General features: G+C 44.5%; 4 protein-coding genes and 1 long non-coding RNA gene across 12 annotated transcripts; 2 read left to right on the top strand and 3 right to left on the bottom strand.

The window, feature by feature from the left end:
- Window positions 1–12,552: 12,552 nt before the first annotated feature.
- BMF (Bcl2 modifying factor) lies at window positions 12,553–89,227 on the bottom strand. Of its 2 annotated transcripts, none has more exons than XM_033951929.1 (5): window positions 88,933–89,227; window positions 69,883–70,217; window positions 62,542–62,702; window positions 22,208–22,277; window positions 12,553–22,037 (listed from the first exon to the last, which is right to left on the bottom strand). In XM_033951929.1, the coding sequence occupies exons 1-5, from the start codon at window positions 89,004–89,006 to the stop codon at window positions 21,952–21,954; spliced, it is 726 nt and encodes a 241-aa protein (XP_033807820.1). In that variant the 5' UTR covers window positions 89,007–89,227; the 3' UTR covers window positions 12,553–21,951. The 2 variants fall into 2 exon arrangements, with proteins under 2 accessions (XP_033807820.1, XP_033807821.1); XM_033951930.1 differs by having other exon boundaries at window positions 89,011–89,227.
- Window positions 89,228–142,885: 53,658 nt separating this feature from the next.
- Window positions 142,886–430,753, top strand: BUB1B (BUB1 mitotic checkpoint serine/threonine kinase B). Of its 3 annotated transcripts, none has more exons than XM_033953065.1 (23): window positions 142,886–143,068; window positions 153,787–153,943; window positions 180,663–180,722; window positions 181,033–181,177; window positions 202,989–203,185; window positions 235,481–235,662; window positions 252,511–252,698; window positions 271,690–271,775; window positions 279,420–279,637; window positions 300,320–300,432; window positions 320,027–320,187; window positions 338,309–338,361; window positions 350,061–350,151; window positions 363,686–363,782; window positions 367,758–368,032; window positions 377,417–377,562; window positions 386,912–387,052; window positions 398,350–398,453; window positions 400,665–400,823; window positions 419,761–419,903; window positions 421,316–421,484; window positions 421,832–421,938; window positions 430,218–430,753. In XM_033953065.1, exons 2-23 carry the CDS (start codon window positions 153,804–153,806, stop codon window positions 430,372–430,374), a joined length of 3,132 nt encoding a protein of 1,043 aa, XP_033808956.1. In that variant the 5' UTR covers window positions 142,886–143,068; window positions 153,787–153,803; the 3' UTR covers window positions 430,375–430,753. The 3 variants fall into 3 exon arrangements, with proteins under 3 accessions (XP_033808956.1, XP_033808954.1, XP_033808955.1); XM_033953063.1 differs by having other exon boundaries at window positions 386,894–387,052; XM_033953064.1 differs by having other exon boundaries at window positions 142,887–143,068; window positions 386,909–387,052.
- A 6,962-nt stretch (window positions 430,754–437,715) lies between these two features.
- LOC117363479 lies at window positions 437,716–449,058 on the bottom strand. Its single transcript, XR_004540070.1, has 3 exons — window positions 448,976–449,058; window positions 448,755–448,893; window positions 437,716–438,405 (listed from the first exon to the last, which is right to left on the bottom strand). It is a non-coding gene; the product is annotated as an uncharacterized LOC117363479 (long non-coding RNA).
- Window positions 449,059–452,469: 3,411 nt separating this feature from the next.
- PAK6 (p21 (RAC1) activated kinase 6) lies at window positions 452,470–526,921 on the top strand. 4 transcript variants are annotated; one of them, XM_033952334.1, is made up of 10 exons: window positions 452,470–453,398; window positions 464,264–464,350; window positions 478,535–478,767; window positions 485,164–485,757; window positions 503,271–503,741; window positions 508,633–508,766; window positions 508,944–509,070; window positions 513,738–513,863; window positions 518,316–518,450; window positions 526,069–526,921. In XM_033952334.1, the coding sequence occupies exons 3-10, from the start codon at window positions 478,564–478,566 to the stop codon at window positions 526,234–526,236; spliced, it is 1,959 nt and encodes a 652-aa protein (XP_033808225.1). In that variant the 5' UTR covers window positions 452,470–453,398; window positions 464,264–464,350; window positions 478,535–478,563; the 3' UTR covers window positions 526,237–526,921. The 4 variants fall into 4 exon arrangements, with proteins under 4 accessions (XP_033808225.1, XP_033808224.1, XP_033808226.1 ...); XM_033952333.1 differs by having other exon boundaries at window positions 452,471–453,398; window positions 478,555–478,767; XM_033952335.1 differs by lacking the exon at window positions 464,264–464,350 and having other exon boundaries at window positions 452,471–453,398; window positions 478,555–478,767.
- Window positions 526,922–529,746: 2,825 nt separating this feature from the next.
- On the bottom strand, window positions 529,747–543,377 carry ANKRD63 (ankyrin repeat domain 63). 2 transcript variants are annotated; one of them, XM_033952954.1, is made up of 2 exons: window positions 542,204–543,377; window positions 529,747–530,243 (listed from the first exon to the last, which is right to left on the bottom strand). In XM_033952954.1, exon 1 carries the CDS (start codon window positions 543,333–543,335, stop codon window positions 542,472–542,474), a length of 864 nt encoding a protein of 287 aa, XP_033808845.1. In that variant the 5' UTR covers window positions 543,336–543,377; the 3' UTR covers window positions 529,747–530,243; window positions 542,204–542,471. The 2 variants fall into 2 exon arrangements, with proteins under 2 accessions (XP_033808845.1, XP_033808844.1); XM_033952953.1 differs by lacking the exon at window positions 529,747–530,243 and adding an exon at window positions 540,185–541,344.
- Window positions 543,378–576,716: the final 33,339 nt, after the last annotated feature.

Below are 576,716 nucleotides of genomic sequence, written 5' to 3'. Positions count from 1 at the left end.
GTTCCCAGGACTGATTAGTCTCCCTGTGTTAACCATCCTACAAATTTAATTCTTCTCAATTCTTTTTGAATAGAGTGAGTGCTGGTGCATAGTTGGAATACAAGGAACTGAAGCAGGTCTGTGTGAGTGTACTACATTGAATTGATACCATGTCTATTTCTTTTTCGTGGGTGTTGATTAATACAGAGCCAAGCATTGTACACCTATAACTGGGCTTATTTTTCCCCATCTGCCTTACTTTGCAGCTGCCACGTTCCATTCCATCTAGTATTTAGATGCCCAGTTCTCCAGCCTTGTAAAGTCCTCCTGCAATTCCCATAATCCACTAGTGATATAAGACATTTTAATAATTCTGTGCCATCTGTAAATGTGATCACCTCACTTGCATTTTCTTTTCCAGACCATTTTAATACATTAAAAAGTAGCAATCCTATTACAGATCCCTGGAGCACTCTGTTCTTCACTTTTTGCTATTGAGGAAACTGATCAGTTAAACCTATTCTCTGTTTTTCTATCTTTTAACCAGGTGTGTAGTCAGACCTCAGTATTTAAGGGGGGGGGGGCACAACATTTTGCCCTGCCTCTCCACCGCTTTCTGTCCCTACCACAACACCACATAATTGGGCTGACAGGGGTTCCCTAACGCTTCAAGTGGAAGCCCTCCAAAAGCTGATGTTTGTTTTCTTGAGCTGTGCTATCTGACCTGCTTCAACCCCCCTGCCCGTGCACATACTTGGTTTTAGTGAAATTGAGCATGTGCAAGGGTGGCCCACCCCTTGTGAATGCTCAGTTTTTATGCATTCACAGGGGTGGGACAAGCCTCTCCACTCTCATGCTCAATATCCCTAAAACGAAGCATGTGTGAATGTGTGTGTATGGGGTGGGGAAACAGGGCAGGGCAGGCAGCATAGTGGCTCAGGAAAACAAGCTTTGATGGAAAAAGGCTTCTGCTGGTGGCACTTGGGGACCCTGATCAGCCAAACTAGCAGACAGCCCATCAATTTGGGGGGTCTGAACCCAGATTGGTTGGGGTCCAGCCAGAGGAGTAGTAAAGGGGGACAGACTACCCTGGACACCTTCTTGGTGGGAGCGCCGGCACCTCTCTGGCTCTCTTGCCATGTTTGCACCCTTTCTTCTCCATCCCCTGTACCTCTTTAAATCTTCACAAGCGCGAGCAACTACTGTAGCTTGCAGCTTGCACCAGCCTGGTTCCCTCTGAAATCACTTCCAGGTTGTGGGGCCAGAAAATGACATCCGAGGGAGAGCCAATGCTAGTGCGAGCAGCAGGCTGGAGAAGCTGCTCGTGCTGGTGAACATTTAAAGAGGTATGGTTAGAGTGGGCATGAATGTAGCTTGTGGGGCGCAGAAGGAGCAGAAAGGTAAGTTGTGAGCACCCTGCCGACATCATCTTCGGGGCCTAGAATCCTCTTTGAGAAATCCTAGATTGCAGGCAAGTTGCGGACACCCTGCCAATATCATCTGTGGGGCATAGGATCCTTTTTGCGAAAGCCCTAATTGTTGGAGTTTGGACTCATCATCTCTTTGATGCTGCTGCTGCAGGCAGGTTGCAGGCACCTTGCCATTATCTTTGGGGCGTTGGATCCTTTTTGGGAGAGCCCAGACTATGGGTGTTTGGTCTCACCATCTCTTTGATGTCGCAGCTACAGTCAAGTTACAGAAACCCTGCTGATGTCATCTGTGGGGCCTAGGATCCTTTTTGAGAGCGTCCTGACCACGGTATGCAGTCCGTGGTCAAATGCCTGTATGTCTGAAGGGGCATGAACAAAGAGGCATGCCCCTTTTGAGTCCCTTCAAAGCTCCGAGGAGCAGGGGATTATCGACCTGTTTTACCATAGGGAGAAAGAGGAAAAACAAGTTGTTATCCAGACCATCACTAACCACAAGTTTGGTGAAAGGACCAATGAATTTTCATTTAAGATCTACTTTGATAGAAACAGAAGTTGAGATGGCCCCAACTGTTGTTTCCCTATCATCCTTTGAGAGGACTCCACCACCTCAACCTGGAAATATCTTCTTGGAGGAAATAGCAGAGAAATTTTTGATTTGAAATTATATTTTCCAAAAAAACCAAGCTCTTAATTAATATGTTTCCAGATGTGGCCAGGCACACCCAGTATAATTGGAAGCAGTTCCTTCAGCTCAAAGCTAAGGTCTTGGCTGTGGGGGCAACATATTTCCTTAGATTTTCCTGTAAGTGCCTGGTCAACTATGGGAAAGTGTGGTGCAGTGGTTAAAGCTACAGTCTCACCAACCTGGGGTGATCCTGGGCAAGTCACCTAATCCCCCTAGATTGTGAGCCCACTGGGACAGACAGGGAAAAATGCTTGAATACCTGAATAAACTCATGTAAACTGTTCTGAGCTCTCCTGTGAGAACAGTATTGAAAATTGAAAAAATTAAATAAATTTAGACAAACTACTGATAAACAGCATAGAAAGGGTTACCATATTTGTGATGTAAAAAAAATAAGATAAGACACATGACCACGTCCCCACCCACACCAGCCCTGGTTTAACTCCACCCTCTCAGTCCCACCCTAACCGTGCCCCAATCCCCACCTTTCACCCCTTGTACCCTTCCCATCCTCTGTATCCTTTTAGTGTTTCTCTCTCTCTCCCTGCAACCCTCTCCCGCATGGATGTTATCTCTCTCTCCAAACCCTCCATGGGTGCTTCTCTCCCTCCCTCCAACCCCCCTTCCTGTGGTGTTTTTTTTCTCTCTCTCTCTAGCTCTCCAGTCAACCCCCTTCCCCAGGAGGATCCAGTTTCATGGCTTTCTCTCCAGCCCTGGTCTGCCCCGGAATCAAGTTGCTCTCCTCTGTTCCCCACCTACCTTCTCTGCTTAAATCAAATCTTTGGGCCCAATGAGGTGAATATGCTGCTCGGAAGCCTTAATTCTGCAGCAACTTCCTGTTTCTGCATAGGTGGACAGCTGTAGAATGAAGGCCTCCAGTGCAGTCTGATGGCAGAAGGCTCACCTCGTTGACGCTGCCAGCCAGCTCGAAGATTTAATTTTAACAGAGGAGGTAGATGGGGACAGGGGAGAGAAAAACCCAAACTCCTCAAAATTTAGATAGACCTCCAGACATGTCCAGGTAAATCCAGAGGTCTGGTAACCCTAAGCTTAGATATCTGTCTGGAATATAGGTTTTAAAAATAGCAAACTAGAAGGATTTGGTAAGAAAAACACTCCCTTTATGCCACTTTCTGGACATTTTTCTTTTTTGAAAATAAGCCCCATAATATATTAGGTTAGTTCAATAAAAAATGAATTACCTTATATTCTTTTTATTTATTAACCTTTATTTTTGTACTTTCAAATTGATTTACATTGTAACCACATTACTTTCTGCTAGATGGCTCAAAAGAGTTTCCCCATGTTTTCAGCTACAGAATACTAAAACCTGTTTCTAGAGGGGACTAACGTCTAATATGCAGCATTCTGGTATCCATGAACTGAAGCAGAGACTCAGGCAACTTTCAGTACTGTTGCTGTTTTGATTTGGCCTTCTGACATAAACAAGGTCAGCTCTGGCCACAGATGGATGTTTCGTTTATAACTGTGAGGTTAGAATGAAAAAAGCATGTGACTCTCTCATACCCGGAGCCTAACGAAGACAGAACACCCTTTGTGAAACTCAGAAGCCTGGCCTCAGGCAAAAGAGAGACACAAAGAGACAGAGAAAAATCCCAAAGAGTGCTGATACAGATTTCAAAGAGAAAAAAGGCCTAGTGTAATACTAAAAAATAATGAAGTCATTTAGCAAAATGTCTGCAGGCCTTTTCACTCCCAGACCTGTAAGCCCAAGTCATAGTTAATTCTACAGACCACTATGTTTTTTAATTGCCAGAGATCTTTGGCCCCAGCTTTAGTCCTTAGTAAAACACATTGTTGAAACCTAGAAGCCTCTGATTATCTGGGCTTCCTTTTTTCTAGTTTACGCCTTCTGTTATTGGTTGTTAAATATTATCTTCCATTGCAAAGAAGTATTTCAGCTAGGCAGGATGAGGTAAGGTGTACTTTTGTGTTCTGCTTTGTTTTCTGAGCAGAGATTAATCTTTCTAGTTTCAGGTCCCCAGTGGGATCAGGTGACAGGGTGTTCCCCTCCCCTCCCCACTCCTTGATAAGTTCTCTCAGCCAAAAAGCCAGGAAAGGACAATCTTTAGCACATGATTCAGACTGTAGGCTTGATCTTAGCAAAAAAGAGGGAAGTAGCCCACTTAGATATGCAAATACAGTGAGAAGTGAGCAAGAAGTGCCAAAGAAAGCATGGCTCTCAAAAGTTAGTCAAGAATACACAACCTACTACTTGTTTGTATGCCTTTAATTCTATTCTGGACGAAGTGACATTATCACTAGCTTAATCCTAGTATTATCACTGGCCAGCACTCATTTTGGTGCCTCGAATGATAGTCCTGTTTCTGCTGATTCCAAAAATGGCACCAGTTTTCTCCTATCAGTTATAGTTTTTGAGAAACAGAACATGTGCCATATAAAACTCTTCACTTTGCTTACCCATTAAAAATATCAGGATATTTTAATGCATGAAAGAAACATATGAAAAATTAAAAGAAGAGCGTACAACATGAAAATCTACTTATTTCATACCAAAAGCTCAAGTTTATGATACAAACTTTCCAGTCATTCGACACACAAGAAGCTCCTTTTGGAAGACTTCCGCGAGTGGGATCTGCTAGGACAAGCCCGCATAAGATTCCAACAATAGTCTGACATCATGTGTGCATCCCAAATTCTTTGGTATCTGGCTTCCATTGTTTTTATGTCTTGGTGAAATCCACCAGATCCACTCAAAAATTCAAACCATCCTTCCCCTCTTTAAAAGGCATATCCCATACAAGAAAACTTGGAACATCCCTCCTCTTCAGGATCACCGAGATATGGAACAGCTTTACTGCCCATCTTCGGAGTTCGACCTCCCTCCAACGCTTCAGAAAACATTTGAAAACTTGGCTTTTCTCCAAAATGTAACTACTCCCTCCCTCTCCATTATACTAAGTCCCCTCTTTCATTCCTTTTTACCAAGCCCTGCTTCTTTCCATTGGAGTTCCTATCTTTATTAATTCCTGTAAACCGTGTCGAGCTCCACTTCAGTGGAGATGATGCAGTATATAAACTTAAGGTTTAGTTTAGTTTTCACCTTCCTCTTCACTTAAGTCACACACCTCCTACACGATCATAACTATTATAACAGTTAAGTTATTTACCTTTTACAATCCAGTGTTTTGGATGTAAAACTACAGTTGGAAATATGTAACACTCTCACTATATCTGCTAACTTGTATGCAAAATCACAAACCAGGTAACAGAAGACAAAGTTGAAAAACTCATTAAGAATTTAAATCTATGTGCAACTGTTTTAAACAGGTCAGGATGAGAAACTTTAGAAATATGTACAAATTTAAGTAGTTTAAGGAAACCCTGTTTACCATCTAAATTGTTTTTGCACATAATCTATATATATAAAATCGGAGGTATGTATGTGTGTATGTGTGTGTGTATGTGTGTATGTGCCGCGATCACGCAAAAACGGCTTGACCGATTTGAACGAAACTTGGTATGCAGATCCCTCACTACCTGGGATGATATGTTCTGGGGGTCTCGCGGCCCACCTGCACATGTGGGCGGAGCTACAAACATAAAATCAGATTTCACCCATTCATGTCAATGGAAAAAATGTAAAAAGCTGCCATTCTCACATTAATTCAAAAACGGCTTGACCAATTTGAACGAAACTTGGTATGCAGATCCCTCACTACCTGGGGTGATATATTCTGGGGGTCTCGCGGCCCACCTGCACACGTGGGCGGAGCTACAAACAGAAAATCTGATTTCACCCATTCATGTTAATGGAAAAAATGTAAAAAGCTGCCATTCTCACTGTAATTCAAAAACGGCTTGACCGATTTGGACGAAACTTGGTATGCAGATCCCTCACTACCTGGGGTGATATGTTCTGGGGGTCTCGCGGCCCACCTGCATACATGGGTGGAGCTACAAACAGAAAATCAGATTTCACCCATTCATGTCAATGGAACAAATGTAAAAAGCTGCCATTCTCACTGTAATTCAAAAACGGCTTGACCGATTTGGACGAAACTTGGTATGCAGATCCCTCACTACCTGGGGTGATATGTTCTGGGGGGTCTCGCGGCCCACCTGCACACATGGGCGGAGCTACAAACAGAAAATCAGATTTCACCCATTCATGTCAATGGAAAATATGTAAAAAGCTGCCATTCTCACATTAATTCAAAAACGGCTTCACCGATTTGAACGAAACTTGGTATGCTGATACCTCACTACCTGGGTTGATATGTTCTGGGGGTCTCGCAGCCCACAACTCTATGTTGCTTGCTCAAGGGTGGGTTCACCCAAGAATTTATATGTTCTTGCTCCAGGAGGTGAAACTAAAATTGTTGTTTATAATCACGTTTTGCGTTAGTTGTATTGTATTCATTTTGTCAAATATTTCACATTATTATTTGAATATTGTACTTTTTATTAAGCTGTAAAAAAATACTTTCATTCACCACTATAAAGTATCTTTATTTGAATCCATTTACAGTGTTATTGCTATAATTAAATACCCGTGCAACGCCGGGGCATCAGCTAGTTATGTAATATAACAGAACAAAGATGATTTTTTCATTTGAGCTTTACATTTTTATGCTAGTGTGCATTATAGGAAAGGAATTAGACGAATAGTTGTGAAACAAAGGTCATTATACACACAAAAAAGTGGGTAATTTAAATACATAAATTTCCTATTCAAAATAGAAAGCTTGTTATAACATCCCGATTCTGCAGAAGAGATCTTTTAAATAGCGGTAAAAAAAAAATTAATAAATTCAACCATATCCCCACATAACCCCAGGAACAGGTAAAAAAACCCCAAAGCATTAAAAAAAAAAAAAGTTTGTGTGTTGGCCTGTGTTATGGTTTGGTGGCAGATTGTGAGGTATTTTGAAATTAAATACAGGTAACTTACTTACTTACCACCACTTAATCAATCGATTTGGCTAATCATAGCCAACCTATATATACCACTTTAACTATATTTGTAACTATGACCTAACTATATTAACAACTGTCCTGATCTTTAAATCTTTGTTAATTTTCAAATATTAACAGTGCATTGCAAAAATTTTAAACTTAAACAAATCAGTAAAAGCACTTTAAATATACAAACATTCTGAAAAAAATCATTTTCTCTCTCCCCCCCTCTTTCTCCCATTCATCCATAAAAGTATAACCACATATAGAATTTCAATAAACTAAATACAAGAAATAATGATGCCTTCCCACCTCCCTCCCACCCTGGATGTGTAAGGAATTAACTAAAAAGAAAAGGTACATGACAATTAATGTGATTCAACAAATGATGTCAACGGGCTCCACACCCTTCTAAATGCATTACTATATCCCCAAAATTCAGCGTTCATTCTTATATATTTGTAACTGCAACATAAGTTCGCCCATCAAAAAGTATAATTGAGTCTATCATAACTCTTCCAATTGTGTGTAGTAATCATCTGCATTGCTATTCCTGTCATTATTTAACCCCCCCAAAAAAAAATTAAAAAAAAACCCAAAACAACTGTTCTGATCTACCTGTACTAGCAACTCTATTGAATGTCCATGTCAACCATTCATTATAACTTCCTGGGTAACTGACCCAAACTTTTGTAATGTAATCTGCCCTTGAACTAAATAGGTAAAGGTGGAATAGAAAACTTGATTAACATAACAATGAAGAAAAACATGTAGTAGAGACAGCTCATCCAAATTTTCTCCCCATCTGAATGCAAAATATAAATACTTGAGCTGGTGGGGATCCCCAAGCCCTGCCAACTCAAGATTTCCTCTTCTAGGCTAGCAACCAGAAATCTCCAAGCTTTGCAGCTAGTGGCCATACCCTCAAGCTGCCACTATTTTCATGCATGCATGAAAGCCAAGGGGCTGAGGAGGCAGCAGCAGCTCTGAAATGAAGTACTTGCTGAGTTTGTTTTGGGGTTTCCAGTTCAGTTTTGGTATTCATATTTCTATTTTTAATTTGTGATCCATTGTTCTGTATTTGGTGAAGTCTGTATGTTCTGTGTGAAGAAGTCATTTAAAATTATTTTATACATATATGGTAGTAATGGTGGGCATGGAAATTGGGAGAGGGGTCCCCCCTCCTTAATTTCTGCCCTGGGCCCCAGCATGTCTAAAATCAGCCCTGGCTGTCTGCATTGGCTTTCCCACCAACCCAGGCCCTGATAAACCACTCCTTAACCCTGATTTAAAATGCATCCTTGGTGCATCTAAGGTTACCCTATTTGTGAAGTCAAAAAAAGAGGCCACATGACCCTGCCCCCGCCCCACACAACTCCCATTAGTCTTGCCCCTGCCCACCACCTTTCACCCATTTCCTTAGTCTCCTTTCCCTCTTCTGTACCCTTTTAGTGCTTCTCTCTTTCCCTCCCTCAACCCTCCCCCCTATGGGTGCTTCCCTCCCTCTAACCCCCCGTGGGTGCTTCTCCCTTCTTCCCCGTGGATGCTTCTCTCTCTTTCTCTCTCCAGTTTCCCTTCCATAGGTGCTTTTCTCTCTCTCTTTCTCTCTCTCTCTCCCTCCAGTCCCCCTGATTTTGGAATCAGCTCTAATTTGGATTTGTTATGATAAAAGGTATGCAATTAAGGATTTTTGGTTTCTTAATTACTTTATGAACATTTCTATAGTTGTTCTTTCACACTGAAAGTGCAAAGTATCTCCTGTAGATTTAGTGGGTTCAGCATGGATTATAGTAATTACTAGTGCTGCCCGATTCAGTGAAAAAAAATTTTGATTCGATTCACCCTGTTGAATCGATTTTTCGATTCGATTCATTTTCAACGACACAGCTTTTTAAGTTTAAACATTTTATTTAAATAAGGCAATATCAAGGAAATTGGGCGACTCTACCATATTCCCCCTCCCCGATTCTCAGCTTCCCCAGAGCATCCCCAAAGAAAGGACCCCATATTCCCCCTCCCCAGCTCCCCCAATTCTCAGCTTCCTCAGGCCCAGAGCATCACCAAAGAAATAGGCCCCATATTCCCCCTCCCCAGCCCCCTTCCCCAATTCTCAGCTTCCCCAGAGCATCCCCAAATAAAGAGTCTCCATATTTCCCCTCCCCAATTCTCAGCTTCCCCAGGCCCAGAGCATCCCCAAAGAAATAGGCCCCATATTCCCCCAACCCAGCCCCCCTCCCCGATTCTCAGCTTCCCCAGAGCATCCCCAAATAAAGATTCTCCATATTCCCCCTCCCCAATTCTCAGCTTCCCCAGGCCCAGAGCATCCCCAAAGAAATAGGCCCCATATTCCCCCAACCCAGCCCCCCTCCCCGATTCTCAGCTTCCCCAGAGCATCCCCAAATAAAGATTCTCCATATTCCCTCTCCCCAATTCTCAGCTTCCCCAGGCCCAGAGCATCCCCAAAGAAATAGGCCCCATATTCCCCCAACCCAGCCCCCCTCCCCGATTCTCAGCTTCCCCAGAGCATCCCCAAATAAAGATTCTCCATATTCCCCCTCCCCAATTCTCAGCTTCCCCAGACCCAGAGCATCCCCAAAGAAATAGACCCCATATTCCTCCTCCCCAGCCCCCCTCCCCGATTCTGAGCTCCCCCCCCCCCCCAATTCCGTGGCCTCAGGAAAAGAAGAGAGCACTGCAGCAGAGAGATCCTTTACTTACGCTGAAAGTTAGATGCGGGAACTCGAGAGGAGAAATGCTTTTGGGAACGAGCCAGCCAAGAGCCAACAACTACAAAAAAAATCAACGTGCTTGTAAGTTGCCGTCGCTGCCGCCACCATCGCCACAGATCTCACACTCGCTTTTCTTTCTCCTGTGCTAATTGGCTGTGAGCACCTCTGCCTCCCCCGTCTATTTCCCCAGCCCACCACCCGGGGGCTACAGGGGAGTTAAGTCAAGGGATCACTCACTTCCTGGAGAGAACCCACCCCTTGCTTCCCCCTCCCCAAGCCCTGATCGGCAGCTCCCGGGTTTGCCTTTCCTGTTGCCTCCGGCTCTTTTGCTTTGACATGTCTGTATTAGATGAAGGACTCCAGCGGCCGCGGCAGAGGGAAAGCCTGAACGCGAGCAGGTCTCAAGAGGGCCGCCCTTTGAATCGGTGAGTTCGATATTTTGTACAAATGAGTCAATTCGAACCGATTCACCCAAAGTGAATCAGTGAATCGATTCAAATCGCGAATCGGGCAGCACTAGTAATTACATTACAAATGAAACATTCACACAGCAGTAATTATTCAGTCAAAAGGAAAATAGCTACTGTGTTAGATTTGTATGTCTACTATTTTAGGCCCACCATATCCTGAATGAAAATCAGGGAACCCTACATAAAAACAATCTGAGAAAATTATGGAACTCATTCAAATTTAAGGACAGTTTTGGAGAAAATTAGAAAATGTTTTTTGCCTCTCACTGCATTTCCATTTTGGAAAGGGCCAATCACAATGAAGTCGTGTGTGATTGCACAAAATGCAGCAGTTAAATTTGGGGTGACAAAAAGTGGTCACAATTACAAAGAGAATTCTTGAATTATACTAGTTATATTGGTTAGTTATAATGTGTAGTTATTACAATGTGTAACTATTTTGCGAGAACTGAGATACAAGTGTTTTTCTACCAGAGGTGTTTACACTAAGGTGTTTCTCTGGATAAATTTGACACTACCTCTGGAACAACACTAGTGATTTCTCCCCAATTTTTTTTATATTGACTCTTTTTATAATAACTTTAGACATAAGCAAGAGGTGGACATCTTCTACAAGCTTCCAGTGAAGAAGTAAAACAGTAATAATTATCATTGCCAGTGATTTTCTGGGCATCAGTTGTCTTTTATCAGTTTGTTTAATTTGTACTATTATTTCTATATTTGAAAGATTGTTCTATATGTTTGAGAATATTAGCTTATCACAAATGCCTATAGACTCTGGTTTTCTATATTAACACTTTTGGTTTATTTGATTACTATTATAATTTTCTATTACTAACAATCTAGATATGATTTTATTTTATACACTGTATGAAATTTGTATATATGTTCATTAACATTGTTTTAAATGATTAATTACAGTTGCCTCTGATGCAGCCTACCTCTCTGCGAAACGTTACCATGTTGGGCTAATTTACTCCATGTCTTTTTTGGCCTTGTGATCTGTTGTGGTTCCTTCTCTACTAGTAACACTAGACAGGGCCGGATTAAAGGGTAGGTCCAGTAGGCACGGGCCTAGGACCTGAAATGGTCAGTGGGGCCCGCCGCCGGAACCACCCTCCCTATTCTGCCGCTGCTGCTTTCCTTAACCAGCAGCAGCAGCAGCAGCAGCAATAAACTTTAAATCAGGGGTGTCCATCCTTCCTTTCTTCTGTGCCTCCCTCTGGCGAGTGTTTAGCTGCTGGCCGGCTCCCTTGCTTCCTGCAGTGGTTTTTCAGATCAAAGCGGCGGGCGTCGACTGCTCGCGTGATCCGCGGCTGCTTCGGATGCAGCTGTGGATCGTGAGAGGAGCCGACGCCTGCTGCTTTGAGCGGATTAACCACTGCAGACAGCAAGGGAGCCGGCCAGCGGCTAAACACTCGCCGGAGGGAGGCACAGAAGAAATGCTGCTGCACCCAATTAGGGAGAGAGAGGGAAGGGGACGGGACAGTGACAGGGAGGTGGTTGTGGGGACGGGGCGGTGACGGGGACAAATGTTTTCCTCATGTTATTCTCTACCTAGGGGCCCTCGAAGAATTAATTCTGCCCTGACACTAGAACCAGGTTTGAGTAGCTTTCAGCTCCTTACTGAACACCTACTGACCCGGGCATTAGCATCTCTTTGAAGCAGGACATTAAGAACATGTTATTTACAGGAACTGTCTGCAAACCGCTGACCAACATCAGGGACAGGCCATAATGTCCAATTGCACTGTGCTAGTCCACAAGAATTGAACTAAAGGACAGAACTCAAAGATGCCCACTTTCTGTTCCTCTTGAGTCACAAATCTGAGGAGTTTTGTCCTCTTTAAATCTCCTCCAAACTTATTTTAGTCTAGTCATTGCTCAAACAGCCCTTTGCCAATATCATGTGCAATTGTTCCTACTGTAAGGCAGCAAAAATAGGTCCTATATCCAACCACTAGGCATCACTGTTGCATAATGGCTATGGCTTTCTCTCACACAGAACTCCCCAGTCAATATGGGAGCACCAGGCCTGAACTGGAAAATGACCCCAGGTCCTCTGCATCACAATGAAAAGTTCTGCTGTTGAGCCAGCAGAAAAATGAATAATTTTTTAAAATTAAACAAAAATTAAGTCAAGTCAGGGCCAGTTGGCAGCTCTAGTGTTTCTTTGGTATAATGCAATGTGTATTATTATTGTTATATCAGTGTCTCCTAAGAAATGATAAGTAACACTAGTGATAAGGGCTAAGAATTTGTAATCAACTGCAAAGGAGACCAGCAATCAGAGAACAAAGGAGAAACTGACAAGAACATCTGCTTTACCATATTTTTATTACAAATTGTACCAGTTAAAGAAAATAAAAACCACAAAATTTCAAATATAAAAACAAAGAAAGGTAAACAAGAAAAGATGAGCAAGCTGATTATACAGCTGTATTGCACAGATAGAATCCCCTCCCTCATCCTGAGCACGTGAGGGTAGGATGGGGTCCTGAAGGCAAAAACATATTACAAAACTGCTACATTCTCACTGGGTCTCTGTCCATAGAGAAGAGGTTTGTGTACTTCAGGACCATTCCAGCAACAGAGGGAGAGAGAGCGTCCAAGTAGCTGACCAGCATTCTCCTGCATATCACTGTAGTGTACACTGAGACTTACCAGCCAAGTGGGATTAAGACTTGGTCTAGATTTTCATACCAAATCAGTAGTGAGGATTCTAATGTATATGTTTCTCTCATGGGAATGCTAATTCATTTGGAATGGGACAAAACTGTTCCACAAAATTGCTCTATTGCTTAAGAGAAAGAAAGATAGTAAGCGAGGAAAGGAGACATTATAGATTGGCCTACTAGCATAAGAGCTAGCTCTATGGGTGCCAGTAGGTGCTGAGAACCCCCACTACTATCGAGTAAGCTCCATCATTGTGTCTAGCTAGGGGAATTGTGTATTATGTTTGGCATTCCCCAGCCCTTTTGAAATGCTGGCACCTAGGCCTGCTAGGTTTTTAAAATCTGTCATCATGATCTCTGCTTCTCTGAAGCCTCGGTATACAATTCAGTATCAACCACATTCTCAGAGAGAATTCCAAAGACTGTTGGCCATTCACAAGTGATTTTGATGCAAACACTTTTAAATAAAGAAGCTGGAAGTCTCCACAAATAGGGAAGTTCCTCCGATTTCACCAAGGGGAATTTGGGACACTACTACAGACAAGTTTGCATTGTGTTTCAGAAAGAAAAGGAGGAAACAAGTCGTTAACTGCCTTTTCATAGTGCACACCTGCGGTCAGTACTGGGGTACAGTATATTGTCTGTCTCTCCTTTTCTATTCTGAATACATTCATTTAGCAGAACCGTGGTGGTGGTGGACTGTATCACTCTGCGGATTTGGTCTCTCTGCAACTGATCAAACTCTGGAGGCGCTCTCTTCTGTCCCTTGGGCATAAACCCCTAACAGCAAAGCCACAGCTAAAGAACCAGGAAACTGTACATATTTAGGTCATCTGTCTTTTTCACAACACATAAACAAAACATACACGATTACAATGTAAAGAATGCAGTCAAATTACACTAGTACATACAATGGCTTCCAGCAGATTGGAAGCCCAGAATAAGAAAGGTCATAGCTGAGAGCTGCAGACTGTTCTTCATAACAGTAGTTGAATATAAAATATACAACATTCCAGTGCATTCAGTTGGTTTGGTCAAATTTTTTTTTTTTTTTAATTGTGCTTAAAGTCCAGAGCTGACTTTTACACCTTAGTGGTGATCAAGCACCATAAAAAACTTTACAAAAGAGTAGGAATTGTTATTGATCTCATAACAATGGTCTTGAAGCCGCTGTAGGGCAGACAGGTCTTTGTGAAAACAGGAAAATAGCTAATCTGAAATAAAATGGCTGCCAGTGCATGCTTTCTAATTTCTACCTTATCATTACAAACATTGATTTTTTTTTTTTCAATTTCCAAACACCTCTGTTCAACGTAGATGGAAATGGGTCTGCAACATAATGTAGACTGACATACATTATTAATTCTGGCTGACACACAAAAATTGATATTTGGGTTCCTTTTTTACTACATTTATAATCTTAGAGTTCAGACTAAAGGAAAGGCACCTGTTGTTTTAAATCTTTTAGAATTCTTCTTGGAACCAAATATTTGTCTTTGTAAGGCTCTAGAATTTTCCTGAGCATCTATTTGGTAAATAATGTAAATTTTATTTTTTGAAAATATGATAGAAGTCCCCTTCCAGTGCACAATAATTTGTTTGTCCTGTCTCTAGAAAAAGGCAAAAAGTGGTATGTTCTTAAATATACGTTACAGCCAAGTTTGACTTCCCCAGGGTCCTTTCTTCATATTTTCTTAGAAGTCTTGAGAGGCAAAACCAGTTCATTCTTTGCCAGGCAGCTGTCCAATGGTTAGACAAAGGCCTTTAGAACTAAATTCTCCTAAACTGCCCAATCTGTCTAGCAGAGACATGAATCTCAAACAAGAGACCCAACACAAAATAAAATCTCCTTGATATTCAATATAGAAGCATGTAAGGCTTGTGAAGTAACGTGGCCAGAATTCCAAGCTCAACTGTGAAGAACAGATAATCCTGGCCAAAGCAAAACAGAAGGAACAGCTATAGAAAGTCACCTAATGAGAACCATCACAAAAGATGTCCTACTCTTTCTGGTGGCAAGGAAGAATGCTGAAATCAAAGGATCAGACATTTGCTCGTTCTAGCTCCACACCTAAGCCAGACAATTTTATTAGCAATCTCTGGGCAATCATTTCATAAAACATTAAAAACTGGCTCAGCTTTTAAAAACTGCAGGAAACACTTTCATGTGAGTACCACCTCCCAATACCCAATTGATTGAATGCAGCAAGATTCTGACTGCAGGGCTGGCATGGAACAGAATCAAGCAATCAGACTCACTTCAAATTCTTCTAAGAAGCTGCTTCAGGATTCCTGGGGAAAGGTTGCTCCTTACCAGATACACACCTTATTTTGCTGAAACCAGGAAGAACATGCGGGAATTAATAACATCCTTTATTTGCATAGCTACCTGCTGAATATGTTTGGAGGCTCTGGATTTAGGAAATCATTCAACATAAACAAAGTTCAATCTATGGATGTTTAGGGCTACCTTAGCTTCAAACTCTTTCCTGTTGACTACAATAATTAGTCTTAAAACTTGTTGCCCGCATGGTCATTAGCCAAATGCCTTACTGAAATGCAATATCATCTTTCTCAACTCAAGACACTGAAACCTAATATTAAAATCTGAACTTGTCTGAACAAGGCATAACACAAACTGATCTCTGTCCAGCAGAAAGGATCCTACAAAACCATGAGTCAAGAAGCAATGGATACCTTTTGGGTGGGTGGAGAGAGATCTAAACCAATCAACTTCCATGCTCGACTTCCACGTTTCTTTATTGCTAATGCTGCTTGGGACACAGTATGAGGTGACTATATAGGGTTATGATATGTTTCTAATTTTCTGATTTCTCTAAGTACTGTGGGAGATCGCAATACTAAAAGCAGGACTGCAAGACAATTGCAAATGTTTTATAAAACTCATGAGTTCAATTGACCCTGCTTTCAAGAATTTCTCTGGAATGTATTTTCTTTGGAGTTAGAACTGCTGTCCCCTACCTCCTCACAGCTGGCCACATTTTTTCTCCCACTGTTATTTCACTTTTGATGAGGTCAAATTGCCTGCTGTAATACGAAGTGCCAATGAAAGAAGATTCCATCGATAAATCACCAATAAACCACATGATGCCCTTGCTGGCTGCACCCTACCTTTCCGGCAGCACTAACTATAGGGCTAGAAATGACATGTATGTCTCTCCACTGAATCAAACCTGCAGGCAACTCAACACAACTCCCATCACACATCTGTCTTTTGTTTCAAACTAAAATGAACTTTGAATCTGGAGATATCTTTGTATTAAAAAAAAAAGGAGGATGACAAAGACATCTTACACTCTAAAATGTTCCTTTCACAAAACCTAAATGGATGTATTCTTACTTTGCCTTCCTGCTGTTGCTTCCACAGAATGGATATAGTAATTTCATTTTTTTACCTCTCTACATCCACTGCTGGTAATCTGTCACATCCAAACCAGAAAATCTGTAAAGTACCTGACAGGGTCAAACCTCCTCTATTACATGCATCTCCTGCACAGATCAACTGCTCATCTCCACCAGTGATCTTTCTTGGTGTGTATTTCCTTTCATTGTGGGAGATAGACACCCATCCTGAAGGTCTGAATCATGTCTGGTCCGTGTTTTCCAACAGACAAAGCATTTCCTGGGTGCAGTAAGCGGAATGTGCTTCACTTAACTAGATTCCCAGATCCCAACTACAAGTAAAGACTCCATCTTTCATCCCATGTAATTGTTTCATAAACCATTTCAAGAGATGGATAAATGTGCATAGAAAATGCAAAAAAATCCAAAATATTGAACATCATGTTTCAGATGGAACATTCAGAGGTTGTAATTTGCTTCAGTCTCATGCACTCTCACATCCTACTCAGTGGCTTTTACTTAAGCTGTATAAGTAGCATAAAGACCCAAAAGGGCTCTCAGATGCAGGAAATGCCAGAAGGACATGTGGCTGCATCCAATAGGACCTCCTCTACTGCCAAGAAATGCTCTGTCAGTTATTCACTATTGCTAACATACAGTAAGTGTGATTAGGAGTGAAAGATGCTTCATATGACTCTTTGCATGTACATGTCCATGATTTTAAAGGAGTACAGGAAGTGATCTTATACAATGGACCTGCCAGAGGAAAAAGCCAAATTTTGTGCACACCATGTTTTGCTTTAACAATAATGATGCTTCATGAAGGCCTCAGTTCTGTTAAAGTCATATGTTGGCTACAAGGACAAGCAGGAATAAAAATCTGTTTTCCTGTCCATTGATTAAATGGAAAATGAGATTGAAACTTGTAGAGGGCCTGTTGACTTATCTAGCAGCTGGGTTGGAAGTGGAAGTTTTGTAGATTATCGGGATTTTTGAAACAGGATTAAGACATATTTATTTCAGAAATATGTATATTCTTAGATAATGTTCAAGTAAATGGGGTATTTAGCATTTGAAACCGGACAGGTGCACGTCGATGGCCGGTATATTAAAATTAATTAAACTTGAAACTTGTATATTTAAACTGTTATAATATCTGGAAATGTCGTTTTCTTATGCTTTGTAATCTACCTTGAACTGAAAGGTAACATTCAGGGCTCCTTTAACGAAGCCGCGTTAGCGGCTTTTAATCACGCGCTAACCCCCGTGCTAGCCGGAAAACTACCGCCTGCTCAAGAGGAGGCGGTAGCGGCTAGTGCGGCCGGCAGTTTAGCACGTGCTATTACACGCGTTAAACCGCTAGCGCGCCTTCGTAAAAGGAGCCCTCAGTTTAGCACATTTTTTAATCATGTCAAAAAGAGATTTTTTATTTTTTTTTTAATTTATGGGCCATTTTATGAGGTGTTTAGTTGTGTCCTACAGAAGTGAATACTTGTGTATTATTTTTTTCACACCTCTACCTTTCACAATGAGCAACCATGAAAAGCTGAAAATTTTCCAATCATTTTACATCTTGTGGGGGAGGGGAAATCAACAGTGTGCTCTGGGCAATGATTGTAGTTAACTAGCTGAAGCCCAAGTGCAACCACATGTACGCTAGTTTATTTTAAATAACCAGCAAAGGCCTGCATACAATGAATATAAGCTGCTTTGATTGTACCACGGAAAGGCATTGTATCAGATCCATGACCCTTAAAAAAAGGAAAAAAGGCCTGTGGCATCATTATCAAAACAGTACAATAGGGGGAAAAGTTTGAACAGTGAGCTGAACAGTGTTGTAAGCCCTCAGTGCAGGCACAAAAAGCTCCAGTATAACCAGCTGAAAAGCAGCACAGCCATCTGCCACATATCCAGTATGACAGGAAATGGGCATAGCAGAAGGATAAACACTTGCTTCCTCTCTGGGGATCTCCAGTATTTTTCTGATATTCCCTTAAATGAAGATAGGACTGTCTAAATTGTGGGGAACCTCTGACTGCCAATATATAGCACAGGTGTTGCTGTCTCTCTGCATTGAGCTGAAACTGGTGCATATTGTCCTAGCTCAGCCGAGTTACATATTAAGGAGCTCAAGGAAGCGTATGAAAGCAAGATGTAGAGACGTTAGAATCATGATTTAGCAACAGCTTTTTCCCCCAGATTCCAAACAGGAAATATCCTGTGGCCATATCTACTTGGTTCAGTATAACTTATAAACAGTGTGCATTACAAACTCTTTCCTCAGAAAGTATGGTATACAGTGTGCAAAATATTGTGATTCTCAGAGAATCAAAGCAGCGCAGATGAGAGATCTATCCACGATACTTCCTATTATGGCACATCTCTGAAATACTTGCTTTAGTCACCAAAGGCCTCACTTGCTGAGCAGCTTTGTACTAGAATGGGAGGAGAATCATTATTAAGTTGGTCCCAGTCCTGTGCAGTCATGCACTTCCTGTTTATTAACCATGCAGAGGCTGGCCTGTTCTCATATCCTTCTTCACAGACCACCTCGAAAAGTACTGTGATCCAGTTAACACTGGATTATGCCCTGATCTAATCTAGCATTTGTTCTAAACAAGTGACGCCAAGGAACAGCATTGCATAAAGAGCCATCCCTCTAGATAAGGAACAAGCCCCACTTTAATCAGATGTTAATGTATCACGGCGGCAGCAAATCAATGTAGAAATGAAAAATTAGTCACTTCGGGGGCAGTTCTTAATGCTTTGCTATATATTAGCCAATGACTGAATTTTATACTTAAAAAAATTACATTGGACAGGTGTTTACTTTTTGGAGCAGCTCATTCATGTCTCTTACTAAATTACAAATACTTTCAAATGACCAGCAGAAATGCATGTTGCGCTCTGCTCACAGTGCCACCCTTGAAAGCCTACGAAATATCAGAATGGCGTCTTTAATTCAGCAGTAAGATGTGGCCAGTTGTGTGCACCTTGAAGGGAGTTCTGAATCAGGACCTCAAGTAAAAAATTTTAAACGTTTAGTTCACCTGAGAAATGTGATAATCTTCATAATTGCACTATGTTATCACGAAATGGCTGCTAGAAGCCAAGGCGATGTCTTAAACAGGACTTTGCATTCACTAGATCTACATGTAAATATAATTGCCCAGTATTCTCTGCCACACAAGACCTGGTTAATTCAAATTCATTGCTCTCTGGGGGCTGAGGATTTCTGATTGCATTAAACGCTTAATAATGCAGTTGCTCTGCCATTAAGCACTGTGAAAGAGCCTATGGGGGCCCCTGAATTTATATTACAACCTAAATTTCAGAGAAGTGCAACAAGAAAAAAGAAATTATGCACAGGCATAACAGTTTCAACGAACTGGAGTCAGCTATCCCCTGAGCAGACCTGTATAGCTGTTTTTCAGCATGAGGTAAAAACATGGTGGAGCCATTCCTGGACTCCAGAGGTTTTGCAGAACAGATGCATTGTGTTTAATAAGGTGATATCCAAAACACAGTCCCCCCTAATTCTATCAACTTGTGTGCTCAAATTTTTGAATAAGAACATAAGAATTGCCATACTGGGACAGACCGAAGATCCATCAAGCCCAGTATCCTGTTTCCAACAGTGGCCAACCCAGGTCCTAAGTACCTAGCTAGAGCCCAAGTAGTAAAACAGATTCTATGCTGCTTATCCTAGGAATAAGCAGTGGATTTCCCCAAGCCATCGCAATAATGGCCTATGGACTTCTCTTTTAGGAAATTATCCAAACCTTTTTTAGCACACAAGTTATAGGATAAGATCAATTGTGCACATAACATAATTCAGTATTTGGCTATTATTTGAAGGTAACAGCCAATTATTGGCTAGAATTGACCTTAATTGGTACTAATTGTCACCAATTAATAGTTACAGATGCAACTTCCCATACTTGCTATTCTGTAAGTTGCACATGCAAATTCCAGAGTGTGCAATTATAAGGAGATGTGAACCTGGGAGAAGCAAAGCCAGGTCAGAGGTGTGTCAGGCAGTTAATTTTCTATAATCCAGGCACTTATCATTTATGTGCCTTACTGCCTACAATTCAGCACAAGCATTTACAGTTACACCAGCCACTCAGCTGGGATAAATGAGGACTTATGCTAATATTACAAACTGTAATAACAGGTGAAGCAAGGGAAGGAGACACCTGGCATGGCCACGCCGTGTGCCCCTCCCCCATCTCTCTTTTCCCCGCTGTGCATTCCAGGCACTCATGTACCTCTTCAAATCTTCGCTGGTGAGCAGTATCTCCTACCTGCTGTTCGCTCTGGCCTCAACTGTCCCTCTGCTGTCACTTCCTGGTCCTACAACCAGGAAGTGATGTCAGAAGATAAGTTAAGGCCAGTGTGAGCAGCAAGTAGGAGATGCTGCTGTCTGCTGGCGAAGACTTTAGAGCTAGGTGGGCAGAAAGGAGGAGAGATGCCGGCGCCCCTGCACCCGGGGCCTCAGCCCCCACCCCCAACACACACACACTATGCCACTGCTCACAACTGCCATTATAGAATCCACACTTAGGGACTGATTCTATATATCATGCCTAAAAATTGGCAGACTAGTATAGCGCAAAGTGCAATTCTACAAGGTGTGTGTACCTTTAACAGAATCATGCTTAGTGCCTGCGACGCATAACTTACATGCAGGCATTTAGGCCTGGTTTTAGCTGCCTTAAATGCCCGTACCTAAGTTATGCATGTATCGGGTGTATTCTATAATAATGCCCTAACTTTTATAAACACCCCTAATCCACCTCTGACCACACTCTCTTTTCAAATTTGCGCACAACTGGTGCATACTTTTTACAGAATCACACTTTCCAAGTCATGCACAGAACTTTTAATTAGTCCCAATTACAAGGTGTTAATTGCCAATTACCAGCATCAATTAGGCCAATTAATCAATTAAATTGAATGCACACAACTTTAAGCACCATATGTAGAATTTGGGGGTTAGTGCACATCATCCCAGCACCTACAATTCAGCAACCTTTTCAGAATTTACCCCCTATGTGCTCATCTCAGCAAGGGGTGGAACAGAGAAATGGCAGCTGTATAGCTTGAGTATGGTATACAATTTCTAGCACTTTTTTAGAGGGGAGGACCTTTTTTTTTTTTTTTTTTAATAATTATTATTACAGTGTTAGCCCTTGCAAGTGTCATTTTGTAGACACTTTGCACCTGAAACGGCAGCAACTGGGCTATAGCTGACTGCAGAATGCACCATTGCAGTTTATAACTCAGAACCTTCAATACCAGCCAAGCATTTCAGTCCACCGACGAAGGTCATTACAGTGTGAATTAACATCCAAGGAAGGAAAGATGGTGATGCTGTAGCTCCTGTTCCCTGCAGAAGGCCAGGCTGCTTCTGCACATTCCAGCTATCTCTGTCCCAGTATTTCGCACCAGACTGAAAAGTTCTTATTCAAGGAATTAATACAGGATTCAAACAGCATTTTGCCTCATTCCAAACATGGTGGCTGAAGAGACGTCACCTTTAACACTGTACTTCAGCTGTTAACTGGAAGAGAGCTGTCTCATTTTAATGCCTGCAGAGTTTGCTTTTCAATCTCTAAGTAGCTTGTGATTTCATCAGATGTTTTCCCTACTTTGATGTCAATACTTCAGAAGCCTTCACTTGAACAGTGTTTGACAAATGCTCTCTGCCTCATGAGGCTGAGAACAACAAATCCATGGAAAGATGTCTGAACAGTTGAACACTGAAAGACAAAGTACAATGCAGTAAAAAAAAAAAAAAGCAAAAAAGAAAGAGTTGTCACATCCGTCCTGCGGTGTGTCTCACTTCAACCCGTGTTCTTTCTTTCAGTGCTCTCTTGAATTAGGTTGGTTCTTCAGTCTCACCTCAGCCCAGCTTCATTCCTGTTCTCACCTGGGGTTAAGATCAGATTACGGAAGAAGAAAAGGATCTGCCACCAGACTTGATTTCTGTTCTGCTGGACCTGCATGTGGCATATTGTTAAAAACAGAAAAATTCAGGCATATACCGTACATTAAAAATGGCATTTAAACACAAACCTGTCTTTTCTGGCAGAGTCTCTAAAAAAATTATTTTACAATGTACAGGAGGCAAGTAGGGGAATTTTAAACAATCCAACTAAGCTCAGTTCTAAATTTAAATGAATTCGTAGACTTTACCTCTGACACAGGGCTGGAGGCTTTACTGGTGGGCTCTGTATACACTTACACAGGGACTGAACCTTTACTACCAGTGTGTGCATGCACTCCTATAGGGCTTAATTCTCCTAGGCCCAGATGCACTAAAGCCAGCGATCGTCACTAAACCTGTTTTAACAGCTTTAGCAACAATCGCATTTGTCGACCCGATGCTGAAAACGGCTCACCGCCTGGTTTTCTGCATGATCCATTATTTCCCAATCCGACCATACAAATAAGCTGATTAATATTAAAATGCCATGTAAACTAGTAGGGTGATTGATGCTATAACATGGCTTCCTGAAGCACTAAAAAAGTGATCGCTTATCGCTTATAGCGATCCAAAAAAAAGCGACTGGTCAAGACCCATTGCTTACCTGTCTAACCTTTTTTTTTTTTTTTTTTAATGGGCACAAATGCTATATATTACACATGCACAATATCTGCCCCATTAGTAAAAAAAAAAAAAAAAAAAAAGCACCCCCTCCCCCGCCGATGATGGCTCTCCTCGATGAACCAGCATCGGGAACAAACCCCTCCCTTGCACCAGCGAATATGGCAGGAGGAATGCCCACATCCTCCTGCTATGCGCGAGAAAAAAATTACAGAAAGGATACCCACTCCCTCCTGCCATTTGAGGTCCCTCGAACCCCCCCTGACCTCCCACATACCCCCCCCCCCGATCTCCCCCCGTACCTTTTTAGAGAAGTTGGAGTGGGAAGAAAGCTCAGTTCATCCTGCTCATAGGCCTGCCAATTCAAAAAGGTGGGCCTTTCCCTCCCTGGTGCTTCATGTGATGACTGAGGAAGGGCCTAAGGCTCTCCCTCTGTATCCCAGGATGCACCGGGAACTGGTGGTCTCCGGGCGGGACAGACTGAGCTTCCCTTCTTCTCCAACTTTTCTAAAAAGGTACCGGGGGGGGGGGGGGGTGTTTCAGAAGACCTCTGGTGGCAGCAGGAAGTGGACATCCCTCCTGCCTTATTTTGAGGGGAAGGGGGAGGGTAGGGGATGTTTGGGAGGGCACCTGGCGCAGGAGTGGACGGGCATCAATCCTGCCTTTTTTCGGGGGGAAAGGGGGAGGGTAGGGAATTTTTGGAGGGTGCCTGGCGGGGGGGGCCTTTGGTGGCAGGGGGTCTCAGCATAGCAAGAGGGAGTGGCCATCCCTCTTGCCAATTTTCACTAGCACAGGGGGTGGGGTGGGCTTTTTTTTAAATTGAGCAGATAAGCACAGCATCTGTGCCCATTAAAAAAGATTTCCTGCCCCCGAACATCATGGCAGGGGGCTTTCCCCTGCCTCTCAGCTGTTTGGGCTTCCCCTGCAGGCTCTACACATGTGTGAGAGTCGCTTTCACAGCAATCTATCGGATCAGTGTCAGGGATTGCAGCGAAAATCCGAGTAAATCATTTGCATGCAAACGTTTTAGTGCATCAATAGCTCTTTCTGAATCGGCCAAAATATCGGATCGGTGCAGACCCATAAGGTCTTACCGCTCCTCTTAGTGCATCTAGGCCCTAGTCAAGGGGCTGATTAGCTGCTAATGCATTTCTCTCAGGCTCCATCAAAATGAAAAAAATAGTTCAGTGAATCTGGCCCACAGGGACCAAGTCTTCACTGCTGGTGTGTTTATGCTCTCATACAGGGACACAGCCTTTATTGTGGGGGGTTTCCTCCCTTTATTGGGACATTTAGCCCTCCCAATTTGGCCAGAGTTCAGACAGTTTTATGCCCCCCCGTGGGTCAGGTGTCAGGATGTTAAACCCTATTTTACATGTTTTCAATTTCAGCCAAATAGCCAAGAAAGGACAATCCCTCAATACTTTTGATCTTAGCCAGCAACAGTATGATAAGCTGTTGCCGCTTGTGCATGTGTGTACACATACAAGATTTCTTTTAAAAAGTTTAATTCATCTGGCTACAATCCAAATGCTCTTGTGCCCCAACTAGAGTCAGAGGTTAGGTAGCAAACTTCCCATATACTGTATAGAGATTCTTTGTCGGAGTTAGTATGTCAAAGAGTCTGAAAGATTCTAACACACAAAAACACAACTGTATCCATGCCAAGAAGACAGTGTACACAGATGTATGAACTTGAGCCCTGAGCTGGTGCTCACGCAGGAGACAAGAGCCTTTCTTTCTCTTTCATGTGGACACATGTAGCAACATGAAGGTAGAGCCTTAAGGCACTGAGCAGAGAGAATAAACTTCTTTTTCTTTTTTCCACAGGCAGAATTTTGCAGAGTTTAGCTAAACCTCACTTTTAAATGGATCAGACTGTTAACATATCAACGCCCCAGCTGCACGCACAACAAATGTCTGAAAAAAACATACTCCACAAAGAGAGAGGGGGAGGGAGGGGTGAGGGGTGGAGAAGAGAAGGGGAGTGAGGCTGCTAGGAAGAAGAGGGAGAATCAGTGATCCATCTGTAAGTGATTTAACACCGTGAAGGTCCTTAGGGTTAATCTTCAATTTTAACCACACTGCTGAGACAGCAAAACTCTGATTTCATCCAGTACAAAAACACACTCTCTCTCCCCCCTGACTGTTTCACTCCCCAGCATCTCCAAGATAACACTGCCTCTTTTTATAGCAACATTTGACAGTGAGCCATAAATACTCAGCCCTGGAGCCCTTTTCTGCTGTCTGGAGCCAATTACATTTAAAGCAAGAACATACATGAAATTAAGAGCAGTGCAGGTCCCATTGTGAGGCACGAAATACAAAGCTGAAATGAGAAACAAACAGAGTACAGGCTTCATGATCCAGGAGAGGCATAATCACAAAAGCCCTGCGACATGCTATGGATAGTAAACTCTTTCTGTGGTGAGACGTTTCTCTTTTGCCACTCTTCTAAGGCAGCTCTGCAGTCAAGAAATGCACTTCTTTTTAGGTGCAAGAGTGATCTCAAAACATGGACCCCCACCCCCATAAACAGAGAACCCAATTTTATAACAGGGTGCCTAGGTGAGAATAGGTTTACCAGACATCTGGGAAAACACAGACATGTCCTCAGTGGCGTAGTGAAGGTAGGAGGAGCGCCCCCCCCACGCCTCCCCACTCGTGCTTCCCACCCCCATACCTCTTTATATTTTTGCCAGTACGAGTAGCTTCTCTGGCCTACTGCTCGCACTGGCTTTCCCTCTGATGTCACTTCCTGACCCCACGACCTGGAAGTGATTTCAGAGGGAACCAGGCCGGCACAAGCAACAGGCTAAAGTAGCTGTTTGTGCTGGTGAAGTTTTTAAAGAGGTAGGGGGGGTAGGAAGGGAGGGTGCAAGCGTGGCCTGGGGTGCAGAGAGGTGCCGGCATCTGGGGCAGTCCACCCCCCCCCCTTACTATACCACTGCATATCCTCATTTTAGAGGACTGTCTGGGTGCCCAAAAGGATTTCCAAAACCAAGCAGTTTGTCCGGGTATTTGAAGGCCCCGAGCTCGGGGCCCTGTCTAGATGATCTATACACATGCACAGATGTCAACGTGATGTCACAGGCATGCATGCATGAGTATGATGTCATCGCATTGACGTCTGTGCATGTGCAGAGGACATCCAGACACAGCCCTGAGCACCAATTTTTAATGCTTCAAAATCTGACAGGTCTGGAGGTGATGGTAGTGTTAAAAAAGTACTGAAGAGCAGCTTCTTTTTAATGGGCACAGATGTGCATTTGTTACATACGTACAATATCTGTCCCCGTTAAAAACTTTGTGCCAGGACCCCCAGCCCAACCCCCAAGAACAGCCCACACCTCCTGAACTTAAAAAAAAAATGTCAGGAGGGAAGCCCACTCCCTCCTACCTTGGCCACTACACCCCACCTTTAAATTGAAGATCAGCATGAGGGATGCCACTTCCTCCTGCTGCCAGGATCCCAACCCTCCCCCTGTACTTCTAAATTGAAGATCGATAGGAGGGACTCCCACTCACTCCTGTCTGCAGACCCGCCTCTTCAAAATGGTGGGCCTTCCCCTTCCCGGTACATTCAGGAATGCACTGAGAGGGGCTTAAGATTGGTTCAGATACCTAAGGCCCCTTTGTGATACATCCTGGGATGCACTGGGAGGGGCCTAAGACTGGCCCAGGCACCTAAGGCCCCTCCCATAGACACCTGGGTCAATCAGAATCTTAGGCCCCTCCCAGTGCATCTCAGGATGCACTGGGAATGGGAAGGCCCACCATTTTGAAGAGGCAGGCCTGCCAGCAGGAGGGAGTGGGCATCCCTCCTGCCAATCTTCAATTTACAGGTACTGGGGGGGGAAGTGAGGGGTTGGGGACATGGGGAGTCTGGATGGGCTTCCCTCCTGACAATTTTTTTTGTTTGTTAGTTCTGGGGATATGGGGGAGGGGGCCATCATTGGGGAGAAGGGTTCCGGCATGACTTATTTTTAATGTGCTGCCCCAAACAGCTGAACAGCAGGAGGCTGCTTCAGGGCTTCTCCAACAACTGATCGGATGGAATTACTATGGGCCTCTGCAAAACTCATTTGCATGCAAAATTGTTTCAACATCAATCACTGTTTTCAAAATGGACCATTTATCGGTATCACAGCGACCCATAGGAATTTAACAACGATTTTAGAGCATCTAGCACTGAATTGGGATATAAGTTAAAAAACAGGACTGGTCAAAAGTCTCCCTCCCAGAGTTAGGTAACTTGGTAGATCAACAGCAGTGGACTGAAAATCAGGAAAGCTAGGCAAGTCATTTAAACTCTCCACTGCCTCTGGTTCAACAAGAGATTCCACGGGTGGACTACTCAAACTAGCTAGTTAAGGGCAATGTGTACAAGATATAAATTTATAAAGTTTTACAAGTGAAAAAAGGTTCACAAATTGAAAAAGCAAATAAAATACTTGGGGTTTTTTTAATGCTTATAAAAACAGTAGTGATCGATGCGCTACCAAGTTTGCATGCAAATGAACTGCATGGAGGTGCAAATCATTGACATACAAACACAAATCAATTGCTCAGTGAGCAATTGATACATGCGCAGAGCCCTAATAGCAGTGACAGGGGAAGCAGCCTCCTGTCACTGTTGTTAGGGCTTCTTTTTATTTTAATGGCACAGATGTGTATGTGTTACTCAGACATGAGACCTTAGGCCCCTCCCTGTGCATCACATGGGATACAGAAGGAGGAGCCTAAAGCCCTGATTGGCTCAGATGCCTAAGGCCCCTCCCCTTGGGAGTCTGAGCCAACCAGGGCCTTAGGCTCCGCCCTGTGCATCACATGGTGCACCGGGAAAGGGAAGGCCCGTCATTTTCCACAGGTGGGGCTTGGAGCTGGAGGAACGTGCTTTTCTCCAGCTCCCAACATCTAGCAAAGGTATGGAGGAGCATCCGGTGGCAGGAAGGAGTGGGCATCCCTCCTGTCTTTCAGACAGCTGACACTGATGATTGAATTATCTTCTTCAGGCTACCAGCATACAGCGAGCCTTAAGACAGTCCTGCAGTTGGAGATTTGTTCCATCAGCACAGAGTTGTTTTCTTCCAGTAACAGCCAATACAAATGATTGCCAGTCCTTTGTTGTACAAGTTATAAATCAGAAATAAGTGCCCAGAAGTTATCCAAAGTGACAAGATAACCATTGCAGGGACAAAGTAAAGACCCCACAAACCTCCCAGTGATCACTGCCCCCCCCCCCCCCGCCATAAAAATTGGAATAAAAACATAAATACCTGCCTCCAGAACATCAGCACCTGGCATAGGAAAGCCTAGTAGAGCTGCACAGAGGTGACTTAAGTAATCTGGGGGCTTAAGTAGTCTGGGGGTTGGGCTAGTGAACCATAGAGAGGAGGACCCAGGCCCATAAGCCACTCTAACCACTGAATTCATGGTGGAAAATGTCTGTCCACCAAAACTCTACTGTACTGCCATATAGGTGGCATATAGGTGCCTTGTGTCATATAGGTGGCACCTGCAGCCATAAGGGCTATTTGGGAGGTAGACAGGTAGGTATAGTAAGTTTGGGGGGTGTTTTGGGGTCTCACCATTACCTGCAAGGGAGTTGTGGTGAGATGTTTATGTGGCACCCTTTTTGTGAAGTTCACAGCAGTGCCCTGTAAGGTGCCCTACTACTTTGTTGCTATGTCTGGGTGGCCAGTCCATCACTTTACTGACCCCTCCCACATCCAAAAGGTCTTTTTCTAAGCGTTTGGGACTTGGAGAATTTTTGGGATGAGAATGCAATATAAAGATAGATGACTTGGCAGTCTAGGCAATCAAACGGCTAGACGCATAATTAGACAATTCTAAAAGATATATATTGTATATTTTGGATGTATTTTTCGAGAATGATCTTTAGACGCTGCTGACTTTGGGCTACTAGCGCCGTAGGTCCAAAATGGACTTAGAAGGTTTTTTTTATTAGGCCGCTCTACGTGTTTAGTGGACATCATATGAGAATTGCATTCTCTAGGCATAAAATTTTGAAGGAGTTGTCAAGTCCAGCAATGTAGACAGCAGATAAGATTTCCATGAATACACCATTGAGTGGTGTGCAGTGGAAATGTGGTGTGTGTGTAGATGATGTGACAACATAGTGGAAATATCTCTGTTTGTGAATCCAGTGGATGTAAAAATTTATTATTGTAAGACACAAACCTTTTTTGTAGTCTACTTTTTGAGGTGCATCTGTAATAAATTATATGTGGGCAAAACATCACGTCCATTAAATGAGAGAATTAATGAACATCAATCTTGTGTACAGGTGAAGAAAGTGGGAGCACCTCTTGTGGCACACAGCATTGCTTTACAACACAAATTGTTTTGTTTTGGAGAACGTTCCCCTCAACAGACAAGGAGGCAACAGAGACAGATATCTTTTACAACATAAGCAAAAATGGATTTTTATTTTGAACTCCTCTGAGCCTATGCAGTTGAATTCAGTATTTCTGTGACTGAAGCACTGTGCTCCGCTTTGGAGTGGGTGGGGCTTATGTATGGCATCTATAAAATGCAGGTCACCATTTTGCCTTTTGGAATAATGCGGCACCCAGTAATGTGATGAAGATTTTGGTTTATGATGATGAATGTTCTTCCAAGTAGCTTTTGCCTTAAGTGAGTACACCAGCAATAATATTTTCAGCATGTGGTGATTTTATATTTGGGCTCTTTGTAGATGCGGCACATGAAACAAATCCCCATTGGGATGATTAAATGCTAGTCGAAGTGTATTTTTCTATTTTTCACACTATTGAATTAGATTTTGAATGAGAGGAATGAAGGTATTTTTTGCCACTTAATGATAGTCTGTCCTTTCTTGTGATAGCAGAAGTATTGAAATTAATAACTGCACATATGTGGATGTCTGAGGCTTTTTCCTTCATTTATGGTAAATCCAAATTTAGACATTTGGGTAAAAACATCCAGAAATTCGGTAGAGAAAATAACCATTTTCAAACCAGAAACACATCTTTTTTTTCTCAAAAATAACCAGTCCTACCCTTAGTTTACCCTTAGTGTGCCTATCATTTTAAACCATTTTTGAAAAAAACAAACATCCAAATGAAAAATGGACAAAAATCAACCATTGGGACAGAGGGGCCGGCATTCTTAGCAAACTGGCCACAAAGACAGCAGTAGGGAACAAATTCACATAAAAGATCTCAGGTACACATCTCACCGTAACCACCTTACATTGTATGGTGAGCCTTCCAAAACTCACCTACAACCTACTGTACCCAACTGTATACCACCCCATTGTCACTTATATGTCAGTACAATTGGTTTTTGGTGGGCTCACACTTTCCACCACAAGTATACTAATTAGAGGTGGATATGGGCCTGGCTCCCTTTCCTGGAGTCTACTGTACTGACCACCAAGCTACTCCAGAGACCTACTTGCTGCTCTGATAGGACTGACTATGACATCCGAAGTAGAGAATGACACGGTGGCTGTTACCTGCGGCTAGCCGCAGGGTAACCCACCAAAATGGAGGGGGAGGGGAAAAGTGCTCACTGCGGGCACGGGGACAAGGCCATCTACTGCCCTGTGGAGCAGGTGAATGGCCTTGTCCTCGCAGTTAAGGGAGGGAACGTGCGCGATCACCTTCCTCCCTCCCCCTTACCTTTGCGGCGCTTTAGTACAGTAAGTTTCTCAAGCCAGCCGAGTCTGCCTGCCTGCAGTCGCATGTGTGTGGGCGGAAGCCTCTCCTCTGACGCAACTTCCGGTTGCGTCAGAGGAGAAGCTTCTGCTCACACACACGCGATAAGGTAGTATATAAGTTGTGTTGATAAAAATTTATAAACAAAGCCCTGCCAGCTTTCTCTATTTCAGCAGCCAGAACTTTGATTTGTAAGGAAGGAATAAGCTAAATATTGCAGTACTGAGGCTTGTATGGATGCTGCGGGGACGGTGACGGGGCGGTGAAGGGGATGGTGGTCCGGGGATGGGACAGTGACGGGGACAGAATTTTCCCCCGTGTCATTCTCTAATCTGAAGCTCTTATACAGACTAGTATGTACTGTTTCATTCACATTTTTAAGAGGTAGGAGGGGGTCAGCTCAGTAATTATGGGAGGAGCAAGGGGGCTATGCCTTCATGCCTCCTGTGGTCATCTGGTCAATTTGGCCACCTTTTTGGCACTTAATTGTTGTTAAAACAGGTCTAGCCACATATGTCCAAATTGTGCCCTGGACGTTTTCTAAAATGTTTGATTATTGCAGAAAAAAGTCCAAATCATAAGCCTACCCTAGTCCCACCCACACTGCGCCTCTAACCCAACTCCTTGAGATGTAGATGAATTGCAGAGGGACAGCATAGAAATCCATCTAGAAAACAGATTTTGAAAACAGCAAATTGGAAGAGTTTGGTGAGAAAAATGCCCATCTGCCTCTTTATGTCACTTTTTGGACATTTTTCTTTTTTGAAAATCAGCCTCATAGTGAACTATAGTATGTGATAGGAAAGAAGAGAAGAGGAAAGTGAGTCAGGAGGGAAAGAAGCAGCAGCTGTATCCAAGAGGCCCCACTAGTGGAAGGACCATCGCATATCCACGGGCTTACCAGGGGCATGGCCGAAGAGAGCAGGGTGGCATTGCAGAATAGGGCAGAGAGGCAAGGGGAAAAGAGAGCAGGGCAGCATGGCGGAAGAGAGGAGAGCGGCAGACAGCTGGGCGCTTTTTGGATAGTTTCAGGGCTGCAGGGCTGGGATTTCAGGCAGAGAGCAGGACAGTTGGAAAGGCAATGAGCGACTGGTCCCCAGCAGTCACTTCTTTTGATCGGCCAGCCCAGTCGGTGTTCCTGAAGTTTTCTTTTGTGAATCGCTTCCTTCCTATATTTGCATGCCATTCGCCCTCATTTGCATGCGCAGATCGGATCGGGAGTACGGTTAGTGAATGGGAGTGGGGTCGCAAAGTGATCGCAAACCGTACACGATCGGTTTGCTTAGTGAATCTAGCCCTTTATTCTATAAATAGGGTGCTCAACTTTGCACACTAGGTGCAAAATTGGGCACCAAAGCTTATAGAATTAGGAAGCACATGTCTAACCAGATGGTTACTATGTTTCTTAAGTCCTGGAATTGTTGTGTTTAGTATTCCACTGCATGGATCCTACGCATCTCTACCTGTAGGGTGTCCTTGATAACCGTTAATACTGGACCATTCCACCAGTTATTCAGCATTGTCCTTTTATCTCCACAACCCTTCCAGCAACAAAGGAATCCTAGAAAATGGTTTTATTTCACTAGTACTACACATCTCATTGCTTGAATAAAACTTACCCTTCTTGATCATAGCATAATTACAGATTTATTTATTTATTAACAATTTCTATCCCGCCATACTGGGACAGACCAAAGGTCCATCAAGCCCGATATCTTGTTTCCAACAGTGGCCAACTCAGGTCACAAGTACCTGGCAAGATCCCAAAGAGTAAAACAGATTTTATACTGGATTTTCCCGAGTCCATTTTAATAATAGGTTATGGAGTTTAGTTTTAGGAAATTATCCAACCTTTTTAAAAACTCTGCTAAACCGCTTCCTTATATTTCTTTGTACATCTTTGCATTATTCATCTATAATTGTGTTTGAGAGGGGCACCATCCCTCACCATATACATGTAAATCTAAAACCAGCTTTGATGTCTTTCCTCTGCATAAACTAGTTCTAATATAGTAAATAACAGCAAATTAAGACCTGCACGATCCATCCAGTCTGCCCAGTAAGATAAACTCATGGTATAATGTATGATGCGATATAATGTGCATACTTGATCTTTATCTATCCTTGCCATATTAGGGACATAGATCATAGAAGTCTGCCTGGCACTAGTCTTATTCACCCAACTACTGGAGTCATAGTTGTTTGGACATATGTAAAGTAATCATTGCTTGCTAAGTTTTAGGCCTTCTTCAACTGATTACATTCTAGAACAATGGTCTCAAACTCGCAGCCCAGGGGCCACATGCAGCCCGCCAGGTACTATTGTGCGGCCTGCAGTTTGTACTAATGCTGTCTGTACTAGTGCTGCCCGCTCTTTACGCCATCCTTTGGCTTCCCCCCCTAGCCTCCCGCTCTTACCTTCAGATAATTACCACAACCTCAACAAGGAAGGAGCAAGAGTTTTGGCAGGCAACATGAAGAAAGCAATAGAGAAGGCTTTAAACTGAAGGACAGGGGAAAGCCGACAGTCAACCACCGGTCGATGGTACGGACAACAGGATGCCCCGACGTAGGAACAAAGGACTACTACTCATACACAAGAGAGGTCGACCTCACAGCCAACAAAGGAGAACAAGCAGGAAGGGACAACTCAGACACAGGAGGGGATGACCACACAGCAAACATGGGAGATAACACAGGAGCAGTAAAGGATACCGTAAATGAAACTGTAAGGACAGCCAAGAGTAGAAGGTCCAAAAAGGTAACACGAAGGGAACTTAGATGCATGTATACAAATGCTAGAAGTCTAGGAAAGAAAATGGGAGAACTAGAGACGATAGCAAGACATGAGAACATGGATATCATTGGCATAACAGAAACATGGTGGAATGAAGAAAACAAATGGGACACAGTACTACAGGGATACAAACTATATAGAAGGGATCGAGAAGGGCAGAAAGGTGGAGGTATTGCCCTATATGTTAAGGAAGGAATAGATTCTGTTGGAATGATTACAACAGACAGGAAAGAGAAGCTGGAGTCCCTCTGGATCAAAATACCTGGTCAAAATGGCGCAGATACAAAAATTGGCCTTTACTATCGTCCCCCAGGACAGGCGGAAGACACTGACTCAGAAATGATGGAGGAAATCAAACAAGTATGCAAGACAGGCAATGTAGTTATATTGGGAGACTTCAATCTCCCAGGAATAGACTGGAAACTAGGAGCCTCCAACTGCGGCAAGGAGGCAAAGTTCCTGGAGGTGCTAGGGGATTGCTTCCTGGAGCAAATGGTAAAAGAGCCGACAAGAGGCGACGCCACCTTGGACTTGGTCCTAAATGGTCTCACGGGACCGATAACAGAAGTAGAAGTCATGGCTCCACTGGGAACGAGTGATCACAATGTAATCAACTTTAAACTGGACATCGGGAAAGGGAAACATGCCAAAACCTTAACCACCACCTTAAACTTTAAAAAGGGTAAATATGATTGCATGAGAGCCATGGTAACAAAACGACTCGAGAAGATGGTGGACAAACTTGAAACAGTAGATCAGGCATGGTGCCTATTGAAAAATACTATTGCAGAAGCGCAAGATCTCTACATTCCTGAGGATTTCTAAAGATCGGAGAACTAAAGGCAAAGGAAAACCGGCATGGCTTACCATACAGGTGAAGGAAGCCATAAAAGAAAAGAAGGACTCTTTCAAAAAATGGAAATGCATAAAGACAACCGAAGCCTGGAACAAACATAAAGATGATCAGAAGAAATGTCACAAGGCGGTGAGGGATGCCAAACAGGATTATGAGGAAAAAATAGCCCAGGAGGCCAAAAACTTCAAGCCCTTCTTTAGATACGTGAAAGGGAAAAAACCTGCAAGAGAGGCAGTGGGACCCCTGGATGACCAGGGAAGAAAAGGGTACATCAAGGAAGATAAACAAATCGCAGACAAACTAAATTCCTTCTTTGCGTCCGTCTTTACGAAGGAGGACACCTCAACAATACCTGAAGCGGAGAAACTGTTTACAGGAGAAATAGAGGACAGCCTCACCACAGTTGAAGTGAACTTAGATCAGATATACTACCAGATCGACAAACTTAAAAGTGACAAATCCCCTGGACCGGATGAAATTCACCCGAGAGTCTTGAAGGAATTGAAGGTTGAAATCGGAGTTATTGCAAAAACTTGCAAACCTGTCAATCAGAACTGGTCAGATACCAGACGACTGGAAGAAAACGAACGTCACGCCAATTTTCAAAAAAGGATCGAGAGGAGAACCGGGCAATTATAGACCTGTGAGTCTTACGTCTGTCCCAGGCAAGATGATTGAATCACTGATCAAGGATAGCATAGTTCAGCACTTGGACACACACGACTTGATGAAACCCAGTCAACATGGATTCAGGAAAGGGAAATCGTGTTTGACGAATTTACTCCAATTCTTTGAGACCGTGAACGAGCAAATTGATAGTGGAAAGCCGGTGGACATAATATACTTGGACTTCCAGAAAGCGTTCGACAAAGTTCCACACGAAAGACTTCTCAGGAAACTACAAAGCCATGGCATAGAGGGAGATATACAAAGATGGATAGGCAAATGGCTGGATAACAGGAAGCAGAGAGTGGGCATAAATGGGAAGTTCTCCGACTGGGAGATAGTGACTAGTGGTGTACCCCAGGGCTCGGTACTTGGACCGATCCTTTTTAATATTTATATCAATGACTTGGAAAACGGAACATCCAGTGAGATCATCAAGTTTGCAGATGACACAAAACTCTGCCGGGCAATCAGATCGCAGGAGGATAGTGAGGAACTCCAGAGCGATTTGTGTCGGTTAGAAAAATGGGCGGAGAAATGGCAGATGAAGTTCAACGTGGAGAAATGCAAGGTAATGCATTTAGGCAGTAAGAATAAGGAATACGAGTACAGAATGTCAGGTGCAAGTCTGGGAAAAAGTGTACAAGAAAGGGATCTGGGTGTACTGATAGATAGGACCCTGAAGCCGTCAGCACAATGCGCGGCAGCGGCAAAGAAGGCAAATAGAATGTTGGGCATGATAAAGAAAGGAATCTCGAGTAGATCGGAGAAAGTTATAATGCCGCTTTATAGGGCAATGGTCAGACCCCACTTGGAATACTGTGTCCAACATTGGTCTCCCTACCTAAAGAAGGATATAAAACTGCTGGAGAGGGTGCAGAGACGAGCAACCAAACTAGTGAAGGGTATGGAGAAACTGGTATATGAGGATCGACTTAAAACACTGGGATTGTTCTCCCTTGAGAAAAGGAGACTGCGTGGGGATATGATCGAAACCTTCAAAATACTGAAAGGAATCGACAAAATAGAGCAGAGAAGATTATTTACATTGTCCAATTTGACACGGACAAGAGGACATGAAATGAAGCTAAGGGGGGACAAGTTCAGGAATAATGTCAGAAAGTTCTGCTTCACACAGAGAGTGGTTGGCATCTGGAATACTCTCCCAGGGGAGATTATTGCAGAATCGACAGTCCTAGGCTTCAAAAGCAAACTAGATGCATATCTCCTTGAGAGAGGCATATAAAGTATGGTTGGCTATAAAATAAACCAGGTGTATACCTGGCAGGGCCTCCGCGTGTGCGGATCGCCGGACTTGATGGACCGAAGGTCTGATCCGGAGATGGCGCTTCTTATGTTCTTATGTTCAACCTGCAGAGAGGATTGCTGGTGTTGTAACGATCCTTGCAGGCTGCCGTTGTCCTCAGCAGCATGTTCCCTCTGCTGCGATCCTGCCCTTGACGTCAGAGGAGGGGCAGGACCATGGCAGAGGGAACATGCTGCGGAGGCCGATAGCAGCCTGCAAGGAACGCTACAGCACTGCGATCCTCTCTGCATGCTGCGGTAATTAGCTGAAACTAAGACTAGGAGGCCAGGGGAGAAGCTGGAGGGCGCTGCAAAGAAGGGGGGAACATGCAAGGGGGAAGGGAAAAATTTATAAACTATAAAGAGTTTTACCTCATGCAAAATCGTCATTTCTTTAATAAGACATTAACTTTTTTTTTCTGCGGCCCTCCAAGTACCTACAAATCCAAAATGTGGCCCTGCAAAGGATTTGAGTTTGAGACCACTGCTCTAGAGGATATTCTCTCTGCCTTCACTGACCCCACATTACTAGTTCCCCCTCTTAAAACAGGACATATGCCTCATATGGGAGAAGCTGGAAAAGACTCTTAGCATGGCCCAGTAATTTGTGTATTCCTTATATTTTCAGGGTTATGCATGTCTAATGATGCTTTTATTTCAACTGGCCTTGTTTCTGAAACACTAGTGCCTTTCTTGGACTAGGATTCTTCCCCCCCCCCCCTTCTTGTGTAGGTATATACAGCATCCATTTGGAACACGCACATGCACTAAAGTTGTTTTGTTCCTGGGTACTTTAGTCATGATTTCCCAGAAATAGACACATTTCTTTTGCATCCATAATAGTACTTTGTAGGCCACTGGGGATAATGCCCATTTGTACCACATAATTCTCCCTGTCCAAGAGACATTAAACCTCTCCCACCACACCTTAAGATCTTTTGCAACTGTACTATATGTAGCAGAGCAGTATAGTTCACTTCATATAACCCATTGTTGGAGACTGATTTAATTCATTTTCTCTTCCGTCCTCCCCAAAGAGCATAGAACAGGTTACAGGTTAACATACATAATATACAGTTAACAGGTTACAATTTGCCATAGTTATAGTACTTGGACCCCTAAAATACTTTACGCTCCACTCTGCCCGCTTAAAAAGGAAAGGCTTTCCTTAAAGCCTACCTTTCCTGTTCTGCCAGGCTTATATTAATACCTCTTTTTTGTGGAGTTAATTTGAAAGCCCAAAATCCTGTCATAACAGTCAGTTTCTCTTAGCATATACGGGCAAGGAAAGGCTAGACTGTCACTGCAAGCTGGAGGCCATCTGCCAATAGTCATTCTGAGCTCCTTCTCACCACCCCTGGGCCACAGTATGGCACCATAATCAAAGCACCAACAAGGGGAACAATGGGCAACCTTCCCCCATACCCCTTTCCAAAGTAAAGAATTAAGGGCCTCTTTTACAAAGCCGAGCTAGCGGCCCCGAAGCCCATAGAGATTTAAAGAGCTTCGGGGCTGTTGCCATGCGGCAGCCGCTAGCGCGGCTTTGTAAAAGAAGCAGTAAGAGAGACCTTCAATGACCTAACTGCTCTAGTAAGTCTTTTATCATCCTATTCCTAGAGTATGTATCCATATAAGAAACTCATCTCCTATCTGTCTTAATGCGGCAAAATGAAAACCCAACCCCATCTGTATTATCTCTATCTAAACTCAACAGCATCATAAGTTTTCTCTCCTTCCTACTAGCCAAATTAAATCCACTGTTTTTTCTAATGCTATCTGGTTTCTCTCTCCTTTTTACAATCCAGATTGGCCATAATTGATTAGAAGAGGCGTAAAATCTTCCAGCTACAATGCCAAAAATGTTAATAAAGAAAGTATCACTCAATACTGAATGACACCAACTACAAAGGAGACTTTCCTCTTTCAGAATGGTACTTATGTTGGCTTATGCCATAGTTGGTGACCAATTCACCTCCTCCCTGAGCTTATTAAAAATATTATGCAATAGGATATAAGCTCCACTTGAGAAACTTTATTCATTTTTGCTGAGAATCCATCTACCCCTGATGTCTTTCCTGATGGTAAATGCTTTATAGCCCGATCATTTCCTGGAAATTTCAGCGTTCAAGAAATCCCTAGCCTCCTGCTCTAACATCTGGAGTGAAGGGATAGCCAAATACTGCTCTTCTCAGCCTGAAATTCCCTCCATCTCTTCTGTATACAAAGTTTGATAAAATTTGGCAAATATTTGCCATATAGCATCTTCCTTTCACTGAAACATATCTTGGCTACATAATTTTTCTGGTTTTTCTTTAGCTGGTATGCCATTAGTTTCTTAGGTTGAACCTTCTTCTAGTACTGCTGCTTTATCTATTTAAATTTAAAGGACAAAATTCTTCATATCACAGTCCTCCAGTTATTACTTATGCTTTATCAGTTTTCTCAGAAGCCTCTTTACCTGTAACATTTTCATTTCCACAATTTTAATTCAACTCATGTTCTACTGTCTACTTTATTAATTTCTTCCTGGCTGCTAACTGTATTATCTTACCTCTTATGTACGTCTTATAACTACTTTATACCGTTAGTACCTACTTTCCTTACTTTCATTTGATTGAAAATATTCCCAGAGGGGCTACATCTAACTTGAGACTACCTCTACTTCAGGAAGCAGATGAAAGTCTGGCTCTTCTCGTAAGCCTTTAATACACAGAGCTCCTTTTATCAAGCCGCGCTAGCGGGTTAGCGCGTCGGACATTTCATCATGCGCTAACCCCCGCGGCCGGCTAAAAAACTAACGCCTGCTTAATGCGGGCGTTAGCAGTTAGCGCGACAGGTGGTTTAACACGCTGTATTACACGCGTTAAACCCCTACAGCAGCTTGATAAAAGGACCCCATAGGGTGACTGACTTTACACTCATTTTGCACCAGGACTGGTTTGCTACACTACACATACTGTAACTTAGTTCAGTTCGTCGTATACTGTTTAGCTGTACAAACAACTGAGTTTAGCCACCCATCTATTTATCCCAATGGACTCTGTACAACCCATCTATACAGGTATATCTGCACTTGGGGCTAGATTCACTAAGCAAACCAATCGTGTACTGATTGGTTTGCGCTCACTTTTCGACTATGGCTCGATTCACTAACCTTCCTCCAGACCCCATCCACATCCGATCCGATCTGCGCATGCAAATGAGTAAAAAGGCATGTAAATTTCTTAAGGCATCATTTTGTCCAAACCGACTGGCCTTTCCAATCCAAAAAGTTTTGACTACTGAGGACCAATCGCTTTACATCCTCGCCGACCATTCCTGCCTAGCAACTGCCGCGTTCATGTTAAGAACCCTATTAAAAATATATATCTACCCCGCAAAAAATCCAAAATATATCTAAACTTTAAAAATATGTAAACGTTCATGTACATAAACATTAGAAATCTTTTTTTTATTTTTTGGAATGCGCATAGCGAGCGCGGGAGTGAATCTCGGATTTGTAATGTGCATGGCGAGAAAATTGCGGATTCATATATCAATGCCAAATTAAAAAAAAAAAAATCAAAAATAACTTTTAAGGGTCAGCTATCCCTCCCCCCCCTTCCTTCCAGCTAGATTGTCGCGTGCATCTGACATCAAGGGGTCGCCTTTGGTTGCTTCATGCTTCACAGCAGAAAGAGCCGCACAGCCTCCTGGGATTCGTAGGCTGTATATAACAGCGGGTGATCCCAGTGCATTCAACTGCTGTGCCTTCCTGAGTTGTTAAGCTGTTTGGAGTTGTTAAGTTGTTTGGAAGCGCGCAATAAATTTCGAGATCGATCCATAAAAATAGGACAAACTCGAAGAATTCCACAGCTCACTCACAAAACTCTGATGCTATTTCTCCTTAAACCTCTCCAACAAATTTTTCAAAAACCTACAGTCACAGCTTATACAGCTTGCAACAGCACTTAAGAAAAAAAGAGAGGTTGGTAAAAACTAGTTCTTATATTGCATTTTTTAAGACAATAATGCTTTGTGGTAGGTGCATTCGGAGCCCGCCAATGATGTCCATGATTAAACCCCACCCCATTTCTATGCAGTGAAGTCCTAAAAAGCTAGCGTATGCATTATGTGCTTCAAAAACCAACAAGGATACAGTGCGCATGCGCGTCGATCGATGTTACAGCGAGATGTGTGTGCGAATGGGGACGTGTTTACGATTTGATCATTTGCATGGACAAACTTTACTGAATCGATCGGCCAGAATGTCTCGGAAACAGATAGGACACGATTCGGATAGATTTGTGGACTTTAGTGAATCTAGGCCTTGGACCCTTGGCTATATGATAAGCTGTACTGTAGAAAAGCATTAGCATCATATCTATGTTATTTGAATGTTCTAATGTGTGATTAGGTGTTTCATAAGCATTATACTGACACTGAATTATTTCTCTGTTATTTGAATTTTGGTGCTGTTAAATATATTTTTGATCTGGTCGTCCTATTATTAAATATCAATCTACTGATCTCTACTTTACCTCAGTGCTATATTTATGGCACTGCTAACAGCTTGAAGCATAGGGACACTTAGGGAATAATGCTTGAGTACCTGAATAATTTGTAATCCGCATAGAATTGTAGGATATGCGGAATATTTGAATGGATATTCATCTCTTGCCACACCTGGCCTCCCCCTATGACTCTCCAGTGTCTACCACCATTATTTGGCTGTTTATCCTGTCCACTAAGAAATATCAATTATCTATTAAGTAGAGTGAGGGTATGAATAGAAGATATGGTATTTTCATTATCTCTTGCGTTTTTTGCCCCTACCAAGTCCCCATTTGCCCAGTTATCTAATCAGCGGTCTATGGTTAAAGTCATCACCCAGTATAATTAAATCTTGCCAACTATCTATGAGTTTTCATTATGAAGAGTATGTTGAAATTCGAGCAAAACTTGCTTCTCATTGGATAAACAGATGATCACAAACATAATTCTGGGGTCGCTCAACTTGCCTTGAATTCCTATATATCTACTCTAGGTTCCTTCGGAACAATTCTTCTGTTTGGAAATGCAGAGGTTTTGAGAGTATAATCCATCCCCTTCTCCAACCCTTTCTTTGTCCTTTTGACATTAAAGGCTAGCAACATTTGATAGCGGCTATGGGCTCATAATCAGAACATCCAAAAACCCGCCTAAGTCGGCACTTGGACATACTAATCGACAGGACATATAATAGCCAATTTTCAAAACCAACATTCTGGATGTCCAGTATGACTTCTAAGCCATTGTGCATCTAGAGCTCAAAGGGGTGTGTTGGGAAGAGTCTTATGGGCGGCATTTGGGCAAGCTTAGACATCCTGCACGGATAATCAAATGTTTTGGCAGATGTCCTGGATAGAACTTATACATTTTAGGCCAAATTCTATAAACGGTGTCCCGATTGTAGGTGGCAGTAGGCATCCCTCCTGCCGGCCGACTGGCCGGCAAGGGTTTGGGGATCCCTTGCCGCAATCAGCTCAGCGGCAACGCAGTTCTCTAAACAGCACCTGTGACACGGACGCCAGTTAGAGAATCAGGATGGTTAGGTGGGGTTAGGCGGACAGAAGCAATTCTGTATAGGACACCTGTGTGCGATTCTCAGAAGCCGCTTAGGCAGCTGCTGAGACCGGGCTTCCTATACAGAATCAAACCCTTTGAGTTTGACCTGTTTTAATAGGGTATAAGTGTTAAAAAGGTACTCAAACTGACCGCATAACCACTGCAGAGATAAAGTAAGGACCTCCAGGCACTTTTCCTGAGCTCACTGACCCCCTCACTCCCCACAAAGATAAGAATACAAAAGTACATACCTGTCTGTAGAACAGCAGCACTTGGTATAGTAAAGCCTAGTAACAACAGTTGTCTTAAGTAGCCTGGTGTGTAGCTAGTGAACCATAGAGAGTAGCAAGACCCATAAACCACTCTAAGCATTACATTTATGGTGGAAAGTGTGAACCCACCAAAACACACCCAAAACCTACTGTACTACCATATAGGTGGCACCTGTAGCCATAAGGGCAATGAATGCTGACAGGTGAATACTGTAGGTTTGGGGGACATTTCAGTGGGCTCACCATACACTAAAAGGGGGTTCTTGTCCTCTAAGGTGCCTCAGCCCTATTGTGATGTCTGCGTGGCCAGTCGATTAAGATGCTGGTCCCTCCCACGTCCAAATGGGCTTGATTTGGATATTTTCAATTTGAAAATGGCCAAAAGTGTTGGATGTTCTAAGGACCAAAAGTTCAAATAGGTCATTTTCCAAAACATCATTTGGACATCTAGCAGTTTCGAAAATGGATGTTTCCCCTGCCCAACTTTTGGATGTCTTGTGGGAAATGTCAAAAGTCGAACTTAAGACACGCTATCGAAAATATCCCTCTATTTTGTAGAAGCTTTCAGTTTTCATTTTCAAATGAGTTTCTTCAGTTGCCAACACATCCAAATGCATATTTGCTACCTCCTTACACAACAAATTTAATTCATAAGGGAAGTTCAACTCTTTCACTTGAAGCATCATTTTAACAGTGTTACCTGTTGAACCCACTCGTACTGCCAAACTTCAAACCAAGGCTTTCTGTTCCTGCCTGCCTTTCCCTGACCAAGTACTCAAGATAACATATGAGATGCAATAGTTTTTAAACCTGAGAATGTAAACAAAACTCTAAAATCCCCATTATACTTTCAAATGTATATGTCACATTCTTCCACAATGGGCCCACACATCTCTTTAATTAGGTCCTGACCAGAAGTAAGTGTGCCCTGATAATTCCTGAAATCCAGCATACCCAGGAGGAGGATCCAAGATGGCATTTCGATAAGACATAGCTACGATTTCTCTGAGGAACCCGTTTGTGTGTTTGGTTGATTTAGCTCATTTTGCAGGACGGAAGTATGGCAAAAAGGAAGGGAAAATTAGAGCTGGTCCAACCACAGCCAGATCAGCCCCTGTCATGAAACAGACCACATTTCAGGACTTTTGGGATTCTAAGATTTCCAGTGCTTTTGCACTTTCAGCTAGTCCAGCGGAAGAATTCATTGGTAACAGTCCAGATGGGGCTTTTCTGAGCCCTGTTAAAAGGTTGGCACCTCAGTAACCTGGAAAAGTTTCTGCGGTGGAGGAGCAGGGTTGAAACTCTGTGAGAATCGTGTTTAGCTCTGCTTTGCTGGTGGGATCCCCTTTTGCAATTTCTTCCCCTTGTGGAAGAGAGCTTTCAAAAATGATAGAAAATTCTACTGCTTCAGCATTGAAATCTGCTGTGAGTTAAGGGATCATAGAGGGAGATAGCATCCAGGATTTACAGCTGAGAGAAATCCAGAAACCAGTCACCATTACTTTGGAGGTGCCAATCAGGGACTTCCTTAGACTCCTCCCTAAGGAAGTCCCTGATTGGCTGAAGTGCCCCAGGCCCCTCCCAAGGGAGGAGCCCGAGGTGCCTAAGCCAATCAGGGCCTTAGGCCCCTCTCTGTGCATCAGATGATGCATTGGGGCTTGGCCTATGTCCGGAATTGCGTAGCAGCCCGGTAGAGGAGCAGGAGCAGGAGGACTTTGCGCTTCCTCCTCCTGAAGATCGGATCATGGAGGCCTAAGGAGTAGGAGAGACCGGGCACCCCTCTTGCTCCCAACAATTCAAGGTACGGGGAGGGGGGTGTGGGTCCGGCTGGCCAGGCCCTACCAGGGGTGGGCTTGTTGGAGGTGTGTTGAGTTGGTCGGTCAGAGAGTGGGCCGTGCCGGTGGCAAGAGGGAGGCCTAAGGAGCAGGAGGAACTGAGCACTCCTCTTGCTTCCAACTTTTATGTGCGTAGGGGGGGGGGGTTGGGTTGGCCGGGCAATTTTTTACTTTCCTGCTCTCTGTCGCCCTTCCTCACAGTGCAGCTCTTCTTTAAAACCACGGGCTTGTACTGCGGGGAAAGGTGGCAGAGAGTAGGAGAGTCGGGGAGTCAGAAAGTCAGGGCAGGCAGAGAGAGCAGGGGAGCCAGAGAGAGAAGAGTCAGGGCAGAGCAGGTTTTTACACAAGCGACTGGTCCTCACCAGTAGGTGTGTAGGCAAAAAAAATGTAGTGAATCACATCCTTCCTGCTTTGCATGCCGATTCCCCTCATTTGCATGCACGGATCGGGATGGGATCGCTACACAGGATAGTGAATCGGGTCGGAGGGAAATCGGGTCGCAAAGGGCTCGCAAACCAATCGGTACACGATCGGTTTGCTCTGTGAATCTAGCCCTATGAGAAACTCAAATTCCCAGCTGTGTGTCCTTTCTGCAAACAGAGAAAAAAAGGCATTTAAAGTGGTTTAGGATACTATGATAGTATGCAGAAATGAGATTTTTTTTTTTTTTTGAATATATAGAAAGTCAAAAGCTGGCATGGAGCTTACTTAAGAATGACAAATTGTAGCCTCCAGTTCAGGGGTGCCCAAATGGTCGATCGTGATCGACTAGTAGATTGCAAAGGCAACGCGAGTCGATCATGTTGCCTTTGCGATCTTTTTCTCCCTGCTGCTTCCCCAAGCCAGACCTGGCGCGTACAAAGGCCGGACTCACAAAACTTCACCTCTGATGTCAATTCTGACGTTGGAGAGGAAGTTCTGGGCCACCCAATCGCTGCCTGGCTGGCCTGGAACGTCCTCCCCAATGTTAGAATTGACGTCGGAGGTGAAGTTTTGTGAGTCCAATGCTTGTATGCGTCAGGCCTGGCTCGGGGAAGCAGCAGGGAGAAATTGCGTTGGTGGCTTGGGGGTGGGGGTAGGGAAAGAATCGGGAAGTGGAGAAATCAGCACAATGGCTTGGGGGGGGCAGGGAGAGAGAGAAAGAAAGGCAGAAAGAAAGAAATATTGGCTTTACAGAAGAAGGAAGTGCAACCGGAGACTTATGAAATCACCAGACAAAAAGGTAGGAAAAATGATTTTATTTTCAATTTAGTGATCAAAATATGTCCATTTTGAGAATTTATTATATCTGCTGTCTATATTTTACACTATGGCCCCCTTTTACTACACAATAGCGGTTTTTAGCGCAGGGAGCCTATGAGCATCGAAAGCAGCGCAAGGTATTCAGCGCAGCTTCCCTCACTAAAAACCGCTATCGCAGTTTAGTAAAAGGGGAGGGGGTATATTTGTTTATTTTTGTATAGTTGTTACTGAGGTGACATTGCATATTTTAAAGTCATCTGCCTTGACCTCTGATAAAAACCCCGAATACAAATGATAATTAACATTTTCTCTGCGTACAGTGTGCTTTGTGTTTTTTAAAATTATATTGTTGGTAGATCATTTTGACTTTGCCATTTTAAAAGTAGCTCGCAAGCCCAAAAAGTCCCCATTTGCCCAGTTATCTAATCAGCGGTCTATGGTTAAAGTCATCACCCAGTATAATTAAATCTTGCCAACTATCTATGAGTTTTCATTATGAAGAGTATGTTGAAATTCGAGCAAATCTTGCTTCTCATTGGATAAACAGATGATCACAAACATAATTCTGGGGTCGCTCAACTTGCCTTGAATTCCTATATATCTACTCTAGGTTCCTTCGGAACAATTCTTCTGTTTGGAAATGCAGAGGTTTTGAGAGTATAATCCATCCCCTTCTCCAACCCTTTCTTTGTTCCTTTTGACATTAAAGGCTAGCAACATTTGATAGCGGCTATGGGCTCATAATCAGAACATCCAAAAACCCGCCTAAGTCGGCACTTGGACATACTAATCGACAGGACATATAATAGCCAATTTTCAAAACCAACATTCTGGATGTCCAGTATGACTTCTAAGCCACTGTGCATCTAGAGCTCAAAGGGGTGTGTTGGGAAGAGTCTTATGGGCGGCATTTGGGCAGGCTTAGACATCCTGCACGGATAATCAAATGTTTTGGCAGATGTCCTGGATAGAACTTATACATTTTAGGCCAAATTCTATAAACGGTGTCCCGATTGTTTCAAGTTTATTAGATTTTAATATACCGACCATCAAGCAAATATCTGGACGGTTTACATTAGATTAAAAAATGACAGATAGGAGTAAGAACAATTGAAGAAATATTAAGTAATTTAAATAATATATAGTGAACATTAAAGACATTAACAAGACGGACTTGACAGTGAGGAGAGAGGGAATGGATGGGTAAAGTTACATTGTAGGTAGAAAAAGGAGAAAGAGGGGTTGGGAAAAAAAAAACATGTTGGGTGGGAATAAAGTATATGGAATTTTTGTAAAAGAGAGAAATTAGATAGAGGAGAAATTAAGAAGTGAGAGATTAAATAGAAGAGAATGCATCACGATGTAGGTGGCAGTAGGCATCCCGATGTCAAGCTTAAAGTTGATCACATTGTGATTGCTCGTCCCCAGCGGTACCGTAACTTCTACTTCTTTTGTCGGTCCCGTGAGGCCATTTAGTACCAAGTCCAGGGTGGCGTTGCCTCTTGTCGGCTCTTTTACCATTTGTTCCAGGAAGCAATCCCCTAGCACCTCCAGGAACTTGGCCTCCTTGCCGCAGTTGGAGGTTCCTAGTTTCCAGTTTATCCTCGGGAAATTGAAGTCTCCCAATATTATTACATTGCCCGTCTTGCATTCTTGTTTGATTTCCTCTATCATTTCTGAGTCAGTTTCCTCCGCCTGTCCTGGGGGACGATAGTAAAGGCCAATTTTTGTGTCTGCGCTGTTTTGGCCAGGAATCTTGACCCAGAGGGACTCTAGCTTCTCTTTCATTTCCGTCGTAGCCACTTCAACAGATTCTATTCCTTCCTGAACATATAGGGCAATACCTCCACCTTTCTGCCCTACTCGATCTCTTCTATATAGTTTGTATCCCTGTAGTACGGTGTCCCATTTGTTTTCTTCATTCCACCATGTTTCTGTTATGCCAATGATTTCCAACTTATCATGTCTTGCTATTGTCTCTAGTTCCCCCATTTTGTTTCCTAGACTTCTAGCATTCATATACATACATTTGAGTTCTCTTCGTGTTACCTTTTTGGACTTTCTACTCTTTGCTGTCCCTACTGTTTCTTTCACGTTATCCCTAACCGCTCCAGTGTTGTCTCCCTTGTTTGCTGTGCGGTCATCCCCTCCTGTGTCTGAGTTGTCCCTTCCTGCCTTGTCTTCCTTATTTGTTTATCAAGTTTATCAAGTTTATTAACAGAATTTGATTTATCGCCTATTGAAATCACTAAGCGATGTACATTACAATATATAATAAGGTAAAAGAGTTTCACAAATTAACAATAAACATTTAACTAAAACAAACAAGTAGTTGGGATGGAAAAATTAAAAGTTACATATTTCGTTTAAAATAGAAAATTGGGAAAAAACAATAGGTAAGGGTACATAAAAAATCTCAGCTATTAAAAAATAAAAAACATAATCTGCTTTAAACATTGAAGGCATCTCTAAATAGATAAGATTTTAAAGATTTTTTAAATATTAAGACATCTTTTTCATCACGAATATATTGGGGAAGGGCATTCCACCATAGGGGACCTGTCACTGAAAAAATATCTGCCCTTCTAGTACCAATAATCTTCAAGGAAGGAACTGAGAGAAGGTTTTGGTTAGAGGAACGAAGTGAACGTTGAGTATTATAGGGTATCAAGAGCCTGGATATAAATTGGGGTTCTTCACAAGCTAAAGTTTTGAAGATGAGTAACATTATTTTAAATGTGATTCTATGGCTAATAGGCAGCCAGTGAGAATCTATCAACAACGGAGAAACATGATCGTACTTTTTTGCATTATATATTAACTTTATTGCGGTGTTTTGAATTTGCTGTCAGGTCGTCCCCTCCTGTGTATGAGTAGTAGCCCATGGCTCCTTCATCGGGGCATCCTGTCGTCCGTGCCATCGACTGGTGGTTGACTGTCGGCTTTCCCCTATTTGTTAGTTTAAAGCCTTCTCGATGGCCTTCTTCATGTTGCCTGCCAAAACTCTTGCTCCTTCCTTGTTGAGGTGTAGTCCATCCTTTCAGTAGTACTTGCTTTTTCCCCAGAACGCCGTCCAGTTGCGCACGAAGTCAAAGCCTTCTTCTTCGCACCATCGTCTCATCCATGCGTTAATAGCTTGCAATTCCCCTTGTCTCTTTCCATCCGCTCTTGGTACTGGGAGGATCTTGGAGAAGGCCACCTTCACCTCCCTGATCTTCAGCTGTCTTCCAAGTAAGCGGAGCTGGCCCTTCATCTCTTCCAAGTTTCCAAGTTTATTAGGTATTTTTGATTTATCGCCTATTCAAAATTCAAGGCGATGTACAAATAAAATAGTTGGTAACACACTTACAATTATTAAATTAAACAAACAATTATCTAAAATACAAATAGCACATATTACATTACATTTAAAGGTAATTTAAATAGGTTAGAGTGAAACATAAGTTTCAAGTTTCAAGTTTATTATATTGTTTGATTAAACGCTTTTAAAATTTCAAAGCGTTTTACATAATTAAAATAAAGTGGACTTACTTATACAATTACTATTCATATAAACAAACTGGGAAACAAATTTAGACAAGAAGACAGCTGATAACAATGGGAAGGTGGGGAGGAAATACAATAATTATTTAAAGATTACATAAAAGGGAAACACATTGGGGAGATAAGGGGAAAAATAAGAGACCGAAAGGATGTCTAGAAAAATGAGAATTTGTAATCTGTCAATTAAAAGCTTCTTTAAAAAGAAGACATTTAAGGTTCTTTTTAAATATAAGGAAAAATTATTTAATGGTTACATTCAATAATACCTAACACTAGTTATCCCAGCAGCATATAAACTAATCCAAAAAACTTTTATATAATACTGCTTTAAACTGGAACCTACATATCACAACACAAAGCCCAGTATTATCCAAGAACTCAGGCCTCAGAAACGGAGCCTACGCTCAGTCGTGAATCACTGACTGGAAGGATCCGCGTAGTCAAACAGCCCCTGCTCCAATCATTGGCCAATAAATACGGCTTATTTGAAAAAATTTTTTAACATATTTTTTAAGCAATTTAAAACTTCTAACAGCAATTAAAGAAATGTCTTGCATATGTGGTAGCCAGGATTTGAAAAAAGGACTTATCTTAGAGTTCAGCTTATTTTGTCTGCCGTTTGTGTCTTATTTTGCCGACGCGGCCACGTTTCGCGGGAATTTTAACATCCGCTGCGTCAGGGCCATCCAGACACTCAAAATCACAGGCTCACTAAAAAGTAAAGACACAAAAAGTTAAAACATTCACACTATCATACCAACGCTAAACCCACTAACACTTACATACTCACAACCATTCCACCCGTCACAAATTTTCAAACCAAATCAAGATGGCGACAACCCCCAAATAAATAGCGTCAAAATGACGTCATGACGTCTAACGCCCCCATCATCCAATTGCAACAGTATAACCTACTTTAATAGAAATGTTGCCATTCATATGATCTATTCAAACCTTTTGGCCACAATGTATCCAGCCTGCTGATCCAGCGCTGTTCTCTTTGGGCCAAAAATCTCCTAAAATCCCCCCCTCTCCTGCCCGGGGTAACCACCTCCAATATTAGAGCCCGTAGGGATCCAAAATCATGATCTTTCTCCACGCAATGTTTTGCTAAAGGAGCCCCAAGTACCTTGTTTTTAACATTACTTTTATGCTCAGTTAAACGTGTGGTGAATTTTCGGGACGTTTGCCCAACATAAACTAACCTGCAAGGGCATAATACAACATAAACCACACCACAGGTCTTACAGTCAGATGTGTGTCTTAAAGTGTACTCCTTATTATCATTCGGATTACAAAACATATCCGTACACAACATAAGACTACACATCTGACACCTCCCACAAGCTCTGTGACCCATCCATACCAACTCCCGCTCAACATTAGGGGGCAAAGAGGGGCACAGAATTTCTTTCAGATTTCTGGTCCTACGATAGGCTATCCTCAAATCATAGTCCTTAAAGGTCCCAGAAGTCTTCAGGATCGCCCAGTGTTTTTTCAAAGATCTTACCATCTGATAACATTGACTCGAATAGGTAACAACACATGTCATCACCTTCTCCCCCCTTTGCTCACCTCTGGGAGCAAACAGAGCTTCCCTATTACAGTACAGAGCTCTCTTATAGGCTACAGATACCACTCTAGCAGGATAACCCCGAGCTAGGAACCTCTGTTTAAGGACCCCAGCCTGTTGCTTAAAATCTGATTTAGAGGAGCAAATCCTGCGTACACGCAAGAACTGTGAATAGGGCAAACTTTTTTTTAAAGAACTAGAATGGGCACTAGAGTAGTGAAGGGTGGAGTTACTATCAGTAGGCTTGGTAAATACTGTAGTATAGAAATCACCGTCCCTAATCTCCACTAACACATCCAAGAAAGAAATCTGATGCATACTGTACGCATGAGTAAAACGTACATTAGGATGACAAGTGTCAAGAAAAGCAAAAAATTGCTCCAGTTCAGTCTGACCCCCATTCCAGATTAAAAAGATATCGTCAATATATCTGGTCCAGAAGGCCACATACTTAAACAAACCACATCCATACACCCAGTCACATTCAAACCTGTCCATAAACAAGTTCGCAACAGCAGGAGCCATCGTGATCCCCATCGCAATACCCGATTTCTGATGAAAAAGCTGACTCTCAAACATGAAGAAACTCTCACACAACACTATTTCAGCTAAAGAGCAGATGAATTTCGTTGGAACTATCACATCCACTCTCTTATCTAAAGTGTCCTGAATAATTTGCAGAGCTTCCGTTTGGGGTATAATCGTATAAAGGGAACAAACGTCTATAGTGACTAGAATCGAATCAGCAGTAGGTTTTAACGCTTCCAATTTTCTAAGAAACTGAGTGGTGTCTTGAGTAAAGGCAGTGGTTTGGCACACAAATTTTTGAAGAAACTTATCTATATATATAGAAGAAGCTTCAAGTAGAGCACCTCGATTCGACACAATAGGTCTACCAGGAGGTGAGGTGGAGGACTTATGAATTGGACGATCTGGACGATCTGGACTTTAATCAAAAATGGATATCTATTCTGAATAAGTGTGCCCTGGATCTGATGGTCTTGATCATTGATCGGACCAAAACTACTATGGTGAAAATTAAGGAGGAAATAGAGGAGAAATTAAGAACTTTGAAGCAGAATTCTACCGAGATTGAATTCAAACAGTATCAAGAGGATTTGAAAGTGAAGGTGGATATTTTTAGAGCTGATGTTCAGAGAGATAAGTTTAAAAAATTCAAACGCGATGAGCAGGATTACCTTCAACATAAAGTATATGCATGGGTCAAACCATCGGACCCTGTGGATCATGGTGGAGGAAAGAGAGTAGCGTTTGAACATACATCTGAATCATCCAACTCCAATTCTAACTCAGACGAGGATTTTTTAGATCCAAAACCACGACCTCCTCGCCGAGGAAGGTGGCGGAGAGGATCCGCTCGAGGTCAGACTCAATATCCGTATCAGAATCAATCTCAATACCCATATCAGAACCAAGGGCATTATCAGAACCAGCGCCCGCAGACACGATCCCAACGGGGTCAACGTTTTCCATGAGAAGAACTCCTCTGGATATAAAAATTGTGAATTTATCTCAGCATGTAGTTACTCCTGATGAATACAGTCTTCTAGCAAAGGGTTTATCCTTTGTGCCTACTACTCCGATGGATGTCTTTCAAAAGAGGATTGATTTGGAGAAATTCTATCGAACTTTGAAATTGAAGTCCTTTTTTTCAACTGAAAGTGCTCCTGTGGATCTAGATATGAATTCTATGGTGACCCCTAAGTCAACTTGGGTCCCTCCAGGTCCAGTTGATCCATTGATTTTGGCATTTCATAAATTGGTTGAAACTGACATTTTGAAAAACAGCTCTAATGCTGTTGGAAGATCTTATCATAATATCAGTAAGGCTGAGAAGAATGCGATGAAATCTTTAATTTCTGATGAAAATTTGATTATCAGGAAAGCGGATAAGGGTGGAACGATTGTTCTCCTAAGTAAAGGTTTTTACTTGGAAGAGGCGTATAAACAACTGTATAGCTCAGACTATGATATTCTTTCAGATGATCCAACTGAACATTTGCAACATAAAATTAATATTCTAACTAAGAAAGCACTGGATGAGGGCTATCTGACCAGAAAAGAATTTAAGTTTTTGAATGTACGTCACCCTAAGATTCCTATTTTTTATTTACTCCCTAAAATTCATAAGTCCTCCACCTCACCTCCTGGTAGACCTATTGTGTCGAATCGAGGTGCTCTACTTGAAGCTTCTTCTATATATATAGATAAGTTTCTTCAAAAATTTGTGTGCCAAACCACTGCCTTTACTCAAGACACCACTCAGTTTCTTAGAAAATTGGAAGCGTTAAAACCTACTGCTGATTCGATTCTAGTCACTATAGACGTTTGTTCCCTTTATACGATTATACCCCAAACGGAAGCTCTGCAAATTATTCAGGACACTTTAGATAAGAGAGTGGATGTGATAGTTCCAACGAAATTCATCTGCTCTTTAGCTGAAATAGTGTTGTGTGAGAGTTTCTTCATGTTTGAGAGTCAGCTTTTTCATCAGAAATCGGGTATTGCGATGGGGATCACGATGGCTCCTGCTGTTGCGAACTTGTTTATGGACAGGTTTGAATGTGACTGGGTGTATGGATGTGGTTTGTTTAAGTATGTGGCCTTCTGGACCAGATATATTGACGATATCTTTTTAATCTGGAATGGGGGTCAGACTGAACTGGAGCAATTTTTTGCTTTTCTTGACACTTGTCATCCTAATGTACGTTTTACTCATGCGTACAGTATGCATCAGATTTCTTTCTTGGATGTGTTAGTGGAGATTAGGGACGGTGATTTCTATACTACAGTATTTACCAAGCCTACTGATAGTAACTCCACCCTTCACTACTCTAGTGCCCATTCTAGTTCTTTAAAAAAAAGTTTGCCCTATTCACAGTTCTTGCGTGTACGCAGGATTTGCTCCTCTAAATCAGATTTTAAGCAACAGGCTGGGGTCCTTAAACAGAGGTTCCTAGCTCGGGGTTATCCTGCTAGAGTGGTATCTGTAGCCTATAAGAGAGCTCTGTACTGTAATAGGGAAGCTCTGTTTGCTCCCAGAGGTGAGCAAAGGGGGGAGAAGGTGATGACATGTGTTGTTACCTATTCGAGTCAATGTTATCAGATGGTAAGATCTTTGAAAAAACACTGGGCGATCCTGAAGACTTCTGGGACCTTTAAGGACTATGATTTGAGGATAGCCTATCGTAGGACCAGAAATCTGAAAGAAATTCTGTGCCCCTCTTTGCCCCCTAATGTTGAGCGGGAGTTGGTATGGATGGGTCACAGAGCTTGTGGGAGGTGTCAGATGTGTAGTCTTATGTTGTGTACGGATATGTTTTGTAATCCGAATGATAATAAGGAGTACACTTTAAGACACACATCTGACTGTAAGACCTGTGGTGTGGTTTATGTTGTATTATGCCCTTGCAGGTTAGTTTATGTTGGGCAAACGTCCCGAAAATTCACCACACGTTTAACTGAGCATAAAAGTAATGTTAAAAACAAGGTACTTGGGGCTCCTTTAGCAAAACATTGCGTGGAGAAAGATCATGATTTTGGATCCCTACGGGCTCTAATATTGGAGGTGGTTACCCCGGGCAGGAGAGGGGGGGATTTTAGGAGATTTTTGGCCCAAAGAGAACAGCGCTGGATCAGCAGGCTGGATACATTGTGGCCAAAAGGTTTGAATAGATCATATGAATGGCAACATTTCTATTAAAGTAGGTTATACTGTTGCAATTGGATGATGGGGGCGTTAGACGTCATGACGTCATTTTGACGCTATTTATTTGGGGGTTGTCGCCATCTTGATTTGGTTTGAAAATTTGTGACGGGTGGAATGGTTGTGAGTATGTAAGTGTTAGTGGGTTTAGCGTTGGTATGATAGTGTGAATGTTTTAACTTTTTGTGTCTTTACTTTTTAGTGAGCCTGTGATTTTGAGTGTCTGGATGGCCCTGACGCAGCGGATGTTAAAATTCCCGCGAAACGTGGCCGCGTCGGCAAAATAAGACACAAACGGCAGACAAAATAAGCTGAACTCTAAGATAAGTCCTTTTTTCAAATCCTGGCTACCACATATGCAAGACATTTCTTTAATTGCTGTTAGAAGTTTTAAATTGCTTAAAAAATATGTTAAAAATTTTTTTCAAATAAGCCGTATTTATTGGCCAATGATTGGAGCAGGGGCTGTTTGACTACGCGGATCCTTCCAGTCAGTGATTCACGACTGAGCGTAGGCTCCGTTTCTGAGGCCTGAGTTCTTGGATAATACTGGGCTTTGTGTTGTGATATGTAGGTTCCAGTTTAAAGCAGTATTATATAAAAGTTTTTTGGATTACATTCAATAATACAAATCTCTTCCCTGTCATACTTCCGTCTGCTCACATCATTTGTTCCCACGTGGATGAGCACAGCAGTATCCTCTCCCCCTGTGCTGTCTATGATCCTGGAGATCCTGTTGGCCACGTCCTTCACTCTTGCTCCAGGCAGACAGGTGACGACTCTGTCCTCTCTTCCTCCTGCGGTGTGGCTGTCCACGTGACGTATAATGGTACAGAAGATGGGAAGGGGAACTAAGGAAATGGGTGAAAGGTGGGGCGGAGCAGGGGTGAGCCGTGAAAGGTGGGGCAGGGCTGGGGTAAGACTGGTAGGAAGTGGGAGTGGGGCGAGGGTCATGTTTTGTTGGGGGGGGGGTTACTTCACAAATATGGTAACTCTAAGATGAGCACATACCTATGCTCTAAGAATTGTTACAAATCCCACAGATAATGTGTGCAGTCTTTGTGCCATTTAGGCAATTTGAAAGCCACTTTGTAAGCTCCTTGGGGCAGAAAATTGCCATAACTTCTATATTTATTACTATTGCATTGCACTACATATCCAGTAGCACTATAAAAATTGTAAGTACACGGTTATCAAGCTATTGTACATGACAGGAGTGAGATAGTTTTAAGCTCAAATTGTAAGAAATGAAAGTCAATCCCATGTTGTGGTAATTTCCCTAAAACAAGATGACACTTTTCTCCTAATTAGCTTTTCTTCTTGCTTGAAATAAAATTCAATTTTCATGTTTCCAAACAGTTCTTAAATTTAAATGCAGAGGGGGCTTCAGAGTGGTTTTTTCTCTCCCTCTCTTGTTTTCATAATTGTAAATAGGAGTTTCAATTCTCTGTTTGGCCAGGATCAAAACAATTCTATGTCCACAGAGGAGTCTGTGAGGGAGGGGGCAGGGAATTAACCTCACCCCCTCCCATGTTACTCAGTTTCTCAATCTCAGCCAAAAACCACAGAAGGAGCCATCCTCAGTTTATGATTCAGATCTTATGTTTGATCTTAGCCAAGAAGAAAGGCTAAGAAAAGGTCTTCCTCGCTGTGGCCTTTTATTTTTTCCTCCTTGATGTTTTTCTCAAGTTCTGCTATCACTTTGCCTTTATTGCCTTGCCACTTGTTTGAATGTGTAGTATTAAATCCAGTTTTGCTTGTCCAGACATGCTTTGTTGTTAGCCCAGCTGGCTGAATCCAGGTTCTTATAGAATCTGATCTGGGATGTTACAAAGCAAGTCCATGACCAATATCTCCTGTTATTAAATCAGCTATGAAAATAAATTAATAGTTTAGTTGCTTTTATTCTTAGAAAAAAAAACAAACACAAAAAAACACTGCTGATTGCCCAAGACAGGAAGAGAGCTGCTTGTGGCCCTGGGAAAGTCCTGGCCCACTGATGCCCTTTTGCCTTTGGCAGCTGATTGGTTGTTGTCAAGGTGCTTGTCTCTTTCCACTTCCTGCTTACACAGATCACAAGGACTGGCAGGGTTTTCTGCTCTTCTTTTCAAAAACCTATGCAAAATGACTCAGTTGCTGTCAGACTTTGATAGGGGTAGGGGATCTGTAGTAATTGCTGAGCTATTTCTTTAACTAGAGCAGGGGTGCTCAACAGAATGTAGAAAGCCATTTGGATAGTCCTCTAAAAGAGACATGTCCAGGTAAATCCGGATGTCATAACCCTAGCTCACCTGCTTTTTCTGAAGATACAATTTTGCAAGAAAAGTTTCAGAGATCCCAAGTTACCCAGTTCCAGGCTAGAGATTTTGGGACAGTCCTGGCTTTCTGATCACCCCATCCTGGCGCACTATGAGTTTCAGAGCACTGATTTCAAGGGGCAAGATCAGGCACTATAAATCCCACACAGCTTGGGAGTATGAATTCAAAATTAGAACTTGCTGAAGAAAGTCTCCAGCCTGGGACTGGGTAACTTGGCATCTCTAAAGTTTGCAAGAAATTTTGAAAATGCAAGGTATGAATGAAAGTATGTATTCTACACTGACTAAAATGCACCCTTCCAAGAATGCCTCCTTTCGCTGGGACCCTTTTACCAACTTGTGGAAAGCACTAAGCTTATGTTAGGTGCCATCGACTCATGTTCGAGTCCTAGCAACTTGTTGAATTACAGATCTAAAAAGAAATTGGTTTTGTGCTAGTCCGGTGAGGTCCTCCAGGATCATCCCCATGGTTTTCAACATGTCTAGCCAATTGCATTTTGCCTTCTTCGCCTGGTTCCTTCGATCTTCCCAAACATGATGTCATTCTTCAGTTATCTCTCTCTTCTGACAGTGTGACCAAAATAATAAGACGGTCATAACTTCATCATTTGGGCTTTGAGTGACAGAGCCGGTTTGATCTCTTTCAGAATCAATTTGTTAGTTCTAAGCTTACCACAGCCTAAGGGCTAGATTCACTTACCTTCGATCTGTGTCCGTTTGCATGCAGGCCGACAAATTCACTAAAGGCCTTCATGCAAATGGGGGCAATCATTGGCACACACCCCCACCGACCGCATGAATCATTAGAGAGCGATCCTTGAGCACGCGCAGACCATCTTCCTTGCCTGTAGATGCTCTGCGCATGCTCTTTTTTTTTTTTTTTTGTGCAAGCCCGTGGTTTTAACCATTTTAAGCCTGCGGGTTAAAACTTCAGGCTTGCACTGCGGGGAAGGGCAGGAGAGATTCGGGGTGAGAGCAGGAGGTTGGGGGTGAGAACAGGAGATCGGGTCTGTAATGGGTTCCGGTGAGCCAAAGGATCCAGGGAGTAAAAGTGGCTGGCCCAGGTCCTCGCCATGTTGTGCTGTTTGGCGATCGTATCAATCGTTGCCTTTCAAACACATGCATTTCGCTTGTGGCTGTTGTTGGTTGGGATAGGCTTAATGTTGCCTGCTTCGGGTAAAAGCAGGGTTGTCTCATGGGTATGTGATATCCTAGGCAAACTTCAGCTGTTCACTCCCACCCCTCTCCTCACTTCCAGAAGCTGCTGTTCTAGACATCACCCCTCCCTGGTTCTTCTCCTTTACAATAGGTGCTAATATTTCAAAATGGGCGTGCTAAACATAACATAAATTATTCCGCTGTTCCTGAATATGGATCTAAAACTCGGTCAGTCCACTTTGCCTTTCTCTAGGGCCGGGCCAGCCCATCACTAAGCGGATCAGGTCTTTTGCCTAGGACAGATGCATGTAGAAATCATTTATCTCCGTTCGGGGTTGAGAGCAGAGAAGCAGGGCAGAGAACAGGGCGGCAGAAGACAGGGCAGTCGGAAAGGACTTGAGTGACTGGTGGCCTCAGCAGTCGCTTATTTTTGGATCGGTCAGCCCAGTCGGTGTCCTTCTTTTTTTTTTTTTTTAGTGAATCGCGTCCCTGCCTACTTTGCATGCACGGATTGTAATCGGATCGGTACACAGGTTAGTGAATCGGGTCAGAGGGAAATCAGAGGGGTCGCAAAACGATCAGTTTGCTTAGTGAATCTAGCCCTAAATGTGCTGAAGCTTCCTGCAATGCTTTTGACTGCATGTGTGCTACCGGCATGCTAAAATATATAAATATATTTTTCGCTTGGGGGGGAGGGGGGTTGCAGAGAGCAGACATGTCTAAGCTAATCAGCACAGTCAGATTACCACATGGCGATTAGCATGTGAGCCTTTACTGCTTACAAAACAGATGTTACAATGGGCTCACATACTAATCTTTTTTAATGGACACACACTAATGGCAAAATTAGCATGTAGCCATTAATACAAAAAAATAGGAAAATTGGTCATCTTATTGCAGTGGTCTTAGTGTACCCTCATGGTGTTTACTGCACACTAAGGCCACTTTTTACCACTGATTTGTAAAAGGGTATTGTGACTAAAAGAGGGAGCTGCTGGGCAATAGTAGCCAGATGTCACTGCCACTCACCAGGGACAAAGGGAATAGACTTCCTCCTTTTGCTTTCTCCACAGGGAATGAGTGGCTCCAGAATGGCCTAAAGGTGGATCAGAGGTACAGGATGAAAGGGAGCAAGCCAGGTGGTTCGGCCTCTTTTCTGTTCCTGTTCCCACCTGCATCCCTCTGGCCAGTGCTGGAAGAATCAGATTTCTGCAGTACAGAATGACACGGTGACAGCACCGTTCCCATCCCCATGTCATTCTTTTAAGGAGAGAAGGAAGAATCAGAGTATTAATGGGCATAACCACTGACCCTCAAGCCTTGCATTAAAGAATGCTGGCGTAGAAGAAATAACGTCAAGATAGACATGGGATGGTTTCCTGCAGAAACAGTGAAGAATTCTGTCACTGTATCATTCTCTACAGCTCAAGCCCCTAAGCATGTAAGCTATGGTGACCAGGCCAGAAGAGTCACCTTTCAACCTGGTTTTAAAAATCCAGCATTAACTTGCTACTTAGAAAAAGAAAGTAATCTACTGCTGTAGAAAAACTGCCTGAAAAGACGAGTCCTTTTAGGCAGCGCTGGAGAACGCAGCGCTTGCAGTCAGGTGCAATGCCCAGAGTTATGGGTAGTTCAGTCTGATGACTCAGAGACTAAATATAGAGAGCCATATAAACAGGGAGCCTGCCACAAACCAAACACAGTGGCATTTCTCCAACTCACACTCACGCTATCCCCCTCCTCCTCCTCCCTGCCTTTGTTTTCCTCTACTCTTTGCTCCCAACGCTGTCTGCACGTCTGCTGGCACAAGCTCTCTAAGCCGGATCTGGATTTTTACCTACTTTTTTTACAGAAGCCCCTTTCTGCTGCTGCCTCCATGCCAAATTGCAGACTTACACTGCTTAGCATACGGTGCTCCTATCAAAAACAATTTACAGACATTTGCCACCGATTTCTTATCAAAGGGTGATCTTGACCTGATGACAGTTTACTCTTAACAAAATGGAGCACAATAGGCAGCTCATTTTCTGTAATTGCATAAAAACTGCTTTCTTGGACCCAAACCACAGTCAACTTTCTTTTTGGCACATTGCATACATTACTGTGGGCACTAGCAGTGGAGACTGATGGTGCCAGCGTTATGAATACTCTTATTTACCAGTGAAGTTTGTCACTGTCCCAGTACGAGTTAAAGGGAGCGTTTGTGTCTCACTCAAAACAGACTCCTCAGCCTCACTAACTTTAGGGCCGATGCCCTTACAACAGGCTTTACCGAACAGCTGTTAGAAATCTCTGCCTGGTGTGTGCCGCCTAGCTAGGGCCCGTACACAAACGCCTGGATTTGTTGGCACGAACGTGAAAGGGTTAACAGCACACAGGACTGGCGCCGGCTCCGCAGCCGCCCGTCGCCTTTGTTTACTAACTGAGCACGTGACTCCTCCACTCGCACCCCCTCTCCCTCTCCGGGCTTAGGTCAGTGCCCCGGGGAGGAGCCGATGCTTTTTCTTCTCTTTCATTCTTGGACACGTTCTCCTGACAAAGGCATTGAAATGGCCACACTCCCACCAGCTGGAAGGAGTCAAATTTCTGCACAACCGGGTCTTCCAGCGCTTCCATTAAATACTCCCAAATGCAGCCAGTTTAACCCTTTGCTGTCAGTGAAGATTAACACGCAGCGAGACGAGACAAGGCACATTTGCTGCTTGTCCAGGACGGCTGGGGAGACGATGCCGCTTATTCGTCAATGTGACGCTGACTAATGGTTTCAGCTCTTGACCTTTCTGCAGGTCCAGAATGAATCATCCATAAATCAAAAATTCTGAGAAAAGCAGTAGGATGCGGCTAAGTGAAAAACCACACTGGAGAGCAAGGCACAGAACAAGTGCAAACTACAGCCCGAGCCCTAGTACTGTATTTCTGGGCTGTAAGTTCCACTCACACCTCTAGCAAAGCAGGAAATCAGTATGGCCTGCATAGGAGCAATTTCAAATACAAAGGGATCATACTAAAGTGCAATGAAGGGCTGCCTTACTTCACTAATAACTGCAAAGCTACTGTAGTAACTGCTGGGAGTGTTGGTAGTATCTGTCCATTCAGATGCAATTATCACAAACCAATAACAACATGAATGCACGTGAAGGGCAACGCTACAAAGTAGGCACTCCCATTTACATGTGCAAATGCTTAGAATAATTACATGTACACATAATCCCTTGCTATAAAGGGCACTCAAAATAATTTACATGCAACTTTAGGCGCATTATATAAAACTTGGGGGTTAATGCTGCCATGCTAATGCAGCTAACTGTTACTGTGACTGCACACTAGCTGCGTATGCTAATTTGTACTGTTATAACTGTGGTAGAAAGCTGGAACGCTCTTCCGGAGGCTGTTATCGGGGGAAACACCCTCCAGGGATTCAAGACAAAGTTAGACAAGTTCCTGCTGAACAAGAACGCTGCGCTGGTAGGGCTAGTCTCAGTTAGGGCGCTGGTCTTTGACCATGGACTGCTGGTCTGACCCAGCAGCGGCAATTCTTATCTTTTTTTTTTTTTTTTTTTTTTTAAGAATAGAAACGAGCTGCAGTTGTATAAAGAAATATTTCCCTGGAAGTGGAAATGTTTTGGGTTGAATGAAAGGGAACACTAGAGATATTTAGATATTGGAGCAGTGACTGAAAACCACGGTCCAAAACTCCTCTATCTGTACAGGTGACTTATTTTGTATTGCTGGCAGATTACAAATTGCACAGCACAGACTGTATATGGCCACAAAACACATTGCATTTTTGACGTCCTGCATGCCAGGTCCTCAGTTCTCACACCCCTTCACCTTTGCTACTGCTTCTGCCCACATCGCAAATATTAAGGACCTTGGGCAGGTTACAGTAGAGATGTGCAAAGGCAGTGGCACCCCCTCCCCTGCCCTCTTCTCCACCCCCGCTCCTTCCTGAACTCCCTGCCCTGCGCCCGCCCCCGTTCCCCATACCTTTTTAATTTTCCAGGCGCGAGCAACAGCACGAACTTGCTGTCCACGTCGTGTCTGCTATCCCTCTGATGTCACTTCCTAGGCGTGGGGCCCCAAAGTGATGTCAGAGAGGCGACGCCGAGGCGGGCAGCAAGTTTGTAATGCTGCTTGTGCAGGGAAAATTAAAGAGGTACAAGGGAAGGGGTGGGCGGAGAGTAGGGTGGGGACCTCCACCCTTACAAAGACCATGCCCAGGGCGGAGCACCCCCTCTCCCACACACACACATCCCCTCTTACTACGCCACTGCACAGGGACCAAATTTTTGGTTTTCAGTTTTTTGTCCTTTTTTCACAATTTTCAGACTTTTTGTTTCACATATTTGGGTTAATAAAAAAGTCATAAGTGTTAGAATTTTGAATGTAGGCAAATCAACTTTATGCAAGTTAATTCCTATATTAATCACACATTACACTGAGTTTGCGTACTTTAAAGCCATGACAACAAACTGAGGGGTGCAGTTATGACTTGTTATTTTACCACTAATTCATGCTCTTATAACACTGGTCCCATTTTATGCAATTAGATCTAGCTACTAATAACGGTAAATAACACATCTTAATGATGGCCCAACATTGATTGATAACTTCGCCACTGAATGTGCATTAACAAATACATATCCCTAGGATTCAGAGAAATATTGTATGGCTTAGCATTTTAAGCAAATGAGGAGGGAGCTTACTATAACTCACCCATGGTACATGAGCATTCGGTCAAGATTAATTTAAACAGATCTTTGGGCTTACAATTAATGACTGTACTGTTGAAACTATTACTGAACGAATCACAGCCATTATGGACATTGGCTGGTGAATAACCTTAGGACCTGATATACGAAAGGGTTTCTTTCCATTATAAGGAAAATGCATAGTTCATTCTAGCCCTTTGTTACTGCCCTTATGTAAGATAGTCCTAAGCTAGTTATGTGCATTGTTTTTAGAGAATTTAATAAAAGAGTTGAAATCCATAAAGTAGGTGGCTTCCAACAGCCCTCATGCTGTGATGCTGTTTATACAGACAATAAAATTGCTGTGCATTGGATGCCTACCCTCTGTAAGTGGAGCCTGTGAAACTGGTCTCCGATGCACTGAAGTTTGTGTGCAATCTGGGCTTCAGCACTCAGTTCCTGCTGTCCCTGCTGTGACTCCTCTTGAAGACGTGAATTCAGATCTGAACTGTCTGGGAAATGCAAACGATACCCAGCGTTCCCTGGAAAACATTGGAACAGGAAGCTTCATTCAGTTCCTCTGTCCAGTCTCAAAACAGCATATGGGCATGGTTTCTATTCATTAGCAATAACAATTGCCTAGGCCTGTCCTCAATTTTTCAACTCCCACACATTAAGATTAATCTTATCCTCATTTTGCTATCTTCCTAGTACTTCAACCTCAGATATAAAGCTTGGAATATCAATCACCCTGCCTGCTGCTACAGCACACATGATTTGGTACTGTGTCCTGTTGCTGGGTTTTTCAGGGGTACAGCAGAACAGTACACACAGTACAATGTGTTTTTGCATACAACTAAATCCAAGCAGAGGTCCAGTACCAGATGATGACACGTACTAATGTACTGTAAGATGAATGTTTTAAGGAAGCAAAGGAAATCAAAGCACACCTGAAGTAATACCAAGCAACTACAGTGCTACATGCAAGAGCACACTGTAATTGTATGAAGAGTGTGGTCCCAAGACAATTAGGGAGTTAATTTTATTAGGAGCTGCCCAGATTTAGGTAGCAAAAACATATGTAAATGCTGGAATTCATGCAGGCTTAACTATGGCTTTGCATCCCCTTCCCCTGCAACCATCTTTTTTTTGCAGTGCCATCCTCCTGCCTGTATGTTCTTTTGCCTCCACTGCTGTGCTGTTCTCCCTGTACAATGGCCAGCACCACTGTGAAAACAGGAAGTATCTGTTCTCTTGTTTAAACCTGAGCTGGTGCTGGTGGCCATGCAGAATAGAGAGAACAGTGGTGAGAGCAAAACCCATTTTGCTGATATGAAAGATGAGCCAGTGAGACAGGCATTTAGTACTCTGAGCTAGTACCACACTTGGCTCATGTCATAAGACAGGCCTGGCCTGTATTCTTTTCTTTTACATGCATACTACCTTCTGGATTTGGGGTGATGTGTACATTACACAGAGAGATTATAGAAGAGTATAATTCTTGTGCATTCTTTTAATAATCTAGATGCTAGCATATACAACAGCTCTATGGCTGGTGTTAAGTGATCATGCCTAAAATATAGGCACTTATTTGACCTTTTGTGCCAGTATTTTTTATAAAGGAACATAAGATAGCCTTATTAGGTCAGACCAATGGTCCATCAAGCCCAGTAGCTCATCCTCACAGAGGCCAATCTAGTACCTGACATCCATGCTACCGATGTAGGGCAAGTAGTGGCTTCCCCCATGTCTTTCTCAATAACAGACTATGGACTTTTCCTCCAGGAAATTGTCCAAACCTTTCTTAAAACCAGCTACGCTATCTGCTCTTACCACAACCTCTAGCAATGCATTCCAGAGTTTAACTATTCTTTGAGTGAAAAAATATCTCCTCCTATTGGTTTTAAAAGTATTTCCCTGTAACTTCATTGAGTGTCCCCTAGTCAGGAATTTGTAGACTTCAATCATATCTCCCCTCAGCCATCTCTTTTCCATATGAGAGGAGTTCCATCCCCTTTACCATCTTGGTCGCTCTTCTTTGAACCTTTTCTAGTGCCACTATATCTTTCTTGAGATAAGGAGACCAGAATTGAACGCAATACTCCAGATGAGGTCGCACCATGGAGCGATACAGGGGCAATATAACATTCTTAGTCTTGTTTACCATCCCTTTTTTAATAATTCCTAGCATCTTGTTTGCTTTATTGGCTACCACCGCACATTGGGCGGAAGGTTTCATCGTATTTACAATGATACCAAGATCTTTTTCTTGGGCACTAACCCCCAAGGTGGACGCTAGTATCCGGTAACTGTAATTCAGGTTATTCTTCCCAATGTGCATCACTTTGCATTTGTCCACATTAAATTTCATCTGCCACTTGGTTTCCTAAGGTCTACCTACAATTTTTCATAATCTGCATGCGTTTTAACAACTTTGAACAGTTTAGTGTCATCTGCAGATTTTATGACCTCACTCGTCGTTCCAATTTCCAGATCATTTATAAATAAATCAAATAGCAGTGGTCCCAGTACAGATCCCTGCGGCACTCCACTGTTTACTCTCCTCCATTGAGAAAAATAACCACTTAACCCTACCCTTTATTTCTATCTGATAACCAATTCCTAATCCATAACTGAACTTTGCCACCTATCCCATGACTCTTTAATTTTCATCAAAAGCTTTCTGAAAATCTAGATAACACTACATCAACCGGCTCACCTTTATCCACATGTTTATTCACACCATCAAAGAAGTCAAGCAAATTGGTGAGGCAAAATTTCCCTCGGCTGAACCCATGCTGACTCTGTCTCATTAAATCGTGTTTGTGTATGTGTTCCACAATTTTATTTTTTATAATTGTTTCCACCATTTTGCCTGGCTTACCAGTCTGTAATTTCCCGGATTTCCCCTGGTACCCTTTTTAAAAATTGGCATAACATTGGCCATCCTCCAATCTTCAGGTACTACAGACGATTTTAGCGACAGTTTACAGATCACTAACAGCAGGTCAGCAATTTCATGTTTGAGTTCTTTTAGTACCCTGAGATGTATACCATCTGATCTAGGTGATTTATCACTTTTTAACTTGTCAATTTGTCTTAGTACATCTTCCAGATTCACTATGATTTCTTTCAGTTCCTCCGCATCAGGTATCATCACCGTTGAAAACCATTTCCGGTTCAGGTAGATCTCTTACATCTTCCGTAAAGACCAAAGCAAATAATTCATTCAGTGTCTTCGCTATGGCCTTATCCTCCCTAAGCACCCCTTTTGCTCCTTGATCATCCAATGGTCCCATGGATTCCCTCACAAGTTTTCTGCAGAAAAAATTGTTGTGAGTTTTCGCCTCTTGGCAAGTTTCTCTTCATATTCTTTCTTAGCTTTCTTCATCAGTGTTTTGCATTTAACTTGCCAGTGCTTGTGTCTCTTCTTATTTTCTTCATTCGTATCCTTTTTCCATTCTTTAAAGGATGTTTTTTGGCTCTAATAGCCTCTTTCACTTCACCTTTTAACCATGCCGGCTCTCAATTCCTCTTCTATAACCCTCACTAATGTAATCTGGACTGACACCATCTGGTCAGATCACCTACTCGCTACCTTTCAATTCAATGGAGCAACCCACACTCCAACGCCCCTCCTAGACAGAGGAAGGATATCCCAATCACAACTTTCAGACCCTCCCTGATCCCCACAGAATTCTGGTCCCACTTTGCCTTACTACCCAACCTTGAAACTGGAAAGGACTTCAGCGCTAATTGGAACAAAGTCAGCAATCAAATCCTGGACAAAATCAAACCACTAAAAAAAGGGAAAAAGAGACGACATATCTCAGATGGATGGTATGATATGGAACTAACATCACTAAAACAAAAAGCACACCAACTGGAAAGAATCTGGAACAAAACAAAAAAAGAAAAGGACAAAGCAATTTGGAGGTCTAAAATCCATGAGGATAAAAGAATGTAAAAAAAAAAATGACACTTTCTACTCAAACAAAATAAGATCTCCGACATCCAATAGTAAAGTAACTACTATATTGAACCCTCCCTGCGTTAAACTCACAACATACAATGATATAGAGTGTCTAGAACAGTGGTTCCCAACCCTGTCCTGGAGGACCACCAGGCCAATCAGGTTTTCAGGATAGCCCTAATGAATATGCCTGGAGCAGATTTGCATGCCTCTCACTTCCATTATATGCAAATCTCTCTCATGCATATTCATTAGGGCTAGCCTGAAAACCCGATTGGCCTGGTGGTCCTCCAGGAAAAGGTTGGGAACCAGTGGTCTAGAACACAGGTATCAAAGTCGATCCTCGAGGGCCGCAATCCAGTCGGGTTTTCAGGATTTCCCCAATGAATATGCATGAGATCTCTTAGCGTACAATGAAAGCATATTCATTGGGGGAATCCTGAAAACCCGACTGGATTGCGGTCCTCGAGGACCGACTTTGACACCACTGGTCTAGAAGAACACAACTCCACAGCACATTCACACAGCAGAAAAAACCAAAAGACATGAAAAAGAAAGCGGAGAAAAAACCTCCCTTCTCCACTTTCTTTTCTTTTTCGTGTCTTTTGGTTTTTTCTGTTGTGTGAATGTGCTGTGGAATTGTGTTCTTCTAGACACTCTATATCAGGGGTCTCCAAAGTCCCTCCTTGAGGGCCAAATCCAGTCGGGTTTTCAGGATTTCCCCAATGAATATGCATGAGATGTATGTGCACGCACTGCTTTCAATGCATATTCACTGGGGAAATCCTGAAAACCCGACTGGATTCGGCCCTCAAGGAGGGACTTTGAAGACCCCTGCGCTATATCATTGTATGTTGTGAGTTTAATGCGGGGGGTTCAATATAGTAGTTACTTTAGAGCAGGAGTATCCAACCTGCAGACCAAAGGCCGTATGCGGCCCTGTGAAGTATTTTGTGCGGCTCCAGTCGAGGGCGATGCAGTATTTTCCTCTGCTGCCCCCGGGTGTTTACCGTCTTGCTGACTCCCTCCTTTGTCTTGCTGCAGCATTTGCGCGGCCCCCCCCCCCAAACATTTTTTTGAGCCAATGCGGCCCAGGGAAGCCAAAAGATTGGACACCCCTGCTTTAAAGTATGAGCTTTGAAGATTTAGTGATTTAACATACTCTCTCGTTTTGCTATGGTAATTGAAATCACCCATTGTTATACTGTTGTTATACAATTTGCCAGCTTTCCTAATCTCTGAAAACATTTCTTCATCTGTCTGCTCATTTTGGCCTGGGGGACGATAATATAATCCTACCTTTATATTCCTTCCCTTCACACATGGAATTTCTACCCATATAGCTTCCACACTGCTATCTATTTTATTTGATTCAATTCCCTCTTTAATATATAGCGCAAACCCCCCCACCCCCCTTCCAATTTGATCTACTCTATCCTTGCAATATAATTTGTACCCAGGTAATACAGTGTCCCATTGATTGTCCACCTTCGACCAGGTCTCGGGTGTGCATATTATATCTACCTCATCATTCAGTGCTATATACTCAAAACGCTCCTATTTTATTTTTTAGGCTTCTAGCATTTGTATACAGACACTCCAAATTGGTTTTTTTCCTTGTAACTACGGGCTGCTGAGAAAACCGGGAAAATCTGAGTCTTTCACACACTCCTGGCTTTCACCATTATTGAAACATCTCTACTGAGACTTCCTAAATATCCTGTTTCAAAGGTATCCTTCAAGGATACCTCACACCGAACCATCTACTCCTGGGTGACTGTCAGCTTTCCCCCACATCTCAGTTTAAAAGTTGCTCTATCTCCTTTTTAAACATTAGCACCAGCAGCCTGGTTCCATCCCAGTTAAGGTGGAATCCATCCTTTCGGAACAAGCTCCCCCTTTCCCAGAAGGTTGCCCAGTTCCTAACAAATCTAAATCTCTCATCCCTGAACCATCATTTCAACCACACATTCAGACTTCAGAGCTCTGCCTGCACATGGAACTAGGAGCATTTCTGAAAATGCTACCCTGGAAGATCTGGATTTCCGCTTTCTACCTAAGAGCCTAAGTTTAGCTTCCAGAACCTCTCTCCCACATTGTCTTATGTCATTGGTACCTACATGTACCAAGACAGCTGGCTCCTCTCTAGCACTATCTAAAATCCTATCTGACGCATGAGATCCGCCACCTTCGCACCAGACAGGAAAGTGACCAGGCGATCCTCACGCCCACCAGCAACCCAGCTATCTACATGCTTAATGATCCCTGTAGGACTCCTTTATGTACTTCTTTGTCTCCCTCAGCTCCTCCAAGTCTGCTACTCTAGCCTCAAGGGAACAAACTCATTCTCTGAGAGCTAGGAGCTCTTTACAGTGAGTACACACATATAACTTCTCACCAAACGGGAGAAAATCATACATGTGACAGTGCAAAAGGCTGGATAGCACCCCCTCTTACTGCTGGACTACAGTCTGCAACTTATTATTGAGCTAATTAATTAAATCTCATTAAGCTACTAGGAATATATCAAACTAGTACAGAGAGCCTTAAGATTATATTATATGCTTTATTTAGTGTTTGTTTCTTAGAGAGTCTTAGGGTTATATTTTATGCTTATTTAATGTTTGATTCTTAGCAGGTAATGAAATATAATAAGAATATGTAGTAAAGAGTTCTCCTGTTGTCCTAATTAGAATAATACCAGACTTTACAGTCTATGGCCCAGAAATATCAAAGAAGAGACAAGTTAATTTAATCATTTATTTTTTAATAGGTATAACTTATGGGCAGACTGGTGGACCATTTAGGTCTTTATCTGCTGTCATTTACTATGCTATTATAAATTAAGACTATAAGTAAAGAAATGAGGTAAGGGTGGGTGGGAGAGGGAGGGGCGGGAGGAAATGGAGACTAAACCAGACCTTGCTCTGCCTGCCAGATACTATCTCTAGCAGAAAGTTTAAGCTTACAAAACTGTAGAACTATAAAAGGCTATTATTCTATGGAGATTAGCTAATTAAAGTTTGCTCTTTTAAGTTCTAAACTATATATAAGGGAACCTACAATTTAGCTTTTCTCCCCAAACCTATCAAAGCTCAGAGCAAAATAATGTATACTTACCCAAAGATATGTCTTCTACTCTTCTCCTCTCAGAAAGAGAATGTTCTCTTCCCACTTTCTCTTCTCTCAGAAAAAAATGTAGATTCCAACTTTTCTTTACAGAACAAGCTTCTAAAAGGCATTTTTGGTGCTTAAAATTAGGTGCCCCTTTCCACATGTGCAGAATTACTCAAGCTTACTAAAATAAAGTCTATTGCCTACCTCTGGTTCCAATGGAAAACTTCCAGTACAACTCCAAGGTGCTGTCTACAATAAAGGCTACTTGGCCAACCCTAAAATATATATCTATATTGGAAAAAGGGCTGTAGGGTCAATACTAATGTAAAGCCTTAACCACTTCTTCAACCCCAGTGTAAAGAGAAGGTCAGCTATGGATGTATGCTCTGCCTTTCAGTCAAGGCAGTAAGGAACCAGGCCAGATTAGCAACGTTAAAGACAAAGCTCAGGCTGGTTAGTAAGAAAGCCAAGAAGCTTGTCTTGTGAAACAGAGCTCTCTCAGACATGTACTTCAATGACTTTACATACAAAGACAAACTCTGAGAACAAAGAATAATATAGATTGTATGTATACGGGATGTAAGAAAGAAAGACAAGATAGGTGGGACAACAAACTGATTTAGTAGCTTTACCGTAGAAGAGTCTGCGAGGTTCTTCAATTACCCCACAAGGCAACATGATGTCCTGACAGGATGAAGAGGGGCTCAGTGTCTGGGTTGCTTTATCTTCATGTTCTACATGTCGGATCCCTGGGCCACAGCAATGTGAGAGGGAAAACAACTGGAACCTGCCAAAGAAGCAGGTGCAGGGATGGCTCTGTGGGAACACAGCCGTGGGAGTCACTTTCTCAGATGGACCAGAGCAGACAAAGTCATCAGAGTGAAAAACCTCATCATCCAACTCTAGGCTTGAATAATCCTCCACTGAATATCCTTGATCCATTTCTTCTGCCTTAAAAGAATGTCTCCTAAGCAAAAAAGCAAAGGTTCACATAAGACTGGAAGAATAATAAGCCCCTGCTACAAACTCAAAGCTTGCAAATAACTGAATGTGATCATCTTGCACACTCATACTCCTTGCCTCTCAAGGAGCATGGGTTATTAAAGTAGTAAGATGACAGTTAAAAGGATTAGAAGATATTGTAAAGTAATGAGTTCAAGCATTGCTAAGTACTCAAATAACCAACTAGAATGAACAGTGAATCTGAAGTAGAGGTGTGGGATCATCAGGACACCTTTTTTAAAAAAATGATTGTGCAGTGAAACTGTCTTTCTGCATAGACTTCCTGTGGAAATTAAAGTTGTTTCATGAAACACCCTGAAAAGTGTATGTTCTACTGCATTGTCTCTCAACTTCTTCAAGCCAAGTACCCCTTAAGTCTAACAAATATCAACCGAGTACCCTTGCCCAAGCTCTGTCCCAGACCTACCCAAGCCCCGCCCCAGACCTGCCCAAGCTCCACCCCAGACCCCACCCCCCATAAGAACTGTAATGCAATTTCTTCCATTCATTTTCATATACACACAATATAATCTTATTGATAACATATAATGGTAACCACAAAATTAAAAAAACACAAAGCACACTGTACACAGAGAAAATGTTATCATTTATATTTGGGGGTTTTTTCAAAGAGGTCATGGCAGATGACTTTAAAATATGCAATTTATAAACACTTCCTATTTCATATACACCACTTACTGGTAATTCCAGATTTACCACAGAACCTCAGCGACACCACTCCAGGCTCAGACACTTCATTGCCTTAAGCTTGATGTGTCAGTTTGTCATCAGTTCTACTTATAAGTGGTTTCACTATTAGAATTCTATTCTTTTTTATTTTTTCTTCATTAACTTTTTAAATACTGTACTATAACCTCAGAAAAGTTTGATTGGCTTATCTTTGTGGTCTTTCAGATAGAGATCAGTAAGCCAACATTCTCTTAGCCTGTAAAAACTGACTGACCAGGAGGTTGAATTTAAGCTTATATGGGTGAAAACTCCTAAAGTGTAGTTTTTACAGGCTAAGAGAATGTCTTCCACATTATAAGATTTTAAAAGAGGAAGTGTATATAAATGGATCCCAATCTATAATATACAAGTGCTGGATGAACTCTAATTGATTTAAAATATGCAATATCACCTCAGGAACAGCTATAAAAAAATAGACAAATATAGTGCAAAATGTAGACAGCAGATATACATTCTCAAAATTGACACATGAAAATAAAATAATTTTCCCTACTTTTGATATCTGGTGATTTTATTAGTCTCTGGTTGCACTTCCTTCTGACTGTGCATCCGATACTTATTTCTTTCTGCCTCCCGCACGCTTCCTCTCCTCCAGACCTCATTCCCTTCCCCAACCAACATCTCTCTCTGTCCCTCCATGAGTCCAACTTTTCTTCCTCTCTCTTCCACCCCCGTTGGCAACATGTCTCCCTCTCTCTCTCTCACTGTCCATATGTCTTTCTCTCATTCCCTCTCTTGCTGCAAATGGAGTGGGGAAAGAGAGAGCGAGATACAGGTTGCATCTCTTCCATCCCCTCTACTGCCATATCCAACATTTCTCCCTCTCATATCCCTTGGAACATATGCAGCATCTTTCACCACTGCCCCCCCCTGCCCAACATTTCTTTCTATCACCCCTCTCCAGCACATGCCACATATCTCTCTCTCCATTCCCTCCACCATTATGTCCAACATTCCTCACCCTTGCATCCCTTTCAATCTGTCCCACTGTTCCCCTCTCCATGACCATATCCAACATTTCTCCCTCATCCTTTTTTCCCCATGTATCTCTACCTTACTCGTCCCTCTATGCTCAACAATTTTCCTTTCTTCCTTTTCCCATGTGCACCATCTCCCTCTCACTCACACACTCATGCCCAATAATTCTCCCTTTCTATTCCCTCCCTCCCTTCTGTGTCCCAAGTTCATGCCCCTCCCTTCCTCCATCCACATCCATCTTTTCCCCTCTTCCTCTCCCCTTCCAGCCATGTGCATCTCCTCTCTTTATTTCTTTCCATTCCACTTTATCCATGTGCATATCTTCCCTTTCTCTTTAGTTCCCCTTCTCTCCCTGTACATTTCCTCCTCTTTCTTCTCTTCCTCTCCATCCCATAAGTATATCCCTTCTCCTCCATCCATGGCCAGCATTTCTCCACACCCAGCCAGTCAGCCAGCCTTACCAACTCTCTCCATTTCCCCCACATCCCTCAGTTCAACATTGCTCCCTCTCTTCTCCCCCCCCTCGGTAAGTCCAGCGTTTCTCCTCCTCTAACCTTCCTACTGTTGCCCTACCACTGCCTGACCCAGAATCTGGAGTCCACACAGGGCATGGCACTAATGCTAACATAAATGAAGAGTCTTCATGTCCACTCACTCAGGAAGGCCCTGTTGTCTCCACCCACTCAGATACGTTTGCATCAGAGGTACTAACAGGGCCTCACGAGTGGATAGACTCAAAGGCTCTGCATCAGTTAAGCTAGCGCCAGTGCCGGGCCTTGTATAGACTCCGGACTCCTTGACAGGCTGCGGGAGGATGGAAGAAGACGGAGGGCTCTTCGTTGCTGGAGTTAGCTTGGTGTTGCCCGGACTGTGGGGCCACCCCAGCTGACCTGGAAGGCTTCCCTCTGACATCAGTTCTGACATCAGAGGAAGCCTTCCAGGTCAGCTTCGGCTTGAGGTGGGCATGCCGCTGGAGGAAGGGGGTAGGAGACCTGCGCCATGTACCCACCACAAGCAGCTTGCGTACCCGTACCGCATGTTGAGAAACACTGTTCTACTGAATAGGCCTTGAGAGGCTGCAGCCACTTTTCTACATTGCAGTTGACAGGTGTATGATATCTTGTAGCCCTGCAAAATAATAATGGTAGATCCAATGTCAGGGCAAATCTTTGCTTTGGTGTAAGTTCAATGGCAAATGTACTGTACAACAGCATGTTTAAATTCATCCTAGTTTCAGATTCTTTCATGAGATATTTACTTTTTCAAACAGGAATGACAGAAACAAGTTACAGAAGCCCCTTTTAAACTAGAAGTCGGGAATTCCAACATGTCTACAAGAACAAAGTTAGCAACCTTCTTGAATGCAATAAAACTGAAGCAGGAAAACAGGGCAGCTGATGCCTGTCTCTCCAAAATGGAAACGTGCTGGATTTGGTACAGTATGATTTAGTGATGTGAAGTGGCCTGATACCTTCCAGTGGCAGCAGGAGACACTGAGATGAAGTCTGTCTTGGACACATACCACAAGATAGCAACACGAGAGCTGGACAAGAAAGGCCTGAGATATTCTGTCCCAGAGCCTGTATTTATTCCTTGTTGTAAGGCCCACACAAGAAAAGTAAAAACACTGAACTGGGATAAAGGAGGATGACTCACTAAAAGGGCTCCAAATGATATTCCACCACACCCTGCAGCACTGTCTCCTCATACAGCTGTATCTCTACATGTAAATGAGGAAGTGAAATTTAGGTTGTGTTCCATACTGGCTTCCCTCCTAGTTACTAGTAGTAAGTACTGCTCTGTCCCTGTACTTGCTGTACCTCTCTCCATCCCACACTCCTCTCAGTGCTTTGCTTCCTGTGCTTGCTCCCCCACCCACTTCTCTAAATGTTTTTCTGAACTCTCCTCAGTAGCTCATACCTTGATACTGTGATTGTCATGCCTCACCTATTCTGTTGGTACTTCTCACCCTCTCCTTATCTTAGTACCTCTTTCTCATTACTTTCCTTTGTGCCTCTCTTCATTCTTATCCCTTTGTTCTCTCTCTCCTTTGAGTAACTTTTACACACACACACCCAGCTTGCTCTTTGCCTCTTTTCCTTCCTCATCCTCTTCACAGTACCTCTTGAATCTTTCTCAGGCCTTTTCCACTGCATGCCTACTTTACTCCTTCTCTTGGTAGTTGTCTCCCTTCTTTGTGACTCCATCCCTCAGTTTATTTTCAGTTCCCCAACCTACCTCCTCTTGACTACACTCTTCTTTCTCAAAGAAGGTCTCCTCTAATTGTCTACGATGCTAATGCAGAAAGCAACAGTGGGCTTAGCCATAGAATTACCAAGGGTTGTATGCGCCAAGCAATGCAGAAAGGATTTATGCACGGGTGTTAATTTGCACAGAAGATATAGCCACATGTTGCATTAAAACGTATGCTACTGAACTGAGTTAGGTATTCCATGCAATGCAGGGAGTATCCCACCCACTTTTGATACATGCACAACACAAGAATTTTTCCACTAGGATACAGGGTAGAGTAGAAGGTTTTGCAGAGTGGATTTCTTGACAGTCTCTCATATTAAAATGCTGGTTTTATCTTATTATGCATGTGGACAGAAGCCCATGCAAGTAAGTTACAAATATATGTGAATGTCCAAACAAAACTACAAGCACACATTGACACCTGCTCTAAACAACATGTGGAAAGCTTATATTCAGGCACAGAAAAACAAGTGCTGATGTGAACTGCCACTTTTGTTTTCGCGAAACTTTGTGCACATGTGTCCAGCAACCTCCCCCCCCCCCCCCATTTGCCACAGTTTTGTCATGCATAAAATTTGCATACAATTTGCTTCCTGCAGTATTATGTTCGTGGTAGAAGTTGTGTTCCGACATCCACATGTGGCTCTATCACAAGCCTTTCTGCATAGGCATCTGTGATTCTCTTTATCTCCTCTAATCTCTCTCTGCCCTCCCACTTCACCCCCTTGCTCTCTCATGCTCTGGTTGTATGACTAAGAAATTCAGTTCCTGTAAAAATGTCTGACAGGAATAAGGAGCCCAGGGGTAGAGAAAAATGTAAACAATAAGTCTCAAAAGAGGGAAGTGTGCATCAAAAGTCAGCACTTCTCTAAAAAGTCATCCTCTTTCATGCTCCAAAAATAATTTTTCCTAAAAACAAACAAACAAAAAATCATATCCCCACTGAGCTCCCTGCAATGCAGTGTAATGTCAGGGTAACTTAGGTTGTACTGGAGTAGAACACACTACCAAACCCATTATCACCTCTCACTTAGTCTACTGCAACTTCCATTTAACCATCTCTCTCCCCTGCAATCCATTCAAATTTCTACTGCACGACTTATATTCTGCCAGAATCACTATGCTCACATCACCCCTCTCCTGAAGTCACTTCACTGGCTCCCTATCCATTTCCACACACAGTTCAAACTCCTCGCATTAACCGACAAGTGCATTCACTTTGCAGCTCCTCAATCTTTCTCCTCTATTCTCTCTCCCTATACTCCTCCTCTCCCTATACTCCCTATACTCCTCCTCCACCGCTTATCGGGTAAGTCTCTCCTAACTGTACCTTTCTTCTCTACTGCCAACTCCAGGCTATGTCCCTTCTTTCTTACTGCACCTTACACCTGGAACAGACTGCCTGAGTCCATACGTCAAGCTCCATCTCTGGTAGTGTTCAAATCTAAGCTAAAAGCTTACTTTTTCGAGATTGCTTTTAACTCCTAACTCCCACTGGCTTGTAAAGCACCCATGCCTGTTATATCATTCCCTCTCTGAGAAACTCCCTAACCCCCTACTTGTCTGCTTGATTAGACTGTAAATTCTACCAAGCAGGGACTATCTCTTGAATGTTTAATTTACAGCATTGCGTACGCCTAATGATGAGTGGTAGTAGAGATACTGTTTTACTATATACACAGTCCAAGTAGAGACAGCAAGGAAAATAAGTTTGACTGAGGTTTTCAGGAGATATTCAGAAGTAGTGGAATACATTTTTAGTTGTTGGAGGGGAAGAAGATAACCTCCTCTCTGCCCTCAAGTTCCATAGTTGATGTCATGTGGAGCACAAGGCTCGTCAGTCCATAGTTCTAGTGGCCCACCCCATTCACTGCCTATGTTTGACCACACTTAATTTTTCTCTCTCTCTCTAGTGGTGACAACAGCCCAGGCTAGGTCTGGTACAGCTGGTGCCCTGGAGAGGAATATCAATAGCAGCACCCTCTTCCTAGGAATGTTGATGGCAATATCCCATTCTCTGTTCCTGTGCCCTAGAAGTAAGGGACATTCATTAAATCTCTTTATATACTCTTTTTTAATATTGTCAAGATAGTAATGGTGGCTCAGAAGCAGCACTGGAAAGGCAGAAGAGAGAGCAGGTTGTAGGCTATTCTGAGCATTTACCTCCTGCAGTTGGCAAGCAGAAAGTGGGTGTGGGTGAGTTTATTTATTTTTCCAGTTCATGTGTGCTTTGGCCAATCAGGGACTTCCTTAGGCTATTCCCTAAGGAAGTCCCTGATTGGCTCAGGAGTCTCAGGCCCCTCCCAAGGGAGGAGCCCAAGGCGCCTGAGCCAGTCAGGGCCTTAGGCCCCTCCCCATGTATCACATGGTGCACCGAGGCGGGGCCTAAGGCCCAGTTGCATCCAGGAGGCCTACAGATTAGGAGGGACTGAGCACCCCTCCTGCTCCTAACTTTTTGAGGTACGGGGAGGGGTTGGGGAGCCGAGGCCATCCCTCCTGCCTGGTTTTTTCAGGGGTGGGGGGAGGTATTTGCCGGCAGGAGAGAGTGGGCATCCCTTCTGCCATTTTGGTTTTTTTGTTGGGGATTCGGGCCGATGGCAGGAGGGAGTGGGCATCCTTCCTGCCTTTTTCATCAGGGGGGCTGCGTTTGTTGGGGGGGAGCTTTTTTCTCTTTTTTTTTAAAATTAGCCAGATATTTTGCATATGTAATACACGCAAAATATCTGGCCCATTAAAAAAATGGGAAAAAAAAGCCACTGACAGCAGTGACAGGAAGCTGCTACTCCTGTCACTACTGTCAGGGCTGCCCCAACTCAATTGCTCACTGAGCGATTGAGTCAGGGAGTTTGCATGCAAAAAAGATAGTGAATCAATCACTGTTTCAAAATCAGCCAGTAATAGGCCAACAGAGATTGAATCGCTACCTTTAGTGAATCTGGGCCTAAGTCCTCTTTCACAGGTCTGCCCCCCACTCCTTAACTTTTATATCCCTAGGTCTCTCTTCCCAAGTCTTTGATCACTATCATGATCATTCCAACACATCTTTCCTGTAATGCGGATTTGAACATGATACTTTTCAGTATTAAACTTTACATGTACGTACGCACACAAAAAATGTTGGCAATGTATCCAGAAGCTATTTGTCCCAGTAAAGGGCTACTTGAAAACTGCCCACCCTCTTTGAAAAGAGGAGACTGAGAGGGGACATGATCGAAATATTCAAGATAATGAAAGGAATAGACTTAATAGATAAAGACAGGCTGTTCACCCTCTCCAAGGTAGAGAGAACGAGAGGTCAAGAAAGGGGATAGATTCCGTACAAACGTAAGGAAGTTCTTCTTCACCCAGAGAGTGGTAGAAAACTGGAATGCTCTTCTGGAGGCTGTTATAGGGGAAAACACCCTCCAGGGATTCACATCAAAGTTAGACTAGCTCCTGCTGAACCGGAACGCACGCAGGTAAGGCTAGTCTCAGTTAGGACACTGGTCTTTGACCAGAGGGCCGCCGCGTGAGAGGATTGCTGGGCACGATGGACCACTGGTCTGACCCAGCAGCGGAAATTCTTATGCTCCTAGATTTAGTGTGGCTGTCAGGATCTACAAGTTGCTTTGACTGCAGCTGCTCCAGAAGCTGACATCCAAGGCAGTAGCTTAGTTTGCATAATGCTTAAGCTACTCCTTTCACAGTCCAAGTCTAACTTCTGTTAGCATTACTTCTTGCACAGTGCCCCAGGTGACCTCCCCACTTATCCTACATCTAGCCTTGGCTGTTCACCTCTCCTCTTACAACTAGCCCCATCCCATAGCAACATTAGTCCAGTCTACAAGTTCTATATATTTTTTTTAATGGCTCATTGTGGCTAGGAAGTCCTCTTCTCATTTTGCCCCCTGTGTGGCCCTGGAGGATATGAGACTTGATATCTTTTCCCAGGCTGTGGGGTCAACAGTCAATAGCAATTTTGGATGGAGTTGGTAAAAATGTACCGATGCCAACTGTGACTCCAGTTTCAAAATAAAGAAAAAAAAAACATTATAACTTATGGCAAATTTAGCCTCATTATTGTTGTTCTTTTAAGTCTCATTTAAAGTTTTTCCATTGTTTCACATCATTATTTTCAACACCATTTTTGTCATTTTAATCGCACTGTCATATATATTATTTCGGTATATCATGCCACTAGCATTATGTTATTCATTTTCACACTCAAATCTGTTGACAATACTATTTCTCGTAGGACCCCTGAGGAAGGAGTGTTTCTTTGAAACACGGACCATGTTAGGTCCGGTCCACATGAACATTAGGACCAGTTGTTGGATACATTTTTGTAGTCTATGTAATTGCTTTATATGTGGTTTACATGTTTTTATGAAATTTGCATTTCAAATAAATTCCTGCACCCTGTATATTGCACTGCAGTTTTGTTTTGGTTTTAAATTTAGCATGTTATATTTACTTAGCTCTTTAGATCCAGAACAAAAAATGTACCCCCCCCCCCTTTTTCTAAGCCGCAGTAGCGGTTTCTACCATGGCTTGAAGCATTAAATAAATTTTCCGACGCTCATAGAATTCCTATGAGAGTCAGAGCATTAAGCGCTCTGGGCCACAGCAGAAACCTGTACCGCAGCTTAATAGAAGTGGGGGGAGGTGTTAAAGCCTAATATTTGCTGGAGTCAGAATCAGACAGTGGTAGAATAGACACTGAACTCAAAGGCTTGATGTATCAACAAAACAAAGAGAAAAAAGGTTCCAACCTCAACTGCAGTAAAAAAACAACCAAGAGCAAACAAAACAAAACTGCAGATCTGTACAAGACGCAGGCAAAATTTATTGTGACAAAATAATTATATGTAAACCCTTGTCCGTGTTTCGGACAAACCTTTGTCAGGGGTCCATGGTAAAAAAAGAGGGGTATAATAAAAAAAGTCATAAAAACTTGTAGAGCAGCAGCAAAGTATCAAGCGACGTCAAAAATCTCCACTGCAATGAGCCGTCGCAGTGATGTATCAACTCCAAAGCCCTAATCTCCATAATTTGCATGAAGTGATCAGTACAGTACATTGTTGATTTGTTTGTGAGAGGTTATTATGTCATGTGGCTTATCACTTCCCTAGTGAGTAAAAGAATATGGTGGTACAGAATTAGGGACTTTCATTACATTACACAATCTTGATATATTATAGTTTTGATGTATCTGCTTTGTTTCCCCTAAAAGGCGTATAGAGTAAGTTGGGCCGTCATCAGTATGACCACAACTAGTGGGATGAATATAGGCATGAAGTCATTTACAAATGGATTTTTATTCCATCTATACTTATGCTAATGGGAGGTGAGAAATCACAGAACAAAGGCAGACCTGGATAATTTATATGAAGTATACCTTTTATAATCAATGTGGAAGATATACAAACATACCTCAGTCAAATTTGAACAGAAGTAGTAAGGGTATAAGTTACAACAGAGGCTATTAAAATTAGAAGGTAAATGAGAACTGTGGCTTTTAAGATAATGCTTGATGTGCATCATAAAAATCTGGTTACTGAAAAGTAAAAGTCTTATGGATCTACCCTGAGCAGAAAAACAGTAATTTATTATTTGGTGCCCTCCAGTCTCCTCCTTCTGTTGTGCTTTCTGTTGTCCAGGTTCTATTGCCACTACAGAAAACAATTTTGCACCCTAAATTCTTATTTCAGCACACGTGGTCAAGGCCCCAAATTCTATACGACATTCTATTTGCATCTTTCAAGTCATTGCTTGCAGGTGCATAGTTTTGTTTTCACTACATATCTCATTTTGACAGTCTTCCCTGAATTTCAGAGCAAATACCCCAGAAGCAGGGAGAAGCACAAGCCGTGACAAACATAACACATACAGGTACATGAGATAACAACTTCCTTCCCCAAAGTGTTTACAATCCAACCACACAACCAGCCTTCACCGCATGCCTGCCAGATAATACTGGAGCATGCTGTTATTTCAGCGTTACAGCGCACCCTGTTGTACATTACAGTATTTACAGCAAGAGAGGAAAAAAAAGATCAAAATTGGTCTTCGGTGACTCAGTGATGTACGTATTTCCAATAAAGATGTATGTTTTGCATTAGTTTATCCAGAGCTACCAGTCATATCACTACAAGCAGAGGTTATAAACTTTTATGGTAGGTCGGCAGGAAAACCCCTGACTTCTCTAGGGTTTACATAGCACAGATGTACTCTATTAACATCAATAAATAGAGAAATCACTGGAGTGTAACAGAGAGAGATTAATCCTCCTATTTAGCCAGGGTCCAAATAATTTCATGTTCCCTGTGGAGTCAGCTGATAGGGTTGCATCCTCCAATATATTACAGGTTCTCCATCTCAGACAAAAGGCAAAGCAGGTACTTTCTCCAGTTCAAGGCTCAAACCTTAGTCAAAAAGGTCAAGAGGTGAACTTTTGAGAAGACAATTCTATCTGCCAAATGTTACTTCGACCTCACTCCAGAGCCACACTTCTGCAGTACACCTCTATTTCTGCAACTTAAAGTAACCAACAGGAGAGGGGTAACTTACAGGAAAGAGTAGCTAGCACCAGGAGAGGAGTACCTAACAGGAGAGAGTAGCTGGCTCCAGGAGAGGGCTAACTAACAGGAAAAAGTAGCTAGCTCCAAGAGAGGGGTAACTAACAGCAGAGCGTAAAGTAGCTAGCTCAAAGAGAGGTGTAATTAACAGGAGAGCGTAGCTGGCTCCAGGAGAGGGATAACTAACAGGAGAGAGTAGCTGGCTCCAGGAGAGGGGCAACTAACAGGAGAGAGCAGCTAGCACCAGGAGAGGGGTAACTAACAGGAGAAAGTAGCTAGCACCAGGAGAGGGGTAACTAACAGGAGAGAGTAGCTAGCACCAGGAGAGGGGTAACTAACAGGAGAGAGTAGCTGGCTCCAGGAGAGGGGTAACTAACAGGAAAAAGTAGCTAGCTCCAAGAGAGGTGTAACTAACAGAAGAGCGTAGCTTGTTCCAGGAGAGGGATAACTAACAGGAGAGAGTAGCTGGCTCCTGGAGAGGGGCAACTGACAGGAAAGAGTAGCTGGCTCCAGGAGAGGGGTAACTAACAGGAGAGAGTAGCTGGCTCCAGGAGAGGGGTAACTAACAGGAAAGAGTAGCTAGCACCAGGAGAGGGGTAACTAACAGGAGAGAGTAGCTGGCTCCAGGAGATGGGTAACTAACAAGAGAGCGTAAAGTACCTAGCTCAAAGAGAGGTGTAACTAACAGGAGAGAGTAGCTGGCTCCAGGAGAGGGGTAACTAACAGGAGAAAGTAGCTAGCACCAGAAGAGGGGTAACTAACAGGAGAGAGTAGCTGGCTCCAGGAGAGGGCTAACTAACAGGAAAAAGTAGCTAGCTCCAAGAGAGGGATAACTAACAGGAGAGCATAAAGTAGCTAGCTCAAAGAGAGGTGAACTAACAGAAGAGTGTAGCTTGTTCCAGGAGAGGAATAACTAACAGGAGAGAGTAGCTGGCTCCAGGAGAGGGGTAACTAATAGGAAAAAGTAGCTAGCTCCAAGAGAGGGGTAACTAACAGGAGAGCGTAAAGTAGCTAGCTCAAAGAGAGGTGTAACTAACAGGAGAGAGTAGCTGGCTCCAGGAGAGGGGTAACTAACAGGAGAAAGTAGCTAGCACCAGGAGAGGGGTAACTAACAGGAGAGAGTAGCTGGCTCCAGGAGAGGGATAACTAACAGGAGCGAGTAGCTGGCTCCAGGAGAGGGGTAACTAACAGGAAAAAGTAGCTAGCTCCAAGAGAGGGGTAACTAACAAGAGAGCGTAAAGTACCTAGCTCAAAGAGAGGTGTAACTAACAGGAGAGAGTAGCTGGCTCCAGGAGAGGGGTAATTAACAGGAGAAGGAATCTGCCACTAAACTCTTACCTGCTTTCCCTCATATGAAAACATGAGTTCTAACGTTTCTGCAGACTGCAATCCAAAGGCAGATGACAGAACTTGTTATTGTCTTGAACAAATTTCAGTTGTCTCTATTCTGCCTGCATTGATGTGTTGTGTGGGACTCAATCTCCTTTATGGTTCTATTTTTTAGGAGCACTACTGAGAGCTGGCAACAGAAGTTAAGCTATCTAAATGCTTTTTTCAAGCAGCTCTACAAGCAGCAATACAACTTTGGCTAGCTTCTTTCAAACCTGTAGAGGAGGATTTGTGCAACCTTCTGTGTATCCAGATATGTAAGATTCTGCCACCTTAATAGGTGGAAAAAGATTGGGAAAAGGTAAACTCGAAAAAAGAAAACTTTAGATCCCTGGCCCTCCATCTCCACAGTGAAGGAGGTCTGAGTCCACAAACAGGTCTGCTTTTCCAGGTAATCAAACTATGCAAATGAAGTCTATTCTCAGATTAAGCTACCAAGATCTGTCTAATTCAGGGATCTCAAAGTCCCTCCTTGAGGGCCTCAATCCAGTCGGGTTTTCAGGATTTCCTCAATGAATATGCATTGAAAGCAGTGCATGCACATAGATCTCATGCATATTCATTGGAGAAATCTTGAAAACCCGACTGGATTGCGGCCCTCAAGGAGGGACTTTGAGACCCCTGGTCTAATTAATATTCATTGTGAGTATCCCAACACAAGAGGCCATTTAAGTTCAGGGTTGCACACCTCTGGTCTATGCCACCTTTTGGTTCTGCTGATCCAACGATCACTTGACTAAAAATTAGCAGATCCAAATTCTGCATTCTAAAAGAGTATCTGCAGATCACCCAAGCTCTTTTTAATGCAGTGTCTCACAAACTTTGCGAAGCCACGGCGCACTAAACGTGCTGGCCGCAGCTCGAGGGCATCCGGAAGTGCGCAGACGCCAATGCAATGATATCACATGCATGCGTGATGTCCGCGCATGCACGAAAGCCCTCCAGGTGGCCCTGAGCCACCAGTGGGAGGTGCTCGAAGGGAAGAGGCACGGAGAGAAGGAGAGGCACTGGTGCCAGTTGACTACCTACCGGATGTGCCTCTCGCCACAAGAGGTGCATCCTGCAGGCAGTCAGCCAGCGCCTCTCGTCCTCCCCGGTGTCTCGAGCACACCTATAATCTCGGGCGGCACACAGTTTGCGATACACTGTTTTAATAGAATCCAGAATGCATTTCAGCTACAACAGATTGGGAACGGTTTCACCCAGCTACAGGCCTGCTAGGAAGCATAAGCAAATAGTTATTTGGAAAGGTTGGGTGAATATCTTATTTGCTATTTGAGTTTAAAAAACAACTTTTCAGGAGCTCAAATACAGATATTAAATTATAGAAAAAACTTTCATGCAGGCTCATAGCAATATTTCAGTATGCATTATCTGTCATATTATCATTACTTGTCGGCACTAACAGAGATTTTGAGGATCTACGTTTTTGGACCAAGATTCTTTTCTTTCTCAGATGAGGAAGAGGCTATTGTAGTCCTAAAGGGATGTATGTTAAAAATATGTCTTAAATGGTATATATTGAAGAACTAAGGTCATTACTGGGCAGACTTGCACGTTCTGTGTCCCGTATATGGCCATTCAGTTGAGGATGGGCTGGGGTGGGCTTCAACGGCTGGGATGGTTTAGATGGGCTGGAGTGAGCTTTGATGGAGACTCCAGTAGATGGAATTTAAACATAGTACCGGGCAGAGCTCTAGGTTTCTGGCTTCGAAATATCTAAGAAAAAGGACAATTTAAATGAAATCATTAATTTATAGAGAGTGTACGGTTGGGCAGACTGGATGGACCATTCGGGCCTTTATCTGCCATCATTTACTATGTTACTGTGTTGCAATGTGTGTCTTCACCCAACTTCATGGTTGGTTTTACGAGGTGCCGCTGAAAAGTTCTCAGCACAACCCAAAAAGTTGGGGCAGTCTCCATCGAGGACTATACACCTAGTCCAACAATTTTCCACTTTTTTCGTTCCGTATATTTCCAACAGAACAAAAAAGTGGAAAATCACTGGACTAAGTGTATACCCTCGATGGAGGTTGCCCCAACTTTATTGGTTGCGCTAAGAACTTTTCAGCAGCCCCTCGTAATGTACAGTGCTGCATATGTCTAGCAGCACTATAGAAAGGGGAAGGGATGAGGAATAAAACGTATACCGCCTTTTTGTGGTTACACATTCAAAGCAGTTTACATATATACAGAAGATCCTTTGTCCAAAATCCTTGGGATTAGGCATATTTCGTTTTTTGCAACTTTTCGGTTTTCAGAATGGTAATGTTAAGTCAGAAAAAGACAGACCATAAGACCATAAAATTGCCACCAGACCTTTTTTTATTTCAAAATAAGGCAAACAATAAACACTTCAAAACTTCAAATAGATTGACAATACCTTCAAATATAAATGAAGTGTCAAATTTTGGCTTTTGGAGCTTTACGATTTTCAGATAAAGGATCTTGTGCCTGTACTTACTTTGTACCCAGGACAATGGAGGATTAAGTGACTTGCCCAGGGTCTCAAGGAGCAACGGTGGGATTTGATCCCCACAACCTCAGGGTGCTGAGGCAGCAACTCTACCGCTAGGCCACTCCTCACCGATGATAACCCCCACTTTTACAAATACACATAGTGTGGGTTTTAGCGCCGGCAGCGGCAGAAACTTGCTCCGACGCTCATAGGAATTCTGTGAGCGTCAGAGCAGTTACCCAAAACCCACGCTATGCATTCGTAAAAGAAGGGTAATGTCAGTAGGATAATTTTTATTTAACTGGATTCAGATCACACCGTTGTAGCTTAAGGCTTCAGGAACACTAGGTATTTTCCTGTCCTCAAAGGGCTTATAATCTAAGGAGTCTTTTTACTGAACTGCAGCAAGCACTTGTAGGTGCCTACTGTATGTTAAAAAGGCTTACCAGGGGATGTATGCTGATGTAGAGAATAGCATGGGGACAAATTTGTCCCCATCCTCACAGGAACTCAATTTTCCCGTCTCTGCGAGTTTTGTTGTCCCTGTCCCATTCCTGTAAGCTTTGCCTTAATTGCACAAGCCTTGAACACTTATGATATTAAAGTGTTTGAGGCTTGTGCAGATGAGGACGGAGCTTAGGCATTGGTGGAATGAGGCATTATGACATCACAATCTGAGCTCTAAAATGTTGCTACTTATGATTTTAAAGTGTTTGAGGCTTGTGCAGATGAGGACGGAGCTTAGGCATTGGTGGAACGAGGCATTATGACATCACAATCTGAGCTCTAGAATGTTGCTACTTATGATATTAAAGTGTTTGAGGCTTGTGCAGATGAGGACGGAGCTTAGGCATTGGTGGAACGAGGCATTATGACATCACAATCTGAGCTCTAGAATGTTGCTACTTATGATTTTAAAGTGTTTGAGGCTTGTGCAGATGAGGACGGAGCTTAGGCATTGGTGGAACGAGGCATTATGACATCACAATCTGAGCTCTAGAATGTTGCTACTTATGATATTAAAGTGTTTGAGGCTTGTGCAGATGAGGACGGAGCTTAGGCATTGGTGGAACGAGGCATTATGACATCACAATCTGAGCTCTAGAATGTTGCTACTTATGATTTTAAAGTGTTTGAGGCTCGTGCAGATGAGGACGGAGCTTGCAGGAATGGGGCAGGGACAAGAAAAGAACTCATGGGGACAGGACGGGCAAATGAGTCCCCGTGAGGACGGGGAAAAATTTGTCCCGTGTCATTCCTTATGCTAGCATCCTACGGTAAATTTGCCTTTGTATGTGCGTACACCATGTGCTAAATTTTTCTTAATTTTTTCTAAGGGTGTATGATTGGGGGTGGAGAGTGGGCATGACAGTGTTAATCAGTTAACATTGCTGCATGCTAATTGATTAGCATGGGGTTAGCGCATGGGCCCTCACTGCCTATAAAATAGGTGGTGGTAAGGGCTCACACAGTAACCTTTTTTTTTTTTTTTTTTTTTGGTAAATGGCTGTGCACCAATGGCAAAATTAGCACATGGCCGTTAATTAGGAAAATGTGAAAGTCAGCCATTTTCTGGCCAAAGTACCAGTGGCCTTAGCATACAGTAAAGATACACATAAGCGGTTCGCTAAGGCCACTTTTGCCACAGTTTTAGTAAAAGGCCCCCTAAATTTGTACCCGAGGTTTAAGTGATTTGCCCCAAATCACAAGCAGCTACAATTTGAGCTGGGTTTCCTTAGTTTGTCAACCCAGAGCTCTAATCACTAGGCTCCTCACTTTATCTAACCATATGAAAAAGCAACAAACAGACTGAATGTACAGGGAAACCCAGAAGGGAAAAAAACACTTTAACCCACACGAGTAGCCAGTGTGTTGGTTGCCTACTTTGGCTATATACCAGCTCTACATAACTTATTGGTGTCACTCTTTCGGGAGTAATAAAACAGAAATAACTTTTCATCCAACCAACTGGATTCAATGCATTTTCATTGTCCTTACACTATTAAAAGGAGGGAGTTAGTTTTTCTTTCCAGGCTTTGACTGGGGAGAAGATTAAACATAGAATAAGAGGTTGACCACAAGGCCCATCCGGTCTGTCCCTTTCCCGGAAAAGCAGGGAAATTGCAGAGAAGCACCTTAAAAGACTTTCAGAGAGCCTGATCCACTAAACTTTGGCCTCCTTTTATGAAGCCGCGTTAGTGGCTTTATCGCGCGTGCTAACCCCCCGCGCTAGCCGAAAAACTACCGCCTGCTCAAGAGGAGGCGGTAGTGGCTTGCACGGCCGGAAAATTAGCGCGCGCTATTACGCACGCTAAACCGTGAACATGGCTTTGTAAAAGGAGCCCTTTATGTTCATAGGGGCATAATGGAAGAGAAGCCTTTGTGAATCAGGTGTTTAAGTGACACCAAATGAGTACTGTCTAGTGGTAGGTGCAGTTTTAATTTAAAGAACTTGTGACAGGTTAGCATCCAGTTGTCATGTGGCATTCTGTGTGACAATAGTATTGTCTCCTGAGAAAGAGTGGTATTCTTTTGAAGGTTAGTACTGCCATGATCAATATTTTTTAGTACCTTTCATATTTAATATATGAGGGCCCGAAGGTGTGCAGACAATACAGGGAAGGGGTAAAACACGGACCTTGCGGATCTAAAACCGCACATCCTTAAAAATCCGAGGTCCGCGCCACTTTTGAGGTCCGTGCCTCTTTTAGTCTCTGGCTCTGACAGAGCTCTATGACAATTTAACTCTGACGGATCCTAGTATAGGGAGGGAAAAGCATTAGGATCCGTCAGAGTTAAATTGTCATAGAGCTCTGTCAGAGCCAGACACTAAAAATGGCGCGGACCTCAGATTTTTAAGAACGTGCGGTTTTAGATCTGCGAGGTCCGTGTTTTACCCCTTCCCGACAATACATAATGAGAGATGTCCTGGGACTAAGGTGATAAGTGCAGCACATCAAAGAAAAATGGGGAGACCCAATGATCCACAGTGAAAACAATCCACCGACGAAAACAAAAACAAAAGCTGTGGATACAGATGTTCTGGAGATAATTTATTAAACACTGACATATAAAACCAATTTAAAAAAGTACAATGATAAAAATAATACTGTGATAAAAATCCAACTGGTCCACAGTTTTTGTTTTTGCTAAGGTGATAAGTGACAGACTTCCTTCCAGGTAGGCAAGCAATTTTGCACCAGCAGCTTTTGAGGTTGATCAGGATTTTGCCCCATTTATATAGCAGAGAAGATTGACAGCTACATTTGGAGGCTGTGATTGCAGAACGACATCCATAATTCCTGGATGCATTGGGAGCGTGAACTCTGGGCTCGAATCCAGGCGCTGCACTGCAGGTGCCGTTGGTATCTCACAGGAAAAATCACTACAGTTATGACTAACCCCAGTGCCTGGATCCCAGAGCCCGTCTTTCCTCCACTGCCAGAAGCTATGCAGCTTAACGCGTTTCGGCTTTAGCTGGGTCTGCAGTATGGGGGGATAGATGGGTCAAATAACGCGAGACAAATAAGTGCTGAGTAACGAAAAAGAAACTCAAGAAATCTATAGCCAGGTCTCTTTTATCGAGGAGCCGGTCACCCCAGTCTTCTGCGGCACAATTTCATAAAAATTACCATAAAATAAGGTCCAGCAATCAGGCAGGATCCCCGAAAGTAGCAAGATTTTACCCTCAGGGATAAGCAGTGGCTTTTCCCCAGGTCTACCTTAATAATGGAGTGACCATAGTGAAGATTTCAGGCACGAGCGTACAATTTACGAGCAATGCACAACGGGAGGGGATAGCAACAAGTACTTTTGGGCCGAGCGCCGGGTCTCTAGCCGGCTTCTAGTCGCCGCATGATGATCAGCGGCCGGTGTTGGATCGGGCTGGAGGGTGGGGAGTCCGAGCCCAGGCAAAGTTTCCCGTCCGCACGGCTCGCTCCCGCCGATGGAGCGCACGAACGGATGGCATCTATCTCACTAAGTTGCTCCAGGAACATGTCCTAACCCGTCCCCTTCTTTGAAACTTAGTGGAGCAGAATAACCAAATGGACAATTCTAGAGGAAAAAGAGTGTTCGGGACTAAATAACAAGTGCATTTTAAGAAGTCACTGGCAGCTTTGATCAAGTGATTTGCTGAAGATCCTTGTAGAAACCCTTCGTCCAAAACAAGTGCCTTCTTTAAACTCCGGGTCTGGCAGCAGGAAGAAACACGGGCTACAAGCTATTCTCAGCTTTGCCAGGAAGAGCTTATTGTTTGCCCCCGAACGGGAAGGTGCCACCCCACTTACCTGCTGCTGCTAGAAGGAAACGTGCAGCCATCAGCTCCCGCCATTAAAAGCCTTTCCCGCCTGTGATCATTCATTCACCTGATCTCCTTCAGCGTCTGTCACGTTCTTCCCCAGTTGCGATCGGTTTCTGGTTTCTTGTGCACTTCACCAAGCGAGCGCAGCACAGCCAAGACCGGGCTCCTTAGTGCAAACTAGCGGCGGCAGCCGAAAGCAGCAAACAGCTGACGAGTGATGGGGTGACGTCACGCCGCGCGGGGCAGAGAGTCCCCGAGCCGGGCTTGAGGGGGGGGGGAAGGAGAAGACTCCAAAGCACGGCGCGCGCGCGCGCGCGATCCTAGCAACCACGCAAAAACTTCCCCGGTACAAGGCGGCCCCGCCCCTAGCCGAACGTGATTCTAGCGCGAAGGGGGGGGGGGTCAAACCGTGGGAGCAGCTTTTTCCGTCTTCGTTTGGGAAAGTTTTCCGAATCGTCTCTGACGCCTGGTGAAAAAGCAAAACCAATTCAAACTTTTTTGATGGCCACTACGAGTGCTTGGCCCGGTCATCAGGACCAGATTTTAGAGTTTGGAGCCATAGATAGGCAACTGGTAACACCAACCAGTGGACTCCGGATGATAGCGGAAGAGGGGGGGGGGGAGGATTTAGAGGCATGCAGGAGTGCTCAGTACCGTCCCTTTTAGCTAAACGTGTACTTGGCCTTAAAGCAGGGGTTCTCAATCCAATCCTAGTGATCTACAGTAGAAAGCCAGTCATGTTTTTCTCAGTATAAGCATGAAATAAATTTGTAATACACTCTCTCCATTCTATGTAAATCTCTCTCATGCATATTCATTATGAGTAGACTCAGCTATCCGGCACCCAAGGGGGTTGGTGCTGGATGCTTGAGAGTTACTGTAACAATAGTTTTGTCTCCCCATCTCACTCTATCATCCCCCCACCCCCACTTGTAGGTCCAGCATCTGTTCTTCCCTTCTTTCTGGGTCATTTTCTCTCCCCCCCCTTCCATTCCTGAAGCATCAACCGTCCTGACAACACCCTCCCTTCATTCCCAAAGCAGCAGATCTGGTCATGATAACCCCCCTCCCTCATTCACCTGAAGGAGTAGTGGCAGCCAGTGAGCAATGGAAGTACCTGTATACAGGCAGCTTCTGCCAAGCCTCCGCAGGGCCTTTCCTCTGCGGTTGATGCCTCTAAGGCTGGAAGGAGGGAGGAGGTGCTGGGTCAGGAGCACAACTTTGGACATTGTCTGAGGAGCATGAGACTATTTTTGCTGACAATTTTTTTCTGGTTGGTTGAGAGTGCCGGTTAACTGAGAGTCTACTTTGTCTTGGAAAATAGCTAGGTGTGTCCCAAGAACTGGGTTGAGAACTCCTGCCTTAAAGTAAGCTAGACCAGGTTACTTTTTGCCCAGGATATTTAACAGCTCTAAAATTAGGTGCCCTAGCAGTTGTCTGTGCTTAAATCTAGCCTGCTAATCATACCCAACCAAGTCCTTGAAGTTGATAGAAACATGATGGCACATAAAGGCCAAATGGCCCATCCAGTTTGCTCATGTGCAGTAACCATTATCTCTTCCTCTCTCTAAGAGATCCCATGTGCCTATCCCAGGCTTTCTTGAATTCAGACACAGTCTCTGTCTCCACCACCTCTTCCGGGAGACAGTTCCACACATCTACCACCCTTTCTGTAAAAAAGTATTTCCTTAGGTTACTCCGGAGCCTAACACTTCTTAACTTCATCCTATGCCCTCTCATTCCAGAGCTTACTTTCAAATGAATGAGACTTGACATGTGCATTTACATCACGTAGGTATTTAAACATTTCTATCATATATCTCCTCCCGCATTTCCTCCAAAGACCATGCACCATTTTAATAGCCTTCCTCTGGACCGACTCCATCCTTTTTATATTTTTTTGAAGATACGGCCTCCAGAATTGTACACAATATTCTAAATGAGGTCTTACCAGAGTCTTATACAGGGGCATCAATATCTCCTTTTCCTACCGGCTGTACCTCTCCCTATGCAACCTAGCATCCTTCTAGCTTTCGCCGTCATCTTTTCAACCAGGTGGCTACCTTAAGATCATCACATACTATCGCACCCAAGTCCCACTCTTCTGTCTTGGCTACCATCTTCAAAATGGTGCCCCACACCTTACACAGTGTATCCTGGGAGTTATATGGTTGTTAGGCTCTGCTCAGTGTATTCCAGGATGAACTGCATAGGGTGGGGTGCCACCATTTTGAAGACGGCAGCTTGGAGAAGCAGGAGTGAGTGGGTATCACTCCTGCTTCCTACAAAAGGTACAGGGGATGGGGTGGTGGGCCTTCTCTAGAGTGATATGACTTGGGGGAAGGGCTCTAGCCTAGCCCAGCTCAGGTCTGGTGCAGTCAGGGGGGCCACTGGACCACCAGGCTATTTTGTAATGGAGGGGGGGAGGAAACCACCAGGCAGTGGTGTGCAGTCAGGGGATTCACCCCACTCCCTAAAGATCCTGAGGGCACTGCTTTGAATTTGATTCGTTGAGCAGGTGACAAGCAGAAGCTGCTCAGCCCATCAAATTCAGATCAGTACTGTCAGGACATTCAGGGAGTTTGGAGAATCCCCAGCCCAAAAACTCAGGGGGGGGGGGTTGGTTTAGCTTTTGTTTGATGCAGTTTGACTGGTTGAGCAGGCTGCCAACTCTACAAACCAAAATGCATCAAGAAAAAAAGTAAACAAAACAAAAAAACAGCAGGGTTGTAGAGCTGGGGATTCACTGAATCCCTTGAAAGCTCTCATCGCACACCATTGCCAACGGCGCATTCTTTAAGGTTTGGTGGGGGGCTGCGGCTAAGACCGAAGCTGATGCTTGGGAGAGGGTTCCATTGTACCACCAGGAATATGTTTTCAGGGATGGGGTGGGAAGAGGTGTCCGGTTCAGGGGCCTGGGTTCGGGGTCTGGTTTGTTATGGCATGCTTTTTTTTAACATCAGCTTTCCTGTCCGTGCCTGAGTTAGTCACTGCTCAGACACTGACAGGAAAGCTGACATATTTTGCGTTAAGCTGCAGATTTGCCATGATTTCAACACTGCATGAGTTTGCATGCTCATTATTTTGAGCATGCTGTGGCAATTTACCACAAAACTGCCACAGATAGAGTTTCCCTCTACTTCGAACCTTTGAGCATCAGCTTCCTGGAAAAGAAAGTTACTGAATTATTATGGATTTTAATGTTATGATTAGGTAGGGCTGCACATTTAGGACTCAATTCTGTACATGGTGCCCAAATTTGGGTGCTAAAAAGTGTATCGCAAACTGTGCGCCGCAGTGAGATTCTGGGTGTGCCGTGAGACACCAACGAGGAGTAGAGGCGCCGTTGCCGGCTGACTGCTTACAGGATGTGCCTCTTGCGGCGAGAGGCACATTCTGTAGGCAGTCAGCCTTTCCTCTTTGCTGGCGCCTCTCCTGTTGCAGCACCCCTCCACTGGTAGCTCAAGGCCCCGTCTGGAGGGCCTTCGCACATGCACAGACATCGACGTGAAGCGTCGCCTACTCATTCCCCGATGCCCTCCAACTGCGGCACAGGCTTTAGTGTACCACTGCGTCCAGAAGTTTGCGAGACGCTGTGCTAATCTATAAACGGCGCTCAACGTTGGGTGCTTTTATAAAATAGCATTTAGAGCCAGGATGCACACCAAATTTCGAGTGCGAGGATTTACACCAACTGAGCCCTGGTATACATTCCTGTGCCTAAATTAACTGTGGATCCTCTGATTTCTATATCAGTGCGCACAGATCCTAAAGATGTCCTTGACCCGCCCATAACCCTCCAATGGCCATGCCTCCTTTTTAGTCCTCAAGGAAAAATTTATACGCACGTTTTTAGTGATTATAAATGCGCATAAGTTCCAATTATTTAGTGCACATGAATTTCAATTATTGCCAGCACCAATAATTAACAAATTTAACGACAGTAATTACCTTGTTAAACAATTAAATTGCATGTACAGTCTGGGTGTGTGCAATTTGCAATACTATGGGGCTCATAATCAAAACTTAAACATGTCTAAAACCCGCCCAAGTCAGCACTTGGATGACCTAAAAGACAGATCGTCCAAGTGCCAATAAGAAACCGATTTTCTGGATGTGTCGCGGGATTTTTTAGGCCTCTGAATCCCGCTGGGCACCCAGAGCTAAAAGGGGCGTATCTGGAGGAGTGGTTAGGGCGAGATGGGGGTGTTTGAATCAGTTTTGCTTTTTCACCAGGCGTCAAAGGCACTTCAGATTCGGTAAAACTTTCAAACGAAAATGAAAAAAAACCTGCTCCTATGGCTTGACGCCACGCGCAGTAGAATCGCCTTACACCGGGAAAGTTTATGAGTGGTTGCTAGGATCACACACACTATGCTTTGGAGCCTTCTCTCCCCGCCTCTGCTGTAGCCTGACTTGGGGACTCTCTGCCCCACAAGGCGTGACATCACCCCTAGACTTAGTCATCCTGCAGAGATAATCAAATGTTTTATTAGACATCCTAGACAAAACTTAAATGTTGTGAATTAGACAGGTATCCAAAGCGACCAGATAACCACTGCAGAGACAAAGTAAAAATTAGTGACCCATAGAGAGGAGGACTTAGGCCCATAAGCCACTCTAACCACTACATTTATGGTTGAACATCTGTGCCTCCCCAAACCCTCCCCCCAACCCTACTCTACTGCCATATAGGTGCCACCTGCAGCCATAAGGGCTATTGGGGTTGAGATGGGTGGGTATAGTGGGTTTTGGGGGGGCTCGCCATAACCTATAAAGGAGTTCGGTTTATGTGGCACCCTTTTTATGAAGTTCACAGCAGTTCCTTCTAAGGTACCCCACTGCTCTGTTGCCATGTCTGGGTGGCCAGTCCATTACAAGACTAGCCCCTCCCATGCCTAAATGGTCTTGATCTGGGCATTTGGGACTTGGACAAAATTTTGGTAGAAAATGTGGTATAAAGATGGATGTTCTGGTGGTCTGGACGAACAATAGTCTGGATGTCCAGATAGACGATTTTCGGGGAAAAAAAGCTGTGGGTCATATGAGTATTTTTATATGGCTGCTGTGATCAGAAATGTATTTAGTGGTTATATGATGGTTAATCGAGTCTTGACTACAATAAAGATATTGAGGACCATAGGTCGCCTTTTCTGTTTTTAATGGACTGTGGCGCCATCCCATGGAAATTTGCCAAACTTTTCAAACCACCCTCAAAGGTATCTTACGTTGAGTGGGAGTCACGAGTTGAAAGCAGCCTCAAAGAAAGTGGGCTTTTAGCTTGGAATTGAATACTGCTAGAGACGAAGCCTGACATACTCATTGCCAAACATACTTCTAAATCAATGTATATATAAGGGGAAAAAGAATGTTACCTATTAAACTATTGCAAACATATAACCAATTATGAATAAATAGTAAATTAGAAATCAAGTCTTAGTCCAAGAATTAGTATATATATATATGTATATATATATATACTAGTATTTTAGCCCGTTACATTAACGGGTGCTAGAAGTCTTTCTGTCTCCCTTAGTCCCTTGCCCACCCCATCTCCTTCCCTTCCCGCAGTCCCGATAAACCTGCCGACTCTAGTAGCGTCTGCAGCACTCTACACATGCTGCTTCGTGGCCTTCTACTGTCCTGATTTACTCTGGCACGTCCCTGAAGACATCATCAGAGACGCGGCAGAGCAAATCAGGGCAGTAGAAGACCCCGAAGCAGCGTGTGTAGAGTGCTGCAGACAGGTTTGGAGTCTGGACCGCAGGAAGGGAAGGGGGGGCAGGTCAGACATCGGGAAGGGATGGGAGGGTCAGACCGTGAAAAACTTACTGTTTTTTTTGCCGCGAGAAAGCAGGGAGTCCAGCGCTGGCGGCCAGTCCTGCCGCGAATGTAGTTAGGTGCGCACTCCTGCCGCCACAGACTTACATCTCACGGATCAGGGAAAACGGAACATGCAGGTAGGAGTGCGCATGCGCGGCTAGGGTTTTATTATATAGGATATATATATAATATATGTATATATATATATATATATATATACATACACTAAAAAGCTAAAATCTTCAATGAGAGCAACCAGGTGTTCCTGAGATGCTTTGTACTGTTGGCACTGTTTGATCTAGATTGTACCTGTGGGTTCTTTTGTATTTTCAGATGACAAATATACCTAGACTATAAACTCACCAAGGAAATAGGATATGATAGATATCTTTAATATAATGCCAGCAGCAGAGTAATCATCTCACACAGCTTTTGGTGTCAGATGGACAGTATTCATGGTAGTCTCTAACCTCCCGTGCACGGTGCGGGAACAAATGAAGTGTCTTGCCTGCAGAGATTGCGACCATATCTCCACAGTGCATAGATATGGAACGTCAGAAAAAAAGCTAAAGAAAAGAAAGAAATAAAAAAGCTCCAAATAAGTTCTCTCTCCAATATTAGTGCCTAATGCAGTTATACTCCTGCTTTAATCAGCCCAGGTGGGGCAGGGCCTGACCAGGATGACCAATCAAATATGTAGTCAGTCAATAACAGGCACTTAATGGTATTATAACATTCAATCTCACTAGTAATAATAATAATTCAGATGGACTCCAACTTTCAAATCCACCTCCTTATGAATGTTATATTCAGATGCATCACTCCACGTTCAAACTTTATCACCACGTTAAGCTTGATGTGCAAAATCTTCCCTGGATCAGTTTTACTTGTGTGATAATAACTTCGTTTTTATATCTATATAAACACGATTTTAAATACATTTAATTATAGATAAAGTGCTTTATAAGAGAAACTTATCTTAGTATTTGGTCAATATAGGGACTTCATGTTTTGCGCTACGGCATTTTTTTCAAGGCTGGGTCCCTATGTTGCTCACGCCATCCGATTTGACCAACAATTTTAGATCATTAAAGATCTTTACTGATCTAAAATTGTTGGTCAAATTGGATGGCGTGAGCAACATAGGGACCCAGCCTTGAAAAAAATGCCGTAGCGCAAAACATGAAGTCCCTATATTGACCAAATACTAAGATAAGTTTCTCTTATAAAGCACTTTATCTATAATTAAATGTATTTAAAATCGTGTTTATATAGATATAAAAACGAAGTTATTATCACACAAGTAAAACTGATCCAGGGAAGATTTTGCACATCAAGCTTAACGTGGTGATACAGTTTGAACGTGGAGTGGTGCATCTGAGGATCAATATAACATTCATAAGGAGGTGGATTTGAAAGTTGGAGTCCATCTGAATTATTATCAATCAAATATGTATACATGAGCACAGCCTGGCCAAGGTATAATGTACTTTTACAGGAAAAAGTAATGTGGATGGTGGAGATATCTGGTTATGGCAGGGGGATCCAGAAACCAAACAGTGTAAACATGAGCATGTCAGATAAGAAAACCAGATGTGATGCCTAGGGAGGCCTCTGGAAAGCCCAATTCACAGCTTTTTGGGCCCAGTTTCCACTGCCAAAAGCCGTTTTGTACCATTCAGCATCACTTTTCAACTTCAACCATCGCCTGTCCTTCTGTATCACTTTTATAAAGTACCAAATACTTGGATGATGGGTTGTAACATTGGACTGAAACCGATTATGGTACAATAGAATCCCAGTTATCCATTAACCAACCAGCATTTTCAACCAACCAGCAAAAAAAAAAAAAAAAAATTGTCTCCCACGCTGACCCAACATCCCCCCTCTCTCGCTCCAGCCCCCAAAGCAGCAGTGGCAGCCGGTCCTGACCTGACAAACCCCTCCCTCCCTCCAGCCCACAGAGAAGCAGCAGCGGCAGTAAGTCCTGACCCAACAACATCCCTCCCTCCCTCTCCAGCCCCCTGAAGCAGCAGTGGCAGCCATTCCTGACCCAACAATACCCCTTCCTCCCCCAAAGCAGCGGCAGCCGTTCCTGACCCGACAATACCCCTTCCTCCCCCGAAGCAGCAGCAGGTCAGCAGAAACAGCACTGTAAACAGGCTGCTTGTGGCCAACCCCAGCAGGGCCTTTCTTCTGCTGCATCACTTCCAATGCAGCAGAGGAAAGGTCCTATCGGAGCTGGCCATAAGCAGCCTGTTTACAGCACTGCCTTTGGTGACTGGCTGCCTCTGCTGCTTCAGGAGAGCCGGGAGAGCCACAGGTAAGGGATACCAGACTCATTGGGGTGGGTGGATCAAAGGTGTGTGTGTGGGAGGAAGGGACATGGATGCTAAACCTGCAGGGTAAAGGGAACAGGAGATGAATGAATGTTGGATCCATAAGTGGAGGGGGCGGGTGGGGGAGAAAATGACCCAGACAGAAAGGAGGATAGGAAGGGAGGAACAGATGCTGGGGGATGATGGGGTATAGCATTACACTAGTTAGGCCTATTTTTTTATGGTAACTCTCAACCAGAAATTACATTTATCCGGCATCTACCAATCCCCATGGGTGCTGGATAACTGAGAGTTTATTGTATATGGTATCTCTCAATAGCATTGGTTCAAGGCAGGCTACTCTGCACATGGTTATACACACTCCAGAATGAAATGGGAAATATAGGTTGTCTTCTTACTCTCTACTCTGGTCATCCAATATATGTATCTTCAAAATAATTGACAACAATTTGCAACTCTGATGGAAGACTATGCTTGATAAGTGAATCACTAAATACCTTTACACAAATGAGAAAAAGGGGCAATGTCTGGAAAGCAGTATATACTTACTGCAATGCACTATTCACGGCGAAGAATATATGACGTCTCCAGTGTTTTCAAAACGCAGTGATCAGGCTTCTAAAAAACCTCTGCGCCCGTGACCCTGTCTCCCAGGCTGTAGTGTTGGCTCACTGGCTGCCCGTAGCCAAACATTGTGTCTTCAAGGGCCTGATGCTAGATTTCAAATCCTTGCATGACATGGTGCTGGGCTACATGACGGCTAAATTTCCTCCATATATGCCAAACCGGTCCCTCCACGCCCAGAATGAAATATGCCTCAAAATGCCCCCTGGTCATGCTCTTCAACTGCAAACCACCAAACGACGTCCTACTCCCACTTCATACAGAGCCACTGAAATCGACTGTCCCTGCAGATCAAATCCCATGAAGGACTCCTCAGCTTTAGAAAAGCAATAAAAACACCTCTTCACCTAAACCCTTGCCCTTGATGGACTACAAAGAAATGTATATTGGTACCAGAACCAGTATGTGTCACGTAAGGAAAACTTTTATTGTAAAACCTTGTACTGTAACTATGTAAACTATCTGTGTGTTAAATTAGGATAAAACTTTTATTGAAATCCTTGCACTGTAAGGAGAACTATGGCAAATTGTAACTAGTAAACTGTACATTATGTATATTTATTCCTCATCCAGACTTCCCTTAAACATGGCCGTGTTGAACCCTCGCTGCTTATCACTACCTGGGGGGCCGCTCACTGTAGCGTACTGTCTCCTCTGACAGAACATAGTGTTTCTGGACAGTGCGCTTCAGTGAGAGGCTCAAGACAGCGGGGATGCAGCATAGGTTCATCACGGCAATGTTAAAAGCAAGTCATACTGTTGTCATACTTCACCATTTTTGTCCTAATACACTAGAGCAGTGGTCTCAAACTCGCGGCCCGGGGGCCACATGCGGCCCGCCAGGTACTATTTTGAGGCCCTCGGTATGTTTATCATAATCACAAAAGTAAATTAAAACAGTTTCTTGATCCTATGTCTCTTTAGCTATAAATGACAATATTATTATTAAAACTTAGCCAAAAGGAAAGATTTATAAACTATAAAGAGTTTTACCTCATGCAAAATTGTCATTTCTTTAATAAGACATTAACTATTTTTTCTGAGGCCCTCCGAGTGCCTACAAATCCAAAATGTGGCCCTGCAAAAGGTTTGAGTTTGAGATCACTGCACTAGAGTATATTTTACCATATACCATATTTACCATGGTTGCCATACTATGTCTACCATGCTACAATCTCTCATACCATGTTTGCCACTCAATGTTTACTGTACCGTGTCATCCATGCTATGCACGCTTGCCTTACCGTTTTTTGCTAAGTCATATTTCACTTTGTTATCCATGCTTGTAATACAGTACTCCCCCCGATATTCGTGGGGGTTCCGTTCCAGGAACCCCCGCGAATGTTGAAAAACCGCAAATACGGTTTTTAGCGGGGGAGACAGGAGAGAGCAGCCGGAGCGCTGGCGAATGAAGGAAATCACTCGCGGTATGCTCTGACCGCCTCTTCCTGCACTAAAGTCGGGCCTCACCAATCAGGAGCTGCGTGTCAAAGCAGCTCCTGATTGGTGAGGCCCGACTTTAGTGCAGGAAGAGGCGGTCGGAGCATACCGCGAGTGATTTCCTTCACTCGCCGGCGCTCCGGCTGCCCTCTCCTGCCCGGTCATTCGTAGTCGGAAAATACCGTGAATGACTGGGACCGCGAATCGCCGACCGCAAATGACCATGGGAGTACTGCACTATGCTCTGCCATTCTACGCTTACCATGCTATGTCTCACCATACAGTGCCATGTTTTGTCATTTTATGTATCACCATACTTTGTTAACTATGCTTGCCATCTCTATCAGACAATGGTTGCCTTGATATTTTCTACTATACGATGTCTGAGAGTGTGATGCAGGGGTATAACTACAGCCTTGGAACCCTGTGGTTGTGGGTTCAATCCCATGTTGTCCCATGTGACTCTGAGTGGGCCACTTGATCTCCCATTGCCCCAGGTATATTAGATAGATTGTGAGCCCACTGGGACAAATAGGGAAAAATGCTTGAGCACCTGAATAAATTCATGTAAACTTTTCTGAGCTCCCCTGGGAGAACAGTATAGAAAAATAAATAAAGTAAGGAGGGCTGCTAGGGTGAGAAAAGTCGGAGCAAGTGAGCAGGAAAATGCAGACCAGGGGCAGAGGCAATTGAGAGAAACAGATACCAAAGTGCAGGAAAACAGAAGAAGCAAACTAGAATACTGGAGGGAGAGGAAAGACAGAGATGCAGGAAAAGAGCAAAACAAATAAGTTGCCTGAGTAGCAATTGTGTTTTCCTTAGCAACTTCCAGAAGACACCCGTCAGGAGCATGACTGCACTCACGCAATAACTGTGACCTTGGCAATACATCTCTGGCGGGTCATCGATAATTGTGTCTTCTCTCACGTTCATAAGAAACAACTCCACCAACAAGAACTTTATGTTTAACATGTAAATAACCTTCGAAAACTAATTTCTGCTTTCCCCTTACAACCCTTTCTATGTTCCTCACAGAACACCCAGATCTTAGAGTACAATTGAGATATATGGGAAAATTGGGAAGGGGAAATAAATCCATTGGTTGGCGGGAATTTACTGGGGGAAGAATTAACAAGGTAGGAATTGACATCTCAGAGGGGAGGGGAATTGGTTAGGGGGAAATTGATCTAAAAGGCAACTATCCACGGGGTGTTTGGTGGGTGGGAATTGTCTGAGCAGTGGCGTAGTAAATGTGTGTGTGGGGGGGGGGGGGCGGGGAGGCAGGACACCCTGTACCTCTTAAATCTTCACCAGCATGAGCAACTTCTCCAGCCTGCTGCTCATGCCAGTCTGGCTCCCCTCTGATATCACTTCCTGGTCGTGAGGCCAGGAAGTGATGTCAGAGGGAAAGCCACCACTGGCGTGAGCAGCAGACCAGAGAAGCTGCTCGCGCTGGCAAAGATTTAAAGAGGTACAGGGGTGGAAGGGAGTGTGCAAGTATGGCATGGGGGGTCACAAGTGTGGTGTGGGGGGGTGGCAAAGGAGTGGGGGGGGGAAGCGCCACTGCCCTGGGCACCTCCTACCCTCACTATATACTGTGATGGACCCACTGACACATCTCCTCCTCCCTCTTTCCTCACCCACTTTACCACTGCCATTGAGAGGAAAAGGTGGCTGGGAACAATTTTTGCACCTTTCCATATTTGTGTCCTGTGTGGCTTCACTGCATGAACAGTCCTTGATATAGAATTATGCAGAACCAAGGAATAAATTCAAGGTTGATTCCCTAATCAGGATCCTCATGAACCCAAGTATAATTTTGTATATTCAGTGTTTGCACTGCAGGCTTGGCCCTTTTTTAAGAGTACCGTACAGTAATGCGCACATAGTGCCACCCAGTGGCCAATTTAATATTACAGAGCTTCACTGGGAAGGAGCCCTAAAGTCCCAAAACTACTGCACGCACAGAGGTATTAATCATGTGACTCCCTGTCATAAAGGAATCCACATGACCATCTTGCTTTCTGACAGAAAGCACAGTTAGTAGAGGAGGTCACAATGAGGTCAGGGTACAGTGATTCTGATGAGATTTTCAGAGGGAAAAATGTCAGCTTTCAGCACAGTGCCCATATGCCTATTACATGAATGATCAAATGTCACTCAAAACCTGCAAACATGACAGGAAAGAATGTTACTAAACCTGAATGTAGTAGGTATAATATAAATTACTTTTCCCATTTTCACCTATTTTGAGGTCTCCAATTTCTTTAACTCATGGATAATTACGGTATTTAAAATGCAGAGGAATGGAAATAAGGAAAATTAGAGCCATACCCAATTTTTATTTCAGAAAAGTCTGAACATATAAGCATGAATTAGGCAAAGAAAAATACAAGTACGTATTGTATTAAAGTTTTTGGGCTGTGGAACGAATTGTCTGAGTTTCCATGATTTCCTAAGGGGAAATTTGCTTTGATATACGAGTGTTTTGGATTACAAGCATGCTTCTGGAACGAATTATGGTTTTACTTTAATGGGTATACATTGAAGGAACTAAGACCAGTACTGGGCAGGCTTGCATGGTCTGTGTCCTGTATATGGACATTCAGTTGAGGACGGGCTGGGGAGGGCTTCGATGGCTGGGATGGTTAAGATGGGCTGGAGTGAGCTTTGATGGAGACTCCAGTAGATAGAATCTAAGCACACTATCGGGCAGTGTTCTGGGTTTCTGGCCCAGAAATATCTAAGAAAAAGGACCATTAAAATTAAATTAATTTATGGAGCATGTTTGGTTGGGCAGACTGGATGGACCACTCGGGTCTTTATCTGCCATCATTTACTATGTTATGTTACTATGTTTGAGAATTACCGAACATTGCCACTGGGAAGGAGAATTTTCCAAAGATTTTTTATTTATTTATTTTATTTATTTATTTCATTTTCTATCCCATCCTCCTCAAAGAACTCAGACATACATAATAAACAGTTTACAGGTTGCAATTTGCCATAGTTACAGTGCAAGGTTTTTCAATACAAGTTTTTGGCCTAACTCAACACAAATTAGGGATCTAAAACCAATATACATAGAGGGACATTTTCAATTGGACAGCTATGTCTAATTTGGATATTTTGAAAAAAATGTCCAGAAATCCAGTAGAGAAAATGTCCATTTACAAAACAGCCAGATGTCTTCTCTTTTACTTTTGAAAATTACCAATGTAGATGTTTTGGTCCTTAGTACGTCTATGTTTTTTAGCCATTTTCAAAAATAAAAACGTCCACATGAAAACTGCACAAAGGTAAGTTTTGCAGATGTACCCAACTATCTTGTCTGATCATAGCAGGGGAATCCCCATCAGCTCAGCTGGTTTTGGTGCAGTCCTGCTGGCTCAGCTGATGCTGGACCTGCCAGGATCAGCTGAATTGGCAGGGAGAAAAAAAATTGTCTCTCCCCTCCTCACAACCACCGATCCCCTACATCCTTCCCCACAACATCCTCTGACATCTCCCCACATCACCCATCTCCCTACATCCACCTGACATCCCCCACATCCCCTGACAACCCCCATACCTTCGGATGACAAATGGGCAGGAGGGAAGCTCACTCTCTCCCGCCTTTAGGGCTGCATTCTCAGAATGATGAGCCTTCCCCCTCCCAATGCATCTTGGGATGCAGTAGGAGGGGCCTAGATGGCAGAGCATTTGGTGGATTCAGGGGTGGTGGGGAGACAGGGAAGGAGAAAGGAAATTATGCTGGGTGGGAGGGCATTATGTAGGTGGGGAAATTGAGGGATGGGGAAGGGAGGAGAGGAACTGAGGGGGCCCTCCTTAATTTCTGCCCTGGGCCTCCACCATGTTTAATTCTAGCCCTGGCCAGGCCTGATACAACATGCCCCAACTCAAACAACAGGTTTTGGTGTCTAAGTGTAGCTACTCCCCTCTGTCACTGACAAGAGTGTAGGAAACAGAGAGCAACAGAGAAGTAGCTACACTTAGCCATAAAAGCCTGCCCTTTGAGTTGGAGCATGTTGAATCAGACCTGACAGGAAGTACTGTGGTTGTCATTGAAATCACAGTGGCTGGATTGCAATGATCCAGCTTAGGCAATTTTTTACTGCTTTTCCTGCAGATATTGATCCCTGAGGCAGGAGGTCTAGTCCATATAGTGCCAGGTTGGGTCTTCTGGAGAGACACATATATTTCTTAGCACGGGATTACCAAATGAGCCTTTTCCTATAAAATGGGTGGCGATAATTTTTATTAATGGCTGCATGCTAATGGCAACTTTAGCGCATGGCCATCAAAAGGAAAATTGTCCACTTTTGGCTGTGGCAAAAACAGTGGGTGGGGAAAACTTGCACAAAGGCCTGCTAAGGCCACTTTTTGCTGCACAATAGTAAAAGGGCTCCTATGTTTTTAACTTACTTTGGGGCCCTTTACTAAAGCTTAGCATGGGCTAATAGACAGTGGCATATGCTAAGTGCCAGGTGACCCATAGGTATAAACAGGATGCACACCCGATCACTCCGATCTAACGATCAACATTTGCTAGTTGTTCCCTCCCTTAAATCCATTAGTACACGGAGCCAATATAGTTTTTCAGTAGTCACTCCGCAACTATGGAATTCCCTCCCAATACACATAAGAGAGGAACGTCTTATTGATAGGTTTTAAAGCAAGTTAAAATGCTTTCTTTTTAAAGATGCTTTAGACTGCTAGTTTTTTAAAGCTAAGATACACCTTTTAATTCCAAACTTGATCTAAAGTTTCCATCTTTTTATCCCTCCCTATTGTTATATCCCTTATCCGTCTCATTTACTATCATTCATTGTATTTCCTCCCCTGTTTCCCTTTTGGTCCTGTTTATGTTAAGTGTTCTGTCTATGCTTTTAATTTTGAACCCTTGTATGATAAAGAAGGGATCACGAGCAGATCGGAGAGGGTTATCATGCCGCTGTACCGGGCCATGGTACGCTCCCATCTGGAATACTGTGTCCAGCACTTGTCGCTATACATGAAGAAGGACAAGGTACTACTCGAAAGGGCCCAGAGAAGAGCAACTAAGATGGTTAAGGGACTGGAGGAGTTGCCGTACAGCGAAAGATTAGAGAAACTGGGCCTCTTCTCCCTCAAACAGAGGAGATTGAGAGGGGACATGATCGAAACATTCAAGGTACTGAAGGAAATAGACTTAGTAGATAAGGACAGGTTGTTCACCCTCTCCAAGGTAGGGAGAACGAGAGGGCACTCTTTAAAGTTGAAAGGGGATAGATTCCGTACAAACATAAGGAAGTTCTTCTTCACCCAGAGAATGGTGGAAAACTGGAACGCTCTGTCATAGGAGAAAACATCCTCCAGGGATTCAAGACAAAGTTAGACAAGTTCCTGCTGTACCAGAATGTACGCAGGTAGGGCTAGTCTCAGTTAGGGCGCTGGTCTTTGACCAGAGGGCCGCCGCGTGAGCGGACTGCTGGGTACAATGGACCCCGGGTCTGACCCAGCAGCGGCAGTTCTTATGTTCTTATTTGTAGTTGTATTATTATATTTTTTTAGATTTGTCCATCGCTTTGTATTATGATTAAGCGATTCATCAAATTTTAAATAAAACTTAAATAAATAAAACTTGAGACGGTGGCACCCCTCCCCCTCCCTCATTTCCTCCCCTTCCGTGATCCTCCCTGCTGCTTGCGTACCCCCCTTCCCTGCCCCCTGTACCTCTAGTCGTACACTGCCTTGAGCAACAAGAACGTCAACGTGCTCCTCGCAACCTTGTCGGCGCTCCGTCGGACATCACTCCCTAGGTGTGGCACCCGGAAGTGATGTAAGTGGGAGAAATGATGCAGTCGCGAGGAGCGCGTTGAAGTTGTTGCTTGCAGTGGTGAACAACTAGAGGTATGGGGGAAGGGCAGGAGGGCGTGCATGTGGCAAGGTGAGGAGAGGGAAGAGGTGGGGCAGAGAGGAGGGGGAGTGCCAGTGTCTCCACCAACATGGCACCTGGTGCGGACCTCCTCCCGCCACTCACCCTTACTAAGCCACTGAAAATAAGAACATAAGAACATTTAGCATGCACTAAGCTTTAGTAAAAGTGCTCCATTGTTTTCATGTACTGACTTTTACCATTTTTTATTGTACAGTGCTTTGAATTGTGGCATAGCAAATTTTCCTAAATAAATGCATAAATCAGACAGTCCTTACTCGGTGAAGCTTGCATTCTAGTCAATATAACAAATAAGAGGCTTCAGAACATTTATTATGGTAAATCTGGTTAAAATTTAAAAAAAAAAATCTGTGTTCTGGGATAGATAGGTTTAAGAGTCAAAAACACAAATACATTAAAACCTTGGTTAACGAGCATAATTTGTTCCAAAAACATGCTTGTAATCCAAAACACTCGTATATCAAAGCAAATTTCCCCTTAAGAAATAATGGAAACTCAGACGATTCGTTCCACAGCCCTAAAACTTTAATACAAAATACTGTACGTACTTGTATTGCAAGACACTGCTTGTATATCAAGTTAAAATTTAATAGAATGTTTTGCTTGTCTTGCAAAACACTTGCAAACCAAGCTACTTGCAATCAAAGGTTTTACTGTATATATATATATATTTAGTTTGGACTTGAAATTGACTAATGGGGTCACAAAACCCACATTTGGGGTTTCAAACTAGGCCACCTGGGGAATATATGCTTTCTGTAGCCATATGAATATCCAACATGCTGCTAAGACCTGTCTCTTCTATCTCTTTGATATCGCCAAAATTTGCCCCTTCCTCTCTGAGCACACTACCCGGACACTTGTCCAAGCTCTCGTAACCTCACGCTTAGATTACTGCAATCCACTCCTAACTGGTATCCCTCAGTGTCGCTCCCCCTTGCAATCTATGCAAAACTCTGCTGCACGACTCATCTGCTACCAACCTCACTACGCTTATGTCACCCCTCTCCTCAAGTCACTTCACTAGCTTCTTATCTGCCATCGCATACAGTTCAAGATCTTATTGCTGACCTACAAGTGTGTTCATTCTGCTGCCCCTCAATATCTCTCCTCGTTTCTCTCTCCTTATACACCTCCCAGAGAACTCCGTTCCTCAGATAAATCACTCTTAATGCGTTTGAAAAAGCGCAAGTGACGGGTAGTAGCTCATAAGAAGTTCTTACTTTAGTTGCCAACTGTCACAGGTGTTAATTGCAGGTGCGTTCATAACCTCGTCTTGCTTTCAAAGTCTCAAAGCCTCAAAGTTGCTTAATGACTATTCCAATAGCATACTCAGGGCCTCTTCTATGAAACTGCGCTAGCACAGAAAGCCACGCTGAATGGCCCACGCTGCTCCCGACGCTCATAGGAACAAAAATATGCCCCAAAAATGGGGATGGTTTATATCCGAGTTCCACCCCCCATCTCAACCTTCCTACCACCTTCTCTCCTGCCTCCCAGTGGTGTCCCTCTTCCACTGCTACCAATACCATCAGCTCCCACCAAACCATCAGTTCTTCTGCCATCAGCAGCATCCCCAAAACCAGCAGTTTCCCTGCTGCTAGTGACCCCCCCCCCCCAACCAGCAGAGTTCTCTGCTCTCTCTTTCCCTCAAACCAGCAGAGATCTTCTCCCTTGAAGAACCCTCCTCCCAGACCCACCAGAAGGGCCCCCACAGCCTACTGTACTTCTCTGGTAGTCTAGTAGTGCGTTGGGGGCAGGAGTGATTATCACTCACTCCTGCCCATGCTCTCTCAGTAGTGATAATAGCTACAGCTCAGTTTGAATCTTTACAGTGTATTGTTCCTCTTTTTTTCTCAGCATCTGCATTTCATCTTCAAGACATGATAAACAGCTGTGATATCAAGACTGGCATAAAGAGCTGTCAGTAATTTGGAAAGTTCCTAGGAAAATGTCATCAAGGGATTTCACTACAAGGACCACTGAGTTTTCACCTCCAAAGAATAAGAAACTAATCTTTTCCCTTTTGCTGTACATTCCCAGTTCAAGAAGTACCAGCCTGGAGGGTGCTGCTCTCCACCTCAGAAGATATCTTCTTCCCTTTGCCGGCTGATGTTTCAGTGAAGCCAATGAAGCTGATCTGAAAGATTGAGACAGAGTTTCATTTTTAATAACGAAGCTTCAAGTTCCCAGGAAAAGCATTTCTCTCTGATGAAGACAAGAAGGTCCCATATCACCCAGATATTTTATTCATTAAAGAAGACAAACAGATCTGCTTACAAAGACTCCACCTTAAATCTGGCTAGCCATTCCCTGGTGCATTTATGCAACTGCCCCTTGCACCCTCCATAAGCTGGAGCCACTGGGCAGCTGGTGCTTCTGCTTAATTGTGCATAGCTTATAGCACAATTTATCAAACTCCCTGTGTTAATTTTACAGTAGGACTCAGTAAGAGAAAGCATATTTTAAAAATACAGTAATAATTTATCTTCTAATTCTATTTCTATTTCCTGTTGTTTTCCATCATTTCCTGTTACTTGCCACCGTCTTCCTCTCTGATATGTTGTATGACTCAAAGGGCCAGATTCTGTAACTGGCGCCCAAGTCGCCTGTCAAACATTCGAGGGCGCCGGTTACAGAATCGCGCCTATTCAGTCCAGATAGGCGGCTGAAATGTAGGCCCAGAAAACCCTGGCCTACATTTCAGCTGCTTATCTTTGCTGATAGATGGCAGCAGCTGATTGCGGCAGAGGAATTCCTCCCTCCCCCATCAGCTGAGCGGTAGGGTGGGTGTGTTTGGGTGGGTGCCGGCAGGAGGGAGTGGGCATCCCTCTTGCCAGGGATGTTAGAGGGGATGCCGGCAGGATTGAGTGGGCATCCCTTCAGCGGGGGATGTTAGGGGGGGTGCTGGCAGGAGGGATTGGGCATCCCTCCAGCCGGCCAACTTGTTGTGGGGTTCGAGGTTCCCTGCCATGGCCACTCAGCTGAGCAGCGGAGACTTCCCAAAGCCGCAATTCTGTAACTGGCACCCTCAAATGATTGACAGGCAATCCAACTTGGGCACCAGTTACAAGACTGCAGCTTGGGGAGTCCTTGCCGAACAGCTGATTGAGGAGGGGGAATTTCCCTGCTGCGATCGGCTGCTGCTGTCAAGCAGCAAAATTATGTGGCTGATATATAGGCCAGGATTTTCCAGGCCTACATTTCAGCTGCCTATCTTGGCATGAATTGTGGCTGAGTAGCCGCTTTAGCCCACCTAACACCACTTCTGGAATTGGCAATGCTACTTTGGTGTTCCACGGCCTAAAGCAGCTACCTAGCTGCAATTCCAGTAGCCATTTCAGCCACCTTTTATTTAGGCTTCGGTAGGCGTTTCAACACTGCTATTTCTGACTGCATTTTTCTATTACTTAGGCATCGGCAGGGCTCCTACCAATGCCTAAATTTGGGCGCTGGTTATAGAATTTCCCCCCCCCCCAATATCTCTTTTAAAGAATCCCAATGCTATAATTCAAGTTTAATGTTGTATTGCTATGCACCTCACAACAACTGGAAACCGGAGAGAATGGAAAAGTATACAAAAATTAACTCTCCCAAAATGATATACACTGAAGACACGATGCGGATAAAGCCATGCACACTAACCCAAAAGAAGACGTGTTAAATAATATTAATTGAAATAAGAGGGATTCAATTAATATTATTTAGCACTACTGTTGTGAGATAGTGTGCATGGTTTTACTCTATATACTATTTCATATCATATTTCTGATGGTCCTCAGTGGCAGCGACATCTTTCAGTTCACAGCGTTCATCAAAATTGCGTTTTTAAGGCACCGTGTCAGGCAGCAGGATCCTAACTGGACATCGAGAATATTCCTTTTGATTTTATTATTTGCATTCTGGCACCATCTACTGGGCTTCATTCATACACCCCTGAAGAAGGCTATTTTAGCCGAAACATAGACCATGTTGGGGTCCAGTATGAAAAAGGATTGAAAGATTCCTTGTTATGCCTGCTTTGTTTTTTGTATATATTATATATGTATCATTGATTTATATTGTTCAAATAAATTGATTGTCCCTGAAGTTCATTGACTGTCCCTTCCCCACTTCTGTTTTTAGCTAATGTTAATTCTCCATTATTCACCAACCTTGTTATATAGATCCTGATTTATATAGTAACATAGTAGATGACGGCAGATAAAGACCCAAATGGTCCATCCAGTCTGCCCAACCTTACCCACAATTTAAATTACTGATTTAATTTAAATTTTCCTTCTGCTTAGCTATTTCTGGGCCAGACCCCAAAGTTCTGCCTGGTACTGTTCATAGGTTCCATCTACTGAAGTCTCCATCAAAGCTCACTCCAGTCCATCTAAACCATCCCAGTCATCAAAGCCCTCCCCAGCCCATCCTCAACCAAATGGCCATACAGACACAGACCATGCAAGTCTGCCCAGTACCATTATTTTCTGATTCGAGATCCTCTGTGTTCATCCCATGCTTTTTTTATTTTTTTTTTAACTCTGTCACTGTTTTCCTCTCCACCACCTCCCTTCAATATTTGTCTCTGGGCTATTCTTGATCTTCATATTTTTCTTTAAAGTATATGATTTGAAACCCTTCAATAATGGAGATGCAGCTTTTAAATTATAAAGAGCAGAGATGGATTGTGATAATGTGAGTGAGGATTGGGGGTGGGCCTGTGGATATACAGCCAGACATACCTCCCTCTTCTACGAAACCGCACTAGCGGTTTTTAGTGCACAGAGCTGCGCTGAATGGCCCGCGCTGATCCTGATGCTCATAGGAACTCAATGAGCGTCGGGAGCAGTGCGGGCCATTCAGCGCAGCTCTCTGCGCTAAAAACCGCTAGCGTGGTTTCGTAGAAGAGGCGGATAGTAATAAAGGCAGTGGCGTACCTAGGGTATGTGGCACCCGGGGCCCATCATTTTTTGACACCCCCCCATGTAAAAAAATATTTTTTGTAATGACCATGAAACGGAATAAATGGTCAGAATAGAAACAGGCAGTGAAAATTTTCTTATATTCCAAACATAACATAACATAAATTATGTCTGAATTGTCATGACATCAGAAGTACATATGGAGTAGTTGCAGGTGATGCTTGGGATAGTTCTGATTGTGTTAGTTCGGTTTTATGTGTTTTTTGAATAGAAGGGTTTTAATTTCTTTTTGAAGGTTTTGCAGTATGTGGTCGATGTCAATTGGTTGTAGGGTTGGGGGTCGAGTGTTGCAGCTCGAATGGCTAGGAGGTTGTCGAACAGTTTTTTTCTTTTGACGTTTTTGGTTGGAGGGTGTGTGAATGGTGCGTGAGTTCTCCTATGTCTGTTTGAAGTGGATTGAATTATTTAGCTGAAGAAATTAGTTACCCCCTCATCCCACACACATTAATTCTCTTCCATTTTTGTTCCCATTATAAAAAACACTGATAAGTTCCCAGAAAAAAAATACATTAAAATAAGAAGTGAAAACAAAGGCCCCTACAGATGAGAACATAACATAAGAATAGCCTAACTGGGTCAGACCAATGGTCCATCATGCCCAGTAGCCCATTCTCATGGTAACCAATCCAGGACACTAATACCTGGTCAAAACCCAAAGAGTAGCAACATTCCATGCTACCGATCCAGGGCAAGCAGACACTTCCCCCATGTCTTAATAACAGATTATGGACTTTTCCTCCAGGAATTTGTCCAAATCTTTCTTAAAACCAGCTACACTATCTGCTTTTACCATAACTTCTGGCCACTTCATTTTTAAGTTTAGATCTTTCCTTTCAAACAGAGACCTTGCTAGATGTCAAATACAGCATAAGGTAACTTCACATGGACTTAGCTGTGCAGGAAATGTGAATCTCCTCATACACCCACCATATAGTGCAAAAATGTGCAAAGGTCTGTTTTTTTCTTTCGATCACTACATAGCCTAATGCCACACAAGCAGCGCTGTTACAAACATATTCTGTAGGTCAATGTTAAGGATAACAAAGTTTCCTTCCTTGGACCAGAAGGAGATACTGATAAACCACTGGAAGAGATCCCAACACAACACCCAAAGACCCACTCAGTGTGTGAACCAGTTGAGTGGAGTGGACTAACTGGGGGGTGGAAATGGGCCCGGAGTTTGCTCAGCAGAATTTCCCAGACCACCTCTTCCTCTCAACACATTGACACGCTGCCACCACCACCACTAGAAACACCTCACTGGGTAGGCCAGCTATGCTATAAACTTTATAAAACACATTATTATATTTTCTTATAAAGCACATATTTTAACTGAACTCTCTGACATCCTCAGCCTTTCCATTCACAAAAATAGAAGGAAGAAAAGTTCCCATTTCCTGCTGTTTCATGTCCCCGGCCTATACAATATTTTTTTTCTGCAGACCCTTCAAAAGTCTGACCAAATCCTCGTTTCACTTGCATTATAAAGTACTGAGGATGCCATCTCTCCCCAATCCCAGGTCCTAAAGTCTAAGACAGTAGCGCAAACTAATGCTGCCAGATTCAGGAAAAAAAATTTCGATTCGATTTAGCCTATTGAATTGGTTTTTCAATTCGATTTTCCTGCCCAGTTGGGTGATTTTTTTCAAAACTCCTGGTGGGTTTTATAGCTTTTTCACCCCCTTTGGCTTCTCCTAACCACACTGGCGCTGTGGTGTAAATAAAATAAAGAAACAAAAAGGACTTTTCCTCTCTCTGTTAAATCCTAGCTCACATTTGCAGTCCAACACCAGCTCTGTCAGGATACACATTTCAAATCTGACATATTATAATCACAAAACAGAAAATAAAATTAATTTTTCTACCTTTTGTTGTCTGGTTATATTTCAAATCTTGTTGGTCCAAGGCTCTGGTTTTCTTCTGATAACTTGCTTGCCAGGGTCTCCTTCTTTCTTCTTTCTGTGTGCTAACCATCCATCTGCCAACTCTGTCCTCCCTTTCCATTTCCCTTCCCTCCCCAGGAAGTCTGGTATCTTTCCTTTTTTTCATCTCCCTCCACAGATCCACCTTTTCTTAACTACCCTTTCATCCGGCATCTCTCCCTCCTTCCCCACCACCCCAGAGTCCACCATCTCTCCCTTTCTTTTCCCAATTACCCTCCTATCCAGTATCTCTATCCCTCCTCCACACCATCCCTTGTGTCCAATTTCTCTCCCTTTCAGTTCCTTCCCTCCCTAAATCCCATGGTCCATCATTTCTCTCCCTCTCCTCTATTTTCAGACCCATTATTTCTTCATTCCCCCCAAAGTTTGGCATATGCACGTCTCTTTGAACACCCCCTTCCCTCCGTGTACTTCTAAACCAAGGTCCCCCCCAAAGGCCTGTCCCCCCTTAAAGGTCTGCCTGTCTCCCCTTGAAGGCCTGCACCCCCCTTGAAGGCCTGTCCCTCCCCCTTGTAGGCCTGTCCCCCCACCTTGAAGACCTGCCTGCCTGTCCCCCCCTTGAAGGCCTGTCCCCCCCCCTTGAAGGTCTGCACCCCCCCCCCCGAAGGCCTGCACACCCCTGAAGACCTGTCTCCCCTTTGAAGGCCTGTCCCACCCCCTTGTAGGCCTGTCCCCCCTTTGTAGGCCTGTCCCCCCCTTGAAGGCCTGCCTGCCTGTCCCCCCCTTGAAGGCCTGTCCCCCCCCTTGAAGGTCTGTCCCCCCCTTGAAGGCCTGCACCCCCCCGAAATCCTGCACCCCCCCTGAAGACCTGCACCCTCCCTGAAGGCCTGTCCCACCCCCTTGTAGGCCTGCCCACCCCCTTGTAGACCTGTCCCCCTTGAAGGCCTGCCTGCCCCCCCCTTGAAGGCCTGTCCCTCCCCCTTGAAGGTCTGCACACCCCCCCCGAAGGCCTGTCCCCCCCCCTGAAGGCCTGCCTGCCTGTCACCCCCCTCCCCCTTGAATGCCTGCCTGCCTGCCCACCCGCCCCACCCCGAAGGACCGCTCGCCCCCCTGGCCTCCCCGCACCACCTATGAAGCAGCACTACCTATGTTCCCGGCCTTGCCATTCAGTCCCCACCACCACCACCACCCCTGAAGGACCGCTCGCCCCACTGACCTTGCTGCACCACCTATGAAGCAGCCGCAGCAGGATCGCGACGTCAGCTATCCCTGCGCTGCTTAGGCGCTGCTTCCTGCGCCGCGTTCCCGCCCCTCCTCTGATGTCAGAGGAAGGGCGGGACCGCGGCGCAGGAAGCAGCGCCCAAGCAGCTCAGGGATAGCTGACCTCGCGATCCTGCTGCTTGCTGCTTCACAGGTGGTGCAGGAATGTCAGTGGGCGAGCGGTCCTTCGGGGGTGTGGGGGGACTGAACGGCAAGGCCGGGAGCACCCCTTCAGGGCTGGCACCCGGGGCGGACCGCCCTTCCCGCCCCCCCCTTGGTACGCCACTGAATAAAGGTAAAACAAAAGCTCTTTGTTAACTCAAAAGGATTAAGCCTGTATTTCAAGTGTTCAGGCCTATGGCTGACAGGCCCCATACGTATGTTACAATCTTCTTCTTTCTTGTTCTTCGTTTAATAATTTATATTCCACATATCCTACAATTCTATGCGGATTACAAATTATTCAGGTACTCAAGCATTTTTCTCTAACTGTCCCGGTGGTTTACCTAATCTATGTTATGTTAGTTATATACAATTGGTGAAGGCACATTTTATTTATTTATTTGGATTTATATCTAGTCCTCCCAGAAGAGCTCAGAACGGATTACAAGTTTACATACTTCATAAGACATAACTGGGTTTACATAATCAAGTAAAGTAATGTACAGCTTGATAGTACATTTTAGATCGTAACATGTTAGGACAATACATAGGGGAGCATGATAGTACTCAAAAGGCATGGCGATATATAATAGGATATGACATGACAAGACCTCATACAGCATGGGGTGGTGACGTTATGAGTTTGGTATGAAATTGCGGTAACTAATAGAGCTTGACAGTACATTATAGGGCCTGACAGTGCGAAGCGTGGTAAAGCAGTACATAATAGAGCATGGCAGTATGTGGTATGGCAGACACTACAAACAGGAGCATGGCAAGAATATGACAGTGCGTGGCATGGCAGGACAATACATATCTATAAATGATAATATATGCTAGGTGTATCACCCCTCTCTCTCTCTCTCGATTCTCTCCTCACTTCCATTCAGCATCTCCCCTCTATCTCTCTATCCCCTTCCATCCAGCATGTCCCTTTTCACCTCATCCTTTCATCCAGCATCTTCTCTCTCTTCCCCATCTTTCATTTATCACAAAAGTGATCTGCCTAAAATTCAATTCTTTTACATTTCATTGATTAAAAAAAAATACACAAAGGAAAACTTGATTTCTACAGCAGCCACCAAGGCCTGAGGAGAGGAGGAAAGAAAAGAGGCCAGTCAGGACCCACTGGGAAGGAGGAAAGAGGTCAGAGGAATAAAGGAGCTGAGCCTGAGGCCAGTCAGCTGGGATCCGGGACTGGGAGGGAGGAGTCCTGACAGAACAGAAGACTTCTTTAAATTAAATCAAAAAGAAGAGCCAAGGGCAGCCAGGCCTAGCTGGGACTAGGGACTAGGGACTAGGGACTAGGGACCCCCCCCCCCCCCCATTTAATTTCAGTGAATTGCTTAGCATTTATGTGTCAGACATTTAAAAGGAAATAATCAAAATTATTCCCCAGCTGGATCAAAACAACACAAGTGCTGAAGTGCAGATCAAAGTAATCAGGAGAAATTCCAGCGTGCACTCTGTTTGAACAAGATTACATCACAGAAAAAAAAAGGTGAATAACCAATTTTGAGTGGCAATAGTCTACCAATTCATATTGCTCCAATTTATATTGCTAAAAAAAAAAATAGCATTCACTAGGAAGATAAATTGGGGGGACCATAATTATAGGGCTCCTTTTACGAAGGCGCGGTAGCAGTTTAACGTGCGGAATAGCGCGTGCTAAACCGCCGGCCGCGCTAGCCGCTACCGCCTCTTGAGCAGGCGGTAGTTTTTCGGCTAGCACGGGGATAGCGCGTGATTAAACGTCACGCGCGTTAAAGCCGCTACTGTAAAAGGAGCCCATAGTTTTGTTCATGAAAAATATGAGCATCCCCTTTTTCTTACAAACATTCCCTCTGAAGTAATAATTTGCACTCACTATTTTTGTAAAACTGTGTACAAGGTCGGGCGACCATTGGAGGAGAGGAGAGCGGAGGTTCAATGTCTTCACCCAATCCAGCTTCTGCTTGCCATATAGCACGCACCAATAGATCAGGTGACCAGTATGACTTGAGCTGACCTGGTGCATGCTGTGCGTCTTTGAACTTAGAGCAGTGGTCTTCTCTAATTGTTAAGCAAGGGCCATTTTGGGTCGAAAAGAGGTAAAGGAGAGTCGACAAATATGTTCCTACTTTGGGCCCTGACACCGATACTCGTAATGCTTCTCAACATTCATTCGTACCAGAACATCTGGCCTTCATCACATATGCAGAACAGAGATAAACCCTAAGCAAATACAGGATCACAAACTAAAAGTCCTAATATACTCAAATGAAACCCTAAGATACCGGACTCTGCATGCAGTACAACCCCAGAGAAATAGAAACAAATGCATTTCTTCCTGAACAGTGCAAAATATAGACAGCAGATGTAAATTCTCAAAACTAACATATTTTAATCACTAAATTGAAAATAAAATCATTTTTCCTACCTTTGTTGTCTGGTGATTTTATTTTTCTAATCATCTTTTCCCAGTCTCTGGTTGTACTTCCTTCTGCATGTGCTTTCAACTCTGTTTCCAGGGCCTTCTTAGTCATTTGCTGTTTTCTCTCCTTCTTCACTTTCTGCCCTACAACCATCTTTGGCATTCACTTTTAATATTCAACTTTCTTCAATTTTTCTGCTTCCTTCTCAAATCTATCAACTTTTCCATGTTTTTGCTTCTTATCTATCCACTTGCACCATCTTTATTCTCTCTCTCTCTGCCCTTCCCATCCCTTCCCCTCCATCCATGTCTACCATTTCCTCTCTTTTTTCTTCCCTTTTCCATTCTTTTCTTAAACAGCATTTTTTTCCATCTCTCTTCCCTTCCCCACCCTTCCCATCCCTGTGCAGCATCTCCTCCCTCTGTTTCCCCCTCTGGTGGTTTGACATCTTTCTCCTCTCCTTGCCACACTCTGGCATCTTTCTTTCCTTCCTTCCTTCCTTCCTTCCTTCCTTCCTTCCTTCCTTCCTCCAGTAGTCTATTTCTCTCCTGCCCTTCCATCTTCCTCCCTACATTAGCCTGGAATCTCTCTCTTTCTCTCCTTCCCTCCCCCTCCAGCCCACCATCTCTCTCCTTCCCTTTTCCCCTTTTTGTGGTCTGGTAGCTCCTCTTTTCTCTTTCTCTTCCCTCCTCCTCCCTACCATGGTCTGGCATCAATTCATGAAACAATTTCAGCCACACCGACTGGCCTTTCCGATCCAAAAAGTTGCGACTGCCAAGGACCAGTCGCTTTACATCCTCGCCAACTATCCTGCCTAGCAACTGCCTCATGCATGTTAAGAACCCCATATAAATCCACAGTAAAAATAAATATAAACCCCAAATAAATCCGAAATATATCTAAACTTTCAATACACAAGCGTTAGAAATATTAGCGCACAGAAAAGTCCCACTTAAGGAAGTGCTAAGCCCATTTCTTAGTTCAGCTTAGTAAAAGGGCACCTAAAATAAGTATTTTAACAGATAAATACCTTAAAAAAAAACCACAACTTCTTCTAGTGCTCTTTCACTGTTTCCCTGGCCTGTCTTGTATCTTTGAGAGTGGTTCAAAACCCTGCCATTCGACTGATTTTTGGTCTAAAAAAATGGGAGTATATTACTTCATATTATCAGAAACTTTTTTGGTTGCCGATTGAGGCCAGAGTTTTGTTTAAGTTTGCTTGTATTTGTTATAAATCAATCTTTGGCTTGTCACCTGGCTACCTTCTTTCCCATTTTTCTTTGAACCACTCAAATAAGTCCACACGTAGAGTTTGTTTGTTTACATTCCCTTCTGTTAAATTATGTTGTTATAAAAGGTTTCTTGAGAGAACTCTCTCTTTTCAGGCTGCTAAATTGAATGTTTGGTTTGGAAAAATTATGCTAGGAGCTTCCTCCTATCTTGATTTTAGAAAATTATTGAACCCACAATTATTTGATAAATTTGTATCTTAATGCATTCTGTTGTCTTTTAAAATTTTATGCATTTCCTATGTTTTACTATCTGATGTATTTCCACTTTTAAATTGTACTTCTTGCTGCATGTTCAGTTATGCTTGTTGTGAACCGCCTAGAACCATTATTACTATTCAGTTTTTGGTCTGATTAGAGAATGACATGAGGACTCAATTTCCCCATCCTGTCCCCATGAGTTTTGTCACTGTCCCAGTCCCTGCCCCATTCCTGTAAGCTCTGCCTTAACTGCACAAGCCTTGAACACTTACGATTTTAAAGTGTTTGAGGCTTGTGCAGATGAGGACGGAGCTTAGGCATTGGTGGAACGAGGCATTATGACATCACAATCTGAGCTCTAGAATGTTGCTACTTATGATTTTAAAGTGTTTGAGGCTTGTGCAGATGAGGACGGAGCTTAGGCATTGGTGGAACGAGGCATTATGACATCACAATCTGAGCTCTAGAATGTTGCTACTTATGATTTTAAAGTGTTTGAGGCTTGTGCAGATGAGGACGGAGCTTGCAAGAACAGGGCAGGGACAGGAAAAGAACTCTCCGAGACGGGACAGGAAAATGAGTTTCTGCTGGAATGGGGAAAAATTTGTCCCCGTGTCATTCTCTAGATTAATTTTAAGTGACACAAACATATTTGATTCCACTGGAAGAGGTACCTTGGTGTGATTTTTTTTTATACCCTTGAAAACAAACAACTACCCTTATACTCCCGGTATTCAGCCGATAATGGTAAGTGTTTTGCTGACTGCTCAGGCTTCAGCATCAAATATTTAGGTTGGTTTGTTGGTTTTTTTTTAAATCCAGTCAGCTAAGTCAATTTTCAGCCCTTGTTTGCATAAGCCAAACTGCTTAAGGATAGGACTGCTATTTATATGGCACAATTTAAGCAGTTTATTTATGAGGTGTGGGGCTGAATATCGGCACTTAACCTGACTCCTCCTCTGGAACGTTTACCAGTTAGCCACTATTGAATTTGGCACTAATCAGTCATTTTCAGTGAAGATAAGCATCTAAATGCCATTGAAAATGGCTAAATAGCTGCAAACAAGCAATTTAAGAGGTTGGCGCCTGTTTCCAGCTGGTTAAATCATTTTGAATTTAGGCCGGGCACATTTTTTTTTTTTTCTTTCATATCTTTATGCCATCAAAAATAGATACAACCAATGAAAAACATTCAGAGAAGAACAAACATTCCAAGATCATGGTTCAGGCACAACATACTGAAATCAGTACAAACATGAGGAACTGTAAGAAACCCTCCTCCCCTCCCCCCCCATCAGAGATGGCTAACAACAAGCAAAAACAGCCTGTGAAGAACGGCTTCTTAATATAGGAGTCAAGGTAGTCCAAAAGGGTTTCCAAATGATCGTAAATTGTTAGAAACACCTGAGAACTGAAGCCCTATGTACAAATAGAATATGCATGTACTGTATATCACAAATTTATCCTAGCTCTACCCATGCTGATTTCCCAATCCCCCTAAATGTACATAAGCTCTTGTCAGCACATAATTTTATAAGGTCCATTTTCCAGATACCCGCTATATAAAATTACTCTCATGCGAGTGTATCTATGTGCATCGGTGCTTGTGTTTGTGTGTGTCTGTGTAGGTAAATATATGGGGTTCTCATAGGTAATAGTGTCTCCACTGATCCATTTACCAGCCCTTTCTACAGGGCAATTAAAATTTCATGTTGTTTTCTTCTGGAGATCTTTGTTTCACTTGGACCACTGATGACCAGTATTATACTCAGGTAGGAGCAAGCGAGAGATACTGACCACAGTTTTTATATTGCTAGTCTGGCATCTTCTAATGAGCTGTCAGTCACAGGTTCTCCGGAACTTTCATCTGCTGGAAAGACTGGCATTCTAACTCTGGCTGAGTCCATTACATAGCGAAAAACCCTGCTACCTGTGCAGCTGAGCGCATTTAAATGATTTAATAATAATAACAGTTTATATACTGCAGGGCCGTGAAGTTCTATGCGATTTACAATGATTAGAAAGATGCTACAAATTGAGTGTAACATACATAGTTAGAGATTAGTGGCTAACAGTTTAAGGGATCAGTTTTGATGGGAGAGATTGTACAGATTCGTTACCTAGGTAATTCAAGAACAGGTATGTTTTTAGGTGTTTCCTTAATTCACCATAGTTATTTGTGTGTATAATCAGTTTTTCCAGGTCTTTGCCCCATAAGGCTGCTTGATACGATAGAAGATGTTGATGGTGTCTTTTAAATTTACATCCTCTAGCCGATGGGGAGACGAACTTCAGGTGGTGTACTTCTTGTATGTCTGTTGGTTGAGAAGGGCTCCTTTTATGAATCATATTCTGTACTCCAGGAGGACTCAACTATTTCCACAAAATCAGTTGCAGTGCCAAGTTACCCCAATCCATGAGAGAGATTTCAGTCCTGGATTTTTGACAGCCCATTCTGTTGCATTATGGGACCTGCAGCATATATTTCAGTAGATAGAATCAAGGGCTACAAATGCTAGACTGCACTGGGATGTACGTTTAAAACCAGGATTGGCCAAAATGTCTCCCTTCTGAAACTGGGAAATACTTTGTAGCTGAAAAAAATGGACAAAATTTTTCCTATGCAGGAAAAGCTTTGTTGCTGTTTATATCTGTCTATCTATCTAAAAGGAATGTATACTCACTGAGAGTACATGGAGATATGATTATAGCCTTTGAGTAGGGTTTGATAAAGTGGTGATTATCAGCCATTTTATTTTCCTTAATGTGATATGGTTGCCATGTTAGTTCACTAAACCTTTACTTCTGTCAATACTTTTCAGGAAAATTGAGCTCTTTGCCAGTACAAATTCCTGGGAAAATTCAACAGTGAAATAGATTTTTTTTTTAAATTTTGCTCCTGTTTGGAAATGTGAAGAAGTGGTGAATCAGTCAATCATTTTTTTCATAATTTGCATTATACTTATCTGATACCTGTTGGTTCTCATGATTTATTGAGATTTCTAAATTAAATTTGGAGTTATATTTCAAAGGAAAAGTGATAAGAACTTTTAAAGTGTGTTTCAGAATTTAAACTGGATTTTTATGTCTCCTGTTGCTGAAGAGAAGTACAGTATTTACTGGGAAATAGAGTTTTAATCCCTTCACTGTGTAAGACCACTGATTCAACTCAGATTGCCTAAGGCAAATGTTTTGTATTTAATTTAGCTGCTGGGGTGCATTCCTGTAATCTTTTCTGGTTTCTGGTCTGCTGAGACCTTGACCAGTGTATGCAATTATGCAAAATTTGGAGGATTTTAAACTATTTTTTGAAAGCTAAATGTTCTTTTGAGAAACTGAAGGTCTAAAACTTTAAGAGTGGTCTCTTGTTTAGGAATTCTGAGAGATTCTGTAGTGCAGAATTGTTTTTAGTTAGTATCCTGATATATAGCACTGTCGGGTTCTGTGTAAGGAAGCTGTGGGACTGAGATAATTACTGAGATTATTTCTGAATCACAAAACTTGGATACGCAGATAAAGCTTAAGTGGCTCAGATATTGTGTGAATGTGAGTGTTGAAACTTTATGAGCTGATTTCCTATCGGAAGCATTTTTTTTTTACTGAGAGGGTCAGTTTAGAGATAAAATAATTATCTGTTTTTCACATTTAGTTAGAAATACATGACTTTAGTCTAAGAAGACATTGACTTTAGCCTGTATTCATCTAGGGAGATTATGGTTTTGCTTCTTTTAATTTGCTTATAAATAGGATAGTAGCAACCATCCAGATCGTTAGAGGAGCTGCTGGTTCCAGACAGGAGACAGTTTTTTAAGTTTATTAAGTTTTTAAATACCGCCTATCAAGGTTATCTAAGCGGTTTTACAATCAGTTACTCAAGCATTTTCTCTATCTGTCCCGATGGGCTCACAATCTATCTAACATACCTGGGGTTATGGAGGACTGAGTGACGTGCCCAGGATCACAAGGAGCAGTGCAGGGTTTGAACCCACAACCCCAGGGGGTACTGAAGCTGTAGCTTCAACCACTGCACCACCCAATATAAGAAAATAGTGATACCAGTGAAAACAGTTTTTTCTTAATACTTTATTTTTGTGTGCACACATATATACAATTTTTTGTATTTTATTGAACTTTGTGACTGAAAAACACTCTCTGGTTTTTAAGAGTCACCTACTCAAATACTTACCTGTGGTTTTGGATATCCTAGAACAAAGTTGATATTAAGCTGAAAGGCATGGCTTGTTTGTTTGAGGTTTGAATATCACTAACTATAATGGTGTTATCAATGTAAACTTGATCACATATGAATGGTGAATTAGCTTTGCTATTCATTTATATTTAAATTTAATTTAACCTGTTTAAACAACATCTGATAACAACCAGGGCCAGCCTTAGGGGAGGGGAAACAGGGCAGCTGCCTTGACCCCACAGCTCCAGGGGCCCCTGTGGTCCGGGCATCTCTTCCCCTTGTTGAGCCATCCCCCTCTCTTCCCCTCACATTCATGGCACTTTTCAAAATATCTGTTTTCTCTCTCAGAGAGGCCATGACGCGGCAGCCATTCTTCCTAGTTGCATGTGGTTGCCCCGAAACTTCTCCTCTGACGTGATCCACCCAGACTGAAACAGGAAATTGAGTCAGAGGAGAAGCTTTGGGGCAGCTGCGTGCAACTTGGAAGAACGGCTGTTGCGTCATGGCCCCTCTGAGAGAGAAAACAGATATTTTGAAAAGCGCTATGAAGGTGAGGGGAAGAGAGAGAGATGATAAGGGGAAGAGTTTGAGTGGAGCTTTAAGTTTAATGTGTGGAAAAATAGGAAGGCAGACGCTGGAAACAAATGGAGAGGAGAATAACCACGGGAAATAATCCCATGTCATTTTCTAGTGTCTATTTCAACCTCGGTCCTTCTACACTAGCGTTCTTCAAAGGAAAGCTTGCGGGTCAGTGGCTGAGCCCATTCATACTCTGATTCTTATGTGAGCCAAGGATAATGAAGCCATTGTGACATCACTGATGTGATTGGCTCTTAGGCACTGGTGGAATGAGGCATTATGACATCACAATATCTGCTCTGGATACCAGAGACTGTCATTCTGTAGTGTCTATCTCAACTTCAGTTCTTCTACACCAGCATTCTTCAAAGCAAAGCTTGCGGGGCAGTGGTTGTGGCCATTCATACTCTGATTCTTCCCTCTCTCCTTAAAGAATGACATGAAGATGGTTTCCCGCGGTTATCCGCGGGGACGGGAACGGTGATGAATTTTGTCACCGTGTCATTCTCTACCTGGTATCCTGTTTGTCTTGATTGTTTAGATTGTAAGCTTGTTCGAGCAGGGGCAGTCTCCTTTATGACTCTGTACAGTGCTGTGTATGTCTGGTAGAACTCTAGAAATAATTAATAGTAGTAGTAATAGTAGTTCTTGTTCTGGATGGCTGAGCCTTATTGGGAGTAAGTCAGGGTTTATTTTCCCCCCACATAAATTCAGATTCAGGAACCTTTATTGGCATCACAATGTGTAGATGTGTTGCCAAAGTAATGTCTAATGCTAATCCTCTTTCTGTTGGAATCTTTACTGGCAGCAGTCTGTTCCATTGTGCTGGGTGACTGACTCAACTAACCCTGTCTGCAATTAGCACAGGATCATATGACCAGGTGTTATTAATAAATGAGAAAGACAGAGTCATCTCCTGAAGCCTCGTCACCTTTTAAGCAGTCATGCATGCCTGGGAGCACAGAGCCAACTTGACAGTACTGGAACAAAATGAGCAATTAATTAAACAAATGTACAATTACAGAGGTAATAGAGTACCTGCCTGGCCCTAGAATAAGAGTTTTGCTATTAAGTGACATCAAAAGGGGACAGAGGGATCATAAAGTGGGAGAGAATTAAAACAAACAAACAAACAAAACCCTACCCTCAGCAATTATTAAGAGAAAATAAGTAAAAAGAAAATTAATGGATGAGAAATAAAAAGAGAAAGTGAGTCATTCTGGTTGCAAAGTTAATTCTGGACAAAACATGTGCTAGGAGTGGAGTAGCCCTAATGGTTAGAATATTGGGTTTACTAATCCAGCGGTGCCTGGTTCAAATCCCATGGCTTCTCTTTGTGATCTTGGGCAAGTCATGTAACCCTCCGATGCCTCAGGTATAAACATAGATTGTAAATCTAATGCACTTGAATGTAACTCATATTGACTTACCACTGCAAAGCGTGTGATCCTTGTTATTGGACTAGAGGAAAAACATGTAAAAGCTCATTTGTCACAAGAACTTCAGAAAGTATTCATGTGGCTTGCATAAAAACTATGACAAACTGCAAACAATCTGAAGCAACAAGGATTTCCAACCACAACCAATTCAGCCTTTCTATGACATGCATGTTTGCAGTCTATGGCGGTGCACTACCTAATCTGGAGATCAATCTCATCCTGGTTGAAGGCGGTGCATTACCTGAGATCAACCTCATCCAGGTTGGAATCCTCCAAATTTCATACTGAAGGAAGACAAACACACACACACATATGAAATACATTAAAAATACCAAGAGGATGAATTTGACGTACCAAGTATTTTGGAGGGTGGTGGTGGTATTGTATGTTTGTTTTTTGTAGCTTGCGTTATAACAGCAATGCTGGTCAGCGTATTTGATGTAGAAAATAAATCTAAGCTCCAGAGGGTGGTTAATACTGTCAGTCTTCAGGAAACAGTATGCTCTTGAGCCTCATGCACAAAAAGTGACTGAATTAGCACTAGTTTGAAGCCTATAAGATTTCCATCAATTGTTAAGAGGTCAGCCTTAGCTATTTTCCATTTGTGCGTCTTTCACAAACATTCAGAATTCAGTCTTCTGAAAAATATATCTAGAATAGAGAGTACATCACACATTGACTTACCTTTCTTTGATTGTAAACTGTGAAGGACTTGCCGCTGGAAATTTAAATATCCCTAGTGGAACAGGTTTCTAGGCAGCTGGAATTGTCCACCGGGGAAAGGTTGCTGTGGGAGAAACATATTTTATTTTTATTTGAAAATATCTTTATTAAGCAAAAATATATTACTCTGATATCACCAAATGTTAACAAATAGAGGGAGAGTGTGGCGCAGTGGTTAACGCTACAGCCTCAGTACCCTGAGGTTGTGGGTTCAAACCCACGCTGCTCCTTCTGACCCTTTTGCCCCCAGGTACATTAGATAGATTGTGAGCCTGCCAGGACAGATAAGGAAAAATGCTTGAGTACCTGAATAAATTCATGTAAACCGTTCTGAGCTCCCCTGGGAGAACAGTATAGAAATTGAATAAATAAAATATTGATGAACATTTAAAAAAAAACCCTCTCCCCACCTCCTAATTCTCAATTATACAGTTTAATTCACCCCAACAACACCATTCAGAATCAGAGACAGATGCTGTAATAAATACATCCATTTAGGCAAGGAAAAACATTTTTATAACATGAGCTGGGTTACTATCCTGTGGATTTTGAACAAAAGAAAATTAACATAAAAATATATATAGCAAGAATCTTATATTGACCACTGGTCCTGCTACAATCCTGATCCTTGTGCAGAGCCTGAAAACACAAAGGGGCAAATTCTATAAACAGTGTCCCAATTGTAGGCGGTTGTAGGCGTCCTACTGCTGTCTAACCAGCCAATCGGGATGCACGTTTTAAAAAAAACCAAGCAAATACCCCAAGGCAGGCAGCCTATATTGTAGGCATTTTCACGAGCCTAGGGAGATGCGTAGGGCTACCTAAGCTCGCCCAAGGCTAGGCGTCTCGTCCTGCCAGAAATCTCCTCCCAAAGATCAACAGTAGGAGGGATGCCCACGCCCTCCTGCCAGAACCCCCCTGAAAACTTGCCCCTACCCCAACATCCCCCCAAGCACACCTGGATCCCCCCCACGTACCTTTTTCTTGATGGCAGGCCCGCCTCCACAGAATGGCGGGTCTTCCCCTTGCTGGTGCATCCTGGGATGTACTGGGGAGGGGCCTAAGGCCTGTACTGGGGAGGGGCCTTAGGCGCCTAGGCCAATTGGAATCTTAGGCATCCCTCCCAGTGCATTCTGGGATTGACCAGATGCCGATGATGCCGATTGACCAGATCCCTTAGGCCATCTGCCACAGAACTTGCAAAGAGCAACAGACAATTCTCTTGGCATTTAGCCTGCATGGAGCCACAGATAAGATTTTGCTATTGCGTTGTTTCAGACCATTAACTAATAACAGTGGAATAGGAAACAGCATCAATTGATTTAAATATCTGAACAGCACTTTGGAAGTACTTTAAATAACACTTTAGATTTTTTTGACTGCAGTAATAGATGCAGCACTTTAAATTCAGCAGCTGTAACATAGGTGGAAATGAGGTTTTTGCAGTGATGTTATCTAATCCTCTCAATTTGAAAGAGGATCTTCCCAAAGGGGTCTGAGGCTTTTCCTCCTTGAACGACTATTTATGTGTTGCCTGTTTGGTTCTACTATACTGTATATTTTTTTCCAGTTTATTTTTGTGAGTAATAAAAGACCTAGCTGGTAAAGGGTATTGATTTTGATTATAAATAGTGGGGTTCCTCAGGGGTTTGTGCTGGGACCGCTGCATTTTAAGATATTTATCCATGATCTAGAGATGGGAATAACTAGTGAGATAATTACATTTGTTGATGACATAAAATAGCAGATAATGTTTAATGTGAGTAAGTGCGGGAAAGAGGAACCCGAACTATAGCTACGTGGTTAGGGTTCCACATTAGGAGTCAGTGCCCATGAAAAGGATCTTGGTGTCATCATTGAGAATACTTTGAAACCCTCAGCTCAATGTAGGTTGGCAGCTAAGAAAAAATAAATAGAATGTTAGGAATTATCAGAAAAAGAATGGAAAACAAAGATGAAAATGTTATAATGCCTTGTATCGCTCTATGGTATGGCTGCACCTCGAATACTGTGCAATTCTGGTCACCGTTGCTCAAAAAAGATATAGTGGAATTAGAAAAGGTACAGAGAAGGGCGATGAAAATGATAAAAGGGATGGGATGACTTTCCTTTAAGAAAAGGCTAAAGCGACTAGGGCTCTTCAGTTTGAGGAGATATGATAGAGGTCTATAAAATACTAAGTGAAAAGGGTAGATGTGAGTCGCTTATTTACTGTGTCCAAAAATGCTAGGATTAGGGGGTTTGCGATGAAGCTGCTAAGTAGTAGATTTAAAACAAACCACAGAAAATATTTCTTCATACAACATGTAATTAAACTCTGGAATTCATTGCTGGAGAATGTGGTGAAATCAGTTAGCTTATCAGGGTTTAAAAAAATAGGTTTGGAAAATTTCCTAAAGAGAGGTCCATAGGCCAGACATTGGCAACTATGGTCCTCGAGGGCTGGAATCCAATCGGGTTTTCAGGATTTCCCCAATGAATATGCATAAGATCTATTTGCATGCACTGCTTTCAATGCATATTCATTGGGGAAATCCTGAAAATCCGATTGGATTCCGGCCCTCGAGGACCGGAGTTGCCCACCCCTGCCATAGGCCATTATTGAGATGGCTTGGGAATTCCAGTGCTTATTCCTAGAATATAATTCGAGTATAGAATCTCAACATTCAAATTTAAACATCAATATAACCATCGATGTAGTGGGGGAATATTTACTCTAATGCTGGGATAACACTGGTGAACCAGTAGATCACAGAATGCATACTCGCTAAAGAAGCTAAGTGATCTAAATATTATACTATTGAAAATAATAATAAGTAAAACAAAAAGATTACAAAAAGTATATAAAATGTTGAAAATATGAGAATATCAGCAGGGATTAATGACGAATGACAGACCAGATGAGTACTTTAAACTCTGAGGTCAAAATCTGAATTCCCGTTGCTACAATTCTCTTGATGTACTGGTATGAATGCTTTCTTGATGACCCACTACATTGATGGTTATATTCCTAGGATAAGCAGCATAAAATCTGTTTTACTACTTGGGATCTAGTTAGGTACTTGGGACCTTTGCCACTGTTGGAAACAGGATACTGGGCTTAATGGACCTTCGGTCTGTCCCAGTGTGGAAATTCTTATATTCAAGACTAGATTCAACATGACATTTTGCCTTTTTCACAACTGTCCCATCACTTTGGAACTTCCTACCTTTAGAAATACGTGCGGAGCTTTTCACTCATGAAATTTAGGGTGCTATTAAAGACTTTTCTATTTCAGCAAGCTTTTCAGAGGATCCCTAGGAGCAAGCGCAATGAATGTTAACTATTGGAATTGATTTATGACTGTCACCTCCTTCTATTCTTTCCTGTAATTTAATTTGCAGTTCCTTTCCTTTTTTCTATGATGTGCTGTACACCGCCTTGATGAAATAATCGAATGGCGGTATATAAGTCTGTATTAAACAACCATCAAACAAAATGCACCTGATGCCATTCTGTTGCAGTTTCTCCTCAAACTATACATCTGATTTGTTCATGGTTCTCACTTGAGCCTTCTTCATTTATTTATTTAGCCCATCCTCCCAAAGGAGCCCAGAACGGGTCACAAGAGTATTTTCACAGTATATCCAGGGCAAATCTTGGTGGGAAATACAAACTTGGTGGACATGAAGGTTTAAATTACATCTTTTACAGTATAGTCATAACATACAGGCTTGAAAATACAGACTTAGTGGACATAGGATATTTTAAATTTGCAGCATTTTCCGTATGGACATGTCCTCACGTAGAGGTAAAATTGCTTTTGCTTTGCAGGTGTGTGCATCGTTGAAGTATGGTGGGTTTTTGGTCTGGGAATGAGGTTGGTTTTTAGAATATAGTGCAATTGGATTTTGTTTGGAGTGATTTGTACAGGCTTTGGTGAGAGGCCGTATGGTGTATTTGGCGGTGCCTTGAGATCCATCAGTCAACTTGTTATCAATCACCAAAGCAGTGTCCTGCATCAATCCAGGCAGCAGCAACAATCTCTGCTGTCACTTTCAGTTCAGCATGGTGTCTTAAACTGGCAAGGGCTGTTTTGGTTATGTCTTCAGTTATTATATTTTGGCCTCTTCCGAGCTTTCTAAAGAGCAACAGGAGCTTTCTCCATTGATTCTTCTGCCACATCATCTAAATCTCCATGTTCCACTTCAAGCACAGATCTCTCCATCATCTCTAGCTCTTCTGCTGTTTTTTTTTCACTCTTCATTTTCCACTTTTCTTCATTCTCATTCCTTTTTACCTGACTTTCATCTGGTCTCAAGGAGGTCAACTAGTCCAATCTGATGAGTTACTACACTCCCAACTTTCTCCTTTGACCTTTTATAAAGTCTAATTTAATCACAGAAATTTTCATCTCACTGCTGCAGTCATAAAGTATATGTATTCCACTGTCACAGGCAGACTTGTACCCCATATCAGTACAACTCTATATTTCACATTTGCAGATAAGTATGTACATCAGAATATCAAGATTCTCTATATATCTGTCATAAGAATAGCCTTACTGGTCAAACCAATGGTCCATCATGCCCAGTAGCCCGTTCTCACGGTGGCCAATCCAGGTCCCTAGTACCTAGCCAAAACCCAAGGAGTAGCAACATTTCATGCTACCAATCCAGGGCAAGCAGTGGCTCCCCCCATGGCTTTCTCAATAACAGACTATGGCCTTTTGCTCCAGGAAACTGTCCAAACCTTTCTTAAAACCAGCTACGCTATCCGCTCTTACCACAACCTCTGGCAATGCGTTCCAGAGCTTAACTATTCTGAGTGAAAAAATATTTCCTCCTATTGGTTTTAAAAAGTATTTCCCTGTAACTTCATCGAGTGTCCCCTAGTCTTTGAAATTTTTGACAGAGTGAAAAATCAATCCTCTTGTACCTGTTCTACTCCAATCAGGATTTTGTAGACTTCAATCATATCTCCCCTCAGCTGTCTCTTTTCCAAGTTGAAGAGCTCTAACCTTTTTAGTCTTTCCTCATACAAGATGAGATCCATCCCCTTTATCATCTTGGTCGCTCTTCTTTGAACACTTTCTATCACTGCTATATTTTTCGTGAGATAAGGACATCAGAATTAAACACAATACTACAGGTGAGGTCGCACCATGGAGTGATACAGGGGCATTATAACATTCTTAGGGTTAGATGCACTAAAGATACTAACTGGATCACTGTTGGCCGATTCTCTGGCTAATTCTCAAGCAGCCATTGATGCACTATCAAGTTTGCATGAAATGATTTGCACAGAGGTGAGTGATTGACACATATGCAGAGCTCTAACAGCAGTGACAGGGGAAGCAGTTAAATAGCATGGGTCCCAGTACAGATCCCTGTGGCACTCCACTGTTTATTCTCCTCCATTGAGAAAAATTACCATTTAACCTTACCCTCTGGTTTCTATCTGATAACCAATTCCTAATCCACAACTGAACTTTGCCATCTATCCAATGACACCTTAATTTTCTCAGGAGCCTCTCATGAAGAACTTTGTGAAAAGCTTTCTGAAAAGCTAGATACACTACATCAACTGGTTCACCTTTACCCACATGTTTTATTCACAGCTTTAAAGCAGTCAAGCAAATTTGATAGGCAAAATCTCCCTCGGCTGAATCCATGCTGATTCTGTCTCACTAGTTGTCGATTTTCCACATTAAATTTTATCATTTTTTCACCAGTGCTTTTAAAAGTTATGACATCTCCAAAATTGACATACCCTATTCCCTCATAGTCAATAGTCCCCTGTTGCCAATGAGATACTTCAGGAATGGTACCACTTCCAATTACTGATCAGGCACATAATTAAAAGAAGAAGTGGAAAGGGGGTAGCTGCTAGAAGGGAGCTATGTGCTCATTCCCAACACTTTTATTGCTGGTCCAATAAGAGCCTGCAAAGATTACAGTTTTCACTAGGACCAACACAGCAATTAGAGCTGCACTAAAGATCTGCAAATGTGAAGATATAGTAGGTAGCAAGGCAGAGAGGAACTGAAAATCCTAGTCAGGAGGGGTGTGCAGGGAGTGGTTTTGAAACTTAATATTATATTATTTTTCTATTTTTATTTATTTTTTTAGTGTCAGTCTCATTTCCCACTATCAAATCTAAGTATCAAACTTAATACCTACCAGGTTCCAAATGACTGTTCTCCCTTTAATGCTGTATTTTAAAATAGCAAAACCACAGCAAAGACGCAAGAGAGATGTCTGAGCCAACTGATAGTTACATTTATTTAAAACACTATATTTGCAAATGAAGGTATAAAAATCCTAGGTCTTTAGAAAAACAATTTGAAGTCCCAAGTGAGTGGAATCTTAGGAAAGTCTCAACCAGGATCTGGGATTCGGCTTCAGACAGGACAGAAAATACTACATGCACGTAGTCCCCTGAGGAAGGCAACTCTTTTGCTGAAACCCGGATCCTGGTTGGGACTATCCTAGGATTCCACTCACTTGGGACTTCAAATAGTCTTTCTAAAGACCTAGGACTTTTATACCTTCGTTTGCATATATAGGGCTCCTTTTACGAAGGCGCATTAGCGGTTTAACGCTAAACCTCTGGCCGCGCTAGCTGCTACCACCTCCTCTTGAGCAGGCGGTAGTTTTCCGGCTAGCGCGGGGCCTAGTGCGTGATTAAAAGTTGCGCTCATTAAAGCCGCTATCGCGGCTTCGTAAAAGGAGCCCATAGTGCTTTAAATAAATGTAACTATCGGTTGGCTCAGATATCTCTCTTGCCTCTTTGCTGTGTTTTTGTATTATTGTCGAGGCCAGTCCTTTTAAAATAGCACCATTTTATATAAGCAAGAAAGGAATAACTGGAGATCGTTTCTGCTGCTTTGGAGCCTGGTGATAATGGGTGAGTTGGGGGAGGGGTGGTATGGTAGAAGGCCTGGGGAGTTAAGTTTAGTGTCTAAGGTTAAATAGGTGGAGGCAGTGGCAGATCCTGGGATGATTGGTAGAAAGACCATGGAGAGGTGCTTTTCTAAAGTTTGGCAGGTGAGTTTCATAGGTGTGTGGAGATGAAATGAAACAAAAGCAAATATATTTTTAAAATGTAGTTTTCAAAATTAAATAGGAAATGCTGATGCCATTTTTCAGATTTTTGCAAGTGAAAACATATCCCTATCAGGCATATACATGTAATCTAACTTGTGTACCAGATTGGTCTAATGAGAAAAAAATATCGTGTTTGCAAGCCCCATATTTTGGTTCATAATGCTTAAGAACTGCTGGTTTTTGTTTTGCACTGTGATTTACATAGAAGGCATGACCATATACCCACTTTGTCATGTGTGACCAGAGCTCCTGTACTCCTGAAAAGTTCCCAGTCATTTACACTCTCCCAATACTTATTGCTGATTCTCCTGTCTCATTCTGAAAGGTGTCTTCTTGGGTCAGTATATTTCTGTTTGCCGTTCATTAAAGATGAAGCATAAACCTTGACCTTGAAAAGTAAACTCATGAAAGATACATGCAGGAAACTCAACCTCCCCATCTGAAATAATGAAATGCAGTCAACATTATCTATTTTAAATCAGAATGAAAGAGCTGGACTGTTAACTCTCCCGTCTTTTAAACCAGTGATTCTCAACATAGTTCTTGGGAACTCCTCCTCCCGCCCCAAAATTTCAGTTTTCAGGATACCCACAATAAATACATCTAAGATATATTTGCATACAATGGAGGCGATGTATGAAAATCTATCACAAGCGTGTGCATTATAAATGTAAAGAGTTGCAGTCCCCCAGTCTCCTGTCTGTCATTGCAGTCTGTCACACATATTCAAGCTGTCTCTGGGGGCACTACAGTCTGTCACAGCCTGGATTTCTTACTTGAGACAATTCAGTCTGTTTCACAACTGTAATTTGTCAGTCTGAGCATTTCAATCTGCAACCCAGCTTAGATCTCTCACGGCAAACCAGTAGTTCTCAGCCAGTATATTATGGCCTAATGTTGTGTTATCAAGAGCTGGGAGTTATATCACCAAAATCTTTACAGGAAGCTCGTGCTTTCCTTAACAACTATATATGCAACAGGACGGAGAGAGTTGAGAACCAAGGAGTCAAATATTTGAAATCTCTATAACTGGTCCCTACTTCTGCCACCAGCCTGAACTATAAATGTCCCCAATTAAATCTGACTACACTAAAAATACTTAAATGACCAGGCTGTGGAGAGTGATCAAAAAAGTCCTGTTGAATGCTCAGAGATGTGGAACTCTTCAAGGAAGGTTAAAAAAACTCATAATGGAACAAGTTCACCTTCCAGTCATTGCAAACGTTATGAACAATGAGCACGCTCCAAGCCAAAAATCATTTAAATAAATTGAATAAACAGAAGATCAAAAAATGCAAAACACTCATAAAAAGTAGTTTCATAAATTCTTATGGACTTATAGAGCAATCATCGCATTGTAGATATTGACTTGTAATAGTTTAACTTATCTTGTGAAAAAAGATCCGGGGGTCCCAACGTGGCACCGTTTCGTTTCCTGCTTCAGGAGACCCAATCATAAATGTTGTTTGGATCCCTTACAGTTCTTACTCTCCACAGCCTGGTCATTTAAGTATTTCTAGTGTAGTCAGATTTAATTGTGGTGATTTAATTATTTTTCTGACTCACCTGTGTTTCAACTACTATCCCTGAAGTGACTATAGTGAACTATAAATGTTGCAGGCCTCCACCCCAGCCTTCTTAGGGATACCAGATGTCCGGATTTACCCAGACATATCTTCTTTTTAGAGGACTGTCTAGGTGTCTGGATTAATTTTTAAAATGAAGCAGTTTATACAGGTTTTCAAGTTCGGCGCTGCATCTGGAGGGTCTCCAGGTATGTACGGGTATGATGATGTCATAGGCATGCGCGCATGCATGTTGCATCATATCTGCACATGCTCGGAGGCCCTCCAGATGCGGCTCCAAGATCAAGGAGAAGAGGTTTGGGGCGCAGAGCTGGGGTAGAACGGGGCATGACTTGGACAGAAAGGGACGGGGCTGGAGGCGGGGCCACATGTCCAGGTTTTAGCTTAACAAAATCTGGTAACCCTAAGCCTTCTACTCCTTCCCCCCATGCAGTAACCACTTTAGCATCTGTATTTCCCTTGCATTATTGTTAGCAGCAATGGCATGGTACATAGGGCATTTTCTTTGCTCAGCTGTGAATTGTATTGCGTGTCTAGTGTGTCACAACAGAAGAAAGGTTGAGAACACTGTGGTAGGCACATATCTTAGATCAGAAATATCAAACATAAAGCTCATGATCTATTTTGAGACTACCAAACCCCTCAATCCTGCCTGCCAAGGAATAGGAAGCAACCATGGCTACAGCAACTGGTGGAGATTTGAGTCCTGAGCTTGGATCTCTACCCACCAGGGCCGGATTAACGGATAGGCCCAGGAGGCACGTGCCTAGAGCCCGAAATTGTGAGGGCCCCACTCACTGTCACCTTTACAATTTTATTTTATTTTTTTAAACGGCCATGACAGCAAGATCGGGCCCCCCTCCAATGACAGCAAGATCGAGCCTCCCCCACCCCCGCTCCGATGACAGCAAGATCGGGCCCCCCTCCCCCTGATGATAGCAAGATCGGGCCGCCCCCCCCTAATGACAGCAAGATTGGGCCTCCACCACCCCTGCTCCACTGACAGCAAGATCGGGCCCCCCTGCCCCCCATGACAGCAAGTTTGGGCTCCCCCCCCCGATGACAGTAAGATCGGGCTCCACCACGGCATCGCCAGCAAGATCAGCCACAGTACCTGCAAGCGGTGCTCAGCCCAAAGTTCCCCTCTGATACAGCTTCCTGTTTCCGCCTGGGCAGTTTGCGTTAGAGGGAAGCGTTGGGCTGAGCACCACTTGCAGGTGCTTTGGCTGATCTTGCTACCCGCTGGCTGTAGAGCGTTCTTCACCGCATCTATGAGATGTATGTGGAAGCCTCTGCAGCAGGTGAGCGCCATGGGAGGGGTGGTCCGGGATGCGTGAAGAGGGAGTTCCGGTGTCTGTGTGTGGGGGGGTGTTTGCTGCAGATGTTGGGCACAGTGGGGAAGGAGGAAGGAGAGTAGCTGGTGGCGCGAAGGGTACTACAAACTGCAGTTCCTCTGAGAAGTCTGTAGAGGGGGTGCAGGGCCTGGATACAGTGGGGAAGAAGGAGTTGGAGAGGAGTGCGGGCTGCAAGCATCCCGAGAAGCTGAGGGGGAGAAGTGGAGGAGCAGAGGTCAGAAGGAACAGGAGAAAGTGATGGTGGGGAGGGTTACAGGCCGCAAACCCTCCAAAGAATAATGAATACTGTAAGTGGTGACCCACGCAAAGGTGAGGGGAAGTGAGGTAGATGGGCCTGGGGTGGAGGCTTGGAGTGGGAGAAAGAGAGAGAGAAAGGGGCAGTTGGGCAGATGATGGAAGTGGAGAGAAGGGCGAGACAGAAAAGAGTAGACAGATGTCATTTGAGAGGGGAGAGCAGATGCTGAATGGAAGTAGAGAAAGAGAACACATACTGGATGGAAGGAGGGGACAAAGAAAAAGGCATATGCTGGATGGGGGGAAGAAGAGACTTAGTGAGATAGTGGAGGGGTGAAGGAAAGGGGTGGCAATCTGTGGGTAGGCACAGTGAAAAGAGGGAAACTGAGGACTGAATAGTAAGAGAATTTAATTTAGACAGAATAAGAAAATAGAGAAGAGAGAGATGCCAGAACATGGGGGGAAAGGGGGAAGGAGACAGAAATATCAGATCTGAGTGGAGGAAATGAGAAGAGAGAGGGAAATGGAAGGAGAGAGATACCAGACCATGAGGAGAACAGAGGGAAGAAGATAGATGCCAGACCAAGGGGGCAGGGGGAGGGCAGGAGGTGAAATGGAAAGATGGAAGGGGGTTGGCAGACAGTGGATGGAAGGAAGAAAATGACAAGATGAGGAAAGCAGAAACTGGGAGGCAAAGGTTATTAGGTCCCATCAACTCGTGCTCGAGTCCTAGTCCATGATTAGATGAACATTGGAGAAGAGCAAAGAACACCAAAACCCTCTATATCTTTGCTTCATCGACTACAGCAAAGCTATTGACTGTGTGGATTACAATATGGAAAACTCTAATGCAAATGGGAATATCCAAATTCAGCTGATAGACAGCCTATAGGAAAATCAAGACGACAAAGGTAGGAAAAAAAAATTATATTTTTTATTTTTTTTGTTATAGGATAAAGTAGTATTGTAGTTGTGTTGATAAATGTTTATAAATAGAAAATGGAAATTAGGTGATCGTTTTATTGGACTAATTTTAATATATTTTTTTACTAACTTTTAGAGGCCAAATTCTCATTCCTCAGGTCAGGACAGGATACTGTAACAGCAGTATACTTTACACCAACAACATTTCGCCGTCCTTGTCCAATCCATCATTCTATCCCGACTCGATTACTGCAACTCCATCTTTCTAAGCCTAACAAAGAAAAATCTTCTCAGACTTCAGCGGATTCAGAACACCGCAGCTAAATTAATCTTCGCAAAAGGCAAATTTGACCACGTCTCCCCGCTTCTGTCTAAGCTTCACTGGCTCCCAGTCTTCCTCAGGGTTCGCTACAAATGCGCTTGTCTTACCTTCAAATCTCTTCACGGCATCCTCCCTCCCCTCTTCCCACTATCTTGGCTCTCAAGCACTCACTCCTCCAGATCCACTCAGAAATTCAAACTATCCTTCCCTTCTCTAATTGGCATCTCCCATACAGGAAAACACGGTACATCCCTCCTCTTCAGGATCACTGAGCTGTGGAACAGCTTTACGGCCCATCTTCGGAGTTCGACCTCCCTCCAACATTTCAGAAAACATCTGAAAACCTGGCTTTTCACCAAAATGTAACCACTCCCTCCCTCTCCACTATTCTATGTACCTCCTCCGTCCTTGTTCACTTTACCTCTCCCTCCTTCCATTGTAGTTCCTCTTCTTTATTTTTAATCCCTGTAAACCGTGTCGAGCTCCACTTCCGTGGAGATGACGCGGTATATAAACTTAAGGTTTAGTTTAGTTTAGTTTAGTTTACTGACCTAAGGAAAGAGGGTTTGACCTCTGAAACCTAATTAAAAATGTATTAGTCCAATAAAATATCTTATTTTCCATTTTTTGGTTTATTTGTTAATTTGTAAAGTGATTTGAATCGCATTGTTTGCTGATCTTCTTTTGTTCCACGTTGGATTCTTGGTGGACCGCTTGCCTTGTTGTTTTGTTACAAATTAACATACATTGAGTGGAACGTACCAGAGGTTGTTTATACATATGGGTTAAAGTTGGATGACAGAGTGAGGCAGTTGAGACGAGTTGCAAACTTGGTTATTAATATAGACTTACGTTTTGGATAGTATTACTGCTTTACAATGCATTTGAACACTTTTATATACGCATGGAAAGGGTTCAGAGTTAAAGTCCTGGGCAAGTAGGTGGGAAGGGAAGGAAGGGAGGATTTGTTCAGAGATGTTTGGGGCTTGCATAGAACTAAAACTATACACTGGCACTGGTATGGTTTGTTTTGAATTTTATAATAAAAGAAAAAAAGAAATACGAGTGGAAATAAAGAAGTAGATAATAAAACAGGTAAATAAATAGGGGTGGGTTATGGGCGGGAGGGTGGGAAGGGGGGGTGAAATGTACTTATAGTATTATTTGATAGTTATAAGTGCTGTTTCATTGTACCGATTGTTTATATATTCTGTTGCACTTGTACGTGCTTTAAAATTAATAAAGAATTACAAAAAAAAACCCCACCTTTCTTATATTAATATTAATTTAATATTTAATTTTTCTGTTGTCTCCAAGTTAGAAGTCTCATTGGATAGTCTGTCACACAACTTAGATGCCTCATTCTAGGCACCTCAGCCTGTCAAAACATGTGGGAAGCTCTAAACCCCTCTTCTAAAAAGCCGCACAGTAACGGCCCCGAAGCCCATAGAGATTTAAAGGGCTTCGGGCTGTTGCTGCGGGATAGCCACTAGCGGCTTTGTAGTAGAGGGGGAAAATTTCATTGATAGTAGCATGAGCTGTGAATCAAAACAATGCTGCCCCCTTCAGCTTCATAAGTGTATTATAACATGGTTTTTATGTTTTATATCCTTTCACACTGAGCTGTTTGAAATGACATCTCTGCCCTCATTTGATTGAAATGCTCCAGAACAATAAATCCTGCAAGGAGAAACAGTAACGGTAATCAAAAATACTCCTCACTATGCTTAGACTTGTAAAATGCACAGTGTTCTCTCCACGTGTCTCTCACACTCTCCCCTTCCCCCAGACGACTGTAAAAGCTTCATGCACAGATTCATCCAGTTCCTACCCCCTTTTTTTTTTCTCTAGCTGCATTTGGGATCCCCTATCCATAACTTTACCGGTATTTGGAAGCTGTTCACTTGAGTTTCTTCGTAATAACATGATTGTATTTGATACTGACCTTGTCATGCTCTTAAGTTATTTGTACTTGTCCCCTTACCGTTTATGTACGGTCTCTTATTTAATCTGTTTACCGCATCGAACTTCACAGTGTATCACAGTATACAAATAAAGTTTTATGTTACTTTTGGCTACGGGCAGCCAGTGAGCCAATGCTAGAGCCTGGGAGACAGGGTCATGGGCACGGAGGTTTTTTATAAGCCTGATTGCTGCATTTTGAACACACTGGAGACGATGTACGTTCATCGCCGTGAGACTGTTGAATAGTGCATTGCAGTAATCTATGCGGGAGAGTACTAAGGCATAGAGTAGCTGGGTGAAGTCGGACTCTGAAAAATAGTTCCTTATTTTTCGTTGTTGTCATATGAGGAAGATACCACCTGGGAGGTATGGTTGGAAAGCAACAGGTTGCCGTCAAGGTGTATACCTGGGCTGCACGCTTGGTCTTTTGCTCTTATAGTAGTCGAGTCCCAGCACAGTCTAGTAGCAGATCCACTTTATATTACATTTTATCCTGACAAGGTAGCCCTTCAAACTCATCCAAAATTCCTCCAAAAAGTTGTTTGAGTTTCATCTCAACTAGTCCATTAATTTTCCAGTGTTTTTTTTCCGAAGTGCTTCACACATTGGCCTGCAAATGTGTTCTGGTTTATTACTTGGATAGAACCAAGCTTCATAGAAGTTCCGTCATTTGATTCAAGCAAACTGGGAACTCCTGTAACCAAGAGAACAATCTCCACATGGATTGCGGACTGTATCTCCTTCTGCTGTGCTCAGGCTGGTCTGATGCTAGAGGCTTGTGTTACTGCACATAAAGTAAGAGCCATGGTTACTTCAGTAGCCCATCTACACTCCTATTGAGAACATGTAAAGCAACCACCTGATCCTCAGTTTATGCTTTCATGACCCACTACCTTTTGGATAATCAGTTTGGCCATAAAGTTCTTCAAAAATTTAATCTCCAATTAGAAGCCAATTTCCGTTCAACACTAGTTTGTTGCTTGGGAGTCCCCCACATGTGAAAATCTGCTGCCTACTTGTCCGGGATAAAGAAAGTTACTTACCTGTAACAGGTGTTATCCAGGACCACAGGCAGATATTCTCTACAAACTGTCCACCTCCCCTTCTTGACTTCTTAGCTTCGTTACTGAACTGATAGTCCTGTGGGCTGGCAGCGGGTGGGACGGCATGTGTGGCACAGGCAGTCTTTTGATGAAATCTCTCCAACCATCAGATCAATGGCAGGATTTTTAAACTTCAGGAAAGTGGTAAAAACCCATCTTTTTCCTTAATTACCACCCACAAGGATAACTTCTAACCCTACACCAACTTTTACTAGATCTCCCATATGCTATCTCAGGAACCCTCCTTGATGACATAAAGAAAAGTTACAACTGACTCACTACTAAAATAAGACCCAACTCAAATGTTAGATTTCTCATACTGAGTATAGAAACTGTTCTACTACTGTAAGAAGTCTGTGCCTCTACTGTTAAAACTGACCTATCTTTAATTGAAGTCCTCACTCCACCTGTCTTATCACTAACTCATACTGTGCCTATATTGTATTAAATGTCTTATCCATATTTGTAGTCCTTACTCCAGCTATTGTATTGCTAACTTAAATTATGTATGTAAAATTGTAACCTGTTTTGGGCTCTTTTGGGAGGATGGGCTTAAAAACTGAATAAATAAGTAAATAAATTTCTTAAAGCAACAGTTCACTTTTGATGGGCCATGCCAGGTTTCATGGATGATGTCACCCCACATGTGAAAATATTTGCTTGCTGTCCCTGAATAACACCTTTTACCGGTAAGTAACTGTGCTTTTCAGGCCCTTCTTAAAATGCTCTAGATTTGATAAAGTTAAATTACTCCCTAATGCATTACACATACACAACTTTAGACCAGAAACATAACAAATCAAGTTACAATATTCTTCTAATATAACTACATGAGAGGAGGGGACTTCTAACAATGCTGCAGTACTTAATCTCAATGATCTTGGTGGCTGATAAATCTTCAGCATGGAAGCAATTACCACAGAGTCATATCCTTTCAAAATCTTAAAAACTAACAATAAAATCTTGAACTTAATCTGTATTTCAATGGGTAACCAGTGTAAACTCTTTAAAACTGGTGTTATTTGCATAGTTCTTTAACATCCTACAATAGATCTAGCAACAGACTTTTGGGTCATCTAAAGTGCTTTCATCAAATTCATAGGTATCCCAATCAACAATCAAAACTTGACATATCACTGTTCTATAATCTCTTTTTAATAAATATTATTTTAATCTTCATATCTTTCTAAATTAAAAAAAAATAAAAAAAAATTAAATACCTGATCCCTCATGGTTAACCTTCTATCCAATATTACTTCCAAAGTACACATCTGACCTACCACAGAAATGGATTTCCTGTCTACTACAAAATTAGATGGAATATCCATTGATGGATAACCTGCTTGAACTATAACTTTAGTCTTTTTAAAATTTAATTTCAAATGTTCCCAGAGATCCATTGTCTAATAGATTGTAGACATACTCTTAAGAAATCAAATGTCAATTGATCTGTCTCTATTAATTAAAAACTGAATATAATGAGCATAAAGTCTGTTGAAGTCCTCCTAAACAACCTAATAATCTACATAGGCAGCATAAAAATGTTGAGCCTCGCGGAACTCCAAAACCACAATCAATAATAGTGGATCTCTTTCCATCTTGACTCACAAAACATTTCCTTCATGACAAAAATAAAGCAAATCATCCAAGTGCAAACTCTCTAAGACAGGAGTGTCAAACTCAATCACATAAGGGGCCGAAATCTAAAACACAGGCTAAGTCATGGGCCAAATTTTTTATTAAGATACTTAGGGGTCCTTTTATTAATGTACGCCGGCTCTGTGATGTAAACAAAATAAATTAAAAAAAGACTTTTCTTCTTTCTTTAGGTCCTAGTTCACGCTTGCTGTCTAACACCAGCTCTGGCAGGATACACATTTCAAATCTTACATACTGTAATCACAAAACAGAAAATAAAATTATTTTTTCTACCTTTTATTGTCTGGTCATTATTCAAATCATGTTGGTCCCAGGCTTTGGTTGTCTTTTAATAACTCGCTTGCCAGGGTCTCCTTCTTTCTCTGTGCTAACCATCCATCTTCCATCTCTGTCCTCCCCTTCCATTTCCCCTCCCTCCCCTGGAGGTCTGGCATCTTTCCTTTTTTCATTTCCATCCCTGCAGCTGCAGCGATGGACCCCCACCATCTCCAGATCCACCATCTCTCCTTTTCTCAACTACCCTTTCATCCAGCATCTCTCCCTCCTTCCCCACCACCCCAGGGTCCACCATCTCTCCCTTTTTCTTCCCAACTACCCTCCTATCCAGTATCTCTATCCTCCCTCCACACCATCCCTTGTGTCCAACTTCTCTCCCTTTCTGTTTCTTCCCTCCCTTCATCCCATTGTCCACCATCTCTCTCCCTCTCCTCTATTTTTAGACCCATTATTTCTTCCCCTCCTCCTTCCCTCTCTCCGTGTACTTCTACACCAGGGCCCGCCGCTGCCACACCCTTCCAAAGGCCTGCATGTTTTCCCCCTTCTTTACACCAGGGCCCACCTTCTTTCTAGTAAGGCTTCTGGGCTGGCACCTGGACCTTCCTTTCCTGCAGTTGTTGTGGCAGCGGCAATGGCGGGGGTGGGCGGGAAGCAACAGTGGATGGCGGACCAGGTGGGGGGAGCAGAAGAATTGGTTATAGGCCAGGCTTCGGAGGGAGGGCAGCAGACAGACAGGCAGCTGGCTTCGTCACGGCAGGGAGGGAGGGAGGTAGGCTGGCTGGCTTTGGGGGTGGGGGGTAGGACAAAGGCTGGAAGCCTGTGAGGGGGACATAGGAAGGAGGGATGGATGAAGGAAGGAGGCATAGAAAGGGAGGGGGATGTAAGCAGATTAGAAAGACTAGAGAGAGAAAGGCCTGAACTAAAGGGGAAAGACAGGAGGAAGATGCAGGACTATGGGAGGTGCAGACAGAGGGGGAGAGACTCTGAGGAAGAACAGGGAAATGCAAGATCATACTAGAGGAAGGAGAGAGAGGGAGACCTGGAACAAAAGTACAAAGGAGAACTGACAGTGGATCTGGGGAGGGTAACAAAGGGAAAAGAGAGAGAGACCTGGACCCAAAGGGGATGGGGCTGGGGCTGGATTGTGAAAGAAATGTTGAATGAGAAAGAAAGAAAGAAAGAAAGCAAGAAAGCAGTCAGAAGGAAGTGTAACCAGACTCATGAAATCACCAGACAACAAAGGTAGAAAAAAGGATTTTATTTTCAATTTAGTGATCAAAATGTGTCTGTTCTGAGAATTTATATCTGCTGTCTATTTTTCTAGTTACTGAGGTGACATTACATATTTTAAAGTCATCTGCCTTGACATCTTTGAAACCCCCCGAAACTCATAAATGATAATTAACATTTTCTCTGTGTACAGTGTGCTTTGTGTATTTTTTAAATTTTATGTTTACCATTATGAATTAATAAGATATTGTGTTTACATGAAAATAAATGGAAGAAATTGGGGGTGGGGCTAATGCGGGATTGGGGACAGGACTGAAAATTAATCGATGTTCCTTTTTGATGAAAAAAATAAATGGTCACCTTATGTACACCCCTGAGTGAACGCCTTCAAAAAGGTGATAAAATACATCTTAATAAATAAAATAAAAGATTTCCCTAAAAGATTTTGTAAAGTTCCATTCACCTCATTTTCACTTGTATAAAATCTCCTAATGCCTCTGGTTTTGATTCAGGGAGATTTAATTCCACTATCGTTTCAATCATTGGGGAGTAATCATTACCTATAGTACCACGTTTAAAATGGGATAACGACTTTGGGGTTTCCTGTCTTCCCTGTGTAGGGTGGGGGGGATTTGCTAGCTAGAGAAATCTGTATTGACTAAACGTAAAACTCTTTTGCACTTGATGGAATATCATCTGAAAATATTAAATAAAATGGTTGAGAAAAAAGGAATATCATGAGTCCTCGACAGACGACTGTCAAAAAACTAATACATAGTGATTTTCTAGGTCATCGTATTTGCCCAATCCGAATATCAGATATATTACAGGACGTCTATAGGGAAACCGTATTTATTAATCTGTCTCTGACTCTGGCAGATCCTGTCACCAACTTCTACATAGAAAGCAAGAACGTTAAGAAACTACTACTCCCATGATGCTTCACGTTAGCGTCACGACGTCTTTTAGCCAATGAGAGGGGACTGTTGAGGCGCACCAGCGCCAATGTGGCGTTCGGCGGTTGGAGTTTGAAACGGGTTTGTGTGTGGATTGACGGTGGTTCTGTGGAGAGCGGGACATCTGGCGTGTTCGGCTACACAGGTTCGGTAAGTGAGCGCTGAGGGAAAAAGCAGGGAGCTGGAGAAAGCAGAGGTATAAATTAGCGGTGTAGACTGTTGTTTATCCTTGCGGCTCAGTATTTCAATCAGTTCTGGTATTCCTAACCCTGAGAAACAAAGGTGAGGATTCAGAAGAATGACAAGATCTATTCTGTCTGTCCATGCATACTACTTATTAAATTCTACTAGTCTCTTCCTCTCCCTTAGAGGGTCTCTGCCCAGAGGCGATGCATAAGTAACGGGAGGCCTTAGGTCAGGGGTGTCAAAGTCCCTCCTCGAGGGGTCCAATTCAGTCGGGTTTTAGGATTTCCCCAATGAACATGCATGAGATCTATTTGCATGCACTGCTTTCATTGTATGCTAATAGATCGCATGCATATTCATTAGGGAAATCCTGAAAACCCAACTGGATTGCAACCCTCGAGGAGGGACTTTGACACCCCTGCCTTAGGTGAATTTTCAGCCTTATCACTCTTCCTGCTCTCCCCTCAGTCAAGTATCCTGACCCTAGCCTGCAGTCCTCCACTCCAGATTTTAATAATTACTTAAGACCATGGGTGTCAAACTCAGGCCCGCAGGCCAAATTCCTCTCTTCCTTCCTTTCCTCCATCCCTTTGTCCACCATCTCTCTCATAGCTTCCTAGTCTCAACTTCAAAGTAGCCTGCAGAGGATCGCAGGTTGGCTGTAGCGAACCTAGCAGGCTGCCGTTGAACTCTGCAGCATATTCCCTTTGCTGCGGTCCTGTATGTCAGAGGAGGGGTTGGACTGTGGCAGAGGGAACGTTCTGCGGAGGCCGACGGCAGCCTGCTAGGTGATCCTCTGCAGGCTGCTTTGAGGGTGAACCTGGGAAGCCGGAGGACACTAAAAAGAAGGGGGAAAACATGCCGGGTGGGGGGGGGGGTGTAGTGGCGGCGGCTCTGGTGTAGAAGTACACGGAAGGAGAGGTCCAAAGAGATGTGCATATGTTGGACTGAGGAGGGGAAGACATAATGGGTCTAAAACAGAGGAGAGGGAGAGAGATGGTGGACAGAGGGATGGCGGGAGGGAAGGAACAGACAGGGAGAGAAGTTGGACTCAAAGGATGGTGTATATAGATACTGGAAAGGAGGGTAGTTGGGAAGAGAAAGAGAGAGATGGGGACCCTGGGGTGGTGGGGAAGGAGGGAGATATACTGGATGAAAGGGTAGTTGAGAAAAGGAGAGATGGTGAATCTGGGGATGGTAGGGTCCATCGCTGCAGCTGTGGCGATGGAGATGAAGATGAAAAAAAGGAAAGATGCCAGACCTCCGGGGGAGGGAGGGGAAACGGAAGGAGAGGACAGAGATGGAAGATGGATGGTTAGCATGGAGAAAGAAGAAAATGACAAATAGGCAGGAGACACTGTCAAGTGAGTTATCAGAAGACAACCAAAGCCTGGGACCAACATAATTTGAATAATGATCAGCCAACAAAAGGTAGAAAAAAATAATTCTATTTTCTGTTTTGTGATTGCAATATGTCAGATTTGAAATGTGTATCCTGCCAGAGCTGTTGTTAGACAGCAAGCGTGAACTAGGTCCTAGAAGAGAGAGGAAGTCTTTTTTATTTATTTTGTTTTCATCACAGAGTTGGCATGGGGTTGGAGAGGTTATAACTCTATACTACTACTGTGTTTCCCCGAAATTAAGACAGTGCCTTAATTTTGGGCCCTTAAAGCACACTGGATCTTATTTTCCGGGTATGTACATGATCATCTCTCCCTTCCTCTCCTTCACTCCAATTCTTCCTCTTTCCTTTCTCTCCCACACATGTGCAGCATCTTTCCTCCACATGCAGCAGAACCTTTGCCCAGCTTTTATACTTCTCTCCCTCCTATCCCTTGTGCAGCAGAACTCTTGAGCACCCCGTTGCCTACAAGCAAGCCCTACATACTGGTACCTCCCTCCAAATCTGTGTCGGGCAGGCAGCACTTTAATCAGGCTGCTTTGGCCTTATCCACCAGTGAATTCCCTATTCCGCGTCACTGATGATGTCATCAGTAACACGGCAGAGAGAATTCACTGGCATACAAGGCTGAAGCAGCCTGTTTAGAGTGCTGCCGGCTCGACACTGATTTGGAGGGAAGTACCAGTATGTAGGGCTCGATCGCGGTCAGCAGTTTGGATGGGAGGGAAGGATGGCTGGGAGAGGGGAAGCGCTGTCGGCGAATCCCGACTAGGGCTTATTTTTTGGGGTAGGGCTTATTTTCGGGAAAACATGATAAGACTAAGGGGTCCTTTTATTAAGGTGCGCATTTAGCATGAGTTAATCTTTAGTGCATGCTAAATTGGTTAGCGTACCTTAATAAAAGAACCCCTAAATATCTTAATAAAAAAATTTGGCCTGCGACTTAGTCTATATTTTAGATTTCGGCTCCTTATGTGATTGAGTTTGACACCCCTGCTTTAGATCATTATGAGTTCTGTTCTCTCCTGGTTTTCTTCCTATCTCTCCTATTGCACTTTCAGTGTATGCTATGGTGGATCCTCCTCTTTTGCTATCCCACTATTATACTCCATCTGTCCTGGGACCTCTCATTATCCCAGGACAAGCAGGCAGCATATTCCCACACATGGGTGACGTCACCGACGGAGCCCCGCAGCGGACAGCCTCGAAAGCATCTTGCTTGAAGATCTCGAGCTTTCGATTGCTGCATCGCGCATGCGCGCGTGCCTTCCCGCCCAAACTAGGGGGCGCATCTCCTGAGAGGATCCTCAGTTCAACGTTTTCCGCGGAGCCGAGAAGACTTGTCGACTTGGTTCCCGTAGCGTTGTGCCTTCTCTTCACCGCGGCTGAGTACTCTTTATTGTTTTCGGTCGCTGTGTTCGTAATTCTATTTCTACTTATATTTTATTTAAAAAAAAAAAAAAAAAAAAAAAGATACATCTTTTGGTTTTTCTTTAGCGTCGGGTTTGAAGATTGAGGCCTAGGCCTCTCTTCTCCGTTCTCGACACGGACTTTGTCCTATCTATGTCCCGGCCTGTTACCGGGTTTAAAAGGTGTTATCAGTGTGGTAGAACTATTTCCATCACTGATCCACATAGTCGGTGTATGATCTGTCTTGGGTCGACTCATCGCCCCGAAGATTGTATTCGCTGCCTCACTCTTCAACCTCGTGCTTTTAAACGTCGCTGCGACAGATTTTTGGAGCTTTTTCCTCGTATGGAGCCTGAAAAAGCTGTGGCCTCGGTCGAGGCATCTGTTAAATCCTCGACTCCGGGACCAACCTCGAGTACTAAAACCTCGACCTCGCCTCCTCGACAGGCCTCGGCCTCGAAGACCTCCGGGTCCTCGGCCTCGAAGGCCTCGACGATGTCCTCGAAGCCTGGATTGGGGGGTAAGTCTCCTGCTTCCTTTTCAGGTACCATCTCTAAGAAGCCGACAGAGTCTACCTCCATTCAGCCTGGGGCCCCAGGTTTGACTCCGTCTTCCAGACCTTCAAAACGTGCTTCCAAGTCCAGGGAATACTCTCGATCGAGGTCGCCCTCCTTGGAACGCACGAGACCTCCTGTGACTCCGAGTCCTTTGGTCTCCGTCCCCATGTTTGAGGATATGCTGAAGTCAATTCTGACTACGCAAATTTCCTCAATAGTGGCTCAGTTGGTACCGGTCTCGACTCTGTCTGCGCAACACCAGCCTGAGCATAAATCGGCACCCTCTCGGCGATCTCCTCGTCGCAGGTCTCGATCCAGGGTTTCCTCGTCAGACTCCTCGTCTGAACATGGAGCTAAACAAGCATTACCTCGATCGAAGCACAGGTCTCGATCTTCGAAGCTTACCTCTACAAAGAGCTCGAAGCATTCTGATATTACTTCTAAAGCTCATACTACCATTGCCTCTTCAATATCGTCGAGGCATTCGAGGTCGAGGACACCACCTTCGAGGCATTTGTCTCGAGAAAAATCTCCTCTTACTAAACCTCGTACTCCGCGCACTTCTCCGACTCGGAGCCTTAAGCGGAAACATTCAGCCACTCCTCCTCTGACAGGCAGTGGAACATCTTCCATCACTTTACATCTTGAATCTGAGCCTCTATCTCAGTATTCACGCGAGGCTTCTCCATCTTTTTCAGTGACACATCGTTCTCGTTCTCTTTCTCCTGAGGAAGCCTCGACCTCGAAGTCTGCTTCTTTTGCTAAATTTGTCTTCGACATGGGACAGGCTCTTAATATTGATTTACATTCTGATTCAAAATACACGCCTGAATACCTTGCGGATATGGAACTTTCTCATCCTCCTAAGGAGACTTTACGTCTACCCATGACACCGGTGCTGAAGCAGACGTTTCTACGTAACATGGAGACTCCTTATTCTGTGACAGCTATTCCATCGAAGCTGGAGTCTAGGTATCGTACTGTTCCATGTAAAGGGTTTGAGAAATCCCAACTTTCTCATCAATCCCTAGTGGTGGAATCTTCCCTGAAGAAGGCTCACCCATCTAAGGTGTCTGCAACAGTTCCACCAGGACGCGAAGGGCGTACTATGGACAAGTTTGGGCGCAGACTTTATCAAAATTCTATGATGACAAATAGAATTTTGAATTATAACTATGTCTTTACTTCATATTTTAATCATTTTTTGAAGCAGTTGTCATCTTTTTGCCCAGACTGGCCCAAAGAACGCCTTTCTGAATATAAAAACATTATTCAATCTCTGTCTCAGTTACGTCTATTCATGTTGCAAGCATCTTATGATGCTTTTGAGCTATCCTCCAGAGTCTCGGCATTTGCAGTGGCTATGAGACGTCTTGCATGGCTCAGGATTGTAGATATGGATCCCAACTTACAAGATCGTTTAGCAAACCTGCCGTGTCAAGGTTCTGAGCTCTTTGATGACTCTATTGAAGCAGCTACTAAAAGGCTTTCTGAGCATGAGCGTTCCTTCGCCTCTTTGATTCGTCCGAAACCAAAACCTTCTCTGACTAGAGCTTACAGACCTCCAGCTCGTCGTTACCCCATGAAGTCCACACCGGCTTTTTCTAGGCCTCCACCTAGACGGCCACAACAACAACGTCCTCAAAAGCCTCAGACACCTGCTCCAACCAAAACAGCTCCGTCTTTTTGACGGTCCAGTGATGAGCATTCCAACCTCTTTGCATCCAAATTCCTCCCTACCAATCGGAGGTCGTCTTTCCCTTTTTTCATCTGTCTGGGAAACCATTACATCGGACCTTTGGGTCCTTACGATCATCCGAGAGGGATACTCTCTGCGCCTGCTTCAGGTGCCTCCAGATCACCCTCCAAGAGAGTGTCTTTCCAGTTCCTCGCAACTCCCTCTTCTTCTTCGGGAGGCTCGAGCTCTTCTTCACCTTCGAGCAGTGGAGGAAATTCCTCCTCCCGAACGCAACCAGGGGTTTTATTCCAGATATTTCCTGGTTCCAAAGAAGACGGGGGATTTGCGACCCATTCTGGATCTACGAGCTCTCAACAAATTTCTAGTCAAAGAAAAATTTTGCATGCTTTCTCTCCCGATCCTGTACTCCCTCATGGATCAAGGGGATTGGATGTGCTCACTGGATCTCAAAGAGGCTTATACTCACATTCCTATTCATCCAAATTTTCGCAAATATCTCAGGTTCAAGGTGGGGAACCTTCACCTTCAATACAAGGTTCTTCCATTTGGCCTAGCAACCTCTCCTCGGGTCTTCACCAAGTGTCTGGTTGTGGTAGCCGCGGCTCTTCGAGCCCAGGGATTGCAAGTTTTTCCTTACCTCGACGATTGGCTTATAAAAGCCCCTTCTCGTTCAGGGGTTACGCAAGCGACCCTTCAGACTATTTCTTTTCTTCAAAGTCTGGGGTTTCATATCAACTTCCCAAAATCTCACTTAGTTCCAACTCAATCGATTCAATTTATTGGGGCGGTGTTGGATTCCATCCGCATGAGAGCTTTTCTTCCTCTCAATCGACAGAATACTCTCTTAAACCTTTGTCATCATGTAACTTCCCTATCAACTATCAGAGCGCGTCAAATGATGGTCCTTCTCGGTCACATGGCATCTACAGTACATGTGACTCCTTTAGCAAGACTACATCTTCGCATCCCTCAGTGGACTCTGGCATCCCAATGGCAGCAAGCTCTAGATCCTCCTTCTCGCCATATAACGGTGACGCCTTCTTTAAAGAAGTCTCTCCGCTGGTGGATGCTCTCTTCAAATCTTTCCAGAGGTTTGCTGTTTCACCATCTTCCTCATCAGAAAGTTCTCACAACAGATTCGTCCGAGTACGCATGGGGAGCCCACGTAGATGGTCTCCGTACGCAAGGATTATGGACGGCCACAGATCGTCGATGTCATATCAATCTGTTGGAACTCAGAGCGATATTTCTGGCTCTCAAAGCTTTTCTTCACATCCTTCACGACCAAGTAGTCCTTGTTCGGACGGACAATCAAGTAGCAATGTATTATGTCAACAAACAGGGGGGAACGGGTTCCCATCCTCTGTGTCAGGAAGCTCTGAAGTTGTGGCATTGGGCGATTTCACACAACATCTTTCTTCGAGCCGTTTATATTCAGGGTATTCAGAATTGCCTTGCAGACAAATTGAGTCGTCTGCTTCAACCTCACGAATGGACGATCAACTCCCCCACACTTCGTCAAGTATTCAACCGATGGGGGACTCCTCGGGTGGATCTTTTTGCGTCACCCAACAACTTCAAACTTCCTCTGTTTTGTTCCCGCATCTTCTCCCCTCTTCGTCTCGAGGCGGATGCGTTTCTACTAGACTGGAGGAATCAGTTCCTTTACGCCTTTCCTCCTTTTCCTCTGATTCTCAAAACTCTTGTCAAATTGAAGTCGGATCATGCCACAATGATTCTCATAGCTCCTCGGTGGCCCCGACAACATTGGTTCTCTCTTCTTCTGCAACTCAGCATCAAGGAACCTCTTCTTCTGCCAGTTTTTCCTTCTCTGCTCACTCAGAGTCAGGGATCCTTACTTCATCCAAACCTGCAGTCTCTTCATTTGACAGCATGGTTCCTTTCCACCTGATGGATTCTGCTGAATTTTCTCAGTCTGTTCAGGATGTTTTTCTGGCTTCCAGAAAACCGTCAACTCGTCAATGTTATAGTCAAAAGTGGACCAGATTTTCTTCTTGGTGTTCCACTCATAATCTTCAGCCAACTTCTTCTTCTTTGGCTTCTGTTTTGGATTATTTACTTCATCTATCCCAGTCGGGTCTCCAATCCACATCTATTAGAGTTCATCTTAGTGCAATTGCTGCTTTTCATCAGCCTTTAGAGGGGAAATCACTCTCGGCACATCCTCTAGTTTCTCGTTTTATGAAAGGTCTTTTTAATCTCCATCCACCGATCAAACCTCCCCCTGTGGTATGGGATCTTAATGTGGTCTTGGCTCAACTGATGAAACCTCCTTTTGAACCTATTGACTTGGCTCATTTTCGATATCTTACTTGGAAAACTGTTTTCTTGATTGCTCTCACTTCAGCTCGTCGAGTTAGTGAGTTACAAGCTTTGGTTTCGGATCCACCTTTTACTGTTTTTCACCATGACAAGGTGGTACTCCGTACACATCCCAAATTCTTACCTAAGGTAGTTTCTGATTTTCATATCAATCAGTCTATTGTTCTACCCGTATTTTTTCCTAAGCCACATTCTCACCCTGGTGAGGCGGCTTTGCATACTTTGGATTGTAAACGTACGTTGGCTTTCTATCTTCAACGTACTCAACCTCACAGAAGTTCTCCTCAACTTTTTATTTCTTTTGATCCAAATAGATTGGGTCATCCCGTTTCGAAGCGTACTATCTCCAACTGGTTGGCTGCGTGTATTTCTTTCTGTTATGCTCAGGCTGGTCTTCCTCTACAGAGTCGAGTAACGGGCCATAAAGTCAGGGCTATGGCGGCTTCGGTTGCTTTCCTCAGATCAACTCCTATTGAGGAAATTTGTAAAGCTGCCACTTGGTCCTCGGTTCACACTTTTACTTCTCATTATTGTCTGGATACTTTATCCAGGAGGGATGGCCATTTTGGCCAATCTGTGTTACAGAATCTTTTTTCTTAAATTGCCAACTTCCCTCCTCCCTTTTGATTTAGCTTGGAGGTCACCCATGTGTGGGAATATGCTGCCTGCTTGTCCTGGGATAAAGCACAGTTACTTACCGTAACAGGTGTTATCCAGGGACAGCAGGCAGATATTCCCACAACCCTCCCACCTCCCCTGGTTGGCTTCTTAGCTTGGTATCTGAACTGAGGATCCTCTCAGGAGATGCGCCCCCTAGTTTGGGCGGGAAGGCACGCGCGCATGCGCGATGCAGCAATCGAAAGCTCGAGATCTTCAAGCAAGATGCTTTCGAGGCTGTCCGCTGCGGGGCTCCGTCGGTGACGTCACCCATGTGTGGGAATATCTGCCTGCTGTCCCTGGATAACACCTGTTACGGTAAGTAACTGTGCTTTTTCTCCCTCTATATCTGCTCCCTCTGTGCACTGATCTTCTTCTATGGTTTTCAGTATCACTTGTATGCTGATGACTCCCAGATCTACCTCTCCACACCAGATATCTGTACAGGAATCCAGGCTCATGTCTCAGCCTGCCTGTCTGACATTGCTGCCTGGATGTCTCACTGTCACCTAAAATTGAATATGGCTAAGACCGAGCTTCTTATCTTTACACCTAAACCCATTTCCTCCCTCCCCCTGTTCTCTATATTTATAGACCAGTGTTTCTTAACACGAGGTATGGGTAAGGCAGCCGCTTGTTTGGGGGGGGGGGGGGGGTTTATGCGCCGCCATGAATATTGCCTGCCCACTTCCTGCGATCCCTCCTTCCTGCTGGCCCCTGTCCATCAAAACCAACCTAACCCCAACTTTTCTAAGCTGGATCTGACCAGCTGTATTTAAAAAAAACTTTGGGCAGCCAGTGGTGCAACGAAACCAGCCTCCTGCCATTTGCTTGCCCACCCTGGAAGTGTTCTTTCTGCAGCCTATGCAGAAAGCTGCAGAAAGAACACTTCTGGGGCACTGACAGGTGGCGGGAGGCAGGCTTCGTTCCCAATTCCACCACCTACCAGTTCTCTGCCACTGTATTTTAAAATTTTTGGGCAGCCGGAGGCGCAACTAAACCAGTCTCCCACCATCTGCCTGCCCTGGAAGTATTCTTTCTGCAGCATTCTGCCTACTCAGAACACTGCCGAGGAAGGCAGACGGCGGGAGGCTGTTTTTGTTGCGCCTCCAACTGTCTGAAGATTTTTAAATACAGCGGTGGGGAGCTGGTAGGTGGGGGCATCAGGAACTGGGAAGAGGTTGGATCCAGCAGAGAGAAGTGGGGGCTGGAGTTGGGAATAAGGGAAAGACAGATGCGTGGGTTGGGGGCTAGGAAGGGAGGGAAAGAGAGATGCTGCCAGTGGGTGAGGGAACAAGAAAAGAGAATTGTTGGATATAGATGTGGAGTGAGAGGGAAAGACATGGTGCACATGGGGAAAGGAAGAGAGGAAAATTGGGCATAGAGAGAGAGAGAGGAAATGCATGGGGAGAGAAGGATGAAAGGGAGAAATGGATATGGTGGCACAGAGGGACAGATTGAAGGGGATGCAAGGTAGAGGAATATTCGACAAGGTGATGGAGGGAGAGATGTTGCATGGTGCTGGAGAGGGATGATAGAAAGAGAAATGGGCATGGGGGCGTGGTGGATAGTGGTGAAAAATGCTGCTCATGCTCCAGGGGATGAGAGAGGGAGAGATGTTGTTGGATGTGGCAGTAGAGGGGGTGGGAGAGATGCCTGGATCTCTCAAGACAAATGGGCATAGAGAGAGGGAGACATGTTGCCAATAGGGGTGGAGGAGAGAGGAAGAAGTTGTACTCATGGAAGGTCAGAGAGAGATGTTGGTTGGAGAAGGGAATGAAGTCCGGAGGAGAGAAAGCATGCAGGAGGCAGAAATAAATAAATATTGGATGCAAAGTTTAAGTTTAAGTTTAAATTTATTAGGATTTTATATACCGCCTATCAAGGTTATCTAAGCGGTTTTTACAATCAGGTACTCAAGCATTTTCCCTCTCTGTCCCGGTGGGCTCACAATCTATCTAACGTACCTGGGGCTATGGAGGATTAAGTGACTTGCCCAGGGTCACAAGGAGCAGTGCGGGGTTTGAACCCACAACCCCAGGGTGCTGAGGCTGTAGATCCAACCACTGCACCACACACTCCTCCTCCAAAGTCAGAAGGAATTGCAACCGGAGACTGATGAAATCACTAGATAAAGATAGGAAAAGTGATTTTATTTTCAATTTAGTGATTAAAATATGTCAGTTTTGAGAATTTATATCTGCTTTCTGTTTTGCACTATATTTGTCTATTTTTCTATAGTTGTTACTGAGGTGACATTGCATATTTTAAAGTCATCTGCCTTGACCTCTTTGAAAAATCCCCAAATATAAATGATAATAACATTTTCTCTGCATACAGTGTGTTTTTGTGTTTTGTTTTGTTTTAATTTTGTGGTCATTATTATGTATTAATATGATTATATTGTGTGTATATGAAAAATGAATGGAAGAAATTGCATTAGTACTATTATGGGGTGGGGTCTGGGATGGAGCTTGGGCGGGGTACTCAGTTGATATTTGTTAGACTTAAGAGGTACTTGGCTTGAAAAAGTTGAGAAACACTGGAGCTCTTGAGAAGCAACCCAGCTTAAATTGTGTCAGAAGCAGTAATGTACACATTGTCTTTATTACAGGTTAAACAAAAGCTACCATGGCACAAGGAGGTGATGAATGGGAGCTAAGTAAAGAAAATGTGCAGCCTCTAAGGCAGGGCAGAGTCATGTCTACTCTGCAGGACGTGTTGACTCGACAGGAAAATGCCAGCCACCTGGCTATGCAGCAGCAGAAGCAGTAAGGAGAAAGTTTAGCTATTGAGCATTTCATCAGGAAGTGCTACAGGAAAACTGAATAAAAACCCACTAATGCTCAAATTACTCTTTCCAGTGCAATAGAGATGGAATGCTGAACCAAGTCTTTTGTCTGCTCCTGAAAGTCCATTGCAGCAGATACTGATCACTGCTTTCAGCACCTCCACCTCCTCCCTTCTCTTTGCTGCCCCCACTCAGTTATTTCTTCTGCAAGCAAGCCTAGAGGAGCAACTTTGATCTGCTCAGTCTAATTTTTTTTTTTTTGGTATGTTTTTGCAGTTTTTTCGCTAGACTTTGTGTTCCAGTACAGCTTTGGTGACTGCCTAGCCTGCTTGAGAGGAGCAGACTTTGGTCTGCAGCTGACAGGTGGATCTTGTGGGGATCTGCTCAGCCAGTCTGCATAAACTGTGGAGCTTGGGATTGCTTCTACTGTTTGCTCACTCCTTGACTTGATCAGGAGGGCTAGTGCAGGCTGTACTGATACCAATTGTGTTTATTTGGAGCACGCACAATGTTGGCTGCGTTTTCTTCCCTCCTCATCGTAGTATTTGGATCCTGGTTTTGGGGGTTGAGACTCAGTCTGGCAGTAGCCCGACTAGCAGCTGAAGATTCAGAAGAGACAGCTTTCCTGGTGGCAGAGGTCCTCTCCAGTTTTCAGCTACCCTTAGAAGAGCTGAGGCAGGTTGCAGCACTCCTTCCCAGCATTGGGTCTGTGAGTAGGGCTGTCAGTCCACACAGGGCAGTTAAGGGTGTGTGTGTGTGTCTGAATTTGTTTTTGTGGTTATATTTTGATGACGGGCTGGAAGAGAAGGTAGAAATAAAGTTATCACAAGAGAACATAGCAGTCACCGTGTCATTCCTTAGCAACAGCAGCAGATGAATCCAGAGACCAATGGGTGGAGGAATTTTCCTTTACCCAGTCTTCCCCGAGGCGTCGCCAGCTAATTCCTCGGATCCCAGGGTCTTCCCCGGTCCACCTAGCACGGGGTTGTTCCTCGACGCCCCCCAGACGCTTTAGTAAGGCCTCTTCTGTCTCCCATTCGCGGGACTCTGAGGACCCGGCTTACTATTCAAGGGAAATTTCTCCCTCTTTCTCGGTTGCCCCCAGATCTCGCTCGGGGTCTTCTCGGGAGGATGAGTCTTCTTCTCGAAACTCCTCTTTTACTCGTTTCATCTCGGACATGGGTAGGGCCGTGAAACTGGACCTCCAGTCTGAGTCCCGTTATACCCAGGAATATCTGGAGGAGATGGGTGTTGATCATCCGCCCCATGAGGCATTGCGCTTGCCATTGCACCAGGTTCTCTGGCAAACCTTTCTCCGGAACCTGGAGACCCCCTATGCGGTCATGGCCATTCCCTCCAAGTTGGAGTCCCGTTACTGGACGATTCCGGTTAAGGGGTTTGAAAGTTCTCAGCTTTCTCATCAGTCCTTGGTGGTTGAGTCTTCCTTGAAGAAGTCCAACCCCTCGAAGGTTTACTCTGCCATCCCTCCAGACAGGGAGGGCCGTACGATGGACAAATTTGGTTGCTGTCTTTACCAAAACTCAATGATGGCGAATCGTGTCCTTAACTATTACTTTATCTTCACGTCTTAACCTCCGGTTCTGTGTGGTCGCCCTCCGCTCGTTCTGGGAGGACATTCCGGATTCTCAGCGTCAGGAGTTTTGTCTCCTCGAGGAGACCCTCTCCCAGCTCCGCCTCTATATGTTTCAGGCGGCATACGTCGCCTTCGAGTTGTCCTTGAGGGTCACAGCCTTTGCGTTTGCCATGCGTCGCCTCGCTTGGCTCCGCATTGTAAATATGGATCCGAATCTACAGGATCGTCTTGCCAATCTCCCGTGTGTGGGTCGTGAGCTCTTCGATGATTCCATCGAGGCGGCCACCAAGCACCTGTCGCACCATGAAAGGTCCTTCGCCTCTGTGGTGAAACTTAAACCGAAGGCCCCTCCGGCTCGGCAGTACAAAATTCCTCTCCAGAGGTACCCACAGAAATCTACGCCTGCCTTCTCTCGGCCTCCTTTGAAGCGGCTGCAGCAGCAGCAGCAAGACCCAGCTGCTGGCTCTGGTGAAGACTTTGCTGTCTTTTTGACAATTCCAATCCGAGCCTTCGGGCTCCCTTCCTCCTGGAGCCTTCCCCCCTCCCCATCGGGGGTCATCTCCATCATTTCTATGCCCAGTGGGAAAGTCTTACCACCGGCAGTAGGGTGCTTTCTATCATCTGGGAAGGGGACTCCCTTCACTTCAGTCACATACCCCCGGACCTGCCTCCAAGAGAGTTTCCTTCTGCTCTGTCTCTGCTGCCTCTCCTTCTTCAGGAAGCTATCGAATGCTTTACTGAAGTCCAGGTACACGATGTCCAGGGACTCCCCAACATCCAGTTTCCTCGTCACCCAGTCAAAGAAGCTGATCAGGTTGGATTGGCAGGATCTCCCCTTAGTAAATCCATGTTGACGGGGATCCCGTAGATTCTCCTCGTTCAGGATCGTATCCAATTGGCGTTTGATTAGAGTTTCCATTAGTTTGTACACTATTGATGTGAGACTCACCGGTCTGTAGTTTGCTGTCTCCGCTTCGAACTTCACGGTATAGCGGTATATAAGAAATAAATTATTAAATTATTATTATCTTGGAGCCTTTCTTGTGGAGTGGAATGACGTTAGCCGTCTTCCAGTCCAACGGGACGTTACCCGTACTAAGGGAGAGATTGAAGAGCGCGGATAGCGGTTCCGCCAAGACATCACACAACTCCCTGAGCACCCTGGGGTGTAGGTTGTCAGGCCCCATTGCCTTGTTAACCTTAAGCGTTGACAGCTCGCAGTAGACACCGCTGGGTGTAAACTCGAAATTACTAAATGGGTCATCTGCGTCAACCCTTGTCTGTAGCTGAGGGCCGAGTCCTGGCGCCTCGCGTGTGAAGACTGAGCAGAAGTATTCATTTAACAGTTGGGCTTTTTCTGAGTTCGCTTCTACATAGTCTCCGTCTGGTTACCTAAGATGTACTATCCCGCCTGAGTTCTTATTTCTGTCATTGATATACCTGAAGAAGGATTTATCTCCTTTCTGGATGTTCTTCGCTAGAGACTCCTCCATGCGGAATTTGGCCTCCCTAACTGCTGTTTTGACGGCTTTTGATTTGGCCAGATAGACTTCCCTAGAGTCCTGTTTCCCTGATTGTTTGTAAGAGATGAATGCTTTTTTCTTCTCCTTGATGAGGTCCGAAATCTCCGCAGAGAACCACTGTGGCTTATTGTTCCTTCACCGTTTACTTACTGATTTAACATAGCGGTTTGTTGCTTCTTGTATGGTGGCTTTTCTGTCCTAGGTCTGCACGATTCACTGATTGCCTGGATACTGGTAAGCTGGATTTTGGTCTTGGACCAGCCTTCTAAGAGTACCATCTATATTGCTGTAGCATTGTGTTAGGGGGGTCCCTGGGCTACCGCGCCCTTCTGACAGTGCAGGCTCGGTCTCCCTATAGCACTATTTTTTATTGTTCATATTCTAATGTTTCATAACCTGTTTTCAGGTTTTCGGTGTTACTTCATTGCATATGTTAATATGAGCAGAATGGATTGTTTGGTGGGGAGTTCCCTGTTCCCCCTCTCTCTTGTTTCATGTTTTTCCTGGCTGCTTGAAGACTGAGGGCCAGGGAGTATGTTCCAGGGTATGATAGCAGAGGGAGGAGTTAAAGCTTCTATCAATTGAAGTTTCCTACAGCAACTGGTGGGCCATGATGCACAATACCCATCCGTCCTGGAATAAAGTGCAGATTTTCAAGAAAGAAGATTATTGAAAGATTAGGCTCTTACCTCTGCTATAGTTCCATAGGTGTTTTCCCCCTGAGTTCCACAGTTCCTTATGGCTTATTGTTAATAAGGGTTAACTTTGGTCCCTTTCTCTCTTTGGCATGTCTGTGAACATTGTGTTATTTTGTATGAGCAGATCAAGTTCCTACTGGGGGGGGGGGTCTCCCCGTTCTATTCTGTAGGACTGTTGCCAGTTTTAAAGCTAACTGACAGGGCAGCAGAGAGCAGGAGAAGGAGGAGGTGCTGAATGCAGTTATTAGTATATTCTGCAATGGACTCGTGGAAACGGAAGGCAGACCCTTGGTTCAGCATATCAGCTCTATATACTAGAAAAGATTATCAAGGTAAGAACTTATCGTATATACTCAAATATAAACTGAGATTTTTAGGCCTAAAATATGGCCTAAAAATAAGGGTCTCGGTTTTTATTTGGGTCAGCGCTGACCTGCCCACCTCCTGAGCCTGTTACAGGCCTCTGCAGGGTCTGCCGTGAGACCTGGTTGTCATGCAGTGAACTGGAACAGAAGGGATCCCTTCCATCTCCTGTCCCGGCCGACTTAATAACTTTTAACCTCCTTCTCGTTTCCCCCGCGTACCTTTAGAATCCCTCGTTGTTCAGTGGTGAATTGCGGTAAGAGCGACCTTTTGGTCCTGCAAAAACTTGAGGCAGCCAATCAGCTAGCGGCTCTGCACGGGAAGGAGCGAAGGAATGTTGCTCCTGCCGCGGTACGCCGCTGGACCACCAGGGATTCTAAAGGTACATTGGGGAGACGGGAGGGAGGTAAAAATTCTCAGAATCAACTGGGACACAAGGCAGGAGGGATCCCTTCTGTCCCGGCCCACCGCTGGACCACCAGGACCCTCTCCCAGACTTGTTGCAGGCCTCTGTCGGCCTGCCGTATGACCTGGAAGGCCGGAACAGGAAGGATCCCTCCGGTCTGGCAGATTCTAACAATTTCCCCCTTCCGTACCTTTTTTTGCCTTTTTGAACCCTGATGGTCCAGCGGTGTATCAGGAAGGAGCGAGCTTTCCGTGGGACTCGTGAGAACTGGTGGCAGCCATTCAAGGAGCGATGCAGGGTTGAGCGGGAGCTCGAAAAGCTCGCTTCTGCCGGGACTGGTGTGCTGCTGTCCACAAGATCTGAGGCAGCCATCCAGGGAAAGCTCGTTCCTGCCCAATAAACTGCTGGACCACCAGGGATTCAAAAAGGTACACGGGGGTAAAAATATTGTTAGAATATTCTGGGATGGAAACTGTCCTGGCCTACCACTAGACCATCAGGGTGCAGAGCTGGACAGGGAGTGAGGGGACTGTGTTCAGTGCTTGGCAGGGAGTGAGGGGACTGTGTTCAGAGCTTGGCAGGGAGTGAGATGGGCTCAGAGCCTGGCAGGGGAGGAAGGGGGCTGGGTTCAGAGCCTTGCAGGGAGGGAGGTGGTGGGTCCAGAACCTGGCAGGGAGGGGGCCTGAGTACAGAGCCTGGCAGGGGAGGGTATGAGGGAGGGGACACTGGGTGCACTTGAATATTAAGCCCCTGCCTTGTATTCGAATCAACTATTTTCTCCTCCTTTTGGGGGGAAATGGGGGTCTCGACTTATATTTGGATTGACTTATATTTGAGTATATACAGTAAATGTGTCTGGGGAAAGCATAGAGCTGGCCCCACTTCAGGGGTAGGTAATTGCTAAGGGGTCAAACTTTAAAAGGGCTACTCTTTTTGGGAGCAACCAGGTACTGGGGTTCTAAAGATGTTATTTAAGCATGTTGGGTGCTTTTTATTTGGGTACTCATATACAAGGCAGTCCATATTAATACTTCCAGTGCGATTGGTTAATCATTCTAGACATATGGGTTATCCCCAATGGCCGTGAGCTATCTGCAGAAGGAATCCACTCCAGATTTTTTTTTCTTACTCTCCTCTACTTCCACCTGTAGTTTTTCCTTTGGCTTGCAAGCCTAAAGGAGCGTTTCTGTTCTCTCTCCTTTCTTATTTTCTTTGGTGGATTTTTTTTTTTTTACCCTTTTCGGGGTTTTCTTTATTCTTGGAGCATTTCTTTAGCTCTGCCTGCTTAGAGAAGAAGCAGACTATGGTCTGCAGCTGATAGACCGATCCCTGGTAGTACCTGTTGTTATCCCAGGACAAGCAGGCAGCATATTCTCACACATGGGTGATGTCACCGACGGGAGCCCCGCAGCTGACAGCCTTGAAAGCAGACTTGCTTGAAGATCTTTCTAAGAGTTTCCGAGTGCTGCACTGCGCATGCGCGCGTGCCTTCCCGCCCGAACTACGGGGCGCATCTCCTGTGAGGATCCTCAGTTCAACGTTTTCCGCAGAGCCGAGAAGACCTGTTCCTCTTAGCTCTGCAGCGTTGTGCCTTCTCTTTACTGCGGCTGGATTTTTTGATTTAGTCACTGTGTTCGCGTGTATTTGCTATCGGTTTTCCTTAAAAAAAAATATATATATATAAACTATCTTTTCCTTTTGTTTCGTCTCGTCTGCCGTCGGGTACGGGGGCTTTGGGCCTGGGCCCAACCCTTCACCTTCTTGTGGTACGGACTTTATTTTTTCTATGTCCCGGCCTTTAACCGGGTTCAAACGTTGTTATTAGTGCGGCCGGACGATTTCCATCACCGACCCTCATAGTCGGTGTATGGTTTGTTTGGAAGACAGTCATCGACCAGAGGATTGTGTTCGTTGTCTGACCCTTCAGCCTCAAGCTTTTCGCCGCCGTTGTGATCGGATTCTTCAGCTCTTCGCAGTCATGGAACCCGATAAGACCTCGGCCTCTACCTTGGCAACGACTTTGGTCTCGAAGACCTCGACCTCGGGGGCTACCTTGGGCTTGAAGACCTCGCCCTCCACCCCGGTGCCGGCCTCAACCTCGAAGACCTCAGGGTCTTCGGTCTTGAAGGCCTCATCGACTCCTTCCTCGAAGTCTGCTCCTGTGGGTAAGTCTCCTGCCTCTTTTTCAGGTGCCATCCCTAAGAAGCCACCGGAGCCTCTGCCTCCACAATCCGTAACCCCGGGTTTGCCTACCTCGTCGAGACCTCCAGCTAAGCGTGCCTCCAAGTCTCGGGAATACTCACATTCGAGGTCGCCCTCCTTGAAGCGCACTGCGGCACCCACGAGACCTGATCCTTTTGCCCATGTTTGAGGATATGTTAAAGTCTATCTTAACTACTCAAATCTCCTCGATTGTAGCTCAATTGGTTCCGTCCTCGACTATGCTTCCGGTAGACCAGCCTGGGCAGGTCTCGCAAGCGTGTTTCTTCCACTGACTCCTCGCCGGAACCTTCCTCGATGTCTTCGTTGCCTCGCCCGAAACATCGATCGAGGCACTCGAAGCACCTTGCTTCCAAACTTCCTAAGACTACCGAGGCTTCTTCGAAGTTAAAACATCGATCTCATCCTCGTGGTACCTCGTCCCCTCCATCTCCGAGACGGTCGAGATCGGGAACTCCTCCATCGAGGCCTCTGTTACGGGTCTCGTCTCCTCCTGCGTCGATGCATTCCATGCCTCAAACCCCGAGAACTTCACCATCAAGGAGTTTGAAGCGCAAGCACTCCTTCACTCCGCCGCAGACTGGTAGTGCGGCTTCTTCCATCACGGTGCACTTGGAGTCGGAGCCTTTATCTCAATACTCTCGTGAGGCTTCACCTTCCTACTCGGTGGCTCCTCAGTCTCGTTCTGCCTCCCCTGAAGATGCTTCAGCCTCGAAGTTTTCTTCGTTCACCAAGTTTGTTTTCGATATAGGACAGGCTCTTCATTTGGACTTACACTCAGATTCCAAATACACACCGGAATACTTGGCTGACATGGAGCTACCACATCCCTCTAAGGAGACTTTGAGGTTACCCATGACTCCAGTCCTTAAGCAAACCTTAATGAGAAATATGGAAACCCCTTATTCTGTCATGGCCATTCCTTCTAAGTTGGAGTCTCGGTACCGCACTGTCCCATGTAAGGGATTTGAAAAGTCTCAATTATCCCATCAATCCTTGGTGGTGGAGTCCTCCATGAAGAAAGCTCACCCGTCTAAACTTTCTGCAGCTGTTCCACCTGGCAGGGAAGGTTGGACAATGGATAAGTTTGGTCGTTGATTATACCAAAATTCCATGATGGCTAACAGGATTCTCAATTACAACTATGTTTTCACCACCTACTTCAATCATTTTCTGAAGCTGCTGCCGTCCTTCTATCCGGACCTGCCCAAGCCACATCTCCAAGAGTTTAAACAAATCCTCCAAACTCTTTCACAATTGAGACTTTTCATGTTGCAAGCATTTTATGATGCTTTTGAACTTTCATCCAGAGTTTCTGCTTTTGCGGTCGCCATGCGTCGCCTTGCCTGGCTCCACATAGTCGACATGGACCCTAATCTACAGGATCGTTTTGCCAACTTGCCCTGTCAGGGGAATGAACTCTTCAACGACTCCATTGAAGCTGCCACCAAGCGACTCTCAGAACATGAGCGCTCTTTTGCTTCGCTGATTCGATCCAAGCCCAAGACTCCTGCTGCTAGGGCTTACAAACAACCGCTCCGTCGTTATCCTCGGAAGACGACGCCAGCTTTTTCCAGACTTTCTCCTTGACGCCCTCAGCAACATCAGCATCCACAGAAGGCTCAGATTCCTGCTGCAACCAAGCCAGCTCAGTCTTTTTGACGTTCCCAGCTTGAGCATTCCAACCTCTCTGCATCCAAATTCTCTTCTACCCATTGGAGGTCGTCTTTCCCAGTTTTGTTCCCAATGGGAAAACATCACTTCGGATCTCTGGGTTCAGACCATTATCCAAGAGGGATACTCTCTATGCCTGCTTCAGGTTCCTCCAGATCACCCTCCAAGAGAGTGTCTTTCCAGGCCCTCGCAACTTCCACTTCTTCTTCAAGAAGCTTGGGCTCTTCTTTGCCTTCAAGCGGTCGAGGAGATTCCGCTCTCCCAACGGAACCTGGGTTTCTATTCCCGTTATTTCCTGGTTCCAAAGAAGACGGGGGACTTGCGACCCATTCTGGATCTCCGAGCCGTCAACAAATTTCTGGTCAAAGAGAAATTTCGCATGCTTTCATTGCCGACCTTGTACTCCCTCATGGATCAGGGAGATTAGATGTGCTCGCTGGATCTCAAAGATGCTTGCACTCATATCCCCATTCATCCAGCCTTTCGCAAGTACCTCAGATTCAAGGTGGGAGATCTCCATCTCCAATACAGAGTCCTTCCCTTCGGCTTAGCAGCCTCCCCCAGAGTATTTACAAAGTGTCTGGTCGTGGTGACTGCAGCTCTTTGCTCTCAAGGTCTTCATGTTTTTCCATACCTAGATGACTGGCTCATCAAAGCCCCCTCTCTTCCAGGGGTTATTGCAGCGACTCGACAGACTATTACATTCCTTCAAAGTCTGGGGTTCCATGTCAACTTTCCCAAGTCTCAGTTGACCCCATCACAGTCTCTCCAATTCATTGGCGTGACTCTGGATACTGTCAGCCTGAGAGCATATCTTCCACTATCACGTCGAGATGCCCTCATTCGGCTTTGTCAGCAGGTGTCTCGTCTTCCACGGTTCATGTGACTCCTTTTGCCAGATTTCACCTTCGCATTCCTCAGTGGACCCTGACATCTCAATGGCAACAAGCCACGGACCCGCCTTCTCAACAAATTATAGTAACTCCTTTGTTGAGGAACTCTCTCCGCTGGTGGATGCTCTCTTCCATTCTTTCCAGAGGTTTGCTGTTCCACAATCTTCCTCATCAGAAAGTTCTCACCACCGATTCGTCCGCTTATGCATGGGGAGCCCACGTAGATGGTCTCCGTACTCAAGGGCTGTGGACTTCAACAGTCTGTCGGTGTCACATCAATCTGTTGGAACTCAGAGCGATTTTCAATGCTCTCAAAGTTTTTCAACACCTTCTTCACGACACAGTGGTTCTTGTCCAGACGGACAACCAGGTGGCCATGTATTATGCCAACAAACAGGGAGGGACGGGTTCTCACTACACAACTGTCTGGCAGACAAATTGAGTTGTCTTCTGCAGCCTCACGAATGGATACTCAATTCCCCCACACTTCGTTTGCTCGTTGGGGGACTCCTCAGATAGACCCTTTTGCGTCCCCCATCAACTTCAAACTGCCTCGGTTTTACTCCCGCATCTACTCCTCAACGTCTTGAAGCGGATGCTGTTCTCCTGGACTGGAGGAATCAGTTTCTTTATGCCTTCCCTCCATTTCCTCTGATTCTGGACTGTGCCACTATGATTCTGATAGCACCTCGGTGGCCCAGACAACCGTGGTACTCCCTTCTACTTCAACTCAGCACCAGGGAGCCTCTACTTCTGCCAGTTTTTCCTTCGCTACTCACTCAGAGTCAAGGATCCTTGCTTCATCCCAATCTGCAGTCTCTACACTTAACAGCTTGGTACCTTTCGGCTTAGCAGACTCTTCTCAATTTTCTCAGTCTGTTCAGGATATTTTACTTGCTTCCAGGAAGCCGTCCACTCGACAGTGTTACAGCCAGAAATGGACTAGATTCTCTGCTTGGTGTTCCACTCGTCAGCTGCAGCCAATGTCTTCCTCCTTGGCATCTGTGCTGGACTATTTGTTTCACTTGTTTCAATCTGGACTTCAATCTACATCTATTCGAGTCCATCTCAGTGCTATTGCTGCTTTTCATCAGCCTCTTGATGGGAAACTGCTCTCTGCGCATCCCGTGGTTACCCGCTTTATGAAAGGACTTTTGAATCTTCATCCACCACTTAAACCGCCTTCAGTGGTTTGGAATCTTAATGTTATTTTGGCTCAACTGATGAAGCCTCCTTTGAACCACTTGACAAAGCTCACCTCAAGTATCTCACTTGGAAGGCTGTATTCCTGATTGCCCTCACATCTGCTCGAAGAGTCAGTGAGTTACAAGCGTTGGTTGCGGACCCACCTTTCACAGTTTTTCACCATGACAAGGTGCTCCTCCATACTCATCCTAAATTCTTACTCAAAGTTGTTTCAGAATTTCACATCAATCAATCTATTGTTCTGCCAGTATTTTTTCCAAAGCCTCATTCTCATCCTGGAGAAGCGGCACTTCATACTTTGGACTGCAAACGTGCCTTGGCTTTCTACCTCCAACGCACTCAACCTCATAGAACATCTCCTCAACTTTTCATCTCCTTTGATCGAATAAGTTGGGCCGTCCTATCTCGAAGCGTACCATCTCCAACTGGATGGCTGCTTGCATCTCTTTCTGTTATGCTCAGGCTAGTCTTCCTCTGCAGGGTCGAGCTATGGCGGTGTCTGTAGCTTTCCTCAGATCAACTCCTATTGAGGAAATCTGCAAGGCTGCCACTTGGTCCTCGGTTCATACTTTCACCTCTCATTACTGTCTGGATTCCTTATCCAGGAGGGATGGCCATTTTGGCCAATCTGTTTTGCAGAATCTTTTTTCTTAAATTGCCAACTCTCCCTCCATCCTTTTTGCTTAGCTTGGAGGTCACCCATGTGTGAGAATATGCTGCCTGCTTGTCCTAGGATAAAGCACAGTTACTTACCGTAACAGTTGTTATCCAGGGACAGTAGGCAGATATTCTCACAACCCACCCACCTCCCCTGGTTGGTTTCTTAGCTAGGTATCTGAACTGAGGATCCTCACAGGAGATGCGCCTCCTAGTTCGGGCTGAAGGCACGCGCACATGCGCAGTGCAGCACTCGGAAGCTCTTAGAAAGATCTTCAAGCAAGTCTGCTTTCGAGGCTGACTGCTGCGGGGCTCCATCGGTAACGTCACCCATGTGTGAGAATATCTGCCTGCTGTCCCTGGATAACAACTGTTACGGTAAGTAACTGTGCTGCCTGCCTGCATATGTTTCTTTGGAGCTTGGAGATTGAGACTGTCTCTGCTTTTTACTTCACTTCTGTTTAGCAGGGGTTTGAGTGCACACTGTTAGGTGCCCATAGGAAGCTCAGTGGTGTCTTGTAGGGTGCCGGCTGTGTTTTTCGCCTTCACCCTTCTCTTCGTCCATCAGTCTGCGGGAGTGGAGGTACGGTCAGACACCATGTCTGACTGGCAGCTCGAAGATCAATGTCAAAGAGGCAGTCCCAGCATATGAGGCAGTGATTCTCTGATTCCAGCTATTGTAAAAGAGCTGAGACAGGCTGCAGCATATTTCCAGCACAGGTCACAGTGTGCGAGGACTGCCACAGCCTGTGAGGTGAATTGGGGGGGGGGGTCAGAATTTCAAGGTTTTTGAGGTTTCTGCATGTCCCCCTGTGTCCCCCCCACCCAAAAAAATCCTAAAATTGCCAGTTTTGTACTTTGCTAAATGTAAGAAATATCACGATTTTGGTGTGAATTTCTTAGCAGTGACCATCTTGGATTTTTAGCAATCTGGACTACCATAAGTCTCCTTCATACAAGGAAGGAGTTCAGAATCTCCTTGACTTATAACAGAAACTTGCTGTTGCATGTCACTAAAAATACACTTTTTGCACTCACATCTTGACTTTTTCTGAAAAATCTTGAGTGACAAGCAAGGGACATTCAGTTAACGGAGCGTCATTGCCAAGGTTTCTGGAATGAGAGTATGATAGCCGACTACTGCTGGATGTTGTGCTGTGACAATCCAGACACAACTTACAAAAAGAAATCATTCTCTATGCATTTTTGAAGAATTATTGGTTGCTAAGTGACACAGTCCAGTATAATTATGCTATGCTATATGCTTATTTGACTTTGGACTGAAGATACTGCAACATTTCTTTAAATTCATGCTGCAGTTCTTAAAAGCCTATATGCTAAAATGCTATAAACTAACATTAGTCGTAACTTTAAAAGTTTACATGTCTGATAAAAAACCTAATAGCAGATCTGAAATCAGCATGAAAAACTGATGTAGATAAATGTACTGTGCTGGCAGATGATTTCCCCCCCAATTTTTTTTTTTTGTTGTTGCCTTGTGTTTTTGTGGCTCAGAGATTTTCCCAAGTCTACAGGAAGAGGTTATCAGGTTCCAGGCTTCGACACCCTCTGTTAAAAATAATAATAATAATGTTAGTTTATATACCGCAGTACCGTGAAGTTCTATGCGATTTACAAAAAATTAAAAGAAGGTACAAATTGATAGAACTTAAAAGAGGTGAAAGAAAGTGGTTAATAGGTCAAGAGAACTGTATTGAGGAGAAAGAGATGTACGGGTCAGCTGTCTAGATGTACGGGTCAGCTGTCTAGATGTTTCAGAAACAGATATGTTTTTAGACGCTTCCTGAATTCCTCATAGGTAGTGGGCAAAAGCAATTGTTCTAGATCTTTACCCCATAATGCTGCCTGATGTGAGAAAAGGTGTTCATGATGTTTTTTCAGCTTATATCCTCTAACTTGGGGGAAAACAGAGTTCGAGTGTGAGCTTCTCTTGTGTCTGTTTGCTGAAAAGGAGAAAAGGTCGGTTATGTATTTAGGGGCTAGTCCATATAGTACTTTAAAGCAGAGGCAAGCGAATTTAAACTTTACGCGTGCTTCCATCGGTAGCCAGTGCAACTGCCGGTAGTAAGGTGTCACGTGATCAAATTTCTTTAGTCCAAAGATTAGTCTGACCGCTGCATTTTGCAATAATTGTAAACGTCGCATATTCTTTTGGGAGATTGCTAAATAGACGATGTTACAGTAATCAAGTTGACTTAGTACAAGGGATTGTACCAGGATTCTGAATGCTGATGTATCAAAATATGATTTGATGGATCTAAGTTTCCAGAGAGTGAAAAAACCCTTTCTGATTAAGGAGTCCACCTGGTCTTTCATGGTTAGGCATTGATCCAGAGTTACACCCCAGTATCTTCATAGTAGACTGAATAGGGTAATTAAGTTTATTGATGCATAATGGTGTTTTGGTGTCATGCGGGTGTGGCGAAGCAACGAAAAATTTCATTTTTTCTGAATTAAGTTTGAGCTTGAAGTCAGTCATCCATTGCTCCATCATATTTATAGCTTCTGATGCTTTGGGAATAGTTTCCGAGATAAAGTTAGCAAATGGAATGATAATCGTAAAGACATTTGCATAACTGAATAATTTTATCCCCAGCTGGGGTTAATTGCACACCCAGTGAGGACATGTAAACATTGAAAAGCAATGGGGATAACAGTGACTCTTGCAGCACACCGGATGGATTGCTCCAGGTATCGGAGAGATCATAATTGAAACATACCTGATAAGTACGGGACATAAGGAAGCCATGAAACCAGTTCAACACCTCATCCCTGATACCAATAGCGTCTAGGCATTGTAGCATTTTCCCATGGTCTACTAGATCAAAGGCAGAGCTCATATCAAATTGCATGAGGCCCTTACTAAACAATAGACGCAGATTATCTAGGATAGCCGCAATTACTGTCTCCGTACTGAATAAAGGTCTAAACCCGGATTGAGTTTCATGTAGAAGAGAGAACTGATTAAGATATTCCATCAGTTGGGTGTGTACCAATCCCTCCATGATTTTTACAAAAAATGGAATGGATGCTACTGGTCTGTAGTTGGTTACTAGAGCTGATGATTCTTTACTATTTTTTAGGATTGGGGTTATTATTATGTGACCGTTGTTAGTGAGGAACTTCCCATTTTTTTAGGTTATGGGCTAAGTAGCGCAATGACACCAGGCCGAGGGAGGTCTCCCTGCATATAAGGGGCAGAATCTCAGCTGTCCTGCAGGTCTTGGTACGTATCTCATCTGACCAGTGGGTTCTGGCCTCTGACAGATTAGTTGGTGGACTCTTCCGTGGGCGCCCAGACAAGGTGGTTAAAGTGCAAGCCCTGTACAAAGATTGTTGGATATTCAGGCCATAGAACCGGTCTCGGGCAGATACTCCATTTACTTTACCATGCCAAAGAAACGTCCCAACGATTGGAGGCCAATTCTGGACCTTATGCATGTAAATGCTGCACTCAGGATCTTGCGCTTTCTCATGGAGATAGTGCAGTCTGTCTTAGCAATGATGACCCAGGAAGAGTTCCTTACCTCTCAGGTTTCACAGAGGCTTATTTGCATATTCAAAATTTTCAGGTGCATCGGAAAGTCCTTCGGTTTCATGTTTTGGAAAATCATTACTAATTTTCAGCTTCCTTTTTAGCCTCTTACTTTACCAAAGTGATGGTCATGGCAGCTCACCTGAAGAAAATGAGGTTACATGTACACCTGTACTTGGACGATTGGATGATCAGAGCCCCTTCATTTGCCGAAGGTCAGCGCACGGTAGATCAGGTGGTCCAGGTCCTGGAATACCTGGGTTGGATTGTGAATTACAGGAAAAGCCATTTGACCCCAATGCAGTCCCTGGAATGCCTGGGTGTCTTGTTCGACATGGCAGCTGGCCAAGTTTATCTTCCAGATCCCAGTCTCTGTGGCAGAGAAGCATGTTTCAACTGATTCCCATTCATGGGCTTTGGATACCCTCTCAAAAGAAATGGTCACTCAACCGATTGGAACTGCAGGCCATTCTCTTGGCTGTGGTGAAATTGCAGATGACTCTGGAGGGCCAAGCAATCTTAGTCTTCTCTGACAATGTGACAGTGGTGATGTATGTCAATCACCAGAGAGGAACCAAAAGTGCTTCTCTGCCTCAGGAAGCCTGCCTGCTCTCTCTTTCTTTGGGCGGAGTGTCATCTCCAGGCCCTTTTGGCAGTGCATGTGGTGGGAGTCTACAATGTTCTGGCAGACTTTCTCAGCAGACAGACCTTGGATCTGAGTGAGTAGGTGCTGTCCTCTGGCAGTGTTTCAGGCCATTGTGCAGCGCTAGGGTTGGCCTCACTTTGACCTAATGGCAATGGCAAAGACCTTGAAAGCAGAATGATTTTTTCAGTCGAAGGTCCAAACCCAGAAGCGAGAGTCTAGACGCACTAGTCCAGCTGAGGCCGCAGGGAGATTTCTACTTTGGGTTTCCTCCTTGACCCATGATAGGTCGGAGTCCTTCGCTGGATTGCGACTCAGGGAAGGGTCATTTTGGTGGCTCCAGATTGGCCTAGCAGACTGGTATGCAGATTTGATGTATCTTTACATGGGCAGCGGCCTTCGGTTGTGGGCTTTTCCAGACCTCCTTTCTCGGAGTCTAGTCTGCATGGAGGATCCCGATTGCTTTGCGGCATGGCTTTTGAGTGCGAAGCATTAGAGCGCAAGGGATATTCTGAAATCTAAGAAGTTGACTACGGCGTGGAAGACTTCAACATTGGTATGACCAAGAAAATGTGGAGCTGTATTCTGTTCTGGTTTCGGTGGTGGTAACCTTTCTCTAGGTGGGCCTTGATAAGGGCCTCACCTTGGCTTCCCTTTGGGTCCAAGATGCTGGGCTTTCTTGTTTCAGAGCCTGGGACTGTAGTTCTTCGCTTGCGTTGTGCCCAAACTAAACTAAAACTTAGCTTTATATACCGGATCATCAACTAGAGGAAGCTCAACTTGGTTAACAATAATTAAATGTAAGAAATATCACGATTTTGGTGTGAATTTCTTAGTGGTGGCCATCTTGGATTTTTAGCAATCTGGACCACCATAAGTCTCTTTCATACAAGGAAGGAGTTCAGAATCTCCTTGACTTGTAACAGACACCTTACTACCGGCAGTTGCACTGGCTACCGATGGAAACAAGCGTAAAGTTTAAGTTCGCTTGCCTCTGCTTTAAAGTACTATATGGACGAGCCCCTAAATGATATGCTAAAAGAAAACAACAAGAATTACAAGAGGATTAATATTTGAAGTGTTTAGCAAATAAAAAAAGTTTTTAAAGATTTATGGAAGTATAGGAAAGGGCTAGATTTTGAAAGGTGCTCTTCGCACTAGACCATCAATCAAACTGTCCCCTCCATGGGACCTACTGTATTTTTCGCTCCATAAGATGCACCCACCTCTAGAGGAGGAAAAACCAAGAAAAAAAAAATTCTGAACCAAATGGTGTACCCTGTCCCCCCTCTGGTGGTATAGTGGTAGGCCAGGACAGGGTACAGGGTACATCTAATGGTAGACAGCCCCAGGCCAGCCAGCCAGCCCCAGACCAGCCAGCCAGCTCCAGGCCAACCAGCCAGCCCCAAACCATCCCGCAGCCCCCCAGCCCCAAACCGACCAACCAGCCCCAGGCCAGCCCGCCAGCCCCAGGCTCCCCAGCCCCAAACCAGCCAGCCAGTTCCAGGCCAACCAGCTAGCCCTAGGCCAGCCAGACAAGCCTCTCCCCCCGGTACCTTTTTTAACTCTGCCATCAGCTCCAGCCGGCTTCGCTACCTCCCTCCCTTCCTGCCTGCCTTGGCAGCCTTCACTGTTCCGGGCTTCTCCTTTCCCGGTCAGCGGCGAAACAAAGCAACACGGCCATCAGAAACAAGCTTTACGCTCTCCCACTCGGCCCCGTGCTGCTTTCCGAATGGCTTCCGTAAGTTCTCGCGAGTCCTGCGAGAACCTACAGCAGCCATTCAGAGAGCAGCGTGGGGCCGAGTGGGAGAGAGTAAAGCTTGCTCCTGACGGTTGCGCTGCTAATTTGTTTTGCTGCTGGCTGGGAAATGAAGAGCTGGCTGGACGCTGGACCACCAGGTAAAAAAGGGGGAACGGCGACGGAAGACGGACGGACTGGTGGGGATTAAAACAAAAGGTGGTGCGGCGGCAACAGGCAAGTGGGTTTAGAAAGGTGGTGCGGTGGTGGCGGGCGGGTGGGTTTAAAAAGGAGGTGCAGCAGTGGGCGGGTTTTACAATGGTATGGGGAGGGTGGGTAACAAAATTTGTACCTTCACTTCATAAGACGCACCGAGATTCTACCCTGGCTTGGGTGGAAAAAAAGTGCATCTTATGGAGCGAAAAATACGGTAACTTGTTTATCCCAGGACAAGCAGGCATGATATTCTCACATGTGGGTGACGTCATCTACGGAGCCCCGATGCGGAAGCATTTTCAAGCAAACTTGATTGAAGATTTAAGTTTGCTCTGCTGCTCCACGCATGCGTGCCTTCCTGCTCCACTAGGGGGTGCATCCCCTCGTGGTCTCCAGTTCAAAATTTTCCGCGAGCCTAGAAGCCGTGTTTCTCAGGCTCTGCCCCAACTGCCTTCTAGCACCGCGATTTTTTCTTGTTTTTTCTCGATTAAGTCGCTGTGCGCGAATTCTTTACTTCTTTACTTGATTCCTGCTTCGTTTGCGACGACCCGGAGGCTTCCGGGTCCCCGTGGCCGCGTGGCTAATCGAGCCGCGGCTACTTTCGATTTAATGTCCCGGCCTTTGACCGGCTTTAAAAAGTGCACCCGGTGCGAGCGGCTTCTTTCTCTCACAGATCCGCATCGCCGGTGCATCCTCTGTCTGGGGGCGGCTCATCCAACCGACTCCTGCCCCCAGTGCGCTAATTTCCAAAACCGGGCCCTCCGCCGAAGAAAAGCCCGCATGGCGGACCTCTTCACTCCGGACCAACCCTCCACCTCGGCCTCGAAGTCGGCCCCGGCCTTGACCTCGGCCCCTGATACCTCGGCATCACCTCGAGACTCGACCCCGAAGTCCTCGGGACAACAGAAAGCCTCGGCCCCGGGTAAGTCCCCTCTTCCCTCTTCAGGTTCTGTAACAGCGAAGAAGCCAGCCTCGGGGACAACGTCGACGCATGGCGGAAGCCCCATGCTTACAGCCCCGACTAAGCCCTCCAAGCCTTCGGGCCGTGCCTCCACCACACGGGAATACTCTGATACGAGGTCGCCCCAGGTGGAGTGCACCGAGGCAGTGGACATGCCTTCGATGCTGTCCGTGCCCGTCTTCCAGGACCTACTCCGAGCGATGATCACGTCGGAGCTGTCCTCTGCAATGGCCCAGTTTCAATCGGCCTCGACCTCGAATGTGCCAGACCAGCCTGAGCCTCGCACCGAACAACCTCGAGGAAAGGTGCGCAATCCTCGCCGCATCCCATCCTCCTCGGACTCCTCGCCGAGGCGCCCGAGACGTTCCCCCTCCGCAGACCGCCGAGGGGCAAAACGTCGGGCTAGAACGACAGAAACCTCGAACCGCCGTACCTCCAAGAAGGCCCGAGGTTCACCAACTCTACGAGGCCATTCTCCCCACACCTCGTACGGGACCACTAAGGGTGGCTGAGTTATCACTCTCCAACCCACGCATCCTCCGAACTCCCCCTCGGACGTATTCTCCGAGGGAGTCCGGATCGAGGTCACCGATCCGACATCGATCAGTACCCCTAACTCCGGCATCGTCTCCGAGGGGCCCCTCGAGACGCCGAAGATCGACAACCCTGGAACACTCTCACAGTGCTTCCCCAGTCTCGGAGCACGGATCAGAGCATGAACCTCGATACTCGAGGGAAGCCTCCCTATCCTTCTCCACCCGACGAAGGTCTCGTTCCCCGACCCCGCACGGGGCCCCGGGGACATCTCGCCCATCCTTCACTCGCTTTGTCCAAGACATGGGCCACGCATTGGACTTAGACCTCCAGTCCGACTCCAGATACTCTAAGGAGTACCTGGCGGAGCTGGATATGCCATCACTGCCCAGAGAGTCCCTTCGCTTACCACCTAACCCGGTACTTCAACAGGCCTTCTTCAGGAACCTGGAGACCCCCTACATGGTCACGGCCGTACCCTCCAAAATGGAGGCCAAGTACCGCACAGTACCTTACCCGGGATTCGAGCAACCACAGCTCTCCCACCAATCGCTGCTAGTAGAATCCTCCTTGAAAAAGGCTCACCCGTCCCGGGTCTCAGCAGCGGTCCCCCCAGGCCGAGAAGGCCGAACCCTGGACAAGTTCGGCAGGAGACTATACCAAAACGCAATGATGGCCTCTAGGGTGCAAAGCTACACTTTCACCTTCACATCCTACCTCAAACACCTCATTGGACTATTGAGAGCCTTTGAGACTGACCTACCGGCCCCCCGGCAAGGAACGTTCGGCCTGCTTTTAGAGTCCCTCTCCAACCTGCGACTTCATCTATTCCACGCGGCCTACGATGGCTTCGAACTCTCCTCCAGAGAAGCAGCCTTCGCTATCGCCATGCGCCGACTAGCTTGGCTGCGCCTGGTCGACATGGACCCCAACTTACAGGACCGTTTGGCTAACCTCCCCTGCGTGGGAAAGGAATTGTTCGATGACACTATCGAGGCGGCTACAAAACGCCTCTCCGAACATGAACGCTCGTTTGCCTCCCTTGTCCGGCAAAAGCCCAAACCGCCAGCGGCCAGGCCGTATAGGGCCCCTCCGCTCCGCTACCCACAAAAGTCCACCCCTGCTTTCTCGCGGCCCCCACCCAGGCGTCCGCAAGCCCACCACAGGGCCATGCCCAAGTCCCATCCGCCTGCGACCACCAAACCATCCCTGTCCTTTTGACGGGGCATGCGGAAGGGGGCGGGCCCCCTCCGCCATAGTCCCAGGCCTCCTTCCCATCGGGGGTCGACTCAAAGCCTTTTACCCTCGCTGGGAACAAGTCACGTCGGACGCATGGGTCCTTGGCGTGATCTCATCAGGGTACTCTCTCAACTTTCGAGCCATTGCCCCGGACAACCCCCCAAGGAATTGCCCTCCCAACCGGACTCAGCTATCCCTACTCCTCTCCGAAGCTCGAGACCTGCTTCGCCTGAGAGCAGTGGAGAAGGTTCCCCCCGACCAACGGGGGAAGGGCTTCTACTCCCGTTACTTCCTGGTACCGAAAAAAACGGGAGACCTACGCCCAATACTAGACTTGAGACGCCTCAACAAATTCCTGGTACGGGAAAAGTTTCGGATGCTCTCACTACCGACACTTTACCCCCTGATCGACGAGGGCGACTGGCTCTGCTCCCTCGATCTCAAGGAGGCGTACACACATGTCCCAGTGCACCCCGCTCACCGCAAGTTCTTGCGTTTCCAGGTAGGGGACTGGCACCTACAATACCGAGTCCTCCCCTTCGGACTAGCATCATCACCTCGGGTCTTCACCAAGTGCCTCGTGGTGGTAGCAGCAACCTTACGTTCCCAGGGCCTCCAGGTATTCCCCTACCTGGACGACTGGCTAATCAAAGCCCCGTCCAGGGAAGGGGTTATCTCAGCGACCCAACAGACTATTACCTACCTACAAAGTCTGGGGTTCGAAATAAACTTCCCAAAATCTCAACTACGCCCCTCGCAGTCCCTACAGTTCATCGGGGCCACGCTGGACACGGTTCGCCTCCGTTCCTTCCTCCCCCCTCCGCGCCTGGAGGCGTTAGTAAGTCTGAGCCGAAGGATCTCCCTGCTGACCTCGGTATCAGCTCGACAGATGATGACCCTCCTGGGCCACATGGCCTCCACCGTCCATGTCACACCCTTCGCCCGCCTCCATCTGAGAATCCCTCAATGGACCCTGGCGTCTCAATGGCGTCAAGACCGGGACCCGATCGACCGCTCCGTGACAGTGACTCCTTCATTGCAACGATCGCTCCGCTGGTGGGGCGACTCTTCAAATCTTTCCAAAGGTTTGCTGTTCCTCACCCCACCCCACAGCAAGGTACTCACCACGGACTCGTCGGAGTACGCTTGGGGAGCCCATCTGGACGGCCTACGCACCCAAGGAATGTGGTCAGCACAAGACCGTCGCTGCCACATCAACGTGCTAGAACTCCGGGCCATATACCTCGCAGCTGTAGCCTTCCAACATCTGCTCCACGACCGAGTGGTTCTCATCCGAACCGACAACCAGGTAGCGATGTACTACATAAACAAACAAGGGGGGACAGGGTCTTGGTCCCTTTGTCGGGAAGCCCTGCGCCTCTGGAAATGGGCAATCTCCAACAACACCTTCCTTCGAGCGGTGTACATACAAGAAGAACAAAACTGCCTGGCGGACAGACTCAGCCGCCTCCTCCAGCCACACGAGTGGTCACTACACTCCCAGACCCTACGAGGAGTGTTCGAACGGTGGGGGACACCTCAAATAGACCTGTTCGCGTCCCCTCACAATCACAAGCTGCCTCTCTTCTGCTCCCGGATATACTCCCCGGACCGGCTCGAGGCCGACGCCTTCCTCCTCGACTGGGAGGGAAGGTTCCTGTACGCGTTCCCGCCGTTTCCTCTGATACTGCGGACGCTTGTCCACCTGAAAACAGTACAAGCCACCCTGATCCTGATTGCCCCTCGCTGGCCACGCCAGCCGTGGTTTTCCCTACTACTTCAACTCAGTGTCAGAGATCCACTGCCTCTGCCTCTGTTTCCCTCTCTACTGTCACAGGGTCAGGGTTCACTGTTACATCCCAATCTTCAGTCTCTTCATCTGAATGCTTGGTTTCTCTCCCCCTGACTGCTCTCCCCGTGTCTCAATCAGTCAAGGAGATATTGGAGGCCTCTAGAAAAACCTCGACGAGAACCTGCTACTCCCAAAAGTGGACCAGATTCTCAACCTGGTGCTCCTCCCACAGCCAGGACCCGGTGTCGGTCCCCGTCCCCCTGGTCCTTGACTATCTACTTCAACTATCTCATTCCGGCCTAAAGACCAACTCCATTCGAGTACACCTCAGTGCGATTGCGGCCTTTCATCAGCCCCTGGAAGGGAAAGCCCTCTCGCTCCATCCCTTAGTCACTCGCTTCATGAAGGGTCTGCTGAACGTCCACCCCCCTCTCAAACCTCCCCCGGTGGTTTGGGACCTCAACGTGGTTCTGGCTCAACTAATGAAACCTCCATTTGAGCCACTAGACAAATGCCATCCAAAATTCCTCACTTGGAAGGTAATTTTCTTACTCGCGCTCACGTCCGCACGGCGGGTTAGTGAGCTACAAGCGCTGGTAGCGGACCCACCCATCACGGTATTCCATCACGACAAGGTGGTACTCCGCACCCATCCAAAGTTCCTACCTAAAGTAGTGTCTGATTTCCATCTCAATCAGTCCATCGTCCTACCCGTGTTTTTTCCCAAGCCCCACTCTCACCCCGGAGAAGTGGCGCTCCACACTCTCGACTGCAAAAGAGCGTTGGCCTTTTACCTCCAACGCACTCAGCCACACCGGAAAGTCCAACAACTGTTTCTGTCCTTCGACCCAAACCGGTTAGGCCACCCAGTTTCCAAACGCACCTTGTCCAACTGGTTGGCCGATTGCATCTCCTTTTGCTACGCTCAGGCTGGTCTCGCGCTGCATGGTCGAGTAACGGGACACAAAGTCCGAGCGATGGCAGCCTCCGTAGCGTTCCTCAGGTCCACACCTATCGAGGAAATCTGCAAGGCTGCCACGTGGTCTTCGGTTCATACCTTCACCTCCCACTACTGTCTGGACTCTCTGTCCAGAAGCGATGGCCGGTTCGGCCAATCGGTATTGCGAAATCTATTTGCTTAAATTGCCAACTTCCCTCCATCCCTCTTCAGTAAGCTTGGAGGTCACCCACATGTGAGAATATCCTGCCTGCTTGTCCTGGGATAAAGCACAGTTACTTACCGTAACAGGTGTTATCCAGGGACAGCAGGCATATATTCTCACAACCCGCCCACCTCCCCGAGGTTGGCTTCTTGGCTAGTTAAGTGAACTGGAGACCACGAGGGGATGCACCCCCTAGTGGAGCAGGAAGGCACGCATGCGTGGAGCAGCAGAGCAAACTTAAATCTTCAATCAAGTTTGCTTGAAAATGCTTCCGCATCGGGGCTCCGTAGATGACGTCACCCACATGTGAGAATATATGCCTGCTGTCCCTGGATAACACCTGTTACGGTAAGTAACTGTGCTTTTTGTCTGACCTCACTAAGGCTCCGTTTGAGCCTCTGAAAGACACTTCTCTCTTAGAAACATAAGAATTTGCATCCGCTGGGTCAGACCAGAGGTCCATCCCGCCCAGTGGTCCGCTCCCGCGGCGGCCCTTCAGGCCTATCACCTGTGCAGTGGTCCCTGACTATTCCTATAACCTACCTCAACTCCTATCTGTACCCCTCAATCCCTTTATCCTCTAGGAACCTATCCAAACCTTCTTTGAAGCCCTGTAATATGCTCTGGCCTATTACGGCCTCCGGAAGCGCGTTCCATGTGTCCACCACTGTCTGGGTAAAAAAGAACTTCCTAGCATTTGTTCTAAACCTGCCCCCTTTTAATTTCTCCGAGTGCCCCCTTGTACTTGTGGTTCCCCACAGTGTGAAGAATCTGTCCCTGTCTACCTTTTCTATGCCCTTCAGGATTTTGAAGGTTTCTATCATGTCTCCTCTAAGTCTCCGCTTTTCCAGGGAGAATAGCCCCAGCTTTTTCAACCTGTCAGCATATGAGAAGTTTTCCATACCCTTTACAGTTTAGTCGCTCTTCTCTGGACTCCCTCAAGTACTACCATGTCCTTCTTGAGGTATGGTGACCAGTATTGGACACAGTACTCCAGATGTGGGCGCACCATTGCACGATACAGTGGCATGATGACTTCCTTCGTCCTGGCCGTGATACCCTTCTTAATGATACCCAACATTTGGTTTGCTTTCCTTGAGGCCGTCGCGCATTGTGCTGACGCCGTCAATGTTGTGTCTACCATCACCCTCAGGTCTCTTTCAAGATTACTTACCCCTTGCAGTGATCCCCCCATTTTGTAGCTGAACATCGAGTTCTTTTTCCCTACATGGATAACCTTGCATTTCTCTGTGTTAAAGCTCATTTGCCACTTGAACCTGATGCTAAAGGCAGTTTTTCTGGTCACCATTAATTCACTGAGACGTGTCTTGGAACTCCAGGCTCTGTCTTGGAGAGAGCCTTTCCTGAGGATCTTGGAGATGGGGATATCTCTCCACACAGTACCTTCGTTTCTGCCAAAGGTGGTGTTGGCATTCCATGTTAATCAGGAAGTGCATTTACCTACTACTACTACTACTAAACTATTTCTATAGCGCTACCAGACACACGCAGCGCTGTACAGAGTCACAAAGATTAAGAAAACAGTCCCTTCTCGAAAGAGCTTACAATCTAAACAGGATGTCATGGATACAGTTAAGGGGACCGGATAATCAGCAGGCTGGGTTGGAGGGTAGAAGAATAGCTTTAAGGATTTAAAGCTATATCAATAAGGTGGGTTTTCAGTCTGCTTTAAAACAAGGGGCAAACCCGGCTAATTTATTCCAGGCATAGGGGGCAGCTAGATGAAAGGAATGAAGTCTGAAATTGGCAGTGGAGGAGAAGGGTAACGTTAAGAGTGATTTATCTGAGGAACCGAGTTCTCTGGGAGGTGTAGAAGGAGAGAGAAGCGAGGAGAGAGATTGAGGGGCAGCAGAATGAACACACTTGTAGGTCAGCAATAAGATCTTGAACTGTATGCGATGGCATATAGGGAGTCAGTGAAGTGACTTAAGGAGAGGGGTGACATGAGCAGAGCGAGGTTGGTAGAAGATAAGTCGCGCAGCAGAGTTTTGCAGAGATTGCAAGGGGGAGAGGCGACACTGAGGGATACCAGTTAGGAGTAGATTGCAGTAATCTAAGCGTGAGGTTACGAGAGCTTGGACAAGGGTCCAGGTAGTGTGCTCAGAGAGGAAGGGGCAAATTTTGATAATATTGAAGAGATAGAAGTGACAGGTCTTAGCAGCTATCACTCAGCTTACTGTTTCTAAGAAACAAGGCTGTATTTTGCAGAAATTGGATGTCTGCAGAATTGTTCTGTGCTATCTAGAGGTCACACATGGCCTCTGACCATCTTTTTGTGCTGACTCATTCTTTTAAGCGGGGTGCTCCCACTTCCATGGCCACAATTTCCAGATTGGTCTGTAAGGCCATTTTATCAGTCCACATTCCTTGGCTAGACTAGGGTGATCTTCCTTGAGGGGATTTGTAGAGCAGCTACTTGAGCTACTCTGCATACGTTTGCCATATTTTGCAGAGTGGATGTGGCGGCAATACAGGTCTCTGCCTTTGGGTCCTCAGTCTTGAGGGTTGGCGCAGTCAGCCTGCCCTAGATTTTTGGGACTGCTTTTGTATGTCTAGAATGACTCTCCTATTTCACTGGTTATGTCCTTACATTGATAATCTTTTCCAGTAGATAGGTGATTCTAGACTCTGTACTTCCTGCGCCTGCCTGTACTTCCTGCCTGTACTTCCTGCGCCTGCCTACTGTCTCATTTCTGTTTATGCTTGTCCAAGTTTGTTTCTTGGATGCCAGTCAGCCCTTTTTGGGTCTTGAGGAATTCTGTTTATATGTTCAAAGTGCATGCAGGGATACTTCCTGAGCTCCTTTGATGCTTTTGTTGGCTGTTTGATGTTTCTTATTTACCGGTAAGCAGAACAGTTGATTCTTTGAAAACTTCCCATTAGTGACCCTACTTCACATACTGTTGATGGAGGTTTTTGTGCTTGGGTACTAACTACAGGTGATAGTAGAGCTCCCAGTGAAGTAGAGGAGAGTTGGAGAAAAAATCTGGAGTGGATTCCTTCTGCAGATGGCTTGCGGCCATTTGGAGATAACCCATATGTCTAGAATGACTCGCCTATCTACTAGAAAAGATATTATCAAGGTAAAGACATAATCTCTTTTTATTGTTGTAGCTAGATTGGTGGTTTTCCCACTAATGAGAATGGAGGGGTGGGGTTTCTGCATTCTACTCCGAATTTAAAAAAAGCAACATAATATTGCTGATGTATAACATTATCTATACTAATTTGTAGATTGAAGAATTCTTAAAATTTTTTTGTGGCTTTTCCACTTGTATTATGGAAAATCTGTGGTTAGTGAGAGAAGCTTTTATGTAATAGATCTTCTATTATAAAGGTTCACTAGAATGAGTGGTACAATTTGATTTGATTTTTTTTCTCTTTATTACAGAATGTGGTTCTGTAGAAAGTTTGTTGGTTCTAATAAAATGGTGCTTTCTTATTCTAGTGGATTTTCATAGCATGATGGTGCCTGCCCCAGTTATAGAAGAATAACATAATGTTCACCTTGGAGAACTCAGACTTGATGCAGACTGTTTTAGGATAAGTGTTTTCTAACTGTAGTTCAGGTGTACTTGTACATTAAATCCATTCTCTTACAGGGCATTTGAATTGGAAATTCGGTTTTACTCTGGAGAGGATCCATTGGATGTCTGGGACAGGTGTGTGCTCTTTCCCCCTTGTATTCTTCCACACACATAACACTGGTACTGGTAAGCAAAGTCCCTATCCCTATAGGTCAGCCACTAGAAGTTGCCCTTGCATAATGACAGGTACTCTTTCTACCATGTGCTGTGAGACTTCATCTGTAGCATATCTAATTCCCTCTGGCTTGGACAACGGGGGAACAGAAGAACTGATCTGAGAATCAATTTCAGAACACTGCATTGCCATATGGACAGTACTAATCTTAGTAACTTTTTTCCAAAGTTTGCTTTTTCTAAAGTATCTTACATTGCCTAACTTTTCCAGGTATATCAATTGGACTGAGCAAACGTTCCCTCAGGGTGGAAAGGAGAGCAATCTTTCACTGCTATTAGAACGTGCTGTTAAGGTGTTTCATGAAGAAAAGAGATATTATGGAGACCCTCGCTATCTCAACTTATGGCTCAAATTTGTGAGTACAGAAGAGAATCTTGTTTTATAGTGCTGATTAGACAGTTGTAACATGGGCTTGGCTGATGAAATATTTGTGGTCTTATGGGCCATTTCTAAAAGTTCCCAATTTGTTTAGCATCCTGGCTAAATTATATTTTCAGGGCACATCAGGGAATATGAGGTATCTAAACAGGTTTATTTCTTTTTCTTGATCTACTTATACATATGGATATGCACTTCACTGTGGCATATAACTTGTGCCTATTTCATGCTGCAGAGCAAAAGTAGAATCCTTAATTCAAAAATGCAAAATTGCATGTAAAAAAAGCAAAATTTGGCCAATTTCAGAATATTCAGTAATTTTCTTAACTGCAATTTCCAGTGCAATAGGTGTGTCATTCTGGACAAGCGGGTTTTCTCCGGAGACAGGCAGGGGATATGCAGCCCCACTTAATGGTGAAGTCTCTGACTGAGCCTAAACTGTCAGCGCTCTCCCTAGCAGGAGTCCTGGTCCTCAAGCTCCCTCCTCTCCTCCTGTCAGTTTTTTTCTGACCCGCTCCTACTTAGTCACGGCTCTCCCTTTTTCTTCAGAAAAAAACAAAAAAGTTATCTAATTAATATTTATCCTACTTTTAGAACAGAAAGCCTTTGTTTTCTTGTCCTTAGGATATTTCTAAAAAAAAAATAAATAAATAAAATTAGACAAACCCAGTAACATCGGAGGTTTGTGTCAGCAGAGTTCTTTCTTGTCAACAACTTAAATAACTTAAGAAAATACAGTGGTACCTCGGTTTACGAGAGCACCAGTTTGCGAGTGATTTGCAAGACGAGCAAAACATTCGCAAACTTGGTGCCTCATAAACCGAGCTTGCCTCGAGGTATGAGCGCCCCCCCCCAGCGATCCGGCATCCCCCCCCGCTTGCATTGCCCCCCCCTCCACCGCGACCCTACTTCCCCCCCTGAGCAGTCAATGACACCCTTTACCTGACTTGGCACCAGTGCCGGTGCCCGAAGATCCTCTCTCTTCTGGCGCAGCCTCGGCTGGGCGGTGCATCGGAGATCCTCTTTCTTCTGGTCTGGGCTGGGCTGGACTGGCTTTGAGCATTTGCGCATGCTCAAAGCCTTCTGGTCTCGCTCTCAATCTCAGAGAGAGTGAGACCAGAAGGCTTTGAGCATGCGCAAATGCTCAAAACCAGTCCAGCCCAGCCCAGACCAGAAGAAGGAGGATCTCCGACGCACTGCCCAGCCGCGCCAGAAGAGGGAGGATCTTCGGGCACCGGCACTGGTGCCAAGTCGGGTAAAGGGTGTCATTGACTGCTCGGGAGGGGGGAAGTAGGATTGCGGTGGATGGGGGGCAACGCGAGCGGGGGGGGATGCCGGTTCGCAGGGGGGGGAAGCTTGGGAGAGGTTTGGAACAGCATCAGATTCCTCAAGAGGGGGAGAATGGAGCAGCGCCGGTAGCCTCGTGGGGGGGGGGGAGGAGGTGGAACCAATCAAAGCAGTTTCCCTTACTTCCTATGGGGAAACTTGCTTTGATATACGAGCAATTTGGTTTACGAGCATGCTTCTGGAACGAATTATGCTAGTAAACCAAGGTTCCACTGTATGTCAAATCTCAAGTTTATATATACAAAGAAAGAAAAAGATAAAAGAAAGACACAGAAGATCTTAACAGAACTCGGCTGTCAGTTTTTTCCCTGCTCAGTTCTGTGGAGCGCCAAACTGGCTTTTTTCACATTGACAGTTGAGACTGCGATGGCACTCGCTATGTTTCACAATTTACCAGTGACGCTGCTTCAAGCCGGCACAAAAAAGAATTTTGACAAGCATATTTCTTCAGCAGATGAAAGTTAGGGTACGCACTGCAGTAAGTTTGGACTTTTCAAAATTGATGATAAAGCCCAGACTTTGCACAGTAGTCTGAATTACAGACTGATAAGCCTTATTTCAGTGCCAGCAAAATGAGTCAGCATGGGTTCAGCCGAGGGAGATCTTGCCTCACAAATTTGCTTGATTTCTTTGAAGGTGTACATAAACATGTGGATAAAGGTAAGCCAGTTGATATAGTGTATCTAGATTTTCAGAAAGCTTTTGATAAAGTTCCTCACGAGAGGCTCCTGAGAAAATTAAAGAGTCATGGGATAGGTGGAAAAGTTCAGTTGTGGATTAGGAATTGGTTAATGGCCTCAACCATCCGATTAAAAGGGAAAAAAAACATTATTATATTTAAAACAACATAATGCGGATATTTGTTATATCCAAGAGACACATCTGTCTGCTATACAATCTACAAAATTAGAGGGAGATTGGGTAAAGCATTGTTTTTATGCCCCTGCTGTAGGAAAGAAGGCTGGAGTAGCTATTTTAGTGAATAGAAAGTGTAATGCATTATTTAAATTGGTTGCTTCACATCCTTTAGGAAGATGGTTACATGTAGATATAAGCATGGGAAATACTACTATGGTGCTTTTTAATGTATATGCCCCTAATTCGAATCAAATTGAGTTCTTCAAATCTCTACAATAATTGGTTTTACAACTGGCTGCTTCTAACTTAGTAGTGGCCGGGGATTTTAACGCCGTTATGGATCCTTTGATGGATAAAAATCCTAGTAAAATTATGAAATCACTAGGATTAGGTAATTTTGTACAGTCTTGTAATTTAAAAGATATATGGAGAATACTTCATTTTGATGGGCGGGAATTTTCATTTTGTTCTTATATACATAAATTCTTTTCAAGGATAGATAGGGTCACAAGTGGTGTTCCGCAAGGGTCAGTGCTGGGACCATTGCTGTTCAATATATTTATTAATGATCTAGAAACGGGGACAAAGTGCGAAGTTATCAAATTCGCGGATGACACAAAACTCTCCAGCAGGGCCGGAACTGTTGAAGAATGCAAAGAACTGCAGAGCGACCTGAACAAACTGAGTGAGTGGGCAAAAAAATGGCAGATGAGCTTCAATGTGGAGAAATGTAAGGTCTTGCACATAGGGAAGGGGAACTACATGTACAGCTATACGATGGGAGGGAGGGTACTCGGGGAAGGAAGCCAAGAAAAAGATCTGGGGGTATTGGTGGATAACACAATGAAGCAGGCGGCGCAATGTGCAGCGGCCTCAAAAAAAGCGAACAGAATGCTGGGCATTATCAAAAAAGGTATCACTACCAGAACAAAAGAAGTTATCCTGCCACTGTATCGAGCAATGGTGCGCCCACATCTGGAATACTGCGTCCAATACTGGTCACCATACCTCAAGAAGGACATGGCAATACTCGAGAGGGTCCAGAGGAGGGCAACGAGGATGATAAAGGGTATGGAGAACCTTTCATATGCCGAACGGTTGGACAGGCTGGGGCTCTTTACCCTGGAGAAGCGGAGACTGAGAGGGGACATGATAGAAACCTATAAAATCATGAAAGGCATAGAGAAGGTGGAGAGGGACAGATTTTTTAGACTAGCAGGGACAACTAAAACAAGAGGTCATTCAGAAAAACTGAGAGGAGACAGATTCATAACAAATGCAAGGAGGTTCTTCTTCACTCAGAGGGTGGTGGACACCTGGAACGCGCTTCCCGGAGAGGTGATAGGACAGAGTACAATTCTGGGGTTCAAAAAGGGACTGGATGACTTCCTGGAAGCGAAAGGGATAACAGGGTACAGATAGAGATTTACCTTACAGGACATTGAGTGAACAGGGTATGGGTATTTTAAGTTAGGTAGGGAACACTTTCAGGTCATGGACCTGGGGGGCCGCCGCGGGAGCGGACTGCCAGGCACGATGGACCCCTGGTCTGACCCGGCAGAGGCAACGCTTATGTTCTTATGTTCTTATTTTGTTTCACACCAACTGGTTCAACAGATAACACAAGCCTTTATAAATCCAATTATTTTATCTGATCAAGGAGGGATATGGGTTGAACTTAAAATTGTAGATCAAGAGTATAGTAGATCAGTTTGGAGATTTGATAATACATTGCTTGTGAAATTTTGTGAAGATTTTCAATTAAAAATGAACAAATATTTTCAACTTAATAATATAGAAGAAATCTCTATGGAAACTTTATGGGATGCTTTTAAGGCAACCATGAGAGGGCAAATTATCTCATGATCAGCATATATTAGGAAACAGGTTAAAATACAATATTCTAATCTTGAAAAAGAGATTAAGGTTTTAGAATCGAAATTGATTGAAAAATGGGAACACTCTACATTACAAGCTCTTTTAAAAGTTAAATGTAAGTACAATGAGATTTCTTCTAAATTGATTAGGAAAGATTTATTTTCTCAACAAGCTTTGTATTATGGAAATTCAAATAAGGCTGGAAGATTACTGGCAAATTATCTTAAAGAAAAAAAAGGCAAAAGTAATTGCAATTAAAGATGAGAAAGGAAATAACCACTCTCAAATTAGTCCTATTTTGAAACAATTTCTAAATTTTTATAATACTCTTTATTCTTGTGAGCCTTATTCAGATAAAGAAAAAAAAGATGGTTTAGAGTTTTTAAAATTGTTAGAAGGACCCAAAATTCCTGAACATATAAAAAGAAGTTTAGATAAGCCTATATCATTAAATGAATTATAAACGGCATTGAAGTCCCTGAGAGTAGAATCCGCTCTAGGTGGTGATGGTTTTACAGTAGTTTTATAAAGAATTTCAAAATACCCTATTGCCACATTTGTTAAATTTATATCAGGCTCAATTCAATAAAGGTTGCATTACAGGTTCTATGGCAGAATCATTAACTATAGTTTTGCCAAAGCCAAATAAAGATCCCACATTGGTTTCAAATTACAGGCCTATTTCTTTAATAAATGTTGATGAAAAACTTTTAGCTAAGACATTGGCGTTACGCTTAGCCAAGGCTCTCCCTCATATTATTGGTATGCACCAAACAGGGTTTGTTGCTCAGAGACATTCTTCTAATAACACAGATTGGCTTTTCAAATGTTATATTTAACAAAAGCCATGAAAGATCCGGCCTTTTCTGTTTCCTTATATGCAGAGAAGGCCTTTGATCATGTTGAATGGACCTTCATGTATCAAGCTATGGAATGGTTTGGTATATGGAATGGATTTTATACAAATGATTCAATCCTTGTATAGCTCCCCGGTTGCTAGATTGTATATTAATAATAATTTTTGGAATAATTTTTAATTTACAGAGGGGGGTTAGACAGGAATATCCCTTATCTCCTTTGCTTTTTGATATTGTATTAGAACCCTTGTTATTAGCTATTCAGCAAGCAAAGGGGTTACAGGGTATTCCTTATTCAGAAAGGGAATATAAGGTCTCTGCTTATGCAGAAGATATACTGCTTCATTTGAGAAATCCTGAAACAACCATTCCATGTTTACTTGAATTAATAGAGAAATTTGGAAAGTTTTAAGGATATAAAATAAATTGGAGTAAATCAGAAGTTCTTCCACTTAATGTACATTGTACAAAAGGTTTGTTTGACTCATTTCCCTTTCTATGGAAAGAGGATAGAATAAAATATTTAGGCATTTAGATTAAAAATACACTGGAAGAAACAATGAAAGTGAATGAAAAACTTTTATTAAAGAAGGTAACAGAAATGTGTGAGCAATGGAATCCTTTACATATTTCCTGGTGGGGGAGAGTCCAAACTATTAAAATGATGATTTTGCCTGTGGTTTGTTATCAAATGGGTATGATACCAGTATTTTTTCAGGGTCTTTTTACAAAAAGTTAAATAGTATTCTTATAAAATTTATTTGGCTAGGTAAAATTGCTAGAATTGCTTTAGTATCTTTACAAAAGTCAATTACGGAGGGGGGAGTAAATTTTCCAAAAATTTATAGGTATCATCAAGCCTATATTATGCGCCAAGGTATGTATTGGGTCCTCCCAGAGCCCATCGAAAATATTCCAGATTGGTTGTGGTTGGAATGGCGACTCATTTTTCCTCTGAGATTAAACCATGTTCTTAGTATCAAAATGCCTAGGATATATAAAGAAAACAGAATATTAGTTGATACATGGAAAACCTTAAGAATTGTGAATAATTCAACACCTAATCCAATACATAAATCAACAAATCAAACTATATGGCTTAACTCCAAGATTCAAATTGGCGGATTTAAGGTCATCTGGAAGCATTGGGTGATGGCAGGTATAAGAATTCTAGATGATGTCATATCTAATGGTAAACTGCTTGATTTGCAACATAAATTTGGTCTTGATAAATCATAAAGTTTTAGATGGTTGCAACTGAAGCAGGCAGGGTTCCCTGAATGGAAAAATTTAAATAATCAGTATAGCTTGGAATTCATATGTTTTCAGGTGGATTTCCTGGGACACCAGGCCGCACAATGGTATAAATTGTTAGCTGAATTTGCAAATAAGAAACCAAAAACTGTTCGGTTACAAAAGTTGGACAGCTCTAAGTCTAATAAATGTTGGCATTGTCATCTCGAAGCAGGGACTTTAGATCATTTATTGTTCTACTGTCCATTTATTTTGGCTTTTTGGAAATCAATATGGGGCCAAATAAATTGCTTGTTAGAAAATCCAGTGGCATTATCCTATGATACTGTGCTTTTTGGCATGTTAATGAGAGCTAAAAGTCAAATATCATCTAAAAATAACAGGCTTTTATTAATAATGGCAGGAGTTGCCAACAAATTATGAGCAATTGGATGAGGCTTAATTATAGTTTTTGATGGAATTCATTGTGTCATGTGTATAAAATGGAAAGCATATTAGCCATTCAGAAAGGGAATTTTAAGAAATTTACGGAGATTTGGGAGCCATTAGCAAAATACTGTAATGTTTAATGTTTTTCCCTATGTCATGCACATCCGGGAGGGGGGAGGATGGGGGTCTGTTAGACTAATAAATTTAGATATATTGGGGTTTATTATAGAAATTTTATGTGATTGCATTGTGATTGTTCAGGAGGGAGGGGGGACTAATTCTGTAATGGATATTAATGGAATATTAAGTGTGTGTTATTGATGTATAAAATGTAGTATTTATGGTTACACTTACATAAGTTTTGAAAATAATAAAGATTAGGAAAAAAAAAAGAAAACAAACTGGTCTTAGGGACATCTAGAGTATTGAGATTAAGCACCAAATTTCTGCGTCTCAATGGCCACGAATTTGAACTCGGAGGATGAGATGTACAATGTCAGCATCTATGAGACAAACATGGGTTTTTTCTGTTACACAGAGCATTCTGGACCCCAGTTTGTTTACAAAAGTTGGATAGCTCTAAGTCAAATAGATGTTGGCATTGTCATCTCGAAGTAGGGACATTAGATCATTTATTGTTCTACTGTCCTTTTATTATGGCATTTTGGAAATCAATATGGGGCCAAATTAATTGTTTGTTGGAAAATCCAGTGGCATTGTCCTATGATACTATATTATTTGGCATGATTATGAGGGCTAAAAGCCAAATATCATCTAAGAACAACAGGCTTTTGTTAATAATGACGGGAGTCGCCATACAACAAATTACAAGCAATTGGAAGAATTGGAAAAGGCTTAACTATAGTTTTTGGTGGAATTCACTGTGTCATATGTATAAAATGGAATGGACATTGGCCATTCAGAAAGGGAATTTTAAGAGGTTTCAGGAGATTTGGGAGCCATTAGCAAAATAGTGTGACGTTTAAATAGTGTTTTCCCCTTTAAATTTGCACATCCGGGTGGGGGGAGGCGGGGGGATGTCATTTTGAATAATTGATATGGGGTGATAATAGATATTTTATGTATGGACATTGTGATTAATTAGGGGGGAGGGGGATATAATTCTAAAATGGATATTACAAGAATATTAACTGTGATATTTGAGCATAAAATGTTGTATTTATTGTTACACTTATTGTAAGTATTGAAATTACTCGGTTGAGGGATATTTGGAGCATTGAGATAAAACACCAAATTTCGGAATCTCAATGGCCATGAATTTGGTCTTGGAGAATAAAATCAACAATGTCGGCATCTATGAGACAAACATGGTTGTTTTTGTTGCATAGAGTGTTTTGGACCCCAGTTCGTTTACAGAAAGTAGATAATTCTAAATCTAATAGATGTTGGCATTGTAAGCAAGAAGCAGGGACGTTAGATCATTTAATTTTTTTCTGTCCTTGTATAAATGTATTCTGGAAGTCAATCTGGCCCCAAATTAATTTGCTATTAGAAAATCATGTAGCCCTGTCCTATGATACAATTTTATTTGGCACTTCAATGAGATATAAAAGTCAAATTTCAGGATCTAATAATAAATTATTATTAATATTAACAGGAGTTGCCATCCAGCACATAACTAGGAACTGGAAAGATTATACAAGTCTGAATTTACGTTTTGGTGGAATACAGTGTGTTATATATATAGAATGGAAAAAGCTATTGCATTACAGAATGGGAATTATAAGAATTTTAAAAAGATATGGGGGCCATTAATGGAATATTCAAATGATTTGGCACCTTTACAAGATTGATTGAATATATAATGAAAGAGTTAGAATATGATAATGATTGAAATATAGAAGTGGGAGGGGATGGGGTGGGATATTTTACAACTTGATAAGATATATGAGTAAGAATGTACAAGTGATTGTGTATAATATATTGTATAAAATTGTAAACTTGTTGATTGATGGAAAAATGAATAAAGAAGTTTTAAAAAAAAAAAAAAGAAATTAATAAAGAATTAGGGAGGGGGCCAAAAATGTCTCTTGATCCTTGTGAGGTAGAACGTAAAATGATTTGAAAAGAATTATCTTTATTTTTTGTGTGCAATATATCTGTGGAACTTCCAGAGGGTATTGTGGGTTGAAAAAGCAATGATGAGAGTTCAGTCACAGGCTGTTTCAGTAGGCCACACTGCTATTCTTAAAGGGCTGGCTCTGGAATGGATTGTGTGTTCTCTCACAACCATAAAAGGGGGTTGGTTGAGTTTTTATTTGCCATGCATCACATTTGGTTTGCTTGAGCTCAAGATGGAGAAGTTAGGTTGGGATGGAAGAGAATGGCAGGCCCCTGAGTGCTCTCCCTTAAAGTCAGCCTTGCATCCCAGTGCTATGACTGCTGAAATTGATACTGTAATGATAGTGAATGGGTCATTCTACACATCTGTTTCTTGTATGTTTCTTTAAGTGCTTGCTGCAACAAACTTTCAGGTTTTCAAAAGAGTTTTTAAGTTTGCCAACTACAGAGAAATGAAGTCCATGGTAAGGATGCTGCTGAACATAAATTTTTAAGGTCTACTCCAAAACAACAGAAACATTAAGAATTTATGTTCAGCAGCATCCTTTCCATAGAGCTTAATTTTCTGTAGCTGCCAAACTTGAAAATCCTTTGGAGAACTACTTTATCCTCCACAAGGTTTTCTCCCCCTACACTGTTGTGAGACATGCATGTTAAACTACAATGATTTAGTGAAATGGTCTTGGTGCCCAACCATTCAGTATATCAGTGTTCTCCCCAGAAATTTTTTCCAGCCGGGTGGCATGAAAAAGTAGCCGGGTGGGGCGGGGAAATTTGGTAGTGGGGAAAATTAAATGTATACTATTTTTATTAGTTAATTATTATTATTTTCCAATGCTCGATATGACTTCCTTTTTTAAGGTTTGATACTTGGGCCAGAATATTTTTACTAAATTTAAGAAGTATCCAATTCTAGAAGTGAATAATTAGATATTCACCCTCTTTCAAATAGTATAGAGGTTTAAAAAAGGGAAATGCGTTAATGAAGTCATTAGGTTCAATCTAACCATTTATTTCTGCATGAATTTAAACAACTAAAAAAAAAAAGATAAATATAGCTCATCCAGTCATACAAGAAATTGCTGTACAACACCTCTAATAATGTTTTGATCACTAGGTTCCTTCCTGAGGTCTCACTGAGGATATGAAATAGATGCTATCCCTACTTCCAGACCTCTTCCACATAATTTATGGAGAGGTGTTACTGAGCCTTGAAGGGCACCTGTGTGATTGATCTTTATCTGCTTCTTTTTTATTTTGCTATACTGCAAAGTAAGAGCTAGGGCAAAACATTATAGGTAAAGATGCAGGTAATAATTAGCAATGTATTAAAAATATTTTATTTTTATTTGCTTATAATGTCATTTGAAAGCTACTTGATGATAATACAACTTTAATTTAATTCTTTATAATGTTTGTCTGTGTGTTGGGGGGGACAACACCTAGGTCAACAGTAAAGTTAGAATAGAGTCATTAAATCCAGTGGTGTACCTAGTATATATGACAGCCAGTGCTAATCATTTTTTTAACAACCCCCTCCTCTATATAAAAAAAGATATTTTTAGTAATAATCCATGAGTCACACAACAAGGGTGCACCTAGGAAAAGGCAGCATCTTAAACACTGCAGTGAGCACTAGAACACCAACACACGCATTGTAAAACTAAACAAACCAGATCCTACAGTCAATTGATCCTGTAGTCGATGCTAACAGAAAGCCATGTCCTTTTCATACACACAGAACACAGATACACCCTTGCCCAATATGGAATAATCACAAACTAAAAATAGAAATATGTAGACAAAAATTAAACTGAACCAAGAAACCAGACTCTGCATACAATGCAACACCACAGAAACAATGACACATGTCCCCTAATACTGTGCAAAATATAAAGACAGTAGATGTAAATTTGAAAAAAAACTTCTACATAAGTCACCACTTTACAAATTAACAAATAGAAATAAAATAATGAGAAATATGAAAATACCATTTTATTGGACTAATCCATTTTTCAATTAGCTTTCAGAGGCCAAATCTTTCTTCAAAACAGTACAGTATACAGCTGTTATGGTATCCTGTCCTGACCGGAGGAAAGGGGTTTATTCCCTCCCAAAATTGCCTTATTTCCATTTCCTATTGATAAATTTTAATCAATACAGTTACAATACTACTGAACGATTACTTCTGCTCAGTCTTTACCTGCGAGGCACCTGGACACGGGCCACAGCTGGAAGCAAAGCCAAGCAAGGAAGACCCATTTCAGAATTTTGGGTTCTCACCAGCTGATGTTTACAGCGAACTGTCAAGACTCAAGGTGAGCAAAGCCATGGGACCAGACGAATTGCACCCACGAGTGCTCAGGGAGCTGTGCGATGTCCTGGCGGAACCGTTAACCATGCTCTTCAATCTCTCCCTAAGTATGGGAAGAGTCCCCCTGGACTGGAAGACAGCTAACGTCGTTCCTCTGCACAAAAAGGGTTGCAGAGCGGAGGCTGTGAATTACAGACCAGTGAGTCTCACATCAATAGTGTGTAAACTCATGGAAACATTACTTAAATGCAAATTAGATACGATTTTGGATGAGGGGAATCTAAGGGATCCTAGTCAACATGGATTCACTAAGGGTAGGTCATGCCAATCCAATCTTATCAGCTTCTTTGATTGGGTAACAGGAAAGCTAGACTCGGGAGAGTCTCTAGACATAGTGTACTTGGATTTCAGTAAGGCTTTCGACAGAGTCCCACACCGTAGACTATTAAACAAGATGAAATCGATGGGGTTAGGTGAGACACTAATTGCATGGGTCAATGATTGGCTAAGTGGAAGACGTCAGAGGGTGGTGGTCAACGGCACCCTCTCTGAGACATCGGAGGTGACCAGCGGAGTGCCACAGGGCTCGGTCCTGGGTCCACTCCTTTTTAACATATTCATAAGGGACTTGACCCAAGGGCTTCAGGGTAAAGTAACTCTATTCGCTGATGACGCCAAACTATGTAATATAGTAAGTGAAAGCAATCTACAGGATAGTATGACGCAGGATCTGCTTACGTTGGAAAACTGGTCCTCGACATGGCAGCTGGGCTTCAACGCTAAGAAATGTAAGGTTATGCATCTCGGTAGCAGAAATCCATGCAAACCTTACACCTTAAATGGAGAAACACTAGCTAGGACTTCAGAAGAAAGGGACTTGGGAGTAATCATCAGTGCAGACATGAAGGCCGCCAATCAAGTAGAGAAGGCCTCATCCAAAGCAAGGCAACTTATGGGATGTATCAACAGAAGCTTCGTTAGCCGCAAAACTGAAGTCATAGTAACATAGTAACATAGTAACATAGTAGATGACGGCAGATAAAGACCCGAATGGTCCATCCAGTCTGCCCAACCTGATTCAATTTAAATTTTTTTTTTTTTTTTCCTTCTTAGCTATTTCTGGGCGAGAATCCAAAGCTCTACCCGGTACTGTGCCTGAGTTCCAACTGCCAAAATCTCCGTCAAGACCCACTCCAGCCCATCTACACCCTCCCAGCCATTGAAGCCCTCCCCAGCCCATCCTCCACCAAACGGCCATACACAGACACAGACCGTGCAAGTCTGCCCAGTTACTGGCCTAGTTCAATATTTAATATTATTTTCTGATTCTAAATCCTCTGTGTTCATCCCACGCTTCTTTGAACTCAGTCACAGTTTTACTCTCCACCACCTCTCTCGGGAGCGCATTCCAGGCATCCACCACCCTCTCCGTAAAGTAGAATTTCCTAACATTGCCCCTGAATCTACCACCCCTCAACCTCAAATTATGTCCTCTGGTTTTACCATTTTCCTTTCTCTGGAAAAGATTTTGTTCTACGTTAATACCCTTTAAGTATTTGAACGTCTGAATCATATCTCCCCTGTCTCTCCTTTCCTCTAGGGTATACATATTCAGGTCTTCCAGTCTCTCCTCATACGTCTTCTGGCGCAAGCCTCCTATCATTTTCGTCGCCCTCCTCTGGACCGCCTCAAGTCTTCTTACGTCTTTCGCCAGATACGGTCTCCAAAACTGAACACAATACTCCAAGTGGGGCCTCACCAATGACCTGTACAGGGGCATCAACACCTTCTTCCTTCTACTGACTACGCCTCTCTTTATACAGCCCAGAATCCTTCTGGCAGCAGCCACTGCCTTATCACACTGTTTTTTCGCCTTTAGATCTTCGGACACTATCACCCCAAGGTCCCTCTCTCCGTCCGTGCATATCAGCTTCTCTCCTCCCAGCATATACGGTTCCTTCCTATTATTAATCCCCAAATGCATTACTCTGCATTTCTTTGCATTGAATTTTAGTTGCCAGGCATTAGACCATTCCTCTAACTTTTGCAGATCCTTTTTCATATTTTCCACTCCCTCTTCGGTGTCTACTCTGTTACAAATCTTGGTATCATCTGCAAAAAGGCACACTTTTCCTTCTAGCCCTTCAGCAATGTCACTTACATACATATTGAACAGGATTGGCCCCAGCACCGAACCCTGAGGGACTCCACTAGTCACCTTTCCTTCCTTCGAGCGACTTCCATTAACCACCACCCTCTGGCGTCTGTCCGATAGCCAGTTTCTGACCCAGTTCACCACTTTGGGTCCTAACTTCAGCCCTTCAAGTTTGTTCAACAGCCTCCTATGAGGAACTGTATCAAAGGCTTTGCTGAAATCCAAGTAAATTACATCTAGCATATGTCCTTGATCCAGCTCTCTGGTCACCCAATCAAAAAATTCAATCAGGTTCATAATGCCGCTGTACAGAACCATGGTGAGACCTCATCTGGAGTACTGTGTACAATTCTGGAGGCCACATTACCGTAAAGACGTGCTTAGAGTTGAGTCGGTTCAGCGGATGGCCACTAGGATGATCTCGGGGCTCAAGGGTCTCTCGTACGAAGAAAGACTACACAAATTGCAGCTCTACACTCTAGAGGAGCGCAGGGAGAGGGGGGACATGATTGAGACATTTAAATACATCATGGGACGTGTCGAGGTGGAAAAAGACATCTTCTTTCTCAAGGGACCCTCGGTCACAAGGGGGCATCCATTCAAACTCAGAGGAGGGAAATTCAATAGTGACATAAGGAAGTATTTCTTCACAGAAAGGGTTGTAGATCACTGGAACAAGCTTCCAGAGCAGGTGATCAAGGCCACCAGCGTTATTGACTTTAAGAATAAATGGGATGCCCTAGTAGGATCCTTACGAGAATCGAGTTAAGGAACTAGGTCATTAGTACTCAGACTTAATGGGGTGGGTCAGTAGAGTGGGCAGACTTGATGGGCTATAGCCCTTTTCTGCCGTCATGTTTCTATGTTTCTACATAAAGCAACAAAAATATTTTTTTTCTACCTTTTGTCGTTTCTGCTTTAGTCATCTTCTCTTCACTCTCTTCTTTCTATTCAGCATTTGTCCTCGCTCCCTTCCATGCAACATCTGTCCTCTCTCTTTGCCCCTTCCACCCAGCCTCTACCCTCTCTCTACCCCTTCCATCTACTGTCCACCCTATCTCTGCCCCTTGCATCCACTGTCCACCCTTTCTGCCTTTTCCATCCAGTGTCTGCCCTCTCTCTGTTCAATATGGTATCTTCCCTCTTTCTATGTCCCTTCAATAAACTCTATATCCTGTGCCCTTTCTCTCCTTTGTACATGATTTATTTCAGCTTCAACCCCTCTCCATTTTTTGTCTCCACCCCTATGCTCTGGCATCTCTCTCGTCTCCTTTCCTTCCTTCCTTCCTTCCCACTCCACCCCATGGTCTGACATCTCTATCTGCTTTCCTTCTCCCCCCCCTCTCCAGTATCTGCCTCCTGTCTTTCCCCTTTGGTCTAGACCTCTCTCTTTCTCTCCGTCTTTCTTCTGTGAGGAGATCATGTTGATCTTGAACACTGAATTATTCTTCCACATTCTCCATATCACTGTACTGTAGTCTGGTCCAGCAGACTGCTTTGGACTATTACATGGGTAATAGTAAATTCATTATGCATCAGCTTTCTACACAGAATGCCACAAGTCTCTTTCTTGTGCTGTGCTTACATCTGCCAGTGTCAGAAACTTGTGAGACAGATCCCTTGGCAATACTACACTTCGGAGCCCTTTGACCATCTGGTTCTGTATGGTTGCAGGCTTTAAAGCTCTGTTTACTGGAGGAGACTGTCCAGCATACATAGTTGCATCACTCTTAAGGATCTGATCAGAGATTACACTAGACAAGGTGGTATTTTTAGGCATGGAAAAATAGGACATGTTCTCCTCAATCTGCTCAGATGCCTTCAAATGCCCTTTAATATTCGTCTGATCTCGGGCTAAATCTTGCCTCCTGAGCTGATCTTCAAAGGAGAGAAGAGTGAGAGCCATATCGGCAGTGAGATCCGTTTTGGGCCACATGTTGTGCAGGGCTGGACTAAGGCAAGTTGTAAGCTTCCTTCCATCGCTGACCTATCTTCCATAAGTCGGCAACGGAAGGAAGCTTATCCCAGGACAAGCAGGCATGATATTCTCACATGTGGGTGGGTGACGTCATCTACGGAGCCCCAGCGCGGACAGCTTTTCAAGCAAACTTGATTGAAGTTTCAAGTTTGCTACACTGCACCACGCATGTGCATGCCTTCTTGCCCACTAGAGGGCGCATCCCCACCTCGTGGTCCTCAGTTCAGTTTTTTCCGCGGAGCCAGAAGCCCTGTGGAAATCGTGCTCTTAGCAATTTGCCTTCTGACACCGCGGCGGAGTGTATTCGCTCAGTCGCTGTGCTTGTTTTGTTGTTTTTATTAGTTGTCTTGTTGTTTTTTCGTCAAAAAAAAAACAAAAAACATTTTGTTTCATTCGGCTCCGGGGGCTCCTGGTAGCCGCGGCCGTGGGACCTCGTTCGTTCCGGGCCTTTTTTTGGTTTCATGTCCCGTCCCTTGACAGGCTTTAAAAAGTGCTCCCGGTGTGATCGATTGCTCTCGATTACCGATCCACACCGGTGGTGCTTGATTTGTCTTGGCCCTGAGCACCCTACGGACACTTGTGATAGGTGCTTGACTTTTCAGTCTAGAGCGCTCCGCCGCCGCCGTGCCCGAATGGCGGAGCTCTTCGCTGTGGACCCCGTGGCGGGGAAGGCCTCGACGTCGGCCTCGGCTTCGGCCCCGGCCTTGACCTCGGCCTCGGGTCCCTCAACCTCGCCGCGCGCTTCGACTTCGTCCAAGCCTGCTACCTCGACGAAGCCTGCCCAGGGTAAGTCCTCGCTTCCGTCCTCGACTCCAGGGTCTGCGAAGAAGCCATCCTCGGGCTGCTCGACGACGGGCGGGTCATCCTCGGCCCCGCCCCGAGTGCCGAAGTCGGGTGCCCCGAGGGAATACTCGAGACCGAGGTCGCCCTCCAGGGAGCACCCAACGGCCCCGGACCTACCCGCCATGATGGGGGTTCCGGTCTTCCAGGACCTGCTCCAAGCGCTGATTGCCTCGGAGCTGTCCGGGGCCCTCTCGCACCTGCAGCAGGCTTCGGCCTCGGCTGCCCCGGCGTCGGCCTCGGCTGTCCCGGTGTCGGCGGCCTCGGTCTCGGTGCCCTCGGCTTCGGCCCCCGGGGTGCTCCCGGCCTCGACCCCGACCTTGCCCTCGGCCTCGGTCGACCAACCTGAGAAGAGCGTGCGGCCTCGGGACAAGGTGCGTCGGGTTAGGAGGATCTCTTTCTCTTCATCTTCGTCGAGGTCCTCCCGGGGCTCCTCGCCCGCGGGTCGGCCTCGGGCGAGGCGCCGGCCGAGGAAGCCCAAGCGTTCTCGGGGTTCTCCTCGGAGACGCGGTCGCTCCTCGCCTACCGGGGGTGAGACATTGTGTGTCTCGGAGCTCCGCCTCGACAATCCGAGGCTTTTTCGGTCCTCCGAGGGAAGGGGTTCGAGAGACTCCTCGCCGAGACGGAGGGGGCGTGCCTCGTACCCCGGGGACTTCCCCAAGGGCTCCTCGGGGCATAGGCGATCCCCGACCCCCTCCAGGTCGCTGGGTGTGGCCTCCTGGGGATCGGGGTCTGGTAGGGAGCCTCGTTATTCCCGCGAGGCCTCCCCCTCTTTCTTGGCGGCACGGGTTTCACGAACTCCTTCTCCGCCTTCCAAGCCCTCTTCCTTTTCAAAATTCGTGCAGGATATGGGACGGGCTTTGGACCTGGACTTACTCGCAGGTTCTCAGTATACGAAGGAGTTTTTGGAGGAGCAGGACTTGCCCTCTCCCCCGAGAGAAACTCCTCGTCTGCCTCTCAATAAGGTCCTACACCAGACCTTCCTGAGAAATTTGGACTCCCCTCTTACAGTCACAGCGGTGCCGTCTAAGATGGAGTCCAAGTACCGAACCATCCCATGTAAGGGCTTTGAGAAAGCACAACTGTCTCACCAGTCGCTGCTTGTCGAGTCGGCGCTGAAGAAATCACAGCCCTCAAAGGTCTCGGCGGCCGTCCCTCCTGGATGGGAAGGGCGGACCCTGGACAAGTTTGGTCGCCGCCTCTATTCCAATTCATTGATGGCTACTAGAGTCCTCAATTATGCCTTTAAATTTTCCTCCTATCTTCGACACATGGTGAAAGACTTACCCCGCTATTATGGGGTCATGCCAGATTCCCATAAGGAGGGTTTTGCTTCTTTCATGGCCACCTTGTCCCAATTGCGTCTGTACTTGTTTCACGCAGTTTACAACGCATTTGAACTGGCCTCGAGGGTCTCCGCCTTTGCTGTGGCGATGCGCCGGCTAGCATGGCTCCGTACGGTTGATATGGACCCGAACTTGCAGGAGTGTCTGGCCAATCTACCGTGTGTTGGATCGGAATTATTCGACGAGTCCCTGGAGGCGGCGACCAAACGACTGTCGGAACATGAGCGCTCCATCGCCTCCTTGGTCCGTCCTAAACCTCGGGCCCCGCCGCAGAAGCCATTTAGACCTCCCCCGCGGCGATACCCGCAAAAGTCCACGCCAGCATTCTCGAGGCCTCCGCCCCGGCGCCCCCCGCAACAGGGTAGAGCGGGCCAACCAAAACCTCAGGCGCAGGGGGCGTCCAAGCCGGCGCCGTCTTTTTGACGTGATGTGCGGATGGGGGCGGGCCCCCTCCGCACTCTCGCCGGACCCCCTTCCCATCGGGGGTCGGCTGCGGGCCTTTCATGCGGCCTGGACCGGGATCACCTCAGATGCTTGGGTGCTTCGGATCATCTCCGAGGGCTACTCGCTAAATTTCTTAGCCACGCCGCCGGAACATCCGCCGGGGGCTTCTCCGTGCAATCGAGCCCAGCTTCCTCTACTCCTCGCGGAAGCCAGGGCCTTGTTGAGCCTTCGGGCGGTGGAGCGGGTTCCCCCCGAACAGCGGGGGCGGGGGTTTTATTCCCGTTACTTTTTGGTCCCAAAGAAGACCGGGGACTTATGCCCCATTTTGGACCTCCGGAAGCTCAACAAGTTCCTGGTCCGGGAGAAGTTCCATATGTTGTCGCTTCCGGTTTTATACCCTCTTTTGGAGGAAGGGGACTGGATGTGCTCCCTGGACTTGAAGGAAGCATATACTCATGTTCCGGTGCATCCCGCCTTCCGCAAGTTCCTACGGTTTCAGGTGGGGGAGTTGCACCTTCAATATCGGGTCCTCCCCTTCGGACTGGCTTCGTCCCCTCGAGTCTTCACGAAGTGTATGGTGGTAGTCACTGCAGCCCTGAGATCTCGGGGGCTGCAGGTCTTTCCCTACCTGGACGATTGGCTGATCAAGTCATCGACCAGGGAGGGGGTTATCTCAGCGACCCAACAGACTATCATCTTCCTTCAACGTCTGGGGTTCGAAGTGAACTTTCCCAAGTCTCAATTGTGCCCGACTCAATCCCTTCAGTTTATCGGAGCCGTGCTGGACACGGTTCGCCTCCGTTCGTTCCTCCCCCCCCTCGGTTGGAGGCCCTGCTTCGATTGAGTCGCCAGGTTTCGCTGATGCCCGTTGTATCGGCTCAGCGCATGATGATTCTTCTGGGCCACATGGCATCGACGGTCCACGTTACTCCGTTCGCCCGCTTACATCTGAGGCTTCCTCAGTGGACCTTGGCCTCGCAGTGGCGTCAGGATCGCGACCCAGTCTCTTGTCCGATAACGGTGACTCCTTCTTTGAGACGCTCGCTCCGTTGGTGGACCAACTCTTCCAATCTTTCCGGGGGTTTGCTCTTCTCGTTCCTCCGCATCGCAAAGTCCTGACCACGGACTCCTCGGAGTACGCGTGGGGGGCTCATCTCGACGGTCTGCAGACTCAGGGTCTATGGTCGGCAGAGGACCGTCTTTGTCGCATCAATGTGTTGGAGCTTCGTGCCATTTTTCTGGCGGCTCGAGCGTTCTGCCACTTGCTACACGATCAAGTTGTCCTCGTGCGGACGAACAACCAGGTGGCGATGTATTATGTGAACAAGCAGGGGGGAACGGGCTCTTGGTCCCTGTGCCGGGAATCCCTGCGCCTTTGGAAATGGGCGGTCTCCCAGAACATCTTCCTACGTGCGGTTTACATTCAGGGAGAGAGAAACTATCTGGCAGACAAACTCAGTCGTCTTCTCCAGCCGCACGAGTGGTCGCTGAACTCCCGGGTTCTGCGCGAGGTCTTCGACCACTGGGGAACTCCTCAGGTGGATCTGTTTGCCTCCCCGGAGACTCGCAAACTGCCCCTCTATTGTTCTCGGATGTACTCCCGGGACCGTCTCGAGGCCGATGCCTTCCTTCTCGACTTGGGGGGGGAGGTTCCTTTATGCGTTCCCTCCTTTCCCTCTGATCTTGAGGACGTTGGTTCATCTCAAGGCGTCCAGAGCCACTATGATTCTCATTGCGCCTCGGTGGCCGCGGCAGCACTGGTTCTCCCTGCTCCTGCAACTCAGTGTCAGGGAGCCTCTGCTTCTGCCTGTTTTTCCCTCTCTGCTGTCTCAGAGTCGGGGTTCGCTGTTACATCCCAATCTTCAGTCGTTACATCTGACCGCTTGGTTTCTTTCCCCTTGACTTCAGTTCCTGTTTCTCAGTCTGTGAGGGAGATTTTGGAAGCCTCGCGCAAGGTCTCGACTAGGCTTTGTTATTCCCAGAAGTGGACCAGATTTTCATCCTGGTGTTCCTCGAACAATCTGGACCCGATTTCGGTTCCAGTGTCTTCGGTGTTGGAATATTTGTTGCATCTGTCTAGGTCTGGACTAAAGACGACTTCCATTCGGGTGCATCTCAGTGCCATTGCGGCGTTCCATCGGCATCTCGAGGGTCGGTCTCTTTCTCTTCATCCTCTGGTAACTCGTTTCATGAGGGGTCTCGTGAATGTTCATCCTCCTCTGAAACCTCCACCTGTAGTTTGGGATCTTAATGTGGTCTTAGCTCAACTGATGAAGCCTCCTTTTGAGCCTATCGACAAATCTCATCTTAAGTTTCTCACTTGGAAGGTGGTCTTTTTGCTTGCGCTCACATCCGCTCGTCGGATTAGTGAGCTGCAGGCTCTGGTTGCGGATCCACCTTTTACAGTGTTTCATCATGACAAGGTGGTTCTTCGCACACATCCTAAGTTTTTGCCTAAAGTTGTGTCTGATTTCCACCTCAATCAGTCCATTGTTCTTCCGGTGTTCTTCCCGAAGCCCCACTCTCATCCTGGTGAGGCGGCGCTTCATACGCTTGACTGTAAGAGGGCGTTGGCCTTTTATCTCCAACGTACCAACTCTCATCGGAAGGTTCCTCAATTGTTTTTGTCCTTTGATCCTAATCGGTTGGGACATCCTGTTTCCAAGCGCACCTTGTCCAACTGGTTGGCTGCTTGTATTTCTTTTTGCTACGCTCAGGCTGGTCTCACGCTCCATGGTCGAGTCACGGGGCATAAGGTCCGGGCTATGGCAGCTTCTGTTGCTTTCCTCCGGTCAACTCCTGTGGAGGACATATGTAAAGCTGCCACTTGGTCTTCGGTTCATACGTTCACCTCCCACTACTGTCTGGACACTTTGTCCAGAAGCGACGGCCGGTTTGGCCAGTCGGTGTTACGTAACCTGTTTTCCTAAATTGCCATCCTCCCACCTGCCCTTTTTTGGTTGGCTTGGAGGTCACCCACATGTGAGAATATCATGCCTGCTTGTCCTGGGATAAAGCACAGTTACTTACCGTAACAGGTGTTATCCAGGGACAGCAGGCATATATTCTCACAACCCGCCCTCCTCCCCGGGGATGGCTTCTTTGCTGGTTATGGAACTGAGGACCACGAGGTGGGGATGCGCCCTCTAGTGGGCAAGAAGGCATGCACATGCGTGGTGCAGTGTAGCAAACTTGAAACTTCAATCAAGTTTGCTTGAAAAGCTGTCCGCGCTGGGGCTCCGTAGATGACGTCACCCACCCACATGTGAGAATATATGCCTGCTTTCCCTGGATAACACCTGTTACGGTAAGTAACTGTGCTTTACAACTCGCTGCTCTTGCTTGCTTCGGGCCTTCCTCGTTGCCGGGTCCTGCCTACTTTCGGAAACAGAAAGTAGGCAGGATCCGGCAGCGAAGAAAGCCCGAAGCAAGTTGTAAGCTGACCTGTCTCCTATAGCGAACCCATGCTCCGGGGCGTGTGCATGCCGACTTCCTTTCTCTTCCTCCCTCAGGACGTGACTTCCGGTTTCGGAGAGAAGCGGCATACACCTGTTAGAGCCCCGGAGCATGGGTTCAAGTCGCTTGCTGGCGTTAAAAACTAAAAAAAAAAAAGTCAGGCTCCTGCGATTCAGGCTGTGCCGAGTCAGCCCGGTAAATCTCCAAGCCGGTGAGAAGGGTTTTTTTAAAATGTTGAGCAGAAGGCGGCAGCAGCAGCAGGATTGCGATCAAGATTACAGCCGGGCGCTCATCTAAATTAGCTGGGCGGAGCGCCCGGCTGAAAGGCCCTGGGGAGAACACTGTATATGTAAAGCTTTTTTGAAAATTTAAACTTAAGAGGATTGTTTGTTTGAATATGTCAAGTTGTATGATTCTAGTTAGAATGTCTTATTAAAAATATGGCCTATGTGCTGAATAAAATCATGAGCTAATCTAAGACAGCTGTTCAGTATAATTGGTTATTACTGTGAAAATAGTACTTCTGAATGTTGTCTTGGGTTGATTGCAGAAAAACTTCTGCAGCGAGCCTTTGGACTTGTACAGTTATCTGCATAGCCAGGGGATTGGCACATCCCAAGCTTTACTCTATATCACCTGGGCAGAGGAGTATGAAGCTCGAGGAAACAAGAAGAAAGCAGATGCTATTTTTCAGGAGGGCCTTCAGTGCAAGGCAAAGCCACTGAACAAACTGCAGTGTCACCACAGGTAAAAAAAAAGAAACATGATTGAGCTCTCTACCTAGGGAAGTTAAGTTCAGATTGCTAGCCTACTTAAGCTATGTTTTTATCAGATATTAAGGTGTTGATTATCCTGATTCAAATACTTTTCACCCCATGTACCTGACCCTTTATCGTCTTTTTGAAGATGCTTCCATGTACAGGAGACTTATGGGAGGGCTAGAAATGATGAGATCCACCCCAATGTGTGCAGGTTTGAATTCTATCCTCCTGAATGTATTCCTTCTATTAGTAGTTTTCTTTATACCCTTACTGCCAGTAATCATCTACACACTTGGGTGATATTGTCCTGATGGTTTCGGACCAGATCTACTTTCCCAAAGCCCAGAAGACTAGAAAATTTGGGCATGCGTGAGTGCTTCCTCTTTCTCAGTCTATTTTCTCTGCCTTGCAGCATAGAAATGGATCTTATTCTTTCCTTATTATTTTACAACTTCATAGAATATGAACTACAAATTTTTTACTAAAGCACTAAATTGCATTTTATGGCATTGAAACTTAGTTGCCATGTCTTTGACCAATGCTCCAGCAGGAGTAGGTACTGCGTCATACTGTCGGGCATTGAGCTTTTGTCGGGCACTGTGCTTTCGTCTATTGTGCTTTTGTCTACTATGTTTCATAGTTTGGCGCCATCGGCGAATAAAATTACATTATTCGCCAATGACGCCAAACTATGCAACATAGTAGACAAAAGCACCATAGATGAAAGCACAGTGCCCGACAAAAGCTCAATGCCCGACAGTATGATGCAGAACCTACTCCTGCTGGAGCATTGGTCAAAGATATGGCAACTAAGTTTCAATGCCAAAAAATGCAAGGTCATGCACCTTGGCGGCAAAAATCCATGCAGAACTTACACCCTAAATGGTGAGATCCTAACAAGGACTGTAGCAGAACGTGACTTGGGGGTGATCATTAGCGAAGACATGAAGACTGCCAATCAAGTGGAGAAAGCTTCATCCAGGGCAAGACAAATCATGGGCTGTATCCGTAGAAGTTTCGTCAGCCGTAAGCCCAAGGTCATAATGCTGTTGTACAGATCCATGGTGAAACCCCATCTGGAATACTGTGTACGATTCAGGAGGCCACATTATCAAAAAGATGTGCTGAGAGTTGAGTCGGTTCAGCGAATGGCCACCAGGATGGTCTCGAGACTCAGGAACCTCCCGTATGAGGAACGACTGGGTAGGTTGGAGCTATACTCGCTCGAGGAGCGCAGAGAGAGGGGAGACATGATCAAGACGTTCAAATATGTCACGGGCTGTATCGAGGTGGAAGAAGATCTCTTTTTTTCTTAAAGGACCCGGCAACAAGAGAGTATCCGTTGAAAATCAGGGGTGGGAAATTTCATGTCGACACCAGAAAATATTTCTTCACCGAAAGAGTGGTTGATCGCTGGAATAATCTTCCACAATAGGTAATTGAAGCCAGCAGCATGCCAGATTTTAAGAAAAGATGGAATTGGCATGTATGATCTCTTCATGGAGGTAGTAAGGGGGTGGGTCATTAGTTTGGGCAGACTGGATGGTCCGAGGCCCTTTTCTGCCATCATTTTTCTATGTTTTTATGTTTCTAAATCAAAGGTCCACTAAAGCAGTGTTTTTCAACCTATTTTGGGCAAAGGCACACTTGTTTCATGAAAAAAATCACAAGGCACACCACCATTAGAAAATGTTAAAAAATTTAACTCTTTGCCTATATTGACTATATATAAAGTAATTCTCTTGAATAGGAATCAAATAAACACAAAGAAAGTATTTTATAATGCTGCCACCGCCAACAACACCGTTGGCGGCGGTGGCACTCAAGTGGCTAAAGAGCCGCAGTTTGCCGGCCTAGGGACAACACTGGAGGGTGGCCAGCTGTGCACCCCCTTGGGACGTAAACCCGGGGTGGGGCAGACCGCCCCCCCCACCCTGGTATGCCACTATCTGTACCTCACTCCCTCCCTATGACCAAAAATTCTCCTTTCTTCTATTCCCCGTGTACACAACCATCTCTTTCCCTCCCTTCCTCTCTCCAAAGTCCATTCCTTCTGTGTCCAAACACTCATTCCCTCCCCCACCTCAGCATCTCTTTCCCTCCCTTCCTCTCTCCCAAGTCCATTTCTTCTGTGTCCAAAAACGCATTCCCTCCCCCACCTCAGCATCTCTTTCCCTCCCTTCCTCTCTCCCAAGTCCATGCCTTCTGTGTCCAAAAACCCATTCCCTCCCCCACCTCAGCATCTCTTTCCCTCCCTTCCTCTCTCCCAAGTTCATGCCTTGTGTCCAAAACGCACTCCCTCCCCCCTTTTGTGTTCCGTGTTTGCCTCCCAGCCCATCTTTGCAACTTTCTCAGCAAAACGAAGCTCAAGCCGCGAGGCTTGTCTTCTGCTTCCTGTCTGCCCTGCCGCACACAAATAGCCGAACGGAAGTATTCTCTGACGTCGGAGGGCAGGCTTTGCTTAAGCCCTCCCTCCGACGTCAGCGCTGACATCGGGGAACGCTTGCGATCGGCTATATGTTAGCTGCAGGGCAGGCAGGAACAGAAGACGAGCCTCGCGGCTCGAGATGTATTGAACTCCGCGGGTCCCCCGTCCAGCTCTCTCCTGTCCACGTGGGGCGGACCGCCCCTCTCCCTAGACTGGTGGTACTGCCCTGATAGCGGCCCTGACCGTACGGCACACCAGGCAACATCTCGCGGCACACTAGTGTGCCGCGGAACAGCGGTTGAAAAACACTGCACTAAAGGTTCCTGAGGAGTCTTGAATGCCAATTCAAGATGTTCACAGTAAGTATCCATGAATTGTTCTCTGAGAAGAAAGGATTCAATGATATGTTCCAGTACAATCCCACTTTATTCTGAGACCAGTGGGTTATTTCCATCTATCCATCAGGACTTTGCAGGAAGCCTCAGACTTCAGAGATTTAAACCCCTCCCCTTCTTACCTCATCACTGTCCCTGTAACCTCAGTTTCTTCTTCCTACAAGCCAGGCTGTAGGAGCTTGTCTTTTCTGCTCGTGTTTTATTTCATGTATTTTCAATCTTTGTGTTCTCGGTTTTCGCCTTCGTATTGCGGAGGTTCTTTGCGGGGACAGCTCCGACTGCGGGAGATCTCAGACCTTTGGGAAAAGTCTGCTTTTGGATGGTTCTCTGCATGTCAGTAAGGCCTCTGGACAGCCTGCACATCAGATCAGGGCTTTGGGGATTGTTGGGAGCTAGCTCACCCCAGGTTCATCTGCTAGTGCAGTGTTCTTCAACTACTGGTTCTTGGACTGGTGTCAGTTCACAAAAATTTCCTGCCAGACCATGAAGGATTTGGGTACCCTCCAAGCAGTTACCTTCAGTGTATCACAAACTACACACTGGACAGGAAATGAGGCTCCGGTGCCGGCAACAGCTAACTTGCAACTTCTGCTGCTGTTGCGTATGCCGGGACTCCTGCCTTCATATTGTCTCCGTACCGCCGGACCAGCAGTGGCAGCTCTGTGTGCTTTTAACTTCGCCACACAGCTGCTGCTAGCAGTAGTTTAGACACAGTTTCATGAGACAGCCTCGGGGCCTTTGCTAGGCCAGCCCGCTTTGATGATGCGAGGCGGGCCGGCCTAGCAAAGGCCGCAAGGCTGCCTGATGAAACCGCAGCTAAACTAATGTTAGCGGTATCTGTGTGGCAAAGTTAAAAGCACATAGTGAGCTGCTGCTAGGCTAGAAAGAGGAAAGATTAGCTGGAGAGGGAAGGGAGAAGGGGTATTGCTGGACAGGAGAGGAGGGAAAGGAAGAGAGTTACTGTTGGATAGGGGGAGAAAGGGGTACTTCTGGACAGGGGAGGAGAAATAAAGGAAGGAAACAGCTGGAAGGGAGATTAGAGGAGGGGAAGGGGTCAGGGTGGAATGGAGAGATCATATGATGGAAAGGGGAGAGACAGAGGAATGAGAAGGTAGAGAGAGAGATTGATGCTGGGAAGGTGATCAGCAGAGAAATAAGGAGAGAGGGACAAAGTTGCTAGATCTGGTTGGTGTAAGAGAGAGAAAAATGAAGAGAGTAGTGAAGCTGGAATGAATCATGTAAAAAGGAGAGAGGGGTGCAGGCTGGATGCAAAGGAGAGAGGGGCATAGAGAGAAGGCAGATACCATATGGGAGGGAGGGCAGATGCTGGATTGAAGAGACAGAGAGGGCAGACGCTGGAAGGAAGAGAGTGAAAAGATGATGAAAGCAGAAACCAGAGACTACAAAAGGTAGAAAAAAATTATTTCTATTTTGTGATTAGAATGTATCAAATTTGAAATATGTATCATGTTAGAGCTGGTGTTAGACATAACTGGGGACTGCAAAGCCGAGGCAGTGATTCTTTAGCTTCCAGCTGACTTAGAGCTCTCTCTGATCAGGGGGCAGTTGCCCTAGTAGTTGTACTTCCCTAACACTATTCCTGTCATTTGTTTCTCAAATTATATTACAAGAACAACTCTTGCTAATATAATACAGCATAGAATATACAAGGAAAAAATTTCATACAATATCAACATAATATTGAAAGAAAAATTAGACCACTAAGCGTTTGAGGAGGAGTTCCAAATAAGTGAAGAGAAACTTATTATTTCAGGTAATCAATCAAGGCATAGGTTTATCAGCAATGAATCCCATTTTAACCAAATGCTGTTCACTACAACTTAATTTCTTCAGATCTAAGAAGGCTTGAAGTTGTTCAGGAGAATAGAACACATATTTAACCCCTAAATATTTAACTAGACATTTGCTGGGGTAGGCTAATAGAAATGTAGCTCCCAAAGAAACTGTTTCAGGCCTCATTACAAGAAACAATTTCCTACGTTCCTGTGTCTGTCTAGCAACATCGGGGTACATGAAAACTTTTTTTCCATAGAACAGTACTTGTGGAGATCGAAAGTATAAACAAAAAATTGCATTTATGTCTTGTTCAAAAACCAACATAACTAACAATGTCATTCTTTCAAAGTTTTCAGATACAGTTGACTCTAAAAGATCTGTAACATTTAAGACACCTTCAGTATTTAAGTTAACCTGTTCAGCCTCTGGGTTTACCCCCACTTCTTTTATTGATGGTAAATAGTACATTTTATTAACAGGTGGTATACATTCAGAGGAAAATTTTAAACATTCAACAAGATATTTTTTAAACATCTCAGTAGAAAAACTCCCAGAGACCTAGGAAAGTTCAAAAGGCGTATATTCAAACAGTGATTGAAATTTTCCAATTGTTCAACCTTATGATTTAATTTGGTTTTATCCTTAATTAGTCCAAATGATAAATCTTGAAGCTTTTCCACTTTTCATACTTGTTTTAAATTGCTTGAGAAATCTTCCTTGTTCCCTTTTAATTTAAGTCCTAAAGTGTCAACTGTACTTACTAAAGCCGCGACTTCTTGTGCAGACTTGGCTACATTGGCGTTCAGACTGGAGAGACCATCCCAAATACACTCCAGTGTAATCACCGGAGGTTTAACCAGAGGAGAGCTGAGTTCCTGTCAATTCCCAGATCTCCCTGCTTGTTTGTTGCTCTCGCGGCTTCTACCCCTCGAACTGGGGTTTCCCCTGCACTCTCCATTCGGCAGGGCACCTCAGAGAACGCCACCTGTGAAGCAGGGTGCGGTGGTGGAACAGCCTGATATTTCTGCGTAGCATCTAATATAATAAAACCCTAAGTGCGCATGCGCACTCTTACCTGCAAGTTCCGTTTTCCAAGTTTCCATTTTCCATGATCTGTAGGTCCCCGGCAGGCAAGCGTGCGCATGCGCGCTTCGACTCCCTCCTTCCCTCCCTCACTGTAAGTTCACTGCCATCGTTGCACCCTTTCCCGGCGCACATGAACCCCCATTGACCCTCCCACCGCGAGATGCACAAACCTCCTGGCTCCAGGTGTGGCCACATCACACTAAAGACGCTGCTTCGCGGCCTTCCCATGCTCTGATTTCCTCTGCCGGCGTCTCTGATGTCATCAGAGATGCGGCAGAAGAAATCAGTGCATGAGAAGGCCGCGAAGCAAGCGTCTTTAGTGTGATGCTGGAGCCAGTAGGTTTGACGGTTGTCTCACAGTGTGAGAGTCAGTGGGGTCGGCTTCACAGCGGCGATAGTGGCGGGGAGGAGAGAGGGTTCTACTGCACAGGGGGATGGCTGGCAGGCAGGTTGGCTTCGGAGAGTGCGGGAAGGGACAAAGTATGGAAGGCAGTAAGGGGGAGCAGGGAAGAGGTGCTGTTGGACCGGGGGAGCAGGGTAGAGGGAGCAGGGGAGTAGGGAAGAGGTGCTGCTGGATCGGAGGAGCAGGGAAGAGGGACAGGGGGAGCTGAGAAGGGGTGCTGCTGGATAGGGGGAGCAGAGAACAGGTGCTGCTGAACAGGGGGAGCAGAGAACAGGTGCTGCTGAACAGGGGGAGCAGGGAAGAGGTGCTGCTGGACAGGGGGAGCAGGGAAGAGGTGCTGCTGGTGGGGGGGAGGGGGGAAAAGAGTTCTACTGCACAGGGGGATGGCAGGCAGGCATGCAAGCTGGCTTCAGAAGGTGGGGGTGGGACAAAGTCTGGAAGGCATTGAGGGGGAGCAGGGAAGAGGTGCTGCTGGACCAGGGGAGCAAGGAAGAGGGACAGGGGGAGCAGGGAAGAGGTGCTGCTGGACAGGGAGAGCAGGGATGAGGGGCAGGGGGAGCAGAGAAAAGGTGCTGCTGGTCTGGGAGAGTAGGGAAGAGGTGCTGCTGGACCGGGGAGCAGGGAAGAGGGACAGGGGGAGCATGGAAGAGGTGCTGCTGCACAGGGAAGTGGGTTTGGGGAGAGAAATGCTGCTGCTGCACAGGAAAATGGGAGGGGGAGGGTATGCTTCTGCTGCTACTGCACAGGAAAGTGGAGTGGGGAGGGAAATGCTGCTGGTGAGAAAAGGGGCCGGGGTTGAAAGGGAAAAGATTGGAGAAGGGGCTGAGGTGGGGGGGGGGGTAAAAATGGGTTTGGAGCTGGAGATGGGGCTGAAAATAGGGGACATGTGAGGGAAGGAGGCTTTACTAGCTCCCGTTAATGTAACGGGCTTAAACACTAGTTCTGTAATAATTTAGTTTATTCAGTTTTATTGATAGTAGAGGGGATATATGTGAAGGGGAGGGGAGACAAGGGTTTTGTCTGTATTATTTGTATTTATAAAATGACAATTATAGAGAATATTGTTTCTTTTTATACTTTAATAATATATGTTCAATATAAAATCATAACTATTTGAGGTTTGGGCGGATGGGATCAGATGGTTTGCGGGGACGGGGCTTTTTATTTCAGTTTTAGTAGTTTGCTGGTCCACAAAATAATTATTTTATTTCTGCCGGTCCATAGATGTAAAAAGGTTGAAGAACACTGTGCTAGTGGGTCGAGTGCAGGCTGTTTGGTTCCGTGGAGGTGCACCCGGTATCGGAGCCAGAATGTGTTCCTGTGCCAGGTGTGCTGTGCGGTGTGTCTGGGGGTGGCGGTGGTGACCAGCTGTGGACATCAGGCCAATGGGGCTGTCAGAAGATTCAAATTTCAGCTTTCAAGAAAGTTGAGATGGAGGATGTCCCTATGAGCTGTTTCAGCTTTATCTGCATCATTTTCCTGTCAGCACATGTTTGAGAGTACCAGATAACAGCTTGAATCAGAGATTTTGAGGGGTCTTTAAAAAGAGTTTTTTAGGTGGATTTCTTGCATAGCCCTACCCCTCCCATCCCTAAAATCCCCATTTGTGAGGGTTCTCTGTGGTTTTCCCAGGCTATTTTTAATCAAAACAGTCCCTTGGTGGCCATCTTGGATTTTTCCAGATTTGATTTCAAAGTTATTTTTTATACTTGCCAGTTTCATTTTTGAAAGAAAACCACATAGATGACCTCCCCAGAGCAGGATGTCATGGATTCATGCCTCATTTGTGGTGGATGGTTGTTGGATGCAAAGCCTTATTACACATGCGCTGTGGCTCGTGAGGGATTGAGAGACTTGCCTGGATTTGGTGCCTTTGACTTCCATTGAGGGTCTCCTAGTGCCTTTTATCCCGACTCCCAAGAAAATGGCTTTGGGGGTCCTGGGGAGTGTGCAGACAATGCTACGGTGAAATGCAAGCACGTCTCAGGGGATAAACCTGGTAAATCCTCCAAGCAGACTCCAACTGGAGCATAGGGGTTTGCTCCCACCACGGAGGATGGGTTTTCCTTGGATTTTGTTGATATGCTTTATCGGGTATGATTTAAAAAAAAGTGTCTCTGCCTGTCTCCACAGGGGCTATGACTGTGTTCCAGGGTCTTTTCTCTTGCCTTCCCTAGGGGTATACAGGTAGTGCTTGCGGTTGTGACAGATTCACTTTCCATACCTCTGCTTTCGTAGGAGGGTGCCGTGATAGCTACATCTGTGGTAGATCTGGCAGTTCATCAGGACCCGGATTACTGTGGAGCTCCTGATTTGGGGGAGGATCCCACTGTGCGCAGATTTCTCAAGTACGTGCTTATTGTGGATTTGATCTCAGAATCTCTACAGGCATTAAAGTTGCAATTCTGCAGTGTGAGCTACCTGTCACTGCAGAATGTTCCCTCATGAGTGACCGGAGGCCATAATCTGCCTCATTTCTTGATCATTCTGATCTCGTTTGGATTCTTATGGACATCGAAGAGACTCTTGAGGGTCCCTTGCACTGTGCTTACACTGTGATGCAGCTTTATTCCCTGGTGGATGCCTTTAACAAGCGCTTTGCTTTCCGGAAGGTGGATTCCTAAGTGGTGCAGGTCACCAAACACACTTCTGTCCCCAGTGTGGATTTTGTCCTTAAGTGTCTGTTTGATTTAGTGGCCGCTGGTGTTCAGGTGGCATCGGTCTCTTCTTCGTGGCTTGGGCATGCCATTTCAAGCTATGATCCTGACACTGTAGTGCAAGGCTGCCCAAGTCCGATCCTCGAGATCTACTGGAAGGCCAAGTTTTCTGGATATCCACAATGTGCTTGAGAGAGATTTGCATACCAAGAAGGCAGTGCAGGCAAATCTCTCTCATGCATATTCATTGTGGATATCCAGAAAACCTTGCCTGCCAGTAGATCTCGAGGACCGGACTTGGGCAGCCCTGCTGTAGTGCTTTGTGACTTTATAATCTCGGGAATTAATTATATGGCTGATGCCTTGTATGACACTTTGAAAGTCTTTGCTAAGCTTTCCGCCTATTCCATTTCAGCTCAGGATGCTGTGGATCTGTCAGTGGTCTGGCGATTCTTCTAAAGCGACTTTGAGCCGGTTGCCCTTTAAGGGACAGCTGCTGTTCGGCCAGGGTCTGGATGACCTTATGGCCAGTGTGAATAGATCCCGCCCTTCCAGGGATTCGGGGTGTCCTAATTTTTGTCCCTTAAGGCTCTCATTTGTACTCGAGCTCTTCCAAGGAACAACTGTCTTGCCGGACTGCGCTTTGGCGGGCCTTGATGTCAGTCGTCTATGGGGAGTCATCCGGTGGCTTCTGCAAAGAAACAGTTCTGACACCAGACTGATGTCTCCTCCCCTGTGCATTGGGAGTGGGGGCAGTTGTCGGCCTTTCTGGTGTAATGGCAGGCCATTATCTCTGACCGCTGGGCCCTGGAAGATCTCAGGGATGGCTACACACTGGAGTTTCTCTGTTCTCTGACCGAGTATTTTTTTAATTCACCTGCAGGCTGCCCTGAGAAGGTGGTTCGGGTGCAAGCCACAGTCTGCCGACTTTTGGATGTTGCGGCCATAGAACCCCTACCAGAGTAAGACTCGGGATCTGGGAGATACTCGATATACTTCTTTGTTCCAAAGAAAAGATCCAACGATTAGAGACCAATTCTGGATCTTAAGGCGGTCAATGTGGTGCTGAAAGTGTCTCACTTCCACATAGAGACGGTGCACTCGGTGATAGCATGGGTGGTGCTGGGGGAGTTTCTCGCTTCCCTTGATCTGACGCAGGCGTATTTCCACATTCCCATTTTCCTAGACCACTGGAAGTAAATGCTGTTCCACTTCTTGGGGCAACATTTCCAGTTTGTGGCAATGCCTTTGGATTGGCAATGGCACCCAGAACCTTCACCAAAGTGGTGGTGGTAGTGGCGGCAGTCCATCTTAACACCCTGGGTGTCCTGGTTTATCCGTATCTGGATGACTGGGTGATCAGAGCTCCATTGCTGTCTGAGGAACATCAGGCTGTTCATCAGGTGGTACAGTTGCTGCAGTGCTTGGCTGGTTAACATCTTTAGTAAGAGTCACCTCAAGCTGATGCAGGATTTGAAATACCTGGAAGTTCGATTTCACAAGACACAGAACAAAGTGTTCCTGCCTATGTCCGTCAGGAGAAGCTTTGACAGGTTGTCAGGGACCTTCTGGCCACTCTGGTCCCGACAGCTTGGCAATATCTCCAGGATCTGTGAACCATGGTGGCAACGATCAATGTGGTCCCTTGGGCAAGAGCCCATCTGTGTTCACTGCAGGATGCTCTGCTTTTGTGCTGGAATCTCCAGCGGGACCCATTACATGCAGTAGCGGGGGAGGTGGTAGGTGGGGGGAGTCGGGAACTGAGGAAGGGTCATACAGTAGGATCCAGCTGAGAGGGGAGGTTTCTGGTCCCTTATTTGCATAGGGGTTGCTGTGTTCTGCTTGTGTGACCAAGACCAGGTGTTCTGGTAGGAATGAATGTTGAGAAGGATACAGTGTGCTTTGTGTAGTTTAATTCTGTGGTTAACCATTATGTGTTAATAAGATTATATTGTGTGTGTATATGGTTTATTTATTTTTAATCCACCTTTTTCAAGGCGAAGTACAACAGAACACACATAATAGTACATAAGAACATAAGAAGTTGCCTCCGCTGAGGCAGACCAGAGGTCCATCTCGCCCAGCGGTCCGCTCCCGCGGTGGCCCATCAGGCCCATTGCCTGAGCAATGGTCCCAGACTATCCCTATAACCTACCGCTACTCCTATCTGTACCCCTCAATTCCTATCCAAACCTTCTTTGAAGTCTTGTAACGTGCTCCGGCCTATCACAGCCTCCGGAAGCGCGTTTCATGTATCCACCACCCTCTGGGTGAAAAAGAACTTTCTGGCATTTGTTCTAAATCTGTCCCCTTTTAATTTCTCTGAGTGTCCCCTTATACTTGTGGTTCCCCATAATCTGAAAAATCTGTCCCTGTCTACCTTTTCTATACCCTTCAGGATCTTGAAGGTTTCTATCATGTCTCCTCTAAGTCTCCGCTTTTTCAGGGAGAACAGCCCCAGCTTTTTCAGTCTGTCAGTATATGAGAGGTTTTCCATACCCCTTATCAGTTTAGTTGCTCGTCTCTGGACTCCCTCAAGTACCACCATGTCCTTCTTGAGGTACGGCGACCAGTACTGGACACAGTACTCCAGATGCGGTCGCACCATTGCACGATACAGTGGCAGGATGACCTCCTTTGTCCTGGTCGTGATACCCTTCTTAATGATACCCAACATTTTGTTTGCTTTTCTTGAGGCTGTGGCGCACTGTGCCGACGCCTTCAAAGATGTGTTTACCATCACTCCCAGGCAGTGTTCCCGCTAAGCTGCGCTGGGGTGCGCTGGCGCACAAAATATTACCTCGCAGCGCACAAGTTTCTCGTCACAGCGCACACAGTGTAGAGCACAGTTCTTCAACCGCCGGTCCGCAAACAAAATCTTGCCGGTCCGTGAAGGATTCGGTCCCCGCCGCAACGAAAGGCCGGCGTCAGCTGACTTGCAACTTCCTGTTGCAGTCGCTGTGCCGGGACTCCTGCCTTCGCCGGGACTCCTGCCTTCCACCGCGTTTGCCTCCTGCCTTGTCTCCGCACCTCCAGACCAGCAGCGGCAGCTGTGTATGCTTTTAACTTCGGCACAGAGCGGCCCCTAATCAATAGTTTAGCGCGGTTTCATAAGGCAGCCTCGGGGCCTTTGCTAGGCCGGCCCACATCGCATCATCGAAGCGGGCCGGCTATCAAAGGCCCCGAGGCTGCCTCATGAAACTGCGCTAAACTATTGATTAGGGGCAGCTCTGTGCCGAAGTTAAAAGCATACAGAGCTGCCGCTGCTGGTCTGAACTCTTGGGCCGCTGAAGGAGGGCAAAAAGCAGCTGTCCTGGAGGTTTCCCTTCCTCTCGCCTTTACAGGTTCCTTTTTTCCACCTTTTTTTTTTTCCTTCAAACGGCAACGGGCCCCAGCATCGACATCAATCAAGTAAGTTCCACTGTCAATCAAGCGGTTCTGCTCGGCCAAAGCTTCCCCTGTGACATGAGCCACCCTCAGGGGAAAGAAAGTGACCCACAAAGGTGAGGGGAAGGGGGGCAGATGATGGAAGTTGGGGGGGGGGGAGAGAGAGAGAGAGAGAAGGAGCAGATGATGGAATGGAGGAGATGAGAGAGAGAGAGAAGGGGACAGTTGATGGAAGTGAGAAGAAGGGAGAGAGAGCAGAAGGCAGATGGATGTCAGTTGAGAAGGGAGAGCAGATTCTGAATGGAAGTGGGGAAAGAACACATACTGGATGGAAGGAGGAGATAAATAAAGGGGGAAGAAAATAGTAAGATAATGGAGGGGTGAGGGAAAGGGGTGACAAGCTGTGTGTAGACACAGTGAAAAGAGGGAAACGGGACTAAATAGTAAGAAAGAATTTAATTTAGATGGAGGCAGAAAATAGAGAAGGAAGACCAGAAAAGAAAAGGGAAGAGAGAGCAGAGAATGATCAGATCTGAGTGGAGGAAATGAGAAGAGAGATATGCTAAAAACCACAGGGGGAGGGAAGGATAGAGATGCCAGACCATGAGGGGAACAGAAGGAAGATGATGGATGCTAGACCAAATTGGGGGGGGGGGGGGGGGCAGGAGGAGAGATGGCAGGGAAAGACAGACAGTGAATGGAAGGGGCAGATGCTGGACTGAAGAGACAGAGAAGGTTATCATGCTGCTGTACCGGGCCATGGTACGCCCTCACCTGGAGTACTGCGTCCAGCACTGGTACTTTAAGAAGGACACGGTACTACTCGAAAGGATCCAGAGAAGAGCAACTAAAATGGTTAAGGGGCTGGAGGAGTTGCCGTACAGCGAAAGATTAGAGAAACTGGGCCTCTTCTCCCTTGAGCAGAGGAGATTGAGAGGGGACATGATAGAAACATTCAAGGTACTGAAGGGAATAGACTTAGTAGCTAAGGCAGGGAGAACGAGAGGGCACTCTCTAAAGTTGAAAGGGGATAGTATCCATACAAACGTAAGGAAGTTCTGTGGTAGAAAGCAACATATTTATTTGGCTCATAACTTGCTGGCGCCCGATATTTTTAGCTCACAGTGAAAAAAGTTTGCTCACAACACCCGCCCGCTTAGAGGGAACACTGCTCCCAGGTCTCTTTCAAGGTTACTTACCCCTAGCAGTGATCCCCCCATTTTGTAGCTGAACATCGGGTTCTTTTTCCCTACATGCATGACCTTGCATTTCCCTACGTTAAAGTTCATTTGCCATTTCTTGGCCCATTCTTCTAGCATCATTAGGTCCCTTTGCAGATCTTCGCAGTCTTCCATGGTTTCAACCCTGCGGTAGAGTTTGGTGTCATCCGCAAATTTAATAACTTCGCAATTTGTTCCCGCCTCCAGGTCATTAATAAATATATTGAACAGGAGCGGTCCCAGCACCGACCCCTGCGGAACTCCGCTCGTGACCAGTCTGAGTAATGGCCCTTTATTCCAACCCTCTGTTTCCTGTCTGCCAGCCAGTTTTTGATCCATCGGAGGACCTCCCCTTGCACCCCGTGTTTCCACAGCTTTTTAAGCAGTCTTTCGTGCGGTACCTTACTTCTCATTTATAATCTTAATGTATATTTTCTTCAAACCGCTTAGAACCTAACGGATGTAGCGGTATATAAGAAATAAATTACATTACATTACATTACATTACCTTGTCGAAGGCTTTTTGAAAGTCAAGGTAAATGATGTCAATGGATTCCCCTTTATCCACCTGGCTGTTTACCCCCTCAAAGAAGTACAATAAATTTGTGAGGCATGACCTACCCTTGCAGAAGCCGTGCTGGCTCGACTTTAGCTGTCCATTGTTTTCTATGTGTTCACAGATACTGTCCTTAATCAGTGCTTCCATCATCTTTCCCGGGACTAAGGTCAAGCTCACTGGCCTGTAGTTTCCCGGGTCCCCCCTTGAACCCTTCTTGAAGATGGGCGTGACATTTGCAATTTTCCAATCCTCCGGGATCTCTCCAGTTTTTAAGGATAGGTTACATATTTGGCGAAGTGGCTCTGCTATTTCGTTCCTTAGTTCCTTGAGTACCCTTGGGTGAATGCCGTCCGGACCTGGCAATTTGTCGCTCTTTAGTCAGACATCTTACAAAAACAGACGAAAAAATAACAATATACATCAACTTTTGTTCTTAATCTTTCCTTTTCTATTTTTAATGGAGTTCTTTTCTGGATGAATGTGATTTATGCATTGTAAACCTCTTGGATCCTTTTGGGCCATTATGCTGTTTATAAAGTTTTTAATAAACATAAACATCATATTTAGCATAAAATCAAAATAAAATACCAGCCTTACAATAATAGCAATACCAATCACTTTTCCTATACCAAGAATCAATCTCAAGCAACCTAATACAACTCAGATTTTCACCAACCAACATCTCATACTGTGTATTTCATACAACAAAACAGATGTCTTTTCAACAGTTTGTTAAAGGCATCCAATTTTTTTTTATGTTTAATGTAAGACGGGAGTCTATTCCACTCTTCTGGACCACAACATGAAAATGCCCCCACTCTCACATCCTGCAGGCTCAGCTCTTTTCTTGATGGAATCGCCAGGTTATGTTTTGTTGCCGAGTGCAGCTTTTGCAACCTGATGTATGAAAAATGAATGGAAAAAAGATGGTATTACAATTGGTACTATTATGGGGCGGGGTCTGGGGTGGAGTTTTCAGACCCCCTCCAAACAAAAAAGTGTTCCACTGCCTATGCCTAGAATGACTATTTGAATAAAGTTGGGATTAAGTATGGGTAACATCTATGAGGTGAAAATAACCAGGTGGATAACCAGAATGGTGTCTTAGGGTGAGGAAGGATCTATACTTCTACTAAGACTAAGTATCTTAATAAATAATTTGGCCTGCGACTTAGCCTGTGTTTAAGATTTCGGCCCCTTATACCTATGGTTTGATACCTATGGTTTAAAGCAGGGGTCTCAAAGTCCCTCCTTGAGGGCCGCAATCCAGTCGGGTTTTCTGGATTTCCCCAATGAATATGCATGAGATCTATGTGCATGCACTGCTTTCAATGCATATTCATTGGGGAAATCCTGAAAACCCGACTGGATTGCGGCCTCAAGGAGATCCCTGGTTTAAAGGGAGATACTCTATGCCATCAACGTCTTCCACAACTCTGGCTCCAAAGCACCCTCCTACTTAATAAAAGTTTATTCAACTTTTTGGCACATCCTACAAAGACTAATCAATGCAGTACAACCTCCATCCATATTCACTGGAGGTTCACTCACCCTATACCACTAACGCTGATCAGCTTGACTGGGGTGAACTAAGGATATACTCTACCATTACCAGAACTCCATTCAGACGAGGAGAGTTCTCAATTTCTGACATCAACCAGGTAGGAGGTCAAATGCTAATCCTCGACCTCCACATTCTTTATATATTAAAAAGAATAAATAAATGAAAAAATAACCATACCCCTCCAGGAGCACAACCAATAGCTGTGTTCTCCAAGTCTTCTGAAAGCCACAAACAATACCTGTAATTCCTTAGCAACAGCAGCAGATGAATCCAGAGACGAGTGGGATAGCACACATCTACCAGCAGATGGAGATAGAGAAACTGATTAACAGGTGGTCTTATTGGCTGGCACACCTCCTGTGTCTTCAGTATGCTCTATCTCCCAGCAGATGATGGTAGCTATTCAACTAGCTCCTGGATTCTGGCTGTGACTGGACGATTAATTTTCTTCTATTGAGAATTTTTCTCTTCAGTAAGACAGGGGTGTCCGGCTGAATGGTGCCGGCTTTGAGAGGTACCTGGGTCCCCCCCCCCAGGTACCTGCTCCACCCTCCCCTCCGATGGATTGAGGGGTATTGATGATTCTCTCACTTTTTTCCTTCTTTCCCATTAAAAAAAAAGAGAACTAGCGGCTGTAGCTGGACTGTACTTCTCTGACAGTCTACAGTTACCAGTGTTAACAACTTTCCTGTAGCCTTTGGTGAGAGGAATTTTACTTTTACCTTATTGTTTCTCCTGGTTTAGACAGCTTTACTGTTGCTGTGGGTGAGAGTATCTTTATTTATTTGCCGGTTTCTGCTGAAGTGTTTCTTTATTGTCTGCCAGTTGATTTAGTCTCTTATGGGAGTTCATTATTTTCGCGGTTTCTGGACCACGTTCATTTTGTAGACAGAGCGGTGGGGAAAGGGTGTTTGCGTGTAGACAGTGCCAAAAACCATTGGGCCTGCTTTCGGCCGGCTGAACACTCCCTGCGGGGGGCGATAACCGACCGTTGCTATTTTTCCCCGCCCGCTTGAAGCGCGGCCCAGCTCTCCTTCTTTAGCGTGCAGGAGAGATCGTTCATGGAGATTGAACTTAGGGCTCTGTGGGTGAAATTCCAGTAATATCATGCTGATGGAATTGTGCCGTTCCCGCACACAGGAGGAATGCGCGGGTTTTCTTCTGCAAGCAACAGTGCTACTGCATTCGTTGTCCTTTTTTCCTGGGCCTAGTTTCCTTCCTGTGATTCCGCGGCAGCTGGGTTGTCGGAGTCAGCCGGGTCAGCAAGGAGAGACAGGCTTCAGCAGCGGTGTTGCAGTTGGGCTTGGTAAGTTTTTTTTTCTGTTTCTCCTGGGCTTCTATTCAAGCAAAGTGCTTTACTCTTGGATGGGGCCCATCCGGGTTTGCCAAGGGGCGCTTTGGAGGGAGCCTCAGTTCTATGCTCTACTGCCCAGTTTTGGTTGATATCTTGACTGGAGCAGCAGGAGGCAAATTACCGCTGAGGGAGTTCAGCGGCAGGTGGATACCCGGAGCGAAGTAAGGATTTTCCTACCATATCCCGTGGTATCTGTCTGATAAAGAATACCCATGTAGGGTTGTTTCCTTCGTTGTGCCTCAGTGCAATGCTGCATGTCTCTGTTACCGCTATAGACATTTTTCCTATTGGTAGTAGGAATTGATTGGACTTCGGGGAGTCTGTGGTGACAGAGCATGGGGGCCTGGTCGCTTTTCACTTTTTGGTGCGATCAGGACCATCTTTTTTGTTTCTACAGTAGCAGAGCCTCCATGTTGCACAGGCTGTCGCACAGGTTTCTGAGCCTGCTATCTTCTCAGGGCGCCTGTTAGCCAGCCTCCCAAATTGGCAAGACTGGTTCCACACCTATTTGTGGCCCTGGCCAAGTCACTTAATCCTCCAAGACTACCACTTTGCCAAAAAAAAGAGGCAGTATACAAGTCCATATTTCCAACTTGATCCCTATCTACATTAGTATGCGGGACCTCTTTTCAACTTTGAGCCGCGACACAGGCGGGTCTCAGGGTGACGAAGCATATGTGGCCATTGGAATCCTCCATAAGGTTCTCATTTGGGATTGCAGCCTGGGATGAGATTGGCAGCTTCTAGTTTGTGTCTCTTGTGCCTTCCCTATAAGGGCAGTTGGTTTTGCAGGAGTTCATGGAGGATTTTTGGGAATGCGGATTAGAGAATGACACGGGGAAAAAATCTGTCCCCGTCACTGCACCGTCCCCGGCCCACCATCCTCTGCACAGCCCTATCACCGCCGTTCCCTTCACCGCCCCGTCACCGCCACTGCCATCCCATTCACCGCCCCGTCACCGTCCCCGCAGCATCCATATAAGCCTCAGTATTGCGAAACACCATGAAGACAGAAGAGAGTCCTGCCACTACTACTACTGCACTGAGAATCTGTTTCAGTGCCTCTGCCCTGTAGTAAAAACAGAACATAAAATAAATCAATTGACTTGTCCTCCCTTGCAATGGCATGTCCCCATATAGCTCGAATCAGGTAAATTGTGCACACTAAAAATGCAGGAGGATCTGGAACGTGAGCGCAGGCAGGCAGTGATACAAAAACAGCAGACACCCGACCGATTGCAGTGTTCCGCCATCTCTCTCCCTCCATCTCACCTTAGATGTAGAGTATGCCGGCTTTCTTTTTCGCCCAGCCGCACGTGCGGGTGCTCATTTGTTCAATATTCTCCTCTGACGCAACCGGAAACAGGAAGTTGTAAGAGAGGAGAAGATTGATCAACTCGAGCAGCCGTGCAAGCGCGGCTTTTTGAACGCGTGCGGCTGGGCGAAAAAGAAAGCCGGCATACTCTACATCAGTGTTTTTCAACCTTTTTACACCCGTGAACCGGCAGAAATAAAAGAATTATTTTGTGGACCAGCAAACTACTAGGACTAAAATTTTAAAACCCTGTTTCCGCCCCATCTCCGCAAGCTCGGTCACCTCAGTAACTATAGAAAAATAGACAAATATAGTGCAAAATATAGACAGCAGATATAACTTCTCAAAACTGACTCATTTTGATCACTAAATTGAAAATAAAATCATTTTTCCTACCTTTGCTGTCTGGTGATTGATTTCATGAGTCTCTGGTTGTGTTTCCTTCTGTCTGTGTATCCTTTCTTTCATTTCTTTCTTTCTGCACTCAGGCCCAAGAATTGTCCCTTTCTATTCCCTCCTTCTTTCCTTCCTATGTCCTTAGTGCCCCCGGTGCCTCCTTCCCATGTCCTTAGTGCCCCTTCCTGTCTTTAGTGTCCCCAGTGCCTCCTTCCCATGTCCTTAGTGCCCCTTCCTGTCTTTAGTGCCCCCAGTGCCTCCTTCCCATGTCTTTAGTGCTCCCAGTGCCTCCTTCCCATGTCTTTAGTGCCCCAGTGCCTCCTTCCCATGTCCTTAGTGCCCCTTTCTGTCTTTAGTGCCCCAGTGCCCCTTTCTGTCTTTAGTGCCCCCAGTGCCCCTTCCTGTCTTTAGTGCCCCCAGTGCCCCTTCTGTCTTTAGTGCCCCCAGTGCCTCCTTCCCATGTCTTTAGTGCCCCTAGTGCCTCCTTCCTATGTCCCTCTCACTGCCTTCCACACTTTGTCCCACCCCACCCCCGAATCCTGCCTGCCTACCTTTCTCCCTCCCTAGCCAAAGCCAGCCTGCTGCCTCCCTGCCGCTCAAAAAAAAAAAGCCTCCTTCCCTTTCCCCTGCTCTTACCGCCATGCTCATGCTGCAGCTACAAAAGTCGACAGGAAGTCTTTCCGACTCAATTCTGACGTCGGAGAGGACGTTCTGGGCCAGCCAGGCAGCGATTGGCTGGCCCAGAACGTCCTCTCCGACGTCAGAATTGACGTCGGAAAGACTTCCTGTCAGCTTTAGTAGCTGCAGCATGAGCATGGCGGTAAGAGCAGGGGAAAAGGAAGGAGGCTTTTTTTTTTTTTTTTTTCGCGCGGACCGGCAGAAATTCAACCGGTGGTAAGGAGGGAGGGACATGGCGGGGACCGCGCGATCCTTGATTGCCTCACTGTGGGGACAAGTCCGTTCACTGCTCCACGGGTCGGTGAATGGCCTTGTCCCCATCCCGCAGAGGCCACTATTTTTTCTTCCCCGTTTCGGTGGGTTAACCCGCGGCTAAATGCGGGTAGCCGCGGGTAACCCGCCACCGTGTCATTCTCTAATGCGGATGATGGAGGTTAATGCATGTTACTCCTAGGAGTTCTTTTAAGACCTCCCCATCACGGTGTTGTTTTTATAATTCCAAGATGTATAGTCCTGATTCTCCGCCTTCTAGTCCTTTTTTATGTTCTGTCTTCCGGTGCAAGCCTGGAATTTTCGCAGAAGTATTCCTTACGTCGGTCCAGAAATTGCAACTCGCGTCCTGCACGTACCCAGACCTCCTGTGCTTTACTCTGAAGGGGTCTTGTCTCCCTCTGCCAGCTCCATAGGTATATGTCTGTCAGGCTTTTACGCGGGTGAGGGAACGTGATAATGTCCGGTCTTCGGGCTTTGGACGTTATTAAGGGTAATTGCAACTTTGAATTCTCCTCTGCCATTCCAGATTTGTTCTTGGGGTCACTGTGTATTGAGCAGCCTTAGGTGCCGATTGTGTGACTCCCTCTTCAAGTGTTACTGGAATTCGGGCAGTAGTTCCAGTTCCTCCGGAACAAAGGGGCAAGGAAGGTTATTCAATTTACTTTATAGTGCTCAAGAAGGGGGGGATCAGTCAGCTCAGAGCTGGATCTCGTATGGATAAATTAGCTTCTCATAGACAGTAATTTCTGCAGGGACGCTGTGCGAGTCATTACAGCATTTCCTCCAGAGGAGTTCCTTTCAGAGCTCAATCTCAAGTAGATTGTTTCCATGTTTCTAAGTAGACACTGCATGTGTGGTATTTCCCTTTACCTTCTAGGCTGCCACTTTCAGTTTCAACGGTTGCCATTTGTCCTAGCCATGGCTCCACAGACGTTTTCGAAGGCGATGATAGTTCTGGTGGAGTTTTGTCATGAAGATTCAGGTACATTTTTTCTTAAATGTACAGTTAATTTGGGAGTCCTTCATATAGAACGGTTTGACAGTGGCACAAACAGGTCTTTTCTCTTACCCTGCCTTATTCGTTGGAATATCTGGGGGATGGGTCAGCAATGTGTTCTTCCCAGAGTTCGGAGCAACATGTTACTGTACCAGATTCTCTTCTTCTTCAGTCACCAAGGCTGAGGGTATGGGATTATGTACCAGTTCTATTATCCATGTTGGTGACTCTAAAGCAGTGTTTTTCAACTGCTGCTCCGCGGCACACTAGTGTGCCGCGAGATGTTGCCTGGTGTGCCGTACGGTCAGGGCCGCCATCAGGGCAGTACCACCAGTCCTGCATTCAGGGGCCCGGAGCTGACAGGGGGCCCGGGCTCCCCCAGGGTCTTAGGCCACAGTCTAGGGAGAGGGGCGGTCTGCCCCACGTGGACAGGAGAGAGCTGGACGGGGGACCCGCGGAGTTCAATACATCTCGAGCCGCGAGGCTCGTCTTCTGTTCCTGCCTGCCCTGCAGCTAACATATAGCCGATCGCAAGCGTTCCCCGATGTCAGCGCTGACGTCGGAGGGAGGGCTTAAGCAAAGCCTGCCCTCCGACGTCAGCGCTAAAGTTGGAGAATACTTCCGTTCGGCTATTTGTGCGCGGCAGGGCAGGCAGGAAGCAGAAGACAAGCCTCGCGGCTTGAGCTTCGTTTTGCTGAGAAAGTTGCAAAGATGGGCTGGGAAGCAAACACGGAACACAAAAGGGGGGAGGGAGTGCGTTTTGGACACAAGGCATGAACTTGGGAGAGAGGAAGGGAGGGAAAGAGATGCTGAGGTGGGGGAGGGAATGGGTTTTTGGACACAGAAGGCATGGACTTGGGAGAGAGGAAGGGAGGGAAAGAGATGCTGAGGTGGGGGAGGGAATGTGTTTTTGGACACAGAAGGCATGGACTTGGGAGAGAGGAAGGGAGGGAAAGAGATGCTGAGGTGGGGGAGGGAATGCATTTTTGGACACAGAAGAAATGGACTTGGGAGAGAGGAAGGGAGGGAAAGAGATGCTGAGGTGGGGGAGGGAATGAGTGTTTGGACACAGAAGGCATGGACTTTGGAGAGAGGAAGGGAGGGAAAGAGATGGTTGTGTACACGGGGAATAGAAGAAAGGAGAATTTTTGGTCATAGGGAGGGAGTGAGGTACAGATAGTGGCATACCAGGGTGGGGGGGGCGGTCTGCCCCACCCCGGGTTTACGTCCCAAGGGGGTGCACAGCTGGCCACCCTCCAGTGTTGTCCCTAGGCCGGCAAACTGCGGCTCTTTAGCCACTTGAGTGCCACCGCTGCCATCGGGAACAGGCCGGCGCCAAGTTCTCCCTGCTTTTCCCAGTGGGGCCGGCCAACTCTCGCCACTCGCGTCAATTCTGACATCGGAGAGGACGTTCTGGGCCAGCCAATCGCTGCCTGGCTGGCCTAGAACGTCCTCTCCGACGTTAGAATTGATGACGGGTGGCGAGAGTTGGTCGGCCCCACGGGGAAGAGAAGCAGGGAGAACTTGGCGCCGGCCTGTTCCCGATGGCGGCGGTGGCACTCAAGTGAATTACTTTATATATAGTCAATATAGGCACAGAGTTAAATTTTTTAACATTTTCTAATGGTGGTGTGCTTCGTGATTTTTTTCATGAAACAAGTGTGCCTTTGCCCAAAAAAGGTTGAAAAACACTGCTCTAAAGGATGGTCTTGGGCTTACTTTCATCTGAGACTGCTGCAGTAGTCACTTCTGTTCCGGGGCTTTGAGGCATTTTCAGCCTGCATTCATATTCTCCAGTGGACTTCTCAAGCATCGCTCAGCATGAGTGGGTAGCTCGGCGAGTTCTATCGGTTCAAAGGCATGCCACGGTCATCACTGGACAGGCTCATACTCACCAATCAGGCAAGTCTATTGAGTTATGGGGCTTAGTGTCTTCAATCCTCAACACAAGAAGTCTGGTCTCTGGCGGACATTCAGTTTTCGTTCAATCTTCTGGGGTTGTAGACTATCAGGTTTGCTCTTTAGGTGTTTCAGGCCATGATTCTGGACTGGCCGATGAGGGTCTTTACTGCTAGTGTCAGGCCGGTGGCATTTCTCGACAGTCAGGGAAGTCCTCGGTTGTTGAGTGCGGCAAGGGTCTGGCGTCGGTGAGTGGTGGCTTATCTTCTATCGGCAGCTCCCGATTCTGGACAAGAGCAATGTTTAGACTGAATTATTCACATAAATCTACATCCCGAAAATTGGGTACTGTCAGCTGTTACAGCTCATTGTTCAGCTGTTACAGCTCATTGCTGAGATTTCCTAGACCTTGGTCTCCTGAACTAATCTCGACATACTGACTTCCTCAGTTCTTCATCAGTCGCAGAGAACAGGAGTCTGGGGGAGCAGATGCGTTGGCTTTTTACTAGCCTCTGGGTCGTCGTCTTTAAATGGTCGTTGATTGGGTGTGTATTACTTCTCAGGGCTCGCTGTCACGGCACTATGTAGTACTGCGTGCGGAAACTGCCTTTGGTGCTTTGGTCCTTACGGAGGCGTCGTTCGCTTCCCACCCAGATTGAGGATTGCTTTGCTACATCCCACTGGTCTCTGGATTCATCTGCTGCTGTTGCTAAGGAAGGAAAAATTATGTTCCTACCTGTTAATTTTCTTTCCTTTAGACGCAGCAGATGAATCCAGAGCACCGCCTTTTCTGGAAATTGTCTGTTGGTTTATCTTTTGCAAGTTTCTGAAGTTTTTTTATACTTGGTAGTTGTTTTCTGTTTATTACCTGTTTTGTTACTGAATGTGGTTATGGGAATGAGGTTTATGGGAAAGAAGTTTTTCACCGCAGAGATCTCGCGTCTCGTTAAGGAGAAGAAAAACGCATTTGCTTCCTTCAAACGCACGGGGAAAAGCGAAGATCAACTGCTACACAGGATCAAGTCCACAGAGGTCAAAACGGCAGTCAGGGAGGCCAAACTTCGAGTGGAAGAAACTCTAGCAAACAACATTAAGAAAGGGGACAAATCCTTCTTCCGGTATATCAGTGACAGGAAAAAAAACAGTTTCGTCAGCAGAAAGCCTGCTGTCATAATGCCATTGTACAGGACCATGGTGAGACCTCATCTGGAATACTGCGTGCAATTCTGGAAGCCACATTACTGCAAAGACGTGCAGAGGGTCGAGTCGGTCCAAAGGATGGCCACCAGAATGGTCTCAGGGCTTAAAGGTCTCTCGTACGAAGCAAGACTAAACAATTTGCAGCTCTACACTCTCGAGGAACGCAGGGAGAGGGGAGACATGATTGAGACGTTTAAATACGTCACCGGACGTATAGAAGTGGAAGATAACATTTTCCTTCTCAGAGGCCCCTCAACCACAAGGGGGCACCCGCTCAAACTCAAGGGCGGGAAATTTCACGGCGACACCAGGAAGTATTTCTTCACGGAGCGAGTGATTGATCAATGGAACAAGCTTCCAGTACAGGTAATCGAGGCCAGCAGCGTGCCAGATTTTAAGAATAAATGGGACGCCCATGTGGGATCCCTACTTGGGTCAGGGCAAAACATTGGCTAATCTTAAGGGGAAGGTCTATAGAGTGGGCAGACTTGATGGGCCTTGGCCCTTTTCTGCTGTCATCTTTCTTTCTATGTTTCTATTGCTGGTTTCGGACGCTTGGGCAAGGAGCAATACTGAAGACACAGGAGGTGTGCCAGCCAATAAGACCACCTGTTAATCAGTTTCTCTATCTCCACCTGCTGGTAGATGTGTGCTATCCCACTGGTCTCTGGATTCATCTGCTGCGTCTAAAGGAAAGAAAATTAACAGGTAAAAACATAATTTTTCCTTTCTGAATAGGCTAACTCGCCTACATAAAGAACTACTTTTTGACCTGTATGTAGTTGACAGTATTTAGTTGTCGTGCCTACACCGCTCTACTCTTACAGAGTTAATCTGTTCCCCTACTCGAAAGTCCAGTTGACAAAGGCATCATTACCGCCAGCAGCCACTGAACTACCAATGCTTCTATTACTTCCTTATCTAGAGTCTGGCCACAGTTTTACCATTCCACCCTACTCCCCATCCCATCAGGGGTTGTCTGACTTATTATCAACATCGTTTGACCCTAATCACCACCAACCCCTGGACCTTGCAGGTTTTAAACAAAGGCTATGCTTTATCTCCACAAGATACCTCCACACAGTCCTCTAGGAAAATACTCTCTTAATTCTCATCAAACCTCCATTCTTCATAAAGAACTCTGACCTTCTGCAACTGATTTCCATCGACCAGTACCTCCTCAGCAGAGGGGCCAGTTCTACTTAAAATATCATATCAAAGAAGACTGAAGGGCTGTGCCAGTTCCTCAACCTCCCAGCCCTTATCAAGTTTTTCATCCAACAAAAATTTCACATGCTGTACCTAGACACTTTCTATCTCCTATTAGATTTTAAATTTATAAGATTCTGTGTTAATCTGCTGTTATGTTTTAGATATACATGCTTTTTATTTTATTTGATGCATTATTGTTGTATTATGCACCTTATGTTGTATTTGATGTTGTTTGCATCAATAAAAGTTTTTTGAACCTATAGAACAGTGGTCTCAAACTCAAATCCTTTGCAGGGCCACATTTTGGATTTGTAGGTACTTGGGGGGGCCGCAGAAAATATAGTTAATGTCTTATTAAAGAAATGACAATTTTACATGAGGTAAAACTCTTTATAGTTTATAAATCTTCCTCCCCCCCCTGAAGGACTGCATGTTCCCCCCTTCTTTGCAGCATCCTCCAGCTTCTCCCCTGGCCTCCCAGTCTTAGTTTCAGCTAATTACCGCAGCCTGCAGAGAGGATCGCAGTGCTGTAGTGTTCCTTGCAGGCTGCTATCGGCCTCCGCAGCATGTTCCCTCTGACGTCAGGGGCAGGATCGCTGAGGACAATGGCAGCCTGCAAGGATCGCTACAGCACCAGCAATCCTCTCTGCAGGTTGTGGTAATTATCTGAAGGTAAGAGCGGGAGGCTAGGGGGGAAGCCGAAGGATGGCGTAAAGAGCGGGCAGCACTAGTACAGATAGTACTAGTACAAACCGCAGGCCACACAATAGTACCTGGTGGGCCGCATGTGGCCCCCGGGCCGCGAGTTTGAGACCACTGCTATAGAAGAACTGGCTTTTCTCTCTGAGTCTCAAGGAAGACTTCATGCATATCCCCATTCTTACAGCCCACAGGAAGTACCTCTGATTTCAGATAGGAATGCATCTTCAGTACAGGTGCTTTGGCCTAGCATCTGCACCCAGAGTATTCTTGATCCTCTTACTTCTACTAGTCATCTCCTACATAATCAGCCAAGGATATGCATACCCTTGTTCTCTGGTCAAGCGATGATGCAAGTATCTTCTTTGAAGCTAGCAGAGCAATGGAATACTCTTATCAGTCATTTTTATCATATTTCTTTAGTCTCACAAGTAGCGTTTTCCTTCATCTCCATTCCGTCAAATTTACTTAATTTGGGGATCTCCATGCTTAAACAATTGCAACCTTCTGCAATTGTGTATCAGTCTGTTTTCTCCTCATCGTTTGGGTGCCACTGAATTACTTCCAGCCTGGACAACCCAGTTCCTACATGTGTTCTCTTACATCCCTGTAATATGGAATTTCTTATTCAAATTTCAGCAGCATTAAACCACCATGATTCTCATGGCTCCACAGTAACCGATGCAACCTTCATTATCTTTACTTCAGTTAAATGTGAGGAAGCCCATTCCTCTTCAACCATTTCAATTGTCTGGACTCAGAGTAAAAGATCCCTTCTGCCTACCAATCTACAGTATAGGTACTTTACAGCTTCATTCCTTACTCTCCTTGTGTGGTAACGTCCATCTCTCTATTCCAGTGTCGACCACCATAACTACTTGATCAACTCTCCATGTGAAAATTGTACTGCATCACATGGACACAGTTTACCTGCTGGTATCACCTAAAGCACAGTTCTTCAACTGCCGGTCCGCGGACCGGTGCCGGTCCGCAGAAAATTCCTGCCGGTCCGCGCAGGACTGGCGAGATCAACTTCTTCAATTTTCTGCCGGTCCGCACAGGGCCGGAGAGATAATGGGGAGCCTCAGACTGTGCTTTCTTCCCTCCCAGCGGCTCTCCTTACAAGCGCAGCGATTCAGGAAGGAAGCCTTGGAGCTTTTGCTGAGTCGGGCCGCCTCTGATGATGCAACTTCCGCTTTCCTCAGAGGCGGTGCGACCCAACAAAGGACCGAGGCTGCCTTACTGAATCGCAGCGCTGGCAAGTAAGAAGAGTTGCTGGGAGGGGAGAAAGCTGCTGGCATGGTGAAAAAAAAAAAAAAAGGGGACAGCTGCTACTGGACCTGGAGAGGGAGAAGGAGAGATGCTGCTGGGAGGGGGGAGGGAAAGGAGTCTGGGAAGCTGTTGGTTAAGGGGGAAAAAGGGACAGCTGCTACTGGACCTGGAGAGGGAGAAGGAGAGATGCTGCTGGGAGGGGAGGAGGGAAAGGAGTCTGGGAAGCTGCTGGGTAAGGGGGAAAAAGGGACAGCTGCTACTGGACCTGGAGAGAGAGAAGGAGAGATGCTGCTGGGAGGGGAGGAGGGAAAGGAGTCTGGGAAGCTGCTGGGCAAGGGGGGAAAAGGGACAGCTGCTACTGGACCTGGAGGGAGGGAGAAGGAGAGATGCTGCTGGGAGGGGAGGAGGGAAAGGAAAAGGAAGAGAATTACTGCTGGACAGGGGGAGGAGGGAAGGGAGAAGAAAAAAGGAAGAAAACAGCTTGCAGGGAGATTAGAGGAAGGGAAGGGGAGAGATAGGAATGAGATGGGAAGTGGGGTCAGCAGAGAAATTGAGAGGGACAAAGATGCTAGATCTGGTGTAGGAGAGATAAAAATGAAGAGAGCAGTGAAGCTGGAGTGAATTGTGTAAAAAGGAGAGAGGGGCATAGGCTGGATGGAAAGGGGAGAGGGGCATAGAAAGAAGACAAATACCATATGGAAGGGGCAGATGCTGGATTGAAGAGACAGAGAGGGCAGACGCTGGAAGGAAGAGAGTGAAAAGAAGATGAAAGCAGAAACCAGAGACAACAAAAGGTAGAAACAAATAATTTTATTTCTATTTTGTGATTAGAATATATCATATTTGAAATATATATCCTGCTAAAGACATAACTTTGGACTGCAGTATTCTGTTAGCATGATATTTCTATGAACTTGGCTTGTTCAGTTTTCTTGATAGTAAAGGGGATATATGTGAAGGGGAGGGGAGACAGGGGTTTTGTTGGTCCGTGCTCTGTTTATTTGTATTTATAAAATCACAATTGTTCAGAATATTGTTTCTTTTTATACTTTAATAAAATACGTTCAATATAAAATCATAATTGCGGCTTGTGCAGATGGGATCAGATGGTTTGCGGGGACCGAGCTCGCGGAGATGGAGGGTAAACGGGGTTTTTAAATTTTAGTCCTATTAGTTTGCCGGTCCACAAAGTAATTCTTTTATTTCTGCCGGTCCACGGGTGTAAAAAGGTTGAAGAACACTGACCTAAAGGACTTGACTCTAAACATATAGCCTTTATCATCAGTGCTGCATTACCTTGTTTTGTCTTTCTCATACTAAAAAATAAATAAATCAGAGTTTGAGGAGACAACAATCAACACTTAAGTATGTGCTTATCTCACCTCTGTCAGTGCCCTACAGGTGCCTTTCAGCACTATATTTCATGTCTTAAATGCCATATAAGTACCCCTGGGCACCAACCATCTGGATGCCTATCCATTGCTTTCTAACTTTATGAAGGGTCTCATGATGTGAAAGCCATTCGAACCTCCCACAGTTGTTTCAAACCTCTATAGGTAATCTTCACATGTTGAAGTCCCCATTTGAAGAACTTCTGACTTCATCTCTATAGTATTTAGACAGTAGTCTCCCTTTGAATCCCTTATGTGCACCAATTCAGTGAAATCCGACCTCTAACACATGATCCACTTTAATCATCATTTCTCAAGATGGAGTTCTTTTCACTCATCTCAACTTCCTACTAGAGGTAGTCTCCAATATTCATTTTAGCCATTCTATAGAGGTACCAAACTTCTCCAGACCACATTGTCTTCCTGGGAGAAGTGCACTTCATTTATTAGACTATAAACCTACTGCCTGCATTGAACTACACCTTTCCAAACTACAGCTCGTCTGTTACTGTCCTTTAATCCTAGACCAACAATTCAATCTCCCTATAGTTAATGGATAGCATATCATTCTGTCGTGCTTGGGCTGCCACTGGACAACAGCGCTCGAGCGCATGAATTAACAGCACTGGTAGCCTTGGCAGTTACTCCATTTCTTTTCCATTGTGGACATTTATGAAGCAGACTCTTAAGTTCCCACACCATGCTTTCACATTCCATATTTATCTGGAGCCTAATTCCAGAAGGGATAGTCAGTTCGGCCAAACAGTTCTACAAACATCCCCCCCCCCAAACAAACTTATTCTCTATTTAGTTGCCAGCTCCCTCCATACCGTTAGTAGTAGCTAGGGAGTCCCATCTGTGAGAATATTCTGCCTGCTTATCCTGGGATAAAGCACAGTTACTTACCTGTAACAGGTGTTATCCAGGGACAGCAGGCAGATATTCTGACTACCTCCCTCCTTCCCTAGTTAGTTTCTTAGCTTGTTTACTGAACTGATGGTCCCATGAGCCGATGTTAAGCGTGAAAGAATTTGCGCATGCGCAATATGGGTAGTCTTGAAACTTCTTGGAAGTTAGTGACAGTACACTTTTGCACTGTCCGTACTGGGCTCAATGGATGACATCACCCATCTGTGTAAATATCTGCCTGCTGACCCTGGATAGCACCTGTTGAAGATTTCCTGGAATTTGCAGGTGTGATAAGCAGTGTTCCCTCTAAGCGGGCGGGTGTTGTGAGCAAACTTTTTTCACCGTGAGCCAAAAATATCGGGCGCCAGCAAGTTATGAGCCAACTCGCCCGATTCTCCTCTCGCCGCCCTGCCATCTGCCGTACGCCTCTTCCGATCGTGCGCTGTGACGAGAAACGTGTGCGCTGCGATGTAATATTTTGTGCGCCAGCGCAGCTTAGCGGGAACACTGGTTCAAATGGTTTTATTTATTTCCCCAAATTTATTTTTGTTATACGCATTGAAAATATTTGATATTGCGTTTAAATCAAAATCTCAATAAACTTGAAACGAGTGCCCGTGAGATTGTGGGAGGGTTAAATACTCAAAACTTAGAAGTTTTTGCTACGCCAGCTTTCTGGTATCTTTACATACAGTGGCGTACCTAGCATATGTAACATCCGGGGCCCATCATTTTTTGGCACCCCCCCCCCATCTGTAAGAAAAACATGATTTTTAGTAACAAACCACACGTCACACATGAGTACCTAGGAAAAGGCAGCATCTTACATATTGCAGTGAGCAGTACATCAATACACCCATTGTAAAACTAAACAAGCCAGACCAGCACAGATCAATCCTACACCGTCAATCCTAACAGAAAACCATGTCTTTCGAACACACAGAACACAGAAAACACCTTCGCCTAGTAAGGAATATGTAATCACAAACTAACCCCTCCCTCTTTTACAAAACTGTAGTGTGGATTTTAGCTACGGAGGTAACAGCTCTGATGCTCATAAAATTCTGAGCATCAGAGCTGCTACCACCAAGGCTGGTGCTAAAAACGCTTCACAGTTTTGTAAAAGGGGGGATAAAATAAAAATACATAGACAAAGGTTAAATTGAACCAGCAAGAAGCTGGACTCTGCATACAATGCTTCACAGAAACAGTGACACATGTCTCCTAAAGCAATAAATAAATAGAAATTTTTTTCTACCTTTGTCTTCTGTGGTTTCTCCTTTCCTCATCTTCTTGTAACTCTCTTCCTTCCATCCACTGTCTGCCGTCTCTCTTCCCCTATATGGCATCTTCTCTCCTTCTATGCCCCTTCCAGAAACTGTATGCCTCCCCCTTCCTTTTCCCTTAGACTGGCATACCTTCCTCCTACGCTCCAAGCCCTGGCATCTCCTTTAATTCCCTCCCTCATCTTCCTTCTCCCTCCAGCTGGGTACCGCAACACTCTTCCCTGCAGCTCTGCACTTCCCCACAATTGCCATGCTTCGGTTCCTCTTCTTCCTTCCTTCCTCCCCCCCCCCCGCGGGACCCTGCGGCACCATCAACTCTTACTCCCTCTAATGTCGGCCCTGCAGCTCCAGACTTCCTCGCACCTTCTCCCCTCCCCCTTTGGATCGCTATTATTTTAAATGTTATAGCCGCGGAGCTGTATCCATCAGTGGAGATGTCTAACCTCGGCCTGCCCCGGAACTCTTACTGCAGCAGACGCCCGTCTAGGCAGGAACAGGAAGTCACTGTTGCAGTAAGAGTTCCGGGGCAGGCCGAGGTTAGACATCTCCACTGATGGATACAGCTCCGCGGCTATAACATTTAAAATAATAGCGATCCAAAGGGGGAGGGGAGAAGGTGCGAGGAAGTCTGGAGCTGCAGGGCCGACATTAGAGGGAGTAAGAGTTGATGGTGCCGCAGGGTCCCGCGGGGGGGGGGGGGGGAGGAAGGAAGGAAGAAGAGGAACCGAAGCATGGCAATTGTGGGGAAGTGCAATCCCCCCAATGCGTCCCCTTACCTTACCGACGCGTGTGTGCGCTGTGAAGAGAAACTTTGCGCTGCGATGTAATATTTTGTGCGCGAGCGCAGGCCAGCGCAGCTTAGCGGGAACACTGGTGATAAGGTGTCATAGATGTGAAAACTAATTAAGGATTAAGCTCACAGATTGGCATTCCTTGTCTAAATTGCTGTATCAGCACTCTAGCTATGCTACAGAAGTTCAGAAGGTTGATTTTTGTGACTCTTTAAGACATAGTCAAATTTATGTACCATTCTTCATATACATCCATGGAGTTTATAGATAAGGTTCTCAGAGGAACAGGAAACTTGGGTTTTTTACAGAGAGAATCTGTTCCTTGTAGATTAGAACATACAGTGCTAATTGGGAGGTTATACAGAAGTTAAGATGTGTCTGCAGGATGTAGATGTCAAAAGTTAGGATTTTTACTGGCTTTTTATTGACATGATTGATGTCTGAAAAAGTCAGAGATCAAAAGTGATTTAGAAAGAAAAAGTGAAACACTGCCACCTGCTGGACTTAATATTAGAATGGACTTAACATTTTAAAATTAAGGATTTAAATATAACATTAACGTAAGACATTTTTGGAAAGGAAGTCATGTGATCAACTGTGCCATTGTATTCTAAAGCATGATAATTACTACAAATGATGTCACATAGGGTATAAATCTGTTTGTCCTTGCTTTCTCCCTTTGAAGAGCATTGAAATTATGATGGCTTGCTCTTCCCAGGCATAGGAGAACTGTTAATAAATCCTATTTAATTATTACATGGCTTTTCCTCATGTCTGTTATTTGAATTCACAGAACGGAGTCTCTAGCCCAGTCATGTGGGAAAGAGAATCCATTCTGGCAATTCTTTTGGCCTCGATGTTCAGGTCTTCCTGCCTAGCTTGAACACACCTGTTACAGGTAAGTAATTGTGCTGTACATGTACAGTTTAGACTGTAAAGTTAGGTTTATATTTTCAAGCTTATTTTGAACTAACATAGTAGATGATGGCAGATAAGGATATAAATGGTCATTCCATCTTTCAATTCTACTAGATTTTCTGTAGTAGCAACAGGTTTTGGTGGCTTTGGGCTGCCACTGATTGCAGTCTGTGTTCAAATTCCTTTCTTGTTTAGACAGTTCCAGACACGTGTGGCTCAGCAGGTGTTGCAGGGAATCTCTGAGGAAGGTGGTGCAGATGCAGCAGATGCTGGTTTTCTTGAGACCTCTGATCCACAGAGGGTCTTCTTAGCAGTCCTGAAGGGCAAAGGAAAGAAAAAACAGGCTCCAGTTAACCGTACCACTGATGTAGTAAAACGTAAGTAAACATGGGGTGCTGCTGAACGTAAAAAGAAATTGGAAAGCAGTGTGTGTACTCCCCCACCCCTCTTTTATTGTTTTAATAACACTTAATTTAACACAAAAATATGCTGCCATAGAAGCAACTGGGAGTGATTTTAAAACATTGAATTGGAAAAAAAAAAACTACTGATCTTAACTTAGAAGTACTATATAAATCTAAACTCACTGGGGAGTTTTTTTGTTTGTTTTTTTAAAGAGTGTAGCTGGTTTTCTCCAAGGAACAGTAGGACATCATTTGCCACATAAGGGATGGATACAGATGCTACCCATTAGTGCTGCCCGATTCAGGAAAATAAATTTCGATTCGATTCAGCCTATTGAATAAATTTTTTGATTCAATTTTCCTGCTCAATTGGGTGTTTTTTCCAAACATCCTGGTGGGTTTATTTTATAGCCTCTTCACCCCTTTGCCCTCTCCTACCCACACTGGCACTGTGGTGTAAACAAAATAAGCAAACAAAAAGACATTTTCTCTCTTTGCTAAATCCTAGCTCACATTTGTGGTCTAACACCAGCTCTGGCAGGATACACATTTCAAATCTGACATTGTAATCACAAAACAGAAAATAAAATTATTTTTTTCTACCTTTTGTTGTCTGGTCATTATTCAAAACATGTTGGTCCCAGGCTCTGGTTGTCTTTTGATAACTTGCTTGCCAGGGTCTCCTTCTTTCTCCATGCTAACCATCCATCTTCCATCTCTGTCCTCCCCTTCCATTTCCCTTCCCTCCCCCAGAGGTCTGACATATTTCCTTTTTTTCATCTTCATCCCTGCAGCTGCAGCGATGGACCCCACCATCCCCAGATCCACCATCTCTCCTTTTCTCAACTACCCTTCATCCAGCATCTCTCCTTCCTTCCCCATCACCCCAGGATCCACCAGCTCTCCCTTTCTCTTCCCAACTACCCTCCTATCCCCCCTCCACACTAGCCTTTGTGTCCAACTTCTCTCCCTTTCTATTCCTTCCCTCCCTAAATCCCATTGTCCAACATCTCTCTCCCTCTTCTCTGCCTTTAGACCCATTTTATCTTCCCTCCCTCCCTCCCAGTCCGGTATATGCATGTCTCTTTGAACCCCCCCTTCTCTCCCTCCATGTATTTCTACATCAGGGCCCCCTTCCCTGAAGGCCTACATGTTCCCCCAGCTTCCCCTGAAGGCCTAGCCACCTGAAGGCCTGCATGTTCCCCCAGCTTGCCCTGAAGGCCTGCCCCCCCCCAAAAGCCTACATGTTCCCAAACTTCCCCTGAAGGCCTGCCCCCCCCTTGAAGGCCTGCATGTTCCCCCAGCTTCCCCTGAAGGCCTGGCTCACCTCCAAAGGCCTACATGTTCCCTCTGGCAGAGAGGGCAAAGCCATGGATTGCTTTGGCAAACGCCTTTATCAAAATGCCATGTTGGCCATCCGCTCTGGCAGCTATAATTTTCATTTTTCCTTTTACCTCAAGCAAACAGATTTCACTTTTCCAGAAATGCATCCCAGAACGCAAGCTTCCTGCTTTTCAACATCATATTTCTGATCTGTTTCAGCTGAGGAAATATATGGTATGTTCTACTTACGACACATACCATGAGACGTCTGGCCTGTCTTCGTGTTTCAGAACTTGACGTGAACCATCAAGATGGGCTAGCAAATGCTCCGTGTCTTGGAGATGAGCTTTTTGGTCCCTGCATGGACATGGCTACACAGAAGTTGATGGGATACTGGTCAAGCCTAAAAAGAAGCCCCCATCTCCTCGTCCTTTCAGACTGGCTTCTTCTTACCAACGTAGGTTTATTGCTAAGCCTGCAACTCCTGCACAGTCTCAACCCAGAAGGCAGAAGCAGCAATCTCGTCAACAACCAAAACAGGCTGCTTCCTAAAAACCTACACAGCCTTTTTGACATGTTTATTCAGGGCATAGCCACAGTCAGCATTTTACAGCCTCTGCCTTAGCCCATCGGAGGCCCTCTCTAACTTCTCATTACTCATTGGGAGCTCATCACATCAGACCTCTGGGTCTTTACAAAAGTCAATCAAAGGTGGGGGGTAAATTTTCCTAATTTTTATAGGTATCATCAATTCTATATTTTGCGTCAAGGTATGTATTGGATCATTCCAGAGCTCATGGAAAAGTTCCCAGATTGGTTGACGTTGGAATGGCAACTCATATTCCCTCTGAAATTAAGCCATATTCTCAGTATCAAAATGCCTAGATTATATAAAGAAAACAGAATATTAGTAGATACATGGAAAACGTTACGTTATGTTAATAACTTAACACCAATCTCGATATTTAAATCAACATATCAGACCCTATGGCTAAACTTCAAGATTTGAAATGGTGGATTTAAGGTCATCTGGAAATATTGGATGAGGGCAGGTATACACACTTTAGATGATGTTATTTCTAATGCTAAGCTGCTTGAATTTTCACAATTGCAACACAAATATGGTCTTAATAAATCACAAAATTATAAGTGGTTGCAATTGAAGCAGGCCATTCAGGTAGGGTTCCCCGAATGGAAAAGTCTTAGTGATCAGTATAGTTTGCCGTTCTTGTGTTTTCCAGTGGACTTTCTGGGACATCAGGCCCCTCAATGGTATAAATTAATATCTGGATTTTTAAATAAAATACCAAAAACTGGTCTTCAGGATATTTGGAGCATTGAGATTAAGAATCAAATTAATGCGTCTCAATGGCCACGAATTTGGTCTTGGTGGATAAGATGTATAGAGGGGTATAATCGAAAGGGATGTCTAAGTCCGTTTGCGTCTAAGTTGCAAGTCGTCCAAACTAAAAAAACAGCCTAGGACACATTTCGAAAAATACATCCAAAATTTTTTTTGTTTCGAAAATAGTCTAACTATACATCCTGCTGATCTGATCGTCCAAGCCGCTAAATCGTCCATCTTTATACCACATTTCCGTCCAAGTCAAAAATGCCTAGAACAAGCCCTCTTGGATGTAGGAGGGGTTTGCAAAGTGATGGACTGCACACCCAGATATGGCACTTAAATAGTGGGGTACCTTACATCAGTGGTTCCCAACCCTGTCCTGGGGACCACCAGGCCAATTGGGTTTTCAGGATAGCCTTAATGAATATGCATGGAGCAGATTTGCATGCCTGCCACCTCCATTATATGCAGATCGCTCTCATGCATATTCATTAGGGCTATCCTGAAAACCCTACTGGCCTGGTGGTCCCCCAGGACAGGGTTGGAAACCACTGCCTTACATGGCACTGTTGTGAACTTCACAAAAAGGGTGCCATGTCTTCTCCTCACTACAGCTCCCTTATAGGTCATGGTGAGCCCCCCAAACCACCTCCAGAATCCCCTAGACCCACTTATCTACCACCCCAATAGCCCTTATGGCAGCAGGAGCCACTTATATGCCAGTAAAAAAGTTTTTGGGGGTGTATAGGGGAGTGCACATGTTTCAGTATCAATGCAGTGATTACAGGGGCTTATGGGCATGGGTCCTCCTCTCTATGGGTCCCTAACCCACCCCCAAGATGACTTAAGCCGCCTCTGTGCTGGACGACTAGGCTTTCCTATGCCAGGTGGCCAGGTGACGATGGTCCGGAGGCTGAATTTTAAAGGTGTGATTAATATTTTTTTGGGGGGGGTCGGTGATCACTGGGGTAGTGTGTGGGGGTCTGTTTTATATGTTTGTAGTGCTTATCTGGTGACTTTAGGTGGGTTTTTGTGACTTAGACCATGTTTTAGATGGTCTAAGTCACAACGTCCAAGTTCCGTCTATCCTGGGCTGTATAACTTTCGGTTATACATGCTGTACGACTAAGTCTAAGTCGGCCCATGTCCCGCCCTACTCCCGCTCTCGACACTCCTCCCGAAAGCCCCGTTTAGCTTTGGTCGTTCAGCGGCACTATGAAGGCCTAGGTCATTTAGAAATACGTCCGAAACCCGTTTTTATTATCGGCACTTGGACGTTTTGGGGAAATGTTCGTCCAAGTGCCGACTTAGGCCGGTTTTTGGACGTTTTTCTCTTTCGATTATGAGCCCCATAGTGTCTGCATCTATGAGACAAACTTGGGTTTTTCTTTTACATAGAGCGTTTTGGACCCCAGCTGGAAAGGAGGAGGCAGTAACAGGAGCAGCGTTCTTTAAGCACTTTTTAAACTACTTTCTTTAGTACTTTAAAGGAGAAGAGGCAAACGCGGTCGCAGGTAGGCAGCGTGGGGTAGGCGAGACCTAGCTCCGCCCACCCCCTGCGCGTCACCAACTCCGCGACTCGGCTCCCCCTTAAAGGGGAGAGCGCCAACGGCGCGCGGCCGTGCGGCGAAGGCGAGCGGCAAAGGCGCTCGCCTTAGCGAGAGCGCCTTTGCGAAGACGCCTTAAGAAAGAGCCAGGAAGGTAGGACAACAAATTAATTTAACAATCTCAGACGATTGATTGGGACAAAGGGAGGAAAACTAATTGGTAGGAGGATTTGCTGATACTTATTGGCACAGAGGGACAATACATATAGTACACATACAGCACAGGCAGCTTCGAGGAGGAACAGGTTATGAGCAACCACGGAAACCAGAAGATGAGCTTTCCAGTCTTCTGCACCGGCTGCAGTATGTAAGAGTACCTCCCCTCGGGGACTATGGCATACATTTGCAGCCGGTGCAGGGAGCTGGAAAGCCTGAAACAGCAAGTCTGGCTGCTGGAGGGAACGGTGAAGGAACTGGAAGAACTGCTCAGCATTAAAGAGGCAAATCGCACACAGGGGAGGTCGATTGTGGAGTCTAGCACTAGTGAGGAGATTCAAGAATTGGAGAGATACATCGAAGATGCCCACCATCAGATTGTGGAGACCCCAGGGCTTGAGAGCAGCATCCGAAAAATCCAAGAAAGAGAAGGATTTGAAGAAGAAAGGGGCACCAATCAAATCAGCACAGACGACAGACCATCTGAGGATATGACACAGATGACAGAAGATATGACTTACGCCGAAGATACGTACTTAAGACCCCCGAGGAACCTCCAACTAAAGAAGATTGGGATTATAGTCGGAAATTCTATAATAAGAAATGTGGACAGCCACATTGCGGGAGGAAGGGAAGATAGAATGGTCACCTGCCTGCCTGGAGCAAGAGTGAAGGATGTGGCCAGCAGGGATCACCAGGATTTTAGATGGAGCAGGAGGAAAGGATACGGCTGTGCTTATCCACGTAGGAACCAGCGATGTATGCGGACGGAAGTATGACAGGGAAGATATGAAAGACCAGCTTCGCTCACTGGGAAGGAAGTTGAAGGTCAGGGAGGTGAAGGTGGCTTTCTCGGAAATTCTTCTGGTACCAAGAGCGGACGAAAGGAGACAGGATGAACTGAGAGCGGTGAACGCCTGGATGAGGCGTTGGTGCGAGGAAGAGGGTTTCGACTTCGTGCGAAACTGGACAACTTTCTGGGGAAAAAGCAGGTTCTATAGAAAGGACGGACTACATCTCGCAAAGCAGGGAGCGAGGGTCCTGGCTGAGAATATAAAGAAGTCCATTGAGAAGGCTTTAAACTAAAGTTCTGGGGAGAGCCGACAGTCGACAACCGGTCGATGGCACGGACACCAGGATATCCTGTTGAGGTAACTCCAAGCAATCACACTGATATAGGGCAAGAACCGGAAGATACTTCAAGAGCCGAAGAAGAAGATCAAATGGATACAAAAAAGGATGTGAGGGCCTGTAAATCCAGTAAATTAGTGCATTTTAAATGTATGTACACGAATGCCAGAAGCTTAGGAAACAAAATGGGTGAGCTGGAAGAATTAGCAAGAAGAGAACAACTCGATATCCTAGGAATAACAGAAACATGGTGGAATGAAGAGAATGAATGGGACACGGCATTGAAAGGATATAGACTATATAGAAGAGATAGGTTTGAGCAAAAAGGGGGGGTATTGCCCTGTATGTCCAAGAAGACATAGAGTCGGTTAGTGAAGGAGATACAGAAGTAAATGGTAAACTAGAGTCACTCTGGATAAAGATTCCTGGACGAAAGGAAGCAGGCACACGAATTGGTCTTTATTATCGACCCCCGGGACAGACCGAGGAAACAGACATTGAAATGATGGAAGAAATTACTCAGAGAAGTAAATCGGGAAATACAACGATCATGGGAGACTTCAACTTTCCGGGGATCAACTGGAAATTGGCAACATCAAACTGCGGCAGGGAGTTAAAATTCCTTGAAATGTTAGGTGATTGCTTCCTTGAACAAATGGTAAGAGATCTGACAAGAGGAAATGCAATCCTGGACTTAGTCATAAATGGCATTGCTGGAAGGGCAGCAGATGTAGAAGTTACGGCCCCTCTAGGGACAAGCGATCACAATATGATCAATTTTACCATTGGCATCGGAAAAGAGAAACCAATCAAGACTAAAACCACGACCTTCAACTACAAAAAAGGAAATTACGACAGCATGAGAACTTTGGTTAGAAAACAGCTAAAGAAGGGCATAGCAGACATCCAAACAGTTGAACAAGCATGGTCTCTACTGAAAAACTCCATCATAGAAGCACAGAATCTACACATTCCGAGGATAACCAAAGGAAGGCGTAAAAAGAAAAATGGTGAACCAGCTTGGTTATCCAAAGAGGTAAAAGACGCAGTGAGGGAGAAGAGGAACTCGTTTAAAAAATGGAAACGAGAAAAAACGATGGAAGCCTGGAACTGTCACAAAATTGACCAAAAAAGGTGTCATAAAGTGGTAAGAGACGCCAAAAAAGTCTATGAGGAGAAGATAGCGCATGAAGACAAAAACTACAAGCCCTTTTTTAGATATATAAAGGGAAAGAAACCAGCAAGAGAGGCGGTAGGACCTCTCGACGATCATGGAAAGAAAGGGTCAATTAAAGAGGATAAACAGGTTGCCGACAGGTTAAATACATTCTTTGCCTCAGTCTTCACAAATGAGGACACTTCAATAATGCCGGACACAGGGAAGATATTCACCGGGGCCACAGAGGAAAGCCTAACAACAGTGAAGGTGACGCTGGACATGATTTACTCCCAGATTGACAAACTAAAAAGCGACAAATCCCCTGGACCGGATGGAATTCACCCGAGAGTTTTAAAGGAACTCAAGGAGGAAATTGGCGATCTATTACTAAGAGTGGCTAACATGTCAATTAGAACTGGACAAATAGCAGAAGACTGGAGGATAGCTAATGTCATCCCAATTTTCAAAAAAGGATCAAGAGGGGATCCAGGAAACTACCGACCTGTGAGCCTCACATCGGTTCCAGGGAAAATAATTGAAACACTAATCAAAGAGAACATTGTACAACACTTGGAAGACCACAATCTAATAAGGGATAGTCAACACGGTTTCAGGAAAGGGAAATCATGTTTGACAAACTTACTACAATTCTTTGAGAAAGTGAACAAACAAATGGATGGTGGAAAACCAGTGGATATAATTTACTTGGACTTTCAGAAAGCATTTGACAAAGTCCCTCATGCAAGGCTTATGAAGAAACTAATAAGCCATGGAATTGGAGGAGAAGTACACAGATGGATCGGCAAATGGCTGGAAAACAGAAGGCAATGGGTTAGCATAAATGGGAAATTCTAGGACTGGGAGAAAGTGACTAGTGGCGTGCCCCAGGGCTCGGTTCTTGGGCCTATCTTGTTCAATATTTTTATAAATGACCTGGAAGAGGATACATCATGCAATATAATTAAGTTTGCAGATGATACAAAACTATGTCGGGCGGTTGGCTCTCAAAGGGACTGCGAGGACCTCCAGAAAGATCTGAACAAGCTGGAAACGTGGGCGATAAAGTGGCAGATGAACTTTAATATAAACAAATGCAAGGTGATACATCTAGGAAAGAAAAACAAGGAACATGAGTACAGGATGTTGGGGGTGAAGTTAGCAAAAAGCGAGCAGGAAAGGGATTTGGGGGTACTGATTGACAGTACCCTAAAACCATCGGCACAATGTGCGGCAGCGGCGAATAAAGCGAACAGGATGTTGGGCATAATTAAGAAGGGGATTACGAGTAGAACGGAAGAGGTCATAATGCCACTTTATAGAACAATGGTCCGTCCACACTTAGAATACTGTGTCCAACACTGGTCTCCATACCTTAAAAAAGATATAACTCTGCTGGAAAAGGTGCAAAGGCGAGCCACGAAACTTATCAAAGGAATGGAAAAATTTGACCTACAAAGATCGACTCAGGAAGCTGGGGCTGTTTACCCTTGAGAAGAGAAGACTAAGAGGGGATTTGATAGAGACTTTTAAAATATTAAAAGGATTTGATAAAATAGACCAAAAAGAAGCATTACTTAAATATTCTGATGTGACGAGGACAAGAGGACATAGACTGAAACTGAATGGCAGCAGGTTTAGGACAAATGTCAGGAAATTCTGTTTCACACAGCGCGTGGTGGGTGCTTGGAATGCACTCCCGGAGGAGGTTGTGGAGGAGACTACTGTTCTGGGATTCAAACGCAAGTTGGATGCACACCTTCTTGCATATCATATTGAGGGATACGGTAAATCCAGGTCTCCAAAAAGGAGTACCTAAATGGGCCGCCGCGTGTGCGGATCACTGGACTAGATGGACCTCGGTCTGATCCGGTGAGGGTGTTTCTTATGTTTACAGAAATTAGATAGTTCTAAATCTAATAGATGTTGGAACTGTCATCTCGAAGCTGGAACATTAGATCATTTGATATTCTATTGTCCAATGATTCTTGCATTTTGGAAATCAATATGGCGTCAAATAAATTGTATGTTGGAAAATCCAGTGGCATTATCGTATGATACTGTCCTGTTTGGCATGTCAATGAGAGCTAAGAGTCAAATATCATCTAAAAATAACAGACTTTTACTTATTATGACAGGGGTTACCATACAACAGATTACGAGTAACTGGAAAAACTGAAAGAGACTTAATTACAGTTTCTGGTGGAACTCTTTATGCCACATTTATAAAATGGAAAGGATAATAGCCACACAGCAGGGGAATTTTAAAAAATTTCAGAAAATTTGAGAGCCATTAACAAAATATTGTAATGATTGAATATTATATTTCCCCTTAAAAATACACATCCAAGAGGGGGAGGGGAGTTCTATGGTTTGAATATTAAATAAAGTATATTAGATTGAAGTTTATGATAGGTTGTATTGAATTTAAAGAATGTAATTAATTAGGGGGGAGAGGGATAAATTCTAATATGAAATTTAATAGAATATTAAGGCCCTGATTCTCCAAAAGTGCGTCCCGATTTTAGGTGAACCCAGACACCATTCACATACCCTCCAATCAGAGACATCAAATGGAAAAAACTGTACGATGGCCTTCTAGCCACATAGGCAGCAAAACTAGATTACCAACTCTTTAATCTACTAATTGCGACCCCAGACTACAAAACTTTCAGAATAGAAATAAAAACTGTGCTATTCAAGAAATTCATGAAGACTAACTAACACCGAATGAAACATTTCAATCCTCTGAAGCAACCTGCTCTACTTTGTAACACCTCTGGACATGTCCAGAAATCCTCTTCTGTAATCCGCCTTGAACCGCAAGGTAATGGAGGAATAAAAATCACTAATGTAATGTCTTCACGAAGTGCCTGATTGTAGAGGCCGCATCTCTCAGATCACACGGCCTCCAAGTCTTTCCTTACCTGGACGACTGGTTGATCAAGGCTGTTTCATCTCAGGAAGTGGTCCAAACAACATCTCAGACCATTTCTTTTCTTCAGGTTCTAGGATTCGAATTAAACTTCCCCAAATCATTTCTTATTTCGACTCGACATCTTCAGTTCATTGGAACTATCCTAGACAGCACTCTCATTAGAGCGTTTCTCCCTCCGGATTGCCTCCAGGCTCTCGTCTATCTTTGTCAGCAAATGCTCTCTCTTCACTCCATCTCTGCAAGATACATGATGGTTCTTCTGTGCCACATGGCTTCCACTGTCCATGTGACACCACTGGCAAGGCTACATCTTTGCATTCCTCAGTGGACCCTTGCGTCTCAGTGGTCTTAAGCGACAGATCATCTCTCACAGCATATCTCTTCTGCAGTCGCTTCAATGGTGGATGACCTCCTCCAGTCTATCCAGAAGTCTCCTTTTTCATGTACCCCCTCATCACAAGGTACTCGCCACAGCTGCATCTCCTTATGCTTGGGGGACACATATGGACGACCTTCAGACCCAGGGTCTATGGACCGCCAAAGAACGGAAATTTCACATCAGTTTCTGAAGCTCAGAGTGAAATATTATGCCCTCAAAGCTTTCCATCTTCTCTACCCTCAAGTCCAATGTACTACATAAACAAGCAAGGAGGTACGTGCTCTCTCCTGTTATGTCAGGAGGCCCAGAAAATCTGGATTTGGGCGACGGCGCCAACCTTTTCTTAAAAGGCTATCTACATTCAAGGGGAGAAGAATTCCCTAGCAGACAACCTCAACAGAATTCTTCAACCTCACGAATGGACTCTCAACTCTGCAGCTCTCCAGCCAATATTTGCTCAATGGGGCACTCCACAAGTGGACTTGTTTGTGGTTCCCCCACAATCACAAGTTGCCCCAATTTTGCTCCAGATTTTACTCTCCTCTGTCTGAAAGCCGATGCCTTTCCCCTGGATTGGACGGGTCTGTTTCTCTATGCATTCTCTCAGATTCCTCTCATTCCTCAGATTCCAACTTATAGTACAATCCCTAATACTAGGTATATTGGACTACTGCAACATCCTCTTCCTTCCTTGCCCTGCAACTACGATCAGACAACTCCAAACAATCCAAAATACAGCTTTGAGACTCATCTACTCATTGAAAAAACATGACCACATCACTGAAGCCTTCATCAACTCACATTGGCTTCCAATCCAAGAAAGAATCCAATTCAAATTCTACTGCATATTATTTAAAACCCTACACGGAGACAGCCCATCATACTTGAACAATCGCCTCATCCAAGCACCCACTACAAGACACAGAAAAACGCACTCCCCATTCATACCCCCCCCAATCAAGGAAGTAAAAAGAACAAAACTACACGACGGCCTCCTAGCCACCCAAGCCGCAAGGCTGGACAACAAGATCTCCAACCTCTTGATGACCACCCCAGACTATAGGACGTTCAGAAAAGAATTAAAAACCACACTTTTCAAGAAATTCCTGAAGCAGCAATAACATCACGACCGTTTAATAACTCTAAAACTGACATTTGATCTACCCATTACTGCACTAATAATAACAAAAGAACTTCCACTATGACCACCTATTAACTCTTTTACAAACCACCTCACCCTCAACAACCCGCTAAATGTTTATAAGATCTACAACTTACCTCTCTTGCTAATCATTGTAACACTGTTTTTTTTTAAAATTAACCTTTTGTAATCCGCCTTGAACCGCAAGGTAATGGCGGAATAGAAATCCCTAATGTAATGTAATGTTGAGGACTCTGTTCAAATGAGTGGTAACCACCATGATTCTCATTGCTCCTTGGTGGCCCAGGCAACATTGGTTCTCTCTTTTCCTTCAGCTCAGCTCCTGGGAGCCCATACCTCTTCCGGTTTTTTCTCCTCACTCAGTATCAGGAATCACTTCTAGAGAATGACACGGGGAAAAAAATTCGTCCCCGTCATTGCCTCATCCCCGCGACCACCGACCCTGTTCCCGCCCCGTTTCCCCGACCACTGTCCTCGCCCCGTTCTGTCCCTGCAACCATTGTCCCTGCCCCATCCCCGCAGCATCCGTACAAGCCTCAGTACTGCAATATTTAGCTTATTTCTTCCTTATAAATCAAAGTTCTGACTGCTGAACTTGAGAAAGAGATGTTCAGCTGGCAGGGCTTTGTTTATAAATTTTTATCAATACAACTAATATGCTACTTTATCCTAAAGCAAAAAAATAAATAAATATAAAATTTTTTTTTTTCTACCTTTGTTGTCTGGTTTCTGCTTTCCTCATCTCCTCATTCATTTCCTTCCATCCACTGTCTTCCATAAGCTCTGTTACTCTGTCTCTCCCTTCCATCTCTCCCTCCACCCCTACCCCAATTGGTCTGCCACCCATCTTCCTTCCGCTCCCCCTATAGTCTGGAATCTCTCTCTTCCCCATTTCCCTTCAGCATTTTCCTCCCCACCCCACCTTCCCCAGTTCCCTTCAGCGTCTGTTCCTCCCCACCCCACCTTTCCCAGTTCCCTTCAGCGTCTGTTTCTCCCTTTCTCCCTCCCTGCTCTTTAGCTTTGCATCAGGCAATTTCTCTAAATGTGCTTCCTACCAGCAGCCGGAGCGTTGAAATTGTGTTGAAATCTCTGATGCAATTTCCGACCCTCCTCTCAGCTCCAGGGCGGCGTTGCCTTGTTTGTTTAAAAAAACAAAACGAGAGAGGGCAGTTGGGCATTTGTCTCTCCCAGGGCAACAGTTATGTTTTGTTTGCTTTGGGTTTTTGTGGTTGTCTTCTGGAGTCAGGCAGCTGGATAGTCTTCCTCAATGGGAGGGGGGGGGTCACTGAGCTTGGGTGCTTTGCTGCTTCCTTGAGGTTTCTGGGGGCAGCACTTCAGGCTATCACAGCTTCTTCCTGATTCCTTTCATTCTGCTGAAAGCAATCTTTTGACACACCTTCTAGTTCTGGCAGACCCATTTCATTGTTTCCCTATCAGGGGTCAGTTGGCCCTCTGTCCTGCTGTGCTACTATTTAGCCTTTCCCTTCTCTCTTGGCTAAGATGAGAGTGCTGCCGTAAGTCTGCTTGGGCACTTTCCTTTTGTTGTGGGGTTGGGGGAGGGAATGCTATATATTGGCGCAGCTGAGATGCTAGCCCAAATTCTGATGGCTCCCTGGGTGCTACAAGCATGGGTTTTAGAGCTTTGTCTAAATCTTGTGTGCCTTTTCCTGCTTCAAGTGTATGCCTTGTGCTGTCTGGAGGGAGTTCTCTTAGAATGGCACTTCAGAGATGTCCCAGATAGCAAATGCTTTTAGGTTAGCATCCTATTGGCTCATAGGTCTCTGCAATTCTTAGGTCTCCGCTGCTTTCTTGACATGAGGTGGGGTGGGGGGTAGAGGGGAATGACTTTTTTTTTTTTTTTTTTTGCAGGTGCTTAATACAGTTAAGAACATAAGAACATAAGAAGTTGCCTCCGCTGAGGCAGACCATAGGTCCATCCTGCCCAGCGGTCCGCTCCCGCAGCGGCCCATCAGGCCCATTGCCTGAGTAGTGGTCTATACCTATCTATACCCTTCAATCCCTTTTTCTTCTAGGAATCTATCCAAACTTTCTTTGAAACCATTTAATGTTTTCTTGTCTACAACAGCCTCTGGAAGCACGTTCCATGTATCCACCACCCTCTGAGTGAAAAAGAACTTCCTAGCGTTTGTTCTAAACCTGTCCCCTTTCAATTTCTCCGAGTGCCCCCTTGTACTTGTGGTGGTCCTTAATTTGAAAAATCTGTCCCTGTCTACTTTTTCTATGCCCTTCAGGATCTTGAAGGTTTCTATCATGTCTCCTCTAAGTCTCCGCTTTTCCAGTGAGAAAAGTCCCAACTGCTTCAACCTGTCGGTATATGGGAGATTTTCCATTCCCTTTATCAGTTTAGTTGCTCTTCTCTGTACTCCCTCAAGTACTGCCATGTCCTTCTTGAGGTACGGCGACCAGTACTGGACACAGTACTCCAGATGCGGCCGCACCATCTGGAGTACTGTGTCCAGTACTGGTCGCCGTACCTCAAGAAGGACATGGCAGTACTTGAGGGAGTACAGAGAAGAGCAACTAAACTGATAAAGGGAATGGAAAATCTCCCATATACCGACAGGTTGAAGCAGTTGGGACTTTTCTCACTGGAAAAGCGGAGACTTAGAGGAGACATGATAGAAACCTTCAAGATCCTGAAGGGCATAGAAAAAGTTCTTGCAGTACTCTCAGGGCCTCACCTGCTATTGTACCAGACATCTCCTGTCTTGGAGGCTGTATTTGTAGTTCTCCCCTGTTTTGGAGACTGCTATGGCATTGCTCTCTTGGCACAATTGATCATGACTTCCCTGCTGCTTCAACAGTGCTCTTTTGTCCCAGATATGCTTTAGCGAAGCTCTACCTGCTACAGTGCTGCTTTGGTGGCCCTCTCGGGTCTCAGTGGTTGCTTGCACAGCTCTCTCCTGTCTTGGAGGCTGAGTTGATGGTCTAGAGCAGCTCCTTCACTGTTTCTGGAGGCTGCTCCGACTGTGTGTGAGGCATCCTTGGCTCAGATAGGGTTGTTGTTGCACTCCTGGTTTGGCTGGGGGGAGATTTCCTGCTGATACAGCATGGATTTATCTTTGGATGTTGAGTGCTCCTCTGCTCACTAAATGTAGAGCATGACTCATCAGCCTGAATAGAGGAAAATAAGGGCTCCCCACATAGAGTGCGCCTCAGTAGAGAAAGAATTCTACAAGCGATGACAGAGATAAGCTGTAGACCACCTATGTGCTCCATTAAAGGAGATGGGATTTGTCATAAACTACCTAAAATCCTACTTCCTTCCTGCTCAGTAATTGGAATTTATAGGAGCCAGCAGGTCATAACTTGGCAGATGTTGAAATTGTTGGGTCACATGGTTTCCATAGTGCACATGACACCCATGGCACATTTCAATTTGAGAGAGGCATAGTAGACTCTAGCTTTCTAGTGGCCATTGGGGAACCTAGTGAGCATCATTTATCACTCCTGCTCTAAAAAAAAAAAAAAAAAAAAGTCATTCTTGTGATGAACAATTCTATGCATTCTGGTTATGGGACTTCCATTCTAAATTTCTCTTCCTCACAAGATGCTGACAGAACCTGGGCTGGGAACTCATGTAGATGGACTATGCATCCAGGGCCACTGGTCTGCTCAAGGGACTCAGCTGAGCATAAGTCTCCTGGAGCTGAGTGATACAGGGTTCCATGCTAGGAATCACCACCCAGGAAAAGGATTTAAATGTCATCGTTAAGAATATGATGAAACCCTCTACTCAATATGTGGCTAAGAAAGCAAATGTAATGTAAGGAATTATTAGGAAAGAATGGAAAACAATGATGAAAATATTATAATGTGTAGGAATACCACACAGGAAACATACACACGCAGTCTTAGAGTCGGGATGGAGGCGCTCCCTAATTAATGGTCTCTCACCCTTTTATTGAGAATCTTAGCTCCATTAATTACTTAGCTAATGCTCTACAAGGTTATAATTTCATAATGCATTTACAGTGAGGATTAGACCAAGGTAACTTATTGTTTACATATTTCATGTGCTTCTCAAAGCTACTATCTCATGTGACATATGAATACATAATAACAGTTATAATAAAGTGATTCCCAATGTGTACATTTCTGATATGTCTCAAATCTTACTATAGCATGTGACAGTCTAAAGGTTATAATGCATGCTCCTTAAGCTCTCTTGATTAGCCTTAAGCTCAGGTCTGCTTTAGCACATAGGCAAAGTCTGATTGTTGCCCATATAAGGGATGCTTAAACAAGATAAGATAAGAGTAAACCTGTGGCAAGAGTCTTGTGACAAAAGGGGAGGGGGGAATGCCTCAGCATTCTGTCTCAAGGTGCAAACCTTTTTCCTTGCTTTGTCAAGAGGGAAAGAGAAATGATTCTTTTTTCTACACAGGACCTCACAGGGCCTAGATCCGTACTCAGACCTGGCCTGGTTCAGAACTGCCTGTGTGCTGACCTTGCCTGTGTTCTGATGCCCTGGATCATAACTTATCCAGAACTCCAACCCTACAATAATGCCTTTATATTGCTCTATAGTGTGGCCTCACCTCAAATACTGTGTGCAGTTCTGTTCGCCATATCTCAAAAAAAAATATAGCGGAATTAGAAAAGGTACAGAGAAAGGCAGTGAAAATGGTAAAAGGGATGGGATGACTTCCCTATAAGGATATGGTAAAGTGACTAGGGCTCTTCAGCCTGGAGAAGAGATGAGATATAATAGAGATCTATAAAATACTGAGTGGAGCGGGTAGATGAGTTACTTGTTTTCCTTTTCCAAAAGCTACTAAGTAGAGAATGTAATACAAACAGGAGAAAATATTTCTTTGCAACATGCAATTAAATCTGGAATTTGTTGCCAGAGAATGTGGTGAAAGCAGTTAGCTTAGCAGGGTACTTATTCTAGCTTAAGCAGCGTAAAATGTTTTACTATTTGGGATCTTGGCCACTGTTAGAAACAGGATACTGGGCTTGATGGACCTGCGGTCTGTCCCAATATGGCAATGCTTATGTTCATTTGGAACGAAAGGCTCTCAGATCAGCTGATGCACTAAACTATTCTAATCCATACAGAAAATAAGGTTATTTCTGTAGTAACTGGAATTGTGGGCTCCATGCCATTTTTATGCTCCATCTACATTTTGGTCTGTTTAATTTCCTTGAAGGATTTGGTGTGTCCTGAGGGATTAATCTTGGCTTTGGTAAAATATACTGAATGGCTCCAGTCTGCATCTGCTCTTATGCTAATGATATCACAGATAACTTTTTCTCTATCTTCATCTGCTGCTTGAGGGATATAAATGAACTGGTTTAACAGGAATTGAGGAAAAGAAATTAACAGGTAAGTTTGAATTTCAATTTGTGATCTGAAAGCAATGAGGTAGCAGGAAAGCAGAATTAGCTACATTTTTGCATTGAAGCTCTCCATTTTCTGTATCATTTTATTGCCTTTATCCATCAAATCAATGTTTCCAAATAATAAAATTCAGTTCAGTGGTATTAGAAGTCATGATGTTGGAAATGTTGATGTAAGATGAATGTATATGATCTTTGTACTTGAGGTAAATGGCATGTTCTACTTGTGACATCTCTTCTGGTTTTAATTCTAGCTCTCAATGTACAGTTACCACCACCTCAGCAGGTCCCAGGGTCCTCGCGCTTTAAGGTATTTGATGAGAATGTTGTTACTACCCCAGGAGCTGAACTTCATTCACTGACCCCGCAGCCATGGGCAGCCCTACCACCAGCTAAAGCTAAAGAGAATGAGCAGAGGGCAGGACCTTGGAACTCTGGACGGGTGAGCACTAGAGGAAAATTTGACTTGGTTTGAGAGGGGGCACTGTTCTAACTTGTCCTAGGTGACGTTTTTAACCCTCTTTTAAAGATATCCAATGAATGTTCATTAGATCAGTCAGGTATGCTTCTAGGACTGGGTTAAGAAATACTGAGGAAGAGAATGAAGATCTTGGCAGGCAGAAAAAGATAAGCTAAGCTGTGTAAAAGTCTTTGTACAATTATTCATTCAAAGTCACTGTATTCTCTAGCTCAGTGGTCTCATGCGGCCCGCCAGGTACTATTTTGAGGCCCTCGGTATGTTTATCATAATCACAAAAGTAAAATAAAGCAGGTTCTTGATCATATGTCTCTTTAGCTATAAATTACAATATTCTTATTAAGACTTAGCCAAAAGGAAAGATTTATAAACGATAAAGAGTTTTATGTCGTGCAAAATTGTCATTTCTTTAATAAGACATTAACTATTTTTTCTGAGGCCCTCCAAATACCTAGAAACCCAAAATGTGGCCCTGCAAATGGTTTGAGTTTGAGACCACTGCTCTAGCTGGATAGAATATGGAATACAATGCAGATTTATTTTCAGCTTTGATTTATATCTAGTACTGGAATAAATTTTGCTTGAGAAAATAGTGATAACGTGTACGTGTAATGGTGCAATTTTTGCCACCTAAAATAAATGAGATTAGAGACAAAATTATGGAGGAGGATGACATTAAGGTGGGCGAGCACAATGAAGGAGGAATAAGGTGCTGGTTGATGATGGGGGGCAAAGATGGTGAGAAAAAGGAGATAATAGAAATTCTTGTACAAATCCCTCTGGAGGCTGAACTCGTGGGTTATGCATCTATTCCAGCCTTGGCTGCAGAACTTAGAAATAAAACCAACCAACCCCCCTTGAAGCTCAGTTTGTTTCTGCAGCCTTGCTGAGAACTTCTAGTTTCTTTTGCTTGTGATTTTATTTCTCAATTCCTAGTCTTTTATTTTCTTTAGTGCCGCGGGTATTGCCCAAGTGCTGCAGATTCACTCTGAGAGTATTCCTTCAACGGGAGATTGCAGACTTTTTTTTCCCTTAAAGCTTGTCTGCTTCTGGAGAGTGCTCTTTAAGCTTGAACTGCAGTAAGCCCTTTAGATCAGTGGTTCTCAACTCTATCCTGGAGGACCACCAGACAGTTGGGTTTTCGGGATAGCCCTAATGAATATGCATAAGAAAGATTTGCATATAATGGAGGTGACAGGCATGCAAATCTGCCCCATGCATATTTATTAGGGCTATCCAGAAAACCTGAGGGCTGGTGGTCCTCCAGGATAGGGTTGAAAACCACTGCTCTGGACAGCCTGCAGATTGGATTGGGTCTCTGGGTTCGGGAGCCATCTTTCCCCTGGTTTGTCCACAAAGGGGTAGAGTGTAAGTTTCTATGATTCCGTGGAGATATGCCAGGATCAGAACCAGACTGTGTCTTCCTTAATTCCCCTGAGGGGTCCTGGTGATTGTGATCTGTGGTGACAGGGAAGGTGAAACGGTCAGAAGATCTGAAAAATCAGTTTAATCAGCTCCTGAGGTACTGATCTCTCTGTGCTTGCACTGTGTATTGCTGGCTTCTATTGAAAAATGCATTGCAGCACATGTCTCTGTGGTGTCTGTGAGTCACACAGAGTTTGCCGATTTTAGGAGGTGCGCAAATCGGGGTCTTGCCATTTTTCGCGTTTTCCTGTGTTTTTTAATGACCATTTTTCAGTCAAAATCAGCATTCGTGGCAGCCATCTTGGATTTTCTTCAAAGTTTTAAAAAAGTATATTTTATCCCAGGGCAAGCAGGCAGCGTATTCTCACATATGGGTGACTTCAACCACAGAGCCCGGATGCAGACAGCTTCACAAGCAAACTTGCTTGAAGAACTTTTAGAAAGCTTGCGACTGCCGCACCGAGGTAGGGCATGTGTCTCCTCAGTTCTAAATTTTCCGTGGAGCTAAGAAGCACTAGTTTCAAGGCTCTGCGCGAGAGTTACTTCTACTTGTGCCTTCTCTCATCGTGGCTCGTGTATTTTCTTTACCGGGTTGCTGTGTTTTCTGCGCGTTTGATTAAAAAAAATAGTTTTGTTTTTTCGATCGTGTCATGGTGGGGCCTACTCTGCGGCCTCAGCTTGCGGACTTCGATTTAGCTTTGGCTGTGTTTCATTCCATGTCCTGGCCGGTCACAGGGTTCAAGAAGTGTAGCCGGTGTCAATGTGCGATCTCCATCACTGACCCACATAATGGTGTGTACAGTGTTTAGGACCTGATCATCGTCCAGAGTCGTGCGCCCGCTGTGCTGCACTTCAAAATCGAGCCCTTAAACGTCATCGAGTTCAGATTTAGAAAATCTTCGGGGGAATGGATCTGTCTTCAACTAAAACTTCGACCCCGATTCTGGCCCCGACCTCAACTCCTTCAAAGTCTTCTACGGGGCTAAAACCTTCAACCTTGACCTTGCTCAAACCTTCCTCGATGGGGAAGTCTTCGTGGAAATCAGCTAAATCTTCTCCCGAGGCACCGTTATCCTCAGTGTCTCCATCAGGTAAGATAGCTAAGCCAACCCCTCCGGACATTCCACCCTTAGAACCGATGGGTCCGAGGCTACCCAGGAAACATGCCTCAAAATCAAGGCAACACTCTTCCTTGAGGTCACCTTCCTCAGAGTCTATAGCCACACCAATTGTACCAGATCCTTTTATTTCAGTGCTGGCTTTGCAGAATATGTTGGAAATTATTCTGCATCAGGAGTTTGTGCAGAATGATCTCGAGGCACTCACAAGGACTCAACTGCTTGTAATACTGCTGATTGCTCAGACTGGACTGCAGGAAGCAGGGTCGAGGCAGGAGTCAATTTGGCAAGCATGTTAACCCAGGACAAGCAGGCAGGTATTCTCACTAATGGATGACGTGATCCAACGGAGCCCTGATGCGGACGCCTCACAAGCAGTCTTGCTTGAAAAAACTCGAAGTTTCAAGTCGCCCGCACTGTGCATTCGGCGACTTCAAAAGGTAGTGGTTAACAGTACCCCCTCCAAAACGTCAGACGTGACCAGTGGAGTACCACAGGGCTTGGTCTTGGGCCCGATTCTATTCAACTTATTCATAGATGATATGACCCAAGGGCTTAGAGGAAAAGTATCTTTGTTTGCCGATGACGCCAAACTATGCAACATAGTAGGCAAAAGCATTTTGCCTGACAGTATGACGCAGGACCTATTACTACTGGAACAGTGGTCATTGACTTGGCAGCTATGCTTTAATGCTAAAAAGTGTAAGGTAATGCACCTGGGTAAGAGAAATCCATGCAGTACTTACACACTAAATGGGGAGACCTTGGCTAGGACCACGGCGGAACGTGATTTAGGGGTGATCATTAGTGATGACATGAAGGCTGCCAATCAAGTGGAGAAGGCTTCCTCCAAGGCAAGGCAAATGATGGGTTGTATCCATAGGGGTTTTGTCAGCAGGAGACCTGAAGTGATAATGCCACTGTACAGATCCATGGTGAGACCTCATTTGGAGTACTGTGTTCAATTCTGGAGACCACACTACCGGAAGGATGTGCGGCGACTTGAGTCGGTTCAGTGAATGGCCACCAGGATGGTCTCGGGGCTCAGGGATCTCACATATGAAGAAAGGCTAAATAAATTGCAGCTGTACTCACTAGAGGAACGAAGAGAGAGGGGGGACATGATTGAGACGTTCAAATATGTTACGGGCCGTATCGAGGTGGAAGATGATATCTTCTGTCCTATAGGTCCTTCGACCACCAGAGGGCATCCGCTAAAAATAAGGGGAGGGAAATTTCGTGGTGATTCCAGGAAATACTTCTTCACAGAAAGGGTGGTCGATCATTGGAACAGTCTACCTCTGCAAGTGATCGAGGCCAGCAGCGTGTCAGATTTTAAGAGAAAATGGGACATTCACGTGGGATCTCTAAGGGAGTAAAAGTCAGGGGGGTGGGCCATTAGAGTGGGCAGACTTGATGGGCTATAGCCCTTTTCTGCCGTCATATTCTATGTTTCTATGAGTGCCTTCCCGCCCAGACCAGGACGTGTCTCCTAAGTTCTTACTTTTCCGCGGAGCCGAGAAGTCCGTCTTCGACTCTCTGCGTGAAGTTTTTTCACTTGTGCCTTCTAAAGTCCGCGGTTTTAGGTTATTTTTCTCTTAATCACTGATTTTCGTAGTTCTTTCTTGTTTTCAAAAAAAATAATAATAATTTCTTCCATCCGTTCGACCGGGCAGGCCACGTGGACGCAGCCCCGCGGCTTCCATCTTGCGGCAGAGCTTTTCTGGCCTATGTCCCGGCCTATCACCAGTTTTAAAAAGTGTGCCAAGTGCCAGCGTGCGATTTCGCTAACGGACCCTCATCAATGCTGTATTTGGTGTCTCGGACCTCAACACCTTCTGAAATCGTGCCGGCCTTGCTCCACACTCACCGCATGTGCTTTCAAGCGTTGTTGCATCTTGTGGGAGTCGCTGTTCAGCATGGAGTCCTCGACGGAGCAGTCTTCATCGAAGTGCCCTTCACCTTCGACATCATCCGCTGCACCCCAGCCTTCCACCTCTGCGGCGCCAAGTCTCATCAAGCCTGCATCGTTCGTGCTGGCTCCGACTCCAGCGCCCACTGCGATGCCTTCCTCGGTCTCTTCAGGTCAGGTAGCACAGCAGCCTATTCCACCGGTAGTGCTAAAAGTGCCCAAGGCTTCTAAGCCCAAGCACTCACACACTGCCCCTAAAGAGCGCGAGGCCCGAGCAGGTGGTCCCATTGCTGATGCGGATCTATCCTTGCAGGCTTCGTTCCAGACCTTGCTAGAGAAGCAATTCATTGAGCTCTTCACCACCAGAGGGCCTAAGCTTCTCTCTCAAATCCAGCCTGGGCACACGGAGGCCTCCTGTGAGGTCGAGCCGCCTCCAGTGCCTCAGAGATACATACACTCTCTACAGGGAGCAGAGTCTCTGCGAGTGTCTGGTCTGGCATCGGTGCATGCATCGCAAGGAGCAGAGTCTTTGCCCATGCCTCCGTTGGAACCGATTCACTCGATGCAAGGAGTAGAGTCTTTGCGAGTGCCTCCATTGGAACCGATCCACTCGATGCAAGGAGTAGAGCAAGGGTGCCCAATAGGTCGATCGCGATCGACCGGTAACTCGCCAAGGCAAAGTGAGTCGATCACCCAGGACTCACTTTGCCTTGGCGATCTATCGGGCCGATCAGTCTTCCTCTCCCCGACGTCAATTCTGCCGTCGGGGTGATAGTTCGGGCCAGCCAATCGCTGCCTGGCTGGGCGAAACTTCCTCTCCGATGGCAGAATTGACGTTGGGAAGAGGATTGCTGGTCGGCCTGAAGCAGGGAGAGCTTGGTGGCGGTTTGGGTCCTGTTCCCCGATGGCAGTGGTTTGGGAAAGGGCAGGGAGAAAGAAAGAAAGGGGGCAGGCAGGGAAACAGAAGGAAAGAAGATAAACATTTTGGATCTCAGGGTGCTCAACAAATTTCTGGTCAAGGAAAAATTTTGCATGTTGACCCTGGCATCCCTGTATCCCCTCATCGAGCAGAACGACTGGTTATGCTCTCTGGATCTCAAGGAGGCCTACATTCACATTCCCATTCATCCAGCCTCGCGTCAATACCTCAGATTCAGGGTGGGACATCTTTATCTTCAATACAGAGTGCTTCCTTTCGGCCTGGCCTCGTCACCCAGAGTCTTCACCAAGTGCCTGGTGGCCGCAGCGCTCAGGAACCATGGTCTCCAGGTGTTCCCCTACCTGGACGACTGGCTCATCAAGGATTCCACATCTCAGGGAGTCGTCCTCGCGACCCAGAAGACGATTTGGTTACTGCAACATCTGGGGTTCGAGATAAACTTTTCGAAATCCCATCTACAACCTTTCCAGACTCTTCCCTTCATTGGAGCTGTTCTAGATACCACCCAACTCAGAGCGTTCCTCCATCCTCCACATCTGGAAGCTCTCCTCCATCTTTGCCACTTGGTGTCATCTCGCCCATCCATCTCGGCGAGACACATGATGGTTCTTCTGGGCCACATGTCCTCTACTGTTCACGTGACTTCTTTTGCCAGACTTCACCTCAGGATTCCTCAGTGGACCCTGGCATCTCAGTGGATGCAGATATCCGACCCTCTGTCTCAACACATCCAGGTCACTCCTGCTCTGCAACAGTCCCTTCGCTGGTGGATGCTATCCTCCAATCTATCCAAAGGTTTGCTGTTTCAAACACCCCCCTATCAGAAAGTTCTCACAACCAACTCGTCGACTTATGCTTGGGGGGCTCACCTGGACGGTCTCCGCACTCAGGGTTATTGGACCAGCCGGACCGCAAGTGCCACATCAATCTCCTGGAACTCAGGGCGATTTTCAATGCTCTCAATGCTTTCCAACATCTGCTTCACAACAAGGTGGTCCTCATTCGCACGGACAACCAAGTCGCCATGTATTATGTCAACAAGCAGGGGGGCACGGGATCGGCCTCCCTCTGCCAGGAAGCTCTAAAAGTTTGGGATTGGGCAATTCGCCACAACACCTTCCTCAAAGCTATCTATATTCAGGGGGCGGACAATGCCCTAGCGGACAACTTGAGTCGTCTTCTCCAACCTCACGAGTGGACTCTCCACTTGACGCCCCTTCATCACATCTTCTCTCTGTGGGGAACGCCTCAGATAGACCTCTTTGCAGCCCCCCACAACTTCAAACTGCCTGTCTGCTCCAGGATCTACACTTCTCACCGCCTCAAGGCAGACGCTTTCCTTCTGGACTGGACGAATCTCTTTCTATATGCGTTTCCTCCATTTCCTCTAATTCAAAAGACGTTGGTCAAGCTGAAGTCAGACCACGCCACCATGATTCTGATTGCTCCACGGTGGCCCAGACAACCTTGGTACTCCCTTGTACTTCAACTCAGCACCAAGGAGCCGTACCCTCTACCAGTTTTTCCCTTGCTACTCTCATAGTATCAGGGGTCCCTACTTCATCCCAATCTGCAATCTCTACACCTGACAGCTTGGTTCCTCTCAACATAACTCCGCTCCAGTTTTCTCAACCTGTGAGAGATGTCCTGGAAGCTTCCCGGAATCCTGCTACTAGACAATGCTACCACCAAAAGTGGACTAGATTTTCTGCTTGGTGTTTTTCTCATCATCATGAGCCACAACACTCCTCCTTGTCTTCGGTTTTGGACTATCTTTTGCACCTTTCTCATTCTGGCCTCAACTTCGATACGGGTCCATCTCAGTGCAGTTTCCATCAGCCTGGATGGCGGCTTGTATCTCTTTCTGCTATGCCCAGGGTGGATTACTCCTTCACAGTAAAGTCTCAGCCCATAAGGTCAGAGCAATGGCAGCCTCTGTAGCCTTCCTCAGAGTGACACCGATTGAGGAGATTTGTAAGGCTGCTACTTGGTCCTCGGTTCATACCTTCACCTCTCATTATTGTCTGGATACTTTCTCCAGACGGGATGGACAGTTTGGCCAAACGGTATTGCAAAATTTATTCTCCTAAGTTGCCAACTCTCCCACCATCCCATTGTGGTTAGCTTGGAGGTTACCCATTAGTGAGAATATCTGCCTGCTTGTCCTGGGATAAAGCAATGTTACTTACCATAACAGTTGTTATCCAGGGACAGCAGGCAGCTATTTTCACGTCCCACCCACCTCCCCTGGGTTGGCTTCTCTGCTAGCTATCTGAACTGAGGAGACACGCCCTGGTCTGGGCGGGAAGACACTCGTGCATGCGCGATGCGGGCGACTCGAAACTTCGATTTTCTTCAAGCAAGACTGCTTGTGAGGCATCCGCATCGGGGCTCCGTTGGATCACGTTACCCATTAGTGAGAATAGCTGCCTGCTGTCCCTGGTTAACAACTGTTATGGTAAGTAACATTGCTTACCACTCTTAATAAGGAGTCGAGTCCTTCAGAGTGCCTCGAGATACCTCTACACAAGGAGCTGAGTCCTTTTTAGTGTCTTGACGTCATTCTCCAACTTCCAGTCCTATCTACACATCAGGTGTTGCCTATTTTGAGGCACAAGACGAGAACTCCTTGACATTCATCTTCGAGGCTGGATTCGACTCGATCACGGGACCGTGAGTCGAGGCATAATTCTTCCCCACATCATTTGTGGAATGCATGGATGGGAGAACATCGCAGGGGAGGAGACATAGGCATCTTGGGACTGTCTGCCAAGTCTCTTCCCTGAAGAAGCCCTTTCTGGAAACGTCAATCGCTCCTCCTAAACTTACTTGCTCCACTTCATCACTGACGCTGAAACCGTGGATTGAAGACAAAGTTTTATTTTATTTTTCTTTCCAGCTTATGATTTATCTTTAATCTTATCTATTGTTTTGCCTTTTGTCTTTGTTTTGTTCTATTTCTATCATTTAAATTTCTCCAGAATTCTACTGTTCAACGGCTCCCCCTTCTGCTTCTATTCCTTTCTCTCCTCTCTTCTACCTTCCAAAGTATTTAGATCAATGCTGTCTTGTTAAAATGTTTATTTTATTTTTATTTTTCCTCTAACTCTACTTTTCACTTCTCTATTACCCTCCAGGTACAGTGGTGCCTCGCATAACGGACGCCTCGCACAGCGAACGCTGCGCACAACGAACTTTATGTCTTGATCCGTACAACGAACTTCGTTTCACACAACGAAGTCGCCCGAGCTGCATCCTTCCGCGCAGGCACTGCGCTTAACTGCCCTCTCTCCGCCTGGTTCCCTCTTGCCCCCCCGACTCCCCGACACGATCGGGGCAAGAGGGAGCTCAAGCCCTCTTGCCCCCCCGACTCCCCGACACGATCGGGGCAAGAGGGAGCTCAAGCCCTCTTGCCCCCCCGACTCCCCGACACGATCGGGGCAAGAGGGAGCTCAAGCCCTCTTGCCCCCCCGACACGATCGGGGCAAAAGGGAGCCCAAGCCCTCTTGCCCCGCCGATTCCCCGACACGATCGGGGCAAAAGGGAGCCCAAGCCCTCTTGCCCCGCCGATTCCCCAACTCCCCGACAATATCGGGCCAGGAGGGAGCCCAAGTCCTCCTGGCCACGGCGACCCCCTAACCCCACCCTGCACTACATTACGGGCAGGAGGGATCCCAGGCCCTCCTGCCCTCGACGCAAACCCCCCCTCCCCCCAACGACCGCCCCCCCCCAAGAACCTCCGACCGCCCCCCCAGCCGACCCGCGACCCCCCTGGCCGACCCCCACGACACCCCCAACCCCCTTCCCCGTACCTTTCTGTAGTTGGCCGGACAGACGGGAGCCAAACCCGCCTGTCCGGCAGGCAGCCATCGACGGAATGAGGCCGGATTGGCCCATCCGTCCCAAAGCTCCGCCTACTGGTGGGGCCTAAGGCGCCTTGGCCAATCAGAATAGGCCCGGGAGCCTTAGGTCCCTCCTGGGGGCGGGGCCTGAGGCACATGGGCTTGAGCTCCCTCTTGCCCCGATCGTGTCGGGGAGTCGGGGGGGCAAGAGGGCTTGAGCTCCCTCTTGCCCCGATCGTGTCGGGGAGTCGGGGGGGGCAAGAGGGCTTGAGCTCCCTCTTGCCCCGATCGTGTCGGGGAGTCGGGGGGGCAAGAGGGCTTGAGCTCCCTCTTGCCCCGATCGTGTCGGGGGTGCCAGGGACTACACGGAGTCACCCACCGTACCACCCGATTCGGGTAAGCGCAGGTATCGGTGGGTGGCTTATTTGCGGGGGGGTGCCTTATTTTACATTTTTTTCTAAAAAGGGGGGGCTGTCTTATTTGATGGCCCTGCCTTATCATCGGGGAAACACGGTAGAAAAAAAAAAAAAAATGAACAGTTAAGTCCCAGTTTTTGCCGCTGAGACTCTGCCCTCTCACTGTAAAATTAGACTCTACTTAGTCTGTCTTTAAATTTAAAAAATGTGTGTTGTTTTAAAAAACAATTATGTTTTTAGATGTATCTAAATAAAAATAATAACCAAAAATTTATCTTTTTTTATGTCATCTTAGCATATTTTATGCTACAGAACGAATTATTTTTTTTAACATGTATTGTTATGGGAAAACGCGTTTCACACAACGAACGTTTCACATAACAAACTTGCTCCTGGAACGGATTAAGTTCGTTGTGTGAGGCACCACTGTACTTTAGTTAGATTGTGAGCCTTCGGGACAGTAAGGGAATTTTTCAAGTACCTTTCTTATTTCTAATCTTAATATATTAAGTATATATTAAGTAGCAGTATATAAGAAATAAATTACATTACATTACATTTGTCGAGGCACTCATCGAGGCCCAGGTCTTCTTCTCGAGGCAGGCCTCGTTTATCGAAGCATCAAAGCTCTTCGAGACCACCAACTCCTTTGTCGAGGAGATCTGTTGTGAAGCCTTACAATTCTCGTCATTTGAGTTCTTCTCCTGCAAGGTTTTCTTCACCAGCTGGTTCTTCAAAATGACAACGTTATGCTTTTTCAACTCATTCCAGAAGTGGGTGTTCGTCTTAATCTTTGCCTATGGATTCAGATCTCAGGTATCAATACTCCAGAGAGGCTTCACCTTCATTCTCTGCTGTTCATTCTCTGCTTGAGGGGTTCTCATACACCTTCTCCTCAACGAAATCATACCTCTTCAAATCCGGTGTCCTTTACAAAATTTCTATGCCAAATGAGTAAAGATCTTTGGAATCTGACTCTAAATACTCTAAGGAGTATTTAGAAGAACTGGTATGAATTTCCTGTCTAATTACTTCTCTTTCTTCTTCCCCTCTTGAAGTCAGTCAATTTGTACCTTTGCTTAATCTTTTGTAAACCGCATAGAACTTCACGGTATTGCGGTATATAAGCTGTTATTATTATTATTATCCTCCTAGGGATTCTCTCAAATTACCTATGAATGGCATTCTTTCTCAAACTTTCAAAAGAAATCTTGATACACCATACTCCATTCCTGCTGTACCAACAAAGCTGGAATCTCGATATAAGATGGTCCATTGTAAATCTCAATTTCCCATCAATCTCTTCTCGTGGAGTCTTCTTTAAAAAGAACCAATCCTGCCAAAGTTTATGCCACCATCCCTCCTGGTCGAGAGGGCAGGACCATGGACAAGTTTGGTCGTCGGCTGTATCAAAATTCGATGATGACAAACCAAATTTTGAGCTATAACTTTGTCTTTACTTCTTATCTGAAGCATTTGGTCAACGCCATGCTTAATTTTTTTTTTCAAATATCTTCCTCAACATCAACTTCCAGAGTTTCAACACATGCATCACACTCTGGGTCAACTTTGCATGCATATGGTTCAAACTGTTTGAAATGTCCTCTAGAGTCACTGTGTTCTCTGTGGCGATGCGCTGTTTTGCCTGGCTCTGCAACGTAGATATGGACCCGAATCTACAAGATCAACTGGCCAACATCCCATGCCAGGGCAATGAGTTGTTTGATGACTCTACTGAGGGAGCTACAAAGCGCTTATCTGAGCGTGATAAAGTTGTTTGCTTCCATAGTCAGCCAGATGGGATGTGTTGGTTAAGCCCAAAAAGAAGCCTCCACCTGCTCGGCCTTTTAAGCCTGCTTCCTCTTACCAACGCAGATACGCTGCCAAACCTACTCCTCAGGCACCTACCCAGCCTCGTCGACAATGACAGCAGCCACGTCAACAACCTAAACAGCCGGCTGTTTCTCAGAAACCTGCACAGCCTTTTTGATGTGTTCCTTCAGAGCATAGCCAGAGTTCCTCTGCTACTTTCTCTGCCTCAACCCATATGGGGACGTCTTCAGATTTACATCAATCGCTGGAAGCTCATTACATTAGATCTTTGGGTCCTCATCATCAAGGCTATATCCTTCATTTTCACACCCTTCCTCCAGACCATCCTCCAAAAGAGTCTGTTTTAAATCTGAAGCAGTCCTCTCTACTTCTTCAGGAGGTTCAGTCTCTCCTCCTCAATGCAATCGAGGAAGTTCCTCCCTCTCAGCACAACCAAGGCTTTCACTCCTGATATTTCTTGGTCCCCAAAAAGACGGGTAGTCTGAGACCCATCTTGGATCTCCGAGCTCTCAACAATTATCTTGTCAAAGAGAAGTTTCAAATGCTCTCGCTTGCCCTCCTTTATCCTCTATTGGCTCAGAACGAATGGCTAAGCTCTCTGGACCTCAAGGAAGCCTACATGCATATACCAATTTATCCAGCTTCCAAGAAATACCTTCACTTTCAAATCAGTCGTCGTCACTACCAGTACAAAGTTTTTCATTTCGGCCTGGCATCTTCTCCCAGAGTTTTCACGAAGTGTTTGATTGTAGTGGCAGCAGCCCTCCGATCCCAGGGTCTTCAGGTGTTTCCTTATCTGAATGACTGGTTGATCAAGGCTTCACCATCTCAGGAGGTGACCCTGGCGACGACACACACCATTTCTGTCCTTCAAACCTTGGGCTTCTTAATCAATTTCCCAAAGTCCAACCTCCAACTGACTCAACATCTTCAGTTCATTGGAGCTATTCTGGATACTACTCTCATGAGGGCGTTTTTGCCTCCGGTTTGCCTAGCTGCCTTGCTTCATCTCTGTCAACAAAACCAGCTACAAACAATCTCTGCGAGAAGCATGATGGTTCTCCTGGGCCACATGTCCTCCACGGTTCATGTCACCCCACTAGCCAGATTGCATCTTCACACTCCTCAGTGGGCTCTAGCTTCTCAGTGGTGTCAGGCGACAGATACACTCTCTCAGCATATTTCTGAGACCTCATCTCTTCTGCAGTTGCTCCACTGGTGGATGACCTCTTCCAATCTATCCAGAGGTGGTCTTTTCCATCTTCCTCTGCATCGCCAGGTACTCGCTACAGATGCTTCTCCTTACACCTGGGGAGCGCACATGAACGGCTGGCAAACGCAGGGTTATTGAATTTCCAAAGAACGCAAATATTGCATCATTTTGCTGGAGCTCAGAGCGATGTATTACGCGCTAAAAGCTTTCCAACATCTCCTGACCGACCAAGTCCTCCTCCTTCTCACAGACAATCAAGTAGCAATGTACTATATCAACAAGCAAGGAGGCATGGGCTTTCTTCCCCTTTGTCAAGAGGCTCAAAAGATTTGGCTTTGTGCGACAACCCGCAATCTTTTTCTGCGAGCAGTTTACATACAGGGCAAACAGAATTCCTTAGCAGACAACCTCAGCAGAATTGTACAGTCTCACAAATGGACACTCAGCTCGAAAACTCTTCATTCCATCTTTGCACAATGGGGCACTCCTCAGGTGGACTTATTTGCAGCTCCCCACAACCACAAACTGCCCCTCTTCTGCACCAGGCTTTACTCTTCTCACTGCCTGGAAGCGGATGCATTTCTTCTGGATTGGACACAATTGTTCCTCTATGCGTTCCCTCCCACTCCTCTCATCTTGAAAACTCTTTTCAAACTCAAGCAGGAGTCAGCCACCATTGATCCTCATAGGTCCTCAGTGGCCCAGACAACATTGGTTCTCCCTTCTACTTCAACTCAGCACCAGGGAACCCATACTTCTTCCAATATTTCCTACTCTGCTTACATAGAATCAAGGAACTCTTCTTCATCCCAACCTGCAATCGTTAAACCTGACAGCTTAGTATCTCTCGGGCTGACATCATTACATCTTTCTCAGCCTGTCTGCACTATTATTGATGCTTCCAGGAAACTGGCCATTCAACAGTGGACTCGGTTTTCTTCCTGGTGTCTCCGTCATCATCATGATCCAGCTTCCTTGTCATTGAAATTGGTGCTGGATTATCTCTCTGATTCTGGTCTTAAATCTACATCTATCAGAGTCCATCTCAACGCTATTATAGCTTTTTACATGTCAGTCGAGGGAAAGCCTCTCACTGCTCATCCATTGGTCTCCAGATTCATGAAAGGGCTTTTCAATGTTAAACCACCTCTCAAGCCTCCACCTCTCGTCTGGAACCTTAATGTAGTTCTTTCCAGGTTGATGAAATTACCATTTGAACCAATGGCAACAGCTCATCTCAAATTTCTCACCTGGAAAGTAGTTTTTCTCATCTCCCTCACTTCAGCCAGGAGGGTCAGTGAGCTACAAGCATTGGTCGCAAATCCACCTTTCACAGTTTTTCACCATGATAAAAGTGGTTCTATGCACGCATCCTAAGTTTCTACCGAAAGTTGTTACGGACTTTTATCTCAGTTAGTCCATTGTTCTTCCAGTTTTTTCCCTAAGCCTCATTCTCACCCAGGAGAAACGATGCTGCATACTTTGGATTGTAAACATGCCTTGGCCTACTACATCGATTGGACAAAGCCTTATAGAACCTCTCCCCAACTTTTCATCTCATTTGATCCTAACAAGTTGGGTTATCCTGTCACCAAACAGACAATATCCAACTGGTTGGCTGCCTGTATCTCCTTCTGCTATACTCAGACTGGACTGCCTCTGGAGAGTCATGTCACTGCTCACAAAGTCCATGCTATGGCAGCTTCTCTAGCTTTCCTCAGATCTACTCCTACTGAGGAAATCTGCAAAGCTGCCACCTGGTCCTCAGTTCATATCTTCACTTCGCATTATTGTCTGGAAATTTTTTCCAGATGGGATGGTCACTTCAGCCAGTCAGCTTTGCAAAATTTGTTTTCTTAAATGCCAACTCTCCCTCCATCCCTTCCTCATTAGCTTGGAGGTCACCCATCAGTGAGAATAGAAACATAGAAATAGACGGCAGATAAGGGCCACGGCCCATCTAGTCTGCCCACCCCAATGACCCTCCCCTACCTTTCTCTGTGAATAGATCCCACATGTCTATCCCATTTGGCCCTAAAATCAGGCACGCTGCTGGCCTCAATAACCTGAAGTGGAAGACTATTCCAGCGATCAACCACCCTTTCAGTGAAAAAGAATTTCCTGGTGTCCCCGTGCAGTTTCCCGCCCCTGATTTTCTAAGGATGCCCCCTTGTTGCTGCGGGACCCTTGAAAAAGAAGATATCTTCTTCCACCTCGATGCGGCCCGTGAGATACTTGAATGTCTCGATCATGTCACCCCTCTCTCTGCATTCCTCGAGTGAGTACAGCTGCAACTTATCCAGTCGTTCCTCGTACGGGAGATCCTTGAGTCCTGAGACCATCCGGGTGGCCATTCTCTGGACCGATTCCAGTCTCAGCACATCCTTACGGTAATGTGGCCTCCAGAATTGCACACAGTATTCCAGGTGGGGCCTCACCATGGATCTATACAATGGCATAATGACTTCAGGCTTACGGCTGACGAAACTCCTGCGTATGCAACCTATGATTTGCCTTGCCTTGGATGAAGCTTGCTCCACTTGATTGGCAGTCTTCATGTTCTCACTGACGATCACCCCTAAGTCTCGTTCTGCTTCAGTTCTTGTTAGGATCTCGCCATTAAGGGTGTAAGTCTTGCATGGATTTTGGCTGCCCAGGTGCTGCCTGCTTGTCCTGGGATAAAGCACAGTTACTTACTGTAACAGGTGTTATCTAGGGACAGCAGGCAGATATTCTCACATCTCACCCACCTCCCTGGGTTAGCTTCTTAGCTGGCTTATCTTAACTGCTGGACCACGCGCCTAAGTCAGGTGGGAAGGCATGCGCGGTACGGGCTAATCGTGAACTTTCTAAACTTAAAGTTGCGATTCACTTTTCAAGTGCTGTCCCTGGATAACACCTGTTACGGTAAGTAACTGTGCTTTCCAGTGCAATAGATGAGACATTCTAGACAGATGGGTTGTGTCCCCATGGCCGTGTGCCTTCTGCAGAAGGAAATAACTCTGGATTTTTTCTCTGTGCCTCTGTACTTCACTGGGCTCCTTAGCTCTACCTACAGTTTTCCCTTTTTGCACGCATGCCAGCAGGAGTGTTCTGCTCTCTCCATTTTATCATTTTATTTGGTCTTTTTTTGTCCCTTTTTTGGGAGGTTTCTTGTGCTTGGAGCAATTATTCAGCTCTGCCTGCATTGAGATCACACAGACTTCAGCCTGCAGCTGACAGGTCAATTCCTGGTGGTACCTGTCGGCCAGGCTGCATTTACTTCACAGGACCTCGGCATCCTCATCTTTTTCCTTTTGCCAAACAAAAGTTTGAGCGCAGACGGTTGTGCATCCATACGACAGCAGCAGCCTATGTCAGAGGTAGGCAATTCCGGTCCTCGAGAGCCGGAGCCAGGTCAGGTTTTCAGGATACCTTTAATTGTTTTCTCTTTCCTATCATAAATTGTATTTCTTTCCCTTCTACCCCATTGTTTCCTTGTTATAGTTTTAATTACCTTGTTTTAATTTGTCTGTTTTTTAATGATTTTTATATTGTTGTTAATGTTTACCTCGTATTTTTTGTATATTTTAGAAATTTATGTTATTATTTGTACATCGCTTAGTAATTGTGATAGGCGATTAATCAAATAACTAATAATAAACTTGAAACTTGGATATCCACAATGAATATGTATGAGATGGATTTGCATGCACTGCCTCCTTGAGATGCAAATCTATCTCAGGCATATTTATTGTGGATATCCTGAAAATCTGACCTGGCTCCGGCTCTCGAGGACTGGAATTGCCTACCCCTGGCCTAAGAGCATCCCTCTGGCTCAGGAAGCCTGCCTTCTTTTTCTGTGGACGGAACACCACCTCCAAGAGCTATCAGTAGCACATGTGGTGGGAGTTGACAATGTTCAAGCTAACTTTCTCAGCAGACAGACTTTGGATCCTGGCGAGTGGGCCCTGTCATCGGCTGCATTCTGAATTATAGTGTAGTGGTGGGGTTGGCCCCACTTTGATCTCTTGGTCATTGCAAAGAACAAGAAAGTGGATTGTTTCTTCTGTTGAAGATCCGAGCCTGGAAGCTTAGGGTCTCACTGCTCTAGTGCAGCCATTGCCTCAGAAGTTTCTCTTAAGTTTTTACTCTCTGGCCCATGATTGGCCGAGTGATTCAGCGGATCGCGGTCCATCTGGGCCACGTCAATCTGGTGGCTTCAGGTTGGCCTCACAGACAGTGATACGCAGATCTGATGCATTTTTGCTAGGGTTGCAGCATTCAGCTGAGCATCCATCCAGACCTGCTTATGCAGGGTCAGATCTGCATGCATGCTGGGTCTGGTCTGCATGGAGGACCCGGGATGCTTTGCTCTTATGGCATGACTATTGAGTGCACAGCCTTAGAACACAGAGGCTAGTCTGATGTGGTTATTGACAACTCTTTTCAAGTCTAAGAAGTTGTCTACATTTTCTGCTTACACTAAGGCGTGGAAGGCTTTCTAAAATTGGTGTGCTCAGGATCAGGTGGACCCTTATTTGGCTCTAATCTCTGTGATTCTATCTTCAGGCCAATTTTGATTAAGGCTGTGGAGTCGGTAGATAAATGTTCCGACTCCTCAGTTTTTTGTACTTCAGACTCCGACTCCAGGTACCCGACATTTCATCTGACTCCGACTCCTCGACTCCGACTCCACAGCACTGGTTAATTTTCAGATCGTTAAAATGGAATGTCAAGTTGAGAGAAATGAGCATTTTCGACACCACCTTCTTTTTGCTTTTAATCAAGGTTCTAAGGCCGCAGAAGCTGCTCGCAACATTTGTACTGTGTATATAGTGGGTGCTATAGCTAAAAGAATCGCTCATGACTGGTATGTCAAGTTCAAAAATGGAGTCAGTAGATAAATGTTCCTACTCCGACTCCTCAGTTTTTTGTACTTCTGACTCCGACTCTGACTCCAGGTACCCGAAATTTCCTCCGACTCCTCGACTCCGACTCTACAGCCCTGGTTTTGATAAAGGCCTCACTATAGCACCTCTTCGGGCCCAGGACTGTCATTCTCATCCTGATGTTGCTAGATTTCTGTAAGGGGCACTTCGCATCAGACTTCTGGTTAAGCCACCATTCCCTTTCTGGGACCTCAACCTGGTGTTGTCTAGCCTCAGCACTATTGATGACGTCAGATGTCGACACGGCATCAATTTACCGTCATATATTTGCTGCTCTATTTATGTTTTGTGGTATATTTTTTTACATATAACCACCATCGGTGTCTGCTGAAGAAGGCATATTTATTTATTTACTCAATTTTCTATACCATTCTCCCAAGAGAGCTCAGAAAGGTTTCCATGAGTTTATTCAGGTACTTAAACATTTTTCCCTGTCTGTCCCAGCGGGCTCACAATCTATCTAATGTACTTGGGGCAATGGGGGGATTAAGTGACTTGCCCAGGGTCACAAGGAACAGTGTGAGTTTGAACCCACAACCCCAGGGTGCTGAGGCTATAGCTTTAACCACTGTGCCACACACTCCCCACACACTACGCCACACACACTTCTTTTTAAAGTATTTATTAAGTGCATCATGAGTAAAGAAAAACAGCACAATGCAATACAATGCAGTATACATGTGTTAGCAATGCAGTAACAATAAGGAGATATAAAATTATGCAAGACTGAGCTCATACGTATCAACAATCAACAGAATTATAATGCCAGTTCGATGCATGTCTGTGGAGGCATGTTTATTTAGTGATTCTCTGTGCTTGGATACTAACTGTAGGTGGGGCTAAGAAGCCTAGTGAAATACAACAGAGGCACAGAGAAAAAAATCCGGAATGGATTTCTTCTGCAGATGACACGTGGCCTTGTCTAAAATGTCTTGCCTATCTACTGGAAAAGAGCTTACCAGAGTAAATACATAATCTAGTTTTGTAGTCCGTGGAGAAAACAGTTACATAGCTGTGATGGATGCCTCCCAAACTGCCCTGCTACAGAGATGACTGGCAGTTAGTTACAGTGGCTAGTGTAGGAACCATGGTACAACCTAGAAGCTTTTCCAGAGCTTTCTGATCCACTGGAAGTTGTTTCCGAACTGGCTTCATCGTGATGTCACTCCATTAGTGTGGTTGTAGGTTCCAGCTGTCTACGGGGAAACATCCGTTACAGGTAGGCAACTTTTGTTTTTCTTGCACCACTTACCTTTTGACCCAGCAACCTCTTCAGTGAGACAATGAGTTTATGACCATTATTTGTTGGATTTGTTTCTTTGTAGCATCCTCACTCCAGCCATGTTTTGGAAGTAACCAGCAGCCTGCCCAGCTTTATCCCTTATGTTGAGGAATCTGCACAACCAGCCATGTAAGTTGCACAATGCTGGAAAACTATTTGAGTTTGGGCTGCCAGTCAAAATTTTTAGAGACTAGATAGAGCAAGAAATGTCAGTTCCTTTTAACATTTTAGGCTTGGAGAGTATCTGTTTCAGAGACTTAGTTTGTTTTCCAAAGGAAAGGGGCCTTATAAGATTGCTGTGCTTATGTCTGCAGCTGCATCTTTAATAACATGGTTTATCCTATGTACCTCAGATGTTCTGAGCTTAATCTGGGTGGCCGAGGAGTGGATCTGTCTTGGAGGATCCCCTAGTGCCCACCAATGTGTGTACATGTATTCCTGAAGGGCTATCGTATGGCTCCAGAAAAAGGATGGATTGAGACATCTTGGTTTTACTTGAAAGCAATGGAAGTAAAACCTGAATGTCTCAATCTGTTCTCCTTTTTTTCTGGAGCCATGTGGTAACCCTAAAAATAGACTCCATTAGTTTTGCATGAAACTTTTGTTTTTGTCTTTGCTTCAGCCTTTTCCCCTTTTGTACCAGTTTGCTATTGCCTCCATCCTTTTAGTTTCTTCTCTTTATCCCAGGACAAGCAGGCATGATATTCTCACATGTGGGTGACGTCATCTACGGAGCCCCGATGCGGACAGCTTTTCAAGCAAACTTGATTGAAGATTCAAGTTTGCTGAGCTGCACCACGCATGTGTGCCTTCTTGCTCCACTAGAGGGCGCATCCCCTCCTCGTGGTCTCCAGTTCGTTTTTTTCCACGGAGCCAAGAAGTCTTGTATTTTTTAGGCTCTGCCCCAAGTGCCTTCTAGCACCGCGATTTTCCACTTTTCTTTATTTTAAAGTCGTTGTGCGAGTGTTTGTTTTTTTCCTGCTTTTTCACGAAGTCGCAGTTCCTTTGGTCAACCCGGGGGCTCCCGGGTTGTCGTGGCCTCGTTGGCCGCGACCTGTACATTTTTCTATGTCCCGGCCTTTGACCGGTTTCAAAAAGTGCACCCGGTGCGATCGTCTTTTGTCCATCACAGACCTGCATCGTTGGTGCATCCTCTGCCTGAGGGCCGACCATCCGACCGAATCCTGCCCCCGGTGCGCTACTTTTCAACACCGGGCCCTCCGTCGACGTAAAGCCCGCATGGCGGATCTGTTTGCCGCCGACCAGCCCTCGACCTTGGCTTCGACTCCGGCCTTGACCTCGGCCTCGGATACATCGGCCTCCGCCTCGAGACTCAACCCCGAAGACCTCGGGTTCGCAGAAGTCCTCTGCTCCGGGTAAGTCCCCTCTTCCTTCCTCAGGTTCCTCGCCGGCGAAGAAGCCAGCCTCGGGGACACCGGCCGGGCATGGTGGGAGTTCCTTGCCTACGGTCCCGGCGAAGTCCTCCAAATCCTCGGGACGTGCCTCCACCACCCGGGAATACTCTAAATCGATGTCGCCCTCGGTGGAATGCACTACGGCCTCGGACATGCCCTCGATGCTGTCCGTGCCGGTTTTTTAGGACATTCTCCGGGCGATGATCTTGTCGGAGCTGTCCGCTGCGCTAGCCCACCTTTACCCGGCCCCTACCTCGTGTGTGCCGGACCAGCCTGAGCCCCGTGTCGAGGCCCCTCGGGGCAAGGTGCGCCGATCTCGCCACCTCTCGTCCTCCTCGGATTCCTCGCCGAGGCGCTTGAGGCGTTCTTCCCCCATGGAGCTCCGCGGGGCGAAGCGTCGGTCGAAGCACGTTGAGCCCTCGGGCCGCAGAACTTCAAAGAAGGCCTGGAGTTCTCCTCCGCTGCGGGGCCGCTCCCCGACGTCTCATGCTGGACCGCTGAGGGTAGCTGAGTTATCGCTCTCTAACCCTTGGATTCTGTTAACTCCCCCTCGGTCCGGGGCGCCGGTCCAAGGCTCCAGGCTTTCGCCAAGGGAGTTCGGGGACAGATCTCCGACTCGACGTCGGTCGGTGCCCCATACCCTGGCGTCGTCCCCGAGGGGCTCCTCGAGGCGACGCAGGTCCTCGACACCAGAGCGCTTCCCGAGTGCCTCCCCGGTGTCGGAGCGCGGGTCGGAGCGGGTGCCTCGTTATTCGAGGGATGCTTCCCCGTCCTTTTCTGCGAGGTGGAGGTCACGTTCGCCGTCCCCTCATGGGGCTCCGGGAACGTCTCGCCCCTCATTTACTCGATTTGTTCAGGACATGGGTCGAGCTCTTGACTTAGACCTCCAGTCCGACTCGAGATATTCTAAGGAGTATCTGGCAGAGCTGGATATGCCGTCTCCGCCTAGGGAGTCCCTTCGGCTGCCGTTGAACCCTGTGCTCCGGCAAACCTTTATCAGGAACCTGGAGACTCCCTATATGGTGACGGCTGTCCCCTCTAAAATGGAGTCTAAATACCGTACAATGCCTTGCCCGGGGTTTGAGCAACCGCAACTTTCTCACCAGTCGTTGCTGGTGGAATCCTCTCTTAAAAAGGCTCACCCTTCCCAGGTCTCCGCGGCGGTCCCTCCGGGTCGTGAGGGCAGGACCCTGGACAAGGTCGGCAGGAGGCTATACCAGAACAACTCGATGATGGCCTCTAGGGTGCTAAACTATACGTTTACATTTACGTCCTATCTGAAACACCTGATTGGACTCTTAGGAGCTTTCTCGGCGTATTTGCCGGCCTCCCGTCGAGGGGCGTTTGGCCTGCACATAGAGGATTTTTCCAATCTACGCCTCCATCTGTTCCATGCGGCCTATGATGGCTTCGAGCTTTCCTCCAGGGTCGCCGCCTTCGCTGTGGCCATGCGTCGGCTGGCTTAGTTGCGCCTGGTCGACATGGACCCTAACTTACAGGATCGGTTGGCGAACCTCCCCTGTGTTGGCAAGGAGCTATTTGATGATACCATCGAAGCGGCTACAAAGCGCCTTTCGGAGCATGAGAGGTCATTTGCTTCTCTTGTTCGGCCTAAACCTAATCCGCCCGCTTCCAGACCTTTCCGGGCCCTCCCGCGCCGCTATCTGCAGAAATCCACTCCAGCTTTTTTGCAGCCTCCGCCCAGGCGCCAGCAGGCTCATCCTAGGGCTTTGCCCAAGTCCCAGCCGCCTGCGGCTGCTAAGCCATCCCCGTCTTTTTGACGGGATGCGCGGATGGGGGCTGGCCCCCTCCGTCCCACGGTCAGGCCTTCTTCCCATCGGGGGCCGTCTCAGAGCCTTTTACCCTTGTTGGGCGGCCATCACGTCGGACACATGGGTCCTTGGTGTGATCTCATCCGGGTACTCTCAACTTTTGGGAAATTCCTCCCGACAGCCCTCCAAGTGCGTGTCCTCCCAATCGGGCGCAGTTGCCCCTCCTTCTCTCGGAGGCTCGAGACCTTCACCTGCGGGCAGTGGAGGTGGTCCCTCCCAGTCAACGGGGGCGGGGTTTTTACTCCCGTTACTTCTTGGTACCGAAGAAGACGGGGGACCTGCGCCCAATCCTGGACTTGAGACGCCTCAACAAATTCCTTGTGCGGGAAAAATTTAGAATGCTTTCCCTTCCAATTCTATATCCCCTACTGAACGAGGGCGATTGGCTCTGTTCCCTCGATCTGAAGGAGGCCTACACACATGTTCCGGTGCATCCTGCTTATCGCCGGTTTCTGCGGTTTCAGGTGGGAGACCTCCATCTGCAATATCGGGTCCTCCCCTTTGGTCTGGCCTCGTCCCCTCGAGTCTTCACGAAGTGTCTCGTAGTGGTCGCAGCGGCCTTATGATCCCAGGGCCTTCAGGTGTTTCCCTACCTGGACGACTGGTTGATCAAGGCCCCGTCCAGGGAGGAGGTTATCTCAGCTACCCGACGGACTATTATCTTCCTTCAGGGTCTGGGGTTCGAGGTAAGCTTTCCAAAATCCCAGCTGTGCCCCTCTCAGTCCTTGCAGTTCATCGGGGCTGTGCTGGACACGGTTCACCTGCGAGCCTTCCTTCTTTCTCCTCGTTTGGAGGCGTTGGTCAGTCTGAGTCAACGGATTTCGCTACAGACCTCGGTCTCGGCTCGTCAGATGATGACTTTGTTGGGCCATATGGCCTCGACCGTCCATGTCACGCCGTTCGCCCACCTACATCTGCGAATACCGCAATGGCCTCTCAGTGGCACCAGGACCGGCACTTGGTCGCCCGTTCTGTGATGGTGACTCCTTCTTTGCAGCGGTCACTCCGTTGGTGGACCAACTCTTCAAATCTTTCCATGGGTTTGCTGTTTCTCGCCCCGCCGCATCACAAGGTCCTCACCACGGACTCCTCAGAGTATGCTTGGGGGGCTCATCTGGATGGGCTGCGCAGTCAGGGGATGTGGTCGGCGGAGGACCGTCGCTGTCACATCAACGTGTTGGAACTTCGAGCCATTTATCTGGCCGTAGTGGCCTTCCGGCACCTGCTTCACGACCGGGTGGTTCTAGTCCGTACGAACAATCAAGTTGCCATGTACTATGTAAACAAGCAAGGAGGGACGGGGTCCTGGTCCCTGTCAGGAGGCCCGCCGTCTCTGGGAGTGGGTGATTTCCCAAAATATCTTCCTTCGGGCGGTTTACATTCAAGGGGAACGGAACTGTCTGGCGGACAAGCTCAGCCGCCTTCTCCAGCCGCACGAGTGGTCGTTGCATTCTCAGGTGCTGCGACAGATATTCGACCGGTGGGGGACTCCTCAGATAGATCTGTTCGCCTCTCCCGTCAATCACAAGCTACCTCTCCTTTGTTCCAGGATGTACTCCCCGGATCGTCTCGAGGCCGACGCATTCCTCCTCAATTGGGAGGGAAAGTTCCTCTACGCGTTTCCGCCTTTTCCTCTGATTCTGCGGACACTGGTCCATCTCAAGTCAGTGCGGGCCACTCTGATCTTGGTTGCTCCTCGGTGTCCTCGTCAGCCTTGGTTTTCGCTGCTGCTCCAACTCAGCGTTGGAGAACCTCTGCTTCTACCTGTATTTCCCTCTCTGCTATCTCAGAGTCGGGGTTCACTTTTGCATCCCAATCTCTGTCTCTTCATCTGACTGCTTGGTTTCTTGCCCCCTGACTTCTTTCCCTGTGTCTCAGTCGGTCAGGGCGGTGTTAGAGGCTTCTTGTAAAGTCTCGACTAGACTTTGTTACACTCAGAAGTGGACAAGATTCTCGTCCTGGTGTTCCTCTCATCATCTGGAGCCGGTGTCCGTTCCTGTCTCTTCGGTTCTGGAGTATTTACTTCATTTGTCTCTGAAGACAACTTCTATCCGAGTGCATCTTTGTGCGATTGCCGCATTCTATCAGCTCCTTGACGGGAAGTCTCTTTCACTTCACCCCTTGGTTTCTCGTTTCATGAGGGGTCTTTCGAATATTCATCCTCCCCTCAAACCTCCTCCGGTGGTTTGGGATCTGAATGTGATTTTGGCTCAACTTATGAAACCTCCGTTTGAGCCTATGGATAAATGTCATCTCAAATTTCTCACTTGGAAGGTGTTCTTCCTCCTTGCACTCACTTCTGCTCGGAGAGTTAGTAAGCTGCAGGCATTGGTGGCGGACCCGCCTTTTACTGTTTTCCATCATGACAAGGTGGTTCTCCGCACTCATCCTAAGTTCTTGCCCAAAGTGGTGTCTGATTTTCATCTCAATCAGTCCATTGTTTTGCCTGTGTTTTTTCCTAAGCCACACTCTCTGGCGAGGTGGCGCTTCACACACTTGACTGTAAGAGGGCGTTGGCTTTTTATCTTCAACGCACTCACCCTCATCGGACGGTTTCTCAATTGTTTTTGTCCTTCGATCCTAATCGGTTGGGACGCCCAGTGTCCAAGCGCACCTTGTCCAACTGGTTGGCTGCTTGTATTTCTTTTTGCTACGCTCAGGCTGGTCTCGCGCTGCATGGTCGAGTCACGGGGCATAAGGTCCGAGCGATGGCGGCCTCTGTAGCTTTCCTCAGGTCAACGCCTATCGAGGAGATTTGCAAGGCTGCCACTTGGTCTTCGGTTCATACTTTCACCTCCCACTACTGTCTGGATACTCTGTCCAGGAGCGATGGCCGTTTTGGCCAATCGGTTTTACGTAATCTGTTTTCTTGAATTGCCAACTTCCCTCCCTCCCTTTTCATTAGCTTGGAGGTCACCCACATGTGAGAATATCATGCCTGCTTGTCCTGGGATAAAGCACAGTTACTTACCGTAACAGGTGTTATCCAGGGATAGCAGGCATATATTCTCACAACCCGCCCGCCTCCCCGAGGTTGGCTTCTTTGCTGGTTATATGAACTGGAGACCACGAGGAGGGGATGCGCCCTCTAGTGGAGCAGGAAGGCACACATGCGTGGTGCAGCACAGCAAACTTGAATCTTCAATCAAGTTTGCTTGAAAAGCTGTCCGCGTCGGGGCTCCGTAGATGACGTCACCCACATGTGAGAATATATGCCTGCTGTCCCTGGATAATACCTTTTACGGTAAGTAACTGTGCTTTTTGGTGTTTAATAATGGGACGAATGATTGATTCTTTCCAGGCCTTTGGCATGATGCTTTGTTGAAGGCTTTCACTAACTAGCGTAAGGATGAAAGGACCAAAAATCTTAAAATAGCGTTTAAGGATAAAAGGAGGTATTGGACCTGCTTGAGAACCTTTAATATTAATAGACTTGATGAGGGATTCAATCTCTGTAAGGTTTGGTATATTGAATTGTGAACATTTTGAAGATAATGATCCTAACTCAATTTGTTCATGATCTGTTATTGTGTGATGATTTGCAGAAAAGGTTTTTCCGATCTTATTAACTTTATCAAAAAAGTAGGTTGCAAGTTCCTGGGCAGTGGGCAAGGTATTGATAGTTTGATTTGGTCTGTTGCTAGGAGTTGTAACTTATTTTAATATGGCATAAAGTGCAGAAGAGTTTTTAGCTTTCAAAATTTGACCTGAGTAAAATTTCAATTTTGCCTGATTTATTTTTGATTTATATAATTTTGACTGCTCTTTGAATAATTTGGTATTGGCCTGTGTTTTTCCCTTTCTCCACTTACGTTCTAAAGATCTAAGTTGCTTTTTAATGAGAGAAAGTTCAGCTGTAAACCATGGATTCAAAAGTTTCCGTGCAGAAATGAATTTAGATTGCAATGGTGCAAGTTTATCTAATAATGAGCTTGTGGATATATTCCATTGAGTTAGAAAAGCATCCAGAGAAACAGTCTTTGAATCAGGAAGATCTAGTTTAAAGACTGAGGAAATTGAATCAAAAGAGAGGTTACTAAAGTCCCTGAACTTGATCCTCTGATGAGCTATATGAGTTATAATATGGGAAGTTACATGTGTTATAGAAATTAGATAGTGGTCTGACCAAGGAACAGGCGAACAATAATTTACAGAGTAGTTGGATTACAAGGAAATTTTGACACCCACAGGACTTAAAACAAATATTTTGGTTTCCTATTATATTATAAACCATAAAATTATACTGCTTTGTCACCCTCTGATCACCCACCCATCCATCTCTCCCTCTTTCACACAATCTCCACTCCTATCTTTTTTCCTGAAACTGTCATTGAAATTATTTTTGTTTCACTTACATATTGATTTGTCCTATTTTGCTCATCTCTGACCCAAAGAAGAAAGTATTGCCTTCAAAAGCTGGTCAGTAAAAAAGATAAAATTATATTTTATTTTAATTTCTATTTATTACATTGCAGTACTTGAAAGTCATAAAATTTGATATATAGGAAACTGTTTTTCTTTTTCAGAACTCCATGCAAAATTAATCCCACAATAAATGGTGTTCTGAGTGCACGAAAGCCAGGAAAAGAGAAGGATCCTCTGCAGAGAGTCCAAAGCCATCCTGAGGAGAAGGAACAGAAAGTGATGTACTATAAAGATAAGGTGTGCGCTGGTGTGGAGGAGTTCTCCTTTGAGGAGATTCGGGCAGAAACGTACCTTAAAAAAATGAGGAAGAAAAGAGAAGGTAATGTGAAACTCATTTGAAAAATGTATTTAAACTGCCCTTCTTTAAGGGAGATTCCTAGTAGCAGCTGTCCTGGCACTGTTTTGCCTGATAGACTGTTTAATATTTACATTGTTTAAGATATTATAACAGATAAACTTTGTGTACTAAATATTTAATAAGCTCTAAGTCTTGTTTGAGAGGGAAGGGGAATGAAGGATCAAGAAGGCTAAGAAATATATGTGGAAAAAACCACTATAAAAGGGATACAGTTTTATGAAATGGTTTTTCCTTAGCATCCTCACCAGACCAATCCAGAACCTGAGGGTTCTGTTGACCAGCAAATGAAGACAGAGAAATAAGTTATCTGTGACTTGTCCTTTAAGGACACCTTGAGGCCTCAGATACTCAGAATTTCTCTCTCTCCAGTGGATGGAGATAATACACCATGTGGATCCTGGGCTGTGCATGCTAAGTAGGCTCTTAAGCCAGTTGGTATTGGTTAAATAAAGCTTGGCATTCTTTCAGTGAAAAAGACTGGAAGCAAAGGAAAGCTTTTAGAGAATACTGGAAAATCAGTGTCTCTTCCCTCTCACTCCTCTATTCTTTAAGGTTTTTTTAACTTAGGGTTGAGGTGTCTTTCAAAGATGAAAAATTTAGCTGATGTTTACAGTATTGAATGACAACTATTTCAGTGCAAAGGGTACAGTAGGCTTGTCCAGTGGGTTCCTTCCTCCTAACCATTGAGGATTGTAGAAGGTATCATCTACATTTTTCAACTCAGCCTCCTTGTGTCCCTGGGCAGTGCCTTAATTCCTCAGTTTTTCCTTCTGCAAGTGAGATAAGTCTTGTCTTCTTCTCTGCATCTCCTTTCATATTTTTGGGTTTCCATCTGATCTTTGAGGCTCTCTGATGCTACAGAGGTTCCCAGAAATTGTTGGGCAGCTCTGCCTGGGAGAAAATACAGCTTCTGTGTTCAGAGCTCTGTAGCTTGGGGGGAACCCTTTAGCAGGGAACCTACCTAGCCAGCCTACACTAACCTTTAGGACAGCTCAGCTCCCTGCGCTAAAAACTGCTATTGTGCTTTAGTAAAAAGAGAGGCGGTGGGTATTTGTCTATTTTTGTATGGTTGTTACTGAGGTGACTGCATAGAGTCATCTGCTTTGACCTCTTTGAAAAAACCCCGGAATAGGAATGATAATTAACATTTTCTATGCGTACAGTGTGCGTTGTGTTTTTTTAAAATTTTATTGTTGGTAAATCATTTTGACTTGGTCATTTTAAAAGTAGCTTGCGAGTCAAAAAAGTGTGGGCATCCCTGCTCTAGAGGAATCTACAAGCTTGTTTGAGGCAGAAATCTTCTCTATTCTCCAGCTGCAGTGAGAACTGATGCAAGCATAGCACTTTCCAGTTTTTGAGTATAGTGCATTACTGTCTATGGGAGAAATCAGGAGGGGGATGTGTCCTGAAAACAGTTTAGAGGGTATCTGGGATTTCCTTTAGGGTCTCCCACCTCCCAAAAACCCTTACCTGAATTTTTGAAACTTTAATGCAGCTCTTCCGGGCTATTTTTTTGTGCCAAAATGCTGTTGCAGCAGCCATCCTGGATTTCCCAATTTTATCTTAAAAGCCTATCTGCCTCAAAACACATGGATTTTGCTAATAATTGATTTCTATAGATTCCCCGGGTCTTTTTTCTACTACTACTACTACTACTACTAATTGTTATTTCTATAGTGCTACCAGATGTACACAACGCTGTACAAAGTCACAAAGAAGACAGTCCCCGCTCGAATGAGCATACAAGCTAAGCATACAGACATACAAATAGGATGCCATGGATACAGGGGGAATGGTTAATTGCTGGCTAGGTTGGTGGGCAGTGGGGAATGCGGTTATGGGTCGAAGACTATATCAAAAAGAGCTTTTCAGTCCGCTTGTAAACAAGGTAAGGGAAAAGGCGTGGTGGACAAACTCAGGTAGTTATTCCAGGTATAGGTAAAGGAACAAAGTCTGGAAAGTTGGGAAAGAAAAGGGAGGTGCTGTTGCTCGGTGATTTCAACCTGCCGGATGCGGACTGGAAAGTTCCGTCTGGAATCGGAAAGAAGTAGAAAGATTGTGGATGCCTTTCAAGGGGCTCTGCTCAGACAAATGGTGATGGAACCCACTAGAGAAAAAGCAATACTGGAACTGGTACTCACAAATGGTGAAAGGTGTTGCTAATGTCTGAGTGGGGGCTCACCTGGGAAGTAGTGATCATCACACAGTTTGGTTCACTATAACAGCTGAAGAGGAGGATGGCCACACAAAACTCAAAGTCTTGGATTTCCAACGTGCAGACTTTAGTAGAATGGGAGAGTACCTGAAGAAAGAGCTGATTGGATGGGAAGACATAAGGGAAGTGGAAAAACAGTGGTCCAAGTTGAAAGGTGCAATAAATAGAGCTACTGACCTTTATGTGAAGAAAATAAATAAAAGCAGAAAAAGGAAACCAATATGATTCTTCAAACTAGTGGCGGAAAAATTAAAGGCAAAATAATTTGGTATTCATGAAATATAAAAAAAGCTCAAGAAGAGGAGTACAAAAAGGAATATCAGATGAAACTGAAAAAAGTCAAGCAAGAGAGATGCCTGGCAAAGGCGGAAGAGCAAATGGCTATAAATATAAGAAAGGGAGACAAAATTTTCAGGTATATCAGTGAAAGGAATAAGATGAAAAAATGGAATTACGAGACTGAAAGAAAGTATGAACTGCTATGTGTAGAGTGATGAGGAAAAAGCAAATGTGCTAAACCAATACTTCTGTTTGGTGTTCACAGAAGAAAAACATGGAGGACGCAATTGGTTAGCAAAGTTACACCTGAGAATGGAGTGGATGCCACACTATTCATGTAAGAAAGTGTTTATGAACAACTTGAAAAATTGAAGGTGGACAAAGCTATGGGACTAGACTGGATCTATCCCAGGATATTGAGGGAGCTCCAAGAGGTTCTGGCGGGTCCTCTTAAAGATTTGTTCAATAAATCTTTACAGACAGGAGAGGTTCCATGGGTCTGGAGAAGAGCGGATGTGGTCCCTCTTCACAAAAGTGGTTTCAGAGATGAAGCGGGAAACTATAGACCAGTAAGCCTCACTTCAGTTATTGGAAAAATAATGGAAACATTGCTGAAGAAAAGGATAGTGAAATCCTTAGAATCTAATGGATTGCAAGATCCTAGGTAACATAGGTTTACTAAAGGTAAATCATGCCAAACAAATCTGATTGAATTCTTTGATTGAGTGACCAGAAAATTGGATCAAGGACATGATGTAATTTACTTAGATTTCAGCAAAGTCTTTGACACGGTTCCTCATAGGAGGCTCTTAAACTCCCATGGGCTGAAGTTAGAGCTCAAAGTGGTGAACTGGATTAGAAACTGGTTGATGGACAGATCCAGAGGGTAGTGATTAATGGAATTCGCTCAGAGGAGGGACAGGTGAGTAGTGGAGTGCCTTAAGGATCGGTGCTGGGACCGATTCTGTTCAATATGTTTGTGAGCGACATTGCTGAAGGGTTAGAAGGTAAGGTAAGCTTTTTTGTGGATGATACCAAGATTTGTAACAGAGTGGAAAGCATGAAAAAGGATCTACAAAAGTTAGAATAATGGTCTAGCTGGCATCTGGCAAATAAAATTCAATGTGAAAAAGTGCAGAATGAAGCATTTATTTATTAATTTATTTAGCTCGTCCTCCCAAAGGAGCCCAGAATGGGTCACAAGAGTACATTCACAGTATAAGCAGGACAGACTTTGGTGGGAAAATGTGGACATGGAGGGGGGGTGTTTAAATTTCAGCTTTACAGTATAGTCTTGAAAATGCCTTGAAAATGCAGTACAGACTTGAAAATGCAGACTTAGTGGACATAGGGTGATTTAAATTGTAGCATTTTTCTTATAGACAATAGGGTGGATTAAATTGATATTGATCAAGATGACCAGCTACAAAACATTCAGGAAATAACTGAAAACTATGCTTTTCAAAAAATTTGTCAAATGATCTAACTAAATCTTATAAACCCATTCCCAGATCCCATTGATCATACTATCCATAAATTCTTGCAAGCTCATTCTATCTGTTTAACTTTGTAAGCTCCCTGGGAATGACCAGACCAATTCTTTTGGTAAACCACCTAGAACTGAAAGCTATAATTGTAGTTTTTTCCGTATAGACATAACCTAATATAGAGGTAAAAAGCTTTGCTTGCAGGTGTGTGCATCATTGAAGTATGGCAATTTTTTGATCCGGTGGGTGTCACAAATAAGTTTTTGCTGGGAATGAGGTTAGTTTTTAGAATATAGTATGTACAATTTGATTTTGTTTGGAGTGATTTCTAAGTTTGGTAGTAGTTCGAGTTATGCTTGTGGTGGGGTAGTAATCCAAGAGGTGAGACGCTAAGCACAGATGGAGAGTGGAACTTTGGGGTGATTGTATCTGAGGATCTAAAAGCATCTAAACAGTATGATAAGGTGGTGGCTGTAGCCAGACAGATGCTAGGCTGTATAGAAAGAGCAATAACCAGCAGAAGAAGGGAGGTGTTGATACCCCTGTATAGGTCATTGGTGAGGCCGTACTTGGAGTATTGTGTTCAGTTTTGGAAGGCCATATCTGGTGGATATAAAAAGACTTAAAACAGTCCAGAGGAAGGTGATGAAAATAAGGGGTTTGAACAAAATCTATAAGAAGAGACTTGAAGACCTAAATAGGTATACTCTGGAGGAGAGGAGGAACAGTCAACCAGTCAGAGGCAGCGGGGGAAGGTGCTAGAGGCAGACTGTAAGAGAGATGGAGGATGGAGAGATGGACATTTTTTGTCCTCCCAGTTGCTGGAGGAAAGATGAGACCAGGACAGAGATCCAGGTATCATGCCAGCTTTGTGCTGGCTGAAGAGTGTCTATGCACTACATGCTGTGTGGCATGTGGGGGGCAGGAGCGATGGGCATAGCCCCCTCCTCCCTTAACTCCAGTGTCTTAGTTACAGGAAGCTCGTTTGTTGGGGGTTATCCCTTTTAGAGGTCTCGAATTGTGATTCCATGGTGAAATACAAGTATAGTGATGCCTTGGAACCAATGAGAGCATCAGAAGTTCCTCTGCAGAGATACTTAGGCGATCTGGGTCTGGGATTTGACTTGATTTTGTAAGTTTCATGTTTGAAACTTATATGAAGTATAAAGCCTCTGCATAGTCTGGAGTATTGCCGGTGGTGGCACATGAGGGTTTTACCTTAGCTGAGCACAGTTCCTCAGCGGACAGCTTTACTGAAGGATCCAGAGGTCCAGTTGGAAAAGGATTGGGGAGACCTGAGTCATTGCTTTTACTCCCTCAGTATAAATCCTCAGATTTGGAAGTTTCTGAGTCTCAGGTTGATGATAACAGCCAAGATTCTGTAGCAGTCCTAGACCAGGGAGAGCACCCAATAGTGTGACTTCTTAAACCAGTGGATTTGAAGAAAATCATTGCAATATCTGTGGGAATTTGGAGCTCCCACATATTTCTATTGCTCAATTTTCACTTATAAGCTGCTCTAAAACCTAGTCCACGTATTTTCCTTCACATCCAGAGATAACCATGATGCTGACCGAGCATTGGGAAATTGCCAGAGGGCTCTCTGAGAGTTGCCAGAACTATGACAAAATTGAACATGATGACTCCTGATTCCAGCTGCTTTTTATTCTACCTAGGATAGATTGGTGAGTAGTGCAAGTAACTCTGTTCTTCATTCCCTAGTGAGGAATCATGAGAGAGAAAAAAAAAAGAGAAGTGTTATTAAGGGATGCATAGGATTGCAGAGTGGACTGGATCTTCAAAAGACACTGTAAGGCTTTAGCTCTTGGTCTGAAAGCGGCAGCTGCATCTTCCTTTGTTTTGTGCGCCTGCAAAAAGATTCTGTGCTGAAATCTGTCCGCAGAAGAGAGTACATACATACCCCCAGGCGTTCCTGTCAGGGGTGGATTATATAGAGCAGATGCCCTATATGATATTTTTAGGGACCTTATACAAGAGGTCTGCTTAGCCTGAAGAAGGGCTCTAGATTTGATAAAGGGTGGGATATTCTGCTTCTAAAGCTACATTGAGCAGACTCCCCTTTAAGGGACAAATACTCTTTGGCAAGGGGTTGGATGATTTCATGGCCAGTTTAGCAGATCGGGGTCCTACATTGTTGCTGGACAGTAGGCCACATACCCTGGAGGGAAGGGGTCAAACTGTGGTTTCTTTCATGGCTGCATGGTCTCACCATGCTGTGATGGGGTCCTCCGCTCAGAGATCTTAACAAAGGTTTGGGGCTGTTAGATGGCATCAGATGTCCATTTCCCACTCAGCAGCTATTCCCAAGAAGTCCCAATGATACTAGGCCTGAGCCTGAACTCCCCCCAATAGGAGTGAGACCCTTGGAGTGCACAGAGGCCTAGGCAAAGAGCTGTTCACACAATGAGGGACATCATTTATGAGTGCTACAAGCTTGAAATGTTCACTCCCCCATTGGATACCTTTTGTAGATTTTCTGGTATATTTTATCGTGCCCAAGGAGAAATTAGACAATTGGAGGCCCTTCCTGGACCTGAAATCTGTTGAGGCGGTACTAAAAGTGCCCAAATTCTGAATGGAGACTGCATGTTCGGTCATAGCCTCGGTAGCACTGGGGGAATTTCTGGCTTTGACGGAAGATTACTTTTCCCATTTTCATGAAACATAGTTCAGGTTCCATATACTGGAGAGGCAATGGTGGTAGCTGTAGTACACATGTGCAAAGTAGGGATTCAGGTTCATACATACTTGGATGATTGCCTGATTGAAGCCCTGTCGAAAGTTGCCAGGCAGTGACGCAAGTTGTTCAGTTTCTGCAGGACCTGGGATGGCTTATTACCGTATTTTCGCGGATATAACGCGCACCATTGTAAAACGCGCACAGGGGTATAGCGCGCAGAAATCACGATGATATGTACAAAAACTTTTCTATACCGCGCTCAGGCATATAACGCGCATGCTGCCCGACTCTCCTTTCGCCCGCCCTGACTTTCCGTGCGCTGTCCCGACTCTCCGTTCACCCCCCCTGACTTCCGTGCACTGTCCTCCCTTGAAGTCCTGTCCCCCCTTGAAGGTCTGTCCCCATCCTGAAAGCCTGATGCCCCCCCCGACGTCCGATACATCCCCCCCCCCCCCGGCAGGACCACTCGCACCCTCACCCCGAAGGACCGCCGACTCCCCAACAATATCGGGCCAGGAGGGAGCCCAAACCCTCCTGGCCACGGCGACCCCCTAACCCCACCCCGCACTACATTACGGGCAGGAGGGATCCCAGGCCCTCCTGCCCTCGACGCAAACCCCCTCCCCCCAACGACCGCCCCCCCCCAAGAACCTCCGCCCGTCCCCCAGCCGACCCGCGACCCCCCTGGCCGACCCCCACGACACCCCCACCCGCCTTCCCCGTACCTTTGTGTAGTTGGGCCAGAAGGGAGCCCAAACCCTCCTGGCCACGGCGACCCCCTAACCCCACCCCGCACTACATTACGGGCAGGAGGGATCCCAGGCCCTCCTGCCCTCGACGCAAACCCCCCTCCCCCCCAGCCGACCCGCGACCCCCCTGGCCGACCCCCACGACCCCCCCACCCCCTTCCCCGTACCTTTGGAAGTTGGCCGGACAGACGGGAGCCAAACCCGCCTGTCCGGCAGGCAGCCAACGAAGGAATGAGGCCGGATTGGCCCATCCGTCCTAAAGCTCCGCCTACTGGTGGGGCCTAAGGCGCGTGGGCCAATCAGAATAGGCCCTGGAGCCTTAGGTCCCACCTGGGGGCGCGGCCTGAGACACATGGTCGGGTTTGGCCCATGTGCCTCAGGCCGCGCCCCCAGGTGGGACCTAAGGCTCCAGGGCCTATTCTGATTGGCCCACGCGCCTTAGGCCCCACCAGTAGGCGGAGCTTTAGGACGGATGGGCCAATCCGGCCTCATTCCTTCGTTGGCTGCCTGCCGGACAGGCGGGTTTGGCTCCCGTCTGTCCGGCCAACTTCCAAAGGTACGGGGAAGGGGGGTGGGGGGATCGTGGGGGTCGGCCAGGGGGGTCGCGGGTCGGCTGGGGGGGAGGGGGGGTTTGCGTCGAGGGCAGGAGGGCCTGGGATCCCTCCTGCCCGTAATGTAGTGCGGGGTGGGGTTAGGGGGTCGCCGTGGCCAGGAGGGGTTGGGCTCCCTTCTGGCCCAACTACACAAAGGTACGGGGAAGGCGGGTGGGGGTGTCGTGGGGGTCGGCCAGGGGGGTCGCGGGTCGGCTGGGGGACGGGCGGAGGTTCTTGGGGGGGGGGCGGTCGTTGTAGGGAGAGGGGTTTGCGTCGAGGGCAGGAGGGCCTGGGATCCCTCCTGCCCGTAATGTAGTGCGGGGTGTGGTTAGGGGGTCGCCGTGGCCAGGAGGGTTTGGGCTCCCTCCTGGCCCGATATTGTTGGGGAGTCGGCGGTCCTTCGGGGTGAGGGTGCGAGTGGTCCTGCCGGGGGGGGGATGTATCGGACGTCGGGGAGTCGGCCGGGCAAGAGGGCTTGGGCTCCCTCTTGCTCCGATCGTGGATGCGGGTGCGGGTGGGAGCGCGTGCGAGCGGTCGTTCGGGGTGGGGGTGCGAGCGGTCCTGCTGGGGGGGTGAATCGGGCGTCGGGCGGGGTGGGAACTATGTTTAAAAACTTTTGTATACCGCGCTCAGGCATATAACGCGCGAGGGGTATGCGCGGTACGTAAAATCACGTATAACGCGCGCGTTATATCCGCGAAAATACGGTACTTTCTGGAAGAGTCATCTGGACCTGGTCCAATCCCAGGAGTGTCTGGGATCCCCTTCAAAACGGCATAAAGCCATTTTTTCCTTCTGGAAGTGCACAACCTGAAGCTAAGACACCAGAGTTTGGAGATCCTTCCAATGCCACCAACTATGGCTTGGCATGACCTGCAGTTGCTGAGATCCATGATAGCGACCTTAGACATGGTAACTTGGGTGAATTTTCTCCTACAGCCTCTTCAGAATGTACTTCTATCCAGCTGGTCTCTGCAAATGGCTCTGCTCCAGTGGCAGTTGCCCTGGATGGCAGATGCGCGGTACAGTCTGGGCCAAGGGCTTACCATTTCACATTTCCTCTGGGATAATATTGACAAATGCCAGTGTGTATGGCTGGGGAAGTCATTGCAAGTGTTGCCCAGTTCTGGGCTGCTGGTTACCTGCTCAGTGGAACTGGTCCATCAACAGAACTGAGAGCTATTCAACTAGTGCTGCAGACCTTTGAGAGGTCCCTCAAAAGCGGTAATTTTTGGACAATGCCACAGTGATGGCATACATCAACAGATAAGGAGGCACCAAAATTGTTCAGTTAAAATTGGAAGCCCAATTGTTTCCTTGGGCAGAAGCCAACTTTCTCAGTTGCTAGATCCAGGTGAGTGAATTCTGTCCCAGAGTTCTTTCCACAAAATTGTGAGGCGCTGGGGAAGACTGACAGTCGACCTGTTGGTGTCAGTGGACATAGTCTATCAATACATTGGATGGTGATTTGGGCTTGGTCTAGCTTTAGCTAACAGAAGAGCTGCTATGTTTATTTCCCCATTGGCCAGTGGTACATCAGGTGATTTGAAGATAGCAACCCATCACGAGTTGATGATTCTAGTGGGGCCAGATTGGCCGTGTTGTCCATGGTATGTGGATTTAGTGCAGCTACAACAGGACAGATGTCTCAGGCTGTCTTTACTTCCAACCCTTCTATCCCAGGGAATGAGTGTGTAGTTGTACCTATCGTACTTCGACCCAAGAAACCTGCAACTGTTGTGACTTATTCTAAGTACTGAAAGACTTTTCAGCGCTGATGTGCTGATCAGAAGGTAGTGTTGTACATGGCTTCCATCTTCATACTCCTTTTATTTCTGCAGGATGGTCTTAAGGACCTAGCAGTTGGTTCTTTCAAGGGGCAGGTGGCTAGCCTCTCATGCTTTAGAGCTTGAGTGGAGAAGGGGAATTAACTTCTCATTCTGACATAACAGGATCCTTGAATGGAGTTGTTGCTGCTGCATCCTCTTGTGCAACAAACTTTCCCTAAGTGGAGTCCAATCCATCATCCTATCCAGACTGGACTATTGCAATTCTATCTTCATAACCCTAACAAAGAAAAACCTTCACAGACTCCAACGGATTCAAAATGCCGCAGCCAAGCTTATCTTTGCAAAAAGTAAATACGATCATGTCTCACCGCTCCTTCTCAAGCTTCACTGGCTTCCGATAATTCCCAGAGTCCATTTCAAATGCATCTGCCTAACTTTCAAGATCGTCCATGGCATCCTCCCTCCATTAATTCCGCTTTCTTGGAACTCCTCAAATCCTAATACCACCAGACCCACCCAAAAATTGAAGCTATCCTTCCCCTCACTTAAAGGCATTTCCCTCCCAGGAATACTGGGAACTTCCCTCCACTTCAGACTCACCGAGCTCTGGAACAACCTTACCTCCCCCCTTCGGAACCTGAGTGCTCTCCAACCCTTCCGTAAACATCTGAAAACCTGGTTATTCTCAAAAATCTAACACTTCCCTCCTCATTTGACATCCTAGCCCTCTAACTTCCTTCTTTCCTCTGATCCTCATCTAGCCCTTTCCTTGTAGTTCCTTTCTCATTACAACTCCTGTAAACCGTGTCAAGCTCCACAACCTTGGAGATGGTGCGGTATATAAACCTAAGGTTTAGTTTAGTTTAGTTTAGTCTTAATATTGGTTTATGGGCCCTCTATAAGACCCCTTATAAATCCTTACAGAATGCATCTCTGATAGATCTGACAATCCAGATGGGTTTCCTGGTGACTGTCACCTTGATGAGATGGATTTCAGAGCTCCAGGCTCTATCATGCAGGGAGCCTTTTCTCAGATTTATGGAGGTAAGCGTGTTTCTACGCACTGTGCCTTTCTTTCTACTATTTATTATTTATTTTTAAAATTTCTATACCTTTTTTCCCAAAACAGTTTACAAGGAGTTACATACATAAAATATTAAGAAGTCTATGCAAAATAATTAAACCCCCCCCCCCCCACAAACCTCAGACAAATTCAGTCTTACATAAAATCAATTGCTCAATGAAATGCATCTACTAGAAGTGGTCTTGGCCTTCCATGTACAGTATATCAGGAAGTTTGACTTCTGGCGTTTCTATGTCACAGGCATAAAAAAATGGACAAAGTTTTGGCGTTACTTCGTGTGAGGAGAGTTATTCTCTGTTATTTTGAAAGGACAAATGTATTTTGTGTTTCAGATTATCTTTTTATGTTAACCATCCGTAGCAAGCAGAGGCAAACCTGTCTCAAAGGCTTCCAGATGGATTTGCATGGCTATTGTGGCTGTGTACAATTGGCTGTTGTAAACAGCCGATTTCTTTGGAAGCGTATTCCAAATGAGACGTGAACTCTTCATGGGCAGATTCCGGTCAGTTTCACCCAAGTAGCTTTGTAGAGTAGCTACCTTTACAGCGTTTACAGAGTAGACATAGCACAAATGAACACCACGTTTGGGTCCTCAGTGCTCGCAGCAGGCTCATCTATCCCACCCTAGACTTAGGGACTGCTTTGGTACATCCCACTGGTCAAGGGAAGTTTACTGGAAGGGAAGTTGTTTATTATTATTATTTCATTATTTTTTTTTTTTATAATTCTTTATTCATTTTTAAAATTTTCATCAAGTGTACAACAATCATAATAAACACAATTAATCAGAGCACTTGCATATCTTATCATTATAATCATCATTATAATTTTATCATTATAATCTAAAAATACAAATGTAACCCTCTCCGCACCCTCCCTCAAAGCCCTTCATTCATAATAAGAAACCTATATTTGTACCCCTCCCCCCTCCCAATACTATATGGTATATAACTAATAGAAAAATGGCATTTAATCATGACAAAAAGACGTTAATGGCTCCCAAATTTTAATAAAATTATTATAATTTCCATTTTGTATCGCTATTGATCTTTCCATTCTATATATGTGACATAATGAAAACAAAAAATTAAAATTCAGCCTACTATGATCTTTCCAATTATTATTTCATTATTTAATTCGTTTTCTATCCTATTGTTCCCAAAGAGCGAGAATAGGTTACAGGTTAAACATACATAATATCAGTACAAGATTACAATACAAGTTTTTATCCTAGTTGGCACATATTGGTGTAGTTATCCTTATGTGATACAGACTAGTTCAGTTACCAAATATACAATTCTATGTAGTCCATGGATCAAGGGCAGGGAGTCAGATGAAGAGGTATGTTTTTATTGCTTTTCTAAAGTTGAGGAGACCTTCAAGAGATCTGGTCTGTGATGGCAGTCGATTCCAGTGACTTGGTATGAAGTGGGAGTAGGACCGTTGTTTGGCAGTTTGTAGTTGAAGGGCACGACCAAGGGGTGTTTTGAGGCGTATTTCATCCTGGGAACGGAGGGACCGGTTTGGCACATAAGGAGAAAGTTTAGCCATCACATAGCCCAGTGCCATGTCGTGCAAGGATTTGAACACTAGCATCAGGCCCTTGAAGACACAACGTTTAGCTACAGGCAGCCAGTGGGCCATTGCTAGAGCTTGGGAGACAGGGTCACAGGCATGGAGAATTTTTAGAAGGTGAGACCATTGAATAGCGCATTGCAGAAATCCATGCAGGAGAGTACTAGAACATAGAGTAGTTGGGCAAAGTCAGACTCTGAAAAGTAGTTCCTTATTTTTCAGAGTTGTTGCAGGTAGTAAAATGAGGAAGATACCACCTGAGAGTTATGATCGGAGAGCGACAGGTTACAGTCAAGGAGTATTCCTAGGCTGCGCACTTGGTCTTCTGCAGTTAGAGTAGTCGAGTCCTAGCACAGCGAAGGACAGATACAGTTGCAGCATTCTTTGCGGATCCAAGGAGTTCCATCTTGGAGGCATTTAGTTGAAGTTTATTGATGTTTTTTGATGGTTTATTGACAGGTTTTGATTTCCGAAAGGCAGTTTAGAAGTTTCTCAATCTGGGCGTCAAGAGCTTCTCCTAGCTGTAGGTACTGTTGGATGTCATCCGCGAAGGAGTGAATCTGTATGTGATATTTGTGGCCTAGGTCTAGGACAGGTCTAATGTAGAGATTGAATAATAATAAGGGGAATAGTAGAGCCCCCTGTGGAGCACCATATATGATTGGTTTTGGTATTGATAGCGTGTGATTGAGCAGAACATTTTGGGATCTGATTTCCAGGATCAAGGAGAACCATTGTAGCACAACGTCTCGGATTCCAATTCAGAGAGCTGTTCAATGAGGCGAGAATGGTCAATAGTGTCGAACGTCGCAATGAGATCTAAAAACACCAAAAGGACATCATTAACCTTGTCCATGAGTTTCCAGCAGTCATTGATGATGTTTAGAAGGACTGTTTCTGTACTGTGGAATTTCCTGAATCCTGATAGGGCTCCTTGTTCGTTGATGAAGGAGAGTAATTGGTTTAACACTGTTTTCTCCAGGATCTTAGAGACGAAGGGTAGGTTGGAGACAGGTACTTACCTCAATTTTCTTTCCAGTGGAAGGGTACAGAAGGCTTGATGGCCAACCCTGTCAGATGTTAAGCTAGCCTGCTTTCTGCCTCAGACATGTGGGTATCTCCAGATATTTGTCTGTGATAACCAGGAAATAATGAAAATGAAACAAGTATGAAGAGTTATCAGTTAACTCTATAGTGGAACCTTTGTGAGAGGAACTGCATAAATGTTAATGATGCTTGTACTTGGATAGGTGGCTTGTTTGGTTCCATAATTGTTTATGACAACTGTCCACTCTTGTACAATCCCACTTTATTCTTGGACAAATTGGTTATGCATACTATGTCGCAAGACTGCTTATAGGAAGCCTCATTTACATAATTTTCCAGATCCCTCTTACCTCAGGACTGCCCTCAAATTTACAGTTGCTTTCCTAAAAGAGAGACTGTAAGAGCTAGTATTTTATGCTTGTTTAATTTTTTCTTAAACTCAGTATTTTTACATGCTTCACATCTTTGTGCTGTAGAGGTTCCTAGCAAGGACAGCTTTGGCTGCGGGAGATCACAGACTTTGTGGCTAAAGTTTGTTTCCAGGAGGTTGGCTGCCTTGCAGTGTGTCTTCTGGAATCCCTGCACCTTCAGATCTGGGCACAGGGACTGTTCTCTTGGGAGCTTACTCACCCTAAGTTTGTCAGCTAGTAGGTTTGAGCACAGGCTGCATAGCTTTGTGGTGTTGTGACCAGGGTCGGAGCTGACTGCGTTTTCCGCCAAGTCACTTGCGTGGCGTGTTCCATGGGTGGTGGAGGTCGCTGGCCATTTGACTTGGGCCAGAGAGGCATTCAGAAGACCAGTTTGCAAGGCTTGTTAAGGCAGAGATCTCCCTGTAAGTGTTTCAGCTTCCCTTACTACAGCTCTTAGCACAGTGAGTACAGGGCTGACGGCCTGTTTCAGTGATTTTGGGGTGTTTCAAACGTGCAGCATCCTGCGCTGGTAGAATCAGGAAGCAGCTGTAGTGCAGGGAATGGCTCTTCACATCACAGAATGGATTACCCTCATGACCAATGCCAGTTTTGCTAGTTGAGTGCTCATTGCGGGGACTGCTCCATCCAGGGCCAGTGGACTCTCCATCAAAAAGGTTGGTCGATCAACCGGCTGGAGCTTCAAGCCATAAGGCTGGCATTGAGGGCCCTTCAAAGCACCCTGGAAGGAAAAGCAGTAAGAGAGTTTGTTTTCAGACAATGTCACGGTGGTGGCGTATGTAAATTGACAAGAATGCACCAGAAGTGCTTACTTGAGTTTGAAGGCTTGGATACTGTTCTGGTGGGCGGACTTGTACTTTCAAGTTCTCTGTGGCACACATGGCTGGAGTGGATAATGTGCAAGCAGACTTTCTCACTTGCCAAGTCCTAGACCCAGGAGAGTGGTTTCTCTCATAGAGAATGCTCTGTCTCATTGTCTAGCACTGGGGCAGGCCACAGATGGACTTGATGGCTTCAGCAAAGAACTCGAAAGTCAAATGCTTCTTCAGTCAAAGGACAAAGCCAGGAAGCTTGGGGCTAGACGCATTGTTTAAGCCCTGGCCAACTCAGGACTCATCTGGGATTGGTGATTTTTGTAGCTATGGACTGGCCTTGTCATCCATGGTATGCAGATCTGGTCCATCTTCAGCAGGACAAGAAGCTCATGCTCCCTCTTCATCATGGCCTGCTCAGTCAGGGTCCGGTTCCCATGGAGAACCCCCAGCGCTTTTGTCTTATGGCATAGCTCTAGAGCACTTGGTCTTGATTCAGAGGAGCTATTCCGATATAGTCGTTGCCATTCTTTTGAAGTCCAAGAAACCCTCTAATATGGCAGCTTATACCAAGATTTGGAATGCTTTTCAGCAGTGGTGGTCAGTGGATCGGGTGGAGCCGTTGCATGCTCCCATTCCGGTAGTTTTGGCCATCATCCATGCTGGTAGCTAACCTTTCGTGTTTTAGGGTGCACAACAGTTCCAATTTGCTTATGGCTCATCCTGATAAGACTAGATTTCTCAGGGCAGCGCTTTGCTTATGGTCACTCCTGTGTGCCTTTTCCTATGTGGAATCTCAATGTTATGCTTAAGGGGTTTGAAGAAGCTCCTTATCAGCCACTCAAAGATGCTCCTCTTCTGGACTTTACAAAGAATATTTCTCTTGTGGCGATTGTTTCAGCACAGGGTATTTCAGGACTGCAGGCTCTCTCGTGTAGAGAACCCTTTTTCAGTATCATGGAAATGGAGGTTTCCTTCTTAGTTTCTTCCTTTTTTGTTGAAAGTGGATTTCTATGTTAATCAGGAGGTTCGTCGTCTTGGTTTTCATCCCATGGGATCGGAGCGGAAGGATTTAATTCTGAGAAGACTGGATGTGCGAAGTCTTACTCCACTACTTAGAGAAGACCAATGACTTCCATCTTTCTGTTCATCTATTTGTCCAGACTAGTCAGTCCAGACAAGGTAGACTAGCGTCCAAGGCGTCTATTGCCCATTGGAGTCACATGGCCATTTCATCCACTTACATTGCCTGTGGCAAGCAGATGCTGGTTTCTCTCAAGGCTCACTCGACAAGAGGTGTGGCAGTATCATGGGCGGGATCTCGAGCAATTCATCCAGCTGAAATTTGTAGGGCGACTACTTGGTCTTCTCTTCATACCTTTTCAAGATTTTACTGAGTAGGTGTGGTGCAGTCTGATGCCGCATTTGGGGCCTTGATGTTGAAGGCAGGCTCTTCTCTCCCATCCTAGATGTTGCCATTGCTTTGATAAATCACCTTTCATACTGATTTCACAGGGGTCATAACAGAATGGAAGATTAGGTTCTTACCTTGGTTAATCTTCTTTCTGTTAGTCCCTGTCAGGATCAGCATGGCTGGCCCTGTATGTATTCAGTTTCTATGAATTGCCTACCTTTTCTGCCTCAACAGTTTCTCCTTTCAGGCATGAGGATCTTCCATCCAGCAAATAGGCCCTGTGGGGAATTGTTTTACATATGTGAGTACATATCTTTACCGATGGCAAGTTTCCAGTTGCACGCAGCAGGTTGGTTCCATGTTCTTGCCTGTTTTTCATGTTGACTGTTGATTAATTCTTGCAGAACAGAATCTTCTTGGCTTTGCGGGATGCTTCCCTTTGCCCCCTTTGTTATGTACGCCTTGCTTCAGTAAGATTTGTTAACTTTTGGGCTCACCTATAGGGGGCTCTGTCTCTCTCAGCTATGTAGGAAGAGCAATTGAAGAAAATGTGTGGATTTCTGTAAGTCATGGTTTGTACCTTTTGTACTGATTCCTTTGGGGGCTAACAGAAAGAAGATTACCCAAGGTAAGAACCTAATCTTCCATTCCAGCGACAACTCAGAGCCAGACTGGCAGGATTGGAGTTCAGACTCCAAGCCTCTCTTATCTCAGGTTGCGTATTGCACAATGAGCACTTTTATTATGCTTTTTCAGTGCAATAGGTGAGGCATTCTAGACAGATGGTTTATTCCCCCATAGTCACATGCTGCTGCAGAAGGAATTCACTCTGGATTTTTCATTCTGCCTCTGTTGTACTTCACTGGGTTCTCTTGCTCCACTTATAGTTCTTCCATTCTGCACATGTGCCTGCAGGAGTGTTTGTTCTGCTCTCCCCATTTTATTTTTATTAAGTGTAGTTTTGTCCCTTTTTCGGGAATTTTGGTGCTTTGAGTGATTTTAAAGCTCTGCCTGATTACTCTCTTGATGACCCCTTATTTGCAGGTGCAATGCTTCCTGGGGTGAGAGATCAGGGACTGTGTGCTGGATCTGTGGATCCCTCTAGGGTTTTGGAGCCTAGGGATGGATCCCATGGTCCTGTCCTTTTTTATGTCTGCAACCTTATTTCTGAATCTTTGCAGGAGTTGATTTTGGTCACTCAGCTGGTTCCATCCACTTCTTCCTCCTGGTTTTGTGGTGTGTGCTTACAATTTGCTACCATTCTTTGGCACCCTGATATGAACTTTCTTGTCTCGGAGCAGTTTGACTCTCCAGAGGGTGTTCTGAAAATTGCTAGAGCTAAGTCACGCTTGTATCCCCTGGCACATGAGTATCAGCAGCTTTTGGGTCAGTCCAGGATGGATGCTTTGGTGGCGCAGGTGGCTAAGCGTACCTCTCTCCCTAGTGAAAGTGGTGTAATGTTAAAGGATATGCAGGTCCGCCGTGTGGATGTGGTCCTCGGGAATCTTTGATGGAACTGTTTCGGCAATATGTTTTGTTGTACATGCTTGTCTCTTGACTGCACACACTGGAGAATAAGGTGGTGGTTCCCAGTCTTCCACCTTCTGTTCTGCTCCATCTGCCAAAAAGGGCACAATGAAGCAAGACCGAGGGATGCTCTTCTTTGGATAGGGGGCCAGCTCTCAGCATTTCTTCCTGCCTGGATGTGCATTACGTCCGACTAGTGGGTTTTGGACATTATTCGGTCGGGCTACCTGCTGGAATTTGCCCTGCTTCTGACAGATTGATTTGTGGACTCCACTACAGTTCGCCCGGACAAAACACTCAAGGTTCAAGTCACTGTTCAGCGCTTACTGGATATTCAGGCTATAGAGCAGATTCTAGATCCAGTGGCGTTGCCAGCATTAGTGCGCTTCTGGGATTGGCTTCGCTTTGACATTATTGCCATGGCAAGAAACAAGAAAGTGGATCACTTCTTCAGTTGAAGATACGAGCCTGGAAGTGAGGGGCTCGACTATGGTGCAGCCGTAGCCTCCGGAGATTCTCCTGTATGTCTTTTCTCCTTGGCCAATATTCGGCCGGGTCATTCAACAGATCTCCGTGGTTCCAGATTGGCCTTACAGACTGTGGTATGCACATCTGATGCATCTGCACAGAGGTTGCAGCATTCAGCTGAGCACCCATCTGGACCTCCTCCCACAGAGTTCAGTGTCCATGGAGGATCTGGATCACTTTGGTCTTACAGCATGGCTCTTGAGCACACAGCCTTAGAGCACAAAGGATATTCTGCTATGGTTATTGATGCTCTTCTGAAGTCTAAGTCGTTGTCTACTATGTTGGCTTATGCTAAGGCATGGAAAGCCTTCCAACACTGTTGCGCCCTGGACCAGGTGGACCCTTATTCAGCTCCGATCTCACTAATTATAATTTTTCTTCAGTCTGGTTTGAATAAAGGCCTCACTGTGGCTTCTCTTTGGATCCAGGTCACTGGGTTCTCTTGTTTTAGAACCCAGGAGCATCGCTTCTCATTGGCGTCTCATCCTGATGTTGCTAGATTTCTGAAGGGGGGTTTTCGTGTCAGGCCGCCGGTTAAGCAACCTTTCCCTTCCTGGGACCTTAACCTGGTGCTGTTTAGCCTTACCAAGACTCCTTTTGAGCCCCTTCGAGATGCTTTCCTCTTGCACTTGACGCTCAAGACTGTTTTTTTTCTGGTTGCTATTACTTCAGTGCGTCATGTGTCGGACCTACAGGCACTTCATTGCAGAGAATCATTCCTCCATATTTTGGAGACTGAGGTTTCTCTTTGGATGATTCCTTCCTTCCTGCCGAAGGTGGTTCCAGCTTTCCATTTTAATCAGGAAGTGTGTTTACATGCCTTTCAGCCTACTGGTTCCAGGACACAAGATTGCCTGTCGAAGAAACTGGCTGTGTACATAGCTCTTCTGCATTATCAGGAGGTCACTAACAAGTTTTGTCTCGGATCATTCAGTTAATTGGGGTGCTCCCGCTTCCAAGGCCATGATTTCTAGATGGATCCATAGGACCATTTCGTCAGCCTACATTCTTTCCGGGAAATGGCCTCCTATTTCCATCAAGGCACATTTTACTAGGAGTGTGGCTTCTTCTTGAGCCGAAGCTTGAGCTTCCTCCCTTGATGGCAATGCGATCTTCTGTTCACATGTTTGCCAGGTTTTGCAGAGCAGACAGGATTCTGCCTTTGGGTCCTTAGTCTAAAGGATCAGCGCAGCAAGCCTGCCCTAGTTTTTTGGGGGACTGCTTTTGTACATCCCATCTGTCTAAAATGTCCCACCTATTGCACTGGAAAAAGAGATTATATACTTACCCTGGTAATCTCTTTTTCAGTAGATAGGTGAGACATTCTTGGCCTCCACTTGCCTGTTTGTCTGTTTATGCTTCTCCAAGCTGATTCTTGGATGCCTGTCAGTCCTTGGGGTCTGGGAAGAATTTGTATATATGTTTTAGTATTATATGGGAGTAGTTTCTGTGCTCCTTTGAAGCCTGTGTTGGCGGTTAACTTTACTGTTGAGTTGATTCTTGAGCAGAACGGTGCCTCTACTTCACTTGTATTTGGTGGCTCTCAGTGCTTGGGTACTAACTAGGTGGAGCCAGAGACCCCTGTGAAGTATAGCAGAGGCTGAGTGAAAAATCCGGAGTGCATTCCTTCTGCAGCAGCACATGACTATGGGAAAATAACCCAACTGTCTAGAACAGTGGTTCTTAACCTGGGTTCGACCGAACCCCAGGGGTTCGGTGAGTCAGTCTCACGGGTTCGGCGGAGGTCAAAACACACCTCCGACTCATATAGCGCTTCAGTCACGTTCAATCATCTATCAGTTATTCAGTGATTTTGATCAAGACTGATCGTGTACTCAGTTTCTTGATCTATCAATCTGTAACTAACGCCTTATATACATCAATCAATTCCTGATCAAAATTTGTGATTTAACTGATAGATGATTGAACGTGACCGAAGCACTTATGATTCGTGATGATACGCCCCGCTTGTCCATAATTGGCTGCAGGTGATCACGCAACATCGCTTGGCCTATCTGTGCTGCAGGGGATTTGATGCGCACAGTAGTCGGATTGTAACTGTTGTGATGGTACGTCGTGTGATACCTATCTTAATATTTTAATCCCTTACTAATTATGTCGAACAAAATACGAAAGTGATCGGACGAATATGTACAATATGGATTCACATGTATAACGGAACGTGATGGAAGTCAGCGTCCTAATTGCATGATTTGCAATGCCAAGTTGAGTAATTCTAGTCTAGCTCCGGCAAAACTAAGGGAATAAAGAAGGGTTCGGTGAACACACATATGAAACTGGTGGGGTTCAGTACCTCCAACAAGGTTAAGAACCACTGGTCTAGAATGTCTCACCTATCTATTGGAAAAGAGCTTACCAGGGTAAGTCCATAATCATTTTTTTTAACTTTTCAGAGGAGCTGCAAGCCAGGGAACAACGTAGAGTGGAGCTAGTACAAAAAGTTCAAGAGATGGAGAGATTGCTAAATGAAATGAAGAATAAGGAGGATCAAAATTTAGTTGAGCAGGTACTTTTTAAAAAAATAGATTTTATTTGAGTAATCTTTCCTCAGAGCGTCTGTACTGTAAATCAGTGTATAGCAAACTGTTACGTGACACACTAGTGTGCCACCTGAGATTCTAGGTATGCCTCAAGACGCAGGGGAAGAGGAGAGGCACCAGTGTCAGCTGACTGCCTACAGGACATGCCTCTTTGTGGTGAGAGGCAATCCTACAGGCAGTCAGCTGGCGACAGCACCTCTTAGCTCCTCTTCCCTTTTAGCACCTCCCCACTGGTGGCTCAGGCCCCCCCCCCCCCCCCGTCTGTAGGGCCTTTGTGCATGCATGGATGGTAATGTGATGATGTTATGCATGCGCTTGGCATCTCATTGATGTCTGAAAGGTGGCTGGGGTCTTTCACTGTTTTGTAATGACCGCACAACTACAACACATTTGCTGTATTAAAGATATATTTTTAATAGATAATAAATCAATAGCTTACATGATTGGCATCAAAAGTGATTATACAGCACTGTGCCAAGCGGAGGAATCAGTCAGAGTCTAGAAGTCTGATGTTGATTCAGTCTACTCTGGCTAGTTCGTCATTCAATAGCTTTTTTATACCTTTACATGAAATGTTGCCTAGCTATTCTAATTGGTGGTTATATTGATATTTTAATTAGTTGTTTCACATGTTGGATTTCTAATTGAGCCATCTACCAACACAATAGACTCACTCCTTATAATCAACCACTCAAACAACACTCAGTGCAAAGCAATTCTTCTTTCAGTGGGAATTCTGACTCCACTTGCTCAAAACGAGTCCGTGGTCATGGAATTCTTCATTATTCCCTTACTGATAGAATTTGTTAGATTTTTTTATACTGTTATGTATCATTTTTCAACTTGTAAATAGATTTAAAAGTGTAGTCACTTATCTTCAATCTTTATCAATTCCCCTTCCCGACGCGTTTCGAAATCCTTTATCAAGGTCGGGGGAACTACAAAGGAACATAAGTACATTATACCTTCCGCTAATGTGAAAGGCTAAAAAGTTTTGTAAGTAACAGTCACTCACCGAAAAAGATAAGGTAATCTTACTCCAATAGTATGCCACCGGCTATCCAGAAAGATGGCCGCGGCGTTCATACAGAGTGTTTAAATAACCCCTCCCCTTACATCATACACTCACCTAGCAACCCGACGCAAATCGCGTCACTCAAACCACGGAGACACACACAATCATCCAGAATCCAACTGAGCCATCCAATCCGAGGCTTAATTCAGCCCGGAGGGGGCCATAGTTTGGAGTTGGAACATCCAGCGTAGTTCCCTAAGATTTAAAGTACGCTCTATATTTCCTCCCTCCCACCCTACAGTAATCATGTCCATTACCCTCCATTTTAAATCTTTCAGACCATGTTTACATAACCTCCAGTGTCTCACTAAAGGGGAAGCTTCATAGCTCATATTCACCCTAGACTTATGCTCTGTTAAACGGATCTTCACAGCTCTAGTAGTGCAACCTACATAAAGTTTTGGGCAAGGGCATTGGATCAAATATATAACATGATCAGAATTACAAGTCATGTTATATCTAGCAGTATATTGAGTGCCTAAGATCGGATGTATCCAATTGTCCCCTGACATCACAAACGAGGGAAGATATGACTAAAATTAGGGGGAGTCATGAACCCTGTGGTAGTTGCCAATGGTGTCCGTTTGTGATGTCAGGGGACAATTGGATACATCCGATCTTAGGCACTCAATATACTGCTAGATATAACATGACTTGTAATTCTGATCATGTTATATATTTGATCCAATGAAAGAAGGATTTCTAATTGGTCATTTCTCATATTTATGGAGTCATTACAAGTCTTGGGTGTTGTCCGAAAAACAACTACCTTATATCCCCTGACAGCTTTGTTCCTGATGCTGACTACCAGGCCCTCTGGACATGGACCACACCCCTCTCAGTGGCCCCTCCTTATTCTTCTTCATCTTTTTAGGTGTTTCTCAGTAAATTCCAGGATCTTGTGTATTCAGGACATATCGGTTATTTCTAGTCACCGCCCTGTGACTGACTTTCCATGGTACAGCATGTAGTTCTGTTTTTGGTCCTTATCTGTGAGCAGCACTTCTCTTAGGACACTTCCCCAGCATCAGTTTAGAAGCTGACAGCAGTCATGAGTCAGAGATGAGTTTTTAGAATCCATTTTGTACTTAGCCTGTTTTTCTTACTAGGCTTTTGTCCCATAGTCCTGTATGTCAGGGTCTGTAATGATGTTTCTTGTACAATAACCTCTGGAATCTACACCTTAGGGTAATCAACATCTTCCAGCCTGGAAACTGTAGGGAACTTGAAACCAAATTTTAGCCCCTCCCTCTGGTCATCTGCTTCAACCTACCCCTGGATATCCTGTTACATTCCTACAGCCTGAGCTGTAGGGTCTATCTTTTCTGCTTGTGATTTTTTATTTTCTAAAGTTCTCTTTATTTGATCTATTCTTGGTGCGGGTCTTGCCCTGGTGCTGTGGATTTACCCTGCGTAGAAATCCTGCGGCAGGAGATCGCAGACTTTATGTAAAAGACTGCTTCTGGGGGGGTTACCTGTTAGTACCCTGTTAGTAGAACTGCATTAAGCCCCCCGGAGAGCCTGCTGGTCAGATCAGGTCTCCAGGTTCGGGAGCCAGCTCTCTCTGCTTCATCAGCTAAGGGGTTAGAGCGCAGGCTGCGCGGTCCTGAGGAGGCGTGGCCGGGATCATAACCGGACTGCGTGTCTTCCCTAATTACCTTGGGAGTTCCTGGAGTCACTGACTGAGGTGACAGGGAAGATGAGTGGCGGTCAGAAGACCTGAAACCCAGTTTTGTGGGGTTTTTTTGTAAATCTGTTTTTATTAGGCAAAAACAACAGTCATAGCACAACAGGGATGAGCAAATAACAATGAAACCAGCCCATACTAGGTAAAAACAGAAAACAAAACCAAGCATCCCCCCCATTAGAATCCAAAACAGTACAGATGATCATACACATGGACAGGGGACTTAGAGCAAAGTAGCAAAACAAGCCCAGAGTGACCAGAGAACATACTGAAAACCATAATTTTCAATAAGAAAGACCCCATTCCCAGTAAGAATAGGGAAGAACTATGGCTAATAGAGACATCCCCAGTGGGCCACACAGGGAAATTACCAACTTCCCCCCCCAGCCCAACCCACCCTGCTATATGTGGTAGTCTCAAAGAGAGAGAAAATACAAGAAAACAGTGGGACACTCAAGGTCCCATGAGAAATAGGGAGAAAAAGAGCTAGAGAGATAAGAACCAAGACCCAGACAATAGAGCAACATATAACGAAATAGCCCAGGCCAACCAAGAAAGAAACCCCCAAAGCACAGAAAAAATTAGGAATTTAAGAGAAGGCTCCGGGCTTTATGAGGAAGAGAATTCCAATACAGTTTCCAAACATCTTGAAACCGTTTCCAACTGCCCTCCACCCTCACACACACTGCCCGGCGTTCCAGCAACACTAAATCAAATAAAAACAAATCCCATTGAGAGAAAGAAGGGGCCGTACTGGTTCTCCAATACACCAAAATCACCTTTTTGACTAAAAGGAGAGCTTTGGAAACAAAAAGACAGGACCCACTAAGACTGCAATGCTTCCCCATCATAAAAAGAGTGCAGGCAGAGGATTGCAAAAGAGCATCAGAGGGAAAAGAGAAATAAAAAACGCTCATACCTGGGACTAAAAAGGACGCATCTTATGACACTCCCAAAATATATGTCCCAGATGGGGAAACCCAGTTTTTATCATCTCCTAAGGTACTGATCTCCTTGCATGCTCTGTATCAACTTGCCTGCCATTCTGTTCTATGCAGCTCCTGCCACTGTGTCTATGTGCATGCTGGCTTGGCAATTTTGGGGGGTCCTCAAAAAGGGTTTCCCTGCATGCCCTACCCCCCCCCCCCCCCCCACACACACACACACACACACCTGTAAAATCACAAAATTGCAATTTTCCTGGGTTTCCTGTGATTTTACCGGGCCGTTTTAGGGCAGAATTGGCACCCGCAGCGGCTATCTTGGATTTTCTTTAAAGCTTTTAAAAGTGTATTTTTTGACCTTAGGAGCTTCGTTTTTGCTCCAAATTTCACAGATGGCTTCCTCAGGACAGGATGGCATGGATTCTTGCCATAAATGCGGTGGTTGGCTGCCAGATTTGCAGCCATGTATCGTATGTGCTGCGGCCCACAAGGTGTGTGAACTGTACACAAATTCCATTCTCACCTCCTCCGGAGAGGCCCTTTATTTCTCCAATTTGACTGGAGACGCGAATGAAGCGTCCGGTGCGTCCAAAGAAGGTGCGGAAGGCGCTTCCATGAAATGCAAGCGTAGTTCCAGGGAAAAGTCTCATAAATCCGCTAAGGACTCTAAAACTAAGGCACGCGGAGCAGCTCTTGTCCCCAGTGATTTTTTTTCCCACCTGAATCTATAAATATGATGCATCAGGCCTTTCTGGTTAAAAAAACTGCGCCTGCTTCTTCCACTCAGAATCCAGTGCAGCAGATGGGGTCTGCACTTCCTCTGGATTCCAGCAGATCTCTGTTCTATTTTAGGGACACCAGAGAGCAGACGGGCAGTCCCTGCCATTGATTCTCCCTCGTTTTCTGTCCCTTTGCTGTTGCAGGTTGCTTCTGAAGCGTCCACTAGTGCTGCCCGATTCACGATTCGAATCGATTTACCAGGACAAAAAATCGGCCTCCCGATTCGTTGACTGACCCTCCCCCCTAAAGCAGGAGCGGCAGCGCTGCCTCTTGCTGGCCTGCTGCTCTTGCTTTAGAGGGCGAGTTGGGAGGGTCAGTCGGGAAGTGGCTTACCCGCTGGCCTCCCTCTGCTATGCTATCCGTCTTCCCCACTGGCCTCCTGGAATCAATTTTCCTAATTTCAGCAGCCTGGCGTCAGAGGAGGGGCGGGACCACAGCAGAGAGAAGACACTCGGAAGTCGTATAGCAGCTTGCAAAGATCGCTAGTGCCAGCGATCTTATTGCAGGCTGCTGAAATTAGGAAAATTGATTCCGGGAGGCAAGGAGAAATACGCAGGCCTTCCCGGGGGGGACAGGCCTACAAGGGGGAAACAGGCCTTCAAGGATGGTGGCACAGGCCTTCAGGGGGTACAGGCAGGCCTTTAGGGCTGGGGTGCAGGCCTTCAGGGGGAGGTGCAGGCCTTCAGGGGGGGGACAGACCAAGGGAGGGGGGCCCTGGTGTAGAAGGACACAAAGGGAGGGAGGGAGGGAGGGAAGGGGGTTCAAAGATACATGCATATGCTGGACTTTGGGTGGGGGAAGAAATAATGGGTCTGAAAATAGAGGAGAGGAAGAGGGATGATGGACAATGGGATTTAGGGAGGGAAGGAACGGAAAGGGAGAGAAGTTGGACACAAGGGATGGTGTGGAGGGGGGATAGAGATACTGGATAGGAGGGTAGTTGGGAAAAGAAAGGGAGAGATGGGGTGGTGGGGAAGGAGGGAGAGATGCTGGATGAAAGGGTAGTTAAGAAAAGGTGGATCTGTGAAGGGAGATGAAAAAAAGGAAAGATGCTAGACCTCCTAGGGAGGGAAGGGAAATGGAAGGGGAAGACAGAGATGGCAGATGGATGGTTAGCAAGAAGAAAGAAGGAGACCCTGGCAAGCAAATTATCAGAAGACAACCAGAGCCTGGGACCAACAAGATTTGAATAATGACCAGACAACAAAAGGTAGAAAAAATAATTTTCTTTTCTGTTTTGTGATTACAATATGTCAGATTTGAAACGTGTATCCTGCCAGAGCTGGTGTTAGACTGCATACGTGAGCTAGGATTTAACAGAGAGAGGAGAAGTCTTTTTTGTTTGTTTATTCTGTTTACACCACAGTGCCAGTGTGGTTAGGAGAAGGAAAAGGGGGTGAAGAAGCTATAAAATAAACTCACCAGGATGTTTGAAAAAAAACAAACAAACACCCAATTGGGCAGAAAAATTGAATCGAATTGAAAAACCAATTCAGTAGGCTGAATCTAATCAAATTTTTTTTCATGAATCGAGCAGCACTAGCGTCCACCGATGTGGCTAATCTAGCAGATCTTCAGGATCCCCCTTCCAGCGGGTCCCAAGATCTTCGGGATGACCCAGCTGTGTGCAGGCTATTTAAGACTAGCCGCTTTCCTGACTTTATTTCTGAGTCCCTAAGGACAGTGAACCTGAGTTTAGACAAGCAGGAACAGGCTGAATGTTCCATCATGAGTGATCAGCGTCCGCTTCCTTTCCAGAAAGTCCAGATTTGGTTAGGATTCTCTCAGAGATCTGGGAGTCCCCGGAGGATCCTCTTAAATATGCTAGGGCCATGGTGTGTTTATATTCCATTGCCCTGGAATTCACCAAACGACTGGCTCCGCCGAAAGTACATTCGGCTGTGACGCAGGTCACTAAGCACACTTCCTTACCCTCAGATTGAGGGGTTGTTCAAGACGGGCAAGTGGATTGTGTCCTCAAGCGCCTTTTCGATTCGGCAGCGACGGGAGTTAGGGTTACTGCAGCCACCTCTTTTGTTGCTCGTGCGTGTTACAACAAATTGCACCAAGATTCCGAGGAGGTTGTCATTCGGAACCTAGATTTCCTTGTTTCCGGGGGTGACTTATCTGGCGATGCCCACTATGAGATGATGAAGGATTTTGCTAAGCTTGGAGCTTATTCAGTGTCAGCACGACGAATGCTGTGTATTTGCCAGTGGTCCGGTGACTCTTCTTCTAAGACTACGTTGAGCAGATTGCCTTTCAAAGGTTGCTGTTGTTTGGTCAGGGTCTGGATGATCTTATGGCCAGTGTTCAGGACCCAAGGTGCTTCCCGGGTCAAAGCCTCGCCCAGCACGTGGTTTGGGACAGCCAAATTTTTATCTCTTCCGGCGCCCTCTTCAGTACGCTGCACCCCAGGCGACTGGACAGCGCTTAGGTGCTCCATCCAGACCTCGTTTCAGAGGCCCGTCCCAGCCACAGTCCTCCTACAGATGTCCTCCTGCCCCTCCTAAGAAGCAGACCTGATGCCAGGCCTCTGGCGCCTCTCCCTCAGGTTGGGGAGCAGCTTTTGGCATATCTACTAGAGTGGCAGAGGGTGACTTCAGACCAATGGGTTCTCGAAGTGCTGAGAGAGGGTTTCAGGCTGGAGTTTTACCGACCCCCCATTGGATTTCTTCCTTGCTTCTCCCACAGGTAATCCGGAAAAAGACGGCGTGTGTAGGCTATGGTTCGCAGGCTGCTAGATCTGGCAGCAATAGCGCCAGTCCCAAAAGAAGACTTAGGCTCAGGGAGATACTCGATATACTTCATCGTGCCAAAGAAAAGCTCCGAAGATTGGATACCTATTCTGGATCTGAAGGCGTAGAATGCATTCCTGCGAGTTCCACGTTTCCAGATGGAAACGATGCGTTCAGTTATAGCGGCAGTAGCGCCCGGGGAGTTCTTGACCTCCTTGGATCTCACAGAAGCATACCTCCACATCCCAATTTTTCTGGAACACAGGAGGTTCCTGCGCTTCCAAGTTCTGGGGCAGCATTTCTAATTTGTGGCTCTGCTCTTCGGCCTTGCCTCAGCGCCCAGAACCTTCACCAAGATCATGGAGGTAGTGGCTGTTCACTTGCTTTCGCAGGGTGTCTTAGTCCATCCGTACCTGGACTACTGACTGATCAGGGCCTCCTATCTAGCGGAGGGCCACAGGGTAGTTCATCAAGTGGTGCACCTGCTAGAACATCTTGGCTGGGTGATCAACATGAAGAAGAGCCGTTTCGAGTCAACGCAGAACTTGAAGTAACTTGGAGTCAGGTTTCACAAGGCCAGGAACCAAGTGTTCCTTCTGGAGCTCAGGAAGCTCAAGTTACTGACTTCCATTCAGGCCCTGTTGGCAGTCCAGGCTCCATTGGCCTGGCAGTATCTGTGGGTCCTGGGTCCAATGGTGGCGACCATAGACGTAATCCTTTAAGCTTGAGCGCGTCTTCTGTCTCTTCAGCAGTCCTTATTGATTTGGTGGAAGCCACAGCGAGATTCTCTGAGTGTGCTGCTTCCTTGGACAGCGGCAGCTCGAAGCAATATGCTCTGGTGGTTGAGTCCGATGAATCTGAATAGAGGGCTTTCTCTGAGAGTCTTGGATTGGGTGACTTTGACGATGGACCTGAGTCTATCCTACTGGGGGGCAGTGTGCAGCTTTGTTCCGGCGCAGGGCTGTTGATCTGCTTTGGAGAGCAGATGGTCGATCAATTGCCTGGAGCTGCGAGGGATTTGGCTGGCCTTCTTGAGCTTTCAAAAGTGTCTCCGTCGGCGAGCTGTTCTAGTGTTCTTCGATAACACGACGGTGGTCGCCTATGTCAACCGCTATGGAGTCACAAAGAGTCCCTTGCTGAGCCTGGAGGCTCGGGTGCTCCTTTCCTGGGCATCTGGTGGCCTGGTCCACTTGGCGGGCGCCGACAACGTTCAGGCAGACTTTCTAAGTTGGCAGATTCTGGACCCGGGGGAATGGTCTCTGTCCAGGATAGCGTTCAAAGCCATAGTCTGAGGGTGGGGATGTCCTTCCTTCGATCTGATAGCATCTGCCAGGAATCAGAATGCATAATCATAAAATACTGAGACAAGCCAAAAGACTTAATTGTCCAATATCTCTTATAGAAAAAATAGCAAGTTTCAAACACCCAAACACCCTCCCCCTACCGGTGTTTACTGGGGTATGTATATCATCACCAACTCGCTATTTTTCCTATTTTTAAGGTACTTGCTATTTAATTTCTATATTGCGACTGCTGTAAACAAACTGTACTTAGCTGTCACCTGACGGACGGGAGCCCAGCCATTTTGCCAATGTTTGCTTCGTCAGGGGTAGAAAAAAGCTCAAGCAGTCAGAAAATTCTTTACCATTTATTCAGCAGCATAAGAACATAAGAATTGCTGCTGCTGGGTCAGACCAGTGGTCCATCGTGCCCAGTAGTCCACTTACGCGGTGACCCTCTGGTCAAAGACCAGTGCCCTGAGACAAGCCCTACCTGCATACATTCCGGTTCAGCAGGAACTTGTCGAACTTGGTCTTGAATCCCTGGAGGTTGTTTTCCCCTATGGCAGACTCCGGCAGAGCGTTCCAATTTTCTACCACTCTCTGGGTGAAGAAGAACTTCCTTACGTTCTCTCAACAGTTTTATTTTAAATTAATTTGTTTAAAAAAAATGTCCTTTTATTTTAAACTTTATTTAAATATTATAATCATTCTATTTCTTTTTAATTAAATATAAGAAATTTTTTAACACACCAATTGACTGCCTTTTACTCTTGTGGCTTTCATCAAAAAGGTTTATATTCCACCCCTAAGATGGTGGCGGATTTTCAAAAGAACGCTGTCTATAGAGCCAATAAGATTAATGCACGTCATCATCCATTCTCCCAATCAGAAATCTCTCTCTAAAATCAGACTTGAACATTCTGTTCATCCAATAGGCTAAAAACCTCCCTTTCAAATGAAAACTTTCCATTCTAATTGGCTATTGAGTCCCCTTGGGTGCAATGTACCTAATTTTAAAGATCAATCTCTGTTCGCACCGTAAAAGTGCCTTATCTCTATCTCCACCCATCATATCCGGGTATACTACATCTATATCTACTATAGGTGTTTCGATTCTTCAATTTTTTAAAAACATGATTTATGCTCACTTAACCTGATTTTCAACGTTCTGCTTGTTTTCCCTATATAGATCTTACTACAGAGACATTTTAATGCATACACCATGTAATCGCTATTGCAATCCCTAAAATTCCTTAAGACATATTCCTTCTGGTCTACTGGATTGATAAAGAAAGACATTTAAACATTCATACTGCAAAATTTACACCATGGCATTTATAATGACCAATTTTATTGATATTCCTTTTCTTGGTATATTTTGGAAAATAATAAGAGCTTAAAATCTCTTAAGTTTCTCTATCTTTTATAAGCTATCCTCATCTTGGTATTTTGAAACAAGGGATTAGTTTGTACAATTCCCCATTGTTTCTTCAATATTTTAAAGATTGCTGGACTTGCATGCGAGTATTCAGACACTGCAATATGTTGTTTCTTTTGTGTGTCTGCAACTTTGTTTTGTAAGTAATAAATCACGGTTACTATAGCGTACTCTTTTGTATGTTCTTCTTAAATATTTTTCTTCATAGCCTTTGTTAGATCTTGTATCAAAACTTTTGCCTGTTTTTTAAAATCTTGCTTGTCACTACATATCCTCCTATATCTTAATAGTTGGGAATATGGTAGATTATCTACCATGTATCTAGGATGGCAACTATCTCTTCTCAAAGTGGTATTCCTGTCTGTTTCTTTCATGTAAACTTCAGTCATAAATGTCTGATGTTTTTGAATAAGTCACATCTAAAAAAAAAGTTTCTTCTTTAGAACAAGTATGTGTAAATTGAATTGCAGAATTGCAAGTATTCAACCATTCAGTATTCAACTATTCGTTACTGCCTAGCCATAGAACAAAAACATCATCTATGAATCTAAGCCAAACATGTATTTTTTCTTTAAAAGGGGAATTACTGATCTATTCATTTTCAAAGTTGTTCATAAACAGTCCTGCTATTGAGGGTGCGCATGTTGACCCCATCGCTACTCCTCGAATTTGTAAAAATAGCTGTTTCTCAAACAAAAAATGATTCTCTTTCATTGCTATTCGGGCGAGACTGATTAAAAAATCATTTTTTGTTTGAGAAACAGCTATTTTTACAAATTTGAGAAGTAGCAATGGGGCCTTCTATGTCATCAGGAGGTGTGGTTGCCCGGCTTTGTCCCTTCGGGCTCCAAGGACTGTGTATTGTGGTCTCTGGATGTGAGGTATCTCCTTCTGAGATACCTGGAGGCCACGAATGACCTCCGTCTTTTGGACCATCTGTTTGTGCTGGCGGGCCTTGCCCAGGGGGTTAGGCCGACCTTTAAGGCTACTATCTCTCGATGGATCCGTTCGGCGGTTGCCTATCTGTCAGCGGGGAAGAAGCCTTGGGGTAAAGGCTCATTCTACCAGAGGAATGGCTTCCTCTTGGGCTGAATCGAAAGCTGTTTCTTCCGAGATTTGTAGGGCAACCACATGGGCCTCTCTGCATACGTTCACAAAGTTCTACCGGCTTGATGTGGTGGCAAAGCAGGATGCAGCTTTTGGGGCTTCAGTCCTGGTGGCGAGCTCATTGGGCCCCCTCTGATGTGTTTGGACTGCTTTGATATGTCCCTAAGGTGTAGATTACAGAGGTTATTGTACAAGAACGAAAGATTAGGTTACTTACTTTTGCTAATCTTTCTTGTAAATAGCCTCTGGAATCTACACACCCGCCCAGACTTTTCTGTCCGATTTGCAGATCACCTGCCCAGTAACTGGTAAGCTTGATTTCTGTCCTTGACCAGCCTCACTAAGAATTCCATTTTTGTTCCCTTATGTAAGGTTTGGAATCCATGGGTGGTTGCCCCCTTCTGAACCTCAGGCTGTCTCTCTCTCTTGATCAAATTTATACTGTTTTCAATTGGTTTATTGTTCAAATTAGTGTTATACAAGGTTTGGCCTTATGGCTTTATTTACATTTGTTGTTCATGAGCAGATTTGATATGCAGCGGGGAGTTCCCCGTTACCCCTATCTCTCTTTTCTTTTGTTTCCTGTTTTGTGCTATACACTTCCCCCTCCCTATTCACGATTTTTATTTTCCCGGTCCCCCCCCCTAGAGAATCACTTGGAGGCAGCCCGTATCAACCAAAATCGGTCCCGGGACTTGGATCGAGGCGATTGGAGAAGGAGGGGATACGAATGGGGCAAGCAGCTACTCCAGGAGCACAGCCCTCAGCTGTGGACGCAGTTCTGGTGGCAACTTCATGCACGGTCCTTTCCTGGTGGTCTAGCGGTTATGTAGGACAGGAACAATCTTCCTACATTCCTGTCCCGTGTAGACATGCTGACACAAGCACATGCTGTGAGTTCCTGTGATCTCACGAGACTACAACAGGAACTCCCGTTGTAGTCTCGTGAGACCAGAGGAACACACAGCATGGCTCTGCACGGGGCAGGAGTGTAGGAAGATTGCTTCTGCCCCGCATCACCGCTAGACCACCAGGTAAGGTCCCAGGGGTGGGTCAGAGTTCGCTCAAAAGTTATTCACAAATTTTCCTTATTCGCAGGCCGGTTCTGCCCCTAACCCCCGCAAATACGGAGGGGGGGAATGTAGATCTGCTTGGCTTGGGCACTCACTGAATATCCAGAGGTAGGTTGCAGCAGATGACCACAGAGGAAGGGGCTAGAAATTGGTTTCAAGTTCCCTACAGTTTCCAGGCTGGAAGAGGTTGATTACCCTCTCACTGCTGTAACCTCAAGCAAGTGCTTTCCTGTGTTTGTATGTGATTGTGAGGTGGAGTGGAAAGGAAGTCGCGTACAGACGCAGAAAAGCGCTTGAGTGAGGTTACAGTAGTGAGGCGGGCAACGTTCCAGAACGTAAGGAAACCATTGGAGGCAGTGCAGCTTGTGTAAGTAATCTTGTGAACTCTCGTGAAATTCGGCACCTCTACTGGCGGTGACTGCTTGATGTAAGATGGGGGTTGTGTCTGGAGGAGGTGAGAGCTGAAGGCGGTTGCGGACCTGATCACCGGACACTTAAAGCACAAGTTTTCCAGGCACTAGTCGGATATTGATTCTCCCCTAGAGGACTACACCAAAATCTTGTCTCTTGTAGTTGATACTTTAGAATCTAAATCACAATTTTGCGTGAGGTAAAACTCTTTATAGTTTATAATCTTTCCTAAATTGCTTCTGATAGTTTCAGCTATACACATCTGGAAGCGAAAAACTATTTAATCTTCACTTTCTGCATGTTGCACTGCTTTCAGGTGTATAGCTGAAATTATCAGAAGCAATTTAGGAAAGGTTTATAAACTATGCAAAGTTGTCATTTCTTTAATAAGATATTAACTATTTTTTCTGCGGCCCTCCAAGTGCCTACAAATCCAAAATGTGGCCCTGCAAAGGGTTTGAGTTTGAGACCACTGCCTTAAGGTGTAAATTCTAGAGGCTATTTACAAGAAAGAAGATTAGCAGAGGAAAGTAACCTATTCTTTCGAATCCCCTCTTATATCCGCACACTTCCGGATTCCCTCAAGCCGCGGTCATCACGTTTAGTGTGCCACGGCTTTGCAAAGTTTGCAAGACATTGCTGAAAATGTTCTAAGACTGTTGTTCTTAAAACTGTCCTTGGTTTATCCCCGGCCAGTGGAGTTTTCAAATTATCCCTAATGGATATGCATGAGGCAGATATGAATGCCTTTCACATTTAACTTAGTAACATAGTAAATGATGGCAGATAAAGACCTGAGTGGTCCATCCAGTTTGCCCAACCATACATGCTCCATAAATTAATTTAGTTTAAATGGTCCATTTTCTTAGATATTTCTGGACCAGAAGCCCAGAGCCCTACCTCTCCATCAAAGCTCACTCCAGCCCATCTTAATCATCCCAAGTCATCAATACCCTCTCCAGCAAATTATCCCTAATGAATATGCATAAGGTAATGTTGAAAATCTAACTGGCTGGGGTCCCCTGGGACAGGTTTAAGAACTACTGTTATCCCAGGACAAGCAGGCAGGTATTCTCACTAATGGGTGACGTGATCCAACGGAGCCCCGATACGGACGCTTCTTTGAAGAAAAACTCGAAGTTTCGAGTTGCCCGCCCAGACCAGGGCGCGTCTCCTCAGTTCTTACTTTTCCGCGGAGCCAAGAAGTCCGTCTTCAACTCTCTGCGTGAAGTTTTCTTCACTTTGCATTCTAAGTCTGTGGTTTTATTTGATCTTAATCGCTGATTTTCATCATGTTTTATTGTTTAAAAAAAAAAAAATTCTTCGTTCCGTTCAACCAGGCAGCCCCGCAGCTTCGATCTTGTGGCGGAGCTTTTTCGGCCTATGTCCCGGCCTATCACTAGTTTTAAAAAGTGTGACAAGTGCCAGCGTGCGATTTCGTTAACGGACCCTCATCGACGCTGTGTTCGGTGTCTCGGGCCTGAACATCTCCCAAAATCGTGCCAGCCTTGCTTTACACTCACCGCACGTGCTTTCAAGCGCCGTTGCATTTTGTGGGAATTGCTGTTCATGGAGTCCTCAATGGAGCCGTCGACCACAAAGGGACCTTCGCCTTTGACATCATCCGCAATTCCACAGCCTACCACCTCTGCGGTGCCGAGTCTCATCAAGCCTGCCTCGTTCATCCCGGCTCAGACTCCAGTGCCTGCTGCGATGCCTTCCTCAACCTCCTCAGATCAGGTAGCTCAGCAGCCCATTCCCCCAGTAGTGTTAAAAGTGCCCAAGGCCTCGAAGTCCAAGCACTCACACACTGCTCCGAGGTAGCGCGAGGCCCGCGCAGGTGGTCCCATTTCAGATGCGGATCCATCCTTGTTCCAGACCATGCTACAGAAGCAATTCATCGAGCTCTTTACCACGATGGGGCCTCAGCTTCTTTCCCAAATCCAGCCTGGGCACGATGAGGCCTCCCGCGAGGTCGAGCCCCCTCCAGTGCCTCAGCGGGGAACACACTCTCAACAGGGAGCAGAGTCTCTGCGAGTGTCTGGTCTGGCAACAATGCATGCATCGCAAGGAGCAGAGTCTTTGCCCATGCCTCCATTGGAACCGATCATCCCGACGGGGTTTGAGCTTTTACGGCAACCACCCCTGCTTCGATCGACCCCTTCCAGCCCCATCCACTACCTGGGGGCCTCAGCGAAGACCTACTCGCCTCGCCCATCGAGGCCGACCTCTCGACACAGTCCGCATCACCGATCGAGGCACTCCTCGAGGCACTCGTCCAGGCAGGCCTCGCCTCATCGGAAGCAAGCATACCTGGAGTATTCACCACCGACCACTACTCCTCCACCGATGCCAGAACTCGAGGACACAATGGGATCTCTCTCACCGTCTCGATCCCTGTCCCCAATGGATCCGGAGGCCTCGACCTCTTCAAGCCCGTCTCGAGGCCCTGCAACGGCTGACCAATTGTCCTTCTCGTTCCTTTGACAGATGGCTGAGGACATGGACATCCCCCTGGATATGGGGTCCAAATTCTCGAAAGAATACCTGGAGACTATGCACCTCCCTCAACCACCGGCGGAGTCCCTAAAGCTTCCCTTACACAAGCTATTGGAGCAGACCTTTGCACGGTGCCTTGAGACACCTTATTCGATCCCCGCGGTGCCGGGTAAGTTGGACACCAGATACCGCACTGTTCATCGTAAAGGGTTCGACGGCTCTCAGCTCTCCCACCAATCCCTGCTAGTGGAGTCCTCACTGAAGCGGTCCCATCCCTCCGCCTCCGTCCCACTTGGTAGAGAGGGAAAGACCATGGATCGGTTTGGCAGGAGAGTCTACCAGAACTCCATGATGGCCTCAAGAGTCCTGAATTACAACTTCCACTTCACAACATATTTGGAGTTCCTTTTGTCCGTACTCCAGAAGTTCATGCCCTACGTGGATACTAGGGCACAATTCGAGTACCAGGAGGCGCTGGCTTCGTTATCCCAGCTCCGGGTGCAGCTTATGCAGTCCTCCTACGACGCCTTTGAGCTCGCTGCTTGGGCCACAGCATGTTCGGTTGCTATGCGCCAGCTGGCGTGGCTGCGGACAATTGACATGGACCCCAACCTCCAGGATAGACTTGCCAATGTTCCATGCGCTAACACCAACCTCTTTGATGAGTCCATCGAGGCGGTAACCAAGAAGCTCTCGGACCATGAGAAGTCATTCCAGTCCATACTGCGTCCGAAGCCCAGGCCTGCTCCTCATCAATCACGCCCGCTGCTGATCTACCAGTGGCGTTACCCCCCGAAACAGGCTCCCCCCATCCGGCAGCCTGTGAAGAGGCAGCACCCGCTGAAACATCAGCAAAAGCCTCAACCATCTGCTGTTCCTAAGGCGCCTCAGCCCTTTTGACAGTCTCAAAGAGAGCATAACCACTGTCGTTCTACCTTCTTCAGCAACTCCACCTATCGGAGGTCGCATCCACCATTTTTTTCAACAATAAACGACTATCACCACCGACCTCTGGGTCCTCTCCATCGTCAAGGAGGGATACTCCCTTCAATTCCACCAAGTTCCTCCGGAACATCCTCCAAGAGAGTATCCTTCCAACTTGACGCAGACCACCCTTCTTCTTCAGGAAGCCCAGGCCTTGCTGCAGCTCGGGGCTGTTGAACCGGTCCCTCGGGACCAACAGAACAAGGGATTTTATTCCTGGTACTTCCTTGTGCTGAAGAAGACGGGCGATCTGCAGCCCATTTTGGACCTCAGGGTGCTCAACAAGTTTCTGGTCAAAGAAAAGTTTTACATGCTGACCTTGGCATCCCTGTATCCCCTCTTCGAGCAGAACGACTGGTTATGCTCTCTGGATCTGAAGGAGGCCTACACTCACATCCGGGTGGGACATTTTCATCTTCAATACCGAGTGCTTCCCTTCGGCCTGGCCTCATCCCCCAGAGTCTTCACCAAGTGCCTGGTAGTGGTAGCCGCAGCACTCAGGAACCATGGCCTCCAGGTGTTCCCTTATCTGGACGACTGGCTCATCAAGGATTCCACGTCTCAGAGAGTCGCCCTCGCGACCCAGAAGACAATTTGGTTACTACAACATCTGGGATTTGAAATAAACTTCCCAAAATCCCACTTACAGCCCTCCCAGTCTCTTCCCTTCATCGGGGTGATCCTGGATACTACCCAACTCCGAGCGTTCCTCCCTCCCCCACGCATGGAGGCTCTTCTTCACCTCTGCCATTCAGTGTCCTCTCGCCCTTCCATCTCGGAGAGACAGATGATGGTCCTGCTGGGCCACATAGCCTCTACAGTGCATGTGACGCCATTTTCCAGACTTCACCTCAGGACGCCTCAGTGGACCTTGGCGTCTCAATGGTCCCAGACGTCCGACCCTCTGACTCACACATCCAGGTCACTCCTGCTCTGCAACAGTCTCTTCGCTGGTGGATGCTATCCTCTAATCTCTCCAGAGGCTTGTTGTTCCAAACCCCCTGCCATCAGAAAGTCCTCACAACCAACTTGTCAACCTATGCTTGGGGGGGCTCATCTGGACGGCCTCCACACCCAGGGTCACTGGACCAGCACGGACCGCCAGTGCCACATCAGTCTCCTAGAATTCAGAGCGATCTTCAACGCTCTCCAGACCTTTCAACATCTCCTTCGCGACCAGGTGGTCCTCATTCGCACAGACAACCAGGTCGCCATGTACTATGTGAATAAGCAGGGAGGCATGGGATCGGCCTCCCTCTGCCAGGAAGCTCTGAAAGTGTGGGATTGGGCGATTCACAACAACACCTTCCTCAGAGTCTACATTCAGGGGGCGGACAATGCCTTAGCAGACAGCTTGAGCCGTCTTCTACAACCTCACGAGTGAACCCTCAACTCCATGCCCCTTCATCACATCTTCTCCCTGTGGGGAACGCCTCAGATAGACCTCTTTGCAGCCCCCCACAACTTCAAACTGCCTCACTTCTGCTCCAGGATCTACACCCTTCAGCGCCTCGAGGCAGATGCATTCCTCCATTTCCTCTCATTCAAAAGACTCTGGTCAAGCTGAAGTCAGACCATGCCACCATGATCCTGATTCCTCCATAGTGACCCAGACAACCTTGGTACTCCCTTCTACTTCAACTCAGCAGCAGGGAGCCATACCCTCTACCAGTTTTTCCATCTCTGCTTACACAGCATCAGGGATCTCTACTTCACCCCAACCTGCAGTCTCTACACCTGACAGCTTGGTTCCTCTCAACGTAACCCCTCTACAGTTCTCCCAACCTGTGAGGGATGTCTTAGAAGCTTCAAGGAAGCCTGCTACCAGACAATGCTACCACCAAAAATGGACTAGATTCTCTGTTTGGTGTGTCTCTCAGCATCAGGAGCCTCAACATTCCTCCTTGCCTTCAGTTTTGGACTACCTTTTGTACCTGTCTCAGTCTGGCCTCAAGTCTTCCTCCATACAAGTCCACCTCAGTGCAATCGCTGCTTTCCATCAGCCTCTACAATGGAAACCTCTGTCTGCTCATCCTGTGGTTTCCAGATTCATGAAAGGACTTTTCCATGTCAATCCTCCCCTCAAACTGCCTCCAGTGGTTTGGGACCTCAATGTTGTCCTTTCGCAGCTTATGAAATCTCCATTTGAACCTCTTCACAAGGCTCACCTGAAGTATCTCCCTTGGAAAGTGGTGTTTCTCATTGGCCTCACTTCCGCTCAATGGGCCAGTGAGCTCCAAGCCTTGGTCGCGGACCCATCTTTTACAGTCTTCCATCATGACAAGGTGGTCCTCCGCACCCATCTGAAATTTCTCCCGAAAATTGTCTCGGAATTTCATCTTAACCAATCCATCGTTCTACCAGTGTTCTTTCCGAAGCCACACTCTCACTCTGGAGAATCTGCCCTTCATACTCTGGACTGTAAGCGTGCTTTGGCTTTCTACCTAGAACGCACCAAACCTCACAGAACTGCTCCTCAACTTTTCATCTCCTTCGATCCGAACAAGTTGGGACGCCCCGTGTCCAAGCACACCATCTCCAACTGGATGGCGGCTTGCATCTCATTTTGCTATGCCCAGGCTGGATTGCCCCTTGACAAAAAAATCACAGCCCATAAGGTCAGAGCTATGGCAGCTTCTGTAGCTTTCCTCAGATCGACACCGATTGAGGAGATTTGTAAAGCTGCTACTTGGTCCTCGGTTCATACCTTCACTTCTCACTATTGCCTGGATACTTTCTCCAGACGGGATGGACAGTTTGGCCAAACAGTATTACAAAATTTATTCTCCTAAGTTGCCAACTCTCCCACCATCCCACTATGATTAGCTTGGAGGTCACCCATTAGTGAGAATACCTGCCTGCTTGTCCTGGGATAAAGCAATGTTACTTACCGTAACAGTTGTTATCCAGGGACAGCAGGCAGCTATTATTACATCCCACCCACCTCCCCTGGGTTGGCTTCTTTGCTGGCTATCTGAACTGAGGAGACTCTGGTCTGGGTGGGAAGGCACTCGCGCATGCGCGGTGCGGGCGACTCGAAACTTCGAGTTTTTCTTCAAAGAAGCGTCTGCATTGGGGCTCCGTTGGATCACGTCACCCATTAGTGAGAATAGCTGCCTGCTGTCCCTGGATAACAACTGTTACGGTAAGTAACATTGCTTTCTAAGTTGTTGCAATATGTATACAAGTAATACTTGATATATCAAGGAGGCAGGATTTTTTAAGAATCTAACTAGGTTGCTTTTATTTATGATAGAATATTAAGACCCAGCATTGAGATTGCTATCCCAACTTTTGGATAAAATGTCCCTATACCCTTTTAAACTGGGCATGTTTTGGGGTTTTTTTTTAAACTGGTTTAGGAGATGATTTTGTCACTATGTTCTGCAGCACCCAGTGTTCTTGGAAGCCTTTTATCCAAGTAGTTGTCATGCTCAATATAGCTTCCCTTTTGTGATTAGGATCTATAAAGATCAGCTGGTGGTTGGAAAGGGTATAGGGCTGCTGAGTCTCTCACTATTTTGTTTGTTGATGTCTTCAGCCAACACAGATGAGTGAACCTCATGCAATGGTGTCGTCCTCACCAGATGTTTTGAAGTCTCCAGAACAACAAAACAAGGATGCTGTCTTCAGTCACATAGTACTGGATCCTGAAAATTCTCCAGCATATAAATCTCTCTCTCTTCTTCCCAGCTCAGTGAGGTATTATGTCTGCTTGAAGTTAATGCCTATGACAGAAATTGAGTTCAAGTTTTTACTGTAGAAATTGAGTTCAAGTTTTTACTGTATTTAGTTTTGATATACCACACCTTGAGACGCCTTTCAGCGCAGTTTATATAAGTACAATATATATTTCTAGTATGACAGACACTCTATTCCTGAACCTCTGGGTAGTCAATCCTTTCTCGCAAGAGCTCTTGTAGGAAGCTTCATTTGCATAATTTTTTGCTTCTGCTTCCAACCTCTGGGCTGTTCCTCATCTCCTCAGTTGTCTTCCTGGATTTGCCACCATGAGAATGGGCTATTGGAGTTGGTGGACCATTGGTCTGACCCAGTAAGGTTATTCTTATGTTCTTATGTACAAACGAAACAGCAGGAGCTTGTCTTTTCCGCTGGTGTTTATTTTCTTTAAATTTGAGTCTTTTTCACTCAGTTTTGCGAAGCTTTCGATGCTGCAGAGGATCTCCTTTGTGGGACAGCTCTGGCTATGAAAGAGCACAGATTCTGAAGGTTAGGGTCTGCTTTTCAATGTACCTACTTAGGATGGCCTGCACTAACAGTTCGATGGCTCAGGGACCATTCCCTTGGGAGCAAGGCTCAGCCCGTGTTTGACCTCAGTGGGCTTGAGTACAAGCTGTGTGGCTCCATGGTGGTTTTCCAGGATCAGGGCTGACTGCTTTCTCTCCAAGTTTGGCGTGCATGGGTTCTGTTGAGCTCTGGTGAGTCGGTCAAGAGAGGCAGTCAGAAGACACAAGCAGTCTGGATTCCAGGCTTGTTGAGGCAGATGTTTTCCTTGTAAGCTGTTTACAGCTTCTACCCTTACAGTTCACAGCATGGCACAGTGAGTAACAGGCTGTGACAGCCTGGTAAACCAAATCGGGTGTGTGTGTGGGATTGAATGAAAGAAATTTAGCAAGTAAGATCTAATTTCTCCATCTCTTCAGACCGGTACAGTTCACTGATGGGTAATAGCTCACCATGACCAGCAGGGGGAGACTGAGACAAAACTTTTGGCTGTAATACTAATAGCTGTGCTTCCCTTTATATAACCAGTCTGTTCTCAGTCTCCAGCAGGTGGTCAGTAAGCTGTATCAGTCTTCCCTTGGTCAGTGTAGGGCTGTTGGAATTTGTGTAGTGCTTCTTGTCCCTGTCTGGTGCAGGACTAAGCTGGGGGGGACCCTTTCCTCCACTTCCCCAAAATTTTTTAGAGATTCCTCAGTTGTAAGCCTTGCCACCGATACCAGCAAGGCATATGGCTTAGAGAGCCAGTGTAATCTGTTCTTGGGGAAAAAATCCTGAGGCAGTGCCGGTCTGAAGGGAGCCTTCAGTTGTTTGTTTTTGCTTTTTATTGCTAACTGGCATTTTTTCCCTTAGCTAGGTTGCATATTGAACAATGAGCACTTTTAAAGGGAAAAAGTTCTCATTGTGCTCCAGGCACGAGGTTGATGCGGCTGGCCCATGCTCGCAGTGTGCTGGCTGCTGTGAAGGGTGCCGGTGAGCAGGATTCCCCTTCGTGAGTACCTCGCATGCCAGCAGCTGACAGCGGTCAAGCCCATGCTTTCCTCGCCCACACAGGGATACCCCCAGCTGCTGATGGTCAGGGAAATAAGGTTTACCGCCGATGCTGCTGGGGACTCCTTTACTGCTGCTGCCGGCTTGCCTGCTTTAGCAGCTGGGAAGGTTCCATGCCCACCCACAGGATGCTCTGGATCAGACAATGGGTGGGGGATTCCTCCAAGGCGATCCTAAATAAACTTCTGTTCCAGGGACAGTTACTTTTCAGGTAATGCCTTGATGATATAGCCAATGTGCAGGACCATAAGCCAAAATCCTTGCCAGATAGCAGACATTGGGCCCCAAGGGGCTCTTGTTAGAGTAATTTTTGGACTTTCAGGTGTTACCAGCAGTATGTCAGAGGGCCTTCAATAACCTTTTTCAAGGTTGAATCTTAATCTGGTTCTCCGGGCACTAGTGAGTCTGCCCTCTGAGCCTCTGAAGCAAGCTTCCTTGATGGACGTTGCCATCAGTTAGTGTTTTTGTTGACGATCACCTCCACCCAGAGAGTATCAGAACTTCAGACTTTGTTTATTTCTCACCCGCCCTTATCCAGGGTGAGTTACATATTAACAACCAAAATAAGATTTACATTTATCGTACAAAACACTTCAAAGACACACTATAACAAATTACATACTTGCATATCAAATCAAATTACATATAACATACATGAAACATAGAACATGACGGCAGAAAAGGGCCACGGCCCATCTAGTTTGCCCACACTATTGGCCCACCCCCTAACTACCTCCATGAAGAGATCCCACATGCCAATCCCATCTTTTCTTAAAATCTGGCACACTGCTTGCCTCAATTACCTGTTGTGGAAGATTATTCCCGCTATCAACCATCCTTTCGGTGAAGAAATATTTTCTGGTGTTGCCATAAAATTTCCCACCCCTGATTTTCAACGAATGCCCTCTTGTTGCCGTGGGTCCTTTAAGGAAAAAGAGATCCTCTTCCACCTCGATATCTTTTAAGGCCAAAACTGGCCAAACCCACACATACATCAAAATACAAAATTCCATAAGTCATACAAGATGCCTCAATAACAGACATCAATAAACCAAATAAAACAAGCCAGTACATCGAACACCTCCATGCCCAGCACTCAAGAGTCATCACTCCTTCTCCCTCAGCCAAACTCAGACCCTATATTTCATTTTACAGAACAGATGTCTTTTCAACAGTTTCCTAAAATTTTGAACATTTTGCTGCTGGCGAATGTATCCTACAGAAATCCTTTTCTTAGGATTACGGATTCAGGAGTGCACAGTGATTTTCAGCTTCTACATCAACCAGGAAGTTTAGATCATCTGTTTGTGCTGGCTGGAGCAGCCCGTAAAAGTCAGCCAACATTGAATGCCACTATTTCCAGGTGGATCCATATGGCCATTTCGTCCACCTATGTCAGCAGTGGAAAGTGTCCACCTATTTCTGTGAAGGCGCATTCCATGAGAGGAGTTGCAGTTACTACACAAGCCAATAGAGGTTCTTACATACAGCACTGAGAATGAAAGCTCATATCACTGGAAAGAAAAGAACCTCAGAAACCCGCTCAGATTCTGACTCAAAGTAAACTTAGTCTTAGACTTATCAGTTCCGGCTTTCTATTATAGGTTCTGAAAAACCTTCCAGTTTTTTAAGCTGTGAAATGTACCCTAATAGGGTGAAATTTAAATAATGACGTCCATAATTTAAACACCAAAAAAAAATGTGAAAACACACTGCATTATGAAAATTAATCACTTAAAGATTGGTATCACTTGTCATAAATGCCATCATTTGGTGAACAAAACTCATGATTCAACCGTTGCTTGCTAGACAGCGTAATGTATAAACTGTGAGCAAACTTATCTTTATCTCTTATCTGTGCCCAATAAGACCTATTTCGCTGAGCAGGTCAGCTTTTTCTGGGGATATTCATGGAACAGTTAAATACATTAAAGCAGTATTTCTGAGGAGATCTACAAGCATAATGAAACATACGTATTAAAAATGCAGTATAGTGTGTGCTACACACCATAAAACACTAACCACATCATTAAAAGTCTTTTTTCTTCTTATTGACACATTACCCCTTCCCCTGCTGTGTGTGGAGATAGTTCTACCAGGAACAAACAAAAAAGGCTCAAGTATTCCACAGTCAAAAAAATGGAAGTCAAACACAAAAGAAGAAAAGACTGTGGAATCCAATGATCTTGATAAGCCATTTATTAAAACAAGTCAAATAAAATAATCTCCACTCCATGTTTCGGCTAAAAGCCTCCTTCAGGGGTCCTAGTAGGGTAAGTAAGGTGAAGAAGGCCTTTTCTCCATGGTCATCCTTTCCTCTTCTGTTTCCTCTACAGGGCTGTCTGCTTTGTTACACTCTGAGGCAGTGTCTCTCAAACTGTGTGCCGTGACACAGTGATGTGCCCTGAAGAGATTTTGGGTGTGCCACGAGAGAATCCAGAATTCTACTTTATTTTTAAAAATTTCCTTCATAAGTTGGACACTAGAAAAGATAACCTGTACATCACATATGCAAGAGTTTGTCAATGTTATGAGCATGTGTGTAAGAATACAACCACCCAAACAAGCATCATTCTTTGATGTGATTGGTCCCTGAAAACTAACAGCAAATAGTTTTATTTTTATTTTTTATGCAGTGGTTTTCCTAACTTGAGCAGCAAAGCAATCAAGGGTTTGTTATGGTTTGGATCTTCACATTTGTAAACTTGATTTTCAGCTCTGACAGAAATGAAATTTTTTTTAAAAAAGAGAACGACTGCAGATGGAGGATGGTGAAATTCTTTGTTTGCTTGTCAACTATTGAGTCGTATTTTGAATTAATTTGCACTCAAAAACACACATCCATCGCATTAATTAGCAATTCAAATCTACCTACTTTAGTTTCACCATTGCTACAATTACCCATACAAAGCTTAAAAAACTTTAAATAAATAACTCTCAAATTTAATTTTTTGTTGGTTTTGCAATTTTATAATTTCAGTTATAATGTGCTGCGAAAAATATTTGCTCCATTTTTTGTGGCACACTAAACTTTTTACCCCTTTTAGTGTGCCGGAGATACAAAAGTTTGAGACACTGCTCTGAGGAGATGAGGGGCAACCAGAGGGTAAGGGAGGAGGAGCAAAAAAGTATACAAATGAAGCTCCTTACAAGAGTTCTTGTGAGAAGGTTCAGGAATGTAAGAAAAAAACCTAATCTTTCCAAAGTAAGGAAAATAACTACAATCATAGATATGGTAGAGAGTTACTGAAACAGGACGAGCAAAAAGGAAGGAGGAGGGAGAAGGTGAGTATGAGATCCCATAGCTATGATCCCTACCAAGTGCAGATAGGATTAGGAGAAATCTTTGCTAAAGTCCACTAAAAATAGAAATGTTTTCAAGTCCTTTTAAAATTTGTCAAGGGATTGCTCTTGATGTAATGTCAAGCTGTGTGTGTGTGGGGGGGGGGATTCCAGAATGTGTGGGCAATGATGCTGAAAATGTTTAATTTAATGGTTTTGAAGTAGATCTACAGATAGAGGAGATAGTTAAAAGGTTATAGTCGGAAGAGTGAAGGGTTCTGGCTGCATGGTATCAGAAGACATGATATAGGGAGACAAGATTGTTGAGACTTGAAGATTAAAGGTTTTTTTTTTTTTTTAAATATATGATGTGGTGGGTTATGAGAGCCAATGAATCAGTAAAACTTCCTTATTAAACTTATTGGTCCATGTCAGACCAGTCCAGACTAGTGAATTAATTTTCCCTGCCAGCAGGTGGAGACAGAAAAGGAGCTCAGAGCTGCTGTCATCCTTTTTATAAGGGGCTGGTGTTGCCTTCAGCTCTGGGATATATCTGTCTCCATCAGATAGTGTAGGCATTTGGTCTGGTGCAACAATTACATGTAGGCCACATCCGGTATTCTCGTAGGTCCAGATTTCCAGTGGAACTTAGATGAAGTTCAGGGGAAGCTGTGGGCAACAGTCTTTTTGGAGCTGATTTTCCTTTCCTCTTGGGAACAGGTAATAGTGCTTGGATTTCAAGTTTTATTTAAAATTAGATTGATTTCCTATCCTGGATTCTGGGCAATATACATTAATTAAAAAAAGGGGGAGTACAAAAATTAAAACCAGACATGTACAAACAGAATACGTGGAAATGAAATACAATAGACTGAGAGGGGAAGGGTTTGAACTACAATAAATTCTAGAAAAGAGAACATTAAAAGGAATTCTTGCACAGTAACCTCTGGAATCTACACCATAGGGTCATTTACCTCTTTCAGCCTAGAAACTGTAGGGAACTTAAAACCAATTTCTAGCCCCTCCCTCTGTGGTGATCTCCTGTTACTCACCCCTGGATATTCAGTTTCGTTTCCTACAGCCTAAGCTGTAGGGTCATATCTTTTCTGCTTTATTTTTCTAAAAGTTCTAGTCAATTGATTTGTTCTTGTTGTGGGTCTTGTCCTGGTGCTGCGGGTTCACCCTGCGGGGAAATCTTTTGGCGGGTGAACGCAGATTTTCTGAAAAAGTCTGCTTCTGGGGAGTTACCTGTTAGAATCACTATGACAAGCCCCCTAGACAGCCTGCTGGTCAGATTGGGTCTCTAGGTTAGGGAGCCATCTCTCCCTGGTTCGTCTGCTAAGGAGTAGAGCGCAGGCTGGGATCGGGACCAGACCTTCCCTAATTACCCTGAGAGGTCCTGTTAGTCACTGATTGAGGTGGCAGGGAAGGTGAGTCGGTCAGAAGACCTGAAATCCAGTTTTCTCAGCTCCTGAGGTACTGATCTCCTTGTATGCTCTGTATTGCCTGCCATTCTGTATTATGCAACTCCAGCCACTGTATCTGTGTTGAACGCTGATTTTTTTTTTTTTTGGGGGGGGGGCCTTAAAAGGTTTTTTGGGTGGTTTCCCTACATGTCTTACCCACTCCCCACCTATAAAATTGCCATTTTCCTGGATTCCCTGCATTTTTCCTGAGCTGTTTTAGGACTAAATCGGCACCCGCGGCAATCATCTTGGATTTTCTTTAAAACTTTTAAAAGTATATTTTTTGACCTTAGGAATTTTATTTTCACTCCAAACTTCACAAATGGCCTCCTCAAGTCAGGATGGCATGGATTCCTGCCATAATTGCGGCGGGTGGCTGCCGGATTCGCAGCCATGTATCATGTGTGCTGTAGCCTGCGAGGGGAGTGATGCATGCACAAATTCTTCGCTCACCTCCTACAGCAACGCCCCACATTCCTCCCTTTCTACTGGAGACGCAAATGAAGCGTCCAGTGCATCCAAAAAGAGTACAGAGGGCGCTCCCGCAAAACGCAAGTGCAATTCCGGGGAAGAGTCTCATCTGCTAAGCATTCTAAAACAGGCACACAGAGCAGCTCTTGCCGCCGGTGAATATTTCCCACCTGAATGTGTGGTACATAGACTAAACCGCCTGAAACAATCCCGCGTGGACAATGCTGGGTAGACAATTGCGTGCAGAACATCAGTGCGCTGGATTGAAACACTATTTTAAAGAGTTGCGAGGGTATGTGGGGGGAACCACCCCACTTAGAACTGTTGGTGCTTCCGTTGTGAGGGGGAGGAACCCCCCCATTAAAGAGGAAACAGCCCTTTTCCCTCTTTTAGGGAAAAATTATAGTTTCCTCTGTATTGGGGAGCACCAACAGTTCTAAGTAAAGTGGAGGATTCCCCCCCATGTCCCCCACTTGGAGCGCTTTAAAATAGTGTTTCAATCCATCACGCTGATGTCCTGCGCATGATTGTCTCGCGCGGTTTTGACTCATCACCGAATTTGTAAATATGATGTATCAGGCTTTTCTGGTTAAAAAGGCTGTGCCTGCTTCTTATACTCAGAATCTAGTGCAGCAGATGGGGTCTGCCCCTCCTCTGGATTCCAGCATGTCTCTGTGTTCTATTTCAAGGACATCGGAGAGCAAACGGGAGGTTCCCGCCATCGCTTCTACCTCGGTTTCTGTCCGGTTGCTGTCACAAGTTATTTCAGAAGCATCCACTGATGTGGCTAATCTAGCGGGCCTTTGGGATCCCCCTTCCAGCAGGTCCCAAGATCTTGGGGATGACCCGTCAGTGTGCAGGCTAATTAAGACTAGCTGCTTACCTGACCTTATTTCTGAGTCCCTAAGGACCCTGAACATGAATTCAGACCAGCAGGAACAGGAAGAATGTTCCATAATGAGTGATCAGCATCCACTGTCCGCTTCCTTTCCGAACAATCCAGATCTGGCTAGGATTCTCTCAGCGGCCTGGAAGTCCCCAGAGGGTCCCCTTAAATGTGCTAGGGCCATGGCACATTTGTATCCCATGGACCAGTGGCGTACCAAGAGGTCCGCCCCGGGTGCACGCTCCAAGGGGGGGCTATAGAGGGCGAGGAGGGAGGGTCAGTCGGGAAGTGCTTCTGGCTTCCCCTCCCCCCCGCGTCCGTTTCCCCCTCCCCCCAGCGTCCGGCTTCCCCCCAGCCTCCCCGCACCGTTTACCTTCTAGTTGCAGCCTGCACAGAAGATTGCGGTTATAGTGTGTTTGCAGACTGCTTTTAGCTGTTTCCTCTGCCGTGATCCTGCCTCTGACGTCAGAGGAGGGGCGAGACTGCAGCAGAGGAAACAGCTAAAAGCAGTTTGCAAAGACGCTATAACCACGATCTTCTGTGCAGGCTGCAACTAGAAGGTAAACGGTGCAGGGAGGCCAGGGGGGAACATGGAGGCCTTCGTGGGGGGGGGGGTGCACAGTCCTTTGGAGTGGGGGGTGGGACAGGCCTTGTGGGGGTGCAGGCCTTCAAGGGGGGGGCAGACCTTCAAGGGATGGGGGACAAGCCTTCAGGGGGAGATGCAGGCCTTCAGGGGGGGACAGACCTTCAGGGGAGGAGGGGGGCCCTGGTGTAGAAGTACATGGAGGGAAGGGGGGGTTCAAAGAGATGTGCATATGCCGGACTTTTGGGGGGAAGAAATAATGGGTCTAAAAAAAGAGGAGAGGGAGAGAGATGATGGACAATGGGATTTGGGGAGGGAAGGAACAGAAAGGGAGAGAAGTTGGACACAAGGGATGGTGGGGGGGTAGAGATACTGGATAGGAGGGTAGTTGGGAAAAGATAGGGAGAGATGGTGGACCCTGGGGTGGTGGGGAAGGAGGGAGAAATGCTGGATGAAAGGGTAGTTAAGAAAAGGAGGATCTGTGGATGGACACAAAAAAAAAAAGAAAGATGCCAGACCTCCAGGGGAAGGAAGGGAAACGGAAGGGGAGGACAGAGATGGCAGATGGATGGTTAGCATGGAGAAAGAAGAAAGGAGACCCTAGCAAGCAAGTTATCAGAAGACAACCAGAACCTGGGACCAACAAGATTTCAATAATGACCAGACAACAAAAGGTAGAAAAACTAATTTTATTTTCCATTTTGTGATTACAATATGTCAGATTTGAAACATGTATCCTGCCAGAGCTGGTGTTAGACCGCAAATGTGAGCTAGGATGTAACAGAGAGAGAAAAAAAATCTTTTTTGTTTGTTTATTTTGTTTACACCACAGCGCCAGTGTGGTTAGGAGAAGGCAAAGGGGGTGAAGAGGCTTAAAAATTAACTCACCATGATGTTTGAAAAAAACACCCAATTGGGCAGGAAAATCGAATCGCTAAACCAATTCAATAGGCTGAATTGAATCAAATTTTTTTTTCCTGAATCGGGTAACACTAGTGCACAACCGGCCGGGTCCGGAAGCTCCCGTGCTGCTGAAAACGGCACCTCAGCGCGGCTGCCTTATTTATTCCAGAGCAGAGTCGGCAGGCACGCTGAAGTGCATGAAGGTCCCGCGATGACTACTTCTGCTGCCGCTGCTTCGGAAGTGGTAAGTGACATTGGAGGGGGGTGGACCGGCAGCAGCAGTCATCGCGGGACCTTGCCGCAACTCCCTGCGTGTGTTGTCCCAGCCCCCCTCTAACATCACTTACCTCTTCCGGAGCAGAGGCAGCAGAAGTAGTCATCGCGGGACCTTGCTGATTTCTATGGAGAGAGAAAGAAGCATAGCAGGGTGGTGGAAGGAGAAAAAGGGAGTCAGAGTGGTATGGAAACGTGGTGAAGGATGAGAAAAGTGGCAGATGCTGATGGAAGTGGGGGGAAGGGAGAGGAGAGAGTGAAATGCCAGACCATGGAGGTATGGGAGAGATGGAAGAGGGGAAGTATAAAGTTTCTGGAAAGTGAATAGGAGAGAAGATGCCATATAGAAGGGGCAGAGAGAGGGTAGACAGTTGTTGAAAGGAAGAGAGTGACAAGAAGATGAAAGCAGAAACCAGAGAAGACAAGGTAGAAAAAAATTATTATTTTTTATTTTTTATTTTTTTGCTTTAAGCTTAGATGCATCGCTGTTTCTGTGGTGTTGCATTGTATGCAGAGTCCAGCTTCTTGGTGCTTCAGTTTAATCTTTGTCTACGTATTTTTATTCTATCTCCCCATTTACAAAACTGTAGAGCGTTTTTTAGCGTTGGCATCTGAGTTGTTACCACCATTGCTAAAAACAACACTACAGTTTTGTAAAAGGGAGAGGGGTTTGTGATTACATACTAGGCGAAGGTGTGTTCTGTGTTCGAAAAGACATGGTTTTATGTTAGGATTGACTGTGTAGGATTGATCTGTACTAGTCTTGCTTGTTTAGCTTTACAATGGGTTTATTGACGTACTGTTCACTGCAGTATGTAAGATGCTGCCTTTTCCTAGGTACACTCTTGTGTGACGTGTGAATTGTTACTAAAAATCATGTTTTACATACAGATGGGGGGGAGGGTGTCAAAAAATGTTGGGCCCCGGGTGCCACATATGCTAGGTACACCACTGCCATGGACCCGGAATTCACCAAATGGCTGGCTCCGCCAAAGGTAGATTTGGCTGTAGCACAGGTCACTAATCTAATCTAATCGGAGCGGAACTACTACAGCACAGGTCACTAATCTAATCTCTAATCTTATGGGAGCGGAACTATTACAGCAGGTTTGTAATCTATCCCTGAAAACAGGCGTGATCCCGGAGGATTGGAAGATAGCCAATGTTACGTCCATCTTTAAAAAGGGATCGAGAGGTGACCCGGGGAACTACAGACTGGTAAGTCTGACCTTGGTTCCGGGGAAAATGGCGGAAGCGCTGATAAAAGATAGCATCGAGGAGCATCTAGAGAGGCATAAACTTATGAAAACAAGCCAACATGGCTTCTGCAAGGGAAGATCGTGCCAGACGAACTTATTGCACTTCGAAAGAATTAACAAACGGATGGACAAAGGGGACCACATAGACATTGTATACTTAGACTTCCAAAAAGCCTTTGACACGAGACCCCATGAACGCCTACTTCGGAAACTAAAGAACCATGAGGTGGAAGGAGACGTACACAGATGGATCAGGAATTGGTTGGCGGGCAGAAAGCAGAGGGTAGGAGTGAAGGGCCGCTACTCAGATTGGAGGAAGGTCACGAGTGGTGTTCCGCAGGGGTCGGTGCTTGGACCACTGCTATTCAATGTATTTATAAATGATCTAGAAATGGGGACGAAGAGCGAAGTAATAAAATTTGCAGATGACACCAAGCTATTCAATGGGGCTAGGACTAAAGAGGACTGCGAAGATTTATAAAGGGACCTAAACAAACTAGGGGAGTGGGCGACGAGATGGCAGATGAAGTTCAATGTAGAGAAATGCAAAGTCTTACATGTAGGAAACAGAAACCCGAGGTACAGCTACACAATGGGAGGGCTGTTATTGAGTGAGAGGTCCCAAGAAAGGGACTTGGGGGTAATAGTGGACATGACAATGAAGCCATCGGCACAATGCGCAGCGGCTGCTAAGAAAGCAAATAGAATGCTAGAAATAATCAAGAAAGGTATTACAAGCAGAACGAAAGAAGTTATCCTGCCGTTCTATCGGGCGATGGTGCACCCGCATCTGGAGTACTGCGTCCAATATTGTTCGCCGTACCTAAAGAAGGATATGGCGATACTCGAGAGGGTTCAGAAGAGAGCAACGCGTTTGATAAAAGGTATGGAAAACCTTTCATACACTGAAAGATTAGAGAGACTTTTTCGCTGGAGAAGCGGAGACTTAGAGGGGATATGATAGAGATTTATAAGATCACGAAGGGCATAGAGAAAGTGGAGAGGGACAGATTCTTCAAACTTTCGACAACTACAAGAAGGAGAGGACATTCCGAAAAATTAAAAGGGGACAGATTCGGAACCAATGCTAGGAAGTTCATCTTCACCCAACGGGTGGTGGACACCTGGAACGCGCTTCCAGAGGGAGTGATAGGACAGGATACGGTATTGGAGTTCAAGAAGGGATTGGACAATTTTCTGAAGGAAAAGGGGATAGAAGGGTATAGATAGAAGGCTAGTATACAGGTCCTGGACCTGATGGGCCACCGCGTGAGCAGACTGCTGGGCATGATGGACCTCAGGTCTGACCCAGCAGAGGCACTTCTTATGTTCTTATGGTTCACATATAATTAACACTAGAATACATAGTAAAAAAAAAAGCATGAGAGAATTAAGAACTATAGTATTATCATTTTGTTGAGCCTGTAGTTAAACCATTTAAAAATTGCGAGAATAACAAAATTTTCAGGGATTTACGGAATAATTGCAGCTGGCCTATAAGCCTAAAGGAGTCAGGGAGTTCATTCTAGATCTCTACAAACTTGAAAACAAAAGATCAACTGAGCTTCCCAGCAAATTTAATTCCCTTAAAGGAAGGGAAGGATAGCTTATATCTTTGTGTATTTCTCAAATGGCAAGGTCTGAGGGTATTCCAACATAAGGGAACTAAAGGATCAAATATTCCATAGAGGAGCTTGAAGATTATGCATACACATTTAAACTTCCTTGCCCTCGGATGGAGGAGTGGTCCTGAAGGATGTTCAGGACAGGCAAGTGGATTTCATCCTCAAGTGGTGGCGGGAGTGAGAGCTACAGCGGCCACCTCCTTTGTTGCCTGTGCGTGTTACACCAAACTGCGACAAGATCCCAAGGAGGTTGTTCTTTGGGACCTAGACTTCCTGGTTTTTGGGGTGAATTATCTTGCGGATGCCCTCTATGACATGATAAAAGTTTTTGCTAAGCTTGGAGCTTATTCAGTGTCAGCACGGCGAATGCTTTGGATTCGCCAGTGGTCCGGTGATTCTTCTTCCAAGGCTACGCTGATCAGGTTGCCTTTCAAAGGTTTGCTCCTGTTTGGCCTGGATGATCTCATGGCCAGTGTTCAGGATTGTAAGCCTAAGGTGCTTCCCGGTTGTAAGCCTCACCCGGCACAGGGTTCGGGACAGCCAAATTTTTGTTCCTACCGGCGCTCTCATCAGTATTCCGGGACCCCTGCAACAATGCTTCAGAGCTCCTTCCAGACCTCACTTCAGAGGCCCATCTCAACAACAGTCCTCCAACAAACGTTCTGCCCCCTCTAAGAAGCAGTTCTGACACCAGGCCTTTGCTGCCTCTCCCTCAGGTTGGGGAGAGGCTTTCGGCCTACCTACCAGAGTGGGAGAGGGTGACTTCAGACCAGTGGGTCCTCAAAGTGCTCAGAGAGGGTCTATAGCGGCAGTGGTGCCCGGGGAGTTCTTGGCTTCCTTGGATCTCACGGAAGTGTACCTCCACATTCTAATCTTTCTGGAATACAGGAGGTTCTTGCATTTCCATGTGCTAGGGCAGCATTTCCAATTTGCGGCTCTACCCTTCAGCTGTGCCTTGGTGCCCAGAACCTTCACCAAGATCATGGTGGTAGTGGTTGCTCACCTGCGCTCGCAGGGTATTCTAGTCCATCCGTACCTGGATGACTAGCTGATCAGAGCCCCCTCTCTAGTGGAGGGCCACAGGGGTTCATCAAGTGGTGCATCTGCTGGGGAGTGTCTTGGCTGGGTGATCAACATGAAGAAGAGCCACCTCGAACTAACGCTGGAATTGGAGTACCTGGGAGTCAGGATTCACACGGCCAGGAACCAGGTGTTCCTTCCGGATCCCAGGAAGCTCAAGTTATGGAGTTCCATTCAGGCTACGTTGGCAGTCCCAGTTCTTTCGGCCTGATAGTATCTGCAGGTCCTGGGTCTCATGGTGGCGACCATAGACGTGATTCCATGGGTCCGAGCTCGGCTTCAGCCTCTTCAGCAGTCGCTCTTGGCTCGGTGGAATCCCCTGCGGAATATTTATTAATTTTTAAACTGTTGTTTTAAATCTTAAATTTTACTGTTACATACCTTCCCAATGTTTTTTTCCTTTGTTTGTTCTACTTTTCTATCATGAATTGTATTTCACTTCCCCTTTTTACCTTTTGTTACGAATATGTTGAACTATTTCTAATATTATGTTATTATTCAAGTTTGATTTGTATTATATGTTTAATCTTTTTTAAGGTTTGTATTGTATTGTTTCCCTCTGAATGTATTTTAAATTGTACATCGCTTTGAATTATGATTAAGCGATTAATCAAAAAATCATTAAACTTGAAACTTATGTTGCTTCCTTGGACAGCGACAATCAGCAGACGTATGCTCTGGTGGCTGAACCCGGTGACTCTGAACAGAGGGGTGACTCAGAGTCTTGGACTGGGTGACGCTGACAATGGACGCGAGTCTTTCCAGCTGGGGGGCTGTGTGCGGATCTCTCCTAACGCAAGGCCGGTGGTCTGTTTTGGAGAGCAGATGGTTGATCAATCGTCTGAAGGTGCGAGCGATCCAACTGGCCTTGTTGCGTTTTCAGAAGTGCCTCCATCGACACGCTGTTCGAGTGTTCTCAGACAATGCGACAGCAGTAGCCTATGTCAATCGCCAGGGAGGCACGAAGAGTCCCTTGCTGAACCTAGTAGCTCGAATGCTCTTTTCCTGGGAGGTAAAGCATCTGGTGGCCCTGTCCGGACCACGTGGCAGGCATAGACAACCGATCAAGCAGACTTTCTCAGTTGTCAGATTCTGGACCTAGGGGAATGGTCCCTGTCCAGGATAGCGTTCGTGTCCATAGTCTGGCAGTGGGGACGTCCATCCTTTGATCTGATGGCATCTGCCAGAAACTGGAAGGTAGACAGATTTTTCAGCCACCGCCGAGAAGTTGACAACAAAGGGTTGGATGCACCAGTACAACCTTGGACACAAGGAGAGCTCCTCTATGTCTTTCCTCCATGGCCCTTGGTACGACATGTTCTGCGTCTAGTGTCCTCGTATGTGGGCCCTGTGTTCCTGGTGGCCCTGGACCGGCCCTAGGAGACCATGGTACGCAGACCTGGTGCAATTGAGCATAAGGAGGGGGGTCTGCGACTTTCTTGCCATTCATGGCTGCTCACAAAGGGCCCCATAGCGCTTCAAGATCTGGACCGCTTTGGTCTTATGGCTTGGCTCTTGAGCGCGCTGCTTTGACAGCTAGAAGCTATTCTTCTGCGGTTATCGCTACGTTCCTGCAGAGTAAGCGGAAATCCACTGTGTCAGCTTATGCGAAAGCCTGGAGGTGCTTTTAGGCTGGTGTGAGCGGGTTCAGGTAGATCCTTCGTCTCCTGTGGCGCAGGTCTTGGATTTCTTGCAAGCGGGCCTTCGGAAGGGTCTTACGATCTCTTCGCTTCATGTTCAGATTATGGGCCTCTCTTGCTTGGGTCTCCGCTTCTCTCAGGAGTTCACTTGCATCTCACCTGGATGTTACCCGCTTCTTGCGGGTGCGGGGAGACTGCGGCCTCATTTGTGACTGCCTTGCCCAACATGGAATTTGAACCTGGTTCTCCACTGGCTAGCTCGTCTGCCTCTGGATCAGATCTCTCTGAAGGATCTTACCATTAAAACCGTTTTCCTTGTAGTGGTCACTTCTGCCCATAGAGTTTCGGAGCTACAAACACTTTCGTGCAGAGATCCCTTTTTTCATATCAGGGATTATGCAGTCCTCTTGAGGACTATTCCTTCCGTTCTGCCAAAGGTGTTCTCAGCGTTCCATGTCAGTCAGGAAGTTCATCTGCCCGCCTTTGTCCCTTCGCGTTCCAAGTCCAAGGACTGTGTTTTGCATTCTCTGGACATGAGGCGTCTCCTTCGGAGGTACCTGGAGGCCATGAATGACTTTTCTCTCTCGGACCATCTGTTTGTGCTGTTGGGTCCTGCCTGGTGGGGTAGGCCTGCTTCTAAGGCTACCATATCTAGATGGATCTGTGCGGCCATTTAGGCTGCCTATGTGTCAACAGAGAAGAAGCCTCCCCTTGGGGTAAAGGCTCATTTTACCAGAGGACTGGCCGAATGGACAGCTGTTTCTCCTGAGGATATTTGTAGGGTGGCCACTTGGGCCTCTCTGCATGCTTTCACAAAGTTCTACTGGCTTGATGTGGCAGCAAAGCAAGATGCAGCTTTTGGGGCTTCATTCCTGGCGGTAAGCTCATCGGGTTCATCGAATGGTACCGTCAGCTCCCATGAGTTTCGCGAGAACCGACAGCACCATTCGGGTGGTGGCGCAGGACCAAGCAGGTATGCTCGGGGCTCATGCCTGCCTTTCACCTCTGCGGCAGATGGGGGACTCGCGCAGCCATCCAGCAGGGGAGCCTGCCGATGCAGCGCTGAACCGCCAGGATTGCATAAAGGTACCGGGGAGGAGGGGCAAGCGGTATTTGCTCCATAAAATGCACCCTTATTTCCACCCACTTTTTTTGGGGAAAAAAGTGCATCTTATGGAGCAAAAAATATGGTACTTTTTTACACTGCTTACTTCCTGATTTTGAGGGGTGGGATTGAAACCGGCAGAGCCTATAGTGACTTTGCACGAGGAAAGGCCCCCGCAGCATCTGGCTTCTTCATTGCCAGCCAGTTTAGCGGGACCAAAAGGCTCATTGCAATCCAGATGTGTTGCTGACTTATCATTCCCCCTCCTCCCGGCAGCTGGCAAACAGCATGGACGACCACCATGGTTGCTGATAGGAGGAATTTTCTGTCTGCCTCGCATTGTGGGCCTACCTCAGACCCGCGATGCCCTTTCCCACAGCCAGCGCCCCAGGTAGATAGTGCTAGAGGTGGCAAAGAGAAAGGGTGATGGGGAGAGATCTTGGATAGAGGTGGAAGGAGAGAGATGAGGTGTTGGAGGAAAGAGGGGAAAGGATATGCTGGGTGGAGGGGGCAAATCAGTAGATACTGGTTAGAAGAGTGAAAATAAAGGGGGAAAAAGAGAAAGAGAAGATGCTGGAAGGGGGGAGAGAGGGAAGAAGTAGCAGAGAAAACTGGAGAATCTTAGAATGAAGGAGATGGAAAACTGTAAATAGTAGTGCTGCCTGATTCAGAGAAAAAATTTTTGTTTTGATTTTCCTGCCCAATTGGGTGTTTTTTTTTTTCCAAATCTTGGCTTATTTTGTAATCTCTTCACCCACCCCACTCCATTTGCACTCCCCTACCCACACTGGTGCTGTGGTGTAAATAAAATAAAACTTTTCCTCTCTCTATTAGGTTCTAGCTCACTTTCGTTGTCTAACACCAGCTCTGGCAGGATACACATTTCAAATCTGACATATTGTAATCGGAAAACAAAAAATAAAATTATTTTTTCTACCTTTTGTTGTCTGGTCATTGTTCAAATCATGTTGGTCCCAGGCTCTGGTTTCTGTTTGTCTTCTGTTAACTCGCTTGCCAAGGTCTCCTTCCCGTTTGACGTTTTCTTCTTTCGTCGTGATCACCAGCTATCTTCCATCTCTGTGTATATGAAAAATGGATGGAAGAAATTGCATTACAATTAGTACTATGGGTCTGGGGCAGAACCTGGGTGGGGTACTTGGTTGATATTTGTTAGACTTGAAGAAGTTTGTTTGAAGTTGAGAAACACTGACTTAGGAGATAGCTGATGGGAAGGGAAGGTGAGCAGTCTATAGATTGGCTCACCAAGATAACCCAGATTTCTAACCTCTGGTTTATATTCGAGTCAACCTTTTTTTTCCCCTCTTTTTGGAGGGCAAAAAGGATACCTCAGTTTATATTCGGATTGGTTTATATTTGATTATATATGGTAATATTTGACATGAATTATCTTTTGTGTTAATACAAGAAAAGTAACATTAACAGGGTGGATAGTGTCTCTTTTTTCCCCCCCTTCTGTTAGCTATATAAACCCAGTAGTATATTCATTCATGCTAATAAAGCATTTCTGTTATCAGACTAGGGAAATGCTCTGTGTGTGTGCTGTTTTTGGAGCTAGGATACTTGAGAACCTGTCATGATTTATTTGCTGAAGCAGGTATTTTTTGAGGAGACAGGCTAGTTGGTGTGGGTGTGTTTAAAGCATTAAGGGCATGCAGAAAATTGTTTGGAATTTGATTAGTTTGGTTTAGATCAGACATGGGCAACTCTTTGAGGGCCGGAATCCAATCGGGTTTCAGGATTTCCCCAATGAATATGCATTGAAAACAGTGCTTACAAATAGATCTCATGCATATTCATTGGGGAAATCCTGAAAACCCGATTGGATTCCGGCCCTCGAGGACCGGAGTTGCCCATGTCTGGGTTAGATGTTAATGTTGTGATGCTTCAACAGATTGAAGAAATCACCTGCAGTTGTCATAACTTTCTCCCCCCCCTAGGGACTCCAAACTGCAATTGAAACAGCAAGATCAGGATCAGCTTTGCTCTTTGGGTAAGTCTGATTTCTTTCTGAAAGAGCAGTGGGAAGAGTGTTTTTTATTTCCAATTTTTATCAATACATTTTCAAGAACATGAACAGAATCCAATAATAATAATTTCCAGTGCAGTAAGTGAGACATTCTAGACCAGAGGTCTCAAAGTCCCTCCTTGAGGGCCGCAATCCAGTCGGGTTTTTAGGATTTCCCCAGTGAATATGCACTGAAAGCAGTGCATGCACATAGATCTCATACATATTCATTGGGGAACTCCTGAAAACCTGACTGGATTGCAACCCTGAGGAGGGACTTTGTGACCCCTGTTCTAGACCATAGGGTTAGTTCCCCTTACTCATATGAGCTGCAAAGAAATCCATTCCAACTTTTTCATTCTGCCTCCAGAGTACTTCACAGGCTAGTTTAGCACCCTCTAGCAGTCTTCTGCCCTTTTTGCCGCTGCCGCGCATTGTGCCGATGACTTCATCGACTTATCAATGAGAACTCCCAAGTCTCTTTCCTGGGAGGTCTCTCCAAGTACCGCCCCGGACATCCTGTATTCGTGCATGAGATTTTTGTTACCAACATACATCACTTTGCACTTATCCACGTTGGGCAGACTAGATGGGCCGTGGCCCTTTCCTGCTCTCATTTTCTATGTAACCTCATTTGCCATGTTGATGCCCATTTCTCGAGCTTGATTATGTCACTTTGTATATCTTCGCAATCCCCCTGCGTCTTCACTAATCTGAATAACTTAGTATCGTCCGCAAATTTAATCACCTCACTCGTCATACCAATGTCCAGATCATTTATAAAGATGTTGAAGAGCACAGGTCCAAGCACCGAGCCCTGCAGCACTCCGCTGGTGACACTCTTCCAGTCCGAGTATTGTCCATTTACCCCCACTCTCTGTTTCCTGTGCTCCAGCCAGTATATCACCCTCAATTCCATGGCTCTCAATTTTATGAAGTCGTTCATGTGGAACCTTGTCGAACGCCTTCTGAAAATCCAGATATACAATGTCGACCGGGTCGCCCTTGTCTATTCGCCTGTTTACTCCCTCGAAGAAGTGCAGCAAGTCTGTCAGACAAGATCTGCTTTTGCTGAAACCGTGCTGGCATGTCCTCATTAAACCGTGTCCGTCAAGGTGATCAATGATGCGGTCCTTTATTATTGCCTCTACAATCTTTACCGGTACCGAGGTCTGACTCACTGGTCTGTAGTTTCCCAGATCTCCCCTCGAACTTTTTTTGAAGATTGGCGTAACATTTGCCACCTTCCAGTCCTCCGGAATCTTTCCCGATTTGATCGACAGATTGTCGATTAGCTGAAGCAGTTCAGCTATAGTCCCTATCAGTTACTTGATGACCCTCGGATGGATAGGTTTTATGTATTTTTTGAAGAGTAGAGCTTTTGTTTCTTTTTTGAAGGTTTTGTAGTTTGTGGTCGAAGACAACAGATTGGTGATTTGTCTGTCTAGTTTTGCTGCTCTGATGGCCATTAGGTTGTCATATAGTTTTCTTCGTTTGCCATTTTTGGTTGGCGGGTGTGTGAATAGTGATTGGGTTCTTCTGTGTCTGGTTGAGGTGGCTTGAATTAGTTGGTTGTTCCAGTAGGATGGGCTGTCTCCGTTAATAGCTTTTAATAATAGGCAATAGAATTTGAAGTATACTCTTGCTTGTATTGGGAGCCAGTGTGAGTCGTGGTATGCCCCTGTGATGTCATATTGTTTCAATGAGTAGATGAGTCTTAGGGCTGTATTTTGTATTGTTTGTAGTTGCTTTGTCATGGCCACTGGGCAGGGGAGGTATAATATGTTGCAGTAGTCTATTAGTCCAAGGTTAAGAGATTGTACCAAAGTTGGAATTGTTTCCTGTCGAAGAATTTTCAAATTTGCCTTAGGTTTCTCATAGTTGCAAATGATGCTTCTATTATTTTGTTGATTTGTGGCTGCATGGTACAGCCTCTGTCAATCAGTACTCCAAAAAGTTTTAGCATGAGTTAAATGGGGTATGAGATCGAGTTTATTACTAGGTTTGTTAAGGTAGGAGTTTTGCTGTTTTCTAGGAGGATGAAGTTTGTTTTGTCAGAGTTAAGTTTTAGTTTGGGTTCTGTCATTCATGTTGCTACTGTTTCGAGTGCTCTGTGTATTGTGCCTGTCATGGTGGGCTCTGGATGGTTGAAGGGGAGGAGAATGGTGATGTCATCTGCATAGCTGTATGAGGTTATGTCGTGTTTGTCTAGGCAGGAGCTGAGGGAAGCTATGCATAGGTTGAATAGTGTGGAAGACAGAGGTGATCCCTGGGGAACTCCGCAGGGGTTAGACCATGTTTCTGATTCTTTCTTTGTTTTAACCCTGTAGGTTCTGGATTATAGGAAGCCTTTAAACCCTGAGAGTACCTTGCCTGAGATTCCTATGGAGTCTAGTGTTTGTAGGAGGATGTCATGGTCTACCAGGTCGAAGGCTACAGAGAGGTTTAGTTGTATGATCAGGATTTTCTTGCCTGTACTGAGATGTTGTCTAGCTGTGTCCATGAGTGTTCCTAGTAGGGTCTCAGTACTGTAGTTGGTTCTGAAGCCAGACTGTGGGGTGGAGTAAGTTGTGGTTTTCTAGGTATGAGGTTAGGGTTTTATCTACGAGGCTTTCCATCAGCTTGACGTACAGTGGGATTGAGGCTTTGGGTCTGTAGTTGGATGGTTGGTCCGTTGTTGCTTTGGGGTCTTTTAGTATTGGAGTTATTCGCTGAGGTCTTTTGGGAAAAGTCCATCTGTGACTAAAGATTGTATCCATTGTAAGAGCAGGGAGTGGAATAGTGTACTTGAGGTTTTCAATAGGTATGGGGGGCAGTGGTTAAGATCACAGGCTGCGTGGCTGTATTTATTATATAGTTTGTTGAAGTCTGACCATTGTATGGGTGAGAAGTGGGACCAGGTTCTGTCTGCTGCAACTGATTCTTTCTCTGGGGGTGCGATTTAAGATCTCTTCTATGTGTGTGGGAATTCCATTGAATGTGGCTCTGATGTTTACGATCTTGTTTTTGAAGTATGTGGCTAAGAGGGTGGCTGAGGGAGGTGGGAGTTGCTGTTGGCTAGGTAGGGTGTGGTGTCTGTGAGATCTTTTAGTAGCTGGAATAGCTTTTTTGTGTCTTGGGATCCTTCTCATTCAGCCTGCTTGTCCGATATTGCCACTTGGATGTCTCGCTGCCATCTCAAACTGAATATGGCTAAAACTGAACTCCTTATCTTTCCCCCCAAAACCGCCTCCCCCTCTCGCCGTTCTCTATCTCTGTGAATAACACTATCCTTCTCCCTGTCTCATCGGCTCGCAACCTTGGGGTAATCTTTGACTCATAAAAACATAAGCAATGCCTCTGCTGGGTCAGACCTGAGGTCCATCGTGCCCAGCAGTCCGCTCACGCGGCAGCCCAACAGATCCAGGACCTGTGCAGTAATCCTCTATCTATACCCCTCTATCCCCTTTTCCAGCAGGAAATTGTCCAATCCTTTCTTGAACCCCCAGTACCGTACTCTGCCCTATTACGCTCTCTGGAAGCGCATTCCAGGTGTACACCACACGTTGGGTAAAGAAGAACTTCCTAGCATTCGTTTTGAATCTGTCCCCTTTCAACTTTTCCGAATGCCCTCTTGTTCTTTTATTTTTCGAAAGTTTGAAGAATCTGTCCCTCTCTACTCTTTCTGTGCCCTTCATGATCTTGTAAGTCTCTATCATATCCCCTCTAAGTCTCCTCTTCTCCAGGGAAAAGAGTCCCAGTTTTCCCAATCTCTCAGCATATGAAAAGTTTTCCAAACCTTTTATCAGACGTGTCGCTCTCCTCTGAACCCTCTCGAGTATTGCCATATCCTTCTTAAGGTACGGCGACCAATATTGGACGTAGTACTCCAGATGCGGACGCACCATCGCCCAATACAATGGCAGGATAACTTCTTTCGTTCTGGTTGTAATACCCTTCTTGATTATGCCTAGCATTCTGTTTGCCTTCTTAGCGGCTGCTGCGCACTGTGCCGTCGGCTTCATTGTCATGTCCACCATTACCCCCAAGTCCCTTTCTTGGGTACTCTCATTCAATAACATCCCTCCCATCGTATAGTTGTACCTCGGGTTTCTGTTTCCCACATGTAATACTTTACATTTCTCAATGTTGAACTTCATCTGCCATCTCATCACCCATTCCCCTAGTTTGTTCAAGTCCCTTTGCAATTCTTCGCAGTCCTCTTTAGTCCAAGCTCCACTAAATAGTTTGGTGTCGTCCGCAAATTTTATTATCTCACACTTCGTCCCTGTTTCTAGATCATTTATGAATATATTAAATAGCGGCCCGAGCACCAACCCCTGCGGGACCCCACTCGTGACCCTCCTCCAGTCCGAGTAGTAGCCCTTCACTCCTACCCTCTGTTTCCTACCCGCCAACCAGTTTCTGATCCATCTATGTACGTCTCCTTCCACCCCATGGTTCTTCAGTTTCCGGAGTAGGCGTTCATGGGGCACCTTGTCAAAGGCTTTTTGGAAATCTAGATATAAGATGTCGATGGGGTCTCCTTTGTCCATCTGATGGTTAATTCCTTCGAAGAAGTGCAATAAGTTCGTTAGGCATGATCTCCCCTTGCAGAAACCATGTTGGCTGGTTATCAGAAGTTTATTTCTTTCAAAATGTTCATCGATGTTTTCTTTTATCAGTGCTTCCGCCATTTTCCCCGGAACCGAGGTCAGACTCATTGGTCTGTAGTTTCCCGGGTCAACTTTTGATCCCTTTTTAAAGATGGGCATAACGTTGGCTATCTTCTAGTCCTCCGGGATCATGCCTGTTTTCAGGGATAGATTGCAAATTTGCTGCAGTAGTTCCGCTATCTCCTCCTTTAATTCCTTCAGAACCCTTGGATGGATTCTGTCCGGATCCGGAGATTTGTCGGTTTTTAATTTTTCTATCTGCCTGCGTACATCTTCAAGGCTCACTTCCATGGATGTTAATATTTCTTCTCACTCCTTTTCTGCTCAGATCCAACAGACCGCCAAATCCTGTTGCTTCCTCCTCTGTAACATTACCAAAATCCTCTTCTCTCTGAACACACGATCAAAACCCTTAACTACTACAACATACTTCTCTCGGGCCTCCCACGCACCTGACTCTCACCTCTTCACGTTCAAAATGCTGCTGTGCGACTCATAATCCGTGAGAGCTGCTGTTCTCACATTACCCCTCTCATCAAGTTGCGTCATTGGCTCCCCATCCATTTCCAAATACAGTTTAAACTCCTCTTGCTGACCTACAAGTTCATTCACTCTGAAGCCCCCTGATATCTCTCCTCACTCATCTCCCCCCCCCCTTGATTTCCGCTCATTGGGCAAGCCCCTCTTATCTGTGTCCTTCTCTTCCACTGCCAACTCCAGACTCCATCACTTCTTTCTTGTGGCGCCATATACCTAGAACAGGTTGCTTGAATCAATATGTCGCGTTCTGTACCTGGCAGTGTTCACATCCAAGCTAAAGGCCCACTTTTTTGAAACTTCTTTCAACTCTTAACGCCCCCCCTCACTGCTGTCAGGTACCTATACCCACTATAATCTCCCCAACCCTGCTGCTGTCAGATACCTATACCCACTATAACCTCCCAAACCCTGAAATGTCCTGTCTAAGCTCTTCTGAGCAGAGACTGTCTATTGTATGTTAAGATGTACAGCGCTGTGTACGCCTTTCAGCACTATAGAAATATTTAGTAGTAGTACTGATGATGTCATTGCTATGAAGGCAAAACATTGACATTGAATTTGGTAAGTACCTAGGCTGCTCTTCTATATACTAGTCATATACTATATTCTATATACTATATGTGGTCATAGTGGCAATTTTTATCTGGAGCCACCAGGAGCAGGAGTGAGTGAGGTTTGCTCCAGTCTGGATGACCACTAGACCACAGGGGGATCTTAAGGTAGATTTGGGGGATGGAGGGAAAGTCTGAAGAGAATCCACTCATGTTGAGGAGAAGGAGACCACCTTATAGGGGTGAAATCATGAAGGGGGAATCGGGTCTTGTTGGAAGGAAGAATTTGAATTGGGTGGGTTGGAGAGGGAGAAGGAAATTATATTCCCTTATGTAGTTCCTGGCCGATATTCTGCTGGACCCGCAAAAGTGTCTTATACAGGACTTATCTTATGCGTATCCCAACCAATATTCAGCTTTGTTCAGCAAAACATGTTCTGTCAGCCCTGGATATTCAGTGCTGTGACTGGACATGGCCTGGCATTGAATATCCAGTTTCTTTGTCGTCCCTCTAGACCAGGGGTGCCCAACGCGTCGATCGCGATCGACAGGTCGTTCGCTCAGGCGACCCCAGTCGATCGCACAGCAGGTTCCCTTCTTCCCTTCTCTTTTTTTCCCCTCCTGACTGGCCCACCTCTTAAAGAACGCTGGCTAATCAGAGTGCTGGAAGGGCGGGGTGAAGGTCGGTGGGGGACGGAGCTCAGCGCATCACAAGAAATAGAAGCGCCTGTAATGATTGAGGTAAGAGCGAGGCCTAATGCTGCCCGATATACAATTTTAAAAACCCCAAAATCGGCCTCCCAATCAGTGGCGTACCGAGGTGGGGCGGTCCTCCCCCGCCCCGGGTGCACGGCTTGGAGGGATGCACAGCTGTCCAGGTCCTCCTGCCCTTCCTTTCCACCGGTCTGCGCACGGGGCTTGCACCCGCCGCCCAAATGGTGCTGTTGGTTATCACGAGACTCGTGGGAGTTGACGGCACCATTCGAGCGTCGGCGCGGGACCAGGCAGGCGCAAGCCCCGAGCGCGGACCGGGGGAAAAGAAAGGCAGGATGACCCGGATCTGGCCGGCTGTGCACCCCTCCAAGCCGTGCACCCGGGCGGATCGGACCCCTTCTAAATCCATTGTACTTGTCTTTTATTCAGTTCCACTAATGAGCATTGTGACAGGCAGTTCTTATGGGGCAGTTCTTGGAAGTATTTCTTTGTTTTTCTGTGCCTAAGTATTCTATTAATTTAACTTCCTTATTCCTGTGGGGATCTCCAAAGGGGACGAATGGGAGACGGCCGGTGGCAGGTGGTACTTTAGCAATTCTTACAGGTTGCCATAGGCCTCAGGAGCTGTCTTCCCTCTGCCGTGGTCCTGCCCCTCCTCTAAGTCAGAGACAGGCTTGGGGCAGAGGGAAGACAGCTCCTGAGGCCTATGGCAACCTGCAAGGATCGCTAAAGTACCAGCGATCCTCTCTGCAGACTGCTCCCTGCTGGAATTAGGTAAATGGATGTGGGGAGGGTAGGCCTTCGGGGGGGGGGGAGTGCAGTCTTTCAAGGGGTAGTGCAGGCCTTCAGGGGGGGAGTCAACCTTTGAGGGGGAATGTGCAGACCTTCAGGGGGGGTCAGGCCTTCGGGGGAGGGGGGCTGTATAATAAAAAGATATTTGAACATAAATACAAAGTACACTCGGTGTGTATGTATATATATATATATATAAATAAATATATATATGTTTAGCATTTTTATTGTTGGTAGATCATTTTGACTTGGTCATTTTAAAAGTAGCTCGCAAGCCCAAAAAGTGTGGGCACCCCTGCTCTAGACCAGCAGAGAAACTGATGGGTAATAGCTCACTACGACCAGCAGGTGGAGACTGAGACATAAACTTCTGGCTGAAGTACAAGTGGGCTATGCAATTCCAAGTATAATCAGTCTGCTCTCAGTCTTCAGCAAGTGGAGGTGGTAAACCTGTGCAGTTTTTCCCTGGTTTACTGTAGGTCTGTTGGATTTTGCTTAACTTGGCCTTCTTGTCCCTGTTGTGGTGCCGGATTGAGCTTGGGGGACCCTTTCGAGGTTTGCCTGATCTCAGGGGTGCCACACTTGACTGGTTGAGTACCTCCCCCCCATTTCCCCCACCTCCCCACATTCTTATCTTTAGAGGTGCCTCAGCTGTAAGTCTTGCTACCAACTACCGGCGAGGTATATAGCTTAGAGAGCTAGTGAGGTCTGTTCAAATTAAATTAAAGTATTGAAAAAAAAAGTCCTGAGGCAGTGCTGGTCTGAAGGGAAGCCTTCAATTAAGTGTAATTGAGTTTTATTGCTAACCGGCACTTTTTCCCTATATTGGTTTCCGTAATAAACACTTTTAAGCTGAAGCACGCACGCAGTTGATGTGGCTGGCGTATGCATAAAGAGCACTGGCCGCCACAAAGGGGAATTCTCTTTGGTTTTCGGTTCCCCTTTGCACATGCACCACAAGTCGGCAGTAGACAGTGGGGAAGCCAGCTGTCTATTGTCAGGGAAATGAGGTTTCCCTTACCGCTGATAGTGCTGGGGACTCCCTTTTCGTGGCTACTGGCTTGCCTGCTTTAGAGGCTGAGTCTGTTCAAGCCTCTTTGCCACTACAGGCTTCAGGGGAGTTTTTTTCAGTGGGATTGTCACCGGTTTTGAGGGAAGCTCCGCCATCTTGTCTGCAGCCTGTCTTAGAGAGACAGGAACTGGTTTGTGCTGGGTCTCCTGCTTTGGCAGTGAGTCCTGCTTTGCCACCAGGGGTGGTGGTGTTTGCCCCAGATTTTGTTTTAGCCATGTACAAGACTTACTTGCAGGTGGCTAGGGGTCCTGTTCCTTCCCCGGGGGGTCTCTGGTTTTTCGAGGGGGCTTTTGCCTTCGTCCACCTCTGTTTGGCCCCCCTTGGCATTGGCTCCGGCCCAATCAGCCCATCTTCGTCCCAGCGGCCACGGATCTTGTGAGATGAGGATTTTTTGTTTGCAGATACGTTTCGCCTGATGAGAACTCGGACCCTTGTTGGATCCCCAAGATCCTCTCTTGGGGGGGGGGGGGGGAAACACAGATATGTGTTTTGTGGAGACACCAGCTGGCGAGGATGTGTCGGTGGAGCGCAGTTTTTAGCAGGAAGAGCTACAGGAGCTTATTCTTCAGGTTTTGTTGGTTTTGCGCTTTGAGGAAGACGCGAATGAGCCCGAACATATGGTGGACCCTCTGCTTTGGGGGATCTGTTCGGCCTCCTGTTCTTTTCTTGTGCATCAGGATACTCGGGATGTAGTGCACGCGAAATGGAAGGTGCCAGAAGCACATTTTTGGCTGTATCCCATTCCTGATGGGGATAGGGATACCTTGAAGTCTCAATTGGTTGATGTGGCAGTCTCGGCCATTGCGCATCGGTATCGGTTGAAGGTAGCTCAGCTTTGTGGTACTCTCAGGATCGTAGGTTGGAGTCTCTTCTTAAGCAAAGTTTTGACATTGCTGCCCTGGTGGTGATTTGTGGCGGTTTGGTGGTTCGGGCTGGTTTCCGGTGGTCCGAGCATGTTATTAACTGTGAATTTGATGACTGGTCCTTGGTGGATCAGGAGATGCTAAGATTGAAATGGGCGCTTCTTATCTCTTGGCATTCGGAGTGGCTGCTTGCTGTACCCTGTGGCTCTGAGGTTGGTCGGCGGATGTGGCATCTAAGGCTAAGCTTAGTAAATTTCCCTTTCGGGGCTCTTTCTTTTTTTACGAGGATTTAGATAAGTTGGTTTAGGCCTTGACTGATTTTTAAGGTGCCCTGTCTTCCTGAGGACCATTCTAGCCTACTTTTATGGGATGGCGTCGCCTGGCAGTGTTTGTGTGATTTTCGTTAATTCAGCCCTGGTTGGGAGTGACTTCTTTTCCTTCCAGGGGCTGTTTCTTTCAGCACATGTAGTCCTTTTCAGGTGCCCGCCCGGGGGGGGGGGGGGGGGGGCGGTGTCATAACTCTTCTGTAGGCCCCTCCACTGCCCGGCCTAATGATTCCTTGTGGGCCCTTCCCCTGGTGCCGGTGGGAGCCCGGTTGTTGGAGTTTTACCAGGGTTGGGTCCTGGAAATAATTTGGGATGGTTATGCTCTGGAGTTTTCCCAACCCTTGCCAGATCATTTCCTCTGTTCTTGTCAGGCAGCTTGGAAGAAGCAGGATTTTCGTCACATGCTGCAAAGATTGCTCGACCTCAAGGCGGTGGTCCCAGTGCTTCCTAGGTGGTCTTCCTTGTGACCATTTCTTCTGCAAGACGCATTTCCGAACTGCAGGCCTTGTCGTGTAGGCTTCCCTTACTGGAGTTCTCTAGGGAGCAGGTCATGCTGCGGCTGGTTCCCTCTTTTCTGTCAAAGGTGGTTTTGCATTTTCTTGTCAACCAGTCCATAGTCCTTCCGGTCTTAGGTAGTTGGGAGGGCTTTTGGAGCAGAGGTAGTTGCGCAAATTGGATGTCTGTAGGGTCTTTTATTCTTATGTTCAGTGGACCCAGGAGTTCTGCAAATCGGAACGTCTTTTTGTCCTCTTAGTGGGCCCTCATAAGGGGGACGGTGCTTCTAAGGTTACCATTGCATGATCGATCAAGAAGGCTTTTGCTTCAGCGTACCTTTTTCAAAAGAAACCTGTTCCTTAATTTCTCATAGCTCATTCCACTCAGGGTCAGGCAGGTTCTTGGGCTGAGTCTTCTCTTGTACCTCTGGTGGACATCTGTAAGCTGCGGTTTGGTATTTTCTCCATTCTTTTGTTAGATACTACCGTATGGACATTCAGGTGCGTCAGGACGAAGTGTTCAGGGAGTGTGTTCTTGTGGCGGCCCTTCGGGGGACCCACCAATGATGGTTACTGCTTTGGTACGTCCCATCAGTTTCTGTGCCAGTCTTGAGGGACGATAAAGAAGGAGAAATTAGGTTCTTACCTGCTAATTTTCTTTCTTTTTGTGCCTCCAGATCGGAACAGACCCCGCCCTGTTGTTTTTATTCGGAGTTTTGTGCGAGTATGTTTTTTTTCTGCAGTGTCTTTTTGTCTGGGTTGTTAGGGGGAGATTAAAAGAACAATGGTGTTTGGTTCGTCTGGCATAGCTGGCGAGCTGTGGGGATGTTTCTGAAGGTTCTTATTCTAGAAACATAGAAATAGACGGCAGATAAGGGCCGCGGCCCATCTAGTCTGCCCACCCCAATGACCCACCCCTACCTAACACTGTGAATAGGTCCCACGTGTCTATCCCATTTGGCCTTAAAATCAGGCACGCTGCTGGCCTCAATGACCTGAAGTGGGAGATTATTCCAGCGATCAACCACCCTTTCAGTGAAAAAGAATTTCCTGATGTCACCGTGCAGTTTCCCACCCGTGATTTTTCACAGATGCCCCCTTGTTGTCGTGGGACCCTTGAAAAAGAAGATATCTTCTTCCACCTCGATGCGGCCCATGAGATACTTGAACGTCTCCTTCTAATCAATATCCAACAGTATTTCTCTCTGTTGGTTTCTATTCTCCTGGGAATGCTGCTGTTGTTATAGTTCACAGTTCTTAGTTAGTTCTACTTGGCTATTCGCGTAGCTGATTGTATTTGGGACTGCACAGCCCACTTGTATTACAGCCAGAAGTTTATGTCTCAGTCTCCATCTGCTGGTCATGGTGAGCTATTACCCATCAGCTTCTGTGCCGGTCTGGAGGGACTAAAAGAAAGAAAATTAGCAGGGAAGAACCTAATTTCTCCTTAATTTAGCTGGTGACGATCAGCATATATTTTTTAAAAAACAAAAACCTGACTGTTACTGACTGAATATTGACCGTTGAATTCTTGTTGAGCTCAAGCTTCAAGGATTGGTAGAACTGTAAGAGGCAAATTATCTTGTACATGATGTAATTCCTACAGTAATTCTTGGAAGCACAGAACTAGCAAGTGATGTAGATGATATGCATTTACTATGACACTTTTATCTCTAGATCTGGACCTGTGTGCTTCCACGCTCTCGGGTCCCATGCCTATTTCATTTACTGTATTTGATGAGTTGCTGCCGGAAAATCACCCTAATAGGTAGGTTTGTAAACCAGAATGTTCCATCTTTTTTAAAACAAGGCTCTGCATTAATAATGTTCTAGCATAGCAGCTTCCACAGGTTGGGCAGTGTGATCATTGTTAAAAGAAAAAAATCAGGAGGCTACCTGTTACCTGCTGGAAAATTATCGATGGACTGTTTCCTACCCTTTGGGGACCCAGCGTTTCCAGAACTTGTATTACCTGCTGGTAATTTGTGGAGCCACTCCCTGAACAGGCACCTGCGGGGATGTCGGGCCGCGTCATCAAGGTCCTTCTCTTTTCCTTCAAGAGGCGTTGCGGTGCGACCGCAGGGTGTGGCCAAAGGGGCATGCCCTAAGGGGCATGCGAGGCCCCTTGGGAGCCCCTTTGGAGCCAAGTGGAGTTAAAATTGAAGAGTCTGGAATATATTGGTAAATATTGTTCCTTGCTCCTTATCAAACTATGTTGGTAATGTATTAACTTTTTTCTTTTGTTTAATATGGGAAAAAGGAAGACAAAACTTAAAAGTTCAATTCCAGTCTTAATGGGTCCGATAGACGCCACTTGTTACCGGCTAATGTTAATCCGATAATGTCTAATGCTGCGTCAACATCAGGGGCATCTCTCAGTCCCTTAGATAGAACTCCTCCACTCCCTCCGGTAACTTCTTCTGAGGTCAACCCATCGGGTCCACCTGTTGAGTCTCTAGAAGAGCCCCAGCAGGGAATAGCATCGGCTCTGATTTTTGGAGTGTTGCCTAAGGTTATCTCCTTTCAAGAGGAGACCCTTACCCTGCATGAGTCTCATGAGACTCCTCAAGAAATTTCCTTAAAAAATCTTTGGTTGATTAATGTACGAGTTGAGGGATTGTTGAAGTCAGTAGCTACTCAGAATTTAAAATTTTCTCAGGAAGTTATTCAGAAGTTAGGGAATAATGATACTAATGTAAAGATTTTAGATAAACGTCTTGTAACAACTGAATCGCAGATAACATCTTTGCAAACATTTATTGTCTCAACTGTAAAGGATTCCCATGTAATACATTCAAAATTTGAAATGTTTGAAAATTTCCTAAGAGTTAAAAACTTGCGTTTAGTTAATTTTCCAAGGACTCATTTATTAACACCTGAAATTTTATTAAGGAAATTTTTAAAGGAAATCCTTGGTTTAGCTAATGCAGATTTATTACCAATATCGACATGTTACTATATTCCACAGAAAAAGAAAATTACTACTGAAACAGGAGTGGAAGAACTTGTCCCCACAGAATTTGATCTTACCGGTTTTTTAGAAGACTCTCAAGATACTATTCTGACTAGAGCAACATTATTGGTAAAATGTCTAAATGAATCTGACAAAACACTGATTTTAAAAACATACTTTCAGAATAAAAATAAGAAGTTCTGTGGAGACAATGTTCTAGTGTTTCCGGATGTAGCCAAAGCAACTCAATTTAAAAGGAAAGCTTTTCTGGTATTAAAACCTCAAGTTTTGGCAATTGGCGCATCTTTTTACTTAAAGTTTCCTTGTAAATGTCTGATCAAATATCAGGAAAAAGATTATATTTTCTGGGATCCATTACAACTTGAGCAATTTTTTTATTAGTTCAAGAATCTCATAAAACATAAACTGATAATTACTGATTTTCTTTTGGAGTTAATTGAATGGAGAAAGCTAAAATTTCTTTGAAGAATTGTACTTGTTTGATTATTACTTGGAATTTCTTTAAATATTGATTACTTTTGTTTGTTGAAAATGGTAACCTTTCTAAATGTGGGCTAGATGGTAATGTTAATGTATTGAAGTTGATTGATATAACTTTATTTTGTTTAAAATTTCCATTCTTATACTTTGTGTATTTGTGTAATTTTGAAAATTATAATAAATAAAAAAAAGAAAAAAAATCCTAGTGAAAACTGGAAAAGCAGAATCTCAGGAGGGAAGAGAAGTGCTGTATGGAGTGTATGGTGCATGATGCCTGTTCATTCCCACACTCTTGAGTATAGAATGACAGGGAGGATAAAGTTTGTCCCTATCCCTGCAAGCTCTGCCCCATTTCTACAGACTCTGTCCTCATTTGCACAAGCCTTGAACACTTTTTTCCCCCCAAGATTACGCCCGATTAGATCGTAGGTTGCAGTGCCTCTCTTTCTCATTTGTCTTATTTTGTTTAATTTTACATTTTTTATTCAGTTTTTGTTAATTTATTTTTGTCTTTATTTTCATCCTGGTTTTTTGGAGTGTAGCTTAGTCATTTTATTTACTTATTCTTCCTGTTCGACCATTATTTATCCCAGGACAAGCAGGTAGCCTATTCTCACATATGGGTGATGTCATCCACGGAGCCCGGATGCGGACAGCCTCGCAAGCAGACTTGCTTGGAGAAACTCAGAAGTTTTGAGTCTGCTGCACCACGCATGTGCGAGTGCCTTCCCGCCCAGCACAGGGTGAGCCTCCTCGGTTCTCAGTTTTCCGCGGAGCCGAGAAGTCTGTTTTTGATGCTCTGCACTGAACTTTGTTCGCTTCGTGCCTTCTCTTCACGCGGTTTGAGTTTTATTTTCTTATCGCTGTGTTATGTTCTTTTCTTTTTAAAAAAACCAAACAGTTTCATTTTTGTTGACTGACTGGCGGGATGGGTCGCACGCCTGCAGCCGGCGGGTTTCGACCTCGCAGCGGCGATCTTCCCTTCTATGTCCCAGCCAGTCATGTGCTTCAAGAAGTGTAGCCAGTGCCAGCATGCGATTTCCCTCACGGACCCACACCGCTGGTGTCTTCATTGTCTCAGGCCGAACAATAGTCCGAGGTCATGCGTGTACTGTGCTACTCTTCAACCTCGAGCCCTGAAACGTTGTCAAATTAAAGTGGAAAAGCTATTTAGGATGGACTCTTCAGCTACACGTCGACCTCGACTTCTGACTCAGTCAAGACTTCAACGGGGTGTCCTCCTGTTTCCACAACTCAGATCTCGAGTCTCATCAGATCTTCCTCGTTTGGATCGTCTTTGGCCTTGAGTACACCTGCCTTATCTTCCCCTGAACTTCCCTCAGGTCAGATACCTAAGCAGAAGGTTCCTGCGGTGGTCCTTAAAATATCTAAGCATCAATCCTCCAAGTTGAAGCATGCTTCTACCGCCACCTCGGAGTCTTTAGCCTCAGCAAGTGTTCCAGTTTCAGACTTGGATTTACAATTGCAGGCTTTTCTACAGACCATGTTAGAGCAGCAATTTGTTCAGTTACTGAGCAAATACAATCTTGCCTCGACTCTGCTTCCTGCAGTCCAGCCTGGGCAATCAGCATTCTCACACGAGGTCGAGTCCCTGCCTGTGCCTTGAGTTGAATCTACACACTCTATGCAAGGAGTCGAGTCTTTGCAAGTGTCTGGTCTGGAATCTCTACACACTCTATGCAAGGAGTCGAGTCTTTGCAAGTGCCTCGACAGGAATCCTCCTCTAAGGAGTATTTAGAAGAAATGCATCTGCCTCAACCTCCTGCAGATTCACTCAAGCTTCCTCTTAACAGGTTTCTGTCTCAAACTTTCAAACGAAATCGGGAGACTCCTTATGCTATATCTGCTGTTCCAGGCAAATTGGAATTGAGGTATGGAACTCTACATTGCAAGGGTTTTGAGAATTCACAACTATCTCACCAATCCCTCCTTGTTGAATCCTCATTGAAGAGGATCCATCCTTCCAGAGTCTATGCCACAGTACCTCCTGAAAGAGAGGGTAAGACCATGGGCAAGTTTGTCCGTCGTCTTTATCAGAATTCCATGATGGCTTCCAGAGTCCTCAACTATAATTTTATCTTCATTACTTATTTAAGTTCCTGATTGATATCCTTCCAGGTTTTACAAAAAACCTGGATCAACACATTTAGAGTTTCAACAGGTCACTGCTACCTTGGCGCAACTCAGATTACATCTTATTCAGTCATCTTATGATGTCTTTGAACTTTCTTCCAGGGTCACTGCTTTCTCAGTAGCGATGCGCCGGCTGGTCCCCAATCTTGAGGACTGTCTGGCTAATATTCCTTGTGAGGGCAATGACCTCTTTGATGAATCCAAGTTTCAAGTTTATTGATTTTTAATATACCAACCATCACCGAATATCTAGCCGGTTTACAATAAAATACTAAAATAGAGTTAAAAAAGTACTTAAAAGTAATGACAATTGAAAGGAGGGGAGGTGAACATTGAAGAAATCGACAAGACAGATTTGAGTGTGATGACTGAAGAGAAGGAGTGGGGTAAAGTTACATTATAAGAGATAAGAAGGGGGGGAATAAAAAGGGGGTAGAAAGGAAATGGATAGAGAGGGGGGATAAAACATTAGGGATGGGATCGCTTCATAAAAGCGGTTGGTGGAATTATGAAGAGAAATTCAGGAGCAATTGAATGCATCTTGAAATAAAAACGTTTTTAGATTAGTCTTAAATTTATCAATAGATTTTTCATGACGGAGATGGGAAGGTAAAGCATTCCATAGGGTTGAAGCTACCACTGAAAAGTTTGTTTTCCTAGTATAGAAAAATTCCTTTATAGAAGGGATGAAGAGAAAGTTCCATAGAGGCTGCCACCAAGAAGTTTTCTGAGCATGAAAAATCTTTTGCCTCAATTGTCAGACCAAAGCCTAAGCCAGCTCCTGCAAAACTTTCTCGACCTCTTCCATCCTTCCAGAGGCGTTATCCTCCAAGGGTGGCTCCTTACAATCGAGAACCCCACAAGAAACAACAACAGCAAAAGCAACACAAACCTCAACCTTTTGCTGCACCTAAAGCTGCACACCATTTTTGACTGTCTCAAACAGAGCATAACCTCCATCGTTCTGCCTCTGTCCTCCCTTCCCCCATAGGACGTCATCTCCATCATTTTTACCATCGATGGGTGACCATTACATCTGACCTCTGGGTGCTGTCAATGATCAGGGAAGGATACACTCTTCAGTGTTCTCCCCAGAAATTTTTTCCAGCCAGGTGGCATGAAAAAGTAGCTGGGTGGGGTGGGGCGAGACGGGGAAATTTGATGGTGGGGAAAATTAAGGGCTCCTTTTACAAAGATGTGTTAGCGCCTTAACGCGCGGAATAGCGTGCACTAAATTGCCACGCATGTAGCCGCTACCGCCTCCTCTTAAGCAGGTGGTAGTTTTTCAGATAGCACGCGCTAATCCGGTGCGTGCACTAAAAACACTAGCACACTTTTGTAAAAGGAGCCCTAAATGTGTACTATTTTTATTATTATTTTCCAATGCTCAATATGACTTCCTTTTTTAAGGTTTGACACTTGTGTCCGAATATTTTTACTAAATTTAAGAAGTATCCAATTCTAGAAGTGAATAATTAGATATTCATCTTCTTTCAAATGGTATAGAGGTTTAAAAAAGGGAAATGCTTTAATGAAATCATTAGGTTCAATCTAGCCATTTATTTCTGCATGAATTTAAACAACTAAAAAAAAAGATAAATATATCTCATCCAGTCATACAAGAAACGTCTCTACAGCACCTCTGTTTTAAGTTTTTTATTCATTTTTCATATAACAAGTGTACCACTTAAATTTATACAATTTCATTACGTACACACTCGATATTCCTTCATACATTACTATATATATATATATATATATATATATATATCATTATATAATCTTTTACTATAATCTTGAAACAGTATGTAATATTTAATAAGTATACCAACTTTTTCTCAATTATAAACCCATCCCCTCCCCTTCCTTTGGCAACTGCATATAATACAACAAGATATATTGATATATTATTTATATTATAAGATGAATAAAATAAACCCTCCCACCCCCCTCTTATCAATATCTTATTATGGGAAAATTGTATCATTAATTGCAAAAATCTATTAATGGTCCCCAAATCTTCTTAAACTTATCTATATAACCTTTTTGTGTTGCAAATGTACTTTCCATTTTATACATATGGCATACTGAATTCCACCAAAAGTTATAATTTAACCTGTCATAACTTTTCCAGTTGTATGTTATTTGTTGAACTGCTATTCCAGTTAATATAAATAAAAGTTTGTTGTTATTTGAAGAAATTTGACTATGTGCTCTCATTGCTGTGCCAAATAAAATCGTATCATATGTCAAGGCTACCGGATTCTCTAACATCCTATTTATCTGAGGCCAAATTGCTTTCCAAAATAATAATATGAATGGACAATAAAATAAAAGATGATCTAATGTCCCTGCCTCAAGATGACAGTGCCAGCATTTATTAGACTTAGAGATATCAAGTTTTTGTAAACGAACAGGGGTCCAAAAAGCTCTATACAAAAGAAAAAACCATGTTTGTCTCATAAATGCTGAAACTGTACATCTTAACCTCCAAGACCAAAGACGTGGCCATTGAGATGCAGTAATCTGATGCTTAATCTCAATGCTCCAAATGTCTCTAAGACCATGTTTTTGTTTTTTATTTACAAATCCAGATATTAATTTATACCACATTGCGGCCTGGTGACCCATAGAACCCATCTGAAAACATAAGAATTCCAGGCTATGATAATTATTAAGATTTTTCCATTCAGGGAACCCCGCTTGAATAGCCTGCTTCAATTGCAACCACTTAAAATATTGCGATTTATTTAAATCTACAGCACCTCTAATAATGTTTTGATCACTAGGTTCCTTTCAGAGGTCTCACTGAGGATATGAAATAGATGCAATCCCCACTTCCAGACCTTTTCCACATAATTTATGGAGAGGTGTTACTGAGCCTTGAAGGAGACCTGTGTGATTGCACTACAGCAAAATAAAAAAAAGTAGCAGATAAAAATCAAAGTGAGAGCTAGGCAAAACAGTTTAGGTAAAAATGCAGGTAATAATTAGCAATGTATTAAAAAAATATTTTATTTTTATTTGCTTATAATGTCATTTGAAAGCTGCTTGATGTTAATACAGCTTTAATTTAATTCTTTATAGTGTGTGTGGGGGTGAGACAACACCTACATCAACAGTAAAGTTAGAATAGGGTCATTAAATCCAGTGGCGTACCTAGTATATATGACAGCCAGTGCTGATCATTTTTTAATAACCCCCTCCTCCATATAAAAAAAGTTATTTTTAGTAATAATCCAAGAGTTATACAACAAGGGTGCACCTAGGAAAAGGCAGCATCTTAAACACTGCAGTGAGCACTAGAACACCAACACATGCATTGTAAAACTAAACAAGCCAGATCCTGCACAGTCAATTGATCCTGTACATTCATTGCTAACAGAAAGCCATGTCCTTTTCATACACACAGAACAGAGATAGACCCTCGCCCAATATGGAATAATCACAAACTAAAAATAGAAATATGTAGACAAAAGTTAAACTGAAACGCCAAGAAACCAGACTCTGCATACAATGCAACACCACAGAAACAGTGACACATACCCTAATACTGTGCAAAATATAGACAGTAGATGTAAATTTGAAAAAACTGCTACATAACAATCACCACTTTACAAATTAACAAATATAAATAAAACAGGGAAGGGAGAAATAAGAAAATACCATTTTATTGGACTAATCCATTTTTCAATTAGTAGTAATTAGCTTTCAGAGGCCAAATCTTTCTTTAAAACAGTACAGTATACTGCTGTTATGGTATCCTGCCCTGACCTGAGGAAAGGGGTTTAGTCCCCAAAAAATTGCCTTATTTCCATTTCCTATTGATAAACTTTAATCAATACAGTTACAATACTACTTGATTCTTCGTAAAGTAACAACAAAAATTTTTTTTCTACCTTTTGTCATTTCTGCTTTAATCATCTTCTCTTCACTCTCTTCTTTCTATTCAATGTTTGTCCTCGCTCCCTTCCATGCAACATCTGTCCTCTCTCTTTGCCCCTTCCACCCAGCCTCTGCCCTCTCTATCTCTACCCCTTGCATCCACTACCCGCCCTCTCTCTGTTCCATATGGCATCTTCCGTCTTTCTATGTCCCTTCAATAAACTGTATATCCTGTGCCCTTTCTCTCCTTTGTACATGATTCATTTCAGCTTCACCCCCTCTCCATTTTTTTGTCTCCACCACTTCCACTATGCTCTGCAATCTCTATCTCATTCCCTTCTCTCCCCCCATTCCCTGGCATCTCTCTCTTTTCCTTCCATCTCCCCCCCTTCCACTCCATTATCTGGCATCTCTTCTCCTTCCTTTCTCTCCTTCCTTACTTTCACCTGGTCTGGCATCTGTCTCCTCCCCTTCCCCCATATGCCCTGACATCTCCCCCCCCCCATGGTCTGGTAGCTCCTTTCCTTTCCCTCCCTCCTATGGTCTTGGCATCTCTTTCCTCTCCTTTCCCTGGTCTTCCTTCTCCCCTCTCTCTCCCCAATTGGGTGCAGCAGCAGCACTTCTCTTCCCCCTCCCCAATTGGGTGCTGCTCCAGCATCATTTCTCTTTCCATCCCTCTTCTCTTGCCCTGGAATCTCTCTCCTCTTTTATGTCTCCCTCTGCTTCCTTGCTCTGGCACCTTTCTTTCCTTTCCCTCTGGTCTGGCATTTCTCTCCTTAGTTTCCCTTCCCTCCCCCCCCCATGCCCTGGCATCTCTCTCCTCTCCTTCAATCTCCCCCACCCATTCCTTCCTTTCTCTCCCTCCTTCCTTCCTTTCCCCTGGTCTGGCATCTGTCTCCTTCTCCCCCCATATGCCGTGACATCTCTCCCTCTCCCTCCATGGTCTGGTATCTCCTTTCCTTTCCCTCCCTCCTATAGTCTTGGCATCTCTCTTTCCTCTCCTCTCCTCTCATTTCCTTGGTCTTCCTCCCCCCCCAACCAATTGGGTGCAGCAGCAGCATTTCTCTCCCCCCAATTGGGTGCAGCAGTAACAGCATTTCTCTCCCCCCATAACCCCCCCCACCTCGGTTGGCAGATTCGCTACAGGCTGAGGTAGGAGATAGGTCAGCGATGGAGGGAAGCTTACAGCTTGGTGTTCTTGCTTGCTTCGTGCCTTCCTCGCTGCCAGGTCCTGCCTTCACAGAAACAGAAAGTAGGCAGGACCTGGCAGTGAGGAAAGCCCGAAGCAAGCAAGAACACCAAGTTGTAAGCTTCCCTCCCTGCCCTATCTCCCGCCTTAGCCTGTAGTGAATCTATTTCTCGGACTTACTTCATTTCTCTTAAGTACCTTCTCCCTCCGTTAGCCAGCAGCAGTTACTGAAGCACGCAGCTGCGAGCTTCTGCCTCTCTTTCTGATTGGTTTCGCTTTGTGCAGGAGATGAGGAGAACCAATGTCCAGCTTGTCTTGCGCGATAAGCTGCAGAACAAAAGTAAACACCGGGTTCTTCTTGTTTGCACACTCGGTCATAATGAGCCTGCAGCCCTGCCTCTAACTGTGATTGTAAAAATTGACCAGCAGTAGGGAAATTGTTTAAAAAAGTAAAGCTGAAAACCCTTTTTCTGGCACTTAAAAAAAAAAAGTCAGGCGGAGGCAAATTTGCAGCCAAGATGACAGCTGGGCGCTCACCTAAACTAGCCGGGCGGGGCGCCCGGCTAAAAGGCGCTAGAGAGAACATTGCTCTTCATTTCACTCAGGTTCCACCAGATCTTCCTCCAAGAGAATATCCTTCCAATCCATCCCAGACTGCTCTTCTTCTTCAGGAAGCTCAAGCTCTGCTTCATCTCCATGCCATCAAGGAAGTTCCTCTGGAACAGCAGAGCAGGGGGTTTTATTCCTGTTACTTCCTAGTTCCAAAGAAGACGGACGATCTACGAACCATACTGGATCTCAGGGCTCTCAACAAAGAAAAATTTTGCATGCTGTCCCTGGCATCCCTCTACCTCCTTCTAGAATCGAAAAATAATATTAAATATTGAATTAAGGCCAGTATTGGGCAGACTTGCAAGGTCTATATATGGCCATTTGGGGGAGGATAGGCTGGAGAGGGCTTTAATGGTTGGGAGGGTGTAGATGGACTGGAGTAGGTTTTGACGGAGATTTCGGCAGTTGGAACCCAAGCACAGTACCGTGTAGAGCTTTGGATTCTTGCCCAGAAATAGCTAAGAAGAAAAAATTTAAATTGAATCAGGTTGGGCAGACTGAATGGACCATCGGGTCTTTATCTGCCGTCATCTACTATGTTACTATGTTCTAGATCAGAACGATTGATTATGTTCTCTAGATCTCAAGGAGGCTTACACTCACATTCCCATTCATCCGGTCTCCCCTCAGTACCTCAGATTTCTGGTGGGGAATCTGCATTTTCAGTACAGAGTGCTACCATTCGGCCTGGCATCATCTCCCAGAGTGTTCACCAAGTGCCTAGTGGTGGTAGCAGCAGCCCTAAGGAACCATGGTCTTCAGGTGATCCCCTACCTAGATGACTGGCTCATCAAAGATTCAACATCACAGGGGGTTATTGTGGCGACCCAACGGACTACGTGGTTCCTACAAAGCTTGGGATTCAAAATCAACTTTCCCAAATCCCACTTTCAGCCCTCTCAGAATCTACAGTTCATCAGAGCTATTCTGGAGGTAGTCCAGCACACGGCTCCAACTCCGGGGACAACTGATCGGCTCCCTCCAAAGAAGCGCAGAGTAATAGTCATTGGGGACTCTATGCTGAGGGGCACCGAGGGACCAATCTGCAGAATGGATATGCAGTCAAAGGAGGTTTGCTGTCTGCCTGGAGCCAGGGTCCGAGATGTCACCGCCTGTCTTGATAGGCTTCTCAAGCCCCAAGATCACTTCCCCATGGTCCTCATCCACATTGGCACAAACGACACTGCTAAGAACACCCCGGAGAACATAACTTGAGACTTTGGAGCCCTGGGTGAGAGGTTGAAGCAGACAGGAGCGCAGGTGGTCTTCTCGATCCTCCCAGTTAGAGGCAAAGGAAGTGCCAGGGATGAGCGTATACTGAGGACTAACGAGTGGCTTCAAGGATGGTGCCGGGAAATGAACTTCGGATTCCTGAACCATAGAGAGGCGTTGCAAGGAATTCAGGGACCAGACGGACTCCATCTGACCAGCAGGGATAAGCACGTCTTTGGACACCGACTAGCCCGCCTGCTTCTTAGGGCTTTAAACTAGGTAAGTCGGGGGAGGGTACCCACTCAGATACAAGTGCAGTAAGGAACGATCCTGACGAGGTGAGTTGAAACTCCGATTCTAAGTCCAAAGTAAGTGCCCCCTTTGCAAACAATTCTCTAGGAGTCACACTACCCCAGGTGAGAAACTCCCCACAGGGACTTAGCAATCACGGGGTATGGAGGGTTATGTATGTTAATGCACACAGTTTAGGCAATAAGATTCTAGAATTAGAGACTGAAATAATAAATGCCGACCTTGATGTGGTGGCAATATCCGAAACTTGGTTCACAAACTCTCATGGATTTAATCTTTAAAACCTCATTCTGTAAAAACAAATCCAGAAATTTTGATAAATTTTGATAAAGGTTCCAACACCGAATGAATCATGGACACAATGGGTCTGCCAGGGGGATTGTGTAAAGATTTATGAATTTTAGGTAGAAATTTTATTCTCGGAGTCGTGTGAAATGGAGGGCGAAGGAAAGCAGCTTCCCTTGTCGTGATCATCTTGTTCTTTAAAGCACGTGAAACTATTTGAGATATATCCCTCTTCAGTTCCTCGATTGGATCATCCAGCAAGCATCTGTAAAAAGTGGTATCATCTACTTGCTTAGTTGCTTCTGCGTGATATTGGTCTTGAGACTGAATCACGATGGCACCCTCTTTGTCGGCCCGGGCAATTATGATGTCCTGATTATTACGCAATTCCCGTAAGGCTCGTCTTTGATTCTTAGTGAGGTTATCAGGGGGAGAATTATATCTCTCTTCTAATTCTTCAATATCGTGAAGTACTAAGTCCATCCAAGTAGTCAAATTCGGATGGAGAGGAAGTGGCGGACACCAACCAGATTTTCTGAATATAAGTGAGGAATCAACAGCCGGCTGGATGATCCTCGAAAAAAGCATACTTCAACAGAATCATTGAATCCTTCCCGAGTTAATCCAAAGAGCTGTTTTTCATCATATCCAATTTCACCACACATAATAAAGTTCCCCTGTCTCAGTGAATTACTGAACAGTAAAGACTGTCTGTGGTTTCTCTGCCAAACTCTGTTCTATCACCATGCTTTTTTATTCCAAAACCCTCTCCTTGGAACCTCCACCACCACTAGACCCAGTGCTGTTGTTGGATTCCTTGCACACGATGTCATCTCAAGATATTGTCTATTACTTCTTACAAGTCAACAACTTAGGATATGTCCTTGATATCTGCTTTACCACTATAATAAAATCCCTGAAAGACCTATCTGCCTCTCTATTTGCTGATATAATCAACAAATCACTTCAAGATGGGAATGTCCCCAATGGTCTAAAATGAGCAGCTGTGAAGTCTCTTCTTAAGAAGCCCTCCCTGGATCCCAATTCTGCTGACAATTAAAGATCTATATCCTCTTTGCCATTCCTAGCTAAAGTTCTTGAGAAAGTAGTATTTCATCAATTAATTGAATTTTTACGTAACAACTCTATCTTTGATACTTATTAATTTTGGCCATTTCTGAAACAGTGATTGATGTTCCAACAAGGTTGCAGCAAATGGTTTCTGCGGAGGTCTGCCGTAATACCATCCAATCAGTCTTATGCACAGAACCAGATGAGAAAGCTAACACATGTGCAGAGCCGGCAGGTGAAACCCCAAAGCAGCCTCCTGCCACTCAGCTGTGGGGCTTTATCCCTTTTTTTAATGGCACAGATGTTGTACGTATGTTACACATGCACAATTTTTGCCTCTTAAAAAAAAATGTGAGCCCCCATGACCCTCGAACCAAAATAGAGGCAGGAGGTTATGCCCACACTCTCATGCCAACTGTGAAATCGCCCCCCCCCCCCCCAGCACTTCATTAAATATCGGCAGGAGTGATGCCCATTGCCACCATGGCATCCCCCCCCCAGTCAGCCAAACTGGCCCGCCAACACTTCACTAAAAATCAGCAGGAGGGAAGTCCACTCCTTCCTTTTGCCATGAAACTCCCCTATAGAACTGACCCCCTCCTCTTTCCAATTTACCACTTTCTTCTTTTTCTAGACCCTTCTTTTTCTTGCCCCCTCCAGTAAGGCACACTTACCTTGCTCTGCTTCCCCTCCATGGCACTATCACCTTGCTTAACCCTCTCTGCTCCTTCTCCTTTAAATGACAGACTGCTCTCCCCACCCCTCCTCTAAATGGCACATTGTCCTCACCTTACTCTGCTCATTCCCATCTTCCATAGTACACAGATTATGCAGCAGGATGAGGAGAAATTGAACTGCTGCATATTGGATCATTTCCTCCTCTGCTGGTTTAGATTTGACTGTTTAGGTGAATTGTGGGACTTGGGGGGGTGGGTTGGGGAGGAAGGTGGAACAATTGAGTATACCTGAAAGCATTGGTTCACTGTGTAATTTCTGTGAGGTGTAGATTTTGGTACAGTAGATATTTTGATGATCACATTGCTTTTTCATTTGGACATGCTGTTTGTTATGATCTACTGTCAGTAGTGTGCAAGTCATCTTTGTGATAACGGTTTGTTGTCTTTTTAGGGTTCCTGTTCCTTGTGCTAGGCGTCCTCTTGCGCCAGTTTCTAAACCTCAGGTGCCTATTATCCCTAAGGGGGGAGGAGTGATGCCAGAGGTATCGGTAAGGACTGCAGTTCTACTCTCCCTCAGTAAGGGCCACATGCAAATAACTTGACTGATTAGAAGAATAAAGCCATAGACCTCTGTATAGCCTTTCAGTACTCATGGGAAACAGGCTGTAAGACCTGCCTGAACACCATGATTATCTTTCTGCTATTGTTAATGTAAAAATTGGTTTTGATATAAAGTGATGTTCTGGTATCTGGCAACTGAATAATAATAATCATAAGTATTCCAGTGTAGTAGGAATGGTATGATGAACACTAGTTTCTATACTCCTTTTACCTACACCTTACTAGCGCTTGACCCAGAGTGTCTATACGTACTGTGCCAACTTTCAAGACAGACTCTTGATAAAGGCATAGAATCCAAAAGAGTGTTGAGTCTTTGAGCCATTGTGGCATATCTACAAATAAAGTGACTTGAACTATACACCCTTGGCTGATTACTTGACATCTTGTCCTCATGAGTCCTTCGTTGTGTGAACCATAAGGTTGTCCATGCCTGCTCACGAGCATTCTGCAGAAGATGTCAATCACAGCTTTTCAGCTCCATCTCCCCGATCTTTGCTGCCCTCTTCAGTTCTTCCTTCTGTAGGTGAGCAGTGTTTTTTGCGGGGTTTTTTGTGTTAGTGGATTATATGTGATTCCAGGATTGGCTGTGCCTGCTTAGAGAGGAATAGACTCTGCAGTTGGCAGGTGCATCCTTCGGGGCCTGCTCAGCCAGATTGCTGAATATTTGTGGAACTCAAGGTTCTGGGTATTCAACATTTGCTCCCTTCCTTGACTCGGTCAGGAACTTGAGTGCAGATTGTTGGGTATCAGTAGTGTCCTTCGGGGCACTCACGGTGCTGGCTGCGATTTTGCCCCCCCCCTTCTCTTTTCAGCAGTCACTGCGGCCTGGAGAGGTAGATAGTCAGTCCGACTGAGGTCCAAATGGTGGCATGATAGCTGACCAGTGGCTTGAAGCAGTAAAACCCTCCAAATCCAGCTACACTCTCAAGGAGCAGAAGCAAGCTGCAGCACCTTTTCTTGTACAATAACCTCTGGAAGCTTCACCATAGGGTAATCAACCTCTTCCAGCCTGGAAACTGTAGGGATACTTGAAACCAATTTCTAGCCCCTCCCTCTATGGTCATCTCCTGCAGACTACCCTAGGATAACCAGTTACATTCCTACAGCCTGAGCTGCAGGGTCTATCTTTTCTGCTCATGATTTTTTACTTTCTAAAAGTTCTCATTATTTTATCTATTCTTGGCACGGATCTTGCCCTGGTGCTGCGGATTCACCCTGCGGGGAACTCCTTCAGCGGTAGATTGCAGATTTTCTGTGAAAAAACTGTTCCTGCCACCGGATGCCCCCTCGAACCACCCCCACACCCTCCACCCTCCTCCACACCACTAAATTACTTTAAAATGGCAGGCCTTTCCCTTCCCGGTGCATCTTGGGATGCATGGGGAGGGTCCTAAGGCCTTGATTGGCTCAGATGCCTAAGGCCCCTCCCAGGGATGGTGAGCATCCGGTGTCAGAAGGGAGTGGGCATCCCTCCTGCTGATTTTTGTTAAAGTGGGGAAGGAGAGGGAAGGAGTCAGTTCAGGGGGTCCTGGCCTGGGTGGTGGTAAGTTTAGCGGGAGGGTCACAGCAGCAAGCGGAAGTGGGCATCCCTCCTGATTTTTATTTAAGTGCCACGAGGGGGGGTCTTGCAGGGGGGGTGGTTAGGCTTATCATGTGGGGTTTCATGGCAGCAGGAGAGAGTGGGCATCCCTCCTGCCTCTACTTTTGTTCGGGGGGGGGGGGGGGGGGGGGCTCCTCATTTTTTTTTTTTTTTTTTTTTTTTTTTAATGGGCCAGATATGCATGTGTTATACACATCTGTGCCCATAGAAAAAAATGAAAAAACATGTCTCACCTGTCAGTAACACTAGACGTGTCGGTTTTTTGGGTTGGTATTACCAATCCCATTATGGCATGCAGTGTTAGGCCATCAATCAGATAGCTGGTTTTAATATTAATGACTTCATTTTAATAGTAATGAGGTCATTTGTATGCCAGATTCTGAGAATGTACAACCACACAGAAAAGCACATTATGAGCCGTTTTCAACATCTGATTGGCAAATTCCATTGGTCACTAAACCAGTCAAACTGGTTTTGCGATTATCGGTACATGATCAGAGAGTTTTGTGCATCCGGCCCTCTCCCACCTACTGAACATTTGCTTATTTTTATTTATTTTTTTTTTTTAATTCTTTATTCATTTTACCACTTACATCAAGTGTATAAATAATTGACATATTAAAATTGAATACATCACTTGAAATTCTTATCATTTAACATTAATATATAAGATTTAATCCCCTTCCTCCCATCCCTCCCAAACTATATGCAATCAAATATATCAGTTAAGTATTTTTATCTAATGAACTAAATTTTTAAACGAATTCAGAAACTTCCTCCCCCCCCCCACTTCATCTGCCCTTGTACTTATAATGGAAAAATGATATCTATTCATTGCAATACTTGGTCAATGGACATTTGCTTATTTTTGATCTGAAGAAGGGCTACCTTCGAAAGCTAATAAAAAATGTATTGTTAGTCTAATAAGCTAATGTATTAGTCTAATAAAAATAAAAGGTTTCACCTTATCTCCTTATTTTGTTTTATTTATATTAACTTTCAAAGTTGACTAATATGGCTACCACACCATTTTACTCATTCTTGGATGTGAGTCCTTCAAGTAGTAACCTTAGTGACTAGCAAAGTTAAATCCTATATAATAAAATCCTAGAGCGCGCATGCGCTCTTGAAATTTCGTGATCCCTGCCGCTGTGATTTCTGATCCGTGGCCGCGTTCCATTTTAAAACGCAGAGGCAGGGATCATTCTAGCCACTCCCCTCCTTCCACCCTCACTCACTAACCGCTGGAGGAAGCGCAGGCAAGCTTGGTCCCGATTGGTGCTGGTGGCGGCTGCCGGGAGGAGGGCTTCGTGGAGTGCCGCCACATGCCAACACCTCACAGTCTCCTGAGCCGCGTCCTCGCCACCCCGATTGCCGGCATTCAGTCTTCACGCTTCCGCGATGCAGGGTAAGGATAAGGGAGCCGAGTCAGCGGGGGTTGGGTTGGAAGGGAAGAGAAGCGGTCTACCTCGGATTTTTCAAATCCTGGCTTCTTCGGGCAGCAGCAGCATTTACAATTCGCTGCTGTTGCCGGATTCAGGCCTTCCTCTCTGGCGGGTCCTGCCTACTTTCTGTTTCAGGAAGACGACCCGACAGAGAGGAAGACCTGAAGCCGGCAACAGCAATGAATTATGAATGCTGCTGCTGCCCAATGAAGTTCAAGGAGGAAAGGGAGCAGAGGGGGAGAGAATGGCTTGGAGGGAAGAAGAGATGACAGGGCATGGAGGGAAGGAGGAATGTATGCCAGACCAAAGGAAAAGGAAGGGGGAAAAGAAGGAGGAGATGCCATATGGAACAGAGAGAGAGAGGGCGGACGCTGGATGGAAAGAGAAGAGAGGGCAGTGAATGGAAGGGGCAAGACAGAGGGTGAACAGTAGATAGAAGGGATAGAGAGAGGGAGACAGACACTGAATGGAAGTCTGAGGGACAGGGGGAGCAGACGTTGGAAGGAAGTGGGGAAGAGAAAGAAAAAAGAGCACATGCAGGATTGAGGTAAGAGGATAGAGTTAGAAATAAAGATAGACAGACAGGGGGCCAGGGAGAGACAGACAGAAAGAATGACAGACAGACAGCATCCAAGGAGAGAGAGACAAATTAAAAAAAAACAGACAGACATGTACTCTAGCACCCGTTAATGTAACGGGCTTAAACACTAGTAAAAATAATAACACCCATGTAGTGTTACGAGTTTTTTTGTGTGTGTAATAGGATGCCATTCTTTCATTGATGTGGAGGCACTGAAAGTGCCCACCTAAAAGTTTAGCCATGCCATTGTTTAAGTTCTGTTTTCTTTGCTTTTTAGGATGATCTTGCTGGAATAGAACCTTTAAATGAAGAAGCAATTGTCACCGAACACAATGATAAAACCCTGTTCCCTATCCCAGAAGACACATGTGACTTTATGAGGGCTGCATGTGTGGTATCAACTCCCTTTCATGGTGTTACAGCACAACGAGTTGAGTCTGAGCCAGATTCAGGCAGGACAATAAATGAGACTGAGAGACAGCCACTTGGTGAGCAAACTCCCAAATGTGTGGACTCTTCCTTCAATCAAGCTCTTGGTGTAAAGAAGCTAAGGTAATGAGAGGCATGGTGCTTTTGGGTATGTAGAACTATTTTCTGTGATGAAAATCAAAAGCCATGGGTGCACTTCTCTATTTACTTTCTCCTCCCTGTTTTCTGTTACCACCTTCTATTGCATCTCTTCAGACCAGCACAGAAGAATGGCGTTATACACCGCTACCAGCAGCTGGAGACTGAGAATTCTGACTTCTAAGGTGTCTATAAGTGGGCTGTGCAGTCCCCCTAGAGTAGTGGTTCCCAGTCCTGTCCTGGAGGACCACCAGCCAGTCAAGTTTTCAGGATAGCTCTAATGAATATGCATGGGGCAGATTTGCATGCCACTCACCTCCATTATATGCAGATTAGAGAATGACTTGGTGACATAATTCATCACTATTCCCGTCCCCACAGATAACCACGGGAAACAATCCCATGTCATTCTTTAGTGTATCTCAATCTCAATCCTTCTACACCAGCATTTTTCAATGTAAAGCTTGAGGGTCCCTCTTTCTTTAAAGAATATGGAGATGGTTTTCCCAAATCTGAGATAGTGACGGGAGGCTGGATGAATGGGAATGTGAGTGTAGGCCTCCTTGAGATCCAGATAGCATAACCAGTCGTTCTGCTCGAGAAGGGGATAAAGGGATGCCAGGGACAACATGCAAAACTTTTCTTTGACCCAAAATTTGTTGAGAGCCCTGAGATCCAGAATGGGCCGCAGATCGCCCGTCTTCTTCGGAACAAGGAAGTAATGGGAGTAAAACCCCCTGTTCTGCTGGTCCAGAGGAACTGGTTCGATGGCATAGAGACGAAGCAGAGCTTGAATTTCCTGAAGAAAAAGGGCGGTCTGGGAAGGGGTGGAAGGATACTCTCTTGAACGAAATCCCCCAATTGATTTTTATTTATTTATTTATCAGTTTTCAAAATAATTTACAAGAATTAACTCTTCTGAAAGCAATACAGCTTAAATTTGAATAAAGGAAAAAAGAATCAAAATCTTTGTACAATAAAGAAGCAGTCAATAGCTCCTTAGACCTCAAATTATAAGGGAGGAATTCCACTAAGTGAAGAGAAACTTATTATACATATAATTAATTAATATAATTAATCAATCAGGAAAGGCTTAACAGCATTCTTAAGAATCCCATTTTCAAACTGCTGTTCTCATTTTGAGCCTAAACATTCCCCATGGCCAACTTCTTCAAATCCAAGAAAGCTCGGAGCTGTTCAGGAGAATAAAACACATATTTAAGCCCTAAATATTTAACTAGGCCAAAAGAAATGTACCACCCAAAGAGATTATTTCAGGTCTCATTACCAAAAATAGTTTCCTACAGTCCTGTGTTTGTCTGGCTACATCAGGGTATATGAAAACTTTTTTCCCATAGAACATTATCTGTGAAGAACGAAAATATAAATGGAAAATTGCATTAACATCTTGTTCAAAAACTAGTGAAACCAGTAAAGTCATTCTTCAGATAATAAAGATACTGTTGATTCCAAAAGTTCAGATACATTCAGGACTCCTTCATTGTTCAAATTAACTTGTTTAAATTCTGAGTCCACCCCTTGTCATTTTTTCCTCAAAGGCAGATAATAAATCTTATTAACAGGTGATATGCAATCGGGAAAATTTCAACTAGATATTTTTAAACATCTCAATAGGGGGATACTCCAGGCATCTTAGGAAAATTCAAAAGACGGATGTTCAATCGACGATTAAAGTTTTCTAACTGTTCAACCTTACGATTCAATTGTATTTTATCCTTTATTAAACCAGAAGACAAATCTTGGAGTTTTTCAACTTTATCGTTAACTTGTTTTAAATCTTTAGTAAAATCTTCATTAGTCCCCTTTAATTTAAGTCCCAAAGAGTCAACAGTACTTACCAAAGCTGCTATTTCTTGAGAAGACTTGGCCACTGATACATTCAGGCTACCAAGAGCATCCCAAATGCTCTCTAATGTAATCACCGGTGGCTTGATTGATTGAGAGCTGGATTTTCCTACAACTCCCAGGTTCCCCTGCTCCTTCATTCCTCCCACGACCTCTGTCCCTTGATCCGGGGTTCCCCTGCAACATTCATTCGGCAGAGCTCCTCAGTCAGTGCTGCGGTTGGAGCAGGTCGAGGTGGAGGAACAGCAAAGTCCTCCACTTCTCCTCGTGTGAGGGATAACGCCGCCAACACCCCAGGTAACTCAGTGGGATTCTGCATGGTCGCAAACTCCCTAATCGATCGCTGCATTGGGGAGGAAGTTCGAGGTGTCGAGGAATCCAACCGAACTATCCCCTTACGCTTCGTGTGCAGCATCTGGTTACCGAAAAGAGACTTAGAATAAGACGCTCCCAGATCGGTTCAGGAGCGCAAGCAATCTGCTGCCACCATCTTGAATTCCCCCAGCTGATCGGAAGTTGATTTTTAAAAAAGATAAGTTTTCAACATTTTCTTAAAATATGATAGTGTTGCTCCCGCAGATTCATTGGTAGACCATCATGGAATACCACGGTATTTATCTCAAGCTATGACATGGTATCATCTGCAACATTCATCAAGATTTGAGATGGCAATGTGTTTATCAATAGACAGATTGCACTAGTTTAAAAATGCAGATACCAGAGCTAGTGCAATATCTGTTGCAGAAGTGAAAGTGTGGAACAACTTGGCTGGACAGATAAGGATGTTGAATAATATGCAGAAATTTTTTTTAAAAAAAAACAACCCACTTTTAAAGACCTTTTTAATTGTAGAAGCCTTTTTTTCATTGGATGAAGATTTTTTTTTATATTACTGGAAATTGGATACAGAATGTTTTATTGTTTAGTGAAATATGATAATATGTTTTCTTGTACAATCCCACTTTGTTCTGGGAACAGTGGGTTATTTCTGTCTACCCGCCAGGACTTGTAGGGAAGTCTCAAACTTCAGAGACTTAAACCCCTCCCCTTCTTACCCCATCACTGTCCCTGTGGAAATCGGTTTCTCTGGAGACAATCGGGGTATACAGGCATTCTTGAAGGTGAAGTCCTCTGACAGAGCCTGATAGCCAGTGGTCTCCCCTAGCTTATGGAGGAGTTGCCGTACAGCGAAAGATTAGAGAAACTGGGCCTCTTCTCCCTCGAACAGAGGAGATTGAGAGGGGACATGATCAAAACATTCAAGGTACTGAAGGGAATAGACTTAGTAGATAAGGACAGGATGTTCACCCTTTCCAAGGAAGGGAGAACGAGAGGGCACTCTCTAAAATTGAAAGGAGATAGATTCCGTACAAACATAAGGAATTTTTTCTTCACCCAGAGAGTGGTAGAAAACTGGAATGCTCTTCCAGAGTCTGTCATAGGGGAAAACACCCTTCAGGGATTCAAGACAAATTTAGACAAGTTTCTGCTGAACCAGAATGTACGCAGGTAGGGCTAGTCTTATGGCACTGGTCTTTGACCAAAGGACTGCCATGTGAGCGGACTGCTGGGCAAATTGGACACGATCTTGAATGAAGGGAATCTTCGGGATCCCAGTCAGCATGGATTCACCAAGGGTAGGTCCTGCCAATCCAATCTCATCAGCTTCTTTGACTGGGTAACAAGAAAGTTGGACTTGGGAGAGTCTTTGGACGTTGTGTACCTGGACTTCAGTAAAGCTTTTGACAGTGTCCCACACTGCAGGCTGCTAAGCAAGATGGAATCGATGGGGTTAGGAGAGACACTAACTGCATGGGTCAATGATTGGCTGAGTGGCAGACTTCAGAGGGTGGTGGTTAATGGTACTCTCTCTAAAACATCGGAGGTGACCAGTGGAGTGACGCAGGGCTCGGTCCTGGGTCCACTCCTTTTCAACATATTCATAGGGGATCTGACTCAAGGGCTTCAAGGTAAAATAACACTATTCGCCGATGACGCCAAACTATGTAATATAGTAAGTGAATGCAGTTTACAGAATTATATGGCACAGGACCTGCTTACATTGGAAAGTTGGTCCTCAACCTGGCAGCTAGGCATCAATGCTAAGAAATGTAAGGTCATGCACCTCGGAAGCAGAAATCCATGCAGGACGTACTTCTTGAACGGAGAAAACTTTAACTAGGACTTCAGCAGAACGAGATTTAGGAGTAATCATCAGTGCAGACATGAAAACTGCCAATCAAGTGGAGAAGGCTTCATCTAAGGCAAGGCAGATATTGGGTTGTATCAATAGAAGTTTCGTCAGCCGAAAGCCTGAAGTCATAATGCCGTTGTACAGGGCCATGGTGAGAACTCATCTGGAGTACTGTGTGCAATTCTGGAGGCCACATTACAGTAAAGATGTGCGCAGAATTGAATCGGTTCAGCGGACGACCACCAGGATGATCTCGGGGCTCAAGGGTCTCTCGTACGAAGAGAGACTGAACAAATTGCAGCTCTACACTCTTGAGGAACGTAGGGAGAGGGGAGACATGATCGAAACATTTAAGTACCTCACGGGACGTGTCGAAGTGGAAGATGATATTTTCTTTCTCAAGGGACCCTCGGCCACAAGAGAGCACCCGCTCAAACTCAGGAGCGGAAAATTTCATGGCGACACCAGAAAGTATTTCTTCACATAGAGAGTGGTTGATCATTGGAACAAGCTTCCAGTGCAGGAGATCGAGGCAGACAGCGTGCCAGACTTTAAGAATAAATGGGATACCCATGTGGGATCCCTACGAGGGTCAAGATAAGGAAATTGGGTCATTAGGGCATAGACAGGGGGTGGGTAAGCAGAGTGGGCAGACTTGATGGGCTGTAGCCCTTTTCTGCCGTCATCTTCTATGTTTCTATGATGGACCACTGGTCTGACCTAGCAGCAGCAATTCTTATGTTCTTATGCTAAGCTTTGAAGCTTACTGGGCATGTGCGAGGACCCTACTCCTAGAGCCCCTCCCTTCTCCCTGTCAGTTTTTTCTTCGACTGCTCCTATGAAGTCGCAGCTCTCCCCTCTCTTCCTCACAGACTGTAAAAACAAAAGAGATAGTACTACATAACTGAATTAGCTAGACTAGCAATTATTAGAAAGCAAAAAACAAAAGGAGAAACTGCAAGTAGTCTTAGTCCTCTTCTTCTTTCTTCCAAAAAAAGAAAGTAAAAAGAGTCACCTATAGCGAAGAAACCACAATGAGTAACAGAAATTTCTCCTCACCTGTGTTTTTCTCAGCGGCCGGCACTAGGACCACGGAGATGCTTTTCCATGCTCATTTTCTGTGATGGATGGCGCTTCTCTCCCAATCTTGTCGGCATATATTGTGTGTGAGAAAGTCTGCTGTTACGTAAAGGCACATTCGACTAGAAGTGTGACTTCGTCATAGACTGAAGCTAAGGCAGTTTCCCCTGTGGAGATTTGTAGGGTAGCAACTTGGTTCACTCTACTTACATTTGCCAAGTTTTACAAAGTGGATTTGGCGGCAAGAGAGGATTCTGCCTTTGGGTCCTCAGTGTTAAGAGCTGATTTAGTCATTCTGCCCTAGATTTCTGGGACTGCTTTTGTATGTCCCATCTGTCCAGAATGACTCACTTATTGCACTAGAAAAAAAGATTAGGTTCGTACCTTGCTAATATGTTTTCTAGTAGATAAGTGTGTCATTCTGGACCCTGCCCTGTCATGTATTTCCTGCGCCTGCCTACTGTCTCATTCCGAATGTTCTTTTACAAGCCTGTGCTTTGAATGCCAGTCAGTTTTTAGAGGCTGTCATCATGCGATTGGGCCGAGCGGTTTTACCTATCACATATCCACACCCCTGGGCACCTTTGTTCTTTGTTAAAACACAAATACAGGGTTAAATACACACACCATACATTTCCTTAAAACCCTAACCATGTCTTCCCAGCACCTCCTAGTCATTTGTCGAGTCCTCCCTGGACTCCATCTCGCCAGGTGTTCTCAAGAGTATTTCTTCTGTCCCTTTATTGACCCTCCAGATGTTTGCCAGCTTCCGGTACCATATACTGGTCACTCTGCCACTTGCCACTGTCCCCGCCGGTCTGTTCACCAGATGCTCCTCAGAACTCTGGCCAATACTGCCAGGGTCTACCAAACTGCCTCCAGCCTTGGACTTTTCTAACACATACTTCATTCAGTCGTCTTATCCTGCATGCACACGCTGATTCTGCCTTTGGGTCCTCAGTGTTAAGAGCTGATTTAGTCATTCTGCCCTAGATTTCTGGGACTGCTTTTGTATGTCCCATCTGTCCAGAATGACTCACTTATTGCACTAGAAAAAAAGATTAGGTTCGTACCTTGCTAATATGTTTTCTAGTAGATAAGTGTGTCATTCTGGACCCTGCCCTGTCATGTATTTCCTGCGCCTGCCTACTGTCTCATTCCGAATGTTCTTTTACAAGCCTGTGCTTTGAATGCCAGTCAGTTTTTAGAGGCTGTCATCATGCGATTGGGCCGAGCGGTTTTACCTATCACATATCCACACCCCTGGGCACCTTTGTTCTTTGTTAAAACACAAATACAGGGTTAAATACACACACCATACATTTCCTTAAAACCCTAACCATGTCTTCCCAGCACCTCCTAGTCATTTGTCGAGTCCTCCCTGGACTCCATCTCGCCAGGTGTTCTCAAGAGTATTTCTTCTGTCCCTTTATTGACCCTCCAGATGTTTGCCAGCTTCCGGTACCATATACTGGTCACTCTGCCACTTGCCACTGTCCCCGCCGGTCTGTTCACCAGATGCTCCTCAGAACTCTGGCCAATACTGCCAGGGTCTACCAAACTGCCTCCAGCCTTGGACTTTTCTAACACATACTTCATTCAGTCGTCTTATCCTGCATGCACACGCTGAGGGCCACCAGCCCCTCAGCCGTTTTATCGCAGTCTCATACCCTGAGGACTCCCAGCTGCTCCGTTGCTCAGTCTTATCCTGCATGCGCCTGCTGAGGGCTCTCCAAGCTTAATTTTCACAGACTCACACCCTGAAGGGACTTCTTCCTGGATTCTTCTTCACCAGTCCATTTTTGGTTATCAAGCCTGAGCCACATCCTCGACTCCAGTCTCTACTGGGTCCTCCTGCTACTCTTTAGCTTTTTCCTGCCAGTGTTTAGGCCCCGGTGGATCCTCCCTCTGCTGGTGTATAGGTCTCCATAGACCCTCCCACCACCGGGCATCCAATTCTCCGCCGCACCAGTCCCCCTGTCAGGACTGGTCAGCCTGGCCTCTCTACTCCATTGCACCGGGCTCCCTGTCATCGCTGGTTAGCAGTGGTTTTAAGGGCTTACCGGGAGTTAGGCCAGAGGCCAGCATTCCTTCTGAGGGTCGGGCAACTCCCAAAGGATTTTCTTGTCTTCTGAGCTCTCTTTGCTGGGAGCTGTTCTTTTCAGCTCCAAGCAGCATTTGCAGCTTTTTGCAGATAAGCTTTTCACACAGGTTCAATGAGCTCCACTGCTCGGGCTCCACCCTGTCACAGGAGCATGAATGAGTCCAAAACTAAACTACTCTGGCTCGGCCCTAAATTAGACCAACTACCCACCTCCATCCCATTGTCCTCAGGTTCCTCACTACAGTTGGAGTTCTGTAGCAAAGTTCTGGGCATCACCATTGATTCTTCACTATCCTTCAACGACCACCTCAACTCCTTGATAAAAATATGCTTTTTCAGCCTTCACATGCTGAGGAAAGTAAGGTCCTGCTTCCATCAAAAACACTTTGCCGTCCTCGTCCAATCTACCATCCTTTCCAGATTGGACTATTGCAATTCTATCTACTTAAGCCTAACAAAGAAAAGCCTTCATAGACTCCAACTAATCCAGAATACCGCTGCTAAGCTTATCTTCTCAAAAAGTAAATTTGACCATGTCTCGCCTCTCCTGTCCAAGCTCCATTGGCTTCCTGTAATCTCCAGGGTCCACTTTAAATGTGCCTGCTTAGCCTTCAAGATCCTACATAGCATCCTCCCTCCTTTTATTCCATTATCCTGGAATTCCTCAAATCCAAATTCAACTAAATCCACCCAAAAACTAAAATTATCCTTCCCCTCTTTAAAAGGCATAGCCCATGATGGTAAACTAGGGTCTTCCCTCCCCTTCAGAATCACGGAGCTCTGGAATAATCTTAGCTCCCCACTTCGTAACTTGAGCTCCCTTCAACTATTCCATAAGCATCTGAAAACTTGGCTATTCTCTAAAATGTAATTTTTCTTTCCCTCTCTGATATACTAAGCCCTCTAACCTCTCTTCATACTTTTTCTATAATTCCATTGGAGTTCCGTTCTTTCCCAATTCCTGTAAACCGTGCCGAGCTCCACGTTGTGGAGATGATGCGGTATATAAACCCAAAGTTTAGTTTAGTCTTTTACTGGTGTATTTTGGGATATTACTTGAGCTCCATTACTGCTCCTGTTGACATGTTTCGCTGTTTTGATTGGGGTAGGTTTTTTTTTTTGTTTTTTTTAAATCTGTTTTATTAGCAAAACAAGAAACATCACACAAAGTACAGCATAAACCAAAAGAAGTAACAAGAGGTACAATCCAAATCCAATCAAATTTTGTTGCTGGTTTTGATTGTTGCTGGTTCATATGTTTGTTATATTTCAAGCAGAACAGTCTTATTAGTTGGAGAAGTTTCCCCATATGCCTACTTCACATATGTTTTACGAAAGGATAGTCGCCTGCTTTGGAACTAACTGTAGGGGGCAGCAGAGCCATCTGTGAAGTAGGAAGGATTCAGAAAAAATCTGGAGTGGATTCCTTCTGCAGGTCTAGCGACTACAGGGAAATTGCCTGTCCATCCAGAATAGCACACCTATCTACTAGAAAAGATATTAGCAAAGTAAGAATCTAATCTCTGTTCTAAGGAGATAAACTTCTTATATGGTGTTTAAGACTCTTTTAGTGCATCCCAGGATGCACCAGGCATGGTGCTGCCATTTTGAAAAGGCGTGCCCTGAGGTGAAAGAATTGGAGAGGATTGTACAGCTGGAGGGGGTACGGACCCTGGATACCTGCTTGGGCTGTGGGGTAGGAGAGTCGTCCAGCCAAGCTCCTGGACCACCATGGAGAGGGTTGGGATGGGGGTCCACAAGGAATATTTTTGGTTTGTTTGTGTACAAATGTTAAGATTCTGTTAACTGGCAGTTAGTGAATGAGTAGCCTGTTGTGCAGAGATGTGGACTTTTGATTCTTCCACTAATGCTGCTTGTAACCTTGGACAAGTCATATCCTCTTATTTCCTCAGGTACAACCTTAAATGATAAACCCCTTTTGGATCATTACCTGCCAATTGTACTGAATTTGAAAATTCTCTTAAGCTTGGACTTAGCAAGGAGAGTAATTGTATTTTAAATCTCAAATCTTGAGGCATCCTTGAAATTAATGAAATTATTTTGTTCGTTGTAAAACAACTTACTTTTTATATTCTAGCATCATTTTTGTATTTGCCTTTTACAGTCCAATATTGGAAGTGAGTCAGGAAGACACTCGCTCTTCAGTCTCTTCTTCAGCCTCTTCTGTTTCTAACACCTTTGTTGACCATGTGCAAATCTCTGAGGAACTCGTATCTACCCACTGCAGAGCTAGCATCACTAACAAAACAGGTATTTTACATTTGATATCTACCTACCCTTTACTTTCTACCAAAGTTTGTCACCTCTCCTATAACCTTGGGCTCCAACTGTCACTGTTTTTTCAACTGTACAGATTTTTGCAAGATAGCATATAGAGAATGACAAGGTGACTGTTACCCACGGGTAGCAACAGGTAACCTGCAGAAATGGGGGTGGGGAGGAGACTGATTGCCGCAGGTATGGAAACAAGGCCATTCACAACCCCTTGGAGCGGTGAATGGCCTTGTCCCGGCAGTAAAGTATCTGCCATGAGTTGCCACCCGCTCCCTTCACACCCATTCTGGTCAATAGCCGCCCTCGGCGCGATAACGTATCTAGCAGCCCCCTTCGCGGGTGCAGCAACAATCCCCCCCTTACGAGTCCAGCAGCCCCCTCCCTCCCTCTCATGGGTCTTACAGCCCCCAACTCTCACACCCTCCCGATGGCCGGTGGCAAAAAACCTAAAAACAACAAACCTGCGACTCTCCTGGCTGGATCGACCCCTTTGCGCCTTCCAGGGAGGATCTACCAGCCTGTTAGACGCTTCCTGCACGCAGGGCTGCTCCGACCGGAACCTCCTCGCCACTGAGTCCCTCCTTCTGATGTAACATCTGGCTTTTGTCCATCATATTTGTTTAGAATAATGCCACTAAATCTTTTGAATTGAATAATACAATTTGTCAATATTACATTACAAGAGGGTTGTTTTGCTAAAACTATTTTGCGCATTTTGTTAATTCTGTACCATAGCTGTTGCTTCCCATTAGTCATGAATCTGCAGAAGGGTGTCACTCAATATTCTGAACTCTTACCCTTCTGCAGTGGAGAAAAGCTGCCTCTTCAGTTTTTCCTTCTGCAAGCAAACTTAGAAGGTATGTTCTGAGTTGTTTTGCTTTTTTTCTTATTTGGGGGTATTTTTGCCATCTGTTCTCTTTTCCTTTCTGGCTTTGGAGATTGGGGGTCTGTTCCCCTGGGAGCTTGCTCATCTGCTGACTTTTCAGAACATAAGAACATAAGCAATGCCTCTGCTGGATCAGACCTGAGGTCCATCGGGCCCAGCAGTCCGCTCACACGGCGGCCCAACAGGTCCAGGACCTGTGCAGTAATCCTCTTATCTATAGCCCTCTATCCCCTTTTCCAGCAGGAAATTGTCCAATCCTTTCTTGAACCCCAGTACCCTACTCTGCCCTATTACGCTCTCTGGAAGCGCATTCCAGGTGTCCACCACACGTTAGGTAAAGAAGAACTTCCTAGCATTCATTTTGAATCTGTCCCCTTTCAACTTTTCCAAATGCCCTCTTGTTCTTTTATTATTCGAAAGTTTGAAGAATCTGTCCCTCTCTACTCTCTCTATGCCCTTCATGATCTTGTAAGTCTCTATCATATCAGAGGCTTGAGCGCAAGCTTTGGGGACCCTGTATAAGACCCTCTGGGTATCAGGGAGCCAGTTGCGTATTTTCTCCACCCGACTTGTCATGTGGATGTTTGGGGGGGTCAGAGTCCATGGACTGGGTCTGCCTGACCAGCAGCCTGATGATCTCCAGCTGTTGATTTGTTCCTGATATGTTCTGAGGCATAAATCCTTTCCCTGCAGGCAAGCTTCTGCAAGCTGACAGACACGAGAAGTCACAGTGAGTATTCCTATTATTCCCTATGGTGAAAATCGGGGGGAAGGGGGGGTGAAAAGACCAGATTCAAGGGTTTCTGGAGTTAGTCAGGTTTCCCCCACCTCCAAAACCCTTTTTCAACATTTTTTTATTTTTCAGTTAAGTTCCCCTGGGCCATTTTTGGCATGAATTTTCTGGCAGTGTCCATCTTGGATTTTTATGAACTTTTTTTCAAAGTGCTTTTTTCTGCCTCAGAACCCCTTGGTTTGCCTAGGGACCATCTGCAATGGATGCCCCAGGCCAGTCTAGCACTAATTTATGCATTTTTATGCAGATTTTACTGGCTGGCTATATTCCACATGCCACAGGGCATCGGAGTAAGATACGAGAGCTTTGGGCTTAGCTTCTCTTTAGTGCTCCAGAATGTTAGAACATCAATAAGTCCGGTCTGCAGGGAAGAGATCCCGTCCAGAGGCCACACAGCAAAGGGGCAAAATGCAAGCGCATGTTGATGGAGGAGGCTCTACTTCCCCAGTCTGGGGTCTTGCAGGGGTCCTTGGGGTCTCCAGTGTAAGGCTTTTCAGATTTTTGTCAGTCTTTTGTAGAAAGCCTACTTAATGGGCCCAGGAAGCATTGCGCTGCCTGTGAGCACATCAACTCCACCTCATGGAATTCATGTCCCAAGCAGGCACCTCTGCCTCATGCTATGCCTGCCCCTAGTGTCAGTGAGCCTTTGGAGTAGAACTGGGATGACTGGAATTTCCTTGCCATGCCTTTATTATCTCCTCAAGGCTCCGCTGCATCCTTGGATTATTTGAGATCCTTGTCGGGGGCTGGAGGTCTGTGGAACTTCAGGAAGGCCATGAAAACCTTCCTCTTTACAAACCCAGCTCCTTAGCTTACATCTGCATCCCTGACTGGCCTTTATGTCGGACCACCGGACCAAAAACCCACCACACTTCAGTGACGCACAAAACTATTTTACCTATGTTAGGCTATGTCCATACGGAAAATGATGTAATTTAAGCCACTATAGATTGTTTTCTCGGAAAATACTGCAAATTTTAAAACACCCTATGTCCACTGTCTATATCTCTAAATCTGTATGTTATGACTATACTGTAAAAGCTGAAATTTATATTTTAACTTAGTATAATCTTTCCAATTTTGAGTAATTTGTTGCATGGAATTCAGTTTGCCACATATATAAGATGGAAAAGATGATAGCGTTACAACAAGGGAATTTTCATAATTTAAAAAAAATTTGGGGACCATTGACTATTTACTCTAATGATCAGATATCTTAAGCACATGGGTAGTTTATATTTGGGTTGGGATAGGGAATATGTATCATATGGTCATGGGAATATTGATAAAAAGGGGGGTATTTATTTTTATCTTATAAGAATATATGATTGTAATTACAAATGATTTGTGAAAATTGTTTTATTATTTATAATTCACTTGATGTAAGAATCAAAAATGAATAAAGATTTATAAAAAAAAAAGAAGCTGAAATTTATACCTCTATGTACACCAAGTTTGTTTTTTCCCACCAAAGTTTGTCTTATTTATACTGTGAATGTAATCTTGTAACCCGTTCTGGGCTCCTTTAGGAGGACAGGCTAAATAAATAAATGAATGAATAAATAAATTAATAAGATAGGGGTGGCTGTGGATTAAGGAGGTGATCTCTCAGTATGCCGTCTTTCCAAATCAGCTTCCATTTCTCATGTCATTTCTGACACCCTCTCGGCACTGAAGCTCAATCCCCAGCAGCCTTCCACCTCTCAGCATTCCATTATTAGTGGCACTAATGCACAGACTACCTTTTATCCTGCTCTGCTAGACATTATTTCCTTAGTCACTGACCAATAGGAATCACCTGAAAGCTCTTTAAAGCTGGCCAAAGCTATGTGTAGGCTCTATCCTATGGCTCTGGACTACCAATAGCTGTTCTCACAGTTGAAAATGAATGCTACATAGCACAAGTGACTAAGTGTACCTCCCTAGTGAGGGAGAAGTGATGCTGAAGGGTGCACAGGACCATAAGATGGAATTGGTCCTTAAAATATGGTTTGAAGTGCTGGCTTTCGGTATCAACGGCTGCTGCAGCTGCCTCCTTTGTGGCATGGGCCTGTCATATCAGATTGCGGACTAGTCCTTCAGAGCTAAGGGATGTCTTTCCACACGTGATTGTGCAGGGAGTAGATTAATCTAATCTAATACTTAGTCTTATATACCGAATCATCTCCTAATGTGGCCAGTGCTCTTTGACATCATTAATAGACTGTATTCAGTATATCATCATTAGTGACTACTAGCTTTCAAGCAGGTCAATCTATTTTTTTAGAACCTGAGAACACTGGGCTCACCCAGTTCACAGCCATAAGCTTAACGTGCACGTTCTATTTTTTATAAATATAGGTTTGAATCTTTAAATTTTTTTTTTTTTTAAAGATCATTTTTATTAAAGAGTCAACAAGAGAAACAAGCAGGGTACAATAATGAAATAGGAAATACCGTGTTTCCCCGATGGTAAGACACTGTCTTATTTTTTTTGGAAGGCCAAAATATGCTCTAGGGCTTATTTTCGGGGGGATGCCTTATTTACCCTTTCAATGTCTTTCCACCCTCCCTCCACTCCGGCCCAGCCCAGTATGAAATATTTCCTTTTGTTTCCCTCCCCTCTCTCTTCTCCTCCCTCACCCACGAGTCCTGCATCTGGCCCTCTCCCTTCTACCTGCACCTGGCAACATCCCCCTGCTCCGCGGCTCTCTTCAACAACTCGTCAGCAGCGGTGATCAAGACAAGCTGCCGACATCGAGGCCTTCCCTCTACGAGTCCCGCCTTTGTGGAAAAAGGAAGTTGAAACAAGCGGGACTCGCAGAGGGTAGGCCCTGACGTCAGAAGCTTGTGTCGATCGCTGCTGCTGAGTTGCCGAAGAGAGCCGCGGAGCAGGGGATGTGGCCGGAAGCAGGTAGAAGGGAGAGGGAGATAGGAAGGCTGTAGATCTCCGGAGCATGACACCGACCCCGGCCAGGATGATTTCTTTTTCAGGCATGCAACTTACAAGTCCGGCGTCACGGCGGGAAATAGCCATGCTGAGCAGTGAGCTCAGCACTACACAGATGAAAGCCTTGCTTGCTGATTGGTCCGGCGGCACGGCCGCCGGACCAATCAGCAAGCAAGGCTTTCATCTGTGTACGTGCTGAGCTCACTGCTCAGCATGGCTATTTCCCGCCGCGACGCCGGACTTGTAAGTTGCATTCCTGCGTGACACACTACCGGAGCCACGGCAAAGGTGGAAAAGAGCCACATGCGGCTCTGGAGCCGCGGGTTGCCGACCCCCGCGGTAGACGGAGGGACCACACGGAGTCACCCACCGTACCACCCGATTCGGGTAAGCGCAGGTATCGGTGGGTGGCTTATTTGCGGGGGGGGGGGGGGTGCCTTATTTTACAATTTTTTCTAAAAAGGGGGGGCTGTCTTATTTGATGGCCCTGCCTTATCATCGGGGAAACACGGTATGCAAAACAAAGGCATCCAGAAATTAAATATTTTTTAAAGTGCAAAACACTATGTGCTTAATACCATTTTTAACAATTTATACCATGTTTTGCTTATCAATAAGGTACTTAGCTTAATATTTGTGGTCTCAAAACATTGATATCGTTCAGGCCACCGACATGTTTCGCCGGAGCTTTTTCAAGGCGAGATCCCTATAATAGAACATTACTATTTAGAAAACCTCATGTAAACTTAAACTACCAATCCAGAATCTCCCCATCTGAACGGTAGCTTTATTTACCCACCAGCTTCACAGACCACCTTAGTTCTTGCATAGATGGTGGCAGCGTTTAGCAAGACAGTTTAAATCCCCAGATGTAGTAATCAGCTGACCACACGTCAAATAACATGTTGCAGTTGCTGATAGGACGAAGGGGAAAAGCTGTCAAAAAGCTAATGTTTATTTTTTTGTTATTTATTATTTAATTTTATTAGTAAATCCCTTGCCTCAGAATCATAGAAGAGATGCCCATTCTAATTCAGTATTAAGACCCAATGGTTGAACCACTTTCAGATCGTATATCCATCGTTGTTCAAAATAATTTAAATGTTCAACATTTCCATCCTCCCTCCCTATTTCAAGATGGTCTATAATTCTCCATGTTATCTGATCAATAGAATGTGCTTTGTCGACCCAGTGTTGTAACTAAAGGGGCTGTTAAATTACAGGTATGTATTCTAGATTTGTGTTCATTTAGCCTAGTCTGACTAGAACGTTTAGTCCGCCCCACATACACTAATTCACAGAAGCACACAATAATGTAAATCACCCATGATGTAGTACAGTTAGTATTATATTTAGCTTTAATACTTTGTCTGGGGATCCTGCCATTGGTGTCCAGTAATGGATAGCTTACACCATTGGCACCTCCCACAGACAGTATGAGACCCTTCTTTCCTAACTAATGAAGGCCATTTCGTTTGAAGGGCCATCATCTGTCCTATCGTTTTACCCCATTTAAAAGCAAACATAGGGCTCTGCAAAAGTACTTCATGTAAGTGGAGAATATGCCAATATTCTTTAATCAGCGTGATCATCATATATGCTGCTATAGAGAAAAGCAGAACACAAACCAAGTGTGCTGATTTTTTATCTCTTTAACGTTCTTCTAATAGAATTTCTCTATGTGCATACCTAGTTCTTAAGAATGCAATGTTAGGGGAGAGGGAGGGGGTTTAAGATAGTCTTTATATAATTGTAAGAAATTTTAGGAAATATTTTATTATATGAAATGTCTGTTATATTTTTGTTGTGGAGAGGGAGGGTGTAAAACCTTTTAAATGGATAATTGCAGAATATTAAGTGTTTTATTTATGTAAAATTGTTTTGATGTTCTGAAACACTTATTGTGAGTTTTAAAATGAATAAAGATAAAAAGAAAAGAATGCATGTTTTATAGCCTTTTTTGGATAACCTCTGGCCAAAAACCATGAGTCTTAATTCATGTGCAGCCTTATTGAAATCAGATGTTGTAGAGCAAGCCCTGCGTGCCCTCAAATATTGGCTCACAGATAAATTAAAAATTTTTTTTAATCAATTAAATTATGCACATATATATTTAATTATCATAACCCACCCATCCCCCCAAATTAAATTTTAAGAAGTAAGGATGGAAGCTTGAGAAATGTAGAAAAGTGTTCCAAGCTACCAGTTTCCTGTACAAAACTGACTATATAGTTGTGTGTCTTCCCCAGTGTCAAGAAACTCAATCCTTTGTTTATCGTATGAAGCTGTAAATTTCAAAAAAGGATTTTGTAGATTTATCCATTTTATAAAGTCCTCCAAGAGTTGCTGAGATCTATTCCATAAAAAGAATACACCGTCCAAAAAACGCTTCCACAATAAAATGTGTTTAAAGTATTGCGAGTTATAGATCACCTGAGACTCAAACTGGGCTACATATAGTGTGGCCACTGACGGGGCTAAGGTCGCCCCCATTGCCACCCCTTGTGTTTGTTTCTAGCATGGCTCCCCAAGTCCGGTCCTTGAGATCTACTGGCAGGCCAGGTTTTCTGGATATCCACAACCTAACTTGGGCAGCCCTGGTTTATAGTATTGTTCTCCATATTTAAAGTAGCTTTCTTCAATCACCCATTTTGGCAGTCTCATAAGAAACTCAGTAGAGATCCGATGGTTCACTTCTAAACTAAACTAAAACTTAATTTTATAGACTGGGTTTTCAACCAAAACGGTGCTTGACTCGTACATAAATATAGAAGAAGAATGTAATCTAGAATGGCTTAGTTTCCAAAGTGTTTAGTAAACAGGAAAGTTCTCAGAACTTTCTGAAATAAAATGAAGGGGCCTAGACTTCTAAGTGAAAGCAGTAACTCATTCCAGAGCTCAGTTAGTTTGAAAATGAAAGAGTGGCTGAATCTCTTGAAAGTTCTATTTTTACCCATAAGGGAAGGAAATGTAAGTTTTTATTTATTTGAACTCCTAGCGAGATGAGATCTGTGTACATTCCAATCTAAAGGAACCAAAGTAATAAAGTTGCCAAAGAGAATTACATTACATTAGTGATTTCTATTCCGCCATTACCTTGCGGTTCAAGGCGGATTACATTCAAACTAAAAACAAGAATTACATTCAAAATTTGAAAGAATAGAATAAGCGATGATATAAAATTTTTTAAGGTAATAAATTTTAAATGCAATACAAACGCACTTAAATTGAATTCTAAGATACACTGGAAGCCAATGTAATTCCTTGAGCAAATTACGTGATCAAATTTACTCTTAGCAAAAATGAGCTTGGCAGCGGTACTCTGTATCAATTGAAGTCTCTGCAGACTGATCTTTGAGAGACCCAGGTATACTGAATTGCAATAATCCAACTTTGACAAGATAATTGACTGAACCAATAGAAGTGTTGCTGATGAAAGAGCGCTCTCACTCTTCTCAGGATACAGAGGTTAAAGAAACACTTTTTAACAAGAGAATTTAGTCTCAAGAGTATCTTTAATGATTTTCAATGCCCCTTCATGGGGCATCCAGGTTTACAATGAAGTAACATCCATAGTGACAAACCAGGCGACGTTATCAATACATCTATTGTGATCTAAAATTCATAATAGATGTGAAGAATCTTTAAGATAAGTTTATACTTTAATGGTCTCCTTCCTAAGAAAAACATCAATAAATTTAGACAGGGGTTCAAGAACAGAGTCCCGAGTACTAACAATTGGACGTCCCAAAGGTTTTGTAAGACCAGTCCTGGTTCGTGATATATCTTTTCATATGCTACTACATCATTCAATTGTCTTTCTGCTTCTGTTTCATATTAGGCGCTATTTTGAACTACTGTCGCTCCCCTTTTATCTGCTTTTATTACATTGATGCTCTGATGTTGGGCAAGTTGGATCAAAGCCAAATGTTGTTGATATGTGATATTATATTGATTTCTATTATTCTTCATAATATTATCATATTGATTCAAACCTGTAATAATCAAATCTTGAAAAGTTTTCAGCGCCAGATCCATTAGGCCCGGGGGTAAGGTCCATTTAGATACTGGTTTGCATATTGATGCATTTTCATCCATTATAATTTTTGAATCATCATTAAAAAATAACACGTAGCTGTAACAATCTCATAAAGCAGTAGAACGCAATTCTTAGTTGGAAAAAAATCAATTTTTTCTTGAACAACATAATTCCAACCCAATTGCAATACCTCCTGTTGATGATGGGGTGGGGTGTCAGGGGCTACTTTACATGGCAGCAGGAGGGAGTAGGCATCTCTCCTGCTTCTGGGGGGGAAGGAGTGGTCAAATGTGGGGGTCATTTGATTTTGGCAACTCAATTTTTCCTTTTTTTTGCGTTTATTCTGCGTATATGCCCATCGCTATCACCAGCGATGGGCACATGCAAATTCAGTGAACCTTCACTACTCTCTGCCAATCTCATTTGCATAAGCGTTGTTTGAAGAATGATTTGCTTTTTTTAAAATTGCTACAATAACAGTTGCAGATTTTTGAGAATCTAGCCCTGAATCCTCCAGGGACTAACAGAAAGATTATCGAATGTGAAAACCTAATCTTCCAGTAGTACTACATAACTTCACAAAGCATATGGCTGTGTCCAGACTGTAAATAATGTACTGAAAATATGAAAGGCTACACAGTGAGTGTAAAATATGACTAGTATTCTGTTTTCCAGAAGATGAACTACTAGTGGTATGCTGCGGGGAGCTACACAGACAGCTTTTAAAGCCTTTTCAGAATCTGTTCAGCTCTTCAACAAATTTTCATCAAGAGACAGAGCTAATGCCCATGATACAGGAGGAAACGAACTTGAAGCTGGGTAAGGATAACAGAACTAGTCTGTGCCACTTGTTTTCAAATGCCAGCTTTTCAGAATTCTGCTTTTAAATGACATCAAACAGAACTGCCTCTAAAAAGTTCAAAGAAAATGGAAAAGCATGAGAGGCTGGTTCAGGATTTTTTTTTTTTTTTTTTTTTTTTGCTGTTGAAAGCATGGGATAGAGTGCAGAAATGTAGATAGAGCAGATTACTTTCTTGGGGGGGGGGTGTGAGACATTTTTTTGTATTCCTTTAAATTTCTAGTACAAGGAAAGCTGGGTTAGCGTTTGACACCTCAAGGATTAATTCACTGTTACAGGGGGATATATCCTTTGTTTATATTTCCTTCTAATCAGTCTATTCCCATACCTTTTAGTCAACAGTCTTCATGAAGGATTTGCACTGGGCTCATTCAGAAATTTAATTATGGATCCTAAATCTGATCACCAGTGATTCTGAGTACTGCTACTACAGCATTCCAGTGCCCCTTATTCCTCCCTGGAGCAGAAGGTCTGACCTTAAAATTAAGCATATTTTCTGCATGGCATTGCATAGCACTACTACTAATCAAGAGGCTATTTAGTTGGCTTTACTTTCAGGATGAACATTGTGGAAGAGTTATGTGTCATGGGAATGTAGCTGCTAAAGATGGTGTTCAGAGCTAGAGAGACAGAGTGGCAGTTGTGATTAGGCTGTTGTAATATGCTGTTCTTGTACAATCCTACTTTATTCCGGGACCAGTGGGTTATTTCCATCTACCTGCCAAGACTTTGAAGGAAGCCTCAAATTTCAGAGATTTAAACCCCACCCCCTCTTACCTCATTACTGATTCTCTAGGAATCGGTTTTCCTTCCTACAAGCCAGGCTGTAGGAGCTTCTCATTTCTGCTCATGTTTTAATTCATGTAATTTCAGTCTTTGTGTTCACAGTTTTTGCCCTCGTGCTGCGTAGGTTCCCTGCAGGGACAGCTCTGACTGTGGGAGATTGCAGACATTTGGAAAAGTCTGCTTCTGAGAGTTCACTGCCTGTCAGTACACCCTCCGTACAGTCTGTACATCAGATCAGGGCTCAGGGACTATTCCTTTGGGAGCTTGCTCACCCCAGGTTCATCCATTAGTGGAGGTGCACCCGGGATCAGAGCCAGACTGTGTTCTTCACCAAGCGTCTATGCGGTGTGTCCAAGGGTGGCGGAGGTACCCGCCATAGATGGTGGAGCAGTCAGAAGACTTGAAGTCCAGCTTTCCCAGCTCTCTAATTCAGAGGATCTCCCTGTAAGCTGTTTCACCTCTGTATGCAGGGTTTTCCATTCAGCATATGTCACAGTGAATACAGGCTGACAGCCTGAATCAGCGATTTGGGGGCTCTGAAAAAGGTATTTTGGGGTGGTTTCCCTGCATGCCCTATCTCCACCTCACCCCACCCCTAAAATCCTAAAATCACTGTTTTTGAAGGCTTCCTTGTTTTTCCTGCAGTGGCTATCTTGGATTTTTACCAATTTGATTTAAAGTTATTTTTCATACTTGCCTGCTTCGTTTTTGCAAGAAAACTTCACAGATGGCCTCCCCAGGGTAGGATGTGATGGATTCATGCCTTATTTGTGGTGGATGGCTGTCGGATGGGTAGCTGTGTTCCACGTGTGCTGCAGCCCGTGGGGGATGTGAGAATTGCCCGGATCCAAAGCCTTCGAGCTCCTAAGAGGTCTTCTTACGCCTTCTCCTCTGACTCCAATGAAAATGGCATCTGGATGACCTCATGGCCAGTGTGCAGGATCGCAGGCCTAAGTCATTACCTGTGAATAAATACCGCATTTCCAGGGATTTGGGGTGCTCTGATTTTCATCCCTTCGGTGCTCTCATCTGTACTTGGCTTCTCCTGTTGGCCAGCGGTCCTCCATCTGCCAAACCGCACTTTGGCGGTTCTTAATGCCAGCCATCCACGGGAAGTCTTCCAGCGGCTCCTGCAAAGCAGCAATTCTGATATTAGGCCGGTGTCTACCCCACCACACACACCAGGAGACACAGAGGGGACATGATAGAAACATTTAAGATACTGAAGGGAATAGACTTAATAGATAAAGACAGGTTGTTCACCCTCTCCAAGGTAGGAAGAACGAGAGGACACTCTCTAAAGCACGTGTCAGACACAAGGCCCGCGGGCTGAATCAGGCCTGCCTGGCCTTTTTATGTGGCCCGTGGCAATGCTCCCAAATTGCCCCTTTTTTACAACCCAGCATGTCCTCCCTTCCACGCCGGTCCAAAGTCGCCGACATGCCAGAAAGTCTGCTGGCTTCAGCAGTGTTGTCTGTGATTCTCCCTCCTGCCTTCCGTCCGCTGCAGTCCACCCGGGCGGAAACAGGAAGTTGCGCATCTTTGGAGACAGACGTGGCAGGCAAAAAGCAGGAGGAGGAGCCTCTTCAGGAAATAGAATCCCTTCTCCTTCTCAATGCCATCAAGAAGATTCCTCCAAGTCAGAGGAACCAGGGGTTTTACTCCTGGTATTTTCTTGTTCCGAAGAAGACCGGGGGTCTTCGTCCATTTTTGGACTTCAGAGGCCTCAAGTTTCTAGTTATCCCTAGCAACTTTATATCCCTCTTAGTTCGTAACGACTGGCTATGCTGTCTGGATCTGAACAAAGCCTACACTCACATTCCAGTGCATCCGGCCTCCAGGCGATTTCTCCATTTTCAGGTGGCTCAACACCATTATTAGTACAAAGTACTACCTTTGGCCTTGCATCCTCTCCCAGAGTATTCACCAAGTACCTGGTGGTAGTGGCAGCCACATTGCAGTCTCAGGGCCTTCAAGTCTTTCCTTACCTGGACGACTGGCTGATCAAGGACCCTACCTCGCAAGGGGTGACAGTAGCAACTTGAATGAAAATTTTCTTCCTTCAACAGTTGGGTTTTGAAATCAATTTTCCCAAATTCCAACTTCAGCCATCTCAAACTCTGCAATTCATAGGAGCTCTGCTCGACACCATTCATCTCAGAGCATTTCTACCACAGCACAGACAAGACAATTTGATCCAGTTTTGCACTCAGATTTTTCATCTACCATCAGTCTCAGCGAGAAAAATGTTGCTAGTAGGGCACTTGGCTTCCACAGTGCATGTTACTCCATTTGCGAGACTTCATCTCAGGACACCTCAATGGACTTTTGTATCTCAGTGGTCTCAAACGTTTGACCCACTTTCTCAACACATTACAGTCACTCCTTCGCTTCAACAGTTGTTACAGTGTTGGATGAACTCTTCCAATCTGTCCAGAGGTCTGTTGTTCCATACTCTTCCTTATCAGAAAGTGTTGACCACGGACTTGTCCACTTACGCTTGGGAAGCTCATCTGGACGGTCTTCGCACACAGGGTCACTGGTCTGCTCAGAACTGCCTTTGTCATATAAATCTGTTGGAAATCAGAGCGATCTACAGTGCTCTCGGAGCTTTTCAGCACATTGTGACCAACACAGAATTCTTCTTATCTGCACGGATAATGAACTCGAGATGTATTACATAAACAAACAGTCTTTGTCAGGAGGCCCAGAAGATTTGGAACTAGGCCATTACTCGAAATATATTTCTGAATGCAATATACATTCAAAGGGAACAGAATTCTCTTGCAGACAAACTCAGCAGATTTCTTCAACCACACGAGTAGACACTGTGCTGATGCTTTCAATGGTGGACGCAACATTGAAAGCATCAGCACAGTGTGCGACAGCCTCAAAGAAAGCGAACAGAATGTTGGGTATCATCAAAAAGGGTATCACGACCAGGACGAAGGAAGTCATTTTGCCGCTGTATCGGGCGATGGTGCGCCCACATCTGGAGTACTTTGTCCAGTACTGGTCGCCGTACCTCAAAAAGGACATGGCGGTACTTGAGGGAGTCTAGAAAAGAGCGACAAAGCTGATAAAAGGTATGGAAAACTTCTCATACACTGACAGATTGGAAATGCTGGGGCTATTCTCCCTGGAAAAGCGGAGACTTAGAGGAGACATGATAGAAACTTTCAAAATCATGAAGGGCATAGAGAAGGTAGACAGGGACAAATTCTTCAGGCTGTGGGGAGCCACAAGTATCTTTGGGACATTGCTGAAACAAGGCTGCCCTATGAACTTCTAAAAGCTAAGTTACTCAGCATTTCATATTCTGCTCTTTTAACTGGTTTTCAGCATTATATCTGCTTAATTTCTCTTCTCCTCCCTGTTTCTTACTAAAAAAAATATAAAAAAACACAAAAAAATAAATCCTTCTCTTTCCTCTGTTAAATCTTATTTCCTCTTCATAGGAAAAAGGGTAAGACTTTGTTAACTCTAATTAAATCCTGGTGCCTGTGGCTCAGGGTGACTAAAGTAGGGAAAATCCTGTTATAAATCCTGTGTTTTAGGGTAGCACTGATAGAACCTGCATTTTTGTTTAAAATACTGTGTTTTAGGTGGTATAGAGCCTATATTTCTGTCTTACTAGTGTTCAGCCATTGTTTTCTGCTGATTAGGTGGAGAAGGGAGGGGCTCTGTTTTTACTTCTAAGGTTAATTGCATTATCTTTGAGACATTGCTGAAACAAGGCTGCCCTGTGAACTTCTAAAAGCTAAGTTACTCAGCATTTCATATTCTGCTCTTTTAACTGGTTTTCAGCATTATATCTGCTTAATTTCTCTTCTCCTCCCTGTTTCTTACTAAAAAAAATATTAAAAAACACAAAAAAATAAACCCTTCTCTTTCCTCTGTTAAATCTTATTTCCTCTTTCACTTTCCCTTCATAGGAATAAGGGTAAGACTTATAGTCCCACCAACCCCAGGGACCACTATTCATATAGAGAGACCCATATAATCAGGACTTCACAACCAATCAAGATGACCTTTATTCTATGTAATCACTGTGGTGCTTTAATTCCAAGACATACTATTTGGAGGCTTAAGGCTTGCCCCATCTGTCTTCAACTTGCCAGTATTAAGGAGGAGCTCGGCAAACTTAAACAGGAATTGAATACAATTAAAGCAGCTTCCATCACTCCACAAAATCCTACCAACTTACCACCTCTTCCTCAAAGAATAAAACAGCCCAGGAATAAATGGGTCACAGTAGGCTCAAGAAGACTGCGACATGTAACACAGAAACATCCACCTTCACTAATATTACCTCTACAGAATTCCTTCGCTCCACTAGTGCACTGCGATACTCAGGAAAACAGAAGGGAGGTGGGACTGGAACCAATGAAGGTAACTCAAGAGAACAAGCGCACCCTAAGTACAAATAAAAAAGCCAAAAACAGAAAACTATTACTGTTGGGGGATTCCATCATCAGAGGCATTAACCTTGGAACACAGGGCGAGGAGACCAAAATAGTGAAATGTCTTCCAGGATCCTCAGCTACCAGGAGTTCAAGGCAAATACTGACTATAATTAAGGAAGAAACTAAGGATTTTAACACTGATGTTGTTATCCATCTGGGAACAAATGACCTGGCCAACAACTCCACACTTGCAGCACAGAAAGCTTTTCGGGAGCTTGGTGAGGGCGTGAAACCTTTTGTAAAGACTTTAGCTTTTTCTGAAATACTGCCTGCATATGGAAAGGGAGAGCAAAGAGTGAAAAACACAGAGGACTTCAATAGATAGCTCAGAGCCTGGTGTCATCAAGAAGGCTTCAGGTACATAGGAGGATGGGGAAATGCATGGAAGGACAAGAAGCCATATTGCACTGATGGGCTACATATTACTACAGCAGGAAAAAGAAACCTTGCAGAGAAATTTAGACAATATTTTTCTAGGCATTTAAACTAGAAGGTGGGGGTGGTGTTTGTACGAAGGACAATTATAGAGACCACCCCCGGCAAAAAAAAAGATGTGATAGTAGTAAAGGCTGCAACATAAGCAATATCAGCAACTCATTTCTTAGTATTGCAACGGAAAGTGAAACGACACAAAAATCCATATGAAAAAGGAGATTATCGCTGAAAAATAGCTGGAAAGCGATGACCACAAATGCTCGCAGTCTAAGCAACAAAGTTCATGATCTGCAAGCCCTGATATTAGAGGCAGATCTAGATATTGTTGCTATCACAGAGACATGGTTCAGTGAATCACATGGATGGGATGCAAACATACCGGGATATAATCTTTTTAGGAAGGACAGAGATGGTCATAAAGGTGGAAGAGTAGCTCTCTATGTAAAGATCAATATCCAAGCGACCGAAATGCAAGGGACCTGGGGAGAGGAAGAAGCGATATGGATTGCTCTGAAAAGAGAAGATGGAACTTCTATCTACGTGGGTGTAGTCTACAGACCTCCGACTCAATCGCAGCAAATTGATAAGGATCTGATTGTGGATGTCCAAAAGTTTGGAAGGAAAGAGGAGGTTCTGCTGTTGGGAGATTTCAACCTGCCGGATGCGGACTGGAATGTTCCGTCTGCGGAATCGGAAAGAAGTAGGGAGATTGTGGATGCCTTTCAAGAGGCTCTGCTCAGACAAATGGTGACGGAACCCACAAGGGAAAAAGCGACATTGGATCTGGTCCTCACAAATGGAGAGAGTATCTCTAATGTTCGAGTGGGTGCTCACCTGGGTAGTAGCGATCATCAAACGGTTTGGTTTGATATAACGGCTAAAGTGGAGAGCGGCCGCACGATACTTAAAGTCCTAGATTTCAAACGTACGGACTTTAATGCAATGGGAAAGTACCTGAAGAAAGAGCTGTTAGGATGGGAGGACATAAGAGAAGTGGAAAGACAGTGGTCTAAGCTGAAAGGAGCGATAAAAATGGCTACGGACCTTTATGTGAAGAAAATCAATAAAAACAAGAGAAAAAAGAAGCCAATATGGTTCTCCAACCTAGTGGCTGAGAAAATAAAGGCGAAAGAGTTGGCGTTCATGAAATATAAAAAAACCCAAGAAGAGGAGAGCAGAAAGGACTACAGGGTGAAACTGAAAGAAGCCAAGAGAGAGATACGTTTGGCGAAGGCACAGGCGGAAGAACAAATGGCTAAAAATGTAAAAAAGGGAGATAAAAATTTTTTCAGATATATTAGTGAAAGGAGGAAGATAAAAAATGGAATTGCTAGGCTAAAAGATGCTGGGAACAAATATGCGGAGAGTGATGAGGAGAAAGCAAATGTGCTAAACAAATACTTCTGTGTTCACAGAAGAAAATCCTGGAGAAGGACCGAGATTGTCTGGCAAAGTTACACGAGAAAATGGAGTAGATTCTGCGCCGTTCACGGAGGAGGGTGTTTATGAGCAACTTGAAAAACTGAAGGTGGACAAAGCGATGGGACCAGACGGGATCCATCCCAGGATACTAGGGGAGCTCAGAGAGGTTCTGGCGAGTCCTATTAAAGACTTGTTCAACAAATCTCTGGAGACGGGAGTGATTCCTGGGGATTGGAGGAGAGCGGATGTGGTCCCTATTCATAAAAGTGGTCACAGGGATGAAGCAGGAAACTACAGGCCGGTGAGCCTCACTTCAGTTGTTGGAAAAATAATGGAAGTGTTGCTAAAAGAAAGGATAGTGTACTTCCTTGAATCTAATGGGTTACAGGATCCGAGGCAACATGGCTTTACAAAAGGTAAATCGTGCCAAACGAACCTGATTGAATTTTTTGATTGGGTGACCAGAGAGCTGGATCGAGGACATATACTAGATGTAATTTACTTGGATTTCAGCAAAGCCTTTGATACAGTTCCTCATAGGAGGCTGTTGAACAAACTTGAAGGGCTGAAGTTAGGACCCAAAGTGGTGAACTGGGTCAGAAACTGGCTGTCGGACAGACGCCAGAGGGTGGTGGTTAATGGAAGTCGCTCGAAGGAAGGAAAGGTGACTAGTGGAGTCCCTCAGGGTTCGGTGCTGGGGCCAATCCTGTTCAATATGTATGTGAGTGACATTGCTGAAGGGTTAGAAGGAAAAGTGTGCCTTTTTGCAGATGATACCAAGATTTGTAACAGAGTAGACACCGAAGAGGGAGTGGAAAACATGAAAAAGGATCTGCAAAAGTTAGAGGAATGGTCTAATGCCTGGCAACTAAAATTCAATGCAAAGAAATGCAGAGTAATGTATTTGGGGATTAATAATAGGAAGGAACCGTATATGCTGGGAGGAGAGAAGCTGATATGCACGGACGGGGAGAGGGACCTTGGGGTGATAGTGTCCGAAGATCTAAAGGCGAAAAAACAGTGTGACAAGGCAGTGGCTGCTGCCAGAAGGATGCTGGGCTGTATAAAGAGAGGCATAGTCAGTAGAAGGAAGAAGGTGTTGATGCCCCTGTACAGGTCATTGGTGAGGCCCCACTTGGAGTATTGTGTTCAGTTTTGGAGACCGTATCTGGCGAAAGACGTAAGAAGACTTGAGGCGGTCCAGAGGAGGGTGACGAAAATGATAGGAGGCTTGCGCCAGAAGACGAATGAGGAGAGACTGGAAGCCCTGAATATGTATACCCTAGAGGAAAGGAGAGACAGGGGAGATATGATTCAGACGTTCAAATACTTGAAGGGTATTAACGTAGAACAAAATCTTTTCCAGAGAAAGGAAAATGGTAAAACCAGAGGACATAATTTGAGGTTGAGGGGTGGTAGATTCAGGGGCAATGTTAGGAAATTCTACTTTACGGAGAGGGTAGTGGATGCCTGGAATGCACTCCCGAGAGAGGTGGTGGAGAGTAAAACAGTGACTGAGTTCAAAGAAGCGTGGGATGAACACAGAAGATTTAGAATCAGAAAATAATATTAAATATTGAACTAGGCCAGTTACTGGGCAGACTTGCACGGTCTGTGTCTGTGTATGGCCGTTTGGTGGAGGATGGGCAGGGGAGTGCTTCAATGGCTGGGAGGGTGTAGATGGGCTGGAGTAAGTCTTAACAGAGATTTTGGCAGTTGGAACCCAAGCACAGTACAGGGTAAAGCTTTGGATTCTTGCCCAGAAATAGCTAAGAAGAAAAATTTTAAAAATTTAAATTGAATCAGGTTGGGCAGACTGGATGGACCATTTGGGTCTTTATCTGCCGTCATCTACTATGTTACTATGTTATTTATCCAATTCAGGTCTCAAAACCACTTCAATTAGAGTTTATCTCAGTGCTTTCAATGCTTTCCATGAGACAGTCGAAGGGAAGCCTCTCGCTGCTCATCCTCTTGTGTCCAGATTCATGAAAGGACTTTTCAGTGTCAAACCTCCACTGAAACCACCTCCAGTGGTTTGGGATCTTGATGTGGTTCTTTCTGCTTTGGTGAAGCCTCCTTTCGAACCAATGTGTGCAGCTCATCTCAAGTACCTTACTTGGAAAGTGGTCTTTTTCATCTCTTATTTCAGCTCAACGAGTCAGTGAACTTCAAGCATTGGTAGTGGATCCTCCTTTTACAGTGTTCCACCTTGACAAAGTGGTGCTTTTCACCCATCCCAAGTTTCTTCCAAAGGCTGTCACTGAATTCCACTTAATCAATCTATTGTACTTCCAGTATTTTTTCTTAAGCCTCATTCTCATCCTGAGGAAACGGCTCTTCACACTCTAGACTGCAAAAGAACATTGGCCTATTTATTTGCAGAGAGCTCAATCTCATAGAACATCTCCTCAACTTTTCATCTCCTTTAATCCTAACAAGTTGGGGCGTCTAGTAACCAAGAGAACGATTTTCACATGGTTGGCCTCTTGTATCTCTTTTTGTTATGCTCAGGCTGGGCTACAACTGGTGTGTCATGTCAGTCCACAAAGTCAGAGCTATGGCAGCTTCAGTCGCTTTCCTTCGCTCAACTGCTATTGATGATATCTATACAGCTGCTACTTGTTCCTCAGTTCACACATTCACATCACATTACTATCTAGAATCTTATTCCAGGCAGGATGGTCATTTTGGCCAAGCTGTATTAAAAAATTTATTTTCCTAATGGCCAACTCTCTCTCCATCCCATTTTAGTAAGCTGGGGAGTCCTACATGTGAGAATATGCTGCCTGCTTCTTCTGAGATAAAGCACAGTTACTTACCGTAACAGGTGTTATCTAGGGACAGCAGGCAGATATTCTCACAATCCACCCACCTCCCCTGGTTGGCTTCTTAGCTTGCTTAACGAACTGAGGAGCCGCGAGCCTATGTCGGGCAGGAAAGCGGCATCACGCATCGGCGGTGTGGGCTACCATGAACTTTCTAAAATTTTAAAGTGGCGATGTACTTTTCAAGTGTCCATAACGGGGCTCCATAGATGGCGTCACCCACATTTGAGAATGTCTGCCTGCTATCCCTGGATAACACCTGTTACAGTAAGTAACTGTGCTTTGCGGTACCTGGAGGTCACAAACGAGTTTCACCTCTCTGACCATCTATTCTTCCTAGCGGGTCCTGCCCGCATGAGTAGGCCAGCTTCTAAGGCCACCATTTCTAGATGGATCTGTACGGCCATTTTTGTGGAATACGTGGTGGCTGGAAAGAAGCCCTCCTTCACATTGCAGGCTCATTCTATCAGAGGTGTTTCGTCCTCTTGGGCAGAGTCGTCGGCTGTCTCTTTGGACGAGAGATGCAGGGCTGTTACCTGGTCCTCCTTGCATACATTCACCAAATTTTACAGGATCAATGTGGTGGCCAAGCAGGATTCTGCTTTTGGTGTCTCTGTTTTGGCAGCGGGTTCATCAGTCCCACCCTGATTATCTGGGACTGCTCTGTTATGTTCCACTGTTCCCGGAATAAAGTGGGATTGTACAAGAATGAAAGATTAGGTTCTTACCTTTGCTAATCTTTCTCACAAATTTCCACACTTTATTCCAGGAATCAGCTCTATAACTTGCTGATTCACCAATTGTCTGCCTTTCCCAAGTACTGTACTGGTAAGCTGGATTTAAGAGTGCCATCAGAATGGGTTTAGCATTTGGTGTATTTGTTTGTTTTTGAGGGGGTGTCCCTAATTCAGGCGCTCAGGCTGACTTCTTATAGCCCTGTTTTTGTCGTTCAGGTTTCTAATGTTTAATAATCTGGTTCTCTCGTTTTTCATTGTTGCTGTTTTGCATTTGTTGATATAAACAAAATAGACTTACTTGTCAGGGAGTATCCCTGTTCCCCTCTCTCTTTCTCTCACTTTTTTCTTATCCTCTACAGATGTTTCTGATTCCTCTACTAATTCCTATATAGCCAGTGATGAGGTAAGAGGGGTGGGGTTTAAGTCTCTGAAATTTGAGACTTCCTATAAAGTCCTGGCAGGTAGACGGAAATAACCTAATGGTCCCAGAATAAAGTATGGATTTACAAGAAAGAAGATTAGCAAAGGTAGGAACCTAATCTTTCGGTGGTTTACTCACTAAATTTGAGAACTTTCCCCACAGGATCTGAGAATTACTGTATAAAACAGGAAGTTGTGGTTGATGAAGCTAACAAAATATATTTGGGTGCATTGGATACTGCCACAGATGCTATGGTTGCTATAAAGGTAGGAAATACTTGGACTTGAAAATACATCTGAATGACACTCATTTGCCAATACCTAAATTATGTATGGCCTGTCCGATGCTACCAGTTTTATATTCTCTGTTATGCAGGGGAATGCATTAACACAGAATGGTGATATCCCAACATCTTTGTGTCAGACCTGCTCTTCTGTAGCTCAAGTCTACTTTTAGAGCTCTACTGAGCATGCAAAGAGGTTCCCACCCCAGAGATCACTGCTATTTCTCCTGCACTGTTTTCTTCTTCTGGTTGGAAGGAATGTCACCGCTGAGTCATCATCTTGTAACGTACATAGTGAATGACAGCAGATAGAGACCTGAACAGTCCATGCAGTTTGCCCTGTAATTACATGCATTACAATTTCATGATTAAATTAAAATGTCTTTTTTCTTTGTTGTTTTTGGACCACAGACCTTAGAGGTTCACCCAGTACTGTCCTTAGGTTCCAACTACTGGAGTTGTTGTTGAAGCTCACTGCAGCCTATTCAAACCATCTCATTTGTGGAAGTCAGACTTTGAAAGTCTGCCCATTCATATTGTAGTTAGAGATCCTCTCTGTTCTCCGGAGACAAGCAGGGGAAATGTAGTCACACTTGTTGGTGAAGTCCTTAGACTGATCCTGTATGTCGATGCTTTCCCATAGCAAAAGTAAGTCTTTGGCTTATTGAGCATGTGCAGGAATTCCTGCTTTCAGTGGCCCCTCCCCTTGATACTGTGTTTTTTTTCTTAGCCGCTCCTGTCAGGTTGCAGCTCTCCCTTCCTCTCACACACAAATTTAAAAATAATATCATCTATATACATTTGTTATTCCCTACTTTAGGTAAAGAGATAAAACTATCATTTCTTGCTTTAAAAAAAAATCTAATATTTTTTCTCCTCAGATGGCTCCTCAGGTGCCCCTGTATTGCTCTTGTTGCATTGTTGGTTGTACTTGCTTTTCTGGACCATTTGCCTTTCTCAATAAATAAATATATTAAAAAAAAAAAAAAGAGAAAAAGATAAATTACTAATTAAATACCTAGTGATATGAGGAGAAATAGAGGAAAACCAACTTTTTGTGGCAGGGGAGGGGGGGTAAAAATCACAATTGTTTTTCAACACGGCCCCTCAGCTACCCAAGATGTTTTTACCAGCTGCATCATTGGCTCCCACTTCTGTTTCAAATCATCAGCAATATTAAAAAAAAACAAAAAACAAAACCCTAAGTATCATAACTGCTTGTAGGCTTCTTATCCCACCCAGAGCTCAAGGGGGAATGTAATCAGCACCATGCTCGGTTTTTCTACTTTAGGTGCCAAAAACATTTTAGCTTGGGTCTATGCCACCCTCTTTATATTATTAGCATACAGACGGGCTGTCATTCCTCTATTGTGGTTCTCTGTAAAGGGGGTTAATGAACATAATTGCCACCTGTGTTACATCATAAACAATATCATGTGCATGATTATTTCATTCTGCTTAACCCTCTGGAAGGGAACAGGGCTTGTGGGACAACAATCCTCTAAACCTGTACACTCTTTCACGTTTATTCTGTGTACACACAGTACATTTTTAATCTGCATATTTATTTACTGTTTATGGACACAAATCTCCCTCCTTCCCAGCTCCCGAAGCATCATCAGCAACCACAAATCTCCCTCCCAGCTCACGAAGCATCAGCGGCGACTACAAACCTCCCTCCCAGCTCCTGAAGCATCAGCGGCAACCACAAATCTCCTTCCCTCCCAGCTCTTGAAACATCAGCGGCAGCCACAAATCTCCCTCCCTCTCAGCTCCCGAAGCATCATCGGCAGCCACAAATCTCCCTCCCAGCTCCAGAACCATCAGCGGCAGCCACAAATCTCCCGCCCTCCCAGCTCCCGAACCATCAGTGGCAGCCACAAATCTCCCTCCTTCCCAGCTCCTGAAGCATCAGCGGCAGCCACAAATCTCCCGCCCTCCCAGCTCCCGAAGTAGCAGTGCCAGTCTTGACAACCCCCTTCCCCCCAAAGCATCAGCGGCAGCCACAAATCTCCCTCCCAGCTCAAAGCAGTAGTAGCAGCCAGTGAGTAGATGTTCTCATATCATCACTTGGCATTTAGGTTCCCTGAAACATAGAACAATCTGTTTTATATGTTTGTTCAAAGATAATGGTGGTGAAATACTGCTAAAAGTAAAATTTTATGTAATTTTTGTGCACTTCATGTATGTACAGGTGGATTCACAGCCTATCCCATGGGATTTCTATATCAACCTCCAATTGAAAGAGCGCCTAGGAGTTCTGTATCAGGAGGAGTTTCAGAAATGCAACTGTTTTCTGTACCAGAATGGCTGTATCATGCTGTACGAAGAGCTAACATCCATCAGTGTCTGGGTCAGTGTGATTACTTGAACTAATTCTTGTATTGAGTTGTTTACAGAGTGAAAATAACTAATCAGGTTGGTTTTGTTTTTTTTAAATATTGCTGTGAAGGGTTGTGTGTGTCTTTTATATCCTGTAACTAAGTAATAAGTGTCATTCAGTAAACTACTTTATAACCAATTTAGCATTAGCATTTAACTTTCTTACATTGTATTCATTTTAAATTAGCATAAGATTTGAGGATGCAAAATGCTTATACTTCAGTTTATATTTAAAACAAATTCAGGATTCTATATGCAAGATGCCCAATCCATTCTTGCAATCTAGGACTTACAGAAATCTACACTTTTCTTACCATGTGCTCCTCCTACTGAGAGAGAGAGACACAGAGGTCCCTGCAGTTTCAATTTCTTCAGAAGGAAAAACTGTGCAGAAGTTTTTCTGATCTGCTCTGCATCTTTTTCTTATTATTATTTTTTTCCAATTCTATATTCTTTTTAAAACTTACAATAAGTGTAAATACAACATTTTATACTCAAATGCCACACTTAATATTCTGTTAATATCCATATCAGAATTAATCCCCCCTCCTCCCTAATCAATCACAATTTCCAACATGTAAAATACCTATTGTGAACCCCATATCTATATACCAAAATTCATTATCATACCAAACCCCCCCTCCCCCTTCCCGGATGTGCATTTTTAAAGGAAAAAACAATATTTAGACATTACAATATTTTGTTAATGGCTCCCAAGTCTCCTGAAATTTCTTGAAATTCCCTTTCTGAGTAGCTTATGTTCTTTCCATTTTATACATATGACACAAGGAATTCCACCAAAAACTATAGTTAAGCCTCTTCCAATTTTTCCAATTGCTCGTAATTTATATATGGCAACTCCTGTCATAATAAGTAAAAGCCTGTTGTTGTTAGAAGATATTTGGCTTTTAGCCCTCATTGACATGCCAAATTACACAGTATCATAGGACAATGCTACTGGATTTTCCAACAAACAATTTATTTGGCCCCATATTGATTTCCAGAAAACCAAAATAAATGGACAATAGAACAATAAATGATCTAAAGTCCCTGCTTCGAGATGACAGTGCCAACATCTATTTGGCTTAGAGCTATCCAACTTTTGTAAACAAACTGGGAGTCCATAATGCTTTATGTAACAGAAAAAACCATGTTTGTCTCATAGATGTTGACAATGTACATCTCATCCTCCAAGTCCAAATTTGTGGCCATTGAGACGCAGAAATTTGGTGCTTAATCTTAATACTCCAAATGTCCCTAAGGCCAGTTTTTGGTTTTTTATTTTTAAATCCAGCTATCAATTTATACCACTGTGCGGCCTGATGTCCCAGGAAGTCTACCTGAAAGCATAAGAATTCCAGACTATATTGATTTTTAAATTTTTTCCATTCAGGGAACCTCACCTGAATGGCCTGCTTCAGTTGCAACCATCTAAAACTTTGTGATTTACTAAGACCAAATTTATGTTGCAGCTGTGAAAAATCAAGCAGCTTAACATTAGAAATAACATCATCCAAAATACATATACCTACTATCGTTCTTTTTTTTTTTTTTTTATAATTCTTTATTCATTTTCATATTTTACATGAAGTGTACAAAATATTGAGTTACAACTAATGAATACACAATATCACTTTTATATCTATTACATAATATTCTGAACAAATTTTTTTTTATCCCCTCTCCCACCCCCCACCCTTCAAGTGCTTTCCAATCACCTTATACATATTGTATACCATATTATAACATGTTATGTAAAATTATTTTCACTACCCCCCCTCCATGTGTGCCATAAAGAAGACAAGAAAAAGAAGAAAATAAGAAGATAAATCCTACTATTCATTCAGTACAATACTTTGTCAATGGCCCCCATATTTTTATAAATTTAGGATATGTCCTTCTTTGTATTGCTATTACTCTTTCCATTTTGAATATATGACAAATTGTATTCCACCAAAATGTATAATTAAGGTTACTATGATTCTTCCAGTTATTGGTTATATGCTGAATGGCAACCCCTGTCATGACTAGTAAAAGCTTGTTATTTTCTGGTGAAATTTGACTTTTTTTTCTCATCATCATTCCAAATAACACTGTATCATATGATATTGCTACATGATTTTCCATCAATTTATTAATTTGTGGCCAAATTGCATTCCAAAAACTTTTAATGTAGGGACAATGATATAGTAAATGATCCAACGTCCCAGGTTCCAGATTACAGTGCCAGCATTTATTGGACTTAGAACTATCTAATTTTTGCAAACGTGTAGGGGTCCAAAAAGCTCTATGTAATAAAAAGAACCAAGTTTGTCTCATAGATGCTGACACTGTACATCTCATTCTCCAAGACCAAATTAGTGGCCATTGAGATGCAGTAATTTGATGCTTAATCTCAATGCTCCAAATGTCTCTTAGACCATTTTTTGGTTTTTTATTCAAATATCCAGATATTAATTTATACCACAATACGGCTTGATGCCCTACGAAGTCTGCTTGGAAGCATAAGAACTCTAAACTATATTGATTATTCAATGTTTTCCATTCAGGGAACCCAACCTGAATGGCCTGCTTCAATTGCAACCATTTAAAACTTTGTTTTTTACTAAGACCAAATCTATGTTGCAATTGTGAAAATTCCAGCAGTTTACCTTCCGAAATAACATCATTCAGAGATCTAATGCCTGCAATAATCCAGTCCTTCCAAAGGATTTGAGCTCCGCCAATTTTAATCTTGGAGTTTATCCATAAAGACTGACTAGTTGACTTGTTTATTGGGACAGGTGTTAATTTACTAATAAACCTCAACGTGTTCCAAGTATCCATTAATATCTTATTTTCTCTGTATCTTCTAGGCATGTTGATACTTGGAAGATGAACTAAATTTAGGGGAAACATAAGGCGCCATTCCAAATATAACCAATCCGGTGCATTATCTATCAGTTCTGGGAGGATCCAATACATACCCTGATGTAACATATAGGCTTGATGGTACCTATAAAAATTTGGAAAATTTACCCCTCCCTCCTTAATTGATTTTTGCAAAGATACCAAAGCTATTCTATGCGTTTTACCAAGCCAAAGAAATTTCGTTAAAATGCTATTAAGCTTTTTATAAAAGGACCCCTGAAAATAAATAGGTATCATACTCATTTGGTACCAAACTACAGGCAAGATCATCATTTTAATAGTTTGAACTCTCCCCCACCAAGAAAGATGTAACGGATTCCATTTCTCACATAACTCTGTAACTCTTTTCAATACAAATTTTTCATTTTCTTTTACTGTATCTTCAATTGTATTTTTAACTTGAATGCCAAGATATTTAAATCCTTCTTCTTTCCATATGAACGGAAAAGCGTCAAATAATCCTTTTACACAATGAACATTTAAAGGTATAAGTTCAGACTTACTCCAATTAATTTTATAACCTGAAAATTTGCCAAACATATCAATTAATTCCAATAGACAAGATAAGGTAGACTCTGGATTCCTCAAATAAAGTAAAATATCATCCGCATAAGCCAAAATTTTATATTCCATATCAGAATATGGAATACCCTGTATCCCCCTTGCTTGCTGTATTGCTATGGAATACCCTGTATCCCCCTTGCTTGCTGTATTGCTAACAATAAGGGTTCTAATACAACATCAAATAACAAAGGAGATAAAGGACAACCTTGTCTAACTCCCCTCTGCAATTGAAAACCATCAGATATCATATTATTAATATTTAATCTTGCAATCGGGAAGCTATACAATGTTTTTACCATTTGTATAAATCCAGAACCTATACCAAACCATTCTAAAGCCTGATACATAAAATTCCATTCTACCCTATCAAACGCTTTTTCTGCATCCAAGGAAACTGTAAAAGCCGGTTCATCCATTTTTTTAGATAAATTTAACATATGAAACAATAATCTAGAGTTATTAGAGGAATGTCTTCTAGCAACGAAACCCGTCTGATGCGTGTCTATAATATGTGGGAGAGCTTTGGCTAATCTCAAAGCCAAAATTTTCGCCAAAAGTTTATTATCCACATTTATTAAAGATATAGGCCTGTAGTTTGAAACCAAAGTAGGATCTTTATTTGGCTTAGGCAAAACAATTACTATTGATTCAGCCATAGTACCTTTAATATCACCTTTTATAAGTTGTGTCTGATATAAATTTAGTAAATATGGGGAAAGGACATTTTGAAATGTTTTATAAAATTCTACTGTATAACCATCACCACCTGGAGCGGATCCAACTCTAAGAGATCTCAACGCTGTTTCTAATTCTTTTAATGATATAGGTTCATCTAAACTCCGTTTTATATGATCAGGAACCTTAGGTCCAATAATTAAATCTAAAAAATTTTTACCATCTTTTTGCCTCTCCAAATAAGGCTCGGAAGAATACAGGTCCTTATAAAATTTTAGAAATTGCTTTAAAATTATATCCGTTTGATTGGTTATTATACCATTATCATCTTTTATCCCATTAATGTTAGTTCTTCTTTTTTTTGCTTTAAGATAATTTGCCAATAATCTTCCCGCCTTATTAGAATTTCCATAATACATTGTCTGTTTGGAAAACAAGTCTCTTCTTATCATTTTTGAAGCTAATTCGTTATATTTACCTTTTGCTTTCAAAAGAGCTTGTAATACATCATGTTCCCATTTGCTTACCAATTTAGTTTCTAGTATTTTAATTTCTTTTTCTAACTCTATATACTGTTTTTTAATCTGTTTCCTAACAAAAGCCGAATATGATATAATATGACCTCTCATAGTCGCTTTAAAAGCGTCCCATACATTTTCAATAGATGTATCTTCCACTAAATTAATTTGAAAGAAATCACTAATTTGTGTTTTAAAATTTTCCAAAAATTTTTCATCAACAAGCAATGCATTATCAAATCTCCAAAGAGGTCTTCTGTTTTCTAATTGATCTAATTGTAAATCTATCCATACTACCGCATGATCCGAAATGATAATGGGATCAATGGAAGCCTTAATCACTTGCTGCACCTTATGTGATGAAATAAAAATATAATCTATTCTTGAAAATGATTTATGAACCTGTGAACAAAATGAAAATTCCTGATCATTAAAATGAAGAATACGCCATATATCCTTCAAATCACATGATTGAACCAAATTATCTAAACCTAAAGATTTTATACTTTTACCTGTTTTTTTATCCATTAATGGATCCATTACAGCATTAAAATCTCCAGCCACCACTAAATTAGAAGCAGCCAGTGGTAACAACATACTCTGCAATTTTTTAAAGAATTCTGATTGATTCGAATTAGGGGCATATATATTGAACAACGTCAGGGCATTATTTCCCATACTTATATCAACATGTAGCCATCTTCCATGTGGGTCCGCATTTACTATCTTAAAATTGGCCATACACTTTTTATTTATAAGAACTGCTACTCCTGCTTTTTTACCCTCTGCTGGAGCAAAAAAACATTCTTTCACCCACCCACCCGTTAGTTTCTGAGATTTCCTTTATATTAAGATGGGTCTCCTGCAGACAATAAACATCCGCGTTTTGCTTCTTTAAAAATGATAATACCTTTTTCCTTTTGATTACATGATTCAGGCCATTGATATTAATAGAAAATATCTTAAAAGACATAATATATTTTATACTCCTTATCATAATCTTCCTCTTCCCTTCTTCCATAACTAAGATCTAAAAAACTTCTCCCCATGGCATACATTCTTACCTCCAAATTACCCAATCCCTTATTAATCTTTTCCTTAATCATCCTAGTAATATCTTTAATACCCACCTTCTTCCCCCCCCTCCCCCCCCAATATAATGACTGCTTAAGGACACACATTGGACAGTAATCCCAACTTCACCCCTCCCCCCAGGCAACCAATATTTATTAATAACCCCTTTATCCTTTATTGAGACAAACTCACTACCTCTCCACAATATATCTAATTATATCTCTCTTCTAATCATAAAACCTTTTTTCTTTTTTTTCCATTTTAAAGTAATTAATTTCTCTATCTATTATTTAACCTTTAGTCACATAACCATATTTATTTCCTAACATTCCATTAATGCATTTTTATCATTTCACCAATCTCTAATTCATTCCCCCAACATTTTATTTCATTCAAGAAAATTCTATCATAGTCATATATTTAATAAAAAGTATCATTTTCCTATATCTTATATTATCTAATCCATCTTCTCCTATCCTCCTTTAAATATCCAACAACAAATATCCATCTCTTCATATATTTCTGTTAAAAAAAAAAAAGCTTCAATTTTATAAGTTTTTATCCCCTATTTGTATTTAAACATTTGTATTTCATTTTCAAAATATTTTTTTTTTCCCTTTCCCCTTTTTATATTTCCTCTTCTCCAAATTAAATCCAATCTTTTTAAAACTATATTATCACAACATCAATCATTACATTCCTTCAGCTACCAATAAATTCTTATGTATCTTTCTTTTATATTATTCATTTTCCTTTCCTTTACTTGCATTTAAATATCATATAACTTGTCCTTTCTATCATTAGTCCATTCTGCAATCTTTTCCTTATTGTCCTTTCATTCTTTACTTTCTCCTTTTCTGACTTATTAAATAAACTGAACTTTCATATTTATATCTTATCTCCATCCATCCACTCTTAAAGACTTTTTGACTGCCAATTGTCATTCATTTTTATTTTTTTTATAATATCCTTTTAGTCTATCAGTCCTGCTTTCTTCTTCACATCTATTTATTTTCCTATTCAGTCTTCACTTTTCCTTTTGTGTTAATTTGTCCAGTCCTTTAATCCTTCTTGTTCATTCTTTACTCCAACCATCCATCTTTCAGTCTCCTAAAAGTTTAGTCTAATAACTTCACTTTAATGTCTTTCCAGTCTATCCTTCTTTCTACTTTCTTCTTTACATTCTTTTATTTTCTTTTTCACTTGTTCATTTTTATTTCCTGTTCTTTGTTGCATATTCTTCTTTTTCCAACAAACTAAAGTCCCATAGTTCTTTATATTTAATTTTTTGTTCAATATCCACCAATCCAGTCTTAGTATTTATCCCTTCATTTCAACACCCATTGTGCTAAAATGACATAGGTTCTAGAGAATGACACGGGGAGAGATCCCCGCAGTGAGCCGCGGGGAGCCTGCGGTTTGGCTGCGGGCTTCAGAGACTCTATACTCAAATCGCCGCAGACACGGGGAAAAAAGTTTTCACCGCCCGCAGGCGCAGGTGAAAAGATTTGTCCCCGCAGGCCAATGTACCCCCTTCAAAGAACCGCTATTTACCGTGTCTTCACCGTGAATCTTTGGTCTTGACCGGGTGTCATTTTTTTTCCGGCGGCCATGTTTGTCTTCGCGTGGTCTGTCTCCTCAACCCGACTTGCACGTTGCCGCATTGACTCCGCCCCCTAAGAAGAGGACCAATCGCTACTGCCACACCTGTAATTAAACCTCCTTCGCGGCTTTCTCCTCCCTCTGACGCGTCACTGATGACGCTACTGTTGGGAGGTTTGCTGCTTTCGCTGGGAAAGTCGGAAAGGTTCACTTGGGGGGGGGGAGATAGGAGGATCAGCGGGGGTTCGGCTGGGAGGAGGTTCGGGGGTTCGGTCTGCCTCGGTGCTCCAAGGCCTGGCGCCATTACCTTTTTCGCCCCTCCCGCCCCCCCCCCCCCCCCCTTGGTACGCTACTGCTCTCCAGCTTTCCTTAGTTTGCCAGTTTTCTTTTTCGGCCTTGTTCTCTGCCGGGTCCTGCCTACTTCCTGTTTTCATGAAGACAGGACCCGACAGAGAGGAAGGCCTGAAGCGGGCAACAGAAGTGAATTGTGAATGCTGCTGCTGCCCGATGAAGTTCAGGACATCGAGGAAGGAGCAGGGTGAAATCGGCTGCTGGCTTGGGGGTGAGGGTAGGGAAAGAATCGTGGAAGTGGAGAAATTGGCACGATGGCACGAAAGAAAGAGGGGGTCAAGAGGGAGAGAAAGAAAGGCAGAAAGAAAGAGGGGAGCCAGGGGGAGAGAGAAAGAAAGAGGGGGGCAGGAGAAGAAAGAAGAAGGATCAGAAGAAGGACCAGAGGCTCATGAAATCACCAGACAAAAAGGTAGGAAAAATGATTTTATTTTCAATTTAGTGATCAAAATGTGTCAGTTTGATGCTTTTATGCATGCTGCAGTGACGGTGACGGGGCGGTGAATGTGATGGCAGTGGCGGTGACGGGGCGGTGAATGGAATGGATGGCAGTGGCGGTGACGGGGCGGTGAAGGGAATGGCGGTGACGGGGCGGTGCAGAGGATGGTGAGACGGGGACGGGCGGTGACGGGGACCAATTTTTTCACCGTGTCATTCTCTAATAGGTTCTTATTTTGAAAGAAAGGTCTTTAGTTTTTCCGGATCAACAAAATACAAAGATTTATCCCCACAAGATACCCTCATTTTTGCTGGATAATATAAACCATACTTATATCCTTTTTCCTTTAATTGAGATCTCAGATCAAGGAATTTCTTCCTAATATTTGCTGTATTTTTAGCAAAGTCTGGTAAAAACCATATTTTGGATCCTTTATAGTTTAAGTTTTTATCTTTTTTGGCAGCATTTAAAATTTCTATTGCTTGCTGGTATCTTAACATCTTGAATATTAATGGTCTTGGTCTCCCTTGATTTTCCATACTCTTTATTGGAATCCTGTGTGCCCGTTCTATTTCCAAAGGCTGTTTGAAATCCAACTGCAATAATCTAGGAATTAAATTTTCTAAAAACTGTATTGCATTTTTCCCTTCCAAATTTTCCTGTATTCCAAAAAGTTTTATATTCTTTCTTCTTCCACGATTTTCGTAATCTTCCAGCTGACTTTTCAATTGAATTATTTCCAAACTGTCATTTTTGCATCTTTTTCCTTCACATTCTAAGCTCTCCATTTTAACTTCTAACTCTGTTGTTCTTTTATTAGCTATTTCCATTTGTCTGTGTATATTCAGGATTTCTTCCTTCAGTTCTGCCATATTACTCACAGTCTCTGTCAGCATTTGTTTGATTTGCCTCAGTTCCCCCATAACTTCAGCTTTGCTTAACTCCTCTGATACATCAGCAGGAAGCGGAACCTTACTCGGGGTAATTTGATCCTGCTTCTGCCTTTTCACAGCCCCTCCGGTTTCACTCTTACTCTGTCGGGTGCTCGCCATGCTCCCGCTGTCCTCTCCGATGTTTTCAGCCGAAAACAGTTTAAAAGGAAATCTTTATTTATTCAACGGTTGCCCAGGTAAGAGGAGCGCTGCGATCACACGACCATTTTGTGTGCGCGCTAAGCCACGCCCCCTACCTACTATCATTCAATACTTCCAGATAATCTTAAATCCACCAATTTGAATCTTGGAGTTAGCCATATAGTCTGATTTGTTGATTTATGTATTGGAACAGGTTTTAAATTACTAACATATCGTAAGGTCTTATTTTTTTATTTAAAAGTTTGTTTTCGGTTGTTTGGGTGCCATGAGACCTCTTGCAGTGGTCTTCTGCCAGAGGAAAGGAAGTCTTCGGAGTCGGACTGTTGCTTCACAGAGAAACCGGTGGATCCAGCCTGCTGTGTGCCACCTTGTTTGGGCTTTGGGTCCGTCACTCTGGGAGCTAGCTTGCCTTCTGACCTTGTCGTAGGTTTAAGTGCAGGCTGGGTACATCCTGAGTAATTTCCCCTCAAGGTTTCAGGGTGCAAGCTGCCTTTCCTGCCCCCAGTCAAGTGGAGAGGTTCCGAGGAGGCGGAGGTTTGTCGGGGTCCATCCAACCGGCAGTTGAAGATCTTGAAGTTTGGTCCTGTTATCTGAGGCAGAAAATCCTTTTCCTCCAATCAGCTGCTGTAAAAAGAACTGACAGACAAGGCACTTCAGTGATTGTTAGTGAGTACATCTCCATTATTTCCTATGGGAACTTCAGGGGTGGTATGCAGAACACATTTTTGAGGGTTTCTGAGGGAGGGTTCAGGTCTCCCACCTCCCTAAATCCCAAATTGCTATTTTTTGTCTTTGAAAATTGTTTATTTTGGCCATTTTTGATGTGAATTCATTGACAGAGGCCATCTTGGATTTTTAACAATCTTTTCTTCTAAGCTAAAATTTGCCTCGGAACCCCTCGATTTTGCTTAAAATCGGTAAGGATGGACTCAGCACCTAATCTGTTTATCAAGTTTGGATTGTGCCGGATTGCTGACAGAGAAGTGTCTGTATACTGTGTGTCACAGCTTGCTGGGGGAGGGGGCAGGTGCTTTGGGCCTCACCTCCTCTGGGTCCTCGAGGGCTAAGTAAGCTGGCATGGGTCTGGGCTCTGGGGGGAAAATCCCTCCTGATGTCTGTTTTGGATGATGGCGCCAAGGTGTGCGTTTTCTCCAGTTTTTGTTCAGCTCTTGTGGAGAGCGTATTCCATGAACCCTACTGTGTTGGCTTGGCAGGTGAATGCATCTCCTTCAAACCAGGTCTCTCCACTGCCAGAAGTCCCTCTGCAGGGCTCCTCTATGCCGACTACCACAGATGTGGATTTCCTTAGCTTGCACATGGATACTGCATACCTGATGAGCCTTAGCTTGCAACCCACAGGCATTGTATTACTTTGAGGCTTGGGATCCATTCCCCTGGGAGCCTGTTCACCTTCTGATTTAGTAGAGGCAGGAGTGCAGGCTGTGGGGCCCCTGTGTGAATTCCTTTGTGTTTCAGGGAGCCGGCTACATTTTATTCTCCTCCCATTGGGCTGCAAGGATTTGTGGGGATTGAGCCTTCAGTCGGTTTCGATCCGATTGGCAGCTCAAAGATCTCCAGGTCTGGACCGTTCCACAAGGATTCAAGGCATTCAGTGAAGCTGAAGCAAAGCTGACACAGGTAGGCACCAGCCGCTGCAACATTGCAAGTTCAGCCCATTATTCCCTATGGGGATAATCAGGGGGTGGGATCTGAAAAATGTAAGGGTTTCTGGGGCCAAAGATAGAGTCCTCCACTTCCAAACTCCCTTTCCCTGAGTTTAACTGTCAGGGGAGCCCCCGTGGGCAGTTTATGACACAATTTTTCTGGTGGTGGCCATCTTGGATTTTAAACGCTCTTTTTTTCTAAAGCCTCTGCTTCAAAAATCCCTTGATTTAGTTCAGAATCAATTGGGATGGACTTCTCAGGCTGTTCTACCCTTATAACATGCCAGTTTTGCACTGGATGGTCAACCGAGGAACGTCCATTTACTGCTTGCCACGGCGCATGCGAGGGAGTGGCAGGGACTTAGGCTTAGCCTCCTCTGAATCCTCTTGGGCTGGGAACCACAGTGGGGCCAAGTGGTAGGGAAAAAATCCCTCCCAGATTCCTCAAACAGGGAAAGTGCAAAGCACAAGTGCAAGTCCAAGATAAGCCAGTCTGAGGGGGTTTTACTAATAGGTGATTTTAACATACCAGATGTTGATTGGGGTATCCCTGTTGCGGGGTCTTCTAGAAATAGGGGAGGTCCTGGATTCTTTACAAGGAGAACTGTTCCAGCTGTTGATAATGAAACCCACTTGGGAAGGGTCATACTGGACTTAGAGCTTAAAATGGGGAAAGTGTTTCTGATGTTACAGTGGGTGATCATCTGGCATCTAGTGGTCACTGCATGGTATGGTTTAATATTAAGACAGATATAGAGAGCGCTCTTAAGAACATAAGAATTGTAGATGGGTATAGAGAGGGCTCATTCAAAAGCAAAGAGAGGGCTCATTCAAAAGCAAAGGTTCTAGACCTAAAAACGAATTTTGTTCGGATGGGGGATTACGTCAAGGAATTGTCTGGATGGGAACGTCTGGAAGAGTGGAAATGCAGTGGGCAAAACTGAAAGGAGTAATTGTAAGAGTGACAAACCTATTTGTGAGGCATGTAAGTAAAAGTAAGAGGAAAAGAAGGCCGCTTTGGTTCTCAAAAGTAGTAGCTGAAAAGGTAAGGAATAAGAGGTTAGCTTTCATAAACTACAAAAGATCACAGAGGAAGACAGTCAAAAATATCTGGAAAAGTTAAGAGAGGCTGGTCGTGTAGTCAGGAAAGTAAAGATGCAAATGGAAGAAAAGATAGATGACACGGTAAAATGAGGAGACAAGACATTTTTTAGATATATTAGTGATAGGAAGAAGTGTAAAAGTAACATTGTAAGACTCAAAGTTGAAGGGGAGAAATCTGTAGAAACTGATAAAGAAAAGGCTGAATTGCTTAACAAATATGTCTGTTCTGTATTCATGGCTGAAGCACCGGGACCACAGAAGACAAACATGAATAGAGATGGAGGAATGGTAGATTCTGATCGATTTTCAGAGAGTTGTGTTCGTGAGGAGCTAGCTAAAATAAAGGTAGATAAAGCGATGGCGCCTAATGGTGTACATCTGAGGGTGCTAAAAGAACTTAGGGAAGTTCTGGTGGCTCCTCTGACTGACCTTTTCAATGAGTCTCTAAAGTCGAGACTGGTACTGGAGGACTGGCGAAGGGCGAATGTGGTCCCTCTCCACAAAAGTGGAAGTAAGGAAGAAGTAGGGAATTACAGGCCCGCAAGTCTAACTTCAGTGGTAAGCAAATTAATGAAAACGCTTTTAAAACGGAGAATAGTGAAGTTTCTGGAATCCTGTGGATTACAGGACTAGAGACAGTATTGGTTCACTATAGGTAGGTCTTGTCAGACAAATCTGTTCAATTTCTTTGACTGGGTGACCAGAGAATTAGGTAGAGGGAATGTGTTAGATGTGGTGAATTTAGATTTTAACAAAGCCTTTGACAGTATTCCACACAGACATCTAATAAATAAACTGAGTGCCTTCAGGATGGATCCCAAAGTGATGGACTGGATCAGAAACTGGTTGAGTGAAAGGTGACAGAGGGTAGTGATCAGTGGAGATCAATATGAGGAAAGGGATGTTACCAGTGGTGTGTCTCAAGGTTCTTTGCTTGGGCTTGTTCTTTTTAACATTTTTATAAACAATATTACTGAAGGGCTGTCTAGAAAGATTTGCCTCTTTGCGGATGATAACAAAATCTGCAATAGAGTAGACACCCAGGATGGTGTGAATAACATGAAGAAAGACTTGGCAAAGCTTGAAGAATGGTCTGAAATTTGACAGTTAAAATTTAATGCTAAGAAATGCAAGGTCATGCATGTGGGCTGCAAATATCTGAGGGAATGGTACAGTTTAGGGGGTGAAGAACTTTTGTGCACGACAGAAGAGCGGGACTTGGTTATGATTGTATGTGAAGATCTTAAGGTGGCCAAACAGGTTGAAAAGTTGATGGTGAAAGCTAGAAGGATGCTATGGTGCATAGGGAGAAGTATGGCTAGTAGGAAAAAGGAGGTATTGATGCCCCTGTATAAGACTCTGGTGAGACCTCATTTAGAATATTATGTACAATTCTGGAGGACACACCTTCAAAAAGATATAAAAAGGATAGAGTGGTCCAGAGGAAGGCTACTAAAATGGTGCATGGTCTTCGTCTTAAGGCGTATGGGGAAGACCTAAAGATCTGAATCTGTATACTTTGGAGGAAAGGCGGGAGAGAGGAGATATGATAGAGATGTTTAAATAGCTATGTAATATAAATGCACATGAGTTACGTTTCTTTCATTTGAAAGGAAGCTCTGGAATGAGAGGGCATAGGATGAAATTAAGAGGTGATAGGCTCAGGAATATTCTAAGGAAATACTTTTTATTACTGAAAGGGTGGTAGATGTGTGAAACAGTCTCCCGGTAGAGGTGTTGGAGCAGAGACTGTGTCTGAATTCAGGAAAGCCTGCGATAGGCATGTGGGATCTCTTAGAAAGAGGAAGAGATAATGGTTACTGCAGATGGGCAGACTGGATGGGCCATTTGGCCTTTATTTGCCATCATGTTTCTATGTTTCTTAATATCATTCTGAAGAACCTAGCCAAGCCTCCATATGAGCATGAAATGTCTTCATGGTAGCATTAGTCTCTGTGAGCAAATATCAGAGTTGCAGGCTCTTTCCTTCAGAGAACCCTTCCTAAGGATCTCAGAGGCTGGGATTTCTCTGCGCACGGTACCTTCTTTCCTTTCAAAGGTTGTATCAGCTTTTCGTGTCAGCCAAGAGGATCGTTTACCTGATTTTTATCCTACAGGTTTGAACAATGAAGGTGAGATCTTGCTAAATGTATGAAGTGTGTTACTCCACTACCTGGAAAATATAAATGAGCCTCACCTTTCTGACCATGTTTTTGTGGTTACTAGTCAGTCCAGACTGGACAGATCTGCTTCCAAAACTTCTATCGCCAGATGGATTTGCATGGCAATTTAGTCAGCGTACATTGGCTGTTGCAAACAGCTGCCTATTTCTGTAAAAGCTCATTCGACCAGAAGTGTGGCATCTTCAATGGCGGAGTCATGGGCAGTTATGGCCAAAGAGATCTGTAGAGCAGCTACTTGGTCTGCTCTCTGTACCTTTACAAAGTTCTACAGAATGGACGTCACAGCTTGGGTCCTTAGTCTTGCGGGCAGGCTCATCTGTCCCTCCCTAGACATCTGGCACTGTTTTTTTATTTACCTAATGTATGGATTCCTGCGTTTATCCCAAGACAAGCAGGCAGCATATTCTCCTGTAAGGGTTACATTACCGATAGAGCCCCGGTATGGACCACTTTAAAAGTGCATAACTACTTTAAGTCTTTAGAAAGTTTGCGATAGCCTGAACCGCACATTCACGAGTGCCTTCCCACCTGACATAGGGCGCGTGGTCCTTCAGTTTCATAGTTTCCATGGAGCTGTTGGAACTTTTTCTTCACTGCCTTCCTGCTCTCACAGACTTTTTACTTTTCAGTTATTTTCTTTTTTATTTTATTCGTTATTTTCAGTTTTAAAAAAAGAGGCCTGTTCAACCACATTGGCCTTGGATTTTGATTTAGCTGAGGCCATTTTTCCTTCAATGTCTCGCCCGCAGACTGGTTTCAAAAAGTGTAGACGTTGTGCTCCCCCCATCTCCGTGACTGACCCACATAGCTGGTGTCTCCAGTGTTTAAGGCCCAAGCACCATCCCGATTCCTGTTCCCGCTGTTCTTCTCTGCAGAAGAGGACTCTCAAGAACCGACTTATTCAGCAACGCCTCCTCTTCGGTGTCACAGTGGAAAGATACTCGGCACCGCTGCCGACATCGGTAGCACCGGACAAATCAACACCGTACCTTTCGACACTGGTGGAACCATTTCGGTGTCGCATACTTCAGTGGGTAAGCCGGCTAAGAAGCCTTCCTCTACCCCCTCTGGGCCTCAGACTCGTCCAAGTATGCTTGGGAAGCTCACCTGGAATGCCTTCCTACACAGGGACACTGGTCAGCTCAAGAGCAACAGTTCCATATAAACCTCTTGGAACTCAGAGCCATTCACAGTTCTCGCAAGTCTTTTCAATCTCTGATTCTCTGTCAGGAAGCTGAGAAGATTTGGAACTGGGCTATTGCTCAAAATATATTTCTAAAAGCTGTCTATGTCCAAGGAGCACAAAATACTCTTGTCAACAAACTGCATATTTGTTCGACCACACGAGTGGACACTCAACTCCACAATCTTGTGTCAAATAGTCTCTCTTTATGGGATTCCTCAGCTAGATCTGTTTGTGTCCCCTCTCAATCACAAGCTGCCTCAATTCTGTTCCAGGCAATATTCTCATCGTCTGGAGGCAGATGCCTTTCTCCTGGATTGGACGCACAAATTCCTTTATGCGTTTCCACTGATTCCTCAGTCAGCCACCATGATCCTCGTAGCTCCTCGGTGATCCAGGTAACTGCTGTTCTCCCTTCTATTTCAACTCAGTGTCAAAGATCCAATACCCCCGCAGATATTTCCATCTCTTCTCACACAGAATCAAGGGTCTCTTACATCCCATTCTACAGTTGTTGCACCTGACAGCTTGGTACCTCTCAGGATGACCTCAGCAGGCGCTGAGCTCTGTGATCCTGTCAGAATCATTTTAGATGCATCCAGAAAACTCTCTACACTGCAGTTTTACCAACAGAAGTGGACACGGTTTTCAACGTGGTGTACTCTTCATCATCAAAATACTTCATCCTCCTCCATATCTTAAGTGTTGGATTACCTACTCCACTTATCCAATTCAAGTCTTAAAATCACTTCAGTCAGAGCCCACCTTAGTGCTTTCCATATGCCAGTCAACAATAAATCTCTTGACTGCTCATCCTTGCCAGTCAACAATAAATCTGACTGCTCATCCTCTGGTTTCCAGGTTTATGAAAGGACTTTTCAATATCAAACCACCTCTCAAATCGCCTCCAGTGGTTTGGGATCTTAATGTTGTTCTCTTCAGATTAATGAAACCTCCATTTGAGCCAATCTTAAATATCTCACTTGGAAAATTATATTTTTAGGGCTCCTTTTACAAAGGTGCGCTAGGGCCTTAAAGCGCGGAATAACACGCACTAAAATGCCGCGTGCGCAAGCCGCTACCACCTACTTTTGAGCAGGCGGTAGATTTTTTTGCTAGCGCACGCTAATCCAGTGCGTGCGGTAAAACCCGTAGCGCACCTTCGTAAAAGAGTCCTTAATCTCCATTCTTAATCTACTTCTACATGTCGGACACACCTTTACAGTTTTCCACCATGGTAAGGTACTTCTCCGTACCCATCCAAAATTCTTACCGAATACAGTCACGGAATTACATTTGAATCAATCGATTGTGCTTTCAGTTTTCTTTCCCAAGCCTCATCCTCATCCTAGAGAATAATCTCTTTTTACTTTAGACTGTAAACGAGCCTTGACTTATTACTTGCAACAGACTAAGCCACATAGAACATCTCCTCAACTGTTCATTTCCTTTGATCTTAACAGGTTGGGTCAGCCTGTAAGCAAGAGAACTATTTCCACATGGTTGGCGGCCTCTATTGCCTTCTGCTATGCTCGGACTAGGCTGCAGCTCGGCTGTCATGTAACAGCACATAAGATATGAGCTATGGCAGCTTCAGTTGCTTTCTTATGTTGCATTTTCATAGATGAAATCTGCAAAGCAGCTTCTTAGTTCTCAGTTCACATGTTCATGTCTCACTATTGTCTGGAATTTTTTTCCAGATGAGATGGTAACTTCGGCCAAGTACTATTACAAACTTTATTCTCTTAATGGCCAACTCTCCCTCCATCCCATTGCAGTAAGCTAGGGAGTCCCACATGTGAGAATATGCTGCCTGCTTGTCCTAGGAAAAAGCACAGTTACCGTAACAGGTGTTATCTGGGATAGCAGGCAGATATTCTCACAACCCACCTACCCACTTCCCCTGATTGGCTTCTTAGCTTGCTTATGGAACTGAGGTACTGCGAGCCTACGTTGGGTGGGAAGTCACTTGCGCATGCGGGCAGTCACAAAGTTTCTTAAAACTTAAAGTGACAGTACACTTTTAATACTGTCCATACCGGGGCTTCATGGATGACATTGCCCACATGTGAGAATATCTGCCTGCTGTCCCAGATAACACATGTTATGGTAAGTAACTGTGCTTTCTGGGTGGAGCTTACTTTAATTCTACCATCGGAGATCTTCCTTGACATTCTTGCACTCCTTCGTGAAGTAGTAGTATTAAGTTTGATATGCAAGCAAGGGAGGAATTGTTTGGTATGTATTATGCCCCTGGTCTGGTCTGGTTAGGAAGAAAAGGAAATTAAAATTAGATTTTGCATTCTAATTTTCTTTCTTTGAGTCCAGCCAGACCAGCTAACTCCCACCCAATATGATTTTCATATCTATTTTCATTGTTGATGCTTTTTCTAGTCTGATTTTATTGAAAGACAATTATTTCTTTTTGAATGCCAGTTAATTCTTGGGTTGTGCATTTTTCTTCTTTTGGGAGTCAGTCAGTTGAGTATGAGTTAGGATCTAGTGGAGGTACTTTGATGTGGAACTGCCCCTCCCCAGCCCCCCTAAAGATAGAGGGGTTGTGGTAGAAGTTATCTTTGAGCTTGCTACAGGAATAAATGGAGAACTGATGTTCGAATAGGATCCTGTCTAAGGTCTACTATTAACAACTAAATTCTTATGTTATGTTTGCTGGTAAGAAGCATAAACCCATATGCCTGGACTGGTCTGGATGAAGTCAAGAAGAGATTAGCAGGTAAGTCTGAGTTCATCCTCTAGATCACCAAGGTCTTACTAGGAGACATATCAAAAGAATACTGCAACTGTTAATTGGGCTTTCTTTGCTTTCTTCAAAAAATTCCTCTTATTTTGGACATATTTGCAGAACTTCTGTCATAGTTATGTACTGGCTTTTGAAATGATCAATTATACCTTTTATTGCTGCTAAGTATTCAGCAGTATATGTTTTTCCTGATGTTTTAAGTGAGACACACTATTCTGAATCATAAGCACATATGCTTGAATTATTGCGAGGATTACTCCATCTGATACCCATGAAAACCAAGGTTACTAATGTTCTCTTAGATTTTTTTATTTTGTCCACTTCTCAGTTTTGCCCTGTATATTTATTCAAAAATTTGCCTGCAGTACCTGCTGTTATGTGGATTGTATCCTGATTGCTCATCCATACATTTGAAGAGATTGATGAAAAAACACTTCAGTTTATCAACAATTATTTCTTGCTGTAATCCACAATTTTTAAATTTAGAATTTATCTATGCTTATTTATTGATAACATTTTAACTCCAATTTAATTTTTAACATTTACAAACCAATTATTTTTATTTACCCTGATTTAACCCCCAGTTCATATTATGGGTAGCATAGAAGCAAATAGTATTTTTTCAGTCTGATTATCTTAAATGTAAAGACTTATGTTGTTGAAATGTCCTATAAATTCTCTATATCTTTAAGATGACTTTCTTTAACACTTACTATGGAATCAGCCCAGAAGCTGCCTTATCAATGATGTTGTATATGCTATAGTAGTGATTTGTTTCCTTTATTGCAGAGTATTATCCAAAATTATGTCACTATCCACGAGAATTATATAATGGTCCTTGTTTACCATTTATTGAGGCTTGTTGAGAAGCTCCACACAGCAGAGATTGTTCATGGAAACCTGCATCCAGAGATACTTTTTCTGGGATTTGGGTTAGTCCCTTCTTTATTTTTTAAACGAAATGGATTCTGTATGTATGCTATAGTTTTGTTCCATTGTTACCTCATTAGAATCTTTGCTTTGTGACTCATGATTTCCCAGTTACTCTCTTGATGGATTATGATGATGTCTTTAAACTTGGACTAAATTTAGCTTTACTAGACGCATATCATGGTTAAGAATCACAGTCATAAGAACATAAGAATTGCCACTGCTGGGTCAGACCAGTGGTCCATTGTACCTAGCAATCCACTCACGCAGTGGCCCTCTGGTCAAAGACCAGCACCCTAACTGAGACTAGCCCTACCTGCGTATCTTCTAGTTCAGCAGGAACTTGTCTTACTTTGTCTTGAATCCCTGGAGGGAGTTTTCCCCTATGACAGAATCCGGAAGAGCGTGCCAGTTTTCTACCACTCTCTGGGGTGAGGAAGAACTTCCTTATGTTCCTACAGAATCTATCCCCTTTCAATTTTAGAGAGTGCCCTCTCGTTCTCCTACCTTGGAGAGGGTGAACAACCTGTCATTATCTACTAAGTCTATTCCCTTCAGTACCTTGAATGTTTCGATCATGTCCCCTCTCAATCTCCTCTGCTCGAGAGAGAAGAGGCCCAGTTTCTCATCTTTCGCTGTACGGCAACTCCTCCAGTCCCTTAACCATCTTAGTCGCTCTTCTCTGGACCCTTTCGAGTAGTACTGTGTCCTCCTTCATGTACGGTGACCAGTGCTGGATGCAGTACTCCAGGTGAGGGCGCACCATGGCCCGGTACAGCGGCATGATAACCTTCTCCGATCTGTTCGTGATCCCCCTTCTTTATCATTCCTAGCATTCTGTTTGCCCTTTTCGCCGTCACACATGCATGGACGGCTTCATCGACTTATCAATCAGAACTCCCAAGCCCCGGACATCCTATATTCGTGCATGAGATTTTTGTTACCGACATACATCACTTTACACTTATCCACGTTGAACCTCATCTGCCTTGTCGATGCCCATTCCTCGAGCCACATTGCAGATCACGTTGCATGTCACGTTGCAGATCTTCGCAATCCTCCTGCGTCTTCACTACTCTGAATGACTTCGTATCGTCCACAAATTTAATCACCTCACTCGTCGTACCTATGTCCAGATCGTTTATAAAGATGTTGAAGAGCACGGGTCCAAGCACCGAGCCCTGTGGCACCCCACTGGTGACACTCTTCCAGTCCGATTACTATATTGTGCAGTGCTGTTGAGATGTTATAAAAATATGAACCAGGATAATACATTATAAACCTTTTGCAATATTGCTGGTTTTGTCCTAATAGTTGATGCTGTATTCACTGAACCCTATTTGGTGCAAGACTATTAAAGGGAATTGTTGGTAACATTATTTGTTCATAATTTTTTTTTCCATGTTTTTCTCAGGATTGGAGCCATAGTTTCCTGTAACAAGAACATCAGTATTCTGAAGCTTGTTGATTTTACTCACAGTGTGGATATGAGGTTACAACCTCTGTCTTCCCTTAACGGTTTTCCTATAATAGAAACCCAGCAAGCACAGCAGATTCTGTCTGAGAGTTCATCCCCATATCAGGTAAATATATGCTCAGACCCTGAAACTTATATATAAATATCTTCGTCGTAGTGCAGAATAACATGCACAATTGTTTTTTTTGTTTGTTTTTTTAAGTTCAAAAAGTTTTATTTATTTTCAAGCATAGAATAAACACAATATGGAATGTACACCAACCAATAACACAAACATTTTTACTCTTTAGAACCTCATAGCCCCTTCCCTTACCCTACAAAAGCTAAATTGCTATAACTCTAGGGATTTATAACAAAACTAATGGGATTGGGATTGAATACTTTGTAGACAAATGCTATGCTGGTCATATTGTCCTTTATCCCTTATTCAGGTGAATTCTGATTTTATTTCAGGTGGACCTACTTGGTATTGCAGAGATAGTACACTTGCTGCTATTGTGTGAACACTTGCAAGTCCATCAAGAGGATTTCAAATGGAAACTTAGCAAGATTATTCCCAAGTAAGCTTCCTTCTGTTATAAGGGCACAAAAATTTACTGGTCATAGAAGCATCTTTTAGAATCTTCCTTTATCTATTGTACCCTTCCTTCTTTTGTTCCTGAAATCTGTATAATCCTGTTATCCCAGAACAAGCAAGCAGCATATTCTCAACATGTGGGTCACATCACCAACGGAGCCCCCTAGCGGACGTTCTCGCAAGCAGACTTGCTTGAAGATCTTTGAGCTTGCGATTGGACCGCGCATGCGCGAGTGCTTCTCCCGCCTGACCTAGGGCATGCGTCTCCTCGGCATGGCCTCAGTTCTTAAGTTTCTGCGGAGCCAGAAGCACTGCTCCCTTGCTTCGTGTGAAATCGTTGTGCCTGTTTGCACTGCGGCTTGCATTTGTTTTAAGGTTAGTCGCTGTGCTCTCTTCTTTTGTTTTTCACTTCATGTCTTTGTACCAGGTTACCGGTCGTTGTTAGGCCGCTTGGCCTTGCGGGGCTGCAGCGGTATTTTTTTCTTATGTCCCGGCCTCGTAAAACTGCACCCAGTGCAACCGGGTTATCTAAATTACCGACCCACATCGTTGGTGTGTGGAGTGCCTCGGCGCGGACCACTGTACTGAGTCCTGCCCACTTTGTGCGACCTTGCAACCGCGGGCGCTTCATCAGAGGGAGGCCAAGATTCTTCCAACCGTTTGGCCCCAGGGATCCTGCGGGACAGGCCTCGAGCTCGGCCTCAGCATTGGGGGCCTCGGCCTCGAAGTCCCCCTTGGCCTCGAAGGCTCTGACCTCAGCTCCTCCTCCTACCCCGGCCTCGGGTAAGTCTCCTCTTGCCTCCTCAGGTGTGCCGGCAAAGAAGCCTGCCTCGGAGTCTCATGTGAGGGCCGCTTTGTCGGCCTCTTCGAGACATCATTCAAAGCGTGCCTCCTCACGTAGGGAATACTCTTCCTCAAGGTCGCCCCCGAAGGAGCGCACTGCTGCACCTCCGACCCAACAGCCTCTGGTCTCGGTGCCTATGTTCGAGGACATGCTTAAGGCTATCCTTACCACGCAGCTTTCCTCGGTGGTGAGCCAACTGGTCCCGGCCTCGAGTCAACTGACCACGACCCAGTCCTGGTCTGACCAGCCTGGGCGTTCTTCCCTTGTGTCCTGGGGCCGTGCTCAGAAGTCTCAAGACTGCCCTCGAGTGACTAGTCCCCAGATTTGGGGCATGTGGCCTTTCGGGTGGGGAATATCCACCTCCAATATCATGTTCTTCCCTTCGGCCTGACGGCCTCGCTAAGTGTTTTCACAAAATACCTGGTAGTGGTGGCTGCGGCCCTGCATCTCCGCGGGCTTCAGGTGTTTCTCTACCTCGCCGATTGGTTGATCAAAGCGTCATCTCACCAGGAGGTTCTGCGAGCGACGAATCAGACTATTTCACTCTTCCAGAGTGTCGGCTTCGAGGTGAACTTTCCCAAGTCTCACCTCCATCCGTCTCATCCCCTCGAGTTTATCGGAGCGGTCCTGGACACAGTTCGTCTCCGCTCCTTCTTGCCTTGGCCTTGTCAGGAGGCCCTTGTTCGTCTGTGCCAGCGGGTGGCCCTCCTGTCCTCGGCCCCGGCTCGACTCATGATGGTTCTGCTCGGCCACATGGCCTCCACAGTTCATGTGACTCCTTTTGCCAGACTTCACCTCTGTATTCCTCAATGGACTCTGGCGTCCAAGTGGAACCAGGATCGGGATCCTATCTCTCGACCCATTGTTGTGACTCCTTTGTTGAAACGGTCTCTCTGCTGGTGTATGCTCTCTTCCAATCTTTCCAGAGGTTTTCTGTTTCATGTTCCTCCTCCTCAGAAGGTCCTCACGACGGACTCGTCAGTCTATGCTTGGGAAGCACATCTGGACGGTCTTCGCACTCAGGGTCTCTGGACCAGTGCTAAATGTCTTTGTCAGATCAATCTGCTGGTGCTTTGGGCAGTTTTCCACCCTCTGAAGGCTTTTGTCACCTGCTTCGCGACCGTGTGGTGCTGGTTCACACGGACAACCAGGTCGCCATGTATTATATCAACAAACAGGGGCGATGCAGCTCTGGGATTGGGCCATTCGCTGCAACATTTTCCTCCAGGCGGTCTACATTCAGGGCCAGCACAATTGTCTGGCGGACAAGTTGAGTCGTCTTCTGCAGCCTCATGAATGGTCTCTCCATTCCTCGACCCTGCGTCAGGTGTTTGCTCGTTGGGGGACTCCGGATGTCAATCTGTTTGCGTGCCCACCTCAATCACAAGTTGCCCCGCTTCTGCTCCAGGGTTTACATGATTGAGGTGGATGCCTTTCTTCTGGATTGGGCGCATCTGTTTCTGTATGCGTTCCCTCCTTTCCCTCTGATTCTGAAGACTCTCGTAGAGAGCTGCACGTGAACGGGGATGACGGGAATCCCACGGGACCCGCGGGTTCCCCCTTTGGGTCATGGGGATCCCGTGGGGACGCCCCCTAGGGTCGTGGGGATCCTGTGGGGACGCCTCCGAGGGTCGCGGGGTTCCTGCGGGGTTGGATCGCAGTGCACTCGAGCCGCGAGGGTAGTCTCCTCCTCCTTACCTGCCCTGTCGCAGCACACAGCCGAACGGAAGTCTTCCCGATGTCAGCGCTGACGTCGGAGGGAGGGCTTAAGCAAAGCCCTCCCTTCCTCCGACGTCATCGCTGACATCAGGAAGACTTCCGGTCGGCTGTGTGCGGCAGGGCAGGTAGGAAGAAGGCAATGGCGTACAAAAGAGGGGGGAGGGGGCGGTCCGCCCCGGAGAATGTGCACAGCCGGTCAGGTCCCCCGATCGACCGACAACAGGCCCGGCCGACAAATCTCCCTGCCCTGTAGCCGCGAATCTAAATTACCTCTTACAGCAGCTTCACTACTCCAGCTGCTGTAAGAAGGTAATTTAGATTCGCGGCTACAGGACAGGGAGATTTGTCCAACCGGGCCTGTTCTGTTGTCGGTCGGGTGCGAAAGCGCCACAAAGGGAGGGAGGAAAGGTGGAGTGGAGAAGAAAAGACGCTTAAGGGGGGAGAAGGCCGCTGAAAGTACTGGGGAAGACAAAGGGGTGGAGAAGAACGCTGAAAGGACATGGGGTAAACGGGAGGAGGGGGGGAAGGATGCTGAAAGCACATGGGGAAGACAGAGGGGGGGGAGAAGGACCCTGAAAGCACTGGGGAAGACAAAGGGGTGGAGAATGCCACTGAAAGGACATGGGGAAAACAGGGGGGGAGGGAGAAGGCCGCTGAAAGGACATGGGGAAGACAGAGGGGGGAGAAGGATGCTGAAAGGACATGGGGAAGGCAGAGGGGGGAGAAGGATGCTGCCTGACAGGACATGGGGAAGATGGTGGGGGAGAAGGACACTGAAAGGAAATGGGGAAGAGGGAATGGGGAGAAGACGTTGGCAGGGAAGAAGACAGAGGTGCCAGACTATGGGGGGAGCGGAGGGAAAAAGATGGGTGCCAGACCAATTTGGGAGGGGGGAGAAAGGGAGAGGCACAGTAACAGAGCAAATGGAAGACACAGAGAGAAGAGAGGCAGTGGATGGAAGGAATTGAATGAAAACATGAAGAAAGCAGAAACCAGGCAACAAAGGTAGGAAAAAAATTCTTTTTTTTTTTTTTTTTTTTTTTGCTTAAGGATAAAGTAGTATATTAGTTGTGTTGATAAAAATTTATAAACATTAGAGGCTCTGGTAGAAACCCGTTTACAAAGTATGTATTCTTCCCAATTAATATTTCCAAATTAATAAAGTCTTTTTGCTTATTTTTAAATGGGTTTCTACCAGAGCCTTTAATTCAGTAGCATAATTAAATGAAATAACTATTTCTGTAGTTTATAGGGACGGGTGGGGATGTAGGGGATTCCTCGCGGGGACGGAGGGGATTCCTCGCGGGGACGGGTGGGAGTCCTCACGGGGACGGGTGGGACTTTGGCGGGGACGGGTGGGATTTCTGTCCCCGCGCAACCCTCTAGACTCGTCAAGCTCAAATCCTCGCACGCCTCCATGATTCTGATAGCTCCTCGGTGGCCCCGCCAGCCATGGTTCTCCCTTCTGTTGCAGCTCAGTTCCAGGGAGCCTCTTCTTCTGCCTGTTTTTCCTTCTCTGCTTACGCAGAGTCGGGAATCTTCTTCATCCCAACCTGCAGTCTCTACACTTAACAGCATGGTTCCTCGAGACTTAATGCCCTCATTCCAGTTCTTTCAGTCTGTGCTGGATGTCCTGGAGGCATCTTGGAAGGAGTCCACTCGCCAATGTTATCATCAGAAGTGGACTCGTTTCTCTTCTTGGTGTACTCGGCTGCATCAAGATCTGCAGTCTTCCTCCTTGTCTTCTGTCCTGGACTACCTGTTGCACTTGTCTGGGGCTGGACTCCAGTCCTCATCGATTCGAGTCCACCTTAGTGCCATCGCTGCTTTTCATCAGCCGATTATCGGGAAGCCTATCTCTATTCATCCTGTGGTTTCCCGCTTCATGAAGGGCCTCTTTCACGTTCATTCGTCCCTTAAATCTCCTGTGGTTTGGGATCTCAACGTGGTCCTTGCACAATTGATGAAGCTCTCTTTTGAGCTGCTGGCGCGGGCTCATTTGAAGTTTCTCACTTGGAAGGTTGTGTTTCTGGTTGCTCTCACTTCTGCCCATCGGGTCAGTGAGCTTCAGGCCTTGGTGGCGGACCCGCCTTTCATTGTCTTCCATCATGATAAGGTGGTCCTCCGTACCCATCCTAAATTCTTGTCTAAGGTTGTTTCGGATTTTCACATCAACCAATCCATTGTCCTTACTGTGTTTTTTCCGAAGCCCCATTCTCATCCTGGTGAAGTGGCTCTGCATTCTCCTGACTGTAAGCGTTCGCTGGCCTTCTACTTACAGCGCACTGCTCTTCATCGTACTGCTTCCCAGCTGTTCATCTCTTTCGATCCTAATCGCTTGGGGCGCTCTGTTTCTAAGCGGACCATTTCTAACTGGTTGGCGGCTTGTATCTTTCTGTTACGCTCAGGCTGGTCTCTCCCTGCTGGGTCAAGTCACTGGCCACAAGGTCAGAGCGATGGCGGCGTCGGTTGCTTTCCTCCGCTCGACTCCACTTGAGGAAATCTGCAAGGCTGCCACGTGGTTCTTGGTTCATACATTCACCTCTCACTACAGTCTGGATGTTTTCTCCAGGCGTGACGGCTATTTTGGCCAGTCAGTTTTGCAAAATCTGTTCTCCTAACTATATTTATAAAATACAGAATTTAAAATCACCAAAACTTTAGTTAATGACATTTTCTGTGTATAATTCCCATGGTCTCAGGGAACTCAATGGCAGGCTGCAGGCTGACCACACAGCACAGTTACTTACCATAACAGAATTCCTGTTTTGGTTAGCTTGGAGGTCTCCCACATGTTGAGAATATGCTGCCTGCTTGTCCTGAGATAAAGCACAGTTACTTATCGTAACAGGTGTTATCCAGGGACAGCAGGCAGATATTCTTGCAACCCATCCACCTCCCCGGGTTGGTTTCTTTGCTAGCTATCTGGTCTGAGGCCACGCTGAGGAGACGCATGCCCTAGGTCAGGTGGGAGAGGCACTCGCGCATGCGCGGTCCACTCGCAAGCTCGAAGATCTTCAAGCAAGTCTGCTTGCGAGAACGACCGCTAGGGGGCTCCGTCGGTGACGTCACCCACATGTTGAAGATATCTGCCTGCTGTCCCTGGATAACACCTGTTATGGTAAGTAACTGTGCTGTGTGGTCAGCCTGCAGCCTGCCATTGAGTTCCCTGAGACCATGGGAATTATACATAGAAAATGTCATTAACTAAAATTTTGGTGATTTTAAATTCTGTATTTTATAAATATTTTCAGAACAACCACTCTAGCAATTTGTTTTTATCAGTTTTAGTTAAAATTTTACTTATCACAGAAGCTCTGTGCAATTCTGGTTTCAACATTATGTAATGTGGCTCTCTAAGGGTAGTACTGACATTTGGCTCTCTGCGTATAAAGATTGCCTACCCCTGGTCTACCATGGTTTGCTTGCATGATATGAATTGTTAGCTAATGACCTGACCTTCTGTCTGTTTTGCATGACATGTCTTTTGGGATTTTTTTTTTAACAGCCTATTCTTTAGTGTCTCTCCAAACTAGTACAGTTCACTGATGGGTAATAGCTTACCAGCAGGTGGAGAATGGGACAAAACCTTGACTGTAATCCTAATAGCTGTGCTTCCCTCTAGTCTAACCAGTCTGTTCTCAGTCTCAGCAGGTGTGGTAAGCTGTGCCAGTCTTCCCTTGTTTAGGCTTGTTGGAAGTTATTTAGTGGCCTTCTTGTCCCCGTTTGGTGCCGGACTGAGCTTGGGGGGACCCTTGTGGGGGTCCATCTGACCTCGGGGGTGTCGCATTTGATGGGTTACAAGTTGAGTCCCTCCCCCATTTCCTCCACCTCCCCCAAATTTTTCTAGAGGTGCCTCAGCTGTAAGCCTTGCTGCCGATACCAGCAAGGCATATGGCTTAGAGAGCCAGTGGAGTCTATTCTGACAGAAAAAAAAATCCTGAGGCAATGCCGGTCTGAAGGGAGACTTCAGTTCATTGTTATTGCTTTTTATTGCTAACTGGCACTTTTTTCCCTTAACTAGATTGCATATTGTACAATCAGCACTTTTAAAGGGAAAAAGTGCTTGTTGCACTCCAGACACGAGGTCGATGTGGCCGGCCTGTGCTCGCAGTATGCCGGCCGACGTGAAGGGGAATCCTCGTCTACTTCAGGTACCGGCGTCGAGGGATCCCCTTCACGAGTGCCTCGCATCCAAGCAGCTGACAGCGGGGAAGCTGCCCTTACCACCCACACAGGGATTCCTCCTGCTGCCAATGGTCAGTGAAATAAGGTTTCCCTTACTGCCAATGCTGCTGGTGACTCCCTTGCTACTGCATCAGCCGTTTCTGACCTGGAATCTTAATCTGGTTCTTCGTGAGTTGGTGAGTTTGCCCTATTAGCCGCTGGACCAAATTTCTCTGATGGATCTCACCATCAAGAAAGTCTTTTGGTGGCTGCTATTGCCGCCCTGAGAGTGTCCAAATTTCAAGCTTTGTCCTTTAGAGATCTGTTTCTTACAGATCTCTAAAGAATTACAGACTCAAGCGAGACCCTGCACACAGTTCCTTCTTTCTTGCTAAAAGTTATTTCTAGCTTCTACATCAATCAAGAGGTGTGTTTGCCATCCTATGCATATTCAGGTTCCAGTAAGGATAGAGTATTAAAATCTCTGGATCTGTGCAGCCTGTTGCTGGAGTATCTGGAAGTCACAAACAAATTTCATATGTTAGACCATCTGTTTGTGCTGGCAGGAGTAGCCTGTAAGGGTTGACCAGCATCAAAAGCCACCATTTCAACATTTAACACTCAGAATATGTGCTCTGTTCAAAAAGGTATATCCAATCATCTGGATTTCCCTTTATCAAGACTATCCTCTTCTGAGGGTAGTCTGGATAATTGGCATTCCACTGTATTTTACACACTTATATTCTGCTTTAAGGCCAAAGACATGATGGGGGCATCCTTTGAGCCACTGATGGCAGTGTCTGTCAGGCTTCTTACACAGAAGGCAGTATGGTAGAAATTTGGCTAGGAGGATTTCTGAACTTCAGGTCTTGTCCTGTAGAGAGCCTTTTCTTTTTCTTTTTTGGTGTTTCCCAGGAGATGCACAACAACCTAGCCTTTCCTTTCCAGCAGTGATTTGATCCTTCTTTTGGAAAGGAAGAGGAGAAGCCAGATTATAGGAATCTTCATTTTCTGGAGAGAAGGTGTGCTTTGTGGAGTTACCTTAACCCTTTATTTGGCATTGTTGCTCAGAAGCAACATGTGTTTCTGTGGCTCTTTTGAGAGATAGGCATCTCCAAATGCCTGTTACTTTGACACTGTTGCTGTGGTTCAGCATCAAGTTATGTAAAACAGCTGTTTCATCATCTGCCAATTAAAGGGTTATGGTTCTAAATTTTTAGGGAACTGGATAATTTATTCATTGGGCTGGTCGGAAGATGTATCAAGCAGTGTCTAACGCACTGCTTGATTGCTTGTTGAAAGAGACTCCTTAATTTCTCTACACACGCTTTACTACTTGTAGCACACAGAAAATATCAAAGTGTAGATGCCCCTATTACTTAGTAAATATGGGGTTATGATATTTTCTTTGTTTAGTTTTTCTCCTGAGGAATATTACATTTTTTTGTGGGGAAGAAGGAATAGATAAGGGAATGTATTTGAAGAAACACTTGTATGCCTTCAGAGACTGAATTCATCATACTGTTTTCTAGGTATTTGAACAGTGAGCTGTGGGCCAGATTTTTTGAGACGATTCTGAATGCAGATGGCAAGTCTACTGTATCTGTGCTGAGGGAGTTGGGAGAAGAAATGAAGCCATCCGATAGTGTTTATCAGGACCTTCGTAATTTCATTTCTTTTTTAGTTTAGTGCACACAAGGCTTGATATCAGCACCCCAAAGGCTCCTTCAGGTGGACACCTTAACTACACAAAACTTGCTTGTCTTCCTGAGGAAATACATCTTGTCTACAGATATGAATGCTGGAGAATTTGTAATATCATAGACATGATTTATACTTACTGAGTGTTAGTGCTTTATTTCCTTTCACCTGCTTATATTTTATGTAAAATTGTTGTAAAGTTTTATAATCAGTGGTTTGCATTAAACAAGCTGTAACATTAATTTATTAGTAATAGATGAATTGAGCAACATCAAAAAGAAAATTCCAACCAGTTTAAAGATGAGTATCACTGGGCGTCAGGTAGTGTGTCTGTGCTATACCTAATACCAATAAAGGGTTATGTATATCTGTGTCCCATTGAGTTCTGACAAGCAATGCACTGGTTTTACCCCCACCTGTACATGTGCTCTATCCTGATAAATGTATATCTACTAATTGGTTTCCTGCTTTCCTTTGGGAAATTACAGCATAATGGTTTCTGATGACACTGTGACCTTACAAAAATCTGGAGTTAGAGTTCTGGAAAACTACTTAGAGCTAACTCATAAAAAATATTGGCATTGGGAATGAGTCTCAAACATAATGAATCCAAGAAAGGTGTGAAAAACTACTTACAGAAACAGGGAAAAAGGTGGAGTTTTATAGTTAACATTAAAAATTAACACACCAGAGAGTGTGGCGTGGTGGTTAGAGCTACAGCCTCAGCACCCTGAAGTAGTGGGTTCAAACCTCAATAAACCTCAGTAAATAAAATGTCGCCCCTAAGGCCAGAACCCCAGGTTTTAACAACAAGAATTCTTTCCTACGTTTTTGGGTATCCCTGGCCAAATCCGGATACATTTGTACTTTTAAACCTAAGAAATCCTTATGCTTAAAGAAATTTTTCATAGGCCAATTTTTATCCGGTGCCATTGCTACCGTCAATAACAATGTAGCAGGTGTAACTGATTGTCTATCAGACAACTCAAGCAATTCTGTTACATTCAAATCAGGAGCAATTCCTTGCTGCTGATTTTTTAGTTTTGATGGCAAATAATAAACCTGGGATAAAGGAGGCAATTGTTCCTCGGTAATCTCCAAAACCTCCATCATAAATCTTTTTAACATTTCCCTAGGAGTATACACAGCTAGGGAAATTAATCAATCTAATATTATTGGAGCATGACAAATTTTCTAAGGATTCTAATTTCCTCCTAAGATTGATATTGTCTTTTATCAAAGTTTCTTGAATCTTTTTGGGCAAGGTCAATTCCTGATTCACATTATCCACCAAGGTTTTAGATTCAAGCATTTCAGTTTGTAGATTTTTAATATCAATTGCTTGAGACTTTGTTTGATTGTCCATACGTTGGAATTGGGGATTTATTGTTTTTCCAGTTCTTTATTCATTTTTTTAAAAACTTACAAGAAGTGTAACAGTATTTATAGCATTTAAAATTCAAATACAACACTTAATATTCTGTTAAACATTATATCAGACTTTATCCCCCCTCCCTCCTAATCAATTACACTCTTAAAATTCCAGAAAACCTATCATAAACCCCATTCTTATATACCTTATTTAATGTTCAAATCAATAAAAATCCCTTCCCTCCCCTCATCCTTGATATGTATTTTTAAGGGGGAAAAATAAAAAGAACTATTCAATCATTACAATATTTTGTTAATGACTCCCAAATCTCCTGAAATTTTCTAAAATTCCCCTGCTGTGTGGCTATTAGCTTCTCCAATTTATAAATATGACATAAAGAGTTCCACCAAAAACTGTAATTAAGTCTCTTCCAGTTTTTCCAATTACTCATAATCTGTTGTATGGCAACCCCTGTTATAATAAGTAGAAGCCTGTTGTTCTTAGATGATATTTGGCTCTTAGCCCTCATTGACATGCCAAACAGCACAGTATCATAGGATAATGCCACTGGATTTTCTAACATACAATTTATTTGATCCCATATTGATTTCCAAAAAGCAAGAATCAATGGACAATAGAATAACAAATGATCTAATGTCCCAACTTCAAGATGACAGTGCCATCATCTATTAGATTTAGAGCTATCTAATTTCTGTAAACAAACCGGAGTCCAAAATGCTCTATGTCAGTGATTCCCAACCCTGTCCTGGAGGAACACCAGGCCAATCGGGTTTTCAGGCTAGCCCTAATGAATATGCATGAGAGAGATTTGCATATGATGGAAGTGATAGGCATGCAAATTTGCTTCATGCATATTCATTAGGGCTAGCCTGAAAACCCAATTGGCCTGGTGTTCCTCCAGGACAGGGTTGGGAACCACTGCTCTATGTAACAGAAAAAAACCAAGTTTTTCTCATAGATGCTGACACTGTACATCTCATCCTCCAAGACCAAATTCGTGGCCATTGAGACACAGTAATTTGATGCTTAATCTCAATGCTCCAAATGTCCCTAAGTCCTTTCGGTACTGCTTTGGTGCATCCCATTTGTTCTTGTGGCATGATGGGTACTGCTTTGGTACATCCCATTCGTTCTGTGCCAGTCTGGAAGGATGATAAAGGAGAAATTAGGTTCTTACCTGCTAATTTTCTTTCTTTTAGTCCCTCCAGACTGGCACAGACTCCGCCCTGTTGTTTTATTTGGTATTTTTCACGAAGAGTACATTTTTTTTCCACGGTATTTTTTTGTCTTGGTTTTTTTGGGGAGTATAGTAAGAACAGCGGTGTTTGGTTCATCTGGCTTAGTTGGCAAACTGTGGGGACATTTTGATGGTTCTTGTTCTAATCAGTGCCTAATCCGAACTTAATCTGTTCCAGAACCCTGTTTGAGTTCCAAGACAATTTTTCCCATTGAAAATAATAGAAACTGGATTAATCCGTTCCTTGGTCCCACACTGGATTTGGCAGAGGCAGCAAGATCGGGCCCCCCTTTCTCCCCCACCGGCAGAGGCAGCAAGATCGGGCCCCCCCCCCCACACCGGCAGAGACAGCAAGATTGGGCCCCCCACCCCACTCCACCGGCAGAGGCAGCAAGATTGGCCTCCCCACCGGCAGAGGCAGCAAGATCAGGCCCCCCTCCCACTGGCAGAGGCAGCAAGATCAGGCCCCCCCCCCCCCCCCCCACTGGCAGAGGCAGCAAGATCGGGTCCCCTACCAGCAGAGGCAGCAAGATCGGGCCCCCGCCGGCATAGGCAGCAAGATCAGCAACTGCAAGCGGTGCTCAGCCCAAAGCTTCCCTCCCAGGTGGAAACAGGAAGATGCATCAGAGGGGAAGCTTTGGGCTGAGCAACGCTTGCAGTTCCAGTACGTTTGGATAACAAAGCAGCATTTGGATTCCGGGTCAAAATTTAATTTTTAAAAAAGTTCAGATTCCAAATTGTTTGAGTTCTAGGGCGTTCGGATTCTGAGGTACCACTGTACTTTGTTTTCTCCATATGTGAGTGGAGCTGGTGTGTTTATAGTTCACGGTTCTTTAGTTCTTAGTTCCTGCTTGGTTATTTGTCAGACTGATTGTAGATGGGCCTGTACAGCCCACTTGTACACCTGCCAAAAGTCAATGTGTTCTCAGTCTCCACCTGCTGGCAGAGGAGAATAAACCTATCTGTTCTGTATTGGTCTGGAGGGACTAAAAGAAAATTAGCAGGTAAGAATCTAATTTCTCCTTTTTGTGGTAACGGATAAGAGGGCCACACACTCACTCCCCCCTTTCCTTTATGGAAAGAAGTAGCATCAGTCCTCAATTTAAGCACAGCTCTGAAACCAACTAAATCAGATTGTCATTTTGTGTAATTAGTTTATTCTGTCCACAGAGAACCTCCATTACAAGTAAGTAACCTGGCTTTCTGGAGATGCTAATGTGTTCTACTTTAAAAGAACTGTAGCAGTTGAATGCATGCAGCATTTAGGCAATCTGTGAGAGTTGTCTTGGCAACCCAGGAATACCTGTGTTTGGCCTGATTCAGTCTATAAAGATAGCACATATTGTAGCAAGCCTATTGGATTTCTATAATATGATAAATAATTTAAGAAGGTAACCAAGACCATACAGCAAATAAACTACTTTAGTAGAAGGAAATTAATATTTGAATAGAGATTTACATTAAAATATTAGTTATGTGATAGCTCAGTCATGCCTGCAGCTCTTCACTGATACTTTTCAGTTTAATCCACTCTGGCAGTTTAATCAGCTGGATTCAAGCATATCTTTCAATATATTAAGGGTTTTGGTATATAAATGAAAATATTTAGGTGAAAATGCTCAAGGGGGATAAATATCAAAGAACAGTTCAACACTGATGTACCATACATGTGAGGGGGTGATATAATAATGAAATCTATATTCCAGTGGATCTCAAGCTCTGAACCGTGATCCCAAATGGGATCTCAAGTTGACACACACACACACAAAATGCTATTTCAGTTTGCGTGAAGAGACTACGAGTCTTATGTATGTGTAAAGTAGAGGTCAGTTGGCTGAGAAATCAGATGATCTAGAGGAGTCCATGATTAGAGAAGAGCAAGGAATGAGTCTTTGAATGTGAATGAAAAAGGGAATAAGCTAAGAAATGTGTCTGGGGTGAAAAAAATGTAAGCTAGAGAGGAGTGAATGAGTGTTTGAACCTTGAGTGAGAGTGAATGAGTATGTGTTTAGGAGGCTATATGTATGGGAGAGTAATAGAGGATATGATAAAATTAAAGGTATAGAAGAGGTTGAAAGACTGAAGGGAGTGAGTGAGTGCAGATGGAAACATAAGAATTGCCATACTGGGACAGACCGAAGGTCCATCAAGCCCAGTATCTTGTCTCCAACAGTAGCCAACCCAGGTATCTAGCTAAATCTCAAGTAGTAAAACAGATATTATGCTACTTATCCTAGAATTTCCCCAAGCTATCTCAATAATGGCCTATGGACTTTTCTTTTAGGAAATTATCCAAGCCTTTTTAAACCCCCGCTAAGCTAACTGATTTCAGCACATTCTCCAGCAATGAATTCCATAGTTTAATTACATGCTGTGTGAAGAAATATTTTCTCTGGGTTGTTTTTTTTTTTTTTAAATCTACTACTTAGTAGCTTCATCACATGCCCCCTAGTCCTAGTATTTTTTTGAAAGAGTGAACAAGCGTTTCACATCTACCCTTTCCACTCCACACAGTATTTTAAAGACTTCTATCATATCACCCCTGAGCCATCTCTTCTCCAAGCTGAAGAGGCCTAGCCGGTTTAGCCTTTCCTCATAGGGAAGTCATCCCAAACCTTTTATCATTTTTGTTGCCCTTCTCTGTACCTTTTCTAATTCTGCTATATCTTCTTTGAGATACGGCAACCAGAACTGCACACAGTATTCAAGGTGTGGCCGAACCATAGAAGGATATAAGGGCATTATGACAGTTTCATCTTTGTTTTCCATTACTTTCTTGATAATCCCTAACATTCTATTTGCTTTCTTAGCTACCACCGCACATTGAGCTGAGGGTTTCAATGTATCCTCAATAATGATACCTAGATCCTTTTCCTGGGCAGTGACTTCTAACATACTATAGAACCCAGCATCATGTAGCTATAGTTTGGGTTCCTCTTTTCCACATGTATCACTTTGCACTTGCTCACATTAAACGTCATCTGCCATTTTGACACCCAATATTCCAGTCTCACAAGGTTCTCTTGCAATTTTTCACAGTTCTCTTGTGATTTAACAATTGTGTCATTGGCAAATTTAATTATAGTTTATTTGGTTATAGCCCCCCTTTTACAAGGTGGGTTACAGTACCACATTTAAAATAATTGTTACAAAACAACCATAAAAGACATACAGTATATACATTTCATCAACATATACAAATTCAGCAGATAAAAATCGCTCAGCACCCATATTTCATTTTGCAAAAAAGATCTCTTCAAAAGCTTCTTAACAATAGTCACATCTTTTTGTTTTCTATAATAAAATGGAATGATTCCACACATACCAACCAGCACAGGAAAAAGCTCTTACTATTGTGACTTGTAACCTTGCCTGCCACCCCACCCCCGGTTACCTTATTTTAATTCTGGTGCTCTCCCTCGCTGGACACGGCTGCCTCTAGCGGCAGTGCAGCACACAAGGCTGCCTGCCTGGCCCCGCACCACTTCCGTTCTCACAGGAAGCGGTGCTGGACCAGGCAGGCAGTCAGTCATGTGCACCATTCTGCCGCTGGAGAAGGGAAGAGTAGGCAGCCGCGTCAGCTGACCAGGCAGGCAGCCTTGTTTGCCACTCTGCTGCTGGAGAGGCAGCTGGAGACAGCGAGTCCTGCTTCCCACAAGCAGCAGCTTCCCCGCAGGCTGGGTGCGAGCAGCAGCAGCAGCAGCCATCGGAACCAGAAGCCGCTGAGTGTCCCAGCATGGCAGCGCGGGCCTGACAAGAGAGCAAGCAGCTATGGCAGCAGCAGTGGCTGGTTTCAGCCTCCCTTTCTCCTCCCCCATGGCAGTCCTGGGCGGCACATCCGGGCCTCAGCTGCCTCATTGCTGCTCCTCTGCCTCCCTTCGCGTTCGCTTCAGTCCCCCACAGCAGGCGGGACATGGAGGAACAGGCCCATCAAGCTGCGCCAGAGGAACTATAATAAAGTACGGGGAGAGTTCAGAGGGGGTCGGGGAGGGGGGATGTCCTGCCTGCCTTGGGGTGGGGGGGGGGAGTGGGGATAAGGAGTACAGGAGGAAGGAAATGAAGCTTGACATGGGGAGAGAAAGAGACAGAGCAAAGATGCTGAAGGAGGAGGGAGCACAGGGACATGGAATAATGCTGGAAAGGGGAGGAATAAAGATACAGAGATGTGATACTTAATGGAAGGGGAGGAAATGGTACACATGGATATTGAAGAAGAGAAGAAATGTTATGTACTTTGGGGGGCCCTGCCTACCACTAGACCACCAGAAGGGGAACAGGGTACAGAGCCTGGCAGGAAGGGGGGGCATGGTGCAGAGCCTGGCAGGGAGAATTTGGTTCAGAATGGGGGTTTTTTTTTTCTTGTTTTCATCTAAATCTAGGGTGCGTCTTATGGAGCAAAAAATACGGTAGCCTTCTGGGACAGTATGTTTCTGATAAAGGTCTTCATGAAGAATTACTGTCTTTGATACCTCTTAAAAGACAAACTCAAGGTAAAGATATCTAGCAATTTTTAAAAAAATTTTTATTGTTAGGGAAATTGGCATCGCTACAGATGGAGCACCCAGTATGACAGGTAAAAATAAAGGCTTTGTTACCCTCTTCAAACAAAATGTAGAGCATAATGTTTTTATGTTTCATTGTATTGTTCATCAGGAAGTGCTATGCTCGCATACATTTCCCATCAAAGTTGTAAAGGTGATGAATTTGGTAGTAAAAATAACCAAATAATGGCAAAAGGGCTTAATCACTGACAGTTTTGTACTCTTCTCGAAGCAGTAAACAGTCAATATTCTGACCTCCTTTTGCACAATAACGTTTGTTGGTTAGCCAAAGGAGCAGTTCTGAAACATTTTGCTTCATGTCTTGAACATATTGAAACTTTTTAAAGTAAAAAAAAATACGAATATCCAGCGTAAAGTGATGAAGAATGGTTACAGAAATTTTACTTTGCTGTTGATAAAATGACATATATAAACCACCTGAATCAGAAGCTACAAGGTAGAGGTAATGCTGCAAATACACTTCTGGAAACCATTCTTTCCTTTGAATGACAGCTACTTTTGTTTACAAAAGACTTAAAAAGTGGAAATCTGTTTCATTAGAGACTTTTAAAAAAATCATTTGGAAACTATTGGAAGTGTCATTGATAGCAAGTTCTTTCTGGCAGCTATTGCAAGAATACATGATTTATTTACTGGTCACTTCAAAAATTTCAGAGATGAGAAGTCCACTCTTCTTGACAAAACTACTTGTGGTGAATGTCAATTGAATACATTTTTTGCTCTTTCCAAAAACTGAAAGAGCTCAGTTTGAACTACAGCTAACAGATTTGAAAAGCAAAGCTGTGTAGTCTTCAAAATTTACATCTTTACAAGCAGAGCTAGGAAATCTAGAAAGAGAAAAAGTGACTTTAGCCATGAATCACAAATGGATGAAACTTTCCATCTGTTGAAAGCAGGACCAACTGATTTTCAAAATGTGAAACTGCCTTCCAGACTAGAGGGGCCCAAAAAATGTATACAAATATCTGCATCAAAGCTTTATTACTAGATTTATATAGACATCATATTAAGTGGTCATCATTATCATCCAGACACTTCTGATTTTGGCAAACTACTGCACGAACATTGATTACAGTGTCCACAAGGATTGAAGTGTGTGTACAATTTTTGGGCCCCTCTATATTGCCAACTCAAAATAGTAGCATTTGGAATTTTGATGATGTTTGGGTCCACTTATTATTGTGAGCAGACATTCTCCAATATGAATGATATGAAAAGCAAGCTTAGAAGTCATCTTAAGGATGTTAACCATGGAATCCTGTTTAAAATTGAAGACTTCCAACCACTTGCCAAACATAAAACAACTGAGCAGAAATGTAGTGTATGTTACTTGAAGTTTTGTTTTTGTGTTAAATGCATATATACCCATATCGCATTAAAAATCATCTCTCAAACCCCCTTTCGTTATCCATTGTGGCTGTTTGTAAATCTTGGGTCAAACATTTAGGATAAAATGACTCTTTGCTTTAAAAAAAAAGAAGGTTGCTTACCTCTGGTCCAGCAAATCCCTGTCTCCTCCCTCCCTATGGTCCAGCAACTCTGTCTCCTCTTTCCACCTTATGGCCCAGTAATTCTTTATCTCCTCTCCCTTTCCCTTCACCCTTCTGTTGCAGCAACTTCATGATCCCCCCCCCAAAACAAAAAAGTGCAGCTTCAATATTGAACAGGACAGTGGCTTGTTTATCTCCCTCAAAGTTCTCAGGAACCTGTTCTATAATACCCCAGTGTAGATCTGCAAAGGAATGTTGAAATTGCATACAATGGGGAACCATAGGAGAACTCAGATTGAATGTTTATTCTGCTTTTATGTTCTAGGAGACAAATTTTTATAGTCCTCTGGGCACGCCCCACATATACAAGGGCAAGTTATTACATATATAACCCATGATGATTTAAAGTGAATGATGGATTTTAAAACGTAAGATTTATGAGTACGTGGATGGACCCACTCATTTGATTCAATGGTGTTTTTACAAATATCACATATGTTGTTGTCGCACTTTTTATGATACCCGTTGTAGCCAAGGCTCTTAGTCTCTAGTCCATCACTCACTGCTGCAGTTAAAATGGGCTTAGTATGTGGGAAAGATCCATGTAAGAGCACTCTAAGGCCACTTTTTACTGCAGCTTCATAAAAAGGCGCTTCTTTATCTGAGGCTTTGAATTTTGTTCTAAGCAACAGTCCCATTATAGGAGGCCTGATGATAGCTTTGTAGGTGAGAATGCTTATTTTTATCCTGAAGAAATAGGATTCCTATTTACAAGTTAGTGATTTCTTGTTGCTTTGAGCTACATTTAATTAATGGTTTGCTTCCTGGTAAAGTGAATTTGCTACTAAGAGGAAGTGCTAATGTTATCTATTAGTGTGACTACCTTCTTCTTAGGATTAATACAAGTTGGTTTACCAGAGAATGACACGGTGACAAAATTCATGCTAGGTACAGTACTTGGAATCTGGGTTGGTCACTGTTGGAAACAGGATACTGGGCTTGATGGACCTTTGATCTGACCTGGTATGGCAAGTCTTATGTTCTTATGCATCAAATTTTGGATATAAGATCTCGTACTTGCAGTAGTAGCATTTCATTACAATGTGCCTCATAATTTATTACAGATACATTGAACAGCAGTTTTACCAGCATGAAGAATACAAAACAACAATGTTTTTATCTTTTGCAGCCTAAGATATAAAATTAATGATAGAAGATAGAGCGTGAACCCCTATTCCAGAGCTGTAACTTTACAATATTTTATATACTGTACATCTCATCTATAGAGAGGGTCCCACTGCGGAAAGTAATAACACAGCTGTACGCATGATTAAATTAAAAGCACTGACTAATGCTACAGAGACTCTAATGTTAATGTGAAACCAGAGTAACCTTCTTCAGGGAAACTGGTCCCCAGGCAACTGCTTGCTGTCAGCCTAATAGAAGCCTGGTTAGGGGGAAGGGTAGATCTGAAGAATTGAAAGAGGGAAGAAACGCGGCAAAAAAACCACTCCAAAGAAAAGAGGAAACCAAGAGACAAGGAATAAGAAATATATGAGAAAAACGGAAGAGCAAAGATTAGAGGAATGTGTGCATGGAAGCAAGAGGTCAGCATAACCCTGATTTCTCTGTAAAGTTCCCCAATACACAGCTAAAAGCCAGTTAGAATTCCTCAGCCAGCTCTTAAACAGTGATGGGGTCAGGATAAGCTGGTCTTCTCTGATCTGAACTCAGCACAGGATTACACAAGCTTTGTTTTCTGAACTATCCTTTCCATCCCTTTGGGATGTACACGGTGTATAGCTTAGCCAGATGCAGTAGGCATGATAATACCAAACAGCTTCTGATAGGATTTGAAAGCTAAAGCCATCAAATTGTCCTTCTCACAGATGGATCATTTCCTATCTGTCACATCCAATCTTCTGCTTATGGAAAATAAGGTATAAAAATTTCATTGTTGACTGACAATGTTTTATGATTTTTTTTTTCTTTTCCTAGCTCTCAGGATAAAAATCCTTGATGATGTCCACTTTGAAAATGAAAATAATGCTTGAATTTGACTAGGTAGTAAGTTTCATTATTTCTTAGCTCAACTACTAGAGATATGGTAAATAGAGAATGACACGGTGACAAAATTCATCACCTTTCCCGTCCCCACGGATAACCGCGGGAAACCATCTTCATGTCATTCTTTAAGGAGAGAGGGAAGAATCAGAGTACGAATGGCCACAACCACTGACCCACAAGCTTTGCTTTGAAGAATGCTGGTAAAACTGCTGTTCAATGTATCCGTAATAAATTATGAGGCACATTGTAATGAAATACTACTACTGCAAGTACGAGATCTTATATCCAAAATTTGATGCATAAGAACATAAGACTTGCCATACCAGGTCAGATCAAAGGTCCATCAAGCCCAATATCCTGTTTAACAACAGTGAACAACCCAGATTCCAAGTACTGTATCTAGCATGAAAACAGCTGCAGTCTTGGCAGTCATTTTCAGCACTGAGAGAGAATGGGCAGGAGCGAGCAAGAATCGCTCCTGCCCCAATGACCCGCTAGACCGCCAAAGAAACAAGATAAGCCTGGGGGTGCCACTGAGTCCAGGAAGGAGGTGGGTCGTCACTCTTTAGGATTGGGAGGGAATAAATATATGGTACAGATACAAAATCCATTCCGAAAACCAAAAAGCTCCAAAAACCAATATATGCCTAGTTCCAAGGATTTTGGATAAATGTTCTTGTACCTGTACTACTACTTTATTTTTTTAATTTATTTAAAAAATGTATAGCCCACTTAAACCTAAGCATTTCTATAGTGCTGCTAGATGTATACAGCACTGTATGGTAAATATGTAAAAGGCAACCCCTGTTCAATAGAACTTACAATCTAATTAAAACAGACAAACAGGACAAATATGCATTAAGGAATTTCTCACAGAGGGAAAGATAAAACAGACATGGGTACTTTACAGGTTAGTGAGAGTTAGGAGTTAAAAGCAGCCTTGAAAAAGTGGTCTTTTAGCCTAGATTTGAATACTGACAGGCAGTCTGTTCCAGGCATACGGTGCAGCAAGATAGAAAGGATGGAGTCTGGAGTTCAAAGTAAAAGAGAAGGGGAGACAGAGAATTGGTAGGAACTCAATTAGTAGAGCAAACTGCATGCTTCAAAATGCCTAAAAGCCACTATTTTAGCTCAAAAATTTATTGTAAGACCTAGTTTTTTTAAAAAGTAAATTTAATAACACATTTACATAATTTATCATTCAAGCCAAATTGAAAGAAATACCATGAAGAAAATGAACAGGTTATTTTGGTGCAAATTCTTTCAATAATACATTTGATACACTTATCAAGGTCAACATATTTCTTTTTTCCTTTGTTCCTGCTGGCCAGCTAAAAATTGATCAATTCTGCATTCAGAAAACACCTGTTTTCTTTTGAGAGCAGCAGATGCCAAATAGTTAGGTGAGCACAACAAAGTAGGGAAAGAAAGCAGTGATACCATGCCTCAACTGAATTATTTGATCTAGGTAGATTGTTCAAAATGCGTTCATTGTTGTTCCAAACTCACAATGAAAAAAATCCTTCCCTGGGTTGATTTCATCGTATTCTGCCTAGATATGTGCCTACTGAAACCCATGGGAAGAGATCAGAGCACCAATGGAATGAGTATAAATGGAAAAAAAGAAGAGGTCTCAAGACAGAACCCTGAGGTGCATAGATGGACTTATAGTGGAATAGTAGTGGAGAAGAATACAGCACTGCATACACTAAAAGTTTAGTTAATAGTTTATACAATACTTGCCAGTGGTAGACTTACTCAGAAGTTTACAGCACAAAAATACAAAAACAAAAAGACAGAGAAAAGAGAGAAATGGAAAATTAAAAAAAAGAGAGAGAGAGAGGGAGGACAGAAGTGTATTCCTTGTTCCCACCAATGGTACATTCCAAGCCCCTCCCCAAACTAGGTTAAAGTGGAGTGGAGGAGTAGCCTAATGGTTAGTGCAGTGGCCTAAGAACTGAGTTTGATTTCCACGGCAGCTCCTTGTGACTCTAGGAAAAAGGAGATATTGATGGCTCTGGTAAGACCTCATTTAGAATATTGTATACAGTTCTGAAGGCCGCACCTTCAAAAAGATATAAAAAGGATGGAATCAGTCCAGAGGAAGGCTACTAAAATGGTGCTTGGTCTTCGTCATGAGGCGTATGGGGACACTTGGCGTATGGGGATCCCAATCTGTATACTTTGGAGGAAAGGCAGGAAAGGGGAGATATGATAGAGATGTTTAAATGCCTACATAATGTAAAGTGCATGAGATGAGTCTTTCATTTCAAAGGAAACTGCAATAAGAGGGCATAGGATGACATTAAGAGGTGATAGGCTCCAGAGTAATCTAAGGAAATATTTTTTTACAGAAAGGGTGATAGATGCATGGAAAAGTCTTCTGGAAGAAGTGGTGGAGACAAGAGACTGTCTGAATTCAAGAAGGCATGGGATAGGCATATGGGATCTCTTAGAGAGAGGAAGAGATAATGGTTACTGCAGATGGGCAGACTGGATGGGCCATTTGGCCTTTATCTGCCATCGTGTTTCTATGTCACTTAACCCTCCAACGACCCAAGTACAAAATTACCTGTATATAATATATAAACTACTTTGATTGTAACCACAAAAAGTTGGTATATCAAGTCCCATCTCCTTTCCCTCAGGAATAAATAGGGCACCATACATTAAACATTAAACTTCAGTAGTAATGGGACTTCAGCTGCCAACATCTCCTTTATTGAAATCAATTTAGCCACTATCCATTTATCCTGTATATCACTATTTGTTGCTGACAGTATTTTTACATAGAGGAGAATGGAGGAATTAATTTTCTGTTCACCTCTTCTGCCATTGGACAGTTACTCAATCCTGGGCCTGCTTAATCATTGGTGCATAAAGTAGCAAATTGGATTTAAAAAGATCTGAAAATGAAGTTAATAGCTCTTAAAATCATATACAGTACAACCAAACCCTTCAAAATTACAATAACAAAGCTTAATTTACACTCAGTAAGTGTATATTAACAAAAGTTATAGAAACCTAGGAAATGGCAGCAGCTGCTCTATATGGCCTAACCAGTCTGTCCATCCTCACCAATTGCTCAGCTCAACCATGCTTTCCTCTCCCTCAGGGATCCTCTGTGCTCGTCTCGGGATTTCTTAAATTCATAAACTTGGGGAATTATGCACAATGTGGAATTCAGCACAGGGACCAGGAAACTACAAGTGGATCGATTTTTCACTCCATCAAAAATTACAAAGACTAGGGGACACTCGATGAAATCACAGGGAAACACTTTTAAAACCAATAGGAGGAAATATTTTTTCACTCAGAAAATAGTTAAGCTCTGGAACGCGTTGTCAGAGGTTGTGGTAAAAGTGGATAGCGTACCTGGTTTTAAGAAAGGTTTGGACAAATTCCTGGAGGAAGAGTGCATAGTCTGTTATTAAGACATGAGGGAAGCCTCTGCTTGCTCTGGATTGGTAGCATGGAATGTTGCTACTCTTTGGGTTTTTGCCAAGTACTAGTGACCTGGATTGGCCACAGTAAGAATGGGCTATTGGGCTTGATGGGTCAATGGTCTGACCTAGTAAAACCCAGGCCTAGGAAGTGACATCAGAAGAAGAGCCAACGCTGGTGTGAGCAGCAGGTTGGAGTTGTTAAAGAGGTACAGAGAAAGGTTGCGTGTGCATGGCAGTAGGGGGTGGGAAAGGAGCGGATGGAGTTGGGGGGCACCTCTCACCCTCACTATGCCACTACCCCATCCTTCCTTCTTTTATGTCAAATGAAGGATTCTTGCCCACTCCCTCCAATCCTGCCTAGCAACACTTCTAACCCTTTTTTTTCCAGTTGAAAGTGGCCACTTTCTGTGTATTTATATCTTGGGGGGGGGGAGTTAAAGATCTCAATCATATTTCCCCTGCCCCAGCTTGTTTTCCAGTGTAGTATAAACAAGAAGCACCATGGAGAAGAAAGAGGGAGAAATGTTGGATAAAGGGTGGAGGGTAGGGAGAGATCGTGCATGGGTAGAGAGAAAGAACTGTTGCACGTGATAATGGAGGGGAGGAAAGGAGAGATGCTGCATGGAGGGGAATAAAGAGGTTTGACCCAGGGAACAAAGCAGGGGGTGAGAGAGAGATGGTAGACACTGGGAAAGAAAAAATGTTGGATATGACAGTAGAAGGTACTTTAGATTTGAATATGTCAGATTTGAAATGTGCATCCTGCCAGAACTGATGTTAGACAGTGAGCATGAGTTCGAACCTAACAGAGAGGAAAAGGATTGGACAATTTCCTGCTGGAAAAGGGGATAGAGTGGTATAGATAGAGGATTACTGCACAGGTCCTGGACCTGTTGGGCCGCCACGTGAGCGGACTGCTGGGCACGATGGACCTCAGGTCTGACCCAGCGGAGGCATTGCTTATTTTCTTATATTTTTAATTTTGTTTGCACCATAGTAACAGTGTAGGGTTAGAGAGGGCAAAGTGTGTGTGTGTGGGGGGGGGGGGGGGAATGACTACAAAATATAGAAATATGGGGAGTATACAAAATTTAACACCTCTGTGTCTGGAAATATCACAATGGAATGTATCACAGAGAACTGAACTTATAATTATTCAAAACAAAAATACTTTAAAATAAAGTGCAGAAATACATAAAGTGCTCAGACCAAACCACCAATGTGCTCAAGGGTACAAGCATCGGTCGCTACGAGACCACACCGCCAGATAAAATAAATATACTGCAGCAAACATTATCCAGATAAGTAACAAACGTGTTTTGTTTGCTGCAGTATATTTATTTCATCTGGCGGTGTGGTCCCGTAGCAACCGATGCTCGTACCCTTGAGCACATTGGTGGTTTGGTCTGAGCACTTTATGTATTTCTGCACTTTATTTTATAGTATTTTTGTTTTGAATAATTATAAGTTCAGTTCTCTGTGATACATTCCATTGTGATACAAAATAAACCTGCCAGGACGTTTGAAAAAAGGGCCCAATTGGACAGGAAAAGTGAATCAAATTGAAACATTTTCTCCTTGAATCAGGCAGCACTAGTACAGGCCTGCCTGGAAGCTGGCTCTTCCGTGGAGCTTTGGTGAGATGGATGATGTCGGCCCACTGGGGGCGGGGCTTACCAACTTTCAGATTTTCAATGCAAACAAAACAACTCTGTAGGCGTAAGGAGCTTCAAAGATGAAAAAAGTCTCCGTACTCAGCTGGAACCCAGCCTTGTAACCTTTCCAGAAGAGAGATGACAAATTTCTGCAAACTGGCCCTTTTGTGGAGGTAGATAATGTCGGCCCACTAGGGACAGGGCTTACCTTCATTCAGACTCTCAGTCTGAAGTGGTCTTCATAAATATAAAATCTGATGAAGCATAGATGCCTCAATTTAAATATAATCCTAAACAGCTTTTTCACCTGAGGCTCCTTAGTTAAAGCAGAATATAACACGTTCCCTAGAATCCTAGCTATTATGTCATTTCAATTTTATTGATTGTATGTATTTTATCTTGTTGTGAACCACTTTGAACCTTTTCTGGTATAGCAATATACAAAAATAAATTATTATTATTCTATTGGTAAATCTCCTTTCCTACACACAAAATTGTCTCCCATTGCTGGATATGAAGTATAAAGCATGCTATGGAGTGTTGACCTAGAGGAGGAGCAGTAGCAGAGTCCATTGACCTTCCAAGGAGGCTTTTGTAATTTTGTACAAAGCAGCTGATGTTATAGCCTTAATAGGAGTGGCGTAATTGCATCATGCTTATGAGAATGCTGGGCTAATCTGCATGGAATGGCTATGATTATAACGCTAACATCAATGAGAACTCAACTACATTCACTTAAACATAACGTGGTCCAACTAGCAGCAGCATGAAATTGTTTAAACAGGAATATCCCATACAAGACTCTTAGATCAGTGTGTCTGGAGGTTTGGATAGGAAGCTCACAAGTTTTGGTGGTTGTCTGAATTATTACAAAGTTTGGTCATAAGACCTACTGTATTTCTCGCTCCATAAGACGCACCCTAGATTTAGAGGAGGAAAACAAGAAAAAAAACCATTCTGGACCAAATTCTACCTGCCAGGCTCTGCACCCAGCCCCACACTCCTTGCCAAGCTCTGTACCCTGTCCCCCCTCTGGTGGTCTAGTGGTAGGCTGGGACAGGGCAGGCAGGCCTAGTGGCTGGCAGTAAGGTAGGGACAGGGCAGGCAGGGGCAGCCCCCCATGTACCTTTTTTACTTTTTAAAATCCTGGCAGGGCCCCCTGTACCTTTTTGTACTCCCCTCCCCCACCCTGTGTACCATGTTTACTTTTTTAAAATCCTGGCAGGGCCCATCCCGTACCTTATTGTACTCCTAGTGCTTTCCTTGGTGGCTGGCTCTGGCAGCGACCTTTTTATACTCCCGGCACTTCCCCCGCTGGATGGCTGCGGCAGTGAGAGGCAGAGCAGAAAACAAGGCAGGTGCAAGCTTTTCACGTGCCTGCCTGGTCCCATGCCACTGCCTGAATGGTTGCCGTCAGTTCTCTCAGCGGTGCGGGACCAGGCAGGTGCGTGAACAGCTCACGCCTGCCTTTTCACCACTTTGCCTCTTGCTGATGCAGCCGTCCAGTAGGGGAAGTGCTGGGAGCACAAAAAGGTACGGGGGGAGGGGGTTGTGATATTCGCTCCCTAGGATGCACCCTTATTTCTGCCCACTTTTTGGGGGGAAAAAGTACATCCTATGGAGCAAAAAATACAATAAATGTGTATACTCTGGAGGAGAGGAGGGACAGGGGAGATATGATACAGATGTTTAAATACTTGAAAGACATTAACATAGAACCAAATCTTTTCCAGAGAAGAGAAAATGGTAAAATTAGAGAGCATAATTTGAGGTTACAGGGAGGAAGACTTAGGACCAATGTTAGGAAATTCTTCTTCACGGAGAGGGTGGTAGATGCCTGGAATGCCCTCCCGAGGGAAATGGTGAAGAGGAAAACAGTGATGGAATTCAATAAAGCATGGGATAAAACTAGAGGATCTCTATTAGAAAATGAAGGATGTAAATTAAAGAACTAAGGCCGGTATTGGACAGACCTGCATGGTCTGTGTTCCATATATGGTGTTTCGGTATAGGATGGGCTGGGGTGGAGCATGAGGATGTCACTGGCCCAGACTTTAAGGCAGATATCCTGCAAAGAACAGGATAGTTGGATGGGCTGGAGTGAGCTTGGATGGCAACTTCAGCATTTGGAACCTAGGACAATACCAGACTTTACAGTCTAGGGCCCAGAAATATCAAAGAAGAGACAAATTAATCTAATCATCTAATGTACTTTTTAATGGATATAACTTATGGGCAGACTGGATGGACCATTCAGGACTTTATCTGTCATCATTTACTATGTTAATATGTAAGACAATTTGAAGGGGGTCCTTGGTGCCAGCTTATATGGGACTTCTAAGAACCAAAGAGGATGATAACATCTGGAGTTGCCTAGCGGTGAAGGTGATTGAAGCCACCCCTGTTGGCAATATGCTTGGGACAGATAGAGAGGATAGTGGTGGAAAGAAAAGGCAGGAACAATCTGGCAGGGAAAGAGTTAGTATTGGTTTAAGTATGACAATATATATATGCTTACCTATCCAAAATGCTAAATGAAGCCAAAGACAGCTGCCATTTGATTATCATCATCTGTGTCCCATATATGGCAAGACGGATCGGGATGGGGGAGTAGACTTTGATGGCAACCCCAGTGCAATAAAATGTTAATTTGAGCACTACAAAGAGACAAGCTTGGTTAGTATCATTTTAATGGATAATGGCAGATATAATAGATCGGACTTGAGTTTCATACATTACCCTTAGGTGGTAGGTGAATTCCAATGGTCTCAGTTGAACAGATGGTGTAGTAAACTGCTTAGGCTGAACCTCTTAGTGGTTAGAATTGACTAGAGCCCTCTGAGAATGGGGCATTGCACTGCGTTTCTCTCCCAGGACAAGCTGGAATTCCCAGGCTAGAAGCTGGAGGGAAAGCTGAGAGCTCATGAAGTGAAATGTTACCTCTTTAGTTTCCTCCTGAGGACTCAACTAAAGCAGTGCTAAGGAGGTCTAGAAAGAGGACTAATTCATAATGTACGTGGGGGTCTCATGGGCAGTTGTGGAAGGGCGTAATATATACCCTGTTATTAGGTATATACAGGACCACCTGATCCTCCTGTCCCATGAGGCTATATGATAAATGCAAAGTGTTAGCAGTGCAGATCAAGAATGATAATATGAATAATATGAATAATATGAATCAGTTAAAATCTGTGACACAGCTGCAAGTAAGCAAGCAGCTAAAAAGGCAAGCGTTACTAAGCAGACTAGCAACCAATAATTACATTTAAATATTCCCTTTCTCTGAACTGTTGGTCAGGAGACATGCTAAATTTCAAGCGGATGACTTAAATGCTGAAGGGATGTATCAGCAAAAATAAAATCTGGTGCAGCCAGTTTGCAGTTTATAGTCATTATCTAGGTCAGACCGTACTGATTTTTACACTGAGTCCTGACTGATATCTTAGCATATGATAGTATTTGCTCCAGATCACAGCTCACACACATTTTTGACCTAGGCTTCTGAGTTGCTATTACATAAGAATATAAGAGTTTCCAACAGTGGCCAAACCAAGTCACAAGTACCTGGCAAGATCCCAAAGAGTAAAGCATATATGTTGCTTATTCTAGGAATAAGCAGTGGATTTTCCCGTGTCCCTCTTAATAATGGCTTATGGACTTTTTCTTTTAGGAAGTTAGTCAAACCTTTTTTTTTAACCCCGCTAAGCTAACTACTTTCAACATATTCTCTTGCAACAAATTCCAGAGTTTAATTACATGCTGAGTGAAGAAATGTTTTCTGGTTTGTTTTGAATCTTCTGCTTAATAGATTCATTGCATGCCCCCTAGTCCTAGTATTTTTGGAAAGAGTGTACAAGCAGTTCACATCTACCCATTCCACTCCACTCAGTATTTTAAAGACCTCTATCCTATCTCCCCTGGGCTGTCTCTTCTCCAGACTGAAGAACCCTAGCCGCTTTAGCTTTTCCTCATAGGTAAGTCATCCCATCCCTTTTATCATTCTTTTCTGTACCTTTTCTAATTCTGCTATATCTTTTTTGAGATGTGGTCAGTAGTGTAGTAAGGGGGGGGCAGACCTCTCCGGGCACCATATTGGTTGGGGCACCGGCACCTCTCCTCCTCTCTGCTCCTAGTCCTCCCACATTATGCACACCATTCATTCCCCCTGTGCTTCTAACTCTTTTCCAGCAGAAACAGCAGCGCCAGCATTGGCTCTCCCTCTGAAGTCACTGGGACCAGGAAGTGACATCAGAGGGAGAACCAAGGCTGGTGGTTAGAATGTGAATACAAGAAAGCTCTGAGGGCCACCAAAAGATTTCATGCTTACACATTTAAGCCTATACTAGTTAAAAACATCATTGAAAATTCTGTTTTTTCATCACACACTCTTCTGTGTTTTAGGAAAACGTTGGCATGGCTTCTCTAGTTTTATCATACCATTACATCTAAATATGAAACCTGACCTTTGACCTGTACAGTGGCCATATGTACATATGACACAGGCAGAGTAAGCCCTACACCTACATTACTGACCTTCATCCACGCTTGGCCTATGGTAATCCTATTTTCAGACAAATGGAGGACTTTGGGGAGACCACTGGTCTAAGACAGTGTAGTTACTTACTTGTAACGTAGGTTCTCCGTGGACAGCAGGATAGTCAGCCCCAATGGGTGTTGTCCCAATAGCTCCCAATGTGCGGATAAGCTCTCCAATAGCTCAGAGAGATTTTTTTTCTGAGCATGTGCAGTGCCCAGGCCCCACTGGGCATGCCCGAGCCCTACCCATTTCCCCCTGCTTCCCCCTAATCCCCAGGATGTTCCTAGCTGTGGCCGGGTTGGCCGTATGGGGAGACGGGTGGGTTGTGTGGCTGATTATCCTGTTGTCCACGGAGAACCTACGTTACAGGTAAGTAACTACACTTTCTCCTAGGACAAGCAGCATGAGTCAGCCACATATGGGTGACTCCCTAGCCGAGGGATGTACCGACTGGATCTGCGCCTTAGCGCTCTGTGCATCCCTCGCCTGGCTGTGGAGGCCGAGCTTGGCAGGGTAATCAGGCGAAGCAGGTGAAGTGTGGCTGACTCATCCTGCTTGTCCTAGGAGAATCTAGGTAATCAAGCAGTTTGAGCCCACCATCCTAATGTAAGTGGATTTTAAACTCGCACAACTAGGGTTCTGCTGGTTCTGACTGCAAAGGGAGAGCAGCAGAGGAGGAAACTAACAGTAGCACTGCCTCCTCTTCTCGACTGGATGATATTCCATCTTTTCTCTCTCCTGGCAGCTGGCTTACCAGGGCAAAAATGTACTTTGGAAGCCATTATAATTAGTACTGTACATGTGCCAGGATTCTGCATAAATATTTGAGCCCTAGACATGTGTCTAATTTGCATGTTCTATTTTATCCTCTACTGCAGTGGATCCCAACCCTGTCCTGGAGGACCACCAGGCCAATCGGGTTTTCAGGCTAACCCTAATGAATATACAAGAGAGAGATTTGCATATAATGGAAGTCACAGGCATGCAAATCTTCTCCATGTATATTCATTAGGGCTACCCTGAAAACCCGATTGGCCTAGTGGTCCTCAAGGACAGGGTTGGGAACCACTGCTCTACTGCACTCTCTCAAATTGTAGTTCCTCATCTACTCTATTCCTTTTCTATTTTTTTTTATGATTTCATATTGTTAAAACCGCTCTGAAATACCCCTCTGGAGGACGGTAAACTAATTTTTAATACACCTAAACCTGTGCCTTAATCCTGCCCTGTGACTTCTGTTGAAAATTGGCGCGAAGTCGGCAGAGGGCAGTTTGAAATGTCTAACTGGAAAGACTGTGGCAGCTTTTCCTGCCACGTCCTGATTTTCTGTTTATAGCCCCCCAAATTGTTACTGGCGTCCTTGTTCCGGCCGACCTTGAGAGCGATGGGAGGTTAAGCAGGACACGACTATTGGCAGAGCATGGGCCTGGGAAGAATAATAGTGCAAACGCGCGCTCCTACCTTCAGTCTGGCAATGACGCGGGACTTAGTGGGTAAAACACGGATCCCGCGGATCTCTGCCGCACGGCTTCAAAGAGAAAGCGGTCGTGGCACGGGGTCCGCAGGGGTTTTCGGGGTTTGACTTTAAACTCCCGCTCACCCTCGAGGGAAGCAGATTTTTTTTTTTTTTTTTTTTTAAACCTGTGCGGGTTTTCCCAGTCCCGAGAACTACGAGGGAGAGGGCAGAAGTGAGAAGGAAACAGATTGCGACTAAGGAACCACCTCGATTCCAAAACGATCCTTTTTTTCAGAAATCGGGTCGGAACGAAATCAACCCATTTGTATCTAGGGTTATTTTTGACGTCACTTTGGACTAATCGCCGCAGTTTAGGCTTAAATAGCTATAATCGCGCGTTCCATCTACCAGAGTGTGGGAGTCTCCCCAGGTCGAGTTCGATGCCCTAATTTCCCTAAGTCTATTTAAAGAGACAGTATCCCAGATAGCTATCGTCCACCTCTCTCCCTCCCCCACCGCATGTTCCACCTCCCCAGGGAATGGACCCATCTTAGGGCAGCTGCTCCCAGACCCGGCGCAGGGAACGCAGGGATCTGGTCCTCTCCGATCGCCCAAATTCCGGGAGGACCGATACAAGAGGAGAGTCCGAGGTGAAGATTGGGCGGGGACTATTTTACTTCAGAAGGCGAAAAGCCAGACTTCAGCTCAAAGGAAAAAAAAAAAAAAAAAAGATCTAGAGGAGGACGGTGGATCTCAGAGAAAACGCTGTTCCCGCCTCTCGGCCCAATATTAAAAAAAAAAACCCAGAAAGTGAAGCGCTGCTATTCCTGTCTTCACAGCGCTTCATCCCCGTTAATGACATCAGTGCGCTCCCCTGGCAACTCGCTGCCATCAGAGGAGCATCGCCAGGCAACCTGCGAGGCAGCGGGCGCCAAGCTTGAATCGCTCTCATTTTAAGGAGACCTCTCCCCCCCCCCTCCCGATAAATAATGAACCCGCTCAGGAAGTAGAAGCGAGCGCCCCGCCGCCACCCCCCACCCCCCGGGATGGCTGCGGAGAGAAGCATCATCTGAGCTCCGAGGTGGTTCCTGCAGGTGAAGCCGAAGCCAACCCCAGCCTCAGCCTCCCAGTTCCTTCATCCGGCTACACGGAAAACACTCTGAGCTCTGGTAATGCTCTCGGGGAGGGGGGAGGGGGGACTGATTCGAATGTAATGCCATTTATGCAATGGAGAAAGGGGGTGTCTGGTATGGGTGTAATGTTGTCTATGAACTGAAGGACGGGTGTCTGATACGGGTGTAACGTTCCTATACGTATTGGTAAAAAGAAGGCGTCTGATACCGAGTGCAATACTATGCACTGCAGAAAGGGGGTGCGAGACTGGCTATGAATTGAAAGACGGGTGTAATGTTCTCTGTGTGCTGGTAAGAAGGGGGGTATCTATACAAGCGTACCGAAGTGGAGGGGCTGGTGTCAGTGTTACTGCTCTCTACTAACGGGGAACTCGGGAGTCCGATACGAATGTAATCCTGTCTGTGTAGTGGAGGAGAGGTGTGTGATGTGTGTATGTGTAATGCCCTATTCTGTACTGGAGGACGGGTTGATAATACGGGCGCAATGTTTTCTGTGTACTTGTGGTTGGGGGGGAGAAGTGTCTTATAGAGATATAATGCTCTTTATGTACTGGAGAAAGGAGGGGGGAGGGACTGATATACTTTCTATGTACTGTTACAGGTTAGAGAATGACACGGTGACAAAATTCATCACCGTTCCCGTCCCCGCGGGAAATAATCCCATGTCATTTTCTAGTGTCTATTACTCTATTTCAACCTCGGTCCTTCTACACCAGCGTTCTTCAAAGCAAAGCTTGCGGGTCAATGGCTGTGCCCATTCATACTCTGATTCTTATGTGAGCCAAGGATAATGAAGCCATTGTGACATCACTGATGTGATTGGCTCTTAGGCACTGGTGGAATGAGGCATTATGACATCACAATATCTGCTCTGGATACCAGAGACTATCATTCTGTAGTGTCTATCTCAACTTCAATCCTTCTACACCAGCATTCTTCAAAGCAAAGCTTGCGGGGCAGTGGTTGTGGCCATTCATACTCTGATTCTTATGTGAGCAAAGGATAATGAAGCCATTGTGACATCACTGATGTGATTGGCTCTTAGGCACTGGTGGAATGAGGCATTATGACATCACAATATCTGCTCTGGATACCAGAGACTATCATTCTGTAGTGTCTATCTCAACTTCAATCCTTCTACACCAGCATTCTTCAAAGCAAAGCTTGCGGGGCAGTGGTTGTGGCCATTCATACTCTGATTCTTCCCTCTCTCCTTAAAGAATGACATGAAGATGGTTTCCCGCGGTTATCCGCGTGGACGGGAACGGTGATGAATTTCGTCACCGTGTCATTCTGTCTGATACGGGTATATTGTTCTCTATGTACTAGAAAAAAAGGGTGTCTGATACCTATGTAATGCTCTATATCAGAGATCAGGTATGTACTGGAGAAAGGAGGGGGAGGATCTAGGAAGAGTGTACTGTTATCTAAGTATTAGAAAGAGAGTGTATGGAGGGCGGGAAGGGTCTGATAGGAGTGTGATTTTTTTTGTTTTACAGGTTTCTAATACTGTTTCTCCCGGGGAGGCTGAAGGTGTAATGTGTTCTCTGTGTACTGGGGGGAAAGGTGTCCGATACAGCGGTAATACATTCTGGAGGACGGGGTGTCTGGTATGACTTTAATAGTGCTTGAAGGCTAGTGACTAACACTGTATAGACAGGATACAGAGTTGAGCTTACGTTGCTGGTGCTGGTGTCTTCCTTGGTGTGTCTAATGCTCTGTGGCAGGAGACTATTACCGGAAGTCCGGAAGCTTTCACATTGCTCTTTTACTGAACTTGTAAGCGCTGTGGTCATTGGGGAGGCTGCACGTCTGGGTCTGGTACCTTGCGACGGTAATAAGAGCTTTGGGAACTGTGCAGGCAGGAAGAACAATAGACTTCTTAAACTAAATAATGCTAGCTTCAACCCAATTGATACGTTCTCCATCTTTGTCTTCCCCCTTTGTTCACTGATAGCAAGCGCATATTTGCATATAGAATCTATTTGTACCTGTATCTGCATTCCTCCTGTTCGTTTCTGCTCACTGGAAGCCTTAATCCCCCCCCCCCCCCCCTTCCTTGCATAATAGCCAGCTCTGTGGGTGCTTGAGCGTTCACAGTATTGATCAAACTCTTAAACTGTGCCCAGGGAGGGGTAATTTCCACCATTGGATTTAGCACCCCAAATTATTTTGCATAAAGTTGGCTCCTATGTCTGCCTGGATATGTGTGGAGATGTCATTAGATTGGTTTAAAGGACAAGATGGCACATCAGCAGATGAATCCAAGTGATCAAAAATCTTGCTTTGTGCTCCTGCTAGGATGTACTGAAAGCAGAAGACAACAAAGGTGTAAAATATTAATTGAACCGTCCGAACAGCTTCTCAGTTTCTCCTAGAAGTGTCAGTCACTATTCATGAAACTGACAGCCACAGAACAGGAATATTAGAATTTCTGATTTTTCATATTACAAAGCCCAAGTGGGTGGGAAGTAGTATGGAAATTCAGCTTCCCACCAGCAAGTTTAAACTCATTGGACAATGAGAGGGGAGCAGGGCATTATGGTGTGGCCCATATAGAATGACACAGTGACAAAATTAATCACCATTCCTGTGCATAACCATGGGAAACCATCTCCATGTCATTCTTTAAGGAGAGAGTGTAGAATCAGATTATGAATGGGCAGAGCCACTGACCCTCAAGCCTTGCATCGAAGAACGCTGGTGTAGAAGGACTGAGGTGGGGGATAGACATGAATGTCAGTCTCTGGTATCCAGAGCAGATATTGTGATGTCATAATGCCTCATTCCACCAATGCCTAAGAGCCAATCACATCAGTGATGTCACAATGGCTTCATTATCCGATATTTGGCTCACATAAGAATCAGAGTATGAATGGGCAGAGCCACTGACCCTCAAGCCTTGCATCGAAGAACGCTGGTGTAGAAGGACTGAGGTGGGGGATAGACATGAAAGAATGCCAGTCTCTGGTATCCAGAGCAGATATTGTGATGTCATAATGCCTCATTCCACCAGTGCCTAAGAGCCAGTCACATCAGTGATGTCACAATGGCTTCATTATCCGATATTTGGCTCACATAAGAATCAGAGTATGAATGGGCAGAGCCACTGACCCTCAAGCCTTGCATCGAAGAACGTTGGTGTAGAAGGACTGAGGTGGGGGATAGACATGAAAGAATGCCAGTCTCTGGTATCCAGAGCAGATATTGTGATGTCATAATGCCTCATTCCACCAGTGCCTAAGAGCCAGTCACATCAGTGATGTCACAATGGCTTCATTATCCGATATTTGGCTCACATAAGAATCAGAGTATGAATGGGCAGAGCCACTGACCCTCAAGCCTTGCATCGAAGAACGCTGGTGTAGAAGGACTGAGGTGGGGGATAGACATGAAAGAATGCCAGTCTCTGGTATCCAGAGCAGATATTGTGATGTCATAATGCCTCATTCCACCAGTGCCTAAGAGCCAGTCACATCAGTGATGTCACAATGGCTTCATTATCCGATATTTGGCTCACATAAGAATCAGAGTATGAATGGGCAGAGCCACTGACCCTCAAGCCTTGCATCGAAGAACGCTGGTGTAGAAGGACTGAGGTGGGGGATAGACATGAATGCCAGTCTCTGGTATCCAGAGCAGATATTGTGATGTCATAATGCCTCATTCCACCAATGCTTAAGAGCCAATCACATCAGTGATGTCACAATGGCTTCATTATCCGATATTTGGCTCACATACGAATCAGAGTATGAATGGGCACAGCCACTGACCCTCAAGCCTTGCATCGAAGAATGCTGGTGGAGATAGACACTACAGAATGACACAGGATTGTTTCCTGTGGGGATGGGAACAGTGATGAATTTTGTTAGCATGTCATTCTCTACATGCCTCTGAGGCACAGAGTCCTTCCTTGTTCCTCGGATGCAGCTTTCCCTCCCATTCACCCCTTTGTGCCAGAGTTTAGGTTTAGGGACATGCTGGGCCATGAGATTGTCACAGCTGAAATAATCCTGAGCTATTTATTTATTTTTCTATACCATTCTCCCAGGGAAGCTCAGAATGGTTTATATGAATTAATTCAGGTACTCAAACATTTTTCCCTGTCTGTCCTGGTGGGCATACAATTTATCTAATATACCTGGGGCAATAGGGAGATTAAGTGACTTGCCCAGGGTCATAAGGAGTAGCGTGGGTTTGAACCCACAACCTCAGGGTGCTGAGGCTGTAGCTTTAACCACTGCGCCACACAGGGTATTTGGCTCATCAGGTGATGAGCAGTTATTTGGAAGTGTGCTCAAGTGAACTGATGGCTACACTTTGGGTCAGGTGACCTGGAAAGGGGGCATGGAGGTCCACGCCTACCCCCCCAGGCCCTTGCAGACATGGCGGGACCAGGAGACCATAATCAGGTCTTTTCAAGTTGCACTATGTTTGTAGCATGGGAGGTGTTGCATTGTTAATTGTTTATTCAATTGTGTTTCCTTAATAAACAAAGCTGCAGCCAGGTTTTTCCAACAATAAGTGTCTGCTGCTTAATTATTGTAGTCTCTATTATTCAAGATTGTCTAAGGTTTTATATTGATAAGGGTAGAAGGAGCACTGGTAATTTAAGGGTAAGAAAGGGGTGGGCTGAATGGGCACAACTCAGCCATTCCAGATCCATATATTAACAAAGTTTATGTCTTATGTAAGAAGAACTAGCTTTCTACCATATTTATTCAGGTTGGTGCATTGAAGGTACACGAGATAGCAAGAAAGCAAATTGGGAGAGAGAAAATAACTAGCTGTCACCTACTACTCTCTGGATCACACTGAAATAGCGGTAAACACCCAGTCCTGCTTTCTTAATACAAATGTTGCCTCCTGTGGTCTTATTCTTAATTCACCTTTCTGTTATTAAGAATTATTTCATGTTTGTATGTCATTTCACTTTCCTTGAGGAATGCAGCCAGGTTCTCATATGTTAAGCCTGAAGTCATAACGCCATTATAAAGAACCATGGTGAGACCTCATTTGGAATACTGTGTGCAATTCTGGAGGCCACACTACCGAAAAGATGTGCTGAGAGTAGAGTCGGTGCAACGGATGGCCACCAGGATGGTCTCGGGGCTCAAGGATCTATCGTACGAGGAAAGGCTGAAAAATTTGCGGCTGTACTCACTCGAGGAACGTAGGGAGAGAGGAGACACGATCGAGATGTTTAAGTATATTACCGGCCGTATCGAGATGGAAGAAGAGATTCTCTTTCTCAAAGGACCCTCAGCCACAAGAGGGCATCTGCTCAAACTCAGGGGCGGGAAATTTCATGGCGACACCAGGAAATATTTCTTCACCGAGAGAGTGGTTGATCCTTGGAACGAGCTCCCAGTGCAGGTGATCGAGGCAAACAGCATGCAAGAATTTAAGAGCAAATGGGATGCCCGTGTGGGATCCCTTAGAGGGTTAAGCCAAGGGAACCTGTCACCAGGAGTGGGATCCCTAGGATAGTAGACTTGGGGGTGGGTCAGTAGAGTGGGCAGACCTGATGGGCTATGGCCCTTATCTGACGTCATCTTCTATGTTTAATTGCCATACTGGAACAGACCGAAGGTCCATCAAGCTCAGTATCCTGTTTCCAATAGTGACCAACCCAGGTCCCAAATAGCAATACCGATTTTATGCTGCTTATCTTAGAAATAAGCAGTGGATTTATTTCCCTACGCCATCTCAATAATAGCCTATGGACTTCTCTTTTAGGAAATTATCCAAACCTTTTTTAAACCCCACTAAGCTAACTGATTTCGCCACATTTCAGAGTTTAATTTCACATTGTGTGAAGAAATATTTTCTCTAGTTTGTTTCAAATCTACTATGTAGTAGCTTCATTGCATGGCCCTTAGTCTTAGTATTTTTGGAAAGAGTGAGCAAGCGATTCACATTTAGTCTTTCCACTCCACTAAGTAATTTATAGGCCTCTATCATATCACCTCTGAGCCATCTCTTCTCCAAGCTGAAGAGCCCTAGTCACTTTAGCCGATCCTCATAGAGAAGTCGTCCCAAACCTTTTATAATTTTTATCGCCCTTCACCTCAATTTTGCATTGAACTTTAACGCAGAGCAGCCTAGAAGTCCCCAATTTACTTAGCTGAAGGAGATTTAAAGAAAGTTAAATAGTAGTTACGTCAAAATAAAATAATAAAAAAAATTAAACAGAAACTATTGTGCTATCAATGTTTTTTCCAGGATGGCTCGAGCAGGTATGAGGTAATTTTCTGGGCGGAGCTAAGTCATCCTTACTCTACCCCTTGTCACTCATTGAACCACTTTAGCACTAACTTGAAGGTTCAAAAGCAGGAGCAGACAGGGGCAATGGAACACTTTTTTGGCGGAGGAGTGGAGGTGAAACAAGCCAATCTCTGCCCCATTTCCAGGCCTCTGTGCAAGAAGAAAGTTGATCGGCCATGACCCCTGTGACTTACTTCATTCTACTGTCTATGAGAGGGTATGTTCTTGTATTTTGACCAAAAGAGTGTTCTGTTTTATAACTTCTTTGTTGTCAAAGAGTCACATGGTATTCAGGAGTCATGGGCTGAGTATTGCTAAGTCAAGCCAGTGCAGGAGGGAGCAAATATCTCCCTGTGCTCTTTCATGCCTCAAAAGTTAGAATCTTCCTTCACTGCTATAAGCTTCCCTAGCCTATGAAACCCTCCCTCTCCTCCCCCCAAAAAAACCCTTGTGTGGTTCCAAAAGGATAAAATAAGCCCCTGGTTTCTGAAGATTTTCTTTGATCTCTAGACCCCTGTATCTTTTTAAGATATAGAGGTAAAGGCGTCAGGGATTTACATACCACCTTTCTGTGGTACAACCAAAGTGGTTTACATTTAGATATGTAACAATAACATAACATAGTAGATGAGGGCAGCTAAAAATCTAATAGTCAATCCAGTCTGCCCAAAAGATAAATTCATAGTATATGATATACCGGTAAGAACTTGATTTGTCCTTGCCATTTTCAGGGCTTAGACCATAGAAGTCTGTCCAGCACTGGCTCAATCTTCAACTACCATCGAAGCCCATTCAGATCTGTTTAGCCATAATTAGGGCACAGGCCATAGAAGTCGGCTTGGCCCTAGCCTTATTTTCCCCCCCCCCCCCCCTAAGCACAACTAAAGTTTTGTTCTGATCCCATTCTCTGTCTATAATCAGAATCCTTTGTGCTTATCCCATGCATTATTGAATTCTGCTACTGGTTATGTCTGACTCCACCACCTCCTGCAGGAGGGCATGCCAGGCATTCACCACCCTCTGTGATGGGGAAAGTATTGGTGTGATATCTTTCAAATCCCCTCTTAGGTTAAGTCACTCCTCAATATATTTTTTCATCTTGTACCTGGTCAAGGGTCATTAGTTTCCATAGTGGGATTGGAGCTATTGTGCCTCTATCTATTAGCATTTATTTATTTTTCAAGACTGTTCTCCCAGGAGAGCTCAGAATGGTTTTATATGAATTTATTCAGGTACTCAAGCATTTTTCCCTGCCTGTCCCGGCGGGCTTACAATCTATCTAATAATGTACCTGGGGCAATGGGGGGGGGGGGGATTAAATGACTTTGCCCAGGATCACAAGGGGCAGTGTGGGTTTCAACCCACAACCTCAGGGTGCTGAAGCTGTCACTTTTAACCACTGTGCCACCCTGAAGGAGGCAGCAGCACACTGGATGTGTATAGAAATATACAGGGGTTGAGAAAAACAGCAGGGTGCAGAGGCAGATGCACTATTAAGGATTGTGCATAATGGTAAAATGCTCAATTTAACTGCTTTCGGTGTATTCTGGATGTCGTCAGTCATATCCTTATTGTTCCCACAGTCTTTTATCACTTTAATAAGACTTCTGAAGGGGTTTGTGTACAGGTTTTGCCTCCTGGAGTGGCACCATCATCTTCCATTCTCCAAGGGCACCGATTGTGTTCCGTCCATTTTGCAATCATTTAGCGACCCCGACTCAGTTCACTAACCTTACTCCCGATCTGATCTGTGCATGCAAATGAGGGAGAACGGCATTTAAATATAGGAAGGCAGGAATTCACTAAAGAAAATGAGGGACACCGACTGGGCTGGCTAATCAAAAAATAAGTGACTGCTGAGGTCCTTTCCAACTGCCCTGCTCTCTGCTGCCCTGACTCTCCTCTTGCTGCCCTGCTCTCTGCCCTGACTCTCCTCTTGCCATCCTGCTCTCTGCCCTGACTCTCCTGCCCTTCCCTGCAGTGCGAGCCTGTGGTTTTAACCCGTGGGTTTAAAGCAGGTTAAAACCTGCTCATGAAGTAAAGGCTCATGAAGTAAAAATACTGTATTCAAAAGCTCTGTAAGCATGTGCAGACCATCTACAGGCAAAGAAGATGGTCTGCGCATGCTTCGGGATCGCTGTTCAGCGATCCGTGTGGTCAGTTGGTATGATTCTGATCACTCCCATTTGCATGCGATCGTGTCGTGAATCGGGCGGCCGGCAACCTCACGGATCGGATCGCTATCGGATCGGATCCGTGAGGTTAGTGAATCTAGCCCCAAGTGTGTATACTTTGGAAGAAAGGAGGGAGAGGGGAGATGTGATAGATGTTTAAATACCTACATGGCACAAATGCACAGAAGACGAGTCTCTTTCAATTGAAAGGAAGCTCTGGAATGAGGGGACATATGATGACAGTGAAAGGTGACAGACTCAGAAGTAGCCTGAAGAAATACTTCTTTAAGGAAAAGCTGGGGAATTTGTGGAATGGTCTCTCTGTGGAGGTGGTGGAGACAATGACTGTATCTGAATTCAAGAAAGCATGGGATGAGTAAATAGGATCTCCAAGGGAGAGCAAGAGAGAGTAGAAGGCATGGAAGGGCAGTCTGGATAGGCCACATGGCCTTTGTCTTCATTTTTCTGTGTTGCTATGATATCCAGTGATCGTTTGGTCCAAACTGACCCAGTGAAGAAAAGAATTGCCTGCTTTTCTCTGCTTAAAATGAATTCTTCCAAAAATATATAAACTGACATCACATTCAAACTGTTAACCTAAAATATGGATCGTGACCAACAATTTATGAGTCGCTCAGAAACGTGAAACTCTTCAAAGAAGGATCACACCCCCTTGGATCTAAGCATTTTTCTGACTTCCACTAGTTTTTCAACTAGTATCATCCCAACGATTCCTGAAGTAAAATGAATTCTTGGCAGAAGCCACTTGAACCTTGTGTCCGAGATCCCTAAATCAGTATTTAAAAAATATCTGCTATTTTTAGATGATTAGTGCATATTTCCAGAAGTACAATATATTACAGATTATTTGTTCAAAAAAGAGAGGTTACATACCACTCATTATTGACTCAGCTTGCTTTTGCAGCCTTCTTTGGTTGAACACATTTCTGTTACTGAGTACTTGACATTCAGTACACTGAAGTTTTCAGATGTAGTAAGTAGAATAGACAACATGTCATGTTCCCATCAAAAGAGTGTTTGCAATATAAAGCATGGGATGGTGGAATCGTTTGAAAAATACAGGCACTTTTTCCACACTGTTGAAGCTAGGTACAGTAGATTACATTCAAAAAGCTGAAGGGGAAATGGGCGTGTATTCTGTGCTGAGAGCACAAGAGGTTAGTGGCCAAAAACTGTTGTGAGTCATTCTGTTTTAGCCTGTAACACTCCTTAATCCCTAATTTCCTTTGCTTATTTAAATAGAGTAGTTTTTTCTATCACCTTAAAATGCCAAGAAAATTCCCATTTGTGAGTATGTTGAAGGCACCTTATACCATTTACCTGACAGTTGGAAAATGCAATTAATATGAGGGAACTCTGACAGTTTGAGGTCATTTCAGCATTATAACTCACCTCATTATGAGAAATATGCCAGGAGGGGATTAATAATGCTTTGCCAAATTACAGATTATAATTCCTTTCTACTTTGTGTAATTAGAGTGTAAACATCAGGTTCATTGACCATTAGATTATAACTGTCAAGCTCCTAATTTTGGCAGTGCCACAGCCCAGGTTTAAGAATGCTGTAGTACTGCAACACATGTTTTCATGCTAAAGTAAAAAGGGGTTTGAATATAACTCTTTTCTACGTGGTCACACTTCCTAGTACCACGCAATTGGATACTCTACAACCTATCCTGAACATAAAAGGTAGGGGTGAGACAGCAATGAAGACAGATGTGCAGAGAATGGCAAAAAGAACATACAAATAGTGTGTAGAGTAGCAGGCGGAAGAGAAGACAGGTGATGTGTGTAGAGAATATCAGGGAGAAGGGACAGGTGATAGGCAGAGAGTGGCAGGGAGTAGGTGGCAAAGGGACAAGTCGGTGTGCAGAGTGACAGGGGAGAAGGGACAGGTGATGTGCAGGGAGGAGGCAGCCAAGAGGACGGGTGAAGTGCAGGGGAGTGGCAGGCAGGAGGCAGTGTGCATAAAGTGGTGGATAGCAGAGGGACAGGTGGTGTGTGCAGAGGTTCATGAAATATGTATTTAGATCCTAGGTGGCGGGGGGGGGGGGGGGGATTGGAATAAGAAGGCTGCACTTTCCCATATCTTTGTAGAGAGTAGCAGCAGCACAAATATGATGTGTCTCCGTGTAGGGGACAACAGCTTTGAAATGGTGGGTGGGTGCCAAGGAGGCAGTGATGAGCCAAAGGCGTGTGAACGCAATAGGGGTGCAAAGGTCACACTGAGGAGGCAGAAGTCTGATAACAATGAGTATGTGAAGGATGGCTGCACAGAAGCAACAGCCCACAGCAGTGTGTGAGTATGTGCGGGGGGGGGAGGGAGGGAGGGGGGGGGGGGTGCAGAGGCAGGATCTTCCTTAAAAAGCCCTGTGTGGAAATTGCTGAGGTTTCTGCCTGAAGGCATGGACGTCACATTACATGTTTCCCTCTCCTTAGACAAGCAGCAGCCTGCGTTGAGGCACAGAGAAGCAGAAACCGCAGTCACTTGAGAGTAGAAAACAGCCTCTTCCCGCTTCTCTGAAGGTAAGAGCAACCGGCGGGGAGTCCTGGGAATGTGGAGCAGATCGTTTCCGACTAGGTGGCCCTGGGGGAAGTTGGGAATTTAAAACAACCAATTACAGTTTTGAATATTACTGCGGGAGGAAGGGGAGGGGGGAGAGGAGAGGTACCTTCTTCTTTTTCTGTTCGTTTACTTCACTTAACTTGAGAAAATGGCAGAGCTAAGATACTTGAATCACCAAGGCTACTTTTAGTCAATATTTTAAAATTCAGCAGACAAGGGACACGGGGGGGGGGGAGGGGGGGGCCTTTAGCACTCTGGGTTCTGTCTGTAACTCCCTTGATCTGATTTTCTGCTACAACTTCTTTGAAAAGTTATTAAAGTTTTAGGGAATATGGTCAGTGAGCCCTAACAACTTTTTCACTCCCCCCTACAAGAGCACAATTGTCCTTGATCCCTTTATAACTTAGCTGTGCCTATGAAAATGTATCAGATATTTGAATGGAGAGCTGGGAATGTGACCTTGCAGTGCATTTGGATACTGTGCTGCTTGGTTTCCCTATGGTTCACTAGGCTCTGAACAGGTCAGGTCCCTTTAATCCTACAAGATGTACTGTTCTGTTGCTATTTTTAGCTCACATCAGTGAACCATGGGGGGAAAAATGAATAGATACGAATTGGATTATAGTGATCCAACCGATAGGAAATGTCCCCTTCACAATATTTGTTATGGCAGTCAGTTTCTGCCATTAACCACACAAATGTGTCACAGGCAGAATTTGTCTGCTTTTAAAAAGAAGTCGCTCACTAGCTGTATATAGTTGTTAGTGAGTTAAAATGTCTTTATTAATCATTTCGGATCAAGCCTGTTTTAAGTCTGATTGTAACATTTCATCCATTGGGTTGACTTTTAATAGCACATCCACCTGCCCTCTGCCCTGGATCAGTGAAGAGTCACTAGCGATTTTGGCTCCAGCAGGCTGCTAGCACTGGCCAGTCACAGCCTGACTGGGAAGGGGTAAAATGCGGATCTAAAGCCGCACGTCCTAAAAAATCTGAGGTCCCGGATCCTAACCGCGGACCTCACGGATCTAAAACCGCACAAAAAAATTTGAGGTCTTGGATCCTAACCGCAGACCTCACGGATCTAAAACCGGTCCCAGATCCTAACTGCGGACCTCACGGATCTAAAACCAGTCCTGGATCCTAACCGCGAATCTCACGGATCTAAAACCGCACAAAAAAATTTGAGGTCTTGGATCCTAACCGCAGACCTCACGGATCTAAAACCGGTCCCAGATCCTAACTGCGGACCTCACGGATCTAAAACCAGTCCCGGATTCTAACCGCGAATCTCACGGATCTAAAACCGCACGAAAAATCTGAGGTCCGGGATCCTAACCTAAGCTGAGACTACCTCAGATTTTTAAGGGAAGGGGTAAAACGCGCACCTTACGGGCCTCGCGGATCTAGGACCTCAGATTTTTAAGGACGTGCGGTTTTAGATCCGCGAGGTCCGTCTTTTACCCCTTCCCGCTCTGACTCAAGAGAGCAGAAGTGCCCCTAAACATAACTGTGCAGGATTAGGCCAGGCACGTTTACACCTCCGATTAGTTGGGTAATTGCCCTGCACTGGAGCACACAAGCAATTACCAGCTGATACCCGCCACCCCTGCCATTAAAAGCAGCAACTCAGGGCCATGAAATTGTATTGCTAGGTCAGAGAAAGAGAGAGGGACCCCGCAGATCGGCCGGACTGGAGACTTGGGAGCGGACGGAGCAGAGCACAGTCTGACGTGTAACCCGTGCACTTTGTATGTGTCTTCCGCCACACCCTAAACTCAAATTCACAGCTAGGTGCAAACTGCTCCCTCCCCGCCCAGATTCTCCACTCCTGCTGCCTCGGACGAGAAAGGCTTTCTCGCCCCTCTCTTCAGCTGGTCAGTCTCACAGAGCCCAGAGGGTGAGTTTGGAAGGGCATCGTAGCCCAGCTCGCTCTCTTGACTGCCCTCTGTCTCATTTGACTTTTTAATTTGTAGATTCGGTTCTGATTGCTGCAAAGTTGCGGTGGGCTTACTGAAAGGTAATCTATTCGGCTGTGTATACCGAAAGGGATCTCTGCATCTCCTGAAGCCAGATGCTTGAGCAGTATTGGGGATAGGAATTAAAAAAAAAAAAAAAAGTTTAGTCCACGTGTTATCATGATGGTTCCTGCTTCTTGAGCTGGAGAGGAGGAGTAAGGATGGGGATTTACTAAAGAATTCAAAGGTTCAAAAGTACAAGGATTGGTCTCTGTAGAGTTGTAGTGTGTGCATGACAGCTTATGTGTTCTCTTCAGTTTCCAACCTTGTTTGTATATCTGTATAATTTTTTTTTCAGTGTAAGAGGTATAAGAGGCCTAGGAATAGTGACGAAAGGGAGGGAGGATCCCAGATTGGGAGGGGGAGAAATGGGATCAAAGCAGAGGGAGCTGGGTTGTGGAGAAGACAAGTGTTCCTTTTCTGGCTCCAGTCCTGAGTTTGTTTGTTTTTTTTTTTTTGCTTCTCTAATTTCTCATACCTTTCTTCCTTCTCCATCCCGGGGCTGCTTTCCAAAAAGGGGCACCCAGAGGTAATAATAATCGGAGGAGGAAAGAGTGAGAGTGAGTGTGTACGGTCATTCCCAGGTCCCCGAAATGATCAAAAATGCATGATGGGGACTGTACTTTATCTCCCCCTTCAAATGTCCTTTCCAGAGCATCACCTTTCTAGGCCTCTCCCTCATCTCAACCACTTCCTAGGGACAATTTCTCCAAATAGTTTTGCACCTTTTATGACAACGCCAGGATTCTCAAAAACCCATATTAAAAAAGCGATGGTCTGCTAACGCAGCCGTGTAGATAGCGAATCTAAAAATGTGAGACATTCTCAAAAAATCATGGGTGCAAATGAGGTCGGCGGACAGCAGCGAAGATTCACTAAATTTGCATGTGCCCATCACTGGTGATAGCGATGGGCACATGCGCAGAAAAAACGTGTCAAGAACACCCTCCCCCCAAAAAAACACAGCATCTCTCCCACTGCAACCCCCCCCCCCCAAGAACCACTCCCTCCTGTCACCGAAGGCCCACCCCTGCACCAGGTGCCCCCAACATCCTGTACCCTCCAGCCAAAAAAAGGCAGGAGGGATGCCCACTCTCTCTGCACCGAAGGTCCCCCATACCCCCACCTGCCAACTCTACTCCCTCCCCCCCCCCCCCCGGTACCTTTCAAGGAAGTTGGGAGCAGGAGGGATGCTCAGTCACTCCTGCTCCGAGGACCGCCTGTCCAAAATGGCGGGCCTTCCTCTCCCCGGTGCATCATGTGATACACGGGGAGGGGCCTAAGGCCCTGATTGGCTCAGAAACCTCGCCTTGGGATTGTCTGAGCCAATCAAGGCCTTAAGCTCCTTCCTCTGAATCCTGGGATACAAGGGGGAGGAGTCTAAGGCCACTAAGACTCATATTCTATAAACGGCGCCTTAACTTGGGCACAGATAAGCGCCCTTCCAGCACCTAAGTTAAGAAGGAAATGCTGTTTAAAGTGGTACTTAAAAAAATTTCAGGGCACCTACCAGCGCCCCCCAAAAAATGGCATTGAAATTGCGCCTCCAGAGGCGCCTACTGGTGCCTAATGCCACTGTAGGCATGGCTAACCTCAGAAGTGGCATTGAGTGCTGATAGGCACCTCTGCAAGCATGATTCACGTCAAAGGTAGGCTCTGGAAATGTAGGCCTTGAAAACCCTGGCCTACCTTTGCTAGAGGCACAGTTCTCTAAACGGCGCCAACACGTGATTGACACTTGATTGGTGGCTGCTTTTAAGATGGCTACTGACAATGGCGCTGTTTAGAGAATCCGGACCTAAATGCCATGCCGCCCAAAGGAATAGAGAGGCAGACAGAAGAACACCTCACCTTGGGATATGGCAGTTTAACAGAAAAGGCAATGGAGGTGTCTTTTTAACCAATGATCAGTCTTTATTCAAAACAGGGGTCTCAACAAGGATCCCAGTTTTGGCGTGTAGGAGATGCCTTCCTCAGGGAACGCTACTGGAAACATATAACACATAAAATAAGCATTTAAAATCATGAGGTGAATAAAATAAGATCATTGGTTGAAAAGACACCGCCCATTGGAATAGAACAGGCGGATCGGTATTTGGTGTGCACTGTCGGCAGCGCTGCTTTGTGAAAGGACCCAGCTGTTTCTTTCCTGTGCTGTCTGTTTAGATGGGTTTTGGTTTTTTTTTATCCTTTCAAAATTATACATCACCGTTGCATTTGGGATAATTGAAAACAGAAAAGAACAAAAAAAACTTAAATGAAATACAAATAGAAAAAATGTTATTAATTTTCACCCACAATATAAATAGTAATCAGATCCCAGGATGATAAGGAAATAAACTGTTTAGATGTTTTAATGTGTGTTGTGTTTATACTGAATTAGCGTGCCTCTAATTATACATTAATATTTTATTATGCTGTAATGTGTACTGTTACTGGAATCTTGCAATTGTACACGTGGGGGTGCTGAAAAGTTCTCAGTCCAATCAGCTTCCTAAATTCTGAGTGTTATTTTGCCACTGTAGCTGAAAAGAGTGTTATTTTATTTTGCAAAGCGCCAATTTGCAGAATCATAATCTTATGTTTTGACATTGTTTCAGATCATTGATTGAACCGTGTCAACGAAAAGTATGGCAAGCCATCATAAAGTTCCTATTCCTGCAGAAGAAAACGCCAAAGGAAATCTATGAATGTATGATGCAAACGCTGAGTGACAGATGCCCATCTTACTCCATAGTGAAGTGGCGTGCAAACTTTCAGCTGGGGAATTTCAAGACTGAAGATGCAGCAAGGTCTGGGAGGCCTCAAATTGTGGCACCTCCTGAAATTGTTGATCATGTCCATGACCTAATTTTGCCAAATCGGTGAATATTAACTAAAACAATTGCTAAGACACTGCACATATCCAAGGAATGTGCTGGGTGTATAATGTACGAGCAGCTGGGTATACAGAAGCTGTCGGCCAAATGGGTGCCCAAATGTTTGAACATTGATGAGAAACAACATTGAGTGGACACTTCCAAGATGATTATATAGCATTTTCAGTGAGCTGGTGCCAACCTTTTGGAATGATTACTTACTGTTGATGAAACGGTTACACCACTATGATCCTGAGACAAAACAACAGTCCATGCAATGGCGGCACTCAGGTTCTCCAAGGCCAAGGAAATTCATGACCCAAAAGCCAGCAGGAAAGTTCATGGCTACAGTGTTATGGGATCAGAAAGGCGTTGTAATGACTATCTTCCAAGGGGCCAAATAGTTAATGCAGTATATATACTACTGTAACTTGCTGTGCCGATTAAAGGAGACATTGAAAGAAAACAGGAGAAGGAAGCTGCAGAAAGGAGTTCTCTGTTTGCAAGATAATGCATCTGCTTACAAGGCTGGCAGAACGATGGATTTTTTTTTGACACAGTTGGGATAATCCACTCTACTCACCAAATCTTGCTCCATCTGACTATTTTTTGTTTCCAAGCCTTAAAAAGAGCTTGAAAGGGTAACAATTTTGGAGGAGATTGCAGCAGCGGGGCAGTATCTCATTGACAAGACAGAGTATTTTTTTTTTTGAAGGGTTACAGAAACTTCAGCCATGATGTGCCAAGTGTGTTGAACTTAAGGGTGAATCTGTGGAATAACTTGTAAGTTTCATTGCTCCATGTCATTCCCTTCTTGTGTGGGCTGAGAACTTTTCAGCACCCCCTCGTAATGCTTCTGTCTAGGTTACATAGAAACATGACGGCAGATAGAGGCCAAATACTTGCGCGCTTATACTTGTACACAACCTTGGGTAAATTTCTTCAAAAAGCCGATATATAAATCCAAATAAATAATTGATATCTTTGCAACGGCTGTGGTTCTGGAGAGCCCAGGGAAAGGAAATTACATGTGGCTCTTCTGTAGCACTGCGTTACAAGTCCAAAATAATTCATCATCGGATTAAGGTAGTGGTGGTCAACCCAATACTTGGAACGTACCCAGCCAGTTAGATTTTCAGGATACCTACATTGCATATGCATGAGACTGATTGGCATACGGTGGAGTTAGAGCATGTAAATTTAATGTGGATAGCTTGAGAACCTTTGGCTTAAGAGAAGTAAACTCATTAGACAGGGGTTCTCAACCGGATCCTTGGCACACACCTAGCCGGTCGGGTTTTCAGGATATCTGTAATTCTGTGCGGTTCCATCTCGTACATATTCATTGACAACCAGATTGGCTCGAGGTGTCCCAAGGACTGAGCTGAGAACCACTATGTGAGTTGCATTGGCTGAAGCTGATGGATAGGATTCGCTTCAAGCTTAATACTAAATGTTTATATGTGCTTGCACAACCTGGCCCCTAAACATTTCGTTGAGAGCATTCTGCCACGTGTTCCGCTTCGCCCACTTCGATCCGCAGAACAATTAGAGCTGAAAATTAGAGGCTGAAAATGTCTAGGGATGGTATATTCCGTTGCATAGGGCCTAGTGAATGGAACAATCTCCCTGTGTATATTCGGCGGCAGCAGAATATGCAGAACTTTTAAAAATTGCTGAAACAGCATCTTTGTTTGCCAGACGAAATATAGGGTATGAGACTATGTCAGTGGTTCCCAAACCTGTCCTGGAGGACCCCCAGGCCAGTCGGTTTTTCAAGATAACCCTAATGAATATGCATGGAGCAGATTTGCATGCCTGGCACCTCCATTATATGCAAATCGCTCTCATGCATATTCATTAGGGTTATCCTGAAAACCCGACTGGCCTGGGGGTCCTCCAGGACAGGTTTGGGAACCACTGGACTATGTTATTAATGATGTGGAGATTATGATGGTAAGGTGCTGGTCGCCCATGTATTTTATTGTTTGTATCCTTTGCTCTGTTTTGTGGGAGTATTTATTGTTGATTGTGTATGTATTTTTTAATGAAATCTTATATTTTTGTATGTAACTTTGTAACCCACCCTGGATAAGGGCAGGATATAAATAAATAAACTAAACCAAACTAGCTAAGGGACCGAGGTTGTGGGATCAGATCCCAGGGCTGCACCTTGTGACCCTGATTAGGCCCGGATTCTATACACAGCGCCGTTGTCGGTGGCCACCTTAAAAGTGGTCGCCGATTGCATGTCAGTTACGTGGTGTCATTTATAGAACTGTGCTGTTGGCAAAGGTAGGCCAGGGGTTTCGAGGCCTACATTTCTGGTGCCCACCTTTTGACGTGAATTGTGCCTTATGGCACCTAATGCCACTTCCAGCATTAACCACGCCTACAGTGCCATTAGGCACTGTAAAATGCCTCCATAGGTGTGATTCCAGCGCCGTTTTTTTAGGCACTGGTAGTTGCCTTAAAATTCATTTTAAAAGGACTCTTAAACTGTGTTTTTGCACTTAACTTAGGCACCGGTACAACACCTACGGGGGCCTATGTTAAGGCGCCATTTATAGACTATGGACCTTAATCCATTGCCCCAGGTACAAAATAAGTACCTGTATATATGTAAACTGCATTGAATGTGGTTGTGTAACTACAAAAAGGCAGCATACAAGTCCCAATCCTTTTCCCTATCCCATTAAAGGGAACAAGGTCCACCAAATGCAAAGTCTGTCTGATAACATAATGGAACTTGGCCTCATGTGAGGTTATACAAAATAAATATTTCAGGTAAACTGAATCTGCTGTCAGGAATATCAGTCGACAGTTTAATAATCTTTCTCATTTTTTCTGAGTAGTTTTGTTTGTATAAGGCTGAAATTTATAGGGCTTTCATTTAATAAATAAATCTGCTTTGAGTCCAAGGACTCAAAGTGATATTCTAAACATTCTTTGACTTGCTATGCTCGAGGGTTGGTTGGAGAGGCTCTTGGGGGGATGCAGATTCCTTCCCTTTTCTTTTTCTTTTCTTTCCTTTTCTTCTTTCTTTTTCTCTTTCTCGTTGTTCATCTTAGGTTTTATTAGTTCATTATTTCTTGCTGTTTGGTTGGGGGGGGGGGGTTCCTTTATATTCAATTATGGACCATTGTACTACACGGTTTGCTACACTATATACGGCTGGGTGGCTACTTTTAGAGCCCGCCTGATAGCTTATCCAGGACTCGTAAGAATCCAGGGTCTTGGAATCCATCTTCTTTTTCTTTTCCCATGGTTTATTATTGTTATTGATGGAATTTAAGTGCTTATGTTGATTATTAATGTTTGTAAAATTCATGGCACTCTGTATTAGTTTTGAAAATTAATAAAGATTTAAAAAAAAAAAAAAGAACAGGGGTGTCAAAGTCCCTCCTCGAGGGCCGCAATCCAATCAGATTTTCAGGATTTCCCCAATGAATATGCATGAGATCTATTAACATACCATGAAAGCAGTGCCTGCAAATAGATCTCATGCATATTCATTGGGGAAATCCTGAAAACCCGACTGGATTTTGGCCCTCGAGGAGGGAATGTGATACCCCTGGTTTAGAAGGAGGGGTGAGGGTTAGGTTGCTGCAGCTAACCCAATTGTGTAGGCTTCCAGTTGGGATCATATTGGGACGCACTTTTTCTTGTTTTGCTCCGTTGGTGTCTTTGTGGTATTTTCTGGTTATAGCCGGGGTCCTTGTTTGCCTTGGTCCTTTGCACTTTGTTTTGTTTTATAATGGAAGTGGGCCAGGGGTATGGAGGGGGGAGAGGAGAATTTGGAGAAAATATGGATGACGAACTTTGTATTATATTGGCTGTTGTTCTTTTGCTGTTTTCTATGGTGTCATCAATAAAAAAAATTGTTTAAATAATAAATAAATCTGATTTAGTACCTCTAAGTCATGACTTCTGAAAATATCTGTGTTTAAAACCTGTGTAACTTGCAGTTGATTGCTTTGTACAAATGACACTTTTGGCTTTATTGGATGGTCTTATTTTGTGACTTCCAGGCCTACTAGCTACAAATCATTTTTCAGCCTTTGCTGTGACCGCAGGGGAAATAAATCACGAACAGAAACTTGCGTTTCCCTTGTTCTTGAGGTCATTTTTCATTTTATTAAAGCAGGAGTGTCAAACTCACTTCAGCGTTGGGTCCTATTGGAAGAAAATATACTGAAATCAGGGGGAGAGGTCTGCTCAAAGTTGAGGTGAATGTCAAGGGGGATGTCACAGTTGCATATATTTGCATAGGCAATTTAGAGTTTTACTTTGTTAACAAAGGCTTTTTCTGATATTTCTTGTCTGTCCAGTTAATTTATTTGAAAGAATGAGAGAGATTCCAGGTACATTTGATAGAGTGTGAGCCCACCGGATCAGATAGGGAAATATGTTTTGAGTACCTGAATGTAAACCACTTAGGGGCTCATAATAAAAATTTTAAAAAACGTTGAAAATGTGGCCTAAATTGGTACTTGGACGATCAAAAAGACAGATCGACCAAATACTGATAATCAAAGCTGGTTTTAGACGTATCTAAAACCAGCTTAGGCTTTTAACCTGCCTCTGAACGCCTAGAGCAAAAAGAGGCCTTTTTAGAGGAGGTGGGCGGGAGGTGGACCGAATTAGACTTAGTCATACTGCAAGTATAACCAAAAGTCTAGGGAGATCGCCCAGTCGGAACTTATACGTTTTGACTTAGACCAAATCAAAACATAAGTTCTGAATAGGGGCCGCTGAGCTGATCGTGGCTGCCGTGATCAGCTCAGCAGCCCCGGCAACCTGCCCTCCCCCCCCACCGCAATGATCATGGCGAGAGAGATGCCTAATCTTTACTGCTGTGATTGCGACCCCCACTCCCTGAATGGCCACGAATCGGCAGGAGGGATACCAAGCCCACCTGCCGACACCCCCAAACAAACCCGCAATCGTGGCAGGCGGGATCCCAAGCTCTCCTGCCGACACCTCCAAACCCCTGACAATACCGGCAGGAGTGATCCCAGGCCCTCCTGCTGAAGACGCCTCCCCCATGAACCCCCCCCCCCGACAACATGGCAGGAGAGATCCCAGGCCCTCCTACCGAAGACGGCCCCCCACCCCTTGCAACCCCCCCCACCCACCTCTTCTGATAGCACTGGCAGGAGGGAGCCCAGGCCATCCTGCTAAAGACAGCCCCCACGAACCCCTGCAAACCCCCCATCCCCCAAACAACCCCCCACCCCCGGATCCCCCCCACACTAACCTTAACGTTGGCCGACTAGATTCCTGGTCTGGCCTGCCCCTTCCCAGTGCATTGTGGGATGCACTGGGGAGGGGCCTAGGGCCTGATTGGCCCAGGCGCCTAAGATCCCACCCATAGGAGGGGCCTAAGGCAACTGGGCCAATTCCTCCTGCCTTATTCTTCAGTGGGAGGTCTTTCCTTGAAGGAGGGAGTGGGTATCCCTCCTGCCATCTTTTTGGGGTTTGGGGAGGTGGGATGGTGGCTCGGGGATGCTATTGGAGGGGGGGCTTTTTATTGAGACAGATGGTACGTGTTTAAGTCACGCAGAACAACTACTCCATTTTAAAAAAGCAGAAGCCCTGACAGCAGTGACAGGAGGCTGCTTCCCCTGTCATCACTGTTAGGGCTCTGCCATGTGTCAATTGCTCACTGAGCGACTGAGTCGGTGGGTTTGCATGCAAATGATTTGCACCTCTGTGCAAATCATTTGCTTGCAAACTTGATAGTGAATCCATCGCTGTTGAAAAATCGGCCAGAGAATCGGCCAACAGCGATGGAGTCGCTATCTTTTGTGAATCTAGCCCTAAATGGGAATTTACCTGTTCAAAGACTTTTTGGCACCAAGTTTTGGAACCAGTTTCCTGATCAGATTCAGTTGGAAATAAATTTTATAGCTTTGAAAACACTTTTGAAAACATTTATTCTATTTGGTATTTGGACAGTATATTATATTCCTCAGAATGATCACATTTATTGATCAGTTGTATTGATCTGTTCCAAGTGGGATTTAAGAATTACTCTGCCAAAGCAGCAACTTAAAATTATATTTCTATTTTAGACAGGTCTGTTCTTCATTTAATCGAGTTCTTTTTCTTTTGATATATTGTAAATCGCCTTGAGCAGTTGTATGCTATGGCGGTATATAAAATTTTAAGAAACCTAAGTTGTCTCCGTAGTATGCCAAACTCTCATGCATGTTCATTGTGGAAATCCTGAAAACCTGACTGGCAAGAGTAACTCCAGGAGCCACTTGGGAAACACGGATGTAGCCCGGTATTCTGTCTCAAACAGTGGCCAGTCTGGATCACAAGTACCTGGCAGAAATCAAAAAGTAGATCAGTTTCAAAGAGCTCATTTCTAAAAATTTGCGATGGCTCCCCTAAGTCTACCTGGCTAAATAATGCCTGGAGGCATTCCTGGTTTATTATGGAAATGTCTGTTGGGGTCTTTTAGTAACATAGTAACATAGTAGATGACGGCAGATAACGACCCGAATGGTCCATCCAGTCTGCCCAACCTGATTCAATTTAAATTTTTTAATTTTTTCTTCTTAGCTATTTCTGGGCAAGAATCCAAAGCTTTACCCGGTATTGTGCTTGGGTTCCAACTGCCGAAATCTCTGTTAAGACTTACTCTAGCCCATCTACACCCTCCCAGCCATTGAAGCCCTCCCCAGCCCATCCTCCACCAAACGGCCATATACAGACACAGACCATGCAAGTCTTTTGTTCATGAACTACCTTTTCCAGCAGAATTAGTTTCTCAAGTATGTTTTTGATCTTTGGATCTGATTTTTTTGCACAGGTGCTGGAAGTTTACAGCCTAGATTTTACCATTCTGTATTGAAAAGTTGGAAATGGTTTTGGGTTCAGGTCCTTTCCAAAATCCACGAAGGAGTAGTGGTAATTGTCTGGCAGCTTGCCAACCAGAAAAACCTTTTTGTCGTCAATCTGGAACCTTTGGGAATTTATTTCCCTTTTCCCCACTGTGTTGGGAGCGTGTGTTCTGCATTGTTGCAGTGGCTTCCTAAGTAGGGTTACCCGACGTCCAGGAAAACCCAGACATGTCCTCTTTTTGGAGGACTGTCTGGGTGACTGAACAGATTAAAAAACCAAACAAACAGCTGTTTTTCTGGGTTTTCAAAGAACGCTGAGCTCGGGGCCATGTCTGGAGGGCTTCCGAGCATGTGCAGATGTGATATACTGATTTCATGTGCATGCTTGCTATGCCATTGCATCAAATTCACGCATGCACGGAGGCCCCTCAAGATGTTGCCCCAAATTGAGGAAAGGGCTGAGCTCGAGGGTTGGGGCTGTGACATTATGGGGCAGGGCTGGGGCTGGGAGCAGAGCCATATGTCCATTTTTGGGATCCACAAAATCTAGTAAACCTATTCCAAAGGCTCTGATAGCTATGAGAAGGGCTCTCTGTCCTTGAGAATGAGAACCTTCCAATGCATGAGTCTCGCATGTAATGCATAATTTTATTTATTTACATTTCTTATACCACTTCTGTTCAAAGCAGTTTACATTCAGGTATTCAAATATTTCTCCCTATCTGTCTTGGCGGGCTCACAATCTAACTACAGTACTTGGGGCAACGGAAGATTAAGTGACTTCCCCAGGGTCATGAGGATCGGCATGGCGACTGAACCTACAACCTCAGGGTGCTGAGACAAGGGTTCTAACCATTAGTCTACTCCTTGTTCCTGTGCTTGGAATGTTTGGTAACACAACATATAAAAGCTGAATTTTATTTTTAAATAAATGGCTAATAATTTGGAAGACATAACTTAGACACTTAGATTGAAAAATGAAAAGTTTGGGTGTGTCAGTTTTGTGTCCAGCCTCAAGAATGCATGACAGAAACTGGCTTTTGTGTTTGTGAATAGAGAATGACACGGGGACAAATTTTTCCCCGGCCCCACGGGAACTCATTTTCCCATCCCAGCGAGTTCTTTTCCTGTCCCTGCCCCGTTCCTGCAAGCTCCGTCCTCATCTGCACGAGCCTCAAACACTTTAAAATCATAAGTAGCAACATTCTAGAGCTCAGATTGTGATGTCATAATGCCTCGTTCCACCAATGCCTAAGCTCCGTCCTCATCTGCACAAGCCTCAAACACTTTAAAATCATAAGTAGCAACATTTTAGAGCTCAGATTGTGATGTCATAATGCCTCATTCCACCAATGCCTAAGCTCCGTCCTCATCTGCACGAGCCTCAAACACTTTAAAATCATAAGTAGCAACATTCTAGAGCTCAGATTGTGATGTCATAATGCCTCGTTCCACCAATGCCTAAGCTCCGTCCTCATCTGCACAAGCCTCAAACACTTTAAAATCATAAGTAGCAACATTTTAGAGCTCAGATTGTGATGTCATAATGCCTCATTCCACCAATGCCTAAGCTCCGTCCTCATCTGCACAAGCCTCAAACACTTTAAAATCATAAGTAGCAACATTCTAGAGCTCAGATTGTGATGTCATAATGCCTCGTTCCACCAATGCCTAAGCTCCGTCCTCATCTGCACAAGCCTCAAACACTTTAAAATCATAAGTAGCAACATTTTAGAGCTCAGATTGTGATGTCATAATGCCTCGTTCCACCAATGCCTAAGCTCCGTCCTCATCTGCACAAGCCTCAAACACTTTAAAATCATAAGTAGCAACATTTTAGAGCTCAGATTGTGATGTCATAATGCCTCATTCCACCAATGCCTAAGCTCCGTCCTCATCTGCACAAGCCTCAAACACTTTAAAATCATAAGTGTTCGAGGCTTGTGCGGTTAAGGCAGAGCTTACAGGAATGGGACAGGATGGGGAAATTTGAGTACCCGTGGGGATGGAGAAAAAAATTGTCCCCGTGTCATTTTCTATTTGTGAAATGCAGAACCAAACTTGCTATTACGCTTACTAGTTTCAAGCACATGAAGCTCTTGTTACGGTTCTCAAAACTTCAGAGTTCTTTTGTGCTGGAGGAATCAAAACTGGAATGGTAGAGGTTCATGTGACATTTCTAGTACTGATCCTGCACTAAAATGACATTTTAAAAGAAAATTCTTCACTCAGAATCTCCTTGCCTTAGACCTTACTTAAACAAGGACAGATATATTTATTTATTTTTTTGTTTTTATATACCACTTATAGCCTAAGATGAATTTGATTTGTGTCCCAGTGTAGATCATCAAATCTCCCCCTCCATGTGCCTTTTTTCAGCCAGACAGAGTGTGAGTACAGGCTAATGAGATCAGGTTTCTTTCTTTTTTTCTAGTACGTCACCATGTTTCGTAAGAAAAAGAAGAAACGTCCCGAGATATCGGCACCACAGAACTTCCAGCATCGGGTTCATACTTCTTATGACAAGAAGGAAGGGAAATTTGTGGGTCTGCCTCCCCAGTGGCAAAATATCTTTTACACATTGAGGCGCCCCAAACCGGTTGTGGATCCTTCTAGAATTACCCCAATGCAACTCAAACCTATGAAGGTAAGAGGCAATTATCATCTTTGGTGTTTGGGAATGTACCATTATGCCTCACTGTGTAAAGAAATATTTACTCTGGGCTACTACTACTTATAATTTCTATATTGCTGCTAGACATATGCAGTGCTGAACATTAAAACAGTCAAGAGACAGCCCCTGCTCAATAGAGGAATTCATACATGTATGTGAAGTGGCGTAGTAAGGAGAGGTGGTCCGCCCCAGGCACCGTTTTGGTGAAGGCACAGGCACTTGTCTTCCTTTCCGTCCTCCCCCCCCCTTACTGCCGTGTGTGTGTACCGCTTCCCTTCCCCTGTACATTTGTAACATTCTTGGCGTGAGCAGCAACCCACAACCTGCTGTCATGCCAGCATTGGCTCTTCCTCTGATGTCACTTCCTGGACCCGCATCTAGGAAGTGACATCAGAGGTAAAGTCAATGCTGGTGCAACAGTAGCTTGGGGGTTGCTGCTCGTGCCAGGAATGGTACAGAGGTATGGGGAAGGGAAGCGGTGCACGCACACGCCAGGAGGGGGCAGGGAAGAAGCGTGTGGAGGTGAGGGGGGGGCGCCACCATCCTCAGCACCTCTCACCCTCGCTACGCCACTGTGTATGTGCAACCTTTCTTTTTAAAGATGCTTTTGACTGCTATAGTTAGGTCACACTTTTTAATTCCAGCCTGTGATCTTTTTTTTTTTTTTTGTATCCCTCCCTATTGTTATATCCCTTACTCGTCTCATTTACTATCATACATTGTATTTCTTCTCCCACTTCCCTTTCGGTCCTGTTTATGTTATGTGATTTGTCTATGTTATTTGTACTGACTCCCCGTATTTGGTGATGTATTATTTTCTTAGATTTGTTCATCGCTTTGTATTAAGATTAAGCGATTCATCAAATTTTAAATAAAACTTGAAACCTATGGACGATTTTAACAATGAAGTCTCATCACTTAGGCATCTATTAGGGAAAGGGTTGTGCACAGGCAAAGGTTTTTCCTGATTTTCAAGTTTGTTTCTTTGGCTTGTTACAGACATTCATTTGAATAAAACATAATTACATTACATTATATTAGTGACTTATATTCCGCCTTTACCTTGCAGTTCTAAGTGGATTACAAAAGAGGTAACCTGGACATTAATTACCAGGAGAGATACAGGGTTAAGTACTGAATATAAGTTAGGAGGTAATAGAGGTACTGCATTAGATTGTCCTGACAAATTTTTTGAACAGCAAGTTTTTTATTTCCTTTTGGAGGGTTTTGTAATCGGGCATTGTTATCAGTAAGTTGGAGAGGTGGTGGTCAGGTTTTGCTGCCTGAGCTGCTAGTAGGCATGTTAGAACTTTTTAACACATACAAATTAACTTTGCATGCATTGGTTAATGTGTATTAAATTGATTTTGTGCATGCCAAGGGCTAGATTCTATAGATGACGCTCAGAAACGGGCATTGGAGAAGACTGTGTGCCCTTTATAGAATCGTGCTTAGCGCCAATTTCTGCACCCTAACTTTGAGCACTAGACTTGCGCCTCATGGAACCTGATGTAAATGCTGGTGCCCAAGTTGAGCACGGAGACCCAATATTCTGTACCAGCACATGCAATGTTATGGTATGCCCCTGACATGCACTTACCTAACGTGACCATTTATTTTTTTCCTCAAAAAGGGACAGGACCCCCCTTCCCACCCCCGGATCCTCCCCTCACTAAATTGAAAATAAAATCATTTTTCCTACCTTTGTTGTCTGGTGATTTCATGAGTCTCTGGTTGCACTTCCTTCTGACTGTGCATCCTTTCTTTCTTTAATTTCTTTGTCTTTCTCCCTGCCCCCTTTCTTTCTTTCTGTCTCCCTGCCTCCCCTTTTTTTCCTGACACTCCTCATGTGCACCCTCCACTGTCCATCTCAAACACTTGCTCACTACAGAGCTGCTTATCTTTCTGGCCATCATGTTTTCCTCTGTTCTATAAAGCTGCAGCATAAAGCAGAACAGAAAACCATTATTGCTGTAATCATCCTTGTTGCGCAGCTCTTAAGACCAGACCTCCTGTGGATCCTTTCTGTCTCCCTGTCCCCCTTTCCTTTCTTTCTGTCTCCCTGCCCCCCCCCCAAGATGCCGACACTGCCGATTTCTCCAAGCCACTGCTGACGCAGCAACAGGCCAGGTGCATGCAGCAGCAACTACACAAGCCTTACCCCCTGATGTCAATTCTGACATCGGAGAGGAAGTTCTGACCCAGCCAGGCAGTGATTGGCTGGCCCGGAACTTCCTCTCCGATGTCAGAATTGACATCGGGGGTGGGGGGAAGGCTTGTGCAGTCGCTGCTGCACGCACCTGATCTGTTGCTGCGTCGGCGAAGCAGGGAGAAGCATTGCCTTTATATCGCCTGTCCCATTGTCCCCATGTGTACTGCCAAGTTCATTAGGTAGTCAGCACTTCACGGCATACAAAGAGACATACACAAGGTAATGCTTATTATAGTAATTTAATCGTTACATAAATTGCATAGTAGTAATATTCAAAACACATATGATTTAGAACAGGGATTGCAAAGTCCCTCCTTGAGGGCCACAATCCAGTCGGATTTTCAGGATTTCTCCAATGAATATGCACTGAAAGCAGTGCATGCACATAAATCTCATGCATATTCATTGGGGAAATCTTGAAAACCCGACTGGATTGCAGCCCTTAAGGAGGTCAATCACAGGACTATCTCTTTACGGCGCACCGATGGATTCCGAGGAAAGTCCCGTGCTTGATCCTTTTATGCTATTTTCACATTACTGGCTACGTGACAAACTATCATGCTTCACTCTGTGCTTCTGCAGCAAACAGCAGGCTTGGACATTCATTAAGCAAAGATAAGATTCCAGCCTACATTCTAGGCCAAGATAAGATTCCAGCCTCTACTAGCCTCCCCACCTCTCTAATGAAGTATCCTGTGATTCACTGTTCATTGTTCATGCTGTTCCTCATGTACACCAAATTCCACAAGCCAGCTTCTGGAAAATGGCTGCACACCATGCATAGCTTCGGGACGCTTTGTCTGAAACGGGACATTTTGGCGTCCCGAAGCTGTGCTTGGGGACAACGGGACAGGTGATCTGAAAATGGGATGGTCCCATTCAAAACGGGATGTATGATCACATTACACATACCCCTCCCATGGTCACAGCCTTTTTGAGTTGCATATGATGGGATTTGGGCACTTTGCACTATAGAATAGTTTTTAGCAAAAGGTGTATGAAAATCCTAATTGGTGCCAATCAACATGGTTGTTAGTGGCTAGTTATTGTTCATTAGCTGCTCTTCAGCCAATTAAATTCTATGCACATCTTGGAATCGCACCATATATAGAATCCAGGGATAAATATTTTTAAGGTGTGCTGATGAACTAACAAAGCCACAACTTTAGAATATATTCATGACTGGCAAAATAGAAAGGCTCTTGACTATCTGTTAGAAATATCCATGCAAAACAGTAATATTCAGTAGAGAATGACATGGGGACAAATTTTTCCCCGTCCCCACAGGAACTCAATTTTCCCGTCCCGCGAGTTTTGTCGCTGTCCCCGTTCCATTCCTGTAAGTTCTGCCTTAACCACACAAGCATCAAATATTTATGACTTTAAAGTGTTGAGGCTTGTGCAGATGAGGACAGAGCTGGCAGGAATGGGGCAGGGACAGGAAAAAAACTCTCTGGGATGGGAAAATGAGTTTCTGCGGGGATGGGGAAAATTTGTCCCCATGTCACTAATTTTTATGTTGGGGCCACTTGGCATTCAAATGTACTGAAGGAGAGCCATTAGGGCGTATTCATCACTTCCAGCCTGCCTTCAAACTTTTTATTGGAGGTGGGTGTTTTCAAATTCTTTCTCTTCTATTGAGAAATGTCCTTCACGCATGTAGCTCTTCCTCCCATCCATTTCCCCCTTTTTGACCTAAGCTTGGATAGAGAAGCAGAGAGTGTTGGGGAAAAAGTCAGAATGTCAATGGGAGCAGCCTTAGAGGTTTCCAGGGGCCACCATTGGCCCCTGGGCCTTGCATTGAAGAACACTGCTGTAGAGTGTTTTGATCTGTTTTTTTTGGAATATTTTAGAAACGCAAGCCTGTGTAAGTCCTAGATAATGTTAGCATGGAATTTGTTCCATCAAGGGCCTATGAAAGTGAGAGAAATATTAGGATCCAGCCAGCAGTGTAGCAAGGGCAGGAGGTGCCTGGCATCATCACACTGTGTGCCCCCACAGCACTCTTTCCTGCCGCACGCCCCAGCAACCTTGTACCTCTTCAAATCTTCACTGGCAATGAGTAGCTTCTCCTACCTGCAGCTCGCAATGGCCTCAGGTCTCCCTCCTTCCTGGTTCAACCTTTCTAATATATTTGGTCAGGTTGTTGTTCAGGTAAGGCAGGAATGCTGGGATACAGCATATGGTATACCTCAGTGATTCCCAAATCTGTTCTGGGGGCTCCCCAGCCAATCAGGCTTTCAGGATATCCACAATGAATATTCATGGGAGAGATTTGCATGCAGATGTCTCTCATGAATATTCATTGTGGATACCCTGAAAACCTGACTGGCTGGGGAGCCCCCAGAACAGGTTTGAGGACCACTGGTGTACCTGAAGATGGAATTCTTGAGAACTCTGAACTCTGGGGTCTGGTTCTGTGAGATATCGCTAGGAAATTAGAAGTGAGAACCTAAAATAACATCCTAATTTCTCTTCTGCTCTAAGTGATGCTCCTTACACTTGTAACTCAAACTGTTTCTCATCCCATATTTGCATAGAGCAGTGGTTCTCAAGTCATTGTTTGGGACACACCCAGCTATCTTGGTTTTCAGAATATGCACTAATGATTTGCCATCAATTTTTGTATGGAACCATACCCAAATTGTTCAAGAACAACATGTCTAATTATTTACCAAATAGATCATTACATTCTGAGACTCAGCTGAAAACAAATGCTAACCTGAAGCTTGTGGAGACTGGTAAAATGACCTTCTGCTGTGCAGGAGTTAAAATATGGAACGCCCTTGTGGGCCAAATACAAAAATGCCGTGAAAAGGGTAGTTCCAGAAAATTTCTCAAGACACAATTATTTGTAGATGCCTTTTTCTAGTCAATAATTCTTTTTAATCTTGTTGATGAATCATTCATGACCCGCTGTATAAGGCTTTGGTGTTATTTTATAAATATGTTCTCTGAGGATTATTTGTTTATTTGTCTAATTATGTTTTTTCTAATTCTATGTACGTAAATTATGTAAACCGTTTAGTTTTAAATAGTATAGAAATTTTTTAAATAAATAAATATGCACAATGATTATGCATGAGATAGATCAGCATGACATGAAAGCAGTGTGTGCAAATCTGTCTTCGGGTTACCAGATTTTACGTATGTAAAATCCAGACCCATAGACTTGCCCAGTTCCACCCATCCACACCCCGCTATGCCCACGCCCCACCCCAACTCACCCTGCTCATCTTAGTCGGGAGGGCATGTACGCATGTGATGTGATGACATCACCACGTTACACCCGCGGATGCGTGGATGCCCCTCCCGACGCGATCTGCTTTTCAAAATCCAGACAAAATGCTGGGTTATGAGAAACCATCTGGACACCCGAACGTGCCCTCTAGAAGGAGGACATGTCCTTGTAAATCTGGACTTCTAGTAACCCTAGATCTGTCTTGTGCATAGTCATTGTGCATAACCTAAAAACCAGACTGGCTCAGTGTGTCCCCAGGACTGGATTGAGAACCATTGATATACAAGTAAGGCGCACAGATGGTAAAATCTGTTTGCTGTGTTTTAAGGTATGAAATTGAAGATGGAAATGGTCTTCACACCCTATTTAACAGGTTCCTCGGGCTGGGTCTTCATGCACTTTCCTTCCAGAGATTGCTTCTCTGCACCATTTTAGAAAGCTGTGGAACCAGTTTCTGCTCTGTGCCTTGAGCAAGTTGGCAACAGAGAGTGGTCCCGATTTTAGGTGGGGTGGAGCAAAGCTGTACAGTAATGCAAAGAGGCAGAGTAGAGATTGTTATTGATTGAAGTTGGCTGGTCATATGATCATCTCAGCTGGGCAGTTTTGCCCTGACCAAACCTACAGCATAACACAATTTGATGAGAGAGGATTTCCTCCTGTGTTGGAAAACAGTTTTCTGATGCAGAATGGGGATCCCCCAAAAAAAAAAGATATCTCCTTGTACACTGAAGCCTAATCAGCAGGAATTCATGAGATGCGATTGCTTCCCATCTGGAGAAGTTTCCTTGGGAAAGATTTTTCTTAGATTTAAGTGTCCTTGATCCAAACACATAATCTGGTTCTGAATAAGTATGGGGAAGGGACACAAAATGGAGAAATTCACATTAACTCTGGTTTTCCTCTGTATCTTTCACAGACTGTAGTGAGGGGCAGCACCACTGAGATCGATGGATATATTTCAGGAATCCTGCAGGACATCCAGAAGCTATCTGTTACTAGCTCCAATACTCTAAGGGGCAAAAGTCCCCTCAGACGAAGGAGAGCCCAGTCCCTTGGACTTCTTGGAGATGAAAAACTCAGCGACCTGCACTTTCAGACCCCTGAACTACTCAAAGCAGACAAATCTGGAAACTACCTCCACAGCAATGGGGAAATTAAAGCAGCCCGAAGACAGACCATGTGGCCTGATTACAAACCACTGGCGGAGGACCAGCCACACTCGAATGGGATGGTGATTAAAGTACTTTCCCTTGATCCTTCAGATTTCCAAGCACCAGAAAACTACGCTAACCAACCAAACCAGCAGCGCATGCCTCTATGTCTTACTATACAGAAGGAGAAAGCTGGTGGGAGCAGTTTTGAGGAGCAAAGAGCTAAATCAGCCCACGAAGGCAGTACGGGGCTGAAGTCCAGGGACAGCAGTCTCACGCGCAAACTGCTGCAAAGTGTGTTTGTCTCCTCCAGTGGTAGAAATGACAGGATGAAGCCACTCCCTGCCCAGGAGATAAAGGTGGGTTTGTTTGTTGTTACAACATATGAACTTGAAATACACAGTTCACTCCATGTACTAGAACAAACCACATTAAACTGCATAAAGGCAAAAGCTAGCTTGGTAGAAGTTGACACCTTTACGGTATCTATGTCTTGTCAGCGGAAGGAAAGGAGGATGCAAAACACTTCCAGACAAGGTTCTCTGCAAACTGTGGTCTGCTTTTGCTTGTGTGCAAATCTTTATTTTGAGATCAATAATGAAAGGCACTTATCTGGATAAAATGAACCATCTGACAATTGCTGGTCTGAAATACAGGTTTCATAGTGTGCATCCATTTAGCACAGGGGTGGGCAACCATGATCCTCGAGGACCACAATCCAGTTGGGTTTTCAAGAGTTTCACAATGAATATGTATGAGATCTATTTGCATACAATGGAAGCAGTACATGCAAATCAATCTCGTGCATGGTTGCCCACCCTTGATTTAGCATCAGCAGAGATGGCCCAAGAGTCTTTGATACCCTAAACAAACCTTTAGTCATGCGTCCTCCCTAAGGGGTGCGTGCTCAGGGCACTACACCTCCAGGTTTCCAGCTTCCCTCCTTCCCCTCCCTACCCCTATGGTTTCCGGCATGTCTTCTCTTACCTTCCCTAGCCTCCAATTTCTAAAAACACAAGTTGTTGTCCGAATCACATAGCAACTATTTCTCTGGCATTTGAAGTTTTGCATTTCTCCTTTGGGTTCCTTGAAACAGACCCTCGAAACATGGTCCATGTCAAGACCTGCTAACACATCTTAAAGCTAAGTGGAGTGGTTTTTCCTCTTATTGCCATTGAGAACAAAGTTAATAATCAATAGAGCACGCAGCCTCACTCACTATTTCGTATATCAAAGTCATGCACAATGATGGGACGGTGGGTTTGGCTATAGGAGCCACAGCTCTTCGTTGGATTACACAAATCTGAGTGTATGTGGAAAAATTGCATTATTTTACATTCTCAACATTCATATTTGACTCGTATATTGAGATGTCTTGGTTCTAGTTATATTTTGGCTCTTTTTTAAGCCAAGAACTGGCCTTAACGACGAGAGTAATAGACACACAAAAGGGGAGTTGTGAGGATAAGATGTCAAGTGATCAGCCAGGAGTGTGGTATTCAAAAGTCACTTAATTGATAAATGGGCCACATTTCTTGTGGCCCATTTATCAATAAAGTGACTTTTGAACACCACACCCCTGGCTGATCACTTGACATCTTATCCTCACAACTCCCCTGCTGTGTGGCCCTATTTTAAAGCAGGCTCTGGGCAAGGGCCCTTTTCACCCAAAAGAAATAGGCTCAACACCAGTGGTCTAAATATCTTGAGAGTCGTCATGCAAATAAAAACCATCTGTTTTAAACAAAGTGTCCTGGCAATGGAAGGAGCATGTGCTGTTCCTGAGGCAATGATCATAATTGGAATATTTTTCTCTGGGGAGTTTTAAGGTAGATAAATCACTTAACCTGCTAGGATAATCACATAAATCTCAGTCCTATCTTTATGTGCTTCATTCTAGACTGAATATTGCATTTAACCAGCTATGTTTTTTATCCAACTGTGTATTGCTGGATATTCAATTACGACCTCTGGAGGTGGCCCAGCAATATCTGGGGATAAAGCTGGTTGAAATTCTCTAGCTCAGCTCTGTACCCCATTGTAGCAGGAGGAAAGCTCCTATGGATGCAGAATATATGTTTATACAGTGTTAACACTGTGACAATGCAGAGTCAGGGGTCAGTATTTTTTTATAGTAGAGTTCCAGGCAACATAATTTAACTCAGATAATTTTTGTTGTTTGTAACCAATGTTGTCAGATATTTTTTTTTTGTATTGCTTGGGAAAATACATATTGCATTCTTTTATTTTTCTTGTGGTGACTGCCTAACTAGTGTTTAGTGTGAAGGGAGCCCCTCCTATCAGAGTATTTTTAGGGGACCTCTCTCTTTTCAATGCCTTAGGCGGTGCCACCTCATCCCTCATCTCAGGCAGCAAATTGCCATGAGTTGCCTGGGGGGGGGGCTAATAGGACATAAGTTATACTGTGGGGGTAAGTGCTGCTTCTGAGGGAGGAAGGCTAGAATAAAGTGCTAAACTGTGGATGGGTCCCAGGAAAAAGTTCTGCCTGTTTGGCGTGGGGAGTGGGCTGTGTTTTGCTATCTCTTTGAATGGTAAGGGGCAGTTTCGTACCATGGTGGGGGGGGGTTCCTCCCCGGGTGCAGACCATAGGTGAGTGCTTCTGGGGTCAGTGTCATGGTCTGGGAATTTCACTGCTCTGCCGGTGTCGGGCCTCCCTCTCTGCTGGGTCCTGCCTTTGCAGAAGCAGGAGGAAGGCCTGACATCGGCAGCAGTGAGTTAAGGCTGCTGATAATGAGAAAACGCTCTGAACAGGGTTCTTACCACCGGGGCCTTTCCTCTGCCGCATCACTGATTATGTGGCAGAGAGAAGCCCTGACGGAGCAGGCTGCAAAAAATCTCATGGTGGGGTGGGGGTCAGTTGGGTCCAGAGGTGCTGCACGGGAGATGCGAGGGAGGGATGGAGAACTGGAGGGGGGGTGGTATTTAAAAAATGATCGGCCCTAGGTGTCACATACCATAGGAGGGGTCTTAAACAACCTGTGCAATCAGAGCCTCAGGCCTCCCTGGTGCATCCCAGGATACACCACGGAAGGGAAAGCCTGCCATTTTGAAGAGGCGAGCCTGCTGGCCGGAGAGAGTAGGCATCCCTCCGGCTAGCCATCATAAGTAAGGTAAGGGGGAGGGGGCAAGGGGTCTTCGGAGGCACGGAGGGTGTTGCATGGTGGTAGGAAGGAGTGGGCATCTCTTCAGCTGCCGTGGTGTGTGTGTGTGTGCTTGACCGGCAGCGGGAGGCAGTGGGCATCTCTCCCACTGCTGTGTGTGTGTGATGGGGAGGGTTGCTTGACTTGTATCCCTCCTGCCGATCTTTGATTTGTTATTTATTTTTTGCATTTATTTTGAGCATGTGCCCATCGCTATCACCAGTGATGGGCACATGCAAATTTTGTAAATCTTTGCTACTCTCCACCAATCTCATTTGTGAGGTTTTTGGAGAATGACTCTCCTTTTCGAAATCACTACAATAACGGCTGCAAAGCAGCCCTTCAGATTTTACTGCAAAGTTTTAAGAATCTAGCTCTGAATGTGCATGAGATAAATGTGCAACTAGGGATTAATTCTCAAAAGGTCGCCTAAAGTGAGACACTAAAATACTGGGGGCGGGGTAAGTGCAAATCCTATATCAGCAATTACTAAACTAAACTATAACTTAGGTTTATAGACCGTGCCATCTTTATAAGAATAAAGCTCGACTCTGTTTACAGTAAATAAAACAGAAAAGAAAAATATAGGGAAGAAAAATTTTACAATTTGGAAAATACCCAAGTTTTTAGATATTTACGAAATGTTTGAAGAGAACCTAGATCTCTCAACCACAGAGGAATATTGTTCCATAATTCAGTTATTTTGAAAGATAAAGATTTCCCCCCAATGTAGAGATTCGAGGGAAGATATTTCAAAAAATTTCAGAGTGGTCATGTAAATATTGAAAAGAATGGGGGACAGAGGTGATCCCTGAGGGACTCCACATAACGGCTTCCAGGGAAGAGACATTGTACCGTTTATGTTAACAGTATAAAATCGAGATCGTAAGAATTTAGAAAACCAGTCTAGGACCGTAAGGTCGAGACCTATCTCAGAGAGTTGATGAATCAGGAGGATATCATGATGAATGGCATCAAAAGTGGCGGGCAGATTGAATTGTAATAGGATTGCAAATTTGTTATTCAAGTGTAATTGCTGGACCTTTGAGATTAAAGAAACCAATAAGGTTTCTGTACTGAAATTTGGCCTAAATCCATGCTGATATGGCAGGAGAATGGAGAATCTCTCCAAATAAGAGGAGAGTTGAGCAGAGATTATAGATTTCATCATTTTATTTAACAATGGAATATTTGCTATAGGTCAATAACTTGGCGGAATAATGTAGGTCCATATTAGAGAATGACACGGGGACAAATTTTCCTGTCCCGTCCCCATGAGTTCTTTTCCTGTCTATACCCCATTCCTGCAAGCTCTGTCCTCATCTGCACAAGCCTCAAACACTTTAAAATCATAAGTGTCTGAGGCTTGTGTTGTTAAGGTAAAGCTTACAGGAATGGGGCAAGGACGTGAACAGTGACAAAACTTGCGGGGATGGAACAAGGAAATTGAGTTTCTGCAGGGACGGGGAAAAAGTTGTCCCCATGTCATTCTCTAGTCCATATTTTAGCGCTTAATTTTAGCCATAAGTACCTAGGCTGTGTCAAAGGCTGGTGCAAATTCTGGCATGTAACTGACAGTATTCTATAACCATAAGGACATATTCTATATATGGGGGCCCACAAAATTGGCACCAACCAAAACGGCGCTTAGCGAGATTCTATAAAAGATATGCACACCTTATAGAATCGCGTTAAGCACCAGTGCGTGTCATAGAACATGACCGACGCACACACAAGTTAGCTGTAGATATTTAGGCCGGGTTTTCCTTGGCTTAAATGAGTGCGCCTGAAACTTATAACTGTGCACATAAATTCTAGGAATGCCCATGATCCGGTTAAATGACACGGTGACAAAATTCATCACCGTTCCCGTCCCCGCGGATAACCGCGGGAAATAATCCCATGTCATTTTCTAGTGTCTATTACTCTATTTCAACCTCGGTCCTTCTACACCAGCATTCTTCAAAGCAAAGCTTGCGGGTCAGTGGTTGTGGCCATCCATACTCTGATTCTTATGTGAGCCAAGGATAATGAAGCCATTGTGACATCACTGATGTGATTGGCTCTTAGGCACTGGTGGAATGAGGCATTATGACATCACAATATCTGCTCTGGATACCAGAGACTGTCATTCTGTAGTGTCTATTTCAACCTCAGTCCTTCTACACCAGCATTCTTCAAAGCAAAGCTTGCGGGTCAGTGGTTGTGCCCAATTATACTCTGATTCTTCCCTCTCTCCTTAAAGAATGACATGAAGATGGTTTCCCGCGGTTATCCGCAGGGACAGGAATGATGATGAATTTTGTCACCATATCATTCTCTAATCCGGTACACCAACAAATCAGCGCAGGACAAATGCGCTCCACCAAATACACACAAGGACATGAGAATTGCGCGCATGAGAATTGCGGCCCATCAGATTTGTCGGTGTACCATCTGGAAGGCCCTGATTTGTTCAAACTCCTTAGGCCCCGTTCCTTGGGAGGGGCTTTAGGCGCCAAGGGACAGGGCCTGAGGAGTTTGAACAAATCCACTAAAAGGATTTCCATAATCATGATTAAAACCTAACCCTAACTCTGTCAAACAGACAAAATAGTATCCTAATTGTCGGGTCACCTCCCATTCAGTGCGCATATTTGTCTGTGTGCGCAAATGTCGGGGCGCAGTTGTCGGTGTGAAATTGTCCTATGCGCATTTGATGGGTCACCTCATATTCGCACACTAGAACGGATGTGCAGCACTTTACAGAATGTGCCTACCAAGTTGTGCGCGTAACTTGTAATTAGTGGTAATTATTGTCAGTTATGAGATGTTAATTGCCAATTGCTAGCACTGATTAGGCTTGTTAAACAATTAAGTTGTTCACGCAAATCACGCCCATGCTCCGCCTGTGCCCACACCCCTTTAGCAGTCGTGCACTACAGAAATTACACGCTAAGGTTAGAGTATCAACTAAAGGCAGTTATGCACATAACTGCAAGCTAGCACCAATTAGTGATTGTTAATGACAACTGCCACCTAATTTAACAATTAAAGGTACACATACAATTGCCATTATTCTATAACCTGTGTTTACAATTTTGAATGCTGTGAAAATGCACATGCAAGATTCTAGAATTAGGGGGATACTGATGCATGCAGACTTAGCTAATGAATATTCATAGTTAATTCTTTCCCCTAAACTTCATGTTTACCATCAGATGAGACCAAGGTACATACTGTACAGTACTGGAACAGTTTATTAGAGAGGGGCCTTTCTGGATCAAAGAGCTCTTTCAGTTTTTGATCTGATTTTTTCAGAATGCTACTGTTTTGCTTTACTAATACAGTAGTTGATTTTCACTCAGGCTGCATTTTTTTTTTTTTCTTACTGTCAATAGTGCAAACTTGTAGAAGTTTTGTTTAAGTCCTGGATAAATCTGGATTCCTTATACATTTTTATGCCATTTATTGAACCATTTTGACATATTTATCCATTTGCATTTGAGATATTTATCCATTTGCAAGTAAGGAATTGCGAAAAAACCATTACTTACATGGGATAAGCATGTGGGTTCACTTCGTGGAAGTGCTTAGGGGGGAGGGTCCTTAGAGTGGGCAGACTTGTTGGGCCAGTGGCCCTTTTCTGTCGTCATATTCTATGTTTCTACACACATTCTTCTGACCTACAGTGGAAATAACCTTCTGACTTCTTGAAGTCCTGGAAATTCTGCATCCTTTATTAAGGAGATGGAAGGGCTTAGAAAGCATGGCATGCAGAGCTAACTTTACCCTCTACTATTTATCTCTCAAAATGCTGCTTTGATCGACATTTTTCTTTGACTAAGCTGTGGGGGATCTGATCTTCTCTAAAGCTGCCTGTCTTATAGCACTGGCCAATTTTCTGGCTGCTTTGTTTGGTGCTGAAATGTTGGAATGAATCAGAAAAGATAACTGAATCTGTGAATGACAATAGTGTGACCACTGGGAAAGTGTCTGCTAGTTATTCATAAGAACTGAAATTATTCACATATAAAATTGTTAATTTACGGTCTTTAGCTTTACAATATATTTTGCAAAAATCAGAATCTAAACTGTTTGATATCTTAATGGGTATTTTATTTTTGTATTTATTTATTTCGATTTCTATCCCGTTCTCCCAGAAGCTCAGAATGGGTTACAAGTAGACATTCATAATCGTTTGAAAACAGACTAGTCATGACAACAAATAGGTTACAGTAGACAATAACAGAGCTTATTCTAGAGACCAGACTGGTCATACCAAAGAGTGCTAGGAAAATTATATTGTGCCTGGTCGAATGCTGTTAAGAATGCTGTTAAGTTTTTAATGGTCCAATTGGCAGAAGAGGAAGGTCATTAGTGAGTCTAGCAACCTGATCTGTGTGGGTAGTCGGTTCCATAGCTGAGGTAGGAAATGGCTGTAGGATCGTTTGTACGCTGTACTCATTCGGAGGGCTCTCCCTGTGGGAATGCTGAGTCTTTGTTCCTGCTTTGGAGCAGAAGGGGTGGTTAGGGGTGTATAGGCTTAGCTTGGATGCTATGTAGGCTGGGTTTTTTTGGGTAGAGTCTCTTGTGTGTCATGACCAGGGCTTTGAAGATACATCGCTTTTTGACTGGTAACCAGTGAGCTGCATAGAGCGCTGGAGTAATGGGGTCATGGTAGCTGAGGTTGTATAGGAGTCGAATTGCAGAGTTCTGGACTTTTGGAAGGCATTTTAGATCTCTTGCAGTAGTCTAGTCTAGAGAGTACGTAGGCATATAGCAGTTGGGCTAAGTCTGTTTCTGGGAGGTAGGGTTTGATCCTTCGCTGTTGGCATAGGTAGTAAAAAGATGTGGAAACTACCTGCGAGACATGGGCGGAGAGGGTCTAATTCTAAGACTTCGTGCCTGGTCTTTTGCTGTTAAGGTGGTGGATTCCCAGGATAGTGTCGGACGGATAAAAGTAGTGTTCTTTTTCTTGATCCAGAGTAGTTCAGTCTTTGCAACAAATATTAGCAAATTGGAAAAATAGTTCAGATTTGACTGAATGTGCCTGGTCGAATGCTGTTAAGAAAATATGAAGAACTAGCTTCTGTTAAAATGCATACTATAACAAATTTCAAAAAAGTATGGAGGCTTTTAGATGTTTATTGTAAAACTTCAGTATAATTTATTAGTATTTTGACCATTTGAGTATTTTGGGTATATTATATTATATTGCATACATGTATGTTTAATTACAAATTTAATAAAAAGTTTAAACTAAAAAAAAAAGAACCAGCATTTTCCCGAGGCAGATTACATGTTGAAATGGGCCCGTAGCAAGGAATATTTTGGATTTTAGCATTTTAAATGCCTAAGGAATCAATGAAAAGCTATGTAGAAGAAAGACTGGGAAGTTTATTCATTGTTGTGCATTTTGTGAAAGTGTTCAAGTTTTTGTGTCAGTGCATGATGGTTAAATTCATGCATACCCTTTTAAAGGACTGAACTGAGCTTTAGTTGTGCCCTGTTGAACTTCCCCAGTGGGCACAAACAAATGAGCTGAATTGCATGCAAATACAAGTTACACAGCTTATTATTAATATGCCTTAATGCAGCTCACAAGGAGCCTTGGAAAGTTAACTCTCTTGAGATAGTTAATCCATCTAGCGATACTTCTAAACATCCACTTGCTTATGATCTTTAAAAGGTCACATAGCCTTGAGTTACAACCACCACCTCATACTCACCCCCCCACCCCACCCCATCAACAACTAGAGCTTATTCTTGTCACCATCCACTCCCTCACCCTCATAAATATCCTCTCTTGTTCATTAAATCTTAGCTGCCAAATTTCAGACCATTTTTCAAGCTTTGCTAGGTCCTTCCTCAGGTTATTAACACCGTCAGGGGTGTCTACACTATTGCAGATTTTGGTATCATCCGCAAAGAGGCAAATCTTACCTGACAGCCCTTCAGCAATCCAAAAATGTTAAAAAGAACAGGCTTAAGAACCAAACCTTGAGGGACACTACTGGTAACATCCCTTTCCTCTGAACGATCTCCATTGATCACCACCCTCTGTCACCTTCCATTCAACCAGTTCCTGACCCAGTCCGTCACTTTGGGGCCCATCCTGAAGGCACTCAGTTTATTTATTAAATGCATGTGTGGAACACTGTCAAAGGCTTTGCTAAAATCTAAATATACCACATCTTGTGTTCTCCCTCTGTCCAATTCTCTGGTCACCCAGTCAAAGAAATTGATCAGATTTGTTTGACAGGACCTGCCTCTAGTGAATCCATGTCGCCTTGGTTCCTGTGATCCACTGGATTCCAGAAACGTCACTATTCTCTGTTTTAAAAGCATTTCCATTAATTTACTTACCACAGAAGTCAGATTTACCAGCCTGTAGTTTCCTACTTCTCCCTTACTTTCACTTTTATGGAGCGGGACCACATCGGCCCTTCTCCAGTCCTCTGGTACCATTCCCGACTCCAGAGAAGCATTGAAAAGGTCAGCCAATGGAGCCGCCAGAACTTCCCTAAGTTCCTTCAGTAGCCTCAGATATACACAATCCAGCCCCATCGCTTTGTCCACCTTTAGCTAGCTGCTCACGAACACAATCCTCTGAAAATTGATCAGAGTCTACCATACCTCCATCCCTATTTGTGTTTGTCTTCTGTGGTTCTCCTCCCAGCACTTCACAGAACAGAAATATTTGTTAAGCAATTCAGCCTTATCTTTATCAGCATCTACATATTTCTCCCCTTCACCTTTGAGTCTCACAATGCCACTTTTATACTTCTTCCTATCACTAATATATCTAAAAAGTCTTGTCCCCCTGTTTTACTGTGTCTGCTATTTTTTTTCTTCCATTTGTATCTTTGCTTTTTTGACTACTCAACCAGCCTCTCTTAACGTATCCAGATATTTTTGCCTGTCTTCCTTTTTCTGCAATCTTTTATAATTTATGAAAGATAACCTCTTTTTCCATATCTTCTCAGCTACTATTTTTGAGAACCAAAGTGGCCTTTTTTTCTCTTACTTTTACTTACTTTCCTTACAAAAGGGGTTGTTGCCCTTACAATAACTGTTTTCCTACGTCTTCCAGCTGTTCCCACCAGATAACAATTTCTTGATGTAATCACCCATCTGAACATAGTTAAAGTCTAGAACCTTTACTTTTGCACGAGCCGTTTCTACACCTGTTTTACTATTAAACAACACAAAGCAACAGCGATAGAGACGCACAAATTGGATGGCGAAAGTCACATTTAAAAGCTTTTATTCCAGAAATCAACGGATAACATTAAAAAGTATTTTTAATGTTATCCATTGATTTCTGGAATAGAGGCTTTTAAATGTGATTTTTGCCATCTAATTTGTGTGTCTCTATCGCTGTTGCTTGTGTTGGACCTTGGTTTGCAGTGGATTTTTGTTTTCTGTTTTTGTGTCTATTAAACAACACCTTGCGGTGACCACTGAATGCCAGATGAAACCCACTGAAACATCACTGCTGTTCTGGTTCTGGACTCTGAAAAGTGGTGGAATTGCTCCACCAGAAGTTAAACCCTAGTTGCATTTCCAAGGACGAGGGACAGCGGGAAGCACCATCCCTGCTTCCTTTTTTTAGTTCATCCTGAACACCTGTATGTAGATAAAATTAGTCTATTGTGCTGAGCTTGTGCACTGCACCATGAAATTAAATTTAATGATTTAATATGTTTGTTTCATTTTCATCAGATTGCGTGTGAGGCAGCATAATTTACAATTATTTATTATGCAAATATTAAATGGAAGCCTATAACAGGTGGTTCTCAACCCAGTGCTTGGGTCACACCCAGACAGTCTGGTTCTCAGGATATCCACAGTAAATATGTATGAGAGAGATCTGCAAACAAGGAAAAAAGTGCATGCAAAAATATCTCATAGAAATTCAATGCTGGGTGTGTTCTGGAGATAGGGTGGAGAATACCTAGCCCAAAGAAATTCAGCATGTGTAGTGTAAAAAATTTATTATATATAATTTTTTTAAATTAGAAAACAATATATATAATGAAAAGAATACAGTAGAACCTCCATAGCTGACCACCTCCTGAAATTGACCTAATACCCCCTGGTTGCTCTCTTCAACTCCAGAGCGCCACTCCCACTTCCTATCAAGCTACTGGAATCAACTGCCACCTCACATCAGATCCTTCAAAGGGATTCTGAACTTCAAAAAACAAAAACAAAACTTACCTCTTTCCATAAATCCAGTCACTTCCTTCCAACCATATGTATTCTAATGTACACTGAACTAGATCCACTCTGTTTGTTAACTGAAGATGGAAATAACCGTATGTTAACTTAAAATGACCAAATTATATGCTAAATTTGACTCTCTGTATATCTAACATTACTGTACACATGTAAATTCATAATTTGTTTTGTCTGTGCATTATGTACGTCAACCAGGTTACCTGTTCTGAGCTTGTTGGGGAGGATGGGATATAAAACTAACCAAAGAAATAATGTAACTCTTGATTTAGGGGCAGATTCTCCAAACTAAAATCTGCCTTCAACGTGCTTGCTAAACCGGTTCCAACTAATGGGGAAATAAGAAAATACCATTTTATTGGGCTAATTAATCCATTTTTCAATTAGCTTTCAAAGGCCAAATCCTCCTTCTTCAGGTCAGTACAGTATACTGCAGTTAAAGTATTCTGTCCTGACTTGAGGAACGGGGTTTAGTCCAATAAAAAGATTGCCTTATTTCCATTTCCTATTTATAAACTTTTATCAATACAGCTACAATACTATTTTATTCTAAAGCAACAACAAAAAAAACCTTTTTCTACCTTTTGTTGTTTCTGCTTTAATCATCTTCTCTTCACTCTCTTCTTTTCATATGGTATATGTCCTCTCTCTGCCCCTTCCATTCACTGTCCTCCCTCTCTCTCTCTGCGCTTTTCATCCATAGTCTGACCTCTCTCTCAACCCCTTCCATCCACTGCTCTCTCTCTCTCTCTCTCACTTTCATATGGCATCTTCCCTCGTTCTATGTCCCTTCCATAAACTGTCTATCCTGTGCCCCTTCTCTCCTTTGCACATGATTCATTTCAGCTTCACCCCCTCTCCATTTTTCTCTCTCTTCATCCCCTCCCCTATGCTCTGGCATCACTCTTCTCTTTCCTTCCTTCATTCCCAATTCTACCCCACAGTCTGGCATTTCTATCTCCTTCCCTTCTCTCCCCCTCCCTTCCATCTCTCCCTTATCCTCCATTGATCTAGTATCACCTCTCCTTCCTTTCCCTTGACCTAGCATCTCTGTCTCCTTCCTTTTCCCCATGTCCTGGCATCTCTCCCTCCCCCTCTATGGTCTGGTATCTCCTTTCTTTACTTCCTTCCTTCCTTCCTTTCACTCCCTCCCTTCCCCATTGTCTGGCATCTCTCTTTCCTCTTCTCTTCCTTCCCTGGTTTCTATTTCCTTCCCTCCCTTTCCCTAATAGGGAGCATCTCTCTCCCCCTCTCTTTGTTGTCACCCCCCCTCCGTCAGCAGTACAGACTTCACAACTCATAGGCAGGACCCAGCAGAGAGGAAGGCCTGACACTGGCAGAGCAGTAAATTGTGAATGCTGCCACTGCCAGAAGACTATCACGATGCTGGCCCTCAGCACACCCCCCTTATGGGCTGCACCTGGGGTGGATCGCTTCCCCATTCACCCACCCCTTGGTATACCACAGCTCCTGAGTCCAATATCAGGCATTATTGAGGGAGCGGCATCTTGTGGCTGACCAGCTCTTTCTGCCACTCCCCTTCCCAGAATCTAATCTTTTCACCCTCTTCCTCCAATCAGCATTATATTTTTTTCTATCCCTCCCCCACCCCTGTGTCTACCTTTAGATTTGTCAGCAGCAGCAGTGATTCACAGAGCAGCCCTGCTGACCCCGGTGCTTCTCTCCACTGTGGCCCACCCCAGTAGAAATAGGAAGTTGTCAGAGAGGGTGGGCCACAGTGGAGAGAAGCACCGGGGTCAGCAGGGCTGCTCTGTGAATCACTGCCGCTGACGACAAATCTAAAGGTAAATGTGGAGGGGAGGGGAGGGAAGAAAACAATGTTGATCGGGGGGGGGGAAGAAGGGTGAATAAATTAGATTTTATTATTTATTTACTTGGTTTTATATCCCGTCCTCCCAGGAGATCCAAGAATGGGTTACAAGTTTACATACATATTAAAGTGTATTTGTACAAGGTGATGGCAAACATGGCATGGCAGGACATTTTCCGACAGAGATGGCAAAACATAATTAACAAAGCATGGTAAAACATAGCATGACAAACATGGTATGGTAAGACATAGTATGACCGCACTGCATGACAAGCATAGTATTACAAGCGGGGCTAACGTAGCATGGCAACTATAGTATATATACAAGCATAGTATGGCAAATATAACATGGCAAACATAGTATGATAGAAATATGTGTGGCTAATCTAGTATGCTGGGAAGGAGAGCAGCAGAGAGAGCTGACCTGCAGGTAGGCTGGCAGCAAGATGCCACTCCTTCAAGAGGTGGCCTCATTATAGGGCCACCCCTGGAGGCAATGGAAATCTCATGCATATCAACTAGAGAAATCTTGAAAACCTGACTAGATTGAGGCTCTCGAGGACTGAGGTTGGACACTCTTGTGCGAAACATTAAGTGCAGTACATACCCTGAACCAAGGTTAACGTGCTCACCGTTTAAGCTGAATGATGTTGCGTCTTGGTCTCCTTCAGATAGTGGAGTTCCCCAGGGTTCTGTGCTAAATGACCTAGAAATGGGAATAACTAGTGAGGTAATTAAATCTGCTGAAGACTCAAAGGCCGAATGCACTAAAAATGGTTGCTGTGGGCCGATCCCTTGTCCAGTTTTAAAATGGCGATTGATGCTCAACTGATTCTGAATGCAAATTAGTTTTGCCATAATTCCACCCCACCGGTCTGGGGGTGCGGAGACAAAGGCAGGAGCAGGAGACATATGCGGCAGGAGTCCCGGCATAGCGACGGCAACAGGAAGTTGCATGTCAGCTGACGCCGGCACCTTTTGTTACGGCGGGGACCCGAATCCTTCACGGACCGGCAAGATTTTTTTGCGGACCAACACCGGTCCGCGGACCGGCGGTTGAAGAACTGTGCTCTAGAGCTCATATTCCCAGCCAAAAAGGAAAGGTAACGGACAGAACACAATTTTGGAGCCACCACCTTCCTTTCATCTTGTGCAGCTGCACTACTTGCACATAGCTCGCTTCAGCCCTGCAGACAGACAGATCAAGTGGAAACAAAGCAGTTTATATAATGAACAAAATGCAGATAGGTCCATAGAGACATAGCGGAATTAAAGAAAGCAAAGAATAAGCACAGAAAAAAATGTAATAGTGAGAGAAGCTGGTGGTCAAATATAGCCTATGACATCGCAACACATTAAAAACCGGGCAATGTAGAACAGACCTGGAGTTTGTATCTGCCATCCTGCTGCTCATTTTATCTCTGGGCCTTCATTTTTTCATGCTAAATTCCGACTGCTGTGATGCTGGATGCAGCAAAGTTTGCTCATTGTTCTGTTGTCCAAGAGGCTGCCATTGAATACAAACCATGCACTGTGGGGGTAATTCTATAAATGGTCACTTGGTAGAAGCCTATAGGAACACAAGTGCTTACTTTCCTTTTTAGAATACTAATGTAACAGCAAAAATACATGTCTGTAAATTATAGGTATACTGTATCTCAAAAATCAATATACTTCACTTCTATTAAATACTTCCATTCTCCTTATTTTCACCCAAAATTCATAACTTATAAGTTTATGCATAACAATAAGTTCAAGCAGATTCAAAGTTTGACCTCTGTGGCTACACTAAAACTTATTATTTCATTATAGTTCCAGTTCTGTGTAGCAAGCCTTCTCATTGGTCATATTCAGTACTCATCAGCATTTTCTATTATATAACACAGTTGGACTGTGTGGTGCAGTGGTTAGAGCTACAGCCTTGGCATTCTGAGGTTGTGGGTTCAAATCCTGCACTGCTCCTTGTGACTCTGGGCAAGTCACGTAATCCCCATTGCCCCAGGTACATTAGATAGAGTGGGAGCCCACCGGGACAGTCGGGGATAATGCTTGAGTACCTGAATAATTTGTAATCCACATAGAATTGCAGGATATACAGAATATAAAGATTATTAAAAAATAAAAAAGCAAGCTCTTATCTTAGCTCATATACTGTTTGGGGCTCCAACATGAATCCATGTTTCGCGACTAGCTGTCTCTCAAGGAGTATCCCCTTCAGAGAGGTTTTAAAAATGGAACTGAGCTGGTAGTGAATCTCTCTGAGACTCCTTGAGACAGCTAGTCGCGAAACGTGGATTCATGTCGGTGTCCCAAACAGTATAAAAGCTAAGATAAGTGCTTTGTGTTATATAATAGAAAATGCTGATGAGCATTGAATATGACCGAAGAGGTTTGCTACACAGAACTCAAACTATAATGAAATAATAAGTTTTAGCCTAGCCACTGAGGTCAAGCTTTGAATCTGCCTCAACCTATAAGTTTATGATCTTTGGTAAAAATAAGCAGAATGGAAGTATTTAATAGAAATGTAGTATATTGAATTTTGAGATATATGATGGCTTCACTTGACTATTTCAAGAAAAGCCATTAGAGGAGTGTGAGTTAGGTATAAGCACTTACATCAGCCACATAGCCGGTCTGTGTGCACCTGGGTAGATCGTGGGCAAGACACACTTTTTTTGCATGTCCCTTTTAGAATACTATAAATTGCACATATACAGTATGCAGGAAATACACATGTAATTTATAGTATTCTACAAGGGACATGCAAAAATTGTGAGTCCTGTCCACGATCCACCCAGACCACCTATGTATACGCCCATCTATAAAATATGCACTATGTAAGAGACAAGCTTCTATAAAGAATAGCACATAGGTGAAATGTTGGCATTTGCATGGGAATGTGCCATTATTCTACTGAATTACAAGCATAATTGGTGCCAGTTAGTGAATACTGGATAATCTTTTCCTCAACCAAAGATAGCTATAATGCAGGCGGATGTAATGGAAATGTTAGGGCTAGGGCTTTGGTTTCTCCTCAAGATTAAACGGTCTTTTCCTATTACCATACTTATGAAGAGTGGAAACAACAGCCATATGTATATCTTCAGTGGCTATGAGTACTTCACAAACCATTATAATGTATATGTTGTATTTATATAAGCTCTTGTGTCTTACTCAAAAGAACAGGTAAATAAATCTTGCTGAATCTAGGAAAGGCCAAAAAGTAGAGGATGCATTTACCTATGATCTGTGCTTTGTGTCTTATAACCTTCAACTTCATTCATAAAAGGAATCTGAAGGCTGCTCTCTTGATCATGAGTTCACTGGATGCAAATGCTGCATCTCAGTGTACAGTAGATGTGGCATTTTTGCTTTGGTTTGTTAAACATCACAGCTTGAACAAGCACACTGGGACTGAATAAATTTCTCCTTTTGTGAGCCTTTCACGCTGATCTAGGCACATATTTACACTCTTGTATCCATACACACACCCAGACTAGTCACATTCTTTCATGTTTATTACACTAACTTCTATTCGGCAAAGTCAGAATTATTTGTTCAGGGCAGATCACAAATACAACTTACCTAATAAAAAGAAACAGAAGGGAAAAAAAAAAAAAAAATTCCTCCAACACAGGAACAGGTCTCCAAGGTTACACCAAAACAGATACACTTTCATTTTCGTATGAAAAACCTGCCTGAAAGCCAACAGGTCAAGAATTCCATAACCTAAGGCCAGCAACAGACGACCAGTTGTGTGTTACAACCAATCACATGATGTGAACAAACATTTGAACATGCAGTCACATATGTGAAGTCTCAGAGCCAGCATTATGGGAGATCCAAACAAGGAAATGGCCAGGATTCTCATGGCCCAACCTACCTTAAGCTGAAAGAGATCCAGTTGGGCTTTTGGGTAGAGGCTGAAACCAAATCTGTGGTCAAAATTCACTGCTTGGTTTCTACTGAAACCAAAACCAGCCCATCTGAAAAGCATGCATTCCCTCCCCAGTGATTTGACAGAACCTCCCTCTCCCCCCCCCTAGCCATGACTAGACAGATCCCCCTCCTAGAAATGTCAGCTACCTCCCTGGGCCTACCTTAAACCCTGCTGGTGACTCTAGTAGCCTAACCAGGACAGGAGTGATCCCAAGTTGCTCTTGCTCCTGTCCCTGTCATCTCTGCTGTCAAAATGGCTACCAAGACCTTCACTAGTACTCTTGGCAACCATTTTGACAGCAGAGATGGCAGGGGCAGGAACAACTAGGGCTTTTAAAGTAGGTCTGTGGTTGGGAGGGCAGAGTGTGGTGATTTTGGTTGAAGGAGATTGGCTTCAACCAAAAATGCACTGGCATTTTTGTCTAAAACCAAAACATGGGCATACTGGAATTTTGAGCCAGTTTTGGGGCCAAAACTAAAAGTGAAATTCATTCAATTCTCTACTTTGGGATCATCTTCTAAATTTCTGCCCCAGATCCCAGAATGCTTAACATCAAACCTGTGAACCCACATACATAAAACATGGATGGATAAGCATTTTCTCCCTGTTATCACATACACAAATTTATCAACCTATGCAGACTCACACATGCTTGGTGATAGTTTCAAATTAGTGTGAGCCTGACATGGTGTTTTTTTTTCTGCTTCCTTTAAGTCAGAGACTTCTGATCAGCCTCAAACAAATACTGTCCCCCATCGTGGACTCCTGGCAAAAGCTTATTCCCTACCACCAGACCAGCCCACAACGGATTTTACGAGAGTGATCTCGGGTGCACCAGAAGAACAAACGGCTCCTGTCTGGCAAAGCAGGACTTCTCCAGCAGGATCCCCAAGGAACAGATGTATTCAAGCTAGTTCTTCCAACCTGCATCTTCAGGACAGTTTTGCCAAAGGTCAGCTGGGCAATCAGGATCCTCAAGTTGTGACACACGAACAGTTCAAGGCAGCCCTGAGGATGGTGGTTGACCAGGGTGACCCTCGACTTCTTCTGGAGAATTATGTGAAGATCGGTGAGGGGTCAACGGGTGTTGTCTGTATTGCTCGAGAAAAGCACTCTGGGCGTCAGGTGGCAGTGAAAATGATGGACCTTCGTAAGCAGCAGCGAAGAGAACTTCTTTTTAATGAGGTAAATTTGTAAATAGTAGGGAAGACGGGGCATCTTCACTGGGGTACATAATGTCAGCATGGTCTGGTAGCAAGAAGTGCTTCCTAATGTAATCTACTAATGTTTATACCAATTAACTTTCTGATGTCGGACTTGAGTTCAAAATAAGTCTTTACAATTAGATGTATCAGACATTACAGCTGAAAGAGGATAGAGATTAATTAGAGCAGTGGTTCCCAACCCAGTCCTGGAGGACCACCAGGCCAGTCAGGTTTTCAGGATAGCTCTAATGCAGGGGTGTCCAGCCTTTTGGCTTCCCTGGGCTGCAATGGCCGTGAAAAATGTTTCTGGGGCTGCGTAAATGCTGCAGCAAGACAGGAGGGAGCCGGCAAGATGGTAAACACCCAGGGGCAGCAGAGGAAAACACTGCATCACCCTCGACCGGAGCCGCACAAAATACTTCACGGGGTCGCAGGTTGGACACCTCTGCTCTAATGAATATGCATGGAGCAGATTTGCATGCCTGGCACCTCCATTATATGCAGATCTTTCTCATGCATATTCATTAAGGCTATCCTGAAAACCCGACTGGCCCGGTGGTCATCCAGGACAAGGTTGGGTACCACTGAATTAGAGGACTTTGTGGGACAAGTAAGCTTAAAGTGGCAGTTCACTTTTCTGATGAGGAAGAGAGCCATCGTGATTTTACTGGGATTCATAATGGAGGACTGGTAACTGGCAAACTTAAAACAGGATTGTTCTCTTTATACACTACTATTCTCTGGAATGAAGTAAATTGTAGAAAAACAAAAGATGCCAGGCTCAAATTCTGGCAGATCAAAACAGTCTTGTTCCACGGACAGGGATCTTAAGTAAACCTTTCCAATGCCTCCATTAGGAATGACTAGAAAAGTTAGGAATCTTAAGACAGCCTTCCTATTGTCTTCAGCTGAATAAAGTTAGGAATGACTAGGATAGCCTCAGGATTTCATATTTAGGGAAATTGTGAAAGGCAATGCTAACGACTGGTTCTGAGTAGGCTTTTATTTGTTTTGTACAGATGGGTGTGTCTGAAGAATAGGTGTTTTCTTGTCTTGTGTTTGAGCTTATGTGTCTGTACCATGGAACTGGAGTTGATTTTGAGCATTGAGAACGACTAGGTTTTTGTTTGGGCTTTTTTTTTTTGGGTGGGGGGGGTAATTTGGGATCTTTTGGGGGTTCTTTGATACTAAGGGCTCCTTTTACTAAGCTACGTTAGGGCATTAACACGCGGAATAGCGCACGCTACAATGCCGCGTGCACTAGATGCTAACGCCAGCATTGAACTGACGTTAGTTCTAGCCGCGTAGCGTGGGGTTAGCACGCTAATCTGCTGCGTACGCTAAAAACGCTAGCGCACCTTAGTAAAAGGAGCCCTAAGTTTTGTAGTTTTCACCTAAAGTATTTTCTTCTCCTTTTTATATATCTCTTACATGTAATTAAATATTTTCCTAGGTACTATAGTTAGATTGTGAGCCCGTTTGGGGCAGAGAGGAAAATTCAAAGTACCTAATTAGTTTTTTGGCGTTTGCTTAATTCATTTTGTTTGTAAACCACTTCAAAGCCTACGTGATGATTTAGCAGTATATAAGCTCTGCATGAAATTAAATTCCAAGAGCCTTAGGAGAGATTCTGCTGATCTGAGGGCACCTCTCTAGAGCTTTTGTGTATAGAACAGCACAACAGTGCTTTTCAACTCTCTCTTCTGCAAGAACACGTAACTGGTTGGGGTTTCAGGATTACCACAACAAATATATAATAGACACTTTTGCAATTGATGGATCCCCAGTATATGCAAATGTATCTCATGCATATTCATTGTGGTAATACTGAAAACCCGACTGGCTAAGTGTGCTTCCAGAAAAGGGTTGAGAAGTGCTGCTGTACAGTACTAATCTGGGGGTACGCAGTCTAGCGAATGACGACGTTTGTCCCTGTCCAGTCCCTGCAAGCTCTATCCCCATCACCGCCCCCGTGAACTGTGTCTGATCCCACCTGCAAAACCTCAAATAGTTATGATTTTATATTGAAATCATTATTAAAGTCTAAAAAGAAACAATATTCTGTACAACTGTCGTTTTATAAATCACAAATAATACAGAACAAGGATCAACCCCTCCACCCCCACCCCGTCTCACATCCCCTCTAAACTATCGAGAAAACTGAACAAGCCATATTACTATTGAATGCTACATAAAAAACTCATGCTAACAGAATACCTCGGTCATTCACACACAAATGCCAAATCCATGACAGCTGACCAAAAATGATAAACATTCAGAAAATTAACCCAAAATTCTAAGAAGTCACGTCTTGCATGTAGTACACATCAAAGAAATAGAAAGATCCATTTCCTCCTATATTGTGCAAAACAAAGATCACACATGGCAGGAATAGTGTTAGGAGAGTGCAGCTAGGGCAATTGCCCCCTGGCCAGAGAGAGCCCTAAGCCTGCTGGAAGCTGAAGAAGACACATCCAGATAGTGGGCTTTGTGGTCCCTTTATGTCTAACAGCAGCTCTGGCAGGAAACACATTTCAAATCTAATATCGTATTCTAATTAAAAATAGAAAATAAAATTATTTTCTTACTTTTGTCTTGTCATTTTATTCTTCAAATCATGTTGGTCTCAGGCTCTAGTTTCTGTTTTTTTATTTCTTCTCTTAACTCACTTGCCAGGGTCTCCTGACCATTTATTTAACATTTCTTCTTTCTCCATGTTCACCATCCATCTTCCATCTCTGTGTATGCATTTTTCCCCATGTTCAGGATTTCCCTTCTCTGTGTCTCCTAGACGATGACGGGACAAAAGCGCATGAGACAATCAAGCGCCAACAATACTGAGCAATCGCATGCAGGACATCAGCACGCCGGACTTAAACTTAATTTTAAAGTGCTCCAACCACATTACAGAGGAAATTGATGTTTTCCCCTAAAAAAAGGGAAAAATGCCTCTTCCCTCTATAATGGGGGGTTCCCCCCAACACCCCCACCGAACAGCAGCGCAAACAGTACTAACTTAACTGCAGGGGTTCCCTCTCCAACATCCCCCCTTGGAGCACTTTAAAATTAAGTTTAAGTCCAGTGCGCTGATGTCCTGCATGCGATTATCTGCTCTGTATTGTCGGCACTCGATTGTCCTGCGCTTTTTTGACTATGAACTCTGGCATGCCCCTCTGTGTCCCTATACCACCCCCATGCAGCTTTCTCTTTTGTGTCCCTGTCCCTATGCTTCCATCCAAGCCCATGTCCTCTCTTTTCATATATCTCCCTGTACCCAGCTTCTCCCCTCTCTTCCCTCCAGCACCAGACCCCTCCCCCACACATGGGTCCAGCACTTCTTTCCCTTCCCCCAGACCAGATCCAGCTTCCTTTCATCTACAGCTCTGGAGCCAGCAAGCACCCCCTATGTGTCCAGTAGCTCAAGCAAACCCCCTCCCCTTTGCGGGTCCAACAGCCCCCCTTTCATGGGTCTAGCAGTCCCAGAAAACCCTCCCTCATGGCTCAAAAAGCAAAAAAAAAACAACAGCACCCCAACAAAAAAACATGCTACTTCTGTACATATGGGTCGGCCCCTCCCGCCCTGCGCCCTTTAGTACCTTAAGAGCTTCAGCGACAGAAGAGAAAACTTCATAGACCTCCTCCAAGGCCTTCCTTCAGCCAAGTCCCTCCTTTCGATCTAACTTCCAATTTTCATGAAAACTGGAAGTTACATTGGAAGGAGGGACTCTGCCAAAGGAAGGCCTCGGAGGAAGCCTGTGACGTTTTCTCTTTTGTCAATGAAACTCTTAAGGTACTGAAGGATGCGAGGTGGGGAGGGAAACGTAGAGGGGCTGACCTGCAGCAATGACTTTTATTTATTTACTTATTTTTTTTTACCATGGTATTAAGGCTTTTTACCGCTCCTATGGGGCAGTATTAAGCTTTGCTCCCGCACCCACAATAAACTTGCTGCTTTTTCCCCATTCCTGCAGCATTACCATGGGTCCTCGTGTCATTCTCTAGTACGCACATCATGTAAAGGTGAGATATTTGAACTAAGTTTAGTTAGGTTCCCATAGCTGGCACTGTAGTAGAGGATATTATGAGGCTCATTTTCAAAGCACTTAGATCCATAAAGTATCAAAGGTTTCTATGGTACTTTGTGTGCCTAAGTGCTTTGAAAATGAGCCCCTATATGACATGTTAGAATTGTTATTTATGACATTGTTAACAGGTTAGCATCCTCATTCTTGTGAAAATGCCGTGGGATCTTTAAAGTAGACAGGATTTTATTTTTCATATTGTGACAGGCTGTTTGTTTTGTACTAGCTTTGAGAAAGCGCCCCTCTCTCTTCCTCCTGAGTCTCAATGTACCCCTCTCCCTCCCTCCTGAGTTCTGTGACCCTCTCTCTTCCTCCCTCCATTCTGTGCCCTAAGTATGTGCCTACCTCCAGCAGGTGTTTACCTTCTGGCCGGCTCCCTCCTCCTTCCGGCCGGCTCCCTCCTCCTTCCAGCCACAGCTCCTATGTGTGTCCCACAGCTGAACTGGAAGCATTCCTTCTGACATCAGAGGGAGCTTCCTCTGACATCAGAGGGAAGGCTTCTGGTTCAGCTGTGGGACGTGCTTAGGAGCTGCCACCTGCAGCTTTGTGCAGCGAAACGACTATGTCTGGAAAGAGGAGGGAGCCAGGCAGAAGAAGGTAAACATCCGCTGGAGGGAGGCATGTACTTGGGGCACACTACTTTCAGCACAGTCCGCTTCCTGGAAGTCTCCCATCGGGATATTAGACAGGCTCATACTTTCTATGATCTTAGTGATATACCTGTAGCAACTGGCAACACGATCAGCTACGGTTGAAACCTGTTGACGTGTACATTATGTCCTTTTGCAGGTGGTAATCATGAGAGACTATCAGCATGTCAGTGTGGTGGAAATGTATAAGAGCTACATGGTGGCAGAGGAGCTGTGGGTACTCATGGAATTCCTGGAGGGTGGAGCTCTCACAGATATATTGTCTCAAACCAGGTAGGGCTCATATGATAATTAACACAGCTAAAATCTAACAGAGCCTTCAATGAGTCAGGACTGCTCTGTGACGCCTGGTTTTAGAATGCATTTCTGCAAATCTGTGGGCACCTGTGGAGAGAAACCTGAAATTTGTTTTGTTAGTGTGTTAAAATCTCAGCATTGGGTTCGTTTCAGGTTGAATGAAGAGCAAATTGCTACGGTGTGTGAGTCGGTGCTCCAGGCGCTCTCTTACCTGCATTCCCAAGGAGTGATTCACAGGGACATCAAAAGCGACTCCATTCTTCTCACCCTTGATGGAAGGGTAGGTGTGTGCTGTGCCTCACAGTGTCTTCCTTCTAGCTGTATTTTGTTAGCTTTCTTTCCTCATTTCCTTCTGTCTTATGTCTAGACATAACTAATCTAGAGGACTTTATCTCTGAGGCCTACTGAGAGCACTTAGTTTGAGCTTTTGGAAAACTGGGTGGAGAAAGGAGTGGCTTTGCTGTACCTATGAAATATTTTTGTAATCCTTTTCCTTTGTCCCCTTCTCCCCACACCATCCTCAGCCTCAGCGCTGCTCTTATGACAGCATGAATCTTGTTCCTGGTCTCTTAAATAAATGCTGGTCAAGCTGGCCATCTGTCTTCCAGCTTCATGGGGGCCGACTCAAAATTTGGTGGCCACAGCTAGATTTCCTGCAGAGGCAATAAAAACGAACATTTCAACAGATCTATGTACTAGAGACTAATTTTTTTTTTAATTTTTTGGCAGAGTAAAATCTATTCACTTCTGTTACAGAGACATGAGAATAGCCCAAGGTCTCTCTACCTAGTGCTAATGTGAGTGAATTAGTAATTAGGAAAATTTAAAAATGGCAAAGAAAGGAGAGAGAAAAGTGAGGGAAAGTGAAGAATGATTGCTTGGTGATAAGGTAATTACAAGGGGTTGGGGGGGCTGCAGAAAGAAAGGAAGGGGGCAAAGGGAAGAGGATATTGCATAAAGGGAATGTTGTTCCTAGCAGGATTTCTGCCAGGTGCTTGTGACCTGGATTGGCTACTGTGGAAAGAGGAGACTAGAGTAGAAGGACCATTAGTCAGACCCAGTATGGCTATTCTCATATTCTCATTATTTAGCTTCAAATCCCCTTCTCTTGCCCCTTGGCCTTCTCCTCTGCCGCCAACAACAAAGAAAGAAGAGAGCCTCATTCCTCTCTCCAGCCCTGTAGTTCTCAACCCAGTCCTTGGTGTACACCTAGCCAGTCAGGGTTCCAGGACAGCCACAATGAATATGCATGAGAGAGATCTGCATGCAATAGAGGTAGTGCACGTTAGTGCTGCCCGATTCATAGCGACTCACCAATTCACTTTGGTGAATCGATTCTAATCAATTCACTTAAAAAAACAACTGGACTTACTGATTTAGTGAGTCCTTCAGTCTCCTGACAGGTGGTGAACAGGCTGCTCCTGGCCTGTCCCGCCAGGGCCTTCCCTCTGCCGTGTCACTGATGACATCACTAATGATGCGGCAGATGGAAGCCCTGGCGGGCAAGCCATGAGCAGCTTGTTCACCGCCTGTCTCTGCCCACCCACCAGCCTCTGCCACAACTGCTGCTGCTTTATGAGGCCCAAAAGTTGAGGTCTCATTGGGGGGGTGGCAATTGGGAAGTGCTGCACAGAATAGGAGGGATAGAAGGCTGCTGCACAGGGGGATGGGAGGGAGGGATAGAATAGAAAGCCACTGCACTGAGGGATGGGAGGGAGGGATATATAGATGGAATAGATAGCCACTGCACTGAGGGAGGGAGGGGATAGAAAACTGATACACAAGGGGATAGGAGGGAGGGATGGAAAACTGCTGTACAGGGGGATAGGAGGGATGGAAAACTACTGCACATGGGGATGAGAGAGAAGAATTGAAGACTTGCTGAATATGGGGTGGAGGAGGTGAAGGGAGAGATGCAACAAAGAGGTAGAAAGGGGTGAGAGGGAGAAATCTTGCACATGGTGGAGGGGAGGGAGACACCCGCATGAAGAAGAGAGAGGGAAAAATGTTGGACATAGGGTGGAGGGCTGGGAGAGATAGTGCATGGGGAGAGAGAAAGAAATGTACATGATAATGGAGGGGCAGAAGGGAGAGATGCTGCATGGAGGGGAATAGAGAGGTTTGATCCAGCGTACAAGGCAGGGAGAGAGGGAAAGAAGCAGAAATGTTGGATATGGCAGGCAGGGGAAGGGAAGGTACAGAGATGGAAGATTAATGGTGAGCACGGAGAAAAAAGAATACGTCAAATGGGCAGGAGACTCTGTTGAGGAAACTCTACAATGAGAGGGCATAGGATGAAGTTAAGAGGTGATAGACTCTGGAGTAATCTGAGGAAATATTTTTTTAAGGAAAGGGTTGTACAGAGACTGTGTCTGAATTCAAGAGGGCCTGGGATAGGCACATGGGATCTCTCCGAGAGCGAAAGAGATAATGGTTACTGTTGATGGACAGACTAGATGGGCCATTTGGCCTTTTCTGCCATCATATTTCTATGTAAACAAAAACCAGAGCCTAGGACCAACATGATTTAAATAATAAAATGACCAGACAACAAAGGAAAAAAAATGTATTTTCTGTTTTGTGATTACATTATGTCAGATTTGAAATGTGCATCTTGCCAGAACTGATGTTAGACAGCAAGCTTGAGCTAGGACCTAACAGAGAGGAAGTCTTTTTGTTTTGTTTACACCACAGCACCGGCGTGGGGTTGGAGAGGACAAAGGGGGATACGGTGAATGATGAAGCTACAAAAATAAATCCGCCATGCCGTTTGAAAAAAAAATACCCGATTGGGCAGGAAAAGTGTATCAAATCGAAAAATCAATTCAATAGACCAAATCGAATTGAATCAAAATTTGTTTTCCTTGACTGGCTTGGTGTGTTCTCAGGACTGGGTTGAGAACTCCTTCTCCAGTCCATTGGTGACACCCGAGGCCAATCTTTTTTTTTTTTTTTAACACCCCTTCCCCAATATAAAAAGGGATCAGAGGAGTACCCCTCTAGGAGCTGCACCCAGGGCGGACACCCCCTGCCCCGCTCTGCTCCTCTCCCCCCCTTTGGTACACTTCACTGCCTGAGGAAGAGGAGTTTGATCTCTAAAAGTTAGTATAAAATGTATTAAAATTAATCCAATAACAACCCCCCCCCCAAAAAAAATCTCTTTTCTACCTTTTGTTGTCTCTAGTCTCCGTTTTCCTCATCTTTTCTTCACTCTCCATTCTATCCAGCGTTCACCCTCTTTCTTTGTTCCTTCCATTTTTCTCTTTTTGTCTCCACTCCGTCCCCCATGCTCCGGCATCTCTCTCTTTTCTTCTCTTTTCCTTCCCTCCTTCCCATCCCATAGTTTGCCATCTGCTTCCCTTCCCCATGGGATATCTCTCCTCTCCTTCCTTTCCCTCCATGCTCTGGCATCTCCTTTCTTTCCTTTCCCTCCCTTCCTTCCTTCCCAATGGTCTTTCATCACAGTCTCTTTCCCTTTCCTCCCCTATGCCCTGGCACCTCTGTCCTCTCCTTCCCTTCCATCCTCATCTTTTCTTCACTCTCCATTCTATCCAGCGTCCACCTTCTTTCTTTGTTCCTTCCAGTTTTCTCTTTTTGTCTCCACTCCATCCCCCATGCTCCGGCATCTCTCTCTTTTCTTCTCTTTTCCTTCCCTCCTTCCCATCCCATAGTTTGGCATCTGCTTCCCTTCCCCATGGGATCTCTCTCCTCTCCTTCCTTTCCCTCCATGCTCTGGCATCTCCTTTCTTTCCTTTCCTTTCCCTCCCTTCCTTCCTTCCCAATGGTCTTTCATCACAGTCTCTTTCCCTTTCCTCCCCCTATGCCCTGGCACCTCTGTCCTCTCCTTCCCTTCCATCTCTCCCTCTTCCTCCATGCTCCCATCCTCCTTTCTCCCTCGTCTGGCATCTCTTTCATCTTCCCTCCCCCATGCCTTGGCATCTCTTCTTCCCCCTCCATGGCCTGGCATCTCCTTTCCTTCCCCATGGTCTGGCATCTCTCGTTCGTCTCCTCTCCCTTCCTCCCTTCTTCTCCCAATCGGATGCAGCATTTCTCTCCCCGTCCCATCCCTCCATCACCCTGCAGTCGGCAGCACAATGTTCACAATTCATTGCTCTTGCCGGCATTGAATCTTTCTCTCTTCTCGGTCCTTTCTCTCTGTCTGAAAACAGGAAGTAGGTGGGACCCATCAGAGAGGAAGGCCCAACACCGACAAGAGCAGCAAATTGTGAATGCTGTTGCTGCTGGGAAGAAGTTCTTGATGCCGGTGCCAGCCCTCAAAGGAGTCGTCAGAGCACCCCCCTAATGGACTGTGCCCAGGGCAAACCCCCCCCCCCTTTTCTTGGTACGCCACTGCTCCAGTCATAATATACTCCTCTTGCCATTCTGCAGTTGTTTCTCTTCCTTTGAAATGTGGATTCTCATTGCCATGGTCCAGGGCTGCTCTGGGGCTGGAGTTATTTGTTCCTGCCATGATCTATGATTCCTGCTCCTTTGGTTCAGCTGCTCCTGCACGGTAGAATCTGCGGTGCTCTGCAACCTGTACTCCTCAGGCTTGTCTCAGGTCATCTGCTGTTTCTATTTCTATGTAATATTTTATTTATTCATTCATGATTGTTCTAGCTCTACTGCAATCCTAGCTATTCTTCTTAGCGGGGCCTTCTCCATTTATTCGAGTAGCAGTAGAGGAAATGTGAGATTGATGCCAACACAGCCTTTGTGCCAGGGATAGAAGAAGCATGCCGGGCTGGGGTTTTGCTTTCAGGGACATTGTAACACAGGCAGTAGACCAGTCAGGGAAAAGCATTCAAATTCGAAGATGACTGGAGATACCAGAAATCTTTGATTCTAATAAGTCTTTTTCTCTTGTCTTATTCTTTTCCATCTCTTCTCTGTCTGTTATTTTTATTCTCTTGCCTGCTTGAACCTTCTCTTGATTCTCTCATTCAGGTGAAACTCTCTGATTTTGGATTTTGTGCCCAAATCAGTAAAGACATTCCAAAGAGGAAATCCCTGGTGGGAACACCATATTGGATGGCACCAGAAGTAATCATGAGGTCACCATACAGCACAGAAGTAATTTGGCTTTTTCGTTTTTTTGAAAGTTAGTGTGGTATTTTCTGATACCAAAGCTGTGGAAGGACATTTCACTACATTTACTGGGATCCAGTGCTTCACTACCTAAAGACTTCATAGAGATTTCAATACTGCAGGGCTAATTTCAGTCCCCATCACAACTAGGCACATTTTGCTCAGGCTGCAGGGCTGGCTTAACCATTAGGCAACAGTACAAAAATGCCCCAAAAGAGAAAATCAGGTACTTGAAAGACACAATAATATGAACAGGGTATGCCCAAGGGCATTACTGGCAATATGATTCCCTGACCTCCACACTTGAAACCAGCATATCAACTTAAAATTACATTTTTAAGTGAAGGAGCGTGAGTTTGAAAGCTCTTAAGAGCAGCTCTGCAGAGCCACTCTGATGCTTAAAAAAGCAGATTTGGCGGATAAAGAATTAAAAGAACAAAAGGAAGAAATAAAAGTTATAAAGCAGGACATGTCACAATTTAAAACAGAGACACAAAATACAAATAAGGAGCTAATGTTATTGAAACAGAATCAAGATATGTTGGTTAAAGATAATATACTACTCAGGAGGAAGTTGGAAGTGCAGGAGAATAATGGTCGAATAAATAATTTGAGATTTATAAATTTTCCAAAGATCCTGTCAACTTCTCCTAGAGAAATGGTGAAAAGATATTTTATGGAAATTTTGGAAATTCCTGAAAACTCCTTACCTCCTCTTACAAGAGTGTATTACCTACCTGCCAAGCCCCATCTCAAAGAAGAAGGAAAGATTGAGGAACCCCGGGAGAAGTCATTGGACATTTCGGCAATGCTGGAACAATCAGACAGAGATTTGGCTGTTCCAGCTCCTCTATTGTTGTCTGTTGCTCTGGCTCCAGACAAAGATTGGATATTAAAACTTTTCTTTAAAAATAGGTCCAAAGACTTCCTGGGGCAGCATATTCAGATTTTCCCTGATGTCTCTAGAGAGACTCAAAAAAGAAGGAAAGAATTTTTAATTTTAAAACCTGGAGTGATGCAAATAGGGGGTATTTTCTTTTTGAGATATCCATGTAAATGTGTAGTTAGATATTCGTCATTGAAGTATATATTTACAGAGCCATCTTAATTGATTAGTTTTCTCTCAATGAAATGTCTTGAAAAAGGAATAACAACGTCCATGGAAAGTTAGTTCTCTGCACTTAAGTTAGATTAGGATTTTTCTTATTTAAATAATATGAATTATATATGTTCTACTCTTAATTGTGGATCCAATAATATTGAGGACTAGTGTGAGACCAACTAGGTCAGTATTTCCTTATAGTACATATTAATTTTGGATATTTAGTTTAATATGTTGTTTGATCTCACTTTACTGTACAAGATGTATATGCTTGGAAATATTGTAAAACTTTATAAACAAATAAAAAAAAAAAAAAAAAAGCAGATTTGGCAAACAGAGAGCAGGCAATACTACTCTAACCAGCTGCACACCATCATTTAGGTGCTCCTGTGTGTTTAATAAGTGCAAATTCAGTGACAAATATGTGCCCAATAAATAGATAATTGAATGCCAGTAAAAAGCAGGGAATCAACTGTCATGTAATGCCCCAAATGCCTGAGCCCACTGACCCAAAGACAGGAAATATGAATCACAATCATTTCCCACCAAGCCCCTACTCTTTTCTTTCAAGATTGGAAGGAGGGATGCCCGTTCCCTCCTGCCAACAGGCCCGTCTTCAAAATTGCGGGCCTGCACATTAAAAAAAAAAAAAAAAAAAAAGCAGCTCTTCCTGCTTAGTTGATTGGGGCAGGGAGAGCAGCTTGATACAAGGGAGGAACGGTGCATAGCGATTGCTCTAATGAACAAGCATCAGGCACAGTTCTTCCACCCTTTTACCGGCTGTTGTGCTGAGCATGGCCAGTAAAAGAAAAATTTCTACCACCACGGTATTTTCCCCCATAGTGTTGGAGCTTTGTGCACTTGGGCCTGAGGCCCTTGAACCAAAGTCTTTCAGTTAGGAAGGCTAGTTTAGTGCAAGAGGACTAAAGGAAAGGAAATTTTCATGTAGGACTAAATTTCACCTCTCTTAGCAGCTAGCTGCACCATCTTGTATGATTGGGCTGTACCTAAGCAGAAACACTCTAGTTGGGTGGGGGGGGGGGGAGAGAGGAGAGACAAGTTCCCTGAATGATGGCTCTTCCAAATTCTGGCTGGGTTCTGGCCAGGACTTCTAATCTCTAATGTTTTAGAAAAGAATGGAGCAATGACAAGGTCGTTACTCTACAGCTATCTTCTGGCAAAACCAAATTGAGTGTGCTTATAGGCCAGAAGGCACCTGTTTACTTCTGCAAATATAAGCAGCCTCAATGTCCACGCAGCCCTCATGGAGGCTATTAAAAAGGTCAACAAATGATCAGAGAGATGAAATGCATTTGTCTCCTGCCAAGTACTGAAGCAGAAAGCTGTGGAAATCTAGCTTGTGGAGCTTCCTAGCCTTGAGTCTGCACCCTAATCCAAAAAGGAGGACAAGCATACCTCTTGATTCAGAAAAAAAAGAGGTAACACTGTGGATAGACATTGAATCCTCCAAGGAGAGATATGGGTCTGAATAGGACAGAAACTGAAGCTCTGACACTCTCCAGGCTGAACCAATTACCACCTTGAAGACTATTTTCAGGGTGAGCTCCTTGAGAGATACAGCCCTCAAGGGCTCAAAGGGAACTTTCAAAAGTACATTACATATCAGATTCAAATCCCAAGGGGAAAGAGATGGTTGAAAAAGAGACCATAGATGAGTGAACAAAAACCATGCAATGCCCCCATGAGCTGCTAGAGAAACCTCTATCACCTTGTCCCTTTAACAGAAGAGATCCACCAGCTGAACTTTGAGGGAGTTCAGCACCAAACCTAATCAAATTCTTGCCACAGAAAGCTGAGCACCTCTGGGATCTGAGTTTTGCACAAGGAGAGAGTATACTGTTGACACTATTCCTTAAAAACTTTCAAGACTTGGATATAAGCCATAAATGTGGACAACTTGTAGGCTTTGAGCAAGGTGGTGGTGACAGAGTGAGAGAATACCTGTCTTGTTAGGCATTTCCTCTCAAGGGACAAACCATGAACCAGAAGGTATTGTATCCTCCATCTCCAAAGAGGTGGTGGGGACTTCAACAGGAGCTGAATGAGGCCAATTCAAGCTACCAGAAGAAAAAGGGAAGACGTACTATTCTATCAAGCAGTGAAGCCTTAGCCTACTTGGCTAGGAGGTAAGCTAGGGACCAGGTACACCAGTGCCCACAAACTACCCTCTGCTGGAGGTAGAGAAATATTGGAGTTTTCCACAAAGCATCAGCCCTTATACCAGCGATATCATCTGCTGGTAGGAAAGGGATGCAACCCAATTGTATAGGATGGTGCAGCTGGACACAAAGGAAATGAAAGTTTAAATAGTATGCTGACCGAAGTGAAAAGCACATATCTTGTTTGTGGATGTCACTAACCAAACATGTGCCAGTGAGCAAGATAATCGGTGGCAATAACCACATAATGCTACTGAATATCTCCTCTTGACTGCCTGGCACCATCCAGATGATACTAGGTGGTCCATACACAAACTGGAAGATATCTGGTTAGTGTCAATATTCAAGCCGCTAACAGGATAGCTAATCAGCCAAAGTTCGGACAATAAAAAGGCTTTCCTAACTTTGGCTGATTATCTGTTTGGTCAGAGGTTTGAATATTGTCACTAACCAGATGATAATGCCAGTCAGTACTGACTACTTTCTAGATCCTGGTTGCAATCATACAGTATTTTTTTAACTATAGTTACTGGCATTTTCACAAACGCTGACCACCACGGGCTAAATTTTGGCCATGTGCGCCTTCCCCTTCCTGTACCTCTTGAAATCTCTACCTGCAGCAGCAAGCAACATCTCCATTCTGCTACTCACTCTGGCCTCGGCTCTCCCTCTGAAGTCACTTTCTGCCAGGAAGTGACATCAAAGGGAGAGCTGAGCCAGTACAAGGAGAAGGTTGGAGATGCTGCTCGCTGCTGCCGGCAAAGATTTCAAGAGATAGGGGTGCGCGGAGAGGAGGAGAGGTGCCAGCACCCCTGCCAAGATGGCGCCCGGGGCAGTCTGACCCCCTTAATACGCCACTGGATTGCATAAACAAGGTGAGATTCTGCCACTCAGAATGCTTTATCTACCGCAAAGCTGCTTGTAATGTAAAGGACATTGACAGAGTAAGCTGATCTTTCCTATCAACATAGGAGGAGACACACCAGGCCATTGCAAAACACTATTGTGTGACTAAAAGAGAGGCAGTGAACATAGAACCACTCTTTTCCTTACTCCAGATGAGCTAGTACCCTCTCTAAGAAGCGAGCAGAAAGCAAAGCGACCTCTTCAGGATCCTTGGTTAGCAGTTTCTAAACAATATTCTTTTCTACACAGGTAGACATTTGGTCTTTGGGAATCATGTTGATTGAAATGGTGGATGGAGAACCCCCATATTTCAGTGACTCCCCTGTCCAGGCAATGAAAAGACTCCGGGACAATCCTCCTCCCAAACTGAAAAATTATCATAAGGTGAGCAATGTTTTAGCGGATAGTAACTTGAAGAAACTGCCAATATTGCCAGCACTTGAATTTTACTTTATTTACAAAATATTTATGTATTTACATTTACTTTCCCCCAAATTTACAAAACATTGCCCGTATATTTTCTGGAGTCATGTCAAACACTTCCACTCTCTATTTTGGAGGTTTAGAAATACAGTCAAACCTCGGTTTGCAAGTAACACGGTTTGCAAATCATGACTCGCAAACTGAGTCGATTTGCGAGCATCGCTACCCCCACGAACGCCCCCCCTGAGAACCGGCATTGCTCCCCCCCATGTGAACCAGCATCCTCCACCCTCCCAAACAGAAGCACTGGCACGCAGCCCACAGGATGTGCCGGTGAATGAAGATCCTTCCTGTTGCCTGGGCCTTGATCATCTGCGCATGCTCAAAGCCTTCTGGTTCTCGCTCTCTCTGAGATTCTCATAGATCTGAGAGAGCGAGAGCAAGAAGGCCTTGAGCATACACAGATGCTCAAGGCCCAGGCAACAGGGAGGATCTTCGTTCACCGGCACCGGGACATCCTGGGGCTGCATGCCAGTGCCAAATGGGGTAAAGCTTCTGTTTGGGCTGGCGGGGGATGTCGTTTCACGTGGGGGGAGCAATGCCAGTTCTCGGGGGGGGGGGGGGGTGAGCGCCGGTGGCCTCGGGGGATGGGAACGAATCAAGCGAGTTTCCCTTACTTCCTATGTGGAAACTTTGCTTTGATATACAAGCAGTTTGGTTTACGAGCATGCTTCTGGAACAAATTATGCTCGTAAACCAAGGTTCCACTGTATATTCTTGTAACCAAAATATCTATGATTTGAGGCTACCAATAGCCTTGAGGTGTAAAATTTTTGAGAAACCAATTCTAATAGAAACCCTTATGCATGTTAGGATTAAAGTTGAAATGTGTAAACATATTTACAATAATGTATGTATTTCAGCAAGTATATCTGGCTTTATAGCTCAGAGGTTCCAACAGCTCATTATCCAAAGGTCTTTCCATTCATAGCAGGGACAGCACAATGTCTTTTTGCTCTATACTTCACCCCCAGCCTCACTCCCATTTATATCTTGCTCCCCAATCCTCATTAATCTCATATTCTCCACTAGATCCCTCTTTTCTCTCCTCCCCCATGCCAAGCATCTTTCTTCTTGCCTCTTCCCCAGGTCCAGCATCTCTTTTCTTTCTTCCTCCCTCCCCAACCAGTTACACAAGAATCCCATCTCCCCAGTTCCCTACCCCCATGTCTAATATCTTCCCTTTCTGTTCCCACCCCTTCCCTGTCCATCTCTTCCCTCTGCCCCCATGTGATCTAACATCTTCCCTCACCTCCTGTCTCTCACCCCTCAACGTGATCCATCATTACACCTCTTTTGTTCCCTCCCCTCCAGCTCCAGTCGCATTTCCTGCGTGGATCAGCACCTCCTGCTCTTTACCTTTATAAGGCAACAGGCCAAGGTGAGAAGACATAGCATGCAATAGTGCCGGTTGCTCAGAGTTCAGTCCAGAATTTGAATGTGAATGGCGGGCAACTGTGGGAATCTGGACTACCTGGACCAACATAAATCAGTCATTCTCATTTCCCTAGATTTAGCAGCAGCATTTGACACAATTGACCACCATTTACTACTCCAACGACTTTCTTCCATCGGTCTAAATGACCAAGTACTTGAATGGTTCAGATCGTATTTTACAGATAGATCTTCTAAAGTGTATTTCAAAAATTCTTTCTCAGAACCCTATCAAACAAATTATGGACTACCGCAAGGTTCTATATTGTCCCCATTACTGTTTAACATCTACCTGGCCCCTTTCTTAACCCTTTGTCAATCCATCGGATTCACAGTATATGCTTATGCAGATGATTTCCAACTTCTTCATACAATCGACCCCACAAGTGTACAGGACATATCTAACATTAACCAAAAACTAGCCAAAATCCATGACTGGCTAAATGTCAATCAGCTATCTCTAAGCATCAACAAAACTACTACTGTGCTTTTTTCAGTGAAAGAAGGGGCACAACTTATTAACCCAGTCTCAATCGACAACAAGCCACTTAATCAAACTAATAGTACAAAAATTTTGGGAGTTCTAATAGATAATAAACTCGCGTTTCGTTCACACATTAGTGCATTGGTCAAAAATTGTTTCTATCGGTTGAGGATGATTCGATCACTTGTCCCCCTCCTCGATAAATTATCCCTTAACACACTAGTTCACTCCCTAGTAATATCAAAACTAGATTATTGTAATTCCTTATTAAAAGGGGCATATCTTAAGGACATTAGGCGTCTTCAACTTATACAAAACACAGCAATAAAAATAATTTCAGGTTCAAAAAAATTTGACCACGTTACACCTTTGCTGCAAAAAGCTCACTGGTTGCCAATAACATATAGGATTACATATAAAATAGCCCTTTTAGTCTTCAAGACAATAAAGACCAACACACCAGCATTTATAGACAGGCTTCTGATTCCATATAGTTCATCACGAGCTCTTAGATCATCCTCCCAGTTTACCCTTAATGTTCCCTCCTTAAAAATTATCGGAACACGCCGTGCTACTATTTTTTCTGTAACAGCCCCAATGACTTGGAATTCTCTTCCATTGTACTTAAGACTCGAACAAGACTTGCAGAAATTTAAAAGTAGCTTAAAGTGTCTTCTTTTTAAAGAAGCCTTTAACTAAAAAAAAAAAAAAAACAATAAAGTTCATTGCAGCAGTAATACCTTATGATTCTATCTTCCCCTAAAACTAGATCTCTAACTGCCTTTCCCTTTGATCCGTCTTCTGCCATTATTACTCTTCCCTCTACTCTCCTATTGTACTTCCCTTTTATGTACTTTTTCTTCAAAAATTGTATTTCTACCCCTCTATCCTACTGTTTCCCGTGGTTTTAAAAGTCAATTACCCTGTAGGTCTGATTAATATATTATGTATATTGTGATTTCTTTAAAAATCATATTTTTACCTTTGTACAACGCTTTGTAATTTAGAAAAGCGTTCAATCAAATATTATGAATAAACTTGAAACTTGAATCTCTTCTGATCCTGAAGGTGCCAGAACTGTCAGATCCTCCTATCCTTCTCATGTACACTTCCTTTAAGGGTGTGACGTATCACAGGGTTCTACCGCTCTCGGGGACAGAAGAGATACTGTGACAGACCTGGTTGTGTGCTTTCCTGTTTCGAACTGTACTATAAATGCTATTGCATGCTGTTTTTTCACTATGGCCCGCTGCCTGATAAAGAGGATAAGGAAGGAGGTGCTGGATTATGCTCATTAGTTTGGTGGTGTCATGCTACCCGTTGACCTTCTCATTCTCAAGGATGCTTTATAGCAGTGTTCTTCAACCTTTTTACACCTATGGACTGGTAGAAATAAAAGAATTATTTTGTGGACCGGCATCGGTCCGCGGAACAGCGGTTGAAGAACACTGGGCTAAGTCATGGACCAGACCCCGCCCAACTCTACCCAATCTCCACCCCAGACTCCGCCCCCATAATAGTACTAATTGTAACGCCATTTTTTCCATTCATTTTTCAGATACACACAATATAATCTTATTAACAACACAATAGTTAACCACAAAATTAAACTACACAAAGCACACCGACAGCAGATGTAAATTCTCAAAATTGACATAATTCAATCACTAAATTAAAAAATAAAATCATTCCCCCCTACCTTTGTTCTCTCCCTCCCTCTATGCTATGCCTTACCTTCTGGCCTGCTCCCGCCTGGCCATTTTATACCGCCCCCAGTGTTATCTTCAGGCCGGCTCCTTCTTCCGTTGCGACGTCAGAGAGAAGGCTTCCGGTTCAGGCACAGGACATGCAAGGAGCCGCTGCCCACAGCTTTGTGCACTGAATCAGTGAGGAAGAAGGAGCCGGCATGTCCCGCACCTCATCTGGAAGCCTTCCCTCTGACATTGCGATGTCAGAGAGAAGGCTTCCGGTTCAGGCGCAGGACACACGTAGGAGCCGCTGCCCGTGGCTTTGTGCACTGAATCAGTGAGGAAGAGGGAGCTGACTCGAAGATTAACACCACACTGAGCACACCGTGGACCAGCGGTTGAAGAACACTGTTTTGGGCCTGATGCACGTGCCGGCCCTGTGGACCGGCTGGAAATTTCTGTGGACCGGCACTGGTCCACGGACCAGTGGTTGAAGAACACCGCTTTATAGCATCTCTTAGGTCTCAATTCTGGTAAACAACCAGCGAACATAGGGTTTCTTTCATTAATTTTACTTCCCCAAAACCTGAAATAGTCTACCACAGGCCTCAACCTATTGCCACTTCAGGAAAATGTTAAAGACATACCTCTTCTCTTTGTCATTCTCTTGATTACCATCCAATTATAGATCCAGTATCTTACTTCAATTGCTCTGGAACCTCTGAAAAATCTTATTGTATGCCACATTGAATCCTTGTAGGAATTTTGCAGGATTTAAGAAATTGTGCAGCATGGTATGGTTTCTGAAACCCTGGATCTTTTCTCTGGATTTACATTTCTGCTGCTGTTTAATTAGCATGCTGAGTCACTAACAGTTACCAGGCTTTAAGGAGGATCACTAGTAACATTCTGTAACTTACCAATCAATATTTCAATAATGAACTGGAGGGGAATATCAGGAGCCCTTGTTAAATTATTTTACAGTATGCGAACAGGATCCCTCATCCAGTGAGCAGTGTGCAAGAGTGCCCCTAGGTAGGAATTTTGTAGCACACTGCTGGTTTGCTATATACTGAAACAACTTGAGTTTAATAATAAGATGGCAGATATGGTTTGAATTTACTAACACAAGCCCACTTGAGAAAAAAACAATAATATCAAACCACACTCTCAAAAAAAGTACTTTTTTGAGAAAAACATTAAGGGGCTCATAATCGAAAGTGAAAAACGTCCAAAAACTGGCCCAAGTCTGCACTTGGATGAACATTGTCCAAATACATCCAAGTGCCGATAATAAAAACGGGTTTTGGATGTATTTCTAAATGACCTAGGCCTTCATAGTGCTGCTGAACAATCAAAGCTAAACGGAGTGTTTCAGGAGTGTTGAGGGTGGGAGTTGGGCGGGGCATGGGCCGGCTTAGACTTAGTGGTACAGCATATATAACCGAAAGTTATTCAGCCCAGGATCGACGGAACTTGGACAAAAACCCACTTAAAGTCACCAGATAAGCACTGCAAACACATAAAACAGACCCCCACACACTACCCCAGTGATCACTGACTCCTCCCCGCCCCCATAAAAATATTAATCACACCTTTAAAATTCAGCTTCCAGACCATCATCACCTGGCAGCCTGGCATAGGAAAGCCTAGTTGTCCAGCAGAGGCGGCTTAAGCCATCTTGAGGGTGGGTTAGGGACCCATAGAGAAGAGGTCCCATGCCCATAAGCCCCTGTAATCACTGCATTGATACTTAAACATGTGCACTCCCCTATATACCCCCAAAACCCTTTTTTACTGGCATATAAGTGGCTTCTGAAGCCATACGGGCTATTGGGGTGGTAGATAAATGGGTCTAGGGGATTCTGGAGATGGTTTGGGGGGCTCACCGTCGCCTATAAAGGAGCTGTAGTGAGGAGAAGCCATGGCACCCTTTTTGTGAAGTTCACAGCAGTGCCCTGTAAGGTACCCCACTATTTAGGTGCCATCTCTGGGTGTTTAGTCCATCACTTTGCAGACCCCTCCCATGTCCAACAGGGTTTGTTCTAGGCATTTTGGACTTGGATGAAAAGTTGGATGAAAATGTGGTATAAAGATGGACGATTTAACGACTCGGACGATCAGATCAGCAGGACGTATAGTTAGACGATTTTCGAACAAAAAAAATTTTGGACGTATTTTTCGAAAATGTGTCCTAGGCTGTTTTTTACTTTGGACGACTTTCGACTTAGATGAAAATGGACTTAGACGTTCCTTTTATGCCAGTGATTTAAGTTTACCCCGCTTAGCCTACTTGTTCACAACTTCAGTTGTTGGTTTAGTGGAGGAGGGGATCTAAGGCTTTTTCCTACCTCGTGGTAATTTTCACAGTAAAAGCCTTTTGAGGTGTTTTATCCAGAGGTCTCTTATTTATATTCCCAGTGATAAATATAAGTATTTTCCAAACAGCCCCATTTGTTTTGCATGATTTGTTTACTGTGCTGTGAACTTTTTTGAGAGTGTGGTTTGAATTCAGTCAGATACAGACAAGTGTGGGCACTAGTAATTTAATCATGTTATCCTTCACTTTATTTACATGAGGAAACACGTTATCCTTCATTTTATTTATAACGATATCTGTAACTGAGAAATCTAGTGGGATAGAGCCTCTAGATTTCTCACATGCATAGATAGTATGTGAGAAATCCAGAGGCTCTATCCAAATACAGTACAATCCCAGTTAACTGGCACTCTCAACCAACCAGAAAAAAAAAGGTTCCGACCCAACAATCCCCCTCCCTCCAGCCCTGTCAAGGCATTTCCTCTGCCATGCCACTTCCGATGCAGCAAAGGAAAGACCCTAGCGGGGCTGGCTGCAAGCAGCCTCTTTAAAGCGCTGCCTTTGCTGCTTTGGGAGAGCTGTACAGGGTGAGGGGGATTCATCAGATGCCAGACCCACGAGGAGAGAGAAGACCTGGGGGAGGGAGGTGTACCAAAAGTGTGTGTGTGTGTGGGGGGGGAAGTGACATGGATGCTGGACCTGCAGGGTGAAGGGCAGAGGAGGGGAGAGGAGATGGATGGATGCTCAACCCATAAGTGTGTGTATGTGTGTGTGTGTGGGGGGGGGGAGGTGATCCAGACCAGAAGGAGGGTGGAAAGGGAGGAACAGATGCTGGACCTACAAGTGGGGGGGGGGGGGATGATAGAGAGGAGAGAGAGTTTACTGACTGCCATTTACCTAAAGTTGCACACTACGTTCACAAAGCTATTTTTTGTATCTGTCTTAATTTGCTTTTATTTACTGTATTTCAATATTAATATCAAGTCAATACAGTTTATGGTATGGGGTATAATATTAGTTAGGCCTATTTTTAATAGTAACTCTCAAGCAACCAGAAACTACATTTATCCGGCATCTACCAATCCCCATGGGTGCTGGTTAACCAAGAGTCTACTGTACTGATATGTATCACTTTCATAGAGAAGTGATGGGCACTCTTTCCTTGTTATCCTTAGACATGCAGGATGAGTCAGCCACACACTAATGGTTAGTGCAGTGGGCTAAGAACCTGGGGAACTGGGTTTGATTCCCACTGAAGCTCATAGTGATCTTGGGCAAGTCACTTAACCTTCCAATGCCCAGATATATAACTTAGACTGTGAACCCACTAAGGACAGAAAAAAAAGTACCTGCATATAGTATATGTATATCACTTTGATTATACCCACGACCCCTTTACTGGTGGTAAAACCAGTGTGCAGCTGACTTATCCTGGTCCATGGAAAACCCTGTTACAAGAAAGTAACATCACTTGCTCTGCCTTTGGGTCAGCTGTTGATCAGATGTTTTTGTTTGTCATCCTGAGTTGTCTCTCAAATCAGGGAGTTCTTTCAGTCTGTCTGATGTAACCTTTCTGGCTATCCCTTTCCACAGACCTCCCCTGTACTGAGAGATTTCCTTGAACGGATGTTGACACAGGACCCGATAGAACGAGCCACAGCACAGGAGCTTCTGGACCACCCTTTCATGCTTCAGACAGGGCTTCCGGAGTGTCTCATGCCCCTAATTCAAAAGTACCACAAACAGATCGCCACCTCCTGATCCAGAGGAGGAAGCAGGAGGAATCAATACCCACCCACCCCCAGTAATGCTAAAATACCTTCTGTCAGAAAGAAGAACACTGAGCCTATATTGACCCGTGAAGAGCCCTTCTAGCCAGTATTCTCCTTTCATGACTCAATGTGAAAGCTGTCCTCATTGTCTTACTATGCCATGTTTTCTGAATGGGTATCTGTACTGCAGTTTCTTGCTAACGTGACCTTTGCAATCAGACACTGAGTGACATATGAATTGTTCAATTTTGTGCTATGGAGCTGACATTTGGACTAAGAACTTTTTCCATAAAGGTTTCTCATTCTCGTATTGATATTTTGTCTTGGCTACAAACAGTAGTTAGCCGTAAAGTGATTGTTTACAATAAGTAGTTTTATACTGGCATCCTAAGAATGATAAGTTGGAAGGTGCACAAGCTTAATAACTGCTACACCTTACCTTTCCGACCCTACGTGGAAACAGTGTTAATGGAAGTTATGCAATGTTCCGTAACACTTCCTACTGGTCCCAGGACACAAGGGCCCAGTGTTTAATGGAACTTTTATTCTAGCCCAGGATTTTTCTGACTGCAATAAGAAGACAGCACCTAATGTGTTTTGTGGGAGGGCTTTCCCTGGTCCATATTTCAAACTAAGATTTCATCCACGCTACTCTCTACAGGGATTTTGAGCACCTACACCCTAAATGCACAAGCACGACTGTCTTCAAGAAAGAGTAAGAACTGGAACTGAAGGACTGATAAGTAATGAACTGGAAACAATTTTGGGAAGCATGTACCAACCAACATCCAGCTGCCTTCGCTCCACTCTTAGGGTGGCTCTAAGGCTGGGAGATTCTGCAGTTTTGAGGGGTTATTTGAACCTAGTTCTAGTATATAAAAAAACTGAGCACTTTTGAGTGGAAAACCTTTAATAAAAATGAAAACAAGCTGTTTGCTTTGTTCTGGAGACCTTATTTTATCTTTCATCTAGTTCAGTGGTCCCCAACCCTGTCCTGGAGGACCACCAGGGCAATCGGGTTTTCAGGCTAGCCCTAATGAATATGCATGAGAGAGATTTGCATATAATGGAAGTGACATGCATGCAAATCTGCTTCATGCATATCCATTAGGGCTAGCCTGAAAACCCGATTGACCTGGTGGTCCTCCAGGACAGGGTTGGGGACCACTGAGCTAGTTTATGCATGACCTTTACTTCATATACTAGTTGATGATAGGTTAAAAATGAGAATTTATATCAATCATGTAAGTTCAGCGAGGGGCCCTCAGCTAAATTTTGTCAAGGGCCCTCCATAGTGGTATATTTTCTCTTCTGCTATACCCTGAGATTTTTAAAGAAGCAAAATGTGCAAGCATTACTCACTTTTAACAAAGCTCTCATAGCATCTGCCACAACATTTCTTCAATTAACGTTCTCAAGACCGCCCAGCCTTAGAGCATCCTGTCACCCCTTACTGGGCTGAAGTGTCATAATAACAGCTGCAAGATTTTGGGATGAAATCTCACAATAACAGCTACATCATTTTGTTATTGCTATTGTGAGACTTTGGCCTGACAGTGGAAGATGAGGTGCTTAATCAGTTCTTTAGCTGGGGGGGGGCTCAAATTAATTAAAAGAAGCTGGTGGGAGGCATTATGGCAACTTTGTTAACATTGAGCAGTCCCTGCTGCAGTCTGCCTTTGTCCCTGCTAGGCCCCTTTCTTACAAGGCCTCCCCTGGGTGGAATTCATATACTCATCTACACAAAGGAGAAAAATCACAGCTGGGCACACTGAATTATTAGATGGCATATACATCTACCTAGGGTTGCAGCATTTGGAGGATGGTGAAAAGGTTCTGGTTCATGCGAGAGCCGTCCCTCCCTTCCCGTCTTGATGCCGGGCCTGCCAATACCACCCCCAAATCTCCTGCTGGGCCAGCATCAGCATCACAAAGAACCTGTAAGCCCAAACCTGCGCTGAAGCACTGCTTTGTCCTACCCCCTCCCCTCCAAAACTGATTTTCTGTTGGGAGGGGGATGGGGGGCAGGGCAAAAGCAGCACGTCAGCACAAATCTATATTTACAAGTCCCATTCAGTGCTACTTTACTAATCTCTAGGCTGACCCTGTGGGGGTGCTGATACTTTGGGGGTGCTAATACTTTACTAATCTCTAGGCTGTGTGTGTGTGTTGGGGGGGCAGAGCAGCAGTAGACTCAGTGGAAAGAAGGGAAGGAGGGAGATTCTGAACACGGAATGGGAGTAGGGAAGTAGAGATGAAAACCTGGCTAACAGTGGGGTGGGAGAGGTGCAGACTGGGGAAAGGAGATGCTTGACTATGAGGAAAGGGGGAGAGCAGCATGACTGAAGGTTTGAAAGGACATCTTATATCTTTGGGATGGTTCTGCATACTGGAAATGGCATGTGCTGTAAGCAGTGGCGTACCAAGGGGGGGGGGGGGGGGCGGGAGGGGCGGTCCGCTCCGGGTGCCAGCCCTGAGGGGGTGCTCCCAGCCTTGCCGTTCAGTCCCCCCCCACCCCCGAAGGACCGCTCGCCCCACTGACCTTCCTGCACCACCTGTGAAGCAGCCTGCAGCAGGATCGCGACGTCAGCAATCCCTGAGCTGCTTGGGCGCTGCTTCCTGCGCCGCAGTCCTGCCCCTCCTCTGACGTCAAAGGAGGGGTGGGACCGCGGCGCAGGAAGCAGCACCTAAGCAGCGCAGGGATCGCTGACGTCGCGATCCTGCTGCGGCTGCTTCATAGGTGGTGCAGGAAGGTCAGTGGGGCAAGCGGTCCTTCGGGGGTGGTGGGGGGGACTGAACGGCAAGGCCGGGAGCATAGGTAGTGCTGCTTCATAGGTGGTGCGGGGAGGCCAGGGGGGCAAGCGGTCCTTCGGGGTGGGGCGGGCGGGCAGGCAGGCAGGCTTTCAAGGGGAAGGGGGTGACAGGCAGGCAGGCAGGCCTTCAAGGGGGGGCAGGCAGGCCTTCAAGGGGGGAGGCAGGTCCATCATCTCTCTCCCTCTTCTCTATTTTTAGACCCATTAATTCTTCCCCCCCAAAATCCAGCATATACACATCTCTTTGAACCCTCTTCCCTCCCTCCGTGTACTTCTACACCAGGGCCCCCTTCCCCTGAAGGTCTGTCCCCCCCTGAAGGCCTGCAGACTTGTACCTCCATCCCTGAAGGCCTGCCCCCCCTTGAAGGCCTATACCACCATCCCTGGCCTGCCCCCCCTTGAAGGCCTATACCACCATCCCTGGCCTGTCCCCTCTTTGAAGGCCTATCCCACCCCTTAAAGGTCTGCACCGTGCACCCCCCCTTAAGAGCCTGTTCCCCCTTAAAGGCCTGCACCCCAAGGCCTGTCCCACCCCCCGAAGGACTGCCCCCCCCCCAAAGACCTATGCCATCATTCCTGGCCTGTCCCCCCATTAAAGGCCTGTTCACCCCTTGAAGGCCTGCACCCCCCCCAAGGCCTGTCCCACTCCCTGGACTGCCCCCCTCCCCTCCTCCTGCTTTCGGGAGCGAGGGGAGAGGGTCCGAATCGGGAAGCTGATTTTTTAAAATTTAAATCGATTCGAATCGATTCACCCGAAGTGAATTGGTGAACCGATTCAAATCGTGAATCGGGCAGCAATAGTAATTAGTATCTTCATCATTAGGGAAAGAACCAGAGGCTAATTTTGTTGTACCTGTACAACCTGTAATAATTTCATAAAGTAAGTAAATGATAGCAAATGTTTCCAATAGTAAAATACACTTTGTGTGTCTCTCAAATATCTTTGGAGAGTTCTGCAACATGATCTGTAAAAGATGTTGGACGTAAGTTTCGTTGATGAATCCACTTAAAATGTCTGTCAGCAGTAGGAGTCACTCATGTAATAATATGTGGCCCTGTAACTACAGGTGCAGTCCAATTTGCTCTTGTGAAATTGCACATGTACACCTTGTCTCCAACACTGTATACAGGCGCTGGTTCTAAGACAGGGATGACTTCCTGATCTTTACAGCTGACTGGAGACCTGCAAGGTAAGAAACGTATGCATCAGAAATTTTGACAGTTTGGTCTTATAATAATTTGGAAATTCTCATACGCCTCCCAGTAAGGAGTTCATGTGGAGACAGGCCCCTCTGAATAGGTCTATTTCGGAGAATGTACATACAAGCTGGTAGGCATTTCAGCCAATTATCGTTCAGCTCTACCATTAGCTTGTGTAGTTGTTGTTTTATCAATCCATTGGCCTGTTCAACCAAAGAATTAGAGGTGGGGGAATACACAGATACATATCTCCCCCGCATCATTGCCTGTTTTGAAATTAAATCAATTAATGAATTTTGAAAATGTGTGGCATTTTAAACCAAATTTTGAAGCAAGAGTGAAAAGAATTCATCACATAATTGGAATCAGTGTATAATCAACTGTTTTTCCCTTGCAGTATGCAAAACCTCAAGGGATGCAACTAACTCAGCACCTTGCGCTGAATACCCCTCTGGCATGAAATATTGTATTCACTGTGAGATTTTGTCTCATTCATCCAGTTGGCAAGCTGCAAATCCAACTCTGTCCTCGCTCTGTGACCCAGATAACATGGCCACATAGGATTTCAGATACAGACAACATATTAAGGATTGGTTGATTTTCCTTTTGCATCTGCTCTACTACAAAGCCAATCAGACAGATAATGAAATGGATGAGCAAGGGGTATAGGTTTCACATCTATGCTTGAATGTAGCATTGTGGCTAAGTATATTCCTAATCTTGGGGCTGTGAAATGCAATGTAGTTTGTTGCAATAACTTATGGACTTTGTGAGAAGTATGCACAGTGATAAAATGTGGAAAAATTGTTTCTTTTTTTTTTTAATCTTTATTGATTTTCAAACTTTGACAGTGCAATACAATTGAACATAAACACTGCATAAAACACACTATTAAATACACAATTAATATGTAAAACAATAATTTTCTCCCCCTCCTCCCAATTATTAATACAAGAAGACATATTATGTTATTAAAATATTATGATTAAGTAATTTTAATAATCAAAATACAAGGCTGACACTTCTAACACATCAAATAACAATGTCTGCAAACACTTAAAGTAATTTTCTGTTTACTAGGGGGATTTCCCTTAAGCAGTGGCTGCAATGCACTAATCTGAGTGTTATAAGCTGGGATCCACTGTGCAATAATTTAAAAGTCCCAGTACTGCACAAATTCTTTTACTGTGGTAGGCAGTGAGACAGCAAGTACTTCTTTATGTATGCCATCTCCTGGACTCTTGTCACATTCCCTAAGAGTCATTCCCAAAAATGGAACTGTCCTCTGACAATACTGCAGTTTAGGATTGATTTTATAGCCCAATTGTCTTAGAAACCGAATCAAAGCTACTGTGTATTTTTTACAGTCTGCCTCTGAAGTAGAAGAAATCAGCAGATCGCCTACATATTGAATTAATGTCACATCAGCAGGTAGAGTACCTCTGAAGGTTGCCAAATCGCATGATACTTGTTCAGAGAAGATACTAGGTGCCTCATTGAATCCTTGCGGCAATCTGCACCATTGCAGTCTTTGACCCTCAAACTGAAATGAGAAAAACTTCCTACTCTGTGGTTCAACAGGAATCCCCAAAAATGCATTTGAGAAGTCTAAGAATGATATTCATGCAGCGAACAAGATAGTAGCAGGATTTAAAACTACAGGATATGCACATTCAACAACATTATTCAATGCCCTAAGATCATGAATCAACATCCATCTGCCATTTGATTTGCATATTGGAAAAAGCGGCGTCTTTTATGGAGATGAGCTAGGTTCTATAATACCTTTAGACAGCAGTATGTCAATCTCTGCTCTCAATCCCTCAATAGCTTCCTGTCTCAAGGGGTATTGTGGAACTTCTGGTCCCTGTTTATCAGGTTGCAAGGTTACTTTAACTGGTGTGCTAGTAACAATAAGACCATAGGGGTCATCAGTTTTGGCCCAGACAATATCTGGTAAGGATTGTAATTCTAAAGCAGTAGTCTCAAAATCAAAACCCTTTGCAGGGCCACATTTTGGATTTGTAGATACTTGGAGGGCTGCAGAAAAAATTGTTAATGTTTTATTAAAGAAATGACATTTTGCATGAGGTAAGATTTATAAACTATAAAGAGTTTTACCTCATGCAAAATTGTTATTTCTTTAATAATTAGCGTATAATCTTAGGAAAATCCTAAGTGGTACTAATAATCAATATACAGAAACTGTCAAATAGACCACTTCAATGAAGAGGTCTATACCAACTGTTAAAAAATACGAACAAATACGATTAATAACAGCTGGTACAGACCTCTTCATTGGAGTGGTTTATTTGACAGTTCTTTAATAAGACATTTACTATTTTTTCTGCGGCCGTCACAGTTAAAGTTTAACATCTTTCCTTTCTCAAAACTGACACATTTCAATCACTATATTGAAAAAAAATCATTTTCCCTACCTTTGTTGTCTGTTGTCTTTATTTTTCTGTGCTTTTAACTGTTTCCAGGGCCTTCTTGTCCATTGACTGTTTTTCTCTCCTTCTTCACTTTCTGCCTTGCATCCATCTTTATAACTATAAATAAGAACTCACTCCTAGTATATCAGTTTGTTTTGAAAAACTCATCGATTCGCGATACTCCCATACGATCAGAGTAGAGCTCTAATGGAGAGCGTTATTCCCCCTGGCAGAGCTCACCATCCAGTCATAGCTTGTTTTTTTACAAATCTCTTAGAGCTGGTCTTTTTACTGATGGCATAAATGATTTTTTATATATTTTTCTTGATTATATATGATTATCAAATGAATAAAAACACAATTCTAAGGTAATCTTTACTTAGCTTGAATGAAATATGAGGAGACCTGACATGGAAATTCAAAAAGCTCACTGGAAGCGACACTGCCAACAGAAAGATTTGCTTAGAACTTCACAAGCTAAGTAAAGATTACCTTAGAATTGCAGTTTTTTCATTTGATAATCATATATAATCAAGAAAAATATATAAAAAATCATTTATGCCATCAGTAGAAAGATCAGCTCTAGAGATTTCTGAAAAAAACATATGCTATGACTGGACGGTGAGCTCCGCCAGGGGGGATAACACTCTCCATTAGAGCTCTACTTCTCTGAGTGAATGGGAGTATCATTAATCAATGAAAGAGTTTTTCAAAACAAACTGATAAACTAGGAGTAAAGTCCTTATTTTTAGTCATATATCCTTCTCACTTCTCCTATTTTTTGAACTATAGTACCCTTACTGTAGTTGATTAGATTTGCATCCATCTTTGGCATTAATTTAACATTCAATTTTTCTATTTTTCTGCTTTCTTCTCTAAATCTACTTTTCCATGTCTTACCTTCTCTTCCTATCTCTCTCTCCTTCCTTCCCTATTTCCATGATCTGACATCTCTCTCCTTCCCTCTTTTCCCCCCAGTGTAACATTTCTCTTTCCCTTCCTCCTTTCTGCCCCCTGCAGTCCATCTCCCTTCCCTTCCTCCTTTCTGCCCCCCCCCCCAGTCCAATATTTCTCCCTCCTTTCCACCAATCCACCATTTTTTTTCTCTCTTCCTCCTGCATGCTTCTCTTCTGGTCCTCCTTCCCTCCCCCAACCATCCCTCTCCCTCCATGAGTCCAACTTTTCACTCTCTGCCCTATACCCCTTCCCCAGTGTAACATTTCTCCTTCCCTCCTTTCTCTCCTCCCCATCCATCTCGTCCTCTCCATGAGTCCAACACTTTCTGTCTTTTGCACACTTTCTCTCTCTGTCCTTGCCTTCCCTTGCATGGCATCCTTCCTTCCCACCCCCCAAACCCAACATGCTCTCTCCCTATGCACCATCTCCCTCTCCCCCTCCAGTATGTAGCACCTTTCCTTTCCCTCCCTATCTGCCAGGTCCAGCAGCACCTCTTCTCCTTTCCTTTTACCTCCCCCCTGTCCAGCAGTACCCCTTCTCCCTTCCCTCCTCCCCCCCATGTCCAGCAGCACCTCTCCCTCTCTCCCCCTGTCCAACAGTAACTCTCCTCCCTTCCATTTCCCTCCCCCTGTCCAGCTGCACTGCTCATGTCTAGCAGTACCCCTTATCCCTTCCCTTCTTCCTTCTCCAGAAGTACCCCTCCCTTCTCTAGCCTAGCGGCAGCTCACTGTGTGATTTTAACTTAGCCACACAGCTGCCGCTAGCAGTAGGTTACACACAGTTTCATCAGGCAGCCTCGGGGCCTTTGCTAGGCCGTCCCGTCCCACCTCATTGAAGTGGGCCAGCCTAGCAAAGGCCCCGAGGCTGCCTGATGAAACTGCGTGTAAACTAATTCTAGTGGCAGCTGTGTGCTAAGTTAAAATCACACTGAGCTGCTGCTGCTGGTCCGGGGGAAGGGGAGAGAAGAATTCATATGTCTCCAGAGTTCTCATAATCTTCTTCTTTGGAGGGGGCTTGTGTTTTGATTTCCTACGACCCATTTTGTTGAGCTCAGCCCGTCTCCTTAACACTCACCCAGAACGAGGCCGGCTCTTGCGCTCTCTCCTTCCCCACACAAACAAATCATACACTGTCACAGACACTGCTCTGTTGGAGTCTCCAATGACGGCCGCCACCGCCGACCCTCTTTCCTGCCTCGACACGCGCTGGAAGTGGGGCACCGATTGGCTGACACAGAGAGGGAGGTGTGGGGCTACTGGTTGGAGGAGAAGAGGAAAACAGGAGTCCCAGCAGCATATTGGCAGCAGAAGGAAGGAATTTGCAGGTCAGCTGACGTCAGCACCAGAGCCTCTCTTCCTGCCCAGTGTGCCGTGACAAATCTGAATTGTCACCTTGCTTAGAGCAACCATGGGCCGCAAACTAATACCTGGCGGGCCGCATGTGACCCATGAGCCGCGAGTTTGAGACTGCTGCTCTAAAGGTAATGATCATTTTCTTCAGTAACCAACAGGTATCTGAAGAAAAAATAATTCTCAACTCCATTTGAGTCATCAGATCTCTGCCTAAAAGGTTTGCTGGACATTGTGGTGCATATAAACATGGCTGTGTGACCTGTACATCAAGTAATTCAAAGGTTATAGAGAGAGTCATCTGAGTTTTCCTGATAGTGCCATCAAATCCAGTAGTGAATGTCACTTCTGGGGATAATTTCACTCCAGGAGGCAACTCTTAATACTGTGCATGTGGCACCTATATCTATGAGAAATTCAACTGGATAATTGTTCACTTTAATATTTACATGTGGTTCATCTTTGCCTAACCGAGCTTCTAAAGCTATCAGCTGTAGTCATTGGGCATTTTCAAATGGATTTTGGGATCTGGGCTGCCAGGCAGAAAAATGCTGGAGTTCCTGGGGACATCTCATCTGTTGCCTTTGTCTACAGTTTCAGGAATAATGACCTACATGATTATAGGTCCAACAGATCACAGATTGTGCTTGAGCATTAGATCCATAACCTCTACCTCTAGAAGCCCCTCTGCCACGTCCCCTGTAACGTGGATCCTGTCATTGCCAGGAATAAAATATGTCTCTTATTTCTAGCCAGCATCCATGGCAGACCATTTCCTCATCTAATTCACCCAAATCCTGGTCCCCATCCTTAAGCACTACTTTAAATGTCTTTTTCCCAGAGACAGTCTTTGTCTCTGAAGTTCTCTCTCGCTCTCATTGGGCAATTTGTCTTTATTATCTAATAAATTTTTAACTTGCAGTTCCATTAGTTTATTCTGGAAATGTTTTCTCTCTCTCTCGCTTGTTCTTCCTCATATTGATGCATATAATGCAATAAATGAGCTTGTATATCAGTCCAAGTACAATTTCAAGTCTTACAATTGTATCTAGCTTAATCTGAACTGACTTAGGTAGTGTCTGTTTTAAAGCATTAAAATATAAAGGCAAAATAGTTGGCTCATCGAAGCTGCTTTTAAGTCTGGTGTTCTCGCTTTCCCTGAAACTTAGTAAGATAAGCAAAAATGTCTTCACCATCTTTAAATCTGATTGCCATTAAGTCCATGCATATCTTTTTGAGTTGGTATAGTGTTTTCAAAGAAGCCCATATGCAGGGTCTGTATTTATTAAAAGATACTCCATCATAATCAGAGGAGGTAACGGTTACCCTATCAATACCTGCATCGCCAAATACTTGATTACAAGCCTGCATTCCAATACTGTACTTCTAGCCAAAAGTGCTTTAATATCACCTAAACAAAGAGTCATTCCTGCTGTGATTTTTTCAAACAAAGTTATCCAACCTCCTGCTCCTTGGAACAGAGGTGGTAACTGTCCTAACACTGTATCCATAAAGCTCCAAGGAACATATTTTGAATTTCCTTGAGCATTTTGCATTAATGGAAATGCTTTTATTACTGGACTAGAAATATCATGCCCCTCATTTCTCCCACACATCCAAACCATTGTTCATGTACTCAAAGTTCCATTCTGGATTAGCATATTTCTGCCTTATTAACAATCTAGTAGTATTTAAATGCGCTGTATCTAAAGAACCTGTCAGTGGCCACGGATTTACCTGGCCTTTAAGTCTGCTGTTAAATTCTGCCAAAAACCGACTCCATTCCTTTGTATAAATGTTAGACCCTTCTTTTGCTGCTACATAATCATTAGCCGTTTTATTCTGACATACATAAGTCTGTTCTTGCCCTGACTACTGGATCTGAAACATTAGATATTGGCCAACCATCTTCCGTTTCAGTATCACAACCATCTTCCGTTTCAGTATCACTGTCTTGTTCTCCTTTTATAACAGAATCATCTGGTAGTGCAGATGCATGCTGCCAGTATTTAGCCTTAAAATATGTAGCTAGATTTACTTTTTTAAACTGCAAATAATAATAGTAATTTTGTAAAAATTCAATAAATAAACATTGACTAAATTTGTATATACTGCCATACTGGAGGGTTCTAGGCGGTTCACAACAGCAAGGCTAATACATGCAATGCAAATGAAATACATCAAGATAAAATGCATCAAATTAAAATACATGCAATGCAGATGAAATACATCAAATTAAAATGAAAAAGAACATGTTAAACGTTAGAACAGAATGCATTAAGATACCAAATAGTTGTGGCTTCAACAATTGAATCAGTTTTCACACAAGAACTACCGTAGGTTTCCTTGTAGAAAGGTAGGATGGACAACAATCCTTTAAAATTTGTCTCAATCTTTCTGCTAAATCAGGAGTCTGTGTTGGTGTTTTATATTGCTATCTTCAGGTGGAACTTTATAACCTGCAGCTACTATTACAGGTGGTGCAGAAGGTGATCCCTGATCTGTAACTGGTAAAAATTTGTATGGCTCTAAACTAGGATACAGTTTCCCATCCTGTCTTTCAGGATTTTCACTTTGTCCCCCATAGGGTGGTGGCTCTAAATTTATATTTTCTGTATCTTTCTAAGCTTCTCGGATGGATTTCCACAAATCAAAATACTGTAAATGTGATGTCAGCTTTGCCTGCTTGCAACTTTTACACTTTCCTATAGTATTTTTTTTTAATTTATCATTTTAATCATATTTCAATAAGATACATATTGAACAAATACAATTGTCTTGCACATCAAAATAAAATGAAATTATAAACAAATCAACAATTTCTTCCACTATATCAATACTCTTGTGTAGTCCTCATTATGGAGAGAGACAATTTCACAATCAAAGAAATGATACTATAAGCAAAAAGTTATTAGGAAAAGTACACTTCCCCCTCCCGATTTGCGGCTTTAGGACTCGTGATTTTGATTATTTGTGATTTCCTAAAACCGGAAATCACCCCCAACTCCCCAAAACTTACCTGGTGGTCTAGCAGTTTTTCGGGGCAGGAGCAATCTTCCTACGCTCCTGCCCTGTGCAGATCACTCATCAAAAATGGTCACTAGACCATCAGGTAAGGTTCGGTGCACTTGGCTGCAGCCTTGGGTATTAATCAACTTACGGAGGGAGGTGGGGGTGGTCAGAGCCGGCCCAAAAGTTATTCGTGAATTTTCAATATTCGCGTGCCAACTCTGCCCCCTAATCCCCCGCAAATATTGAGGGATGAGTTTAGTGATACATCCCCATTTGTAATATGGACATGCATACTAAAGCGCACTCTTGGAAATCTGCGTTGTAACTCCTTTCCCAGTTACAATTCTAAAAAGAATTGTAACTGGGAGGGCTCATAAAATAAATAGGCATTCTGACCCAAAAAGATCATACATTTACAAGGATATCATAAGTGAAATTTTGCTCACAATGCATTCACGCTATCTTTCATTTCCAGGAATCTTTTTCTTCTTATCTGTGTAATTCTTGATACATCTGCAAACATCGAAATTTTACTATTCAGAAAATAAACTTCCTTCAGCCTAAATAAGTGCTTCTTTATCTTGATGAAATACAAATGTTACAGGAAGAATTGAACACAATGACTTCCACTTGAGAATTCTTCAATATATTTGATATATCCAATGGACCTGCTGTCGTTGTCTGAGGAATAACCTCAGGATCAGAAAAGGAAGGCTTTTTTTGAGAAACTGGCAAAAAATAAATTTTATGTAGAGGAGGTAGTCCATTATCGGGATATTTGAAAACTTTCAGAAACTTATAAAAAGTGTCTTTAGGTGTCAGTGTCTTAGGGAAGTTTAACAATCTTAAATTCAATTTTTTAGATTTTATATTTTTCTCGACATCCAAAGTTTGTCCTACAAAATAATTCCAATAGTAGATTTTATTCCCTGCACCGACTATTCTAAGGAATTAACTTTTTCTCTCTGGGACTTCAAATCCTCTTCACATTTCTCTAACCGCAAAGATTGAGCCTGGACAAGAGGAAAGATTCCCAGACATACCTTGTAAAGGGAATCTAATGCAGTCCAAATAGTGTCCAAAGTAACCTCAGCGGGTCTAACAAGGGGCTGTAATGTTGGTAATACCCCTCTCTCCGCTGGAACTCCGTTTTCTAAAGATCTTCCAGCCATGAGTTCTGGTGAAGCTGGCGAGCCCGATAGCTCCGGGGGCAGCGGGGAATTCACTGCCAGCATTGCTGCCGAAGTTCCCCTCTCTTGTGGCTGCAAGGGAGGTGCAGGTCCCGCGGGACTAAGCGAGATATCGCTTCCTAGTGCCGACACTTCCTTCACGTTTGGCTCAGCAGAATCACCCCAAGGCAAGGATGAGAAGAAACTCGTGAGTAGTCCTTGCCTCGGTGAGGCAGATTCCGGTTGTCGGGCTGAAGCAGTCACCCTGCCTCGTCTCTTAGGCAAAACAGATTCGCTCAAAGAGATGTAGTATGAAGAAAAAACTTTTCTGGCAAGAGGAGAACTCTGAGCGTCCTTCCACTACGACCTTTTCTATAGTATTTAATAAATTTAAAAGTATACTGTCATCAAGGGAACCCATTTTAAACCAGCCAAGAAATGGATCTTTGGTGGACCACTTATGCCATTTCTTATTATAATCTCGAATACCATGTTCTAACAAAGGAAACTTAACAATAACTTGATCAAGTGGGCTAGACATATTATAACACAACACAATTACTGGTAAAAATATAAAAGAACCACCTTCTACTTACCACGTCAGAAGTCCTCAGCGCTGGTATGTCTGGACTCATGGCAGTCAAGCAAATCCACGTTGATCTCTCCCAACATGAGCCCCTTCACACAAATCCAGGAGCACTACTGATGTACAAGGGCTTGTCAATTCAGACCCTTCAGCTCCCGAAATCTCCTAATTTCTGGAATGAATTACTGCACACAAGGTGGCTAGTAAATTCAGCTTCCAAAAGGAGACAACTCCAGAAGAAGACAAACTCCTCTCTCTACGGAGGCGGTCACCAATATCCAAGGTGGCTGCTATTTACCTGGATACAGGTTCAGGAGAAGTTTCACAGGATGAAAATTCCTCTCTTAGGCAGTAAGAGAAGAGCTTCCTGTCCTGAGGGCTTGTTAAAATTGGACACAAAACACAGAATACTTCAATAAACAGAATATTCAAGTTTATTTAATAAATGCAAAGTAAATATCAAATTAAGAGTAATTTTGTGTTCAAGGAAGGGATAGGAAGACGCGTTCCATTCTCCTGTTCAAATCCCTTCAAAGGCAGTTCTGAAAAGGCTATACGTTTTATCCTTTTCCCCCCGACATCATTTCCAGTATTAACATACAATAGCATGACATACAGACTTGTACATCCTCTGGAGCCTAGTTCATTTACAAAAATATATATTTTCAATATAATTATTCAGTTAATTCTATATCCTGGACCAAAAATAAAATCACAACGTAAAAGACAGACCATACACTTGCTCATCAAGTCCAATAGATGTCAGTGTTACTCTTTTTCTCCATATGACTTCTAAATAACTGTTGACCTATGTGACCTGTTCAGAAATCAAACATGTCTATACCAGCCTGCATCTTAATCTATAAAAATGCTAACATCCATTAGAAATGCAGGCATCCTTTTTGGTTCTCTGTATAACAGGGGTGTCAAAAGTCCCTCCTCGAGGGCCGAAATCCAGTTGGGTTTTCAGGATTTCCCCAATGAATATGCATGAGATCTATTTGCATGCACTGCTTTCATTGTATGCTAATAGATCTCATGCATATTCATTGGAGAAATCCTGAAATCCCGACTGGATTGCGGCCCTCAAGGAGGGACTTTGACACCCCTGTTGTACAAGAACAGATTTCCTGCTCTTCACTGGGAAACTTGTTATCTCTGAATTCATACGTCCTCTTGTATATGGACAATGGCTCATAAATATTCCCTTGTCTTAAAAGTCATAAAATTAACCTTGTGAACTTTCTTAGCACAGATAAAATGCGGATACAGCAATTTACACATTCAATCTTTAATTACAAGGTCTCAGGATTTCAATAGATCTCATTTTAATTCCCTAAACTTTAATATATATTTACTTAGTTTTGATTCATTCACAAAGCCTAGTCCAACAACTCAGTTTTTATATCATCTGTGACACCTGTCACACCTATAAATTCCAGGAATTCTTCTACAATCTTTAGTCACCTTTTCCCAAGACAGTCACAAATGGATCTATTTTCTTGGCAGTTCTGTCAAAAGAACCTGTTTTCATAGGCATTGCTAGACGTGCTCTCTCCTATAACCAGAGCTGCCCCTGGAATAAAAAAGTCTTCTGACTTATGAGTCTAGAAATGTTGATGTACATTGTACAAGATGTGTACATGATACAGGAAAGGCAAGCAAAACAGAACAGAAGGAACAGGGTCTTTCACAGGAAGAACAGTTTTAATAGACAAAAATATAAAATAAAACTTTTACTGGACATTTATCTTCCTTAAAATATAAACAAAAGCATCCGCCTTCAGAAGCATTTATCCAGTTACCATCAAGAGTTAACAGGGTTAATGTTAATTTTTAAAATTCCTAGCCAAAAGTTGTCCCTTTAAAATCACAGGTTCTAGGAGGTGTGACAAGTTTAAACGTTGATCAGTGTCTTTGAACTTATTTAGCTGAAGACTGTCAATATAAACTCTACTTTTGGCTTCTTCTAGGAACTAGTGAATTATTTTATTCTGGGAGAAAACGGTGCTTTGAAAGGGTATCTAATATATTTAAACAAAGACTAACAGTTGGCTCTTATAGCACCACCTAAATGATATGTCTGACAATTACTAAAAGCCTTTTCTAAGAATGTGAATAGATTATATACATAATTGTTTTATTACAAAAAAAAAAAAACATGGGATGGTATGTTAACATTAAATACAAGTTTTATTCCCCCTCCCACCTTTTCGGTTAAGGTTTACCCTTTAGCTAAATAGTGGCACTATTTATCCTCTATCCTGTTAAAACTATACAAATAGTTAAGCCCAGAAAAATATTGTCAGATTGATATGTCCGGCTCTGTTCAGCAGCAAAGTTATATCCCAGTAGTTTTTAGCTATTCAGTTTTTTTAAAGACACAAGTTAGCTGGGCTGCTTATCAGACATCGTTCATAAATGGTTGCACTTACATGACACCGTTTTAAAGCCAAGCTTTCTCGATTGCCTCGTGGTTACTCTGGATTTTATGGCCCACAAGCGCCGTCCATTCCAAAGTCCCGAAAGTTTGTTTACGACGTGCACGGCTGCAGTGTTCGTCTTCCGTTAAATGTTTCGCTTCACACCAGCCCATTTCCCTTTCCAAGCCGCCCAGGGGACCCCCGTCCCACAGTCCTGCTCAGCGGAGGACCTTCAGGCTTTTTTTTTCCTGTTGGTACCGGGCAAACGTCTCTTCTTGCTCTAGATGAGGAGGGGCTGCCCCCGGCTCCGGGACAGCACGCGCTGGTTCCGCGGCTGCTGGATTTCGGGCACCGTCAAGCTGCGCAGGAGGCGGCTCGAGCCGGCTATCACTCCCTCGAAGCTCTGGCGGGGCCGCGGCAGGAGCTCGAAGGACCTGGAGAGCTCCCGGGCCGGGAACAGCGACAGGCCGCGCTCGTTGCCCTTACGAAGAGGCTGCAGGTGGCGGCCGAAGCGCTCGAGCACCTGGCGCGGAAGCGGCTTGGGGCTGCGGCCGGGGACCGGCGGGTCCGGGGCCGCGTCGGCTCCGCTCTGGGCCCTGCGCGCCGCCGCGCCCCCCTGCATGCTGAGCGCCCGCACGCAGTCGCCGTGCCCGCGCACGGTGGCCACCTGCAGCGCGGATTGGCCGGCGTGGTTGGTGCGTTCGGGCCGTAGCCCGAGGCGCTTGAAGGCGCGCAGCAGGAACTCCAGCACTGCGCTGTGGCCGGCCGAGGCGGCGTAGATGAGCGGCCCGTTGCCGTCGCGGTCGGGGATCTCGGGGTCGGCGTTGAACTGCACCAGTAGCTTGACGGTGTCCAGGTGGCCCAGCTCGCAGGCGAGGCTGAGCGCCGTGCGGCCCCGCTCGTCCTCCTCGTTCACGTGCGCGCCCTTGTCCAGCAGCAGGCGCACGAAGCGGAGGCCGAGCGCGGGGTCAGGCAGGCAGACGGCGTGCATGAGCAGGGTGCGGCCGTGCTCCGCGCGCGAGTTCACAATGCGGCTGTCGAGCGCGTCCAGCACGAAGCGCGCCAGGTGCAGCTTGCCCGCGTGCATGGCGTCCAGGAAGGTGCGGGTGCCCGAGCTCTGACACAGGTCGCGGGGTCTCAGCATGGTGCGTTGTCTGCTGCTGTTGCTGCCGCTCTCTCGCGGCTGCCCGGGCTCTTATAGCCTCGGCTCCCCGTCCCCAGGGCGATGGCACGTGGCACGGCTCTTCCCTAGGGGAAACCCTCTTTGGCACAGTTTATTATCATTTTTTGTTGTTGTGGGGGAACCCCAAGCAAATCCCTTTACCGGTTCTACGATCTGTTTTGTTGTCACTAGCGCTTGTCCAGAGGCGCGTAGTTCAGAACTGCGGGATGCGCCAAAGTCTTCCTAGGCGGGAAATTAGTGGAGGGGCTTTAGAGTTTGAAATATAGCTCCTGTTCACGATAAGATGTAGATCTCTTTCTCCTTTGACAGATACCACCATAAGCAACTTAGCAGGACTGTTTTAAATAAGGTTTTAGTATTCGACAAAATTCTTGCTAAAGACTCCCGACTGAAGTTTGTAGGAAGTATTTTCCGGGATTTCCCATCTAATAAATCATAGTTCAAACAATCCCCTGTGCTTTTCATTCCTGGATTTATAAAAAGTCGTCGTCTTAAGACTTTTTGTGTCGAATCTGGTTTGGTGTCCGTTGGAAGAAGAATGTTCTTTAAGGCATAGGCAACACTAATTCATGAAATGCTTATACAATAATTCTGCAAGTACTGTTTTTTTTTGGTTCAATATTTTTATTATTTTAGATTATAAAACAATAAGAAAAGTTATACAACAACTTTAACATAGGTATGACAAGTTATACAGGTATAATACGTACACAGGTATAATATCGATACATGAGCATTTGGTAATATGATTAACACTTTATGCACTATAAGTATGATAGTGTGGCAATATAAACTGGCATCACCAGGAATAATTAGGAATGTCACAGTGGTATATTATAGAGAAAACCTAGCAAGGGCGACATCGATCTATCATTGGGCAGTTTCATGGCATTAATCCAAAGCAAAGGTACAAACTATACCATTATGAGTGAGTCTGATCAGAGGGAAATAATTGAGCTAAGGGAGAAGTCAGATGTGATTTACAGTGACTAATGATCGGGTCCCATATAAGCATAAATTTGTGGAATCTATGCATCCTTTTGGCAGTTATGCCTTCATATTGTAAAATAATGCAACAAATGAAAGTTCGTCAGGATGTTTCCAATCATTTAATATGGTTTTGATAGTTATAATAATTAGAGATTGGAAGAGAGCGATATGATGTTTAGACAGAGTAGAGTTTAGAGCAAACTCACCAAAAAGTATTTTCGCTAAAGATATAGTTTCTTAATTGGTAAAATTTGGGAAATGATGTCCCAAATTTGGGACCAATATTTGAATATGATGGGACAGTAATATATTGTGTGGTCAAGAGTCCCAATGTCCAATTTACAGGACCAACATCTGTTATTTCCTTCCGAGGACAATTTAGAGAGCTTGTATGGTGTCCAGAATGCCCTATGTAATAAGAAATAGCAGGATTGCGTTATAGCAGAGGATCTAAGGAGTTTAAATGTATGTAACCAAATGATATGCCATTGTTGTTTGTCTATTCTGCAAGTACTGTTAAACTCCTTTCTGAGTGGAATCGTCTCTTCTCTTCTTAGAACTACAGTTTCTTTCCTACACTTAACATTTAACATACACAGATTCACTCCAGAGGTAAAAAGGCTCCATCTCGTCAGTTTCTGGCTTTCAAAAAGGTGGCGATGATTTACCATTGACAATGAACTCAGCTGGGCTGAATCGTCTGCAGTGGAAACTAGCTAGCTCTCTGGAGGCTCAGTCTTTAGAGCAACTCTTTAATGACAGGTACCCAGTGGGTTTAGTTATGCACTCAAGTCCCACTGGCTGCTATAGCACAAAATATCTCTTGGATGTTTATATTAGCAAATTTCTTTACCTTATGTCAATGGGGTCCTTTTATCAAGCCGCGCTAGCGGGATTAGCACGTCGCACATTTCATCACATACTAACCCCCGCGGCCGGCCAAAAAACTAACGCCTGCTCAATGCAGGCGTAAGCGGCTAGTGCGGCAGGTGGTTTAACGCACGGTATTACGTGCGTTAAACCCCTTCCGCAGCTTGATAAAAGGATCCCAATGTGTTAACCTTTTTTCATATTTTGAACATAACAAATGCACAAATACACATAGACAATTTTTTTTAATTATCTTGGATCATATAAGAGAAAAATTTTGAGTATGTCATGCTCATTCCTTTTGTTTTAGGTTCCAAAAGCTCAAATGACCTTGTAGTGAATTTTAAGATTCAGCTGGAGTTTTCTGATGGCTAGGGCTTGATCCTTTAGGAATTATTTAATAAATCTGAGAGTTAACATAGCAAATGATGGCAGATAAAGACTCAAATGGTCCATTCTGTCTGCCCAATCATACACGCTGTATAAATTAATCATTTAATTTAAATGGGCCTTTTTCTTAGATATTTCTGGGCCAGAAACCCAGAGCCCTGCCTGGTAGTGTGCTTAGGTTCTGTCTACTGGAGTTGCCGTCAAAGCTCACTCCAGCCCATCTAAACAATCCCAGCCATCGAAGCCCTCCCCAGCCTGACCTCAACTGAATGTCCATATACAAGATACAGACTGTGCAAGTCTGCCCAGTATTGGCCTTATTGGCCATTATTTTCTGATTAAAGATCCTCTCTGTTCATCCCATTCTTGTTTGAACTAGAGAATGACTCAGGGACGAATTTTTCCCCGTTCCCCACAGGAACTCAATTTCCCCGTTCCGTCCCCACGAGTTTTGTCCCTGCCCCTGCCCCATTCCTGTAAGCTCTGCACAAGCCTCGAACACTTGTGATTTTAAATTGTTTGAGGCTTGTGCAGATGAGGACGGAGCTTGTAAGAATGGGACAGGGACAGGAAAAGAACTCGCAGGGATGAGAAAATGAGTTCCTGCGGGGACGGAGAAAAATGTGTCCCCATGCCATTCTCTAGTTTGAACTCTATCACCAACTCTCTCAGGAGCGCATTCCATGCATCAACCACCCTCTCTGTAAAGAAGAATTTCCTAACATTACTCTCGAGTCTACCACCCCTCAACCTCAAATTATGCCCTCTGGTTTTACCATTTTCCTTTCTCTGGAAAAAGATTTTGTTCTATGTTAATACGTATCAAGTATTTGAACGTCTGAATCATATCTCCCCTGTCCCTCCTTTCCTCTAGGGCAGTGTATCGCAAACTGTGCCGCAGCACACCAGGGTGCCTCCTGAGATTTCTGGTGTGCCACTACACACTGGCGAGGAGGGGAGTCGTCCACCCCGGCTGCCTGCCTACAGGACATGCCTCTCGCGGTGAGAGGCACATCCTGTAGGAAGTCAGCCGGCGCAGCTGACTCTCTTCCTGGCCGGTGTCTCTCCTCTTCTCCCTGCACCTTCTGGATCCCTGTAACAGACAGGCCTCCGCGCATGCACAGATGTTGACGCAATGATGTCACGCATGCACGTGATAAAGAACAAAAATGATGGTGTACAGGACACCAAAGTCTTTATTGGACAAACATAAGAATAAAATCATAAAACAGTTTGTATCCAAAAGGACAGATAAGGACGGACCCGACATGGTCCGTGTTTCGAAAAAACACTCCTTCCTCAGGGGTCCTAATCTGTGGTGTATCAATGCAAGAAAACCTGATGGATAAAAACAGTAAATAGCTGAACAACCGTAAGGGCTCTTACGTTATGCAGGGCAAAAAACGATGATGTCATCACGTCGACTTCTGGGTGCCTTTCAATCGGGGCACTGGTTTTAGTGTGCCACCAGTTGGAAAAGTTTGCGCGACCATGCTCTAGGGTATATATATTCAGTGCTTCCAGTCTCTCCTCATACATCTTTTGGCGCAAACCTCCTACCATTTTCATCGCCTATCTCTGGACTGCTTCAAGTCTTCTTATGTTCTTTGCCAGATACGTTCTCCAAAATTGAACACAATACTCCCAAGTGGGGTCTCACCATCAACCTGTACAGGGGCATCAATACCTTCTTTTTTTCTATTGATCACACCTCTCTCTATACAGCCTAGCATCTAATCTAACACACTGTTCTTCAACCGCCGGTCCACGGACCAGTGCCAGTTCACAGAAATTTCCTGCCGGTTCGTGGCCCGATGAGCTGGGTACCCACGTGTCTCCCTCCCTCCTGTGAAGCAGCCGATGTTTTGCTTTCTTCCCCGTGCTGGAATAGCAGTGGCTCTCTTCCCAGCCTCCAGACAGTGGCTTCCTCCCCTCCCCTCAGCTCTGTGTTCTAACCTGCCTGCAGCAGTATCAGTAGCGTAAGCGCAGAGATTCAATTAGGCAGCTGAGTCGTGGTCTGCCTCTGATGATGCAACTTCCTCTTTCCTCAGAGGCGGGCGCGACCCATCAAAGGACCCAAGGCTGCCTAATCGTTGTGCTGATGCTACTGATGCTGCTGCAGGCAAGTTAAAACACTCAGTTGCTGCTAGTCCGGGTAAAGGAAGGTACTGGTGGGATAGAGAAGTGCCTGGCAGCAATGCTTGCTTGTATGGATGCTCTTGGGCATGTTTTGGAGTTGGTCTTGTCACACTGGACTGGAAATGGAGGATGATGAAGGGGGAGCTGCTGATGTTAGGGGTGAAAGGAGAAGGGGGAACTGCTTCTGCTGGTCAGGGGAGTTGCCACACTGGACTGGAAATGGAGAATAGTGAAGGGGGAGCTGCTGCTGGACAGAGGAAAAGAAAGGGAGGGCTTCTACTGGACCTGGAGGGAGAAGAAGGAAGTGCTGCTGGACTGTGGAGAGGGCAGTGGAGAAGGAGGCAGAGAGAGTGAATTGGTGGATGGGGAACAGTGGACTCAAGGAGGGAGAGATGCTAACAACAGGGGGAGAGCAAGGAAGGCATACAAGCCATAAGGTGGGGGGCCTGAGCTCCAGGCAGAAAAGAATAGAGAGATGATGCCCAGAGAAGAGATGCTGTGCATGGAGTATAGGGACAGACACAGAGGGGAATGCTGGATGAAGAAGAGATGGGGTCATAGAAGGGCAATACTGATCACAGGGGTACAAAGGGACAAGGACGCAGAGTGTAGTGGTTTTTATTTCAGTCTTAGTAGTTTGCCGGTCCACAAAATAATTATTTTATTTCCGCCGGTCCATAGGTGTAAAAAGGTTGAAGAACACTGATCTAACAGATAGATTGTTAGTAAGAGCCAAGCATATCTTTCAAAAACTTATTGATCCAGAAAGGAAACTTTTTCCCCAGGAAGTGAATCAATATTTTGCAGAGGTACCCAGGTGGGTGGATGTCAGTTAAAGATGTTTGCTCTGAGTGATGAGAATTGGTTGCTTTCCTTATACAGGTCCTCGTCAACTTACGACCGCAATTGGTTCCGACCAACAGGTCACAAGTCGATCTGGACGTAAGTTGGCCTATACTACCTACAGTATTTTTTACCTCTCCCCCACGTACCTTTTCCCTGGTGGTCCAGCGGTGAGGGGTAAAAAATAGTTAGTATGGGCTGGGATAGGAGATGGGGGAGACGTCATAAAATCAAACCATCATAAGTCGACGAGGACCTGTATATATATATATATGCCTTATATTGTATATATGTGTGTGGTTGTTAAGATTTAGGAGCTCAGTATGCACATTGTGTAAGAAGTTAAGAACTTAGAGTCTGAGTACAATGGTTAGAAAAAGAAAGTATATAAAGAAGTCCATCACATCTAGAACAAGATTTGTCTTTATTGTACTAACTGGTCAGTGCTACGTGAATTCATCAGTTTACATTGGAAATGGACTCTCAGCTTTGATTTACAGAGATCAGATGAGCAGTTCCTGTGCTTGAAATCCATTTCCAGCTTTTAGCACAGCGAGGAATTCCAGCACCGAGTCACCTGTTAGGATTTTTTTTTTTTAAGCCAGCAGATCAAACTAAAAGGAAAAAGCAGTACATACGATGTTTTACATGATTTTCCTCTCGTATTTTTAGCTGAGGATGATATTCTATTGTCATTCTTTAGGATATCTCTTGCTGTGCCACCACCTGCTCCCTAGATTGGAAGACTGAAGCTGATGAGCCTTTGGGCTTGTGAGGATGATTAAGGTTCACTGATTGCATGTGGATAGCCTGCAGCATATGGCATATGTTTACTTCTTTTTTTTTTTTTTTTGGGGGGGGGGGGGAAGGTCAGGAATACTCTCCTGTTATCAGGCCAGATTTTAAAAAACGAAAAACTCCTCTCTGTTAAATCTACAGTAATTATTCTGTTTTCTAAAGAGCACATATGGGATACCCAGTAAATGAGGATCTTGGTGGTGTATTAGAAAGGAGCTGCTTCTGTGACTTTTAGCTCTATGGAACGAGGTCTTGATTTATATTTGCCTAAAAATACATCCCACAGACATACTAAAAAGTGGAGAGGTTTCGCAGTAGTGAAGGTGAGAGATTCCGTACAAACGTAAGGAAGTTCTTTTTCACCCAGAGAGTGGTGGAAAACTGGAACGCTGTCGTAGGGGAAAACACCCTCCAGGGATTCAAGACAAAGTTAGACAAGTTCCTGCTAGACCAGAACGTACGCAGGTAAGGCTAGACTCAGGGCTCAGGTCCTTGACCTGGGGGCCGCCGCGGGAGTGGACTTCTGGGCACGATGGGCCACTGGTCTGACCCAGCAGCGGCAATTCTTATGAATCTGGAGTGCTTAGAGGGGGGGGGCCCTCACCTTTTTCTTGCTTCTTTTGAGGATCACCTGTGTGAGAAGCAGTTGGTCAGATATGCTGAGCAGTCCAGTCCCAAATGGAAGTGCTGTGGTAGAGGATGAGGGTTCTCCGTTCCCCTCAGCGTGGGTATTTCTGTAGGGTGTTATTGTATGCTGAGAGGCTGGAGAAGTTGGGGCTCTTTTCCCTGGAAAAGCGGAGACTTAGAGGGGATATGATAGAAACTTATAAGATCATGAAGGGTATAGTGAAGGTAGAGAGAGACAGATTCTTCAGACTGGCGGGGGCAACAAAAACTAGAGGGCACTCTAAAATATTGAAGGGAGATAGGTTCAGAACAAATGCTAGGAAGTTCTTCTTCACCCAGAGGGTGGTGGACACCTGGAATGCGCTTCCAAAGGGGGTAGTTGAGCAGAGTATGGTTTTGGGTTTCAAAAAGGGATTGGATGAGTTCCTGAAGGGTAAGGGAATCCAGGGGTACAATTAGAGGGTTACTATACAAGACAAAATGCTCTTGAGTAACAGATCACTACAGGTCGTTGACCTGGGGGGCCGCCGCGGGAGCGGACTGCTGGGCATGATGGACCTATGGTCTGACTCAGCAGAGGCAATGCTTATGTGCTTATTTATTTAATTCGTTTTCTATCTTTTTTTCCCCCAAAGAGCTCAGAACATGTTTGACTGTTTACTGTTTTTTTAATGTTGTTATTCTGGCTAACATACCCTACATTTGTGGCATTGCTGCCTCCCTCTGGTAGTGGCAGCATCTACATTTTTGTCTCATGGGTATGTTTCACCCCACCTAATAAAGTTTCAATATATTATTCTGCCCAATCTTTAACTCTTGTTTTCTAAACCCTTAGTTAGGTGCCACCGACTCGTGCTCTAATCCCATTGACCTGATGAATTACAGATCTAAAAAGAGACCGGTTTTGTGCTAGTCCGGTAAGGTCCTCCAGCGTCATCCCCATGGTTGTTTTCAACATGTCCAGCCATCTGATTGCAGGTCGCCCTCTTTGTCTTAGTCCCCTTGCAAAACGGCGCAGTTTATCCTGCCACTGCTCTGCATGGGATGCAAAGGATAGCTACAAATGTTGCAGCTCCATCAGCCACCCCTTTCAAGCCCTCATATGTGGCTGCCCCATCCCGTTTGTCCAACGAGAAAGCAAGCTTACTTAACCTGTAGTGGGGGGCTCTTCACAGACAGTAAGAGTAACGACCAACACCATCTCAGCTGCCACCACCTCCTGGATGAATTGGCCAATGTTTGGGACTCACTGAGGGAGGAAGTAGGTGAACTCATGAACGGGACCTACACCCATGCTCAGAAGGAACTTTTCAAAATGTCTTTCTGAGATCTGTGAGAAAGTACTTCTGTAACTGTTCAAGACACTGTCAGATGCCATCATCTACAAGTAGCTGACTGAAGCCGCTGTCCAAACAGAACATCTTTATCCTTGTTTTGTACCTGTCTAAAAAAATTTTTGATAGCAGAGGCTCTGTGTGGGTTTGTTTCAGTTGAGATACAGGTAAAGTACAGGATGCTGAACAGGAAATAGAAACGTGGACTTCATGATCTGAGGCTGAGCTACTCTGATGGAAACTGTAAACAAAAAGTCATTGAAGCGTTATAATATTTTAAAAATAAAATATGTGTCATAGATTACAATTTTAATTGTATTTAAGTGCTTTTATAGTGTAATATGATTGTATTATATGTTGCACTTACTTATGGCTTCAACATGAATAAAGATATTTAAAATAAAAAATAAAATTCAGCTTGAACAATGCTACTTTTTTAAGAGAAGGTCCTCCCAGCACCAAAACACATTGATCTGCATTCCCTTTGTGGTGGGAAAGAGGAAATTATAATTTAACCTGGAAGAGGATCAGAACTGGCAAACCTACACACGAAGTAAGGCTAAAATTACAGCAAATAAAATACACCTTCAAAATTCAATACAGGCATTCTTTTAGTTTGTACCAATAGGATTGCCATATGGTGTCAACTAATAAGGGAAACACCAAGGCTGTATTTATTCAATTTTCTATACCAGTGGTTCCCAACCCTGTCCTGGAGGACCACCAGCCAGGATAGCCCTAATGAATATGCATGAGAGAGATTTGCATATAATGGAGGTGACAGGTATGCCAATCTGCCCCTTGCAAATTCATTAGGGCTGTCCTGAAAACCCTCCAGGATAGGGTTGGGAACCACTGGTCTATTCCACTCTCCCGAGCTCAGAACGGTTTACGTGAACATGAATTTATTCAGGTACTTGAGCATTTTCCCCTGTCTGTCCCGGCAGGAGCCCACTTCATAGAATTATAGATATAGATCTTTGTTCCAGCCAGCAGATCTGCAAATGCTAGAGCTGTCTAGTATTAAATATGCTTTAAGTTTGTACAGTATATTCTTAACAAGAGGAGATTAAGGGCTTGAAAGACCAAACATTTTTTTGGCCAATCAGGTTAGAGAGTTGCACGGGGACAGAAATCCCACCCATTCCCATCTGTCCCCGACAGGATCCTCTCTGTCCCAACCCATCCCCGCAAGGAATTACCTCCATTCCCGCCCGTTCCCCATAAAAAGCAGCAATTACTTCTGACAGGATCATCAATTCCACAGTTTCCGCTGCTGTTTTCCTTGTGGAATCTCTTTGGTGGAACCCTTTTTTTGTTTTCTGTTCAGGTAATTAATTTATAAACCCTCTCTTTTACTAAGGCTGACGTGTCCATTATATTATATGGAAGAACCCTGCTTCCAAAGCCTTCCATCCCCGTGGGAGTCCCGTTGGCTAAAGGGGGGTCCCCGTGGGAGTCCCATGGGCCAGAGTGGGGCCCCTGTGGGAGTCCCGTGGGTTAGGGGGGGATTCCCGCGATCCCCGTTCCCGTGCAGACCTCTAAATCAGGCCCTACTGTTTAAAAACAGGCATAGAGAAGAGTGCTGATTTCCTGGTGACTGGTACAAGAAGGCTGCCCTACCCTGCCACCAAGAAAGCAAGTTCAGTTAAAAGGAGGTTTCCATTTGCTCCTCTGTGAATTGTGGTTATTATGCTGCCATTTGTGGCCCAGGGTGAGGTCACAGAAGGTGTTTCATTGTTTACTGGGCTCCTGTGATTCCAGCATCAGGTGTAGATACATAATTAAAGTAAGTTTAATTCCAAAACAGTTGGTTCTCAGCTGGTGAGATGGTTTCTAAGGGAAAGTGATAAGCTGCGAACCATACTGCTGCCTTCTTTGGAATGACTGCAAAGAGAAAATAAAATCTATTGCCACCCAAGCTCAGACAGCTGGATTGCCCCAAAACAGTAAACAGATTTTAAAGTAAACTCAGTTCAGGTGGATAACCCAGATACTGATGTGCATCCTCCTGGAGGAAAACAGTCTACACCAATGGTTCTCAACTCTATCCTAGGGGACCACCAGCCAGTCGGGTTTTCAGGATATCCCTAATGAATATGCATATAATATAACGAGACAGGTGTTTTGCAACAATACAATGTCTTTAATGTATAACTTTAATTATAACATCGTTTTACACAATAAACAGAATAAATGGATCCATCTTACACTTCCGGTTAATAAAATCTATATTAGCCACCTACACCGTGTCTTGGTAGAAAACCTGAAGCTTATTCAAAGTTCAATCAAAAACCTTTTCTGAATTAATCCATCCTATTGCTCTGCATAGTCTGTAGATTCTTACACTTTTCACACGCACTTTTATGGGTTCATTGGTACTCAGACAAGTTGGAAAAATGCCTTCTTATTTCAGTTTAGACTGTGTCCAGCGAGCCCGACATAGCACTACGTTTCGCTATTATTATGTCATCAGGAGTTGAAGCTGTGGCAGGTAGGTTTTCAACTTTTACAACATAAATACCTACTTTATTACATGATCCACTGCCTGCTAAACATGCCAATTGATATACAACATAGTTCAAATTATGGACAAAGACATACCTGAAATCCTTCAATTCATCATATGATGGCAACTGCATGGGTTCACAAACCCTCCAAAAGAATCCAAAGAGCTGGATATCCCTAACTCTTCCCTTCCCTTCCCTGTTTTTAACTATCCCAAACCCCTCCCCTGGCCCTATCAGAAGACTCGGGGGGGGGGGGGGGTATCACAGAATGTGCCACTCCCAACAGGTTCCGTGGTGCCCCATTGAAAAATGATCCTCTGCTCCTTGCGCAGAAATATCTTTTTGAAACATCTCCCCCTCTATTGGGTTGTACTACCATGAGTACAACAAACCTCAGCTCCTCAACTCTATGGCCCGCCTCTTCCCAATGATTGACCAATGGGGTGTCCAACTTCTTCCAACGCAGATTGCTAAGATGTTGAGCAATCCGCTGTTTGGTAAGAATGAATATGCATGAGAGAGATTTGCATACCTGCCACTTCCATTACATGCAAATCTCTCTCATGCATATTCATTAGGGGTATCTTGAAAACCCAACTGGCTGGTGGTTCCCCAGGACAGGGTTGGGAACCACTGGTCTACATCACAGTGGTAGTACTTTGTTTGTACTGACCAAGCAAGTCACTGATGCAGTTAGAATAAGCAAGAGAAAGGTGAGACTGTGGGAGAGCTGCACAGAAAGCACCACTTTGAATGGGAAACAAAGTCACACGGGAGAAATGGTGATACAGATTATGTTCAACGTAACTCAGCCTTATGTTTCTCCTCTTTTTCCGGTTTATCTGAAATGATGATGCTGTACTATGCTCTATTTGTTAATAGAAGAGATTTTAAAAAAAAACAACAATGTGGCACAAACACGGAGGAGGCAATATAATGATCTGTGCGGAAGAACTGTGAAGTGAAAAAGATGTTTGCTCCCAATGCAGTAAACAAATGGCAAAGAAATTACGCTGGCATTAACAGGGCTGCCTCAAAAGAGTCCAGCATCTCCCCTTCCCTTTTCCCTCCCTTGAGGTATTCAGCATCTCTCTCCTTATCTTCCTTTGTCCTTCATGTGTCCTTGCACTCTGTTGCTTCTGATATGCTACTGTTACCAAGGGCTCTTTTTACAAAGGTGCGCTAAGCGTTTTAGCGCGTTTAGCGTGTGCTAAATCAACGTGTGCACTAACCTCTAATGTGTCCATATGATAACATACACGTGTTAGCGTTTAGCGTGCGATAATATTTATTGCGTGCTAAAAAGCATAGCGCACCTTGGTAAAAGAGGGGGTAAGTCTTTCCAGGCCTGTAGCTCTAAAGAAGAACCACATGCTATTGTGGTATTATGCAGTGGTCTTAATTTTGATTTTCTAATGATTTATTTATTTAATTTGATTTATATCCCATCCTCTCCAAGGAGCCCAGAACGGGTTCCAAGGTAACAAACACAGCAATTAGCAACAAGGAGCAGAAGACTATGGCAGTAGGGTATTCTGAGATGCGTTTAGCTCAATTGTTCTGGATTAGCAGACACTTGGAGCCTGGAGCATGCACAGGGAGAGAGTCAGTTGAACATCTATGAAGAATACAGTGGTTCGGGAGTAACAGTTTGAATCCTTGCTTATCCTGAGGAATCAGATGAAGAGGTAGGCTTTTATTGCTTTCCTAAAGCTCAAAAGTCCATTAAGGGAGGTAGTTGATTCCATTATTTTGGTAAGAAGTGAGAGTATGACCTTCGTCTGGCACTTTCTAGTTGGAGGCTCGGACCAGGGGGTATTTTTTTTTTTTTTTAGAAATAACGCACAAGCAAGAAGAAAAATAATCAAACAAAGTGCACAGCGACTCCTGAATAAAATAAAGAAGCCGCAGTGCTAGAAAGGCACTTAGAGAAACGCAGAGAAGAGAGACAGGGCATGTTGAGAATATACTGCCTGCTTGTCCTGGGATAAGATGTTTCCTCCTGGAAGCAGAGGGGTCTGAGACATAAGGTGGGAGTTTAGTTGATATGTGGCTGGGTGCCATGTTGTATAAGGACTTGAACACAAGTACTAAGCCTTTGAAGATGCAGCGTTTGCCTATGTGTAGCCAGTGGGCTGACGCTAGCGCTTGGGATACTAAATCGCGGATGCAAAGGTTTTCTTCACTAGACTGATTGCTGCGTTTTGTACATGGAGACACTTTATATTTTTTGCCATCAGTCCATTGAATAATGCATTGCACTGGTCCATGAGGGAGAGGACAAAGGCATAGAGGAGTTGTCTAATTTCTTACTTTCTGTAGTTGTTGTAGATAGTAGAACGAAGATCAGACCACTTGCAAGATATGGTCGGTAAGTGATAAGTTAGAGTCAAGAAGTACCCCTAGGCTGCGTACTTGGTTCTTGGAGGTTATGGTAGATGAATCCCAGGAGAGAGGAGTGGTTGTAGGCGCAATGTTCTTTGTGGATCCAAAGGAGTTCAGCATTTTGTTTTTTTTAATTCTTTATAAGTTTTGAAAAATCGTTTACAAGCAATTACACTTGTTACATGAAATATGAAAAGAAAATAATTACAGGAAACAGTAATTTATAAAAGGAAAAAAGACCCCAATATGCTATAATAGGGGGGGGGGGGGCAGCCCAGGAAATTATTGGATCCTAAATACACCATATAAATATATTTTTAAAGAATAGCTTTAACGGACAACTCCTCTACTTTTTCTTCTTTTATCCCCTGGAGATGTTTTTTAAGTCCAGGAATGCTCTCAACTGGTCTGGAACATAAAACACATATTTCACACCAATAAATCTAACAAGACGCTCCAATCCAAGATGGCGATCTAGACAGACGTGCAGCGCTGAGCTCCGTGCTGCTGTCGTCTGACTCATACCCACGTGTTGATTTTTAGCGGTTTATTAAACCGCTTACAGATTTTTCTTTTCAGAGCTGTCCTGCTTGTCTTGTACAGCTCTTTTTCAGCGATGGGAAAAAGGAAGGGAGCTAAGCGGCCAGGACCTCCAGTGACCGTAAGCTCCAAACCGATGAAGCAGACGACGTTGGACGCTGGATTGACGCGCCAGCCAACGAAGGCTTCCCTGACTTTGGGAGGAATGCCGAGTGAATCGGCAGACCTTAGTATTGATCGGGCATCATTGAGCCCGATTCAGAGACAGGCACCTTCCCAACCTGGGAGCAGGAATCCTGCATCGGAGGAGGTGGACCAGCTGTTCCAGGGAAGAGTGCAGCTGCTAAGCCCCAGAGAGAAGGTGGGAGTAGAAGAGAAGGGAGGACAATTTTCCACCACAGGACCAACAACGTCCGCTGCAGGAATGAGTGAGATACTGCCTGCTCCGCATGAACAGTTTGGGGAGATCATAAAGCCTGATAAAGTCAGCATGGACAACCTGTGGAAGGCCATAACCACTATGGACTCCAACCTTAGAAAAGCTGTCAATATGGTGCGTTCGGACTGTGCTGTTATTAGCTCCAGGTTAATGCACAAGGAGTAACACTGAAGGAACATTCTGTAACTATTAAACAACATGAAGAACAAATTTCTCAAATAAAATCATTAGAGATTGAGATAATAAAAGAAAGGGCTGTTTTCCAGAAAAAATTAGAATACATGGAGAATAAACAGAGAAGGAATAATTTGAGATTATTAAATTTTCCTAAATCTCCGGTTATTTCTCCCTTGAAAATGGTGAGGAAATATCTGAAGGAGATTCTTCTAATTCTGGTAGAAGGAATGCCACCAATAACAAGAGTCCAGAGTATCTCTATGGGTACTCAGAAACAAAGAGCTTCTACTCCAACTGGAGAACCTGAGATACAAGAGAGTAAATTAGACCTGACAAACTTTCTGGAAAGTTCCCTAGAGCAGTGGTTCCCAACCCTGTCCTGGAGGACCACCAGGCCAATCGGGTTTTCAGGCTAACCCTAATGAATATGCATGAGAGAGATTAGCATATAATGGAAGTGACAGGCATGCAAATCTGCTCCATGCATATTCATTAGAGCTATCCTGAAAACCCGATTGGCCTGGTGGTCTTCCAGGACAGGATTGGGAATCACTGCCCTAGAGGTAATAACAGAGAGAATTACCCTTATAGTGACATTCGCCTTGGAGTTTGATAGAAACTTAGTTTTTCGCTCATACTTCAGGCACATGAAGGACTTTTTACTTGGCTCAGCAGTAAGAATTTTTCCCGATATTTCCAAAGAAACACAGAAGAAAAGGAGCATCATTTCTTTTAAAATTTCCTGTTAAATGCTGCGTCTCTTTGCAAGGGAAGAATTTCTTATTTTATGAACCTAAGCAATTGCTAGAATTTATTGTAGCTAGAGAAGGGGGAGGGGTAACTATTGGTTTTAAGGCTATGTCCACAGTATAACAAACCAGCTGTCGGGGAGAGATATCATGCCTTCTAATCTGTCTAATTGAGATTTATATTTACTTATGTATTTGTTTTATTTCCTTGTTCTTGGATCCAATTTGTGGACTAAATCATTTTATTTTATTTCTTTATATATATATATATCTGTATAGTCATTGTGACTTTAGGCTTCAATTCCCTAATTATTTTGCAAGTGTATTTTGCTTGTTTGTTATATTAAAGTTTAAATAAATAAATAAAAAATCTAACAAGACATTTACATGGGTATGTAAGCAGGAAAGTGGCTCCTAGTTCTTTAGTTTCTTGCCGCATGGCAAGAAAGAGCTTTCTTCTTTCCTGCATCTCCTTATTAACATCGGGATAAATCCACACTCGGTATCCAAGGAAAAGTGTCTGAGCATTTTGGAAATAATTTTTCACAGCATTTAAATACTGCTGGAAAACAAATGAGATAAGCAAAGTGGCTCTCTCTTCTATAATAGAGATTCCGTTTCCTTCAAAATTGCAGAAATGTTCTTTAAGTCCAAGGAAATTTGTTTCTGAGGATCCTGATTTGTAGCACCTAATTCACCCCCTTGCTTTTTAATTGGTGTAGGCAAATAATATATTTTATTTAACGGAGGAATAGCTTCAGGGGCATATTTTAGCACTTGAATTAAATATTTTCGAAACAATTCCATGGGGGAAATGGTCAAAGATCTTGGAAAATTCAATAAGCCGCCTGTTGAAATTTTCAAGCTGTTCTACTTTTCTATGAGCAAGTATTTTGTCCTCAATTAAATTTTCAGTCACTGATTTCAAGGTAACAATTTCTTGATTAACTATTGCCAGTTTAAATTCGTTATCTGCTTTTGTTTCTTCTATAACTTTTGATAAAGAATCCACTTTTCCTATCAGTGTGGCTGTTTCTTCGACAGATTTTTTCAGTGTTCCATCCAGTCTCTGAAGCATTCCCCAGACATCCATCAGGGTCACCTCCGATGTCACTGGTTCCAGGTTCCTTAGAGTCTTCTTTCTCGGCAGGACCATCATCCGACCTGTGCCCCTCTACAGAGCTAGAATCCAAACCCATTCCGGTATTCGATCCACTCTGGCGCACTGCCGTTGTCACTGCCGGGCACTGAGGAACTATTGGTTCCAGGGGTGATAGAGAAACTTCCGGCACGGGTGTTTCGGCCAGGTCCCAGGCCGACGCCACCAACAGGTCCCGAACCCCGGATTGTTGAGGAGTTATGACTGGGAACTCAAGGGTAGTTTGACACAAAAGCGTTGAAGAATCCACTGGAGAGGATCCACCATGGATTGCATCCTTACGCTTGGAATGTGGCATTTCGAAGAGAAAAAGGTACTACCTTGCTGAACAGCCCTCTCAAGTCTCACACAGCCATTCACACTGCCATTTTGACAAGCCCCTGTTCATTATAGGAGTTCCGTTTTTGTGGCGTATATTTGGAGTTTGTTTGCGGACATCCAGGTTTTGATTTCTGAGAGACAGTTTTGAAGTTTTGCAATTTAGGAGTCACGGTTCTCTCCTAGTGGTAGTTATAGTTGGATGTTGTCGGCAAAGGAGTGATAAAGAATCTTAGTACATTGGGAGTAAGTAGTTCAAGAAAAGTGATAAAGGATAGTGGCCTGTCAGTGAGGGTTACTTTGAGGAAATAGAGGACAAGCAGTAAGTAGAAAGGAAAAAAAGAGAATTCAATAGCTTTTGAGTTCAAAAAGTCGCTGAGCAGGAAAGCTAAATGGACAACTTTGTCAGGTTTGAGAAGACAGACATTATCACCTCTCTTTTCCTGCTGCTGCTATCTTTACTTCTATCACTAAGGCAGGGGTAGGGAACTCCAGTCCTCGAGAGCTGTATTCCAGTCGGGTTTTCAGATCAATTTGCATGCACTGCTTTCAATGCATATTCATTGGGGAAATCCTGAAAACCCAACTGGAATACGGCTCTCGAGGACCGAAGTTCCCTACCCCTGCACTAAGGGATGGAAATTATCAACATGGTCTACAATTAAGATGTGTTATTTTGCTGTTAACCCCAGTTATTAGTAACTAGGGGGCTAACGCAGAAAGTCATGCAGTAGAGCCCTGACAGGAAGGGTGATATATTAAAAAGCCCTTGCCAGCGATCTGCACCAGCTCCTTTATCTTTCATCCCATTCATGTTGGCCAGATCCCATTCCCTTCCCCAATTCAATATTTTTTTAAAAAAACCAAATTCATGGTGTCTAATTGCCCTCACACTCTACTCCCCCCCAAATGACCAACCCCCAGCCCACATCACCTGACTTAAAAATTCTCCCCCAATGGAACCCTTCCATCCCACCCTCCCTGACGATTAAAAAAAAAAAAAATACTACCCAAATGGGTAGTATATATGTGGGGGTGGGTTGGGGAATGTATATCATTTGAAATAGGATTGATAATAAAAAGGGGGATATTTAATTTATCATATAAGAATATTTGATTGTAAATACAAGTGATATGTGGAAATTGTTTATATTATGTTTAATTCACTTGTTGTAAGATGCAAAAATGAATAAAGAATTATAAAAAAAAAAAAATTGTCCCTAATCTAGTACCCTGATACCCGTCCAGACCCCTGTGCCTCAAAAGAGGCAGGAGTGATGTCCATTCACTCCTGCCTCTGGCGCTGCCCTCTTTAAAATGGTGATACCTGCCCTGCACAGTGCATCCTGCAAATGTTTCCCTTATCATTTTGGATATCCTGAAAACTGAACAAGCTGGATGTGTCAGAACCACTGCTCTACACGCTTAAATGCTTCATTGCACAGTTGTTAATGGTGCTCCCAAGCTTACATCCATTGCATCCTCTACTGTAAATACTGAGCAAAGGCATTTATGTAAAACTTTTGCTTTGTGCTGGTCCTCCTCTTACACAAATTCCACCTTTTCTCTTTTTTCACCTGTCTGCTTTGATTTCCTTCCTCTGTCTTTTTTCTTTTTTTTAAATCTTTATTGATTTTCAAACTTTGACAGTGCAATACAATTAATTGAACATAAAATACTGCATAAAATGCACTATTAATTACACAAGTAATACATAAAACAATCATTTTCTCCCACCCTCCTCCCAATTATTAATACAATAAGACATATTATGTGACTACAATATTATAATTAAGTAATTTTAATCCTCAAAATACACTTCCCTCCCCCCTCCCACCCACCCTATTTAAAGGATGTATTGCACTATGAACACAAAACACCTACACATCACAGTACAATCAGTATCCTGTTCTCAAAAAACACCAATGCGTTTCTTAACTTGTAAATGCAGTCTCTTTTACAAATCTGCTGTTGGGGAAAAGTTTGTCCTGCGGCCTGCCAGGGAGCAGTCCGATTGCTATTCTGCTAGCTTTGCCCTGGAGAATGTGGCAGTGATCTGATTGGCTGAATCCTCTTGGTGTTTATAAGCTTTGTCCTTGAAGTCCACGGGCATCCCTGCTATGTTTCCCTTGATTGCGTGTGATGTGTGCATGGGCGGGGCAAGGGTTTATTGCTGATTTCCAGTGCTGCACATCTAGCACAGAGGCAGGTAGAGAGCATGCAGGAGAATGGAAATAATTTTAGTTCTGTCTCTTCTCTGGCTGGAGGACAACCAGTAGCTGTGATTAAAGTGCCAGTATTAGGAATATGCACAGACAGACAATTTTCAGTTTGTTTTTGGATTTTACCCAATTGTTAGAAACATGATGGCAGATAAAGGCCAAATGGACCATCTGCCCATCGGTAGCATCCACTATCTCCTCATCTCTCCCCAAGATATCTTATGTGACTGTCCCATGCTTTCTTGAATTCAGATCCCCTTTCTGTAAAAAAGTATTTCCTCAGACTTTTGTTTGACATTAATTTCAATATTAATTTTTATTTAACAGGCATTAGGAATTTTTAACGCCAAAGCAATTGTGCATGCATTGAATCAATTTTGTACACTCTAAATTTTTTAAGGCACCCTGATGAACTGAATGCATGCTAACAAATACACTTCTTGAACTGCTGCAATTCAAGCTTCTTTAATGCAGCTTTTGGCTCTTTTAAAGGTTCCGATGTTGTAGCCAGAAGGGAGCATCTAGATTTAGACCCCTATTCTATAGAGGAAAACAGATGCCTCCTGTCTTTATAGAATACTAGTCAGCTGAACTTAAAGCCTTCGCCCACCTATAAGCCACTGGCAGTGTGATCCTGCCACCAGTGCTTTATAGAATACTAACTTACCTGGGTATACATGTGCACATGTTTAGGTGTGAGCATTTACACTGACAGAGAGCCTAATGGTTAGAGCGGTGGCCTGAGAACCAGAGGGGCTCGGTTTGATTTGCACTACAGCACCTTGTCACTCTGGGGTAAGTCACTTAACCTTCCATTACTCCAGACACAAAATAAGTACTTGTATATAAGATGTAAACTGCTTTGATTGTAACTACAGAAAGGTAGTATATAAAGTCCAGTACCCTTTCTCCTGTAAATGCCTAATTGCTAGAGATATATGTATAACATAGTATTCTAATCATGCCTGCGAGTCCCATGCTTTACAAGGCCAGGAGCCTCTCAGAGTTGTTTACACAGTGGCGTACCAAGAGGGGGGGTGGGGGGGAGGTCTGCCCCAGGTGCACGGTCCAAGGGGGTGCACAGCTGGCCGGATCCAGAACCTCCCGCGCTGCTCCAAACGGAACCTCAGCGTGGCTGCCGTACTTACAAGAGTCATCAGCCGCGCTGAAGTGAACGAAGGTCCCGCGATGACTGCGCCGTCTACCGCCTCTGTTCCGGAAGAGGTAAGTAACGTCGGGGGGGGGGGGGGAAGGGGGCTGGACCCGCAGCCGCAGTCATTGTGCGATCTTGCTGCAACTAACTGTGTCTGCCGGCCCAGCCCCCTCCGACGTCAAATACCTCTTCCATCCGGAGCAGAAGCAGTCATCGCAGGACCTTTGGGATGGAGAAAGAAAGGAGCGTAGTAGGGTGGTGAAAGAAGGTCAGGGTGGCATGGAAGGGTGTGGAGAGTGAGAAAGGGAGTCAGGGTGGTATGGAATCATGCTGAAGGGTGAAAAAGGGGGGTCAGGGTGGTATGGAAACATGGTGAAGGGTGAGAAAGGGGGTCAGGGTGGTATGGAAAGGTGTGGAGGGTGACAAAGGGGGTTAGGGTGGTATGAAGGGTGTGGAGGATGACAAAGGGGGGTCAAGGTGGTATGGAATCATGGTGAAGGGTGACAAAGGGGGGTCAGGGTGGTATGGAAGGGTGTGGAGGGTGACAAAGAGGGTCAGGGTGGTATGTAATCATGGTGAAGGGTGAGAAAGGGGCAGATGCTGAAGGAATTGCAGGGAAAGAGACATAAGGGGGAAGGATACTGCATGGAATTGGGTTGGAGGGAGAGAAAGGGGGTAGATGCTGATGGAAGTGGGGGGAAGGGAGAGGAGAGAGTGAAATGTCAGACCATGTGGGTGGGAGAGGGAAGGGAAGAAGAGGAGAGGAGAGATGCTAGACCATTGGAGGAGGGAAGGGATGAAGATGGATGCCAGACTAATGGGGGTGAAGGGAGAAATGGAAGGGGGATGCATAAAGTTTCTAGAATGGGAATAGAAAGAGAGAAGATGCCATATAGAAGGGGCAGAGAGAGGGTAGACAGTGGATGAAAGGAAGAGAGTGACAAAAAGATGAGGAAAGCAGAAACCAGAGAAGTCAAGGTAGAAAAAAAAATTCTATTTATTTATTTATTTTTTGCTTTAGGTGAGATGCATCGCTGTTTCTGTGATGTTGCATTGTATGCAGAGTCCAGCTTCTTGGTGCTTCAGTTTAACCTTTGTCTACGTATTTTTATTCTATCTCCCCATTTACAAAACTGTAGAGTGTTTTTTAGCGTTGGCATCTGAGCTGTTACCACCACGGCTAAAAACCACATTACAGTTTTGTAAAAGCGGAAAGAGTTAGTTTGTGATTACATACTAGGCAAAGGTGTTTTCTGTGTTCTGTGTGTTCGAAAAGACATAGTTTTCTGTTAGGATTGACTGTGTAGGATTGATCTGTACTAGTCTGGCTTGTTTAGTTTTACAATGGGTTTATTGATGTACTGCTCACTGCAGTATGTAAGATGCTGCCTTTTCCTAGATATTCATGTGTGACGTGTGGATTGTTACTAAAAATCATGTTTTTCATACAGATAGGGTGGGGGTGTCAAAAAATGATGGGCCCCGGGTGTCACATATGCTAGGTACGCCACTGGTTTACATTGCTTTGGTTATTGACCTCTTAGTGATTAAATGCTACAATGTGCAACTACAAAGATGGTGTGTCTTGCAGTTGTATTTATATGCTATAGAAAACTTATCACTTACGGTATTTGCACAACTGTGTACTGTACCTTTGACATGCCATAAGTGCTCGAACCTAAAGTTAGGCACTCACATGCCAACTTACATTCTATTCCATAACAGCAATTTTACATGCAATTACTATTATAGAACTGGTGCTTAGCACCCCTGATGTAGCGAGGGGATGTGAGGGTAGGACCACCTTGGGAATTGTGTTGGCGGGGGTGCCAGTACCTCTCTTTATTTCCACCCACCTCTTCAAATCTCTGCTTGCAGCAAGCAGCATCTCCTACCTACTGCTGTGCCGGCCTCAGCTCTGCTTCTCACATCATTTCCTGGTCACATGACCAGGAAGTGATGTCAGAGGGAGAACTGAGGCTGGCATGTGCAGCAGATAGGAGATGCTGCTCTTTGCCAGCAGAGATTTGAAGAGGTACATGGGGAGGAGGGTGCACAGTGTAGTGATGCCAGGCACCAATGCCTGGGTGCTTCCTTCCCTTGCTATGCCGCTCCATAGCCCCCATATTTTTATACCACATTTTTGACACTCTTTCTTGAATCTACCCCACAGTGTCCTGCAATGTTCTCTCAGTGTAAGGTTTTGTCAGTATGGGTGGGATGTATAAGTGGGGGCAGATACAGAAGACAAAGGACAGTGAACCATAATTTCCTACCAAGATGACAATTTTTGCTGGATTCCACACAGGAATCAGTGCTTTACCCAGAGAAGCAGGCACTTGTAAGTTGTGCATTAGCTTATGTTAGTAGAGGTGAAGGAGTCTGGGACTGGTTTTCCTAAGTGTTGAACTAAGTTTTCTCTTTAATAAAATGCTGAATTATGTTTAGCTGCAGACCTAACTTATCTCATGTTCTAGCCTGCCTGCACTGGGTGTTTTAGCTTGGGCATTCTAGCTTCTTATGGCTATCTCAGCATAAACGGACATGTTAACAGAAAGACTGCAGGGCTTAGATAAGTGACCTGCTAGTGTGAGCTTAGGACCAATGATTGTTAAGAAAAGTAACACGTGAAAAGTTTTTTCTAGAATTCAGTTGTATAGCCAGAAGAATGTATAAATATTTCTGTAACTTCCTGGTTTCGGGACTTCTGAAGCCAGCTTGGGGGCTCAGGGGTCCGCATATGCTGAATAAACATTTGTGCTTTCTTCAAGTCTCTAAGTTTTGTGGCTGCCCAAAATGACCTTTCACAGGGGCTTTCACTTTCAGCTGGATGTCACAGGAGATTTCAAGATACAGCAATGTGCACATTACACTCTTTGGAGAAGTGTTCTTATTAACGGTGCATGCAGTTAGAATCTAAGAAAAATTATTTTGTGCACTACCCATTATGAACCATTTTAGCATTGACATCACAGGGTTTAGCAGAAGCCTATTAAAATGCTTTTAGTCAGGCCTCAGTGCACAGGCACCTGAATATTCAGGTGGCAAGCGTCAGCTTATGACTGCCCACTGCTCCTGATGGAGGTACTTTGATAACATCCCATTAAAGTGTATTTTTTAATATACTGTATGTGCTTAAGTACCTTTATAAAGCAGAATCCCAGAACCTGCCACAACTGAGTGCAAATGCTCTGGAAAAGGTAAAAATGTGCATGTGAACCACATGTTTAAACAATATCCCCATCAGGGCCATATCCATAACTTAATTTTTGGGAGGGGGACAAGGGGTATACCGGAGAAGCAAGCATTTCTTTTCAGTTCTCTCCCTCACCCAGACACTGATACCCCTGCTGAACCCTGCCAGCTGAACAGATTCTCTGCCAGAGCCCAGCCCGTGCTGCTTGAACAGTAAGAAAGCCAGCCAGGTGCTCCAGCCTCTGATGTCAGCACTTCTGGCATGCTCAGTTCAATCAACGCATGAATTGAGCAGGCAGGGAAATTTGGGTAACTGGCACATTCCACTAACTTCTTGCTGCTCAGGCAGCACAAGCGGGAACTTAGGTGGCGAATCCCTTTGGCCAGTAGGCTTGAACATCCCCTTCAGCCAGGCATCTGGTGCCACAGTTTTGGAGGAAGCCTCAGCCTGAACTGGGAGCCCAAGTCCACAAGAGTGCCTGCATGCAGGTCATTCTTTTTCTCCACCTCCTTTTCACACTCTTATGTGACCACACAATTTTATAAAAGTCTTCCATGTGGAAAAACTTTTATAGAATTCACATGGGACCACGTTATATTGATTTTCTTTTCTGCTTCCTGATAAAGAAATATGAAGAAGTATTCTGTATTTTTATAAAATGAATGTTTTATTTTCTATAAAATTATACAATAAATAGTCCCATATGTACAACAAATCCAGTTCCAACTAAAAATATTTGAAATCCATCACAGAAAGATTCTTCCCATTGTTTAAATACAGAAAATGATGACAGATAACATATGGAGGGTCATTTTCAATATGACATCCAAATCTGAGTTTGGATTTCTTGTGGAAGATGTACAAAAAGCCAGTACCAAAAATGCCCATTTTCAAAACTGCAAAACGTCTATCCTTTTTTTTTCCAAAAATGGCTGTTTCTCAGATGCCCATCTATCTTTTGAAACCATTGTTGAAAAAAAATATCCAGAAGCAAAACAAGCCATTGGGATGTAGGAGGGGCCAGCATTTTTAGAAGATATCCCTGCAGAGCAGTGAGGCACCTCAAGGGGCACTGCAGTTAAGTTAATATAAAAGGTCCCAGGTACACACCTCACCATAACTCCCTTGAGCTCTCAAAAACCCACCAAATACCTATTGTACTCAACTGTACACTATATCAATCACCCTTATGCTTGCAGGTATCACCTATATGATGGTATAGTAGGTTTTTTTTTGTGAGGTTTGGTGGTCTCACACCTATCACAAGTGTAGTAGTTAGAGTGGGATATGAACCTGGGTCCCCTTCTCTGTAGTCCACTGCACTGACCACAGGCTACTCCAGACGCCTGCTTGCTGCTCTTTTAGGACTGGGCATAATAGCTGCAGCTCACATACAGGCAGGTATGTACTGTTTCATTTACATCTTTGGGTCATTTTGTCAGTTTGGATACCTTTTAGACCCTTATTCATTGTTAAAACAGGTCTAGTCCTAAACATCCAAATTGTGCCCCAAATGCATTCTTAAATGTTCGATTATCAAGTCATAAGCCCACCCTAGACCCGCCTCTACCATGCTCCCTTGAGATTTAAATGAACAGCATAGATATCCATCTCTAGAAAATTGATTTACAAAAATAGTAAACTGGAAGGATTTGATACTGAGGTTATTCAGTTTATTCATAAGTCACTTCTGCAGACCTGTGTCAAACATTTTGCTGAAATCTAAGTTCACTGCATTTAGCTCTCCCTTGATCCAACTTTCTTAGGGCTACCATATGGCTCCAGAAAAAGGAGGACGGCTTTCAATGGAAATGTCTTTATCTGTCCTCTTTACTTCCATTGCTTGCGGTGGAAGTAAAACCTGGCTGTCTCAATCTGTCCTCCTTTTTATGGAGCCATATGATACCCTAAACTTTCTGGTCACCCAGTCAATAAAATTAATCAGATTCATTAACACACCAAATATTGCAATGCAGTATTCAGAGAAAGCAGAACAAAGAAGAGACTGAGACTTCCTGCTTTGCTCAGCTTTGCACATCTAAATTTGCGATCTACGACTCTTATTTACTAAAGTTGTAACTGTCATAACGAATATATAGGAACTGCATTAACTGTTTCCAGCATTTCTCTACTTACTAAATGCAGAGAAAATGTGTGTGTTTTTCACTGTGTTGTTAACTGAATGGAAGTTAATGAGATGCCATTACTGACGTGGCGTTAACTGCATCACATTAGCTGATGTGTTAACAGTTCCTATATATCAGGAGTGCTCAATGTCAGTCCTCGAGAACCACAACTGGATCAGGTTTACAGAATTCCCTCCCCCCCCCAAATATGTATGGGGTCTATTTATATGCACTGCTTCCATTGTATGCAAGTATATCTCATACATATTCATTGTGGAAATCTGGAAAACCTGGCTGGGTTGCAGGTCCTCGAGGACTGACATTGAACACCCTTGACATATGGCAACTACCGTGTTTCCCTGAAAATAAGACAGTGTATTATATTAATTTTGGGCCCAAAAAACACACTAAGGCTTATTTTCGGGGTAGGTCTTATTTTTTTAATGTACAATGATCATCTCTCCCTTCCTCTCCTTCACCCCAATTCTTCCTCTTTCCTTTCTCTCCCCCACATGTGCAGCATCTTTCCTCCCCTCTCACAAATCCCCTTGTGCTTTCCCTCTACAACATCTTTTTTTTCCCCTCCCTCCCATCCCCCTGTGCAGCAGAACCCTTGCACTGTGCACAGCATCTTTCTATCCCTCCCTCCCATCCCTCGTGCAGCAGAACCCTTGCACAGCTTCTATCCCTCCTTTCCATGCAGCATAACCCTTGAGCAGTTTCCCACTGACCCTCCCATCCTTCCATCTCTCCCTCCCATCTGAACCCCGCCAACCTCGAGATCTACATACCTCCCTCCAAAGAGCAGCTTTGGCAGCACTCTAAACTAGTTGCGCGGGGACAGAAATCCCACCCATCCCTGTCAAAGTCCCACCAGTCCCTGTGAGGAATCCCACCCATCCCCACCCGTCCCCGTGAGGAATCCCTCCATCCCCACCCATCCCCACGAGGAATCCCCTCTGTCCCCACCTGTCCCCACGAGGAATCCCCTTCGTCCCCACCCGTCCTTATAAACTTCAGAAATAGTTATTTCATTTAATTATGCTACTGAATTAAAGGCTCTGGTAGAAACCCGTTTACAAATAAGCAAAGAGACTTTATTAATTTGGAAATATTAATTGGGAAGAATACATACTTTGTAAACGGGTTTCTACCAGAGCCTCTAATGTTTATAAATTTTTATCAACACAACTAATATACTACTTTATCCTGAAGCAAAAAAAAAAAAAAAAAAGAAATATAATTTTTTTCCTACCTTTGTTGCCTGGTTTCTGCTTTCCTCATGTTCTCATTCAATTCCTTCCATCCACTTCCATCTTCTCTCAGCATCTTCCATTTGCTCTGTTACTGTGCCTCTCCCTTTCTCCCACCTTCCAAATTGGTCTGGCACCCATCTTCTTCCCTCCGCTCCCCCCATAGTCTGGCATCTCTGTCTTATTCCCTACCAGCGTCTTCACCCCACTCTCTCTTCCCCATTTCCCTTCAGGATCTTCTCCCCACTCTCTCTTTCCCATTTCCCTTAAGCATCTTCTCCCCACTCTCTCTTCCCCATTTCCTTTCAGCGTCCTTCTCCCCCCATCATCCCCATGTCCTGTCAGCGTCCTTCTCCTCCCTCTGTCTTCCCCATGTGCTTTCAGTATCCTTCTCCTCCCTCTGTCTTCCCCATGTGCTTTCAGTATCCTTCTCCTCCCTCTGTCTTCCCCATGTCCTTTCAGTGTCCTTCTCCCCCCGTCTTCCCCATGTCCTTTCAGCATCCTTCTCCCCCCTCTGTCTTCCCCATGTCCTTTCAGCGTCCTTCTCCCCCTATGTCTTCCCCATTTTCTTTCAGCGTCCTTCTCCCCCCATCTTCCCCATGTCCTTTCAGTGTCCTTCTCCCCCTCTGTCTTCCCCATGTCCTTTCAGCATCTTTCTCCCCCCTCAGTTTTACCCATTTCCCTTAAGCGTCTTTTCCTCTCCACTCCACCTTTCCTCCTTTCTCCCTCCCTGCCCCTTACCTTCGTGGCACTTCCCCGCCCGCCCGACAACAGAACAGGCCCGGTCCGACAAACCTCCCTGCCCTGAATCCAACTGCTGTAAGAAGGTAATTTAGATTCACGGCTACAGGACAGGGAGTTTTGTCGGATCGGGCCTGTTGTCGGTCGGTCGGGGGAAATTGCCACGAAGGTAAGGGGATCTGGCCGGCTCTGCACCCCCCCCTAAGGCTGCCCTGGGGCGGACCGCCCCTTCCCGCCCCCCCCTTGGTACGACACTGCCTTGAATTTTCCCTACCTGCCCTGCTGCAGCACACAGCCGACCGGAAGTCTTCCCGATGTCAGCGCTGACGTCGGAGGGAGGGAGGGCTTTGCTTAAGCCCTCCCTCCAACGTCAGCACTAACATCGTGGAATACTTCCGGGTTGGCTGTGTGCTGCAGCAGGGCAGGTAGGGAAAAGAAGATGAGCCTCGTGGCTCGAGTACATCCAACCCCGCAGGAACACCGCGATCCTAGGGGGCGTCCCCATGGGATCCCCGTGAACCTAGGGGGCATCCCCACGGGATCCCTGTGACCCGAAGGGGGAACCCGCAGGTCTCCCATCGTCCCCGTTCCCGTGCAGCTCTCTACTCTAAACAGGCTGCTTGGCAGCCTTCTCCCACAGGGGCCTTCCATGTGCCGCATCAGTGATGCGGCAGAGGGAATGACCCGGCAGGAGAAGGCCCCGAAGCAGCCTGTTTAGAGTGCTGCCAATGCTGCTCTTTGGAGGGAGGTATGTAGGTCTTGCGGTCAGAGGGTTGGCGGGGTTCGGACGGGAGGGAGAGATGGAAAGATGGGAGGGTCAGTGGGGGTTCGGCTGCACAGCGGGGGCAGGGGGAAGCGATGCTACAGGTGAATCCAGGGACATTCGGGTTAGGCTTTTGGGGACTAGGGCTTATTTTTGGGGTAGAGCTTATTTTCGGGGAAACATGGTATGTCCATGCTAACTGCAAAGTACAGTCCCTACTCATCCCATTGCCCCTTCTGCTCTAGCTATTTAGCAAGGAATTAATACATGCTTCCTAGGTGATGTGTCAAATGTTAGCTGGGGCTGCAGCTTTGTAAATAGGCCCCTAAATGTAAACTAGAGAATGACACAGGGACAAATTTATTCCTGTCCCTGCAGGAACTCAATTTCCCCATCCCCGCAAGTTTTGTTGATGTCCCTGCCCCATTCCTTTAAGCTCAGCCTTGACCATACAAACCTTGAACCCTTATGATTTTAAAGTGTTTGAGGCTTGTGCAGATGAGGACAGAGTTTGCAGGAATAGGACAGAGGCAAGAAAAGAACTGTCCGGGACGGGAAAATGAGTTCCCGTGGAGACGGGGGAAAACTTGTCCCCTGTCATTCTCTAAAGTAAGCATTCAATAATAAAACACTCCTTCCCAGCTGATTCCTGTGGGCAGAGTTCAGCTTCCCCTTAATTCACACTATGCTACAGAAATGTTAAGGTCTAAGACTTTTGTACAAATCATAGTAGAAACAGCCTGGAGGTAACTGGCATACGCCTACAGATAACCATAGATAGGAGGACTAGTGCTGCCCGATTCAGGAAACAAAATTTCGATTCGATTTGCTTTTCCTGCCCAATTGGGTGTTTTTTTTCAAACATCCTGGTGGGTTTATTTTATAGCCTCTTCACCCCCTTTGCCTTCTCCTAATCACACTGGCGCTATGGTGTAAACAAAATAAACAAACAAAAAAGACTTTTCCTCTCTCTATTAAATCCTAGCTCACGTTTGCGGTCTAACACCAGCTCTGGCAGGATACATGTTTCAAATCTGACATATTGTAATTACAAAATGGAAAATAAAATTAGTTTTTCTACCTTTTGTTGTCTGGTCATTATTCAAATCTTGTTGGTCCCAGATCCACTCAAAAGTTCAAACTATCCTTCCCCTTATTAAAAGGCATATCCCATCCAGGAAAACTAGGGATATCCCTCTCCGGAATAACCTTTCTACCCCACTTCGGAATCTGGGCGCCCTCCAACTTTTCCGAAAACATCTGAAAATTTGACTATTCTCAAAAATATAATATTTACTCCCTTTTATTATACTAAGTCTCTCTAAACTTTCTCTATATTGTCCTGTATCCCTCATTGGAGTTCCTTCTCTATACCATTCCCTGTAAACCGTGCCGAGCTCTACGAGTGTGGAGATGATGCGGTATACAAACTTAAGGTTTAGTTTAGTCTTCTGATAACTTGCTTGCCAGGGTCTCCTTCTTTCTTCTTTCTCCATGCTAACCATCCATCTTCTATCTCTGTCCTCCCCTTCTGTTTCCCTTCTCTCCCCCGGAGGTCTGGCATCTTTCTTTTTTTTCATCTCCATCTACAGATCCACTTTTTCTTAACTACCCTTTCATCCAGCATCTCTCCCTCCTTCCCCACCACCCCAGGGTCCACCATCTCTCCCTTTCTTTTCCCAACTACCCTCCTATCCAGTATCTCTATCCCCCCTCCACACCATCCCTTGTGTCCAACTTCTTTCCCTTCCTGTTCCTTCCCTCCCTAAATTCCATTGTCCACCATCTCTCTCCCTCTCCTCTGTTTTTAGACCCTTTATTTTTTCCCTCCCAAAGTCTGGCATATACATAGTAAACTAAACTAAACTAAACTAAACCTTAGGTTTGTATACCGCACCATCTCCGCAAGCGCAGAGCTCGGCACGGTTTACAGAGGTTGAGAGGAAAGGAACTACAAAGAAGGGATATAGGAGAGGGACTGAGAAGATAGAGAGGGACAGGGTACTAGAGAACGGGAGGTGATTAGATTTTTGAAAAGAGCCAAGTTTTCAAGTGTTTGCGGAAGGATTGGAAGGAGCTAGAATTTCTGAGCGGGGATGAGAGGTTGTTCCAGAGTTCTGTGGTTCTAAAAGGGAGGGATGTTCCAAGTTTTCCTGCGCGGGATATACCTTTTATAGATGGGAAAGATAGTTTCAGTTTTTGGGAGGATCTAGTAGAGAGCGGGTTTGAGGAATTCCAAAGGAGTGGGATAACGGGAGGAAGGACGCCATGTACAATCTTGAAGGCTATGCAGGCACATTTATAGAGAACTCTGGAGTATACTGGGAGCCAGTGAAGCTTGGAGAGGAGTGGGGAGACGTGGTCGAACTTTCCTTTTGCGAAAATAAGCTTGGCCGCGGCGTTCTGAATTAGCTGAAGTCTATGGAGGTTTTTCTTAGTTAGGCTTATATAGATGGAGTTGCAGTAGTCCAGTCTAGAGAGGATGGTGGATTGAACGAGGATGGCGAAATGAGAATGATGAAAGCAGGATCTTACTTTCCTCAACATATGGAGGCTAAAGAAGCATTTTTTTACCAGGGAGTTGAAGTGATCATTGAAGGAGAGAGAGGAGTCTAAGATGATGCCTAGGACTTTGCTGGAAAACTCAAGTTGAAGAGTGGGGCCGGAAGGTAGTGGGATGGAGGTGGGTAAATGATCTGAAATTGGGCCGAGCCAGAGTAGTTTTGTTTTGGACTCATTCAGTTTCATTTGTACAGATTGGGCCCAGGATTGGAGGTTCGTAATACATGTGGATATGTTCTCAGCGAGGTTAGAGAGGTTCGAGTCGGTCTCGAGGAGGATGAGGATGTCGTCAGCATAGGAGTAGAGAGTTTCTAGGGGGGATAGATGAAGGAGTTTCAGAGAGGACATGTAGATGTGAAAAGGATAGGGGAGAGGGGTGAGCCATGCGGGACTCCACATTTCGGCTTCTAGGCGGGGGATGAGGTACCGTTTGTGTTAACGGTGTAGGAGCGGAAGCGTAGGAATTTCGAGAACCAATCTAGGACTGTGGAGCTTATGCCTATTTCGGAGAGTTGAAAGATTAGGATGTCGTGGTGGACGACATCGAAGGCTGCGGAGAGGTTGAATTGAAGAAGAACAGCAAATTTGTTGCAAGAATGGAGTTGTTGCACCTTAGAGATTAGTGAGGCCAGGAGGGATTCGGTGCTGAAGTTGGGTCTGAAGCCGAATTGGTGGGGTAGGAGGATAGAGAATCTTTCTAGGTAGGATGAGAGTTGGGTGGATATGATGGATTCTAATAACTTGGTTAGGAGAGGGATATTTGCTATAGGACGGTAATTTGATGGAATGGAGGGATCAAGGTCAGCCTTTTTCAGTAGAGGGGACAATGAAATGTGTCCCATATCGGGGGAGAAGAGGCCCGATGTTAGGGCAGAGTTTATAAGTTCGGTGAGGGAAGCGATGGCCTGTGTAGGGATATTCTCGAATAGATAGGAGGGGAAAGGATCCAAAATGCACTTGCAAGTTTTTAGTTTGAGGCAGAGTTTGGAGACTTGCGGTTCGGAGACAAGCTCGAAGGCGGTCCAGGATCTGTCGGCAGGAATGGGGGTGGATACAGGTAAGGTAGGGTTGAGATCAATAGAGTTCATGGAATTGTAGGAGACTGTGGGAGGGAAGGAGTGGTAACCTTTTCATTAAAGAAATTTGCAAGGGCATCGGCTGATAGAGATGGTGGGAGCAAAGATGGGTCTTTTTTTGTAGTTAGGGAGTGCCAGATGTTGAACAGCGCACTGATCTGGTTGTTGGATCTAGAGATCTTGTCTCCAAAGAAGTTTTTCCTGGTAACATAGTAGATGACGGCAGATAATACACATCTCTTTGAACCCCCCTTCCCTCCCTCCGTGTACTTCTACACCAGGGCCCCCTCCCCTGAAGGTCTGTCCCCCCCTGAAGGCCTGCACCTCCCCCCTGAAGGCCTGTCCCCCCATCCCTGAAGGCCTGTCCCCCATCCCTGAAGGCCTGTCCCCCCCCTCCTTTGAAGGCCTGCCTGTCCTTCCTGAAGGCCTATGCCACCATCCCAGGCCTGTCCCCCCCTTAAAGGCCTGTTCTCCCCTTAAAGGCCTGTTCCCCCCAAGGCCTGTCCCACTCCCTGAAGGACTGCCCCCCCAGGCCTGCCTTTCCCTCTTTGAAGGCCTGTCCCCCCCCCCTTAAAGGCCTGTTTACCCCTTGAAGGCCTGCACCCTCCCAAGGCCTGTCCTACCTCCTGAAGGACTGTCTCCCCTGAGGGACTGCCCCCCCCCCGAAAGACTGCGCACACTCCCCCGGGAAGGCCTCCGTGTTCCCCCTGGCCTCCCCGAACCATTTATCTTACAGCTTCAGCTGAAGATCGCAGTTACAGCTCTTTGCACTGCAGTGCTTTGAGCTGTTTTCTCTGCTGTGGTCCTGCCCCTCCTCTGACGACAGAGGAGGGGCGGGACCGCAGCAGAGGAAACAGCTCATAGCACTGCAGTGCAAAAAGCTGTAACCGCGATCTTCGGCTGAAGCTGTAAGGTAAATGGTTCAGGGAGGCCAGGGGCAACACGGAGGCCTTCCCAGGGGGGTGCGCAGTCTTTTTGGGGAGGCAGACCTTCGGGGAGGCCTGGAGAGAAGTCGGATGCAGCACTTCCCGACTGACCCTCCCTCTTCACCCTCTAAAACAGGTGCGACAGCGGCCAGCAAGAGCAACGCTGCTGCTCCTGCTTTAGGGGGCGAGGGGAAAGGGTCCGAATCGGGAAGCCGATTTTTTTAAAAATTTAAATCTATTCGAATCGATTCACCTGAAGTGAATCAGTGAACCGATTCGAATCGTGAATCGGGCAGCACTAAGGAGGACCTGCAAACAATGTGTTCTCTCAGAGATGGTCTACAATCCAGCTTTGTGTACTATCTATGTACATGCTCAGACAGTCTTAAAATCAGGCTTGTATAACCTGAAGTAGCTCATACTGTCCATATTCACACACCCATATTCATCCATCCAAGGGTGCAGTTATAGGTGGGCTATGGCTCTACTAATTTTGAGTCAGGCCCAACCAGTCAGAAGCAGTGACCTAAACCAAGAACAAGGGAATGCAAGGCAATGTCAGCTTCTGCACTATCTATATTCACCTTAAGGCGCCATAAAAAAAAATCACTGCTGGTTTTGCCACCAAGTCACACAAACAGAGAGAATGCATAAGAACATAGTCTTACTGGGTCAGACCAATGGCCCATCAAGCCCAGTAGCCTGTTCTCATGGTGGCCAATCCAGGTCACTAGTACCAGGCCAAAACCCGTGGAATAGCAACATTCCAGCATCTCAAAGAATAGCAAGATTCTGGAACCCCAATGAGAGCAACATTCCAGAGCTGAGATTATGATGTCATAATGCCTCAGAGCCAACCTCATCAGTGATGTTACAATGGCTTAATTGTCCTATACTTGGCTCACATAAGAACATAAACATAGCCTTACTGGGTCAGACCAATGGTTCATCAAGCCCAGTAGCCCATCCTCACGGTGGCCAATCCAGGTCACTAGTATCTGGCCAAAACCCAAGCAGTAGAAATATTCCATGCTACCGATACAGGGCAAGCAGAAA

Source organism: Geotrypetes seraphini, chromosome 7 (assembly GCF_902459505.1).
Source record: "Geotrypetes seraphini chromosome 7, aGeoSer1.1, whole genome shotgun sequence".
In the NCBI taxonomy this organism is placed as follows: domain Eukaryota; kingdom Metazoa; phylum Chordata; class Amphibia; order Gymnophiona; family Dermophiidae; genus Geotrypetes; species Geotrypetes seraphini.
The sequence above is the reverse complement of the archived record's forward strand: the minus strand, read 5'-3'. Positions and strand labels throughout refer to the sequence as shown.

Excerpts from the sequence above, each read along its gene's own strand:
- BMF (XM_033951929.1), bottom strand. The coding sequence starts at position 89,006 with ATGAATGATCACAGGCGGGAAAGGCTTTTAATGGCGGGAGCTGATGGC. Across the intron at positions 70,218-88,932 it reads TTTCCTTCTAGCAGCAGCAG|GAGACATTCTTTTAAGGCAG; the intron begins GTAAGTGGGGTG and ends TTTTTTGCTTAG. Across the intron at positions 22,278-62,541 it reads ACAGGCTCCACTTACAGAGG|GTCCAGCAGAACAGAAATCA; the intron begins GTAGGCATCCAA and ends TGCCACATGCAG.
- BUB1B (XM_033953063.1), top strand. The coding sequence starts at position 153,804 with ATGGCACAAGGAGGTGATGAATGGGAGCTAAGTAAAGAAAATGTGCAG. Across the intron at positions 387,053-398,349 it reads GGAAACGAACTTGAAGCTGG|GATCTGAGAATTACTGTATA; the intron begins GTAAGGATAACA and ends CTTTCCCCACAG. Across the intron at positions 421,485-421,831 it reads AGAGTTCATCCCCATATCAG|GTGGACCTACTTGGTATTGC; the intron begins GTAAATATATGC and ends ATTTTATTTCAG.
- PAK6 (XM_033952334.1), top strand. The coding sequence starts at position 478,564 with ATGTTTCGTAAGAAAAAGAAGAAACGTCCCGAGATATCGGCACCACAG. Across the intron at positions 478,768-485,163 it reads TGCAACTCAAACCTATGAAG|ACTGTAGTGAGGGGCAGCAC; the intron begins GTAAGAGGCAAT and ends TATCTTTCACAG. Across the intron at positions 509,071-513,737 it reads TTCTCACCCTTGATGGAAGG|GTGAAACTCTCTGATTTTGG; the intron begins GTAGGTGTGTGC and ends TCTCTCATTCAG.
- ANKRD63 (XM_033952954.1), bottom strand. The coding sequence starts at position 543,335 with ATGCTGAGACCCCGCGACCTGTGTCAGAGCTCGGGCACCCGCACCTTC.